Source organism: Phyllopteryx taeniolatus, chromosome 15 (genome assembly GCF_024500385.1).
Source record: "Phyllopteryx taeniolatus isolate TA_2022b chromosome 15, UOR_Ptae_1.2, whole genome shotgun sequence".
NCBI lineage: Eukaryota > Metazoa > Chordata > Actinopteri > Syngnathiformes > Syngnathidae > Phyllopteryx > Phyllopteryx taeniolatus.
The window spans coordinates 21,647,312-22,131,149 of record NC_084516.1 but is presented as its reverse complement, the minus strand read 5'-3'; the positions used below and the strand labels follow the sequence as shown (position 1 = coordinate 22,131,149).

At 43.9% G+C, this 483,838-nt stretch overlaps 28 protein-coding genes and 3 long non-coding RNA genes across 74 annotated transcripts; 19 read left to right on the top strand and 12 right to left on the bottom strand.

Annotated features, from left to right (window-relative positions):
* The first annotated feature begins 565 nt into the window (after positions 1-565).
* tpm2 (tropomyosin 2 (beta)) lies at positions 566-9,540 on the top strand. Of its 2 annotated transcripts, none has more exons than XM_061747531.1 (9): positions 566-815; positions 2,693-2,818; positions 4,276-4,409; positions 4,534-4,651; positions 4,719-4,789; positions 4,970-5,045; positions 5,217-5,279; positions 5,407-5,476; positions 9,013-9,540. In XM_061747531.1, the coding sequence occupies exons 1-9, from the start codon at positions 702-704 to the stop codon at positions 9,093-9,095; spliced, it is 855 nt and encodes a 284-aa protein (XP_061603515.1). In that variant the 5' UTR covers positions 566-701; the 3' UTR covers positions 9,096-9,540. The 2 variants fall into 2 exon arrangements, with proteins under 2 accessions (XP_061603515.1, XP_061603512.1); XM_061747528.1 differs by lacking the exon at positions 9,013-9,540 and adding an exon at positions 6,097-6,411 and having other exon boundaries at positions 568-815.
* Positions 9,541-11,863: 2,323 nt separating this feature from the next.
* il6st (interleukin 6 cytokine family signal transduce) lies at positions 11,864-35,332 on the top strand. Of its 2 annotated transcripts, XM_061747862.1 has the most exons (16): positions 11,864-12,056; positions 12,378-12,459; positions 15,542-15,844; positions 16,416-16,563; positions 19,521-19,678; positions 21,261-21,415; positions 21,530-21,692; positions 23,678-23,760; positions 26,545-26,806; positions 26,994-27,164; positions 27,270-27,371; positions 30,810-30,953; positions 31,472-31,612; positions 32,134-32,230; positions 33,093-33,174; positions 33,653-35,332. In XM_061747862.1, exons 2-16 carry the CDS (start codon positions 12,384-12,386, stop codon positions 34,259-34,261), a joined length of 2,694 nt encoding a protein of 897 aa, XP_061603846.1. In that variant the 5' UTR covers positions 11,864-12,056; positions 12,378-12,383; the 3' UTR covers positions 34,262-35,332. The 2 variants fall into 2 exon arrangements, with proteins under 2 accessions (XP_061603846.1, XP_061603847.1); XM_061747863.1 differs by lacking the exon at positions 15,542-15,844.
* Positions 35,333-35,474: 142 nt separating this feature from the next.
* purg (purine-rich element binding protein G) lies at positions 35,475-42,270 on the top strand. Its single transcript, XM_061747882.1, has one exon. The coding sequence runs from the start codon at positions 37,632-37,634 to the stop codon at positions 38,655-38,657; it is 1,026 nt and encodes a 341-aa protein (XP_061603866.1). The 5' UTR covers positions 35,475-37,631; the 3' UTR covers positions 38,658-42,270.
* Positions 42,271-43,631: 1,361 nt separating this feature from the next.
* slc38a9 (solute carrier family 38 member 9) lies at positions 43,632-69,732 on the top strand. Its single transcript, XM_061747871.1, has 15 exons — positions 43,632-43,876; positions 44,710-44,849; positions 49,446-49,575; positions 50,999-51,117; positions 51,202-51,265; positions 51,383-51,476; positions 55,997-56,167; positions 56,386-56,445; positions 57,958-58,167; positions 58,512-58,619; positions 60,123-60,229; positions 60,476-60,589; positions 60,769-60,917; positions 68,736-68,825; positions 68,944-69,732. The coding sequence occupies exons 2-15, from the start codon at positions 44,752-44,754 to the stop codon at positions 69,107-69,109; spliced, it is 1,680 nt and encodes a 559-aa protein (XP_061603855.1). The 5' UTR covers positions 43,632-43,876; positions 44,710-44,751; the 3' UTR covers positions 69,110-69,732.
* Positions 69,733-70,979: 1,247 nt separating this feature from the next.
* Positions 70,980-120,547, top strand: nrg1 (neuregulin 1). Of its 6 annotated transcripts, XM_061747870.1 has the most exons (9): positions 70,980-72,156; positions 72,228-73,268; positions 85,192-85,330; positions 100,554-100,612; positions 110,797-110,899; positions 111,364-111,490; positions 111,570-111,691; positions 114,136-114,318; positions 118,945-119,083. In XM_061747870.1, the coding sequence occupies exons 2-8, from the start codon at positions 72,524-72,526 to the stop codon at positions 114,308-114,310; spliced, it is 1,470 nt and encodes a 489-aa protein (XP_061603854.1). In that variant the 5' UTR covers positions 70,980-72,156; positions 72,228-72,523; the 3' UTR covers positions 114,311-114,318; positions 118,945-119,083. The 6 variants fall into 6 exon arrangements, with proteins under 6 accessions (XP_061603854.1, XP_061603850.1, XP_061603852.1 ...); XM_061747866.1 differs by lacking the exon at positions 114,136-114,318 and having other exon boundaries at positions 70,981-72,156; positions 111,573-111,691; positions 118,945-120,547; XM_061747865.1 differs by lacking the exon at positions 114,136-114,318 and having other exon boundaries at positions 70,984-72,156; positions 110,800-110,899; positions 118,945-120,547.
* Positions 120,548-122,354: 1,807 nt separating this feature from the next.
* Positions 122,355-128,999, top strand: macir (macrophage immunometabolism regulator). 2 transcript variants are annotated; one of them, XM_061747884.1, is made up of 3 exons: positions 122,355-124,230; positions 124,700-124,851; positions 126,633-128,999. In XM_061747884.1, exon 3 carries the CDS (start codon positions 126,646-126,648, stop codon positions 127,288-127,290), a length of 645 nt encoding a protein of 214 aa, XP_061603868.1. In that variant the 5' UTR covers positions 122,355-124,230; positions 124,700-124,851; positions 126,633-126,645; the 3' UTR covers positions 127,291-128,999. The 2 variants fall into 2 exon arrangements, with proteins under 2 accessions (XP_061603868.1, XP_061603867.1); XM_061747883.1 differs by lacking the exons at positions 122,355-124,230; positions 124,700-124,851 and adding an exon at positions 124,884-125,103.
* A 6,082-nt stretch (positions 129,000-135,081) lies between these two features.
* On the bottom strand, positions 135,082-174,587 carry pam (peptidylglycine alpha-amidating monooxygenase). Its single transcript, XM_061747861.1, has 27 exons — positions 174,466-174,587; positions 170,236-170,330; positions 170,029-170,168; positions 167,406-167,529; positions 166,898-166,955; positions 165,782-165,869; positions 165,205-165,296; positions 163,529-163,612; positions 163,155-163,203; positions 158,065-158,132; positions 156,781-156,861; positions 155,453-155,529; positions 153,510-153,613; positions 153,003-153,208; positions 147,883-147,957; positions 147,396-147,668; positions 146,852-146,981; positions 146,466-146,582; positions 145,438-145,510; positions 144,931-145,141; positions 142,061-142,264; positions 140,504-140,628; positions 138,911-139,007; positions 138,753-138,803; positions 137,998-138,243; positions 137,728-137,787; positions 135,082-136,858 (listed from the first exon to the last, which is right to left on the bottom strand). Exons 3-27 carry the CDS (start codon positions 170,148-170,150, stop codon positions 136,668-136,670), a joined length of 3,006 nt encoding a protein of 1,001 aa, XP_061603845.1. The 5' UTR covers positions 170,151-170,168; positions 170,236-170,330; positions 174,466-174,587; the 3' UTR covers positions 135,082-136,667.
* Positions 167,682-183,363, top strand: pomk (protein O-mannose kinase). 9 transcript variants are annotated; one of them, XM_061747878.1, is made up of 5 exons: positions 176,654-177,588; positions 177,662-178,669; positions 179,952-180,089; positions 180,168-180,282; positions 182,075-183,363. In XM_061747878.1, the coding sequence occupies exons 3-5, from the start codon at positions 180,031-180,033 to the stop codon at positions 182,843-182,845; spliced, it is 945 nt and encodes a 314-aa protein (XP_061603862.1). In that variant the 5' UTR covers positions 176,654-177,588; positions 177,662-178,669; positions 179,952-180,030; the 3' UTR covers positions 182,846-183,363. The 9 variants fall into 9 exon arrangements, with proteins under 9 accessions (XP_061603858.1, XP_061603856.1, XP_061603857.1 ...); XM_061747877.1 differs by having other exon boundaries at positions 177,662-179,877; XM_061747880.1 differs by lacking the exons at positions 176,654-177,588; positions 177,662-178,669 and adding an exon at positions 176,506-176,646 and having other exon boundaries at positions 179,917-180,089.
* Positions 183,364-185,688: 2,325 nt separating this feature from the next.
* On the top strand, positions 185,689-190,173 carry naif1 (nuclear apoptosis inducing factor 1). 2 transcript variants are annotated; one of them, XM_061800377.1, is made up of 4 exons: positions 185,689-186,309; positions 187,514-187,564; positions 187,870-188,752; positions 189,890-190,173. In XM_061800377.1, exons 1-3 carry the CDS (start codon positions 185,853-185,855, stop codon positions 188,421-188,423), a joined length of 1,062 nt encoding a protein of 353 aa, XP_061656361.1. In that variant the 5' UTR covers positions 185,689-185,852; the 3' UTR covers positions 188,424-188,752; positions 189,890-190,173. The 2 variants fall into 2 exon arrangements, with proteins under 2 accessions (XP_061656361.1, XP_061656362.1); XM_061800378.1 differs by lacking the exons at positions 187,514-187,564; positions 189,890-190,173 and having other exon boundaries at positions 187,870-189,595.
* Positions 190,174-192,059: 1,886 nt separating this feature from the next.
* Positions 192,060-204,042, top strand: eeig1b (estrogen-induced osteoclastogenesis regulator 1b). 2 transcript variants are annotated; one of them, XM_061800374.1, is made up of 12 exons: positions 192,060-192,208; positions 192,500-192,798; positions 196,228-196,348; positions 196,979-197,008; positions 198,692-198,808; positions 198,879-198,925; positions 199,008-199,168; positions 199,480-199,581; positions 199,727-199,934; positions 200,451-200,572; positions 200,903-200,972; positions 201,064-204,042. In XM_061800374.1, exons 2-12 carry the CDS (start codon positions 192,653-192,655, stop codon positions 201,107-201,109), a joined length of 1,170 nt encoding a protein of 389 aa, XP_061656358.1. In that variant the 5' UTR covers positions 192,060-192,208; positions 192,500-192,652; the 3' UTR covers positions 201,110-204,042. The 2 variants fall into 2 exon arrangements, with proteins under 2 accessions (XP_061656358.1, XP_061656359.1); XM_061800375.1 differs by lacking the exon at positions 192,060-192,208 and adding an exon at positions 192,225-192,412.
* Positions 204,043-205,742: 1,700 nt separating this feature from the next.
* dpm2 (dolichyl-phosphate mannosyltransferase subunit 2, regulatory) lies at positions 205,743-207,354 on the top strand. The gene is made up of 4 exons (XM_061800379.1): positions 205,743-205,885; positions 206,667-206,756; positions 206,951-207,053; positions 207,177-207,354. The coding sequence occupies exons 1-4, from the start codon at positions 205,883-205,885 to the stop codon at positions 207,230-207,232; spliced, it is 252 nt and encodes an 83-aa protein (XP_061656363.1). The 5' UTR covers positions 205,743-205,882; the 3' UTR covers positions 207,233-207,354.
* A 495-nt stretch (positions 207,355-207,849) lies between these two features.
* pip5kl1 (phosphatidylinositol-4-phosphate 5-kinase-like 1) lies at positions 207,850-231,566 on the top strand. 6 transcript variants are annotated; one of them, XM_061800366.1, is made up of 10 exons: positions 207,850-208,012; positions 210,951-211,151; positions 223,833-223,883; positions 223,957-224,111; positions 227,607-227,731; positions 229,196-229,230; positions 229,323-229,378; positions 229,546-229,658; positions 229,757-229,919; positions 230,990-231,566. In XM_061800366.1, the coding sequence occupies exons 2-10, from the start codon at positions 210,951-210,953 to the stop codon at positions 231,399-231,401; spliced, it is 1,311 nt and encodes a 436-aa protein (XP_061656350.1). In that variant the 5' UTR covers positions 207,850-208,012; the 3' UTR covers positions 231,402-231,566. The 6 variants fall into 6 exon arrangements, with proteins under 6 accessions (XP_061656350.1, XP_061656354.1, XP_061656353.1 ...); XM_061800367.1 differs by lacking the exon at positions 207,850-208,012 and adding an exon at positions 208,944-209,277; XM_061800368.1 differs by lacking the exons at positions 207,850-208,012; positions 210,951-211,151 and adding an exon at positions 213,231-213,458 and having other exon boundaries at positions 231,089-231,566.
* Positions 231,567-232,345: 779 nt separating this feature from the next.
* Positions 232,346-239,760, bottom strand: sh3glb2b (SH3-domain GRB2-like endophilin B2b). 3 transcript variants are annotated; one of them, XM_061800371.1, is made up of 11 exons: positions 239,522-239,760; positions 238,336-238,477; positions 237,279-237,407; positions 236,564-236,697; positions 236,352-236,444; positions 235,566-235,628; positions 234,761-234,784; positions 234,553-234,642; positions 234,257-234,357; positions 233,959-234,196; positions 232,346-233,430 (listed from the first exon to the last, which is right to left on the bottom strand). In XM_061800371.1, the coding sequence occupies exons 1-11, from the start codon at positions 239,582-239,584 to the stop codon at positions 233,323-233,325; spliced, it is 1,185 nt and encodes a 394-aa protein (XP_061656355.1). In that variant the 5' UTR covers positions 239,585-239,760; the 3' UTR covers positions 232,346-233,322. The 3 variants fall into 3 exon arrangements, with proteins under 3 accessions (XP_061656355.1, XP_061656356.1, XP_061656357.1); XM_061800372.1 differs by lacking the exon at positions 234,761-234,784; XM_061800373.1 differs by lacking the exon at positions 235,566-235,628 and having other exon boundaries at positions 239,522-239,759.
* Positions 239,761-242,205: 2,445 nt separating this feature from the next.
* Positions 242,206-273,962, bottom strand: zer1 (zyg-11 related, cell cycle regulator). Of its 2 annotated transcripts, XR_009792182.1 has the most exons (17): positions 273,811-273,962; positions 271,778-271,995; positions 271,503-271,653; positions 267,506-267,927; positions 266,005-266,178; positions 265,818-265,932; positions 262,142-262,288; positions 261,887-262,060; positions 259,797-260,012; positions 256,124-256,165; positions 255,817-255,936; positions 254,889-255,004; positions 254,387-254,575; positions 253,857-253,954; positions 253,466-253,568; positions 253,010-253,185; positions 242,206-248,754 (listed from the first exon to the last, which is right to left on the bottom strand). XR_009792182.1 is itself a non-coding variant. In XM_061800364.1 (16 exons), exons 2-16 carry the CDS (start codon positions 271,942-271,944, stop codon positions 248,667-248,669), a joined length of 2,322 nt encoding a protein of 773 aa, XP_061656348.1. In that variant the 5' UTR covers positions 271,945-271,995; positions 273,811-273,962; the 3' UTR covers positions 242,206-248,666. The 2 variants fall into 2 exon arrangements, 1 of the variants encoding a protein (XP_061656348.1); XM_061800364.1 differs by lacking the exon at positions 253,010-253,185.
* A 3,773-nt stretch (positions 273,963-277,735) lies between these two features.
* tbc1d13 (TBC1 domain family, member 13) lies at positions 277,736-303,603 on the top strand. 2 transcript variants are annotated; one of them, XM_061799372.1, is made up of 13 exons: positions 277,736-277,913; positions 279,056-279,129; positions 279,210-279,250; positions 289,204-289,265; positions 289,820-289,919; positions 295,169-295,251; positions 295,388-295,547; positions 299,563-299,773; positions 300,006-300,169; positions 300,544-300,704; positions 300,786-300,843; positions 301,905-302,013; positions 302,137-303,603. In XM_061799372.1, the coding sequence occupies exons 1-12, from the start codon at positions 277,891-277,893 to the stop codon at positions 301,968-301,970; spliced, it is 1,203 nt and encodes a 400-aa protein (XP_061655356.1). In that variant the 5' UTR covers positions 277,736-277,890; the 3' UTR covers positions 301,971-302,013; positions 302,137-303,603. The 2 variants fall into 2 exon arrangements, with proteins under 2 accessions (XP_061655356.1, XP_061655355.1); XM_061799371.1 differs by having other exon boundaries at positions 301,905-303,603.
* LOC133489972 (uncharacterized) lies at positions 279,512-287,709 on the bottom strand. Its single transcript, XM_061799364.1, has 2 exons — positions 285,433-287,709; positions 279,512-285,369 (listed from the first exon to the last, which is right to left on the bottom strand). Exon 2 carries the CDS (start codon positions 281,687-281,689, stop codon positions 280,076-280,078), a length of 1,614 nt encoding a protein of 537 aa, XP_061655348.1. The 5' UTR covers positions 281,690-285,369; positions 285,433-287,709; the 3' UTR covers positions 279,512-280,075.
* On the bottom strand, positions 288,116-304,353 carry LOC133489981 (uncharacterized). Its single transcript, XR_009792074.1, has 3 exons — positions 304,275-304,353; positions 289,465-289,521; positions 288,116-288,254 (listed from the first exon to the last, which is right to left on the bottom strand). It is a non-coding gene; the product is annotated as an uncharacterized LOC133489981 (long non-coding RNA).
* A 2,009-nt stretch (positions 304,354-306,362) lies between these two features.
* dqx1 (DEAQ box RNA-dependent ATPase 1) lies at positions 306,363-322,900 on the top strand. Of its 3 annotated transcripts, none has more exons than XR_009792066.1 (12): positions 306,363-306,685; positions 308,461-308,851; positions 310,807-311,000; positions 315,330-315,783; positions 316,274-316,558; positions 316,906-317,005; positions 317,129-317,287; positions 318,806-318,997; positions 319,116-319,241; positions 319,441-319,631; positions 319,738-320,076; positions 320,811-320,951. XR_009792066.1 is itself a non-coding variant. In XM_061799360.1 (12 exons), the coding sequence occupies exons 2-12, from the start codon at positions 308,522-308,524 to the stop codon at positions 321,967-321,969; spliced, it is 2,328 nt and encodes a 775-aa protein (XP_061655344.1). In that variant the 5' UTR covers positions 306,363-306,685; positions 308,461-308,521; the 3' UTR covers positions 321,970-322,900. The 3 variants fall into 3 exon arrangements, 2 of the variants coding, with proteins under 2 accessions (XP_061655344.1, XP_061655343.1); XM_061799360.1 differs by lacking the exon at positions 319,738-320,076 and adding an exon at positions 321,768-322,900 and having other exon boundaries at positions 320,907-321,001; XM_061799359.1 differs by lacking the exon at positions 319,738-320,076 and adding an exon at positions 321,768-322,900 and having other exon boundaries at positions 306,370-306,685; positions 320,811-321,001.
* A 2,569-nt stretch (positions 322,901-325,469) lies between these two features.
* Positions 325,470-335,305, bottom strand: LOC133489975 (histone-lysine N-methyltransferase Smyd1-like). The gene is made up of 10 exons (XM_061799368.1): positions 335,126-335,305; positions 334,424-334,600; positions 329,770-329,983; positions 329,549-329,679; positions 329,376-329,414; positions 328,525-328,711; positions 328,330-328,422; positions 328,098-328,261; positions 326,012-326,180; positions 325,470-325,656 (listed from the first exon to the last, which is right to left on the bottom strand). The coding sequence occupies exons 1-10, from the start codon at positions 335,260-335,262 to the stop codon at positions 325,600-325,602; spliced, it is 1,368 nt and encodes a 455-aa protein (XP_061655352.1). The 5' UTR covers positions 335,263-335,305; the 3' UTR covers positions 325,470-325,599.
* On the top strand, positions 325,584-348,117 carry LOC133489980 (uncharacterized). 6 transcript variants are annotated; one of them, XR_009792070.1, is made up of 6 exons: positions 325,584-325,710; positions 325,817-325,895; positions 336,346-336,446; positions 342,570-342,765; positions 343,211-347,020; positions 347,117-348,116. It is a non-coding gene; the product is annotated as an uncharacterized LOC133489980 (long non-coding RNA). The 6 variants fall into 6 exon arrangements; XR_009792068.1 differs by lacking the exons at positions 325,584-325,710; positions 325,817-325,895 and adding exons at positions 335,429-335,562; positions 335,646-336,215 and having other exon boundaries at positions 347,117-348,117; XR_009792069.1 differs by having other exon boundaries at positions 325,642-325,895.
* On the bottom strand, positions 336,572-338,761 carry spra (sepiapterin reductase a). Of its 2 annotated transcripts, none has more exons than XM_061799374.1 (3): positions 338,302-338,761; positions 337,455-337,629; positions 336,572-337,240 (listed from the first exon to the last, which is right to left on the bottom strand). In XM_061799374.1, exons 1-3 carry the CDS (start codon positions 338,695-338,697, stop codon positions 337,050-337,052), a joined length of 762 nt encoding a protein of 253 aa, XP_061655358.1. In that variant the 5' UTR covers positions 338,698-338,761; the 3' UTR covers positions 336,572-337,049. The 2 variants fall into 2 exon arrangements, with proteins under 2 accessions (XP_061655358.1, XP_061655357.1); XM_061799373.1 differs by having other exon boundaries at positions 337,455-337,745; positions 338,302-338,739.
* On the bottom strand, positions 342,264-349,729 carry LOC133489973 (excitatory amino acid transporter 1-like). Of its 2 annotated transcripts, none has more exons than XM_061799365.1 (10): positions 349,589-349,729; positions 347,956-348,098; positions 347,717-347,854; positions 347,044-347,248; positions 346,890-346,932; positions 346,038-346,318; positions 345,725-345,958; positions 345,440-345,634; positions 345,230-345,364; positions 342,264-342,684 (listed from the first exon to the last, which is right to left on the bottom strand). In XM_061799365.1, exons 2-10 carry the CDS (start codon positions 348,092-348,094, stop codon positions 342,474-342,476), a joined length of 1,581 nt encoding a protein of 526 aa, XP_061655349.1. In that variant the 5' UTR covers positions 348,095-348,098; positions 349,589-349,729; the 3' UTR covers positions 342,264-342,473. The 2 variants fall into 2 exon arrangements, with proteins under 2 accessions (XP_061655349.1, XP_061655350.1); XM_061799366.1 differs by having other exon boundaries at positions 347,956-348,103; positions 349,589-349,726.
* A 2,671-nt stretch (positions 349,730-352,400) lies between these two features.
* nadk2 (NAD kinase 2, mitochondrial) lies at positions 352,401-358,868 on the top strand. Of its 2 annotated transcripts, XM_061799369.1 has the most exons (12): positions 352,423-353,482; positions 354,318-354,406; positions 354,487-354,575; positions 354,790-354,871; positions 355,017-355,100; positions 355,183-355,322; positions 355,662-355,755; positions 355,832-355,927; positions 356,504-356,559; positions 357,558-357,611; positions 357,685-357,808; positions 357,888-358,868. In XM_061799369.1, the coding sequence occupies exons 1-12, from the start codon at positions 353,270-353,272 to the stop codon at positions 358,024-358,026; spliced, it is 1,260 nt and encodes a 419-aa protein (XP_061655353.1). In that variant the 5' UTR covers positions 352,423-353,269; the 3' UTR covers positions 358,027-358,868. The 2 variants fall into 2 exon arrangements, with proteins under 2 accessions (XP_061655354.1, XP_061655353.1); XM_061799370.1 differs by lacking the exon at positions 357,685-357,808 and having other exon boundaries at positions 352,401-353,482.
* A 167-nt stretch (positions 358,869-359,035) lies between these two features.
* On the bottom strand, positions 359,036-369,330 carry skp2 (S-phase kinase-associated protein 2, E3 ubiquitin protein ligase). Its single transcript, XM_061799367.1, has 10 exons — positions 369,147-369,330; positions 368,467-368,711; positions 367,710-367,821; positions 366,518-366,661; positions 363,283-363,417; positions 362,926-363,024; positions 362,703-362,830; positions 362,306-362,357; positions 359,642-359,749; positions 359,036-359,568 (listed from the first exon to the last, which is right to left on the bottom strand). Exons 1-10 carry the CDS (start codon positions 369,299-369,301, stop codon positions 359,352-359,354), a joined length of 1,395 nt encoding a protein of 464 aa, XP_061655351.1. The 5' UTR covers positions 369,302-369,330; the 3' UTR covers positions 359,036-359,351.
* Positions 369,331-369,631: 301 nt separating this feature from the next.
* On the bottom strand, positions 369,632-378,507 carry fpgs (folylpolyglutamate synthase). 2 transcript variants are annotated; one of them, XM_061799362.1, is made up of 15 exons: positions 378,332-378,507; positions 376,236-376,364; positions 376,033-376,086; positions 375,594-375,658; positions 374,943-375,057; positions 373,842-373,919; positions 373,636-373,697; positions 373,428-373,530; positions 372,592-372,669; positions 371,837-371,984; positions 371,670-371,753; positions 371,373-371,523; positions 371,198-371,273; positions 370,940-371,006; positions 369,632-370,294 (listed from the first exon to the last, which is right to left on the bottom strand). In XM_061799362.1, exons 1-15 carry the CDS (start codon positions 378,473-378,475, stop codon positions 369,933-369,935), a joined length of 1,716 nt encoding a protein of 571 aa, XP_061655346.1. In that variant the 5' UTR covers positions 378,476-378,507; the 3' UTR covers positions 369,632-369,932. The 2 variants fall into 2 exon arrangements, with proteins under 2 accessions (XP_061655346.1, XP_061655347.1); XM_061799363.1 differs by lacking the exon at positions 372,592-372,669.
* Positions 378,508-379,477: 970 nt separating this feature from the next.
* Positions 379,478-386,721, top strand: cdk9 (cyclin-dependent kinase 9 (CDC2-related kinase)). The gene is made up of 8 exons (XM_061747357.1): positions 379,478-379,635; positions 379,745-379,858; positions 380,289-380,370; positions 381,033-381,123; positions 381,282-381,448; positions 382,534-382,705; positions 383,944-384,092; positions 385,842-386,721. Exons 1-8 carry the CDS (start codon positions 379,595-379,597, stop codon positions 386,205-386,207), a joined length of 1,182 nt encoding a protein of 393 aa, XP_061603341.1. The 5' UTR covers positions 379,478-379,594; the 3' UTR covers positions 386,208-386,721.
* Positions 386,722-403,257: 16,536 nt separating this feature from the next.
* lmo4a (LIM domain only 4a) lies at positions 403,258-413,245 on the bottom strand. Its single transcript, XM_061799685.1, has 5 exons — positions 413,046-413,245; positions 407,596-407,833; positions 406,080-406,176; positions 405,824-405,982; positions 403,258-404,269 (listed from the first exon to the last, which is right to left on the bottom strand). The coding sequence occupies exons 2-5, from the start codon at positions 407,826-407,828 to the stop codon at positions 404,261-404,263; spliced, it is 498 nt and encodes a 165-aa protein (XP_061655669.1). The 5' UTR covers positions 407,829-407,833; positions 413,046-413,245; the 3' UTR covers positions 403,258-404,260.
* Positions 413,246-414,002: 757 nt separating this feature from the next.
* lrsam1 (leucine rich repeat and sterile alpha motif containing 1) lies at positions 414,003-443,234 on the top strand. 3 transcript variants are annotated; one of them, XM_061799684.1, is made up of 25 exons: positions 414,010-414,309; positions 414,992-415,188; positions 416,887-416,943; positions 417,921-417,965; positions 418,093-418,170; positions 419,513-419,581; positions 419,667-419,751; positions 419,855-419,976; positions 420,079-420,169; positions 420,836-420,945; positions 421,031-421,060; positions 421,464-421,586; positions 421,805-421,944; positions 422,040-422,084; positions 422,361-422,431; positions 422,935-423,034; positions 423,142-423,229; positions 423,338-423,412; positions 425,985-426,065; positions 426,666-426,761; positions 429,913-430,011; positions 431,271-431,402; positions 433,515-433,581; positions 437,849-438,060; positions 438,156-443,234. In XM_061799684.1, exons 2-25 carry the CDS (start codon positions 415,117-415,119, stop codon positions 438,276-438,278), a joined length of 2,211 nt encoding a protein of 736 aa, XP_061655668.1. In that variant the 5' UTR covers positions 414,010-414,309; positions 414,992-415,116; the 3' UTR covers positions 438,279-443,234. The 3 variants fall into 3 exon arrangements, with proteins under 3 accessions (XP_061655667.1, XP_061655665.1, XP_061655668.1); XM_061799681.1 differs by lacking the exons at positions 437,849-438,060; positions 438,156-443,234 and adding an exon at positions 435,574-437,838 and having other exon boundaries at positions 414,004-414,309; XM_061799683.1 differs by lacking the exons at positions 416,887-416,943; positions 437,849-438,060; positions 438,156-443,234 and adding an exon at positions 435,574-437,838 and having other exon boundaries at positions 414,003-414,309.
* Positions 443,235-443,647: 413 nt separating this feature from the next.
* ndor1 (NADPH dependent diflavin oxidoreductase 1) lies at positions 443,648-452,488 on the top strand. Of its 3 annotated transcripts, none has more exons than XM_061799985.1 (15): positions 443,648-443,782; positions 444,091-444,230; positions 444,586-444,663; positions 446,139-446,236; positions 446,324-446,422; positions 446,572-446,673; positions 446,789-446,992; positions 447,196-447,323; positions 449,959-450,170; positions 450,358-450,465; positions 450,567-450,681; positions 451,031-451,177; positions 451,272-451,390; positions 452,023-452,117; positions 452,192-452,488. In XM_061799985.1, the coding sequence occupies exons 2-15, from the start codon at positions 444,096-444,098 to the stop codon at positions 452,331-452,333; spliced, it is 1,782 nt and encodes a 593-aa protein (XP_061655969.1). In that variant the 5' UTR covers positions 443,648-443,782; positions 444,091-444,095; the 3' UTR covers positions 452,334-452,488. The 3 variants fall into 3 exon arrangements, with proteins under 3 accessions (XP_061655969.1, XP_061655968.1, XP_061655970.1); XM_061799984.1 differs by having other exon boundaries at positions 443,734-443,848; XM_061799986.1 differs by lacking the exon at positions 443,648-443,782 and adding an exon at positions 443,870-443,981.
* A 1,278-nt stretch (positions 452,489-453,766) lies between these two features.
* Positions 453,767-461,892, bottom strand: ntmt1 (N-terminal Xaa-Pro-Lys N-methyltransferase 1). Of its 2 annotated transcripts, none has more exons than XM_061799989.1 (4): positions 461,827-461,892; positions 457,036-457,192; positions 455,084-455,336; positions 453,767-454,534 (listed from the first exon to the last, which is right to left on the bottom strand). In XM_061799989.1, exons 2-4 carry the CDS (start codon positions 457,189-457,191, stop codon positions 454,278-454,280), a joined length of 666 nt encoding a protein of 221 aa, XP_061655973.1. In that variant the 5' UTR covers position 457,192; positions 461,827-461,892; the 3' UTR covers positions 453,767-454,277. The 2 variants fall into 2 exon arrangements, with proteins under 2 accessions (XP_061655973.1, XP_061655971.1); XM_061799987.1 differs by lacking the exon at positions 461,827-461,892 and adding an exon at positions 459,096-459,254.
* Positions 461,893-477,737: 15,845 nt separating this feature from the next.
* On the top strand, positions 477,738-478,984 carry LOC133490033 (uncharacterized). Its single transcript, XR_009792094.1, has 3 exons — positions 477,738-477,948; positions 478,016-478,162; positions 478,699-478,984. It is a non-coding gene; the product is annotated as an uncharacterized LOC133490033 (long non-coding RNA).
* The last annotated feature ends 4,854 nt before the right edge of the window (positions 478,985-483,838 follow it).

The window sequence follows — 483,838 nt, the reverse complement described above, 5'->3', positions numbered from 1 at the left end:
CGCGCCGGATTCACGCCGATCACGAAAGTCCCACAGTGTCAATATTTTTATCTGCAGCTGTCCTACAGCCCGCCGGCCGAGTCCTTTCACACTGAGCTATGCCGCCATTTTAAGGTTCAGTTCCACCCGTGTACTATTTCATTCATCCCAAAGCTATTACTACGACCCAAACTACATGTGTTAAAGATGCAATACATTGCTAAGAACATACAATAAAGGATTTGTTGCACAAAAGAGTAGCAATATGCCACAAGCTTTTTACGTCAATGGCAGTTAAGTATACTCCAATATAGGAATCAAATGTCCAAACTTAAACTCGCCTTGATATTTGCTAGCTCGCTAACTAAATGTGCGTTTATAGCGTGTAGAAATATATATGTTTTTACATATGTCACATTTGGTTGTTTGAAAAAACGTCCGCTATTACACACACGTGACTGATAACAATACCGTTCCCAAAAAAGTAATCATCTATAACCCGAGGCAGAACAGACAGGATCCGGCGTCACACGCATAGGATGGACATCTGTCAGTGCCTAAATATGGGCAAGGTCCACAGGCGGGCCTCCAGTGGAAAAAGTGCGGGGGGCTCAGTCAGTTGCGTTTCCATCTTCCAGATTTCCACCTCGTGGGCTCTCCCGTCCTCTCCCAGCGCTGACCTCTTTCTGCTCGGCTAGCCGTACGACACCACCGGAGGAAACATGGAGGCTATCAAGAAGAAAATGCAGATGCTGAAGCTGGACAAGGAGAACGCCATAGACCGGGCGGAGCAGGCCGAGGGGGACAAGAAAGGGGCAGAGGACAAGTGCAAACAGGTGAGGATGCCGCCATCCTGCAGCTGTCTGAAAGCGCTCTCATAAAAGGAACAAACGTTTGACTTTTTTGGTTTGTGGTGTTTTTTTTTTTTGCCTCTCTAGCTGATTGCAGGTGTCATTTCAGTTTTGAAAGGGCAGCCGTAGAAACAATACATTTGGTGCTTCAATCAAAATGTGTCGTATGACCTCAAGAGAGAATATGTCGTTTTATCGCTGTTTACAGGAAGTATCAATGGGCTCGCCAATTCCAATTTTGTTTCAATTCCAAATGAAAAGTTCTTCCAGAACACAACACAGAAATATGCTGACCAATTCTAGTGATGAATTGTCATTTTTTAGATGCATTTGAATGGGAGGGGATGAGTGAAAAACGATGTTCGGGCAGACTTGTATGATTCAATGTGGCATCCATATTGCCATCGCATTTGAAGACTTGACACGGGAGGAGATATGAAACAAACAAACAAACAAACAAAAATGCTAACGCCGCACGTGGACCACAATGTCTCATAAACTACACTTAAATTATATATATATATATAATATACTGTAGCCTACATTGCTGCTTCCCCATAAACTTTTTTTTTTTTTTTTTTTTTTAATAAACCTTCAAAAGCGCATTTACTCTACAAATCGCGAACATCTGTGAGAAAAAAAAAACGGGGTTAAATGCAATTGGGGTCACTCCTTTTTCACTTTTAGCAACAAAAGATCCACCTTATTGGTGACCCACGCGTGAGAATACAAAAATATATCCAGAAAATATTCCCCCTCGCCTGCCGAGCTACAAATAGATAGCAGCAATGCGTCCGTGCGGCTTTTCGCATAACATTGGTCCTCAGGGGGATCTCGGCTCTGAGCGGTCCCAATAGCCATACAATCCTTTCTTGATGACGCCATGTCTATTTAGGTCCTTGCGTCCATTTCCAGGCTTATCCCGCTTGGGGTCACGACTTGGCCGGAGCCTATCCCATTTTACTCTGTTGCAGGACGCCGGGGCGGGTACAACCTGGATCGGTCGCAGAGCACGTTTAGGCCAGCGACAATTGGCAGTCATTCGCACCTATTGGCAATTTAGTGTCTTCAAATAACTAGCTAACATGCTAACGTGTATGTTTTTGGAGAACAACCAAATTTCACATACTGTACAAAGGCCTGAGTTGTGATTTTGACTATTGCACCATTTCAGTCATGCATCCTTTGTAAATATATACATGCCAGTGTAAGTTGTGGCAGTGCATGGGGAAAAAAACAACAAAGCAACCTCTCTTTTGAAGCGAAGCTTTTGACTGAAATTTTGAAATGTATTTTCACAGTGTGACCATGGCACAGCGTTTTATGTTAGCGTGCTCCCGAAACTCCGCGAGCGCATCAATGTCATTTAAGTGTTGTCGGTGCGCCCTCCGGTGGACAAAATTGGCAACCAAAGTGACTTTTGCGCATCACTCCGCATTTGCGGCAGATTGTGATTTCTGCACGTTTGCCAATCGTTCTGGCGCAGCAGAGGGTGTGTCCTGGCAACGTGGCAAAACGTTGATCTAAATGTACACCTGCTCGTAGCACGTCTAAATGCCGGCGCAGGCTAGACCGCCGGTCTAACGGCAATTTCGTGAATTTCACCAAGACGCAAGCCAAGCTACCGAGGTCGCCCGCGGGGCAGATTTCCTTCATCGTGTGTCGGCACACAGCCCGAAGCGGTGACAACGCTCCACCTCCGTCAACACTGCGATCGCGGCACATTTGAAAGGAACGGGAGGAGCCGCTTCGATCGGACATGATGGAAATTGGCCGCGGCGCCGCCTCCCGCTCTCGCATCCGCCGGGCGCCGCCGGTCTACGAGGTGGTTTTGTTTTAAGCTATGCTGTTGTGTCCTGTAGCTGGAGGAGGAGCTGCTGGGCCTGCAGAAGAAGCTGAAAGGAGTGGAAGATGAACTGGACAAATACTCAGAGTCGCTGAAGGACGCCCAGGAGAAGCTCGAACAGGCTGAGAAAAAGGCAGCGGATGTAAGTTCAAGGATGCCATCGAAGTTCGTATAACAGGCGTGCGACTCGAATTGAACACCGCCGTGACCTTTTTGACTTTCGACTCGATTAAAAAGCTCGTGCCAAACCACCGTCGTCAGTTCCAGCGGAAAGTTGCGAACGGTCCCTCGGCTAACAGCTGCGGCTTAACTGTTCATAAAAGCGCCAGGGTCAGGTTCTGCTGACGTCGCAAAAAATTGACAGCAACGGCGTCCATTTGTCAACTTGGTGGCGCGAGTCCTCGCTGAATGCTTCCGACAGCCACGCGATGTGGACGGCATATCGTATGTGCGCGTACAGAAAAGGTCGCACCGCAGTACAAAAGCAACATGTTTTCACCTTTGTGTCAGGATTTCAACCCGGCTCCTCAGAACTGTGAGCCGGATGCGCTAACCAGTCGCAAAAAAAGGGTTTAAAAAATAAATCATTAAAACACATATTACAAGGAATAGTGTACAGTACTCCTGTGTATATATTGTTAGTTGTAAAACTTCATGAAAATATGAGAAAAATAAATGTTTGGGGTGACGTGCTAACCTCATCCGAAACATCCATCCATCCATCATGTCCGCTGACGGGCACATTTGCCACATCAAATATGGCGCACGTGACGTTGCCACGGTAACAAACACCTTGACAACGCTCGGAGAAAGCGGCGCTCACTGCTGAGCGGTGTCCGAGCGCTATGGCGACTTCCACGTCGATAGACGCGGTGCGCAGGAAAATTCAAACGCTGCAGCAAGTCGCCTTTGACGCGGAGGACCGAGCCGAGCTGCTGCTCCGAGAGGCGGACTTTGAGAGACAGGCGAGAGAGGCGGTAATCACCGAAAACTCTCGAACGGTTACGTGTGGTATTTTGTGAATTGCTCTCACCTCTTAGTGAAGGTGAACTAAAAAGCACGTCACACTAAGTCGAAATATAAGACTCGTTACGCTAAAACCGCGCTTATAGTGGCACTAAGTACGCTGCCAAATGACACCGGAAGTGACGAGCGGGGTTGATACGTGAACGCGTCCGCCATCTTCGATGTGGCGTATGTGCCCTGTGAACAGGGGCGCCGTCAGGTGGTCGAATTTGTTGGCCACACATACATCCCGGCGTCAGTTCGATTAAACTATCACTAAAACTATATATATATATATATATGTAGTCAATAAGCAGGTGTAAACACTCATGCAAGCGATAGCAAAAAAACAAAAAAATCGTTTTGTCTCATCTGTCCAAAAGACATTTTTCCCCAATTTTTCTGGCCTGTCAATCAACATTTTGGCGTCTTCTGATATTGATATCTGATATCGGGCCGTGATCTCAAATCTGAGGTGCATTTGCGGAAGGAGCTAAAACCATGAGAGAGGCACCTATCGAAAATGAATGAATCTTTTTTTTTTTATTATTTTTTTTTATTATTATTATTATTCACGTGACGTGTCCCCGGCAGGCCGAAGCCGAGGTGGCATCTCTGAACAGACGTATCCAGCTGGTGGAAGAGGAGTTGGACCGCGCCCAGGAGAGACTGGCGACCGCTCTGCAGAAGTTGGAGGAAGCTGAGAAAGCAGCGGACGAGAGCGAAAGGTGAAACGCTTACCCGCCGACGTTTGTTCCCCTCGAACTTCATTTTTCAATGCGGTAATTCACGCGACGGTAAATGGAGGAATTGAAAGATAATGTATTGGAAATGAATAACCTTAACCTCTAGAGGAATGAAGGTCATAGAGAACAGGGCGAGCAAGGACGAGGAGAAAATGGAGATCCAGGAGATGCAGCTAAAGGAGGCCAAGCATATCGCTGAAGAAGCCGACCGCAAATACGAAGAGGTGAGACATTCGCTCTTTCCGCGACCTGCCAAGCCACAATGACGTGAGTGCCGCGCACGCCTTGCAGGTCGCGCGCAAACTGGTGATTCTCGAAGGCGATCTGGAGCGTTCAGAGGAGCGTGCCGAGGTGGCCGAGGCGTGAGTCAACGCTCGACGCCGCCGTGTCGCGCACGTCCTACTATTGAAAGCTAGCGACCATTTTCCCCCGATACTCATATCATTCAAATGAATCGATTGTTTGTTTTTTTCTCTCCTACTTTTCCAATTGCTCTTCTTCTCGCCCTCCTCTTGTCGTTCCTCCCGTTTGACATCGCTCAGTAAATCAGGCGACCTCGAGGAAGAATTGAAAAACGTCGCCAACAACTTGAAGTCACTGGAGGCTCAGGCCGAAAAGGTTCGTTTAGTTCTATGCGTACCGTGTGTTCAATAGTCTTCCTAAAATCCAAAGGCCAAGGAGCAACAATAAAGGAATCGGCCCAATTCTCATGTTGATGTTTCTTTTGATTGCAATCTTTGGCAATTATTAACAATTCTTTATTTTTTGGGGGGCGGTGGGATTTTTCAGTACTCACAGAAGGAGGACAAATATGAAGAAGAAATTAAACTTCTTACTGACAAACTTAAAGAGGTAAGATCTTTTTTGTTTCACGTTTGTTTGAGTGTGTGCGATTCTGTTACTGCTAACTAGCGAGTATCCGTTGGGATCAATGAAGAATATGAACCATATGTTTGTGTCGGTGTTATGCTGAATTCAGGCCGAGACCCGAGCGGAATTTGCCGAGCGATCTGTGGCCAAGCTGGAGAAGACCATTGACGATCTGGAAGGTATTTTTGTTTTGATTGATTGTCGCTACACTATATCGATTTTGAGGGATTCCGCCAGTCGTTTTCGCCAGTGGCCGACTGTCGGAATACTTAACTGTAATATATCATTTCATGTGTACCAGAGGCGAGAAAGCAAAAGCGCGAAGCGTCTCTAAAGTCAGTGATTGGGGCGATTGATCGTTGCTAACAGCCTCTCCAATTTTGCATTTCCTCGTCTTGGCGGCCATCCGCTTTTTCCTTGACAATCGCCCCATGTTCTTGTGGTTCAATCAACTCGTTTTGGGGGGATTAAAATATACCGTGGACGCGGAGTTAATGTCTTTTGCGGTCATTGATCGGATCGGCGCAAAATGCCAAATATCGGCCCGATAAAATCGGTGTCAAGTCTCACGATGATGCGTTCAATGCATTGATTTCCACAATGATCCGGAGGGTTTGAATCTTTTAAATGAATCTTTCATCAATAACGTTGCATGATGCGCTCAGTGTGTCTGAATACATCCCATCAAGATTATGTATGATATCTCGTGCGAGCAGTGGCTCGTTTGGTTACAAATGGGTTTTCGCTCAATTTCTCTGTCTTCTGTTTGGATTGTGTGTGTGTGTGTGTCCTCCTGCAGATGAAGTGTATGCTCAGAAGCTGAAGGGCAAGGCTCTCAGCGAGGAGCTGGACCTAGCCCTCAATGATATGACCACACTGTAGAAGCTCTCAATTCGTCTCCTCCCTCTTTCGACTCCTCTCTGTAATGTTCCCTCTTCGTTTTGCGCCGCTGGGTCAGGCCCGACAGAGCACCGGTCTCTCTCGGAAGTAGGTTACAGCTCACCCAGTCAGCGCAAAGTGTTGGGCTGCGGTCACGCCACTCCCGCTCATTTCCTCTGTTGAAGTTGCAAAGCACTTGCAAAGCCTGCATTGTAATAAATGTGTTTCGACTCTCTCCGTTCTCTGTGTGCCTCCAGTCTTCTTTCTACTCCTTCTACTTTCTTCGCTAGCTTTGTCACCTGATCCTTCGCTGGGGCCACGCATGAGAAGCCTCCTCTCATCCTTCCGCACAACCCAAAACCTGGTTTTAGGATGGCGCATCATGGGTTGCCTTGCTTGAGAAACCTCAATTGCAGTGCCTTTTCATCGATGTTCGCGACTTTTCCCCGACCCTCTCGCGACTATTTTTCCCCAAAAAGCGGTGAGCGACAAATCTAGCATCTTTTGACAACCCTTCCTCTCTAGCCATCAGAAAATACGCAGATCACCATAAAACCTGACTGATTTACCGATAACACTGGTCAACAACAAGACAATTTTGACGGGAGAAATCCAAATATCACTTTGGATTTGCTCATTCAAGTCAACTTTTCGGGTACATTTTTGTTTACATCCACAGGTATTTTCGCCGAAAAGGAGGTTCATGCCGTGAATTTTACGGGTACTCACTTTCACCAATGTCCACTATTCAATTTACAGCAAGCAAAGTTTGTAACATTCGATTAATAAACTGTTCAGAACAGCATAAAAAGCTGACCTGACCAAGAGAGACGGAGGTCATTCCGATTCCGATTCTGATTCTGATTCTGATTGCATGGAGTTTTAGTTCAAATTGGTTACGGGCGCCAGCATTCGCCATCAGTTTCATTAGCATTAGCGGATTTCACAAGGAACTCTTGTGGGATGGAAGCCATAACTTCTCGTATTCGCCCCTCAAGTTCTTCCAAAGTCGTTGGTTTGGTCCAATAGACTTGCTCCCTTAATCATGGAACATACACACAAAAAATTGAGAAAAATATGACAACGTATGAGTAAATTAGAAGTATTTTAAAATAGGGTGTTACTTTTCAATCACCCTGTAGTGACCTCAATAACATTGAAAACAGTACAAATGTGTGTAAAATGTTCGATGTTTCTAATATTCAGCTAAAACAGCTTGGGGCAGGGGTCAGCAACCTTAAATACCCAAAGAGCTATTTGGACTGTCTCCCACAGAACAAAACCTCCGAGACCCTTTTGAAATCTACAGTAAGGATTACACAGCATGGGGGGGGGGGCTGCTATCAATTCAAAGCTGCCGAGAGGCTAAAGTGTGTTCGTAAGTCTTAACGCGTTCAAACGGAGTCATTTCCAAGTCCAGACGAAGTTTACGGCTTTTATTTCACATCAGGGCGATCAGAACAGAACGTAACAAAATGTGATTCAACGACACGATACAGCTAAATGTTATGGAACGGTCGACAGAAAATATTAGAGCCTCACTAACCTTTTTTGCAAGTGACCTCCTGCGCCGGTGAACAGGTGTGTAAAATGATCAATCAGGTGAAAACTACAACCGCCCTGTGCCAATCACGGAAGCGACCGTCACCGCAACATAGAACCTATAGTGTGTGGCGTTGATTAAATCAATTGACTGCTACGGAGAACGCAAAATTTGGTTCCTGCATGAAACAAAACATTTTGAACGCTTAGTTGAAGCTTAATTTTAAATATAATACAATTAAGAAATGAAGAATCAAATCTGTTTGAATTATCCACCTGCAGTGAACCAAAAAAGCCATCTGCCTATGTTTTGTTATCATTTTATCACGTGTGGAGCATGCAGTCAGCTGTCAACTTAAATTAAAAAGGACTATTCTACTTAATGTAAAATATATAGATTTGTCAATAATTACAATATTAATTTTGCCTGGGTAATGGGATTTTTGCTCCTGAGCCTCAGGCCACGGGGTCTGCACATTAAGACGTCACCTTTTCACTGATGGTAAGCTGTTATTGTAATAAATATATCTGGAAAAAAAAAAAAGCTTGAAAATGTTGGAAAGTGCGGCACGGTGGCCGACCGGTTAGCACATTTGCCTCACAGTGTGACCGTTTTGTTAAAAGCCCTAACAGTGAAAGAAATACTTTAATTAGGGCCTACAGCAGGGGTGTCAAACTAAATGACTGCGAACCCATATAAATATATTATCGTCTCATATTATGACATATACACTACAAATTGCTGGGTAACTAGCTTTGAAATCAGAAGCCAGTAAAAAAAAAAAAAGGGGGCTTGGTAACAACAACAAAAAATGCTTGCAATGTTATTGAAAGAGGAGACAATTTGAGATTTTGGTATTTTAGCCCAAAAAATCGTGGGCCACATAAAATGATGTGGTGGGCCACACCTGGCCCCCGGGCCACCAGTTTGACACCTGTATATCTACCAGTTGTGGTGTAAAGTCCAATAAATATTCATTCATTTTCAATAAACGGAGTCACTGCATTCGTCCAAGATATCAAAGTGGTAGTAAGAAGCATGATCATCGAAAGATTTGATCATGAACTGCTTTGAGTGGATAAACTTCATTTTCCTTTTCACAAAATCATCCGAATGCATTTATACCATTAAAGAGCCCTTCACCTAAAACATGCCATTTATGACAAAGGTCATTTGTCATAGGTGATTGCACATCATTGATCTATTATGTTACAGTAAGCACTGCGGTTATATTATCTGATTTAGTTGTAGAATTTGTGTTTGGAAGCTCATGTTGGTCTTTTTAACTTGCAGAAAAACTGGGCCAGGCCAAAGAGGCGAACATGGACATGCATCAAGTGTTGGACCAAACCATTCTGGAGCTCAACAATTTATAAAAGATATTTTCCCAGCCGCAATTCCCAGTATACACTTTGTACAACGGGATTTCGCTTTACCATCTATGTGCACTCGAGGATTGTCAAGATGCAGATGGAGTTAGTAAGCGGAGGGATCATGAAAATGTTGATGGTGTACTCCAAAAAATGTAGCATTCCCTCACTATGATAACTTTATTTTGAGAATCTTGGCCCGATTAGCTATCGCGCTCCATTTCCCGGATCGGGTCTGACATTTTGTCGGCAACGACAAAACGTCTTGGGAGTGTGACATAATCCACGGCCGACGATTTGGCAAAATGAAAAGTCTCACATGTTTGATATTTTAGATATCTTCCACGTAGCGTGACATAGCGACGACAACAGCGCACCTTGACGTCGTCGACCAATAGGATTGCGTAATTGCGATACAAACATTGATTTCAATAAATATATCGTAACTCTCTGTGTTTATAGTGTGTTACGTCAAACAAAATGCCATGATGGTGTGGGAACTATATTTCAAGTATCATCACTTTACAGCCATCTGTTCCTGCCCCGGACTTATACAACGTTTCAAAGAGGAAGTATGGAATTGTCGTCTGATTGGCCCATGGTCCACTCGCGTCATCGTTGCTATGCAGAATGATGGCCATTTGCCGCTGTCTCCAGACTCTTGCTTCTCATAAAGTCTACAGCAACCCCCCACCCACCCCCGCTGCCATTGACGTCTCCAACAGATGTTCCTGGTGGGGTCCGCATGCACCCTTCTGGGAGCTTTCCTGCATCACACTCCCCCACACCCTTATCTGATTTACATTTGATCCTTTCTGCGATAAAACACCCATGTTCACACCCAGACCAGTGACACAATAAAACCATATAACACATTAGGTTCCATTGGAAGAGGTCAAGAGATGAGCCAATTGCTGCTTTTGCAGTGTCACCTGATTCAGGTAAGCTAATCAACGAGTATCGAGCCAATAATGATTCACACCTTGTGTCAGGTGGCGCATGCCTCCGGAATCGAATTCAGACGACTCACCTCCCACTTTTTGATCAGTTTTCGTTTTCTTACGTTCACATTTTCATACAGTACATTCAAGTTTGCAGTAAGTTTCACTTACAATTACTGTAAAAACCCAATGAAATGTCTAACAGTGTCGGAAGAGACCTTGTCGCACGCTCCAGTGGAAGGTCAGCCTATGGCAAGAGATCTTCAGTTGGAGAAAAACTGCTTTTGTGGACACGTCTTCTGCAACAGCACAAAACACTCCAGAACCGCAAGCCCAGTGCAAAAATGACAATGGACACAAAAATGCCGTTGTTTGTTTATGTTCTTAATGTTCTAGTGTTATTTCGATTCCATATGCATGATTGATACATTTCCTATTTGTTCTACGTATTTTACATTTTCAAATAAAAAATATGCAATGCCTGAATGTAAATAATCACACTACCATGTCATAATATGAAAATTTTAACATGAAAACAAATGTCAATAACTATGTTTCCTAAATGTCTTTTTTTTTTTTTTTTTAAATCGTCTTCTTATCTTTTACCTCAATGCTACAAATTGTGAGGGCAATTTTGAGTTTCCAATCAATCTACCGTGCGTGCTTCTGGGGATGTGGGAGGAGAACACATGCAAACTCCATAGAGGCGGGGCCAGGATTTGAACCCCCGTCCTCACAACTGTGAGGCAGATGTGCTAACCAGCCTTTGGAATTTCTTAGCCTTCTGCAGAAATTGGTCATAAAATGTGGTCTGATCGTCATCTCAATCACAAGAATAGACAAACTTCAACAAAGACCAACTGAAGACTTGCAGAAATCACTGTTGACACGTTTACCATTGGTAAAGGTTCATGGGAGAACACCGAGGGCGAAGCCATTGCTGTCTAAAACAACATTGCCGCATGTTTGAAGTTTGCTAAAGGGCACGCACTACTGGCAAAATATTGCTTATTTTATTGATTGCCAAGTGTGGAGGAAAAATGGCACAGCACGCCAACATCCAAACCTTGTCCCAACTGTGAAGCGAGGTGGAGGCCGCATCGCGGTTATGGCCGCCGTGCTAAGCTCCCTCAGGGCCTGCGCAGCCTGCGATCGTCAATGGGAAAAAAAAATATTCAAAATGTTGAGCAAGAGATTTTACAGAAGAACAAAAGTTGAAGCTCTAAAGAGGCTAGGTGTTGCGACAGGACAACGATCCAAAACACACAAGCTAATCAACAACGGAATGGCTTCAGAAGACCAGAAGAAGAAGAAAATAACAAGTCTGAAGGAGTGGGCCATTTAAAGATTTCAAGAGAACCTTTATGAAGAAATTCAAATTCGCCGTATCGTCTAATTCATTATAATAAAAGAAGTATAAATAATACAATAAAACAACCATGAATCATGATTAAAGTATTTTTCACACTTACATTTACAATTCGGTCTGTTTTTAAAAAAATCTAAAGTTTTCCCATCCCTGTCTATGGTGTTTCATTGCAAACCTGACTGGAAAGTCACTAAACCAGCAGGAGGGAAATTCATTGTGAGGGAAATGTCTTGGCTGACAAATCACACTCTTGTTTGTTTTACTGCTGTTTCCTTTGCTGTGGAAACACCAGGCGGAGACTTACTGGAAAACACTTCCATGGAGTGAAATCTGAAACATGCGATTGGGCAAATATTGTTGACAGACAGCGTTAGTGACGAATCATAAAGCGCAGCTGCCGGGGCTCGTGCAGATCCACACACCATTCGGACGCGGCCATCGAGTGGAGTTAGTCCATCCGTGTGTTGTGAGATCTGTTGGCTATTACGACACAAGCTAGCTTCCTTGACGGGAACTGGATGGTCCTAACACAGGCACTCGTCCAGATTTGAACCAAACGATGGCACGGACACAACTCGTTTTAACAGTCATTCCACTCAAATGACGTTAACGATATAGCAAGATTTTACTATATGAACCAATACTGACACTATTTAGGTAAGTAATATCATTTTCCTGTCAGATTGCGAAAACAATATGGCGTTAAAGGGACGGTAGGGTGAAGCGATCCCACCAAATGAACGCTATGTAACTCTCGATGTCTTTATATTCACATTAATAATACGTTTGTACTAATGTACTAACTAATTAGTTCGTAACTAGGATCCGATAACCTTACGCGTTTCTGAAATATTGCCAGGACAGAAGCGTTACGACTCGACGCATTTCGTAGTTTTAGTAATAGTTGCACTCGTGCAGGTTCGAAGACCCGAAACATTTTGCCCCTCGAACGTCTGACATTTCTTTTTCTCTTGACAGCCCGTCATGGCCGCCATGTCGATGGGAAGGCTCCAACTGTTGGCGCTGCTGGCATATTTGTTTTCTGCTTCGTCCTCAGCAGGTTTGCACGGCTTCCATTTTTTTATTCGTCTGCTGTCTTTATGTCGCCAAGAAGTGACAACCCGTAAAACATTTCTCATGTTCAATGTAACATCGATAATGTCACAACAAATATTTCATTGGAATTAATATGGAAACTGTCAAAACGTATAGAAATTCACTTCCAGAACATCAACTTATTTCTACTCGCGCTGACGTCACTGTGGCGATGCCGCACGCAGTTTGCCTTTATACTCGAGTGCAACCCACGCGCGCTGTTTTGAAAATGTCCTGCAGTTCTCCTCCAAGTCAGGAGTGGCGCTACGGCTGGTATTAGCTAGGACGCCACAGGGTGGCGTTTCCGCTGCATTTTCTGGCCATTTCCGGTAGCCGTTTTTTTTTTAAACTTTCCTTTCTGGAACAAGGAACAAAGCAACAACAATGGAGACCGTGGAACAATGTCTGCTAGAACAAATGGACTGAGATGACCAGATGATGCGTTTAATTATACTGCAAAATCAAAAAAAATTCCAATATCGGGCTGATAATTATCGATCCAAAAGTTGTTGTGCATCCCTAGTTTACTCATTTAAAAACAAGTTGAATAATTAGCTATAATTCTACTGCTGTTTTGTGTTTCTCCTGGCTTGAGTTACTTTTATTCCCATTTAAATTCTACCAAAGGTACACCAGTGTAACCACATTTGGAATTACAGTAAGAATAAAATTCAATGGAGTTGTAAGAAATTTGTGTTCATTTGTCATTGTGGAGCACAGCAGTTACTCGTTACGACCGTAACACCGATCGTTCCGGATATTGGGAGGGGGGGAAAAAAATCCACCGTTCAATATAACCGGCCAGTACGGCGCTGTGTCCGGAACAGTGTTGCCACAGTTGCCTTGAAAAAAAAGTAACTTAGTTTCTTTACTGATGACTTGATTTCAAAAGTCAATAAGTTAGAAAAAAAGTAACTAAAAAGTTACTTTCAGCAGCTGCCGAGTGGCAGGAATAGCACTGATCCGCAGTACAAAAAAAAAAAAGATTAACTGTACCTAGCTGTGCAGCGTGTTCAACCAGCTCAGTCTGGACTTCAGACGAAGTTATGAGCTCTCTCTTTTGATTGTAAATATTATTTAAGATAAGTATTGTAAGTCCTTCACCGAGTCAATCCTTACCCTCCATGACCGATTTATGACCGCGCACTTCAGTATGAATAACTAACCCTCAATGCATTGCGTGTTTAACACACCAGTGAAACTGTATTCGAAATGTGTTAAAAAAAATGTAAATAATATTGTTATATTATATATAAGAGAACCTTTATTAGTCCCACAATGGGAACATTTCCATCATTTCAGTAGTAGTAGTGGATATAGGAAATATAAATAAGACAAGTACATTGCACAAAATAGAAATCTAAACTATTGTCCATGCATAAACTCTCCAATTCAATTTATCATCAATGTTATTTGTTTCTATGCAAAATAGAGTGCTGAGTTTTAATTGAATTTTGGAATCTGATTAATCTGATTTAATAGACTACTTTTTTTTTTAAACCAAGGTTGAAAACAGAATTGGTAAAGGCGAATGAATCCATAGACACTTTTTTTTGACGATTCCACGTAGGCGTGGGGCAATATATCGCCTTCGATGTAATGGATGTGGAATTCTACATTTGAGTATTCCTACTGTCTCTAAAACGAAAACAACCAAACGGGTGCATGGACAGCATCACGTCCTCATTCGATGAGTCAGCGGACATGATTCAGTCATGTCAAAGTCATCCAGACTGCTGGTGAGGCTAATGGAGGAGCTAGCTAGTAGCTATTGCCTCAGCTGTTTGTAAATAAATACTGCATTTCACTATCCCATGCTTTACTTATTTGAACCCTGTACAATATTACCAATATCAGCTTTGTATGCCAGTGTGTGCCTGAGCGACAAACATGTCTATTTGGTCCATGGCTCCCACGCCGCTCGTTTCACTTTGAACGCCCTGTTTATTAGTCGCCCAGGCGCGGGGGAGTGGCTTTAGCGTCCTCCTTCAAGCGACGCAACAACATTTATAGGCGTTAGAACTCGGTGCACACATAAGGCGCGCCGCATTATAAGGCGCCCCTTCCATTTTGGAGAAAATGTAAGACTTTTAAGTACGCCTTATGGTCGTGAAAATACGGTGCAGGCAGTCCTCGATTTACGAACGAGTTCCGTTCCTACGCTGGCGACGTAACACGAAATTTCCGCGTAAGTCGGATTTCACCGTTTAAGTCGAAATTTAGGCCGAAATACTTCTGTTACGGGATTGTGACAGCAAGCTCAGTGTGCGTGGGCGTCGATGCGCGAGTGAGACGGGACTGCGAAGAACGAAGGCGTGTGCGCCGGTGCGAGTGTGTGCAAAGGCAAAGATACTCCCGGCGCACAAACACAGACAAGCGCTATGCACTAGCTAAGCAGAAACACTCTGGTGCTCGGGACAAAATGGCGGACGAGGCACGGGCGTCGTAAAGTCGAAACGTCGTAGGTCGAGTGCGTCGTAACTCGAGGACTTCCTGCACTTTGATTCAGACAGCAACTGCTTCCACCATGACAAGATAATAAATCCTGAAGCCAGAAGTTATGAATGATTATGATTGTAGAGTAATTAATATGTTGTGCTATTGCCCAGTTTCCTTTTTCCTTCCCATGAATTCATGAATTCATTTCAATAGACTGAGGTCGACTAGTCAACAGAGAGACGGCTACGCGTCGAGGTCCACCCGTCGTAATCGTACCGCTGCGACCGTATTGTCACTGGATGGTTCAGGTCACGTATTTTGGGACAATGGAAATGAGATTAAATTGCATACTGTTATCAATTGAACAAAGCGATACTGCTCGGTGGCTATGAGACTTAAGTCCGGACAGACTTGGGCCCAATCCCATCATTTTGTGTTGCTTTGCAGAGGCTTCTGTAATGTGTCGCTCTAAAAAAAAAGATTCCCATTAATAATAGCCATACTTTATTGATAGGAATTATTGTTTGATAACAAAATCTCACTTTGCTGTAATGTGTTGAATGCCAAAACTAAGGGCTCAAAATCACAGTACTAATTTGTCAATTCAGAAAGTGGCAGCCATCTGGTGATAACGCCGCAGTCGCCAGTGCTCCAGATGGGAACGAACTTCACAGCTACGTGTGTGATCATCGGCACAACTGAAGCCACGGCAGATGACCTGTACTGGAATCTTTCCCAGACCGTTATCCCGAACAATCAGTACACTAAGATCAACGAATCAGCACTTAGTGTCACTATCCCTGTGAACAATGAAAAGCTGGAATGGTTATTTTGCCACTGCAACAAACAGTCGACCTATGTTTTCTTGAACAAGGGCAAATTTATTCATGGGATCCACCTCAGAAAAGCCTGTAAGTTACCCATTAACACATTTGCACACATATTACATTCATATTTAGTATATCCCTTAGCTGTGCTGCGCAGAATTCTTTCATGATAAATGATCTCTCTATCTCGCCTATCCCTACTACTCAACCACATGTAGTTCAGTACACTTCAAGGTAACTTCCCATGTGTATTGGGACCCCACGCTCGCGTATTACTGGGCGGGGACTGAGAAGCGGGTCCAGATTTCAATGATGAATGCACTCCAAAAGAAGCAAAGCAAAGCCAAATGTATTGATATTGGTTCGAGACCGTTCGATTTGAAAAGATCTCAGCCAGCTAAATTCACATCAGCACATACTGTATTTCTTATATCAATACCGCGCATACATTTCAACCACTCTTGAGAGTTTCACAGATTTAAACAAATGTCCTATGCTCTCTCTACTCATATTGTATATCAGAATCATATTGGTCCGTTTTGTTGGTTTCATAGTTACAGAATGTCTGAATTGCTTCAACTGAAACATGGAATTAAGATTAGAATCTTGAGACTCCTTTACCTTTGACTTGTTTTGTTTTCTGTTCCAATTTTAGATGTGCCAGAGAAACCTAAGAATCTGACCTGTATAGCGGTTCAGGAGCAACGTTATATTTCCAAAGACTTCAAGTGCTCGTGGGAACCAGCAGAACACCACACCAAGGAAATGCCAACAACATACACATTGCATGTTGAAGTCATCAAGTGAGTACGCTCCACTTCAGATCCTTCAAATCCCCGTAAAGTGAAAAGAAATGTCTTCTCAATTTGACCGACCGCTGAGAAGAGTGTTGATAACAACCCTACCAAATTTGAATGATTGAGGAAAAAAAAAAAAGAGGTTTCAAAAGATGTTGGGAATAACACAAGTAATCCATACATACAAAGGAAGTAGAACGAATAAGATCAGAAATTAAGTTGTGTGTAATAATGTGAAATGACCGGTGTTGCCACAGCTGCCTTGAGAAGGTAACTTAGTTACTTTACTGATTACAAAGTTAGAAAAAAAAAAAGTCACTTTTTGAGTTACTTTCAGCAGCCTCCAAGTGGCCAAAATATCATTTATCCACAGTAGGAAAAAAAAGGATTAACTTACTCTTCTTGACCTCCCTCACCAAGGCTCTTCTTCCCCGATTGCTCAGTTTGGCGGGACGGCCAGCTCTGGGAACGGTTCTGGTCGTCCCAAACCTCTTCCATTTAAGGATTATGGACGCCACTGTGCTCTTAAGAACCTTAAGTGCAGCAGAATTCTTTTTTGTAACCTTGGCCAGATCATTGGCTTTCCACACTTCTGTCTCTGAGCTCTTCAGGCAGTTCCTTTGACCTCATGATTCTCCTTTGCTCTGACATCAACTGTGAGCTGTAAGCTCTTATATAGACAGGGGTGTGGCTTTCCGAATCAAGGCCATTCAGTATAATCAAACACAGCTGGACTCCAATGAAGGTGTAGAACCATCGCAAGGACGATCAGAAGAAATGGACCGCACCCGCAATACAAAGAAATATGTGTCACAGCAAAGGGTCTGAATACTTATGGCTGTGTGATATTTCAGTGTTTCTTTTTGAATCTGAACAATTTCAACAATTCATTTTTTTTCCTGTCAATATGAGGTGCTGTGCGTACATTGAGGGGGAAAAAAAATGAAAAATGATTTTAGCAAATGGCTGCAATATAACAAAGAGTAAAAAAATTGAAGGGGGTCTGAATACTTTCCGGCGGCACGGTGGACGACTGGTTAGCACATCTGCATGCGTGGCTTTTCTCCGGGCACTCTGGTTTCCCAAAAACATGCCCGCATTGGAGACTCTAAATTGCCCGTAGGTGTGAATTTGAGTGCGAATGGTTGTTTGTTTGTATGTGCCCTGCGATTGCCTGGCGACCAGTTCGGGGTGTACCCCGCCTCTTGCCCGAAGATAAGCGTGAGTGAGGATAAGCGGTACGGAAGATGAATGAATGAATACTTTGCATAGCCACTGTACATCTAAATGTGTTAAAACGACAGAGCACCTTTTGTTTGAAGTCACCCGCTTTTCAAGTAAGCAAAAGTATTGGAACAAACATGATTAATTTAACAAAGTGAATAACATTTAATGTTTGGTGGCATAAACCGTACTTGCAATAACTTGCAATCACTTTTTTTTTTATAAAGTTACACAAATGTCTGAAAATATGTTTTTACTTTGTCATTATGGGATATTTTATGTAGATTTTTTTTTAAAAATATATATTTTTAAAGAAAACTACTCAAAACAGCTTTAGAATAAGTCCGTAACATAACAAAATGTGGAAAACATGTAGGGGTGTGAATAAGTTCTGGTGGCACTGTATATTGAGAGAGAGAGAGAGAGAGCAAGAGCAATGGATAACAAAAATATTGTACAACCCCAATTCCAATAAAGTTGGGATGTTGTGTTAAACATAAATAAAAACAGAATACAATGATTTGCAAATCATGTTCAACCTGTATTTAATTGAATACTCTACAAAGACAATATATTTAATGTTTAAACTGATAAATGTTATTGTTTTTAGCAAATAATCGTTAACTTGGAATTTTATGCCTGCAACACGTTCCAAAAAAGCTGGGACAGGTGGCAAAAAAGACTGCGAAAGTTGAGGAATGCTCATCAAACACGTGTTTGGAACATCCCACAGGTGAACAGGCTCATTGGGAACAGGTGGGTTCCATGATTGGGTGGAAAAGGAGCTTCCCTCAATTGCTCAGTCGTTCACAAGCAAAGATGGGTCGAGGTTCACCTCTTTGTGAACAAGTACGTGGGAAAATAGTCGAACAGTTTAATTGTTCCTCAACGTACAATTGTAAGGGATTTAGGGATTTCATCATCTACGGTCCATAATATCATCAAAAGGTTCAGAGAATCTGGAGAAATCACTCCATGGAAGCGGCAAGGCTGAAAACCAATATTGAATGCTCATCTAAGATGGACTAATGCAAAGTGGAAACGTGTTCTGTGGTCCGACAAGTCCACATTTCAAATTGTTTTTGGAAATTGTGGACGTCGTGTCGAAAAGACGTCGAGAGGAAAAGAACCATCCGGACTGTTATGGACGCAAAGTTCAAAAGCCAGCATCTGTGATGGTACGGGGCTGTGTTAGTGCCAGTGGCATGGGTAACTTACACATATGTGAAGCCACAATTAATGCTGAAAGGTACTTACGGGTTTTGGAGAAACATATGCTGCCATCCAAGCAAGGTCTTTTTCATGGACGCCCCTGCTTATTTCAGAAAGACAATGCAAACCACATTCTGCACGTGTTACAACAGCGTGGCTTCGTAGTAAAAGAGTGCGGGTACTAGACTGGCCTGCCCGGACTGTAAAATACGACAAGGGAGACCCCGGACTGTTGAACGGCTGAAGCTGTACATCAAGCAAGAATGGGAAAGAATTCCACCTCCAAAGCTTCAACAATTAGTGTCCTCAGTTGCCAAACGTTTCTTGAATGTTGTTAAAAGAAAAGGTGATGCAACACAGTGGTAAACATGACCCTGTCCCAGCTTTTTGTTCAAATTTGTTGAATTCAAAGTTCATTGGAATTGGGGTTGTAAAACAGTGACGGCTCAGTTAATACATTTTAAGTTTTCTGGTTGTGAATTCTGGAACGACTTGAAGTCAACGTGTGTGTGCATGTGTATTTTCAGCGACAATCAGGCTTACATTGTGTCAACAGAAGAAAATAGCGCTACGGTGACAATAGATTCTTTCCCTCATCATATGGAGCTGGAGATCTGGGTAGTGGCCCACAATCAACTGGGAACTCTGGAGTCTGAACATCTGAAACAAGATGGTTCCTGGTTTGGTAAGATCTGAAATAATTATGTTTAGCACAGCTCTGCTTTTGGATTACAGGTGACTAATGTCTTGGAAAAACCATTTTTGTGGGAAAATAATTTGAATTTGATCCTCAATGGTCAGTGACCAGTCGATCGGTTTCATGTCACACATTGAAATATTTAAATATCACATGTGAGTTATGTCAGAATGGTTCAAGGACTGGTTTTACAAAAGATATATTTCAGACCCAAACTATGAGTTTTCCCCTTAAATGTGGGCTAGACGATCAATCAGCACGTCCGCAAAGAAACCCTGCGGGGTTTGCTTCGTTCAGTGTGCGAGATGTGAGCGTTGTGGCAGGGGAACTTGTGGCTGCTTAATCACGATAATGCGCCTGCACACGGTTCCCCCGAGCATCTGACAGTTACTGGCCAAGAAGAACATCACCATGCAGGAGCAACCTGGGAGAATCGTTCCAGGAGTGCATGAAGGCATGGCAGAGAACGCTGGGAAAGTGCGTGAGACTCCGGAGGGATTAGTTCCGAGGGGAAAACTTGTAGTTTGGATTTGAAATGTACCTTTTGTGACTATAGTGCTGGCACTTTCCGGACGCACCTCACCCATCTTATGTTTACCGCCTATGCATAAATTGATTAGATTTGTTTTTAAATCCAGCAACCCATGATAACAATGTGAATTTTATTATGTGAATACTTTATGTAGATGTTATTAGAAATAACATCTACATAAAGTATTCACAGCCTTTGACAGGAAGCTCAAAAAGCGGGTGCATCCTGTTTCCACTGGCCATCGTTGACATTTTCTACAGGTTAATTGAAGATGCTAAATTCAGTTGATTGGACATGATCTGAAAAGGCACACACCTGTTTATATAAGGTCCTACGGTTGACCAAACCAAGCATGAGGTCAAAAGGAATTGTCTTTAGACCTCCAAGAAAGGATGGCCTCCAGGCACAGATCTGGGGCAGGGTACAGAAACATTTCTGCTGCTTTGGATGTCCCAATTGGTACAGTGGCCTCCATTACGCTGGCATCGGGCAGAATCCTCACATCTGCGAAACCATCACTTTTCAGGAAACAAACAAACAAAAAAAAACTGCATGTTTCCTGAGCCATTAACATTGAATTGTCAAAGAGAGCTAGCCATTTTGACGTTAGATTGGTCAATAATTTGTAAAAGTAACAGACCCACGTTGGGACTCACCAATCGTATGGATTTATGAAAATGGGAAATTGACAAAATTTGGACGTAGGAGGTTTCCACCCACCACTGACGAAATGGAAATGGTAGAAGATTGGAGCCACCAAGAACTCTTGCTAGATCTGGTGATCTCTGAAATGAGTGAATAATTTCAAAACCTTTTCCACCATGAATGTAACGAATAACCTCTACTCAGTTTTTATTTTGACAACCTTTTTCACCTTTCGTATGGAAATGTCTGTGCCTATTTTCGTGATACAATTACCCCTTGACTTGACTTAGTTGAAATGTAAATATATATAACTCAGCAGTCCAATAAAATCAGATTTAGACGACAACGTTGTTAAGGATGACTCCGTGATTACTGTTGTTGTTGTTGTTGCAGTTAAAACAAACCCTCCATCGCGTGTCGAAATCTTGTCAGAGGAGAAATTTCCCACGTCTCTTCTCATGAACTGGAGTCAACCGATTCCTAAAGAATACCTTGTATTAAAATACCAAATCAGGTATTGCCTATATGGATCTCACAGTTGGAGTAGCGTAAGTGTGTTTTTATTTATAGAACCAAAAATCGTTGTAAGGTATAAATGAAAGGTGTAGACATTCAAGTACATTTTTAAATGTATGTATGTATTTCTTTATTTTGTCATTTAGGTGCCTGTTGTTGATATAGCCGAAGACATACAGTCCTTCAGACTCCAAAACCTACAACCAGACAATGTTTACACCGCTCAAGTGCGCTGTAAAAATGCTAAAAAGGGCCATGGGTATTGGAGCAGCTGGAGTGCCAATGTTACCAATAAAACACCTGAAGACAGTGAGTATTTAGTTTGGTTTAGTTCTGTATATTATTTGACTACCAAGTAAATAATGGGTTTGCCCATTGCTGGCAGCATGATTCTCACACATTGGACCTCGTTCATGAATAAATCCGAAGGAGATGTTCTCACTCTGCGCAGACGTTGAGCATATATGCTAAATCACTCACTTAAATTCATGACGTGTGTGTACACCGGCCAATTTTCTTTGCAGGTCTATATTAGGTCTGTATTAAATGTCATTTTTGAGGATTAGTTTTATTAATCACCAACCACAGTGCTTTAGGTTAATCCAAAATGTTAATAAACCTCAAGCAAGAACGTTTAAGAATGTAAACTTGAGGTTTAGGCTTCCTTCGGAGAATATCAATATGTGGACAATTATTGGTGTGGAGAATTATTATGCCACACAATGTTTCCATTTCGTCGCATACACACATTTTCCCATCTCGCTTTTATTTTCAATTGTTTCAGTGAGATTTATAAACAAACAACTCAAAATTTTCCAATAGAACTTGATATAAATTGGGAACTAAAAAAGTGAGTCCTGACTAGTTGTTGAGAAGTTGAAACTTCTCACTTTTCATTGTAAATATTATTTAAGTATTGTCAGTCCTTAACCTCCATGACCGATTTATGACCGCACACTTCGGTATGAATAATTCACCTACAGTGGGTATGGAAAGTATTCAGACCCCTTTAAATTTTTCACTCTGTTATATTGCCGCCATTTGCTAAAATAGTTTCATTTTTCCCCTCATAAATGTACACAGAGCACCCCATATTGACAGAAAAAAACTGAATTGTTGAAATTGTTACAGATTTATTAAAAAAGAAAAACTGAAAACTCTCACACAGTATTTGCTCAGTATTTAGTAGAAGGACCCTTTTGAGCTAATACAGCCATGAGTCTTTTTGGGAATGAAGTTTTTGACACCTGGATTTGGGGATCATCTGCCATTCCTCCTCGCAGATCCTCTCCAGTTCTGTCAGGTTGGATGGTGAACGTTGGTGGACAGCGATTTTCAGGTCTCCCCAGAGATGCTCAATTGGGTTGAAGTCAGTTCTCTGGCTGGGCCATTCAAGAACAGTCACATAGTTGTTCTGAAGCCAGTCCTTTATTTTAGCTGTGTGCTTAGGATCATTGTCTTGTTGGAAGGTGAACCTTGGTGGAGGGCTGCAGTGATGGTTGACTTTCTAGAACTTTCTCCCATCTCTCGACTGCATCTTTGGAGTTTTTTTTGTAACCTCGGCCAGATCTGTGCCTTGCCACAATTCTGTCTCTGAGCTCTTCAGGCAGTTCCTTTGACCTCCTGATTCTCATTTGCTCTGACGTGCACTGTGAGCTGTAAGGTCTTATCTAGACAGGTCTTTGGCTTTCCTGATCAAGTCCAGTCAGTATAATCAAACACAGCTGGACTCCAATGAAGGTGTAGAACCATTCCCAAGATTGATCGGAAGAAACCAGAGTTAAATATGAGCGTCACAACAATGGGTCTGAATATTTATGGCTGTGTGATGTTACTTTTTCTTTTTAATAAATCTGAAAACATTTCAACAATTCCGTTTTTTTTTCTGTCAATATGGGATACTGTGTTTACATTAATGAGGGAAAAAATGAACTTAAATGATTTCCGCAAATGTTTGCAATATAACAAAGAGGTAAAAATTTAAGGAGGTCTGAATACTTTCCGTACCCACTGTAAATTTGCATCCAGTCTATTTTCTATGAAACATTACTTTTAGTACTGCAAGATACAGTGTTTGTGAGTGTTCCCTCTAGATTTACTATGTTTTTTTTTTTTTTTTTTAAATAAAGGTTTGCACAGCACAAGGCCGATATGAAGTCTTGAATGCATGAAGAACTACTTTTTCACTTTTTTTCCCCACACTTTTTTATTTGATAGCAAACAAACCTTTCTGTTAATTAATTTCAACAGATCCCGCTGCAACCCTTTGTTTTGTTATTTCTCCTTTGGTGTAGGACCAACAAGTAAACCGGATTTATGGAATATAATTACAGAAGGTGAACGCGGTAAAGAGCGTCAAGTGACGTTATTTTGTAAGGTAAGTTCCATAATCGCATTTGGTGTGTTGCAGTTTTTATAGGCCACAGTGGTTTCTGTGTTGCTTTTCTGCAACAACTAAAATCTAAGTAAACAGCTCTATTCTATTATTGGCTAGATTTTGCACTACCTATTGAAATAAATGAATAAAAAAATGCTTAGTTTTAAGAAATTGGTGCTAAACCATGTAGCATATATTGGTTTTGGATACAAGTGTAATTAGTTTTGGAAAAGAATACGCCGGAAAATGAACACCTGCGTTTACTTCCGGTGTCGTTTGATGTACGTTTAACATTACACTCCAACTGTCTTTGTCTCGTAAAGGGGCGACACGTCTCTTTTTATACATGTCAATTTTAGTAAAAGCGACAAAAAACCTATAGAAATCTTTATCTTGTAGGCTGCTACATGAATGAAATAAGAGTTCTCGATTACAGCGGTATTACTGTAATAAACAAACACACACAAAACACAACAGGAAGTGGAATTTTATAGGGAATTGGTACTGAACTGGTACAGCTGATCGCGTGATCGCCTATAATGTCATAATTCGGTGATCTTGATCCGCTCTGCAAAAGACATTTACACCGCGTCGCCATTGTGTACAGTATATTTGAATCCAAAAGCTACTGTAATTTCTCGTGTATAACGCGCATTCCCCCCCCCCAAAAAAAAAATTGTCAAAAGTAAATAGTGCGCATTATATATAGATATTGGGGCAAATGGGACAAGCGTTCACATTTTATAAATGTATGCCGCTATCTAGTGGTTATGAAAAAGCTGTACACTTTCATTCTAAAATGCCACCGCCACCTAGTTGTTATCAAAAAAGTGTAGCCTCCACTTTCATTCCAATATAACAGCGGTACGTATTACTGCATATATGTACAGTTGTGCTCAAAATTTACATGCCCTGGCAGAATTTGTGAAATGTTTTTTTTTTTTTTTTTTTTTTTTTAAATATGACTGAACAACAACAATCATTAATTTCTTTGGTGATGATAATGGTTTTCTGAAATGCTTGACTGTTTAATTTGAATCCCATTAAAATAAAATGTTTTTCGCCTAGTCCTTCATGTTTTCTTTAAAGAATTGTACCCATCTTACAAATTCTGCCTTGGTAATCAAGCATGAGAACAACTGTGTGTTTTCTCATTTACTCAATAAAAGTAGGGCTGTGAATTTCAAAATAAAAGCAAGCAAATTAAAAAAAGGATTACGTGTTCAAATAAAGTGCTTAACTTCAGAATAATTCCTTGAAAAAAACTAACAAAATACAGATACTTTGTTTTGATCATATGGGTAGAAGCAAAATCATGCATTGTAAAAATGCATTATACATAGGTAGAAGCGTTTTCCAGAATTTTGAGGTCAACTTTGGGGGTGTGTATTACACGCAATTGTACGTTGAGGAACTTTAAACTCTTCAAACCGTTGGACTATTTTCTCACTCACTTGTTCACAAAGAGGTGAACCTCGCCCCATCTTTGCTTGTGAATGACTGAGCAATTCATGGAAGCTCATTTTCTACCCAATCATGGCACCCACCTGTTCCCAATTAGCCTGTTCACCTGTCCGATGTTACAAACAGGTGTTTGATGAGCATTCCTCAACTTTCTCAGTCTTTTTGGCCACATGTGCCAGCTTTTATGGAACATGTTGCAGCCTTAAAATTCCAAGTTAATGATTATTTGCTAAAAACAATCAAGTTTACCAGTTTGAGCATTAAATATCTTGTCTTTGTAGTGTATTCAATTAAATATAGGTGGAACATGATTTGAAAATCATTGTATTCTTTTTTTATTTGTTTAACACAATGTCCCAACTTCATTGGAATTGGGGTTGTATAATGTGCACTATTGACTTTTGACAATTTAAAAAAAATATATATATTTGCATTATACACAGAAATTACGGTGTCTTGACAGCCAATAAAGTTATTTAAAAAAAATATGTCCGCGGTGTGGGACAGACAAACACGTCTGAGACAGACAACACGTAATGCCTGGATCAGACTCCCAAGACAAATTTGGTCTTTCACGATTGCACTATGTCAGACTACTGCAATAAAATCTTCGCATCCCGTCTTTTATGGTCACGGGACCTTTATCAACCTTTATCTTGTCAACTGAAACGCAACCGGACACACTCATTACCATGGTGACGACATCGCCACGCGTGTATCATAAGAACAAAATGGGGGAAAACGTTTGGTGGCGGTCACCAGCGCTTGGGAGATTACGTTCATTTAAGGATTGCTTGAGGTATGTTCACGTACTTGAATACAGTACGGCTCGCAAGCAGGCAACAAAACTTGATGTAGCCTAGCAAGCTAGTGCTAGCACTAACGGTTGTACGTAAACATGCCTGCGTGAAGTAATTTAATTACAATAAAGCAATTCAATAACAGTAAGTGAGCACCCATTATTTCTGTCATGTTGTAATGTTGGTTTGACCTGACAAGAGCAGTGATTGCCAACCTTTAGAATACTTTTGAAGATGCTCAGTATACAGTACACAAGTATATAGCGCGGCGATTCCCAACCTTTATTGAGCCAGAACACATATTTTACATTTGAAAAAGCTCACGGCACACCGACAAACCAATACGTCACAAAAAGTGGATGCACAAATCTGTGAATACTCCCCCTCCAGGATCTTTTTAAGATGATTGTACTTAACTGTCAAATCCGTGGCTTCTCTGTGCAGCAGTTATTTTGGATTCTCCCCGAATTATTATTATTATTATTCTGTTTTTACTTACTTTGTCACTTTGCCATGACAGAATCCTGTGTTTTCAAATGGAAGGATAACGAGCTTCAAGGTAAAGATTCAAGCCCGAAAGGAAAACATTAGGAATGGAAGCATGTCATGGGAAAGTATCCCCGTCAACCGGTCAGAGGCAGACAGCGTCCCGAGCCGGATGTTCACCGTTTTAAAACGGATTACCCTGTCGGACAACAACTCTGCGAGAGTGTACGTCACAGCCATCAATTCTGTGGGGGAGTCTCCTCAGGCATCGCTCGGCATCCCAGAGAAAGCGCTTGGTAGGTGGATAGATTTCAACAAACATGAACAATCTGAACAATCAACTCATTGTGGTTGTTTGCACTGCTACGTGTTCTGGAAATGTGACTTCATTTCAAATCCATCTGAATTCATGCTGCGTCTATTGTGATACCTAAAATCTCTTAACTGCCAATATAAGGACTTATTTTACGATATACATTTCAGAGCTCAACCCAGTGGAGGAGCTTAACGTGCGTACACAAGGGGACCAACTTTTACTCAAATGGAATCCCCCCAACAATACAGCTGTTACGGAATATGTGGTGGAGTGGGTTGGTTCTAATGGGATAGACTGGCAGAGGGAAACCAAAAACACCCAACAAACGACTATAAAAGGTAACTTCCTTTTCTTTTCCATCAGTCAAATTGGAGGATTTAAACACTTGTCTCAAATTGTTAGCTCATTTTTGTTCCAACATGCTTTATCTTTCCTACACATAGGCAACATAGATAAGTTTGTTTGCTACAACATATCTGTGTATCCAATATACTCTGGATGGACTGGAAAACCTGCAAGACTAGAAGCTTTTCTTGAGGAAGGAGGTAAGGCTCCACGCTCATCATGTCTGAAATCTTTTGGACGATTCCACCAGGTGCTTCATTTCATTTCACCACGGCGCAGTTCAGATCAGGCTTGCGTTTTAACTCGGTACAGTGTTCTATGCTGACCGAAAAAGAAATGCTTTCAAGTTGAACGGATAACGTTGTCCACAAGGGTACAAAACATAGCGACTGCGACCAGCACCTAAATGAGGGGTACTGAAAAGTGGGATACTTCAGGTTGGATGTTTTGGGCCCGTCACAATGAAAACGCAAGAAAAAGTTCTGAAATAAAAATGAACCGACACACTTGATGGAAATCATGCTTTATAGTTTTCAAGTACAGTGGTGCCTTAAGATACCATTGACCTGATTCACGGGTTTTTCAAGATACCAGCCGTGTTCTGCCGATTGGTTTTGTTTTGTTTTGTTTTTTGCTTTGACTTGCGGGTCACAATTTGAGATACCAAGGCTCTATGGTTGCAGTGAACTCAACTGATTTCACAGAAGCAGTTCTTAGGCAGATAGTGAACAGTTAAAAAAGTTAAATTGCCACTCCTAGTTTACTGTCAAACTATGCATATAACAAAGAGAAATACACATCATTAAAACAACCACATTTGCCTTCGGAAAGTCTGTTTAGATGAATGTTAACAAACAATGCAAAATGCTAAATGCTATTGATGGGCTAACAGCATTGGTGGAACGGTGTTGAAATCCTTTACCATTTAAGCAATGGATATTTAACCACAAACGGTGGAGCAACACATATAGGCAGATATTATAATACAGGAATATAGTCTTTATCCTCTGCTTAAAAAAAACAATTACTGTGGCTCATACTTAAGAGTTGTGACTGCTTCCAGGTACAAGCCCAATTCCAATGAAGTTGGAACGTTGTTAAACATAAATAAAAAAACGAATACAATGATTAGCAAATCATGTTCAACCTATATTGAATTGAATACACTACAAAGACAAGCTATTTAATATTCCAACTGATAAACTTGATTGTTTTTAGCAAATAATCATTAACTTTAGAATTTTATGGCTGCAACGCGTTCCAAAAAAGCTGGGACAGGGTCGTGTTGACCGCTGTGTTACGTCACCTTTTCTTTGAACAACATTCAATGAACGTTTGGGAACTGAGGACGCTCATTGTTGAAGCTTTGTAGGTGGAATTCTTTCCCATTCTTGCTTGATGTACAGCTTCAGCTGTGCAACAGTCCAGTTGTCATATTTTACGCTGCATAATGCGCCACGCATTTTCAATGGGAGACAGGTCTGGACTGCAGGCAGGCCAGTCGAGTACCCGCACTCTTTTACTACGAAGCCACGCCACGTGCAGAATGTGGTTTGGCATTGTCTTGCTGAAATAAGCAGGCGCATCGGCGAAAAAGACATTGCTTGGATGGGAGCATATGTTTCTCCAAAACCTGGATCTACCTTTCAGCATGAATGGTGCCTTCACAGATGTGTAAGTTACCCATGCCATTGGCACTAACACAGCCCCATACCATCACAGATGCTGGCTTTTGAACTTTGCGTCCATAACAGTCCAGATGGTTCATTTCCTCTTTAACACGTCGTCCACAATTTCCAAAAACAATTTGAAATGTGGACTCGTCAGACCACAGAACACTTTTCCACTTTGCATCAGTCCATCTGAGATGAGCTCGGGCCCAGAGAAGCCGGCGGCGTTTCTGGGTGTTGTTGATAAATGGCTTTTGCTTTGCATAGTAGAGTTTCAAGTTGCACTTCCGGAAGTAGCGCCGAACTGTATTTGCTGACATTGGTATTCTGAAGTGTTCCTGAGCCCATGTGGTGATATCCTTTACACATTGATGTCGATTTTTGATGCAGTGCCGCCTGAGGGATCGAGGGTCACGGGCATTCAATGTTGGTTTGCGGCCTTGCCCCTTACATGCAGTGATTTTCTGAATCAATTCCTTGCAATTGTACGTTGAGGAACATTGTCCTTAAACTGTTCGACTATTTTCTTATGCACTTGTACACAAAGAGGTGAACCTCACCCCATCTTTGCTTGTGCATGACTGAGCAATTGAGGGAAGCTCCTTTTCTAGCCAATCATGGCACCCACCTGTTCCCAATGAGCCTGTTCACCTGTGGGATGTTCCAAACAGGTGTTTGATGAGCATTCCTCAACTTTTTGCCACCTGTCCCAGCTTTTTTGGGAATGTGTTGCAGCCATAAATTAGTTAATGATTATTTGCTAAAAAACAATAAAGTTTATCAGTTTGAACGTTAAATATCTTGTCTTTGTAGTGTGACATGCTTATTAATAAATTCAACAGACGTCTGACATTATTTCCACCTTTAATGAAGCCTGTCTGGTCATAGTGGATTATCGACGGAAGTACCTTTTCAAGTCTCGCTGCCAGGGCTTTCGAGATAATCTTGATATCTACATTAATCAGTGATAAGGGCCGATAATTTTTCGGGAGAGTGGGGTCTTTACCTGGCTTTATTAATAACTTAATTGAAGCTGTGTTCATCTGGCTACTAATTCTACCTTTATCGTTTATCTCCTTGACTGTTCTGAAAAATAGATGCGCTAGTATTGGCCAAAAATGTTTAATGAATTCAACAGGGATTCCGTCCGGGCCAGGCGCCCGTCCCGATTGCATATTTTTTCTTATGCGTTATGTAATTCTGTGATGGTTAAAGGAACATCAAGGCTGTCTTTCCTTTGTGTATTTAATTGAGGGATGTTTAGATCCTTAATAAAAGCTTAAATGTTTTTTTTTTTTTTTTTTATCTGGGTTGTTCGAAGATGCGTATAAGCGGCTCAAAAAATAATTTATTTCTAGCAGTGACTGTACAGTTGCCGTTTGAATCTTGAATGGCTGTAATTAATGACTTTACTTTATTGCGTTGAAGTTGGCTCGCAAGGAATTTTCCCGATTTATTAATGTACTCAAAGTACGAAGTTCCTCGATTCCATTTTCCAATTTTTGTTCTTGTTTTTTCTTATATGGAGAATATGATATTCTTGAGAAAGATCGGTGAACATTGTATAAAGCCGCCATGTTTTTCGTCTTCGGAAATCACGCAATAAATCGCGTCGTCACAGCATGAGACATGCCTGTTGCCGCGGAGACCCTGTATGTATTATTTTGTTCATCCTAATTGACCTAAAACAGGAATGCCAGTCGTCCATGTTAACATGAATATTTGAATTCCACAGCCACCAATGGCAGTGAATGATGTCAGTGAGGAAAAAAAAAAAGGATGTAAATATCTGGTTACAACTGCATGTATCTAAAAACAATGTTGACATACTTTATATACAGTAAAGGATTTTTTTTTCCCCAACTTAATGGAATAAGTCTAATAATAATAATAATGTTTTACTCAAACATATGGCATGGAAATAAATTTGGTTGATTATTCTTGATGCTCTATCCTTTTTTATTACAGTTCCTTTGGAAGGCCCCTCTGTTCGACTGAGTGGGAATACAGGACGGAACGAAGCAAAGATTGTGTGGAATGAAATTCCTCAAGACAGACGACAAGGCTTCATCACGAATTACACCATTTTTTATTCGAGCGGGACTGAAGGCAGTATGTATCGATGATTGCGTCCTGAATTAGATGTCCGTTTTGCAAATGTCTTCATAATATTCCCCTCCAAAAGTATTGGAGCAGTACTTTATAGTATAGTAAACACATTTGCGGAATGGCGCTTTACACTCATTTTTGTAAGTTATCACACTCACTTTGGCATTTACACAAAAATAAAGCTAGGGAATAAAGGCAAATCGTAACGGCAAAGTTTACTGCACTGGCTTCTAAATGCAGATGGGGAAAAAAAAACCACCATCAATAAATTCAACCTCATAGCGGGACCGATACTCTTCCAGGTGGCGCCAAAGTCATTATTTTATTGCTTTGGCCCTGAGCGCCGAAATAGCGAGGTCGAGATTTTTCAGCAAATATTGGCGGGTAGGTTCCCAAAATAATCTGCAAATGCCAAACTGCAAATATGCAGGGTTGCGCAGTATATATAGATTGCATTCAGTTGAAAATACTTGATCTTCTTGTGATGTCAACCCTGCGAATGTGTTTTCCCTCATTTGCAGAAATCACAGTACCAGCTTCCGTCACCTCATATGTGCTGACTTCCCTGTCAGCCAACACCAAGTATGACATTTGGATCAGAGCCTCCACCGTCAGAGGCTCAACCGATGGCGCAAACCACTCGTTTACCACCCAGAAATATGGTGAGTGGGATCACCTGTTGCACAAACAACAGGGCGGGGGACGGTGAGGACATGCAACAACGAACCACTAGGACAAGATGAGAGAGGGTAGAAAAAGGGTAGGGCTGGACAGGGGGAACAAAACCGAAAGGATGTGTGGTCCAATAAAAATCAGCCCACAGTTTGACACTACAGCGGCAGGGCACAAGACTAGAAAGAGCCAATCACAAGCGTCAGCAATTGACATGAAAATACAAATCTTTCAAATGGAACAAAAATTGAATGGATTACAATTCTATATATATTTTTTTTACCATTAAATAACGTCATCTTGTTCCATGCAATGAGTTATTCCCCAAGACTGGGTAGTGCCCCCTATCCTATGTGATAGCGTGACACAACTTTACCTGAAGTGGTATTTCTGCCTTTTAAATGTACATATGTACTTTTCGAAATGGATCGTAGCTGACCCCGGCAGCGGCTCATTGAGGTTGTTGATTGTGCGTCCGAATTTTTCCTGACGTCTCGCACGTTTCCCACAGCGCCGGGGGAGATCGAGATGATTGTCATCGGCGTGAGTCTCGGCTTTATCTTTGTGGTTCTCATCACCATGTTGCTGTGCATCTACAAAAAAGACTTGTAAGTAGAGGATTGCTTGCATGTCTTGAAGGAGATGAGGAAGAATGAACCTAAAATGAACATTTGTCTCGGGGTTCTTTATAACCAGTATCAATTAGAAACCACCAACCCAATTGCCTTCATATTCATTAATTAACGTTTCAGCTACATGTGCAAGTTTGAACTTGACTTCCTCTTCTAAGCTTGGAGCCTTTTATTTTGAAGGCTCAGGGGTTCAAATCTGGCCCCGCCTGTGTGGAGTTTGCATGTTCTCCCCGTGCCTGCGTGGGTTTTTTTCTCCGGGTACTCCGGTTTCCTCCCACATCCCCAAAACATGCGTGCTAGGTTGATTGAAGACTCTAAATTGCCCGTAGATGTGAATCCAACCATCTGCCGGTTAAAAAAAGACCTCTGGCCAATCACCTGGCGGCAATCACGTTAATGCAGCCAATCGGCGGGTCCCACCTATTCACAGTCAGGCCACACACACACACACACACACATCCCTGCAGCCACTTCCACGCCAAAGCCAAAGGGGAACAACACAACACCAAACGACCAAACATGGTCGCAAAAGTCTCCTCTCAGCTTCATAATAATAATCCTAAATAAATTAAACATTCCAATAAGAGGTGTTTTATGCCAAGTTGTGTATCAGATCCAGATGTAAAAAGCAAAAAATGTCGACCTCTTCTTCCGACGTCAAACCCAAATGTTTTCAGCCTACGGCAAAATGAAAGGACTGCATGTGCGCCGTGAGTCGGTGGGTCTAGAGGGGTGGGCTGTCAATGGAAACTGTGGACTGTGACTCGCTACTACGTGAAGCTTTGTGTCTCTTTTAGGAATGCAGCTAATTTCTCGTCATCTGTTTCCGCTCACACAGAATCAAGAAGAACTTTTGGCCTTGGATCCCAAACCCCAGGAAGAGCACCATTGGAAACTGGTCCCCTGATTATCCCTTAAAAGTATGGACTGTAACGAAGATAACCGCTATAATCCAGTGTCTGTTGCCATTATTAAAAACATTTAACTGTGCAGGGCCTCGTTTTAAGTAACATTGTTGTAAATCACATTTGGTCGTGCACGCGTACAGATGTGTATAAAAGGTGAACAACGCTGTGATTCTCAATGAACCGCGCTAAACATTCGAACGCGAATGACAGACAAGAAGGGTGTTATGTCATACCGCAGATGTGCTGCACCCATTGAAACATTTTAGATGACCTGTTATGTGCGAATATGAAAGCGAATGTGCAAAAGTTAACATTCGATGTGCTGAGGCATCAACAAAAGGGTGTTAAAAAGTTGGGCAAGAACCACACCGTTCAACTTGGTGGCAAGAGGGCAATTGGCATAATACAGCTTTTGTCGATATTTGTATCTTATATAGGCGAATCTTGCTCGACTGCAGCATTAAGATTGCCTCTTCGTGTTCCTTCACAGCCAGAAACACCGAAGGAGAGCCGTCTGTCTGGCATCAGTGTGCTCGATGCGGACGTCGGCGATGGAAAGTCGGTGTCTGAGGAAGACAAAGCCAGCCTGGCTCTCAAGAAGGACAAGTATCTGTCTGAAGAGCACAGCAGTGGCATCGGAGGCTCCTCTTGCATGTCCTCTCCTCGCCAGAGTGTGTCCGACAGCGATGAGGGCGCTGACATCGCTGACACCACGGCCAGCACCGTTCAGTACTCCTCAGTGGTGGCGTCCAATGGTTACAAAGGCCAGACCCCGAGCGTCCAACCTCAGCAGCTCATGTTCTCACGCTCCGAGTCCACGCAGCCCCTTCTGGACTCTGAGGAGAACGCAGAGCTTTTAGTGCCGGAAGGCAGCAGAGCTTCGCAAGCGTTCTCACGACTGCCTTGCTTCACACACTCGGCGTGGAACCAAGACAGTGCCAGCCTTCCTGAGTTGAGTCAGCTGGAGATGGAGCCACAGGAGGTGATGTTGCCACTGGACTTGTGTCAATCAGGAGAAGACAATGAGCAGAAAACACTTCGAGACGGCCAATCTCTCTCCAGTTACATGCCACAGCTTGGCGGTTATAGGCCACAGTAAGAACTCTGACAGGACCAGCTCGTAGTCTCTAGATTCTGTGACAAATAATGTGCCCGTCCGTGTTAATGTTGCATGTTCATTTCAAGTCCTGGATTTCAAAGGTTACTGACGACAAGGACTGTGCTGTGTTGGCGTTTAACCAAGCAGAACAATACTTTTCCAAAAAAATAATGGGAACCTATGCGCTATATTCCAGTTGAAAATCCTTTCTGGAGTTTACTTCATTGACAACAACTTCACGGAAGAATCGTCAGTGGAATCCAAATCCGACGCCGGGGACTGGATTCAGAATCATACGCAAATGAGTCCAAATCCAAGTCTGCATCTGTGGCGTCCGGAGTGGGTGGGCATCCAACCCAAACCCCCAACCCTTCAGTTTACTCGTTAGCGTCACTTCTCAAAAAGTTCGATGTTGACAGTTGGTTTTCAAGGGGGACAAAGGTTTGATTTCCGAACCCCCACACACAGACGATTGGTTGCGAGGGGCAGAACGCAATTTGTACGCCACTGGTCTGTATGGTAGTAAAGTACTATGTATGGCTGCCATGTCCAGTGGATAGGCGAAGACCATGTCAAAGCTAGGATGAATGTATGTTCCCTTTATTTTTTGAGGAGTGTATAGAGTATAATAATCTTGCTTTCTAATGATTACTAAGACTAAGACAAATTACATTTCCATGACTTTGGAGAAGTCGCCGAATGCTTCACTCGCTCGACTGCCGTGCTGGCAACTTGCGTTCAGCTGTGATAGATCGATGGACTTGATATTACGAGTATACCGGAAATACACTTACTCACATTGCATTTCAAAGTGTCTCTTGAGCATGGCAGCGGTGTATACCAGTTTGGAAAGTAACAGGCATTTACACTAAGCGTCTCTGCAATTGGATTTGTCTTGTTTGATTTGTGTTCTGATGTTTTTGTGACATTGGTCACGGTCTTTATCTGAATCGTAAAACTGTTTGCATATCAAGTCACTAGCTCACACTAACACATATTACTAGTCAATGTCCATTAAAATGTGTTTTTTTTAAGTGCCTTTCACAATGAAAATAAAGCTATGTTACACTATTTTCACCAGAGGTGGCAGAAATACTCACACTTAAGGTGAAGTGCAACGCCAATTCCGATGAAGTGGGGACGTTGTGTTAAACATAAAGAAAAACAGAATACAATGATTTGCAAATCATGTTCGACCTATATTTCATTGAATACAATACAAAGACAAGATATTTCATGTTCAAACTAATAAACTATTATTTTTGGCAAATAATCATGAACTTAGAATTTGATGGCTGCAACACGTTCCAAAAAAGCTGGGACAGGGTCATGTTTGCCGCTGTGTTGCATCACCTTTTCTTTTAACAACGTTCAATAAACGTTTGGGAACGGAGGACGCTAATTCTTGAAGCTTTGGAGGTGGAATTCTTTGCCATTCTTGCTTGATGTACAGCTTCAGTTGTTCAACAGTCTGGGGTCTCCGTTGTCGTATTTTACGCTTCATAATGCGCCACATGTTTTCAATGGGAGACCGGTCTGGACTGCAGGCAGGCCAGTCTAGTACCCGCACTCTTTTACTACGAAGCCATGCTGTTGTAACACGTGCAGAATGCGGTTTGGCATTGTCTTGCTGAAATAAGCAGGGGCGTCCATGAAAAAGACGTTGCTTGGATGGCAGCATATGTTTCTCCAAAACCTGTATGTACCTTTCAGCATTAATGGTGCCTTCACAGATGTGTAAGTTAACCATGCCATTGGCACTAACTCACCCCACCCATACCATCACAGATGCTGAACTTTGCGTCCATAACAGTCTGGATGGTTCTTTTCCTCTTTGGCCCGGAGGACACGACGTTCACAATTTCCAAAAATAATTTAAAATGTGGACTCTTCGGACCACAGAACACTTTTCCACTTTGCATCAGTCCATCTTAGATGAGCTCGGGCCCAGAAAAGCCGGCGGAGTTTCTGGCTGTTGTTGATAAATGGCTTTTGCTTTGCATAGTAGAGTTTCAAGTTGCACTTACGGATGTAGCGCCGAACTGTATTTACTGACATTGGTTTTCTGAAGTGTTCCAGAGCCCTTTTGGTGATATCCTTTATACATTGATGTCAGTTTTTGATGCAGAGCCGCCTGAGGGATCGAAGGTCACGGGCATTCAATGTTGGTTTTCGGCCTTGCCGCTTCCATGCAGTGATTTCTCCAGATTCTCTGAACCTTATGATGACATTATGGACCGTAGATGATGAAATCCCTCAATTCCTTGCAATTGTACATTGAGGAACATTGTCCTTAAACTGTTGGACTATTTTCTCACTCACTTGTTCACAAAGAGGTGAACCTCGCCCCATCTTTGCTTGTGAATGACTTAGCAATTCAGGGAAGCAATCATGGCCCCCACCTGTTCCCAATGAGCCTGTTCACCTGTGAACAGGTGTTTGATGAGCATTCCTCAACTTTCTCACTCTTTTTTGCCACCTGTCCCAGCTTTTTTGGAACGTGTTGCAGTCATAAAATTCCAAGTTAATTATTTTCCTAATTAGTTTGAACATGAAATATCTTGTCTGTGTAGTGTATTCAATTAAATATAGGTTGGACATGATTTGCAATGAATGATTTATTTATGTTTAACACAACGTCCCAACTTCATTGGAATTGGGGTTGTACATGTAAAGACTGCTAAAATTAGAAGTATCCTACTGAGAAAATTCCTTTACCTTCTTTTATATTTTTGTTCAGTATACTGTGAAAAAAGCATTTCCCCACTTCACAAATTGTATTTATAATTGCACAGTTTCCACACTTTCATGTTTAAGATCATCAACCAAATGTAAATATAACCCAAGTGAACTTGGAATGCTTTTTTTAAATGGTGATTTATTTTATTAAGGAAAAAAAAAAAAAAAAAAAAAAAAACCTGCTCAAAGTGACCTGGCCCTGTGTGAAAAAAGTAACCTAAGAACTGGTTGGGCCTGCAATTAAGTGATACAATACAGAAAAGCAGTACGAAGTGTGAAACACATAGCCCCCCCCCCCCCAAGGAAAATGCTGCTACCACCGCCCCTGCCTGCGCGGGCTTCCCGTGCGATCGTGTCTGTTTTGTCCGTGTTTCTCCTCGCCAGGGACGGGAGGGGGGCCGGACGGGTTGATCGGGTTCACGGAGCAGACCCGCACGCCTCCTCCTCCCATTTCAGGTCGGCTGCTTTGGGCGATGCGAAAAAGGTACGGCGGGCTGCGGTCGCCGAGGAATAGTCGCGTTTGTCCTTCACTCGGCACCGCGATCAGCTGCCGTCGTCGGGGCGTTCGAGGCAGATGTCGGGATAAAGGCGCGCGGGGATGGGGGGATCGCGCCGGGCCTGAACGCGAATCATGCTGGCCGATGGGTGTCGCGGAGCAATGGAGAGAGACCGGGCCCGGGCCGGGGCCGGGGCCGATTGTTCGCCGAGGGCCGCCTTTGCGCAGCAATACGCGCAGCAGGGCGGCGACATCCAGGAGCTCGCCTCCAAACGCGTGGACATCCAGAAGAAGCGCTTCTACCTGGACGTCAAGCAGAGCGCGCGCGGACGCTTCCTGAAGATCGCCGAGGTGTGGATCGGCAGAGGCCGCCACGACAACGTCCGCAAAAGCAAGCTGACGCTGTCCATGGCCACGGCGCCCGCGCTGCGCTACTGCCTGGGGGACTTCATCGACTACTACGCCCGGATCGGACTGCGGGGGGGCCCGGCGCCACCGCAGCTCGACGGCGGCGGCGGCGGCGGCGGCGACGACGAGCGGGGCCGCGCGGCGACCTCGCCCGCGGGCTCCGCGACGTCGGATGAGCGCGCGCACCGCGTCCTCAAGAGCCAGCTCATCGAGAGGGACAACCGAAAGTACTTTCTGGACCTGAAGGAGAACCAGAGAGGGAGGTTCCTGCGCATACGGCAGACCGTGTCCAAGGGCCGCGGCACCATGGGCTACTACGGCCAGGGCATCGAGCAGACCGTCGTGCTGCCCGCGCAGGGGCTCATCGAGTTCAGGGACGCGCTCTCGCAGCTCATCGACGACTACGGCGACGGCGACGGCGACGACGGCGACGAGCGCGGCCGAGCCCGAGCCCGGGCCCGGGCCCGAGCCCGCTCCGCCGAGCGCCGCGACGACAGCCCGGAGCTCCCGGAGGCCGCGTCCTTCCGCGTGGACAACAAGCGGTTCTACTTCGACGTGGGCTCCAACCGCTACGGCGTCTTCCTGAAGATCAGCGAGGTGCGCCAGCCCTACAGGAACACCATCACCGTCCCCCTCAAAGCCTGGGCCAGGTTCGGGGAGAACTTCGCCAGGTACGACGAGGAGATGCGGCGCATCGCGAGCCGCCGCAAAGACGCGGACGAGGACGCGGACGGCGGCGAGCGGGACGATTGAGGCGGGCGGAATATTTTATATTGGACAAAAATTGGACCGTCGACAAAACAAAACATTATTTTATTTTTTTGGGGGGGGGGGGGGGGGGAAGTGAGAGAGACGATATATGACGTGCAATGTGCGGGAGGGAGCGCAAATACGCTCGATAGTTTCGTGCATATGAAGACGCGCAGTTTTTGGCAAGGAGCATTGCGTCTCGCGTCGGGCCGGGGAACGGAAACGAGGGGGCACAGTGGCGAGCCGCCTTCCGGCGACGAATCAATTTGCTCGGGGAAGACGTCATCAGACCGCCATTGCCCCCCCCCCCCCCCCTCCAATAGCATCGCATACCTGGCCCCTTTGGCCAGCATCAAGCATCTTGCCATCGCCTTGTTTTGCAAATGCCGAAGCGAAGCAAAGCAAGCAGCAGTCGCGGGAGGTTAGAGTTCATGGCGTGGATGATGACTGCAGCCTGCACAAACAGAGATTGATTTCGATATCTCGGTGGCGCGTGGCAATTTCCACACTAACCGCTTACCTCGCCACCTCGGGGCTGCCAATCGTTCACGCTCAAGCTGTTATCGATGCTTTGCAACGGCAGCGGCGCACCGACCGAGGCCCCGCGCCTGCCGTGTTGCCTCGTGGCCATATATTTTCCGTTTATCCTTCAATCCAACGCCATCCTTCGTTCTACAAAATCCTCGCTCGAACTCGTATTCCCCAGAGCAACATGTAATACTTCATTTATATAACTTGAAAAAGTTTTACCACTAAGAAATTCAACCCGCATAGAGCAGGTGATTTTTAGATTGATTCAAATTGTATATGGAATTTGGGAATCCATCTTTTGCGGACGAAGCCAGGCGAATGACTCAGGCAGTAGAACAAGGTCGGCAAAATGTGTATGGGGTTAGGGTGATGTCATCCATGATGACACGATGGTGGCGATGTCATCCATGATGACACGATGGTGATGTCATCCATGATGGCAGGATGGTGGTGATCTCATCAATGATGACACAATGGTGGTGATGTCATCAATGATGGCAGAATGGTGGTGATGTCATCAATGATGACTCTCCGATCTTCTCCACCCTCGCACTATTCCCAAGATGAGCTGCTCGAGACGGTCTGATGCGCCTTCGCTTGTCACAAAGGTCCCTCCGAGCAGGCTCTCCGTCTTCACCTTTGACCCCGGACCGCCCCTTTTTGACTGCGCCGCGGCCCATCGCAGCTTCCCCGTACACGTTTTGCAACCTTAAGCCTGAAACTGCCTCGTTGCGGTTCCCCTTCCGACAACGACCTCACTTCCAAAATGGCTGACGGGAAGAGGACAGGCTTCAACTCAACTTAATTTCTTTGATTTCGTTTTGAATTAACTCTCAAGCAAGTATTTCAACTACAAACTGTGAACATTTCAGAATCCTTTTTTTTTTTTCTTCTTTTTTTTGAATTCTTAGTAGGTTCCACTAAATTGGGCCGGTAACTTTTTGGACTGCCTCTCGTTCGGTTCGGTTCGGAGTTGAATGCTGCAGCTAATTAATAAGTTACAGCCCATTTTGTATCATACAAATAATTCGACAAATCGACAGGCTGCTGCTAGAAAGGCTGAAATGTGTCTGTAAACACATGACACTTAAATCATTTCTAGAAACTACTTGTTGGTATGAGTACTTTATGTTTCGACTCCTCATACCGATGTTTTACCGTGCAGGCAGGTTGACCAAAGATCTCTTTTATTTTTGTATTTTTTTATTATTATTTTTTTTTTTTTTTGCCACAAGACATACAGTTGTCATTGGAAGACCAAAATGAACAAAAACAAGATGTTTTATTTCCTGCATCCCCTCCCCCCCCTCCCCAAAAGACATGAACAATTCACACCATTTACAGGAAGGAAATCAGAACAGTAAGAAGGTTATTTTCCTTATTTCATATTTTCAACCAGCTGAATGTTTAGAATTCAATTGAAAAATACTTGAACTATATATATATATAAAAATACACGGTGCTATAGATTTTTCACACGGTTCTGGTTTCCATATTAAGTTGCCCCATGGAGGATAGCGCAGGTCAATTGTTTCTGTAGGTATATATATATATATATATATGTATGTATTAGAATCTATAACTCTCAGCACAATTTATTTAAAAAAATAAAAATAATAATAATAATAATACATATTCAAATTGACCTATTCCATTTATGAATATTCGTGTCACTGAATGAATTTGGCTCAGGAGGCAAACGTTTTCAATCTTGCCTTAGCCAACGGTGAACGCGAACGATTCGGTGTTCATTCTCAAGAGATTGGAAAATGCAACTTTTTTTTTTTCTAAATATGTCTTGAAATAATGATCTTGTCAGACACGATTGACGCCCGGCTTTGGTCTTCTGACTCGTGTGCTTGTGCTCGTACCTTTGGGATGTTCGGTTTGGTGTGTTTACGCGAAAAGAGCGTCGCAAATAACGACGATCACTCGTTTATTGAGGTGGGAAACTTTCACGAGCGACCACAAAATGTCAGTGCGGTGGTTAGTGCGTTTTGCCGAAGAACCTCCCCAATCGGGAAATCTGGACTACTAACAACGATGTTTCCAAACCCAACGCCTTAACGTACCTTTACAACGCGACTGTATATCTTTTGTGTCTATCTCGGAACGTGTGTTGTTTTCAGTCGGGAACAATAGTAGTTCTGGTTGTGAATTTGGACACGCGACTCATATTCGGGGCGAAAATGGTCATGTAGCAAAAGTACGAACGACGTACAGAGGCGGGGCTACTGGTGACAAAAGCGTAAATGTATTCGTGGTTGTCATGTGAACGTTTGCACACTGGAGACGTGATGGCTTGCTGTTTGGTTTTGCCCTCGCCGCGGTTCTGGAGAAAGGACCTTAGAAATAGTACATCAAACATGCTAAGATGTGTACATTTTTAGCTAACTGTTCCATGCGTATATCGGTGTGTCCTGTAGTCTTTTAGCGTACGACTTTAAAAAGTTTTGTACTGTACTAGTTCATCCTCTCTATGTAAACTACTTTGATCAGTAATCATTACTTGCCTTTGTAATGTTTGAAATGAAGCGACGTTAAGGAACGGTCACCAAGACGGCAAAGTTTTAGAGTGGATGCATGCCATTGGTTGGGTATCAAAGAAAAACTATATGCTGGGGGGAGGGGAGGGGGGAAATGGTGCTATGTTACATTACGTAAAGGTGCTTCTTTGGACCCAAGCTAAATGCATGCCAAGAGGTTCTATCCGACTAGGGTCAAAAGTCATTTGATGTCTTACTGCTGTGTTCAAATCGATTTATATCCCAAACATTTCTAATATGTGAAAAAGTTACGTTGGAAGTCTGTCAGTCAGTCGTAGGGTTTAACTGACAAAAAGCAATTAGGGCAATTTAGATTTTTTTTAAAAAAAATACTCATTATGAGATGTTTTCTGTGTTGGAATATGGTTTAATGTAGCAAAAATATATGGAACAGGAAGCATCTTTTTTATGATTATTATGATTATGATCATCATTGTTGTTTGAGTTGGAAAAACAATGTGCTAAAGGATGCATATTTTATTGGTTAAATTATTTTCCCTTTTTTTAAAAAGTTGTTTATTAAATGTTTTACAAAACGATCCTGTGTTTGAATCTTTTCCATATCATATTTTGCAGTATGCACGCACAGCAACCCATTTCTGATTATTTGAATGAACATGCGAGATTTTCTTGGATCTCTGGAATTTTCAGCTGTCCATTTTCAATACCGCTTAGCGTTTCAAGACAACTATTTTTCTCGTCCACAAGCAGGTTGGAACGGGTGGAGGAAGGTGTCAGGTGTGTTATGTGACAGAAGAGTCTCTGCCAGGATGAAGGGCAAAGTTTATAAGACAGTGGCGAGGCCGGCCATGATGGACGGATTCGAGACAGTGGCACTGAAGAGACGACAGCAAGCAGAGCTGGAGGTGGCGGAAATGAAGATGTTGAGGTTGGCTCTCGGAGTGACCAGGTTGGATCAAATTAGAAATGAGCTCATCAGAGGGACAGCCGAGGTTCGATGTTTTGGAGACAAAGTTAGAGAGAGCAGACTTCGATGGTTCGGACTCGTCCAGAGGGGAGAGAGTGAGTATATTGGTAGAAGGATGATGAGGATGGAGCTGCCAGGCAAGAGAGCGAGAGGAAGACCAAAGAGAAGGTTGATGGATGTCGTGAGGGAAGACATGAGGGCAGTTGGTGTTCCGGAGGAGGATGCAGGAGATAGGCTCTCATGGAAAAAAAAAAGGTGACGAGCTGTGGCGACCCCTAAAGGGACAAGCCGAAGGGAAAATAAGTTGTTCTGTTTTTTTTCTCTCTCCACGATTTCAGCAACTACTTTCAAACATGTCGAATGTATTGAGGGGGAAAAATCCCCGTCTGAAATCACTTTACCGGGTAACAAGAACATAGCAACATTACTGCCACAAGACGACACTAATCATAGTTATGAACACTCGATACGCCAGCACGCTTGTGCTGCTCAGCTATAGGACGTGCCTATGTGCCAGCCATGTTGGGGAGGTCGACGTTCCCTTATAAGGCAATATATGGACTCTGAAATTAAGTCGTAAATTGCCTATTTCTCAAATAATTTCCATGGGGGTTACGGTTTTGTCAATGTCAAAGCGTATGCTATCAATTCACAACATTGTAAAAGAGAAAAGAAATACGTGAAAGGGACTCCAGTTCCCTTTTCGTACTTGTACAGCGTTTTACACAGCTGTATGTAACACATTGTACCGGCATCCTGGTCTTTTGGTTTTCGAGCCGTCCACACACATGGAATGCCCTGGCGACTTTGACCTTAGCATGGCGTCGCAGTCGGCACGGACTGGAGCTCAAAATGGCCGTATCGAATCTTCCAATACCATAATGTTATTATGCGAAGAAGAAGAAGAATGAATGGAAGAAGAAGAAGAAGGAATGGAAGAAGAAGAAGTAATGGCAGAAGAAGAAGAAGGAATGGAAGAAGAAGAAGAAGAAGAAGGAGAAGGGGTGGGGGGAACAGGAATGAAAAGTGGTCGGCAGACGGAAGTTAAGGCGGACACAATCACAACACACGTTTGTTTACGGTCAGGAAGGAAACTTCTAATTTCCAAGACCGTATATACTATACCGCACGTCGTCACGGTTACCACGTTCTGACACAACTAAATTCAGACGAACTGAAGATACCGGCCGGGAAGGATTTTATCACTGTAAACATTGGTACGTTTATTTGTATTTAAAATGTATATATATATATATTATTATTATTATTTTAATAGTATGATTGACAAGGATGAAACTTAAATGATACGTTGTGCGAGTGTGTTTTTATTTTATTTTATCTGATGCTTTACCTTTTTATAAATGCAAAAGCAGTTTCTTGATTTTCTCACTCAAACCTCCCATATAATTGAATGACAGCGGTTAGTTGGAGCTTTAGTTTAAGTGCAAGTAAGCAATTCGACAATATATATATATGTATCAATACATGTACATTGTTGCCTCGCTATATCGGTTCACCTTTTGTGGATTCAGTGCATTGTGGATTTTATTTTATTTTTTCATATTAATAACATGCATAATTTGCCATAAACACGGTGATTTTGAGTATATGCTATATATTTTTGTGTGTGTTAAAAGTAACTATAAAAGAAAAAAAAATCTTTCAAACATAAGTAATGCAATGTACATAGTGTACATTACTGTATGTTTAAGAGTTAAAATGTTTTTAAGAGTATTAAAGAGGTTAGTAGGAGTATGTGGAAGATTAATACAAATCTGGGGAGGCTCATACAGCTTTAAAGTATGTTTAAATAATGAAGAAAAATATGTGGTCACTACTTCAGATTTCACCTGTTGTGGTTACGTTATACAAATAGATAGAGTAGTATATGTACATAATTTACGTAAATATAGTATAAGTATACATGTATACATGCACGGCTTTTTCACGACTGTAGAGCGCGCATATTGTTTTATTGTTCCTCTGCGATAATATTTGATGAGCAAATTCCTCGGAGCCAGTCGTTAACTTTATGAGACCTTCATCGCAGTCAGGTGATGGGAGTCGTCAGGACCTAGCTGGAGCGTCTGTCATGGAGAACGACTGCAGGCCTCTGCTCAGCTCAGAGCAGGCCGGGGAGAGCTTCTCGCACAGAGGCTCCACCGACTCGCTGGACTCCAGAGCTAAAAGGTTTGTGTCGCAGAACCGCAACCCGTCGAAGTTGCGTAACGTAGCCACGGCGACGGTGTTTTTGGAAAACAAAACCCGATCAGATTTTGTCATATGACTCAAGGCTGACTTTTTTTTTTTTAAGGTGCCACTTGCCAAGACTTGAGGTTGACACGCTCCGCTAATCGGAGTCGGCATGAATGTACATTTCTAATTGCACATGCACAATGAAAATAATGGTTCAAATGCCATTTTTGTGTGTGATAGTGATTATGATTTCAAAACATTTTCCACTTTTAAAGTGACCTTTAACCTGTGCAACTCAATTGGAAAACCCTAAAGAATGCGCTCAGTGTATTGGTTTACCCAACCACCTCTGACGAGGTGTTACAAATCTTTGTCCAATAGTTTTGTAGGGTTGAAATCAGGCTATCCGGTTTATGTCAAAAGGACTGAGGAAGACGGACTGGTAAACATTGGAACAAATAGGAAATGTCTTGGGAATATAAACGAATTGACCCGTGATCTAAGCAGTCTTTCTTGATTTGGGTCAGCAAAGGGGAAGGGTTAGCTTTGGACAGGTCTGAAAAATGTGTGTTTTAACATGGACTCCAACGTAAACAAAAGTATGTTTATAAGAGCAGCAAGAATAAAAATAGGCAGGTTAGGAAGCGTATGCAAGGAGATCGTCCGCATAAAGGGAAAGTTTCAATGGCCCTGCGACAAGTGGCCGCCATCTTTGTGGAATTTTATGAAAAAGATGGCATGAGCTCTAACATCCTCCATAATAAATACATTCAGGAAAAAACGATTGATGACTAAAGTACATGACCTATCCTCGTGCTCTTCCCGCCAATTTGTTCCATTTGTGTGATTTAAGTCAAGTTTTTCGGGCAAGTGATGCTGTTTGAAACCTGACGGCGCATTACATGAATTGTTGCAAGAATGTTATAAGAGCCGACTGTCTGTGAGACCCTAAAGGGGTCTGTGATTTATGATTGGATGAGTGAGTCAGCCCCTCCTGGAAGCCGTCACCTTATCGTGGTGGAGGGGTTTGTGTGTCCCAATGATCCTAGGAGCTAAGTTGTCTGGGTCTTTATGCCCCTGGCAGGGTCACCCATGACAAACAGTTCCGAGGTGAGGGACCAGACAAAGCACGGCTCAAAGACCCCTTATGATGACGACAAACGATGGACTCAGTTTTCCCTTGCCCGGACGCGGGTCACCGGGGCCCCCCTCTGGAGCCAGGCCTGGAGGCGGGGCTCGAAGGCGAGCGCCTGGTGGCCAGGCCTGCACCCATGGGGCTCGGCCGGGCACAGCCCGAAAGGGTAACGTGGGTCCCCCTTCCTGTGGGCTCACTGCTTGTGGGAGGGGCCATAGGGGTCGGGCGCAGTGCGAGCCGGGCGGTAGCAGAAGGCCGGGGACCTTGGCGATCCGATCCCTGGCTACAGAAACTGGCTCTTGGGACGTGGAACGTCACCTCTCTGGCAGGGAAGGATCGCGAGCTGGTGTGTGAGGTCGAGAAGTTCCGACTAGATATAGTCGGACTCACCTCCACGCACAGCTTGGGCTCTGGTACCAGTCTTCTCGAGAGGGATTGGACTCTCTTCCACTCTGGAGTTGCCCACGGTGAGAGGCGCCGAGCAGGTGTGGGTATACTTATTGCTCCCCGGCGCGGCGCCTGTACGTTGGGGTTCACCCCGGTGGACGAGAGGGTAGCCTCCCTCCGCCTTCGGGTGGGGGGACGGGTCCTGACTGTTTGTGCCTACGCACTAAACAGCAGTTCAGAGTACCCACCCTTTTTGGAGTCCTTGGAGGGGGTGCTGGAGAGTGCTCCCGCTGGGGACTCCATCGTTCTGCTGGGGGACTTCAATGCTCACGTGGACAATGACAGTGAGACCTGGAATGGCGTGATTGGGAGGAACGCCCCCCCCCCCCCCCCCCCCCCCCCCCGATCAGAACCCGAGCGGTGTTCTGTTATTGGACTTCTGTGCTCATCACGGATTGTCCATAACGGACACCATGTTCAAGCATGAGGGTGTCCACACGTGCACTTGGCACCAGGACACCCTAGGTCGCAGTTCGATGATCGACTTCGTGGTCGTGTCATCGGACTTGCGGCCGCATGTCTTGGACACTCGGGTGAAGAGAGGGGCGGAGCTGTCAACTGATCACCACCTGGTGGTGAGTTGGCTCCGATGGTGTGGGGTAAGAGGCCGGTCCGACGTGGCAGGCCCAAACGTATTGTGAGGGTCTGCTGGGAACGTCTGGCAGAATCCCCTGTCAGAAGGAGTTTCAACTCCCACCTATGGTGGCATGGGAGGAGTTCGGTGAGGCCATGGAGAAAGACCTCCGGATGGCTTCGAGGAAATTCTTAGGAGGGGGAAGCAGCGCACCATCAACACTGTGTATAGTGGGGATGGGGCGCTGCCGACCTCGACTCGGGACGTCGTGAGCCGGTGGGGAGAATACTTGAAAGACCTCCTCAATTCCACCGACACGCCTTCCCATGAGGAAGCAGAGTCTGGGTTCTCTGAGGCGGGCTCTCCTATCGCTGGGGTTGAGGTCACCGAGGTGGTCAAAAAGCTCCTCGGCGTGGATGAGATTCGCCCGGAGTTCCTCAGGGCGAATGAGTGAGTCAGGGGGTGGGGTCAGTGGAAAAAGGAAGAGGATTGCCAGCGTGCGTCTACTGTCGGCAAGACTCCATGGGACACGCAGGGAACTCTAAATCTTAAAACATATATCCATAGAAATAGGGGCACGGTCCGAAACAACAATTGCATCATACGTACACATAGATAACAATGAGCGTAATCTTTTATCAACCAAAGAATAATTAACACTTCTCTCCACAAAACGTAACTCATTCACTGCCAGTCCTCCATGCTGACATGGATTTTTCAATTCAACAGCCGTCAATGGCAGTGCTAACAACAAAGTTGACTCGATTTAGTTTTAGCGCAGGAAACGCACGATCAGCAGCTCAGGCGAGAAAAGGGCAAAGGTCAAGGAGCACTGCAGGCATGGTCCTCCTATACAGTGGCCCTTGATGATTGGCCTGCTGCGCTCCATAGGCGCAGGTCGACTTGGCTGATAATACCGACGAAAAGAGGGAGGAGCAAAGGAGACCAAATGAATCAATAGAATATTCTTTTGCACAAATACTTCAATAAGCAGTAGATTCATTTCAAAACGAGAATTGAAGTGGGTGTGAGCAGCTTCAATTGAAGGTGGAAATGTGCTCCTCTGACTAGCTATGGATTGTTCCTTATTGTATTTCAGCAGGAGACTGCGATGTCAGCTCACACCAAAGTATTTCCTCATCATCCGCGAGCCTCAGCAAGTAGATGTCCCGTCAGTCATTTGAGCGAGCTCAGCAGTTTTTCAAAATCAGTGTTCTACTTGAAGTTATTGCGTAACTTTGAGGACGCAGTGCTTTTTTGTGCAAAAACAATAGCAGCCAGACAATCTCTGCTGCCATCAGCAGGACGCCGCATTTGGCACTGAGCCATTAAACAGTATCGCGGAACTCGGTTGAGATGAGCAAAACGGTTGAGATGAAAAAACGTCAAGTGGATAAAGGCGCAGAGGCCAACAATGGACCCCGGACAACTCAAGTGGCTGCTCACGACTGTGCATGTCTGACATTTCTTAGAGTGTTTGCTAAATAATAAATTAGGTATTTTCTTCAAGTTGGCCTTCCAGGAATTTACATGACATGCTGTCACTAATGTGCTTTGTGCCACCTCATCAATCACAAGTGCATTAGCAGTCTCTCCGGAATTTTAATCCAGTTAGCTATTTCACAATGGCTGACTAACTTTCGCAACATCCCCCCCCCCCCCCCCCCCCCCCCACACACACTAAATCACATAAACGTGTCGATGCAATGGATGTTGGCCACTTGAAACAAAAAGATCATTTGTTGTTGTGGAGCGTATTTTTGAATTGAAGTTGAAAATGTCAATCCAGCTCCTTTTTTTTCATGGCAACGATCACCCAAAACCACCCATATTTAAGATTTCATGGAGCGGATTCTTTATGTATATTAATAATACTATTCAATTAATTGCTTGAATTTATTAAGAAAATGCAACGACTCTCAGCTAGGCATAGGACTTGATCACAGTCTGACGGTACGATAACCGAGCCAGCAAAAATCCCGCCTTTATCACGGTATCACGGTATTTAAATTCCAGCTCTAAAATCTATTATTTTGACAAAAAATGGGTAAATAAAATCAACTCTTTTTTTTTTTTTTTTTTTTTTTTTTTCCTCCATTGAACACAGTCTATTTTATTTTTAAATAAATATATATTATTACAAAAAAAAATATTAATTCTAGAATATTTGGTACATGAATAAACATGTTCCGTTCAAGTAAAATTTTAACGCTTAGTAAATCACAATGTTCCATCAGTGGTGAGCTATTTTTAGAACAGACCTGCTGGCTACTCTTGTTCCTTGTGGGCGACCTGGTGCCTGCGGGGCACCGTTTTGATGGTCCCCGCTCTTACGTAGTGCTCCCAAAAAATTGTAGCACGACAGTCTCATCTTTGCAAGCAGCCAATCATATTACAATTATAATTCATGTCAGTGTTTGTCCACTCCTTCCAGACCTTTCTACGTGGAGCCGAGGAACATCGTAGACGACGAACCGCAGGAGCGCGTCTCAGCCGAGGCTGCCATCCTCAACAGCAGAGTGCATTACTATAGCAGACTAACTGGCTCTTCTGACAGGCTGCTGGTAGGTCTTATCACCGTGCAGTCATGTAGTTGATTCATCGTGGCGTTGCCAACCCGACGCAAGGAACAGGCGAATCTCTGAAGTCTTCTTCAAACAGGAGACCACCGTTCATTATGAGAAGAGAGAGTCTCCTAGGAATCAATTGCTGTACTTAATATTGCTAGTCAGAGCGATTGCCTTGTTCGGAGCGGGATGTGGAAATGATCACAGCAGCACAACACCCAGCTCCGTGTCTGCTGTCCTCGAGGCGCTTCCGCACTGCACTTGGTGGAGCCTTCACGTGGGCTCGAATATGGTGTGTTCGGCATCTTCATTTATCAGGAACGCCATTTTTGGCAACCCATTCATGTTTGCATTGCAGCAAATATGCTATTAAACAAAAGAATAGCATATTTAGTCAGTTAGTCCTTGGTCCATAATACATTTTTTGGAGAAATGTATCAATTATTCTAAAATGATCATCTATTTGTTCTAAAGTTTGATGTTGCACTGAAAACTGTTGACACATTGCTTGTTGAAAAGTCGTGCACCTCCTGGAGCCGTCACCATATCGTGGTGTTTGTGTGTCCCACTGATCCTGGGAGCTAAGTTGTTGTCTGGGGCTTCATGCCCCTGGTAGGGTCACCCATGGCAAACAGGTCCCAGGTGAGGGGCCAGACAAAGCATGGCTAAAAGACCCCGATGATGAGCAATATATATGGATTTAGGTTTCCCTTGCCCGGACGCGGGTCAATACGTTCCTACCCTCACCTATGGTCACGAGCTCTGGGTCGTGACCCAAAGAACAAGATCCCGGGTACAAGCGGCCTAAATGAGTTTCCTCCGTAGGGTGTCCGGGCTCTCCCTTAGAGATGGGTAGAGTCGCTGCTCCTCCGCATTAAGAGGAGCCAGATGAGGTGGCTGGGGCATCTGATTTGGATGCCTCCTGGACACCTCCCTTGTGAGGTCTTCCGGGCACGACCCAGGACACGCCGGAGAGACTACGTCTTCCGGCTGGCCTCGGAACGCCTCAGGATCCCCCCCCCCCCCGGAAGAGCTGGATGAAGTGGCTGGGGAGAGGGAAGTCTGGGCGTCTCTGCCAAAGCTACTGCCCCCGCGACCCGACCTCGGATAAGCGGAACAAACTGGATGAATGGTTGGATGGAAAAGTAGTGCAATACCAATAAAAATAAATAATCACTTAATTGATATTGAATAATAATGGTGTTTACAATATAGATCAAAATAATTGTGCAGCCCTAAAATGGGGTATGAGTAATATTGTAATCGTGGCCTGTTTTCAAATTGCACTCGTAAAAATGCAATGTTGTAATTATCCAGCTTTCTTTCATAAAAGTATAAGAAGTATTATGAAGGTCAGTTCATTTACAGTATATTGATGAATAAAAAATAAATAAAACAAATAAATTCCCCCTTCCTCTAGAGTCCACCAAACCATGTGATCCCCCGGACAGAGGAGATCTACATCTACAGCCCACTGGGGACAGCTTTCAAGGTGTCAGGAAAAGACCACTTGACTAAAAACCCCAGCATCATTACCATGTAAGCCCCGTCTGTCATTGTCTTTTACGAAATCACTCAAAGTTACTTTCCAAGCTGATGTTTTTATTTTGGGTCAACTTGCAGATTTGCAATATGGAACACGATGATGGGCACATCCATACTCAGTATACCTTGGGGTATAAAGCAGGTGACAAGTTTATTTTCCATATTTTAACCACCATACATCATACTGTACCTCTGACATGTTAAAAACGTCCCATCAATAAAAAGAAGTATTTTATTTTTTATTTTTTCCCCCCTTTAGGCCGGTTTCACTCTTGGGATCCTCATCCTTATCTTCACAGGCTTACTTATGCTGTACTGTTGTTACATTGTCCTCAAATCACCAAAGGCAATATGTAAGTCACACAACTTTTTCTGTTTCACAATTTGAAGCACGACTTCAACTATGCAGCTCAACGTTGTAATACGCAGATGCAAACTCTCCGTCATCTAACCTTTGATTTTGGAAATGCTAGAATGAGTTTTTTTTATTTGTCATTCTCAAAATCAGGCAAAAGCTTCTCCTTTCCTGTATTTCATTTCAGACTTGGTCGTCCTTGGCAGTAATCTATACTGTAAACTATATTATGAAATGGCCCTGTGGAAGTGATCATTTTCAAAACGGAGTATGCGCACATCTGTGCATGAAGGTGCGCAGTATATACGGGTGCGCATTGTGGTCGGTGTGGTATTGTCAAGATCTCAAGAAGCAGTCTTGTAGTTCTTTTTATTTATTGATTTTTTAAAAATTTATTTTAATTTTAATTTGTATTTTATTCACAGCTCAGCACACAGGGCTACCGCGCCATCCATATGTATATCCACACTTTTTCCCCGCCCATTTACTAATGTGGCGAAGGAGTGAGCAGTAAGCCTTTGAGTGGGGAGGTTGCTCCGGCTTTTTCTTCTTGACCACGATCCGGCGGATGTTCAGGGCATTGTGTGCAGGCGCACCGTCATGGCGATGCAGCCACGAGTTGTCCCGCCACAACTCTCGTCTCTTCTCGCGCACTGAACGAAGCAAACGATCGTCTGACCCTGTGGCAAGAACTCCCAGCGGACGATGCCCGTGAGGGAGAATGTGATCAACGTGACTTTGCGCTTTCTTGTGACTCTGTGAAGTTGGACTCTTCCACTAAAGCCTCTGGGCGTTTGGTCTCCGGGTCGTACTTGAAGATCAGTGACTCATCAGCAGTGTTCTTTTACTAAAATCCCAAATTCCTCCCCGCCGGGTCTCATTTTGCTTGCGCTACGCTGGCAACTCCTTAGCGACTGGTTTGCACCTGCCTTTCAGACGCACTACTTAAAGATGCAAAATGTGACAGCAGCTTTTCAAATAACACAGTCACGAAGCCACAACAACGAGTTTAGGTAAAGAAAGGGTAAGCCGAGGACAACAATCCAGTTAAAAAAATACAAATACAAATAAAAATACAGTCCCCTCCAAAAGTATTGGAAAGGCAAGGTCAATTCCTTTGTTTTTGTTGTATACTGAAGACATTTGGGTTTTAGATCAAAAGATGAATATGAGACAGAAGTTCATATTTCCAGCTTTTATTTCATGGTTTTTACAGTGGGTATGGAAAGTATTCAGACCCCCTTAAATTTGTCAGTCTTTGTTATATTGCAGCCATTTGCTAAAATCACTTGAGTTAATTTATTTCCCTGTCGTTTATGTACACACAGTACCCCATATTGACGGAAAAAAATTCAATTGGGGAAATTTTTGCAGGTTGATTTTAAAAAAGAAAAACTGAAATATCACACAGCCAGAAGTATTCAGACCCTTTGCTCAGTCTTTAGTCGAAGCACCATTTTGAGCTAATACAGCCAAGAAAGAGTCTTTTTGGGAATGATGGAACAAGTTGTTCACACCTGGATTTGGGGATCCTTTGTCATTCCTCCTTGCAGATCCTCTCCAGTTCTGTCAGGCTGGTTGGTGAATGTTGGTGGAGAGCCATTTTCAGGTTTCTCTAGAGCTGCTCAACGATGCAGGGTTCTGGTCATCCCAAACGTCTTCCATTTAAGGTTTATGGAGGCCACTGTGCTCTTAGGAACCCGAAGTGCAGCAGAATTGTTTGTGTCACCTTGGGCAGATCTGTTCCTTGCCACAATTCTGTCTCTGAGCTCTTCAGGCAGTTCCTTTGACCTCATGATTCTCATTTACTTTGCCATGCACTGTGAACTGTAAGGTCTTATGTAGACAGCTGTGTGGCTTTCCTAATCAAGTCCTATCGGGCTTTTTTGGCCGGTGGGACTCCTGAGGCAGCTGATGGGTACCGGCTGGCCAAGCGGAATGCAGCTCTGGTGGACGCTGAAGCAAAAACTTCAACTTCATGGGAGGAGTTCGGCGAGGCCACGGAGAAAGACTTACGGACGACTTCGAGGAAATTCTGGTCCACCATCCGGCGTCTCAAGAGGGGGAAGCAGTGCATCACGAACACTGTGTATAGTGGGGATGGGGCGCTGCTGACCTCGATTCGGGACGTTGTGAGTCGGCGGGGAGAATACTTCGAAGACCTGTTCAATTCCATCGACACGCCTTCCCATGAGGAAGCAGAGTCTGGGTTCTCTGAGGCAGGCTGTCCTATCTCTGGGTTTGAGGTCACCGAGGTGGTTAAAAAGCTCCTCGGTGGCAAGGCCCTGGGGGTGGATGAGATTTGACCGGAGTTCCTAAAGGCTCTGGATGTTGTGGGGCTGTCCTGGTTGACACGCCTCTGCAACGTCGCATGGACATCGGGGACAGTGCCTCTGGATTGGCAAACTGGGGTGGTGGTCCCCCTTTTTAAGAAGGGGGACCAGAGGGTGTGTTCCGACTACAGGTTGATCACACTCCTCAGCCTCCCTGGTAAGGTCTATTAAGGGGTGCTGGAGAGGTGGGTCCGTCGGGAAGTCGAATCTCAGATGCAGGGGGAGCAGTGTGGTTTTGGTTCTGGCCGTGGAACAGTGGACCAGCTCTATAGCTCGAGGGTGCATGGGAGTTCGCCCAACCAGTCTACATGTGTTTTGTGGACTTGGAGAAGGCGTTCGACCGTGGGGGGTGCTTCGGGACTATGGGGTACCGAATTCCCTGACACTGGCTGTTCGGTCCCTGTACGACCGGAGTCAGAGTTTGGTCCGCATTGCCGGCAGTAAGTCGGACTCGTTCCCAGTGAGGGTTAGACTCCGCCAAGGCTGCCCTTTGTCACCGATTCTGTTCATAACTTTTATGGACAGAATTTCAAGACGCAGCATAGAGGGGGTCCGGTTTGGTGGCCTCAGTATTGCATCTCTGCTTTTTCCAGATGATGTGGTTCTGTTGTCTTCATCAAGGTGTGATCTCCAACTCTAACTGGAGCAGTTCGCAGCTGAGTGTGAAGCGGCTGGGATGAGAATCAGCACCTCCAAATCTTAGACCATGATGCTCAGTCGGAAAAGGGTGGCGTGCCGGGATGATATCCTGCCCCAAGTGGAGAAGTTAAAGTATCTCGGGGTCTTGTTCACGAGTGAGGGAAGAATGGAACGGGAGATTGGCAGGTGGATCGGTGCAGCGTCTGCAGTGATGAGGACTTTGTATCGGTTCGTTGTGGTAAAGAAGGAGCTAAGCCAAAAGGCGAAGCTCTGAATTTACAGGTTGATCTACGTTCCTACCCTCACCTATGGTCACGAGCTCTGGGTTGTGACCGAAAGAACAAGATCCCTGATACAAGCGGCCGCAGGGTGTCCGGGCTCTCCCTTCGAGATAGTGTGAGAACCTCGGTCATCCGGGAGGATCTCAGCGTAGAGCTGCTGCTCCTCCGCATCGAGAGGAGCCAGATGAGGTGGCTGGGGCATCTGATTTGGATGCAACCCGGATGCCTCACCGGGAGGAGACCCCGGGGACGACCAAGGACACGCCGCAGAGACAGCGTCTTTCGGCTGGCCTGGAAACGCCTCGGGATCCCCCCGGAAGAGCTGGATGAAGTGGCCGGGGAGAGGGAAGTCTGGGTGTCCCTGCTAAAGCTACTGCCCCTGCGACCCGACCTCGGATAAGCGGTAGAGAATGGATGGATGGATGGACTTCGCTTATTTCTGAGTATGGAATGTTTGTAAAGGCTTGATCAAGTGATATTACTCAGAGTAATACAATAATCAGCAACAGTAGCTATGAGGAAAAACTGACCCATTTATTATTAACCAATGGGTCACATAAAGTAACTGCTATGCCACTCCTGCCCTCTGAGGGGCACTGTGGTGCACGCAGTAACAAAGAAAGTTGGAAGTCGCAATCAACTATTGTTAATAAAACTGTTTTTTTTCCACAGAGTTGTAAAAAATATATTGCAGAGAGCATTGTTATATTGTCACTTTTTAATGCGTTTATACAGCATTTGTATACCAATATTAAGGTTGAGGGTTTGAATCTGGGGTCCGGCCTTCCTGTGTGGTGTTTGCATGTGCTCCCTGTTCTTCTGTGGGTTTTCTCTGAACACTTTGGCCTCCTCCCACATTCCAAAAAGCACGTGTCGTCGGTTAATTGAAGACGGAATTGTCCTTCGGTGCGAATGTGAGTTTGAAGGGTTGTTTGTCTATTTGTGCCCTGCAATCGACGTGCGACCAGTTCAGGATTGTACCCTGCTTATTGCCCAAAGTCACCTGGGATGGGTTCCAGCTCACCCGCGACCTTAGTGAGGATAAGCGGTACAGAAAGTGGACGCATGCACTTACAAAGCACCACGAGCAGACAAAAAAAAAAACGCTTCCGGAAATATGAATTCACCTGTGCAAGTTCATTTGAATTTCTCAACGCGTAACAATTGACGGTGTCTTTTGTATGTCAAATCAAAGCTGTAGCACCTTAACCACTGAGTGTTCACATGAAATATTTGCCATCTCGCTGTGCTCGTGTTTTGTGCAGCCTGTGCGGACACGTCCGACTGGGAATTTCCTGATGTCTGCCGGTACTACTTTGGCAAGTTTGGCCAGTGGTCCAGCTTAGTCTTCTCAATGGTGTCTCTTGTTGGAGCCATGGTGGTTTATTGGGTCCTCATGTCCAACTTCCTCTACAACACTGGGCAGTTTATCTACAGTAAGAAAACAATACTCTTTTTAAGGCCTGTGTCATTATGGAAGTTTCCTTACTTTCTCCTCACTATATAATCTTCATAATAACTAGTGGATTGGACAGGAGGATAAACCAATGTGAGAACGTGGAGGCAGATGTATTGCTTCTTAGTACTTGTAGATTTGACCTTAATTGTATTTATGATTTTGCTTGAACCCGAGTATTCTCTCTACTGTTTACAGACTATGCTCACAATGTTAACATATCCGATTCAGAGTTTGGGACCAATGACACGGATAGAGGTAAGTCATCAATTTTGTTCCGTGTAATTTCGAAATCAGATTCACGACAAAATGTAGACGCCTAGCTTTCACATTCGCAAGCGTTTCTGCAACCAATGCAGGAATATATTACGTAGGTGATCATTTATTGATTTAGTCAAAGATATTGTTTAATACTAGATTTCAAGCCCCCCACGAAGCACACCTGAGCTCCCGTAAAGACATTATATTCATTGATGCCCATGTTTATGGAAAAAATTATTTCATTGAAAATACTTTTCCGTACCCGCTGTATATGATCACTTACATGTGTAAAATGGAGATACGATATGTATTTAAACACATATACGGTACATGAATACATATTTTATAGCCGATGCGTTGCGAGAGTGCTGATTTTGACTTTTGAAATCTGCGCAATAAATGTTCTCAAAATTACATTATTACATCTTATTTTACTTATCATCGTTAAAAAAAATTTTTTTTTTAGCTTTGTTAAAGGACCATACAACCAGACATTGAAGGAATTACAAGCAGTTTAGAATACCAGTCGGGGTTAAGGTTCTGCCAGAAAGCAAAAAAAAAAAAAAAAGCTGGTTCAGTCCTGATTGATGGCCTACAGAAAGGTCTCATTTCCGAGGTGGGGGTCAAGATGGATATCACAAAAACCTGGCTGTGTGTCGACTTTATTTTATTTCTTTTTTAAATTGAATGTGTATAATTTTCTTTCCACTTCTCAATTATGACCCATTTTGTGTCGGTCTAGCCCATAAAATCCCAATAAAACGTTTTGTGGTTGTAACGTGACAAAATGTGGAAAAGTTCAAGAAGTGGAAATGATTTATCTTGGTCTCATTTTTTTATATCCATTTGAAAACTCAAAAAGTAGAAGTGTTTTTAGTCGTTACCATGAGCATTAAAAAAAACAAACAAACAAACGAACAAAAAAACTTGCAAGGTATACAAACGTGACTTTGTGTCCAAAAAGAAACATCTGAATATAACGACTGAAGCCTGATGTAACTGGTTTTCTCTGTCTACAGTAAGATAAACGTTTTTGTTTCGTGCGCGGTCATGTGACTGCATTGTGCTGTCTGATTGGCGAATTGGAGTCAAATGACACTCGTGATCAACGTTGGATTGGCCGCAACGGCGCCCAATGCGGAAGTCGAAGATAAAGTGTAAAAAAAAAATAATAGATTGCGCAGGCAATAACGAGCGCCATGTCCATCATCGTAACGGAGTCAAAGTATCAATTCTTCAGATAAATACTCAACTAAAAGTAAAACGGAAGCTTCATTCAAACTACAAATTATCCACAATGTTACTTAAGTAAATGTAATGGAGTAGATGCAGCACGTTACTACCCACCTCTGCCCTGTGATAAAAAGTTAAGTAACATTTTTGCTTCTTGATATGTGTCGGATTCGCCGGAAAAATACCAATTACGTTGCTGTAAATGTTGCACTTAAGAAAGACAGCCCATCAACCCACAGTCAGGATTGTAATACTGATTGCTAATTTCTCCACCAGTAATTTGTCCACACCCAAACACTGACACCGAAGAGAACCGCACCATCGGAACGCATTACATCCGTGCCAGTGGAAATGACACATCTGATGGCAACTCCTTTGAACACTGGTGGAGCAAAACCAACACGGTGCCACTCTTCCTCGTCGTTCTACTGCTTCCACTGCTTTGCTTCCGCTCAGCCTCCTTCTTTGCAAGGTTCACCTTCTTGGGTAAGTCTGAACAGGAATATTTTTTTTTTTTTTTCCCCCAGCTGACTGTTTGTGTTTGAAAACTCCTTTAGAACTGTTCCTTGGAGATATCCCATTTTTTTCAATTATTCGTCACAAAGATCAAAATATTTAGTACTTAAGTACAGAAGGTGTCTGTCTGACTGAGGCCTCAGAGTAATTATAACAAATATATTAGTATGAATCATAACAAAGAGTTTCTGATTTAATGTTAATTATTATTTCGTAAATAGTACCAAGTGTAAGAATGGTTAATTTGTGACTATTATATTGTTCTGCATCATATATAAAGTACATTCATTAATGAATTATCATTCCTTGTCCAGGCACCATATCAGTGATCTACCTGATAGTTCTGGTCACAATTAAAGCTTTCCGTCTTGGCTTACACCTTGAGTTCCACTGGTTTGACAGTACCAACTTTTACGTTCCAGGTAATCCATCATGCACCATTGCCCCTTTTTATGACTCTTTCATCGATGATATTGAGAGAAAGTCAAAAACGTACTGTTCTTCCGTGTGATTCTTCATGTTTTTCATAGAAATATTACTTTCATTATGACGACTACAGCGTTGGATTAGGTTAGTGATAGACGACGGCAGACCCTCTGTTCACATGAATGCTGGTATATACAGCGGGTATGGAAAGTATTCAGACCCGCTTAAATCATTGAAATATTTGTTTTCCCTCATGAATGTACACACACCACCCCATCTTGACAGGAAAAAAAGCTGAATTGTTGAAACGTTTGCAGATTTATTAAAAACTGCCTGAAGAGTTCAAAAGCCAGCATCTGTGATGGTATGGGGCTGTGTTAGTGCCAGTGGCATAGGTAACTTACACATCTGTGAAGCCACCATTAATGCTGAAAGGTACATACAGGTTTTGGAGAAACATATGCTGCCATCCAAGCGACGTCTTTTTCGTGGATTCCCATGCTTATTTCAGCAAGACAATGCCAAACCACATTCTGCACATGTTACAACAGCGTGGCTTTGTAGTAAAAGAGTGCGGGTACTAGACTGGGCTGCCTGCAGTCCAGACCGGTCTCCCATTGAAAACAGAGACTCCGGACTGTTGAACAGCTGAAGCTGTACATCAAGCAAGAATGGGAAAGAATTCCACCGACAAAGCTTCAACAATGAGTGTCCTCGGTTCCCAAACGTTTCTTGAATGTTGTTCAAAGAAAAGGTGATGTAACACAGCGGTAAACACGACCCTGTCCCAGCTTTTTTGGAACGTGTTGCAGCCATCAAATTCAAAGTTAACGATTATTTGCTAAAAACAATCAAGTCTATCAGTTTGAACATGAAATATCTTGTCTTGTAGTGTATTCAATTTAATATAGGTCGAACATGATTTGCAAATCATTGTATTCTGTTTTTATTTATGTTTAACACAACATCCCAACTTCATTGGAATTGGGGTTATATGAGTGTCACAGCAAAGAGTCTGAATACTAGGCTGTGTGATGTTTCTTGTTTCATGTTTCTTTTTTAATAAATCTGCAAAAATGTCAACAATTCTGTATTTTTTTTCTGTCAATATGGGGTGCTTTGTGTACATTTAATGAGGGGAAAAAATTAACTTAAAAGATTTTAGCAAATGGCTGCAATATAAGAAAGAGTGAAGAATATACTGTATTGTTCCGAGTTACAGACAAGCTGGATCCTGTCTCAGCTGACTTTGGGCAGGAGGCGGGCTGCACCCTGAACTGGTCACCTGTTAGTCGCAGGCTATTTAAAAACAAACAAACAAACGACGTAATTCTGAGGAAATAGTTTAGAATTGTATAAAAGAACTGTCCTGCTTTGTGTCTATGACACTTTCATACTCCCTCCTGTCCATGATGAACTATTTCTACTTTGGGCCGGAATAAAGAATCTGGCGGTAAGTAAGGGAGCTGTATCTGATCTGTGCGATTGTGTTCCTCCAGAATTGCGGCTGCTCTTCCCTCAGCTGACGGGTGTCCTCACGCTGGCTTTCTTCATTCACAACTGTATTATCACACTGATGAAGAACAACAAGCATCAAGAGAACAATGTGGGCCTCTGTCACTCGTTTATACTCCGCTTCGCAGGATGTAAACATACTTTGAACTGCACAAGCTAGTTCTTGATCTGAGTGAATCATCGCCAGTGATGATTGTCAGGGTTCTAAATTGCACCCTGACAGGAAACAATCCGCCTCCAAGTCACAGTAGCGCCATTCATGATTATAGCCTTTCTTTTCCTCTCATGCGCGACTTACTTCAGGAGACACAATGTGACTGAGTTTTGGTCCTTTCAGGTACGGGACCTGTCTGTGGCTTATCTCCTTGTTGGTCTGACCTACCTCTATGTGGGAGTGTTGATCTTTGCAACTTTTCCATCACCTCCTCTCAGCAAAGATTGCATTGAACCAGTAAGACTGGAAAACCTTCCATCAATACTTGCTTTCGTGAAACTAATCCGCATGAATTCATGCCCTAAATATTTGTTACTTGTTTCTTATTTTTCCAAGCGCTATTTTAGGATCAACTGTATATCCTTCGCAGAAAATGTTTTGAGTGAAACATGCTGTTGTTGTCCTCTGCCCATCAGAACTTCTTAGATAATTTCTCCAGCGGCGATGTGATGGTTTTTGTGGCTCGGACCTTCCTGTTGTTCCAAATGATCACGGTCTATCCATTGCTGGGATACTTGGTGCGAGTCCAGATGATGGGACAGATTTTTGGCCAACATTACCCCAGGTAACGCATCGGATCATTATGCTTCCAAATCGAAACTTCATACTTTATGCATCACCACGGTCTTGTTTGTTGAGGCTGTGCTCACACTAGCAATGAAAAGTGATACACCGTGCATTTTGTATAGTACATCTTTGGTCCTGGTTCTTGTAGCCTTCATACTGGCATGTTAACTCGAGACTAAAGTTTACCCAGTCAAAGAATAAGGGTAAGCTCACTATCGTATGACACAATGTTTGTGTGGTGAGACTCCTAGGTGGTGTTGTGGTATACTTACCAGGTGCAATGTCACATAGAGCAGTGGTCCCCAACCACCGGTCCGCAGACCGGTACCGGGCCGTGTGGCATTTGTTACCAGGCCGCAGATAAAGAATGACAAATTTACATAATTTCTGTGGTATTGCAATTCGTGAGTCAGTGTGTTTTATTTTGAAACGTGACCGGATCTTCTCCGCCGCAACAGCTGCACGTCTCATTTGACATGTCGAGACTGCACAGAACGCTTCCGTTTCCGGTCCCAGCCGGCACCAACGCTTCTGTTTCCGGTCTTAGTGGGCTGGTTAATGGCGGCAGAACTCGAAGAACCAAATCATTTCACAAACTAATTCAGTTTATTACGTTTACTGAAAATATTTGGTCTTTTGAAGGAAACATTCGCGAACGAAACAACACTATATCGGGAGTCCTCTTAAAATACAGGTTCATCGCAACAATTAACTCTCACGCACCAAGTCTGCTCTGATACAGGCACAGTCGTAGGTTGCTGCTCGACACAGGCAGAACTACTTTTACGGCGTTAAAAGTCTGCTCTCATTGAGGAGCTACGTAACTGCAGGCTGGTCTGGCTGCCTACAACAACTCCGACGCTCACAGTGGACGCGCCACGAACGGCGAAGGAGGAAGCAGAAGCGAGGCAAGCGTGTGTATGCCTTCAATTCCAATGAAGTTGTGATGTTGTGTTAAACATAAACAAGAACAGAATACAATGATTTGCAAATCATGTTCAACCTATATTTAATTGAATACACTACAAAGACAAGATATTTCATGTTCAAACTGATAAACTTGATTGTTTTTAGCAAATAATCATTAACTTTTACGGCTGCAACACGTTCCCAAAAAGCTGGGACAGGGTCATGTTTACTGCTGTGTTACATCACCTTTTCTTTTAACAACATTCAAGAAATGATGGGGAACCGAGGACACTAATTGTTGAAGCTTTGGAGGTGGAATTCTTTGCCATTCTGGCTTGATGTACAGCTTCAGCCGTTCAACGGTCCGGGGTCTCCGTTGTCGTATTTTACGCTTCATAATGCGCCACGCATTTTCAATGGGAGACAGGTCTGTACTGCAGGCAGGCCAGTCTAATACCTGCACTCTTTTACTACGAAGCCACGCTGTTGTAACACGTGCAGAATGTGGTTTGACATTGTCTTGCTGAAATAAGCAGGGGCGTCCATGAAAAAAACACGTTGCTTGGATGGCAGCATATGTTTCTCCAAAACCTGTATGTACCTTTCAGCATGAATGGTGCCTTCACAGATGTGTAAGTTACTCATGCCACTGGCACAAACACAGCCCCATACCATCACAGATGCTGGCTTTTGAACTTTGCGTCCATAACAGTCCGGATGGTTCTTTTCCTCTTTGGCCCGGAGGACACGACGTCTACAATTTCCAAAAATAAATTGAAATGTGGACTCGTCGGGCCACAGAACACTTTTCCACTTTTCATCAGTCCATCTTAGATGAGCTCAGGCCCAGAGTAGCCAGCGGCGTTTCTGGGTGTTGTTGATAAATGGCTTTTGCTTTGCATAGGAGAGCTTTAAGTTGCACTTACGGATGTAGCGCCGAACTGTATTTACTGACATTGGTTTTCTGAAGTGTTCCTGAGTTTTTGATGCAGTGCCGCCCGAGGGATTGATGGTCACGGGCATTCAATGTTGGTTTTCGGCCTTGCCGCTTCCATGCAGTGATTTCTCCAGATTCTCTGAACCTTTTGATGATGATATGGACCGTAGATGATGAATTCCCTAATTTCCTTGCAATTGTACGTTGAGGAACATTGTCCTTAAACTGTTTGACTATTTTCTCCCGCACTTGTTCACAAAGAGGTGAACCTCGCCCCATCTTTGCTTGTGACTGACTGAGCAATTGAGGGAAGCTCCTTTTCCACCCAATCATGGCGCCCACCTGTTCACCTGCGGGATGTTCCAAACACGTGTTCGATGAGCATTCCTCAACTTTCTCACTCTTTTTTGCCACCTGTCCCAGTTTCTTTGGAACATGTTGCACCCATAAAATTCTAAGTTAATGAATATATGCTAAAAAAACAATAAAGCTTATCAGTTTGAACATTAAATATCTTCAATTAAATATAGGTTGAACGTGATTTGCAAATCATTGTATTCTGATTTTATTTATGTTTAACACAACGTCCTAACTTCATTGGAATTGGGGTTGTATGTGTTTGTATATATATATATATATATATATATATATATATATATATATATATATATATATATATATACACACGGCACGGCTGGTCCGTGAGAAAAATGCCTACTCTAAACCTATCCGCATTGACATAGAGTATAAATAAATATTTGTCACTGGGATATTAGATGACTACCAGAATATCGCTATATTTGTGATTTACCTATGCTTTTTCATGTTCTTTTTGTCGTTATTTTAATTGATTTTTAAATGTATACAAACACACGTCACATGACCCGAAAAGCTCCCAAGTTTTTTGGCAAGCAGACAGACACCAGCCTCATCAAGCGGTGTCGATTTTTTCCACGTGTGACAAGGCCTGATATTTGACGTTCTCTTCCTGCTCTGGTACAGTGCAGACACTTTTCTGCTCGCTCTCCTTGCTTTGCCTCGGTTTGCATTTTTCTTGCTGACAAGCTTGTTTTCTTTCGAGGAAATTGGAAGAAGCGACTCCTGGATATTTTTAAACACGTAGGAATGTACTTTTTTTTTTTTTTTTTTTTGTAGATGCACTCAGTTGTTGCCATAATCCGATTTTGTATTTATTTATTTTTTTACCCCCTTACGCATGAGTATGGCCTGCTAATTACCACAGGCCGCCTATTGGCAACGAGACCAGCAACAAGATGCCTAACTACCCTGCTGAGGACTATCATGGACTGCTACAGAGGGTGTCGGTCCTCGAAACGTAAATCCAGCAGTTCTCCCTGGGATCTACTGGGAGCAAAGCCCAAAGATATGGGACAACATCTAAAAGAGGGAGGACACAACACCAGCAGATTACCGAGGAATCTGGCCGGCCTGCGTTGCGTGCTGCTTCAACCCTGTGTGAGCGACCGTGGACGGCCGTTACAGCAAATGACAACAAAGAGGACGCGAGTCAATGCAAAACATTGACATCAGACTTATAAATAGATTTTATCCACTTTTACAAGACCCTGGCCAAAAACACTCCTCCTTCACCACCACTGAACGCTGTGAAACTAAATCATACAAGACAAAAATGGCACCCGAAACATTAATAGTTGGTGATGGAGCTGTCAAGGATGTGAAATGTTTTTGCAGTGAGAAGAACACCAAAGTACTGTGTTTTACCAACGACACGGTGTCTGATATTTCTTTGAAAGAAATCCTCGATATCACTAATGGGCACCCAACTGTGAAATCTGTCATAAAACACACAGGAGGCCTGGATGTTGTCAAGCAGCAATCAAAGGTACTGAAGTGAGAGTTCATTGAAATCCTAACAAAAGTGCAATGTTTGGGTGCTGAGGTTTTCATCAGTGGACCTCTCCCAGCAGTGCGATTTTTAAGAGGAAGGTTTCAGTAGTAAGTGGCTCAAAGAAGTGTGTACGACATTATCCGTGAATTTCATTGACAATTTCCAAGTTTTTTTGGGAGCGCAGACATCTGAGTGGTCTTTTCCAGAATAAGTCGGACCCCTGTGGAGATGAGGCATTTTTTTTTTATCCCTGTAATTACAAGGGACAGAAAGTTGGTCAAAGAAATATGGCACAAAAAAGTAGAACCACAAACTTAGTGAGGATAAGTTATCTCTGCGAGACTAGCTTTCTTCAATATCAGGTCACTGGGTCATAAATCAATGTTGATTCATGACATCATTACAACCTATGATGTGGACTTTTTGCTACTAAATGAAACATAAACAGAAAGAAGCTTTAATACCATTATTGAAATTTTAGTATAGTAGTATTCTGGTGCATTTAAGGTTCCTAAGAGCGCAGTGGCCTCCATAATCCTTAAATGGAAGACGTTTGGGACGACCAGAACCCTTCCTAGAAGCAGGCCATCTGGCCAAACTGAGCAATCAGGGGAGAAGAGCCTTGGTGAGAGAGGTCAAGAAGAACCCAAAGATCACTGTGGCTAAGCTCCAGAGATGCAGTCGGGAGATGGGAGAAAGTTCTAGAAAGTCAACCATCACTGCGGCCCTCCACCAGTCGGGGCTCTATGGCAGAGTGGCCCGACGGAAGCCACCTCAGTGAAAGACACATGAAAGCCCGCATGGAGTTTGCTTAAAGAAAACCAAAAAAAAAAAAAAAACCTGAAGGACTCCAAGATGGTGAGAAATAAGATTCTCTGGTCTGATGAGACCAAGGTAGCAATTGTTGGCCTTAATTCTAAGCGGTATGTGTGGAAAAAACCAGACAAATCAAGCATCTGCTTTGAACACGCTGTCGGCGCGATGGATGACAACGCTGCCGTCGTCACGTGTTCTCCCACCGTCCCTGACGCTCGCTGCCATGTAACCAGACGTGGCAAGAGTACTCGGACTTAGTACTTAAGTAGAAGTACACATACTGATAAGATGCAGACTATTCCATTCCAAAAATGAACGAGTTCAATTTTTTTTTTTTTTTTTTTTTTTTTTTTAATATAAATAAGTCGAAAGAGTAAATATCATGCCAAGCCTATGTACGAGTTCGGGTACAACACTCTCTATTAATGTACGAATGGGAGGGAGTTGAAAGTCTGTGTTGCCCAGCAACAGCCCCAAAACAACACTGGTCTTGAGCAGATCTGCATGGAGGAACGGGCCCAAATACCAGCAACGGTGTGTGAAAAACTTGTGAAGACGTTTGACCTCTGTCATTGCCAACAAAGCATTGAGATTCACTTTTGTTATTGACCAAATACTTATTTTACATTATTTAAAAAAATCAGGCAATGTGATTTTCCGGAATTTGCGTGGCTGCCATTCTGCAGCTACGGCCCCTCTGACAACCAGCAAACATCCAACCACATTCATTCGTGATTGATTGCACCACAACAGAGGTGCCAAACTATAAAAGTTCACTTCCAGAACTATTTGTCCGAATTTTTCGGACTTTCCATATTTTCCATCTTGTCAAGAAGATTTCCGTGCGGCAGTCATAATCATAATCGTTAATAAATTATGTCTCCGGTATTTGTCATTTTAATGTTTTAATTGTGCACACAGTTGCAGCCTGAATCAAAAGTACCGGTATGTGACATTTTGACGTTCCATTATCAAAAATATGTGTGTCTATTGATTAAATCACCTAGCATAGCAATTAGCATCATGCTTCTCCTACCCACTCCTCACCCTCCTTTGTGATAACATAAACGATGCGTGTAAGAAGCATGTTAAGTGTAGCTTATTCGCTGCCATGGAGGTGATGATCAGTGATTTACAATGCATTGACACTGGACGCAAAGAGAACTTTTACCTCCGCGGCTTGGCGACTTTTGAGAAAAAGGAACATGCGTAACGTCCATAAAAGACAAAATAGTGGGCTGATTGTTGTAATATTTTCAGAGGTTGAAGCTGCCATGAGTAGAGATGTCCACATCCATTTTCGTGATGATTGGTGACAGTTTTCGGACATTAAGCCACGTATATGATTGCTTGCAAGGATGTGGCATTCGCCTGCCGTGTTTGTATCATTTTCATAGATGACACCCTAATAAATGTACTGATTTTTCAGCAGGTTCATTTGGCGACTGAACATAATGTTGGGGTGCTAGTTGTTGTTCATGTGAGATGCTGTAGCTCTTGTTCATATGAGAGTGCAACAATATACTGTATGTCTGCAATATAAGGTATAATTCCAACTTGAAAAAAAACGGTGTATGGAAACTCAAGCAAGCTGTCCGACAGCTCTGATAAATAGAATATGAGTTAATAATGTCTCTGTTAAGTATAGTACATTTCACCTATGCAGTGAATTTGGGCTCCGTTTTCCGACATGGGCATATCGATTTTGGAAATGCAAAGCGGACGTTCCAAAGGCAATTACCGTAATTTCTCGTGTATAATACGCACCCTTCTACCTATGTATAATGCATTTTTACACTGCATGATTTTGCTTCTACCCATATGATCAAAACGAAGTATTATCTGTATTTTGTTAGTTTTTTTCAAATAATTATTCTTAAGTGAAGCACTTTATTTGAACATGTGAAACTTTATTTACTTGCTCTTATTTTGAAAGTTCAAAGCCCTACTTTTATTTTACTTTCATTTTTATTTTAATGGCATTCAAATTAAATGGTCAAGCATTTCAGAAACGCATTATCATTAAACAAAACATAACTAATAATGTAGTAATAATGCTTGTTGTTCAGTCAACAGTCATACTAAAAAATATATATATATATATATATATATATATATATATATTTCACAAATTCTGCTAGGGTATGTAAACTTATGAGCACAACTGTACATATATGCAGTCATGTGTAGCCCTGTCATATTGGAATGAAAGTTGAGGCTACACCTTCTTTATAACCACTAGGTGGCGGTGGCATAAGAGAATGAAAGTGTACACCTTTCTCATAACCTCTAGGGGGCGGTGGCATTTTGAAATGAAAGTGTACAGCTTTTTCATAACCTCGAGATGGCGGCATACATTTATAAAATTGAAAGTTTTTTTTTTTTTCCATTTTCACCTATACCTATATATAATGCGCACCATTGACTTTTGACAATTTTTTGGTGGGGAAAAATTGATATTGGAAATTGTTACTTGCAAATAAAAAAAATCAAAAAAAAAATCAAGTGAAATATGGACCATTAAAGTTCCCGTATTTTGGCTATTTAAACCCCCACAGAGGGACTCTCTAACACAGACTCGCTTTCACTTCAAAAAAAACCACCTTGGTTTTGTCCTACGAGTGTCCAGAAAAGGCGCCTCTGACAGCTACTTCCGTTTCACCCAGTTTTCTATCTGCATTGTCATATTTGACGAAGATATTTGACTCCATGTAGAGGCCTTACTTGTGAGAGCACACGTTTGTTATGTTGACAGCACTGGCTCAGGAGCGGAGCGCTTAGGCGGAGACCCTCGCTGGTGATGTAGATAAGCTCGAGAAATTCAAATGGCCTCTCGGCAGAGAAATGTCTGGAACTCAGGAATGCGTGGAAGATTTTAATTCATATTTCACATGTTTACTGAGGCGACGCAGAGACAAAATTATATCGCAAATACTAGAGAAAGTTGGTTTGGCAAAGTATATTATCCCCTTTAAGACCCATACTCCCTTTAATCTAATCCAATGTATTGATTTGGGATTCCCCCCCCCCCCCCAGGGGACGGATATTATGAGTTTGACGGTTGGTGCTCAAAATGTCAGCTACATTTAAAAAATGTAGAGAAAAAAAAATCATACATACGTAGACATGATTTTTGGGAATGCTGATTTAATAGCGATATAATGTTGTGTAATTGTAATGAGTGCTCACACTTTGTTTAAAATGAGTATTTCCGAATTATCACACTATACCATATATATATATATATGATTTGTATATTCATATATTTCTTTCTATCACTGTAGTTTCTTCCATGTCCTCACTCTGAACATCTTGATTGTTGGAGCTGGCGTCCTGATGGCAAAGTTTTATCCCAACATTGGATCCATTATTCGGTAGGGTTTTTTATTGTTGTTGTTGTTGTTTATCCCATCGTTAAAATGGTGCTCTAAAACTCTTCACAGCACAATTGTTCGTGACTTGTGTGCTTCTGGCACGCGTCTCTCCTTGCAGGTTTTCCGGAGCAACGTGCGGCTTGGCTTTGGTGTTCGTTTTCCCCTCCTTGATCCACATGATCTCCCTGAGACGACAGGGCGCCCTCGGCTGGCCGTCAGCGGTCTTCCACAGTTTTCTCATCTTGTTGGGTATGACCAACCTGGTGGCTCAGTTCTTCATGTAGACTCCACCCACCCTGATTCAAACAGGTAAAAGATATTTCAAATCTCTAAATGGAATAGAGGAGAATAAAAGTGCGTTAATGTTCATGGCCACAGTGTGTCGTCATCAAACTTTTTGTCATTTGTGGTCATCAAAAAAAGGACATTTGCGTCATCCCCCCCCCCCCCCCGGAATCCACTGACATAATTATCGTTTGCCTTGTTCTGTCTCCCAACGAGTGAGATTTGTGTGATAAAGGGAGGTAACTTTCGACGTTTGATTATTCCTGCTCAGAAGAGTCATACGAGTTGAATTTATCCTGTATTGTGTTTCAAATGCGTATCCGAGAATATGAATAGTCAGCGTGGGTCACAGGGACTATGTATAGGTCCAAAAGGGATGCATATTTACATATTTAATATGTCCCATTACCTTTAGAATGAATGTATTACCTCTTTATTCTCCAAACTTTGTCGATGGCATGCTAGCATTTCTGAACAAACTGACACTTTATTTCATCACCCATCTTCAAATGATTCTGATATTCTACATTCTGTGCTCATTCTGTACTATACTGTACCATTTGTTTCAATGCATAAAGTGGCAAAGGGAACATGTTTGAAAATAAATCTCAGATTCAAAGTGTAGTGTTGTCTTTCATCAAAAATCGATTCAAATTAAATGAATATTTATATATTTCTGAAATCCAGTTGAAACCACATCTTTACATACAGTATATAAAAAGACCCTTTTTTTAATTATTATTATTTTTTTAAATCTCACTGTCATGAAATTAACTAAAAAAAATCAAGTCCATTAGGATTACCCAAATGATTTCTATTTGCTCGATGCCAGAATGAGTGATTATTTTTAGGCATTTATTTATTACTTCAAAGTCAAAAATGTGCATATAGGAAGATTACTATGCCTTAAAAAAATTTTTTGGGGGGGGGGGGGGGCGGCAACCCACATGATGATGTCATTTCTTTGGAAGCAACTGACACACCCGAACCCCACCGCTTTTTTTTGTGTACCGTCATGGGAAGCTCAAAAGAAATCAGCCGAGATGTCGGGAAGACAATTGTGGACTTGCACAAGTCGGGTTCATCCTTGGGTGCAATTTCTAGAAATGTACCACGTTCATCTGTTCAAGCAATTATAATCTCACCACGGGAATATAGTAGTCATATACTGTTGTTACGCTGCTATTACTCTTTGTTTTTTTCTAATTTTTTTGCTCTGTTCTCGCTTCTCTCTCGTCGGTCGCCTCTCACGCCGCGAATCAGTGGTGGCGGCTTCGGGCTTGTTTTTTTTTTTTTTTTTTTTTTTTTTTGCTAATAGGGCTTCAATCAAAGTGGAGGGACTTGGGGCGTGTTCACTTTATACATCCACTGTCATCATTTTTGACTCTATTGCATTGACAAATCATACGCAATTTAAAAAGCTGTTGAATTAATTGTGATCAAAATAGAAAGACCTTTGTGACAAGTGGCATCTTCCGGAAAAACAAAAGCATCGCTCGGGGGGTTGAAAATGCTGAGAGCATAATCAATATGTGGGTCCCTAATTCAAGGGCCTGACAGGAAGTCCTCTCTCACAGATACCATTACTGGTATTAATTCTGCCTGAGGATTGGAAAGGGTCACATCAAGGTTAGAGTTCCGTGCGGAGGTGACCTGACCTTTCTTCATCTTCTTTAAGCCCTCGATTCCCCGTAAGTCCTTGTATTGTTCTACTAGCCTATTACCTGCTGTGGTTGGTTTTATTGAAGGTCTGGTGGACCTGGGTAACGTCTGAAGAGGTTCTTTGAGTTTTACACCCATTTGGTTTTTTGTTTTTTTTGTTGTTGTCCTTGTAGGACAAATATGTATATGGGTCATTTTTGGCGAGAGGTGGGGTACACCAAATAAGTCAATCAACTAAACTAAACATCTGAGAAGTAATGCAATTGATTTGCTGTGTGCTATTGCGCCAAGGCAAAATGGCCGCCTCGTTCTGGCACGTCAGCTCACAGATCCCTCCACCGCATTTGTGTTGGTTTTCAGTGACAAAGCCCATGTATCCCAAAATGTAATTCGCATCTTCAGAAAACTTCATTCCGGACACCTAACGCTAAAGACATTTTGGCAATCAAAGTTTGAAAAATATTCATATTGAATATTTCGTCGTCTTGGAAACATTTATGAGCTGCCGATGGCTACCGACAGCCAACATTTGGAATAGTCGTGTCAGTCGAATGAAGTGATTTTCAAGAGGCAATTCCGTATTTATCGCTATCGATCAAATCATATGAAAATGCAGCCATTTTCAAATGGCATTTATGATACGATGGAATTGCAGCGCCCTCCTCGATCGAAGCGCATCCGTCTCGTTCATTATCGTTATTGTCGGTGTTATTACTCCGTTACTTGAGAGGACTGGAACACACTGGCTCTAGTCTCCTGGGATGGATCATATATCTGCTCGCTGGGCTCCTTCCCCGAGACAAAAAAAAAACACACCCTCTCGTTTCAGCATAATCAATGGGGAGTGGTGCCGGAGGAGGTGGCTTTACCCGTTGGCCTGCCTATGATTCGCTGACATTGGCTCTAATTGGATTAAGGAACTTGCTTAGCTTGATGCTTTGTGCCGGGATTGGGAGCAGGATGCAGTGGCAGGACAGGAAGAGAAGGAAAGAGGGAGGAGGCCTGCCCCGCTCGCCACTTAGAGACGAAGAACAGTGAGAGAGGAGGGGTGGAAGAAGAAAAAAGGGGAGGAACCCATCTTCTCTGCCCTTGTGTGCTGCTGCTGCTGCTGCAGCCAACCTCCCTCCTGCCCTCTCTCTCTCTCTCTCTCTCTCTATCATTCTGGTTCTCTCTTCTTTCCCTTACTCATCTGTTTCTGCGGTTGCCCTGGAGAGGAAGGACACCTGCCGCTCCTTCGTGATTCAGCCGTTCTGCTGCCAGGAGCTTCCCACACAGACCAGGCAGCATGTCCCGCCTGCCGCTGCAGTGCCCGGCCGTCCCGTCCTCTGCGCTTCGACTGCCGCAGCTGCAGACGTCCCATCACGACGCCGCCATCTCCTCTCAGGTGAGTGAACCTTCGCGGACTGTGCGGAACGTCCGAGGACTTGATGAAATCTCGTCTCTTTTTATCTGCAGCGTACCCGAATATTCCACTTGTAGACGCATGAGCGCATTTCTTTAAGAGTATGGAACTGCACGGAAGGCCGACCGCATGCATCCCAGACTGTTGACAAGGTCAGAATCGAGAACCTTTCCCTACTTTCCTCTGCAATCCAGCCTCTCCTCATGATGGACAACATGCTTCAAGTGACTGGTGGCTGGTGCTGTCTGAGTTAATAGTGTTCAGAGATCCTGCATCCAGCAGTTGAGACCCCCCCCCAAAAAAAAAAAAAAAAAAAAAAAAAAAAAAAAACAACCAAAAAAAAAAAAAGATGACTGAGGGAATGGAGGATTTCTCTGCAGGGCCAGTTCCCCCTCCTGGACTAGCCTCCCCCTCTGGCTCCACTGTTGATACTGGACAAGTCCCAGAGGAGAAACCAGAGGAGACGGCGGCAGCTGGAGAGAACGGGCAGAAGGTTGCAGAGGTAACCGCAGAGGGAGGAGATGATGATGATGGCGACGACGATGACGACGGCGATGACGCCGGTGCCGGCGGCGTCGGCGGCGACGGGGACCGTCCGGGAGCTTTAGGACTTATGGCGTTGCCGGGCACCTGCTGTGTGTGCATAGAGATGGAACAGATGAACAATTGCCTGCACTCGGAGAAAATTTGCATTCTGCCCATCCTGGCCTGCCTGCTTAGTTTAGCTCTCTGCACAGCTGGACTCAAATGGGTCTTTGCAGATAAGATCTTCGAGTACGAACCCCCCACTCATTTAGACCCTAAACCCATAGGGCAGGACCCTATTATCATATCAGCGGACCCCGCACTAGGACTAACCGTAACGATTCCTCATTCGTCTCCGTCGACCGCCGCCGCCGCCGCCGTGACCTCGGCGCATCCTGAGGTTTTAATGGCGGACAAGTCTACACGGGGTTCGTACGTGCCTCCGCGGGGGGCCCCGTCCGAACTGTCCGTCACAGTTCAAAGCGCTGCTGAACTTCCAAGCGTCCCGAAGCAGACCCCGCTGCCTTTGACGACGCAGGAAGTCAACGATATCTTCATCCCAACTATCTGTAAGTAGTCATTAACAAAAAGCGCCGGGACTGGGTTTCTTTGTTCCAGACCTGCCCCCCCCCCCCCACCCCCCCTCGCATCATGACACAGGAATTTCCGAGGGGCCAAACGTGTAATAGGCTCCTTTTTCCATTTCATTAGATCAATAACATAAAAGCCACGGGCCCACTTAATTTCCTCTTGAAAATCTGTTCGTTGAATTACTGGCGGTTGTTATCCATCAAAAGGTCACCATTGTTTCCGAAGACAAACAAATATTCCAAAGTCATATTTGGAACTTTTAATGCATCAAATGTTTTCTGGCGACGCCGATTTACATATTTGGATGTACCGGATTTAATTTGCCTTTACAATGAAAAAGTTTTGCGGGAAGAGCCTCGTTATGTCGTTGCGATGCACCGGAGGGATCTGGGAGCTGGAGTGCCCGGATGAGGCAGCCATTTTGCATTCACACAACACCAGACGGCAAATCGAATGGCGTTATTGCCGCAATTATGAATGAATATGTAAGAATTTGTGAACGTGTCGGAGTGTTTACATGTGCGCGTTTAATCCGCAGCGTTTGAAGGGCAACACGATTTCTACGAAGCTGTTTATGTCTTTATTAAAAATAAAAAAAAAAGTCTATTTCAATCGGGCCACCACCGCGAGTCGACTTACTACGGATGCCTAAAATTGGAACTTTTTGACAATAGGACTTGAAGCGCGCCTGCTTCAGCACGGGAGACTTTGACCCATATGAAACCAAGACGGCATCTTTACCGTTACTCCCAAAAAATGATATGCAAATGATCCGGTAGCTGTTCGCCTACATCTGAAACTGGCTTTTGAAGGCGCTTTTGTCATCTGTGCTACGGACCACTGCAGGAAGCACAGGCTTGCCAGGCGTTTGCCTCAGAGCAGACAGGTCGCGACTTGCAGAGCGCATCGTGGAGGCGCATGACTAAGCCTCTGAAATATTGCTCCTCTCTGGGTGTGTGCGAGTCCAACTGACTGCAACGCACAAATGTATTGCAATTATGATCATCGTTCATCAAGTTTGACATTTTGGCACACGAGAACGGATGGAGCGGGTGTCCCCTTTTTTTTTTTTGCTCTTCTGCATACGATATTACACTCTTCACTGGAAAAAAGTGAAAATCAATAATGCATGAGCCCAGCTGAAACACCAGGCTGCGGCACAGGGAGACTTCCTGTTCACCGCCGGCGCTTCTTTTCAAGGTCAGAGCTGGCCGGAGGCTAATTGATGTCCTCGGCATCCCTTTTGCCGCAGGGGAAATAAACGCACCTCGCTAATGCTGTCTGCGACGTCATCATTCGGCGGGAGTCGCGTTCATGTCGATTTATTACGTGGCTGACGTAAAGACGGCAGCTCGGGTGGCCGCTATCGGACGCAAAATTGCATCCCGGCAAAATGGACTTTCTTTAAACGCTAATAGGGAATTTTGATTTTTACCTTTTTAACGCACAACCTCTCTTAGCTTCTTTTAGCTTTGTCATAAGCATCCGTCGAGCTTTATAAAGCAATAAACTGGATTACCCGTTACAAGAGTAGTTGTTCAAAATGGACCACCGTGCCACACGAAGAGGAATCATCATCATCATCATCATCATCAGTGTTGGGAAAGTTCGTTTTCTAGGCAAACTAGTTCAAAGTTCAGTTCACCGTTCCAAAAAAGAACTGATTTAGTTCATCGTTCATAATTCAAAATGTTGAAGTAGGTTCACCGTTCCAAAAATGAACTGATTTAGTTCATCACTCATAATTCAAAATGTTGAAGTAAGTTCACCGTTCCAAAAATGAACTGATTTAGTTCATCGTTCATAATTCAAAATGTTTGAAGTAAGTTCACCGTTCCAAAAATGAACTGATTTAGTTCATCGTTCATAATTCAAAATGTTTGAAGTTCACCGTTCCAAAAATGAACTAATTTAGTTCATCGTTCATAATTCAAAATGTTGAAGTAAGTTCACCGTTCCAAAAATGAACTGATTTAGTTCATCGTTCATAATTCAAAATGTTTGAAGTTCACCGTTCCAAAAATGAACTAATTTAGTTCATCGCTCATAATTCAAAATGTTGAAGTAAGTTCACCGTTCCAAAAATGAACTGATTTAGTTCATCGTTCATAATTCAAAATGTTTGAAGTTCACCGTTCCAAAAATGAACTAATTTAGTTCATCGTTCATAATTCAAAATGTTGAAGTAAGTTCACCATTCCAAAAATAAACGTTTTTTTTTTTTTTTTCTTTTTTTTTTTTCCCCCAATTCCTTGCAGCTTTCGCTGCAAAATATTGAATGCTTGTATTTAATTTTACGCTGGAGAATGACTGCAATGGTGCAATGTATGAATGAATGGGAGGCCTCCAGGTATGACTGAATTCATGTCAAATAAATGAAATAACCGTTTTTTTGGGGGGGGGATGCCGCTGTAACCGATTTGTGAACGCAGCAACGACTGGTGAACAATTAACAATGAAAATCAATAGATGGATGAAAATAATATATACAGTAGATGATTATCGGGGTTCGACATTTACAACCCGCTAAATATGGGTCAATTTCAGCAATAGCCACTTAGGCGGGTTGTATTACGATTGGGGGGTCTTGAAATGCTCCAAATTTACAGGCCTAAAATATCTCAAAATTGAAATGCCCGCTTGGTCATCAGTCAAGGAGCTGCCGGCGTTTTACTCTGCTCATCACTGACTCGTCAAAAACCGACGCAGGTTGGAAAAGGCTGCTTTAGGCACAAGAAGTGTTTCGAAAGGCAGAGCGAGCTCTTACAATTGAGCCTCTCTCCACCACAACAGTGAATGCGCATTCAAACCATCAATACATATTGACGGTATTGTTTCAGTGTCTAGTGTAGACTCACAACTTTGCTCAGTTTGACAAAAATATGCCGCAATTACAACAAGTTTTATGTAGAACACATCCATTTTCAGGGGCTCAAAAGTATTTGAATAATTGACATCATTCTAAATAGACCATTTCCATGCTGAATTTTTCATGTGTTTTCATACACGAGTCTCCCCGGAGACGCTTTGCCAGGCCTTCGCTGCGGTCACCTAAATGAACACATGTTCGAGCGCCGCTGGCTTGAGATCAGGTGACCGAAGGTGGCAAAAGCGCTGTACCGAAGTAAAAGTACAGATTACTTGTGTAAACAAACAAAAAAATCAATTCATTCACTTCAGTCCAAGTGGAAAAGTACAGTCGCCAGACGAATGGCATTTAAAAAAAAAACAAATCAAACAAATCTCTGGGGAAAAAATGGACATTGACATCGCTCAATTATTGACATCTTGTGACGTTGACGTTGTGTCGTCGCCAAGTAGCAAACCTGTTTTGACAACGTAAAGTAGAATGTAAATGTCAAAAGAAATGCTCTCGTCGTACCGATACTTCAGTCGAGTAACTAAGTAGTTGTACTTGATTACTCCAATTATACTGTTACGCACCATCCTATCAGTTGTGTAACATTCAAGGGAATGTAAACACAGAGCCCAGCATGCCTCAGAATGAATCTTGTTACTTCTGTCAGCGGGCACAGCGCCGATAAACACCAGTGAGACTGTTGAGTTGCTGCAGCAGTTCGATTGTACGTGCCCACGCCGTACTGCCAACACTGCCATCATCGTGTTGGGAACATGATGTTGCATGAGAGATTGCTTTCCTTCCTCGTACATCCTTCATCTGCTGTTGTCCGACTTCCCATCTTATCGCAAAATAAATGAAATGTTCTTGAACAGCGAGCATCGCTGCATCCGTTTTTCCATACCGCTTATCTTCGCCAGGGTCGCTCGGCATGCTGGCGCCTATCCCAGCTATCTTTGGGCGTGAGGCGGGGTACGCCCTGAACCGGTCGCCAGCCCATCGCAGGGCGCATACAAACAAACAACCATTCGCACGCACGTTCACACCTACGGGCAATTTAGAGCTGTCAATCAACCTAGCATGCATGTTTTCGGGATGTTGATGATCGGATTCTGTATTCTGTTTTTTCGTCAACGGAATTGGGGTTGTCCATGAAAAAGGCTGGAAATGCCTTTATTTTTGCGCGGGCCGAAAGAGCGTCACGATCGGAAACGAGTCGACCACGGGGTATCTCGATCAGAAAATATTCATCGGCAGGTGGGGTGGGGGTGCCGTCACCATCTCCGTTCACACTACGATTCAGTGTCCACCGCGAATCTCTATGCCCTCGGCCACTGTCATGCACTTCTGTTCATTGATATTTTTGGGGGGCGGGCTTCAAAATTCCCCCGTCCAAGTAGGGTAAGAAGTCACATTTCTTCACTGGGGTTTTCCAACAAATTTGTCATCTCAGTCGCTGTCAGGTACGCCAGGGTTTCACAACGGTCCCATTTGTCACCTCTTTGGAATCTGTTGCCTCCCCCTCTCATTGTTTACCACAACCACCTTGGCAAGAATGAACTTGTCTTGGACATTTCTGAGGGAACGAGCGCTGTGAACGTTATTATCTGTAAAACGAAGATAAATAGCGCCTTTGATTCACTTGTCTGACTTCAATACCCACATGGCGAAACCAAGAGTCATGCAGGTGAAAGATTACCCCTTGTACTGTTACTATGATGACTAAACATGACAGTTAAAAAGGTTTCCTGCCAATGTTCTTGCTTTGTCTTCCAAATGTAATGTCAAGATACAGCATATGGTGAGTATGTGAGAATAATGAGATTATCTTGAATATGTCAAGGTCATGATATGACATTGCTCATCGTACGATTCTATTGTCTGTATGGAAATATTGTTTTGGGCGACAAAGTTTACTCACAGCACACTCGGGATGTAATTATGCTGAGGAGTCATAATGACACTTGGTTTGGAAAGTATCCATCCATCCATCTTCTACCGCTTATCCGAGGTCGGGTCGCGGGGGCAGTAGCTTGAGCAGGGACGCCCAGACTTCCCTTTCCCCAGCCACTTCATCCATCTCTTCCGGGGGGATCCCGAGGCGTTCCCAGGCCAGCCGAAGGATGTAGCCTCTCCAGCGTGTCCTGGGTCGTCCCCGGGGTCTCCTCCCGGTGGGACGTGGCCGGAACACCTCACCGGGGAGGCAATCTGAATCAGATGCCCCAGCCACCTCATCTGGCTCCTCTCGGTGTGAAGGAGCAACGGCTCTACTCTGAGATCCTCCCGGATGACCGAGCTTCTCACCCTATCGCCAAGGGAGAGCCCGGACACCCTGCGGAGGAAACTCATTTCGGCCGCTCGTATCCGAGATCTTGTTCTTTCGGTCACGAGCTGTGGGTCGTAGATGAGGGTAGGAACGTAGATCGACCGGTAAATCGAGAGCTTCGCCTTTCGGCTTAGCTCCTTCTTTACCACAACGGATCGATACAAAGTCCGCATCACTGCAGACGCTGAACCGATCCGCCTGTCGATCTCCTGTTCCATTCTTCCCTCACTCGTGAACAAGACCCCAAGATACTTGAACTCCTCCACTTGGGGCAAGATCTCATCCCTGACCTGGAGAGGGCACGCCACCCTTTTCCGACTGAGGACCACCGTCTCAGATTTGGAGGTGCTGATTCTCATCCCAGCCGCTTCACACTCTGCTGCGAACTGCTCCAATGAGAGTTGGAGGTCACGGCTTGATGAAGCCAACAGAACCACATCATCTGCAAAAAGCAGAGATGCAATACTGAGGCCACCAAACCGGACCCCCTCGACGCCTCGGCTGCGCCAAGAAATTCTGTCCATAAAAGTTATGAACAGAATCGGTGACAAAGGGCAGCCTTGGCGGAGTCCAACCCTCACCGGAAACGTGTCCGACTTACTGCCGGATATGCGAACCAAACTCTGACTCCGGTCTTCAGGGACCGAACAGCCCGTATCAGGGGGTTCGGTACCCCATAGGACCTTCCACAGGACCACCCGAGGGGCACGGTCGAATGCCTTCTCCAAGTCCACAAAACACTTGTACACTGGTTGGGCGAACTCCCACGCACCCTCGAGGACCCTGCCAAGGGTGTAGAGCTGGTCCACTGTTCCACGGCCAGGACGAAAACCACACTGCTCCTCCTGAATCTGGGATTCAACTTCCCGACGGACCCTCCTCTACAGCACCCCTGAATAGACCACACCAGGGAGGCTGAGGACTGTGATCCACCTGTAGTTGGAACACACCCTCTGGTGTTAAAAAGAGGGACCACCACCCCAGTCTGCCAATCCAGAGGCACTGTCCCCGATGTCCACGCGATGTTGCAGAGGCGTGTCAACCAGGACAGCCCGGCAACATCCAGAGCCTTGAGGAACTCCAGGCGAATCTCATCCACCCCCGGGGCCTTGCCACCGAGGAGCTTTTTAACCACCTCGGTGACCTCAACCCCAGAGATAGGAGAGCCCGCCTCAGAGAACCCCGACTCTGCTCCCTCATGGGAAGGCGTGTCGGTGGAATTGAGGAGGTCTTCGTAGTATTCTCCCCACCGGCTCACAACGTCCCGAGTCGAGGTCAGCAGCGCCCCACCCCCACTATACACAGTGTTGATGGTGCACTGCTTTCCCCTCCTGAGACGTCGGATGGTGGACCAGAATTTCCTCGAAGCCGTCCAGAAGTCTTTCTCCATGGCCTCACCGAACTCCACCCATGCCCGAGTTTTTGCTTCAGCTACAACCAAAGCTGCATTCCGCTTGGGCAGCCGGTACCCAACAGCTGCCTCAGGAGTCCCACAGGCCAAAAAGGCCCGATAGGACTCATTCTTCAGCTTGACGGCATTCCTCACCATTGGTGTCCACCAACGTGTTCGAGGATTGCCGCCACGACAGGCACCGACCACCTTACGGCCACAGGTCCGGTCGGCCGCCTCAGCAATGGAGGCGCGGAACATGGTCCACTCGGACTCGATGTCCCCCGCCTCCCCCGGAACATGAGCAAAGTTCTGTCGGAGGTGGGAGTTGAAACTCCTTCTGACAGGGGATTCCGCCAGACGTTCCCAGCAAACCCTCACAATACGTTTGGGCCTGCCACGTCGGACCGGCCTCTTACCCCACCATCGGTGCCAACTCACTAACAGGTGGTGATCAGTTGACAGCTCCGCCCCTCTCTTTACCCGAGTGTCCAAGACATGCGGGTGAAAGTCCGATGACACGACCACAAAGTCGATCATCGAACTGCGACCTAGGGTTTCCTGGTGCCAAGTGCACGTGTGGACACCCTCATGCTTGAACATGGTGTTCGTTATGGACAATCCGTGACGAGCACAGAAGTCCAATAACAGAACACCGCTCGGGTTCTGATCGGGGGGGCCGTTCAATCACGCCGTTTCAGGTCTCACTGTCATTGCCCACGTGAGCATTGAAGTCCCCCAGCAGAATGATGGAGTCCCCAGCGGGAGCACTCTCCAGCACCCCCTCTAAGGACTCCAAAAAGGGTGGGTACTCTGAACTGGTGTTTGGTGCAGAGGCACAAACAACAGTCAGGACCCGTCCCCCCACCAGAAGGCGGAGGGAGGCTACCCTCTCGTCCACCGGGGTGAACCCCAACGTACAGGCGCCGCGCCGGGGAGCAATAAGTATACCCACACCTGCTCGGCGCCTCTCACCGTGGGCAACTCCAGAGTGGAAGAGAGTCCAACCCCTCTCGAGAGGACTGGTTCCAGAGCCCAAGCTGTGCGTGGAAGCGATTCCGACTATATCTAGTCGGAAACTCTCGACCTCACACACCAGCTCGGACTCCTTCCCTGCCAGAGAGGTGACATTCCACGTCCCTAGAGCCAGCTTCTGTAGCCGGGAGTCGGATCGCCAAGGTCCCCGACTTCGGCCACCGCCCGGCTCGCACTGCACCCGACCCCTATGGCCCCTCCCACGTGTGGTGAGCCCACGGGAAGGGGGACCCACGTTACCCTTTCGGGCTGTGCCCGGCTGGGCCCCATGGGTGCAGGCCCGGCCACTGGGCGCTCTCCTCCGAGCCCCAACTCCAGGCCTGGCTCCAGAGGGGGGCCCCGGTGACCCGCGTCCGGGCAAGGGAAACCTGAGTGCATAATTTGTCTTCTTCATAAGGTGTCTTCTTGGTTGAGGACTCAACCATAATTTGTCTTCTTGCTTGAGGACTCGGTTTTGAATGAGTCCTCAACCAAAAAAAATATTTTTTCTCAACCGACAACAAATGAAATGCAAATCTGGATTCTGATTTCTGTGTATGTTTTGAGGTGCTCTATCCTACTATACCAATTGTAACTGACTGACATAGCGAGCCCGATATTGTATTCCAGCAAAATTTTGGTTCTTTCGAATCATTTATCACAATAGTCTATTAGACTTCTTTGTATTTTAAGAGCCAGTGGACGCGGTCTCTCCAAATGTGGCTGAGACTGAGCCACACCCCAATATTGCAACAGTAGACGTTGCTCATGCGTTACCTCTGTCTGCCACACTCGCTTTCACATTCTCAACAGAGCTGCACTCGAATGACTCTACATAATCTACTCTGATGCTCAAATTCCCCTTTGGGATGAATAAAGTTGACCCTTCAAATTGATGAACACATTACCATATACGTACTTAGCTAATGAAAGGTCAGGTTTTTGTTTTTTTTTTGGCCTCAAAGACACTTTTACAAGGCCTCATATAACAGATGTGAGTGATTGATGAAGTCGGCCAGTCAGACAGACCACAATTGGCTCGGAATTACAGAAAGGGAAACCCATTTATGTAAGGAAACAGCCAGAGACATCAAGAAACTTCTTTTTAAGAAACAAAATGCTCTTTGGTATAGAGAGAGACCAGAGAGTAAAAGGGAGTAGGATGGTCCTGCCGAGAAAAAAAAAAAAATGGCACCTCCTCAAAAGCTACTTGCTGATTGTGCAGCGTGCATGAACACGTGGTTCCTCACAGCCCCCAGAGCGAAAACATTTGCATCGAGGCTCAGAGAAGAAATGTAGTTGAGTGAAGGCTGAGGGTCACACAGGTCAGAGAGAGAGAGAGAAGGAGGAAGAGACGGGAGATGAAAAGCATCTCAGGCCAGGGAGAAGACTACATCGAGTGAGAAGGAGTGACAACGATGTGGAGAAGGTATGACAAGCAATCGAATGGGATCCTTGGAGGAGGAGAAATGATCCTTTGGGAAATGGTGGTTTGTTTGCCAGCCCGTCTGGTGGGTAACTGGTTAGCACATCTGCCTCACAGTTCTGAGGACTCGGGTTCAAATCTGGCCTCGCCTGTGTGGGTTTTGCATGTTGTCCTCATGCCCGTGTGGCTTTTCTCCGGGTGCTCCGGTTTCCTCCTACATCTCAAAAACATTTATGGTCGGTTAATTGAATACGCTAAATTGTCCGTAGGTGTGAATGTGAGTGCGAATGCTTGTTTGTTTCTATGTGCCAAGCGATTGGCTGGCGACCGGTTCAGGGTGTGCCCCGCCTCTTTGCCAGAGGCATTTGCTCTCTTCTCAGTTTCCCCACTTTAATGTTGGCGGTGCTCAAACAAATGTATATATCAGACAAAGATAACCCAAGTAAACTTTCTAAGTGGTGAGTTTATTTACTAAGGGAAATAAAAATACTATTCAAAGCTACCTGGTCCTCTAGGAAAAAAGTAACGGTAATTTGAGTGATTCCCAAGACTTTTGGGAGAATATTATATGGATTGATGAGATAAAAGTTGAGCTTTTTGGAAGGTGTGTGTCTCGTTACAGCTGGCGTGAATGAAGAACAGCTGGCATTTCAGAAGAACATCATACCGACAGTCCGACATGGTGGTGGCAGTGTGATAGTCTTGGGCTGCTTAGCTCCTTCAGGACCTGGACAACTTACTGTGATTGATGGAACCATGAATTTTGCTCTTTAACAGAAAACCCTGAAGAAAAATGTTCGACCATCAGTTTGTGACCTCAAGCCCCAGCGCACTTGGGTTCTACAGCAGCACAACAATCCGAAACATACCAGCGAGTAAGCCGTTCAGAGTACTTCTGAATGGCTTAAAAAAAATAAAATGAAGGTTTTGGAGTGGCCTAGTCAAAGTCTGGACTGCGCGGGCACCAGGGCCACATGAGTAGCCCGCGGAACCATTCTGAAAATAGCTCATAGATCAGTGTTGTACCTGAACAAGTTCAATGAACGAAAGTTCATAAACTAGTTCATATTTTGGGCAAACGTGAACTGAACTTAGTTCATTTCTGCTTGATGAACATTACTGAGAACACGCTCATTCTGGCGTCAAAGAACGGTTTTCGAACTAAAGTTCGTTTTTATTTCCAGGACTTCCAGGACAAATAAAATATTTTGCTAATATAATTAGCCAGAGCTTCAAGGAATACAAAATTATCAATGTCCTTTCTCCAGACATGTGGACTCAAGTCACTCAAGACTTAACTGGAGTCATGAACTTGATGACTTTAGACTCGACTTGACAATATGTGACGAGACTTGGAACTCGACTTGGACTTGAACGGCAATGACTCATGACTCCACTTGTTCTCGAACCCACTGCGTTGAAAAGTCTTGTTACTTTGACCAAAGCACGGAGAAACCATAATTTGTAGGTTGTCTTTCTACAGCTATATGGGTCAAATCTGAACTGTGACAACTTAATGCTGCAGATCTTACTGATTATTAATTAGGTCAAAGTGTACCACGCTATTATTGCTATAGTCAGGTCTTGTTATCCCTTGTAAAGGAATTGACTAAGACGTCATTCTTTCACACATTACTACACTACTAGTAATGGTTTCATGGGAAAAATAATAAACCGCACCACATAAATCAGCAGTAAATGTGACAGTTAAATCAAGTACGCACTCCAAGGACCACTGTTAACGTGCACAGAAACGACAACGACAAAGTAACAATAAGGACATTAATTGTTGCAAAAAATCCACATTGCATTGTGGGGATTGCGCGGCTCGACGTATGCTTGTTTTCGTTAGCATTAGCAGCTAGCTTTGTCAGCGATCACGCAACTCGTTACGCGGCGGACCGGCCGTGTGCTGTCCAGGCTTCCTGATCGTTATGGTTTGGTTTCGCCAGTGTAGTGTTCTCAACAATCAGTCTTGTATTTCTTTTTTTACCGATCGAATAAATACTGTCGATTATCTAAAAGAGGAAAAACAATTGGCCTTTCATTAGTAAGGGAAAAGTCTCATTTTTTTTTTCTCGCGTATTCATAGTTGCTCTTTAACCAAGCAATACTACATTAGATCCTTATACTTGATTATTCCAATCGACTTTTAAGACTCGATTACTAATTGCAGCACGACTGGATGCAAATTCTTATTTGGGATCGGTCTGTTTAATGTCACTTCAGAAATAAAGTGAGAAAAAGGAAGTCATAGCATAGCATTTTCATAGAACAACGGAAAATGTCCTATCGATCCGTTTTAAAAGGGCAAATAAACTGTGCCCCCCTCTTGACATGTATTGAGGACTTAATAATAATAATAATAGAGAGACAGCGAGATAAGTCAGACAACATAAGGGATTTGCTGTCCTTTGCTTCCTGCCAAGTCATACCTCGCTTCTCTGTTGGGTTGCCATAATTGTCATCTTGAACTTGAAACTGAAAACCATCCATCTAATGAGAAAAGCAGAGTGGCTTGAGTGAGTCGTCTTTTTTTTTGGTTTTTAAATTTGGAGGTTAGGTGAGAAAGTCACCTTCATGGCTCCGCCAACAGAGAAATGGAGAGACAGTAGATTAGAGACGCCCTCTTCTGACAATTTTTTTTTTTACATCGCTTTGGAAGCACTGTACTGTGCATACATACCTAAACAAGTCATTAGTAGTATTTCATTGCACAGTATGTTGATATTTTAATCCGTACGAATAAATTCAGGAAGAAATTCATTTTGAAAGTCCGCTCGTGTCTATCATCGAAGGTCCAGTGTCAGCTGACGCTGGACGTCGAATGAACTGCATACAGTACGCGTCCTGCTTCATTCTATTTTTCTGGCTGTCTTCTGCAGCTTCCACCAGCACCACCACGACAGCAAAGACTTCCAGTCATGTGACGCGCTGTAGTGACAGCCAGAAGAACTACTGTGTTAATGGAGGGGAGTGCTTTACCCTGGAAATCATGCCTGGCAGTACCAAATTTTTGTGCAGGTAAGGACACGGAACGTACGACACCGGCTTTGATTCAAGCTTTTCCGCGTGTGTGATGGCTCGGCTATTTTTGTTTTTTGTTTGTTGCGCCGTACTCTCGCTGTCAAGCTACAATTCATTTCACACTCTTGCCAATGACCTCGAGCGGTTCCACTCGCAATTGTCACTGATCCAAAGAGACGAGGAAGAAAACTACAGAGTTGCGGGGAGCTTCTGCCTTTGCTGCTTCACCGTGTTTGCTTTGGACTCTGTGCTCCACTATCTGTCGATTTTACAGCCCTACTGGATTTATATTCAATTTGGATTCCTTGCATGTATTCAGGACCTAAACCTGATTGTGATTTATAGACCAGAATCAGAACTTTCAAATCTATTCTAAAGCTGACTGGGAGCCAGTGTAAAGACTGAATCCGAACCCGAGCTGCAGCATTCTGAATGAGCTGCAGCTGTTTAATGCTCTTTTGGGGGACTCCAATCAGAAGACCATTACACTAGTCAAGTCTACTTGAGATAAAAGCATGGATGAGTTTCTTCTGGTCTGCTTGGCTCCGGGTATGTTCTTCAGCTGGTAGAAGGCTGTTTTAGTAATTGATTTGATATGACTGTTGAAAGTCATGTCGGAATCTATCAGTACACCAAGGTTTCGGACTTGGCCTCTGGTTTTTAAAGAGAGTGACTCCAGGTGTTAACTAACAGTCATCCTCTTTTCTTTACTTCCAAAAACAATTATCCCAGTTTTGTTGTGGTTTAATTGAAGAACGTTTTGGCTCATCCAGGTATTTATCTGATTTAGACAGTGACACAACACTGAAATTGAACTGTCGTCATCTGGAGACACTGCTAGATATAACCGTGTGTCATCTACAGTACATAGCTATGATCGTGAACATTAAGGTTCTGAAGAATTTGACGCAAGGGTAGCATATAAAGGCTGAACAGTAGGGGTCCAAGAACTGACCCTTGAGTCAGTTCATTTGTTTAATTTTGGAATTTAACGTGGCCTTAGTATTTATTTTAAGAAGTCTAAGTCCTCTTTTCTCCCGACTCCTGAGTCCTGGGGCCTCATTTACAAAAGGTGCGTACCCACAAAAATGTGGCGTACATTCTTTTTCAGGGCAAAGTTCAGCTGGATCAAGAGTGAAATGACTGTGGAAATGTAAAAACTTAGAGGTGATGCTGGGAAACTGTTCGAATAAATCGGCACATCAGAGACACATGAACACTTAGCACTGATGAACAATTCATGGCCGGCAACAACAACAACGATTTCAACAATGTCAAAGAAGCACGGACTTTGAACTCACTTGTTAACCAGTTTATGAAATGAATGAAAAAATTAAGAATTTCCCACGGCACACTAATGTTGAGAATCACTGCACTAGAGACACCGGGGACGGTGGACGAATCCCCCGAACATGTAGCACGTGGCTGCGACTGCGTGTCCTCTCCTGTGTATCCAAATAATCAATTGAGTAATCAAACAGGAGTCGACATTTTTGATATCCTCTTTGGTATGCCGATGTGCTTCTATTTGAATTCAAAAGATTTATGACAAATACCATAAATACAACATTTGCGCAGGAACCTTTCTCTCACAGGGCTGAGTGTAGGTTACTGTACGAACACATTAGTTGTGAGTTATAAAAAATGAATGGTATTTACCTTGTGGGGTGATCAGAGTCAGCCACATGTGCTCCCAGCACCGAATATCATTTGCATATTTAAATGTGGGCGTGGACAGGGAGGGGGCGGCTACTCCAACATGCGCGCTCAATTCTACGTTGATTGGGATGTACGACGGAAATGTGCTTGGATTCATGCATCTGGGGTCTCATGTACAAAGACTTGCGTGGATTTCCTACTGAAACATGGCGTACGCTCAAATCCAGAAAACGATACATCTGACCTCTGCCGTGAAAAAGAACGTACGCACCTTTTCTACGTGATGCCCCTGGATATTTTTGTGTGTCGGAGGTTTTGTGGATTTGAGCGTACGCCATATGCTAGCCAGCTAGCACAGACTTCGCAATAATTTTGAAAAAGTCAGACGGTCTTGTGTCAAGGCAGCTCATTGATGGTTTCAGCTGCTGAACCCTTTTCGCTGCAGTTTTTTTGGTCAACTGTATCAGACATGGTAACATAGTTTTTCCTTGGTGGCTTCAAATGTAGCATCATTTTATCAATTTGATGATTTGTGCTGATACTGTATTTAACCTGATGGATTGTAGTTTTTCGCTAAAATAAGCAAATTCATTGCATTTATTTGCTGTGAGGAGTTCTGGCGCTATCTGATTCAGGGCTGGGGGGGGGCTTGTCAATCACAGCAAATAGAGTGCAAGTATTCTTGATGTTCTTACTGATGATTTCAGAAATTGTTGTCACGCACATGCGCAAACAACGGCGCTAAGTGTGTCAAAACTAATAAGCTAGTCAGTGAGTTACCTCCAATTTTTATCTCGGTGTTTTCTCTTAAACTTAAGAAAGGGTATAAAAATGAGTGGGGGAGCTGGACCAAGTAAGAAGACAAAAACTTACCACTTTCATATGGAATGGGAGGAGGAGTATTTTTTCACGATGACATTTTCGAAATGCGTATGCCACATCTGCCAGTCTGCCATCGCATTCCCAAAGAAGGGAAATGTGGAGTGGCATTTTAGGACTGTGCATGGAAAATAGGACACTGACTTCCCGCCAAAAAAGCGAGCTGAGAAAGAGAAAGGTGAAGGAACTAAAATTCCAGTTGTCCGGACAGCAGTTATTTTTCACACGACATACTTCAAAAGCGAAAGCCGCCACCGAAGCTTCGGGAAGATCCTGAGGTTGATTCACTCGCATCAAAAATGGCAACACTGTTTCACCTGAACTCTTCTGGAGTGATGAGATTTTGACAGTCCAGAGCTCATGGACAATTTTGGAACTTACTCACAGAGCTAATGTACCGCAACATGAGGAAATGTGCTACCTTTTTGACTGCATTATTCGGCTCCACTCATTTATGTGAGTCAGCCTTTTCCCACATGAAGATCATTAAGTCCAAGTACCGTGCCACCCTAACTGATGAACATTTGGAAGTGCGCTTTAGGGTGGCTGTCAACAGCTACTGTCCGGACTATGCATCCCTGGCTGATTCACTTCAGTGCAAATCATTGGATTAAACTCAGGTAATGACAAAACAATTACATTGTTAATGATGTTGTGTTGTGCAAGATTGGCTCATGCTGTGTCGGCGGCCCAGAATTTAACGCTCTGCGTTCTCAAACCGGAAACATTGTCGCGGCCCCGCGACAATTACGGGGCTGATTATCATCGATTACTTTTTTCTAATTCCTGCTGAAGCCAAGATACCATCGTGGAACCATTTGAAGATTTCATCGACGGATCTTTCGATCGCTTCTTCATGCAAGCTAGCGGAGCCCACCATGACGACCGTACTAATCCAAAAAGAAAATGTCTGAAAAGACTAAAGGCTAACGCTTCTACTAGCGCTGAAGATTTACAAATTTGTTCTCCCGGGGCCTATATTCAAGTCCTCTCCTCCATTGACAGGAAGCTATCACTTCTCGATCTATTACACCAGGAGATTATCCATCCATTCATTCATTTTCAGCACCGCTTAAAGCAGTAAATCTTTGTAAATTCAAAAGGACGGGAACTGAAGGGCACACAGTTTGGGATGAATGACCTGTTTCCACGCAAAATCAACAAACGACGCAAACTCTTGTACCCTCTAGGCAACTAGGAAAACACGCCTCACTGGTTCTGGACAAACTATACACAGACGGTCAACTGTTCTGTAATTCCAAAGTCACCCCTTGGCTCTTCTAATAGATGATTATTCATTTCAAGTATGCGCGAATATTTGGTATATAGTGTAGAAAATACGTGTAGTAATTTGCGCACGTCCTATTGCACCATCCATTCACTGACATGGGTCATTTCCCTTGTTTTCTCTTTACTTATCTTTCTCTTTGGTACTTCTTTTGTCCTTCTTTATGCCCCTCCCTTTTTTTCAAGAACCTAAACACCCCTCAATTAACGTAAGAAGGTAAAGAGTTTTTAAATGCCCCATTGACCCTCGCAGAGTCACATAAGGCCTTAAATGATATGCCAACAGGTAGAGCTTCAGGCAATGATGGGTTTTCCACTGAGTTCTATAAAAATTTCTGGTGTATACTCGAACCACTATTTTTCAGAATGGTGCTTGAGATCAAAGATAAATTCCTATCAAGAAGCCATATGAATACAGCCGCAATAAAACTACTCCTGAAACAGGGAAAGACCCCACTCATCCAGCTAATTACTGACCGCTGTCACTAATTAATGCGGTCATCAAAATCATATCTAAGGATTTAGCCAAAGAATTCTCTCATCGTTAAAACATTCTGACCAAACAGGTTTCATTAAAGGGCGGAGCTCCACCAATGTCATCCATCCATCCATTTTCTGAGCCGCTTCTCCTCACTAGGGTCGCAGGCGTGCTGGAGCCTATCCCAGCTATCATCGGGCAGGTGGCTGGGTACACCCTGAACTGGTTGCCAGCCAATCGCAGGGCACATATAAACAAACAACCATTTGCACTCACATTCACACCTACGGGCAATTTAGAGTCTCCAATTCATGCATGTTTTTGGGATGTGGGAGGAAACCGGAGTGCGCGGAGAAAACCCACGCAGAACATGCAAACTCCACACAGGCGGGGTCGGGGATTGAACCCCGGTCCTCAGAACTGTGAGACAGACGCTCTATCCAGTCGTTCACCGTGCCGCCTCATTCAGTATTATGAAAATTATATTCACACATAGCTAGTCACAATTTTTACTGTACTTACTAGTAGTGGAATGCACTTTTGTTAACATTTTCGATCGTAATGGAAAGTGATCCCATTATTAAACCTAATAAGTATGTCTCAGCGCAATGATCTAAAAAGTATTGTCTTCTCACTAGATGCAGAAAATGCTTTTGACAAAGTTAACTGGTCTTTTGTTTTGAATGTACTTCACAAATTTGCCTTGTGTGACTCATATATTCACTGGATCGCAACCTTATACAACTCACCCTAAGCAACTGTCACCACAAATGGGGTCACATCACAAAGTTCTCGCGTTTAGGACGTATAGCTACAGTAAAAATCACCCAGTATAATTTTATTACCCTGAAATAATGATTTAAAAATAGAAGCAATACCATCGCCTTTTTTCCTATTCGATACTTGTTCATACAATTTTTATTTGCTGGTGATGTCTCATTTACAATGGTTTTACAGTTACTTTCTATTAACCACATGTGGAAAAGTGGACTATAGTAAAAAGAGGACAACGCCACCTGGGGACTTGGAAGAAAATCTGTATGGAGCCGAGGTGCTCTACCAAACATCCGCTAGATGGGTGACTCTCCTGGTCTCTGGTCAGGTGTGTTCTTGTAGGCAAACAATACCTTCGGCAGGCAAGAGACCCAGTCCCGTTTCCTAGAAACTGGAAGACCGCGTAGGAGGTTGTGAAGGGTTCTGTTTAACCACTCGCCCATTGCCCGCGGGATGGTATGGGGTAGTGCGAAACTTGCCAACCTCATACAAGCAACAAAGGTGCTGGAGCAAAGCACTCTTGAAGTTCCTACCCTGGTTGTATAGAGGCGGCTTGGAGCACCCAACTTATAAGGTGAGGAGAACCTGGACCACAGTCGCAGCTCATTGATCCAAAGGGACTGCAACTGTGTATTTGCTAAAAACGTCAGTCATGAAGAAATTTTCAACACCATTGCAGGAGGGTTCCAGTAAGGTGAAATCAATGGCCAAGATCTCATTTAGCTGTTAGGCAAGCAAGTGACCCATGAAGCTATGTGGCACTGTCTTTAGCGACCTGGCAGCGTTCACACTTCTGGACCCACCGTTTGATGTCTGATGACCTTCCCAGGCAGTAACAACGCACCAGTTCAGTGGTCCGATCAATGCCCTGGTGAACATGCTCCTGATGTAAATGAACCATGTTCTCTTGCTTAAGGAATGTATGTAGAACCAGCTGGAGGAGTTCGCGCCCACTACCAGGCTGGAAAATTCACTGATAAAACACACCCTCTCTTTCAACCAAATGGCCCCACTTGCGCAAAACCCTGTACAAAACCAGATGGTAGCGGGCAAAACCCAAAAAATTAGTGTAACATGACAGGGCTGTTTCCATTTGGAAACAGCCTCAATTTTCTTGGAGTCTGTGGAGACTCCCTCACTTGTATGGTCCAGGTACTTCACTTCTTTCTGAAACAAGGTGCGTTTCTTCAGTTTGACCTTCAGGCCTTCTTTTTGGAGCCGGCCAAGTACCACTTCCAGCCGCTGCCGATGTGCAACTGAGGAAGAGAAGATGATAATATCATAAAGGTACAGGAGGAGGGACTGTCCTTTCTGATCTCCAAACATCCTTTGCATGAGCCGCGGGATGTCATGGGAGATAAGGTTGGAACAGCCCAGGTCTCCATCATGCATTGCAAAGACAGAACTGTACTCCTGCAACACAGACCTCACCTCACCCTGCTCCTCTTCTGTCAATATGGAAAAATCCACTTGTGGAGCCACCCCCGAGGTCAAACTGGTGGCTGCTTGAGAGGCGATCGTAGCAATGGTAGGCCTCACCTCAGTTACCCCTATGGGCAAGCCTACAACTTGGACGCCACTAAGAGTACCAAGACAATTCGGTGGGTACAGAAGAATGTCAGTGGCTCCCACATTAACCACCGGAATGTAAACTGTACCCCGGACAACTTGAACTAGGAATGGAGATGCTAGCAATTCAGCTGGCAAACCAGACTCAGGGGGTTCAAACAGCACAGCCTGATCCGCAAAATGCAATCTTCATTACCCTAGCAGGGATACGAAGGGCTCATTTTCCTTCCACCTTAACTGAACCAGTAAGATATTTTTCTTCTGGGCAACAGCCTGATGGCACTTCTGGAGGGCTTCAATGACTGGGTCAGGGGCCTACAACACATAAGGTGATTTGTCCCAAAAAGATCTCGATAACAACGAGTTATGGTCATCCCCAAGACTCCAGGTGGTGAAGTCACAGCTACAGGAAGGTCCTTGACAACCAATATCCCACAGTGGCACATTACCTTCTCACAGAGGGTCACATCAAGCTCCAAATAGCCAACATATGGAATGGCTAGGCCATTAGGTGCTCAGAGCTGTAGCCAATGACAGGACCACAGGACCATGATCCCAAGATGCAAAATGTTCCCGAAAAGAAACTTTCTGTTATGATGGGCACGATGGACGCGGTATCCACCAGGCATGACAAAGAGACGTCGCCCATCAGAATAGTAATACTTGGGCAAGATGATATAAGACAAGCCAATTTACCATCTATGGAGCCTGGAGATTTCCCTACTGAGCTGTGGCTGAACAACTCAGCGGGCTTCAGTTTTCCGACCACTGAGTGGACACGGAAGGATGGGGAAGATTAGTAACTACCCCAGTAACAGAGTGGGCACGAGCATGCGAGGGGACTCCTTCGCTGTCGCACTGACGGGCATAATGTCCAGGCTGCTGACATCTACAGAAGATCACAGAATTATTGACCAGCCGCCTACCTGGAGATCGAGGGGCCCGCAAGGAAGCCACTGCGCGGGTGAGATCGTTAAGTTGCTCTTGTTGGCGCTTCGAAAGGAAGACCAGGCCCCTGGGGAGCAACCACCGGGGCTGGAATGGCACTGCTCTGAACATTAAACTGAAGAACATGAGCAGAAGAGAGTAGCTACGTCCCTGAGAACTTCCCTGAAGACCCTCCCTCTCCCATTTTTTTAGCCTCGCTACGCACCTCCAACAACGAAGAGCTGTCCTGACGCCAGTCTCACAGTTCTACAACATTGCAAAATAGTGGATATTTATTGTTTGATATTGTTATCTGAAGTGATGATGTGACAATTTTGCTGAGATGATTTAATGGTTTAGTTTAGGTACCGTTGATGTTTGTAAGAGTACAAGCAGGTAATTATGGATAATTTGGTCTGATGAAAAAAATTAAAATAAATGTGATATGAGCTACGATAGATTCTAGATTTTGCCTGAACATGTTATGGCATTGTGTTTTGTGGTGAAGTATGTTTAACCTTTTATTAGAAGATTACTAAGCAGTCTTAGTAGACTTAAGTCGACTGAAGTTGGAAAACTAATTTGTAATTGTACAGCATTGTGCAAAAGTCAACTGACTTTGTTGTAATCATTATACAATCCCCTAAACTTTTGTGACTCGTCTCTGTACAAAATCCAATCTGGCCTTCCGATTCTTTTTGCTGATGAGAGGTTTGCATCTTGTGGTATGGTCTGTATATATATATCTTCTCTTGAAGTCTTCTTCGAACAATGGATTGTGATACCTTCACTCCTGCCCTGTGGAGGTTGGCAGTGACGTCACTGACTGTTGTCTTTGGGGTGTTTCTTTACCGCTCTCACAATGTTTCTGTCATCAACTACTGTTGATACCCCTGGCCGACCTGTTCGATGTCTGTTGCTCAGTACACCAGTAGTTTCTTCCTTTCAGGACATTCCAATTTGTTGTATTGGCTTTGCCCAATGTTTGTGCAATAGCGCTGATCGATTTTCCCTCTTCTCTCAGCTTCACAATAGTTTGCTTTTCTCCCATAGACAGCTCTCTGGTCTTCATGTTTGCTTAATAGCAAATGCAGTTTTCACAGGTGAAACCCAAAGCCAAAAACAAGCACGATCTAATGTTTAAGCAATCAACACCTGAGCAACTAGAAACACCCATCAGTCACATGTTCCAATAGTTTTGCTCACTTGAAAAGTAAGATTAACTAGAGTCTGGGCGGTTCTTGCAGCTTTAAATATGTATAAATATTCCCCCAAAAATATGTGGGCTCTACTTTGTGTATTTCGCCTATTGCGGGGGTGGTGCGGAACCTAACCCCTGCAATAAACGAGAGATTACTGTATTCAGTTTTGGTGATGATCCGTATCAAGTTGGATCAGAATCAGAATCAGAATCATCTTTATTTGCCAAGTATGTCCAAAACACACAAGGAATTTGTCTCCGGTAGTTGGAGCCGCTCTAGTACAACAGAACACTTTGGAGACATAAAGACATTGACAAAAAACAACAACAAACAACAATTGTGCAAAAAGATGCAGAGTCCTCAGTTCGAATGGCTAATATCGCAATAGTCCGGTGCAATGACCATTGTGCAAAGGGCACTGAGACTTCAAGGAGTGTATGCGGTTTAAAGTGACGAGTACTGCGATAATCTGGGACAATGGTCGTGCAAATGTTACAGATACTCCTCAATCAGTGTGCAAATGGAGCAGATGCTACTCTGGCATGAGTGGCCACTATATGCAAATAGTGCAGCACGGCGAGACAACTACAGCGAGTGCACGAGTAATACATAATTGGCCCCACAGAAATGTGACAACGAACTCAAGTCAAAAAATTGCCAGCTTGTTGTAATGGAATTATAGGTTAGCTGTTTAAGAAGTTGATTGCAAGAGGGAAGAAGCTGTTGGAATGTCTACTAGTTCTAGTTTGCATTGATCGGTAGCGCCTACCTGAGGGAAGGAGCTGGAAGAGCTGGTGACCGGGGTGGGGAGGGTCCGAGAGGATTTTGCACGCCCTTGTCTTAGTTCTGGCAGCGTGCAAGTCCTCAAGGGTGGGTAGGGGGGTACCGACAATCCTTTCAGCAGTTTTGATTGTCCGTTGCAGTCGGAGTTTGTCCTTTTTTGTAGCAGCACCAAACCAGACTGTGATGGAAGAACACAGGACTGATTCGATGACCGCTGTGTAGAACTGTCTCAGCAGCTCCGGTGGCAGCCCATGCTTGCTAAAGCATGGCTAAAGTTGGAGCTAAAGCAATGTATTTTCACTGTCGTTTCACTGTAGCATCAATGACTTGTGTATGCCGTAAAATCACAATGGCTTTGCCCATCTGTTCATCATTCTCAATCATCCAGGAAAGTAGCCTGCTAACTAATAGACATGCGGACAAGAAAACATAAAAAGTGCACAGTCCAATTTATTTCACTGTTTTTAGCAATTCAGTCTGAATTCAGGTGGTTTGATCTTGAGTGATATTCGAGCTATAGTGTATATGCAGCGATGCTCCAACAGTGCAGGCAACCTGGCAATTGCATAGGCTCCTGAGGTGAAGGGATAAGAGATCAATGACAAAACAATGGCACTGCTTTACACACTGCAATGACAACGTGTAGGGAATCCCCCAGATAGGGCCCTCACTTGCTGTTGCTGGCTGGTGGCTAGTAGAGGGCTCCAAGAAACACCTGCAACTAACCATAACCCCTGTAGAAACTGCAATGGTAGTTGTAAATTAATTGAATTTAAATGAATCCTCGAAGAAACAGGCTGTGCATTTTGAGCAGGAATTATTATCGACATTTACGATAGCAGTGACCTCTGCCATGAAGGAGATCAAGTTCTTGAGTTAGTTTCTAGTCGTCTGATCAGAAGAATCTTTGTTGTGCCATTGTTTCTGGAACTTAACACAATTTGGAAGTGGGGGAAGTTCACTAGTTTTGTGGGATCTTAACTGACCTTACGGCGCTGTCAGATATTCCTGCCATCTTCTCCAGTCTTTAGATTTGTCATCTGGAATACATGTATTCTGAGACAAACATTTCATGATTTCACAAGCCCAAAAAACCCAACTGCATTCATTACTTCTGAGCGACTTGAAGAGATCGTTTCCTGGTTAATGCTTGACACAGGTAACATTTTCTGTGTCTGATGCAGAACATGAACGCCTCTCTTAAGTGGCAAATGAGCAAAGGCCGTCATCATCATAGAAATTTCTTTCTACAATCAGAATCAGAATCATCTTTATGTGCCAAGTATGTCCAAAACACACAAGGAATTTGTCTCCGGTAGTTGGAGCCGCTCGAGTACAACAGACAGTCAATTTACAGAACACTTTGGAGACATAAAGACATTGACAAAAAACAATTGTGCAAAAAGATGCAGAGTCCTCAGTTCGAATGGCTAATATCGCAATAGTCCGGTGCAATGACCATTGTGCAAAGGGCACTGAGACTTCAAGGAGTGTATGCGGTTTAAAGTGACGAGTAGTGCGATAATCTGGGACAATGGTTGTGCAAATGTTACAGATACTCCTCAATCAGTGTGCAAATGGAGCAGATGCTACTCTGGCATGAGTGGCCACTATATGCAAATAGTCCAGCACGGCGAGACAACTACAGTGAGTGCACGAGTAATACATAATACAGAAATGTGACAACGAACTCAAGTCAAAAAATTGCCAGCTTGTTGTAATGGAATTATAGGTTAGCTGTTTAAGAAGTTGATTGCAAGAGGGAAGAAGCTGTTGGAATGTCTACTAGTTCTAGTTTGCATTGATCGGTAGCGCCTACCTGAGGGAAGGAGCTGGAAGAGCTGGTGACCGGGGTGGGGAGGGTCCGAGAGGATTTTGCACGCCCTTGTCTTAGTTCTGGCAGCGTGCAAGTCCTCAAGGGTGGGTAGGGGGGTACCGACAATCCTTTCAGCAGTTTTGATTGTCCGTTGCAGTCGGAGTTTGTCCTTTTTTGTAGCAGCACCAAACCAGACTGTGATGGAAGAACACAGGACTGATTCGATGACTGCTGTGTAGAACTGTCTCAGCAGCTCCGGTGGCAGGCCGTGCTTTCTCAGAAGCCGCAGGAAGTACATCCTCTGCTGGGCCTTTTTGAGGATGGAGTTGATGTTGGTCGCCCACTTCAGGTCCTGGGAGATTGTAATTCCCAGGAACTTGAAGGTCTCGACGGTTGACACAAGGCAGCTGGACAACGTGAGGGGCAGCTGTGGCGAAGGATGCCTCCTGAAGTCCACGATCATCTCTACAGTCTCGAGCGTGTTCAGCTCCAGGTTGTGTCGGCCGCACCGCAGCTCCAGCCGCTCCGCTTCCTGTCGATATGCAGACTCGTCACCGTCCTTGATGAGGCCGATGAAAGTGGTGTCATCTGTAAACTTCAGGAGTTTGACAGTCGGGTTCGCTGAGGTGGAGTCGTTCGTGTAGAGAGAGAGAAGAGCAGCGGAGAGAGGACACAACCTTGGGGCGCCCCAGTGCTGATGCTGCGTGTGGATGAGGTGGCCTCCCCCAGCCTGACCTGCTGTGTCTTGCCCGTCAGAAAGCTGTAAATCCACTGGCAGATGGCAGGTGAGACGCTGAGCTGGAGAAGCTTGGATGAAAGGAGTTCAGGGATGATGGTGTTGAACGCTGAGCTGAAGTCCACGAACAGGATCCTCGCGTAGGTCCCTGCACTGTCGAGGTGTTCTAGGATGAAGTGCAGTCCCATGTTGACTGCATGATCTGTTCGCTTGGTAGGCAAACTGCAGGGGGTCCAGCAGGGGACCTGTGACACTCTTGAGGTGGTCCAGCACAAGACGTTCAAAGGACTTCATGACCACAGATGTCAAAGCGACAGGCCTGTAGTCATTCAGACCCGAGATTGCAGGTTTCTTGGGGACTGGGATGATGGTGGAGCATTTGAAACAGGATGGAACTTCGCACAGTTCCAGAGATCTGTTGAAGATCTGAGTGAAGACTGGAGCGAGCTGGTCCGCGCAGACTTTGAGGCAGGATGGGGACACGTGGTCCGGGCTTGCCGCTTTGTTAATCTTTTGTTGTTTGAAGATGCGTCTCACATCCTGTTCATGGATGGTTAATACATCATATGTCACTACTATGCTCTTGGTGTTTTGCTCCCTAGGCCAAAGAACGGAACGACAGGTGATGGGTTATTGCCAAAAACCTGAAATTGCTTGTGGTAGTACACCATTTCTTTGCTGAGATTACTGGGCCGATACCACAAAAACTTCCAAGCTGTGGATCAGTTGGCATTCAGCCAGATTCCCTCATACCATGGGCTAGTATTGAATTTTATCCTGGTTTTGGCTTATTCTTCAAGTAGAGGTGACATTTTAGAATGCTTATTCTAAAGCATTCTTCTCCAAAATCCGTCCTTGTGACATCTTTGAGCAAAGTCTCTGTTGTTAGGGAGACATCGGTTTAGTTGACCAAAAGGAAGAAGGGATGTTTTTAGGAAAGAACTCATGTTCGGTAATCAGAAGGGAAGGCTTGACCTTCATTGGAGAGGTCAAATTGGTTGTCTTTCGTTTGGCACCAGAGTTGAAAAAGCAAAGGAAGGTGCCTCAGACGGATTGTGTTATAGCATTGTTTCTCTGTAAGTCTTCATAGAGCTCACTAGGTTTGCCTTGTGAGCTTCATGTCACGATCGGATAGAGACTCGACCCAAGAGCAGGCAGAGGCTGAGAGGTTGTTTCCATGATCTCCTGTAGTGCTTTGTCCTGTCGTCCGATATGGACGCCTTGGAGGGTGAGTGCATGTTTTATCACCTCCGGGGTTGCTGGGTCCATGGTGGCCAGAGTATTCTGTCACGATTGGATGCAGACTGGACCTAAGAGCAGGCAGAGGCTGAGAAGTTGTGACGAACAGTTTATTGAAAAGGGAAAGGTAGATGGTCCTTGGGATGCGCTGGCGGGTTGTTGAGGCAGAAAATGCGTGGCAGGGAGTGACGAGGACGGGTGACTGGCTTGACGGCGAGGGACACGGAGGATACACTGAGGACAAGGAAGGACACGAAGGTCAAAACGACGACAAGGAATTGAGTAAACTTACCTAGAGACTGAGGAGCCGTGGTACCGCTGTAGAAGCTGCAATACTCTGGCAAGAGCTTCTGCTTGAATAGCTGCCTCAGGCTATGCCAGTAACACTTACAGTATATTACGTTGTCCTCCTAAAATATTGTTGTGTGACTGTCTTCATGTAATCAGCATTCAAAATGTATCTTCCAAGGAGCTGGCACCTTATGGACCCTTATAATATTTATTTCTAAAAAGCAGCAGGATGTAAGTGGTTGGCTCAAGAGGTGGGATTTTTTTTGTTATTGGACTCGAGTGATGGTGATGATCCGCAGTTTACAGGAGAAGCAAAAAACAACAAACTCACTCACCATCATATGTCCTAACAATTGCAAAAATATACAGTTGCGCCTTTTAATTATTGCAGAAATTGTCATATATTAGCATGTTATCATTCCTGTGGCGTATGAGTAATCTCATGCATTCATTGTCCAGTGCGGATTTCTTGGTAAAGTCGAAAGTGTGACGGGGGTTTGAAAGCCAGCTTGTGAGGCATTGTGTAACAGAGCAGACTTCTGGTTGGTGTTGTCAGACCAACCGTGCTTGAGTTGTCTAGTTTGCACTTCAACATAGTAATTTGTCTGATCTTACTTCAATCATTTGATTATACGTCCACTGCCGCGTGTGGCTCACGAAGTGAGAAATTGACATTTGACTCCCATTATCAGTGTTTTTGTTTGGTCTTGTGTCTTTTTCAATTTTTTTTTGTCCATCTTGTTTGTCCTGTGTGTAACATGTCAGTACTGTTATTCTCTTGTCCTTTCTACCCATCGACCAGGTGCTCGACCGGATTCACTGGGCACCGATGTGAACAAGCTGTGCTTAAGAAAGTCTCAAACCCAAAACGTATGTGACCACTGTATTCAGTCCCACATGTCATTACTGGTGTTCCACCCTCATGTTTTTAAAAGTTGAGAAATTCATCTTTCTTTTATAAACAATGATGGCTAAATTTCCAAGTTCTGTGATCTGGTTTTAGGACGTATGCAGTCTCTAAAAGCAACAATGCACTGAAACTTGCATGTACCTTCCACTTCATCACATCCCATGATTGTGTCCGCCACTGCAAAACATTCAAGCCACTACTAATTTTTCATTCAGCACACCCCTCTGACACCAACTTGTAGGGTAACACTTGCACGTACAACGCTAGATTGTGATTTGTATCTCCGTTTTTGATCAAATGTCTCACAACGCTGGGACTCAAGTGACCGCAGGGGGCTGAGGCTCCTCCTGTGGTCTCTGGGAGTCCTATGTATCTGGGCCTATGTATTTCTTGGGTTGGGTTTCACAGCACCCCTCATTTGAAAACAACAGTATATTGCCAGAAAGACTCAGCCTAAGCGGCTGCCTATTTACATGCACATTTCAGTCATCTGCTTGAAATAAACCCCCGAAAATCCAAGTTAATTGAACTCCAATTTCCAAATTCTCACAAGATGTTTGTCTAGCTGGCCCTTCCTGCCAACACCAGTGATGACTATTGTGGGTTCTTCTTCACTTTTATAAACTAACTCCCTGTCTTTTCTTGTCTGTTTCTCTTTTCTCCTAATCAGGTGTCCAAATGAGTTTACTGGTGATCGCTGCCAAAACTATGTAATGGCCAGCTTTTACAGTACGTCTATTTCTACTTGTCTCTGGTTTTTCTTTTTTTTTTAAATTGGTGCATGTTTCATTAGCTATACTTGTGCTGTGACCCCTTCCAAATTATGTTTCACGATAAACCTGTGATTTAGGCAGATATCATTTTTTTGCATGTTAGTTTGCTTCAGTTAATTTAGTATGTTAAAGCTGCATGTGATCATTAAGTTGCATGCAAGCGCACACACACAACTGGTCGAACGTTTTAGAACAACACACTTTTTCCAGTTATTTATTGCAATTCAAGTCCAATGAGGTATTCATGTGACATAAACACTATTTTCATTTTTTTTTTTGGCTCTAAACACCACCACAATGGATTCAAATTGAAATGAACATGATGTGCTTCAATATGAGGGTATTTACTGTACATCCAAATCAGGCAAATAGCGTAAGAAGTATAACAATTCATGCATACATCTACCACTTACAATGTATGCCTACTATGTTTTAAGGGGGCTGGCTGGCTGCATGCTAGTGTGGTCTCCAGGAGGAGAGTAATAAAACTGCCCGACTACCCCACCTGGGGAATTGTACCCCAGGAATTGTTCACTGACCCGTACTAGTAGTCATTGGTTACACAGGTTTGTTGAACTGAAACGACAAGAGACTGACTAAGACTAAGGGTGCTCGTGGAGACGGGCTTGAGCAGAGACACGTGGTGGATCTGGAGAGATTGAGGGAGCGTCAACTGAACCGCTGTGGGATTGATAATCTTACTGATCGGAAAGGGACCAATAAAGCGCGGGTGATCTTGCGTGATTCGGTCTGGAGAGCCAAACTGACTGACCCACCTTTTATTCAGGCGTAAGGGAGCGATGCAGAGCCGCCAACCGCTTGTTTCTTTCGGCTGTACAACCCAAGGCAGCCCTGACCTCCTTCCAAATGAATTATACACGTCGTAGGTGCTCCCTCACCGAAGGAACCGCCAGAGTGTTTTCTTGTTCCTTAAACAGGGGTGGTCGGAAGCCATAACAAGCCATAAAGGGAGACATACCTGTGGCGGAGCTGGTGAGGGAGTTGTGGGCATATTTTACCCGCGGGAGAAAGGTGGTCCAGGAGGAGGGGGTTGCGTGCAGCCACGCAGCATAGGGCAGACTCCAGATTTTAATTTGCCCGGTCCGTCTGGCCGTTAGATTGCAGATGGTAACCAGAGGACAGATTGGCTGCTGCGTCCACCGCCTTACAGAACTCCTTCCAAACCTGGGAAGAGAACTGAGGACCTTGGTCCGAGACGATGTCAACGGGGATGCCTTGGAGCTTAAATACATGCAGAAATAGGAGGATAGCGGTCTCCGAAGCAGAGGGCAACTTGGGAAGGGGTATGTAATGGACACGCTTGGAAAAACGGTCAATGATGGTAAGAATGATGGTGTTACCTTCAGAGGGGGTAGGCCGGTAACGAAGTCCAAGGCGATGTGTGACCAAGGGCGGCACGGGATAGGTAAGGGGCGCAGCAGACCAGCTGGGGCCAGATGTCAAGTTTTACCTCGGGCACAGAAGGAGGAGGCAAGGACGAACTCCCGGGTGTCTTTAACCAGCCTGGGCTGTTGGATGAACTGGATGGTGCGGGTGATTCCAGGATGGCAGGTGAGCTTGGAATTGTGGGCCCACTGAAGAATGACAGAGCGTGCGGAATTGGGCACAAACTCCTCTGAGCCTCTTTAACCACTTGTTCGATCTCCCAAGTGGCTGCCCCAACAAATCAAGAGGAAGGAAGGATGGGTTCAGGTTCTACTGGGCTGGAGGGGGGTGAATAAATGTGAGAGAGGGCGTCAGGCTTGCCGTTGTGGGAACCAGGGCGGAAGGAGAGACTGAGGTTGAAATGGCTGAGAAATAAGTCCCAACGAGCTTGTCGGGGGTTCAAACGTTTGGCGGAATGGAGATAGGTGAAATTTTTGTGATCGGTCCATATAACAAAAGGTGAAATGGTCCCTCCAACCAATGCCTCCATTCTTCCAAGGCCCAAGCGATGACCAGCAGCTCACGATTCCCCACGTCGTAATTCCGTTCAGATGGGGACAGGCGACGGGAAAAGAAGGCGCACAAGGATCCAACTTCTGGGATTCGGGGTCCCGCTGGGAGAGGACGGCCCCCGCCCTAGTGTCGGAGGCGTCAACCTCCATAATAAACTGGCGGGAAGGGTAGGGTTGTCTTCGGATGGGGGCTCTGGTGAATAGCTCCTTAAGGCGTTCGAATGCTTGTGTTGTGGCAGGGGTCCAATGAAATGAGGAGCTGGTGGAGGTGAGGCTGGTGAGAGGAACGGCCACTTTGCTGTAGTCACGGACGAATCAGCAGTAGAAATTGGCAAAGCCTAAGAAATGTTGCAGCTCTTTGCGGGTGGAGGGAATGGGCCAGTTGACTGCTTGGATCTTTGCCGGGTCTGGTTGTAACTGTCCTTTGGCAAAGATGTATGCCAAGAAGTGAACGGAGGAGAGATGGAATTCGCACTTTTGTGGTTTCACAAAAAGGCGGTTCTCAAGAAGGCGTTGGAGGACTTGGCGGACATGTTGGTGTCATCTTTACTGAACACTGGAGAGAGATCGACAGGTGTGGCAGGTGGCTGAGGTTTACTGGAGGGTGGAACGGTCCGAGAGAAGACAATGGGAGTGGCAGAAAGGACTCCACCCTGTGATTGACAGTTGGGTCCAATCGATGGGGGGGCTTATGCTTCTTGAGCCAGGGGATTCCGAGGACGAATGGGGTCTCAGGGGAGGGAATGACAAAAAGCTGGATAGTTTCACGGTGATTACCTGAGATGAGTAGAGTAAATTGGGCCGTTTGGTGGGCAACAGGTGAGATGAGTCGCCCATCCAGTGCTGTAACCTTTTTTGGAGATGGGAGGGATTCTAGGGAAAGCTGGAGCTGATAGGCCAAGCCCTCGTGAATAAAGTTGTCATCAGCGCCGGAATCAAGAAGGGCTGTGACAGGGGTATTGCGATTGGGGCCAAGGATACACGGGGGAACGGTCATACGGGAGGGAGAGCTAGGAGAGGTGTTGGTTTGGCTCACCACGGCGCTCTCGGATTGTGGTGAGCCCGGTCTTTTGGTTTTACAGAACAGGTGGCAATGAAATGACCTGGCCGTCCACGATAAATAAATAAACGGTTGAAATGGCGCTGACGTTCCAGGGCGTCTAGTTTGGTCTTGCCGAGTTGCATGGGTTCCTCTAATGCAGTGGGGGATGCTGCGGAAGCAGCCGGGAATTCAGGTTGCGGCTAGCAGCTCTGTGCCCGCAAAGGGCGCTAACCCTCTCTCTCTTATTCTTTCCCGTAGGTGATTGTCTAGTCTAATAGATAACGTAATTAATTCTTCAAGTGAAGTGGGCTCATCCCTGGCTGCAAGCTCGTCTTTGAGCTGTTCTGACAGTCCCTAAATAAAAATACCCCTTAATGCAGCGTCATCCCACCCGCACTCACCCGCTAGAATTATAAATTCAATGGAATATGAAGCCACGGAACTAAAGCCCCGAATAAGAGCAGAGAGACGACAAGTGGCTTCCCTACGCTTGACGAGGTGGTCGAAGACTTTTTTTAAGTTCAGCCGTAAAGGATTTGAAAGAAGCAAGTACAGGGGAGGAATTATGCCAGAGCGTGGTCGGCCATTTTGGAGCTCTTCCACGTAGGAGGTTAGTAATGAATGCCACTTTGGATTTATACGAAGGATAAATCAACGGTTGTAGATAAAAAAAACAAGGCCGCAATTTAAAAGAAATTGGCCACATGAACCTCGGTCCCCTGAGTAGGGTGCGGGAGGAGGGATGTGAGGCTCCTTGTACGGGAGGAGGGGTTGGTTGGAGGCTGCGGGCTTGGAAGGAATACGCACAGGAGTGCTGTCTGAGTGCATCTGGGAGGACATGAGAGATACTTTCTGGGAGATGGTGTGTAAGGAGTTCGTAATTCCACAGAGAGATTCGTCTTGTCTGTCAATGTGGAAGCCTTGGAGGTCCCAATGTTGCTCCAGGGTTGCTGGGTCCATGTTGGCCAGAGTATTCTGTCACGACTGGTAATCGTATGATGTATGACTGGACCCAAAAGCAGGCAGAGGCGGAGAAGGTGGATGAGAATGATTTATTCAGTAATTGCTCAGTGGGTAGGTGCACCAATGCATACAGCAAGGTTCATAAAGACATGGATGAGAGTTTGATGTGGAAGAACTTGATTGGCTTGCACAGAGTCTTGACACCAACCTGATAGAACACCTTTGGGATGAGTTAAAGTGCAGACTGAGAGCCAGCCTTTCTCGCCCAACAATATAGGGGGACTATACTGTACCAATTTCTATCTGAAGAGGTGATATTAAGTAGCAAAAGTTACTTCGACTTATTGGATATGGTTCAGAAGTCTTGTGGTAGCAGGTTTTCTAAATGTAGCTGACTCAGAGTAGCAATGGTGGAAGACAGCAGAACAGTGGCGAAAAATTGGGCTTTAAAAACAAACTACCGTATTTGCACGACCATAAGGCGCACTGTATTAAAAGGTGCAGTCTCAGTTAGGGGATCTATTTCTGTATTTAACACATACATAATGTCATGGGTGTGTGTTCTGGTTGTTTTTTCCCCCCGGTCTCATACACACCTGCTCCTGAGAGCATCTTCCCCACCTGTGCCTCGTTTACCCTAATTGCCCCATGCATTTAACCTCGTGTCGCATTCTTTCTAGTCGCCAGTTCGTTGTACCTTGTCGTCGCGTTCCAGCATTCCTTGTTTCCACGTCAAAGACTCACAGTAAGACTAGACCCTGTTCCGATTATCGACCTCGCCTTTTCACCTCATGTTTTTGGATACTGTTGCCTTTTTTGGATTGTTGCCTGCCTGTGTACCGAACTCTGCCCGTATATTTAACCTCTCTTTTTGAAACTGTCCATTGGTTTTGGAGTCGTGCATTTTTGGGTCCTATCCTCTATTCTGTTCATGAAAGAACGAACTGGCTATAACATGGACCCAGCAGACTCAGACCCGGTGCGCAAAGCCCTTGAAGCGCCGGGTCAACGCCTCTCGAAGCAGGATGAGCAGCTTGCTGCCCTCCACCTTCATCTAGAGGGACTGTCAGAGCATCAGGACAATATGATGAGACAGGTGGCCTCACAGTTTGAAGTGCTAATGAATATGCTTCAGAAGAAGGAACCAGCTGGCACAGCACCCAATGCCGCTACTGTACCACCATTTCCAGGTGAAGCAGTCACCATGCAGCCACCTGCCACCTCCGCTGCTATCTGCCCACAGCTCTCTCGACCGGAGAGGTTCTCTGGAGATTCTGGGAACATTAAGCCGTTCATCACGCAGTGCAAACTCCACTTTGAGCTGCAGGCAGCTGCCTTCCCCACCGAGCGGGCAAAAATCGCTTTCGTCATTTCCCACCTGACTGGTCGTGCGGAGGCGGAGGCTACAGCTGAATGGAGCCGCAATTTCGCCGCGTGTCATTCGTGGGCTTTTTTCGTAAAAGACTATGGAGCATTTCAGTTTTCCACACCAGATTGTGAGGCAGCTCGCTCCCTTGTCACCTTACAACAAGGCAAGCACAGGGTGTCAGATTACGCGATTGAGTTTCGCATTCTAGTAGCTGAGAGTCAGTGGAATAATAGGGCACTGCTCGATGCATTTTTTTCACGGACTATCCCCCGCGGTCAAGGATCATTTGGTCCCTGCCGACCGACTTGGAGACTCTCATCGCTCTCGCCGTAAATATCGACAAGAGGCTTTTGGATCGCGAGCTGAACGGAGTTCGGCGGAGGGCTGCGCCACCGCGCACTTGGAGGACGAGCATCGGTGACCAGCCAAACCAAGACAGATCCCCTGTTGCCAGTCTCAATCCACTGGCTAGCGTCACCACGGATGAATCCATGCAACTGGGCAGGTTCCGTCTCTCCCCTGAGGAACGTCAACGCCGGCTGAGGGTGCTTCTACTGCGGGCAGTTGGGTCATTCTGTGAGCAACTGTCACGTCAAGGTTGCCGGTGCCTTTAGCAAGGGCACGGGAGAGGTGAGTCTGAATTTCATTCAGGAAGACCCTTCCCGGGTTCTTCCTAAAGTGACACTATGCTCCCCTGATCAAGAAATTCATACACCTATATTAATTGACTCTCTGATGCAAACTTACTCAACTCCCTCCTCGTTAGACGGATGCACCTTAGAACCCCCCCCCCCTTAACGGCCGACCCCGGAGCCCCTGGATGCGCAACGTGGAGTGGAGGCACTGGCGAGAGGGGGCACATACTCCGTTTTTAGTATGGACAGATCACAAGAACCTGGAATATCTTAAGTCTGCTAAGAGATTAAATGCGAGGCAGGCTAGATGTGCTCTGTTTTTCACTGGATTCAATTTCACGTTATCCTACCGACCTGGTTCTAAAAATGGTAAACCAGATGCTTTATCGCGCATTTTCTGCCCAGAGAATTCTTTGTCCGACCCTAAAACCATTTTGCCCAAGTCATGTTTCGTTTCTGCTTTTGTTTGGGACATTGAGACTGCGGTAAAGGAGGCTCTGAAGAACACTCTTAGCCCTGAAAATTGCCCTGAAAACAGGCTTTATGTGGTTCCGACCTTAAGGGGAAGAGTCATCCACTGGGCTCAGACTAACCGGACTGTATGTCACCCAGTCATGGCCAAGACTCAATCTGTGGTCGAACAGCGCTTTTGGTGGCCCAATGTTAGAAGGGATGTTACCAATGATGTCAATGCTTGCCAGGTATGTGCTGCTAACAAGTCCTCTCGTAAACGTCCTTCTGGGGAGTTGCGACCCCTTGCCAATACCCCAACGTCCTTGGTCAGACATCTCCGTGGACTTTGTGACGGGATTACCGGCCTCGAAAGGAAATACCACAATTCTCACAGTCGTGGACAGGTTCTCTAAAAATGCACACTTCATTGCACACCCAAAACTCCCCTCAGCTAAAGACACTGCCGAGTTAATGATACACCAGGTATTCAAGTTCCACGGTTTCCCCAGGAATGTGGTATCCGATAGGGGTCCTCAATTCATTTCGCAATTTTGGAAGGAGTTTTGCAATCTCAGGTGCTACCGTCAGTCTGTCATCTGGGTTTCACCCTGAAACCAACGGACAAACCGAGAGGCTGAACCAGGACCTGGAGACTGGGCTCGATGTCTCGCTTCACAGGAGCCGCGATCCTGGTCTCAGAAACTGGTCATCCACTGGTCTATCGCCTTTTCACGGTGGTTACCAACCATCTCGATTCCTGCCATAGCCCCAGAGTCCACAGTTCCAGTGGCATTGACCTTGGTGAGACGCTGCAGGAGGACCTGGGAGCGAGCCCGCCAGATGCTGCTGCGCAAAACCGATGCTGACCGTCGGAGGACAGCTGTTTTCGTCTCGTCGGATGGGGAGGGGGTTTCAATATCTGGCTACGGCCCTGAGGAACGTTCATGGTTTCCGTCTGCGTTTATCGTGGATGACTCGCTCATTCAGGACTTCCACGTTGCGCATCCAGAGGCTCCGGGGTCATCTGGGGCCGGAAATTAAGGGGGGGGAGGGGGTTCTGTCATGGATGTGTGTTCCGGTTTTTGTTTTTCCCCCTGTCTCATACACACCTGCTCCTGAGAGCATCTTCCCCACCTGTGCCTCGTTTACCCTAATTACCCCTTGCATTTAACCTCGTGTCTCATTCTTTCTCGTCGCCAGTTCGTTGTACCTTGTCGTCGCGTTCCAGCATTCCTTATTTCCACGTCAAAGACTCACAGTAAGACTAGACCCTGTTCCGATTCTCGACCTCACCTTTTTCGCCTCACATTTTTGGATACTGTTGCCTTTTTTGGATTGGCTGCCTGTGTACTGACCTCTGCCCGTTTATTAAAACTCTCTTTTTGAAACTGTCCATTTGTTTTGGAGTCGTGCATTTTTGGGTCATATCCTCTGTTCCGTTCATGACACATAAGGCGCACCGTATTATTGGGCGCAGGCATGGTAAAACATACGCTAGCTTCAAACATACGGTAGCATGCATGAACGAGTTCGGTTGTACTTTATTGAAGTATTTAACAATGTACTCACGTTATTTTATGATCAATCCTCATCCACAAGTCCATCAAAGTCCTCATGTTCTGTATCTGAAATCCATCAAACACGCCAGGTTCCCTCTCGTCATTGTCGGAGTCCGTCTTGTTGCCGTGGAGCTCCTCAGAAAGCCCAAGTTAGCCCAAGCATCCACAATCCATTCACAAATTGTGGCGCAACTCATAAGGCGCCCCGTCCATTTTGGAGAAAATTGAAGACTTTTAAGTGCGCCTTATGGTCGTGAAAATACGGTATACACCGACCAGCGATGTGCAATATAATGATATCCAGCACAAGAACTGTATCAAATATTCTGCCCTACAAAGGTAATAATATTTCTTTCTGACTGATACTGTCATAAAGATATTGATTCAACAAAATGGTCAGTATTTTGGTTGTAGTTTGCACTGATGTAGAGCTGTATACAGTATTTGATTTGAATGATTTGTTTGACTGTAAACCCTGCATGGAAAATACAGATACAGCCAAAAGGGTATTGGCGACTGACACTTGTTTTGTTTTTTACCATCCACAAGAGAATATCAACAATTTTTAAGTATACGGTAGGTTTTCTCTCACATTTATAGCCGTAGATTGAAACGAGTGCGATTTTATCCACACGCAAACCAGCTAACAGGTTGGTATGCAGTGTATAATACGGCAGTCGGTTCTGCTACCTTGCTTCAAACTTCAGTCATGTCATCCATGCAACAAAATGATTGTTCACGAACCGTTAACTTTTTTTGTATTGAATGGCTAACCCTTATTATTACACGAACAAGACAACTTTATTTGTACTTTTGTCGAGATTTGCAACCAGCAAAGCAATTTAATCTGAAAAATTCCGTATTCTTTCTGTCACTTGACTGCTATGTCAGAGCATCTTGGAATTGAATTTATGGGTATGGACCATTCCTTCTTACTACAGTAGTTTGAAAATGTCAGCCCTTAGCTAGTTTTCGCTTGTCAACTGAAGGGATCGTACATCCAGGACCAGTAGCGCACATGTGATTCTTGAGGCATTTAAGCAATGAAAACAAAATGACTATTACTCATTTTCTAGAATTGCCCTAACAAAGCACACAGACACAAAGAAGCAATTGTTTGAACACCAAATGCATCCATTTTGCAAATGTACGTCGAGCAAAAATTGTCTCTGGAAGGGCAATAGGGCATTTAAATATCTGATACTGTATGTTCACGTCCCTTCAACTTTTACTTCATTCTGTACATATTCTCTTGTAGTTTTTATTCAGCACGAGTCAATCACGATACACCACTTTCTCCTTTCTTCTGCTTTTCAACCTAATTATCATGACCACGTCCCTTTTGTATTTCCTGCTTCTCTTTTACAAAGTGTGTTTGCTGGCATGGAGCTCTAGAAAATAACAACTTTCACTCCCAGTGATGTTTTGCTTACCAGTCGGGCTGCACGATATTTGTTTGCTTTCGTTAAAACACCGTGATAATATGGACTTTATTATTTTCCGCAACATATTGAAACTGAACCAGTTCGTTTTTGGACCAGTGAACTTAGTTCCAAAATTTTCAATTATGAACTATGAACGGATCTAGTTCATTTTTGAAACGATAAACTTGAACTTGGAACTAGTTGACGTAGAAAATAAACATACCCAACACTGATCCTGTATTGTTTCACATGGCAATATTTAATCGCAGGTTTTAAGAAATGTTTTTTTTTCCCCCAATATCGTGCAGCCCTACTGACTAGAACATTTCAAGGCCCCAATAATGAATAGAAATACATGGGAATGACAGTCCTTTAGAAAGTTGTTAGTTGTTACAATTTGTTGAAACTGTAATAGTTGTGTAATTACTTTCACAAAGTTATATAATAACTCATTACATTCAATTACATTTTGATTGCTTTTCTTAGTTTTGAATGAATGCATCAGCAGGACCCTTGGATGTTCCCTCTTAAAAAGTGTATGAAATCCATAGCGCATTATTTTGGAATTTAACCACATGCAAATATTTGGTGAAGATGCAAATGAAATGAAATGTAAATGCATCATGAAAAAATGTCTTTGTGACATTTCACGTGTACAGTATGTGGAAAACCCACCATACCATGTTGACCTAATGACAAATGTGCAAGTTTAAAGAATGGACTGTCCTCTTTTTCAGAAGCTGAGGAGCTGTATCAGAAACGTATCTTAACAATAACAGGAATCTGCATTGCGCTCCTTGTCGTTGGAATCATGTGTGTGGTCGCCTACTGCAAAACAAAGTACAGTATGCCGCATTCTATTGTATGATTTTGTAGAAATACAAAGTACATTCATTGGGTTGTTTGAGGCGAAATAAAAACAAACAACCGACCAAGTTATCGCAACGTGGTTGCGCAAGTGCACACACCCTCTTAGAAACGGAGATGTGGGTGTGTACAAAAATAAGCAATCCCATTAAAACTCATGTTAAATGGGGGTCAGCACACACCTGCCACCATTTCAAGTGCCTCTGATAAAGGTGGGAGCATAAGTACAAGTGTCCCAAAGACTCAAATACATGCCTCTCAAATATCAAAACACAGTGGTTGGGTCATTTTACATTTTTTTAATATTGATGAATGAAGGGGAAAAGGGGCTGCAGTGAAAAGGGCAGAAGCTTGTGACCGTTGCTCCAGTCAAAGCACGATATATCAGTCGATTGAATTGAAGGGGAACGGTTCTCTGAACGGTTCTTTTCAAACAGGAAGCAGAGGAAGAAGCTCCATGACCGTCTCAGGCAGAACCTGAGGACAAAGAGGACCAAGCTGGCAAAATCAGCCAGCCGACGTCAGGTTTCCAATTTGCCCCTACGGGATTTGCAGCAGACCGATGTATGGCCGCATTCGCTTCAAACGGAATGGATACACTATTATCGATACTAACCACTTAACTCTCCATCCTTTCAAATAGCAGTGTAATGGGACAACAATCCAACATGCAGCTGAGAAAGAGACAGAAACAACATTCTCCACAAGCCAATATGTCTTAGCAACACAACAACCTACCACACTCACCAACATCTCCAGTCAAAGGTAAAGACAGACTTCAAATCGAATGTTTCTCCAGGTCTATGTTGAAATAGCCACTTTTTCCGGAGGTTGCCATGGTTGCTTCAGGTATTGTATACAGTAACGTTCAGTCTTTAAGTCACGGTCCCGGAACCGTAACCATTGCCCCTACGACCATTGTTTCGGTTCGTAGCGGACTTCACAGCTACTTTTACTGCCTCATACTCATCCGTAGTCGTCTTAAAAGGGAAAGAACACCTTACTGCTGCAGAGTGTTCGCTTCTTTTCAAATCTGACACAAAAAATCTGTCGGTCTTGACTCTTGGCCACGGACCCCTGTCATCATGGGCCTTTGGAATGATCACCACACCACGATGCAGGTCTTTCTCCATGAATTGTTTTGGGAGCGTTAAGATTTTCTGGCAAACGGTGCATAGGTACCACCCCCACATGTGAACACGGGGTGGCATGTTATAGGACTGGTGGAAGAGGAACTGACGAGCTGACAGGTACTTTTTCAGCGAAGCACAAAGGAGCAAAAGGTTTTGCGGCCACTTCCTATTCATGGAGATTTTGGTCTGTTTTGATGATAGAATCCAATTCCAGCTAAGCTTTAATTCAGACTTTCAGCATGCCAAGAAGATTATCTTTCTTTGAAATAGGTCTGTCGACGTGAGATGCTCAAAGACTGAACAACAACAAAATTCTGTTTGAGTGTGCCTGTGAAGATGAATTCACAGATTATAAATGTTGTAGTCATGACCCTGAACAGCATATGTGGTACAAATGAAAAACTCACAATGGACACTGAAGTCATGAATGGTGGTCCAATATGATATATAAATATATATACAGTGGCCTGGACGCAAATGATGATATCCTGAGTACTTTGTTGCAAACCTTTTATGACGAACACTGCAATCGTACAGGGATTTCAGTAAGACTTAATGAGACTGGTGCACCTGGAGATAGGTATTTTGGTCCAAACTGCTCCAGTTGTCTCAGGTTTGAAGGGTGTCTTCTCCAGACGGCATGTTCCCCAGCTCCTTCCACAGATCTTCAATAGGATTTAGAGGACCTCTGAGCTACAGCTGAGACCAAGGTTTCGGACACCTGCCAACACGTTTTGCTCCACAATCCATTGATAGTCCTGGGATTTCATTGTAACTTGCACAGATTCAAGACACCCAGTGCCGCATGTAGCAAAGCAGCCGCAGAAGATAACCAAGCTTCCTCCATGTTCCGCAGTCACTACGGTATTCTTTTCTTTGTACAAAGGCCACAGCCAATTCGATTCAATCCCGTTTTATTTATATTGTCTGCCTCGAACCGGCTGGATTAGAGCGTAGAACAGAAGACGAGAGAGAGAGAGAGAGAGAGCAAGAATGCCTTTTGAACAGATGGGACAAAAGAGCATCTTTCTGGCAAATCACATCATCTCCGTGATGTTCAAATGAATCCTACAATGAAAAGAACACTGGATCTACTTTGCAATCTGGGGGAACTTCGGTTATTGTCTGGGACTGGCTTGCTGTGTCTTGAATCTGTGCCAGGTTCAATGAAGTCTCAAGATCATCAAGGAATTCCGCAGTCAAATGTGCTGACTGGTGTCAGGGGGAAAAAATGGGCTCAGCCTCACTTCATGTTTCCTCTAACACACAGCTCGAAGAAAATGTGGAAACGTGCAGTCTTAAGAGGGCACCCTTCAAACCTGGAACAGCTGGAGCACAAAGTGTGGGCAAGAAATACCTCGTGATAGGTGGAGAAGTTCGTTGAGAGTTACAGAAAACGTCCGATTGCAGTGATTGCTTCTAAAGGTTGTGTAAAAACAATATTGAGTCAAGGGTCATTTTTGTTTCATTCTATTGGACCTCAACTCAAAAGCAATGACTGGTTTTCATGAGTTAATTTTTTTGGTACATTTATATTTATGACTTTAGTTCAGTTTCAAGTTATATCAATAACCCTTTGGGTTTAACTTTTTTCGAACGTACAATTTGGTCAAATGCAGCCGTACGTGGATGGTCCAGAGGGATAGGACGGACGGTAGCGTGTTGGATCAACGTCTGCCATATCGGCAATATCATCACTGGAAATGTCCTGAAAGAATGAAAACAGAACACCGAGCCCGTATGCCGTTGTTCCGTGTTACGTGTCCTCCCCAAAAAGAAGGACCATTCGTTTACCATCAATGGAACTAAAACCCAACCAGATTCACTGTGCTCATCTTATTGCATTTGATGTCGATTGGAATGAAAAATGAATAACTGCAAAGTTCCAATGGTTAACTGGCGCATTGCAAAATTTGACTCAATGCAGACACTGGCGCAAAAAAAAAAAAAAACAACCAAAAAAAAGACAAAAACGTCATGCAAAGTACAATTTGACCTCCAAAACTTTCATGTGATTTTAAAGAGGCCTGTCTGAGAAATGTCTCCATATAAACGTCCCCCTCCCTGTCTCCACAGCTGGAGTAATGACTGGAGCAACAGTGTTGTGTCTGACACTGACTCTGTCTCCATGATGTCATTGACGGAGAATAGCCAGCATGCCACACAAGGCCGTAGGGGTCGCCTGAATGCCACGGGTGGCATCAAAGACCTAAGTGCTCATTCAAGGAAGTCCAACAGGGATGTGCCTTAAAATACGAGGTAACCGATTAATTTCAACATTGCGTCACAGAGAACCAGTCAGACCGACAATAAGTTGCAAGTATCTTCATATCAAAAAACTAAAACATACAATATTTATTTTTGCTCAGACATTAAAACCCTCTATGAAAAGAGCAATAATCATCAGATTTGAGCTTTCTAGAGGTATAAGACAGGGTTTGTCCTGCATCGCCATATCGTTTTTTGGTAGTAGCACAGCCAATGGCATATCATATTAAAACTAGTGGTGTTGAAGGTATCGCTCTCCTTGGTAAAGAATTCATCAAAGATTAAAAAACATTTAAAATCAAAGGGGGGGGAAAACGGCTTATAAACAGTTAAAACAAAGAAAAAAATAGTACAATTAAAACTATCATTTAAAAGCAGTGATGCCAGTAACTCCTTACTCAAAAAATGTTGACATCATAAGTAATCTAACGCGTTACTTTTTATATTAGTCAGATTACAGTTACTTTTGATTTGTCTGCCAATCGTTACTTTTTTCTTCACGAAAACCAGAGCTTAATATGCTTTTGATATTAAAATATGCTATTTATGGGTCAGGGTGCAGGTGGAGACAGGGTTAAGCAATGACACCTGGAAGGTCGGATGAATTTTTAGAGACTGCGGGAGTTGAAGTTGAACGGACGTGGGATTGATTATTTTAGTGATGGGAAACGGACCGACAAAGCGCAGAGTGAGTTTGCCAGATTCTGTTTGGAGCGGGAAACGGACTGACCCACCTTGTACTCAGGTGCAGGGGAATGACGAAGGTCCGCGAGCCGTTTATTCCTCTCCGCAGATCGGACCAAGGTCGTCCTGACGTCCTTCCACACGGACTGGACCCTTTTCAGATGATCCCTCACCGCGGGAACAGCCACCGCATGCTCCTGTCCCTTAAATAATGGAGGTGGGAAACCGTAGCAGGCCATGAACGGAGACATACCGGTGGCGGAGCTGGTGAGGGAGTTTTGCGTGCGGCAACGCAGCGAAGGGCTGATTCTAGAGATTGAGTTGCCCGCTCCGTCTGACCGTTAGTCTGTGGATGGTACCCTGAGGACAAGCTGGCTGCTGTGCCCACCGCTTTGCAGGATTCTTTCCAAACCAGGGAGGAGAGCTGGGGTTCTCGGTCCGAGACAATGTTGATGGGGATACCGTGGAGTTTGAAGACATGATGAACAAGGAGGTTTTTTTTTTTTTCTAAAGCAGAGGGTAGTTTGGAAAGGGGTATGTAATGGACATATTTAGAACATCGATCAACAACAGTAAGAATTATAGTGTTACCTTCAGGAGGAGGCAGGCCGGTGATAAAATCTAAAGCGATGTGGGACCACGGGCGGCTCGGGATGGGTAAGGCGCGCAGCAGACCAACTGGAGGCAGAAGTCTTTCTTCTGGCACAGACGGAGCAGGCTTGGACGAATTCCAGGGTGTCTTTGACCAGGCTGACCAGAAATGTTGCTGAACGAATTGCACAGTGCGGGTGATGCCGGGATGACACGTGAGCTTGGAATTATGGGCCCACTGAAGGACGTCAAAGTGTGCGGAATCGGGTACGAAAAGACGTTTCAGAGGTCCGGTCTTGGGGTCAGGGTGAGTCCTTTGAGCGCGTTTAACTGTGTGTTCAATTTTCCAAGAAGCAGCACCGACGAAGCAGGAGGAAAGGAGAATAGTCTCGGGTTCTGCAGGGCTGGAGGGGGGTGAGTATATGCGGGAGAGGGCGTCAGGTTTGCTATTGCGGGATCTATATCGGAAGGAGAGGCTGAAATTGAATCTGCTTAGGAAGAGGGCCCAGCGAGCTTGTCGGTGGTTAAGGTGTTTGGCGGAACGGAGGTAGGAAAGGTTCTTGTGATCAGTCCAGATGATAAACAATACTTCAGTCCGCTCCAGCCTGTGCCTCCACTCTTCCAATGCCCATACGATGGCGAATAGCTCTCGGTTGCCCACGTCATAATTCCTCTCGGCAGGGGACAGGCGATGGGGAAAAAAAGGCACAGGGATGAAGTTTCTTGGACGTGGGGTCCCGCTGCGAGAGGACGGCCCCTGCCCCAGTGTCTGAGGCGTCAACCTCCACCACGAATTGGAGGGAGGGGTCGGGGTGACGTAGGATGGGAGCACTGGTGAACAGGGTTTTGAGTTGGCTGAACGCTTGGGATACTGCCCGGGTCCACTGAAAGGGGGAATTGGTGGATGTGAGGCTGGTGAAGGCAATTGCGACCTTGCTGTAATTGCGGATGAAGCGGCGGTACAAGTTGACGAATCCGAGTAAACGTTGCCTAAAAAATGTACACAGGAGAGGTGGAATTCGCATTTTTCGGGATCAACATACAGGCGGTTTTCAAGGAGGTGCTGGAGGACTTGGCGTACATGACTGCGCTGTTCTTCGGGGGAGCGAGAGACAATGAGGATGTCGTCCAAGTACACAAAAACAAACCGGTTTAACATGTCACAGAGAACGTCATTGATGAAGGATTGGAACATTGTGGGGGGGTTGGTTTATCCGAACGACATGACCAAGTATTTAAAGTGTCCGAAAGGGGGATTGAAAGCAGTTTTTCATCCCCCTCTCGTATACGGATGAGGTGGTAGGCATTTCGCAGGTCCAATTTGGTGACTATCTGAGCGTCACAGAGGGGTTCAAAAGAGGGGTCGATGAGGGGTAGTGGTGATTTATTTTTAACGGTGATGTCATTGAATTCACAGTAGTCTCTGCAGGGGCGGAGAGTGGAATCTTTTTTCTCAACAAAGAAAAAGCCAGCCCCTACTGGAGATGAGGAAGGTCGAATGAGTCCGGAAGCCAGAGAGTCACGGATATAGGGCTCCATTGCTTTTTTTCTCAGGGCGGGAAAGGTTGAGAGGCGGTTGGAGGGAAGAGGGGCCCCAGGTAAAAGGTTAATTGTGCAGTCGTAAGGGCGGTGGGGGGGGGGTAGAGAAATGGCCAGGTCTTGATTGAACACCTGAGAGGGATCATGATATTCTTTGGGGACAAGGGAGAGGTCAACCGGCGTGGCAGATCGTAGTGTTTTACAAGAGGGCGGTATAGCAGAGAGCAGGCAGTGTGAGTGGCAGTGAGGGCTCCATCCGGTGATAGCTAAGTGCATCCAGTCTATGGCGGGGTTATGTTTTTTGAGCCAGGGAATTCCGAGGACTAATGGTGTCTCAAGGGGAAGGGATAACAAAAAGAGAAATGTTCTCGCGGTGAGTTCCAGAAATCAGCAAGGTGAATGGCACTGTTTGATGGGTGGCAGGGGCGATGACTCGGCCATCCAGGGATGTGACCTTCTTGGAAGACGTGAGTGGTTGGAGAGGGAGTTGGAGCTGTTGTGCTAATCCTCCATGAATAAAGGTAAGGTTAGTGACAAATGCGACTTTGAATTGTTCGGTTGGATAACTGTACAGTTCCATCCATCCATTTTCTGAGCCGCTTCTCCTCACGAGGGTCGCGGGCGTGCTGGAGCCTATCCCAGCTGTCATCGGGCAGGAGGCGGGGTACACCCTGGACTGGTTGCCAGCCAATCGCAGTAACTGTACGGTTGAAGATTGAAAACTAGGGAGCAATTGATAAGAAATTGGCTACATGCACCTAGGAGTAGAGCTCGGGCAGAGGGACATCAGGTTCTTCGTATGGGAGGCGGGGTGGCTGCGGGCTCGGAAGGAGTCCTTACGGGAAGAAGAGCGAAGAAATGCGGGAGACTTGTTGAGTGACGGAGTGCATGGAGCCAACCCTAGCCATCTTCTGGCGAGAGGTGGGGTACACCCTGAACTGCTTGCCAGCCAATCGCAGGGCACAACATTTGCACTCACATTCACACCTACGGGCAATTTAGAGTTTTCAATTAACCTACCATGCATGTTTTGGGGATGCAGGAAGAAACCGGAGTACTCGGAGAAAACCCACGCAGGCACGGGGAGAACATGCAAACTCCACACAGGCGAGGCTGGGTTTGAACCCGGGTCCTCAGAACTGTGAGGCAGATGTGCTAGCCATCCGTACGCCGTGCCGCTTTTTCTGGAATGTATGCATGCAAATTAAAACTGTTCAAAATCCAAGCAACACTGGGTATCAATCATTATATGGGCTACACATTGAAGCCATTGACACTTGTGTATAAACGGGATCAGTGAGATCCATCTCGTTGCCTCTCAAGTGTAGGACTTTTTTTAAATTTACTAGTTAACAGTAATTTACATGACTATTCAATTTTCTTTTTTGTTGCCTGACCTCTATTGTTTGCTGTTGCTATATTCTATTATTTTCTATAATTCAATATATTTTAATATAAGTATAAGGTCCACTCCAGTACTTGTCATTGGTGCATTTCAGGCAGTTTTATCTTTTTGGAATGTGTGTGTTTGTTTTGCTGGGACTGGGGGCACCAAAGGGGTGTCTCACACAGGGCACCATTCAAGCCCGCTTTGAAGTAATATCGGTAATTATAATCACTTTTAGGGGGGGGTCAAATATTTGTGGAAATTCACTATCCGTGGTAGGGCTTGGGCCCTTGGACCTCTAATCAACCTCTCCCATGTAATATGAACATCGATCCAAGTACTTCTCATCTTCGTGTGTTGAGTACAGTATGTTTTACATGTGCATCTGTTCTTGTATTTGTGTGTGTGTGTTATAGGCGTCTTTCAGCTGAGAAACCCCTGCCTCATCTGTATACGGTTTCCTGCAGCCCTCCTGCAACTCCAAGCTCTCCTCCTTCGGAGACGTCAGCCACTCTTTCCAGCCAGGCCATCTCTGTCCCCTCTGTGGCTCTAAGTCCCTCAGCTGAGGAGAAGCGCCCCCTGCTGTTGTCGAAAGCAAATCGCCCACCCAAGTCCTTAAACCAAGATGAACTTAAGAGGACCTCTGCGCATTACAACCATGGCCAAGAAGCACATAGCTTACCACCTAGCCCGCTCTGTGCCATGGAGAATGATAACTACCAAGACACAGTCACTACTGCAGCTAGCCATATGATCTCAGCATCCACAGAGAAACTAGTGAATGCAAACAACATTATCAATAACTACAGCATCAAAGAAGCAACAGCTATTAATGGTCATGTGCTGCATAATAAAGAGTTCAGTACTGACAGCATGCGGGCCAGTGAACCACAGAATCCAAAAGGGGATCACACGCCATTTATTTCTATAGAGAACGCTAAAGCCCTGCTGTTAAGGGCTAAGGATAGCAGTAGGACGACTGCGGCATCAATACATGGTGACCTGCAACTCATGTCATCCGGTGCCACCACCAAACAAGGCCCAAGAACTGTGTAAAGAAGGGGGGGGGGGGGGGGGAGTTGCTTGTTTAGATTTGAAAAAATAAACAAAAGAACAACAAAAAAAATCAGTCACTATTTAACGTTTATTTTCTAATAAATTATTTGCGGCAAAAAGACTTTTAACGATAAATGAAAAGCAAGACTTTTATTTTAATGATTTAGTGAATATAGAGTTTTATAAATTAAAAAAATGTACAAAATTGTTGATGTAGATGAAGTGCCATACACAAGTATGTAGCAGTGTGTAAAAATATCAATGTCTATAGTAGCGTGTAAAAATATCAATGGTGCCTTTCTGTTGGGGACGCTTAAGGGAACTGCAATTGCAAACAGGGCCATATATTCACCCTCTTAATTTTCGAATCAAGAATAACGTGCTAGCTGCCTTCGATGTCTCATAGTTTGACGTGAAGAAGCTCAAATATGTCAGTTTGGTAACAATGTTCAAAATGCATGCTATATCCTGTCCTGGAACTGTAAGGAGGTTTCATGTCATAAAGCCATTGGGTCAGCCCGGTCAATTGTCAGTGTCCATTGTTGTCCATTGGACTGATTTGGATGATTTCATGTTTCTCATAACGTGACAGTTGATGAAAGAATGCGTAAGAGAGAGAGAGAGAGTTTATACCTGTCCATGAAAACATGCAACCAAAATACAGATGTAATCAATGAATTCTGGCTGTTAGGAAACACCGTTAGCTCATCTTTGACAAGTTTGAAAGTCACTGCATCAATCAATTAATACGGGAGTATCATATTCTAAAGGATGACGTCAGCGTTCTGATTTGAATTATCCAATACGATTGTTCAGTTTTACTGATTACATCTTTTAAAAGAAAAATATCTACAGTTGATTTTAAAACGGAAATAAACACAAGGCTCTTGGTTTCTTTTGTAAAGACATCAATGTGTCTTGAGCAATGCTTTTGGAGAATAAAAAAAAAAAAATTGCGCCATATGTAAACGTTTGGACTCATTTATTTGTTACATAGCTTACATTTCTTCGAATTTTCATGACCTAGCTTTTCATCATGTGCAGGTTCTACGATTTTAAAGGACCAGTTTTGAAATGGAGCTCCGATGGAGAAAGATTATGACCCTTCACAAAGCAGAATGGCCTAAGAAGCAGGGGAAAGAGGGGCGGGTCTAATTCCTCTTAATTGGAACGTTCGATGCTTCGACAGTGACATACTTACCCCTTAAATAAGTAGCATCTTAGTTGTCTTAAATAAGCATTGAGGACCAAGAATCTAGCACCGGGGGTTCCACAGAGGAACTATAATCAAGGAACCATTTATTTTCCATTGCAGTAGTCTTTTAGCTCCTCAACAGTGACATTTCAAAATGGGTGCATACCAGCTGGATTGTAAACCAAGCAGGACTCAAAATGAAATAATGTAGTTAAGATCTTGCTTTTGTCATGCCTCATTATTTTAGTTTAAATAAACAGTTTCCTGAGTGAGTGCAAATGGTTTTGCGTGTCTATATGTGCCCTGCGACTGACTAGCAACAAGTTCAGGGTGCAGTCCGCCTTTTGGTTGAAGTCAGCTAGGACAGGCTCCAGCGCCCCAAGACCCTGAACAGGATAAGCGTTTTTTTTAATTTTCTTTCTTTTTTTGTTTTCCTGTTCGGCTATGAGGTCAAGCAGAATGGAAGATCTGTATCGTTTGATGCCGGAACAGTTTTACTGTGTCACAGTGGATTTTTTTAAGCTTCCGCTGTGGTTTCTTAGTATTATAATTGAAGTTTATTGAGAATCAGAGTCGAACAGAACAAAGTTTCTAGCGGGGAGAGAGAAACGAAGACAAAAGACAAAGCACTAATTGTAAACAGGATGAGAAAAGTAAGTCATTATCTACAACAATGAAGCACTAAATATGAGTGTTGCATGGGGCTGTAGTCCTACACCCTGTGAGTGAAGGACAGGACAAAATGGAACAGGACAAGGACACGTGAACCCGGCTGTACAACTGAAGTGTGGTGTATTGACACTGTTTTACATGCACAAAGACTGACAAAAGTGTCCTGTAATTGCTGTGCCTGCACCTTTCCAGAGGGGTGTCAGCGGAGACAGGGCTCCCAAGCCGGGAGTCTCGGTAGCCCTGAACTCCTCCAGTCCCAACATGCAGCAATCTGCCCCGTCTCCCACATTGCCTCAAAATGTATCAGTCGAATAACTCCCACCACGGCGAAAACAAAGACTCATCAAGTTGATTGCCAAGAGAGACAGTGTCCATTGTACGCTGGGTCCAGTCCCAGTTGTGGCATTATGGGACTCAGGAGCTCAGGTGACCATCATCTATGAGGAATGTAGAAAGGTGCACTTGCTGCACAGCACAGTGAGATCTCATAGTTAACGATTGGGCCCAGACAGTCTGGTGGGAGTGGCAGCCAATCAGATGGCAATCCCCTACATAGGCTGGGTGAAGGTTGAATTCAGACTAGGGAAGGACTCCGCCATGACGAAGCCACTCCTCGTACCTGTGTTAGTATCCAGTGACACAGAGCAGAAGAGCCGATAATTGGCTATAAAGTGATAGAAGAAATAACAGGAAAGACTGTAAAGCCTTCCAGGTAACAATCAAGACATCACAAACATTGCTTCAGCTAATCTACGCCCCTGTTAATGATGAAGATGTATGAATTGTACACGCAGGGAAAAGAAGACTCACTCTCGCTGCTGGACAGGTCACCACAGTGGATGTTCACGCTAAGACTGGGACCCAGTATCATGGGCAGAACCTGCTTCTAGTCCCTAGTGCAAGACCAACATTGCCAGAGGGTGTAGTGATAAAGAGGATCTCATAACTGCCCCAGTAGAAGGTCAGGTTATGTTCCCATCGCCAACATCAACAAACACAGTGTCACCCTCAATCAACGCTCCATTCTCGGTCACCTACAGACAATAAAAACTGCTCACGCGGCTAGTGCAGAACAAATCAATGGAGAAGGGAGCAGGGCCAGGGTCAGGGGTTCCTGCATGAGGAAAGTCAGCCGCTGAATAATGTCCCGTTCGGGTTGAGTATAGCTCCGGCAGAGTTCTAGAGGAACATGGAAGACTGTTTGCGTGGTTTGAGAGATGTCATGTGTTAGTCGTATTTGGACGATAATAACGTCCATAGCTCAAGCTTTGAGGATCACAGTGAGCACCTGAGAACCGTGTTAAAGAGATACCCGGTAGCACAGGATGAAACTCAGCCCCAACAAATGTGAGGAGTTGAACAGGAAGGTGACTTTCCTGGGACGGTTAGTGACTGGAGAAGGCTACACCAAGCCTTAAAGGAGAAAGCAACTGTTGGAGAGCCGAGAAGAGTGATGGGATTCCTGTCATATTGCCGAACCTACATCCCAAACCTCTCTATCAGCTAATGCTACCTGAAAAAAACTACCACATGCAATCAGGCAAATTCGAGTTTTTGGCACTAGAATGGGCAATAGGTGAACGATTTTGCAACTATCTGTATCATGCACCATACTTTGTCATCTATGCAGATAATAATCCCTTGATTTACGTCCTCTCAAAAGCAAAGCTAAATGCTACAAGTAATAACTGGGTGGGTGAACTATCAGAGTTTGACTTTTCCATTCAGTAAAGACCTGGGAAGAGTAATGCAGATGCAGACGGCCTGTGCCCTATACCCTAAGACATCAATGAGTTTATGAGACGGTGTACAGAGGAGGTGGGTCACTAAGTGCTGGGTGTGAGTTGGCAGAGACGCTCCACCAGACTGTCTAGCAGCTGTTCCCATAGAAACATTAGCTTTAGTGAGAGATGCGAGTGCACCATCAGTCAGGAAAGAGACTCTGTCTTAGGCCGAGTTCTACACTTCAAGGAGGAAAACCAGTACGCGTCCAGGAGAACTCTCAAGGCGGAGAAATTGGACATCTTGGCAATGAGAGGACGTAACCTGAAGCCGAATGAGACTAAAGAGACTGTACACTGAATATTTACAGAACTGGAAAAACATGCAACAAGCCTATGAGATCACATCCAAAACAGCAGCTCGAGAAGCTCTTCGAGTCAAGAGAGGGTGTGACAAAAGAGTACATGGAGCTCATTTGAAACCTGGTGGACGAGTGCTTGTGCGTAACCTGTCAGAGAGAGGCAGACCAGGTAAACTCTAGTCCTCCTGGGAGAGAAAAGTGCATGTGGGAGTGAAAAGAAGGATCAGTGACAGTCCAGTGTATGAAGTAGCACCTGAGAGAGGAGGTAAAAGTCATGTGTTGCACAGAAACCGCTTACTCCCATGTCACAGCCTGGCCTTGGAGAAAGCAGATTCAACCCCTGTGAAAGAAAAGGAGGACAACATAGACGAGGGCAACGACAAAACAACACCAAAAGAGACAACTGGAAGATTCAGACAGCGAAGGTAGTGATGAAGTTAGGCTAACGTGTCGAAGAAGAAAGTCAAGGAACTGTAGATTTGAACCCAGAGGCCGAGCCACTTGTGCCAGCTCTGGTGTTGCAAGACGGAAAAGACCTGATCTGGAGGACGCAAGCATGGTCCAAGAGGGTAAAGAGACAGACGGCGGAGACGTCACAGTCAAGGAGGGTGGTGAAGGTGACAAGGCAGAGTCTGCAGGAGTCATCAGGGAAAGATAATCCTGACCCTGTGCCAGAGACGCCCGACCAATATTAATGTAAGGAGTTGAAGAATTACAGTGACATTAAATGCACTAAGACAAATATGGACTGTGAGAAGTAGGTTGATGTAATTGTATGGACTAAGGAGAAGAGACAATTGGTACTGGAATTAGCAAGAGAAAAGCGAGGCCGAACTGAGCCCCGTTACATGTAGGAATGGCTCGGTTTGGGATCTACAATTACAGTAACTCGTGTTTTACGGTATAAAGTTATGAACCAGATACTTTTGAGTATTACCAGGTTATGTAATTCAGGAACTAGCAAACTGTCACGTGTTTTTGATGGGTGTGTGGGAGAGCAAGAAGTGTTCTGTTCTGCTTCGCGCTGTTAATTCTGAGGGGCTTTGAATACATCGCTCTGCACATTGTGGGGAACACGTTTTCGCGGTTCACCTTGCTCCTCCTCTTTCATTCGATCGTTCGACTGAATTTTAACATCATTCTATATATTTTTTTTGCGGCACAGCGACCGACTGGTGAGCACGTCTGCCTCACGATCTGCGCCGAAGTCTTCCGACTCTGGGCGAGAGGTGGGGTACACCCTCAACAGCCAATCGCAGGGCACATATCAACAAACGACGAATCACACTCACGTTCACACTTACCGACAATTGAGAGGTATGTGTGTGAGTGTATATATGAATTATTATTATTATTATTTGTGGTATTAAGACGTTGATAGATAATACGACTACTACCTGCCAAACTCGACGCCCAGCACGAGCGGCGTCGCTTTTGTTGCGCCGCCTCGCAAACAGGAAGTGCTCGCCGCTCCTCCTGCTGCGGCGCCTGCGGGAGCGAGCGAAGGCCACGGAGGGCGAGGCTGCGTCCTGCTTGCTGCTTGCTGCCGCCGCCGCCGCCGACGAACAGGTCGGTGCTCCCGTTTCAGTCGGCTCCGCGTCACTTTCGCACGATTCCTGTACCCGCGTAAGCGACGGTGGTTAACAGGAACGGAGCGTATTACTAGCAAACGTTCCGCTAGCGCTATAATACCGTTTAGAAAAGCATCAGTGCGTAGCAATTATCGGTGATTCGCCGCATTCTGTTGTATTTTTTGATATCACACGGTTACTGATTTCTCGTTCACCCGTAATCGGGCCTGTTATTTGTCGACAGTTACAACGCGACGTAGCCTTGCATTTCGGATTTCTCGGTACTGTGTTGCTTTACGAATCAACCTTACGCCGCTTTTTAGCAACGTAACCGTGCTAACGCAACGATGCTAATAGCGCGACGGCTCCCTGCCGCCTCTCCGTTTACCCCTTGACCGCATCAGAACATAATTTCAGTTTATTGTGACGGAGAGAGATTGCACCTGCCTCGGATTAGCATGACGTTGTGACAAAACTGTGCCAGGGGGAAAAAAAAAAAAAAAGAACCGGCTGGTTAATACATCACAACCAGACGTGGGTACAGTAAGCAAATACTGTCCTGAAGAATAATATTACTCAAGGACAAAAGTAGTCCTCCAAATATTTACTCAAGTAACAGTGAGAAAACTACTCAGTGGAAAAAAAACTGCTCAAGTAAAGAGTAACTCGTGAGTAAAAAAACAAAAAACCAGAGCACAAATGTCAAATATCCTAAAATACAAAGAATATATGCGAGTCCACACACGGCTGCCGCCATTTCAGTTGTTACCTGCGCAAAAACCGACAGCGCATGCATATAGGGCCTCACAGAAATAGGATTTTCGTTTATTCACTTCAATGACTGAATGAAGAAGCTGTTTGCCGAGCAGGTTTAAAGGGATGACGGAAGCATTACGCAGGGCTACATTTTGCCATAACAACAGCAAAAACGTACCACAAGGTGTTTTCTTAAGTTAGAGGTGGGCTGAAATAACCACATTTGGGCAGAGACTAAATTACGCTGCATGTTAAAATGTTACTTGAGTAAATGTCGCACGTTCCTACTACCCACCTCTGATCACAACATATCATAGCAATCACATTATTCGACGCAAACAACCACCATAGGCTAGCGACGACGAGGAGTTTGGGGACGACATTGGTAGAGATTAATGCAGTGTTTTCCGACATTTATTGAGCCAAGGAACATATTGTTATATTTAAAAAAAATAAATAAATAAATACACACCAACGAGAGTGTAAGGGTCTATTGTGGAAATTGAATTCAGATATTTTTTGTTCGTGGACCACCAGTGGTACACATGCCAAACTTAATCACTGCTTTAGACTACAAGTTTGAACATCAAATCCAAATATGTAATGGCTAATTTCAATTGGCACAATAGACATTGGATTGTATTTACTAAGAACTGGGAACTGTTAAATAAAGTCACAAATACAGGGCGCCTTTTTGGTTTTATAAAGCAGGACTGACCTTGGAAAATCAGGGCAGAGGTTATATATATTTGTCTCTATTCCACCCACTAGCACGTCTCTAAAGATGGAGGTGGATCTCAGTGGAGTGTCGAGGGCCCATGTTTCCATTCTACCTGCGGCTGAGATGAAAGCTACGTTGAAAGCGGAGCCAGAAAGGCCTCGTTGCGCCAGCACGCCGTGCTCCCCCATCAGAGGTACTGTAGCAGGATACCAGATTCTCCACATGGACTCAAACTATCTGGTGGGCTTCACAACTGGTGAAGAGCTGCTCAAGTTGGCCCACAAATGGTCTGAAAACTCCCCAGAGAAGAGTTTGCTATCAGAGGTCGTGCCTAGCCCCATCCAGACCGGAGTCTCGAAATCTTTAGACGTGGCCATCCACCGCTCTTCAAGAATCTATAAAACCAAAAATCGCTACTATCAGCCTTACGACATTCCCGCTGCTAATGGTCGGAGAAGGCGGCGCATGCCCAGCTCGAGCGACACCTTTCTCAGGTCCGTGATTACAGGGGAACATGGGAGGGGTGTGCATGCACCACTACTACCTCTGTGTCGGCTTAAAGGGAAGAGGACCCAGTCCAAATCTTTGGACTACCTTAATCTTGACAAAATCACGATCAAAGAATCACCAGACACTGAGGTGTTACAGTACCAACTACAGCACCTCACCCTGCGGGGAGAGCGCATGTTCACTCGAAACAAAACTTAAAAGCACAGAAGACGACGACGACGACATTAAGTCGTCCTTCACACTGGTGGGGTGGGGGTGGGGATATGGGTGCTATTTCCATCTTGGTTTCTGCGCACCCAGATTAGACGCAGTTCTTGAACAAGACGGCCTCTGATAATCGCGCTGTTGTTAACTGGGATGAAACCCCGCACTGAACACATAACGTTGACGACAACCCTGTTAGTACTCCCACTGTGTTGAGATTGTGGAGGTCAAAATGTGAACGATTTCTTAGCAATAACCGCTTTATTTATTATACATGCACCTATCACATTGTATCATCTTTAAATTACAATCATGCCAGTTTTACTGCCACATGTAATCTCTAAAAGATGTTGCTTCTTTTAATGTCAAAATGAACATGATCATTCACGTGTATTGGATTTGTGTTTATTTCATCATTTAATATTTGTTATTAAATCACTTCCCGGAAGATATACATTTAAAGGCACCGAATCTGTTTGCGATGAGGCAAATTTAAAGCTCTTAATTAATTCCACTAATCAGAATGAATGAACAATTAGTAAGAATAGCTAATCATTCCGTTGATTGACATTTCACAGTTTTCAAGGGTGTGGCGCCACCGTCAATAGGTGGTTGAGAGCAAACTCCAATATGAATGTTCACTGTTTCATATTCACGGGCAACTGCAAATCAATTCAACGTTCGTACATTGAGCAGCCTCGACATTTACAAGAGGTGTGGCAACAATTTGCCTTGACAAAGATAATGCAAATTAAACTCCGCATGAGTTCATTTGCATGGGGATGTCATTCGATGACGCGTCGGTCACAATGTTGTTGAGGATGTTCTCGCTTCTGCTGACCAGTGGTCAAAAATACGAGAATGCAGGTATTTTTCTTTTTTTTTTTTTTTTTTTTAATGTTCTATCTAACGCGGTTCCTTGCGGTTTAGAGATTCAATTTGTCAACTGAACTCACACTGCGGAATCTTTGCTCGAGCCTCTGAATCAATCTTTTTGCACTGAGCAAATATTGTGATACCACACCTTCATCCCAGACAGACATGACAGTGAAAGGACATAGAACTAATGGAAGCGGACTAGACTAGACCAATTTACATGCGGGAGAATATCAAAAACACACATTTAGGTGGAAAATCACTTCAAACTGTGTATCTGTTTAGTACTTGGTGCTTTGCTTGCAAATATGGTTGGGAAACATTGTTTTTATGTGCATTATTTGTCACTGGCCCAGAGCAGTAAATGATGGATGTTTTTAGGAGTGTTTGTTTGTTTTAAAACTTTCAGAACCATGATAACACACTTTGCTGCTTCGTTTAAAATTAGCAAGTCATGGGGGACACCTCCAGTTCTGGAGAAATATTTGTACACCTTTTGAGTTTTTTTTTTTTTTTCTTTTTTTTTTTTTTGGGGGGGTGGCTTTCAAATGAAACCGTCAATGATTTTGTCATTTAACAGATCCTCTCCAGTGTAGGGGGATGTGATATGCAATAGAAGTCATCAAATATGACTTCACGGACGTTACGTTGATTACTATTAAGAAATGAAAACGCATTCAAAAGGTGTACAAACCAAAGTGTGCTGCGACTGTATATAAACTCACCTCCCTCTGTTCCCACTCTCCAATCACACATGTACTGCCCACTTGATGTTAACCAATGACTGTTACACTACTGATTAAAGCTTATTGCAATCGAAATGACAAGGAAGCTTGTGGTCGTGTGTTTCTACCTGGCATTAGTTTGAGATAAAAAAAAATCTATATTATATTTGCAATTGTATTCTGATCAAAGCAGAAGTGCAAAAAATGACAAGCTTACGAGAAAGATCTGTTATTCAGTGAGATAAGTAGCCGATTTCATGTATAATAAAACACAGTGTGGTATTTTGTTGTTTAAAATAACTGACACGAGGATCTAGCGAGGGGGGTGGGCATAAAATGCATAGGGTTGGCGCCCCTGCCATACACAAAATACAATGGGTGTATATGCGTGTTATTCCATAATGAACAATACATTTGGATCATAATTTAGAAGTGAAATCTAGTCGTATCTCGGTCGGACAGTGGCAACGCTCCAAGACGTATCGCCATAATTGCGTGTTTTACGATCACTGGACTTTTATCTTGTCAAATCAAACACTGTCAGGAAGGTGTGACCAGAAAATGTGTCACCTTTCACCGCAACCGGATACAACTGTTACCATGGCGAAACAAGTTGTTGTCAAACAATGGATCGCTGGGGCAATGTTAGCAAAAACAAACAAAATGAGGGAAAACGTGCGCTCTCACCGAGTGCTCGGGAGATGTCGTTTTGGGCTATCCATTCAAGGATTGCTTGAGGTATGTTCACCTACTTTAAATACAATACGGCTTGCTAGCTAGCACTAACGTTTGTACATAAGTATGCCTACGGTCTGTTGAATCATGCTCTGACGCATCGGTTTGTGAGAGTGTCATTGTTGACAACAGCGACCAAGTACAGCATGTTGAAAAGCGCTGGTCCCAATACGCAATCCCATTGGTCGACGTCGAGGTGTGCTGTCGGAGAGTTGTCGTTGATATGTCGCACTACACGGAAGCTATCAAAAAAAATAAAACATGCTAGACTTTTATTTTTGGTGTTGTAGGGCTATCGTAGGTATGATCTGGGCATAGCATGTTTGATTTTTGGGATATCGTCCGTGTAGTGTGATTATATCAACAACTCTCTGACAGCGCACCTTGACGTCAACCAATAGGACTGCGGATTGGGACCGGCGCTGTCATCAACATACAACCCCAATTCCAATGAAGTTGGGACGTTGCGTTCAACATAAATAAAAACAGAATACGATTTGCAAATCATGTTCCAATTATATTTATTTGCATACACTACAAAGACAAGATATTTAATGTTCAAACTGATAAACTTGATTGTTTTTAGCAAATAATCAACTTGGAATTTTATGGCTGCAACACGTTCCAAAGAAACTGGGACAGGTGGCAAAAAAGAGTGAGAAAGTTGAGTAATGCTCATCAAACACGTGTTTGGAACATCCCACAGGTGAACAGGTGGGCGCCATGATTGGCTAGAAAAGGAGCTTCCCTCCATTGCTCAGTCATGCACAAGCAAAGATGGGGTGAGGTTCACCTCTTTGTCAACAAGTGCGTGAGAAAATAGTCGAAGAGTTAAAGGACAATGTTCCTCAAGGTACAATTGCAAGGAATTTAGGGATTTCATCATCTACGGTCCATAATATCATCAAAAGGTTCAGAGAATCTGGAGAAATCACTGCATGGAAGCGGCAAGGCCGAAAACCAACATTGACTGTCCGTGACCTGTGATCCGTCAGGCGGCACTGCGTCAAAAACCGACATCAATGTGTAAAGGATATCACCACATGGGCTCAGGAACACTTCAGAAAACTAATGTCAGTAAATACAGTACGGCGCTACAGCCGGAAGTGCAACTTGAAACTCTACTAGGAAAAGCAAAAGCCATTTATCAACAACACCCAGAAACTGCCGCCGGCTTCTCTGGGCCCGAGCTCATCTAAGATGGACTGATGAAAAGTGGAAAAGTGTTCTGTGGTCCGACGAGTCCACATTTCAAATTGTTTTTGGAAATTGTCGGCGTCGTTTCCTCCGGGCCAAAGAGGAAAAGAACCATCCGGACTGTTATGGACGCAAAGTTCAAAAGCCAGCATCTGAGATGGTATGGGGCTGTGTTAGTGCCAATGGCATGGGTAATTTACACATCTGTGACGGCACCATTAATGCTGAAAGGTATATACGGGTTTTGGAGAAATTTGTCTTGTAGTCTGATCAACCATTTCTTGGTCAGATCCACGGTCTGTCAGCTCACTTTGATCTGCTTTATCAACAAAATCATCAGGATTACCATATTTGCTTTGTTCTTGAAGTTTTTCACTGACTGTAAATACATTCTCAAGATTATCTTCAGTGCAGTTAATCCAGAAAGGCATGAAGAGGGATTGCTTTCCATGTACGTTTGGGATTCCCAAACTCTTCATTTGGCCCATAGGGTAGATGGTTCCTGAGGAAAGAGACTCTGTGTAGGACACAAGAGGATCTTGCGTGAAACTTGGACCCATTGACATGCTAGGAAATGTCCGGCGTCAATGCTGTTGTGTCTGCCACATGATTTTCTTTCCTGGCATTTGGTTAAATCTTTGGTAAGAGACCTGTCGGTAGCGAATGAAGGGCTCATGGCGGCTCTCTCTCAACATATTTAGAGTCCAACACACAGAGTCACATCTGAGACCTGTTCATCTCTAAGGATGTTGAAATTCGACCAGAGTCACAGTTTGGTCTCTCGGCGCCCTTTGCACAGTGGTCATTGCACCGGACTATTGCAATTTTAGTCATTCGAACTGCTCTAAGTGCTAGAGGACTCTGCATCTTTTTGCACAATTGTCAAAAAAATACAAAATAAATAATGTACTGGCATTACCAGACAACTATTAACCCTGTATTGCTCAGTGACTGTTTTTTGTCAATGTCTTTATGTCTCCAAAGTGTTCTGTCAATTGACAGTGTTGTCGTACTAGAGCGTCTCCAACTACCGGAGACAAATTCCTTGTGTGTTTTTAGGACGTACTTGGCAAATAAAGATGATTCTGATATCCGGCAGTAAGTCGGACTCGTTTCCGGTGAGGGTTGGACACCGCCAAGGCTGCCCTTTGTCACCGATTCTGTTCAGAACGTTTATGGACAGAATTTCAAGGCGCAGCGTAGAGGGTTCCGGTTTGGTGGCCTCAGTATTGCATCTCTGCTTTTTGCAGATGATGTGGTTCTGTTGTCTTCATTGAGGTGTGATCTCCAACTCTAACTGGAGCAGTTCACAGCAGCTGGGATGAGAATCAGCACCTCCAGATCTGAGACCGTGGTCCTCATTTGGAAAAGGGTGGCGCGCCCGCTCCCGGTCGGGGATGAGATCCTGCCCCAAGTGGAGGTGTTCAAGTATCTTAGGGTCTTGTTCACGAGTGAGGGAAGAATGGAACGGGAGCTCGACAGGCGGATCGGTGCAGCGTCTGCAGTGATGCGGACTTTGTATCGATCCGTTGTGGTAAAGAAGGAGCTAAGCCGAAAGGAGACGCTCTCGATTTACCGGTCGATCTACGTTCCTCCCCTCACCTACGGTCACGAGCTGTGGGTCGTGACCGAAAGAACAAGATCCCGGATACAAGCGGCCAAAATGAGTTTCCTCCGCAGGGTGTCCGGGCTCTCCCTTAGCGATAGGGTGAGAAGCTCGGTCATCCGGGAGGAGCCAGATGAGGTGGTTGGGGCATCTGATTTGGATGCCTCCCGGACGGCTCCCTGGTGAGGTGTTACGGGCACGTCCCACCGGGAGGAGACCCCGGACACGATGAAGAGACTACGTCTTTCGGCTGGCCTGTGAAAGCCTTGGGATCCCCCCGGAAGAGCTGGATGAAGTGGCTGAACAGGCTCATTGGGAATACATTTGCTTTGCTTTGCTTTGCATCATACATAACAGTTGGAGTTAAAAAAAAAAAAAATGAAATAACAAATATAAACAATGGAAGGCAATCGTGATAAGGCTTCTTGTTCACTTATCGCCGCTGTTGGAGAGTTTGCCCCACTCGCCTGTTACCCAGGGCCCAAGGCCCGAATTAATGCATTTTGGCAAACTCACTGTTCGTTTTCTCACCAATAAAGAAACTCACACAAGCTTGCGATTTCTTTCGTCTTTATCTCAGGAGTTCAATAAGAGTACAAAGTCACAGAATTCTGGACTGTTTCTCTCTTCCTGAAAGCGACCTCACGCCCACGCCGCAGACGGAGACGAAACAGCACCTTTCCCTCACAACTTAACAGTTAGCAGTAAAGGTGCGGGAGGGGTCAGTCATCCGGCAGCTGTTGGACCTCGCGTGGCTCCATCTCGTCCTGTGATAAACAAGGTACACAAGCACACAGCTGCCACTGGCCAAGGTTACTTTCAGGCCACATCTAGTTTGAAGCAAACACTACTAAAAAAAAAAAAAAATAAAATATATGGACAATACGACATCGCGTAGTCAATTTTTTTTTGGGGGGGGGATCTATCTTATTTAAAAAACGTTACACGGCTTTGCCACATATTGACTTGACTTTCCCTGAACATTTACATCAAGGATTAAATGTGTACTCACGCATTCAGTCAAATTAAACTTGGGGTAAACAAAAGCTTTTTGCAACTATTGGTTGGTTTAGTACAGCAAACAGGTTGCCACAAATAATCTGATGCATTTTAGTTCCAAGATGGCGCCTACCAGTGTGGTCGCCTCGGTAACGCGCTGTCTAGTATTGTTTTTGTGTTTTTCGTCCGTCTTTGGAGACCTTACGCGACTCACTCACACAAGGCGAGACTTGCTAACCATCAAGGAGGCTACTCCGGACTTTCACCAACTTTCGCAAATCCGCTCAGTCCCCCCCCCCCCCCCGAGTTACTTACCTGGGCGGCGTCCGCGGTTTTCGGCGCATGGAGACGGAAACGGCGCCACAGAGGGAAGCGTGCCGGCATCTTGGTGAAACTCCGCAAGAGAGGACACACATTGGCGTTCCCGTCGATCCACCTCGCGAATGTACGCTCCCTACCCAACAAAATGGACGAGCTTCATCTTCTGTTAAAGACCAGTAAAGACTTCGGCCGTACCGCCGCCATGTGCTTCACGGAGACCTGGCTTTGCGACGCTGTACCCGATGGCGCCGTCATGCTTCCTGGCTTCCATATTCAGCGAGCGGACCGCAACGTGGAATCATCTTGACTGTCAAACTCCTGAAGTTTGCAGATGACACCACTGTCATCGGCCTCATCAAGGACGGTGACCAGTCTGCATATCGACAGGAAGCGGAGCGGCTGGAGCTCCGGTGCGGCCGACACAACCTGGAACTGAACACGCTCGAGACTGTAGAGATGGTCGTGGACTTCAGGAGGCATCTTTCACCACTGCTGCCTTGTGTCAACCGTCGAGACCTTCAAGTTCCTGGGAATCACAGTCTCTCAGGACCTGAAGTGGGCGACCAACATCAACTCCGTCCTCAAAAAGGCCCAGCAGATGATGTACTTCCTGCGGCTTCTGAGAAAGAACGGCCTGCCACCGGAGCTGCTGAGACAGTTCTACACAGCGGTCATCGAATTAGTCCTGTGTTCTTCCATCAGTCTGGTTTGGTGCTGCTACAAAAAAGGACAAACTCCGACTGCAACGGACAATCAAAACTGCTGAAAGGATTGTCGGTACCCCCCTACCCACCCTTGAGGACTTGCACGCTGCCAGAACTAAGACAAGAGCGTGCAAAATCCTCTCGGACCCGCCGCATCCCGGTCACCGGCTCTTCCGGCTCCTTCCCTCAGGTAGGCGCTACCGATCAATGCAAACTCGAACTAGCAGACATTCCAACAGCTTCTTCCCTCTTGCCATCACCTTCTTAAACAACTAATTTACAATTCCATTACAACATGTCTTGACGTGGCGAGCTGAGGATGTGCAGAGTGAACCAGGTGCTTCCTACCAGTGTTGGAGACCAGACTGCTGTTACAACTGTGCCAGGTCTCCACAGGTACTTTAAAGCAACAGTGAGTAATAATTACAATAATTGGGTTCTTTTATTTGTTTTTTTGCTCGGGGCCGCTCCCTTATGGACTGTTGGATTTATTAAATGTTAACAAAAAACACTGACCGCATTTAAGGCGCAACACCCACGTGAAGAGCTGAAACGCACCGTGTTCGGTGACCCACAGACAGATGAAAGAAAAGAAACTTTATGACATCCAAAAACACCATGATGCTTTGCAAACACTTTATTACACAAATACCATTGTTACTAAAATAGTACCTTTGCAGCAAAACCAGTGTCACAATAAATATCAGTTCACGTGTGACTGCAACATCCTATTTCTATGGCATGCTCTAAATACATTTTTGTTTTTCATTCAAATGACAAATGAAGCAGAGAGCGAGGTATTCTGCGAAAGGAAGTGAAAGATCAAGAGGAGCTCTTCGTCGGATGTCTCACCTTGAAGATCGTGCCAATGTATTGAACTCAATTATTTTGCGACTTTCATATGCAAAGCTTTTAGTTTCCACTCAACAATTACCTGATTCATTTGGCAAGAAATTCCAAACGCACACAAATGAACAAGATTAGAAGTACATACTGCAAGGTCGATCCAGGCCTAAAATGTTAAGTTTGGCTCTCCATCCAAAATCAAATCAATTGTATTATTGCCGACTTGAGTAAATATGCCCTGCGATACCGCCCAAAGACAGCCGGGGATTGGCTCCAGCTCACCGACCGGCAAGCTGAGTAAATCACGGAGATGAACGTGACGTAGTCCTGGACGCGGCGCCTTAAGACTAAGCTCTTCTCAAGCTATGTGAGGATAAGCGCAACAGGAAATGGATGGATGGCAGACGACGGCGAAAAGGCAAAATATTAGAAGGCACAAAATTGCAATACAAATGTAACTTGAGTTGAAACATGGGCCGAAGATGAAGACAAATAGAATATACGGAAGATATATGCGTGGAAAAGTGGCCTTTTCCTCTTAAACTTAATGTTACATTCAATTAAAATATTACATTTTCAGTATCCCCACGTTTCTGATGAAAAGCTAAGGTCCAGTATTCCAAATTGTAGAAAGTTAAATAGAATGAGCAATGAACCACAAAAAAAAAACAAATAATAATACAATTTAAAAAAACAAACAAACATACACGTAACTATTAAATAGGCCGAGTTGGGAGTTTTCTGTAATGTGGAGCATCATTTTCATGGAACAAGCAGAACAAAGTAGTTCAGTTCACAGTGTGTCACAGTCGCATGGCAGCTCAATGCGCCTCTGCAAAATCTTATCATATCATATCCAAATAATTGTGATGATTTGGCAGCATCGGCGCTATTTTGAGGATGTCATTGTTTACATGCTGGCAATTTCGCCGCCGTGACATCGAAACGCTCACGCCTCGATTTCTCAAACAGACGCTAAATAGTCCATTAACAAAAAACAAACAAACAACAATTTGGTTGCAAATACACTTAATGGCAAACTAATACTATTCAAGAGCTATGATATCAATTAAGCAATATGCCAGAGGCACTATATGACATTTTATTTGAACCAAATTGTGATTATGCTACCATAAAATGTCCAACGATTTCAAATTCAAAGCAATTCTCGGAAGTAATTTGACTGAATTTTGCTTAAGTTGAGAGTCCATTAAGAACATCTTAAACAAAGATTAAATAAATGGATTTAACGATAGCAAACTCGTCCATCCTTAAATATATAAACAATGAGGCATCTCACGACGCTTACATGATGATGAATGGCATACGCGCTGGCAAGGTAAGCAGAAGCTTCGCGCTCCCCTAAGAGGAGGATGGCGGCGGCGGCGGCGGCGGGGGATGAGCGGAGTACTCCTCGTTCTCAGACTCGCTGCTCTCGCCGTTGTCCCTTTCCTGGTCGCTGGCTTCGGTACTCAGCTGGTCGAAGCCCTGACGGCTGTAACCCTTACGGGAGGCGAAGAAGTTCCCCAGGTTCAGGCTGCCGACCGTTTTACCTGAGACGTCACAAATGAGCTCGTTCGATTCAAATGAAATGAAAGTAACATTTGTACTTGTGTACTGTGTCTAATCGTGCTTCAAGGGGTAATCAAACAAGAAGCGCACTAATAAGATTGTCATATCGTGCTCAATCGCTACGAGTCACCGACTTTCATTTTCTCACGACGGTCCACGTTAGTCGTGTTTAGCCACGTTGCGCCGTGTGACGGGCCTCAGGCCTCGGCGGAGGTCTGCGCTTCATTGAGTACTATTATGGTTCTCTTAAAAACCCGGTGAAGTCATGTTCATGTTTTTTCTCAATATGTTAAAAACCTGCCAAGACTGAGAACAATTTGGCGTTAGGGTTGTCAAGCGTCACAGTGCTCGGCTCCGATGGGCCTCTTAATTTCAACGGAGGGTGGAATTGTCCCGGCGTGGCCGCCTGGCCCCCAAGGCGCATATTTGATTGACAGCTGTGATGCGGGGCGGCTTTTTCAGAACGCCCGGAGAGTCTGAAAGCTCAAAGAACATCTCAATTCACACCATTTTGAAGCCTGATTTCATATACTTGGCATTTCTTTAAATTCACTCCAAATTTGGCAGGCTTGTAAACAACACTCTTCCCTGTGGTGTGTTAAATTTTTTTTTTTTTTTTGGGGTCACTTTACTGTGTCTTTAACAGAAAGTGCTACTCGAGTGAACAAAATGTTGCCTAGCCAACAAGTGACCTCATGTCCAAAACCGACATTTATAGGACGAGGGCTAAATTTGAGCCCCACGGGGTATGGCATGTTTTTGTCATTCCATGTTTAGATTTTGAACCCCTACTCTCAAGAATTCCCTGATCAGGTGAAGGGCCGATGAGAATCAAAAAAGATTGACTTACCTCTGATTTTTCCCAAAATCCCTCCAACAGCACCGGACTCAGTTTTCACCTCATACCGGTCTGCCGACAGACACAAGTTCGAGTGAGTCAAAGCAACAACATACACGCAGGTTCATGACTCCCACACTAACAATTATCGTGAAAATCGAATGTATGCTTTTACTGTCCTCATGGGCACCAGCTTCACTTTGGTTCAAAGGTCAGATCAAACCTATTACGAAACCGCCCTTTAACTGAGAAGCGGCTCGATAGTCTTCCTGTCATACGTACGGTTTTTTCTCCAGCAGATGAAGACTCCTATGGACATGACGAGCAGAAGAGGGATGAGCAAGAGCACGGTGATAAGCGCCGGTAGGAGACCTTGCTCTCTTTCTGGCTTGGCAATAATCTTTTTCTTCTCATCTTCTTGGGGCTTCAGGTGTTGAGACAAATATGGCGTCTGTTGGACGTGAGCGGTCTGCAGTCTTGACAGGTTCTGCTCTGGCACCACTTTGGTTTGGATAAAGGACTCCATTTCTACGGAGAGAGAAATGAAAAGTAAGACCGGCGGTTTGTTTTTCAAATGATGCGTGCAAAAAAATGCATAAAACAAGGAGAAATTCTAAGAAACTACAAAGTGCAGTTTCTAAACGAAAAAGTAAGTGACCTTGTTGGATGATGAGTTAACTCGCCAACCACAGTTTTTGAACCTTTCACTGGCCACACCCATACGCGATCGCTGCCATATTTGTTGAATCAAGAAATCAATTAAATAGTGCCTGCCAGACAAAATGAAGTAGTCTCCAAGAGCTAAAAAAAAAAAAAGTATCATTATGTCACTATCCAATGAAATTCAAGAACAAATGAGAAATAGCCATTTCCAAGGTTTAGGGACACAGGCGAACCACGGTCAGAGCCATTATCCACAAATGTAGAAAACTAGAAGAGTAGTACTGATAAACCTCCCCAAAGGTCATCGGCCAACCAAAATCCCGCCGACAACGTTTAAGTTTGCTACGGAAAACTTTGTGCAAGTCGAAACTTACCTTCGAGTTCTTCAACTTCAATTCCAGCCTTCTTGACTGAACGATGAGTCTCTGGAATAGGAAACAAATTGAACAGATAACAAAAATGGCGACTCTGGTAGAGAATTTACAATCTAAAGAAAAAGCAAAACAAACAAAAAAGCAGTGGTAGAGCTTACTCTCGGCTGTAAACTTGAAGACAGTCTTGCTGGTTGCGTCCCCCACAAAGATGCTACCATTTTGGGTGACAGCAATGTCATGGGGCATTTTGAACTCCTGAAAAAGGAATTTCAATAGAATGTCAAACAAAATGCATGTACACTTCATGAACTCCAAGTTGGTATGAGCAGTGATCCAAAGTAAATCTTTTAGTTGCTCCCCCCCCCCCCCCCCCCTAGTCTCAGGGGCATTGCAGGTTTCCATTCAGTGGTATGGCTGAACTGGTCGCCAGGCGATCGCAGAAAAATATCGTATCGCACTTTAAAACCAAATCAACTGATGAAGAACTAGTAATTATTTTGAAGACAATTTTCTACGTTTGCATCGTTTCCCCAAAAACTAAATTGACTGATGAAGTGAGAACCATTTTGTATGTACAAGAAATAGTCACCTGCTCTGTAAGTGTTAGCTTTATCTATTAAAAAATAAAAATAACAGATACATACTGCATTAACAATAAGATTCAGCCAAACGAAATATTTTTGTAGTGAAGTTGTTGATTAACACTAAATTGCACATTTAACTATTACCACAGTAAGAATGTCTTTTCACAAAAGGGCGAGTGAATGACCTGCAGAGAGCTGGGACCAAAGTAACAAAGGCTACCATCAGTAACACACTACAGTGCCAGGGACTCAAATCCTGCAGTGCCGAGACGTGTCCCCCTGCTTAAGCCAGTACATGTCCAGGCCCGTCTGAAGTTTGCTAGAGCGCATTTGGAAGATCCAGAAGAGGATTGGGAGAATGCCATATAGTCAGATGAAACCAAAATAGAACTTTTTGATCCAAACTCAACTTATCGTGTTTGGAGGAGAGATAATGCTGAGTTGCAGCCAAAGAACACCATACCTACTGTGAAGTATGGGGGTGGAAACATGCTTTGGGGCTGTTTGTCCTCCAAAGGGACCAGGACGACTGAACCGTGGAAAGGAAAGAATGAATGGGGTTATGTATAGTGAGATTATGAGTGAAAACCTCCTTCCATCAGCAAGGGCATTGAAGATGAAACGTGGCTGGGTCTTTCAGCACGACAATGATCCCAAACACACCGCCCGGGCAACGAAAGGGGTGGCTTCGTAAGAAGCATTTCAAGGTCCTGGAGTGGCCTAGCCAGTCTCCAGATCTCAACCCCATCGACAATCTTTGGAGGGAGTTGAAAGTCTGTGTTGCCCAGCGACAGCCCCAAAACATCACTCACTGCTCTAGAGAAGATCTGCACGGAGGAATGGGCCAACATACCAGCAACAGTGTGTGAAATCCTTGTGAAGACTTACAGAAAACGTAAGTATTGAGATGAACTTTTATTATTGACCAAATACTTATTTTCCACCATTATTTGCTATTCAAAAAAATCAAGACAATATGATTTTCTGGATTATTATTATTATTTTTTATTTTTTTTAAACTAATTTTCTCTCTCATAGGTGAGTTATACCTATGATGAAAATTACAGGCCTCTCATCTTTTTAAGTGGGAGAACTTGCCCAATTGGTGGCTGACTAAATACTTCTTTGCTCCTCTGTACATTAGCGTGAGTGTAAAGGTTTGTTTACCTTTTTCTTTGGGCTGAAGGTATCCAGAATGTCCTTGGTTGCATAATTTATTGCAAAGCCAGTTGGAGGAGGGGAGTGTCCAATCATAGATTGTCCATTTACCGCAAAGATTAGGCCAGCTTCACCTGCACGCAAGCACATTCAAAACAAAGCTAACATTTCATACAGTGGTAGCTCTCTCCGAACAACGTACTAAGAAAGACAAGTTATATTAGAAAAACGTCAAATATGTATGCCGTATGCCCTCTAAACATAGACTTTGGGCAAGAGGTGGGGTACACCCTAGACTGGTTACCAGCCAATCGCAGTGGGTTTGATCAAAATGATGAATGAGACAAGAGACGAACATTTCCAGGAACAGTACTTACCGTATTTTCACGACCATAAGGCGGTGCGTATTTAAAAGGCGCAGTCTATTTCTGTATTTAACACGTACACAAGGCGCACCGCATTACTGGGCGGAGGCATGGTAAAACATACGCTAGCATTAAAAGGCAGCGGGAGCAAAACTGAGTTTGGTTGTACTTTATTGACGTATTTAACAAAGTACTCACGTTATTTTTGGATCAATCCTCATCCACAAATCCATCAAAGTCCTCATCTTCTGTATCCGAAATGAACAGCTGGGCAAATTCTCCATCAAACATGCCAATTTCCCTCTCGTCATTGTCGAGATGGGCGCGCATGGAGTCGCAGATCAACAGGGACGGTGATGCGTGGGGAAAAAAACCACCATTTGGTCTATTTACGTGCACCTCACTCAGCCACGCTCTCATTTTCTCCTCGTCCATCCAGGCCTTTTGATTGGCCTTAACGATGACTTCGGCTGGAAACCTTTCTTTAGGCAGCGTCGTCTTCTTAAAAATCACCATAGGTGGCAGTTTCTGTCCATTGCCATGGCAACCAAGCACAACAGTAAAAGCCGACTTCTCGTGACCCGTTGTGCGTATCGTTTCCGTGCTGGTCCCCTTCTTCTCGACAGTGTGGTATTGGTGTGGATGTCGAAAGTGAGCGGCACCTCGTCCATGTTGGTGATGTGGTTGGGCTGGATGTATTTGCCGGCAATCTTTTTACTGCAGTAGGAGCGGAAGATGGCCAGCTTTTCCTTGTAATCCGCCGGAAGTTGCTGCCCCACGGTAGTCCTTGCCCGGATGGAAAAGATGGCGCCGTTTCATAAAACGAAAGACGGACCGCCTTGAAAATGTTCGATTTTCATTTCTTCTGCAAGCAGATTTTGGAACTCCATTTGGGAGAAAATGTAAGACTTTTAAGTGTGCCTTATGGTCGTGAAAATACGGTAAATCTGAATCTGATACACAACTTAGAAGATAGCATTATTTGTGAGAATAGGCCCACTTTTTTATATCAGCAAAAGTATTGGAATGCGACTTTCGTGCTCGGGTGCATCCTAATACACGGACTATGCAAACAAATATTTGTTGATTGTCTGCTCACTTTAGTATTTGGATTTTTAGATTTTTTTTTTTTTTTTTGAATGTCCTGGACAGTCTCGGCAGAAAACACAGCTAAGTTCTCTTGCTAGCCCTGTGAACTCACCTCCAACAGGACTGAAGGCGATGGCATAGACGCTTTTGCCAAACTCCTCTTTTTTGATTTCCTTAACAAACTCTCCGGTTTGCGCTATGAAGCACTGGATGCGTCCATTCTCCCGGTCGGCCACACACACTTCATTTCTCTGCGGGAGAAATGCAAGGCTGTGCGGGATCCGGAACGGTACACGCCTTCTCCTGTCTGATGAGCCTAGATGAAAGGATTTTCAATAATTGTCATCACTTCAATTTCTTTTTTTCTAGCTCCAATTCACAACAGAAGTTAAAACAAGGCACTTTACAAAAGGAGCAGGTCTAGAACCACTGCTTTTTCTACATTAAAGATAACCAAGTTAAACCCAGCAAGCAATATGGCGCCGAGGCAAGGAAAAGCTCCCTCTAAGTACCAGACCTCAAACAGAACCGTGACTTGGTGTGAAGACGCCCTCAGCGTAAACCGGGTGGATTGAGATGGAGACGCGGAATGGCAGGGATGAGAAAGCAATTTGTACAACTATTTATTGTATTACCGTGCTATTCTGATTAGGAGTTATGATGGAGGTACTATTAATGTTGTTAGTAGTTCTAAAATCTTCTTTTCCTTTCGGCTTGTTCCTTTAGGGGTCGCCACAGCGCGTCATCCTTTTCCATGTGAGCCTATCTCCTGCATCCTCCTCTCCAACACCAACTGCCCTCACGACATCCATGAACCTTCTCTTTGGTCTTCCTCTCGCTCTCTTGCCTGGCAGCTCCATCCTCATCATCCTTCTACCAATATACTCACTATTTCTCCTCGGGATGTGTCCAAACCATCAAAGTCTGCTCTCTCGAACTTTGTCTCCAAAAAAAAATCGAACCTTGGCTGTCCCTGTGTAATTTTCCATCAACACCCTCAAGTCAAATAATGCATCTGCGGTACTCTTTCTAGGCATGAAACCATACTGTTGCTCCCAAATACTCACTTGTGTCCTGAATCTAGCCTCCACTACTCTTTCCCATAACTTCATTGTGTCTTGATTCCTCTTTAGTTCCCACAGCTCTGCACATCACCCTTGTTCTTAAAAATGGGCACCAGCACACTTTTCCTCCGTTGCTCAGGCGTTCTTCTCACGCACTCGAATTCTATTGAACAAGCTGGTCAAAAACTCCACAGCCACCTCTCCTAGATGCTTCCATACCTCCACAGGAATGTCATCAGGACCAACTGCCTTTCCATTTTTCATCCTCTTTAATGCTTTTCTAACTTCCCCCTTACTAATCATTGCCACTTACTGGTCCACCACACTCTCCCTTCTCTATCATTTTCCTCATTCATCAACTCCTCGAAGTATTCTTTCCATCTAGCTAGCACACTGCTGGCACCAGTCTACATATTTCCATCTCTATCCTTAACCACCCTAACCTGCTGCACATCCTTCCCATCTCTATCCCTCTGTCTGCCCAGCCTGTATAGATCCTTTTCTCCTTCTTTAGTGTCCAACCTGCCATACATGTCATCATATGCCTCTTGTTTGGCCTTTGCCCTGTGTCACATCTCAATGTATTCCTTTCGCCTCTCCTCGGTCCTCTCAGTTTCCCACTTCTTCTTAGCTAACCTTTTTCCTTGTATGATTTCCTGTACTCTGAGGTTCCACCACCAAGTCTCCTTCTCTCCTTTCCTGCCAGAAGATACACCAAGTACTCTCCTGCCTGCCTCTCTGATCACCTTGGCTGCAGTGGTCCAGTCTTCTGGAAGCTCCTCCCGTCCACCGAGAGCCTGTCTCACCTCTTCCCGAAAAGCTGCACAACACTCGTCCCGTCTCAGCTTCCACCACATGGTTCTCTTCTCTGCCTTTGTCTTCCTAATCTTCCTCCCCACCACCAGAGTCATCTTACACACCACCATCCTATGCTGTCTAGCCACACTCTCCCCTACCACTACCTTACAGTCGGTGACCTCCTTCAGGTTACATCATCTGCACAAGATGTAATCCACCTGCGTGCTTCTACCTCCGCTCTTGTAGGTCACCCTATGTTCCTGCCTCTTCTGGAAAAAAGTGTTCCCTACAGCCATTTGCATCCTTGTTGCAAAGTCTACCACCATCTGTCCCTCCAAGTTCCTTTCCTGGATGCCGTACTTACCCATCACTTCTTCATCACCCCTATTACCTTCACCAACATGTCCATTACCATCTGCACCAATTACGACTCTCTCTCTGTCTGGGATGCTCAGAACTACTTTGTCTAGCTCCTTCCAGAATTTCTCTTTCACCTCTCGGCCGCTAATCACATTACACATGACACCCTCAATTTCAAGTTTCAGCCTCATCACTCCATCTGATACGCTTTTCACCTCCAAGACATTCTTAGCCAACTATTCTTCTAAAATAACCCCGACTCCATTTCTCTTTTCTCAACACCATCAGATTTGCAATAATTATTTTTAGCACTAGTCATGTTAAATGTACCTTCATCATTACTGCTAATCAGAATAACATCTTGTACAAGCAGTTTTCACATCCCTTGACTGTCCCTCCATTCCGACCCAACTCTTCGACGGCCACCTCACACCGAGTCACGGTTCTGTTTGAGGTTTCAACCATCGAGGGAGATTTTCCTTGCCTCTGTCACCATTGCGCTTGCTCATTTGGGGTTAAATTGCTTTGCTTTAATGTATAAAGGGGCGTGGTCTGTATGTGAAGTGCCTTTGTATGTTGCGAGCTGGAGCTTGATAAATTAAATTGATATATATAATCAGATCAGGTTCCTATTGGTTGAGCTTATCATTCCTTTCTTCCACTTTGAATCCAGAATGATCTGGATGGAAAATCATTTTAGTTTTTAAGATCCTTGAATTAGCCATATGCCGTTTGGTTCTGTTGACGTTCATGTTCTTACCAGCTCCCCACTCAGAAAGGTAACGGCCATCAGCAGAGAATTTCAGTATCCTGGCATTACAATAGCCGTCAGAGACGAAAATGTTCCCGGTTTCATGGTCTACTGCCACATCGGTTGGCTGACAAAAGTGCTTGTGGTCACTTCCTGGTGTGAAAGCCTCTCCCAGAGACAACATGGTTCTGTCGCCACCATCACTACTCACTTTTAAAACCTGTGCATAGCGTAAGAGATAACATCTTATTGATTTGTAAAATGATTATTTGGAGGAAACCGTACCTGCCCGAATACATTATACTGACATTTTTTTGGCAAACTAAATTTGAGGATTAAATGGTGGTTTACAAGGTACTTTATTTAAAAACCCACTTTAGATCAGCTATAGTAACCACGTCAAATCTCTTCTAGAAAACAAACTCAAAAGCAGAAATGCAATAAAGAACATTATTTCATAAAAGTAGCACTCGCTAGTTCATAAAAAGTTGAGGTAAAAGGTTAAATTGATCATACCTGATGAAGAGCCACATCAGTGACCCAGTAGTTATTGTCTTTGTCCATTGTTATACCATGGGGTAGGTAAAACCTGCAAGAATGGAAAAACACATTTGACCTTTCAAAAGTGATGACACAATCCAAATAAGGAAAAAAAAAAATCATGCATTGGTTTTTTCCCCAGCAGCCAGATCAGCCAAGATGCAAAATACATGCGTGTATAGTGTGTACTACATACTATTACTCTCTCTATAGTGTCGTCCATGATTTCAATTGTTCAGTCTACACTGACAATGTAATGACACTGCGCACTTCCACTTACAGGATATCCTTGAATTAGGACCGTACCATTCCCACAGCGGCAATGGAACAGTTTGTACGACAGGCGCAATGGTAAATTCATAACCACAGTAAATATTTGTATGAAAAACACCTCCAGGCCATAAATAGGATCAAACGAAAAAGAGTAAGTACGGTGGTAATGGAGCGTGCGGTCTTGTGGAGTGTGACAATGTTGTACTCTTGCAGCGCTGTGCAAAACTAGTTTATTCAGAGCCAGTTGGGACGTGCGTAAAGCGAGCACTTCCTGTATATCGAGGACAACGTGATGCTGTCGCACACTTTTTCTACTTTTCATATTGACCACGTGGCGGCACGGCGGGCGAACGGTTAGCGGGTCTGCCTCACAGTTCTGAGGACCCGGGTGCAAATCCCGTGCTGCGTGGGTTTCCTCCCGCATCCCGAAAAAAACCCGTAGGTGTGAATGTGAGTGCGTATGGTTGTTTGTTTCTATGTGCCCTGCGATTGGCTGGCGAACAGTTCAGGGTGTTCATTTTACGCTTGAGACGATGTGAGTCCCTGGATGTTTTGTGTTGTCTGTTGCTCTTGCATATTTTCCCAAAAACCTTCACAGTATGAGCTAGCTCCTGAGCTAGTTAGCTCACAGGCGAGCAAACGCAATCAATAGTTGACTTTCCCCAAAGTGTCCCAGTTGTGTGCAGCTACGGCGCCAACGCCCTCCCGCCGGCCACTTGCATATGACTTACATATTTCTTCCAAACGCCTTGAGGACGTTGCCGTTGTCCGCATTAACAACCAAAATAGTGGACTGTTGAATGGGGCCAAGGAACCTCTCCTGATACATAGCCTGGCTGTCAAAAGAACTACAAAATGGGGGAGGGGGGGGAAAGTATCAATTTCATATATTCCTTCACAAAGACCATTTGCATACAATATATTAAAATGCCTTGACATCATTTGCACAATCAAATTCTATTCAATCGTATGTCAAGAGAACTGGCAAGGACCAAATAAATAGCTCAACGCTGAATGACATTGATCATCGGGACTAAAATGAGCCACTTTGATCGAAGAATAATTGCCAAAAAATGTTGTTGTTTTTTTTTTTTTAAATTTCTTTGTAATAACTTACTGTGGTCCCCAGTTGTGGTCACCTCTGTGGAAAATGACCACATTGGAATCTGAGTCAATGGCAAGTCCTGACACCTGACCCAGCTGGAGGGAATTCGGTGGCCATATTGGGTCTTGCTCCAGATGGATATCTAAACAAATAAACAAACCTCATAATAATAATAATAATAAATGTTGTCCCATACTGGGTTTTCTCCGGGTACCCCCAAATAATAATAAGGCCGTGATTAAAAAAAAAAAAAAAACATCAATGAATGAATGAATAATACAAAAGCAACCATCAGAGATAATAGAAAATAATCGATGATGGCACATTAAGATACAATATCATTCCATTCTCTTTATGATCCAGGGAGAGGAGAGCACATTAGAAGGAAAAAGCAGCGGAAATGAGGAAGAGAGAAGAATTTTGAGGTATAGCACAATAAAAAGGTTATTATAAGCCATTTGTTTCAGTAAAAGGGCAAGGGTTTTTTTTTTTGTTTTTTTTAAATCTCACAGAATTCACGAGTGACAGCAGGGGCTTCCTTCGCCCACACACCCACCTGGTCGTTCAGACAGCAGCTTACTTTTAGGCTCGGGCACGGCCTCAACTTGGTGGAATTTGTGGACTCTGTCCCTCATCAAAACGGGGTGCCTGCCGGTTTGGAAGGCTAGCGAAGCACCAGCGGCGCCCAAGTTTTTCTTTTGTATTAAGCTATGAATCTGAGCCACCAGCTCAGGCTGGACCCTCTGTATCTTACTGGGGTTGTACTTATGAACGCGTACTACGTCCTTGTTTTGGCCTAGCAGCTTGGACATGAGAGAATAGAGGTCACCTGCGCAAACAAGAGAGGAAAGGAAAAGAAGGAAACATAAAAGGAGAAGAAAAGTGGAAGCTTTTTAAGAAAAGTTTTTAAAAACTGAGCATCAAGAGCAAACTTGGCAAAAACGCCAGCATTATTGTTCCTGTGTAAACACTGAAGGACACAACTTTTCTAAAATGGAGGCGCATGTCGATAATGTTTCAACCGCGTTGAGCGACTTGCTTACCCCGATCGAAAGGCTGCTCTTCGGTAAGTGTGGCCAGCGTTGACGTGACACCTTGGCGACCTTTGAGGAGAGTTGCTGAAAAGGACAAAATTTGCTCGATACAGTGCATCGCTGTTGTTACAGCCTTCTTCCGAAGTGGAATGCAGTTTCCCCCCCCTCAAAATTCTACACAAACCAGCGCATGAGAACGTTAAAACATTTTTTTTTGCAAATTGATTACAATTAAAACAAGAAACCAAAAACAGTGTATATGTATTCACAGCCTTTGCTCACTAGTGTGTTGATGCACATTTGGAAACTATTAGTCTTTTTTTTTTTTTTTAATATATTGCCACAGGTTTGGCACACCTATCTTCCTATATGCAGTGGGTACAGAAAGTATTAGGACCCCCTTCAATTTTTTTTCCACTCTTTTTTATATTGCAGCCATTTGCTAAAATAATTTACGTTCATTTTTTACCTCATTAATGTAGTACACACAGCACCCCATATTGACAGGAAAAAAAACGGAATGGCTCAAAGATTTGCAGATTTATTAAAAAAGAAAAACGAAATATCACACAGCCAGAAGTATTCAGACTCTTTGCTCAGTATTTAGTAGAAGCACCAAGTTTTTCACACCTGGATCTGCCATTCCTCCTTGCAGATCCTCTGCAGTTCTGTCAGGTTGGATGGTGGACGTTGGTGGATAGCCATTTTCAGGTCTTTCCAGAGATGCTCAATTGGGTTGAAGTCAGGGCTCTGCCTGGGACATTCAAGAACAGTCATGAAGTTGTTCTGAAGCCACTCCGTTATTTCAGCTGTGTGCTTAGGGTCATTGTCTTGTTGGAAGGTGAACCTTCAGCCCATTCTGAGGTCCTGAGCACCCTGGAGAAGGTTTTCGTCCAGGATATCCCTGTACTTGGCCGCATTCACCTTTCCTTCGATTGCGACCGGTCGTCCTGTCGCTGTAGCTGAAAAACACCCCCCACAGCATGATGCTGCCACCACCATGCTTCACTGTTGGGACTGTCTTGGACAGGTGATGAGCAGTGCCTGGTTTTCGCCACACATACCGCTTAGAATTAAGGCCAAAAGTTCTATCTTGGTCTCATCAGAGCAGAGAATCTTATGTCTCACCATCTTGGAGTCATTCAGGCAATTTTTTTTTTTTTTTTTTTTTTTTTTTAGCAAACTTTCATGTGTCTTGCACTGAGGAGAGGCTTTCCGTCGGGCCACTCTGCCATAAAGCCCCGACTGGTGGAGGGCAGCAGTGATGGTTAACTTTCTAGAACTTTCTCCCATCTCCCGACTGCATCTCTGGAGCTCAGCCAGAGTGATCTCTGGGTTCTTCTTGACCTCTCCCACCAAGGCTCTTCTCCCCCGATTGCTCACTTTGGCCGGACGGCCAGCTCTAGGAACGGTTCTGGTCGTCCCAAACCTCTTCCATTTAAGGATTATGGAGGCCACTGTGCTCCTATGACCGTAAAGTGCAGCAGACATGTTTTTGTAACCTTGGCCAGATCTGTGCCTTGCCGCAATTCTGTCTCTCAGCTCTTCTGGCAGTTCCTTTGACCTCATGATTCTCCTTTGCTCTGACATGCACCGCGAGCTGTAAGGTCTTATATATACAGGGGTGTGGCTTTCCGAATCAAGCCCAATCAGTATAATCAAACGCAGCTGGACTCCAACGAAGGTGTAGAACCATCTCAAGGATGAGCAGAAGAAATGGACACCACCCGAGTTAAATATAGGAGTGTCACAGCCAAGGGTCTGAATACTTATGGCTGTTATATTTCAGTTCTTCTTTTTAATATATCAGCAAAAATTTCAACAATTAAGTTTTTTTTCCCCCTGTCAATATGGTGATCTGTGTGTCCATTAATGAGGAAAAAAAAAATAACTTCAATGATATTAACAAATGGCTGCAATATCACAAAGAGTGAAAACGTTCCCTAGCCACTGTACATAGAAAATTGAATTTACCACAGTTGGACTCAGGATGCACCTAAACGCAATTGTTTTTTTTCATTTAAAAAAAAAAAAAAAAAAAGTCATTATGCGGCATCGTGTGTAGAATTCAGATGGGGGGAAAAAATGATTTTCATGAATTTCGCAATACGGCTGCAACTTAATAAAATACTGAAAAAGTGAAGCGCTGAATACTTGGATACACTGTAATCACATTTGACATATATTGTTATTAGGGATGTCCCGAACCAACTTTTTCCACTTCCAATCCGATACCGATATTGCAGTCTTGATATCGGTCCGATCCGGTCTCAGTAGTAATCAGATATACTTGACTTAGTTCGCTGTTCCTGCTGGGCACGGCTTGGCCTCTGTGCGATACACTCAATGAGATGCACACTTGCAGTAACAAAAGAAAGTGGAAGTCACTATCGAATACTAATATAACTCGTTTTTCATATGAGTATGAATCAGAATCATCTTTATTTGCCAAGTATGTCCCAAAAACACACAAGGAATTTGTCTCCGGTAGTAAAGGGGTTGCTAGTTATATGGTAATTCCAGTACTTTTTTTTTTTTTTTTTTTAACAATTGTGCAAAAAGATGCAGAGTCCTCTAGCAGTTCGAAAGACGAATATTGCAATAGTCCGGTGCAATGAGCATTCTGCAAAGGGCGCCGAGACTTCAAGGAGTGTATGCGGTTTAAAGTGACGAGTAGTGCGATCATCTGGGACAATGTTGATTGTGCAAATGTTGCAGATGCTACTCTGGCATGAGCGGCCAGTATTGGTCAACAACAGATATGCAAATAGTGCGAGACAACTACAGTGAGTGCACGAGTAATACATAATTGGCCCCACAGAAATGTGACAACGAACTCAAGAAAAAAAATTGCCAGCATGTTGCAATGGAATTGTAAGTTAGCTGTTTAAGAAGGTGATTGCAAGAGGGAAGAAGCTGTTGGAATGTCTGCTAGTTCGAGTTTGCATTGATCGGTAGCGCCTACCTGAGGGAAGGAGCCGGAAGAGCCGGTGACCGGGATGCGGAGGGTCCGAGAGGAATTTGCACGCTCTTGTCTTAGTTCTGGCAGCGTGCAAGTCCTCAAGGGTGGGTAGGGGGGTGCCGACAATCCTTTCAGCAGTTTTGATTGTCCGTTGCAGTCTGAGTTTGTCCTTTTTTGTAGCAGCAACAAACCAGACTGTGATGGAAGAACACAGGACCGATTCGATGACCGCTGTGTAGAACTGCCGCAGCAGCTCCCGTGGCAGGCCGTGCTTTTTCAGAAGCCGCAAGAAGTACATCCTCTGCTGGGCCTTTTTGAGGACGGAGTAGATGTTGATCGCCCACTTCAGGTCCTGAGAGACTGTGATTCCCAGGAACTTGAAGGTCTCGACGGTTGACACAAAGCAGCTGTGGCGAAAGATGCCTCCTGAAGTACACGATGATCTCTACAGTCTCGAGCGTGTTCAGCTCCAGGTTGCGTCGGCCGCACCGCAGCTCCGGCCGCTCCGCTTCCTGTCGATATGCAGACTCGTCACCGTCCTTGATGAGGCCGACGACAGTGGTGTCATCTGCAAACTTCAGGAGTTTGACAGTCGGGTGCGCTGAGGTGCAGTCGTTCGTGTAGAGAGAGAGAAGCAGCGGAGAGAGGACACAACCTTGGGGCGCCCCAGTGCTGATGCTGCGTGTGGATGAGGTGGCCTCCCCCAGCCTCACCTGTTGTGTCCTGCCCGTCAGGAAGCTGTAAATCCACTGGCAGATGGCAGGTGAGACGCTGAACTGGAGAAGCTTGGAGGAAAGGAGTTCAGGGATGATGGTGTTGAACGCTGAGCTGAAGTCCACGAACAGGATCCTCGCGTAGGTCCCTGCACTGTCGAGGTGTTCTAGGATGAAGTGCATTCCCATGTTGACTGCATCATCCGCAGACCTGTTCGCTCGGTAGGTAAACTGCAGGGGGTCCAGCAGGGTACCTGTGACGCTCTTGAGGTGGTCCAGCACGAGACGTTCAAAGGACTTCATGACCACAGATGTCAAGGCGACAGGCCTGTAGTCATTCAGACCCGAGATTGCAGGTTTCTTGGGGACTGGGATGATGGTGGAGCATTTGAAACAGGATGGTACGTCGCACAGTTCCAGAGATTTATTGAAGATCTGAGTGAAGACTGGCGTGAGCTGGTCCGTGCAAACTCTTTGAGGCAGGATGGGGACACATGGTCTGGGCCTGCCGGATCGTCGCTTGTAATTGGTCAGCGATTGGAATGCATGCCAGACTGATTTAGAGTCGTTAGCGCTAAACTGTTTTTCCAACTTTGCTGGATATGTCCTCTTTGCAATGTTAATTTCTTTAGTCAGCTGGTTTCTAGCTCAATGATACAGGGCCCTGTCCCCGCTCTGATATGCGTCCTCCTTAGCTTGGCGAAGTGAACCACGGCTTGTTGTTGTTGAATGTGCGAAATGATTTTGTTGGTACACAGACCTCTTCACAGAAACTGATATGGGATGTGACAGTGTCCGTATATTCATCCAGGCTGCCAGCTGAATTTTCAAAGACACTCCAGGTCTGTGCAGTCTAAGCAGCTTTGAAGTTTCATCTTTGCTTCTTCATTGGTCCACTTTTTCACTGTAGGCTTCGTGCATTTAAGTTCTTGCCTGTACGTCGGTATTACGCGAATTAAGCAGTGATCAGACGAGCCCAGTGGTTGTATAGTGTTTGTGTACCAATATTCATTATTTTGAGAGCTATTAGTTCAGTGCTAATTTTCGTTAGCTTGTCAATAGTGTTTTTCAGTCATTGCGTGTTGGCTTTGAGCTCGCGATTTTTGCGAACAAAACGAAGAAAGAAACGAAGGCTGTGGCGTATTTAAACATTCCATGCGTTATTCTTTTCTTATGTGAGCTTAGTTTTCCAGTGAACTTCAACTGGAGTGTCAATTAACGACTTTAAGCAAGCAGTATTCACTTTTACTCCTTGCTACCATGTTAGCCTCTGGCTAAAAGTGCAGGGAATTGACTGCTTGTATAAGACTGGTAAAGTCTGAGATTTTAGATTCAGTCCAATCTGATCCGATCCTCATTTATTGTATTTTTCTTTTTTTGATAAGATCGGACCGATTTCCGATCTCAAAAGGTCAGATCGGGACACCCCTACTTATATTAAGTGTAAAATGTACCTGTTGAATGTCCCATAGAATGTCCCATATGCATCATGGAGTTCATGTTTTCGGGACTGATGGCAATGGGAATATTGGCTTCAGGCGGAATGTGCTGAAACAATTTGGCAGAGCCGTGCTTCATGCAGTACATATAAGGGATAGCATGTTTGCTGTCCATGTAGTACATAATATAGAAGTTGCACATTTCATCATCCGAGTCAGCCCTGCAGTGGAAAATAGAACAAAAGCATGTTCTGGAAAAATGTTTATGCATGTATACAAATGAAGTCAATCACGTGATGGCAATAACTACAACATGCCAGGATTTCTTTTTCAAAAAAGTGTTTATAATGGGCATTATGTGCAGTTTATTATCATCGGTACAATGATCCGTTATATGGGTGTAGATACTGCTCTCCACCCCCAAGCTGTTCGTGAAATCATTAACCGCGGAATCATTGTTTTATTTCTCGTCTCCCCGTTGCAGATGGTAGTAAGTGGAATGGGATTTCGAGGACAACTTACCCAATGTATGTTTCTTGGCTTCTGCCTTCACCAGTGAACATGCATCTGGCTGCGAGCGTATCACCATACTGTACATCCACGTCAGGGTTTGTAGGATAGAAAGCCTGGAAATGGAAGAAGAACAAGCACCTTTTATTGTCATGAACATGCATGCGTGCACACGAAATTCTTTCTCTGCATTTAACCCATCGCAGTGAACACATACACGTTAGTGGAACACACTGGCGCAGGGGGCCGCATTTCGGGGTGTCAGTGTCTTGCTCAAGGACATCAGCAGGAAGTCTTAGTCGTCGCTCATGTGAGGGGCAGTCTATATTCTCATTGGCCCAGCTGGTGTCAAACTGTAAATATTTGTTTGATAATCTTAAACATTAAAGTGGGGAAACTATGCAAAAATATTAAGAATTTGAGAAGGGCCCAATACTTTTTCCACATATATATATATATATATATATATATAGTATTCAGACCCCCTTATATTTTTCACTCTTTGTTATATTGCAGCCATTTGGTGAAATCATTTAAGTTCATTTTTTCCCCTCATTAACACACAAGTGGTTTTCTCCACACACAGCGCTTAGAATTAAGGCCAAAAAGTTCTATCTTGGTCTCATCAGGCCAGAGAATTGTATTTTTTAGCATGTGTCTTGCTTGCACTGAGGAGAGGCTTCCGTCGAGCCACTCTGCCATAAAGCTTCGACTGGCGGAGAGCTGCAGTGATGGTTGACTTTCTAGAACTTTTTCTCATCTCCCGACTGCATCTCTGGGGCTCAGCCACATTAATCTTTGGGTTCTTCTTGACCTCTCTCACCAAGGCTCTTCTCCCCCGATTGCTCAATTTGGCCGGACGGCCAGCTCCAGGAAGGGTTCCGGTCGTCCCAAACGTTGTCCATTTAAGGATTATGGAGGCCACTGTGTTCTTAGGAACCTTAAGTGAATCAGAATTCTTTTTGTAACCTTGGCCAGAGCTCTGCCTTGCCACAATTCTGTCTCTGAGCTCCTCAGGCAGTTCCTCTGACCTCACGATTCTCATTTGCTCTGACATGCACTGTAAGGTGTAAGGTCTTCCATAGGCAGGTGTGTGGCTTTCCTAATCAAGTCCAATCAGTATGATCAAACACAGGTTGACTCCAATAAAGGTGAAGAACCATCTCAAGGATGATCAGAAGAAATGGACAGCACCCGAGTTACATGAGTGTCACAGCAAAGGGTCGGAATACTTATGGCTGTGTGATATTTCACTTTTTCTTTTTTAATATCTACAATTCAGTTTTTTTCTGTCAATATGAGGTGCCGTGTGGACATTAATGAGGAAACATTTTTTACTTAAATAATTTTAGCAAATGGATGCAATATAACAACGAGAACAATCTGAATATTTTCCGTACCCATTGTATGTTTGTGGAAAGCCAATCATACGACCTTGAATTTGCCTTGATCAGGTGCTCCTCGTTTAAAGTTTGCTGAACAACATTTGGACAAACCAGGAAAATACCGGGAGAAATAATGATCCAAAACATATTGCCAAGGAAACTCTCAACTGGTTTCAAAGACCAAAAAAATAATAAAGCTGCTAGAATGGCGCAGCCAATCACCAGACTTTAATCCAATCGGAAAATCTATGGAAATAACTCAAAACTCAAGGTCCGTGAAAGGAGCCCACGGAACCTTCAAGATTTGAAGACTGCTTGTGTGGAGGAATGGGCCAAAATCACACCAGAGCAATGCATGAGACTAGTTTCTCCATACAGGAGGCGCCTTGAAGCTGTCATTGCAAACAAAGGCTTTTGTACAAAGTATGAAATAAATACCAGTTGGTGTGTTCAATACTTTTTCCCTGTGTCATTTCACATTAGTACACACACAAAAAAATGGTGACATGTTAAATACCTATTTTGGCCGCTGTATATAAAAAAAAACAAAAAAAAACGTATTTAGCATACCTGTGGTAGTTGAGGAGACTGTCTCCCAATCAGACTCCACTTTCCATTTCGGATCCGGTAGCCGCTGACCACTTTTCCTATTGGAGAAATTGTAACTAGTCAGGTAAGAGCTGGTGATTCGAGGTAAAAGGGTCAAAATAATTTGGGCACAGTGGTTAGTAATGAGATTTATTAACACTATTAGGACACAACAAAAGTTTGCAGAGAAGCTTCAAAGACAAACACGTCACACACAAAAATGGAACAATTGTTGAGAAAAAAGCTCTGGAGAAGACGCTGTCCCTGAGTCTGTTTGATCTTGCTTCCCTGAGGGAAGCGGTACAAACAGTGCATTGCCCAGGTGTGTGGGGTCTGGCCCTCCAGATCTGGCAGATGGCAGCCCACAATCCCCTATGCTGTTCTCACCACCAGGGCTAAGTCCTTCCTGTCCTGTGCACCTGCCATACCACACTGTCGCACTGAGGCAGGATCCTCTCACTGGTGACTCTGTAGAAGTTTGCAAGCAGCTGAGAAGAGAGTCAGAAAAAAGACCCGTTGTTGGGCCTTCTTCACAGACCAGGAGAGGTTAGAGGAAATGTGGATGCCCAGGAACTATATTACTACCCCGCCATGTATACTGGTGGAGCGTGTTCAGACTTCCTGGTCCTCCTGTAGTCCACCATTACCTAAGTCGCTGATGGTGTAAAGGTTCATTTCCCTGTCTTCTGTGCAAGCAGCATGGGTTCAATTCACACTCAGTAGTGAAAAGGATATGAATGCAAGTGGGAGAGGTTGTCTGTCTCTATATGCCCAGTGATTGACTGGCAACGAGTACAGGGTGTAGTCTGCCTTTCGCCCCAAGTCAGCTGAGGTAGACTCCAGCTTCCCATGACACCGAACAGCATGATTGGAAGGGAAAATGGGTGGATGTTTGGTGAGAAGGAGAATCCGCATTTGCGAGGTGGACACAGATCACCTAAAGCGATGTTGATTCTCGGACATACGTTAATAATACAGATATTTTGTAAATGTTCAGCATATTCAGTACTTGGCTTCTTTAGTTTTGACCATTTGCTTCCGCTTCCTATTGTTAGATACTGTAAGTTTGCAATAAAGTCATTTATGAATGAATGAAATCTGAAAACTGACTTTATGCATACCACAAAATGATTTGGACCACTGGGTCACAAGGCATCTTTTAATACTCAGTTCATCGGTCTAATAGCCAACAAATATGTCTACATCTGGATCAAAAGAAAATTGTTACAGTTGGAACTCGGGAGCAAAGGAACTACCCCTCCTGTTGCTTCAAAGATAAAATGTTTGTGAAATATGTTGGCATTACTCACCCAGACGATGTGTGTGGGTCCTAAAGGCAAACGGGTAGATTGGATATGAGGTGTAGTCACAGGCGATGTCCGCATTTGTAACTAACAAGATAAAAAGAACGTGAGAACAGGCCCAACTTTCCAAACAAAGACTAAAATATCAGAAGGGAAAGTGTGTGAACCCCCTGAAATGTCAGTATAAATTGCTCATAATATGTTGTCTGATCTTTATCTAAACCACAAGAACAGAGTGCTTAAACTACTACCACACCCATAAAAAAAATAAAATAAGTGAACATCTAGGCTACGGGTTCTCCAAGAACTATTCAGAGTCAGGTGTGAGCCAACCTGGAGTCCAAACCAATCAATCAGTGTGCTTTGCGACCTCAGGGCCTGGACACCTTACGATCATCAATGGCAAAAGGATTTCACAAGTTTATGAAGATATTTTGCAGAAGAACTTGATGCCATCTGTTTAACAGTTGAAGCGCAAAAGAGGATGGGTGTTCCACCCGGACAACGATCCAAAACATAAAAGCAAACCAACAACACAATGGCCTCAGAAGAAGTTAATGTCTTCTGAAGTGGCCCAGTCAAAGTCCTGACCTCAACCCAATTGAGATGCTGTGGCGTGACCTCCAGAGAGCTATTCACACCAGACATCTCTGGAATTTTGAAAATTCCTCCTGATCCCTGTGCATGTATCAATCACAGCCACAGGAAACGTTTGGTTGAGGTTATTGCTGCCAAAGGAGGGTCAACCAGTTACATTCACTGCCATTGACAGCTTTAGAAGTCAAATACCCATTCCCTGTCCTGGGAATGTCTACATGTAATGCTCTATAAAAATATGAAAACATATAATTGTCTGTATGGTATTAGTTTAAGCAGACTCTTGTTTATTCTTGTGATTGAGCTGTCTGTGTTTCCGTTTTACACCTTTTATGTAATATATCCGACCAAACACATCCGCCTGCTCCTTGGAGGAAGCATTTCAAAGAGGACTTTAGCTGCCTGTGAATCTCAATACAACAGGAGTTACATTGGGTGCAACAGAACAGTAGGGAGACTCCAGACCTCATCTTTCATCTATAACCGCTTCATAAAAGAAAGATCATGTAAGAATGAAGATTTTTGTTTTGACGTTCTTTTTTTTAATTGTTTTGTGACAGTGGCCTCTTGGGAAAGTGATTTTGGGCCTTTGTACGTTCCACATACAGTATATTGAGGAATGGAAATACAATGCTAACATACCATATGCTTTTAATGTTTGATATTTAATCAGTGTACAGAAAAATAAACTACCTCTTTTTCCTGGGTGGATAACAGTGTCCATAGACACGAGCAGGTATATACCAGCAATAAACGGCTGTCTGCAAAATAAAATAAAAATGGAATCAGTTAGAGGTTACAAGATGTGATCTGATAAAATATCTCAGTTCAAAAAATCTCGCAGCTACGTCAACAGCAACTCGTCTGTCGTGGAGGATCCCAGCCCCCGCATTGAGCTGCGGCTGAAGGGGATTTGTTTTTACTTCGACTGAGGATGTAGTTGATTCGACAGAGACAAAGACTAGTGTCGTCCTCTCAATCGACAAGAAATTGTTAAGTACACTTGATTTGCTTCGCCAAGAGATCACCGAACTCGGACACAGCAAGAGGTCAAGGAGCTAAGATTAGGTAATGCTGTCAACGTCAGCGGAACTACAAACTCTTCCACTGGAATATCAAATTACGAAAGGAACGACGGTGCACATTCAATCACGAAGCATGCGCGACAATCTCATTTTCTTGGGTATATACGTTGTGTTAAACATGAATAAAATCAGAATACAATGATCTGCAAATCATGTTCAACCTATATTTAGTTTAATACACTACAAAGACAAGATATTTCATGTTCAAACTGATAGACTTTATTGTTTTTAGCAAATAATCGTTAACTTTGAATTTTATGGCTGCAACACGTTCCCAAAAAGCTGGGACAGGGTCATGTTTGCCACTGTGTTACATCACCTTTTCTTTGAACAACATTCAATAAACCTTTGGGAACTGAGGACACTCATTGTTGAAGCTTTGTAGGTGGAATTCTTTGCCATTCTTGCTTGATGTACAGTTCAGCTGTTCAACGGTCCGGGGTCTCCGTTGTCGTAATTTACGCTTCATAATTCGTCACACATTTTCAATGGGAGACAGGTCTGGACTGCAGGCAGGCCAGTCTAATACCCGCACTCTTTTACTACGAAGCCACGCTGTTGTAACACGTGCAGAATGTGGTTTGCCATAGTCTTGCTGAAATAAGCAGGGGCTTCCATGAAAAAGACGTTGCTTGGATGGCAGCATATGTTTCTCCAAAATCTGGATGTACCTTTCAGCATTAATGGTGGCTTCACAGATGTGCAAGTTACCCATGCCATTGGCACTAACTCCAGGTTTCTCCGTCCCCTCTTGAACACGTTTTTCCTACCCGCGGCCTTATCGCTGCCATTCCCCCCTCCCCTTCCTTTTGTTCGGACACGCGGTCCGGCCAACGCGAAGGCCCGGATGAGAACGGACTCGGCTTCCCAGCTTCTACGTGGGCCACCGCTAGGTGGAAAATTGAGTCAAATCTGGGACCCCCACCAACATGGCGCTTTAACACATCCTTATGGAAGGACCTGGACTTTGATGATTTCATGAGGAAGGAATGGGATGAGTTTTTGAAATTCAACGACTCCCAAACCATATCCCGATCTCTGCTGTGGGAAACCGGGAAAGCTGTATTGAGATGTCGAATCATATTATACTCTTCGTACAAGAAAAAACGAAAACAAAAATAAGACAATGAGAGAAGAATATGCAATTAACCCAACAGGTACACTTAGAAACCAACTTTAAAGGGCAAAACATAAATTAGACGTCATGAAAAAGAACAGATTTTACAGTTAAGATACAATAACTTTGAGTAAACCAACTTCAGCGCAATAATCCACTATGACCAGACAGGTTTCATTAAAGGTAGAAGTTCTATTGTCTATTAAATTTAATAAGGATGTCACAGCGTAAAAATCTAAATGCAATCATCATGTCACTTGACGCAGAGAACGCTGTCAATAAAGTTAACTGGGCTTTCCCGTTTGCCGTACTTCGCAAATTTGTCTTTGGAGACTCATTGCTACATTGGCTAGCAACATTATACAACTCGCCGAACACGACAGTCACCACAAATAGGATCACATCCCAAAGTTTTACTATACGAAGAGGAACCAGACAAGTATATCCCCTCTCACCGATGCTATTTGCAAAATTCATCGGACCTCTTGCTACTGCTATACGTCAAAATGCTAATATCAAAGTTATGTGCTCGCCAGGGACAGAACACAAAATCAATCTGTATGCTGATGATATTCTTCTTTACTTGCAGGAACCCAAGCATTCTCATCAGGCAGTCTTCAATCTCATTAAAAACATTTTCACAAATATCAGATGACTATCAACTGGACAAAATCAACAATACTTCCAATAACAGCAAAATCACGGAATCCTGCAGATCAAATCCCAGATTACCGCATTCCTATACTATAGGAAACAGTAAGTATTTAGGTCTTAATATTTCACCGAACCTCACAGAGCTAACCAATCTAAATGACACACCACTTCTGGGAAAAATCTCAGCGGACAAGATGCTGGAATAACTTGCCGAGTTCACTACTGGGAAGAATAGCTACAATCAAAATGGAAACCTTACCTCAAATAAATTAGTTATTCTCAATGATTCCATTTAAGACCACATTTAAATGGTTTCAAACCTTAGATTCTGCTGTAATAAATTGTTATTCAAAAAAATAGAATCAGTTTATCCACTCTTCAGAAAAGTAAACAGGAGGGAGACCTCAATGCTCCCAAATTTAAACACTATTATTTAGCTAACCAATTACAATACATCATCAAATGGTTGCACCACAACGAGGAGCATCATTTTTGGTCCCTCGCTCTGGCTACTGGTGGGGGGGGCGTGTGCCCCCCGTCACCCCTCGGCCTGCTTCCTCCTCTTCGCTCCGTTCCTTGCGTCCCGCTGCGGTCGCCTTCTCCTCTTGTCATGAGGGGGGCCGGGTGGTCCCCTGCGGGCTGTGGGGTTTTCCTGCGGGGACTGGTCTGCATCGTGGGCCCAGCGGTCATCGAATCAGTCCTGTGTTCTTCCATCAAAGTCTGGTTTGGTCCTGCTACAAAAAAGGACAAACGACTGCAACGGCCAATCAAAACTGCTGAAAAGATTGTCGGTACCCCCCTACCCACCCTTGAGGACTTGCACGCTGCCAGAACTAAGACAAGAGCGTGCAAAATCCTCTCGGACCCTCCGCATCCCGGTCACCGGCTCTTCCGGCTCCTTCCCTCAGGTAGGCGCAACCGATCAATGCAAACTAGAACTAGCAGGCATTCCAACAGCTTCTTCCCTCTTGCAGGGGAGGAGTCTTGTTCTTCGGGGGCCGATTGTCATGGTGCCTCGGTGGGGCCAGCAGACCGCCCCGGGTCCCTCGGTGTGTGACGTGTCCCGTCCGACGGGCTGCTCTCTGGTGGACTCCTGGGCCCGATCCCACCTCTCAATTGATTGGGTGAGGTCCTCAGCCTCCGCGGTGCAGGCACAGCAATTACAGGACACTTCTGTAAGTCATTGTACATGCAAAACGGTGTCAATTCAGTTGCATGTGTCTGCATGCACACACCCCTGGGACTTTTTTGCTGGGTGTGGGGCCACTCACTTATTGCGACAAACATACGTGAATTGTTTGGGTATCCCCTTACTCACACTCTGGTCCTATAGACGTTTATCCTTTACATAGCCATCCCACCACACTTCAGTTGTACAGCCAGGTTCACGACCCTTGTCCTGCATGCTTCCTCTGCTGTCCTTGTCATGTCCTTCCTGCACAGGGTGTAGCACTACTGCCCCATACATCACTCATATGTAATGTGTCATTGTTCTAGATATATAAGGATTTTCTTTTCTCATCTTGTTTGTCTCACAGGGGGGCACAGTTCGTCTCTCGGGTCTGGAGGTTGTACTGCAAGGCGCTGGGGGCTTCCTCAAGTAATTTCGTCCGGTTTCCACCCGCAGACCAACAGCCAGACTGAGAGGATGAGTCAAGATGTGGAGGCCGCTCTTCGCTGTGTTTTCCATCAGCACCCTTCCTCGTGGTCTTCTTGGGTGGAATATGCACATAACACCGTTGTTTGCTCTGCCACTGGACGGTCGCCATTCATGACGGCGTACGGTTATCAACCGCCGTTGTTCCCTTCCCAGGAGAGGGAGGTGGTCATCCCGTCCGTCTATTCAGGTCCATCTCCGAAAGGCTCATCAGGTGTGGCGGGATGCAAAGGTGGCCTTATCCCATACTGCGGCTTCCAACCGGCAGTTGGCCGACCGTCGTCGGATCTCAGCTGCTCCCTACCGTCCTGGTCAGAAGGTCTGGTTGTCCGCACGAGATTTGTACCTGGCTGGCACTTCTAAGAAACTGGGTCCTCGGTATGTTGGTCTTTTCCAAATTGACTCTGTTGTTAACCCAGTGGCAGTTAAACTCGGGCTGCCTCCCTCCATCAAAGTTCACGCTGTATTCCTTGCTCAAGCCAGTTTCCTCCAGCCCTCTGTGTCCTTCGGCGGTGCCTCCTCCGCCTCCTCCTCCGCGGGTTGTCAATGGCGAGCCAGTGGACACAATGGGTGAAATCTTGGATTCCTGGAGAAGGGGCAGGGGTGTGCAGTATTTGGTCGACTGGGAGGGTTACGGCCCGCTCTTGGATCTGTCCCTGCTCCGGGCCTTCCACTCTCCCCGCCCGCAGAAACCAGGTGGTGCACCATGACAGTATGGCTCCGTTTTCAATTGTGTTCCAGTGTCTGGGTGAGCGATGACGAGCGTTGACATCAGTGACGCACCTGTCGTGAATTGTAATCCTCAGCCTTTGTAGGTGCCACCGTGACAATGTGCGGGCGTCGGAATATTCACCCGTTTTTGCCCCGAGTTCGCCGCCGAGGTTCGTGTTGTCTCTTCTTATTTACTCTACGAGTAGATTTGTTTACCACACGGACCTTTTGTTGTCTCCCCCTGTGTTATCCGTTTTTGATTCTCTCTGGTTGTGGCTAACGCTAACGTACAGTGTACCGGTACAGTGCTAATTTTTATTTTATTTTTATTTTTATTTTTTAAACATCAAAAGACCTCTGTACGGTACTGGTTTCGGTAGTTGGTGCGACAGTAGTATTCAGTACGTTGAGATTCAAAAGAAACACATACAGCAGTCTTGGTACAACACACCAACACAATACTGTAATTTAGCAAACCATTATTACTGAGCGTAGCATAGTTTACAATATAGTTTGCTTGGAAATTAAAAAATAATGTGAAAATACATGAAATACGCACGGGTTGGATGTCATTCTTAGAGTGAGACCTGAGCAATCTTTGTGATGATCTGTTGAAGGAAAACAAAAACAACAACTGATTAAAACCCTAACTGGAACAACAATTCCACCCAAACCACAAATCAATCACCCACAAAAGATTAGGTAATTTAATTATCATTTTCAATTTGGATGAGCGATAGAAGATGGATGGATGGATTTTCCCCATTTTCAATCTTATTCTCTGAGCCCAATCCCACAGATGTCTGTATTAAAAATGTCAATCAATGTGGTGAATATGATCTATTTCACAGAGACGGAAAGTCCACATCAAAGTGTAAGACGTACCACCCATCCATGGGTTTTTGACATCATGCTAAAATTTGAGTTACTTACCTTGGAAAGCACTGATATCTCCATAATGGATCTGGAGCACAAAGTAAGATGCTCCTGAATTCTGTCCAACTTCAAAACCGACATCTATTGTGAAAGAGAGGAAACCATGAAGACAACTCCAGGTACAGTACTATCGAGTTCAGTATCAAAACAAAAAGATGACCACGTTTAATTAGCTTTTAGTAACCTGGAAATATTTTTGTCATTTCCAAATAGCGGGCACTGAATTGCATGTTCGCAGATTTCGTGTGCTGTTGATGGGCGTGTTGCACGATGTACTAAGCTTGCAATCTTTTACTAAGATCCTAAAGTAACACTTGTTTCCGTCCACTGCGGTCTTCACCAAGAATGCGGTTGCCAGGACCTCACTCGGGATTTGGGTTCGGTTTAAGCACGACTTTGGGCTACAGACACTCTCGATCAATGCACCATTAGCGGGTAACCAGGATGTATTATTTTCGTCTTATATTGTCATATACCTATTAGTTGATGCATGAAGGCTCACATGTATGCATTTCACATATGTAATAGGGTCATGACATGGTTATAAATTCACAGAGCGGGCACGGCAGATGTAACTCCTGGTTAGGGGTCCACTGGGAGGGCATGGGCTCGTTGCTTAGATACCGCTACAACTGAATTATGAGCTGCCACGGCAAAGCCTCCGAGTCCCGAGGGATTAGGTAATCCCAATTCTGACCAATCAGGAGTCAGGGGCTGGCTCAGAAAAGGGAGGAGACCACACCTTTCTTTTCCCAAAAATAAAATGTGACCTTTTCACAATTTGTAAACTGTTTTGATACAAATTGTATTCACTTGTAAAATCCAATAAACAAAGTTCGGGGGGTTGTTTCTGGTGGTTGTGTTGCTTCAGGCCTAAATGGGGCAAGGTGGTCTCACCACAGACTAGGGCTGGGCGATTATTCGAAATGTAATCGTGATTTAGATTTTGGCTTCTCACGATCATTAAAATGTTAGAATCGTAGAAAACCGATGAATGTACCGCGGCGCGTATTGTGTACGCAAGTTCCTACGTTGTAAAGGCACCTTGAAAGCACCCTATGTTGCGTGTAGCAAGCGTGTGACATGTTGTTCTGCTCTTCCTGTGGTGCTTTAAGCGGTTTAATGACACTCCAGTTTAGTGTAAAACTAAAGGCACAACAAAAAGAACACACGTTGTAAAGATCGCCATCTTAATGGCAAGCTAACACTCAATGGAAACACCTATTGACGGGCTAGCTAAAATTAGCATCTGATCACAGCAGGGATTTACCTTCAAATAACGGATATTCACAGACGGGTAATATAACAATACTCAGTCACATATATTTGAATCTTTAAAAAGTTATATTAAACTTATAGCGTGATTTTCTTGTATTCTTTTTTGCTTCATGTAAGAATGTCGCTCCATGTATGCATCGCACCACACTGCCCCTAAGAGGCCAAGGTGCGCACAGCATCACAGCAGGTTCATCATCCTGCAAAAAAAGTGTTTTTTTAAAGCAACATTTGTGTTCCCTTATACCACTAATGGCAATAAATGGCTTTAAAGTACAAAACAAATTCAAGCACGTATGATTCAAACGTTAGACAATGTAGAAAGCTGTAAGGAATCTGTTGAGTGTGGTGGTTATTAAAAGGTATGTAACGTTTTCATCACGAGAGAGAGAACATACCTTTTGGTAGGTTCTTAGGCGGTGCATTTCGGGCCCAAGCATACAAAATGGAGGTTTCATCCTTACAAGTACCCCTTGCACTGCCACAGTCCCTGGAGTGAAAAATGTCACAATCAGTCAAGTCATTTAAGGATTTGTACAAAGACAAACTGCAGCAGTTTTAGTCGCAGAAATATTGGTAACCTTATGTGAAAGATAGAAAAACCCATAATGGTACCTGAAATAGTTTGAAAATGCTCAAAGCAAAACTTGATTTTGCAATGACTCGTTGTTTGTACATTCAAGTACACAAAAAGCAATTCAAGTGTCAAAAATGAGCCAATTAACTTGGATTTGCTGCCTTAGCCGTAACAGTTGGTCAATACCGAATAACACTGACCAGAGTTTTGTAGAGAGCTGGTGCAATTCCTATTGTTTAATAATGGGCTTCCTTTTTGGTTGTTTTTCTCTTTCCCCAATGCAGCCGAGGCAGTCTTATGTCAATTGTTAAATAAAAGTCATCCACATACACAATAATACTTCAGCCATGGTAATACATATCAAATGAAAACAGGAAAAGGAAACACTTAGTTATTACCAGTAGTTGGTGGTCGAGACTGGGTTCATGCATCCAAACAGCAGCATGTGATGGACGGTATTCATATTCGCCCGGGGTATGAAGTCCACTGAGAAGGAAAAGCATTCAGTTAGAAAATATAGATTACATGCATTGCATACAACTTAAATATCATAAAGCTGGAACGTGATTTTCTATGAGAGCATTTTTCTTTAACCTTGAGCTAAAAAAGTTACTGGATCGTAACTTCTAAATGAACCAATATCGTCCTTGAATGGAATTGGCACCCCTAATAAATAGAAAATAATCATATTTCTCTAGTATACTGGTATATAAAGTTGTGCTCGCCATTATTGGCACACTTTCATTTCTTGTATCCATCTATAAGCTCTTTGCACTTCTCAGGTGGTATTTTCTCCCATTCTTCCTTTGCCATTTGTTCAAGCTCTTGAACATTTGCAGGGTGATTTTCCCCAGTGGTAGATTTCAAATTGCTTGAGCTCAGGACTCATTGCTGGCCATTTTAAAACAGTCCATGTTTTCCTTTTCAACCAGTCTGGTCAGCGATGCGGCCCCACATCATTATGGATCCCCCACCCTGCTTGACTGTTGGTAGGGTCTTCTTTTCCTTAAAGAAAAGCTATAACCTGTACAACTCCATTTTTTTTTTTTTAAATCTCGTCGAGAGGGGACAAAATAAACAACTGAAATAATGTGGTTGCACAAGCGTGCACACCATCTTGGCTCTCTTACGATAGGCCGGTCATTTTTCTGACACTGCAATCACTCACAGTCACTGATGTAACTTGTGGCTGTGAAAAGATGGAATAGATAGATTCAATCGATTCTATTTGAGATAGAATCCGTCCTGTGATGTGACATAAATCGCTTGCCATGCTGGACTAAACTATTACCACAAACCTGAACTTGGCCTGGCAGAAAAAAATTGTTCTTAACATGATGAGATAATCATTTTCACATCAATGATGTCACATGTTAGATAACTTGGTGCACTGTTTTATGTTTGTTTGTTTTTTTGCAATCCTGAGAAAGCAATAACAAGGATTATAAAAACGCATTTTGCAAAAAAAACAACCTTTTTGGGGGAGTTAGCTGCTTGATAAAAATGATACTCACCTACATATGCGGCATGACTCGTTGGCACAGGAAACGCCATGCACAGGTAAGTGTCCGACTAAAGCAACAAATAAAATACAACTATTTTAGAAATACATATTGCAGCAATTGCCTACAGTAAAATGTAATTACCTACTATTTCAAGTGGGCTTTACTATTAAAATGCCATGATTGACAGTTTCACACTTACTTACCACCATCATAATGTAACATTAACACATCATCTCTTTAAATTAAGCCAGGATTCTATGCTGCTATTTTTTGACAATTGGTGGAATACTATGATAATATCCTGTTTTTATACTTGGAATGGTCTTACATTCATATTTTCTGTAATGTATGTCATGTCATTTTCCACATTACTGTACGTGCCCTTCAGATAGCTTTGCGTCACAGATCACAAGGTTGCAATTTTTTTGCGGATGTAAAATGACAAGTCCTTGTCCATGAACCAAATTACTGCGAAAATGTTCATGAGCAATGTTCTACAACTGAGGTTTTTTCCCACCTCAGCCGGGGTGACACCAGGCATCCGAAGATCCACAGAGAAGTTGGGAGCGTTTGTTGAGATCTGTGGCCCATTTGCCCTTGGCAAACAATCACTGGAATCTGATCCAACATGTTCCTCAATCCTTAGGGACATACAAATATACGGGATTTATTTACAGCTCCAGCAGTTAGGTCCGTGTATATTTGGACACCGACACGAGTTGTTGTTTTGGTTTTTTTTAACCTGTGAAATGAAACAGTTACAGTTACTGTTGTTCGAGCTTTCGTAAAAGCCGGCATCAGTTCTGAGGAGCCGCACCGCAACGAGACTGACTCGAACCTGCCGTGTTTGATGGAGAACTTGCCCAGCTGTTCATTTCGGATACAGAACATGAGGACTTTGATGGATTTGTGGATGAGGATTGATCCAAAAATAACGTGAGTACATTGTTAAATAATTCAAGAAAGTACAACAGAACTCAGTTTTGCTCCTGCTGCCTTTTTAAAAATATTGTTTTAGCGTGCGTGCATGCTACCGTATGTTTTACCGTGCCTGCGCCCAATAATACGGTGTGCCTAAATGATGTGTTAAATCCAGAAATGGACCCCGTAACTGAGAGTGCGCCTTTTAATACGGTGTGCCCTATGGTTGTGAAAGTACGGTAACTCAAAAGCCATTCCATGGGCAGGTGTGGGCATTTAAGCACATAAAAGGCCTGAAGTTGATTTGAGGTGTGGCACTTGCATTTGAATGGGTTTGCGGTGAAGACAATATGTGGCAAAACCAAAACATTGCTACATTGGGAGTGGAAAAGGCTACAGTTGGGTACATCCTGAGAAACAAAGAACGCATTGGTGAACTTAGCAACGCAAAAAGACCTAGACATCCACGGAAGACATTTTGAGGTGTTCAGAGACATACTGGTGGCTCAAATCCAGCCAAATGCAGCCACATTGATTTGGCAGTGTTTGATAATATAGATCAACAATGACCCAAAACATACGGCCAAAGCCACCCATGACTTTATTTAAGCAAAGCAGTTGAATATTCTTGAATGGCCAAGTCCGTCACCTGATCTCAACCCAATTGAGCATGTATTTTGCCAGAAAGGCCCACAAACAAACAACCACCTGCAGTAAAGGCCTGGCAGCACATTAAAGAGGAGGAAACGAAACATATATCTAAGGCCATAGAAATATTATATATGTGTGTGTGTAGCGCTTTATCTACACCATCACAGTGCCCAAAGCGCTTGACAATGCCTCACATTCACCCAATCACACACCAATGGGCGACTGCTGCCATGCAAGGCGCGACCAGGCCCACTGGGGGCAAATTAGGGTTCGGTGTCTTTCCCAAGGACATTTCGACATGCGGACAGTCGAAGCCGGGATTCGAACCAGCTACCCTTCGGTCACTGGACAACCCGCTCAACCTACTGAGCTACAGCTGCTTCACAGTAGGGATGGTGTTAGCCAGGTGATGAGCAGTGTCTTCTCCAGAAATGACACTTGCAATTCAGGCCGAAAAAAATATCTATTTCGGTTTCATCAGAACTGAGACATTTATTTTTGGAGGTCTGAGAATCCTTAAGGTGCCTTTTGGCAAACTCCAAGTGGGCTGCCATGTACCTTTCTGTCTGGCCACTCTACCAATGGTTGACCTTCTGGACATTGCTATCTCTGCAAGAGAACGCTGGACCTCCGTCTTAGTGACCATTGGGTTCTTGCTTGCCTCTCTGACCGAGGCCCTTCTTCCCAGGTTACTCAGCTTGGTCAGACAGCCAGATCTAGGAAGGGTCCTGGTGGTTCAAAACTTCTTCCATTTCCAAACAATCGAGACCACAGTGCTTTTCGGGACCTTCAATGCTGCTGAAATTCTTTTGTATCATTCCCCAAATTTGTTCCCTGACACAATCCGGTCTCAGACGTCTGCAGACAATCCCTTAGACTTTATAGCTTGGTTTCTGCTCTGATATGGACTGCTAATTATTGTGCCATGTTCAGTCAACTGAATTTACCACAGGTGGACGGACTCCATTCAAGTTGCAGAAGCATCTCAAGGATGATCTTAAGTTTGAGTGTCATAACAAACGGTGTTAATACTTATGTACCTATAATGTTTGAATATTTACATTTTTTATACATTTACACAAATGTCAGAAAATACGTTTTTATTTTGTCATTATGGGATATTTTATGGAGATGTTTTTAAAATAAAACTACACTCAAATCAGCTTTAGAATAAGTCTGCAACAACAAAATGTGAAGTGGTGTGAATACTTTCAGACAAACACACGCAAAGTGGGGCAAACAAGTATTTAGTCAGCCACCAATTGTGCAAGTTCTCCCACTTAAAGAGATGACTGTAACTGTCATCATATGTATACCTCACCTATGAGGCTCTGGATGGTTGACCCCATAAATCAAATTTAAAAAAAATAATTTCAAAAAGAAAACATTCAAAGGCTCTTTAAAATCTAATGGACCTTGTCCCAAAGTTTGCTTGGCAAAAATATTGTTTATACCTGATAGCTGTTCAGGCTTTTTTTTTTTTTGGCACTATAAGAGACAAAAACAACAAACCATACACTCCAAAGATGATTGAAAAAAAAGAAAAATAGATGAAACTTTCGTCCTACCTTTTGGACCTGTGAAGTGGGTTTAATGCTTCTTGGCCATAACTGTTGTAAATGAATGCGAGCAGCATAAAACATAAACCAGGACGGCCCATCGTGGCTGCGGTCCTAACACCTGTAAACATGCAGCCGTCAGCCACCACCTGTGGAAAAGGTGAAATTGCACAAAAGACTCCGCCACAACTCACAACTACTTACTTAGTTACTCACGTTGCTTGAACAGCCAGGAGATGAGGGAGGTTTATCTTGAAAAGGAGGCACTCACTCTGTTGGCATGTTTAGCTGTTTCGCTGGGGCACCGCCCACTAGGCAAAAAGATGCACTTAGTCCATGTCACAAAATTTGTTTTTTGAAAGTTGAGGAATGCTCATCAAAACACGTGTTTGGAACATCCCACAGGTGAACAGTTGGGTGCCATGATTGGGTAGAAAAGGAGCTTCCCTGAATTGCTCAGTCTTGCACAAGCAAAGATGGGGCGAGGTTCACCTCTTTGTGAACAAGTGCGGGAGAAAATAGTCCAACAGTTTAAGGACAATGTTCCTCAACGTACAATTAAATGGAATTTAGGGATTTCATCATCTACAGTCCATAATATCATCAAAGGGTTCAGAGAATCTGGAGAAATCACTGCATGGAAGCGGCAAGACCGAAAACCAACATTGAATGCCCGTGACCTTCGATCCCTCAGTCGGCACTGCATCAAAAACCGACATCAATGTGTAAAGGATATCACCACATGGGCTCAGGAACACTTCAGAAAACCAATGTCAGTAAATACAGTCCGGCGCTACGTCCGTAAGTGCAACTTAAAACTCTACTATGCAACGCAAAAGCCATTTATCAACAACACGCAGAAACGCCGCCGGCTTCTCTGGGCCCGAGCTCATCTAAGATGGACTGACGCAAAGTGGAAAAGTGTTCTGTGGTCCGACGAGTCCACATCTCAAATTGTTTTTTGGTCATTGTGGACGTCGTGTCCTCCGGGCCAAAGAGAAAAAGAACCATCCGGACTGTTATGGACGCAAATTTCACAAGCCAGCATCTGTGATGCTATGGGGCTGTGTTACGTACACATCTGTGAAGGCACCATTCATGCTGAAAGGAAGCAAGGTCTTTTTCTTTTTATTTCACCAAGACAATGCCAAACCAAATTCTGCATGTTACAACAGCGTGGCTTTGTAGTAAAAGAGTGTGGGTACTGGACTGGCCTGCCTGCAGTCCAGACCTGTCTCCCATTGAAAATGTGTGGCGCATTATGAAGCGTAAAATACGACAACGGAGACCCCAGACTGTTGAACAGCTGAAGCTGTACATCAAGCAAGAATGGGAAAGAATTCCACCTACGAAGCTTCAACAATAAGTGTCCTCAGTTCCCAAATGTTTATTGAATGTTGTTCAAAGAAAAGGTGATGTAACACAGCGGTAAACATGACCCTGTCCCAGCTTTTTGGGAACGTGTTGCAGCCGTAAAATTCGAAGTTCATGATTATTTGCTAAAAAAAACAACAAGTTTATCAGTTTGAACATTAAACATCTTGTCTTTGTAGTCTATTCAATTAAATATAGGTTGAACATGATTTGCCAATCATTGTATTCTGTTTTTATTTATGTTTAACACAACAGCCCAACTTCATTGGAATTGAGGTTGTACAATGATGTTTGTTTGGACACGCTATTAACATTAACACCCATGTTACAGTAAATTATAACGCTTCAACAGGGTCTGACGCTAAGCATTTGAGTGGTGGCCCTGTCAGAACTTGTACTGGTCCGGTATAGTCATGATATAATATGTTAAGTTATAGTGATTATTTGGTATTTAGCGTCTTTATACTGTATTACTTAAGCCCCTTTAAGAAATAATTAACTCTGTACTAACCTCACTAATATCAACCCATTGCAATAGCACAAATTAATAATAAAGTTTGGCGCGGCACAGCGCACGACTCGTTAGTACAGGTGCCTCACAGTTCTGAGAACCGGAGGGGCAGCAGTTCGGTACTAACTAGAGTTGGGCATCGAGAATCGATTGGAACCGGCACTGACGTTCCGGTTCTCCCGGAATCGTTCCCATTTAGAAAATTTGGTTCCCAGTTTCGATGCCTCCAGTCCGGCCACCCCGAAGAAGTGGCGAAAACCAACGAAGAAGAACACATTTTGTTGATATAGTCAGTCAGAGCTGCGCGGAATGCAAAGTTCTCAATGTCCCTTCACCATTGTTCCTGTCATACTGTGTTGCATGTTTTTGTTCGCACATTTAAAGACAAAAGTCCTATTTTTGTTTTAATTCCTCGTTTTATAAAACACCTTCCTAGCAACAGGTTGTTCCCTCATGTTTGCGAGATTGTAGCGTGAAAGCTGTCAGCTGACTACTAGTGTGGACTGAATGGGCGGCAACAACGGGGAAATGGAAAGATTTTGTGGGGAATAGCCCGTCAGCAACGTAGTGAAGAAGAAAATTAACTATGAACTAGTTCATTTTGGAATTTTGAATTATGAACTATGAACTGAACAAAGTTCATTTGTGGAACGATGAACTGAAATTTGAAATAGTTCACGTTGAAAATAAAGTTTTCCCCAACACTGATACTGGATTACATTGTAATACTGTATATATTGCAGGTTTAAATTTTTTTTAAAAAATACAAAAATTGCCACTTCAACCTGTGAAAATATTACAACGATCAACCCAATATTTGTGGATGTTTTCCACGGGCGCTGTAAAAAAAAGCCTGTGCAGTAAGTACATTGCTTAATGAGCTAGCCAAACTGTCCGGTTTAAAAGCGCACCGTTACACTATTGCTTAATGTCTACAAACCAATCGTACGGCCACGTAGGACATGTCACACTATGCGAGAAAAAGGGAAAAAAAATTCAGACACACCAGATTTTTCGCGTCGTGGTCGTGAGGTGTCTCAGACGCCAGATCAGCAATCGCGGATTATGTCACAATACACGAGACATTGTCTCCTAACTCAAACGATAGGCCACGACAGCTCACGTTTGATCTGCGACTTGTCTGTAGGGCCCAAATCGAGCTACAATCGTGTCGTCTGAGCGTCCCACTGCCTGGCTGGTAGATTTGTAGAAATTGAACAATAGTTGGTTATGATGGCTCGTTTGTTAAATATTAGCACACTTCTGTTTGTTTATCAAAATGAGAGTTTAGTAGCAGGTTTAACCAGTGCTCATTTACATAACCTGAGGAGATGTCGGTTGTACTTTATTTTTTTTTACAACCCCAATTCCAGTGAAGTTGGGACGTTGTGTTAAACATAAATAAATAAAAAAACTGAATAAAATGATTTGCAAATCATGTTCGACCTATATTTAATTGAATACACTACAAAGACAAGATATTTCATGTTCAAACTGATCAACTGGATTTGTTTTTAGCAAATAATCATCAACTTTGAATTTTATTATGTATTATCGTTGTTATATTTTGCCGTGATTTGGAACTGCACTGCACTAGAACTGATAAAATAATAATAATAACAATAATAATTGAGAGTACCAATAAGAAAGTACTACTGTATTGAGTTTAAAGGCAGATATTTTGGTTCAGAATGTACAGTTGTACTTAATATGATTTGGTATTGGAGTGGATCTTTGTTGACTGTGTGAAAAATATATCCATGTATTGTGCGTTTTGTTCTTTGGAGCTGCGTATCCTCACTAGGTTTAATAATTCCAGGACTTGGAACAAAAAGTGATCCACAGATCATACGCGACATTTTGAAACAAACCCAGATCGTGACAACGTATCGATCGGCGTGACTCACCGCGTGACTCATCCCCAACAACAGTCGCGTGGAAGTAAAAGGGGGAGGGGGGGGGGGGGGGGGGAGGCCACTTGAACCGCACAGTGTGGTTCTGACATCACACCCGACCGGAGAAGACGGGAGGAAACTATGGCAACGGGGGGCTGTGTCCTGTCGTGGAACACAGCACGTCGTCCGCGAGTAAACACGACCACATCCCCAAAACCTGCCGAGAACGCAATTTCCCGGGGCAAATGATCGCCCCTGCATTTTGGATAGAGGAGGAAAAGTGGCCTCATGTCCTGCCGAAGGCAAATAAGCACGAGATGGAATCATCATTTCTCGAAGCCCCGATGCGTGTCACGCCTCAAACAAACAGGAAGCACATTTGTATGCTCCCCCCCCGCCCCCAAAAATAGCCACCTTCAACTCTTGCGACGACGTCGCTGCCAAAGCCGATACGAGCCGTCCAATCGCGAATGCCATTAGGAATCCTGTCAGAAGCCGCGCAGGTGTGCCAAGTTCAGGCATTTGACACAAATACATTTGGACAGGTTCAAAATGCCACTGCGGCCAATTAACTTGATACAAGATGCATCGATTTGAGGTTACGTAAGACTGCTCCTCTGCTTGAATGCTGTACTGAGGTTTCGTAAATAGGAACCGCTGAATTACCTGCGCGCCGCGGATATCCTCTTACCGACTGTATTTGAACGGCAACTTCAGCGATAGCTTGTCAGTGACATACACACATCCGTCCCGATTCCTGTATTTTCAAAATAAAAGCATTCCACGACTCGGGACTGCATATGATGCCGCTGAAGCCCGTAAAGGCTTCCTTGTTTCGTGCTCAACTGGTTTCTCCCACATTTTCTTGTTCAATTATCATCGATACCCACACTCACCTGACTTTGAACCCGACGTCTTGAATTAAAAAAATAAAATAAATATATATATATATATATATATATATATATAAAACCAAATGTAGATTACTTGTGACAGACAATCATGAAAAATATAATCCCTCACGAACGCCGTAGCTAAGTGCTGATATTGTGAAGATTTCACCGGAAGTGATGGTTTGTTTCCGGTTTAAAGTGTCACTGTCCGTGCAAGATGTCTCACAAACGCTGCAAAGTACTGGCAAATAAGACGAACGAAAGGGTCTTTAAACGTTATTATGAGCTGTGATTACTATGTGAATTGTAGGTAAGACCGACGTCCGTTAATCTATGTCCAATTCTGTTGTCAAGAAAGTAATCTCAATTCAGATCATTTTGTTCGTGAGTTTACAGCACTTTCGGTTTGTTGCTGATAGCTGAAGATCTACACATATATAAATATCATACAGACCCCATGCTGGATTTGGTTGTCAATAAATGGGAGGATAATCAAACTTAGAAGTGTCCGATATAGCTAATTGTCCGTTACATCGAAATACTTTTTTTTTTTTTTTTAAATAGACCACATGCACACATATTACCGTACAGTACAATATTATTGTTTTATAGTTTTTGTCATAAGCGAAAACGCCCAGTACAGTAGTTATTGTAAATAAATATTTTTGTAAAAATCTTGAACATTTTGGCGGCCAACTGGTTAGCATCAGCCTCACAGTTCTGAGGACGTGGGTTCAAATCCGGCCTCGCCTGTGTGGAGTTTGCATTTTCTCCCCGTGCCTGCGTGGGTTTTCTCCGGGTACTCCGGTTTCCTCCCACATCCCCAAAAACATGCATGGTAGGTTCATTGACAACTCTAAATTGACCATAGGTGCTACCGCCTCTCACCCGCAGTTAGTCGTGATAGGCTCCAGCATGCCCGCTACCCTAATGAGGATAAGCGGTGTAGAAAATGGACGGATGTTTGAGAGTTTCACATTTTATCCAAACTTATCACGCCGGTGTACTTGGGTCATGGTGACATTGTTGATGTACAGTACTCATCGTAGGCGAGTCGCTTTCATGAGCCGCAGGGAATTCGTGTGCTCCCTAGGTCCAAATCTGTTGCCAAAGGCGAACAGCTTGACCAAAAAAAAGTCTAAAGTCAGCTTTAGAATAGATTTTATAGTTCTGCTACCGGTCTATAAATCCCGAAACGGTTTAGGTCCTGAATACATGAATGAAATGCCTTATGGAATATAAACCCAGTAGGGCTCTGAGATGGACAGACTCAGGTCAAATAGTGGCGCACAGAGTCCAAAGCAAACACGGTCAAGCAGCATTTAGCTATTATGCAAATGAATGCCAACAGAAGTCACGTCAGCCCCAAGTGTGCATGTTTTGAAGTCCAGGTTAAAAACTCTTCTTTTTTTGAAATGTTTATAAGCAGTTTTTTTTCCTTTGTTTTTAAATGCTTTCTAATCATGCAAAGCACATTGAGTTACCTTGTGTATGAAATGCGCTATATAAATAAATTTGCTTTGCTTAGCTTCATTTATAAAGATTCTTTGGCATAATAATGGAAGCATACCCCTCAGCTGAAGACGCAACGGTTCTGGTCCTGGTTCTTTAGGATGCTGCAGGTTTACTTCAATTCCTGCATAATATCGTATTGCTTTGTTTTCTTGTTTAGTTGCAGCGCAACATGGGCCGTCGAAGCAGCACTTCAATCTACCAGAGTACTCCAGTGGTGGCAATCTTCCTTGCAGCTTTATTCCTCAGCAACATCTTGATCTACCTGTATTTGGACTCTGTGTATCAGTCAGATGGACAACCAGTCAGCACTCATAATGGATGTGTGGCTCAATACTTTAAAATGCCAACCATGAAGAACTGCACAGCGTGGCTTCAATGTCCCCTGATAGAAGCGGACGTTCGCAAGCTGAAGCTCATCGGCCAGGGGGCAGTGAAGAAGGTACAGTAGTTGAAACTAAATGTTGTCATTTTTATCGTGTGAGCCAACTTGCACTTTAACTACAGAACGTAAATCCATTCATTGTACACCCTCTTCCAATGTAATCCAATTTTAATCACAATGAACCCCGTTCTTTCGCGTCCAACAACAGTGTGTGACCACACAAAAGTGCTTCTGTAAGAATGGTCAAAAGTGATCATGAACACACTCTTAAACCTTTTGGAAAGAAAACGTTCCCAAAACAGTTGACGCTGTTATGTCTGCACAACGTCATACTAAACCCGATGGATTAAGAATGGGATTTCACTGAGCTAAAGCGTCTGGGGCTTTATGCCCCTGGCAGGGTCACCCATGGCAAACAGGTCGCAGGTGAGGGATCAGACAAAGCACGGCTCCAAAAACCCTCATGATTTTTAAAAAATGAGTAAGATGTTTTCCCTTGCCCGGATGCCCCCCTCTGGAGCCAGACCTGGGGACGGAGTTTGAAGGCGAGCAGACACCCAAACGTATTGTGAGGGTCTGCTGGGAACGTCTGGCAGAATCCCCTGTCATAAGGAGCTTCAATTCCCACCTCCGGCAGAACTTCACCCACGTCCCGGGTGAGGCGGGGGAGATTGAGTCTGAGTGGACCATGTTCCGGGCTTCCATTGCTGAGGCAGCCGACCGGAGCTGTGGCCATGAGGTGGCTGTCGTGGCAGGAATCCCCGAACCCGACACCAGCGGTGAGGGATGTCGTCAAGCTGCAGAAGGAGTCCTATCGGGCCTTTTTGGCATTGGGTCCCTGCAGGCCCCACCGGGTGGGCAGTTGCCAGGGCACCTCGGTGGAGACGGCGGACCGCCCTGGGTCCCTCGGTGTGGGACGTGTCCCGTCCGCCGGGCTGCTCTCAGGTGGACACCTGGGCCCGATCCCACCCCTCGATTGATTGGGTGGGGACCTCAGCGGTGCGGTGACAGGACACTTCTGTCAGTCTTTGTGCATGTAAAACTGTGTCAATTCACTTGCATGTGTCCGCAGGCACACACCGCTGGGACTCTTTCACTGGGTGGATGAGATTCGCCCGGAGTTCCTCAAGACTCTGGATGTTGTGGCGCTGTCCTAGTAAACACTCTTCTGCAACATCGCATGGACATCGGGGACAGTGCCTCTGGATTGGCAGACTGGGGTGGTGGAAGGGGGACCCAAGGGTGTGTTCCAACTACAAGAGGATCACACTCCTCAGCCTCCCTAGTAAGGTCTATTCAGGGGTGCTGGAGAGGAGGGTCTGTCGGAAAGTCGAATCTCAGATTCAGGAGGAGCAGTGTGGTTTTCATCCTGGGCGTGGAACAGTGGACCAGCTCTACACTCTTGGCAGGGTCCTCGAGGGTGCATCGGAGTTTGCCCAACCAGTCTACATGTGTTTTGTGGACTTGGAGAAGGCGTTCGATCGTGTCCCTCGGGGGGTCCTGTGGGGGATGCTTCGGGAGTATGTGGTACAGAACCCCCTGATACGGGCCTATTGGTCCCTGTAAGACCAGTGTCAAAGAGTTTGGTCCCCATTGCTGGCAGTAAGGAGTTCAAATATCTTGGGGTCTTGTTCACAAGTGCGGGAAGAATGGAACGGGAGATCGACAGGCGGATTGGTGCAGCGTATGCAGTGATGCGGAGTTTAAATACCCTCACCTATGGTCACGAGCTATGGGTTGTGACCGAAAGAACAAGATCCCGGATGCAAGCAGCCCAAATGAGTTTCCTCCGCAGTGTGTCCGGGCTGTCCCTTAGAGATAGGGTGCGAAGCTCGGTCATCCGGGAGGGGCTCAGAGTAGAGCCGCTGCTCCTCCACAGTGAGAGGAGCCAAATGAGGTGGCTCGGGCATCTGATTAGGATGCCTCCTGCATGGCTCCCTGGTGAGGTGTTCCGGGCACGTCCCACCGGGAGGAGACCCCGGGGATGACCAAGGAAACGCTGGAGAGACTACATCACTCAGGTGGCCTGGGTACGCCTCGGGATCCCCCTGGAAGAGCTGGAGGAAGTGGCTGGGGAGAGGTAAGTGTGGGCTTCCCTGCGAAAGATACTGCCCCCGCGACTGACCTTGGATAAGTGGAAGATGGATGGATGGATGGATTTCACTTGGCACCTATAGTGTCCAGATGGCCTATAGTTGACAAACACATTCTCTTGATGTATTTTTTTTATAATTTTGTAGTGTCATTATTTTAAATGGTAGAATTGGGGGCTGGGCACCAGCCGTCCTTGTGACAAGCTTTGCTCACGCCAAGTTATCATATACAAGGCTCGAAAGAATTTTTCGTTGAGGAGCAGTTTTGCTAATCATTTCTTCATTTGAGGAGCAACTTTCTATTTTTTTTTGCAGGTTAATGGCACAGGGACCCGAAGCAAGGGTTTTATTAAACAATAAAATACAACAATATAATGGGGGAGTTAAATGTTGGGCTGCAGCTAACAAATATTTTAGTCCTCGAGTTATATTTTGGTTATAGAGTAATTATGAATACAAAAGAGAAAAATCTTGAGCATTTTGATCCGTTTTGTGTCATAAAGACAAATGGAAAAAGTCCCAACCCGAGGTTGATGTTATTATCTAGCCTACATACCTGAGTTGCACAAGCCAGTGCAAACTGTAGGCCGGTCCCAAGCCCAGATAAATGCAGAGGGTTGCGCCAGGAAGGGCATCGGCTTATAACTATGCCAAACAAATATGAGCGTTCAGTTAGCTAATCATATATTGGAGGTGAAAAGAGTATCAGATCGAGTGACGAGGCTGAAACTTGAAATTGAGGGTGTTGTGTATAATGTGATTAGTGGCTACGCCCCACAGGTAGATGTAAGAAATTCTGGACGGAGCGAGACGAAGTAGTTCTGAGCATCCCAGACAGAGAGAGAGTCGTGATTGCTGCAGATTGTAATGGACATGTTGGTGAAGGTAATAGGGGTGATGAAGAAGTGATGGGTAAGTACGGCATCCAGGAAAGGAACTTGGAGGGACAGATGGTGATAGACTTTGCAAATAGGATGGAAATGGCTGGAGTGAACACTTTTTTCCAGAAGAGGCAGGTACATATGGTGACCTACAAGAGCGGCGGTAGAAGCACGCAGGATTACGTGGATTACGCAGGTGCCCATTTTTTAGAACAAGGGTGATGTGCAGACCTGTGGGAACTATAGAGGAATAAAGTTGATGAGCCACACTGACGTTATGGGAAAGAGTAGTGGAGGCTAGACTCAGGACAGAAGTGAGTAATTTGTTAGTAACAATATGGTTTCATACCTAGAAAGAGTACCACAGATGCAATTTGTTTGCCTTGAGGATGTTGATGGAAGAGTACAGAGAAGGTCAGAAGGAGCTACATTGGTGTTCGAGAGGAGGATGCAGGAGATAGGCTTACATGGAAAAGGATGACGCGCTGTGGCGACCCCTAACGGGACAAGCCCGAAGGAAAAGAAGGTACCTGAGTTGCTATAGCTACTGTACGTTAAATAGGGGTGGAACGTTTGATGACTGATTAGCACATCTGCGTCACAGTTCTGAGGACCCGGGTTCAAATCCGTTCTCGCCTGTGTGGAGTTGGCATGTCCTCCCCGTGCCTGCGTTGGTTTTCTCCAGGTACTCCAGTTTCCTCCCACATCCCAAAAGCATGGTAAGTTGATTGAAGACTCTAAATTGCCTGTTAGTGTGAATGTGAGTGCAAATGTTTGTTTGTTTATATGTGCCCTGCGATTGGCTGGAGACCAGTTCAGTGTCCTTGGTGGCAAGAGTCATTTAGAGGCAAGAGTCATTTATCCTCATTTTGTCCATAGCCTGCAATGCAAGGTTTTTCAGAATGTCTTTGTAGTTTATTCCCAGCCTCAAAGAAAAGTCAATCTTACTACTCTTTATCCCTGTCCATTTTCTTTCGCCGGCCTCTACCTTAACATTTCCAAAGAAGGATCTCTCAATTTGCTTAACCAACTGTCCAGTAAGGAGCTACAAATATGCATTGCGTGCCCACAAATATTATATTATACGTATATTATACGTTATATTTACATAGTTTCCACAATTAAAAGTTCCAAGTGCCCCCTTTTTACTTTGAGCACCTGCCCCTCCATAACTCACTGCACTCACCTGTTCAATGGAACTCATAATTAACAGAGACACTGCAGCCGCAGGGCTAACCTTATTGTATGTTAGTAATTGACTTGTTTATGAGAGCGTTTGAGTAGTTTGAGAGCAAGACTTTGTCTCGCGCGTATGAGCCTGACTCGTGTTTATAAGAGCATTTGGCGAGTGTTTATGAGCATGTTTGAGTAGTGTTTATGAGAGCAAGACTTTCACCTGTGTGTATGAGTGTTTGACTAGTGTTTATAAAAGCATTTGACTAGTGTTTTTATGAGCGCATTTGACTAGTGCTTAAGAGAGCCTTTCAGTAGTTTGTGTGTGTGAAAGCATTTGAATAAGCTAATCCTGAATAATGTCCCTAATGGCATAGTATTGACAGCCGTCACATCACAGTCCACCATTTTCACACAACGCCACAGACCGTGCAAAAAACACGAGTTCGATCATCTTCCTAAACTTTTTTTCACAGGTGAGCCATATCAATATGAGCTTACTAAACCTATGTATATCGGCAGAAATGAAGCTTCATGCAGATTCCTTCCTTCTGCAGCAAAGCATTGGAGCGATAGATAGGAACAAGACAAGTCTACTCAAATGTATCTAACTTTACTATTTTCACTCATTATTGTCTAAAATACATCCAGACTATCAGTATATGTGACAATTACACCGCAGGCTTCTGCAGAACGAGGAAGTCAAGACATTTGGAGTGTTCAAGAACGTTTATCGATTTGTTAAATTTGTGAATATTGTGCAAAAATAACAGACAAAGTGGGGGCAGACCAATAGTATCGATTTGTGAAGCAACCAAGAAAGAGCACGTACTGAAGTAAGGAAATGTCCTCGTCTTCTGTCGCTGACGTAAGCAGATTCATGCAGTTTTAAATGTGGACGGGCCAAAATCTGGCTGAAAATCAAAGATGTTATCAGAAAACAAGCCGAAAATCACTATTTTGGGGGAGATTGTTTTTAAGTCCAGAACTATGAAATAAGTGCCAATGTCCACAGCATTAGAGAGGTCTTTTAAATGTACATGCGAATCAAGGTAGGCAAGGGAATAGTTTTGGCTATATATTGCACATTAAAATTCTAGATCCCTTGCTTGCTTTAGTAGCTTGTATCAGACAGGCAAATATTCATATGTTGGCAACCGTCACGTAATTGCAGACCAAAAGTTGGCATTTACCAACTCTTAGTAAATCTCATTCACTGCCAGCCTTCCCAGTTAATATGGATATTTGACTTCTAAAGACGTCAATGATGTCTGTGGATGTGTTACCTCTTCTGCCAAGTCATGTACATGTTCATCTTGAACTTTTTTCCCCCCTCAGGTCTACTTGGCTGAATGGAAGGGTCAAAAGGTGGCTGTGTCCAAACTGTCCTCTCTGGATTACTCTCAGGATTTTCTCCACGGATTGTCCATGTTAAAGGCACTGCAGGGTCCCCTGGTGGTACAGTTGGTGGGGTTTTGCCTTGAAGACCACACCATGGTCACTGAGTACCATCCACTGGGCTCACTTCTCAATTTGAACGCAGTTCTGGCACAGGAGCAGCAAAAGCATCGCGACACTTGGCAGACGCGGCTGATGTTGGCGATAGACTACGTCTCTATCGTCCATTACCTCCACAACAGCCCAGCTGGGCGGAGGGTGATGTGTGATTCTAACACCTTGGAGAAAACCCTCTCCCAGTTTCTGCTCACCAATGACTTTCACCTTGTGGTGAATGACCTGGATGCACTGCCTGAGGTCGACAAGTCCAGGGGCTTGTTGGTGAAATGTGGACACCGGGAGCTCAGCGGTGACTTTGTTGCACCAGAGCAGCTGTGGCCATTCACTAACATAGGGAAGCCTTTTTCAGATGAGCTCATGCATGAGTATGATGAAAGGACAGACATCTGGAAGATCCCGGATGTGGCGCAATTCTTGATAGGAAGAGTGAGTGGAGGAGATTTAATCCACTTCCATCTTTTTCAGATTCATAAGGGATGTAAGGCAGAAGACCCTAAACTCCGCCCATCAGCCCTGGATGTGTTAGTGGCTTACAAGGCAGTTTACAGCAATATGGCCCGAAACAATGCCGGCTTCGGAGAAAGGCTTTAATATTCTAAGGATTCCAAGGAAAGCGCAGAAAATCCTTTTTCTATTGGTGGAAGAAAATCAGCCAATCAAAACTAGTTGCTGTAGCAGGGAAGTGAAGGAAACCGTTATGAGAATGTGGGAGTGAGCGTTTGAGGAACAGCGATAGCGACAGCGGGAGAGTCTGAATCAGAGAGTGACGATTTTTACGATGAAGCGGCCTAAAAGGCAGACTGCAATTCAAATGCTGCCTCTCGGTGCACAATCGGAGAAGGGACACACTATGGAAGTGTCAATCCTGTGATGTGACCCTCTGATGGACAGGAACTGAGTTTTTGGAGTGGCTGTGTAAAAGCACGTGAGGAATTGCCTGCATTTTACTGTAAATAGTTGTGTATAATTTTGTTGTTTACTCAATGTTACCTAAGAGTTTGAAATTTCCTAATTATATTTGAATTGTATGTTATAAAAAAAAAAATAATGGTTCGTTCAACATGTGTGTGGTTTTCACAATTATTAAAAATGTCACTTTTTCCTATTCAGACTTTGTTTTCTGTGTGATTTTTGGTTCCAAGTGTGACTGTTGTATGTCAAGAAATAAATAATCACACCAAACATGGCAAGGTACACATTTTTTTTTTAGGTGAACTATAATGGTAAATTTAGATTAAGATTAGAAAAAAAAACAGCCAATTTGACCTTTGTCGTAGGGTTCATCTGGCCCACCAAGCATTTACATCATCAAGACTACTGTAATATTTGTTGCAGTATGATTTTTTTCAAACATTTGTGAATTAAAATCTATTCAATTTTATTTAATCATTCATCTCATTCAATAATTGGATTGATTGGTTAAATATTGGTAAAATAAAATAAAAAATCACATTTTATTTAATATTGGTTAATTGTAATTTAAATATTTAAAACTTAGATAATTATTTTATTAAAACTTTTAGTTTATTCACTTTTTAATTTGGTTTTTCATTCATCTGAGCTATTGCAAATAAAATCAAAATGTAAAAATAAAAACTTGTTCCTTAACTGATTTATCTATAATAAATGTTTCTTGGTTTATCTAGCTATGCCAGTGACATATTGTGAGGGGCAGAACCAATAAATGCTCTTCCACTGGATGGCAGAAGTACAATTAACCTGTTGCCATTCATACAACAGAATAAGTCATGGCTTCTTGGGGGGGAAAAAAAAAATAAAAAATCATTTCAATTCCCATTTATTAGAGGAATATACTGTAACATAAGCCATCACTTTTCTACCAAGCATGGTGATTATGCTAACAGCTAATCCACGCAGGAACTGATGGCTACGGCTCAGCGGGTAAAATCAAGCTTGCAGGCTCAGCAAAACACCTTTATCGGACAAACTGACATCCAAGATTCAGTCACACAAGACCCTGAAACAGCGCCACGGGAGCTGCAGATGGAACTGATTCATCTCCATTGTGATACTATCTTAAAAGAGAAGTTCAACTCTCAAACCCCCGGAATCAGAACTGGATGAGTTTTATGCTTCATTAAGTGCAGACAAATTTGTGAAAAAATTGTGAAGTCAAAAGTGCGCATTATACATAGGTATAGGGGCAAACGGGGGGGAAAAAACACCTCCCCACTGCGCGACAACCGAGGGGAGCGGGGCACGCAGGACCCAGGAGTTCAACCCAAGAGAAATGTGAAGACCCACCACCCACTATTACTATGGTTACAAGGTCCCCAACTGTCAACCATTGCCCCTGTACAATTGTGTGTGGTGGGGTGTCATGCATTAAAATTGGGGATACTGGCAGGAGTGGGGCGAGATGGTCACTGGGTAATGATGACCTGCAACCGTTACCCAGAGAGCAGGTCGGAGTGCCGGATTACCTGGCCGAGTGTCCTCCCCAACCCAACACGGCCCTCCCCCCACTGACGGGTGTATGCTGCATGAAAAACTGGAAGACTGGCAGGGCAGAGAAGGGGAGGCGACCAGACCGGAGACCAGTACAGATGTGCCACCCCATCATGCCTCGTGCCAGCCCCTCAGGGGGACCCTGAATGAGATGTGAATGTGCCCAATGTGCGAAATATGTACAGTGTGGGTAATAAAAATGTGCTGAGTCTGTGAAGTAAGAGGCTAGACTCCTGCGGGCCCGGCCTGGCCCATCCAGCTGGCAGCCCCCCCCCACCCCACCCCACCCCACCGACCAGTACAAGGCACAGAAGGTCACTAGCCAATGCAAACAAATAGTCTTTCAAAGTCTATAGCACTGAAACCTCCTTTAGTTTCTAATCATTATATTCCTTTTAACATAGTCTACTGTGTTTTGTTCTTGAAAGTATATTAGCTTTTCTTTTTCAATTAGAATGGCCCAGATTCCTACTAAGAAAGTACGTTTGGTAGTACTTTGAGACAAGAGCATCATTATTTAAGTTTATATACTTTTTGTGACATTTTTGTTTGGTGTTGTGCTGTGAGCTTCTTCTAACGTAAAAATTGTGAAAATGTGGCCACTTGGCTCAATCAAGGTTGATTTAATGTGAGCAGTGTATATTGTAAACATACCTTATTCAATGCTATCCTAAAAAAAAGATGTACTTATATTTGGGGGTGGAAATGCATATTTTTGATTGTATTGTAAAGGTATTTTCTCATTTGTTTTCTATTTCGTTATGTGCAACGGATTTAGTTTTGTACATGCAGTTTTTTTGTCACCGAATTTATTGTAAAAGCCCAAACAAAAACGAACCACTGGTTCATGTTATTTTTTTCCCCTTTGACTTTGAATTACATAGTTTGTTTGCCTCGTTAAATAACTGGCATTTGACCGAGCCAATAATAAGGCGCCATATCGAACGAAGCCAAGCCCAACGAACCAATGAAATGACGGGAGGGCGGGATTTGTTGGTTAGCTAGCGTACGCTGGTTAGTAGGAAGAAGAAGCCGATTCTGGAAGCCATTACGTTGCGCATATCAATTCGGCAGTCTTTTTGCGTACAGTACGCACAAGTACTTCTCCAAAATAGGACTTTATGCAATCATGGTGTCGGTCGCGAAAAAGAGAAAAATGAATTTCTCGGAGAGAGAGGTTGAAATTATTGTGGAAGAAATAGAGAAACAAAAGCACACACTGGTTAACCACTTCAATGCTGGAGTCACCCACATGGCAAAGAACAACGCGTGGTCGGAGATCCTGAAAAAGGTGAACGCTGTCACGACCTGTCCCAGAGAGTTGCCCGAGGTCAAGAAGAAGTGGTCCGACATGAAGACGGAGGTCCGCAGGAAGGTGGCCCAGGCGCGGGCGGCGATAGAGGGGACGTCCGGCGACTGCGCTCCCGTCCCCGTCCTCCTCACCGCCATGCAGCAGAGGATCTGCAACCTCCTGGGAGAAGCCACCATCATCAGTTTACCTGCGGGGGACTCGGATGCTGAGATCGCTTTGCCGGTCGCAGCGAACGCCGCCCCCGCCGCCGTCGCCACCGTCACGCTCGCGGAGAGTAAGTGGGAGCCGAATAATAATCGCGATACATCCTTATATCTATATCTTTATGCACGCCTCAGCTCAGCTGATTTGTCTTTATATTGTTGGGCACCTTCCCCCCCAAAAAGGAAAATGCGCTGCGCCAGAGGATTTCATACATTGGTCGTCGGTACGTTTCTCTATTTGCAATTCCTCACCGTAAATCGTGCCCGAAGTTTTCATTCATGCATTTCAAACCCGAGTTGCTGACTTTCGCACCTTCTCGTCATTTGTCTCATTTGTTGGGGAAAAAAAAGTTCACAAGTTGTGGCTCAGCCAATGTCACTTGGAACATTTTGCGGACGTTCATAAAAAAAATAAAAAAACATTTCTAATGCCCCCTGGCCAAAGTTCGGCCGTTTGACTAATAACCGATGGGAACTTCATGATGACATGAAATGCAATAAATATCAGATGAAGAATGGAATTGAGTTGATCAGTTGCATCCAATTCATCAACGGCTCATTCTGACATGAGACTCGCTTGCCACTATCGTCCACTAGAGGGCAGGCCACATGCATGTTTCTCCCATGAAGGAAGATGCATTACATATGTTGCCATTCAAAATCCATCACCCATCCATTTTCTGGGCCGCTTCTCCTCACAAAGGTCGCGAATATAAAAAAAAAAAAAAGGGATGATAACACCTTTCTCAAACCAATCTTTACCCATTGCGCCGCTTCACGTTCAGATTTTTGCTTCGGAAATGTCCTTTCCTTTCCCATCCCAGGGCGATGACCCACAAGCGCTTGGTGAAAAAAAAGTCGTTTGAATTCTAGAAATGCTTCGGAAAGACACTTCAATGCGCCCTTTAACCCGCCTCTGGCATGGGTTGCTTCTGAGCAACCTGTACAAAAGGATGCTTGTTACCCAGCAATATTTAAAGCAACAGGCCGCAAATGAAGTTTACAGACTCTATTCTCAATCCACGCAAGGCGCGCCTATTTCGGATATTCGCCTATTCACTTTAGCAATTCCCACATCATTTGCCATTTTAATTGATCTTTTATCTTCTGTTATTTCTATTGTGTGCGTGGGTGTGTGTGTGTTACTTTTATACATGCAATAAATAAATGATTGCAATTCATTGCTTTACATTTGCATCTTGTTTTTCAACGAGTCATTGGTCTCGTGTGGTTGTTGTGTTCATTTTGTTTACTCTCTGTCTCTCTTTATTTTAGCTCTTCCAGCAGGTTCGACAACAGTTTGTGATGAAGCAAAGACACTGAATGGTAAATTATTGGTTGTTTTTTTTTTTCGACTTCCGTAATCTGTAATCTTCGTCAGCACTGTGTCACCTCGAATTACTTTTTTTCAAACGGAAGAAAATAGTTATATAGTCCAGGTTGCATTCGAATTGTTTAGTGCGCCTTGCTTCCTTTGGGAAATGCGGCATTGTGCTCATATTTTGCTGCCGTGCTACTTTGGATCGCAAAAACGACGACCTCTCACCTCACGACCTCGTGAGTCGAGCCGAGGAGAACGTGACTATGATTTTCTTTGCTCCAAAGCGGCTTTTCTGTTCTTTTTTTCCCAGCTGAAACAGCGTACCACGCTTTGGAGGACGGAGGCGTGGTGGAGTACTGCACCACAACCGTAACCGATTCAGCCCCTGCTGCGGTGGCAACCGTTGAGGCTCCGGCGGAAGTGTTGGCGTCGTCTTCAGCTTCATCGCCGCCTCCGCCTCAGGGTCATGCCAAACCCCAGGAGTTGAAGAGTCGCATTGCCCTCAACTCAGCCCGACTCCTCCAGGAGCAGAGAGTCACCAATGTCCACATCCGACAGATTGCCCAGCACCTGGAGGGTCAGAACCAGTTGCTGCAGATGATGCGTCACTCCCAGGAGGCGCAGGCGTTTGCGCAGGAGCGACAAGCCCAGGCCTTGGAAGGCACTCAGGCTGCACTGCTCGCGTTGGTGCAGATGCTCAGGCCGGCCCTGAAAGACTTGCGCAAATTCCTGCAGAGCGGGATCGAGGTCACAAACTCGAACGGCGCGGCAGCGGGAGTGACAACTGATGGGGCGTTAATAGAGGAACGGAGTCGGCCGACGTCACCCCCGCCTGCTCCCCAGCACAGAGAGGCCACACAATAGGCTCTTTCATTTGCCGGCCACGACCGCTTGCCTCCACTGCACATTTTCCTGAGGAATCCCTGCAGACTTCGACAACGCCTTGAAAAACATTTCATCAGTTGCCTTAGCAAGCTACATGTACAGGACAGGATTTTTAGCTTTGCATTAACATTTGCTGGCCACGACTTTGGATGATATTGAATTGACATTTTTTTTGAAGAATACCGCCGGTCTTGTTTTTACATGTTCGCTGGTCACAAATAAAGAATTAGGGAAAACAGGTTTGACACAAGCTAGTGTTTTGAAGAAAAGAAGACCGTCCGTTGTTGCCGATCAGGAATGTATCACGAGTAAGCCGTTCTTGCACGGTTGTTGTTTTATCAATTTGGAAGTAAATGAGAAGGAAATGGTGTCAGGAAATGTGATGTGAAGTTGTGACATAAGTGAAAACTCGTCCAAAACTGCCTTTCAAAACAGAATCACGATTGAATCAATGACTGGAATTGTTGCTCGAGTGTCCTCTTATGTACCTCACTCGGGTCACGGCTGTGCTGGAGCCTGTCCCAGCTTGGGAGGGCTGATTGCTGACAGGTGCGCGGCCAAGGAAGGTGCTGGAAAATGGCAAATGGGGTCAACTTAATGTGCTGCTATAGTCCAAACTTATACAGCTCCAGTCCCCTCCAAAAGTATTGGAACGGCAAGGTCAATTCCTTTGTTTTTGGGTTGCGGCTCCAAAGCTGAACGTGAGACAAAAACTCAGAACTCCTGCTTTTATTGAATTTTATATTTCATGGCATTTACATCGAGATGTGTTCAACAACTCAGGGGAAGCGCACCTTTTGTTTCAACCCACCCACTTTTCAAGTGAGCAAAAAGTATTGGCACATGTGAGTGATGGGTGGAAAAGCATTTCAAAAGAAGAATGCAACAGTCTGGTGAAGTCAATGTTGATGCAGTTGTTGCAAGTGAGGGTTGATGCCACCCAATGTGAAATGTTATTCACTTTGTTAATTTAAGAATATCTGTTCCAATACTTTTGCTCACTTGAAAAGTGGGTGGCTTCAAACAAAAGATGCTCTGACCTGCGTTGTTTAACACATCTAGATGTAAATACCATGAAATAAAAGCTGGAATTCTGAACTTTTTTCTTATATACATCTTTTGATCTGAAAACCAAATGTCTTCAGTATACAACTAAAACAAAGGATTTGACCTTTCCGTTCCAATACTTTTGGAGGGGACTGGAGCTGTATAAGTTTGGACTATAGCAGCACATTAAGTTGACCCCATTTGCCATTTTCCAGCACCTTCCTTGGCCGCGCACCTTTCAGCAATCAGCCCTCGTTAACAGCCCTCCATTTAAGCCGGCCAGATCCCGGAAACCCTCGCCCGAGTATTGCAGCTTCGACAGCAGTGTCACGGCTCCGCAGTCTCAAAGTAAGCCTACTCGTGTCCTTTCTGACCTCCGTGTCTCGACTTGTCCTCAGTGTTCCCGCCATGTTCCTTCCTCCCACGTCACCGCCTGCCACGCATTCCCTGCCTCAACTACCCGCCAGTTCACCTCGAGGACCATCTACATTTTCCTTTTGTCAAGAAACTGTTCATCACAACCTCTCAGCCTCCGCCTGCGCTTGGGTCCTGCCTCCCTCCGTTCGTGACGAAGAGCGCACTTCACTGCAGAGATAATGGGAATTTTAGTTGTAATTGTTGTATTCTTCAATCGACTACAATTTATTAGTCATTGCAAAAGTATTTTTTTTCTATTTTTAAATATATACTGTATATATACACATGTATAAATAACATTACTTTTTATGCATATATATGTGTATGTATATATATATATATATATGTGTATGTGTATATATATATGTATATATGTATGTATATATATATATGTGTATGTATATGTGTATGTATGTATATATATGTGTGTGTATGTATATATATATATGTGTATATATGTAGGCGGCACGGTGGCCGACTGGTTAGAGCGTCAGCCTCACAGTTCTGAGGTGCGGGGTTCAATCCCCGTCCCCGCCTGTGTGGAGTTTGCATGTTCTCCCCGTGCCTGCGTGGGTTTTCTCCGGGCACTCCGGTTTCCTCCCACATCCCAAAAACATGCATTAATTGGAGACTCTAAATTGCCCGTAGGCATGACTGTGAGTGCGAATGGTTGTTTGTTTCTATGTGCCCTGCGATTGGCTGGCAACCAGTTCAGGGTGTACCCCGCCTCCTGCCCGATGACAGCTGGGATAGGCTCCAGCACGCCCGCGACCCTAGTGAGGAGAAGCGGCTCAGAAAATGGATGGATGGATGGATGTATATATGTATGTATATATATATGTGTGTATGTATGTATATATATGTGTATGTATGTATATATATATGTATATATATGTATGTATATATGTAAATATGTATATATATGTATGTATATATGTAAATATATATATATATATGTATATATGTAAATATATATATATATATGTATATATATGTAAATATATATATGTAAATATATATATATGTATATGTGTGTATATGTAAATATATATATATGTATATATATATAAATATATATATATATGTATGTATATATGTATATATATATATGTATATATATGTATGTATATATATATATGTATGTATATATATATATATGTATATATATGTAAATATATATGTGTGTATATGTATATATATATATGTATATATATATGTATATATATATATGTATATATATATATGTATATGTATGTATATATATGTATATGTATGTATATATATGTATGTATATATGTATGTATATATATGTGTATGTATGTGTATATATATGTGTATGTATGTATATATGTGTATATATGTATATGTATGTGTATATATATATGTAAATATATATATATGTATATATATATAAATATATATATATATGTATATATATGTATGTATATATGTATGTATATATATGTATATATATGTATGTATATGTATATATATATATGTATGTATATATATATATGTATATATATGTAAATATATATGTGTATATGTATATATATATATGTATATATATATGTATATATATATGTATATGTATGTATATATATGTATATGTATGTATATATATGTATATATGTATGTATATATATATGTGTATGTATGTATATATATGTGTATGTATGTATATATATGTGTATGTATGTATATGTGTGTATATGTATATGTATGTATATATGTATATATGTATATGTATGTGTATAGCGGCACGGTGGCCAACTGGTTAGAGCGTCAGCCTCACGGTTCTGAGGACCCGGGTTCAATCCCCGGCCCCGCCTGTGTGGAGTTTGCATGTTCTCCCCGTGCTTGCGTGGGTTTTCTCCGGGCACTCCGGTTTCCTCCCACATCCCAAAAACATGCATGAATTGGAGACTATATGTATATATATGAATATGTATATATATGTGTATATATATATACATACACGTATACATATATATGTGTGTGTGCGTATATATACATATGTTGTTGTTGTTTTTTTTTCATTTATTTTAAATCAATCTGCTGCGGCGATTCTCACCTTTTTATCGCGCTCCTTTCGTTCGCGTAGCTGTACTTGGACTTTATGGACAGTCCCTAAACTCCCTGTGGTACATTCAAGAGCCTCCCTGGCCGGTAAAAGTTGAACTCTGCAACGGAGGGAAAAGGTCGTTCCGACGCATTGGGGCCGAGAGAGTCCCGCGGCCGCAGCCCGCAGTTCTCCTCAGCGGTGCCCACCTGGACAGTATCACCGACTGAGGTCGAAGGTAGGGTTTAGTCGCGCTCTTTACGAACTTGAGCCGAGTGGGGGTGTGTTTGCGCGGGGCAGCTGTTTTCGAGAATGTCAGAAACAACCGTGCCATTTATATTTTACGCCTCTTCCACAAAAGCAAACCTGCAAAACAGCCGACCGCTGGGAATTCACCCGTACCGTCCCAAATAGACGACTTGCTTCGTTTTTTTGCGGGCTCGTGAGTCAGTGCGTTGTTGGTGCCCTTCAAATCCGTACGCGAATCCTTTTCCTATGTTGCATCACAAGTGTGTTTTTTATATTCCAGGTCAGACTACCGAGATGAACACCCCAAACGCGAAGAAGGGCTTCCAACCTCCGCTGTGAAGCCAAACACAATTCTCTCTCCTCTTTTTTTGTTTTTTATTTCCTTTTTTTTTTTTTTTGTAATGCCGGCAGCGCACCCCTTTACCTGAGAACAATGTCCTTTCTGATGAAAAAGAAGAAGTTCAAGTTTCAAGTGCATTTTACATTAGAGGAGCTTACGGCGGTGCCTTTTGTCAACGGAGTTCTTTTCTGTAAGATCCGGCTGATCGATGGCGGCGACTTTGTCATTCATTCATCCAGGTAGTCCACACAACTTTACACACACTTCGCTGCGACCCGTAAACGCACCCGTCGTGACTTTGCCCTCAATTCGTGCGTCATCTACGTACGCAGCACTGCCGCTGTTATTTTTTTTGAACAAATACAAACAAACAAAAAAGCAGCTTATGATTTTTCTGCATGTGCTGCAGTTAACCTTCAGTACACTGGGGGGCGTATTTGACTCTTGCCCCCTGGGGCAGTTGGCAAAAGTTCAGATTTATCCAATTCGTTTTTTCATTGAAATAGTTACACCACTTTGACATTTGTAACAGGCTAACTTGTAATTGTGACCAACTATATTTCCACAGTAATCTTGCGTACAGTACAGTGGCTTCCACTAATATCTGCGATCGGCTCCGACTTCCATGGGATCTACTCGTGCGCCATTTACGATACGTGCACACCCAATTACGGACTTAAAACAGAATGCGGCAGATATTTGTATGCTCTGTAAATACTCAATATGTCCGACTGGTTAGCACATCTGCCTCAAGACAAAAATGAAATAAAATTGGCAGCATGTTGCATCGGAGGTGTACGCAAATGGTTGGAGCTGGCGACCAGTTCGGGGTGTACCCCACCTCTCGCCCGAAGATATCTGGGATAGGCTCCAGCCACATCACTGCTAAAACAGCTCAATCTTTTTTTTTTTTTTTCAAAATAGGGTCTTTGTTTATTTTTCTAATGGCTAGCTCATGGGTATGTTTTTTTTTTTGTGTGGCTTGCTTTTTGTTTGGCCAAATTCACTACCGATTGTCTGGTGTTTCGTAATTATACTGGCATCAAATGTCCCGGAGGTTGTATTACACCGGTTACGCAACGTGTACGCGGAGAGTGGCTTGTCGCTACCTGCCGCACAATGATGCGATTGTGAAACGATGTTGGGCAAAATGTTCCAGAACCTGTCCGACCATTCTTGTCCCTTCTATCTTTGAGCCACCACTGAGCATAAAAAACAAAAAAATAATAATAATAGACAAAGTTCCTCTGATTATGTTCAGGATGCAAAGATTGAAGGCATTGGCTCTCTCTCTCGCTTACCAGGATTAAGATACCGTGCATAACGGTAGAAGACAGAAACAGCTTCATAAAAATCACCAGTTGCGTAATTTCCATGCGTTGCTATTCAAACTCTGCAGATACAAGTGCATCAATTATCCCAACTACTCACTACAGCCATGACACTCTTAATACACTCGTAATAATGGTAAAGACATGCAAGACTCTTGACACTTTCGCAAATTCGTGCACATTCATTCATATCTCAGAAATAACAGTCACCTAATTTCGCGTGTATAATGCGCACCCATGTATGACACGCACCCCCAAAGTTGACCTCAAAAATTCTGGAAAACCCTTCTACCCATGTATAATGCATTTTTACAATTTGAACATATAATACCTTCTTTTTATTTACTTGCTCTTACAGAACTGTGAGGCAGATGTGCTAACCAGTCGCGCGCCGTGCCGCCAAATTATTCTGATTATTTTTTATTCTTTGATAGCAAATGTTTAAATGTCCAGTATCTTGCTGGTGGGCTGATTGTCCTGTTCTTTGCATTCAACATACGCACCTCGACGCTCAACATTTCGACATCCCTCTCCAAAGAACCGATACCGGCGTAGTGAGCGATCTGTCAAGCGAGCGCCAGGGTGACTCGGCACTTCATGTGTTATGTAACTAAAGTGCAGCTCGCGTGGAGATCTGGAAGTTTCTCATATATCCTCCAGCATGAGCTAGACGCGGAAAGATAACATCGGAGTTCGCCGCCGAGCTGGGACAAGCCAGCATGGGCGTGTGTGTTGTGACAAGCCTACTGGCCTTCTCAGCATTAGTTTCCTGGTAACCTCGCTGCAGTTTTGAGCATTGGGTGGGTTTGGAAAGTCTGTTTGCAGGCTGGGGAGGGAGGGAGGGACCCATTCCCTCAAGGCCTCCTTTTGCACTGGTAACTCCCAAATCGCATCAATGATGAGACTGAGTTCTCTTTGTTATTGTGCCGTTCATTTCCAGATGCACTGCTATCTTGTGACTGTGTGGGTAATAATCATCGGTGAAATTCAACCCGAACAGGTCTTTCAATAAGCTAACCCTAACTTCTGTAGTGTCCGTGGTCTTTTATTATATATCAGAGGTGTAGACTACGAGTCACATGACTTGAACTCGAGTCAGACTTGAGTCACGGGTCGCGACTCGATGACTTTGGACTCGATACGTTAAAAGACTTACAACTCGACCTGGACTTGAAGAGCAATGACTGGTGACTTCACAAGTGACAACATAATGCTAATGCTACTGCGTAATGCTCGAGGATTATTGATTTATGATTTCTTCAAAGTGTAGCAGGCCATAAACGGCCATGGGCATCTGGGCTTGCTGTCTGGTTTCGTCAGTGTACTGTTCTCAAGAATCAGTCTTGTACTGTATTACTTTTTTTATTCACTTTATTGACACACAGCACGTAGCACACAGCTAGCATGGATTCGACATGGAACTACGATCTTCTTCATGTCCTTTCTTTGCCTCTTTTCCACAAAATATTTTGACATAGAACCCCCTAGTGTTCCGACTGAGATACCACAGTTGGATCAAATTGTACCTTTATAACAAGATGACAAACTTGTGTTCCTCTTTTTACTTTTTAATTAACGCCTTATGTTTTCGATACAAAAAAATCCCAAGTTGAAATTGAAATCTATTTATATTGCGTTTGAAATTGCCTCACTAGAAATGTTTACAGACAAGAAAATGCTGTTCCCTCCGAAACTATTGGAATGGCGACGTGACTTCCTTTTTTTTGTTGTTGTTGTTGTATCCTGAAGACATTTGGGTTTCGCATCAAGCCTGTGACCCATTGACTTCAGCAGACTTTTGGAATCTTCCTTTGAAATGCTTTTCCAGGCCTTTAGTGCAGCCTCTTTCAGTTCTTGTTTGTTTCTGGGGGGTTTTCCCTTCAGTCTCCTCTTCAGGAGGTAAAATGCATGCTCTATTGGTTTAAGGTCCGGTGATTGACTTGGCCAGTCTAAGACATTTTTCTGCCTGATGAAGTCTTTGTTGTGTTGGCAGTTTTTTGAGGGTCATTGTCTTGTCGCATGATTAGTTTGGATGCATTTTTCGACAAAGGGATTGACCTTGCCGTTCCAGTACTTTTGGAGGGGACTCTATATGCACAATGTGAATTTTAATTCAAATATAAAATTCATGAATTGTATAAAAGAGGAAACGAATTGGTCGTTCATTATTAAGGGCTATGTCTCATTTTCTATAATAATATATTTTATCCTTACACTTGATTATTTCGATAGAATTGTCAATAGAATGCTCGAGTTTGAGATGTGTATCATTTCGTTGATTTTGTTCACATTGTGCTTTGTCAAGCTTTTGATCTATCTGTGTGTGTGCGTCTACAGGGAGGAGGTGCAACAGAACTGTGTTCGATGGGGGAAGAAGTTCTGCTTTGTGTGCAAAATGAGCGCTAATCCAGTCACGGGCATGTTGGAACCCCGCATCTGTAGGGTCTCCGTACGCAAGGTGAACTAGAGTTTGCAGCACACGTCTCCTCAATAGGGAGTCACTGATGGTGTAGCGGTGCACTCGCCTGGCTTTGGTGCAGGCAGCGTGGGTTCAGTTCCCAATCTCAAGTCCCTTAAATGCAACGTTCCGAGCTCCGAGCCCCCCCCTCGAAACGTTGACGTTGTTGTGACGCCGCCACGTTAAGGAGCTTCTCAAGTGTCTTCAACACGAATTTAGGATCGAGCAACATCTGCTTATATTTGACTTTCCCAACAGTGTCTTATTTCTCCCAAACGTTTCCCACATCCTCCTGCATCGCTCCTCGATGTCATCCGTGGTGGGAGGCGCTAGCTTTCTTCTGTACAACTTCAATATCATGGTCCATACAATCAAAATCAAGCTTTGTTTTCATTTGGTTTCAACAAAATTATGCACCCATAAGGTAAAACTTCTCCAAATAACTGTGCCATTGTGCATCTTTAATCACCCTTAGTATGATTTTTTTTTTTTAAATCATTACTCTCGCTCAGTTGTAATAATAATAATAATGAAAAAAAGTGCCTAACTGCTTAATGTTTACCGTACTTTCTAGCAGTTTGATTGCTAGTCCATTCATTTATTAATTGGTCTTTCATTTTATCTTTGCAGGAGCTTAAAGGAGGAAAGGCCTTTTCAAAGGTAAGAAATATAGTTACCTCGTTTGCAATAGTAACGTATAGTCGTGTGTCTTAGCCAAAGTGCCCTTTGGTGCTTCCTTTGTAAAAACATGTTTTTACAAGGTCGCCGGTGGTAAAAGTGCAGGGTTAGACGCCAACCATGTGACGCCCTTTGGGAGAGGCGTTGCAACGCAGCCAAGAAGTAATTAGTGTGATTGACAACAAATAAATAAAATAAAACATTTGCTGACAACGAGAAAAGTTCACAACTATAGCTAAGAAATAGTTGTAAAAACAGAATACAATGATTTGCTAATCATGTTCAACCTATATTTTAATTGAATACACTACAAAGGCAAGATATTGAATGTTCAAACTGATCAACTTGATTGTTTTTAGCAAATAATCATGAACTTTGAATTTTAGGGCTGCAACACGTTCCACAAAAAATGGGACAGGGTCATGTTTACCGCTGTGTTACATCACTTTTTCTTTGAACAACATTCAATAAACGTTTGGGAACTGCGGACGCTAATTGTTGAAGCTTTGGAGGTGGAATTCTTTCCCATTCTTGCTTCATGTACAGCTTCAGCCGTTCAACAGTCCGGGGTCTCCGTTGTCGCATTTTACACTTCATAATGCGCCACACATTTTCAATGGGAGACCGGTCTGGACTGCAGGCAGGCCAGTCTAGTACCCGCACTCTTTTACTACGAAGCCACGCTGTTGTAACACGTGCAGAATGCGGTTTGGCATTGTCTTGCTGAAATAAGCAGGGGCGTCCATGAAATAGACGTTGCTTGGATGGCAGCATATGTTTCTCCAAAACCAGATGTATAAGTTACCCATGCCATTGGCACTAACACAGCCCCATAGCATCACAGATGCTGGCTTTTGAACTTTGCGTCCATAACAGTCCGGATGGTTCTTTTCCTCTTTGGCCCGGAGGACACGACGTCCACAATTCCCAAAAAAATTTTAAATGTGGACTCGTCAGACCACAGAACACTTTTCCACTTTTCATCAGTCCATCTTAGATGAGCTCGGGCCCAGAGAAGCCGGCGGCGTTTCTGGGTGTTGTTGATAAATGGCTTTTGCTTTGCCTAGTAGAGTTTCAAGTTGCACTTCCGGCTGTAGCGCCGTACTGTATTTACTGACATTGGTTTTCGGAAGTGTTCCTGAGCCCATGTGGTGAAATCCTTTCCACATCGATGTCGGTTTTTGATGCAGTGCCGCCTGAGGGATCGAAGGCCACGGGCATTCCATGTCGGTTTTCAGCCTTGCCGCTTACATGCAGTGATTCCTCCAGATTCTCTGAACCTTTTGATGCCATTATGGACCGTAGATGATGAAATCCCGGAATTCCTTGCAATTGTACGTTGAGGAACATTGTCCTTAAACCGTTGGACTATTTTCTCCCGCACTTGTTCACAAAGAGGTGAACCTCGCCCCATCTTTGCTTGTGAATGACTGACTGAGCAATTGAGGGAAGCTCCTTTTCTAGCCAATCATGGCGCCCACCTGTTCCCAATGAGCCTGCTCACCTGTGGGATGCTCCAAACACGTGTTTGATGAGCATTCCTGATGATTTTTATCAGTTTGAACATGAAATATCTTGTCTTTGTAGTGTATTCAATGAAATATAGGTTGAACATGATTAAATGTTCGGTCGTTTCCTCTTATCCGCTTGTGTTCCAATGTCCAGCTGGGTTTTGCGGACCTGAACATTGCTGAATTCGCGGGCTCCGGTTCCACAGTTCGCTGCTGCATCCTGGAGGGCTATGACACAAAAAATAGCCGTCAGGACAACTCAATTCTCAAGGTAAGGCAGATTTTGGACAGCTCAGCACATTCACTGACTCTTGCATGTCTTTTTCCATCTTTTTTGACAGGTGACAATCGGGATGGCCCTTCTGTCTGGCGATCCATGCTTTAAAATGTAAGGTTGTTCCCCCCCCCCCCCCGTCCTAAATAAATCCCCTCTTGGTGACTTTCAAATTTGTGTTTGGTTTCATCAACAGGCCTCCCAGCACAGTGAAATCGGTCTGTGTCGGAGATGAGGATCCCACCCTGCAGCTGGACTGTAAGGGGGATAGCACTGATGCCAAAATACAAGCGCTCAGCACAATCGTGGAGGGGCCTCGCGCCTTTCAACCCAGACAGACATCGGCGCGTAGCTCAGGTAAAATTGAGTCGATACATGCCCCTGGCCACTCGTTTAGGAAGTCATAAGGCCTCAATATTCTTCCTTCGCTTCTGTTATCTGCTCTCATAAAGTCGCCACTCAATATGAATCCTTTTAGTAATTTCCTTTTAAATTGCGACGGCTCGTCACAGTCCAACGTACCGTAGCTTGGCGCGTCGACTTTTTTTTTTTTGTATACTTACTGAAAAAACCTGAACTATAGGACTAATATGAGTGACTGTATGGGGGTGTTGAGCTTCACATATTTTTGACTTAGTGTGATGTTCCCCCGCCTCTCAATGTATCAGGGCTGCCTGATGAGGGGGGTGATGTCTTCAACCAAGACGAGGTCTTCCACACTGGTCATTTTCGCAATTCCAGCTTTGCCAGCCAGCATAGCAAGATATCAGGTCAGATGTCTTCGCATCCTCCGCACTGGATGCTCGTACGTTTCCAAGCGCTTTTGAGCACGTGGAGTTGCAAAGTGTGGACCACCGGGGTTCCCGCCCACGTGGAGTTTAGTTGTTCAAATTCCAAGCTGGTCTCCCTCTCTAGGTTACAGCACAGGCCACTCTCGCTCTTCCAGCCTGACCGACCTCAGTCCCCATCGAAGCGTCTCGCGCAGCAGCAGCAGCCCGTCGTGCGGCCTCGCGCACCCGCGTCCCTCCACCCCGACACAGCCGCCTCGGCAAGGAACTCCCACCAAACCCGAGAGACCTCCACTACCCTCCGTCGCCGCCGTCATGTCCAATAGATCGTCCAGGTGATCACGCATGTGTAAAACTTACATGTTCGGTCACTGAATCTTCCTCCATTTCAGGAAACTATCAAAAAAAAATCACTTTATTCTGCGATGGAACAAATCGTCATTGGCAATCGAGTTGAACCTGAGCCGGCCTCAGAAGCGCAAATCAAACTCGTAGCGCTTCGGATCGATCGCTACTCGAGGAGTAGCGCTCGATTTGAAAATGCTGGCGAATACAAAATCACTCCCCCGTCTCGTGATATTGATTAGTTGCCGTTCATTTGGTTACAATATGAAATAAACGAAAGCGAAACAATCGGTTAATTCATAAACGGTGACTGGAAAACAATTCTTTAGTATGAAACATCCTGTACGATGATGGATCGAGCTCTAAACATTGTTTTGTATTTTTCACCCGGAAAATAACTGAAGTCCAAAGTTTCACAACGTTGGAACTTACCACCGTAAAGTCGTGTCAAATCGGGTGTTTCATGTTCATCGGAAATGTTTGGGATCTTTGTTTGTGTCGTGCAGAAGGAAGAACGACACGATGGAGACGCAGCATCGCTGCGTGGACGACACCCGCATTGATGCCGACGACATTGTGGAAAAGATTGTTCAGAGTCAGAATTTTTCAGACGGCAGCAACAACGAAGGTTGGGGCAACTGCTCTTTTGGCAATTCAAGGTTGCTGCAATTGGGCCTTGGGATAATTGATGGTTTTTTTTTTTTTTTGGGTGTTACGTCCCGAGATGATGTGTACTTTTGACTATTTTTGTAGCATGTTTCCCTCCCGCATCCCCAAAAAAAACACGCACGGTAGCTTGATTGAAGACTCGAAATTGCCCGTAGGTGCGAACGTGAGCGCGATTGCTCGTTTTGTTTGTTTCGATAACGCCACTGCGGTCAGATGGCCGGGAAAGATAGACTGTGGATGAATGCATCTCAGCTTTGTCTTAACTTGTCCTTACAACCCTTTTCTCCAGACAGCAACTTGCAGTTGTTTGTCAGCAAAGATGGGACCACCGCCCTCGGTGGGGCGCAGCTCGGCAACAGGTAAACCGTCGCGTGTTTCTTCTCCCCCGTTTTTGTCTCACCAGAATGTCCCACATTCTGATGCCCGTGTGCTCTTGATTCTTCTTCGCAGAGTAACACCTGGCGTTTTTGAAGCCGTGGTCATTGGGACGCATTGACCCACGTGCCACCCTCTCTCTGCCTCGGGATTCTTGGGCATGCGATTGTATGTGAACGCGTGTACAAGCGCAGTGTGTCCAAAATCTGCTCGCAGTGCACGCCACTTTTAGATAAGACTACTGTGATACATATAGGCGCCGGCGGTGTAGCGGTGCCGTCTGGCAGATGGCACGGGTTCAATTCAACGTCATGTTTTTTTACATTCATATGATTTCTATGTGCAGAAATGTCTTTCTGACAAACAAAAATGAACAAATCGGTAAAAGGAACCGATCGATCAATGGAATCCCATGGAAGGAAACGAAAAGGAGGTGTTGAATCAGGCAAGCAAGATGAAGTCGTTTTAGTACGATGGCACAAACGAGTCTTAATGAGCATACAACTGGTCCCCCGAAATGTTTAATTCTGTTCTATATTGTGGTATGAAATGTGAGCCGAGTGTTTACCTGCTGCTGAGAGGATTGCCAGAAACCTCTTAAAAGATATTACACGTAAATGTTTGTTTGTTTGTTTGCTTGCTTGTTTTTTGGATTTCATTCAAATGTCTTTTTTTATGGCAGGCCATATGTAACACTGTACTGTATGCGAACGTTCTTTCAACTTTTGTTTGATTTCTTTTAGTCCACTCGATCATCCCGTTCGATTTGCTCAAATTATAATTCTGAATTTCATTGTGACTGTCAAATGTTTTTTGTTTTTTTTCTTTCTTTTGAAACAAAAAACGGAAAGTCACCAAATGGTTAGCAATGATACTACTGTTTGGGTTCATGAGGACATTTCGCGTGAAGTATAAGGACGTTTTTTTCGGCTCCAGGGCTTCCCTTATAATTTAATAGTGTCATTTAATTTGGAACCTCTGAAATAATTACACATAAATGTCGGTGACTGTTTTCATTTCTCCATATTCCTTTTTAGACAGCAGTGTAAACGGTGTCGGTATGAGATAACATGATGTACATTTTTGCACTGAATGTTCGAAATAAACGTTCAATCAATTATGGAACATCAGAGCCAAACTGATGACAAAAACATTCACGAATACATTTATGAGACGAGACTTGTACATTTTTGTTGTATACATTTTAGGGAGAAAAGAATTAAGAAAACAAGTTGCAAAGACAAGTGAAAGTAGCAAATGCAGCAACAGAATCTCTTCTTGTGTGCATAGAACTAAGGTCACAGTTTTGTTTTACAACCCCAATGAAGTTGGGACGTTGTGTTAAACGTAAATAAAAAAAGAATACAATGATTTTCAAATCATGTTCAACCTAGATGTAATTGAATACACTACAAGACAAGATAATTCATGTTCAAACTGATCAACTTGATTGTTTGTAGCAAATAATCATGAACTTTGAATTTTACGGCTGCAACACGTTCCAAAAAAGCTGGGACAGGGTCGTGTGTTACATCACCTTTTCTTTGAACAACATTCAAAAACCGTTTGGGGAACGGAGGACGCTAATTGTTGAAGCTTTGTAGGTGGAATTCTTTCCCATTCTTGCTTGATGTGCAGCTTCAGCTGTTCAACAGTCTGGGGTCTCCGTTGTCGTATTTTACGCTTCATAATGTGCCACATGTTTTCAATGGGAGTCAGGTCTGGACTGCAGGCAGGCCAGTCTAGTACCCGCACTCTTTTACCAGGAAGCCACGCTGTTGTAACACGTGCAGAATGTGGTTTGGCATTCTCTTGCTGAAATAGGCAGGGGCGTCCATGAAATAGACGTTGCTTGGATGGCAGCATATGTTTCTCCAAAACCAGTCTGTACCTTTCAGCGTTAATGGTGGCTTCACAGATGTGTAAGTTACCCATGCCATTGGCACTAACACAGTCCCATACCATCACAGATGCTGGCTTTTGAACTTTGCGTCCATAACAGTCTGGATGGTTCTTTTCCGCTTTGTCCCGGAGGACACGACGTCCACAATTTCCAAAAACAATTTGAAATGTGGACTCGTCGGACCACAGAACACTTTTCCACTTTGCATCAGTCCATCTTAGAAGAGCTCTGGCCCAGAGAAGCCGGCGGCATTTCTGGGTGTTGTTGATAAATAGCTACTATGCAAAGCATTGCATAGTAGAGTTTCAAGTTGCACTTCCGGATGTAGCGCCGAACTGTATTTACTGACATTGCTTTTCTGAAGTGTGGCGATATCCTTTACGCGTTGATGTCGGTTTTTGATGCGGTGCCGCCTGAGGGATCGAAGGTCACGGGCATTCAATATTGGTTTCTCAGTTTGAACATGAAATATCTTGTCTTTGTAGTGTATTCAATGAAATATAGGTCGAACATGATTTGCAAATCATTGTATTCTGTTTTTCTTTATGTTTAACACAACGTCCCAACTTCATTGGAATTGGGCTTGTATTTTATTATCATTTCTCGTCTGTTTTTTTTTTCCCTCAAGAGCAGCCTGTATAGTGTAAAGTTTAACTTGACAAGACTATCTTCATTGCTCACCCAACTTGCGGACGTTCCAAGATAAGGACGCATTTTTCATCACTACGATCCTTTCAGAACTGACTAACTTGAATTTTCATTGCACTTTTCGTCTCACGACAGTTTGCTCCGAGTGATTGTGGTTGAAGTTGCGCGCATGGTACGCCAAAATCCACGTGCCAATAACTTCACTCTGTGGTGTTGTTTTTGACCAGCAGGCTGGTGTACTGTTTATGTTTGTACGCAAACTGAAAGATACTGTAAGCTGAAATGAAAAGTCAAATAATAGTACCAATATTTACGCTATTTCGTTTTTGGGTTGGATTGCCTTCTTCAACCTGTTCTGATGTTTATGTTTCTATCCTGTCATATAATTTGCTTTTTTCACAACGTAATGATTTTCTGCACCTTGTGATTTAAAATGTTGGGAGGTCAAATAAAAAATGGGAGTTAAATGAAAATATTTGTGCCTAAATAAAAATTCAATGGAACGCTTCTGTCTTTTAACATATATGCCTTTCACGGCACGACTGGTTACAGCGTCTGCCTCGCAGTTCTGAGGACCGGGGTTCAATCCCCGGGCCCCGCCTGTGTGGAGTTTGCATGTTCTCCCCGTGCCTGCGTGGGTTTCCCCCGGGTACTCCGGTTTCCTCCCACATCCCAAAAAGACGCATGGTAGGTTGATTGGAAACTCTAAATTGCCCGTAGGTGTGAATGTGAGCGCGAATGATAGTTTGTTTCTATGTGCCCTGTGATTGGCTGGTGACCGGTTCAGGGTGTACCCCGCCTCTCGCCCGAAGATAGCTGGGATAGGCACCAGCCGCCCGCGACCCTAGTGAGGATAAGCGATACGGAATATGGATGGATGGATCGATATATGCCTTTCAGTAACTCTTCCAGTCCGTTCCAACCTGCTTGGACCCGTTTCTTCACTTCCCGACCAGCCTCACCAATGCTCTGGACGGTTGACCCCAAGTATTTAAAGTCCTCCACCCTTGCTATCGCTTCTCCCTGCTTTCATTACAGATCCCAATGTCATCTGCAAACATCATGGTCCACGGGGATACCAGTCTAACCTCATCTGTCAGCCTATCCATCACCACTGCAAACAGGAAGGGGCTCAGGGCTGATCCCTGATGCAGTCCCACGTCCACCTTAAATTCGTCTGTCACACCTACAGCACACCTCGCCGCTGTTCTGCTGCTCTCGTACATGTCCTGTATTATTCTAACATACTTCTAACGGCCACTCCAGACTTCCGCACGCAGTAACACAGTCCCACAGCTCTGCACATCACTTTTGTTCTTAAAAATGGACACCAGCACACTTTTCCTCCGTTGCTCAGGCGTTCTTCTCTCCCGCTAGAATTCTGTTGAGCAAGCTTGTCAAAAACTCCACAGCCACCTCTCCTAGATGCTTCCATACCTCCACAGGAATGTCATCAGGACCAACCGCCTTTCCATTTTTCATCCTCTTTAATGCCTTTCTAACTTCCCCCTTACTAATCATTGCCACTTCCTGGTCCACCACACTTGCCTCTTCTACTCTCCCTTCTCTCTCATTTTCCTCATTCATCAACTCCTCAAAGTATTCTTTCCATCTAGTGAGCACACTGCTGGCACCAGTCAACATATTCCCATCTCTATCCTTAATCACCCTAACCTGCTGCACAGCCTTCCCATCTCGATCCCTCTGTCTGGCCAGCCTGTACAGATCCTTTTCTCCTTCTTTAGTGTCCTCTATCTGGCCAGCCTGTATAGATCCTTTTCTCCTTCTTTTTTGTCCAACCTGCCATACATGCCATCATATGCCTCTTGTTTGGCCTTTGCCACCTCTACCGTTGCCCTATACCAATTCTAACTGAACCAGGAAATATATTCTGCAATTTATGGATCAAACACCTGTTGTGAATTTTGCCATTCAGCTCCTTAAAGAACAGCAAGTGGTGCAAAAAGTACTGAAACACTGAAAAGTTGGATATGCCCATCAAAAGTTTAGAGAAGGTCAAATTAAGTTGATCTGTAAAGGTTATCGAGCATTTTAGGTTTATCCTGAAATTTCACCCCAAAGCCCAATATCCTTTTTTTTTTTTTTTTTAATGTAACTGGCATTTAACATTTCCAATGGGAGACAAACAGTGAAAAGATACAGCTTCCATCCTGTTTTTTAGTCCTATCTCGTTCTATTATTACTGTATGCTTTCAATTATTGCACGCGTTTCGCACACTGACCAGCAGGGGGCAGAAGATGTTAGGAAATGCGTCTAAGCAGCCGGATTCGCGAGGAAGATGAAGAAGACAACCAGGAAACGAAGCGTCAGCAACCGGGAAAATGGTAAGAGAATTAAGACGACTGGATGAAACGTTGCGTTGTAAAGCCGGTTTATGCTACATTTTTTTTGGGGGGTGGCGAACTGACTCCCACGGGGGTCATACGTTGGTGAGTGGGACGTGCTCTTCGGGTCGTGTGAAACACTCCAGGCGGATCCCCTTCGACTTGTTGCCTCTTTGTTTTCAGAGCGGTATTAGCGGCTGTCTTCAATTCGAGGCCGAATCGGGGGAATGCTTTTGTCGATTATTCGGAGTGAAATCGGACAATCCTGCAGATAGGAGCGTCGGACTTTCAGACGTCATTGTGTGCATTATTAACACGAATGGATGATAATGCCATTAAGATTCATGCTTTAGTTACTAAAATGATGTAGCTGCTGACAGTTATTAACCCGCTCAGTGTTAGAAATATATTTTGTCTTTTTTTTTTTTAGTCTTCAGAAGCATGCAATACATTTTAATTTAGCTTTTTATTTTCCCATATTTAAGTGCCGTGTCGGTGTTGAAAGTGTGCATCATGTTATGGTGACTTTTTAGGAATACAAATATTTATGCGCACTTAGAACTACTACCTTACTCTAGTTTAATATTGGCGATGAAGGTGGTAAGTATATAAATAAGTCAATAAATAAACGTTTGGACGACATTAAAATGGGACGACATTAAAATGGGAATCGGAGCCACGCCGCCGTCGCCAAAGTCACCGCCGGTGACCCCGCCCCGCCCATTCCGATTCTGTTTCTTATTTGGGAAAACTCAACCTTCTCATTGTGCTACGTTTGCAGGCTACCGGAGTGGATCAAGTAGCAGGCACGAGTCTTATTCTCTTCAGCCTCATGCTGTTTACGTACTATTCTATCTGGGTCGTCGCTCTGGTATGTTTGGATGGTTAAGACGTGGACGTGGATGTGGTTTGCTTGAATACAGCCTAACAACCATTCTTTTAAAATTATCCTTACACTGCATTTACTCTCCAAATCAATTCAAACTGTTGTCTACTTTTTGTTGTTGTGGTGTTACTGGTCTCCGCTTTTTGAACTGAAGTGTTTGATATCTTGCCAATTCCCAGCCTTTCATGGACAGCGATCACGTATTACACAAGTATTTTCTTCCACGGGAATACACAGTCATTCTGCCCGGTATCGCGGCAGTACTGCTGCTCCTTTGCGTAGGTAAGACTCCCCGCGCCAAATGTCCGCAATAATGCGCGCGCCCGATTCACTTTCCCACGTGATGAAATCAATTCAGTGCATGTTGAAGTGGGAAAATGAATAGCGTATCTTTCCTCTCCACAGGGGCCTTCACCGCCGTCGTCCTTTGGAAGAATCAGAGACCCAAAAAAGTGAACTAAATCTCAAGACGGAACTGCTGTTGGTTAAATATAGTGTTTTCCTCCTCCTCTGCCGATAGTTCCTTAATAGATGACTCACCAATAGATATTTTGGTAAATAAATAAATAAACTAGAAACTTGAGTTTCAAGGTGTTTTTATTTTTCACTCTATTTTAGTGTTGGCTGTTAGGTTGGTACTTGGGGGGGGCCTAAATCATTTTTTAAGGAGGTACTGATCTAAATCACAAGAGTAAACAAACAGCCTTATTCAACTATTACCACACAATTACGTTTTACATTTTTATGGAGAATAACATTCACAGGAGAGGAAGGAAAAATTAAGTGAACCCGTGGCAGCAATAAAAAAAATAAAAAAAAATCCACTACAATTTTTCAGGGCATCTAAGCCACCCCAAACGCCCAAACCAATTCAGATATTGTCTTTCTAAATACATTACATCTGTTTGAAGATGATTAAGATGAAAACGTGAATCATTGAGAACAATGGAAGCACCGAGTGTCTTCTTTCCATCAGTGACTATTGCCACGTGTGTGCGCGCCATTGAGTCCACTCCAGTACACACGATGAGTAATTTTTTTCCCCCTCTCCTCAACGAAGCGTGGACTCCGCCACCAATATAAATCCCACCCCTAACCACAGTTTGTGTCGCCTCTGGAACAGGCTCCGCTTCACACCATAAGGCCGCTGACATGTGACAGTGACACACACACACACACACACACACACACGCGCGCGACAGTCGCGCGAATTCTATTTTTCGTCCAACCACAGCAACCAGGTAAGACTTGTTCATGCAAAGATATTCGCCTCGCCTTAATACAATGTCGTATGTCGTTCACTATTAAGAGAAAATGACTGGTATTTGTCTCGCTGTCAACATTGTAACATGATGTACTGCGTTGTAACATCAGGAATCACATTGTCCTTATAACTAAAACCGTTTTCCTTTGTTCAGTATTCTAAACGTCAACTGCGAACAGATTGTGGCACATAGTTTGTGTCGGGGTGACCTGAGGGCTTATTTTTTTAAGAAGTGTCACATGAAATGTAATTGCACTCCCGAGACTCGGGCGGCGACGTTCCAAAAACAAGGTCCGTGTGAGGGTGTCGGTGCAGATGCGCCCGCCTGGCACGCTAAGAAGGCTTGGGATGTTGTCTCATAGACTAAAAGTAGCATTAAATAAAAAAGGGGAAATTGTGCGTGTTCAGGTAAGTGCTTTAAAAAAAGATATATATTTCATCTTGATACAAACAATTAACGGAGTGTATTTGAGCAATTGGAACAGTTTTTGAGGTTTGTTGGTTTGAAAGCTTTGTTTTGTCTCAGAATGGCCTTTCTCCTATGCACTTGCTTCCGATGGCAATTTCCCACTGAAAACTAAGCAAAAATGATTGGCTGTTCCATTTTCAAATTTAAAAAAAAATAAAGAAATAAACGTACGGCGCCATTTGTTTCCTTTGTTTGTGTGTGTGTGTGTGTCATTTTCTCCCTTTCTTGTTTTTAGTGTGCACGCTTCCCTCCATTTTCATCCGCATATCCGAGGTTGGGTCGCAAGGGCAGTAGCTTTAGCAGGGAAGCCCAGGCTTCCCTCTCCCCAGCCACTTCATCCAGCTCTTCCGAGGGGGTTCACGGGGCGTTCCCAGGCCAGCCGGGAGACTCGGTCTCTCCGGCGTGTCCTGGGTCGACCCCAGGGTCTCCTCCCAGAGACCCCAGACTCTGCTTCCTCGTGGGAAGGCGTGTCGGTGGAATGGAGGAGGTCTTCGAAGTATTCTCCCCACCGACTCACAACGTCCTGATCATCGAACTGCAGCCTAAGGGTGTCCTGGTGCCAAGTGCACATGTGGACACACTTATGCTTGAACATGGTGTTCGTTATGGACAATCCGTGGATGAGCACAGAGGTCCGATAACAGAACACCGCTCGAGCCCGAGTGGGTGGGCCGTTCCTCCCGATCGGGTCTCACTGTCATTGCACACACGTGACCTTTGAAGTCACCCAGCAGGAGCGGTCTCCAGCACCCCCTCCAAGAACTCCAAAAAGGGTGGGTACTCTGAACTGCTGTTGGGTGCATAGGCACAAACAACAGTCAGGACCCGAAGACGGAGGGAGTTGCCTCTCATTGTGGCCAACTCCAGAGTGAAAGAGAGTCCAACCCCTCTCAAGAGGACTGGTACCGGAGCCCGGTGACCCGCGTCCGGGCAAGGGAAAATGTCTTCCAGTATTTTTAAACATCATAAGGGTCTTCGGTCTGCACGCAGTCTTAAGTGCAGACTTGATTGACTGAGTAGGTCACTTGGGATGCCTTAACTCGCATGTGAAGCAAAGCAAATGTATTTAGATACACGAGGTAACTCAATCGGTTTTAAATGCTGAAACAAAGAGGGGGAAACAACTTGTAAACATTGAAAACAAAGAGGGAGAAAGTACAATTAAAAAGAAATATTGAAAAGTGGAAATGCTCTAAAAAAGAGAAGACTTAAAGTCATCGGTCTGCACTTTTCAGCGCTACCGTAAAGCCTGTAATGCTGCGCCAGTTGGAGTCGAAGGAAATATGGCACCCGAAAGAACCGAAAACCGTTCGCAGACGCCACATTGAGCGTTCTCGAGTCAGAAATAGATTACGTTCAGTTCACGTTTGTCCAAAATACGAATGAGTTGGTTAACTTCAGTTCTCTGTAAGACATGCCCCATTATCTTTACGAAACATGGACTATGCTCTATCTGACCTGAATTGTTGTTTTGTTGGGGTTTTTTTTGTCCAAGGAAGATGGACATGCACCCAAACGTCAACATAATCTAATCAGTTAGTCAGTAGTGGCCACCATGATTCCCTGCCCTCGTCCATATTGAGAACCCGGGGACTTTCCTGAAGAGGAAGGTCCGTGACATTTCGGAGCGGATATCGGAAGTCACGATTCAATTGTATTTCGATTGATTCAATCCGTTATCGATTGAAATGCTCCGACATCGATTCGGTCAGAAGTAGAAATAATTCATAGTTACATTTTCACAATTTTGAAATATTTTTTGATGCAATGTAAACGTGTCGTATGTCGCGTTTACGCAGTAAAGCATCGGAAAATAAACAAATTGCATAATGGTTGTTTGTTTGTATGTGCGCTGCGATTGGCTGGCAACCAGCTCAGGGTGTACCCCCGCCTCTTTGCCCAGAGTCAGCTGGGATAGGCCCAGCACGCGTGAGGAGAAGCTGAAAGTACTTTTTCAGTCATTTGAATACAAATGTGATATTATTAACAGCGCGTCTGTGGTCAGTCCAGTGACCCAATAGTTCTATAATCAATAATATTGTGATTGTACAACTCTTGTTGATTGTTAATGAATATTTGTTTTGGCCCATTTATGCCGAGGCTTATTTGAAGTAATTCAAGTTGTTACAGTACACCATGATTGAATGTTTTTTTTTTTTTTCTGCCTTTTTCAAGGTATAGTGGAAAATATGGAACCAGCTAAATGTGTTTTAAAGACACATTTAGTTTATTATTCCATTAACCTCAGCCCATGAAGGATCCCTCTGTTGTGGTCGCCATAGTTACTTTATGAAAGACTCAACGAACAGTCAGCTGTCTTTTGTGTTTGTCACTAGCCTTGATGTCTAATTTCCTTTTCTCCAATTGCATTCCCCCAAGCTGCAGCAAATCTGTTCTATCACTGTGCTGCGTTTCCACGGTAATTTGTTGATTGTTTTTATGTCAGATGCAGAGGTCGGCGGCTTCGCGGGGCTTCGGAAAGCACTCCGGCACACTGAAGAGAAAAAGATGGGGAGGTTTGAGACGGCGGTGGGAGCTTTTGGGCTTATTTGAAATTGATCAGCACCACCAATTCTACAGCCTGACTTGCATGATGAAGGAGGGATTGTCTGCGTCAATCCAAACTACCGTTGACCATGCATCTACAGTGAGTATGTGTTAGCTGATTATGCACATCAGGAAGTAAAGACGTGAAATCGGCCGAGAGATTAGACGGCATTTATTGGCTTCATAAAAAGTGACGACGACAGTGTGACTGAGTGCCAATGGTCTAGATGCCTTATGATTAACTGCCGACCTATCCAGAGTGTAGTCCTCCTTGCGCACGACTTGTACAGAAATTGGTCGGATAGATGGTTTTCTCTCCTCCCTGAGTTTGTGTGTCTCAGTGATCTTAGGAGCTAAGTTGTCTGGGGCTTTACACCCCTGGTAGGATCACCCATGGCAATCGGGTCCGAGGTGAAGGACCAGACGATAGCACGGCTATTGTCGGGCTCACCTCAACACACAGTTTGGGCTGTACTACTACTCCTCTTGAGGGGGGTTTGACCTAGGTGCCTGTCCTGGCAGCAATCCCCGAACCTATTGGTGGACACCAGTGATAAGGGACGCCGTCAAGCAGAAGAAGGCGTTTTATCGGGTCTTTTTGGCCTGTGGGACTCCGGTGGGACTCTGGAGGTACCGGCTGACCAAGCGGAACGCAGCTTTGGTGGTCGCTGAGGCAAAAACTAAAAAAGGAGTGGAGGCATGGAAAATGACTTCCGGATGGCTTAGACGAAATTCTGGTCCACCTTCCGGTGTCTGAGGAAGGGAAAGCAGTGCACCGTTAACACTGTGTATAGTGGGGACAGTGCGCTGCTGACCTCAAGTCGGGACGTTGTGAGTCGGTGGGCCGTATACATCGAAGACCTCCTTAATTCCACCCACTCGCCTTCCCATGAGGAAGCAGAGTCTGGAGACTCTGTGGTGGGTTCTTCTATCTCTGGGGTTGAGGTCACGAGGTAGTTAAAAAGCTCCTCGGTGGCAGGGCTCCAGGGGTGGATGAGATCCACCCTGAGTTCCTAAAGTCTCTGGATGTTGTGGGGCTGTCCTGGTTGCCACGCAGCTGCAACATCGCATGGACATCGGGCACGGTGACCGAATTGGTGGTCCCCCTTTTTAACAAGGGAGACCGGAGGTTTTTTTTCTAGCTATAGAGGGATCAAACTCCTCAGCCTCCTTAGTAAGGTCTACTCAGGGGTGCTGGAGAGGAGGGTTCGTCAGGAAGTTGAATCTCAGATTCAGGAGGATCAGTGTGGTTTTTGTCCTGGCTGTGGAACGGTGGACCAGCTCTACATCCTCAACAGACCACCGGTGTCAGAGTTTGGTCCGCATTGCCGGCAGTAAATCGGATTAGTTTCCAGTGAGAGTTGGACTCCGCCAAGGCTGCCCTTTGTCACCAATTCTGTTCTTTACCTTTATGGACATAATCTCTAGGCGTAGCCAAGGTGTTGAGGTCGTTCGGTTTGGTGACGGTGTGGTTCACGCCTTGATGAAGCCATCGGAACCACACCAACCAATCCGCTTTGCGGATGATGTGGTTCTGATGGCTTCATCAAGGCGTGATCTCCAACTCTTGCTGGAATGGTTCGCAGCCGAGTGTGCAGCGGCTGGGATGAAAATCAGCACCTCCAAAACTGAGGCCATTGTCCTCAGTCAGAAAATGGTGGAGTGCCGTCTCCGGGTCAGGGCGGACATCCTGCCCCAAGCGGAGGAGTTCAAGTATCTTGGGGTCTTGTTCACGAGTGATGGAAGAATGGAGCAGGAGACCGACAGGCAACATCTGCAGTGATGTGGACTCTGTATTAGTCTGTCGTGGTGAAGAGGGAGCTGAACCAAAAGGCGAAGCTCTCGATTTACCGGTCGATCTACGTTCCTACCCTCACCTATAGACACGAGGTGTGGGTCGTGACCGAAAGAACAAGATCAAGCGGCCGAAATGAGTTTCCACCGCAGGGTGTCCGGGCTCTCCCTTAGAGGTAGGGTGAGAAGCTCGATCATCCAGGAGGGGCTCAGTCGAGCTGCTGCTTCTCCGCATCGAGAGGAGCCAGATGAGGTGGCTTGGGCTTCTAGTTAGGGTGAGGTGTTCCGGGCATGTCCCACCATAAGGAGGCCCTGAGGAGGACCCAGGACACACTGGAGAGACTGCGTCTCTCGGCTGGCCTGGGGACGCCTCGGGATCCCCCCAGAAGAGCTTGACGAAATGGCTGGGGAGAGTGAAGTCTGGGCTTCCCTGCTGAAGATGCTGCCCCCACGACCCGATTGCAGACGACGGGAACCGCAAAGTAGCAAGCATGCTAGCTGGAAATGTGGCAGTTTGGTCCGGTGCACGAGGATTTGTGAGACCGGGGAGCGCAGAACATACCTGGCCAGGATTCTTCCTTTGGCCAAGGTACGGCGAGGGATCCTGGTTCAAGTAAGTCATTTTAAGCTAAAAAGAAAAACGTTTCTGTACTGAAATGCGGCGGCTACAAGACGTCACTCAAAATGTGCCAGCGTACTCTATTACCAGTTCAGTGGATAGTTTTGAAATGGTCCAATTGGATTTTTTTGTAGTTGTTGGACTATTATTTTGGAATAGGACAAGGTGTAATGATTCCATTGTGATTCGCTAATCATTCGTTACTGTTTGTACGAATAGCACTAATGAACTATATACAGTGGGGCAAAAATGGATTTAGTCAGCCACCGATTGTGCAAGTTCTCCCACTTAAAAAGATGAGAGAGGCCTGTCATTTTCATCATAAGAGAGACAAAATGAGAAGAAGAAACAAAATCCAGAAAATTACAGTCTGATTTTTAAATAATTTATTAGCAAATGATGGTGTAAAATAAGTATTTGGTCAATAACAAAAGTTCATCGCAATACTTTGTTAGCAATGACAGAGCTCAAACGTTTTCTATAAGTCTTTCGAAGGTTTTCACACACTGTTGCTGGTATTTTGGCCCATTCCTCCGTGCAGATCTCAAGAGCAGTGATGTTTTGGGGCTGTCGCTGTGCAACACAGACTGTTAACTCCCTCCAAAGATTTTCTACAGGGTTGAGATCTGGAGACTGGCTAGGCCACTCCAGGACCTTGAAATGCTTCTTACGAAGCCACCCCTTTCGTTGCCCGGGCGGTGTGTTTGGGATCATTGTCGTGCTGAAAGACCCAGCCACGTTTCATCTTCAATGCCCTTGCTGATGGAAGGAGGTTTTCACTCAAAATCTCACTATACATAACCCCATTCATTCTTTCCTTTCCACGGTTCAGTCGTCCTGGTCCCTTTGGAGGACAAACAGCCCCAAAGCATGTTTCCACCCCCATACTTCACAGTAGGTATGGTGTTCTTTGGATGCAACTCAGCATTGTTTCTCCTCCGAACACGACAAGTTGAGTTTTTACCAAAAAGTTCTAATTTGGTTTCATCTGACCATACGACATTCTCCCAATCCTCTTGTGGATCATCCAAATGCTCTCTCAGACACGCCTGGACATATTGCAGATTCAGTCTTCCCAGCCTAGTGCAGGTCTACAATTTTGTTTCTGGTGTCCTCTTTGGTCTTGCCCATAGTTGTGTTTGGAGTGAGACTGTTTGAGGTGGACAGGTGTCTTTTATACTGCTAACGACTTCAAACAGGTGCCATTAATACAGGTAACGAGTGGAGGACAGAGGAGCCTCTTAAAGAAGAAGTTACAGGCCTGTGAGAGCCAGCAATCTTGCTTGTTTGTCGGTGACCAAATAGTTATTTTCCATAATTCTATAAAAATTTGGTTTTCTGGATTTAAAAAAAAAAAAATATTTTCCTCATTTTGTCTCTCATAGGTGAGGTATAACGAGGATAACAATTACAGACCTCTCATCTTTTTAAGTGGGAGAACTTGCAACAATTGGTGGCTGACAAAATACTTTTCCCCCCCTTTTATATATATATATATATATATGTATATGTATGTATATATCACACCAACGCAGCAGGGAGGAGACGCCTTTGTTGGTGAGGGTCTGTGGGCCGGCTGGGGGCGGAAGCTAATTAATTTAGCGTTTTGGTGCAAACTAGGTATCTTTTGTCTCTGCTTTGATCCTACGGGTGCTTGTAATTCACTTGGCGTCGGCGTGCAAAAGCAAATGTCTGTGTCTGGCTTTTGATGATCCGGGCTTGTGATCCACTTAGCATATGTATGCAAAGTTGAATCTCGCCACTCTGTGGTCGTCTATCTCGATGGGGAGAGCACCGCTCGCCGGAGACTGGGGTGCTGGGTGTCATCTTTTCATGGTGTGTCCGCTACGTGTGTGTGTGTGTCTGTCTGTCTGTCTGTACACACATATGTATATATATAAACATATATATATATATTCACAGCACCCCATATTGACAGGAAAAAATGGAATTGTTGAAATTTTTGCAAATTTATTAAAAAAGAAAAACTAAAATATCACACAGCCATAAGTATTCAGACCGTTTGCTCAGCATTTAGTAGAAGCCCCCTTTTGAGCTAATACAGCCTCGAGTCTTTTTAGGAATGATGCAACAAGTTTTTCACACCTGGATTTGGGGATCCTGTGCCGTTCCTCCTTGCAGATCCTCTCCAGGTTGTACGGTGAACTTTGGTGGCCAGCCATTTTCAAGAGATGCTCAATTGGGTTTAAGTCAGGGCTCTGGCCGGGACATTCAAAAACAGTCAGAGTTGTTCTGAAGCCACTCCTTCGGTATTTTAGCTGTGTGCTTAGGGTCATTGTCTTGTTGGAAGGTGAACCTTCGGCCCAGTCTGAGGTCCTGAGAACTCTAGAGAAGGTTTTGGTCCAGGATATCCCTGTACTTGGCCGCATTCATCTTTCCTTCGATTGCAACCGGTCGTCCTGTCCCTGCAGCTGAAAAACACCCCCACAGCAAGATGCCCCCACCACCATGCTTCACTGTTGGGACTGTATTGGACAGGTGAGGAGCAGTGCCTGCTTTTCGCCACACATACTACTTAGAATTAAGGCCAAAATGTTTTATCTTGGTCTCATCAGACCAGATAATCTTATTTCTCACCATCTTGGAGACCTTCCGGTGTTTTTTTTTTTTTTAGCAAACTCCATGCGGACTTTCATGTGCCTTGCACTGAGGGGAGGCTTTCCGTCGGGCCACTCTGCCATAAAGCCCCGACTGGTGGAGGGCTGCAGCGATGGTTGACTTTGTAGAACTTTCTCCCATCTCCCGACTGCATCTCTGGAGCTCAGCCAGAGTGATCTTTGGGTTCTTCTTGACCTCTCTCACCAAGGCTCTTCTCCCCCGATTGCTCAGTTTGGCCGGAGGGCCAGCTCTTGGAAGGGTTCTGATCGTCCCAAACGTCTTCCATTTCAGGATTATGGAGGCCACTGTGCTCCTATGACCGTAAAGTGCAGCAGACATTTTTTTGTAACCTTGGCCAGATCTGTGCCTTGCCCCAATTCTGTCTCTGAGCTCTTCAGGCAGTTCCTTTGACCTCATGATTGTCATTTGCTCTGACATGCACTGTGAGCTGTAAGGTCTTCTATAGACAGGGGTGTGGCTTTCCTAATCAAGTCCAATCAGTATAATCAAACACAGCTGGCCTCCAATGAAGGTGTAGAACCATCTCAAGGATGCTCAGAAGAAATGGACAGCACCAGAGTTCAATATAGGAGTGTCACAGCCAAGGGTCTGAATACTTATGGCTCTGTGATATTTCAGTTTTTCTTTTTTTAATAAATCTGCAAAAATTTCAACAATTGCGTTTTTTTTCTGTCAATATTTCTGTCAATGTGCTGTGTGTACTTTAATGAGGGGGCAAATGAACTTAAATGATTTTAGCAAATGGCTGAACTATAACAAAGAGTGGAAAATTGAACATTATATATATTTTTATAATATTTTTGTTGTCATAAAAAGGGTAAGAGAGAATGATACGCGAGTGAGAATATGAACAACATGAAAGGCATTGTCAGAAAACACTAGAACGGGACAGATGTAAGAATAGCTCTGCCACAAAAGAAACAAAATTGCATGAGGTTAGACTTTCAGTTGCCAAAGTTGCTTGGCCGGACTTTTGTTATCCAGAAAGAGTAGCTTGGTTTAGCCTTAGCCTTGTTCCACACACACACACAGAGAGAGAGAGATAGAGAGAGAGAGAGAGAGGGGGTGGGGCATCCACACAAAGAGAGAGATAGAGAGCGAGAGAGCGAGGGGGTGGATGGGCGGTTGAGAGAGAGAGAGAGAGAGAGAGCGTATTATTGACAGGTTTGTTTGAGCCTTAAACGGAGTATATTTTATAAGCTTTCGAGAGAAAAACCTGCAATAGGCTTGATTTGGAAACTAAAGCATAGAGAACATCAGCCAGGGAGAAAGCAGCAAGCACTGATTAGCCAGAGCTGTTATTTGTATTGTAGTCGTTCACAACCAAATACGCAGTACTGTACAATTGCCCTGTGATTGACTGGTGATCCGTCCAGGATGCACCGAATAAGCAGTCTAGAAATTGATGGGAAGAAGATTCGCTTGAAAGACCCAGTAAGAACTTACTGGGTAAGGTAAGGAGGGTATTTTAAGAACAAGAGTTGATTACATTTAGCTAAGGCTCAGAACCTAAATTGCTCAATGTTTCAATGAGTCCAACATCTGAGACAGCAGACATGGGTGGTAAATGACAGCGATTAGATAGCCATAACCACATCATGGATTTTCGGATCTTCTGTGATGTTATGAAGGGGTACATATCAGAGTTAATGCTCGGCCTTGTATTTTTAAGGCCAAAGTGGCACTTGCTGTAATTATGTACTATTCAAGTCAAGAATTGTCATGTGCTACTAGTTGGTGGAAAAAAAACAAGTCCATAAAAAATTAGACAGCAACGCAGCAACAGAGCTGAGTCACAAAGCACAAAGTGCTCGGCTACACAATACATTTCGCTCCAGCCATCTATCATCGAAACATGACTGACGAGTTTAAAATGGCCATTAAGGCAACAACTGTGGCCTTGGTCCACCCCCTCCTGGTGACCAAGTGCTGACACTGACCCGGGACAGCGTGAAAAGATCTCTCGACAGGATCAACACACGGAAAGCCCCGGGCCCGGATAACATACCTGGTCGTGTTCTGAGGGACTGTCCAGCTGAACTCCCAGAAAATCTTCACAGAAATCTTTAACACCTCGTTGAGTCAGGGTGTTGTCCCCACGTACTTCAGAGCCACCACCATCATCCCGGTCCCGAAGAAGTTGTCTCCCTCCTGCCTCAATGACTACCGTCCGGTAGTGCTCGCTCCCAACCTGATGAAGTGCTTTGAGCGGCTAGTCGTGCACCACATCAAGTCCTCCCTCCCCACCTCCTTGGACCCCTTCCAGTTTCCAGTTTGCATATGGCGGTGGTCCAACCGGTCCACCGCCCTCCACCCTGCCCTCACACACCTGGACTCATATATCAGACTGCTGTTCATAGACTTCAGCTCAGCATTCAATCCCATCATCCCTCATCTACTGATCTACAAATTGGATCAGCTGGGTCTCAACACTTCGATGTGCAACTGGCTGCTTGACTTTCTGACGGGGAGACCACAGGCAGTACAGGTCGGCAGCAACACATCCAGCTCCATTACTCTGAACACAGGGGCCCCTCAAGTTTGTGTGTTGAGTGCCCTCCTCTTCACGCTGACCTCTGACTGCACACCGACATACAGCTCCAACTTCTTCATCAAGTTTGCAGACGACACAACTGTGGTGGGTCTGTCTCATCAGCAACGGGGTTGAGACAGACTACAGGAGTGAGGTGAGCCGCCTGGCCGGGTGGTGCACGGACAACAATCTCTCCCTAAATGTGGAAAAAAACAAGGAGATTGTTGTGGACTTCAGGAAAGCGCACTCCCAGCATGCTCCCTGAACATCAACGGTGCTATGGTGGAGAGAGTGCACAGCACCAAGTTCTTGCGAGTGCATATCACCGAGAACCTCTCCTGGACCAGTAACACCTCATCACTGACCGACCCGACTGGAAACCAGCAAAGATGTGCCAGCACCCAGCCTGGCGCCCGCCCCACCATACCTGGTGCTAGTCCCCCAGGGGACCCTGCATGAGATATGAGGTGTGCCCAATGTGCAGAGCAGTTAGTCTTCTTCTTCTTCTTCTTTTCCTTTCGGCTTGTCCCGTTAGGGGTCGCCACAGCGCGTCATCCTTTTCCATGTAAGCCTATCTCTTGCATCCTCCTCTCCAACACCAACTGCCGGGACCCCACACAGCCCGAGGGGAGAAGGGCGACGACCACGGCGTCCCACCCCGGGGAGAGGCATCCCCCAGGAGGACAGCACGGACACGACCGTACCCAAGAGGAGGAGAGGGGATCAGGCCCAGCATCCCCAGAGGCCAACCTCGCAGATCCAGAAGGATAGGGTTAAAGTGCATGCAAGTGACCCTATGGCGTGCACATGGGTCAAAAACGACAAGAAATTCTTCTTCTTTTTAATTCAATGGAAACTTATGTTTTCCTACTGCCATGGTGGCACACTCTTTGTAGAGCTAATGCTACTTACTGCCTATGGTGATTTGCAGTCAGCTACCATATCAGGTTGTAGCATGCCCAAATGAATTGTAGACTATCGCTTTGTGATATTTGAGGGGAAAAAATGAGGCATCTATTTGGGAAGGAGGTTTATTGCTCAGCGACTGTTTTTGTGTTCTCTGTTGTCGTACCAGAGCGGCTCCAACTACCGGAGACAAATTCCTTGTGTGTGGTTTTTTGGGACATACTTGGCAAAATAAAGATGATTCTGATTCGGATTGTTTGTTGAAGTGGATAACAAATTGTGACACGACCTCAATAGCGTGCAGGCCACTAGTTGAAGAAATACTGTTTTGAAGACTAATTGCCATTTCAATTCCTGCAAAGCTCGAGCACGATATATCATATTTTGATGCGCTCATACCACTTTATCACACTATGCTCATTCACTTCCCAGAAGCAGACAATGAGACATGCAAAGCCTTTTTTTTTTTTCTTCTTTTGGTGGTGGTAACAATGTTGTGAATTATCCCTTAGTTATGCTCCTATATGTCTTGATTGCTTGGGAATGTTAGCAGTTCCATCCATTTTCCATACCGCTTATCCTCATTAGGGTGACAGGGGTGCTGGAACCTATCCCAGCTGACATTGGGCGAGAGACGGGCTACACCCTGAACTGGTCGCCGGCCAATCGCAGAATGTTAGCAGCTGTACCTATTTAATCGTGTTATGATTCACACCACACACCCACCCGGCCGCACCCGCGACCACAATCGCACCTCTGACTTCTGCGTTAACCATTCACGAACAGGATGTGAGACGCATCTTCAAACAACAAAAGATTACCAAAGCGGCAGGCCCGGACCATGTGTCCCCATCCTGCCTCAAAGTCTGCGCGGACCAGCTCGCGCCAATCTTCACTCAGATCTTCAATAGATCTCTGGAACTGTGCGAAGTTCCATCCTGTTTCAAACGCTCCACCATCATTCCAGTCCCCAAGAAACCTGCAATCTCGGGTCTGAATGACTACAGGCCTGTCGCTTTGACATCTGTGGTCATGAAGTCCTTTGAACGTCTCGTGCTGGACCACCTCAAGAGTGTCACAGGTCCCCTGCTGGACCCCCTGCAGTTTGCCTACCGAGCGAACAGGTCTGCGGATGATGCAGTCAACATGGGACTGCACTTCATCCTAGAACACCTCGACATTGCAGGGACCTACGTGAGGATCCTGTTCGTGGACCTCAGCTCAGCGTTCAACACCATCATCCCTGAACTCCTTTCATCCAAGCTTCTCCAGCTCAGCGTCTCACCTGCCATCTGCCAGTGGATTTACAGCTTCCTGACGGGCAGGACACAACAGGTGAGGCTGGGGGAGGCCACCTCATCCACACGCAGCATCAGCACTGGGGCGCCCCAAGGTTGTGTCCTCTCTCCGCTGCTCTTCTCTCTCTACACGAACGACTGCACCTCAGCGAACCCGACTGTCAAACTCCTGAAGTTTGCAGATGACACCACTGTCATCGGCCTCATCAAGGACGGTGACGAGTCTGCATATCGACAGGAAGCGGAGCGGCCGGAGCTGCGGTGCGGCCGACGCAACCTGGAGCTGAACACGCTCGAGACTGTAGAGATGATCGTGGACTTCAGGAGGCATCCTTCGCCACAGCTGCCCCTCACGTTGTCCAGCCGCCTTGTGTCAACCGTCGAGACCTTCAAGTTCCTGGGAATTACAATCTCTCAGGACCTGAAGTGGGCGACTAACCTCAACTCCGTCCTCAAAAAGGCCCAGCAAAGGATGTACTTCCTGCGGCTTCTGAGAAAGCACGGCCTGCCACCGGAGCTGCTGAGACAGTTCTACACAGCGGTAGTCGAATCAGTCTTGTGTTCTTCCATCACAGTCTGGTTTTGGTGCTGCTACAAAAAAGGACAAACTCCGACTGCAACGGACAATCAAAACTGCTGATTACCCACCATTGAGGACTTGCACGCTGCCAAAACTAAGACAAGGGCGTGCAAAATCCTCTCGGACCCTCCGCACCCCGTTCACCAGCTCTTCCAGCTCCTTCCCTCAGGTAGGCGCTACCGATCAATGCAAACTAGAACTAGTAGACACTCCAACAGCTTCTTCCCTCTTGCGATCAACTTCTTAAACACCTAAGCTATAATTCCATTCAACAAGCTGGCAATTTTTTTTTTTGACTTGGGTTCGTTGTCACATTTCTGTGGGGCCAATGATGTATTACTCGTGCACTCGCTGTAGTTGTCTCGGCATGCTGCACTATTTGCATATACTGGGCACTCATGCCAGAGTAGCATCTGCTCCATTGCACACTGTTTGAGGGGTATCTGCAACATTTGCACAATCGACATTGTCCCAGATGATCGCACTACTCGTCACTTTAAACCGCATCCACTCCTTGAAGTCTCAGCGCCCTTTGCACAATGCTCATTGCACCGGTCTATTGCGATATTAGCCATTCGAACTGCTCGAAGTGCTAGAGGACTCTGCATCTTTTTGCACAATAGTTTTTTGTTTTTTGTCAATGTCTTTCTGTCTCCAAAGTGGTCTCTGTCAATTGAGTGTCTGTTGTCGTACTCGAGCGGCTCCAACTACCGGAGACAAATTCCTTGTGTGTTTTGGACATACTTGGCAAATAAAGATGATTCTGATTCTGAATTGGTGTAGCATTATCGTAATACCTTTTGAATGTTTTTTTAATTATTTTAATCAGTTTATTTGAAAGGGGGACAATGCAATTTCATACAACACATGAAAAACACATGGTTAGGACTGTCTAATGGCAATCTTTCTCCCCTCTCACTGCACGTCTTTTTCACCTCTTTATCAAAAGTTCACAGATATTTTTTAGCTAGAACAGCAATGAATGAAATTGACTCAAATTGATGGGCTAAAAATAGTGCTAGTAACGGATCTCGACATGAGTTCAGGCCCTTGAGTTTAATGCAGCGCTGAACCAACAGTCATAAGGTCTGGTCAACACACTGATGTGCTCTGCTACGTCACAGCTAATCCCAGTGGTGCACAGCGTGCTGACTCTGCAGATTGTTTCATGACTGTCCTGTTTGTTGTGTCGAACAGAGTCCCAAAAATACAATGCACGCTCCGGGGCCGTGCTGTGGACGATAGCGAGATCTCTGTGAGAAAGGCACAAGAAAAGCATTGTTAAGCCAAGACAACAATGTCTGTACTTCGACTGGAAACAAAAGAGCAGCACATTACAAATAATGTCCCTCGCATTAACAGCATTTTGTCAAGGTTTAAAACTCTTCGATGTGCCCTAAAAACAATTGTTGTTGTTGTTTTGTTTTGTTTTTTTGAATTAAAAAAAAAAAATGGTGGTACATCAAGCACAATGAACAGTAAAACGAAACAAAGTACACAGTACTTGTTGTCTGACCCCTTGAGGTGAAACGGTATGAAAATATCATACCATAATTATCGTGACCAAAATGATCAAGGTTATCTGTAGTTTTACATCACTCAAAGGTATGTTAACAAAAGTGAAAAAAAAAAAATTTTTTTTAAAAAAAATACTAAAAGCATTGCAACATGTTTAATTTTGAATACAAAAAAAATCTAAACTCAGCCACTTTTAGAAATTGTAATCCAAGTGAATTTTCATGCATGCATACAAACTACTGTAGTGCCAATTTTGACGCAGTTTAATGCTTTATGGGAATATTATTTCAACATGCACTTTGACAACATTCATGCTGTTACTTAAAGATCCAAGTTGGCTGCTGTATATCGAAGCTATTTTAGGACTTTGCATTGACGGGAACGTATAACTGAACCGAAAGAAATGAATTTGTTCAGGTATGACCATATGGATTCACAAGATTTACACATCTCTGCCGCCGCCTCCAGCTGAACGCTTTCAATGCCATGCCACCGCATTAGCAAAGAATCTGTTATACACTGTCTAGGGCGGACAGGCACATGACATCAAACGACTGATTTCATTTCAATTTTCGAAGAACTGCTTGGGAAAATGCAGCTTCTGTCATTTCACCACAAGTTGCTTCACGACTGAAGAGCAATTTGATGTTGACAACAGCAACTTTACAACTGGGCCACCGAAAAGTGGCGTAACGCTGCCATTTGCGATGCAGCTAATGCCCAAAAGTGCCTAGCCATTGCCAGGTCCCCAAGACCCATGCACATTCCAAAGGCCTGATAAGAGAACATGCAAAATAAATGAAGACCAGTTGTTAACAGTAGAAATAAAATGAATGGCTAGCATTAGCTTTAATGAAAGCAAATGTTCTCAAAACAACTTTCTTTGACTTTAGAATCAACTGTTGGAAGCTGATTTCAGAGCAGAGGACACTCGCGTCCATGAGGTAGGCGGATGTGCTCGTCTCATTCCCATTCCTGAGCGCGTTGTGCTTTGCTGACTCACATGCATGTCTGCAGGGCTTTACGTTGGAGACCTTTGCTGGCCCGGTCTTTTCCAATCTACGGGGATCTTTAGGGGTGACAGAACTGGAGTATCAGCAATCTCTCTGCTCTGACAAGTGCTACCTTCAGTTCATCAGCAACTCCAAAAGCAAGGCTGACTTCTTTCTCACGTGAGTCACCAAGAGTCAACTGTAGGCTCTTTTCTTCGCCGACCAACTAAATCGTCAAATCATCTTAAAACAATTACTGACAACTCACGTGAGTTGTGGAAAATGTTATCTGTGGGTACTCTGGCTTCCTCTCGTTTTGGAGAAGCATGCATGCTAATTAAGATTCTACTGTGGATTGTATCCTGGAGACATTTGGGTTTCAGATCAGAAGATGAATATTAGACGATAATGACCATTTTAGCCGATAATTAGCATTTGAATGTCATCATTTGCCATTGATCGGCCCCGCAAAAGACATTTACTCCGCGTCGCCATTCGTGCACAGTAAATTTGAATCCATATGCTAGTTTATTTTTGGCCTTGTCGCACATCTTTTGACGTAGTATTGGAAATATCTGATGGCCGATAAAGTTATTTTAAAATGTTGGCGGTTTGGGACCGACGACGCGTATTGCCCGGATCAGACAACACGACAAATTACTACTACTGCAATAAAATTACCATACCACCGCATCCCGTTTTTTACCATCATTGGGCTTTATCCTGTCAACTCAAACGCGACGGGATACACCCGTTACCGTGGCGACGACAAGGACAAAATGGGGGAAAACGTGTTGGTGGTTAAGGCTTGCTCGAGGTATGTTCACGTACTTTGAATACGATACGGCGCGCAAGCAGCCAACAATACGTTATGTAGCATAACTAGCTAGTGCTAGCACTAACGGTTGTAGGTAAACATGCTCCCGTTCTGTCGAATCACGCTCTAAAGCTTCGGTGTGTGTGAAGCAATTTAATTACAGTAAGTTAACATCCATTATTTCTGTCAGGTTTTAATGTTGGTTTGACCTGACTGATTGGAATACACGATGTGACTGGAGCAGTGATTTCCAACCTTTATGGAGCCAAGGAACATATTTTACAATTGAAAAATCTCACGGCACACCAACAAACAAAAATGTCTCCAAAAGTGGGCGGCCCCAAAAATCCTGAACGTGTAAAGCCTAATGAATATGAGACAAAAGTTCCGAATTCCAGCTTTTATTTCATGGTATTTACATTTAGATGTCACTGACTGTTGTCTTTCGGTGTTTGTTCACTGCTCTCACACTGTTTCTGTCATCAACTGCTGTTGATACCCTTGGCCGACCTGTTCGATGTTGCTCAGTACACCAGTAGTTTCTTTCTTTTTCAAGACATTCCAAATTGTTATATTGGCTTTGGCCAATGTTTGCGCAATAGCTCTGATCGGTTTTCCCTCTTTTCTCAGCTTGAAAAGGGTTTGCTTTGTTTGCATAGACAGCTCTCTAGTCTTCATGTTTGCTTAACAGCTAATGCAGTTTTCACTGGTCAAACCCAAAGCCAAAAACAAGCACTATCTAATGTTTCAGCAATCAGTCCAAAAGGCAACACCTGAGCAACTAGAAACACCATCAGTCACATGGACCAATATTTTTGCTCACATGAAAAGTGGGTGATGGGTTAAAACAAAAGGTGCTCCGTCCTGAGTTGTTTAACACGTCTAGCTGTAAATGCAATGAAATAAAAGTTGGAATTCTGAAGTTTTGTCTCATATTCATCTTTTGATCTGAAAGCCAAATGTCTTAAGTACACAACAAAAACAAAGGAATTTACCTTGCCCTTCCAGTACTTTTGACTGGTGCCAGTAGTGTGCTGGACAGATGGAAAGAATACTTCGAGGAGTTGATGAATGAGGAAAATGAGACAGAAGGGAGAGTAGAAGAGGCAAGTGTGGTGGACCAGGAAGTGGCAATGATTAGTAACAGATAAGTTAGAAAAGGGATTAAAGAGGATAAAAAATGGAATGGCAGTTGGTCCTGATGACATTCCTGTGGAGGTATGGAAGCATCTAGGAGAGGTGGCTGTGGAGTTTTTGACCAGCTTGAAAAGTGTGCTGGTGCCCACTTTTAAGAACAAGGGTGATGTGCCGAGCTGTGGGAACTATAGAGGAATATAGTTGATGAGCCACGCAATGAAGTTATGGGAAAGAGTAGTGGAGGCTAGACTCAGGACAGAAGTGAGTATTTGCGAGCAACAGTATGGTTTCATGCCTAGAAAGAGTACCACAGATGCATTATTTGTTTTGAGGATGTTGATGGAAAAAGTACAGAGAAGGTCAGAAGGAGCTACGTTGTGTCTTTGTAGCTCTCGAGAAAGCCTATGACAGAGTACCCAGAGAGGAACTGTGATACTGCATGCGGAAGTCCGGAGTGGCAGAGAAGTATGTTAGAATAATACAGGACACGTACGAAGGGCAGCAGAACAGCGGTGAGGTGTGCTGTCGGTGTGACAGAAGAATTGAAGGTGGAGGTGGGACTGACTGCATCAGGGATCCGCCCTGAGCCCCTTCCTTTTTGCAGTGGTGATGGATAGACTGACAGATGAGGTTAGACTGGAATCTGCGTGGACCATGATGTTTTGCAGATGACATTGTGATCTGCAGTGAAAGCAGGGAGCAGCTGGAGGAACAGTTAGAAAGATGGAGCCATGCACTGGGAAGGAATCCAAGCATTGGGGTGTGAAAGACAAAAATGTGTTTGGAGTGTATTTTCAATCCTGAAACCACAAAATGAAACCAGAGGCCAAACCATTTTTTTCTTTGCACATCCAAGCTGCTTATCTCCTGTTTCTAATAAATTAGAAATGGCGCCATGGTGCCATATCTTATTCAAAACCGTGTGGCCAAATTGTAGCCCTCTAACCACTGATTTGAACTGATTCTACTTTGATGGAAAACATCAAAGTCCAATAGATGTCTCAAAAATGGAATTCATGTAAAATTGATTTGAAACTGTGTCGTCTGTATCGATATGTCCTGTGTGTTGTTTCTACCCCGAGATGTCAGAAAAGCCTCGTCCATGAAGTTCAATGCCTGGATGATATTATGATATTATGTTGGGGCAAAGATGAAGTAGCCCTTTTCTTACGTTCAAAAGGAAGCACCTTTTTATCTCCTTCTTCCCGTATGATGCAATCCGGAAAGGTGGTAGTAAAGCTTTGAAATACTGTAGCTGGTTAGAAGATTTGACTTTCCGGAGAGTCCCCGTGTCACGTGCTCCAAATCGAAGGTGCTGAAGGTGCTGGCCAAAGAGGAGATCTGCGTATCGCCGATCGATTGCTATTCCTTCGGTTTGAATTGAAATGATCGAACCGTGAACGTGAAAATATGGCATTGACAACACGAATGAAAGAACATGTCATTTCTCGGAAATCCTCTTGGAGTGATCACGCCGACTCCTCGATGGAGTCGCTAATATGTAAACAGAGGAGCTTGCTACTCAATGAAATTGACTGGTGACTATTCTTGTAATACAAGAGTACAAATACTTCATACTTGGTTCTAGGATTGGTACAATCCTACCGTTTGCACTGCACTGCCCCCATCGGGCTGCATTTGACCAATAAACATAGGAAATACATATAAGGTTGAATTGGATCCCTTGACGTGTACGTTTCTTTGGTGTCTTTACATTTTAGGAATGATAAACGCTTCTTTTTGAAGACCCAGAATGAAAGGGAAATCCGATTCCTTCTGGACAACCTCAAGAACTACATGGCCCATTTGCGGAAATACCCCCATTCTCTTCTGGTGAAGCTGCTAGGTACACACACACACCCTCATATAAGCACAAACATTTGGAATATCACTTTTATTTGTACAAGTTTGCAATCAAAAATGACATTTTGTTGGTCTTTCCTATTTGAACCGGAGTGCTACCGTCATAAGACAACATGAAAAAAGTCGCAGCCTCGCACACACACACACTCCGCCATCTCCATCATGGACTCTTTCCGCTTCCTGGGCACCAGCATCACACGGGACCTCAAGTTGGAGCCGACTATTAACTCCTTCTTTTTTTTGGTTTTTTTTGTTAGTTTTTGGGATTTCTTATGGTTTTCGTGTGTCTTAGAGGTGAGATGGAATCTCTATCTACCAGACTCCCTAATGTGGGCTGTTCAGTCCGTGCACAACCGGTACCGGTCAGAGTTTGGTCCGCACTGATGGCAGTCGGTCTGATTTGTTTCCGTTCAGGGTTGGACTCCACTGAGTTTGCCCGTGTCACTGATTCTGTTCACAACCTTCATGGACAGAATTTCTAGATGCAGCCAAGGCGTTGAAGGGGTCTGGTTAGGTGGCTTCAGTATGCTTTTTGCAGATGATGTGCTTGTGTTGGTTCCATCAAATCCCAATCCCCAATTCTCGGTTCGCAGCCGAGTGTAAAGCGGTTTGGAACGACCTCAAACTCTGAGGCTATGGTACTCAGCCGGAAAAGGATGGAGTGCTCTCTCCGAGTCAGGGATGAGAGAGATCAGGCCCAAGTGGAGCATTTCAAGTATCTTGGGGTCTTGGTCATGAGTGAGTGAAGAATGGAGCGGGAGATCGACAGGCAGATTGGTGTAGTATCTGCAGTGATGAGGACTCCGTATCAGTCTGTCGTGGTGAAGAAGGAGCTGAGCCGAAAGGCGAACCTCTCGATTTTCTAGTCGATCTACTTTCCCACCCTCGCCTATGGTCAGGAGCTGTGGGTCGTGATCGAAAGACCAAGATCGCGGATCCAAGTGCTGGAAAACGGTTTCCTCCGCAGGGTGTCCGGGCTCTCCCTTAGGGTGAGAAGCCCTGCCGTCTGGGAGGATCTCAGAGCTGAGCCGCTGCTCCTCTGCATCCAGAGGAGCCAGATGAGGTGGCTGGGGCATCATGTTAGGATGCCTCCCGGAAGCCTCTCTGGTGAGGTGTTCTGGACACGTCCCACTGAGAGGGGGACCCGGGGACGATCCAGGACACGCCGGAGAGGCTACGTCTCCTGGTTGGCCAGGGAACGCCTCGGGAGAGCTGAACGAAGTGGCCGGGGAGAGGGAAGTGCTTAAGTTGCTGCCCCCGCGACCCGACCCCATAAGCAGAAGAAAATGGATGGAACGTGGCTGAGCCATAAACGTTGACGTAAAGTTGATCAATTCTAATTGCACAGAAAGATTTTGCCTGCACTGGACGGATTGTAACGAGAAGCTCCTTTTCCTGCTGTCAGAGACTAAATGATCTGTTATTGTTCCTTTTTTTTTTTTGCAAGGTGTTCACAGGATCAAAATTTCACGCAGGCAAAAGGTATGTTGTCGTAATTATACTATGCGACCACTTGTTAGTGCACAAAAGCATCGGTGTCAAGCACTTTCAATTGTTTTTATTTGCATTTGCAGAAATACTTCATCGTGATGCAAAGTGTGTTTTATCCAGATGATCGAATAAGTGCCAGGTAAGGAAGAATTGCTTTCCTCGAGAGTCCGCACATTAGCAAATGACCCTTCCACCCAAAACACAGCACACACGCAAGATAATAACACGCCAACCCTCCCTTCACCCAGCCCCCAACTGTTAATAGGTGAGTTTCCTCGGATGAGGTTTTGTGTCGCTCTTTGCTAGGTACGACATTAAAGGCTGCGAAGTGAGTCGCTGGACAGATCCTTCCCCAGATGGATGCCAGATTATTGTGGTCCTCAAAGACCTCAACTTCGAAGGGCAGTACGTCACCCTCGGTAGGCCCGACTGCTGCGTCTCATGTTGGACTGTCTTAACTGTACGTGTCAGCACCGTAATGTATATGGGATACAGTATCGTGAACGTTTGCGCACAGACCGGCAGCGACCCTGGCTCCTGCGGCAAATGGAGATCGACACGGACTTTCTCAGGAGCCTCAACGTGTTGGATTACAGTCTTCTCCTCGCCCATCAGCCTCTGCAACAAGACGAACGTCACCACGCTCTCTCCTTCGCGTCGCTAATCGCGAGAACTAAGCGGTTAGTAGCCGTTTTCGCGCTCGTCGCGTTTGGTCCAGTCGAAACAAAACCGTCGTGCTTTATTCTGGATGGGAAGACTATAGGGTAAAGGAGACCACTATAGAGCAAAACCACCATAGGGTAAAGGAGACCACGTATTCCCAAAATACCAAGTTTAGGGCTAATGCACACACGCATAATATCAACAGGAACAAATGCAAGTAAAGAGCAACATTTAGCTTGACTTTCTACAACCACAGTACTGTAGTTAACATCATCATCACAATGAATTGTGGGTTCCCATAATGCTTTGCGTTGACTCCATCGCCGTCAGTGTGAGGAACGATGCCAATGTTTAAGGCTCCTAATTGGCTGTGAGTCACGTAATTTCAGTGGCTTATGCTTGTATCGAGTATGTGGCCGGTGACCTCAAATGGACAAATGACAGACCTGCACATCTCTAAAGTATCGCGTATTGGCATTGAATTGCACATTTCAAACTTAGCAATGTATATAATAATATAATGAATAATCGTGGATTTCATGAATCGCATGCGTTTTATGCAGCGTAACCCGTGCGATAAAAGAGAGTTTACTGTACGTCGTCGGCTGCTTGCCACTAAAAGAGGTTGAAATAGCCACCGAAAGTTTCTTTCAAGCTTGTTTATCATCTCTGTGAGCTTTAGACATCAGTGGACCTTAGCGCATGCGAACTAGCATTAGCATTAGCAGGTCGACGTACAGTATGTACAGTACAGCAGCAACACAATAAGGAACTTATGACATTCCTTTTCTGTCACGCTCAATTAACACACAAGCTTTGTTGGCATCAAATGATTTCTTCATTTACAATATGAAAACTATGAGCCAAGTCAACGAATAGAATGATGCGTCGTTAACTTAAGATGCTGTGCGCAGCAACACTTCCGCTGACGTGTGACCTCGCTCTTCCACACAGCATGCGCATGTAGAATAGACTATGCATCCATTTTGGCCAAGCCAATGGCCGCTCTCTCCGAACGGTAGCCAATCAGCGTGTAGTTGTACTTGCTCACGAATGCTGAACCCAATTGTTTTGTCAATTGTTGTAGATCTGTGAATCCAAGCACCAGCCCCGCCTGTAATATCCCTGCTGTACCGGGGGCAGTCCCAGAGGATAACTCTGTTTTCATCTCATCTGACACCGATAGTGACAGTTTGAAGCGAGGGCAAACGGGAGACGGCCGAAGCGGTGACGCGCATCACCGGACCGAAGAGCTCCCAGACTTCGAGGTCCAAAACAGACGTTTACTGCTCAACTTCAAGAATGCTCTGCATGTCATTGATGGACCGGATCAACGCTACTTCATTGGCATCATTGACATTTTTACAGTTTACAGTTTAAAGAAAAGACTGGAATATTGGTGGAAGAGACTGAGGCACCCGGGCCGGACGTTCTCCACAGTCAGTCCGCAGACTTACTGCGCCAGGCTGTGTCAGTGGGTGCTGGAGCATACCAAGTAGTCGCCGCCGGTCACCCAGCGCTGGGATCGGCTTCGGCCCAGGCGAGGAGAAGCCGTACCGAAGATGAATGAATGAAGAAAACAACTCGGCTTCAACCGGTTCAAATAAAGTCCAGAAGGCGTCATGAGGAAACGCGAGCGCCAAATAAAAAGACAAAACTCTTAATATTTTGGTGTACCGCCTTTGATTATGCCATGCTTTCATGCTGGCATCAATTTCAAAGCCTTGCAAAAGCACCTTGAATTTACTTTCCGAGTTGCTTTTTCCACCGGAATCTTTTCATCTGCTCAATGGAGATCAAGGTTCAAATGTTCGTCACGTTCTCCGTCAGCCACTCTTACGTTTTGATGATATGAAATCCTGCCATTCTCCTCTCAGATTGGGGCCCTACAGCCAAGGAAGAAATACAAAATCCATCTCCTCCTAACAGACGATCAACGCTGTTATTTCTTCGGTAATATGGGAAGGGAAGGCTCGCTGGAAATTCGTATTTAAGTGGCCAATGTTGGGCGTTATATTACTGATAAATATGATCTAATAACTTATTTGCGCCATTTGAAGGCCAGTAGTTGGTGCTTCCACAATAAGAGCAAAACCACCATAGTTGGGTTGCCCGCGCTTCACCTCAGATTGCGCAATCCCACCCTAACTCAGGGTTGCCCGCGCTTCACCTCAGATTGCGCAATCCCACCCTAACTGGCTAGGACGGCGGCTGTTCCGCAGGTCGCCATTGTTGCTCGTTAACGCAAAGCATTTCAGACACAAGGGAACGTGATTGAGCGTTCCATCGACGTAGCAAAAATGGTTCCTGAAAATCTGTTGAATGTAAACATTAGTGGTCATCAACCACATTTTATGAGGAATTTATTCAGAAATTTCAAAGGGTTCCCATTTTCCCTCCCACTGTGCCCAAAATTGTCAAATTCAAGAGGGCACGCAAGTCGTGACTGTTCCACACATGCAAGTTTATTGCGCTCCAAGCCAGGCAAAAATGGGTCAACAGGAAATGCGATAACTAGTTTGGGTGTTTTGACAGAACGCATTCAATGGAAAACAACGAACGATCGTGGTGAGAATTCCTGAATTGTGACATGCATGCATGCACACAGCAACATCTTCTGCCGGTAATGTCATCTATGTCCACGCGTACTGAAATCATCACATGCAATTCAGGAACATTTCCAAACACTTAACATCATATATTCCCATGACACCAATTTTGCACATAAACCCATCGCATATGTTTCAACATTTGTGAGCATCGGTGCAATTCGACTTGCCTCTGTGACCGCGATTTGAGAATTTCTAATCATTTCAATTTAACAGCACATCAATCTCCCAATGAACGGTGACAGAAATCGACTCGGAAGTGAAAATGTCAACAAATGCCAAGATCACATCCAAGGTTATGACAACCAACATGTTTCCAAAAACTATATATATAATACACATTTACAGGTGAAAAAGTACTACAGCACGCATCGTAGCATCTCTGTGCTGCTTCTAAGATTTTTGTTCCATTTTCTTCTGTTGGATAACTATTAGAATCATTAAATCTCCTTCTGTCTCGCTATTGATTTATACTTTTTTTTTTTTAAACTTGTGGCTATGGAGGACACGTCAGTCATAAAACATCCAAAATGATATTTAAAAGGATCCAAAAAAAAAAAAAAATCATTGTAAAGCCAACGCTTCCTGTTTAGCTGTAGATGTCAGATGCGGTAACCCTCGTTTAAAATAAAATATTACTGTTAAATAATGTTCCGGCTTGTTCCTGAAATGAAAATTGAAAAAGGGGAAAGATTAAATGGCCTCGTTTGAATGTACGTTTCAAGTTAGTAATGAAGTAAGTGCACTACACGAATATACAGAGTGACAGTAGAAAGAGCATTTTTGCATGTTTGTAATGTTATCGGGTCCATTAGCTCAGGAGTTCAAGGTAGGTGACGGGGACCTTGCCCTTTTCGTTGCCTCGCTCGCCAACCAACCAATCGGGGTCCATGCCAGGTACGGTGTAGACGGTAATCAGCTGAAACATCACCAGAAGCAACAAATGATCTTCTCATTTCGTCAAGTAACAATGCCACACGGGAATGATATGTGCTTTCTCAAAACGTTTTACATCAAGCGCCACTGGAATGACCGACACCAGAATAGCCGTGTCGTAGCCCCAATTCATCCAAAATAAGATTGGAATTTACTATTAAGCCACAAAAATCCACGTAAACTAAGAATTGCATGACTGAATATTGGAGAGGCGAGGATGAACCGCCAACGGTTGTCATCAGGATTTGTTCCCCACAAAAACAGAAAAAGAAAAATGAAACTCTAATTGGAAAAATTTAATGAAATGGCAAAAGCAGCGAATAGATGAATCCGCAGGTGCCGAACCACGAGTATGTGGGGGTCTGCCGTATGTGGGTGCGGGGGCGGAAGTCCTGACGACAACGTGGCCCGTGCCGCTTTGGGTCATAAAGACGTAGATTGTGAGAGTTTGGACTTTTAACTTTAAAAATGGAGTTGACGGTATTGCGAGATGCCACGCTCGCAAGTGTACCTCATCAGCCAACAGGGACAGCTCGCTTGAATCGTGGGCGTCGTAGTCATACAGGACTTTGGCCTTTCTGGTGCCTGTAATAGGGACTTGCGTTTGCTCCATCGCCAACGTTCGGGGCTTATCGCCGGAGGCGGCGGGGACGGCGGTGCCAGGTGAATGCGGACCGGACGCAAACGTAGCCGACACGGGGTCGGGACAGGCGGCAGACTGGTGCTGGGCGCTGACTGCGTTAGCGGATCTGTGTGAAAATTGCGGTCATTTATTAGCAAATGGATTTCCCATATGAAGCGACACCAACCTGCCGAGTTCCCTCTGGAGTTCATGCATGTAGTGATGACACTGAGCATAGAAGGTGGCCTGCGCTTCCGCAAAATCCTGCAAGCAACGCTGGTGGTTCAGCTGTGAAGACAAAGAGAACGATGTCAAGGATCCAGCGGAAGCATTTACCAGCACGCCGATCCGCGAATTGCGACACTCGCTCTTCACGGTGAAAGTGACATTATGACTTGAGGACGCATCCCTCCCTCCATTTTCTTGACCGCTTGTAACGGCGATGCAGCGGTGGGAGAGTCACGGTTAACTCCGCACACTCACGTGTGTGCTGCTGATGCCCTCGAGCAGCAGCCTGGTCACTTCAGCTTGACGGTCAAACTCCGTCTGTGCCACGCGGAGCTCGTGCTCTGCCTGCCCGGGAAGGAAGGAGGCGTCAACGCATCGTGCTTTTCAGAAATCATACAGAACACGCTCGCTCGCGCAACTCGGATTTGGCGGTGCGTTGATGAGCTGCGAAAGTCTCACTTACTTTGTCCACTTCCTCACTCAGCAGCTGAGAGAGCAGAAAACAAAAGAGCCGTTCTCAACACCACGTTATCTTGACAACGTTAACGCGAGCGGACCGCTATCGGGCGGACAATAAAAAGGTGGACTACCATCTGATCAATCTAAACGTAGACATTCAATTGACCTGACTTTAACTCAGTCAGTGTGCGAAAACCTTTCATGACAAAGTCACAACAGGTGACCTACGGTGGCTAGGACAAGGGGATGTAACCGAACAACAACTGGTTGACCAAACCCACATTTCTACAAACACGTTCCACAAAAAGACTAAAGTTGACATGTGCACTAAGGCCGAAGGCCCGCGTTTCCAACCTCTCTCCGCTCCGATATGCTAGTCTCTGCCTCCATATCCCAACACTCCCGGTCGTTCTGCAACTGGCTCAGTTGTCAAACAAACGAAAAAAAGGAAACAGAAGCTAAAACAAACATCATTTAAACATATCACAAATACAAAAATAGCCTGTCCATTTCCCTTTTAAATATGCCCCATTTGTATTTGCGGGATGAGAAGCACAAATAAGTACGTCTGTAGCGTGACCGTGCATGTCAAACCTTCCCTACATTTCATTTTATCGGCTCCTTTCGTGACTTTGAAGGTCACCCGAGAGTAAAAAAAGAAACACTGGATGCACTATAAAGTAGCATGTCTGGAATATATACTAAAAGGCACATACAAAAAAAAACAATTTAGTAAGCATATTATTACTTCCCGTTATCGAAACTGTGTGTCCTGCGTCTATGCCGCCGGTTTTGCCTGCGAGTCTTACCGCTGATGCACTGGCAGAAAGAACATAATTTCGAGGCCTCGTCTCCTGAAAATCAGGTGCGGCCTACAAACGACAACAGCAGGGAAGGAGGGGACAAACATTTGCAAAGTCATGCTTTTCCACTCATTAGTGAAACAAAACAAGTGCACCAAAAGCATCATTTCGTGAAGAAAAGCACGAAAAAGTTACCGACAATGCCTGCCAGTCTTGCAAGGCAAGTCAAAAGCAGCAATAGCTCACATTCAGGGATTCAAACTCAATCACTTGATGGAACTTCAAAATAGGCTTTGCTAAGTGCAACACGTGCAGTCGCTTGTGACGAGACGCGACGAACCGTGCTGGGAAGCCGCCCATGCCAAAGCAGCACGTGCAACGCCAGCGCAGCCTCATCCGCCATTCTTAGTTTAGTACAGGTCGCAAATTCTATGCCGAAACACACGAGATTGTCCCGAGGGGGGAAAAAAATCAAACGAAGTCTCAGGATTCGGATTGCCAATAACCCGGACGAGTGCTGTTCCCCAATAAGCATCCTTGCAGCCAATAGGGTTTTTAAATCTCAGATTATAATTTTAACAGTATCGATGATGCTTAATTAAAGTGCCACGAACTACATAATCATTACTAGTTAGAGGCTGGCGACCAGTTCAGGGTGTAGCCCGCCTCTCGCCCGAAGATAGCTGGGATGGGCTCCGGCACGCCCGCGACCCCGCGTGAGAAGCGGTAAGACTAAGATACTTTCACAGATTCAAATATAATAATAATAATAATAATAATAATAATACTCACTGCTGCCTTTGCCTCAGACTGCTTCGCTTTTTTCAAGCGTGCTTTGCAAATGTCAAGATCCAGCCGGCGATTCTCGAGAAGTCGCCTCTCTTTCTGTGACAGGCGGGTGAAATTCACTCAGAAAACGGATTTGGCTTACAAACACAAAGCAACGAGTGCAAATGAGGGCTCATGACAGGGGTCGGGGGGGTCGGGGGCTGCTTCACACTCACTGATATAGTCCTCCAGTCTCCTTCCAGGAAGTTGCGTAAGGGAGTGAGGAACATCGTGGCGGAGGTTTGAAGGAACTCCCGCTCAGCTGTTCCCAGTCTTTTCTGGTACTCTCCGACTGTAATCAGGGTACTGCCTACACACACGCACGCGCACACACACGCTATAATAACAGAAATCATCATGTGTCCGTATGAGCTTCAATCAGTATGTTCCAATTGGTTGAGGTCGAGATATGACGTCGCACATGTAACAGGCAATCAAAAATGCCATGTCATGTCACATGAGCGCTCACAATACAAACTACCTTTTCCAGGTGTGAAGCAAAATCCCGCCAGTTCATATACTGCATATTTGACTATAATACTTCAGTAGATTTATAATTTCATATGTACCTGTGGGCCAAAAAAAGCGAAGCGTGGAGAGTATCTGTGACCGAAATGCCTCTCCTATATCCACCCCCTCTCCTTTATTTCTCAACCGCTTCCTCTTTGGATCAACGTAATATCGCTAAAACGACTAGAGCGAAAGTCTTGCTTGACAATCGAGCCGTGTTGTTTGCGGGATGAATACGAAAACAACACGGTACAGTCGATCGTGTGCACTGTATGACGTATCGGTTCGGTTCAGTCGCTCGATGCGCGGCAGGCCACGGTGAAGGTTTATTGAGGAAAGAACCTCATCGCTCATCATCATTTCAGGAGCAACTCCACTGACCATACGGAGTCTCGGCGCCAAAATCACTGGCAGCTTCCAGCATGTATTGGCCAAGCAATTCCCCATTGGTTGTCCTGGAAGGAAGCTTTTTCTCCAGTTTGTCATAGATGAACTCCTCGATCCGAGCGCCTGCACAAAGCACGGAAGAAAGTCATTGTGTCAAGGGGACAGACTTCTCGCTGCGTCGCTCATCCATTTGCTCGTCAGCATATACTCATTGAGATGTCGTTGCGCAATCTGATTGATCGATTGCTTGGGGAACATTTATTAGTAGCAACCCAGTTATACTGTACATTTTTGAAGCCAAAGTCCGTGTATGTCACAATATGGACTCATTTCCTCTCCAGTTTCAAAATATATCTTTCCTTTAATTAACTATATATTCAGTGTTTCACCTTGGAAAATAAAGTCATTACTCACCAGTGTGGTCAACTGAAGCATGGAGGGTGGAACAAAATGCATGCTTATCAGAAAAGACATTTCGACCACTACATTATGACAATTAATTTCCGTCGTCTTGAAAAATGAAAACGGGAATGAAAAGTGGGAACATTTCAAGAAAATCATCGTACTATTGACTTGATTTTGTCGGGACGTATTCTTTTTAAGTGATTTTTTTGATTGAAGACGCCCGGAGGTCATCAGGCTTTAGTGTGATCAATGAAAACGAACCAAAAAATGTGATTAGCCAACACGGGGGCGGGGGTAATTGCTTTTTCACATCGGGCCAGGTAACGGAATATTTTCCTATTTCTGCAGTTGGTTGATTCAGATTTAATTTCACCAAATGTTGAAGTCCATAATCTGCGTTCGTGTTGGCTGAAATGCTAGCTCAAACTAACACAACAAGAATACTCGTCATAGAAGATTTCTACTTTCGATTGCTGGGACATTTTGGTCAGGCAGTGTTTATATACTATATGATTTGATTTGGTTATGTTAAGTAATTTAACATCCACTAGTTTAAGGACTGCTCAGTGATAACTGTAGTTCAAGACAACTTCGAGTAGTGGTCGATTTCGGGTTTTTTTCCTCAGAAAACTGCGAAAGGGCTTACTTGGGTTTGGCTGCAGGAGCACCTCCGTTTGTCTCAAGATCTTTTCAGTCCAGTTCTTGGTGCAGTCCGCCCGAGCGATCAGGTTCTCTAGATGAGGATCAAGCTCAGTCTTCTCAGCCTGGCCCAACTTCTCCTCTGTGAACTAGAAACAGAACCAAGGGTCCTCAATGTAAATATCACAAGGTCCAATGAAAAGACGTTTCAAAGACAATCAGTTATTTATCAATTGCTTCAAAATGTATTGCTATTATTGGAAATGTCTGCCAGTTTAATTTTCTTGAGCAAAAAATACATAAAATCAACTTGTTAGTGAAATAGTGACCATCAAGACCCATACTTCCTTTAAATTAACAGTTGTTTGAAGGTTTATGATTACCGTAACATTGATGCCGATTTTGTTAGCCTGTCTATGGCGTTTCTCATTGCGAAATTTCATAGTTTTTTTTTTAATCATATGGTTTTGGTTAGACATTTTGATGTTCAAATATATAATGTTTTATTCTCCGTTGTATGTGTCAGTTTTACAGTAAACAATCTGAGAGTGACTAATGACACAGCTTGAAACAAGCACACTTTGCATCTTATTTGGAGAATTGCATGTGCAAACAAGAGTGCGGGCGCTAGGGAATATTTAAAAAGTTCACATGGAAATGTGTTTTGAATAAGTTTACATGTGTTTGAAGAGTGTGGGAGGGGTAAAACTAGAGCACATGTTCTTTATATGGTCTCTCTATATCGCGGATTTTCGAGGGTGGGTCCGGATCGCATCCCAGGCGATAACTCAGATTTCATGGACTGTACACGCTTCTTGAGTTTTTGTCTGGAAGTGTGCACTTTCGATTAACGTCCAGTTGGTCGTTTTAAAAATGTCTCGCATATTCGAGCTGACGAAGGAGCTGTGAGGCTTCACGTTGGCGGTGCCCAGCAGAACGTGCAATCACGTGACTCATAAGCCTCACATTCTAAATAATAGATCGGAGACTTGGCGGACCTTTATCGGCTTACAGTGCTAACCGGTGAGGCAAAACACACGCCAGGTTTTGCTTTTCCACAAAGATGCATTCATTGCAACGGCGCAGCTGCTTGGGTCGATTTGAGCACAGAGGCCTGCAGTATTCGTCTATGCTAGATAGACGCTAATTCAATGAGGGGGATCTTGCAGGGGTGAGCAGATGACTTGGCTTACCTGCACAGCCCTGGTGAAGAAGACCCCCGCATCAGAAGCCAGTTTTTTGACGTTAAAATCCATCGTGCTGGACTGTCCTGAGCTTGCACAGGACGGGACTGGCTTACTTGCTGTTTCCCCGCAGAGGGAATCCTCTCAATCAGCTGAGGCGATGCAGCAGCAGCAGCAGCAGCAGACTGAAGCAGTAATCCATCCCCTTCGCGATCGGAAATCGACTCTCCGGCCTGCGCTTAAAGAGACAGCGCGCCTCCCCTGACATGATGCAGCATGGGCTCCGAACAGCCGCACGACTTCAAAAACACATACAATAATGCGTCGTATACACGAATAATCTGGACGAATGAGTAATCATCTCAGAGCATCATTACAAACTAAGTATTATTCGGCTCGCGTTACCACATTTCCCACTATGTGTACAAATACATGCACTAAACTTGTGTACATTGGCATCAGCGTCTGCTAATTGGTCTGTATAAAATGTAAGAGATACTTGACTTAATAACAGACAGTGGGATTATTATGAAACAACACAAAACGAGGAAAATATAGATATCTTTACCCTCTCCGGCTCTACAGATGATTATTATTATACTCTTACCAGATTTCTATACAAACCCCCAATAAAGTTGGGACGTTGTATAAAAGGAAAAGAAAAAAACAGAATACAATGATTTGCTAATCCTTTTTAACCCATATTCAATTGAATACACTACAAATGCACAATATTGAATGTTCAAACTGATTCACCTTTTTAAACTGATTAACCTTTTTTTTCTGCAAATATTTACTAATTTTGAATTAGATGCCTGCAACACATTCCCAAAAAGTTGGGACAGGGTCATGTTTACCACTGTTACACCCTTCGACCTTTCCTTTTAGCAACACTCAATTAGCATTTGGGAATTGAGGAGACTAATTGTTGACGTTTTATGAGTGGAATTCTTTCCCCTTCTTGCTCGTTGGACAACTTCAGTTGCTCAACAGTCAGGGGTCTCCATTGTCATATTTTGGGGTTGAAAATGCGCCGCACATTGTCAATGGGAGACAAGTCTGGACTGCTGGCAGGCCAGTCTAGTACTCGCACTCTTTTACTACGAAGCCACGCTGTTGTAACACGTGCAGAATGTGGTTTGGCATTGTCTTGCTGAAATAAGCAGGGGCGTCCGTGAAAAAGACGTTGCTTGGATGGCAGCGTATGTTTCTCCAAAACCTGTATGTACATTAATGGTGCCTTCACAGATGTGTAGGTTACCCATGTCATTGGCAGTAACACACCCCCACACCATCACAGATGTACTGTGTACTGATAACAATCCGGATGGTCCTTATCAATCCGGATGGTCCTTATCCTCTTTGGCCCGCCGGAGGAGTCAGGACATGACATCCATAATTTCCAAAAACAACTTGAAATGTGGACTCGTCAGACCGCAGCACACCTCTCCACTTTGCGTCAGTCCACACCGATTAGCTTGGGCGCAGAGAAGCCGGCGACGTTACTTGGTGTTGTTGATATATGGTTTTCACTTTGCATGGTAGTGTTTTATTTGTATATTTAGCAACGAACTGCGTTAAACTGACATCGGTTTTCTTAAGTATTCCTGAGCCCACATGGCAATATCCTTGCCACAATGATGCTGGGTTTTAATGCAAGTGCCGCCTAAGAGATAGAAGGCCATGGGCATTCGATGTTGTTTTTTGGCATGGCCGCAAACAAAGAGCAAAGATTTCTACAATTTCCAATTAACCTGTGGAATGTTCAAAACAGGTGTTTGTTTTTTAGCATTCCTCAACTGTGCCAGTCTTTTGTTGCCTCTGTCCCAGCTTTTTTGGAAAGTGTTGCATTCATCAAATTCAAAATTTTAATATTTGCAAAAAAATAAGAAATTAAAATAAAAAAAAAAAAAAAAACATTCACATCAATTTGGACATTAAATAGCTTGTCTTTATATTTCATCCAATTGAATATAGGTAGAAAAGGCTTCACAAATCTTTGGATTGTGTTTTTATATACATTTTACACAGTGGCCTCAACTTCCTTGGAATTGGGGTTTGTACGTCCAGGTGTCTAGGTGTCGATATTGGGGCGATACCGGTCTTATTTCAAGGTATCGGGTAGCTACTCGTGAAGGCTGTTGATAACGACCACCGATACTTGAGGCAAAACATTTTTTTTTTTTTTTTTTTTTTTTAAATCCAACAAGTACTCCTCACCATTAGTTGGCGCTACACTGTAGCAGTTTCACACATCTGTGAGAATCATCATGTGCATCAGAAAGAAAGGTCTTTGTTCACAGTTATATGTCATCGTGTTAATTGAAGTTTTACTCACTGCACTGCGGAAACAACATTGTTGAGTTTGCTTCTCTGGATTTCGTCCTTGCGATGAACCATCCTTTGTCTGTGGTTGCAAGTGGGTTTAAAATGCAACGGGATATTATATTTGAAGAAAATCGTTCCACCTCTTGTTTCTGTCTTCAGGCTCAGGTGTCGTGACTCTTTGACAAAAGGGACCAGTTTGGATTCCCCCAGTTACTAAGGGCCGTCCTGATGTACGTTAGGTCCGCTCGTTGTGTATTCAAAAACAACATGGGTTTCCACCCAACAGTTATGATATGTAAAACACGTGAATGAATGCATGCATTGTCTTGAGGATGACCTCCAAAAATGTACAAAACATACTTCACTTGTTTACCACTCAATCTTTATTGCTTATTCACCTTTTCACTAATGACCAGGTACTATTTAGGTCAGGGAAAAAAGTCCACAGTGCGTGGCTCAAATTCACTCAAATTTGGATCACACTTGCAGAAAGCAGTTGCAGGCTTTGTATGACTTGGTGAAACTGACAAAATAGTTTTGAGGCTCCCAAATGATTTTTCCCTCCTTTCAGTACAAATAACTTAATTAATTGGTCATCAGGAAAGACAGACTCGACTCTATTAAAACTCAGCATTTGTGATTTTTAAGATTTGTAAACGGTGATAAAATCTTTCACACAGAAATATGAATCATTTCGTCATTACCCGTTTGTTTTTTTCCTCATATCAATGCCAACTAGAGCATCGCTTCTATGAATGTGATTCAGTAAAAACTATATTGTCCCAATGCCAGTACCAATGATAGACAGACATGAATTATTAAAAAAAAATAAAACTGTACATGACTAAAGTAGTTAGTAAACCCAACAAGGATCATTAACTGATATGACATGGCTTTCAGAAAAGGCATCACTCATACAACCCCGCCGGGCAAAAAAGTATGGAATCACCGCTCCAGGAGGATGATCATTTAAATGCTTACTAGAAAGAAGAAAAAAGAAAAAAAGGCAAATCGTGAATGTTCCACATAATATTTATTCAAAATTCCATCCTTCTGGCTTTAAGAAACGCACACACACAAACTAAAGAAAATATGGAATCGCTCAATTCTGAAGAAAAAAATTATGGAATATTCCTGTAATCTTACATCAGAATAAATGTGCTAATTGGTCAGCAGTTAAACAAGAGTGCTCAGACGTTGGAGAGCTGTTGCACCAAGTGGATTGACATGAATCATGGCTCTGAAAGAGATGAGATGTCAGTTGAAAGAAAGGGCAAAATGATAAAACTTCTTCAAGAAGGTAACATCACAGAATGGTGAAAAAGATGTTGCTTGTTCGCAGTCAGCAGTGTCTAGATTACAAACAAAATGGGAAGCTTGTAAAAGGGAAGTGCCCTGCTCGACCAAGGAAGACCTCAAAGCGTTAAGAGAGAAAACGTAAGGCAATATTGGCTGAAGAATAGAAAAGGCACAACAAAAGAAGTACAAAAGTGGAGTCGACGACTGAGACCGAACTGTAAGAAACCGTCAAAGAGAAATGCGGTTTACATACAGAAAAGCCAAACGAAAGGAATCGTGCTAAAGGAAAGAAATCATGGGCCTGGATGAAAGTGATCTTCAGTGATAAATCGTGAATTTGCACCGGGGCAAGGTGATGCTGCTGCAACTTTTGTTCGGTGCCGTTCCAATGAGATTTATGAAGAAAACATGCCGATTTCGACAGTCTTGGTGATACGGGGCCGCGTGCGCAGGGAAGATGGAACTCATTACATCTTCAATAAATGCACACGTTTACATAGAGATTTTGAACACTTTTCTCATTCCATCACTTGAAAGGATGTTTGGCGATGACATCATTTTTCAAGGCGAGAATGCATCTCGCCATAGAGCTATAACCGTAAAAACCTCCCTTCAAGAAAGATGAATAACGACGTCGTCATGGCCCGCAAATGCAATCGAAAATCTGTGCTGGAAATGAAAGAAAATGGTTCCAGCCTGCAAAGCTGAGCTGGTAATAGCATTCAGAGGAGGAATACTATTTGTCACTTGTTAAGTCCATGGCTCAGAGACTCCAAGCTGTTCTAAAAATACATTGACTTCACGACAACAATTTTCTTTTGTGTTTCTTAAAGCCAGGAGGATGATATTTTAAATAAAAATGAGCCTTATTTTCTCCAAAATTAAGCATTTAAATGATACGATACGATACGATATGATACTCATACTCCAGGAGCGGTGATTCCATCATTTTTGCAAAGGGGTTGTATGGTTAAAGTCGAAGAGAACTCGGTGACGCAATACAGGTTAGTTAATACTTGGAAGCAGTTCCTGCTACACAAACTGTGGTGCATTTCTATTAGATCATTAGCTCAAATACTATAAATCAGGTGCCAGTGGCAATAATGCAAATATTGACTGATTGCTGTGGAATCTGAGGAGAGAGCATTGCGTCATTGCTGCACATAAAGAGTAACTCCCATTTGTGCCTGCCAGTGAGCTGTATGTATAGATTTTCCAAATTGTGAAAATTGGATGGACTTTTGATCATTAGTTGAAAGTCATTTGTCTTTTTTCCTTTTACATCTGCATGTACGGTATATGGGGGCTGCGACTTGACTAGCAACCAGCTCAGGGTGAACGCTTCCTTTTGCCCAAAGTCCACCGGGATAGGCTCCAGCTCACCAACAGCCCAATGAGGAGGAGCGCTTTAGAAAATTGATGGATTTGAGGGAGTATTCCATTGACAAAAACATTTTTTATCAGGATCATAGATTTTATAATCTTTTCCACAAGAGAATAACTAAAAAAATAATAAAGAAATCAATTACAACCCCAATTTCAATGAAGTTGGGACGTTGTGTTAAACATCAATAAAAACATAATACAATGATTCGCAAATCATGTTCAACCTATATTTCATTGAATACACCACAAAGACAAGATATTTCATGTTCAAACTGATCAACTTTATTGTTTTTAGCAAATAATCAAGAACTTGGAATTTTACGGCTGCAACACGTTTCAAAAAAACTGGGACAGGCTCATGTTTACCACTGTGTTACGTCACCTTTTCTTTAAACAACATTCAATAAACGTTTGGGAACTGAGGACGCTAATTGTTGAATCTCTGTAGGTGGAAATATTTCCCATTCTTGCTTGATGTACAGTTCAGCCGTTCAACAGTCCGGGGTCTCCGTTGTCGTATTTTACGCTTCATAATGCGCCACACATTTTCAATGGCAGGCCAGTACCCGCCCTCTTTTACTACGAAGCCACGCTGTTCAAACGCGTGCATAATGTGGTTTGGCATTGTCTTGCTGAAATAAGCAGGGGCGTCCATGAAGATGTTGCTTGGATGGCAGCATATGTTTCTCCAAAACCTGTATGTACCTTTAAGCATTAATGATGCCTTCACAGATGTGTAAGTTACCCATGCCATTGGCACTAACACAGCCCCGTACCATCACAGATGCTGGCTTTTGAACTTTGTGTCCATAACAGTCCGGTTGTTTCTTTTCCTCTTTGGTCCAGAGGACACGACGTCCACAATTTCCAAAAAACTATTTGAAATGTGGACTCGTCGGACCACAGAACACTTTTCCACTTTGCATCAATCCATCTTAGATGAGCTCGGGCCCAGAGAAGCCGGCGGCGTTTCTGGGTGTTGTTGATAAATGGCTTTTGCTTTGCATAGTAGAGTTTCAAGTTGCACTTACGGGTGTAGCGGCGAACTGCATTTACTGACATTGGTTTTCTGAAGTGTTCCTGAGCCCATGTAGCGAAATCCTTTTGATGTCGGTTTTTGACGCAGTGCCGCCTGAGGGATCGAAGGTCACGGGCATTCAATGTTGTTTTCGGCCTTGCCACTTACATGCAGTCATTTCTCCAGATTCTCTGAACCTTTTAATGATATTATGGACCGTAGATGATGAAATCGCTAAATTCCTTGCAATTGTACCTTGAGGAACATTGTCCTTAAACTGTTGGACTATTTTCTCACGCACTTGTAACACTTTTCTACCCAATCATGGCACCCGCCTGTTCCCGATGAGCCTGTTCACCTGTGGGATGTTCCAAACAGGTGTTTGATGAGCATTCCTCAAGTTTCTCCGTCTTTTTCGCCACCTGTCCCCACTTTTTGGGAACGTGTTGCAGCCATCAAATTCTAAGTTCATGATTATTTGCTAAAAACAAAAAAGTTGATCAGTTTGAACATTAAATAGCTTGTGTTTGTAGTGCATTCAATTAAATATCGGTTGAACGTGATTTGCAAATCATTGTATTCTGTTTTTATTTATGTCCCAACTTCATTGGAATTGGGGTTGTATAATACATTTCGCGTTTCACTGAAATGATGAACAGAGAATTGAATGGAATAATTGCAAAGCTTTGTAAAATTAAAATGTACAATGGGTGGTGTCAGTTTTCCAACAATATAATAATCCTATGAATTGATTAAATGTTACTGTGAATGTATTCACCTAGGATTCAAGTTATTTTCCTTGATCTGTTGTGACTACATACACAGTATTTCACAAACTTGATATGGTACAGAAGGCAAGAGTCACACTAGTCTGTTTCTTCCAAATGTATTTTCAAAGTTTAGAGGTGGTCATTAAAATTTGTAGAATTTGGTAGATCCGTGCCCCGTATATAGTAATAAGATTTTGCTGACTCATTTTCAGAAAGCTTCTCGGAGGTTTGCATTTCTTAAGCTTTTAATGGAAGACATCACTTTTGACTCCGGGCAATTTGAAGTGAATGCAGCGGAATGTCCTGACTAAACAATGGACGTATGTCATGGAAATACTGTTCGACAGAGTTTTTACGTTATGGTCATATTTGTGGGGTTTTGTGGAAGCAGCATTATGAAGTGTCAGAACGGATTAAAAATAAAAAGCCTAACAGTCTATGGCAAAACAATGTGGTGATAAGGCCAAAAGAAAAACGTGTGACAACTTATGAACAACAAAACATCTATTTTCTATCGGGCTTATCCTCTTTAGGGTCACAGGAGAGCGGAAGCCTATCCCAGCTTACTTTGGGTAAAAGGTCGGCTGCACCCTGGACTGGTTGCCAGTCAGTCACAGGGCACATATAGTGACAAGCATTTACTCTCACACTGTCACTTAATGCCCGCACTGAAGTCGGGGGGTATGTACCACTGTACCCATCAGTGACAGAACAAAATGTAAAACTTTACTATTTGAAAGCTATCCGCACAGGAAATCTTTACATTGACAACAGCAAAACGATTGGGGAAAGCTTGCTAACAAATTATTACCATTCGAGTGGATTGAGTTGAAAACACCGATATTGTAAAGAACCAGAGCCATGTAGGGCGCCGCCCGAACCTGTGATAGCAGACATAGGAGTAAATTATCATACATACATTACTAACAGAAAACGCAAATTCAAAATGATTTTCCTTGTGATACTTTGTTTTTTATGAAAATGGTTTGACTGAAGTGACAGCAGCAATTTGACAAAACAGTAAAACTAAATAATTTCTTTCAACATAAACATGTTCCATCCATTCAACATAATTGTCATTAGTTGCCAGTTGTTTTAAGAGAAAAATCTGAAATCTAACAACCTTGTGTGATTTGTGAATGCCGACACAAAAGGCAACAGATGTGTTACGTGACAATGAAGGTCATCAACGCTACGGTGCCGACGGTATAAACGAGGAACCTGTACATTCTACTCACATAGGTTAGATTGAACATATAAATTATATAATATAACGCAATCATAGCCTCCTTGATTGTGGTTCCTCCAACCTCTTTGCTGTCGTTTCGCCAAATTCATGCTATCCATTGATACTGGGGTACAGTAACGGCGGGTTACTTTGCAAAGCGCCGTGTAGCCGTTCCCTAAATCCCACAAGACTTCACATCAACAACTACTTGGCAGCATGACTTGCCAGTTGTGCGGGTGTGAAACTGCGAAAGAGAATGTAGTAATTGTGAATGATTTCTGTCACATTTCATGTCTAAAGGGGAGCTTGCTCACTTTTGACCTCCAACCCTCAAGTGAATGAAAACGTACACAGGTAACGTAAGCGTCTCTAAAATCCAGACGCTCAGGGAGGTTGTGCTAAAGCTACAGGATCCTTTATAGACCACAGATTGTTAACCTACAGTTGAGTGATTGATTATGCACTTAACATTTGCCAGCCCAACCGAAATCAATTTAAATAGAGGGTACAACCTTAGGTGTTTACAGTTATATTTATAAAACACACACAGTAAAAGGAAGGGACAAACAATATTTACATATATAACAAACAGTCTATCTGCAGAGTCTTCCCCTCCAGCCAACGTCAGCCTACTTGCGTATTGGCTCATCTTCACTGTGCTCAGTGAGCTACCGGGAGAGGGTGGCCACCTTATGCAGGTGTCGGACAACACCACATCACCGAGTTTAACCCCCGCCACGGTCAATGCCACACGGTTATGGTTGTGTGCTGCTGAGTGTGTCTGTTTCCTTCCACTGAGAATCAAGCATCAATCCAGCTGCTATCTTCTATCAAGAAATATTTCACAAAACACATACTGAGCGATAAGAGTCACTCGCCCCAACAAACCCCATCCCAACAGAGGAGATGCTTATGAGCAGCAAAGGTAAAAACACCATGCCCCACGTCTTAACCCCTAAACGTCACATATGTTAAGTTTGTGCCCAAACTGCTGTGAAAAGGGTCAGAGAGACAGTTCTGCCGACACAATAAAACTAATCACGATAAAAAGAAAAATGCACACATTGACCCCTGTGGGGATGACGAGCTTTCGGTTGGTTTGCCAGATATTGAGGCTGAGCCGTGTCAACCTCTTTGTCCATAGTTTACCTCCTGTGCATGATTTGTTTCCATGGGGTCTTCTTTGAAGTTCTCACACTGCTCCATTACTTTCCTGAAACAAAGGTCAACATATTTACAGGCCTGCAAAGATCTGTGCTATCATGCAATCTAACACACACACACAAGAACTCCCAATTGTATTTAGTAAGGTTTGCAATAATTAGGAAACAAACACATAACGTTGTGGTTGGGGCAGAACCCTCATATGTCCAAATATGGTCAATTTTAGATGTTCTGTTTACAAATGGATATAATTGGTGTGTCCCCACGTCTTCTGTTATTTCTACGCATTATTAACCAACTTCAAATGTTGAAAAGAGCTTGTGAACAAATCTAGCAGCTGTCTTTAACACTCAACTGTCTGTGTAATGTGAGGCATTACATAACAAATGGAAGCTAAAGTATATTATTATCTGATACAGAGCGGGGGAAATCATTATTTGGCACGGTCTCCAATTTTACGGTTGTTAATTTATTATGCCAATAGACTGCTAAATGTTAAAAATGCATAAAATAAAAGGTCTGCCGTTAATGGAATCTCAATGGCAATTATTCGTTCGCCGACAACTCTGACAGAATTGCCCATGTGGCACTTAAATGTGGCACCAATTGCCAATATGTTCTCATGTTCTCAACTCATCATGTCTATTAAGGATACCTGTTCTAGGAATTCATTTCTTACCTTCCAACTTCTATAACCACCATAGGAAAGCCTAAAGATCTGTCAGAAGATATCAGACTCAATTGTAGACCTCCACAAGGCTGGAATTGGTTACGAAACCCCCGCCAAGTGGAATCATTATGTTATCGATATGTTTTTATGGAAAGGGTAGACGGTAACTTCACCGCATTGAGGGATCAAGGAACTTGTACTGTAAAACTGTTGATGAAACTCGGCAAGAACAGTGACGATGGATCAAGGGTATGTCTTCCAGCATGACAATGACAAAAAGTAATGTGTTGCCCTCGTGGCTCAAGAAGACTCATATTAAGGTCATGGAGTGGCCTACTTAGTCTCTGGACTTCAACACAATAGAAAACCTGTGGAGGGACTTGAATGTTCCAGTTTCCAAGTGACACCAAGAAACTTGAAGGAAATAGGCAGCTTTTCTAAAGAAGAGTGGGCCAACCCTGCAAACCCCGCAGTAAAAGAACTTTTTATTGTTGTGATTGACAACAAGGGTTTATCGACCAAGCACTAACTTACTGTAAGTTTTCCTTGGGAATCAAATATTTATTTCCCTGACTAAAATCCACAGTATTTTACAACTTTAATATTGTGTTTCTGATTGATATACTCTTTACTGCTATAAGCAATAACCATAACAATATAAATAATGTCTTTGTAAGTGAGAGAACTTACAAATTCAGCAGGGGATCAAATACTTTTTACCCACATTGACTGCCACCAAAACAGTAGCAGAAAGTCGGTACACTTAATAGGCCATATTCTCCCGTTCGTGCGCAAGTCTTATTTTACTCGTCTGGCTTGCACACACCTTCAAGGTGCGCGCATTCTCCCGTAATGACTTCTGGCCCACCCACCGTGCGTAAGCGGCTCGTGTGCGCAACCGTCAGTGAGGCGTCACTCACTGAAGTCTGCGGCTGGCTGTAATCCCTGGAGCGTGTAGGGTTTCCTTAGACGTGAATGCCGTAGAAATCCATTTGGAAAATATACCGTAACTTCTCGTGTATAATACGCTCTCGAGTATAATGCGACAACCCACAATTGACTCCAAAAATCAGGAAAAACCTTCTTCCCATGTATAATGTGCACCCATGACGTATATATGCCATTGATATATTTATATGCAATAAATATTAGTGGTGATCCCCTCCTAATTTGTTTTCTAATTAAGTTTGATCAGTATTATTGTTAATACTAAGGTTTACTTGTTCTTTAGTAATGTATATATTACTGTGGCAGATCCTACTGTTTAGTTTTAACACTGCAGCTATAATAATGTGACTGTTAATTGACCTTATGCGTGTTTATCTGCCCTCTGCAGCTTTTGTTGTGTCTTAACTATTTTTTGATTATCTTGCACCGGGAGTGAACGTGTTATCCGGGCACATGACTTCTCTGGCTTTCAGTAAGTTGTGCAAGCGCCGGCTCACGTGCCAATGGCCACGTGGGAGGTGGAAAATACCTCCGTAAAGCTGCAGCCTCAATACGTGCACACAAAATAGGAGCAGATGAATTCTAACATTTTAAATGTGAACCTAAATATGATATAACCTTATAAATCACAAGATTTAAAACTGATAGCTTTTCTCAAACACGTATACACCACATTTTACTGTGAAGGAATTTTCCAACTTTTACTATGCTTATGTATAATACGCACTATTGACTCTTTAAAAGATTATTTTTGTCAAAAAAAATGGGTATTATACACAAGAAATGACGATATATCTCACTTTAAATGTGAAATGAACTACCATAGCGGAAAGATAAGCTCATAATCACGAGTGAGAGGTGTTCACTGCTGACGTGCTCACCGCTCCAACAGGTAGGAAGGCATGTGTTTTTTTATTCCGTATGAAATAAACCCAATAAAATCCATTGTTTATCAATGGTGCCCTTCAACCAGCTTGCCCCAGAGATCGCAGGCGAATCACTTAGGTGTAGTAACGATCAAATACTGTATTTTCACGACCATAAGGCGCACTTAAAAGTCTTAAATTTTCTCCAAAATGGACGGGGCGCCTTATAATGTGGCGTGCCTTATGTGTTCACCGAGTTCCAAAATCTATAAATGTTGTTGTGTGATGAGCGCTCCGCTTGACTGACTGGGAGCATTTCCTGCCGACACGCTGCTTATATAGAGGAAGGCGGGCGAGACTGAGGACACCATGCGGACGTAAAGGGGGAAGGGTGCGGGTGACAGAGGACGCTAAAGACACGCCCCCAGTAGGTATATAGTTCCAGTTTTGCTAAGGACCCCCGTAAACGACTGCGGTCAAGCCAGCCTCCACTCATAAAGTAGCAGTCAAATCAGCCGCCCCTAATTTTGTTCATACTAGGCATTAACGGTAATAAGTAGCCAACTCGTGGCGAAAGCCATCTTCAAAGTAAAAGCCTCCCAATCATATGGATGTATCGCATAGATTTTTTTAACAGATTTTTTCATTCAGGGGTAACGACAGCAAAATATGCAGTTTTCAGAGACTTTTGAAATACAGTATCAGACCTTCATCAAACCTCTTTTAGTGGAGTCCTTGGTGGTCTGTCACACAGATCTGGACTTGTCTTGCGATACCAATGGGATTGATTATGTTGGCGTGGCTTTGGTTCAGTAGGTAGAACAGGTTCGAATCCCTGCTACAACTGTCCGTGTCGAAATGTCCTTGGGCAAGACGCTGAACCCCAATTTGCTCCCAGTGGGCCTGGCAGCGCCTCGCATGGCAGCAGTCGCCCATTGGTTTATGAATGTGTGTGTGATTGTGAGGCTTTGGAAAGCGCTTTGGGCACTGTGATGATGTAGATCAAGCGCTATATCAGTGCAGTCCATTTACTATTTATTTTTCCTAAGATATCACATCAACTACATTTTTTTATGTATCTCAAGATTCAAATTAACTTTGCTCGTCGCATTCCTTAACCGAAGAGCACTGACGTCCGTATTATTGGGAAGCTTACCAACTCGAGCAATGGATTAATGAGCAAAGAACAGCCGGGAGAGGAGTCTCTACAGTCACCATTCGACTGAGTGCAATAACTCGGGCGTTCAAAGTGAAGTTGCGAGCGGCGTGGGAGCGATGGATGACAGATGGCGAACACAGCTTTACTAAGACTAGGAGGCAGCGCCGGGCGAGTTACGCCACAATTTGTGAATGGATTGCGGATGCTCGGGCTAACGTGCCTGCTTGCACTGTTGTTCGAGCTTTCGTAAAAGCCGGCGTCATTTCTGAGGAGCCGCACGGCAACGAGACGACTCCGACAATGACGAGAGGGAATCTGGCGTGTCTGAAGGAGAACTTCCCGGCAGTTCATTTCGGATACAGAAGATGAGGACTTTGATGGATTTGCGGATGAGGATTGATCATAAAATAACGTGAGTACATTGTTAAATACTTCAATAAAGTACAACCGAACTCGGTTTTGCTCCCGCTGCTTTTTTAAAAACATTGTTTTAGCGTGCACGCATGCTACCGTATAATAATAATACGGTGCACCTTATGTATGTGTTAAATACAGAAATAGACCCCGTAACTGAGATTGCGCCTTTTAATGCGGTGGTGCGCCTTATGGTCGTGAAAATACGGTAGGTTAAATAAAGCAAATAACTCAAAATCTAACTCACCATTGTGACATTATGATGACTGCAGTTGTTGTGAGCTGCACTTTCAGAAAAACTCAAAGCCCCAGCAGCATGTTTGAAGCTGAAAAGTTCCTCACAGGTAAAAGAGTTCCCTGCATGGTGCCGATATTTGCAATATGATGTTTCACATTCACGTGGCGCTGGATTTACAACAGTCCCTGGATTGCGGAAAAGGAAAACTTCTTAAATCCGTGGGAGAATGCGCGCCAGATTTGACAGAGAACACACACATTTCAGGGTCGCTCCACCCAGGGTGCATAGCTGGAACGAGGGTGCGTAAAAGACAGCGTTGAGTTGACGGGAGAGTGCATGCAGCCAGAAAAGCAGGCAGCTTCGTGGCTTTTCTGATGTACGCACATGGGAGAATATGGCCCAACGTGGTGGCACATAAAATGTAATGCGTTGTGAACACGAGTGTGTGGAAGAAGCCTGTCTTACTGGGCCATGTCCTTCGTCTCAGGCTGCGAACTTTCCAACTCCAAAACTCTCTCCAGAAGGCTAATTCCTCCTTCCTTTATGAGCAGGGGGCAGTACTTGCTTGCTGCACATGAAACATGAGCAAAGATGGGAAGAATGTGGGGATTATACCTGAAACCACAGAATTTATGTAGAAAACCACTATATGTGCATAGGTGAGGACAAAAACAAGCACAGTAAAGTGAAACATTAGAACAGAACAAGAAATTGTATTTGAGAGCCAATAATAGCATCATGTATGCTGCACAACAAAAAGGAGATGAAAAAATAGGTCAAACATTTTGGGTGTGACTGATGACTGTGACTATCATATCGTTATTTGGACATCATGGCTAAACCTTAAGATACTCACGGTAAACTGACACCAGGTTGTACAGAGCCCATGTAGCCCAGTGTTGACTAACAGGAGCGATACTTTGAGGCAGAAGTCGCAAGATGGGTTCGAATGACCTAAGAGAATATAACGTTTTAAACAGAGGAAAGCCCACGACAGCCGTGCGGGCACAAAACAGCGAGCACACTTTAAAGTCGTTGCATAAAATGAGGGTGGATGTTACTTGTGGCCTGTGAGCGCACAAGCACCAGAGCCAACGTTGGTGCTCAGAGTTCAGAGAAAATGGTTCTTTTTTTGCCAACCCGCCTCTACATTTGAGACCGCCATCTTAACCTCCGACACTTAGCAGTGTACAATATTACAGACCACTTAAGGTCATCGGGGTGTCTTCTCACAAACTTTTCAAATTTACAATCCAGTGCACAATGAAGTCAATATAATTTGAAAAAACTTCCATTTATAATGGTCCTTCCATCATCCATCCGTTTTCAACTATATAATACAGCTATAAAAATAAGTAATTCTATTGATGGTGAGGAACAAGTCACCTATAGTTGATGTTGCGACGTGAGCTGACGTCCCAGCTCTGGATCGCATCCCACATCTTGTCCATCACCGTGTCTCTTAACGGCTCTTCCATCGACCAAAGCTCTGGTCCGTCAAACATGATGTGGGAAAGCACGCCACATGCATTGTATGACACCTCAATCCCATCGGCCTTACTGTCTAGTAGATTACTGCCAAGTAAGTGAGAGGAAAACAGACAAGAATATTACGTTTTGCTATTGGTTAGAAATGTTCAAATTTGCAAGGTGGAATTACAGCATTGGGTACTATTCCTGACAACAAAACAACAAAGTCCAGGTATCTTTTGCCTTCCAATTGTCAAAAGTAATGAAAGTTACCAAAGCAATTATTGGCACATCTTTGTGGCCACCAAATGGTGGCTTTAGACAGTCTTTTGTTTCAATTTGAGTGAATTTGTACTTTCATGTGTAAAAATGGGAATTGACTGCTCTTCATGCCTCACCGGCTTCAATAATGTGTTACCTGAAAACAGAGATGAACTGCGGTGTGACCAGCTTTGGTCGTAGTGCTTTGACTTCGGCCACATTACCCAGTAGCCCCAGCATGTTGCGATGCAGCTCCTGTTTGTCAGGAAACTCCTGGAATAAAAGATTAAGAAAGACAGAAGAAGCTTTAGCCACACAAAGGAAAATTAAGAACTCAAAAGATACAGGTGGGGGGGGGCACGGTGACAACTAGTTAGCACATCTGCCTCACAGTTCTAAGGACCCGGGTTCGAATCCGGCCTCCCCTGTGTGGCGTTTGCATGTTCTCTCCATGCCTGGTACTCCGGTTTCCTCCCACATCCCAAAAACATGCATGGTATGTTAATTGAAGACTCCAAATTGGCTGTAGCTGCGAATGGTTATTTGTCTATATGTGGCCTGCGATTGGCTGGCGACCAGTTCAGAGGAAACCCCTCAGATAGGAACCAGCACACCCGCGACCCAAGTGAGGATATGCGGTATGGAAAATGGATGGATAGATGGATGGGGGGGGGGGAAAAAGTATTTGGGCAGCCACCAATTGTGCAAGTTGTCTGTAATTTTTCATCATGGGTACACTTCAACTCTGAGAGACAGAATGTATATTACAAAAATAAATAAACAAACAAATACAAATTTGAATTCAGGAAGACACATTGTATGATATTTAAACTATTTGTATATTCTTGCGGAAAATAAATATTTGGACAATCAAAACGTTTAAAGCTATAATACGCAATTTCTGGCGCCTCCTAATGCTGGAATTCAACATTACAACAAGTATACCTATGATGAAAATGACAGACCTCTCATCTTTTTAAGTGGGACAACTTGCACAATTGGTGGCTGTCCAAATACTTTTTTTTTTATTTTTTTTTTAACTTTCTTTCTTATTAACTTTGAAATACGTGGGACAACAAACTCACTTTCAGACAGTCCAAAAAGAGACTCATTCCATCACAATTAAGGAACATCTGACAGTTGTCTGGTGTCTCATCAGTAATATTCCACAGTGCACTCCAAGAAAACTCCATCACCTGGTCACACTGATTACAAACACACACAGAATTCCAGTAAGGATACAATATTATTCATGAAACCTATAGCCACAGCATATTGATTTTACATTAAAACAATTAACATGGAATTCTAAACCTTTGAATGATACTTAGGTATCCAAAGAAGTAATACCTCAAGTTCTAAAGATCCAAAATCAGTTACAAGGTAACTCACCATTCGATCTTGCAGTTTCTTCCTTATTAAGTTCAACATTGTCTGAAAACAAAGGATAAGAATTAATTGAAAATGTTTTCGAAAATAAAAAATGTAGCACCATCTAGGCATGACCAACATTAGTTGTATTTTCCTAAACAACTAATGGTTATTGTCAAGAGAAGCAGGGCCTCAGGCTAGCAAAACCTTCAAAAATTTCTGATTGCCCGCTTCCACATCTGCATTGTCTCGTCGTGTGGGATAAGGAACAAGGTACAAACCCTAATTCCAATGAAGTCATGGGCATTCCACTTTCGGCCTCGCCGCTTCGGTGCAGAGATTTCGCCATGTTCTCAGACTCTTTTGATGATATGATGGACTGTCGAAAATGAAATCCCGAAATTCCTTGGTATTGTACGTTGAGAAATGTTCTTAAACTGTTGGTTATTTGCTCACGCAGTTGTTCACAAAGTGGCGATCTTAAGTAAGGCGTTTAGTGATAAGAAAAAAAATACATAGACAGTCCCCTACAAAAGTATTGGAACGGCAAGGTCAATTCCTTTGTTTTTGTTGTATACTGAAGACATTTGGGTTTCAAATCAAAAGATGAATATGTGACAAAAGTTCAGGATACAGCTTTTATTTGTGGTATTTACATCTAGATGTGTTAAACAACTCAGGACAGCGGACCTTATGTTTGAAGCCACCCACTTTCAATTGCGCAAACGTATTGGAACAGACATGATTAAATGAACTTAAAGTGAATAACATTTAATATTTGGTGGCATAACCCTTACTTGCAATCACTGCATCAAGTCTGCAACACATTGACTTCACCAGACTGTTGATTCTTCATTTGAAATGCTTTTCCAGGCCTTTACTGCAGCCTCTTCAGTTCTTATTTCTGGGGGTTTCTCCCTTCAGTCTCCTCTTCAGGAGGTAAAATACATGCTTTATTGGGTTAAGGTCCGGTGATTGACTTGGCCAGTCTATGACCTTCCACTTTTCCCCCCGATGAAATCCTTTGTTGTGTTGGCAGTGTGTTTTGGGACATTGCCTTGTTGCATGATGAAGCTTCTCCGTATCAGTTCGGATGCATTTTTCTGTAAATTGCCAGACAAAATGGTTTTGTTGACTTCAAAATTCATTGTGCTGCTACCACCGTGAGTTACATCATCAATAAAGACTAGAGAGCCTGTTCCAGAAGCAGCCATGCAAGTCCAAGCCATGGCATTACCTCCACCATGCTTCACAGATGAGCTTGTGTGTTTTGGATCATAAACAGATACTTTCTTTCTCCATACTTTGGCCTTTCCATCACTTTGGTAGAGGTTCATCTTGGTCTCATCAGTCCATAAAACTTTGTTCCAAAACATTTGGGGCTCATCGCTGTACTTCTTTGCAAAATCCAATCTGGCCTTCCGATTCCTTTTGCTGATAAGTGGTTTGCATCTTGTGGTATGGTCTGTATATATATCTTCTCTTGAAGTCTTCTTCGAACAGTGGATTGTGATACCTTCACCACTGCCCTGTGGAGGTTGGCAGTGATGTCATTGACTGTTGTGTTTGGGTGTTTCTTCACAGCTCTCACAATGTTTGAACTGCTGTTGATACCTGTGGCCGAACTGTTCGATCCCTGTTGCTCAGTACACCAGAAGTTTCTTTATTTTTCAGGACATTCCAAATTGTTGTATTGGCTTTGCCTAATGTTTGCGCAATAGTTCTGATCGATTTGACCTCTTCTCTCAGCTTCAAAATGGCTCGCTTTTCTCTCATAGACAGCGCTCTGGTCTTCATGTTTGCTCAACAGCAAATGCTGTTTTCACAGGTGAAACCCAAAGCCAAAACCAAGCACTATCTAATGTTTAAGCAATACATCTATAAGGCAACACCCAGCAACTAGAAGCACCCATGAGTCATGTGCCAATACTTTTGCTCACTTAAGCGGTGGGTGGGTTCAAACAAAAGGTGCTCTGTCCTAAGTTTTTTTTTTCCCAACACATCGACATATAAATACCATGAAATAAAAACGGTGACCGACTGGTTAGAGCGTCTGCCTCACATTTCTGGGGACCCGGGTTCAATCCCCGGCCTCGCCTGTGTGGAGTTTGCATGTTCTCCCCGTGCCTGCGTGGGTTTTCTCCGGGCACTCCGGTTTCCTCCCACAGACCAAAAACATGCACGGTAGGTTGATTGAAGACTCTAAATTGCCCGTAGGTGTGAATGTGAGTGCGAATGGTTGTTTGTTGTTTGAGATAGGCTACAGCACGCCCGTGACCCTAGTGAGGAGAAGCGGCTCAGAAAATGGATGGGATGGATGAAATAAAAACAGGAATTCTGAACTTTTGTCTCATATTTATCTTTGGATCTGAACCCTAAATGTCTTCCAGTATACAACAATTTTTAAGAGTATGTAAACCTCAGTATTAATAATAAAACTGTTCAGAGTTTATTAGGACAACTACCTAAAACAAGATGCCCATTAGATTTATTGTATGTAAATATATCAATGGATAGAAAGTAGGGTTGGGCATCGTTTGAATTGGAGCGATTCCGTTCCCGATTCCGGTGCCTTATTTCCATTCCAATGATTCTTGATTCAGATTCTTTTAGTGGGCTGGGTCAAAAACGTTTGCATGGTTTAAATAAAGGGTTATGAGCATCCATTTTCTTAGCAGTCAACGGCATAGACTAAAATGAACATTCGACTCAGTGTTCTTTAAAACCAGTATCAATATCAAACCTATGAACTAAAAGGAACTAAAAACGATGTGTGTGAAACTAACCCAATTAACTTCATTTATTAATTCATGTTTCAGCTAAAAGTTACATATAGCATTGTTAAAATCGTTATTTGGGACTGTTTTATCACGCCAAATGGTTTATGTGTGTAAGTTTTAACTTGACTTCCTGTTTTAAGCATATGGCCTTTTATTTTGAAGGGTACGAACCGGAACTCAGGATTTTGGGACGAAAAGTGACGTTACACGGCACGGTGATTATTATTTTTTTTCCCTTTTAAATGGATGGAACCAAATGCGATCCCTTTCCTTACCCACCGATGAGGCACAAGGTTAGTGTTTGTGATACATTTCTGTGAATTTCTTCCCAATTCATTGTGATGTAAAGCTGCGACGTTGAAGTTTAAGCTCAATGTTAAGCTTTTATTTTTCTGTCATTGGCTCTTACGTTGGCTTGAAAACAAATAAACACTAAAAACCATCAGTGCAAAAGTGCATAGCTGTCTCACTGTTGGCGTAGACGTATTTTATTGTTGCACTAACCCAACTGACTGAGTTGAATTCACTGAAGCACCGCACGGTATAAGGCTGAGGATCGGAGCACGTCAGACGCTACACATCGTGAAAGCCTCCTTTGCACAATATAATCTTATTGCAATTGTTGCACTGAGGCGCCTTGTCATTAATTTGAGCAAAGTTAAGACACACTTTGGAGGAATTCGTTGGATGAAGGCTCATATTTGTTAGGCAAAGTTTGAAGCCGGACGCCCTTCCTGACGCATCTCTCTGCATTTATCCGGGCTCGGGACCGGCCTACAGTTTGCACTGGCTTGTGCCCCCCGTAGGGCTGCATTGACCTATTATCCTGACTAAAAAGGTAAAATCTCACAGGAAGAAATCTTGGGGAAAAAAATTACTCAATCTCCAAATTAAACACTTTATCTTGATGTTACCTTAACAAATCCCATCTTTCCCACAGCTTCCTTATGGTGGTTGTCAACCTGGCAGACTAAAGCATTGCAGAGGTGCACAGCGATTCTCTGGATGGATTCATCCTGCCTTGCCGGCTTCAGGATATTCAGCAGCAGCTGGTTGACCCGCCTATACTGAAACTCCAGCTCCTCAGGAATACTGAAGTTGCACAGAGTCAAGCAGCAGTTCCTTTGCACCTTGGGAGAATATGTGGATGGGAGAGAAGGGAGTATTAAACTTAACATTGTGCAACGTAATAATGCACGCTTATTCTCAGCTTTGACTTGCTCATTTAAGATTAATCCATTACGGCCAATCAGATCACGTAAACAAATGACACAGACAGCATCGCAAAAGAGAATATTGAGTTCACATCAATACCTTTTTTTGTAATTTGTAAAGAACAGTTGCACACAAAAAAAGATTTCAGTGCAGTTCTTGTTTCTGTGATTATACAAATGAAAACAACGTCAAAGTAATTCCTCTCTGGGCTTCTACTGGGCTAAACCGGGACTTTGGGTATAAAATTTCATGGCATATCATGTCTAAATGTGTGTTGGCATGACAACTAAACTCCTTACTCTAGCTGGTGATTTTCAACGTGTTCAATTACTTTGCCAATATAGAGGAGTGACAGCATTGTCTTCGGGAATGAACTACCCCAACATTCCAACTGTCGTTTTGAAAAAAACATTAACTCAGTACCTAATTACCTATATGGACACCCAAGTGATTCCAAACAAGGGTGCCGTGGGAAATTATTATCCAATTTCACTTAATTTGTCAGAAAACTATTGTTCATTAATTACAAATATATATTTGTTCATCTATCGATGCCACCAACATATAATAAGAGGCAGAACAATTGCACACTCTTCCATTAGATGGTGGATGGTGCAATAAACTAGGGGTGGGCGAGTATCAGTATCAGTATCAATCTGTATCACAATAGACACATGATCGATAAATAGAAAATATGTTCAACAAAATGTTCAATAGAAGCAAATCTGAAACAAACTGACAGAGGCTTTCGGGCTCACCTCATTTCTCTTACTTGCCGGGAAGCTCTCGTTGTATCTGATATTATTGGGGAGAAAGCGAGAAGCTCGAAAGAGAATCGAGAGCCACCCTTAGTCTCTACTCTCTCGACCTATCCAGCCCAGTTAAGTGCATTAAAGGTTACGTCATCGAAACTCTTGCTCTTTTGAATTACAACCGAGAACCTTTAGAATAAATAACAGTAACATGCACTGTATGCGATTTGTTACGCCATTGACTCTCAGAACTTTTTTTTTTTTTTTTTAAAGAACGCCATGCACTGAAGTGAAACAAAATCGAATGCGACTGCGCGAGAAGATATTGTTGACGAGACAGGGAAGGTACGTCACGTCACTAGTTTGGCAGTGTTTTGGATAGTTTGACAGACGACCGATTCTGTCAGTAAACTGGATGTAAAAAAAGTGTATTTTATATCTGCATACTGTATATGACAACAATTATACCCTTTTTTTTTTAAACCAGTTAAGGCAATTGATAGTACAGGTAGTCTCTCTGGGATGCAAACACATTTTTTGTACTGTTATATTATTTTGATATTTTCACCAATCTGTTTTCCATTTATTTATTGAAAAAAAAAAATCATTTTTTCTTCAGGTCCTAAATTTGAATAAGTAAAAAAAATAAAATTAAATGTTTAATTAAATCATTATTGATATCGAAAGACATGAAATATTTATATTGTGATACACCTTTCAGCCACATCGCCCTGTAGCCATTCATACAACAGAAAGAGTCACGGCCTCCTCCAAATATATCAACTTTGTGTTCAATTAAACAGGCACACATTTCACATACAGTAAGTAAAATTGTGAGACGAGGTAATTATACTTTCATATTGATACTGTTTATGACATTTTTGTCTGGTGGTGTGCCTTGGCTCAATAAAAGTTGGAAAACTCTGGGTTGCACACACTACTGAAAAAAATACAGCACAGCGGATGCAGCATGGAACACTTTACAAACATCAGAACTTCCAAAGGACGATGCCTCTTGAATTAAAGAGCACACTTACAGTGACCTCCTGGTATTGCTCCATTCCGTTTAAAACCACTTGAATGACCTCTTGGCGAAGCCGCACACTTTGGTCGCTGCGGTATTCTGTGTTTGTCAGGTAAAAGAGCGCAGCGCTACCTGTCACCTGGATGCTCTTATCGTATTTATGGCACTTCAATGCCGCTATAACAAGCTGAAACAAGACATTTTTAGCAGTCATATGAAAACTATTTTATGTCGATTGGTCGATGGCGTCTTTTTTCAAATCTCATACCTGCAATGCTCGGAGTAGCTGGATGCAGTGTTGTATCCTGGCGATGTCAAACAGTTGATTGATGGCTCTGTGGGCTAATTCAGGGCGGAACTCAGTGTAGGCTTCAATAGCATTCAGGACCTGGTCTTCATTCTTTGATCCAGTCACCTGAAAAAGCACCAAAACACCAACAAGCACCAACCAAAACCTGTTAATACACATCGTTATACATAACCATACGTTCTTAGTTTATCATTTTGTTATGCTAAGTATCTTGCACATACTGTGTGCATTTCTAAAATAACTCTACCAACATCAATCCGGTCAACTTTTAACCTTTTACAATGGTTTCCAATGTCTGGCCACTGCCCAGTATGCCCACATGCACCATGAATGATATGAAAATAATTGATCCATCCATTATCTATACCCCTTATGCTCATTAGCATGGTCGATAATAAATAATAAATATATAACCTTCTCTTACTCTTCTTATTAGTCCCTTCATTCGACTATGGGGTAAAAAGTAGCGGTATATACGACGTTCGTCCACTCATCACAAACTTGGACATGCAATTGTATTGCATTCATTTTTAGATCAGCCAGCCACAGTTCTTTGTCAGTCGACCTTCTCTCTTCTTTTCCCTTGAGGGATCCAGAAAGGGGCCTGTCTGGTGACACTGTCCCATTGCTTTCTTAGCGTGGTTGATCCATTTCTGCCAAGGATGTAACGTAGGCACTGTTTAACAAATGCTTTAGCTTTGTTTGTGATGTTCTTTGTCCCTCTGCAAATTTTAGCTCCTTAAATAAAGACTGTCTTAATGTTGGCTTTACAAATATTCTACGTCTGGTCTCGGGGGATATCTCCTTACATCTCTAGACAGGTCTAAGAAGATAGGAAAGCTAGATAGGAGAGCTTGGCCTGTACTCACCATCACATCCTGTTCAGCAACTTGATCAACAGCTATCACACAACCCAGACAGGTAAGAGAGGTGCCATCTTGTATGGCTTTATTCCCTAGTGTGATTGGTCCTTCCTCTATACCAATTATTCACATTGTCTTGGTCTTGCTTGTTTTGATGGTGAGACCTCCCATCTTCAGGGTCTTACGCAGTGTCTAGACTTTACCCCGTGCACATTTGTGGCAATAGAAAAGTAAGCAATACCGCCAACAAAATCCAGATCATGTAATTGAGAGCAGAGAATCTACTGGATTCCTGTCCAGGACCCTTCAGTTGTGGTCCTCATTATACATGTAAATGGTGTCATTTATCCAGGTCCTTTGACTCTGAAGGCACTGAATCAAGCATAACTGAACAGTTGTGGTTTTCTTAGAAGAAGTGACCGAATTGAATCCCTGTCTGCTTTCGTAAGTGTCCTTGAGCAAGACACTGAACGCTAAAGAGACTCCGGGTCGGCATTGTAAATGAGAAACTGTTCTCATTTCTCTTATCCAGTTAATTAAGTTTTGCTTCTCATTTGAGCAGGCTTCATCAGTTCATGCATATAGGCTATATACAGTCCCCTCCAAAGTTATTGGAACGGCAAGGTCAATTCCTTTGTTTTTGTTGTATACTGAAGACATTTGGGTTTCAGATCAAAAGATGAATATGAGAAAAACTCTGAATTCCAGTTTTATTGAATTTTATATTTCATGGCATTTACATCGAGATGCGTTAAACAACTCATGAGAGCGCACCTTTTGTTTCAACCCACCCACTTTTTAAGTGAGCAAAAGTATTGGAAAATGTGAGCGATGGGTGTTTCTAGTTGCTTAGGTGTTGCCTTTTAGATTGATTGCTTAAACATGAGATAGTGCTTGTTTTTGGCTTTCACCTGTGAAAACTGCATTTGTTCTTACGCAAACATGAAGACCAGAGAGCTGTCTATGGGAGAAGAGCAAACCATTTTGAAGCTGAGCGAAGAGGGAAAATCGATCAGAGCTATTGCACAAACATTGGGCATAGCCAATACAACAACTTGGAATGTCCTGAAAAATAAAGAAACTACTGGTTTAATGAGCAACAGATATCGAACAGGTCAGCCAAGGGTATCAACAGCAGTTGATGACAGAAACATTGTGACAGCTGTGAAGGAACACCCAAAGACAACAGTCAGTGACATCACTGCCAACCTCCACAGGGCAGGGGTGAAGGTATCACAATCCATTGTTCGAAGAAGACTTCAAGAGAAGCTATATATACAGACCATACCACAAGATGCAAACCACTCATCAGCAAAAAGAATCGGGAGGCCAGATTGGATTTTGCAAAGAAGTACAGAGATGAGCCACAAATGTTTTGGAACAAAGTTTTATGGACTGATGAGACCAAGATGAACCTCTACCAAAGTGATGGAAAGGCCAAAGTATGGAGAAAGAAAGTATCTGTTTATGATCCAAAACACACAAGCTCATCTGTGAAGCATGGTGGAGGTAATGTCATGGCTTGGACTTGCATGGCTGCTTCTGGAACAGGCTCTCTAGTCTTTATTGATGATGTAACTCACGATGGTAGCAGCACAATGAATTCTGAAGTCTACAAAACCATTTTGTCTGGCAATTTACAGAAAAATGCATCCGAACTGATACGGAGAAGCTTCATCATGCAACAAGGCAATGTCCCAAAACACACTGCCAACACAACAAAGGCTTTCATCGGGGGGAAAAGTGGAAGGTCATAGACTGGCCAACTCAATCACCGGACCTTAACCCAAAAGAGCATGTATTTTACCTCCTGAAGAGGAGACTGAAGGGATGAACAAACAACCAAACAAACAAACTAGTACTAAAAGAGGCTGCAGTAAAGGCCTGGAAAAGCATTTCAAATGAAGAATGCAACAGTCTGTTGAAGTCAATGGGTTGCAGGCTTGATGCAGTGATTGCAAGTAAGGGTTATGCTACCAAATATTAAATGTTACTCACTTTAATTTAATTTAATCGTGTCTGTTCCAATACTTTTGCTCACTTGAAAAGTGGGTGGCTTCAAACAAAAGGTGCTCTGTCCTGAGCTATTTCACACATCTAGATGTAAATACCATGAAACAAACTGGAATTGTGAACGTTTGTCTCTTTTTGTCATCTTTTGATCGGAAACCCAAATGTCTCCATTATACAACAAAAACAAAGGAATTGACCTTGCCATTCCAGAACTTATGGAGGGGACTGAAGAACAGGTCTATCTACCCTGAGCGTTAGTGTGCAAACCCAACAATTTCCCCCCTAAGTTAGAGGCACCTTACATTCCATGTCCAAAGCTTGGTGATAGTCGTGGGTGTGAGTAGTAGTTTTGGCCTTGCAGCTTCGACACTGTTGGTTTGGAGAGTCCCATGTCAAGCTTGTAAAAGCAGCATTCGTTTTATAGATGTTTCGGTACCCAATTTTATGTTATGTTAGTCTACTGCTCAACCCCAAAATGGAGGGCCAGCATTATGCTGACATCGTGTTCTTCCACTAGCCACCGTGATTACGGCATTTAAAGCCATTTCAGAGGGGTTGTAATATTGAATTCCTTGTTGACTCTAATTAAGTGAGCTGTTTTTCAGCTTAGACTGTAAAACTGTGACACAGTGAAACAGTAGTGAAGTAAACTTACACTAACATTAGAGCCTCCTCTACATTCACTATTAGACTAGAGGATAATGCATTAGGAACACTTCAATTTCAACAGATTTAAAAGGCTTTCCTGTCAATAGTACCTTATGAGCAGGGATGTGTGTCACATGGCAAAGGGTAGTGTCGTATAAACCCAAAAACTGCAAGGGCCTCTTGAGCTCTTGGAATGGGTAGATGCTGCTCTTGCATGGCTCGTTACTAGAGAACAGAAAATATTCTTAAAAGATCATGAAAGAGGTTTTAGAGCCATTGTCCCCTAAGTTTACCTACCTTGGCCGACCCATAGCTTCTTCTAAGTGTGGAACTGTGCAGTTGTCCAGCATGATGTGACCTGAGATGTCCAGTGAAACCAGATTGACCAGTCGCTGAACGATAGCAGTCAGGATTTTCCTGGTCATCTTAAACTTGGAGGTCCTCCTACTCTCACGTGAGATGTCAAGATGCCTGAGGAATGCAACTTCATTACTTATTGGTGGTCTTGTACAGTGACTTACAACAACATTTTGTTGTTGAATCAGGTATTAAAATAAGATTCTGACCTTGTACTGTGCAAGTCCATAATTTGTTATTGTAACAATCCTATATTGACCATATAACTAAAACATCACTGAGGAGAGCGCAGACAAGGCCCATGTTAACAAAAGTGTAGAAAGAATTTGTGGAGAATCACATTTGGGAATTTTATCCTGGGTTGTGGTGGAACAGACCAAGTAAACACAAACAAGTTAATTTTAAAGGTCATGGTATAACCTAAAAACTATAAGGCCAGTCAGAGTGGAAAAAGCAACTGAATCCAAAAATGGGGAACCACGAAGTTGGCCTCTGAGGACTTGGCTCAAGGAGAGGCAGTTCGCAAGTTGAACATCCACTGCAGCATTGGGGGCAACGCCTTCCTCTCCCGTCTCTTGGCGCCCTCGCCCGTCCTTGCTCACGACAGCCATCTAACATGGGCTCGCTTTGACGGGCTATGACCTTTTTTTTTTTTTTTTGAGTGGCGGCTGCCCTGCGTAGGGCCCTGTTCTTCTGGGGTGGTTGGGGCGATGGCCGCTGTGGGGCTCTCTGGGTGGGTGGGGGTTGGGCATGTGGGACGGTGCTCCGGTGCCTGTGCCGCTCCCTTTGGGACTGGCCCTTCGGTTGGGCTCGGGACCTCCCTGGCTCGGTGGCATCCCCCTGGTTGGGACCGCTGCTGGACGGGCTCGCTGATTTGACTCTTGTAATGTTACGAGTGTTCAAATATCTAGACAGTATCACTATTGTTGTGCTGTGGTTCTCACCCCTAGTCCTCTTGTCCACTCTCCCTTAGTCTGTCCCCTAAAACCCTTTTCTGTCAGGCTGTATTTTCAATAAACATCAGAATAATAAAAACATTTAAAAATAAGCAGAGAGAGTATTTCAAACTCCCCTGTTGCACAGCAAAACTGTTCCACCACAAAGGCATAGAGGTCCACAATTCGGAAAGGCCAGGCAGCTCAACAGGACAGGTTAAAAAAAATAATAATAATAATACAAAAATGTAAAAAAGATCCGTTGCGGTCACAGTTGTTGTTAGTTGTTTGAGAGATGCCTTTCACACTTGAGCAACCCCCAAACCTCTCAAGGAAGTGGTTTCTGTTTGCAAATACAGCTGTTAAAAGTGAAATTCTCTCCTGGTGATTAAGTGAATGAAAGAATACAATAAATAAAGAATTTTTAAAAAAAATCGAGTGCCTCATTTTAGGCAACTCACAGAAGTTGAAAAATGAAGAAAAAATATAAACACCTCGGGACATACCTGAGATTGACAAGTTCCACCACAGTATTGACCAACTCCTCTGAAAGGTCCACATTGTAGAGAACAAGAGATGCCAGTCTCTCGTTCCACTGAGTTAGAAAAGCTGTTCGTCGTAACTGTACATGAGACAGATCTAGTGAGGTGAGCGACTTCAAGGGTTTGAGCAGGGTCTCGGCATGCATCTCATCTGGTAGGCCACCCAGGTTGAGCAACCGCAGGCGGTTGAACCCCTGAAAGTTAAAGTCTGTCTCTAATGCCTCCCCAGAAATAGGATCCATAGCTTCATCGGCACCATCCCTATAGAATATGTTGCTGCAGCCAAAGACACAAAGCGAGACCAATGTCTCACGGAAGCAGGTCAGGGTTTTCAAGCTGCGGGATGACAGACTGTGGCAGTTGGTGAGGTGAAGCTCAATCAGGTCCTGGAAAAACAAAATGTATTACATTAAGGACTTCAAATTCATTACAAATTTAGGAACAATCGAAAAAAAAATTTGACGGGTTATGACAAGCATTATGAAGCGCAAAATACGACAACGGAACCAGCCAGCATCCGTGATGGTATGGGTGTGTGTTAGTGCCCATGGCATGGGTAACTTGCACATCTGTGAAGGCACCGTTAATGCTGGAAGGTACATACAGGTTTCAGAGGAACATATGCTGCCATCCAAGCAATGTCTTTCAGAGACATCCCTGCTTATTTCAGCAAGAGAATGCCAAGCTACATTCTGCAGGTGTTACAACAGCATGGCTTTGTAGTAAAAGAGTGGGCGTACTAGCCTGCCAGCAGTCCAGACCTGTCTCCCACTGAAAATGTGTGGTTCATTTAGAAAGCGCAAAATACAACAATGAAGACACCCTGACTGTTAAGCAACTGTAGTTGGACACCAACCAAAAATGGGAAAGAATTACACCTACAAAACATCAACAATTAGTGTCCTCAGTTCCCAAAAGCCTATTGTGTTAAAGGAAAGGTGAACATGCCTCAGTCCCCAGCTTTTTAGGAACGTGTTGCAGGCATCAAATTCAAAATGTAAGAATATTTGCAAAAAAAAAAAAAAAAAAACATTCATCAGTCCGAACTTTAAATATCTTTGCAGCGTATTCAGTTTGACAGAGGTTGAAAAGGATTTGCAAATTATTGTCCCGTATTTTCACGACCATAAGATGCACTTAAAAGTCTTAAATTTTCTCCAAAATGGGCGGGGCCCCTTATGTGTGCATCGAGTTCCAAAATCTGTAAATGTTGTTGCGTGACTTTGATGAGCGCTCCGCTTGACTGACTGACAGCATTTCCTGCCGACATGCTGCTTATATAGAGGAAAGGCGGACGTGACTGAGGACAGCATGCGAACGTTAAAGGGGGAAGGGAGCGCGTGACAGAGGACGCTAAAGGCACGCCCCCAGTAGGTATATAGCGCCGGTATGCGCATTGTGCAAAACAACATCGGTTTGGCTAAGGACCCCCGAAAACGGCACCTACGAAGAGACACGCTTACGAAACACAGTTTAAACCGCAAGCTATCAGTTACGCGGAGGAACGTGGGAATCGAGCAGCCGCGAGAGAATTCAAGATCAGCGAATCCACGGGTCGCAAGTGGAGGAAGCAGGAAAACGAGCTTCGCCAAGTAAAGAAGACGAAGCTGAGTTTCCGTGGAAACAGTGCGAGGTGGCCCGAGGTGGAAGACCAACTCGAGCAATGGATTCATGAGCAAAGAACAGCCGGGAGAAGCGGCTCTACAGTCACCATTCGACTGAGGGCAATAACTCGGAGCTTGCCAGCATTCCGGGAGTGAATGGATTAGCTCGGGCTAACGTGCCTGCTTGCACTGTTGTTCGCGCTTTCGTAAAAGCCGGCGTCATTTCTGAGGAGCCGCACGGCAACGAGACTGACTCGAACCTGCCGTGTTTGATGGAGAACTTGCCCAGCTGTTCATTTCGGATACAGAACATGAGGACTTTGATGGATTTGTGGATGAGGACTGATCATAAAATAACGTGAGTAGGTTGTTAAATACTTCAATAAAGTACAACCAAACTCAGTTTTGCTCCCGCTGCCTTTTTAAAAACATTGTTTTAGCGTGCATGCATGCTAGCGTATGTTTTAAGCTAGCGTATGTTTTACCATGCCTGCGCCCAATAATACCTTATGGTCGTGAAAATACGGTATTGTGTTTTACTTACATTTTCATTTAAATTTTGAAAACAATTGCAGATCGGGGCCAATGGAGTAATACAGAGGTTACCTTAATTCCAATGAGGGGAAGAGTTACTCCAGAACAATATGTGACATTTATTGTATTATAATTTGTATTATTATTGTTTAGTTCAGTTTTGTCGCTGCCCACTGTTGACACACTGTTCATTAAACATGAACACGGTGATATCGGATAGGAGTCACTCCTTAATTCTACCTACATTTTAAAATGGGAATAAATTATTTTACTTGTAAAATAAATAATTTGATATTATTCTTCATCGTTTTATTCATTGATCCAATGAAATCCTTATTCATAGATTTATTGTCAATAAAATAAATTAACACTACTAAAATAATTTTATATATACATTTGAAATTTTAACATTTCAATAATTGCTTCAATAATAATCGTTAAAATAATTAGGTGTACTCAAATTTAAAATAGAATGAATGATTTTAATGGTTAAATACTGTTTCTTTTTATTCATGTAATAAATTATTGATTTATTGTAAATAAAATACATATTTTTTAAAAGAATACAATACTATTTTATTATGAGAGTTAGTGATTTCAGATGATTTCCTTTGGCCGGGTCATCAAAAAATGACCCGGCCCATCTGTCCATTTTCAAACTCCAATGTAGCAATTGAGCACAAAAGGATTTGCTCCCTGATGCAGTCTTTTTGGTTTCCAAATATGACGTGGATGGGACAGGTCATGCCTATCGATTTAATTTACTGTATATTCATATAGACTGTTTCATTTGGGTCTACAGATCAATGACACAGATATGTAAATAAAATTGTCATCAATAAAAACTTGTTGAATATTAAATATTTACTTTATTAATAACTGTCACTTAGTATGAATATAATTAATACATTGAAAGTCCGCATTCACTGGGGCATCAATTGCTTCTTTTTCCTACACTGCCGCAGCAGTTACTCGTTTTTTGTTTAGTTTTTTTTTTTTTACGGAATATATTTTCATATGGGCGGCAACAGTGAACAACTGGTGAGCACATCTGCCTCAGGGCCGGGGTTCAACTCCAGCCTCCCCTGTGTGGAGATTGCACGTTCTCCCTGTGTCTGCGTGGGTTTTCTCCGGGTACCCCGGTTGCCTCCCACATTCCAAAAACATGCATGGTAGGATAATTTAAGACTCTAAATTGCCCATAGGTGTGAATGTGAGTGCAACTGGTTGTTTGTTTATATGTGCAATTGGCTGGCGACCAGTTCAGGGTGTACCCCACCTCTCTGCCAGAGTCAGCTGGGATGGGCTCCAGCACACCCACGACCCTACTGAGGATAAGAGGTGCAGAAAATGGACGGATGGATATTTTCAAATCACTAACGGCCCGCAATAGCACCTCAATTTCCAAGGGGGACGTAAGTAACTTGACATGTTTCTATCAGTTTCCATGGTGAATCGCCACATCCCGATATGTAGACATAGATGATGTCTTTTGGTCGTGGTCGTGAACGAGCTTAGCACAAGATGAGCGTACTTGGACTTCATTGAACTCATTCAGATCAGCTGTTCAGCTGTTCTGGACCTAAATTATCCCAGTTTTTGAGTTTAGGGGAAGTCAAGTCAGAACTCCGGTTTAGATTAAGAGCATTTTGAGCCTGCTTGCTGGAATATCCCCCAGGTGAGTATGAAAACCGGTGTAAACGTACTGTACTTATAAACAATGAACACTGTTCCCCACAGGTGGTCTGTTCTACTGTATTACACACAGTAAACCTGCATTATGAAAACTGATCTTCATTTAATAATACAGTGCAGCCTTTTACCTGTTTTTTTATAGCTTCTAGGTCTCTGTCGTGGACAAAGTCTTCTTTCAGCTGCACCCTGGTAAGTCTGGTGCTCCAGGGTTCTGAGAATAATTGGAAAAAGCTCTCCTCTCGTTCAAAGTTACTGTCTGTATGAACTAACTCCATGTACCTGTTGAAAGAAACAAAACATACAATTTAAGATATACGAGATCTGCAATACAATAAGAGCACAAAAACTGACGAGACAAAACAGAAATTAGGTAAGTGTCAAATTCATATTTCCAATTACATACACATTGACCAATTTGTCACATATTTCACTGGGAAGAAAGATGTCAGAGCGCAAGCAGAGCTGTTCCCCCAAACCCTGACAGCACATCGTCTTTCTGAGGTTCCTCAGGCAGAATATTGTTGCCAGAGTCATGAGGCTGTCTGGGTTGTCTCCTGCTTTGGCTGCCATATTAGCCTCTTCTTCTGTGGCTCGGATCCGAGACTAGGCAGTGCAGGGGACCTGAAGAGAAACGTGTCGACAAATGAAATGTGTGAGGATGAGCAGTGCCACATTTTTTTTTTTACAAACCTTTTGTAACTTTTTTTTTCTCCTTAACTCACATCTTTAGAAACACAAAGTCATAGAGAGGAGGGATTCACTTCCATCTATCCTTTTTCTACATCGTTTATCCTCCCTCGGGTCGCGGGTATGCTGGACCCTATCCCAGGTAACAGAGGGCAAGAGGCCGGGTACACCCTGAACTGGTTGCCAGCCAATCGCAGGGCACACAAAAACAAACAACCATTCGCACTCACATTCACACCTACGGGCAATTTAGAGTCCCTCCACATTCTGGTCACCACCACTTCCGGCTCCTTCCCTCAGGTAGGCCCTAGCAAACAATGCAAACTAAAACAAGCAGACATTCCAACAGCTTCTTCCCCCTTGCCATTAACTTCTTAAATAGTTAACTTACAATTCCATTGCAACATGCTGCCAAAAGTGCATACATTTCTTGAAGTCCGTTGCACAATGGTCATTGCAGCAGACTATTGTTCTATTTGTCATTTCAAACTGCTCTAATTGCTAGAGGACTTTGCATCTTTTTGCACAACTTTCCAAAAAATAAAAATAAATAAATAAAACATACAAAATTGTACTGGCATTACCACATCACTGGTAACCTTTTATTGCTCAGTGACTGTTTTTTTGTTTTGTTTTATTTTTTTTATCTCTATGTCTCAAAGGTATTCTCTGTCAATTGACTGCCTGTTGTCATACTAGAGCGGCTCCAACTACCGGAGACAAATTCCTTGTGTGTTTTTGGACATTCTTGGCAAATAAAGATGATTCTGATTCAATTAACCTACCCTGCATGTTTTTGGGATACCCGGAGTACCCGGAGAAAACCCACACAGGCACCTTGAGAACATTTAAACTCCACGCAGGCGAGGCCAGATTTGAACCCGGGTCCTCAGAACTGTGAGGCAGATGTGCTAACCAGTCATTCACCGGTATTAACTTGGCAATGGAAAATAATTGTACAGATAAATATTGCAGAAAATCAGTTATAACAGCCCTGAAAATAAATGCTGGTGCAAGTGGGACACCTTACCAAAAAAATACAACTTTTCATTAAATCCTGTCTTTTAGATTAATGTTAGATAAAGCATAAAAAGTACTGTGTGTGTGTGTGGGGGGGGGGGGGGGTAAACGTCACACTGTGAAAGACAACCCAATCCACAGAATGTATACTTACAATTTGACATGCTTAACAAAACAATATATTGGCTATCTTGTAGGTTGGCGACTGATGTTTGCTACTTTAGAACTTTTTCAAACATTTCAAACAATATGACTGACTTATTGACGTTTTCTTCAGCATAAAGACTCTTACTGGTTCGCTTAAGTTAAATGCAAAGCTTCCCCGTCCTCTGAAGGAAATTACTGGGTTATTAACAATAAAGTAATAAATCCTGAGCGAGTAACTTAGCAAGCAAGCTAGTTAGCGATGAAGTGGAACCATTTACTTAAATAACACCAACGCTAAATAGTCATATATGACCGGGAAGCAAATGTTTACATACTCGTTCATAATTACCCACACTACTTGCGAGTAGAAGTTGTTTTTGTAAGTTGGGCTTCCAAGAGCCGTTAGTGTACATCACTAGTGTGTCTCAGGTTGCGTTAGCTTTCGGCTAACGATGACTTTCCCTGCACTGTTAGCGAACTCAGCTGGTACCGCTAGCGCTAGCTACAACTGTATGTGAAGCTACAACAAACAGTGAATGGTCAGCGATGTCTGAGTAGGCGAGTCATCGTCTAATCCTCTACCTTAGCTTTCGCCAAGGCTTCGGGTCTTGATAGAGGCGAGAAACGGAGTTATTACCACCAGTCTTCGCTCATCTGATTTTCGTTTTCGTCTGATGTCAACAAACAGACTCCTCCTACTTCTACTACAAGTCCTCCCTTCCTCCTGTTCCGCTTCCTCCTTCCCTCGTTTGCGATGCACAGCAAACATTAATATTGTCAAGGCAATGAGATTTGTCTGTCATGCGATGAAAGAAAATGCCATATTACATACATGTAGTATGGCATTTTTGTTAATATAATAAACAATTATTATTATTATTTTTATAATAAACAGTTTAAATAAAAATGCAGCCCTATGGGGGGGGCACGAGGCAGGGCAAACTGTAGGCCGGTCCCAAGCCCGGATAAATGCAGAGGGTTGCGTCAGGAAGGGCATCAAGGGCTTCAAACTTTGCCAAACAAATATGAGCGTTCATACAAAGAATTCCATACCGGATCGTTCGTGGCCTGGGTTAACGACGTCCGCCACCGGCCCCGGTGGAAATTCAGCTACTGTGGGTCGAAGTGGAAGAAGAGGTGGAACGCGGGTTCTTCGGCAGAAAGAGAAGAGGAAAGCACAGAGCCTAGAACTGAATGTGGGGACTTTGAAAGTTGGGACTATGACAGGAAAATCTCGGGAGTTGGTTGACATGATGATTAGGATGAAAGGTTGATATAGTGTGTGTCCAGGAGAGCAGGTGGAAAGGCAGTCAGGCTAGAAGTTTAGGGGCAGGGTTGAAATTATTGGACCACGGTGTAGATGGGAAGAGAAATGGAGTCGGGGTTATTTTAAAAGAAGCGTTGGCTAAGAATGTCTTGAAGGTGACAGGGATTTGTTACGTCCACTGGAGACCCAGTGGCCCACGCAGAGCTGATTCAACGACTGAGCGAGGCTGTTGATAGGCCAGTGGAGGTGGCTGTGGTCAAGTGTCCAGGACATGTGAACACGATGGTAGCCCGGGGGAGTGATGCGGCTGAGAAAGCAGCAGGCTATCAAACGGATGCTGAAGCTAACTATGTTGTCAAACAGGATCAGTTGATCCACTTTCTCCCTGCAGTAACGGTTGATGTAGTGCGCGACCCCCAAGAGGCGGCGCCAGAGGAGGACAAACGTAAGTGGCAAAAGAAAGGTGCTGAGTATGACGACAAGGAGAAGCTGCGGTTTGGCCCGGCGAGAGGCCCTAGGAGATTGGTGTTACCTACAGGAAAGTTCATGCGATCAGTGGTTGAGGAAGTACACGCCTCGACACATGAGAGTTATGTGTCGATGCTGAACAAGCTGCGCCATGATCTCCTGCGTAAGGTAAACGAGTTTTGTGTTTCTTGTGATATAGGTCAGAATTTCAGTGTTGGCCCTACAACGAAGAGGGAACTGCAACACACTGAGATGGGCCGATGCCCGAATGATGTGGTGGTAATGGACTACGCCGACATGGTAGTCCCAGTCCAAGGAAAAAGGTACCTATTAATGATTGTCGACACTTTTTCTGGATGGCCCGAAGCCTACCCTTGTGCAAAGGAGGACACGCCGGCCGTCATCAAAGCGCTGGTTAACCATTATATCCCGACACATGGGTTTCCACGAGTAATCAGATCGGACAATGGTAGGCCTTTTACGGCTAATTCGAATCCATGCTGGGGCTCAAGCACAAATTTGTCTCAGTCTACCATCCTCAGTCCCAGGCCCATTTGAAAAGGAGGAACCGCACGGTCAAACAACGGCTGGCGAAAACGTGTTCTCCATCAGGCAAGCGATTAACCGCCGGACAGGGTTCACCCCTTTTGAACTCCTGACCGGCCGCCTGATGCCCGGTCCAGCCTCGGCGTCGCTCCGGCCGGACATGGAACCGCCGAAGGGCTATAAGCCCTACTGGGAGCAACTGTCATCTCTTGTGTCCTCGCTTTGTGTTTCAGATCCCTCTGTTGCAGACGTCCACGTCAGTGACCCTTCCCTTCCCGACTCACGTGTAATTGAAAGTACTCCAAAGGAAGTGGTCTGAACCACGGACATGGAGCAGCTAACTGGTACCCGGTGAACCATAAGTTCAGCGCGGACCACCAGGTGGATTTGTGTTTCAGTTGGGAGCAGGTGATTATCCACTGCAAAGCGGGATACTGGGAACCGATGAAGGGTAGGAATCTGCAGTGGAAGGACAGGATCAAACTGGGAAAAGGTAGTATGCACCCGGTAACCCCTGGGGAGCGACACCCCGTACTGCTGCCCTTGTATGATATAAATAGCCCCCCGTTGAAAGAGTGGGGCGAACCAGTGCCAACCTTTACGGTCTTAACCTTGGGAATAGATGTGTGCATGTATTTGTGTGTGTGTGTGTGTGTATGTGTATGTGCATGCATGTGGGGTGTCGGAGTTCAGGTGGGCAGAGGACAGAAGAGGTAGAGGGGGCAGAGCGGGCAGAGAGTTCAGATTCCTGAGAGCATGATGAATAAAATTGTCTTTGAGTCGGCTAGTCCTGGCCCGCAGACTCCGCAGTCTCCTCCCTGATGGCAGCAGACTGAAGAGGCTGTGTGATGGATGGGGGCCTTTGCGGGTGAGGCGGGTGCTGTAAATGTCCTGCAGGGAGGGAAGAGAGGTTCCGATGGTCTTCTCAGCTGCCCTCACTATGCGGTGAGAGAGGATGCGGTGCAGGCTCCGTACCACACGGTGATCCAGTTGGTCAGGATGCTCTCTATGCTCCCTCTGTAGAATGAGCACATGATGGGGGTCGGGGCTCTGGCTCTTCTCAGCTTGCGCAGGAAGTAGAGATGCTGGTGAGCTTTCTTGGCCAGCGATGAGGTGTTGCTGGTCCAGGAGAGGTTCTCGGTGATGTGCACTCCCAGGAAGTTGCTGCTGCACACTCTCTCCACCGCAGCATCATTGATGTTCAGGGGAGCATGCTGGGAGTGCCCACAACAATTTCCTTGTTTTTTTTCCACATTTAAGGAGAGACTGATGTACGTGCACCACCCGGCCAGGCGGATCACCTCACACCTGTAGTCTGTCTCGTCCCCGTTGCTGATGAGACCCACCACAGTTGTGTCGTCTGCAAACTTGATGGAGAGGTTGGAGCTGTATGTCGGTGTGCAGTCATAGGTCAGCAGGGTGAAGAGGAGGGGACTCAACACACAACCTTGAGGGGTCCCCATGTTCAGAGTGATGGTGCTGGATGTGTTGCTGCCGACCCGTACTTCCTGCGGTCTCCCTGTCAGAAAGTCCAAAAACCAGTTGCACGTCGAAGTGTTGAGCCCCAGCTGCTCCAATATGTAGATCAGTAGTTGAGGAATGGTGGTATTGAATGCTGAGCTGAAGTCTGTGATCAGCAGTCTGACATATGAGTCGTTAAAAGTCCAGGTGTGTGAGGGCAGATGGAGGGCGGTGGAGACGGCGTCATCGGCTGACCGGTTGGACCGTTATGCAAACCGGAAGGGGTCCAAGGAGGGGGAGTGGGATGTCTTGATGTGGTGCATGACTAGCCGCTCGAAAGACTTCATCAGGATGGGAGTGAGCGTTGCCAGACGGTAGTCATTGACTTGCAACTTGCTTCTTCCTTAACTATTAATTTATCTTTTAATGGTTTAAAGCACAGGTGTCAAACAGAGTAAGGACTAAGTACAGTCCTGTTTTATTTTTCATATTTAATCATCTGTTTTGGGTTGTATTTTCCTCCATTTAAATGTGGCGTTAATGTTCAAGAAATGCATATGTTACGGTGGCTTACAATGACATGCAACGTACTCTTTAGGAATCAAACCTTTTATTCGTTTCAATTTCGATGAACACTTAGTCCTACTACGCTACTGTCGGCTAATGTCGGTCGCGATGGCGAAGAAAGTGCTTTCGGTGGGACTCGGTGTCAAAACAAATGAAACTCGTAAGTCACCGTAGCACTCCAGATGTCGCCTCGCCTCCTGTGTAACCACAGTCACGTGCAAGCCCGGAAGGCAGTGGCGTCTTGCCCTCCCTCTTTGTTGTGAAGCCGGAAGTGACGGACAGGACGGCACGCTCGCTCCAGGCAAACACCTTTTTGGAAATAGTTGGATGACAATATTCCCGCTTGCCCAGATATGTCCGTTGCATACAAAAACAGGTACGTGCGGCTGAGTGCGATGACGGACGTGAGAATTGCTTCGAAGATGCAAATACAGTCGAACGCAGTCCGACCACGTCATTTCATTTGGGGCTAGCAGAACCCTCGAGCTTTATCTAAGGGCTAGCTTAAATCGCCCCACTCGCATGTCACTGTTGTACTGTTTGGAATGATGACGGATGTCGTCAGACAGGACAGAAATACTATTAGCTACCCCTTACGACAGCTAGCCACACTAGCTTTCCGTTAGCATATCAGCTGATAACAACGATTCTCAGAACAGCTTGGCTATCTTCTTGACTGTGTGGCTTTTGAACATTTAGTCGAAGCTAAAACATAACAGACTAGGGTTTTATTGGATGAATGGGCTGGGCCCCGTTAGTGTTCCGACCCCCCCCCCCCCCCCCGCCCGCCATACTGTCATCACCGGAGTGTTTGTGGTCTGCGCTCATTCATTTTCAAAAGTATTACTTGAATTAGGGATGTAACGGGACATAAGCACGTGTTAAATTCTGGAACAGATCCAGATCTCGTTTATTTTCATGTATGTAATCATTTTTTAATAGTAATAGTAAATAGTAGAGCCGAAAACGGGTCAAATCCTCGTCCAAAATGAAACGTGTACTGTTCACCTTTTAACAGTTTCTATTCGTAAATCCCGTTTCAACCTTTACCTTTTTAAAAAAATATAATTTCACCAAATGTTGGGAACAACCCAAGTAATCCATACAGACAAAGAAAAGGGGACAAATGAGCTCAGAAATTAAGTTGTGTGTCTGTGAAATGACACAAGGAAAACGTATTGAACACACCAACTGCTATTTATTTCATACTTTCTACAATAGAATAGATTGAATCACACGGATATTGGATATGAATCTTCAAAAACCTGATCTCCAAACCATCAGAACCAGCACTTACGACTTCCTATGTTCTGTTTGTTGGTGTTTTAGAAATAGTAGTGTATTACAATATAGAATCTTGTAGTTAAAGCGGGAAAATGCAACCAATTATTTTTATCGATTACATCGGCATGGTTCTCAAGCAGAGGGTTTTCTGTGAATTATGTCCAAGTTCACTTGAACTGAAGCTTTAATTGGATGGTGGGTCTGATTAAAAAATGTCCTTATTCTTTTTCACAGAATACAGGACTTCAAGGTAGCTTTGACAGAAGAAAATATCAACTTGAAAACACTACGAGAGCTGTGCTTCAATGGTAATTTTCCATCGTGTTTATGTATCGCTTTGATAAGTCGGTGAATAGTGGTTGACCGTCCATTTCTCTCTTCATCTTAGGAATTCCATTTGAAGGAGGCATACGGGCACTTTGCTGGAAGGTAAACGTGTAAACAAAGTGTGATAGAGATGGGAAAAAAATTCAGATCCTGTGTCTGATGTGTTTACTTTTTGATTAGTGATGCACGAAAAAGAAAAAATTGGGGCAAAACCGTAAATGAGGAAACCAAGGCCGAAAACAGAAAACACAAACTAAATTATGATGCCAATTATTAGTAAAGGAACCTGTGTTTTAAAATCACCTTAACTTCCGTGGTTCCAAGCGTGTTCGTTTTCGTGAAAGAACTTCGTTCACAACAATGTATCAAAACCAACCAATTTATTCCTGACAGAGGAGTCTATACATTTGCAGAGCTCTGGGTTCGTAACTATCCTTATCTTATCCTGAGCAGATAAAGTAGTCGAACAAAAACTATCTGACTCTACCCCAGATTTTATACAATGTTTCAAACAGGCCAGTATGGAATCGCTGTCTTCTGATTGGTCCGTAATCCGACGTCATCGTTGTTCTGCGGATCATCTGATCTGGCTCCAGACCTCTGTTCCAGGTGTCGCCTGTAGGTGTCGGCTCACATTCCTGCATTCAATGTTTATAGTGGCTCCCCGCAGTTCCTTTCTTCCTTGAGAGGTGTCTCCAAATACCCCCCGGTGGGGCCAATACCTCTATACTCCAATACACATTCTCTTCCAGACTAGTTAGAATTACACATTAGAATATAAAGTATTCTATATTCCCTTCAATCCCCCAAGTTGATCTTCTGATAATCAGAAGATCAACAACCCGTATACCTACTACCGTTTTCACTACAATACTCAATAAACCTAATCTAAGCACAGCAAAACAAAACTTTTAAAATTTTAAAACTTTAAAGAGAGGATACACCGGTATCGTTCAATGGAGCGAGCGATTCCATGGCCACCCTGTCCTCGTCCAGGGACAGCAGCTGATATTGGCCGTAGGGGTCCTTACCCACAAAGGCCTTGAGGACAATTCTGAGAACCAGGTTCCTGAGACAAGGGATAATACAACATCCACAAATAGCAAGCACGGCCATGACAATTATGCTGGTAGTCGCCAAAGTCAGTATGAAACCCCTCCATTTACCAAACATCCTATTAAGCAGGCTATAGAATGGGTTGTCCTCCACTCCAGACATTGATTTAAGTTTAACAGACATGGCTCGCAAACCTTTCATGGCTCTGGTGATCTTTCCGTTTGGCGCCGTATTATTGGGGATAATTGTACAACAATGTCCTTTAATTCGAGAGCAGGCACCCCCTTCTTCCGCTAGCATACTATCCAGGACCAACCTATTTTGGAATGCCATGAGAGATGTAGCTGATAGTTGCTCATGGATGTCCTCCGCTAGTTGGGAGGTGAAATTCACCAATCTTTGAATTTGGTAATGATGGTAATTTATGAAATCAACATTTTTATTCGGAGTTACCCATATAAAAATACTCTCAAGACCTGCGGAAATTTGACAGCGAGCTTTATACTCATCCGGGACACCTCTGGGGATCCCAATGGCATCCAGGTAGGTGGGGTCTTCACCTTCTTCCCAAGCATTTCCGCCCACGTTGAAGCCACTGACCATACGGCGGAAACGGTTCAAGCTACCCCACCAGTCTCGCTCCCATGTGAAATCCGCCATTTGAGTGATTTCCTGCTCAGAGAGGGGCTTAATCACTGTGGGAGCTATCATAGAGACCAATGCACAAGTGCCTGTCCATTCCCCGGGCAGGAAGTCCCACAAAAGACCATCCCCACACATCCACCACAAATCAGACCTCATCTTACTTAATCGGGCCGCATCATAATAATCAATAAACAGCGTGAAATTACAAAACTGTGGATCTAGGTGGCCCATTGATCGGGAACGTTTGTTATTTGGGCCCAAAGTTACCTTACTCTTATTTTGTGTGATACAGGGAAGGGATGGAACCATATCGACATCGTACAGGGGAGCGCCTTTCACCTTAGTCAGAGGATAAACTTGATCCCAGTGCTGGCACTCACCCTCCAGGTTGTCATTAGTCATCAGTCTTTCCAATTTGATCTTGTCCTTCCACCGCCAATTTCTAATCCTCGTCGGCTCCCAGTATCCCGGTTTCGAGTGGATAATCACTTGCTTCCAACTGTAACACAAATTCACCTGCTCGTTCGCTTTGACCCTATGGTTCACCGGATACCGGCCAGCTCCCCTATATTCTGTACTCAAAGCGCACAAGTAAATATTATATCCCGTCGGGTCGCCCCAGCGTGCACAATTTATCACCTTACACAATTCAAATTGGTATACCGTCTTTTCCCCCAATGTGTAGTTCAATTCTAGGGCCCCTGCTGGCTTCATGGCCCTCTTTGTTACTCTTTCTCCTTGTATTGAAGGCATTCCAACATAGATTCCTGTAACTGTAATCAGGGAGATCACCAGAGTCATGATTATAACCTTCTTTGACCAGACATACAGGATGTACATATTTCCCCCTTTGTTAAATGACTAATTTAACACCAAAACACAGTACCCACACACAACACCATACACAAACAAGCAGGTCGTCTCCTTCGTCGGAGAGGCCCCTGACCAGACCTGCAAACAAACCCTTATATAAATTAATCACAACTCTGCAAAAGATACCCGTGCCAAAGCGATGGACTACATAATTCCTGTATACATACTCCAGAGAAGGGACAAGTTGGCAATTGTCACCCAACATTGATATTATTCCCCAACCAATTGTTAATTTGTCTCACAAAAGTGTTAATGTCAATAAACCAAGAATCACATAAAATCAGCGTTAAGTCAGCACACCAACATCCTGCAATACAACAATAAAACTATCAAGCTCCATCCTCCTGGGCGTCCTGTAAAATAATGTTATTTCAACAAATCAGTCTTTCAACAGTCTGTAGACCGTTATTCATTGGTAACTAAAGGTCTATAGTCTCTTTCACGTGATCACATCGTTCACTACTCCTGTCAGCCAGCTCAGTAGTGCTCCATTTCTGCTTTTAATTAAGACGACACAAACATTAAACACAAAACATAAACAATTAACATGACATGACAATCGAGACTTCACAGACAATAACATTAACCTGGACCCAGGAGTGAATGTCCTCTCACATACACCACACAGACAAAACTGAACACAGCACACTTATTGGTTGAACCATAACACCTAAACCTCTACAGACCAGGCTTCTATACAATGCATTAATTAAACGATCCTATTGTAAATCTCCCTGGCCCTTGCAATACCATAAACTCAGAAAACTCACACACGCCCGTCGTAAAGCTGCCCCCCCCCCAGCTGAGGACCCCTGTGACCTTTCATAAACCATTTGGTGCACCTTCACTTCAAGTGCTCTTTTAAGCACTCATCCATTTTCTGAGCCGCTTCTCCTCACTAGGGTCGCGGGCGTGCTGGGGCCTATCCCAGCTATCATCGGGCAGGAGGCGGGGTACACCCTGGACTGGTTGCCAGCCAATCGCAGGGCACATCCAAACAAACAACCCTTCGCACTCACATTCACACTTACGGGTAATTTAGAGTCTCCAATTAACCTACCATGCATGTTATTGGGATGTGGGAGGAAACCGGAGTGCCTGGAGAAAACCCACGCAGGCACGGGGAGAACACGCAAACTTCACACAGGCGGGGCCGGGGACCGAACCCGGGTCCTCAGAACTGTGAGGCCGACGCTCCAACCAGTCGTCCACCGTGCCGCCCCCTCTCTAAGCAATATATATCAAATCCCATTCACCAGCTCAGATAGCAACTTGCACGTCATTTATTCAAACTCCGAAGCGTTTTCTTAGACCACAAACCTCCCGTACTGTTGTCAGGCTTTTATCCCAGGCACGCAGAGCCGCTCTGGTCCGCTCTGCTGACCCGGAAATAGAAAGTCACGATACCACTCTTGCTTGATCACATCCGTCCGGCACACGTCTTAATTTATCTATTATTTAATTTATCTTCCAGAATATCATATGCATACCTATTTATACATACAATATGTATGCCTTATTTATTTAGTTAATAAATATAATGGGTACCCTTTGAAGCGCTTTATACCTTTTTACATATATAGTCATATAATTTTATTCATCAAAGTTCTAAGGTTTGCTTTATATTGTGTACACAATTTATAAAACGTATCGCACCGAATATTTATACCATTCACACTTAGTCCACGTTTTTTTTTCACAATAGAGGCCTGCGCAGGACATGTTTGGGACAAGTAGAATCACTTGTCCGATCTGATTACTCGTGGAAGCTCATACGTCGGAATATAATGGTTAACCAGCGCTTTGTCGACAGACGGCACGTTTTCTTTTGCACAAGGATAGCCTTTGGGCCATCCAGAAAAAGTGCCGACAATTATTAATAAGTACCTTACGCTTTGGACTGGGACTACCATTGCCGGTTCAGTCCATTACCACCACATAAATTCAGGCCTCGGCCCATCTCAGTGTGTTGCAATTCCCTCTTCGTTGTAGGGCAAACACTGATATCTTGACATATATCACAAAAAACACAAAAATCTTTTACCTTACACAGAAGATAAGGGTGCCACCAAAAGCGCAGCTTCTTCAGCATTGACACATAACTTTCCTGTAGGTAACATCAGTCTCCTAGGTTCTCCTTGTCATCATACTCAGCACCTGTCTCTTGCCACTTACACTTGTCTTCCTTCGGCGCCGCCTCCTGGAGGTTGCGCACCACATCAACTGTTACTGCAGGGAGAAAGTCAATTAACTGATCTCGTTTAACAACATATTTTCCTTCAGCATCCATTTATTAGCCTGCTACTTTTTTCAGCACCATTAATAAATAGTAACACTCTGACCTTCAGATAACTCTAGTGCCCCGCACCTGGCCAGCAGTTCTGCAGCTTGAGCGGAGGGTTTCATAACATCATTTATGGACCAAAGCATTGGGATTTCAGAATTTGGGTTTCCGCGATATCTTCTATGGCCTCTTGTTTACAAGTATACTACGGCACGTTAACAAAAGCAGTCGGGTTTACCTCGAATGTTACCGGAGTCACGGATGTACATAGACCCCCGTCTGCAGGACCCTCGGACCACAATGAGTCCGGCAGCGAGCTCAACAGCTGTGCGGCGTCCTCATGGCCCGAGAGTTCTCTGCCATGGAATCGCGCTAAAGTCACATGCTCCAACACCCCTCCGTCCACCATGGTACCTTAAATACAAAAACATTCAGTACTGGGAGAGTACAACACATTGGGTATTTGATCTTGTTGCCAATCATTTGCCAATTGGCATTTTCTCACCATGGGTCCCAGTTCTCAAGCTTTATGACCTAGTGAAAGTGAAAAAGTGTGGAAAAGATGTCAAACTCATCATAAACCACTCACTCTGCTCTGGCGTCAAGGTGGAGGCCGCTGCCACACCTTGCTTCCTTATGTAAATACTTTTACTTATTGAGCATCCCATTTTCCCCCTGTATTGGCTCAAACGCTTCTCTGTAAACCAAATCATCATTTTTATCATACAACAGTGTGAGATGGAGAGGATCAATTGGAGGACGATATGGGGCAAGAGAGTCGATCCAGGCCTTCCACCGCAGGAAGGCCGAGTAAACGCCGCCTCCCTCCTTTGTTTCAGGTTTTAGTCGGGCCCAATATATGTCAGCATTTGCTTCCGGAAGTTCATGTTGTATCATGTTCCATCCGGAGGATAACTTCTTCCACAGTTCATCATGGTCCCATCGGGGACCCGTATCGTCAGTCCATCTGGGCTACAAAGGATGGTAGCCTTGGTCTTGATAAGCAGATCTCTGCCCATCAGGTTCACTGGAGCCCCTCTTTTCATGAAGACAAACTGATGTTCATGTGTCTGTCCAGCAATTTCAGTCTTTAATGGTGTTGTAATCGGCAGACTCATGGGCACCCCTGCACAGCTCATTCAGGTGGTTGTCTTCCCTTAGCGGGGTTCAGAGGCTCTGTCTTTCCTCCGTCCCCTGGCTCCGGGCTCATTGGGCATTCGGACCAGTCCTCATTGCAGTAGTACTGGCGAGATGGCTCTTGTTGCTGTGGAGCCTGCTGCGGATGCTGTTGCCGGGACGCGCCCACCTCTCCCTCATGAAGCTTTGTAGCCTCCTCTTTGAGGTGTGGCCTCTCCGGGTTCCACTGGAGGTCATTGTTGAATCATTGGGTAAACAGTACATTGGCAATCCCAGTGTCCATACTGACCACAATTGAAGCACGCTTGGTCCGTTGGAGGTCGGCAAGGGCTTCCTCTGCCTCCGTTGGTGTCCTCTGTCACGACTCCCGCCTCGTCTCCTCGTTGACCCCTGCGCCATCCACATCTGTTTTTCTGCTTCCATTTTTATTTATTTATTTATTTATTTTTAATGGCCACTTTACGGGCCTGGGCCAATTGTAGCTTCAAAAGTTGTTCCTGCATGTCCTTTACCTCATCTGATGATTTGTGTTTTCTGTCGACAAAAAGTTTCAAATGGTGTGACACATGACAATTAAAAAAGCTATCTCCCCCTTTCATGAGGTCAGGGTCTTAAATAAGTTCAGTCCTAACTTCAACCGGCAAGGTCTCAAGTAAAGCTATTCTATAAATAACATTTGCCTCTCTTAAACGGGAGGGATGTGATCCTCTCGTATCTGTCCAAATACTTATGCAATGTTCGAAGTGAGAACTGGGATCCATGAGAGGTTTGAAGTCCGGAAGCTTCGGCACCGTTGGGGAAGAGGACGGGAACATGTCACACAGCAAATACTATAGGAGCAAAAGGGGCAAATAAAATTTCAGGTTCGACATTATTCAGACCCGACCGTGTCAAAATATCATCCGATTAGTGAACCGAAATGCAACAGGCGCGTATCAATCTCACTATGTCACCACACGCCAGGCTCATGTTGTCCGTCAACTTTTTCAGCCCCTGGATCCAAATTACACCAACAGCAGCCAGTCCGGGCAGCCGTTTCTGTAAAAACTCAAAAATCTTTAAAGACAATTTTTGTACATTTACCCACCTTTTTGAATGCGGGCTCGTGCGGAATTGATAGGAGTTTTATTTCCCCTCTACAAATGGTCTGCCATTTGAGCCGCCCCTTGACCGGCGATGCCGGTTATAGTGACGTCACTGGGGCCGTTTTCGGAAAGGTCCGTAAATTGTATTTAGCGGGGGAATTTGTCGCTCTTTTTTTTTTTTTTTTTTCGCTGAACAGCTGCCATGGCAGGGCACACCAGACAAATCTCATACATTTTTCTACTCAATTTTTCATTCTCTTCTATTTTCTTATTCAAGTCTCTTTTCTCTCTCCACCCTGCAGCATCCAACTTTTCCTTCCTCTTTGTTTCCCTTTCAGAATAACCTCTCTGTTACGTGAAACAATTTACATTCCTTTTTTTCCACTTTGCCCACACACTTCTTAATCCTGTTTGTTTCTTTTTCTGCCTTTCTCTTTCAATCCACAAATCCAACACATATAACATTCATTACCTCGACACTCGACTGTCCAATTCACAACCCCGAGTTTTGGTGGCACACTCATCTTGTTCTAAATCGGTTTTTGGGGGTCCCAAAATCCCCAACGTCTACCGAAACGTTACAATTTGAAACCGCGTCCGATTTCAAGTCAGTCTACGACGGGACAAGTAGGTACCTTGTTACCCTACTTCCAGGATTTTCTCTGATCCTGGTCTGTCAGGTACCTTGTTACCCTGACGTCAGGTCCTCCGTTACCCTGACTTTTAATTATGCAATTTTAACAACACGTCTTATTAACTATTGACAACAAAACAACTGTACCACAAGTCTCCCAAATTTCGCCATTTCCAATGTGCAGAATTCGTGATATAATCAAACAGGCTTCCGCTCACCTTTTTTATTTCGGTGCACCGGGGAGATTCGCAGTCCAACTGAATTCCTGCCCGCTCCTCTGTCTTTTTAACTAATGTCCTTTCAGGATCACGTCGGGCTCACCATTTAAAGGAACCTGTGTTTTAAAATCACCTTAACTTCCGTGGTTCCAAGCGTGTTCGTTTTCGTGAAAGAACTTCGTTCACAACAATGTATCAAAACCAACCAATTTATTCCTGACAGAGGAGTCTATACATTTGCAGAGCTCTGGGTTCGTAACTATCCTTATCTTATCCTGAGCAGATAAAGTAGTCGAACAAAAACTATCTGACTCTACCCCAGATTTTATACAATGTTTCAAACAGGCCAGTATGGAATCGCTGTCTTCTGATTGGTCCGTAATCCGACGTCATCGTTGTTCTGCGGATCATCTGATCTGGCTCCAGACCTCTGTTCCAGGTGTCGCCTGTAGGTGTCGGCTCACATTCCTGCATTCAATGTTTATAGTGGCTCCCCGCAGTTCCTTTCTTCCTTGAGAGGTGTCTCCAAATACCCCCCGGTGGGGCCAATACCTCTATACTCCAATACACATTCTCTTCCAGACTAGTTAGAATTACACATTAGAATATAAAGTATTCTATATTCCCTTCATTAGTAAAATGACATACAGCGGGTCTGTAAAGTATTCAGACCCCCTTACATTTTTCACTGTTTGTTATATTGCAGCCATTTACTAAAATCATTTTAAGTTCATGATTTTTTTCCTCATCAACGTACACACGGCACCCCATAGTGAGTCTTTTTGTGAATGATACAAGTTTTTCACACCTGGATTTGGGGATTCTCTGCCATTCCTTCTTGAAGATCCTCTCCAGTTCTGTCAGGTTTTTCAATTAACCTACCGTGCATGTTTTTGGAAAGTCTGAGAAAAGCGGAGTACCCGGAGAAAACCTACGCACCTATGGGGAGAACATGCAAGCTCCACACAGGGGAGGCTGGATTTGAACCCGGGTCCTCGGTACTGTAAGGCAGGGACTAACCAGTCGGCCGCATCTGATTTAAAAACAGTGACAAAGCCCAAATGCTTTTGAGTACGGTGGGGCAAAAAAGTATTTAGTCAGCCACCAATTGTGCAAGTTCGCCCACTTAAAAAGATGAGAGAGGCCTCTAATTTTCATCGTAGGTGTACCTCCCCTATGAGAGACAAAAGGAGAAAAAAAATCCAGAAAATCACAGTCTGATTTTTCAATCATTTATGAGCAAATTATGCTGGAAAATAAGTATTTGGTCAATAACCAAAGTTCATACGAATACTTGGTTATATACCCTTTGTTGGCAATGACAGAGGTCAAACGTTTTCTTCACTAGGTTTTCACACACTGTTGCTGCCTCCATGCAAATCTCCTCGAGAGCAGTGATGTTTTGGGGCTGTCGCTAGGCAACACAGACTTTCAACTACCTCCAAAGATTTTCTATGAGGTTGAGATCTGGAGACTGGCTAGGCCACTCCAGCACCTTGAAATTACTGTTTGAGGTTGTGTACAGGTGTCTTTTATACTGATAACGAGTTCAAACAGGTGCCATTAACTCATTCACTGCCAGCCTTCCCAGTTAACATGGATATTTGACTTCGAAAGCCGTCAATGGCAGTGAATGTGTTTATACAGGTAACGAGTGGAGGACAGAGGAGCCTCTTAAAGAAGAAGTTACAGGTCTGTGAGAGCCAGAAATATTGCTTGTTTGTCGGTGACCAAATACTTATTTTCCACCATAATTTGCTAATAAATTCTTTAAAAATCAGCCAATGTGATTTTCTGGATATTTGATTATTACACTCAGTCGAAAACATTTATAGCCTACAACATTTGGCCTGATTTCTTCACCGTATTTACATTTCTTTGAATTCCTGATTTCGTGGGTTTTATGAGGTGGAAGCCCAAATGATGTAAAAATAAACAAATACTTGAAATTGTTTAAATTGTGGCCCTTGAAACTATAATCTATGAAAGTTCAACGTTTTGAATGGAATTATGGAAATAAACTTTTTCATGATATTACATTTTTTTTGGAAAGGGTCTCTATCCCGTGCAGCGTCTAACGTGACGTCTGTTTCTAAATCCTAATTATGTCCCAATCTCTTTAGATTCTTCTGAATTACCTTCCTCTTGATCAGACACGATGGGACTCATTCCTCACAAAGGAAAGGTAAGATCAAAAATTCGCCGTATCGGTTACTATTAATGATCAATCATCCCAGGGCTCAGCATTAATATTCAATTGTCATATGACGAAGAGATGAAGAAAAAAAACCAAATACAATAGCATTCAATAGCTGGTGATTTATTTTGTGATTCTAAATAATTTCCTGAGATTATCTACATCACTAGCGAAGATCTCTGCCTACCTCTCCGCTCCCGATCCAGCGCTGCCAACATAACGTGTGCTCTCACAAGTGGGTCATCTAAATGGGGGCAACCAAATAGAGGAAAGGGCGCCTTCTTAGCCACATATGGACAAAGCGGATACTGGGTATCAATCAGAAGTAGCTGCCAGAGGGGCCTTTTCTGGACACCCGTATGACAAAACCAAGTTTTATTTTATTTTATTTTTTTTAAATAATTTGTTTCTAAGTCAATGTTAGAGAGGCACTATTGAGGTCTAAATAGCCAACATATTGGACCTGTAAATAGAGTACAACTGAATAACAGGAGACTTGTAAGAAAGGTGGAATTGTGTCATAAACATTTCTTTTGTCATAGGGAGGTGTATTCCCACTTTCTGAAAGAAATGATCATCCAACCTGGCATTGCCAAAGCCAACCTGGGCCTATCCAGAGAAGACGTTACTATGGAAGACCACGTGAGTCTACAGTGTTGCTTGACCCAAATAACACCAACAGACCCTTTACATACAGGGGCTGAAATAATTATTGAACACGTTACCGTTTTTCTCACTAAATATAATTCCAAAACTCTTTGGATGCCATGATGCACACCACGTTTGGAGGAGAAGTGGCAGTGCACCTCACCCTAAAAACACCATACCAACAGTGAAGTTCGGAGGTGGGGACATGATGGTGTGGGGCTGCTTTTCAGCATATGGTACCGGTAAAATTAACATTATTGAAGGAAGGATGAATGGGCAAAAGTACTGAGACATTCTTGACAATAATCTGCTGCCATCTACAAGGATGATGAAAACGAAACGAGGGTGGGCATTTCAGTAGGACAATAATCCAAAACAAACTGCCAAGTAAACTCTCAATTGGTTTCAAAGAAAAAAAATAAAGCTGCTAGAATGCCGATTGAATCCAATCGAAAATGTATGGAAAGAACTGAAACTCAAGCTCTATAAAAGAAGCCCATGGAACCATCAAGATTTGAAGACTGCTTGTGTGGAGGAATGGGCCAAAATCACACCAGAGCAATGCATGCGACTAGTTTCTCCATACAGGAGGCGTCTTGAGCCTGTCATTGCAAACAAAGGCTTTTGTACAGAGGATTACATGGAAAGAAATTAACATTGCAAAGAGGAACTATGCAGCAACGTTGGAAAAACAGTTTAGCGCTAACGACTCTAAAATCAGTCTGGCATGCATTCCAATCGCTGACCAATTACAAGCGACGATCCCCCCAAGCTGAGAACAATAGCACACTAGCCAACAACTTGAATATCTTCTACTGCAGATTTGAAAGGGACACTTTCACACCCCACACCCACCCAGCCGCACCACCGACCACTATCACACCACCGACTTCTGCGTTAACCATCCGCGAACAGGATGTGAGACGCATCTTCAAACAACAAAAGATTAACAACGCGGCAGTCCCAGTCCTGCCTCAAAGTCTGCACGGACCAGCTCGCTCCAGTCTTCACTCAGATCTTCAATAGATCTATGGAACTGTGCGAAGTACCATCCTGTTTCAAACGCTCCACCATCATTCCAGTCCCCAAGAAACCTGCAATCTCGGGTCTAAATGACTACAGGCCTGTCGTCTTGACATCTGTGGTCATGAAGTCCTTTGAACTCAGCTCAGCGTCTCACCTGCCATCTGCCAGTGGATTTACAGCTTCCTGACGGGCAGGACACAACAGGTGAGGCTGGGGGAGGCCACCTCATCCACACGCAGCATCAGCACTGGGGCGCCCCAAGGTTGTGTCCTCTCTCCGCTGCTTCTCTCTCTCTACACGAACGACTGCACCTCAGCGCACCCGACTGTCAAACTCCTGAAGTTTGCAGATGACACCACTGTCATCGGCCTCATCAAGGACGGTGACGAGTCTGCATATCGACAGGAAGCGGAGCGGCCGGAGCTGCGGTGCGGCCGACGCAACCTGGAGCTGAACACGCTCGAGACTGTAGAGATGATCGTGGACTTCAGGAGGCATCCTTCGCCACAGCTGCCCCTCGCGTTGTCCAGCTGCCTTGTGTCAACCGTCGAGACCTTCAAGTTCCTGGGAATTACAGTCTCTCAGGACCTGAAGCAGGCGACCAACATCAACTCCGTCCTCAAAAAGGCCCAGCAGAGGATGTACTTCCTGCGGCTTCTGAGGACGCACGGCCTGCCACGGGAGCTGCTGAGACAGTTCTACACAGCGGTCATCGAATCGGTCCTGTGTTCTTCCATCACAGTCTGGTTTGGTGCTGCTACAAAAAAGGACAAACTCCGACTGCAACGGACAATCAAAACCGCTGAAAGGATTGTCGGCACCCCCCTACCCACCCTTGAGGACTTGCACGCTGCCAGAACTAAGAAATTCCTCTCGGACCCGCCGCATCCCGGTCACCGGCTCTTCCGGCTCCTTCCCTCAGGTAGGCGCTACCGATCAATGCAAACTAGAACTAGCAGGCATTCCAACAGCTTCTTCCCTCCTGTAATCAACTTTTTAAACACTTAACCTACAATTCCATTGCAACATGCTGGCAATTTTTTTTCTTGAGTTCATTGTCACATTTCTGTGGGGCCAATTATACATTACTCGTGACCTCACTGTAGTAGTCTCGCCACGCTGCACTATTTGCATATCTGTTGTTGACCAACACTGGCCACTCATGCCAGAGTCGCATCTGCTCCACTTGCACACTGACTGAGGAGTAACATTTGCACAGTCGACATTGTCCCAGATTATCGTACTACTCTCGGCGCCCTTTGCTCAATGCTCATTGCACCGGACTATTGCAATATTAGTCATTCAAACTGCTCGAAGTGCTCGAGGACTCTGCATCTTTTTGCACAATTGTCAAAAAAAAATAAAATAATAATGTACCGGCATTACCAGATAACTATTAACCCTTTATTGCTCAGTGACTGTTTTTTTTGTCAATGTCTTTATGTCTCCAAAGTGGTCTCTGTCAATTGAGTGTCTGTTGTCGTACTCGAGCGGCTCCAACTACCGGAGACAAATTCCTTGTGTGTTTTTTGGACATACTTGGCAAATAAAGATGATTCTGATTCTGATAAATACCGGTTGCCGTGTTCAATACTTTCCCCCTGTGTCATTTCACATTATTACACAGAACTTAATTTCTGAGTTTATTTGTATGAATGGATTACTTGGGTTGTTCCCAATATCTGGTGAAATGTTCATGTCAATAGCAATATAAATAAATACAATATAATATGATTAGGCATATAGTGGCACGGTGGACGACTGATTAGCACATGCGAATGGTTGTTTGTATATATGTGCCCTGCGATTGGCTGGCGACCAGTTCCGGGTGTACCCTGCCTCTCACCCGAAGTTAGCTGGGATAAGCTCCAGCACGCCCACAACCCGAGTTTTTCTCTTACTGCACTACATTTACTAGTCTGTAACTTTTTGGGGGCAAAATTCTACTTGTCAGAGTCGTTTGTTCCCTCTTCTACTTGTTATTGTCAAGTGGAACAACTACTTTCACTCCGTTACACTGAGCTACATTCCTTTTTGCTACTTTTATGTAACTCGTACTGCTTGCACAATCTATTTGTTTTGGTTCGTCTGAGAGACTTGTCCCTTGGTCGCTGTCCCGACTGTTTCACAAATCCAACATAACCACGAGCGACGTTTCACCAATCAAACTGCGGCAGGTTGTCATACGACTACACACAATATATCTGTGGCTGCACACCGAAGTCAAGTTTTCAGAGTGACTCATTTATGTGCAACATGGCAGAAACGACAGCGGAAACAATGGCATGCGACTCGCAGTCAGAAGAAGCACAACGCTCCTGGCCTCACATTCTCACTTATGGCATGCGCTGTCATCTGGTCTGCCTAAAAATGAAAAAAGAACTCCACCTTGAACTTGAAAAAATATGTTGCAGTTTTCTATATAAGCTCTCTTTCATTTTATTTCTTTATCCTTTACTTATTCTTGAATTGCCAAGATGGCAAACAAAGTTTCCAACATCAGAATCATCTTTATTTGCCAAATATATCAAAAACGCACAAGGAATTTGCCTCCGGTAGTTGGAGTCGCTCCAGTATGACAACAGACAGTGAATACTTTTGAGACATAAAAACATCATTCATTGAGCAATAAAAGGTTACCGGTAATGTGGTAATGCCGATACATTTAATTTTTGACAATTGTGCAAATGATGCCAAGTCCTTTAGCAATTTAGAGCAGTTTGAAATGACTAAAACAACAATAGTCTGTTAAAGAGTTAAAGAAATGTATGCAGTTACGAGTGACTCGTAGTGTGATAATGTAGAACAATGTCAATTGCACGAGTGTCCAGTATCGGTCAACAACAGATATGCAAGTAGTGCGGAGTGGCGAGACTACTACAGTGTGTGCACGAATAATGTAGAATTGGCCCGACGGTGATGTGACTCCAATCTCAAGACCAAATTGACAGAATGTTAAGAAGTTAATGGCAAGAGGGAAGAAGCTAGTTCTAGTTTGCATTGTTCGATAGCGCCTACCTGAGGGAAGGAGCTGAAAGAGGTGATGATCAGGATGTGGAGGGTCCAAGAGGATTTTGCATGCTCTTGCCTTAGTTCTGGCAGCATGCAAGTCCTCAAGGGTAGATGGGGTGTAGAAGCTTGGAAGAGAGGAGATTGGGAGTGATGGTGTTGAACGCATAGCTGAAGTTCACGAAAAAGATCCTCGCGTATGTCCCCGTGCCGTCGAGGTCTTCTAGGATGAAGTGCAGTCCCATGTTAACTGTGTCATCCACAGACCTGTTTGCTCATTAGACAAACTGCAGGAGGTCCAGCAGGGGACCTGTGACCCTCTTGAGATGGTCCAGCACGAAGCGTTCAAAGGACTTTATGACCATAGATGTCAGGGCGAGACGCCTGTAGTTATTCAGACCCGAGGTTTCTTGGGGACGGGGATGATGGTGGAGCGTTTGAAACAGGATGATACCTCGCACAGTTCCAGAGATCTGTTGAAGATCTGTGTGAAGACTGGAGCGAGCCGGTCCGCGCAGACTTTGAGGCAGGATGCATATTACCTTAATACACTTTTCAGAATGCCTTTTTTGTTGGTCACATTAAATATTCTGATTTTGTGAAATACTGGATTTGTTTTATTTGTTTTTGTTTTTCTGCCAGAATCATACAAATTGAAACAAGGCTTAAAACATTTCGCTTTGTGTGTGGTGAACTAATATAAATTCAAATTAATTCATTTATTGAAATAAATGGACTTTCCCTCGATATTCAATTTTTTTTGGCACATATCTGCAGCATCATTGTTCTCCTGTTTAAAATGTACTGGTAGTTGTTAAAACATTACTGTACAAATCCTCATGTTTAATGCATGTTTGGCGTTTGGAAGTTGCCATTACTTATGTTTACTGTGCACATAGTTTGGCCTGCTGAAAGTTGAGCTATGAGTTGCCCGTGTCAGAAAGTATCACTATAATGCCACATTGTGCCGGGTTTGGTCAGTCTGAAGGCAACAAGGGGAGCAATGTTGTTCTCCACAGCTTTCTCACTGATAAGAACATGAGAAAGCAGTGGCAAAACGTTTGCAGATGATACAAACGTACTGTTCCCACAATTTTCTCTCACAGTTCCCCCCCCCCCCCCCCCCCTGCAGAATCCCTAGAGAAACTGTTTTTATCAGGGGGTCATGTTTAAGTCACAAGTGGCAAGCGCTTTGTTTTCTTTTTCAGCCTCTGAATCCAAATCCAGAGAGCAGGTGGAACACATACTTCAAAGATAATGAAATTCTACTTCAGATTGATAAGGATGTAAGGTATGGACTTAACCTAATACTTGATCTGTTTCTGCCTTCTCTTATGTTCTCTTTTTTTTTTTTTTTTTTTTAAAGTCTTCTGATTTACTGAATATTAGGCCTTTTGCGGTGAAATATGGATGTTCACATTTTACAGGAGGCTGTATCCAGACATGGCCTTTTTTCAGCGTCCTACGGATTACCCTTGCCAACTTATCTTGGACCCTCAGAATGATTATGAGACACTGCGTCGGAGAGTGGAGCAAACCACCTTGAAAGCACAAACTGTGAATCGTAACCGCAGCGGAGTAACCAACGTATGTATAAATGTCTTTCATCTATTTGGGGAAAAGACTTGTTCAGTTATGTTCAATATATAACAGTGTGAAGACAAAGCTTGTTCGGTGTTCTTTCCTCTAAAATAAAATTAGCTTAAAACCTTTTTTATTGATATGTCATTTTTGTGGCATTATCAAATAAAGTGATGTGTGTGCTTAAACTAAAACTTTACTGAAAGAGTGCAGCAATCCTTGTGCCCCTAAGATTGCATTGCCTTGAGCTTAATGACAAAACAATGGTTATATTTTTGCTAGGCTTTTGCTAGACACCGGGGAGTTAATCTATATTTTGCAGCTTTTTCCCATGTCTGCCGCTGTTCTGTGTAGAAGGTACCAACACGACTGAGAAGTTGACAGGCAAATGTTTTGCCTTTTGAGGTTGTAGCACAGGCGTGAGGTGGGACAGGGTCTCTGTGAAAGGGGATAGCTGGAAGCGTGTGAAGACTCAGTTCTCCCTCCCGTTTGTGTTGAAAGCAATCGTCACCGTCCATATTAGTATTGTACAGTAGGGCGTGAACGGATTAGTCGACACGTAGACTTTAGCACTCCAAAATGACATGAGAGCTTGAAGTTGATTCATCGCCAATCATTCGTTTTGGCATTAACAACACTAAGACCTGCCTGAAATCAACAGGTGGGCAGCGCGGTAATCTAGGACCGGTACCTCAAGAGGGTGGAAATATTTTAGTCAACATGAGACTAGGAGCACGGTCACTTGTAAAATAAATATGCAAGTCTATCCTCAAATACAATATAACAAAAGTGCTTTGAGCACAAAATGAGAAGGCATGCGCTAACGCTAGCTGACGAACAGCCTAAATCCTAATGTCAGCCATCAGCGAATTCACCAAATGCCCCCCTGGAACAGAGAAGAGGCAGATGACATATTGTTGCGTTCGCCTCCTTAGACAATGACTTGAGGACAATCTTTTTAACTTGAAAATAAAGGGTGAATGTCGGCCGTAACTATGCCCAAAAAACCAAAACCCGATGTCTCACTCAAGCCTTCATTCATGCTAGCACACTCCTCCTCGTTCTGTCGCCCCACGCCCCGTCACACTCCGACACCTTCACTGCCTCTTAGACGGTCTGAATTTACTGTATATAACTAGCAAGAATAGACGTAGCAGTAGCAGGGTCAGGACAATCAAGTATTGCAAAGCGTTCCCTCCTCCTGTGATTTTTATTTTTTGAAAATGCAGTGCCGTGAAAAAATATTGGCTGCCTTGTCAAATGCTTGAATTTTTGCAGTTTCCCCACTTAAAGATCATCAAACAAATGTAAAGATCACACAAATATAACAATAACCCAAGTAAACTTAAAATGCTGTTTTTAAATTATTTAATTTATAAAGGAAAAAATGAACTATTCACAGTTACCTGGCCCAGCGTGAAAAAGTAATGGCCTCCTAAAAGTAATAAATGATTGGGCAGCAGCAACAACTGAAATCAAGCGTTTTCTAGAACTGGCAATGAGTCTTTCACATCTCTGCGGAAATACTCTTCCTTGCAGAATTGTTTGAATTCAGCAAAAATGTCATGTCATGTCACTGCATTTCAATCTGATTCAAGTCTGGACTTTGACGAGGCCACTCCAAAACCTTCATTTTGTTGTTTTAAGCCATTCAGAAGTTGACTTGTTGACGTATTTTGGATTGTTATCCTGCTGCAGAACCCAAGTGCGCTTTAGCTTAAGGGCACAAACTGATGGCAGAACATTCTTCCTCAGGATTTTCTGTTAAAGAGCAGAATTCATGGTTCCAACAATCATTGCAAGTTGTCCAGGTCCTAAAGGAGTAAGCAGCCCAAGACCATCACACGACCACCACCATGTTTGACTGTTGGTATGATGTTCTTTTTCTGAAATGCTGTGCTAACGTCGACGTAACGAGACATACACCTTCCAAAAAGCTCAACTTTCGTCTCATCAGTCCATATAATATTCTTCCAAAGTATGGAAGAATGGAAGTAAGTAAGACGAGCCTTTGGGTTCTGTTTGGTCAGCATTGGTTTTCGCCTTGGAACTTCCAGTCTGACGTTAACTGAGGCAAGGGAGGCCTGCAGTTCTTTAGAAGTTATCCTGAATTCCCTTGTAGCCTCCTGGATGAGTCATTGATGTTCTCTTGGGGTTATCTATGTAGGCTGGCCACTTCTGGGAAGGTTCACCACTGTTCCATGTTCCATGTCCCTATGGTTCACTGGACTCCTAAAGCTTTTGTAACCCTTCCGGACTGATAGATTTCCATTACTTTATTTCTCAACTGTTCTGGGATTTTTTTGGATCGTGTCATTGTTGCAGCTTTTTTATATCTTTTGTCCGACTTGATTTTGTCGAGACGGATTCTGTTTGAGTGATATCTTGATTGAACTGGTCTGGAGGTAATCGGACTTGGGTATGATCAGTGAAAATTAAGCAAAAGTTGTGATTAGCCACAATTACTTTTTCAAACACAGCCAGGTAACTAAACCATTTAGTTTTAGCATTTTACATTTACTTGAGTTATATAGTCCCTTCCAAAAGTATTGAAACGGTAATGTCAATTCCTTTGTTTTTGTTGGATACCCGAAGACATTTGGGTTTCAGATCAAAAGATGAATATGAGACAAAAGTTCAGAATTCCAGCTTTTATTTTACTGCAATTTAGCATGTTCTGAAAAAGAGAGAAACTACTGGTGTACTGAGCAACAGACCTCGAACAGGTCGGCCAAGTGTATCAACAGCAGTTGATGACAGAAACATTGTGAGAGTTGTGAAAACAACAGTCAGTGACATCACTGCCAACCTCCACAGGGCAGGGGTGAAGGTATCACAATCCACTGTTCGAAGAAGACTTCAAGAGAAGATATATATATATATATACAGACCATACCACAAGATGCAAGCCAATCATCAGCAAAAAGAATCAGAAGGCCAGATTGGATTTTGCAAAAAAGTACAGCGATGAGCCACAAAAGTTTTGAAAGAAAGTTTTATGGACTGATGAGACCAAGATTAACTTCTGCCAAAGTATGGAGAAAGAAAGGATCTGCCTATGATCCAAAACACACACTCATCCGTGAAGCATGGTGGAGATAATGTCATGGCTTGGGCTTGCATGTCTTTATTTTATGATAACTCATGATGGTAGCAGTCTACAAAACCATTTTGTCCGTCAATTTACAGAAAAATGCATCTGAACTAAACGGGAGAAGCTTCATCATGCAACAAGACAATCACCCAAAACACACTGCCAACACAACAAAGGACTTCATCAGGGGGGGAAAGTGGCCCAATAGAGCATGCATTTTAGCATCCCCGCCCTCCTCCCCGCTTCAGCCCGGCAACAGAGGTGGCAACTCCACAAGCCGACGGCAGGGTGTCTCGCAAGCACCCAGTTTCTCCAACCTGCTCCCGCTCTGTTGTGCTTGGCTTGACTTAGCCACGCCCTGCTCCCGCTTAACGGAAAAACCTAAAAATCTGTGGTTCGTAGCTGTGCTTTTCAATGTGTTTTATGCGGCGAAAAATGCTAATTTTGACATGCAAATTGCTATGTGAATCCGCTTACTTGGAGCCTTGGCGCAAAAGGGTGTTCCAAATGGACAATAACCCGAAGCGGACTGCCAAACTGGTAACAAAGTAGCTTAAGGATTTTTTGGTGTGCTCGTCTCCTCCTCTTAATTATTGTAGGCTCGGGCTTTCCGTTGAAACGGTGACACATACGCTACATCTTGATTAGCTGCGGCCTACTTAAATGTCGAATCCAGCGGGACGAAGCACCAGGCTACTTCCTGCTCAGTCACTTCGCAACCAGCACCAAATGGGTGCAGTCCTGCGCCATGCTGTTGTTGGCGCGCCGTGCAAACAAAATGCAGTGTGAAAGTGCCTTTAGACTGCTTTATATTTTTTATGGGTAAAATGACATCACACGCCGCAAACACGTGCTGAATAAACCCTTGAATTCAATAATTGCACAGTTACTAACGTAATGTTGAGTTAATTGGATCTGTTCTCCCAGGTCAGCTCCCCTGGAAAGTCTTTGAACCTGTATCCATCTAATGAATACGAGGTGTTGCCCAATGGTAGTGAAGCACATTGGGAAGTGGTGGAGCGCATCCTCTTCATCTATGCCAAACTCAATCCTGGGATTGCTTATGTTCAGGGCATGAATGAAATTGTTGGTCCAATTTACTATACCTTTGCCATAGACCCCAACAGCCAATGGAAAGGTGAGGTCCCCTTGTTGTTACTCTTGAACATTTCATTCAAATGAAACCCTGTGTAATCCCCGCGTGTCATTTATTCAACCATAGACACGTTTAGTTTTGGTAAAAAGTCAAATTCCTAGTGTGTTCGATTGTTAATTGGAGCAACTGAAAGGCCAATATAAACACTTGTACTAACATTTCATTATATTAGAATACCTAAATCGTATATCCTGTTTTTTTCTTTTCTTTTCAGAGCATGCGGAAGCAGATACATTCTTCTGTTTTACCAACCTAATGTCAGAAAACAGAGATAATTTCATCAAGAGCCTGGATGATTCCCAGTGTGGCATTACATACAAGATGGAGAGTGTGTACTCTATGCTCAAAGAAAAAGACCTGGAGCTCTATCTCAAGCTGGTAAGGACATGAGCCACTTTTCTGTCATGTCTTCCAAATTGGTCATTTTGGTCGCATATCTTGAACCCTATTATTCAGGCCATTCTTTGGATACATGTACTGTGGATGTTAAGTCTACACACCCCTGTTCGAATGCCAGGTTTTTGTTACGTGACCAAGAAAACTCATTGAACTCTTTTTTTTTTTTTTTTTTTTTGTTTAACCGTCGTGATTGATACGAGTGCACACCCTCATAAATTGGGATTTGGCTGTGGTCAGAATCTACCATACACATTCAAACTCATGTTAAATGGGTGTCAGCATACCCCTGCCGCCATTTAAGCCCAAAAAGTCCTTTTGGCATTAATGGGGTCTTCTCCTTTTTCTTTGCACAGCTCGAGCAGAATATCAAGCCTCAGTACTTCACCTTCCGCTGGCTGACCCTGTTGTTATCACAGGAGTTCCTCCTGCCAGACGTCATCCGCATTTGGGATAGTCTGTTTTCTGACCAGGACCGCTTCCACTTCCTCGTCCTGGTCTGCTGTGCCATGCTCATGTGAGACGCTCAGCCCCGCAGTTCGAAGATAAATGCTTCTGCTTTGTCATGGTTTGTCTTGACTTTTTTTTTTTTAAACAGACTGATCCGGGCTAACCTCCTGGCAGGAGACTTCACAGCGAATATGAGATTACTACAGGTAGGTGACTTTTGGAAAATGCAACAAAGGGGTTTGTTCAGTTCCTTGGTGTGTAAACTCCCACGATGCATCCTCAAAAGTCCAAGCCAACTAAAATGCATCACAACCATATGAGAAAGCTCTCTTTTCTTATGGAATGAAAGAACAAACACAAAGAAGGTTTAGTGTGTAAACACAACATGAAGCAAAATTGGAATTTGTTGATCCCTTCGATAACTGTCTGGACAATAGAGCAGGTACTGTGCGACTACTTCTTCTAAAACTGTGTTTGTATTGACCCATATTTCCATGATAAGGAAATACATTTATGTTACGTAAACAAAAAGGACGAGGTGTGAGCTTTAGAGTGTCAACTATTTGGAATTAAGCCTTTAAGGATGAATATTTGCTCAATTGCAGTCTTCACACAAATAAAAAGACACTTTTCTTTCCCCACTGTCTGACATGCCTTAGCTGTCACTTGTTTTTACATCATGATTTTGGTTCACCACGATAGAACTGTAAAACTATAAACTGTTAGTCCTGCTTTTTATATAATACCTACTGTATAGTTGAAACCAGAAGTTTACCCTTTTTCTCTCAGCCTGATATGAAATCAGACTAAAGGTAGAACCACTTTCCTGAAGACACTTCATCTCTTTCAATGGTCTTTTATGACATCTCAATTAACATTATACAGCAACCAGACGACGAATGTTGATAAATGTTGCCCACTCTCCATCTATTGCCGCCTGCTCTATCCTCCAATGGGGATCCCCCATCAGGGTTTTGAGTTTATCCTTGCCGGATTGGGGTTTAGACGAGAGCATGTCGTCAGTCATTGCCAACTGTGGGCCTATGAAGTCCTTTGAGACTGTTTGGTTTTTTTTGATTAATGGCAATACAAATAAACTTGACTAAACTTTTCCTGTTTTAGACCAGTTAGGTCTAGGTTAGTGGGGGATATTTCCAACAAACTTTTATTGCCATTCCAAATCGCCACCCATTCATGCATATCACTACTCTATGCTTATTTTGTTCCTGCCTTGTTTGTTTGTTTGTTTGTTTGTTTTTTTACTCAGGATTACCCCATCTCAGATGTCCACACCATTCTGACGAAGGCCAAAGAGCTGCAAGACAACTCCTAACCCTATTCTCTCTTCTTCCATTTGCTGCCTCCTCTCAGATGCGGTGAGTGGAAGCCGAAACAACAACAAAAGCATTATCAATTATGTTTAAGGACCTGAACACGTGTTGTGTGTGTGGGGGGGGCTTCATATTGCCTTTTAACTGGATGACTGATATTGTGATCAGAGTGGACTGCTAAGAGAACTTGTGGTGAGGAGGAAATGGATCTCAGTGCATTGTGGGGAACAAGGTCCCTGTGGTCATCGTCCATTCTCAGCCATCTCTCCTATGGAGACTCGTTGTTGTGACTGAGTTTGCATCTGCAGGACGCATGTTACGTGAATGAAAACATTCCAGAGATGTTCAACAATGGCGACCAAGATTTGAATGAAACCCTGCAATACCATTTGGAAGCATATTCAATTAGTTTGAGCAGTAGTGCATGTTTTTGGTCTTTGTGCTATTTTAAAAACCTGATGAAAATCCTGTATCGAATTTGACAGTGTCAGTATTTGAAGGGTAATTACGAAGTGATGGGACTCGCATCGTGTTTTGGAAAAATCACGATGACTTAAGCATTGTGCCTTTAGCCTTGTGATGAATTTAAACATTTTGTACTGTATCACCCTGACAGAATTCAATATTACTGAATTGCAAAAAGAAAAAAAAAACATCCAAGGATCATTTGCACTACCGAATGTTATGCTATAAATGAAGTAACTAGTATTTGCCAACATTTGTATGTCTCAAAGTTTTGAAAGCATATTAATTGATGATCCCAGGTTCATTTTACAAGTGAAACATTGATGTGACGCGTCCACTGTTTTCCGCATTTGATATGATTTGCTGTACATTATGGACAGTATGTGACGACGGGCTTGTACATGTGTTTTTTTTCCTCTGCGTGGGGAGAGCTCATAGGAGCTACCTGTCCTCATCCATCTTATTTCCCTTTGCAGATTCTGTGCCTTTTGTGCGATCACTCAGTCCCCACAATTGGGCACATTTGTTTGTGTTGTGAGGTTTTTATTTCACAAATGCTTCCTCCCAGTTCCTTGACAGAGGGAAACACGGCAATGCGAGCCCTTAGTCAGTTTGGAATGTGAATATACAGAATGTATCTCGAAAACCTTAGCCCACCACATATCAGCCACTCAAAAACACGTGAACAAGGTTCATCTGTAAGTAAACTGAAGTGACAATCTGTGCCGCCAGTGACATCATCTCGATGCTGTTTATTGGAATGTAACGTGCACGTGCACAGTAAACGGGATTCTTTGTCGATGAATGACTTGCGAGATTGGCTAAATGTACAAGTGTTTTGGTCAGTCTCTATCATGTCTATAGCGCAAACTCAATTTTCTGTGTGTGTTATACGTATGTAGAGTATGTTATTGCGGCTTTCGGCTCGTCCCGTCAGCGCTCACCACAGCACAGCACGATTTGTTTGGACATCGGGGGACCTTCCCGACGCGACCCACCCATTTTTTTTATTCCGGGTTTTGGACCAGTAGTGGCTGGCCATCGAGGCACTCGCCAAGATTTGAACCTTCACCATCTGCACAAAATGCAGTAGCATGTACCACCACCATACTTACAGTGCTGTATATAGAATATACAATTTAAAAAATAAATAAACAAATTTCAATGTGGTGTATCTCGTGATTCGTCCGTATTTGGTACACTGGTATCGTTCAACTGTCTTTGGCATGAGCACTTTTTTCTTATCAAGAAGCTACTTAAGGAATGTATAGTCACTGGGGAAAGGGTGGAAAAGAGAAGGTAAACTGGGCTATTGATTGTCAATGTAAAACCAAAACAAATTATACAACGATTCAAAAATTCCACTCAAACTTAGAAGAGCCCTACTTTCATTCTTCAGTGCTACAATGAACTTTTTTTGTTTTGTTTTTTTGGACAATGGTGTCTGATCAGTACTTGCTGTTTTTTTCTTTTAAAGTCATACAAATCATACAAGGAAGTAACATTTTACTTACAGTAATTGTAAAAGCCTCCAGCTTTGACAAAACCTTTAATTGCAACGAGACACGCACGTCTTGACTCATGTTAAAATATTACAAAGGCACCTTTTATATCACCAAAAGAACCCGATATTCCAGATCTGCGCGACGTAAACCATTGCGAAGCATCTTAAAATTAAAATTGAAGTTGGTGTTGGGTGAGTTGTGGCGGAAGGGATACAATGTAAAGGTTGCATCTTCCAAACTTTAGAATCATGATTTTGTAACGACTCCAGTGTTAATAATTATGCATATGGTTTTTTTTTGCTTTCAAATGTGCATTAAAAAGATGGTATAACCTACCTTTCAAGGGTTTGATTTCTGTTTCCCAGAAACCATACGCAGTGCTGTACTTGATGTCCAAGCAAACTAGGAGGGCGATGGTGAGAGTTCTTCACATTGCTCACCATTACATTCAAATGTGTAATCCAAATATTCAAACAAACGTTCACGCACTAACATCCACACCTGCGGCCAATTCACCAACCATTGAGGTTTTGAGGATGTGGGAGGAATCTTTGTGCATCTTTTTTCTTCTGCAACCAACCCTGTCTCCGTGCTTCTGGGACATGCCCAGAGAGAGACCACGCCCAGGGGGGGGGGCAGTTCATTTACGTTCATGAGTAGACACGGCAAGCGATTGCCAGATTGTACAATATTAGTGCCTAATAATTTTGGGGAAATTACTAGCTTCAGACAAAATCTCAACTTTGTCCTCTCTCTCTCTCTCTTCCGGAATCCGGAATGAACGTGTTAAACGTTTGCGTTTTCCACTTTAGTCCAACACACGATGTTCTATTTCCCTTTTTGTGTGCCTATTTTCCTTCTTTTTACCATTATTAGTGTTATTTCCTTTCTTTAGTTCGACCCCTTTGTGTGTTTCCCTTCGGATCCCTTGTAGATGTCATTAAATATACAACCCCCAATTCCAATGAAGTTGGGACGTTGTGTTGAACATAACAACAGAATACAATGATTTGCAAATCATGTTCAACCTATATTTCATTGAATACACTACAAAGATATTTAATGTTCAAACTGATAAACTTGATTGTTTTTAGGAAATCATCATTAACTCTAAGTTGATGATTTTATGGGTGCAACACGTTTCAAAAAAGAGACTGCGAAAGTTGAGGAATGCTCATCAAACACGTGTTTGGAACATCCCACAGGTGAACAGGCTCATTGGGAACAGGTGGGCGCCATGATTGGCTAGAAAAGGAGCTCGCCTGACTTGCTCAGTCATTCACAAGCAAAGATGGGGCGAGGTTCACCTCTTTGTGAACAAGTGCGGGAGAAAATAGTCCAACAGTTTAAGGACAATGTTCCTCAACGTACAATTGCAAGGAATTGAGGGATTTCATCATCTACGGTCCATAATATCATCAAAAGGTTCAGAGAATCTGGAGAAATCACTGCATGGAAACGGCAAGACCGAAAACCAACATTGAATGCCCGTGACCTTCGATGTCTCTGATGGCGCTGCGTCAAAAACCGACAATGTGTAAAGGATATCACCGCTTGGGCTCAGGAACCCCGGGGCGACCCAGTACACAGTCTTCCGGCTCGCCTGGAAACGCCTCGGGATCCCCCCGGAAGAGCTGGATGAGGTGGCTGCGGAGAGGGAAGTCTGGGCGTCCATGCTAAAGCTACTGCCCCCGCGACCTGACCTAGCGGTAGAAAATGGATGGATGGATGGATAGTTTGTTGTCTCTAGCAATGAGGTACTTTAGGTGCATTGGCTCTGCATTTTAATTGTATCTAGGATTTTGAGAATTATCTACAAAAATAAAATTGTGTTATTGTGTAGATGTCTGTAAGCGGAAAAACATAATACACAAATTTGTAATTTCTATAACATCAAGCTCCGGCCTTAGATGGATTCAAATTTCTCCACAACAAATAAGGCTGTCACTGTTTTAACGTTTTAGTTGAACATGAAATCATTAATGGAGTTTAATTTTCTTATGACCCTTTAATATGGGAACGAACTGTTATATGTGTTTATTGCGTGTTGCTGTTGGGGGGGTTGTGAGAAGTGTTCTGTTGCTCTTAGCGCTCTTAATTCTGAGGGGCTTTGAATGCATCGCTCTGCACATTGCAGAGTAAGGAAACAGTGGCAGACAAATTCAACGTGGAAGAAACCCACTTGCCATTAAACTTTGACGAATGTAATTGGATGCAAGCGCGCGCCAGTATAAATGCGCGCTCCCGGTCGTGTGATCATACTTACACCGAGTTACCGAATATTTCCATGTTGGTCTTCTATCCAAATACATTCCGAGTTTCATCATTTGAGTGGGAACAACATCCAAGAGCACAGTTGACACGCAATGAATGGGATGTTTTTGAATTCAAAATGTCAACCACAACCAGAGCAAGGTCTCGAACCAATCGTGGTGTTGAGACGGGGTGGAAGATGATGCGTTTTCTGAGGGCCAGTGAACGCAACGCCCGATTTGACAGCCCGACAGCAAACATGGCGCCCGCTCGAGCGGCCCGTCACCACGTCCTCTCCTCTCGGGCTGGCAGGTTGACGATTAATCGGAAGTGACTGTGAGCAGAAGTGTTGGCCTTTGTCCACCTTCCGCAGTTTTGATCTCCCTGCTTCTCGCCGGTGACGAGGCGCTTCGCCGGAGAGGAGTGAACGGCATCGGGCCGCGCACGAACACTTTCGGCTCGGTTTCGTCACTTCATGCGAAATGTTGGAACAGGTCAGACATGATTTGACTTAAACCGGCTCATTGTGGCGTTCCTGTGAAAGGCTCTTCTCTGTGACACTCGTTGTTTTGGTCGGCCATTAGTTTTTAGGACAAGGGGTTAGAGGTGGACTATTTAAATGGTTCTCCAACGACCGGTGGTGCGTGTCTGCTGTTTCGAATGGAAATAAACTGCGTCGACATGCGGTGTACATTTGAAACCAGCTGGAAAAGTGTAGAACCACGTCGTACTTGGTTGAAACGTCATCTCAGCCCACCTAATCCCTCCTCCCGCGTTCCTTCCAGGGCAATACGATGCCTTCCTGAAACTGCTAGCAACATTTGAATGTAGCCTCGCCAGTTATTCAAGTAACGCAGAGTGACGAAGCCGCAAACGAGTTTAGGTAAAGAAGTAGTGAAAAAAAAAATCTTTTTCAAAAATATTTCTGCTCAGTTAACGAGTTTGCTGGTTTGTTTTTATGACACGCCTAACCACAGCAAACGTTGGTATATATATTTTTTAAATAAAAAAAATAAAACAAAAGTAATTCATTGTGTAATTGTTGTTGCTGTTGTCAATGCCCTGAAATCCACCATCTGAGAAATCCTCATTTCATCATAAAAGAGCCGTTTAGAATATATATATATATATATAAAATAAAATCCAACACAATCCAGTCTCCTTTTTTTTTTTTTTCAGTGATTATTTGAAGGGAAAAAAATAAATTTCTGCTCCCTTGCTTGAGAGCAAAAATGTGTGTACACATGATATTCATCAGATTTTTTTGATTGATTTTTTTCTTCCTTTTAACTCATCGTAAGCATGCATTTTAGAGCAAAGGGTAATTGTTTGCATAGCTAGACAAATGTATTCTTTTTATCTCAGTCCGATGGTGAATGCAGGACAAATCAATATCAATACTCCCAATTGACGGATCAGAGAGACTCGCTCCTGTAACAGTTGTTGAAAACAGCAGGAGGTGGCGGTCTCAGGTAACTTATTTTTTTTTCAAAGGCAAGCTCGATGGATCCTTGCAGAACTACAAAACAAACACAAAAACAAAAATTCATCGCCAAAGGGAAAAAAAAAAAAAAATCTCTATATGTCATGCAATATAAATGAATATGTAACAGGAAAAAAAAATGATCTGGTGTAATATTCTGTTTGTCGTGCAAGTGGTTTTACATTTTATCTGTGAGTTGCACTTTGGAGTCCTAAGAACAACAATGTGTTACATTTTCCAGAGACTGGACTACTGTGCCGCCAAAACTAAAAAACAAAAAAAAGTCCAAGGTCCATTTTTTTTAAGATGTTGTAGTCCTCAGTATAGGGGCCGGTTTACCCCGGAAAGAAAATGCAGACTGTTAATGTATTTGTTTGTAGAGGTGCATGTTGTATCAAAATTAGTTTTCAGAGGGTTACAATATGCTTGTTTTTATAAATTCAAATCATATCCTCTTTTGCTGCGGCTCAGCATTTAAATAACCTTTATCAGATTTGACAGTTTAGTCACAGACTTTCCCAAAAAGTGTGATGCTTCTCTTTCATAAACAGTGGGAATGAACTTGCGTTAAAAGGTACAAAAACAGTCAAAATTGATCTTGCCTGGCCGAGCGCTCAGTACCTAAACGAAACTAATCGAGGAATACTGTTCAAATGTCCATCCATTTTCCATACTGCTTATCGTCACTAGGGTTGCGGGCGGGCGGGCTCACTGTGCCGCTGTTAGTTGCAACTCTATTCCTGTGCATTTGTCATTGATTGTTTCTTTTCCTTAACCTCTCTGCAGGTAAACTCCCTCTATCAACCAGCCTCTCCCTCTCAATAGTCCTCATTCCCACGTGCTGCTGATGTCATCACCACCAGTGAAGCCATGTCCCGAGTCTGGACTCTCAAAGACACTGGATTCTCTGTCCATGTCTTCACTTTTATCTGGGGAGTTAGACGAGGACGGAGTCGAAGGAGGAGGAGGAGGAGGAGGAGGCCAGGACGAGGATGGTTTTCGAGACCTGGAAGTGAACCCATACGATAGTCTGCCGTTTTCTTCTCGCTACTACACGCTACTGGAAGAGAGGCAACAGCTTCCCATATGGAGACACAGGCAGAATCTACTAGAGCACCTGGAGAGTCACAGTATGGTGCTGCTCAGTGCACCCAGTGGAGTAGGGAAAAGCACCCAGGTAAATGAATAAAAAAATTGGGGGGGGGGGGAGGCATTCAGTACCTTGTTCATGAAGTTTGCTGGCCTCTCTCCAGAACCTCTATTTTCATCTTCCACTGGACTTGAAACAACCTTCTAATCTGCAGCCCAAGTTCTTGCAGACGGAAACATTGCCTCTCCTACGCTTAATAACAACTGTGGAGAGTAGGCTGATTGGGCGACCATTAGGTTTGTCGTTTTAAGCCTGGATCAGACTACAAGACAAATTTGGTCTTTCACGATTGCACTATGTCAGACTATTGCCATCCAATCTTGCCGTATCTCGGGCAGACAGTGGCAACGCTACACGGCATCTATTCCGATACCACCGCATCCCGTCTTTTACGATCACTGGGCTTTATCTTGTCAAATCAAACGCTGTCAGAGAGGTGCAACCAGAAAACGTGTCACGAGTCAACATGACCGGATGTACTCGTTACCATGGCGATGACAACAACTATGCGCCACGCCAATGTATTTCATCTGGAAGTGGGGGGGGGGGGCACAAAATGAGGTCAAATCTGTGGTGGTCATAACCGGTGCTTGGGAGAGGACGTTCATTTAAGGATTGCTTGATGTATGTTTGCGTACTTTTAATACGATACGGCTCACAAGCAAACAATTTTTTTTTATGTTGACTAGCAAGCAACTCCTAGCACTAATGGTTGTACGTAAACATGCCGGCGTTCTCATGCTCTCAAGCTTCGGTAAACACTGGGTTTGTGCGTGTGAATAAATGTTGACAACGGCAAGCACGGGAGGCGATGCGCTGGTCACAATACGCAATCCTATTGGTCGACGTCAAGGTATGCTGTCAGAGAGTTGTTGTTGCTAGGTCACACTACATGGAAGATATGTAGTTTAGTTTAGTTTGGATGCATTTTTCTGTAAATTGCCAGACAAAATAGTTTTGTAGACGTCAGAATTAATACTGCTGCTACCATTATGAGTTCCATCATCCATAAAGACGAGTGAGCCCGTTCCAGGAGCAGCCATTACTTCCACCATGCTTCACAGATGAGCTTGTGTGTTTTGCATCATAAGCAGATCCTTTCTTACGCCATACTTTGGCCTTTCCATCACTTTGGTAGAGGTTCATATTGCTCTCATCAGTCCATAAAACTTTGTTCCAAAAACGTTGTTTGCAAAATCCAATCTGGCCTTCCGATTCTTTTTGCTGATGAGTGGTTTGCATCTTGTGGTATGGCCTGGATATTTCTTCTCTCGAAGTATCCCTCGAACAGTTGGATTGTGATACCTTCACCCCTGCCCTGTGGAGGTTGGCAGTGATGTCACTGACTGTTGTTTGTGTCATTATAAGACGCATTAGATTCGAGAGTGCTACACCATGTGTAGGGAGGATAGGACAGGGCGAAAGCATGGACAGAGGTAGTGTAGTGGACCCAGCTGTACAACTGAAGTTTGGTGGGAGTGGCTATAAATATATTTCTAAACATTTTTAGAAATAGAGTGCAAGTGAGGGGATACCCAGGAAGGTTCACACAGTTATGAGTTATTTATCGCAGTGAATGAGTGGCCCCATACCAAACAAATAAGTCCCGGAGGTGAGTATCTGCGGACACACGCAAGTGAATTGACACGGTCTGGCATGCACAATAACCTTCAGAAGTGACCTGTAATTGCTACGCCTGCCCTGCGGGGGCTGAGTGCCCCCACCGAGGCGCCCCCAAAAGTGTGTGCGAATGATTGTTTGTCTATATGTGCCCTGCGATTGGCTGGCGACCAGTTGAGTGTGTATCCTGCATCTCTCCCAGAGATAGCTGGGATAGGCTCCAGTTTGCCCGCGACCCTTGTGAGGCTAAGCGGTACGGAAAATGGACGCATGGATGTGTTTTCTCCTGTCGAGTATATCAAATCTTGTATTACTACTTCCTCTTCTTGACGACCTTTCTCTGTCTTCTTCTTCTCCTCTAGGTGCCACAGTGGTGTGTGGCGTATGCTTTGTCCTATGAATTTTCTCAGGGCCTGGTGTGTTGTTCCCAGCCTTATTCAGCGGCAGCCGTCAGTCTGGCCCTTCGTGTGGCCGATGAGATGGACCTCAGCTTGGGTCTGGAGGTGGGCTACGGGGTGGCTCATGACGACAGCTGTACACCCGAGACTTTGCTCAGGTCAGGACACGTGACAAAGGCTAATAACATACTGTACATATGTATTATTGTGTCACTATATCAGAATCCTCTTTAATTTGCCAAGTATGTCCAAGAAACACACCAGGGATTTGGATTCACCAGGATGCTGATTCTGATATGACTTGCTTAAGTGCTTTTCCAGCTACAGTGAGAGCATATATAGAAAATATAGTCTCATCTTCATCTGAATCACAACAATACACATAGTCTGCTTAAACTAATACGACACCAACAATTGTGTTTTCATATTTTTAGAAAGCATCGTGTAAAAATTCACAGGACAGGGAGGAGAAAGTGAACCCTTCATTTCATAACCTAATCATCCTTATTTGGCAGCAATAACCTGAACGAAACCTTTCCGATAAACGTCTTCTTTCGTGCATTTGTGCCCCACGTTGTGATCAAGTGATGTACACCTGCAACCGAGCATACTATATCTTGATAAAGGGTTAAACAATTTTCCATTGATGATACCAAGCTGTCCAGGCCCTGAGGAAGAAAAAACGCCCATACCTTTGATTCCAGTATGATGGGGTACGTATGACTGCATAATATGTACAGTTGTGCTCATAAGTTTACATACCCTGGCAGAATTAAAGAAGAAGAAGAATCCCCTTTTATTGTCACGAACATGCATGCATGCATGCATGCGAAACTTGTTCTCTGCATTGAACCCATCACAGTGAACACATACACATGTTAGTGGTGCACACTGGAGCAGGGGGCAGCTGAACTCGAGTGAGTCCGTTCCAAACTTTGAAACCGTCTCACGCAGAGGTCAAGCATCCAAAAGGATTGTTCCAACTTTAGTTCCGGCAAAACAACTACTTATTAATCAATACATCATCATTTCGTACTGGTTTGGCTTCAAACCGAGTGGTACATTTCTTCTCGAGTAGTCACATAGTCAGACCTGTAGAATCAACACATTGATGACACACAAATCAAGATATACATTTAGAATATTCATGCAGGTTTGTTTTGTTTTGTGCAAATGTGGGATTTCTTCAATGTTATGGTACACAATCGCGAGGAGTCCAACTGGCCCCCTCTTTGATCACCACGAGCGGGGGTGAGCATGTTCCATTGTTTAACAGTCATCAATCAATTCCTTCCCCCCAGTCACATTGTGGGGGTCATGAGGAGACCTTTGCAGACCTTCTGGATCATCTTGCATGTCTCCACAGTGAAGTCCTTGTCCTTCTTAGGTTTTACGACGGGGAAAGACCGAGCCTTATCTGGTTAAGTGTCAATATAACTTGACACAGACATCCAGTAACATGGGGGGTCTTGTCCAAAGAACTAGATCGGTCTTTGTGTTCATGTGGAGGTCGGATATTCGTTAAAATGAAATCGAGACTATTCTACTAGGTCCATGTGAGAGAGTCACTCTATGGAGTTCTAAATAGCCAAAATATTGGCCCTATAAGCCACACCTCCAATCTTGCATCATTGATTGGTCTCTAGGTTGGCTCACACCTGACTCTGATTAGCTTTTCGAGAATCTGTAGTTTAGAGGTTCACTTACTTTTTCCTCCCTGTCCTGTGACTGTTTACGTTATTTTCAATAGAAATATGAAACAAATATTTGTTTGTGTGGTATTAGTTTAAGCAGACTGTTTCTTCTTGTGATTAGGATGAAGATCAGACCATGTTTTATGACCAATTCATGTAGACGTTTCCAAAGGGTTGACCTACTATTTCCTCCTACTGTTACTTGCCATTAAAGGGTATCATCATTGATGTTGTGAGCTTTTATACAAAACATCGTCATTGTTGTAATATGGAGATGTTTTTTCATTCTGCAGCAGTGGTATGTTTTTTTTTTTTTTTTAAATCATTACATATTACGCAGGAGAACGGTAATTCCCTTGCTCACCTGTCAGGTCCTGGGCAGAAGACCATTGCTCTTTTCTGTGCAAATCAATAGATTACTGACTCTTTCATTGATAATGTTTGAATATTTTATTCCTATGTAAAAATGTATTCTTATTAGATTGTTAACATTAGCATTTGCACACTGCAAGCTTCTAGTAGACATGGCATGTCCGTTAACAGTCGCACATGAAGCATGAAAACCGATTGTAGCTTCACGACTACCTGCTAGTAGACCTCATGTCTCCTTATTTGCCTTGATTGGCACATTCCTTTTCATTTTTTTCCCCACATCTACTCTATGTCCTGTGTAATGGTTATCCCGGTGTCAAACGAGGTCACATTATTGGATTTCAGCAGTTTTGCATTATGTCACATGATCCATGTTTTACTTCCTGCCACACCTTGAGCGTTCTTTGTTCCCTGCACTTTGCAGCCTAAGGTGGCTGTAAATATGTTACAGCAATGTAATTTGTTACCTATGTTGCCTTCACTGCACTCTCAACCTACTGTATGTCAAAAATGAAATGTTCATTTTGGGTTGTTAGCCTCTGCTGTATCACTTCATCGCCTAAGTGTGTAAACAGAATACAATGGTTTGCAAATCCTTCTCAAATTAACGTCAACTGAATAAACGACTAAAAGACAAGATCATGTTCAAACTGATGAACGTTAATTGTTTTTTTGTTTTCCTTTCAAATCTCATTTTTAAAATTTGATCCCTGCAACAAAAGACTGGGAAGGTTGAGGAATGCGCAATGAACACCTGTTTGGAACAATCCACAAGTGAACAGTTTAGTTGGAATCAGGAGTGTCATACGTTTCTCAACGTGGAGCCGAAAGAAATTTAGGGATTTCATCATCTACGGTCTATAGTATCATCAAAAGATTGAGACAATCTGGAGAAATCTCTGGATGTAAGCAGCAAGGCCGAAAACCAACATGAATTGCCTGTGACCTTCGATCCTGTCAGGCGGCACTGCATAAAGAAAACATTGTGTCAAGGACATTGCCTTGGGCTCAGGAAAACTTCAGAAAACCATTCTCCGTTAACTCGGTGCATTGCGACATCTACAAATGCAAGTTACAACTCTACCATGGCAAGCAAAAGCCATATGTCAACAGCACCCACAGACGCCGCCTTGCGCATCTGGGCCGAGCTCTTCTGAAGTGGACCGACGTAAAGTGGAAAGTTGTGCTGTGGTCTGACGAGTACATATTTCAAATTGTTTTGGGAAAATTGTGACCTCTGGGCCAAAGAGGAACATGACCATCTGGATTGTTATCAGTGCAAAGTTCAAAAGCCAGCATCTGTGATAACATGAGGGTGTGTTAGCGCCCATCACATGGGTGATTTGCACATCTGTGAAGGCACCATTAATGCATGCTGAAAGGTACATAGAGTGGAACCTCGATAAAAACGGACCCTGATATAACTGATGTCGGATAGACCGGACCATCAGGACTGAGCAATGTGTCCAAAAATAGTTTCCATTTGTTGCCTAAACTGCTGTTGACAAAGTCTGTTAGAATCAGAATCATCTTAATTTGCCAAGTATGTCAAAAACACAAGAAATGTGTCCCCGGTAATTGGAGCTGCTCCAGTACGACAACAAACAGTCAATTGACAGAGAATACTTTTGAGACATAAAAACATACAAACACAGTTACTGAGCAATAAAAGGTTACCAGTAATGTGGTAATGCCGGTACAATTTATTTGTTTTATTTTTTTGACAATTGTGCAAATTAGAGCAGTTTGAAATGACTACTAGAACAATAGTCTGGTGCAGTGACCATTGTGCAAATTGTGCAGATTCTTCAAGAAATGTTTGCAGTTTAAAGTGACTAGTAGTGGGATAATCTGGAACAATGTAAATTGTGCAAATGGTGCAGATACTTCTCAAGCACCAATGACGAATGACGAATATTGTTCAACAACAGATATGCAAGTAGTGCAGGGTGGCGAGACTACAACAGAACAGTGAGTGCACGATTAGTGTATAAATAGTTAAATAAGTAATAATATTTCCAAGCTTTTTAAACTATTTATTTACAATAACGTGGTACTGTACTCTGTGTTTTAGGCCCCCCCCCCCCCCCCAAAAAAAAAACCTACAAAACAATGTTGCACTGTACAGTAATATGGGTGCATATGGCCTAAAAAAAATGCACTTCAATGTAATGAACAATCGGCTATATCGGACGACCCCCCCCCCCCGCCTCCATTAGTCCATTCTATCCAGGTTCCACTGTACAGGTTTTAGAACAACATATGCTGCCATCCAAGCAACATCTTTTTCAGGGACGTCCCTGTTTGTTTCAGCATGAGAAAGCCAAGAATTTGTATTGTAATTAGTAAGATTTATTATGTTATTCTAAGAGACACGACAAAAGTCTTTGTGTCGAAGTTGACCTTTGTTTCTCTCCTAAGGTTTGTCAGTGACACTCTCCTGCTTGAGGAAATGATGTCAGACCCCTTGCTGCATAAATATGGAATCGTGGTTGTGGACGAGCTCCAGGAGCGCACTGTAGCAACGGATGTGCTGCTCGGCCTGCTGTGTGACGTCTGCCGCCAGAGGCCAGATAACTTCCGTGTGGTTCTTCTGACTCACGCAAGTCTCGCTCCTCGGCTCGCCTCCTTCTTGGGCCCCTCTGTCCCTCACCTCTACATGGACGGCCTCTTCTCTGAGGCGCCTACAGATGGACAAGAAAAGGAAAGCGCGGTAGAAGAGGAGAGGAACTCTAAAAACCTGAAAAGAATGGAGACTCTGTACCAGGAGCTTTTACCTGGGAAGGAGCCTGTGGTTACTGCCTGTCACATGGTTCTCGATCTTCACCGAAGAGGAGAAGAGGGAGATATCATGGTGTTTCTTGCTAGTGCACAGGTGCGAGCTTTACTTTTTATGCTTGACACTTTGAGAATCATGAAGTCAAAGCATGCACATTTGTATTGCGGCAACAGTACTTCAATAGAAAAAAATATTCATTCTTATACAAAATCTATTGTGTGATTTCTTCTTTTCGCTAAGCAAGGGAAGAATATGTTATACACAGACTTTGAAAATCCTTTGAGACCAGGATCAGAACAACAGTGTGTCATATGCTGGTTTCTCTTCACAGTGCAGCTTTGTAAATCGATGTATTCCCTCACAAGCATTGGGGATGCTAATGAGTGTGTTGCACCATATTTAATGCATTGTTGCACACAATATTGTCATTTTTAAAGACAACCAAACTTCCATGCATCATAACTTCCCATTCCTGTACGTCACCGTTACACTCTCACCTTAGTGGTTTTGCTTCCCAGTTAGTCTGGAATGGATGTTGAAGAGAACAGACTAATATTCTTTTTGTTCCATGTTTTCTTGTGTGTAGGAAATCGAGGAGTGTGCTACACGGCTCGAGGTAGAGCGTGTAGCCCTCAGTGCTCAACTTGGCTCACTCAAGATCCTGCCCCTCCACACTGGACTGGGTGGGCTGACTCAACGAGTGTACAACACTGAGGTGTCTCCTCACAGGGAGAACGATGGGTCAGAGGGAAAGGACGCCGGAGATCCAGGGATCCAGAGGAAAGTGATCCTCACTCACTGCCTGGCAGAGGCTTCTTTCTCCCTACCGGCCATTCGCTATGTCATAGACACAGGCCTACAACTTAAAACTGTAAGTTTGGGGTCATTGCAGACTGATAACAATACATCACTAAGGCACTGCCCACTTGAGCACACGTACTTTTGTTACTTTCAAGTCCACCTCCACCAATCGCAAGACGCAGGGGCTATTTGTGTACGTTTCTGACATAAAGATGCCATAACAGATGTGTACTGAACTTCCTGCCAGTTGCAATATTGATTTAAGCAATTGAGACCCAAGTCAACAAGTGCAGTCTGGAGAACTCATTTTCAGTAATCACTGTAAAACAAATAAGTCTGATGGCAAGATTTTGTTGCAAATAACTAACTAGCACAAATCCCTGCTTAGTCCATTTTTGTCTTAATTTTACTCCTTAGGTTTACAATCCTCAGATAAGAGCAAACTCACAGATCCTGAAGACAATCAGCAAAACACAGGCGGACATGCGAGCTCAAAGAGTGAATAGCAAACTTCCTGGTAGGTCAAAGGTTACAGCTGCACAATACATTTCCATTGATTAACTGTCTTTGCAAAAAAAATCGGATTTGACTAATTACGCTACCGCGTTAACGTTGGAAGACATGTTTTGTCTCCCTGTAGGGCTGTGCTTCCGTCTGTATCCGCAGTCCCTGTATGATGATGGTATGGGGGAAGCTCATTGTCCTGGGGTGTTGGAGGAAAACCTCAGCCACTTAGTCTTGTTACTCAAGAGACTGGACATTGCCGACATGGGTCGATGCAAATTCCTCGACAGACCAGGTACAAAAACACTTGGTTCATTTTCAAATCATATTTATGAATGCGAGCGAGTTAAGGAGCTCAACAGCTCGCTCCACCGCGGCAAAGTCATTTGAAACATCGTTGCCTCTCCGAGTTCTCGTGTGTGTTCGTCTCCAGTTAACACAAACACGGGAACGTTAACCGTTTATGAAGCAAAACGTCAGTGGCACACGTTATTCAGCTAGCAAGAAATCAAATATAATAATAAAATAATAAGGGCGGGCCTTATTTTTCATGATTTCAAAGACATTAAAAAACAACATGATCGTTTGTCGTGATAGTTTTGGGGAAAACATATCATCTTAGAAAAATTGTTATCGTTACAATACATATGTTATTTCACATTTATGGTTGATTTCTAATTCATCCATCCATCCATTTTCTACCGCTTATCTGGGGTCAGGTCGCGGGGGCAATAGCTTTAGCAGGCACGCCCAGACTTTCCTCTTCCCAGGGGATCCCGCCCGAGGCGTTCCCGGGCCAGCCAAGAGATGTAGCCTCTCCGGCGTGTCCTGGGTCGTCCCCTGGGTCTCCTCCCGGTGGGACGTGGCCGGAACACCTCACCGGGGAGGCGTCCGAATCAGATGCCTCAGCCACCTCATCTGGCTCCACTGTGACACAGTAAAACTGTTCCGCCATATAAGGGATACAAATCCCCCATTCTGCTTGACCTGACAGCCGAACAGGATAAAAAAAACATTAAAAAAAGCAATGCTCTTCAGGGCGTTGCTTGTTAAAAGTAAATGATCCTTTCCTCTAGGGTGTACACACTCGCGTATGCCGACCCTCAGAGTTCAACATGTGACATTTTTATTTCAGTAGTTTTATTTGGGTGAAAAAAAACTATTTTGGTCTGAAACCAAAAATGCACTTTCGGGCTATTTTTTTGGCTGAAATATTTAGGCGGCCGAAATTTCGGTCCATCACTAATTAATACTTTACATTTTAAAAAGATCTTTGCTTCATAATTTGATATATCTCCAATTATTATGGGTTTAGCGGCACGCTGGACGACTGCACAGTTCTGAGGACCGGGGTTCAAATCCCGGCCCCGCCCGTGTGGAGTTTGCATGTTCTCCCCGTGCCTGCGTGGCTTTTCTCCGGGCACTCCGGTTTCCGCCCACATCCCGAAAACATGCACGGTAGATTGATTGAGGACTCTAAATTGCCCGTAGGTGTGAATGGTTGTTTGTTTCTATGTGGCCTGCGATTGGCTGGCGACCAGTTCAAGGTGTACCCCGCCTCTCGCCCGAAGATTGCTGGGATAGGCTCCAGCACGCCCGTGACCCGCGTGAGGATAAGCGGAACGGAAGATGAATGAATGAATATTATGGGTGTGCATGGAACATTAGCAGTATGTACTGTGCTAAGTGCTAACGACGTGACTCTACTATTTCACACCACAACAAAGCAGTTACTTTATTTTTGTTTTCATTCATTAAAATCTTTTGTCGTCCCATATCTTGCTCTGTCTATATTTCTCTCACTCTCTCCCAGCCCCAGAGGCTTTAATGCAAGCCTTGGAGGATTTGGACTACCTTGCAGCGCTGGATGATGACGGTAACCTGTCAGAAGTGGGCATCATCATGTCAGAACTGCCGCTGGAGCCACATTTGGCGAAAGCCCTGATCGCAGCCTGCGAGTATGACTGTGTTGATGAACTGCTCACAGTAGCTGCCATGTTGACGGGTATAGAGCAAAAGTTCAAGTTAACAAATGAAAAAAAAAAAACATACTTTAAAGGTTAAAAACAATACAAATGAGCTACTTTTGCAAGTTAATGGTCTGATCTTTTGTCTTCTGTCAGCTCCTTCCTGCTTCCTGAGGCCAGAACCTATCAGAGAGGAGACTGCTGTTGCTCACTGGCGCCCTCTAATGCACAATGAAGGCGATCACATGTCTCTCATTAACATTTACAATGCCTACATGGAACGTAAGTTCTCACTAAGTCTGTCAGAGTAAATAGTGAATAGAGTTTGTTGCAGAGGGATTGTGGAATGTAATTTAATCTTATCAAGATGTGGAGACAGAAGTCTGAAGTAATATACTTAGCGGCGAGGCCCTTAAGCTTAGCCATCAAATGAATGCATTACTTGTATTTGGTGTGTGTTTGACCTATGTGCTAATTGCAGATAATCAGGATGAGGCATGGTGCATGACACACTTTCTGAACCACGCGGCCTTGCGTCTGGCTGTGGTGATCCGGGCCGAGCTGCTGGACGTCATGCGGCGAATTGAACTTCCAGTGTCACACCCTGCTTTTGGATGCCAAGACAATTGCACGGATATCAAGAGGGCTCTCATCTCGGGCCTCTTCCTTAAAGTAAGCTCACAGTTGATTGATTCGTTGTGACATTTGAACCTAAACCTTCAGTTCTGTCAAGAATAAATAGTACTCTTCATAATCCATCCACTCTATCGTAAAATAGTGGGATGGGGGTTTGCATGCCCCCAAATGACATTGCAGCGTTGCATCTCGGCGATGAGAGGAAGTTACAGTGAATCCTCGGGAATGGGCCAAAGTTCCTGCCAACTAGTGTGAGAACCTTGTGAAAACGTGTGACCCGAGTCATACAGTATAAAGGCAATACCACTAAATGCTCATGACGATGATGAAGATTATGGTCCACGGGGATTCCAGTCTAACCTCATCTGTCAGCCTATCCATCACCACTGCAAACAAGAAGGGGCTCAGGGCTGATCCCTGATGCAGTCCCAGCTCCACCTTCAATTCGTCTGTCACACCTCACCGCTGCTCTGCTGCCCTCGTACGTGTCCTGTACTATTCTAAACATACTTCTCTGCCACTCCAGACTTCCGCATGCGGTACCACAGTTCCTCTCTGGGTACTCTGTCATACGCTTTCTCTCGATCTACAAAGACACAACGTCGCTCCTTCTGACCTTCTCTGTACTTGTCCATCAACACCCTCAAGGCAAATAATGCATCTGTGGTACTCTTTCTAGGCATACTGTTGCTCGCAAATACTCCCTTCTGTCCTGAGTCTGGCCTCCACTATTCTTTCCCATAACTTCATTGTGTGGCTCATCAACTTTATTCCTCCATAGTTGCCACAGCTCTGCACATCACCCTTGTTCTTAAAAGTGGGCACCAGCACACTTTTCCTCCATTCCTCAGGCATCTTCTCACCCGCTAGAATTCTGTTGAGCAAGCTGGTCAAAAACTCCACAGCCACCTCTCTTTCTAACTTCCTCCTTATTAGTCATTGCGACTTCCTGGTCCACTACACACTTGCCTCTTCTACTCTCCCTTCTCTCTCATTTTCCTCCTTCATCAACTCCTCAAAGTATTCTTTCCATCTATCCAGCACACTACTGGCACCAGTCAACATATTTCCATCTCTATCCTTAATCACCCTGACCTGCTGCACTGCCTTCCCTGTCTCTATCGCACTGTCTGGCCAACCTGTATAGCTGCACACACACACACACACAGCGCATTTATTTTCTGTAAATGAAACAGGATTGTGGTTCTTCCTCAGGTGGCTCATGATGTGGATGGTTCTGGTAACTACCTCCTGCTAACTCACCGCCACGTGGCTCACCTCCACCCCTTCTCTTCCTACCTGTGTCGTCAGCCCTGCCCCGCACCCCCTACCTGGGTTCTCTACCACGACTTCACCATCTCCAGTGACAACTGCATACGCATCATATCCGAGGTTCACCCCCAGATGTAAGTCAAATACGTAATTTGCTACTTTGTAACTAACTTTTTTTTGGGTGAGCATACTTGCTGCTATGTACAGTCTACAATTGACAGTTTTTTGTTATGTATTGCTTTTTTTTTTTTTCCTTATCAACTAATAAAACAATGATTGCAATAAATAAAGCTCATCATCTGAGCTCAATACAGTATAGTAATGCTGGTACTAGGTCAAGAAAGATTCACCTGCAGATTATGAATGATAATGATTCATATGTTGAAATATGAATGTTTGTTCTTGTCATCCTTCTATTTACTGCCACCTATACTTCCGCATAATGGATAGAGTTGTTTATATATGTTCTTGTATAGATTACATTCTTCACACTCAATGAATGAATACATGTTTATGGTTCGATTATTATTTTTTAAATTATTATTTTTTATTTATTTATTTTTTTGGGGTGGGGGGGAGATTCAATTTATTTGTCAGGACTTTTTTTTTTTTTTTTTTTTTTCAAAACAATTTTGAAACAGAATCGTGTTTTGTGGACCAGCTGAACCATGCAGTTTGATGGCTCATTTAATGACGTTAAATGGAACATTGAAAACCTTCAAAGCTCATTTAGTATCAGAAGAAATAAAGGAAATCCAAGAAGGCGAAAAATCCCGAAAGCAAAGTTTGTTTCGAATAATTGAGTTGTCATTTCATTTTTCTCGAAGCAAAGGAGTCAAACTAAAAGCTACAAAATAACAAGAACAGGAAGTGCTGTTGTGGCTATCGTGTGTGTTGCAGGCTCGTGGAGCTGACGCCGCAATACTTCCTGGGAAACCTGCCCTCCAGTGATGGCAAGGAGCTGCTGATCAAGCTGAGGCAGAATACGGAGCTTTACGCTTCCGAACAAGACCGAGTAACAGACGCCCGCGGAGACGCAGACACTGTTGGAACGGAAGAGACTCACAATCGGTCTGGCACGGAGCTCTGTGTTGTCCAATGAACATACTGTCGTGATTTGTCTTACTTTGTATCATTCGCCGGGACTGGAAAACACTAATATATTTGAATTATGGGTAAGTTCGGTAACTTTCTGGAAGTTCTGTGTCGTTCTCCTTATTGCGGTGTACTGTACTGTTCGCTTCTAGAATTCTGTCAATTTAAGAATAATTTCACTGGTATTTCCATGATGGGAGCTTTTGGGCACGTTGAAAGATATTTTAGAGGGCAGGTGCTCGAGCCCAAAGAAAGAGCACCCACGGTATTGGTTGTCGTCGGGGGAGCGCCAGTGACAGATTTTTCCCTCAGCTTGGGGGTGGGGCTGGTAGTGACAGAGTTTCCTGTCGGATCGGGGAAAATCGTTTTTTGTCCCGATGATGCACCTTTGCAAAATTCTCTTGACAAACTATCAACTTTTTGGATACTTTTCTACAGTCTTGGGGATCCTACTTGGTCCTTATGCCTGCCACTTTCTGGAACAAATGAAAACCCTCTGTTTAAAGTGGACTCCTCTCTAATTTGATGAATTTGTACGTACCGTTTCGCCAAATACGAATTTGTTTGAAACATTTCAACTGTGTAATTTTCTGCAGAACATAAATGGGCTATTTTATCACATTTCAAAAAAGAATACACATTGACACGAATTTTTTTCAACTGTAGTTTTGAGCAGCTGTTTGGAAAGGCGAGGCATGTCTCCCCTTGAGAGGCGTAAGCCCTTGGGGAAGCGCAACATCATTTTAGCTGTGTTAACCTCCTTTTACTTTCAGCTTACAATGGGAGCTGTTGTGGTTTTCCTGATGTACGTAAACATTCGAATTTACATGGACATGAATGTGGCTGTATGATCACTGAGAAGAATGTGTATATTTGATCGCTCACTGAGACGTGGCGACGGGTAATCGATTTTTCTCGATTAAATGAAGCTTCTCGGCTGGGTTTTTCCTTTTTTTCCAGTCGACCCCATGCTACTGGGGTGGGGGGGGGCAGTTGACTTTACATCAATCCTGGACTGCCTCGGTAGCGTACAAGTCAACCTCCCGGCATATAACAAAGGTCACATGCTGGACTTAATCCGCTGCGCTGACATCACTCCCGCTGACCTCGCCGTCATCGATTTCCCAATCTCACACCGCAAAGCAGCACTTTTTCGACTTTCATACCCAACTCCGCAAAGTCAAAGAACAACGACCATCTCCTTCAGAAACATCAACCCCACAGATCTCTCCAACCTGATCAGCTCCTACCCCAGCCCTCTAACCCTTCTCCCCTGCTGACCTGGTGAGCCAACTGTCTCTCCTCCATCCCCCTCACTGCCCTGGCCCCCCCTGAAAACCCATTCATGTCAGTTTGATCTCCTCCCCTTGTTAAAGCGTCTTTACCATCCATTTACCCCGTGGTCACAGTTGTTTTTGGAAATTGTGGACGTCGTGTCCTCCGGGCCAAAGAGGAAAAGAACCATCCGACTGTTATGGACACAAAGTTCAAAAGCCAGCATCTGTGATGGTATGGGTGGGGTGAGTTAGTGCCAATGGCATGGGTAACTTACACATCTGTGATGACACCATTAATGCTGAAAGGTACAGACTGGTTTTGGAGAAACATATGCTGCCATCCAAGCCACGTCTTTTTCATGGACGCCCCTGCTTATTTCAGCAAGACAATGCCAAACCACATTCTGCACGTGTTACAACAGCGTGGCTTCGTAGTAAAAGAGTGCGGGTACTAGACTGGCCTGCCTGCAGTCCAGACCGGTCTCCCATTGAAAATGTGTGGCGCATTATGAAGCGTAAAATATGACAACTGGACTGTTGAACAGCTGAAGCTGTACATCAAGCAAGAATGGAAAGAATTCCACTTACAAAGCTTCAACAATGAGTGTCCTCAGTTCCCAAACGTTTATTGAATGTTGTTCAACGAAAAGGTGATGTAACACAGCGGTAAACGTGACCCTGTCCCAGCTTTTTGGGAACGTTTTGCAGCCATAAAATTCAAAGTTCATGATTATTTGCTACAAACAATAAAGTTTAACAGTTTGAACATGAAATATCTTGTCTTTGTAGTGTATTCAATGAAATGTAGGTCGAACATGAGTTGCAAATCATTGTATTCTGTTTTTAACACAACGTCCCAACTTCATTGGAACTGGGGTTGTACATAACACCCTCAATTTCAAGTTTCAGCTTCATCACTCGATCTGATACTATTTTCACCTCCAAGACAGTCTTAGCTAACTCTTCCTTTAAAATAACCCCGACTCCATTTCTCTTCCCATCTACACCGTGGTCCAATAATTTCAACCCTGCCTCTGAACTTCTAGCCTTACCGCCTTTCCACCTGCTCTCCTGGACACACAATATTTCAACCTTTGTCCGATTGATCATCGTCTTCGACCCACAGTAGCTGAATTTCCACCGGCGCCCTGCAGGTTAACGGTGCCTGGGCTCTTCTGATTATTCTTTGCACTCCTGTGTCAGAAATCTTGCGAGGAGCACCCGATCGAGGCAAATTCACGGTGGTATGATTGACTTTCCACTCGCGCATTATGGCCCCAAACGTGCTCACTGGAACATTCAGAAGCTTCGATATGCGCCTGTCAGCAGTGCCATCGTTATGTTTTGCAACAATTACTTTGCTCCGGTCTTGAGACAGCTCTCGGCTCTCATCCATCATGTGATGTGTCTTGACTCACACCTTGGCAATGACACCTTTTTGTATGCCAACAATAAGGACTGAACCAGCTGATATTTTTGATTATTGATCGATTTTCGGTGGTGGTGCCTTTTTGCACCTCCCTTTCTTCATGTGTTCAATACTTTTGCCCTGCGTCATTTCACATTATGACACACAACTTAATTTCTGATCTCATTTGTTGGACTTTCTTTGTATGTGTGGATTATTTGGGTTGTTCCCAACATCTAGTGAAAATTTCATATCGATAGCACCTTTGGAAATATATTTAGTGAGAAAAATGGTGACGTGTTAAATACTTATTTCAGCCCTGTGTGTGTGTGTGTGTGTGTATAGAAACATTGCTAAATGTAAATACAGAAAAAGTGGTCGAGACACATTACAAAATTTTGGGTGGAACAAAAGGACAAAAACTGCCTCAGCGTTTTTTTTTTTTATATGTCTAAGGGATGCTAATAACGGTCAGTTATGCATAATTACTGATCCAGGATCTGCAATAATTGGTCATGCCCAAAAGTAACGTGTACCATCATTAGATTTTGGGGGGTTTGAAGTTGAATTTCAGTCAGAGCCCTGTGTGCCTTTTCGTCCCCTTTTTAAGCATAAACATTCTGTTGTCTACAGGTCTTGTACTTTGTACACCGCATGTAGGAAACCACCACATGATACCACGTTGACCGAATTGACAAACCCGACCCAAGTGTCCGAATGAAGTCGAAAGAACTTCATTCAGGCACTTGGGTCGGGTGGTCGTAGAACGCAAAGCTCCATTTCCCAGAATGACTTGTCGATAGCGAGGAAGTGATCACGACACACGGCGAAACGTCCGTTTTATTGTCGTTACGTGTTCAAGTCGGTTATGTCCTCTTTTTACATGAGGTGATTCGCCAACCTACGGCTACCGGGAGCGACGGACAAGCCGCTCCTCGAAATCAACGCAGCTTCAGGCTGACGTCGCCTTCTTCCTCTTCAACTCCAACTCCGTCTGCATGCGCGTGGACTAAAGGAAGGCAGACAATGTCAAACAATCACGAGCAAGGAGCAAGATGAACAGGTTTGCTTCATAGAACAAAATGAGACTGCAGATTGATTACATAAATAAGCACACCCTAAAACAAAGACTTTTTTTGATGCAACAATTAACAATTTGAATTTTGTAGAATTATGGCCCTGGGATGGCGCGAGAGGAGATGCGATCACGATTCTAAGGGCCCGTGGCTGACACGAGTGCTGCAAATTGTGAGTTGAACCTTAAACTGGATGATTTGGCATTTGCGGTTGCGCAGCAGACCCAACAAAAGAGGCGATGACAGGCTGGATCATTTCTCCACACAATCGCCAACATATCCATGTACCTCCAAGTCTTTGGTGACGGCGTGGTTGGGCCCGTGAGTGACCATGAGAATGCTGTAAGCTTTGCAGATCATGCCGTGGCCCAGCTCGGTCTTCCCCGACTGCCAATGTACGATGCCGGCACGCATGAACGCCAAGCCCAGCTGGGCGTTGTTGCGGGGATATAACTTCCTGTAGATGGGGAACTTACAGTTATTGGCAATGTAGCTGATAAAACATGACACACAAAAGTGTCATTTTATTGGAGTGTCCATCGGGGACCCCTGGACACCCCCCTGGCTCCACCCGTGCTGCTTGATTGTTCCATGTTTATTTTTTAGATTTGACAAAATATACTATTGATATATACTGTGAATCATAACATTCTGGTGTGCACAAATCCCAATTCCAATGACGTTGGGGATGCTAAATTAAAAACACCATACAATGATTTGCAAAACCTTTTCAACCTATAGTCAATTGAATGCACTCCAAAGACACGATATTTAATGTTCAAATTGATGAACATGATGTGCATATATCATCTGAATTTGCGCTGAAAAAGACCTGTTTGGAACATTCCGCAGGTGAATTGGAAACCGGCGAGTGTTACGATTGGTTAGAAAAGGAGCATCCCCGGGAGGCTCAGTTGTTGGGGCGAAGTCCACCGCTTTGTCAACAACTCCATGAGCAAATAGTGCGACTGTTTAAGAACAGCATTTCTCGACGTATAATGGCAAGAATTTGAGACGCTGCATTAAATACGAGCGCCATTGTGTAATTTGCTATGTGGACTCGGGAACATTTAAGAAAACCACAGTTTGTCACTACATCTACCAATGCAAGTGAAAACTGTACCGTGCGAAACCAAAGCCAAATATCAACAACCTCCGGAAACGCCATTTAAACTCTATTGACGATATGAAGGGAGTGTAAAATCTGCAGCGGAAAAAAAATCTCGACTTGTGCTGGCTGCACAACATGCACCGGCACCCATCCGTGCAACGAGAAGAATAAGGACAAGCCTTTCAACCTGATATTAATGAAAGTTCCAGTGTGTTTTTTGCAACTGTTGCACATTGTAGCAACTTCAGTGGCTTCTGAGAGAACTTTCTCCAAAACAGGAGACACCAAATCATTTCCGACAGAAGCAGCTGGATCAGTTCCTCAAAGCTGAGACACTTGCCTTCGCAATGCCAATCTGAAATCAGATTTGTTTTTTCTTGTTCTTTTACATATTTTTATTTGTACTGATTCAGTGTTGTTTCACTTTAAATTAGTTTGATAGAAAAAAGTTAAAAGCTTAAAATATTCATTAGTTCAATTGTAAATAATTGTTTGTTTTTGTAGCATCAAGTAGAGTGAATAAATAAAGGCATATTTTGAAAATAGAATTGAAAAATATTGCATGTGTATGCATCATTTTACATTATTTTTGCGTAAAAATTTAAGTAACAAAATATCTGAAGAGCCGTTCGGGAGCCAAAAGAGCCGGATCTTTTTAGTGAACCGATCCAAAAGAGTCGGTTCCGATCACTAGAACATATGCTGCCATCCAAGCAACGCCTTTTTCATGCTTATTTCAGCAAGACAATGCCAAACCGCATTCTGCACGTGTTACAACAGCGTGGCTTCGTAGTAAAAGAGTGCGGGTACTAGACTGGCCTGCCTGCAGTCCAGACCTGTCTCCCGTTGAAAATGTGTGGCGCATTATGAATCACAAAATACGACAACGGAGACCCCGGACCGTTGAACAGCTGAAGCTGTGCATCGAGCAAGAATGGGAAAGAATTCCACCTGCAAAGCGTCAACAATTAGTGTCCTCGGTTCCCAAACGTTTCTTGAATGTTGTTCAAAGAAAAGGTGATGTAACACAGTGGTAAACATGACCCTGTCCCAGCTTTTGGAACCTGTTCTAGCTATAAAATTCAAAGTGAATGATTATTTGCCAAAAACAATCAAGTTGATCAGTTTGAAGATGAAATATCTTGTCTTTGTAGTTATTCAATTGAATAACGGTTGAAAAGATTCTGTTTTGATTTAACTTTCATACAACGTCCGAGCTTCATTGGAATTGGGGTTTGTAGTAGATCGTGAGGCAGGCCTTACGTGTATCCATCCACCATCCTCTGAGCGTACGCTGCAGCCTCAGGGAACAACCGCTGGAATAAAAGTACCTCGCTGGCTACACTGAGCACACGCAGTTTGTACAGGTGAGTGTCAGCCAGGACGTTCTCCTGCTTCTCCAAACACTCACCGCACAGCTTCACCACCTAGGAGCAGAGACCTGTTAGAACAAAGACCTGTGGGCGTGGCCATATATGGGTGCTCAGAAATGTACCTCGTGGAAATCTTTCTCAAGATGGCACTTCTCGATCTTCTCCAGACAGTCTTCACTAAAGGCAGTCACCTCCTTCAGCTTCTCAGCAGACGGCTATGAGGGACACACGAGACAAGCATGAAGTACCCGTGTTTCAAATGACCCTTCCTGTGCGTTCAATTAAACCTATAGAATCAAATCCCCCCCCCATCTCACTTTGGCCTCTGCGGCAGCCGTCATCAGATCATCCTTGAGGTGCTGGCTGCAGCGCTGGCACGTGCACTCAAAATGGTAACGTTCCATCAGCTTCTTCTTGCGGACACCTGACAGGTTGAGGAAGTCAACGTAGCTGACGGTCAACTCCTGACCCTCAGGGATTTTCCCTAAAGCTCGCAGCTCGATCCTGACAGACGAGACTGGACTTAAGTATTACTCGGTTTCAAAGAGGCAAAATGACAAAAGCAAAGCTGTTTAAGCCCACCGCTTTGTTTGTTACCACTGCCAAGAGTGAGAGGCGTCGCTTTTACGTTTTGTTCGTTACTTAGGGGAACGTCTCAACAAAGGTGCGGATATGGTGCTTTATTTCACTTGTCCCATTTTTATAGTCATTATGACAATTCCTCCCTGTCCGAGAATGTATAAGCGAGATTCTAGCCAAGAATGAGCAACTGGCCCGCAAACTCTCTGTTTTCACTTTTGTTCAAGGAATGTATTTTTTCTCTTTTGCTGTTCACGTCATCACATCGATCGTATGCTAATATACAGCTGGATGAACACAAATCCTTCTCGATAGTTCAATCTGGAACTTGTTGTCGCGGTTTGTTTCAATGCAAGATCCCGAAACTCCCATCAGTCGCTGATGACGCGACACCAGGAGCAACTGGGGATTCGATATCATAGTCAAAGATACTTGGACGTGGTCACGGGGGAGCCGGGGATGGAACTATTCTGCTCTTCCACCCCAGCCACACAAATCCAATTTGGATCCCAACACAGCTTTTCTTTATCCGTTCCTAGACTTGTAATTACAGATACTCACTCACTTCAGTCAATTAGCATACACATACCTCCTCTGAGAATGGAGAGCGGAGCTCACGGCAGTTTGACTGCAAAAGAGAGTCAAATGTTTACACGGGATGCATCGAGCAGCCTTTATTGATATGGTGGAGCCGCCAATCGAAACCAGTTCCGTCATTCTCTGTGCTCCAATGTGAAGCGAGCGCTTGTATGTGACACATACTCGCCATGGTTGAGGACAACAGAGCAGTTGGGCGAGCAGTCGTGGTTGACCAAAGACAGGTTCGGGAAAAGCCCCACACCGACGGCTCGCGGCCCCTTCTGGTCACTCATCGTGAATCCATTGCACGTAATCTGCAGAGACGCACACAAAGGAGGAGGCGTGTCAAGATGAATGTGCCGATGTCAGGGGTAAAAGCAACAGATGTGATTGTTCAACGTTACAATGCCAAAGATGTGTGAGATGTAGTCAACCGAGTGCCGTTTCTTTCCGTAAGACCAATATCCCAGGAAGCTCTGGACGTCGGTCTCGAGCCGTCGAAGGTTCTTCTGCGGCAGGTCAGACACGTGGTCCTCCAGCTGTTCCACCGAGATCAACTGACTGTCTGAGACAATCCCCGAGTCTTTGTGAAGGCGCCAGAGGACACGAGCAGCAAGACTGCAAGCGAAATAAAAAGCACGAGAAGAGTTGAATTGTAAATCCATCACAAGTGCTTCTTTCATTCCGCGACTTGGTCCATTTTTAGACAATCAAAGACCCCTGTGTCATCTTGAAGGGGGAACACAATCATGTTGCAGCACATGATGCACTAGACTGCTCCACTCGGCATCACGAAAAGCCGAACGAACAATGAACAAATAAGAACATTTGACTTCTCGTACATCCTCATTCCACTGCATCTGGAGAGATCCTGGCAAATTCATCTTTGAATCCTCTTCAATCTTTCGGAAAACCCGACTCATTTTGATTGACATTCGAAACAGGATGACAGAGATTGGGAGCTGGGGTCAAAGAACGCGAATAACATTAACAACCCATCTTCAAATGTCAACAATTATTCCCTTTTAAGAAACAGTTTTGGAATGATTTCTGATCGAAGATTTGGTCACTGTACCTCAGTCGTGAGAACTTGGATTTATTGACACATTTCGAAACAACAGCACCTTTACATACACATTAACAGTCTGCATTTTTTTTGCTGGAGTAAAGCAGCCCTCGCCTTGCAAACCCATGGCTCAACCCACGGTTGTCCGCAGTACTCGGCATTGGCCCAGCAGTGCTGTAGTCCTCTCTTTTGTCAATTCTGTGAGCCTAGACACAAAAGAAATGTTAAAAAAAAAAAAAAAGCCAAGGGTGAGGCAAGAGAGTTGACTTGGTGGTGGAGTACACCCTGATCTTGGTTGCCAGCCAATCGCAGGGCACATACAAACAAACAACATTCGCACTCACAGTCACACTTACGGGCAATTTAGAGTCCCCAATTCATGCATGTTTTTGGGATGTGGGAGGAAACCGGAGTGCCCGGAGAAAACCCGCGCAGGCACGGGGAGAACATGCAAACTCCACACAGGCGAGGCCAGATTTGAACCTGGATCCTCAGAACCGTGAGAAGAACGAGGAGAAGAATCATCTTGTCATGAACATGCATGCATGGACACAAAATGTGTTCTCTGCATTTAACCCATCACAGTGAACACATACACATGTTAGTTGAACACACTGGAGCAGGGGGCAGCTGAAGCGCCTGGGGATGAAGACGGATGTGCGAACCGGTCTCCCACCGTGTCGCTGCTGTACAGGGAATGATACAAGGAAAGAGGTTCGCTCAGAAGTGGGACACTGAGAGGAGAAAGAAATAGATGGAGAGGCAACGTATGGCAAAGGTAGAGGTGGCAAAGGCCAAACAAGACGCATATGATGACATGTATGGCAGGTTGGACACTAAAGAAGGAGAAAAGGATCCATACAGGCTGGCCAGACAGAGGGATCGAGATGGGAAGGATGTGCAGCAGGTTAGGGTGATTAAGGATAGAGATGGAAATATGTTGACTGGTGCCAGCAGTGTGCTAGCTCGATGGAAAGAATACTTCGAGGAGTTGATGAATGAGGAAAATGAGAGAGAAGGGAGAGTGTGGTGGACCAGGAAGTGGCAATGATTAGTGAGGGGGAAGTTAGAAAGGCACTAAAGAGGATGAAAAATGGAAAGGCAGTTGGTCCTGATGACATTCCTGTGGAGGTATGGAAGCATCTAGGAGAGGTGGCTGTGGAGGTTTTGACCAGCTTGTTCAACAGAATTCTAGCGGGTGAGAAGATGCCTGAGGAATGGAGGAAAAGTCTACTGGTGCCCATTTTTCAGAACAAGGGTGATGTGCAGAGCTGTGGGAACCCACACAATGAAGTTATGGGAAAGAGTAGTGCAGGCTAGACTCAGGACAGAAGTGAGTATTTGCGAGCAACAGTATGGTTTCATGCCTAGAAAGAGTACCACAGATGCATTATTTGCCTTGAGGGTGTTGATGGAAAAGGACAGAGAAGGTCAGAAGGAGCTACGTTGTGTCTTTGTAGATCTAGAGAAAGCCTATGACAGAGTACCCAGAGAGGAACTGTGGTACTGCATGCGGAAGTCTGGAGTGGCCGTTAGAAGTATGTTAGAATAATACAGGACACGTATGAGGGCAGCAGAACAGCGGTGAGGTGTGCTGTAGGTGTGACAGACGAATTGAAGGTGGAGGTGGGACTGACTGCATCAGGGATCCGCCCTGAGCCCCTTCCTCCTTGCGGTGATGGATAGGCTGACAAGTTAGACTGGCAGATGACATTGTGATCTGCAGTGAAAGCAGGGAGCAAGTGGAGGAACAGTTATAAAGGTAGAGGCATGCACTGGAGAAGAGAAGAATGAAGATTAGCTCAAGTGAGACAGAAAATATGTGCATAAATGAGAGGGGTGGTGGGGGGAGAATGAGGCTACAGGGAGAAGAGATAGCAAGGGTGGAGGGACTTTAAATACTTGGGGTCTACAGTCCAGAGCAATGGTGAGCGAGAGGAAGACCAAAGAGAAGGTTGATGGATGTCGTGAGGGAAGACATGAGGGCAGTTGGTGTTCCAGAGGACGATGCAGGAGAAAAAGGGACAAGTCGAAAGGAAATTAATCAAAACGTTTTAAAGAATATTTTTAGACACTGGTAACTTCAATAAAAAAAAAGTGAATAAAGGCAAGAACATTTATCTTCCTTGTATCGAAAAAATATCGAACCGTGACACTTGAGTATCGAACCGAACCAAACCGAGAATTTTGTGTATTGTTGCACCCCTAGTATGTATACATGTACGTGTATACATACATATATACATATATACACATTCATATATATACACACATATATGGCGGTCGAAATAAGTACTTAACACGTCACCATTTTTCTCACGAATATACTTCCAATGGTGCTCTGTTGACCTGAAAATTTCACCAGATGTTGGAAGCAACCCAAGTAATCCATACATACAAATAAAGTAGACCAAATAAGCTCAGAAATTGAAGTTGTGTGGAATGATGTGAAATGACACATGAGGAAAGGGAGGTGCAAAAAGTAACGGAAAGCCAAGACAACACCTAAAATCGATCAATAATCAAACAGCAATCCAGCCCCTTGTCAGTGCAAATGAATATCAGCTGGTTCGGTCCTAATTGATGGCCTACAAAAAAGGTCTCATTGCCACGGTGTGAGTCATGACACATCACATGATGGATGAGAGCCGAGAGCTGTCTCAAGACCATCGCAAAGTAATTGTTGCAAAACATAACGGTGGCACTTGTTACAGGCGCATATCGAAGCTTCTGAATGTTCCAGTGAGGACGTTTGGGGCCATAAGCCAATCCTACCACCATCAGTTTGCCTCGATCAGGTGCTCCTCGCAAGATTTCGGAATAGCGGCGTAAAATAAGTGTTGAAGTGAATAATCAGAAGAGTTGTCCTAGAGCCAACGACCACCTGTGGAGAGCTTCAAAAAGACCTGGAATTAGCACGTACTGTCCTCGCAAAGAAAACAGTGAGTAAGGCACTCCGCCGCTATGGCCTGTATGCACACTCACCACGCAAGACCCCATTGCTGGGAAAAAAAAAAAAAAAAAAAGCATGTCAAAGCTCGTTAAAAGCTTGCTGAACAACATTTGGAGAAGCCAGTAAAATACTGGGAGAATATAGTCTGGTCGGACGAGAGCAAAATTGAACTGTTTGGATGCCATAATGCACACCACGTTTGGAGGAGAAACAGCATTACACTAAAAACACCAGACCCAACAGTGAAGTTCGGAGGTGGGAACATGATGGTGTGGGGCTGCTTTTCAGCAGATGGTACTGGTAAACTTCACATTATTGAAGGAAGGATGAATGGGCGAATGTACTGAGACATTCTTGGCAAACGTCCGTTGCCATCTACGAGGATGATGAAAACGAAACGAGGGTGGACATTTCAGTAGGATAATAATCCAAAACAAACTGCCAAGTAAACTCTCAATTGGTTTCAAAGGAAAAAAATAAAGCTGCTAGAATGGCCCAGCCAATCACCTGACTTGAATCCAATGGAAAATCTATGGAAAGAACTGAAACTCAAGGTCCGTGAAAGGAGCCCACGGAACCTTCAAGATTTGAAGACTGCTTGTGTGGAGGAATGGGCCAAAATCACACCAGAGCAATGCATGCGACTAGTTTCTCCATACAGGAGGCACCTTGAACCCGTCATTGCCAACAAAGGCTTTTGTACAAAGTATTAAATACTTGTAAACACCAGTTGGTGCGTTCGATACTTTTTCCCTTTGTCATTTCACATTATGACACACAACTTAATTTCTGAGTTTATTTGTTCTACTTTCTTTGTTTCAGCCGCTGTGTATGGATGGATGAATATGGTTCTGGTTTCTTTTGTCCTGTGCCAGTTTTTATTGTCCAGTGAGTCCAGTAGCCGTCTTTTAAAGATTTTTGGTTGGTAAAACAATTGATCATTTCAATTTTCTGGCATTTGTGTTTGGAGTTGTGCATTGGGGTTTAGACCTGGTTTCGGTGTGCCGGAGTGAAAAGGAAAAATGAGGCCGAGTCTTACCGAACATTTTCATCGGGCGCCTTGCCAGCCTTCCTAATGGCCGCACACTCGTTCTTGTGTTCATCCCAGCATGCAGTCTGGCAGGTGCGGTTGCAGTAGAAGGCAAACTGGCACTGGGCGCAACGATGTAGCGTGGCCTGCTGGCGGAAGCAGTTGTGGCATACCTGCATGAACGCGCTGACAGAGTAGAACAACAAATTAGATTTAAAAAAAAAATAATGATGATACATTTCACCCAAATGCGGCGGCACGCTGAAGTTTGCCTGCGTGGGTTTTCTCCGGGTACTCCGGTTTCCTCCCACATCCCAAAAATATGCATGCTAGGTTAATTGACAACTCTAAATTGCCCGTAGGTGCGACTGTGGGTGCGAATGGTTCACACAATAAATGAATGGCTAAATTATAAATGACAGCAGAGTCTTCGAGGACCATTCGACAAATAATTTGCGGAGAGCAAATTAGGATCCGAAGGTCACGCAACCGACACAAGCACGTCAAGCAAGTGAAGTCACGCGCAGGCTCAAATGACGGCTTGTCAGCCACTGTATCTCATTTTGCTGATGTCATGACAGTTGGCGATTTTAGAAATGAGCTCCCGTCCCAGACACGGCTGGCGGAGGCACCTGCAGTCCAAAAACATGCTCACCAAAAGACCTTGGATGCTTTATTCTGTCTAATAAGAGAATAACAGGATCCTCCTACCTGTCAAAGACCACAGCAGCAAAGCTGGCCTCTGCAAAGACCACCTCCCCGGTGCTGAGGTCTCTGCCGGCTCTTAGGCCGCGACCTTTTTGCCCGGCATCAAACAGCTCAACGGTCTCCGTGTTCCCCACCGTCATTGTGTGGGCTGAACAAAACACAAGAGGAGGAAGGTAGGAAGAAAAGAGTAGCAGACAGCGGGCGGGACGGGCCGTGGGTTAGGAAAGCGACAGGGAAGTGCTCGGTTCTCAGGGAATTCTCAGACACGTTTGGGGACGCTGGCTCCTTGGCCCGACCCCTGCCGTAGCCCAAAATACATTCTCCTCCTCTAAGGGGTGCACCGTGTCCCAAGTGTGAGAAGGAAGACCATCAGGGGGAGGCGAGACGGTCTGCGGTGCCAGGGCGGGAGTCTTTCCCTTGTTGGGTTGCCTCCCCTTATGGTATTTTTGTCGGCGGCAGCTGTTGCCTTCCATCGGAGGCACATGACAGATGAAAGAGACGCTCACGCTTGTTTTGATTTCAGGTGGGGGAAACAGCCAATCGGGAAGGAAGCAGCGCGTGGACAACAGCTTTACTTTTATGCCATTTGCACACGATAGGTCTACAGGATTACAGATGGTGTCATAGTGCAGCCTTACACAAAGTATACCGATCTGGATGAGGGAGCACTGCACTGTGGCAGAATTGTCATTCTCCATGAACCAGGAAGTAGCCTGCTCGCACTGACTCATGCCGCCATCGCTGTGGACCAGTAGTATCGGACTTTCTCAGGGCCAAGATCTCCGCCGCTGTCACCCAGAACACTGAAACAATCAGGAGTGTGTCCGCAGCCCATCAAATTTGATCAAGGGCAGCGAAGGTGATGATAATGAACCTCAAGAAAGCATTTCACCCTCTACAATGATGGAGAGGAGATACAGGAGGGAGAGCTTCAGGTTTCTTGCGGTCCTAGCTCGCCTGCTCCACAAACCTCTCTTACCACGTGGGGAAGGAAAAACCAAGATCTCTTCCTCAGGAACCTCGAGATCTTCCTTACAAGTGCCTGCTGCTGTATGGTGAACGAATGTCACGACCACGCGCCACATTTACTCAAGTAACATTTTGGATGCATTGTACTTGTCAGAGTCGTTTGAATGCATCATACATTTTGCTTTGACTTGAGTATTGATGTCAAGAAGAAGCTGTACTTTTACTCAGCCGCATGACGTGTGTTTACATTATAGACTCTGCAAGAAACAACAGCGGCTTTGTCACGCGGCGCAGTCACGAGTTGGACCCGACGTGAACATTTCAGCCCGCTTCTAACTTGACAAAACAGCATGCGGTGAGTTTACGGATGTTTTGGCTGAATCGTGCATCTTTGGGGGGGTACATTCTGCAAAACCATTCCTTCCTTACACAGCGCGATGACGTCGTGTGGCGAACAAGCGATCGCAACAGAAACAAAAATGGAATCCATCGTTTAATAGAATTAGTAGTGTAATACACAGTTAGTACAGTGCTGGGATTTCTTCCTAAAAAATGCACAGAGGTGAAGATACAGGCGAGGTCCGCATGATATTGCGGGCAAATATTTTGGAGTCACAGCAAACTACGTAGACATTTTTGACATGTTCATCAGAATGTAACTTCAAGCACATGCCGCGTACAAGTCAAATTACCGTGACAGATTTAAAAAAACAAAAAACAATCAATCAAGAGTTCCAATAAAAGGCCATAGAATATATTCAGTATGCTGACAGATGGTTGCTTTTCAGAATCATTGATTCAAAAGCTTGATCAACCGTGTAAAAAGAGACGACGAGTTACTGTACCATTGATTTAAAGCAAAACAAATGCAGCTTCCACGACAGATGCAAGCGGACCAAAGGAAGCATCTGAACGCTCGGCGACGGGAAGCGCGCTGTGCGAAAATGCGCCGTACGCTCTACACGTCGTAGAAGTCCACGTGATCTCCCGAAGCGTATTTGTCTTCGAGCAGGATCTTCATCAGCTTAGCGCAGGAGGCCTCGCACGTCAGCAGCTGGCCTTCATCGAACATGTCTGAATACGTCTTCCTTAAGCTCAACTCCCCGGTTTTGGTCCTGGCTACTAACTGCATGTCCGTGTCCAAGGGACCTGGTTAAACGCGCAACACGAGAGAAAACATCTTTAAACACCCAGGAAAATCAGTTCAGAGGTTTGTTTCCAAATACGTTTCAAGATAGGTGCTGAAAACGTGCCAAGAGTGACAAGTGTGTACTGCTCAACAGCTTGACCCGGAAACAGAAAAAGTAAATACATTGAAGAAATGAAAACGAAGCAAAATTCTAAATGTAAACAAGCCCCCCACCTGGAGCGTAGTTGAGCACGCGCAGGTCTGGCTCCTCTTCCGCCAGAACCTTGAACATCATTTCTCTGGCCGCCTTGCCAGTACAGTACAGCACCCAAGAGGGGAACGGCTTCACGGCGCACAGCGACGAGATGTTGACCACGCAGCGGCGCAGACCCGACCGCTTCGGAAAGGCCTGCAGCACACCGGCGGTAAGGCACAAAGCGGAGCTTACGTTGAAAGACAGGTACGAGTCCACCTCGGCCATGCTGGTGAAGCCTTTGGCGAAGCGGGACACGTCGCCAAGTGCGGCTGAGAAGACACAACGGCTTACAATGAAGATCTCACTCGGTAACGGGAAGATTCAAAGACGGCAAGCAGCCGTGAAAACTCCGACTTGAGGCAGGCCCGTGCCCACCTGCACCCGGTGCCCGCTTCGAGCCGTGCCGCATGAATAGCATCCTCCTCTTCAGGCACTCGTTCTGGAAAACGACTGAGGAAAATCGCTGGCGGTTTCACTTCACTTCAAATAATGACTCAAGTACTGAGTAAACGGTGATTAACTTCAAGTGCTTTTCCTAACATATCAAATCAACGACATTGTTTAAGGCGTCTCGAGATTCAAATGAACTCTGCTGGTTATTGGCAAGCTTTTATTTTGAAGGCGGCTTCATTACCGTAATGCCGAGTGTGAACTAAATTGGGCGAATGATTGCAATAATAGAAAGCTTGTTCAAATGGATGCAAGCGCTACGTTGCGCTAACGAGGCTTCGTCATGTGCACAGTTTTCATGTGGCGATATTGGGGACGTGACGTCACCTCGCAAATGGCCAACATGCGACGCCTGCGGACGGGGAAGGCGCTTACCGGCGTTATTGACGAGAATGACGTGTCGTGTGTCGGCCGAGAAAGCTTCTTTGGCCGCCCGGACGACGTTCTCCAGCGCTCCCTCCAGGGACAGATCCGCCACCGCGCAGCGAACGTCCAGGTCCGACGCGGCCAGCTCCGTCTGGAGAGCCCGCAGCTCGTCTCCGGAGCGGGCGACCAGGACGAACACCGACTTGGGCTCCACCAGGCGGGCCATGTCCTTCGCGACGGCCCGGCCGAAGCCTCTGGACGCCCCGGTGATGATGCACAAAGCTCGGCCGAGCTGCTGCTCCATTCTCGCGGCGGCGCGAAGTGGGGAGCGCGAGGCGAGCGCGCCTCTTGCTTCTTCTCGTAACGGGGGGCGTGGCCCGCGCACACTTGTCGCGCGGCCGCCATCTTTCGGTGTCACGCTGCTTGACGGCATCGCGTGAAGGGGGAGGGGGGGCCAAAAACCCAAAGGGAGAACCGATCACGTACATTTGCTCGACAGCAAGGCGAGCGGAACACGAATAGACGTTTATTGTACTTGATTTGACTTTGGCGACTGCCTGTGTCGCGCACAGCGTCGCTACTGTGCAAAATGGCCACCATTACATTGGATTGGAAGTTTGCTGCAGCCGCGTGAAGCTGGCAGAGGGGGGCCAAAAGTGCAATACAAGTATTGAGTCAGCTCCTTAATGCCTACATCAGATTTTAGCTCCGATATGTATTATATTTCATATTTATTAGCTATCACAGGTGATTTCCCAGATCGGGAACGACAAAACGTCTTGTAGTGTGACATATCAACGACAACATGTCCGCCGACAGCGCACTTTGACGTCGACCAATAGGATTGCGCATCGCCTCCCTTCTTTGCCGTTGTCAACATTTATTCAGTCGCTATGGAATCAGATTTGTGACAAAAAGATTCATACAAAACCGGATACAAGCGGCCGAAATGGGTCCGGGCTCTCCCTTAGCTATAGGGCGAGAAGCTCGGTCATCTCAGAGTAGAGTCGCTGCTCCTCCACATCGAGAGGAGCCAGATGAGGCGGCCGGGGCATCTGATTCGGATGCCTCCCGGACGTGTTCCGGGCACGTTCATTTTGTCCAATACATCAACTCTCTGCCTTGAAAGAGACGACTCCTACACTGTGAGGTGTTAATTCCAAAACGGAAATCTCATCTGCAGTTAGTTTAACAGCATTCATCGCCACAGCGACGACAAACTTTTCGCAGTGTCGACAGATATTTAACAAATGCTTTTTTTGGTTTGTTTTTTGCAACTTTGTCTATCCATCCACCATGAACCGTAGCCCTTATCTTGTGCCAAAGGGAAACTGGATCCTATCCCAGCTGTATCACAGCGAGCGGCACTGTACACCGTGCGCTGATGATCAGTCAATAACAGATAATGAATACAATGAAAACTTTATTTTGCAGACACATTTCAGTCGTTGCAATCCACCGGCCTTTAAAGTTTCCGCTTTCCTATATCAAACTCAAGTACCACCTAAAAAAATACAGTGCTTAACTCCAAGTGCCATTATAATGACCAACATTAAAATACAATAGCATAGTAGGCCTAAGTGTTAATCAAAAAATGAGACCATTTTTTTAATGATTATTATTCCTAAAAGGCATAGTTTATATTATTATAAGCCACTGTAACATGCACAGTTTGAACATTAACGCTGCGCTTAAATCCATCCGTCCATCCATTTCCTTTAGCGCTTGATCCTCACACGGGTCACGGGCATGGAGCCTATCCCAGCTACCTTCGGGCGGGAGGCGGGGTACACCCTGAACTGGTCGCCGGCCAATCGCAGGGCACATACAAAACAAACAACCATTGGCACTCACATTCACACCTACGGGCAATTTAGAGTCGTCAATGAACCTAGCACGCATGTTTTGGGGATGTGGGAGGGGGCCGGGGATTGAACACCGGACCTCAGAACAGTGAGGCAAACGCTCTAACCAGTCGTCCGCCGGCAAATAAATAAATACATGAATTAATGAATGAATTAATTACAAAAAGTGAAGTACAACCTAACTGTGGAGGCAACAGGTTTCAAACTCAAGGTCTGGGTGCCAGATCTGGCCGGCCACCTTATTTTGTGCGGCCCGTGAAAGCTAATCATGTGTGTCAACCGCCATCTCTCTTGCTAAAATCTGTACCAAATTAAATGTAATAAATGGTAAGGTTGGGATATTGCAAGCATTTTTTTGTTAGCAAAAGGAGCTTAAACATGGTTGAACAAATACTACATTTATAGTTATGCATCATTTTGTTGTGCATGCAGGTAATATGATGAGGCGATTAAACATTTATATGGCTTCATAGTCATAACGGCTAACGACTGAGGGAAGCCGCAACTACGATGTAGCCCGTGACAAAACATGAGTTTGCTACCTCTGGTGTAGGCAGTGATTCTTTTGCGACCCACGAGAGTGAACCCACGTACCAACAGTGGTACTAGTGCCACACTTTGAGAATCGCTGCATACATCGTATTTATTTATTTCATAAGGAGTCATGTTGATGAAAACTTGTCAATGTCCACACATGCATTTTTAAAGTGTGAAATGGTCATATACCGTGCAGCCTTTCATGAGGTTACATTCAACAATGTTATAAAACAATAATAACAATTATTTGAAAAAAGATCATTATAATGCTCATTATGGTCTGACACTTGTAGCCTCCAACCTGCTTTTGTTTGGGTCTTTTTGGCTTTATTTTAAAAATACTTCATTTCCACTTCAGTGATCTAGCTGCACACAAAGCTACACAAAGATAATGTGATATTACATTAATTTGTATAATAAATGTAGAAAACCACCTGTCCTAGATTGCATAAATAGTCTTTGTTCTTTTGGATGGAAGAGGAATGTACAAACCCCAATTCCAATGAAGTCGGCAAAAACAGAATACAATGACTTGCAAAACTTTTCAACGTATATTCAATTGAATACCCGGGAAAGACGATATATTTCATGTGCAAACCGATGAACGTTAGTGGTTTTTGTTTGTTTTGTTGCAAATATTCTCTCATTTTCATCATCAAAACATTCAGAGAATCTAAACTATTGTCTGCACGTTAAGTGGCAAGGCCGAAAACCAACATTGAATGATCGTGACTGCATAAAGAATATTGCCTGCATGTGGGCTTAGGAACACTTCAGAAAACCATCTTCAGTTAAAGTTCATGAAAGGTGAAAGCCATATATCAACAAAACCCGTAAACGCATTAGATGGGCCCGAGCTCGTGTGGAAAAGTGTGCAGTGGTCCGACGAGTCCACATTTCAAATTGTTTTTGGAAATCACGGATGTCGTTTCCTCCGGGCCAAAGAGAAAAACGACCATCCGGATTGTCATCAGTGCAAAGTTCAAAATCTAGTTATCTGTGACGGTATTGGGGTGTGCGTTAGTGCCGATGGCATGCGTGCTGCACATCTGTGAAGGCACAGTTAATGCTGAAATGTAGATTCAGGTTCTGGAGCAACATATGCTGCCATCCAAGCAACGTCTTTTTCACGGACGCCCCTGCTTATTTCAGCAAGACAACGCCAAACCAAATTACAACAGCGTGGCTTCGTAGTAAAAGAGTGCGGGTACTAGACTGGCCTGCCTGCAGTCCAGACCTGTCTCCCATAGAAAATGTGTGGCGCATTATGAAGCGGAGACAACGGAGACCCCGGACTGTTGAACTGCTGAAGCTGTCCGTCAAGCAAGAATGGGAAAGAATTCCACCTAGAACGCTTCAACAATGAGCGTCCGCAGTTACCAAACGTTTATTGAATGTTGTTCAAAGGAAAGGTGATGTAACGCAGTGATAAGCTTGACCCTGTCCCAGCTTTTTGGAAAAGTGTTGCAAGCATCAAAATCAAAATGATTGATTTTGTACTGACGATATCAGTTTGAACATACAATATCTTGTCTTTGTATGGTAAGTAATTTCATATAGTTTGAAAAGGATTTTCAAATCATCGCATTCTGTTTTTTCTTCACATTTTACACAATGTCCCAACTTCAATGGAATTGGGGCTTGTAGGAAATTCATCACTTAAACAAGATAAAAAAAAAACAATGGTAGTGGGAAACCAAAAGGAAGCACAAGAACTCTAAAAACAAAAAAACTGCATCAGTTGCACGTCTAAAAGCTGAAGCAGATGTTGAGGAAAAACTACATGCTTGATTCATTGTGACCGCGTTTGTCATTTTCCAAATCACTATCTTGTGAGATGAGCTTGTAAGGTTTCTTCCTCTCTTTCTCCTCCAGCACCGAGTTTCCCATCTCCACATCCTTGCTGCGAAGCTCGTGTCGAGAGAGGAACTCTATGATGCCGGCTCCGATTGAATCGCCCAAAACGTTGGTGGTGGTACGCAGACGGTCCCTATCACACGAGAGAAAGAGGATGTTAAAGATCAGCGTTTACAACATTGATTCATCTCCATTTAACGTTTACAGAAGCATCGTAAGGCACCTTCGGGATCTACGTTACCTTGGTGGTGTTTGGCAAAATCTCCTCCTGCTTTGAAAGAAATAAGACCTATCTACCGTGTCTGTGATGGTTGTTGTTACAAGTGTGGAACGTGTGTGATAACCTGCTTTGTCTGCTTCATCTTAACAGTTAGCGCATGAAAAGGTAGACTTATCAGCCATGATCGGAAGTAGACTGAGGGAGTAGAAGGCAATTGAAGGGCTTGTAACTCACAGTTGTCAAAGACTGGGATTTCTGTCTATTTTTTATCCAGGCCTGACACCGGCGGTGGCTAAGTATTGGGGCACTGGCTGGAAATTGAACCCGCGCTGTCTGCATGCAAGGCAGCGACATGTGCAACTACACTGGGTCACGAAGAATACAGAGCTAAAAAAAAGAATGCCCATCCACTTATCATTTTTTCTTCTTCTGGTCGCAGGGGCAGCAGCTTGAGCAGCGAAGCCCAGACTTCCCTCTCCCCGGCGGCCATTTCGTCCAGCTCTTCCAGGGGGATTCCAAGTATTTCCTAGGCCAGCTGGGGGAGACATAGTCTCTCCAGCGGGTCCTGGATGGTCACTGTGACTTCCTCCCAGTGGGAGTGCTCTGAAAACCTCACCAGGGAGGCATCCGCGGGGCATCCTAACCAGATGCCCCACCGACCTCATCCGGCTCCTCTTGACGCAGCTCCCCTCTGAGCCCCTCTCGGATGACCGAGCTTCTCACCCGGTCGGTCCTAAGTGAGCTCGCCCTGAAGAGTGAACTCCTTTCTGTGATCTTATTCTTTCGGTCACAACCCGCAGATCGTGTCCATAGGTGAGGGTGGGAACGTAGCTTTACCGGTAAATTGCCGGCTTCACCTTTCGGCTCAGCTCCTTCTCCACCACAACAGACCGATGCAGACTAGTCTGCATAACTGCAGATCAACTAGCGCCAATCCGCTAGTTGATCTCCCGCTCAATTCTTCCCTCACTCATGACCAAGACCCCACATTACTTAAACTCCTCTACTTGGGACATGATCTCTTCCTGAACCCGGAGAGGGCACTCAACCCTTTTCTAACTGAGGACTATAGCCTCAGATTTGAAGGTGCTGAGTTTTATCCCAACCACTTTACACTCACAGTAGCCGCGAACCGCTCCAGCGAGAGGTCAAGAGCGGATCTTGATGAAGCCAACAGAACCACATCATCTGCAATAAGCAGAGACGTAATACCAAGGTCACCAAACCGGACCCCTGCGACGCCTTGGCTGTGCCGAGAAACTCTGTCCATAAAAGCTATGAAAAAAATCTGTAACAAGATTCTGTCCATTTACGTTCTGAACACAATTGGTAACAAAGTGGAGCCTTGGCGGAGTCCAACACTCACTGAAAAGGCGCCAATGCGGCCCAAACACCGACACAAGTCATAAAAGGACCAAACGGCCCACATGAGGGAGTGCAGTACCGCATACTCTCGTAGCACTCTCCACGAGACTCCCCGAGGGACACAGTCGAATGCCTTCTCCAAGTCCACAAAGCAGACTGGTTGGATGAACTCCTACGCACCCTTCCAGCACCATGCTGAAGGTGTAGAGCTGGTCGACTGTTCCTTGGCCAGGACGAAAACCACACTGATTTGACTTCCTGACAGACCCTCCTCTCCAGCACCCCCAATAGACTTTACCAGATTGGGAGGGTGAGGTCTGTAATCCCCCTGTACTTGAACCTCAAAAAAGGTGGACCACCACCCCAGTCTGCAATCCAGAGGCCCGGGCGCCTGCCACAGAGGAGTTTTTTTTTTTAACTAGCTCTGCAACTTCAACTCCAGAGACAGGTGAGCCCGCTGCAGAACCCCCAGACTCTGCTTCCTCATAGGAAGGCATGTCAGTGGAATTGAGGAGGTCATTCCAAGTGCATTCTAATATACAGTAAGTATTCTCCCCACCGATGACACTAATTTAAAGTGGCGGTGTTCCATACATCAAGTCAACAATGCAAATCTTTATGTGGTGCTAACATGGTTCGGTCAATGTTAGCTGATTTACAAACATCAACTACCCTCTGTTGTTTTAGAACAATGTGAATGATGGTTTTCTACTCATTTTTCCGATGACTGTATGCTCCAGAAAAAGGACAGATGTTCATATTTGGACCATCCTAGTTGAGGAGACAGGGATTTTTCCACATTGCCCCAGTTAGCTGAGCAATTTCTGAAAAGGGTCTTCTAATTGGAATGATTAATTTGGGCAACCTAATTACGTTTCTATGTTAAAACTCAGTCCAGAAAATATTCAATACAAAGGGAAAGATGTAGAGCAGGACTTCAGGGAGAACGGAAAAGTGTGTCACTAGGTGGTAGTAGAGATGAGGATACGTTTGACCTTTAAAATGACAACTGTGATTCATGTCGGCGCGTGAAGGCAGGTTCCGCTCTTCGCCGCGTCACGCGATTACATTTCCGACGGCACAGGGTACTCACAGGAACCAATCGACTGCAATGATCAGAGTAATGTCGTCGGTAGGAAGTCCAACAGACGTCAGTACAATCACCATCGTGACCAGGCCTGCTTGGGGGATCCCAGCAGCTCCGATACTCGCTGCGGTTGCTGTAATACTTCATTAAAGGGCAGAAGGTTCATTCCTATATATTTGCTATTCGTTATTATAGTCGTCCTTTGTTCACTCTTACCTGATGGTGATGATCTGACCAAAGTTCATCTCCATGTTGTTGACTTGGGCAATAAAAATGGCTGCCAGCGCTTCATAGAGAGCGGTGCCATCCATGTTGATGGTGGCACCCACGGGCAACACAAAGCGAGTAATTCGCTTGTCTATCTTGTTGTTCTCCTCCAGACATTTAAATGTGACAGGGAGGGTGGCCGAGCTGCGAGACGACACAACGGAAACGAGAAATGTTTGCACCAAAGCAGACCTTACCGTGAATTGGATGCCGACGGTTCGATTCGGGCCTCACCTTGAGGAGGTGCCCAACGCCGTGACCAGAGCTTGCACAAGGCCAGCGATGAAAATGAAAGGGTTCTGCCGAGTGATGACAAAATACAGCGTGGGAAGAATAAGAACGCCATGGATCATTAGGCCAATTATAACTGTGATAGTATACATGCCCAACTGGCCACCCATCTGTGTAAGATCATCCATCTCCACTATTTTCCCTGCAATGAGGAACAGGATGCCAATAGGAGCGTACCTGAAAGGAGGAAGAGGTCATGTTAAGAGCGCTGTACCGGAAAGACAAATGGAACAGGAGGTGAAAAGTCAAGTCCTACCACATGATGATGGCAACCAGCTGCATGATTGCTTCATTGAGGCCGTCAAAGAAATCCCTTAGGAGCTGGCCTTGCTCCTTCATGTTGCCAATTATCAGCCCAAAACACATCGAGAAGACCACCAAGCCCAGCGCGTTGACTCCATTCACCTGACCGGGCACCGGTATCACTTCCTCTCGGGTGATCTCCATGACCTCCTGGGTGTCGTTGGTTGTATTAAAGAGGGTGTCGTTCACTGTCACCGTCACGTGAATGACTCGTTTTCCGTATTTTGTTTTGAACTGGACAAAGAAATGATGACGCTCGGTTAGATAGGCCAGCCGACCGTAGATACTCCACATTCGCATACGTTACATCGTCATCGTCCATCCATACTCAGCTGCCATCAAAAAGTATTTGGGGACTGCACCCAAGCGAGTATACCTCGGCACCATCCCAATGAGCTGGAGCCAAGCCCAGCAGACTTCGGGCTCGAGGCGGGGTACACTCTGAACTGGTCACCAGCCAACCGCGGGGCACGTATGGACAAAGAACCATTCACACTCACGTTCAACCCTTCAGACAATTTCGAGCCTTCAACTCACTTAAAAACAACAACAACAACAACAACAACAACAACATCTTTTTGGACAAGGAGAACTCCAAACAGGAAGGCTAGAGCCCGGATTCGAACCCCCCAACCTCGGAAACGTGAGGCAGATGTGCTCACTCGAAAGCCGCCGAATTCCTTGTGTGTTTTGGACATACTTGGCAAATAAAGATGATTCTGATTCTGATTCTGATTCTGATTCTGAGAATCAGCATGTCGGGACACAAGCACTTAGCAAATGAGACGCGAATGTGGGGGCTCACCTGTTGTGTGCAGGCTTGGACCAAGTTTGGAGGAAACATATTTCTGAAATGAGAATCCACTCACTTAGAGATGATTGAACGCAAAGAAGTAAGAATGTTTCATGCACCCGCGAGTAGTCTACTTTCTTACAGTAAGTACATCATTGCACGCTACCTAATCAGATCCAAAAAGGCATCTGCAGGACTGACTTGCTCTATCATTTGTTGTTTCCCAAACTCATCTTTAGAACCTTTTCCTGGGTGGATGATAAGGACAATGAGGATACCAATGAAGACTGCAATAAAGGTAGTGGTCATGTAGTAAATCACAGCTCTCATGCCCATTTTCCCGGAGGCTTTGCTGTCCAAAGCTGCCATTCCTAATGCACACAAGGGTGGGGGGGGAAAAAAACATTACAGTATTTAAGCATCTGGACATGAACGTTCTCAGAACCCCAGCGAATACGGACGGGGAGAATATATTAATAGCACATAGAAAGGCCCGAGGTGTCACACATTTCAACTCTCTTAATCATCAAAGGTCATGACTTTGACGCAGGCAAAAGCAAATAAGAAAGCACGACTTTTCAATCTGCCGTTAGCGGTAGCGTATGCTCGCTACGATCTAACTTCAGCCCCCACTTTAGACCAAAGCTGCGAGAGCAGAACCGGAGACGAGTATGATTGCAAGGAGTCTGGAACCTCGCTCACCGCACAGCACCCGACCGGCCGGGATTCGTTCAAGCAAAATGACGACGACTTCACGCCGTAGCTTATTGGAAACCGCCGCCAATAAATACAGCTCAGATCAGACGCTGAAATGATCTTAGGTTCAGCAACCTTTGTACCTGTTATTAGACTGGAGACCAATAAGGGTAGAACAAGCATCTGCAGCATTCTCATCAGTAGCTCTCCAGGGAAAGAGAAGTACTTCACCTCTCGATACGACATCTTATAGGGACGCAATGCAAATCCAAGAACGATTCCTACGAAGACAACGAAGGTGTGGGTCAGGGCGTCTGTCATCTCGTGTCCGAGGAAATGCATCGCCTTTACTTTTCGATTTAGTTTGAAAAGGCATACGTACCCACAACAACTGCGCCGACTGTGAAGAGCACAAAGGCATTCTTTTTGAGGAAGGTCCGGATGTCCTCTTTGGAGATCTCCTCCACTTTCCTCTTGGCCTTCATGGTGCGTATGTGGATGCCTTCTCTGAAACGCTGCATCCTGCTGCGCTGGACCGAACATTTACGGTCAGTGAGGTTGACGGGGTGGGGGGGGGGTGGGGGGGGTGGGGGGGGGGGGAGATCTGTTCGTCCGGATAGTGCATTTATTCGACATGATGGAGGCCGACATGTAAGGGTGATGTGACGACGGTTCTTAGGGCGGCCCTAGAGAATAATATTTTCAATTTGCGGCGGGCGGCGCACGCTCTTGACCTCCTGAGCGCTGACACATAATGATTGATAAAAAGACATTCAAAGGTTCACTTGGAGCAATTGGGAACATGAATACTTGAAATCATTTTCATTGGATGAAGCCGTGAGCTCTTTATGTTTATTTGAGGGAAATCTCCGATGCCCTAACTCTACTCGGAGCACGTTTCCGAACGCGCCATCGTTCCGTAGAGCGTCCTGATATCGTAAACCCTCCAGCGTCCTTCGACTCTGGCCTTTGGAACGACTTTGCTTTCGCGTTGTTCCAGGTGGCGAGCGCGTCATAGACAAAAGTGCAACGACATCGGCGGAAATACCACAAACACGACATCCCGTTGACGCCGACATCGCCACAATGTGAAAACAAGTGGCAGACAAAAACAAAAGGAGCACGCGTCCTACAAACACTTTACGCGACGTATTTGGACAGCACGATTCCAACGGGGCAAAATCAATGAACCGGGCTATTACTACTTTTATTGCTGTCGACATGCGACCCTTTCCCAACGTTTGTTTGTCGTCTAACTTGGTTTCACGACATGCTGCGGAGCGGACACTTGAGCCCCGTTCCTAAGATTCCTCGGCGAACCCCGCCGTGGCTTTGACCTCGGACGGCCTGATGTCGAGAGCTACGCACGACGACCTGACTTCTGGGCGCTGCGCGACTGCGCAATGCTCCATGAGAAGCAACCTTCTTCAGACACGCCTCCTCGACACGCACTACTGATGACTTCGCAAATGACCAGGTCATTTTATGTTACATAATATTTTAGTTTCTGGACACGGTGAATTTTGGGTTTTGGTTTTCCGAAAGTCCAAATTGATACATATATATGAAAAATATATATGTCACTGTGTGTGCGTGTAGTGCATCTCAATAATATGAGTTCCGCTTTTTGAATTGAACTGCCGAACTAAATGGAGCTTTTGACCCGATTCTAATTTATCGAGATAAACCTGCGACGGGAATGTAGATCATGCGGTCGCAGCTGCGTGGCTAGTTACGGTATAACTTTCATTTCCCGCGGAGCAATTTATTTTTAAAATATACTCTGTTGCGCAGAATGCCGCACAGTCGATGGGGGATTTCGTCAGATACATTAGTTTTGAATTCATATTCTTTCTACACGCTGGTAATTCCAATAAAATTCATTGAAAAAGGCAAGAAAAATGTTTTGTCTTGAAAAATATCGAACGCTTAATTATCGAACCGAACCGTACATTTTATATCTATCTATATATCTATATCTATCGATATAGATATATATATAGGTTGCCACACACCTCTGAAATGCTGCTGCTTGGTTCTTCTCAGCTGAGGATTATCTTGCAGGTGTAACGAGGGAAGCCGTTTGAGATCTTTCTGGATTCAGGAGAACAGAGTAACTAAGTGCACGACATAGAATATGAGGAGAGGCGAGATGGTGCTCCCCTACTCAGAACTGGAATCGGGAGGGGAGGGAGCAGAAGAGACAGGGCGGGAGACCAAAGAAGACCAATTAGAAAGTGATCCTCCCATTGGTCGGTTTTCCCGGTGACACATTTTCAGGCAAAACTTACAGTGGTGTCCTCTCATCCTTCGCTCCGGTCTTTTCCTCCGTTTCTCTGCGTCTTCCTTAGCTGGGCCAGAGGAGACGAGGATGGCTGGCAGGGACGTTCTGATGGTCCAATCCAGTCGGTATTGGGGGGGGGGGGGGGGGGGGGGGTTAATAACCTTCCGTTCACAAATAAATGACTAAGAGCTCACCATGAAGTCATGTATGTTTTTTCTTTTTTTATTGAACCTTATCCAGGTGAGATATTTGCAATGACAACCTGGCTGCAGACAGCAGAGTAAAACAAAGCAAAAATAGAAGCCAATATATATATATACAAACTGTACAATGTGATACAGTAACCAGTGAAATATTACATTACATCATAGCACATGGTGAATAAAAGGTCCATGAAAGGCATGTGAGAGGATGTTCTCTAAAGCTGGAGGACTTGCATGAAGAAAAATGGAATCTCCTGAATCCTCTGCCATTCCTCCTCGCAGATCCTCTCCAGTTCTGTCAGGTTGGATGGTGAACGTTGGTGGGCCGCCATTTTCAGGTCTCTCCAGAGATGCTCAATTGGGTTGAAGTCAGGGCTCTGGCTGGGCCATTCAAAAACAGTCACGGCGTTGTTCTGAAGCCACTCCTTCGTTGTTTTAGCTGTGTGCTTAGACTCATTGTCTTGTTTGAAGGTGAACCTTCAGCCCAGTCTGAGGTCCTGAGCACTCTGGAGAAGGTTTTGGTCCAGGATATCCCTGTACTTGGCCGCATTCATCTTCCCTTCCATTGCAACCGGTCTCCCTGTCCCTGCAACTGAAAAACACCCCCCCAGCATGATGCTGCCACCACCGTGCTTCACTGTTGGGACTGCATTGGACGGGTGACGAGGAGTGCCTGCTTTTCTCCACACATGCCACTTAGAATTAAGGCCGACAAGTTCTATCTTGGTCTCATCAGACCACAGAATCTTATTTGTCACCATCTTGGAGTCCTTCAAGTGTTTTTTTATTTATTGAAACGTACCAGTATATATAAAAAAACTCCGGACCTCAAAGACTGTATGCAGCCAGGTTGGCATTGCCAATGAGAATCAGTTCTCAGTTGCCTCATCTGGATGAAGGGTTCGGTTTGAAAGGTATCAAAAATATTTGACATTTAGATTAACATATAAAATAAGACATTAACGTGAAAGCTTGAAATACCGGGATTTTTTTAGATCCCCGTAGGCATCAATATTGAGCAACATTAGCCTAATTTGTCTAAGCCACAGATGTCAAACTCAAGGCCCGGGGCCAGATCTGGCCCACCACATCATTTCATGTGGCCCATGAAAACAAATCATGTGCGTTGACTTCTTGTTTCTTGATCGCATACGAAAGCTGCAAATGTATTAATGTTGAGCTTTTGTACCTTTTTTTTTTTTATTTTTAAAAACCAATCCCCCTTTTAAAATGAATTAAATAATAGTTGAACAAGCAATATTTTACTGGCCTCTGATTTCACAGGCAGTCATTTATTCATTTGATGTGTATATGGTATGTAATAATATGAGACGATCATACATCGATATTGGTACACAATCATAATGCCCCCCTCCGCCCCCCCCCCCCAAAAAAAACATAAATACGATGTGGCCCGCGACAAAAATGAGTTTGACACCCCGCGGGCGTGCTGGAGCCTATCCCAGCTAACTCTGGGCGAGAGGCGGGGTAAGCCCTGAACTGGTCGCCAGCCAATCGCAGGGCACATATAGACAAACAACCATTCACACCTATTAAATTAAAAGTCTTCAATTAACCTAGCATGCATGTTTTTGGGATGTGGGTGGAAACCGGAGTGCCCGGAGAAAACCCACGCAGGCAGGGCGAGAACATGCAAACTCCACACAGATGGGGCCTGGATTTGAGCCCCGGTCCTCAGAACTCAAATTTCAGATTGCTCATATGATTTGCAACAACATTTGTGTGATAAATTTGAATATTTTCCTCATGTACTTGTAATTATTTGCACCAAAGCAATGGGGGGAAAATGGAATTGTTGTTACTTATAGTTCATAAACCACAAATATACCGGTACGGCCCACTTGAGATCAAATTGGGGTGAATGTGGGTGGCCCCTGAGCTAAAAAGATTTTGACACCCTTGATTTATGGCATGAGTGACATACAGGTTCATGAGAATTTATTGCACCCAGTATTTTAGAAAGTCTTTATTTTAATGGAATTTCTGAGCTGTAAAAACATAAATGACCCGTTGAACAAATTTGTTTGTCACCAAATTGATTCAATACTAAATTACAGAGGTTTCCGTGATATATTGATATTGATATATAACATAAAATGAAAAGTATTGTTCGACGGCAATTTCGGACTGCCAATTATCCTATTTTTCATAAACACACCACAAGGTCAGCCGCTTCAATAGGACCACGCACACCAATCCGAATTCATGCCTTACGTAGCCAATACCAATATACGGCTGATCATAGATATCAACGCGGTAAATACGACGTGCCCCTTTGGAGCTGCGTGCCTACGGTGAGCTCGGTAAGCTAGTACGGGCAAAGTCGCCAGCGCATTCCGCGTGAAAGTACAAGGATGCTGGCACATTGTGCTACATATTCTGATAAAACATTCAAGAAGGGAACAGTTATTACCTGTCACAGGTCAACGTATAGAGGGGGATTTTTTCCAAAGTTTGTGTGATAGCACAAAAAATGACTAAAACGTAAACACGCAAATCGGCTGAGAAATGAGCCAGTTACGACTTAATTTCAATGTCCACGCATCGCCTTCGATGGGGACGTCGCCCCCGCCAACATGGCCGCCACGTCGGCACGTCGGTTAGCCGGGCTGCTAAATGGCGTGCTCGCATCTAGTATTGCTGTAATACCTGTGGCTGACGCCATTACGTTCTGGGTTGTCTCACGCTGTTTTGAGTGCCACAGTTGTTTAGGATTTAGACTTAAGGCTCCGTTGAGAGTGTGGGGGAGGACGCAGGTTTACCGCAATTTGCGATGAGATTGAAGCCAGTCGTTCCATCAATCACGGGCCTTCTAATTTGAAGCAACGTGCTAGCCGTCGATAGCTTCGTGCTGCTCGTAACGGGCTAGCTTGCTCTCTGGGACCAAGGGCACGAGAACTACTCGGCTAGCGAAATGGGGCTGTCGTCCACTGTTGTCGAATGTTAGCGAACTATTACAAGTCGGTTCTCAGCAATTACTCTTCGCCCGCGAACTCTGTTGACCTTCCAGACTCAGGCGTGTGCACTCCCAACTTCTTGACTGGACAGTCGCAACTCCCGGTGATCGATTGACATGCCGCGGCCTGTTCGAAAGCGACTCGTAGCACCGATCGTGAGCGTCACGCGGGCGCATCTTGCGGGACTTTTAATTTAGCGTCGTTGTTGTTTTGTTGTGCATTTCCAAAGTGATGCCTCGCCGTTCTGCGGTGAAGTTGATGCGTCGCGTGGCGAGTGCACGCGTTTGCCCGCTCCACACGTCACCGTGCGGCAACTCTTCAACGAAACCGACGGATGGATTTCAACCGGGAAAAGTAGCAGTCGTTACCAAAACGACCCGCTATGAGTTTGAACAGCAGCGTTATCGCTACGCGGGACTCTGTGAGGAGGATCTAAAGCACCTGGTGAGACTATGTTCCTTGGTCTTTTTCAGATTATGTGATCCGTAACGGTAAAGACGTGGCCCGCTGAATTAACCTTTTTTGAAAGTCACTTCATTTTGACTCCTATGATGATTTGATCGTTGTTGGGCATCCCGGGCATAGGTATTAACACTACATATAAGCGGCCCGGCTGATTGTCCTGCCTGCGTGTGGCGGCCATGTTGGGAAGGTCGTCGTTACCACGAAGGCAACGGCGCGCGACTCTTGTTTCCACTTCGACGAACAAAAACAATCGCTTTCATGTATTGCAGTATTTGTCTGGCACTTTGTCTTATTTCAGCTCACTGATACATTTAGAAAACACCGTGCAGTAAATTGCAGATGTTTTCACACACACATCGACAGACACACCCACCCACACACTACAACGTTCATATTTTATTTTGGATGTTTGTTTATGTTCATGCTGTAGTTAAAAAAAAAAAAAAAGTTACTCACGATTTCCTCAGTACTTGAGTAATTATTTCACTGTGTACTGCAATATTTGCCTACTCTACCCACCTCTGGAGCGGACATCCTTTTTATGAAGCCGTTTACAATAGAAGTATTGGCTTTACTATGGATGCCTAAAATTTTAAATCATCAGCAACTTTTTTGAAAATAGGACCTGAAGCCTTTGCAGCATGGGAGACATTTACCCATATAAAAGTCAAGCGGCATTAAAAAAAAAAAACCCCCATTGTAAAATAGATTTTGTCTTCGCCGTTATCGATCCAATTATATGAACGCGGCCCTCTCACTTGATGCGAGATGCTATTTAAAAGTGCCTCTTCTGTGACTTCAAAATGTTTCGCAGCTCGCTATGAAGGGTTCCAGCTACAGTGGCCTGCTGGAAAGACACAACATCCACACAAACAACGTGGAGCATATTGTGAAAAGCCTGCAGTAAGATGTCACCTAAAGACACAATCCCAGCTCCGTTTGTGTGTGTGTGTGTGAAAGGCAATTTTAAAACGTGTCTCTAGGAAAGAAGGAATTGACGTTCAAGTGGTGAAAAGGGGTGAATATGATACAGAAGTAGTGCAATGGGCAGATGCCATCATTTCTGCTGGAGGTAAGAATGCTTTGGTTCTACGTTTACATACCGGGAATTCATGAATATATTTATATATATATATATGTATGTTTTCAATCCGATGGCTGATAAGAGATGGATGCCAACATTTTCCCTTTTACTGCAAATGCGCAGATAGTCAGACGCACGCGGGTTTCTGTTCACTTGTACAAATGCACAATACATGTTCTCCAACTGCGGTTTGTTTTGTCAGGCGATGGGACAATGCTGCTCGTTGCCAGTAAGGTTTTGAGCAAGGACAAACCAGTTGTTGGCGTAAACACAGACCCTGAGAGGTACGCCACAGCACAGTTGGTAGCAACTGCAAAAGGATGTTCAATAGAGTTTTTTGAATTTCTTTGATGACTCTGCTACAAGTTGTTGTAGCATCCCCTCCTGTCAAAAAGTCACAATTCTTTGCATTTCTCTCTCGCTCTAAAGGTCAGAAGGTCATCTGTGCTTGCCTGTCAAGTACACTCGCAAATTCCCAGAGGCACTGGGAAAACTCTGCCGTGGTGAGTTCAGGTGCGTATTTCCTCACAGATATTCTGAAATCCTCCGCTGGTGGTTTTACGATTGGCCGTGTCCGCGTGCGACTTACATTCAGGTGGCAGTGGCGTCAGAGGATTCGACTGCACCTCGAGGGCACCGGAATAAATCCCACTCCGCTCGACCTGCACGAACAGCAGCTGAGCCTGGAGCAGCACAGCCAGGCCCACCGCATCACCACCATGGACAACCAGCAGAGTAGGTATTTGTCTGCATTCTGCGACCCCCCCCCCCCCCCCCACCTCCCCAACTACACTTCCATTTTTCTTAAACATACGGTGCTGTGCAACGGTATTTGCCCCGTTCTCAATGCAGAATTGTTTTCACACAGGACCAGATAGCTCTGAAGCTTTTTTTTTTTTCTTAACATTTACAAAATTGCATTGAATTTTCACTCGAGTTGTCTATTTACATTTGTTTGATCTTAAAGTGGGGAAACTGCAAAAAAAAAAAAAAATACTAATAATTGAGAAGGGCGCAAATATCTTTTGTCATGGCACTGCACACGTTGTCTTGATAATTTGGATTGGTTCACAGAGACTGGAACACTGAATGAAAGTTTCCTCAAGCCCAGTCTTCTCCCCGTCAGGAGCCTGAATGAAATCTTCATCGGAGAATCTCTGTCCTCCAGGTTTGTCTGTCATTCAAATATGACCCATCAGCTCATCTGCTGCATTGGTCATCTCTGCGACTTGTTGTTCCTTCAGGGCGTCCTACTATGAGATTTCAGTCGATGACGGTCCGTGGGAAAAGCAGAAGAGTTCAGGGCTCAGCATTTGCACAGGAACCGGCTCCAAAGCCTGGTAATCCAACTTGTGTGCGTGAGTGTGGGCAAACCCCCTAATCGTCACAAGAAGATTGTTCCAGAAGCGTTGTGGCTTGTGAATATGCTTTTCAACAAATGCCAGACTCGAGTGATTTCAGTGACGATTGTGGGTTTTCCGTGTTGCCTGTGCTGTGTGTGCAAAGAAACGTTTGGACATTGTACCCACGGCGAGATTAACAGCATGCTCACTAAGGTTCTTGGGCTGGCTTGCTGAATCCGGCACAGGGTGTCCTGAATCTCCGCTGGGTACAATAGCTCACCAGGGAGGCGTCCAGGAGGCATCCTAAACAAATGCCCGAGCCACTTCGTCTGGCTCCTCTCGATGCAGAGGAGCAGCGGCTCCACTTTGAGCCCCCTCCCGGTTGACCGAGTAAACTCCTGTTCAATCCCCACGATACGCAGTGTTGACGGCGGACCAGAATTTCCTCAAAGCCGTCCGAAAGTCTTTCTCCATGGCCTCACCGAACTCCTCCCACGCCCCCGTGTTTTTGCTTCAGTTGCAGTTAAACATTGTTTTTATCCATTATTGAAGACTTTTTTTGTGTATCTACAGGTCTTACAACATCAACAAACTTGCTGAGCAAGCGGTGAATGAGATCCTAAAAATAGGTAGCTTGTCACTTTCGCATCTTTGAAACCAAAGGACACTATATTGCCAAAAGTATTCGCTCGCCTGCCTTGACTCGTATATGATTTGAAGTGATATCAAATTCTAAATCCATTGGTTTAATATGATCCTGGTTTAGCCTTTGCAGCTGGCACACCGTAAACTCTTTCTGGAAAGGCTTTCCACAAGGTTTAAGAGTGTATTTAAGGGAATTTATGACCATTTTTCCAGAAGCCCGTTTGTGAGGTTACACATTGATGTTGGATGAGAAGGCCTGGGCTCACTGTCCACTCGAAATCAAATCATATGTTCTACCGGTTTGAGGGCAGGACTCCGTGCAGCCCAGTCAAGTTCATCCACACCAAATTCTCTCATCTATGTCTTTATGGACCTTGCTTTGTGCACTGGTGCACAGACATGTTGGAACAGGAAGGGGTAATCCCTGAAATGTTTGACCATCCTAAGTCTCTTGGTATGCCGAAGCCTTCAGAGTTCCTTTCACTGGAGCTCGGGGTAATATTTTGGACATTTCCAACTTTGTGGGAACAGTTTGGAGAGGGCACCTTCCTATTCCAACATGACTGTGCATCAGTGCACAAATCAAGGTTCATAAACACACACAAAAGAGTTTGATGTGGATGAACTTGACTTTACTGGCCTACTACACAATTCTGACCTCAACCGTATAGAACACTTGGATGAATTGCAGCAGAGACAAGAGCCAGGCCTTCTCAGCCAATATCAGCGTGTAACCTCACAAACTCACTTCTGGAAAAATGGTCATCAATTCCCTTAAACACACTCTTAAACCTTGTGGAAAGCCTTTCCAGAAGGAGTTTAAGGTGTTATAATTTCAGAGGGTGGACCGATATGAAACCCTGTGGATTGAGAATGGGATGTCACTTCAATTCATATGAGTCCAAGCTTTTGTTAATATACTTTGTGTGTACAGTAAAGCACTAGCATGCGAGCTGACCAATAACATGTTTTTTTTCCCCAGGGAAGTGTCAAACGGGCCTTGCTATTCCACTAAACCTTGAATTTATTGAGAAGGGTGAGTTTAGAAACCCCAATTGTTCATTTCTTTCTTTCTTTTTTTTCCAACACCGTTCCATTTGTGTGCTTAGTTACTGACAAATACAACGAGTCGCTGGTGTTCAGTCCTGAAGACAGACGCTTGTTCTTCAGCATCCGAGAGCCAATCGTAAACCGAGTGTTCTCCAGCAGCCGGCAGAGAGGCTTTGCCAGCAAGTCAGTGGCTGACGCTCCTCTGCCTCCTGGCGGTGCGGAGTCCAAGCGTTCTCTTGCTCAACTCTGCTCTCTTTTTAAGGGTGTGCGTTCGCTCGCGATGCTGGGACGCCTGCATGGTGGTGGACGGCGGGAGCTCGTTCGAGTTCAACGACGGCGCCATCGCAACGATCGGCATGAGCGAGGACGATGAGCTCCGCACAGTCGTTCTGGATAACTGAGGGAAGCCCGGAGCACATTATTCGACTGGCTTCCCTTAAAACAAGGGTAAACCACTACAGTACCCTTTTGGTTGGAGTGTGGTTGAAGAAAAATACTGGATTTGAACCTCTGCAGGTGTTCCCCCCCCCCCCCCCGCCCCCCTTGGATTTTAGTCTTCATCCCACAATTTTATGCCGTGTCATGCCATGCAACGCTTGACTGAATGGACACCAGAAGAATTGTTTTCTACCGTGTCATCAGTATGTGTTGAGATTGGGAGGATTCTCCGTTCGGACCCTCAATGAGCACCAGACAAAACGAGGCGGCAACCGCCTCCATGGCAGTGCGTGACGTCTCGTGCAAAACTCGACCTTGAGCCGGGTGGGATTTGTGTTCAAAGTGCCCACTACTGTGTGTTGTGCAATTTGGATGTTATATTTATTCCCTCTATTCCCCCCCCCCCCCCCCCCCCATTCGTTTCTATTTGGAAGGGGAAAAGCACATAGGTGAATTGTTTGAAAAGGAATTTTTGGAACATATTTTTGTAATTGTGCGAGCATCAAAGAAGAGTGCACTAAAAAGAGAACTCCACACCAAGAGGAGCATTTTGCTCCTCGTCTTAGGTCAAATGTTTCGTAGCAAAAGCAATATACTGTTGTTAAAAGATATGTCTTTGGAACCAGTGCATCTGAAAAGGTTGACTGATTGTGGACTTTTAGTATCTAGTTTTGAGATCTGAAAGACTGTACGGTGGGTGTATATTAAATCTGGGAGGGCTTCTACGGAGATTTTCGGTCTTAGGTTTATACTGTGATGTGCAAAGTGCCATGGGGACGTTTCATAAATGGCTCTGAAACATTGACCGTGTTGCCTTCTTAAACCATTCGGACATCGACTTACACAAGGCACGATGGATTGGTGCTTTTTCCAAACCACCTTTTCACTTGGTGCACATAAAGCAAAAGAATTGTGTTACCGGTCGTAAAATGCAACTTCAAAGGATGTGGGAGAAAGGAAAACAAGTTCAAACAGGTTTTGGCACTCAGTGCTTTACTCTTGAACAGATGGAAGACAAGGTCACATGTACATTCAATTTGAATAGAAACTACAAACAGTGGCACAATATTGAAAGACATTATGCAAAGGTTTCATTTCGCACCTCCTTTTAGACATATATTAACGTCTGAACAGATTGAACGTGCCTTTTGAGGTTTTCTAACGCCACAAAAGCAGATTGGTTATTTTCCCGAACGACCTTCACACGTTTGTTTGGTGTGGAAAACATCCGATACCACCAAACTCTCTCCTCCACTTCACGGGTGTTTCGAGTCCAATTTAAAAACCCCTATAGCTTGAACCTCAGGCGATTTTTTTTGTTCCACATACTGTGGGCGCCAGCGGTGCCACTGACGCTGGCAGGCGTGGGTCGGGCGATGGCAGAGAAAGGCAAGGAGTTAATGCAAATGCCGAGGCTTTGCTTCCTCAACGAGGACAAGTGGCTGTCGTTTACGAGGCCGAACACATCTAGGTACTGCAGCGTGGGGAACGTCTTCCTGAGGTCACTGCAAACGGAACGCAAGTTAGTTGCAACGGCTGCTCAAAACGAGGGCCACGTGCGCGGCGGGTCGAACCTACGTGAGGGCGGCGATGTGAATGTGGTAGCAGCGGCTCAGGGACAGATGCAGCAGATGTTTGAGCGCAGAGAGCACGGGGAAGCAGTCAGCCATCAGCTGAGTGCTGTCACTGGAACGGAGGAACGAAGGAAGTGGCGTTGTAATACACACACAGGAAGAACGTGTGCAACATTTCCGGTAAGTGTACGGTACCACTGTAGCTTCAAGTCAACATGATGCTACACCAGTTCTACTTTTCCACAAGAAGTGTTGAACAGCTGAAGCAAGAATGGGAAATCATTCCAGCTACGAAGCTTCAACAATGAGTGTCCTCAGTTCCCAAACGTTTCTTGAATGTTGTTCAAAGAAAAGGTGATGGAACACAGCGGTAAACATGAGCCTGTCCCAGCTTTCTTTCAAAGTTAATGATTATTTGCTAAAAACAATCAAGTTTTATCAGTTTGAACATGAAATATCTTGTCTTTATCGTGCATTCAATTAAATATAGGTTGAACATGATTTGCAAATCATTGTATTCTGTTTTTATTTACGCTTAACACAACAGGCCAACTTCATTGGAATTGGGCTTGTATGAAGTGCTTAACTTCAGAATAATTCTTTGAAAAAAGCAACAAAATACAGATAATACTTCATGTTTTGATCATGTAGGTTGATGCAAAATCATGCATTGTGAAATGGCATTATACATAGGAAGAAGGGTTTCCCAGAGGTCAACTTTGGGGGTGCGTATTATACACGAGAAATTACAGTATTTCAAAATATAATATCAAAATTAGTGATGGACTGCTATGAAAATTCTTGATGGAAACAAACAAAACACAAAAAAAAGAAACAGATGAGAAACCCGATGCCAAAAACCGAAACATCAGAAAAAAATATGCCAATTATTAGTAAAATTGCATTTATGGCTATGAATGCAGAGCTGCCAAAAACACTTTTTGCAGTATATTCTGCGAGGCACGGAGCGGATAGTTCACTGAAATACAAACAAGCTCTCGTTTCAGCTCGAACTCATTTATTATCCCAAATAATTTCTCTTAATAAAAAATAAGCCTACTTACTTCATACAGTAGCATTGCTAAACCAAAAGCAGCCCACTTCGAACAGCTCCTCATTTTCAGCTAATGAGTTCAAACAATTTTTTTACCCCCCAAAATTTTTGCTCATTAGGAATGAGATGAAGGAGATCACGCCTCATGCCTGGTTGAGGTCTTCGATCACCGAGACTAATACGCATACGCATAATACCCGTCCGGCTATTCTCTCTCATTTTGAGGGACTCACAAAACTCTTTAGTGTGGCAAAACAGACAACATGCTTGCTTGACCCAGCACTTTCATGACATGTAATTCATTGGAATGTGACCTCTGAGTATTACAATGTCACGCATGTCTGCGGAGTCCCGCAGGGATCGATACTTGGCCCTCTTGTTTCGTATTCATGTGCTGCCGCTTGGCGATACCATACGCAAATATAAGATTAGCTCTCTCTTTTATGCCGCTGATACTCCGCTATGCATTCCATTAAAACAAACTAGGTTACGGGATTGCTCTAATTTGGAGTCGTGTCTTGCTGAGATTAAACTGTGCATGTCTAACTTTTCGCTCCTTAATGCGGAGAAAATTGGGCTGTTGATTATTGGCCCTGCCAAACAGAGCCACTTGTTTAAGGGCACCATTGAGTTTGGACAAAAGCACCATTAACCAAAGTGAGTCAGCAAAAAATCTCAATCTCGTATTATTTGACTCAACTCAAAAGCACATTAAGAATATGACCGAAACTGTGCTTTTTCCATCTTCGCAATATCGCTAAGGTGCGGCCCATCCTGTCCGCGAGTGACGCAGAGATCGTAGCGCACGCATTTGTTACGTCTCGCCTTGACGATTGTAACGTTCTGCTTTCCGGAGTTTCAGTTAGTGCAAAACGCTGTAGCAAGACTTTTGACGACGATGAGAAAGTTCGATCATATTAACCCCATTCTGGCCAACTCGCATTGGCTCCCGGTCTACTTGAGGTGCGATTTGAAGGTCCTCTTACTTAGTCATAAAATATTACGCGGGTTAGCACCTTCATAAAAAAAAGTTAAAAGTTAAAAGAAGGAATTGGAAAGCTCTCCAGACTAAACGAGGGTAAACGTTTGGAGGGGCGTGGCTTTGGTCAGAGACACAAGGTGGGGAAGGGGAGGAGTGAAGTAAGGCTACATTCAAATCTTGCTATTAGTTTGAAAACCGCTAACTCCACCTCTGTGTATCCAATGCACGCAATGTAAATACACGCACCAAAGTTGAAATACTGCACTGGGAGTGTAGCGCTGCGGCCCTTCGTGCAGACACCGGTGCAACATGTTGGGTTGCATCTGAAGCAAAACAACTGCCAAACAAATCAAGCGCGTGACCCTGATGGGACGAGCGAAAAGTCTCAGCAACAAGCTGAAATGTTGCCCTCATCTCATTCATCTTTTGACGTGAAAAACAAGTCTCAGGGGAGCGCATGTCAAGTCATCAATGAAAGACAGCGGCCACGGGAATCCGACAGTTGATAACCGTTTTCAGTGTTCGCGTCTCTGCATTAACAACAACCGCTTGTTTGAAGTGCGGCATAAGCGAATATAGCCGGAGGCTCCAAACACTTGGTGTGACGACTTTGTGATGAGCAACAAACGTACCTCAAATCTAACGTGCGAATGCCAGGACATCTCTTAACCAAGACCTTCACGTCTAGAAAGAGAAAAGAGTCATCTCAGAGAAAGCCAAGCATGTCTGCATTGACCAAGGAGAACACGACCAATGAATCGCCTTTAGCCTTTTCGGCTTTTTCAGCTCTCTTGGTGAAAGGGTACAGTGGGATGATTAAAAAAAAATAACAACAACAGTACATGACAGCAAAAATGGTACATAGGAGTTGGATTTTATTTATGTGGACTCGGATGGCAGTGCTACACACAGAGGAAAATCACAGACATGAATATATATATATATATACTGTCTTATAAAGTAATGAGACAAGAATAAAAAACCTGATAAAGTAGCGGTTTATAGTTTCAACAGATTTCCCCCACTCACCATCTAGTATGAGGCCGTCTCTGTATCCGCTGAGGTTGAGGTGCGTAACAGTGGCGCTCACGTGGCCGACTATGTTTCTCACATGGTGACTGTTGAAGTGGCACCACGATATGTTCAACTGTTCTATTCTGTGGGGGTGGAGACAACATAAGGAAATGAAGATGAAGATGAAGATGGCGTTGGGCTTGGGGTGGGGAGACACACACACACAAAAAAAATGGACCTGGAACAGGATTGTAGCATGTGAGCGAGAGAGTCAGCGGAGAAGTTGAAGCAACCACTCAGGTTGAGCTGGCGCAGGCGCAGATTCTGGGCCAGACCACTGCAGGAGAAATCAAAGCATCAACATCTCCCCATTCCAAGAACATCCACGCATCGTCGACAGTTCTATTTCATGACCTGCCTTCGAAATTGAATATTTAAACGTATTATCGACAATGACTAAGGCTGAATTTGCACTGCGGGTCATGTAATGCCTTAACAGTCATCCTCTTTTGTACCATCTATTTACATAGAAAGTAACATATCCATGATGGTCATCCAAAAGTAAACCGCATGTAGTGAAGTGGCGAGAACGAACTTGACAATGTTGTCAGAGAGCTGCAGGCCCTCCAGACTGGCACACTCGAGCAGATTGCATTGATCGATGATGCCCTCCAGGGTGGGTGCGGCGACGATGGAGCTGGACAGGTCGATTTCAGCGATCTTCAGGGTGCTGTAGAACAAAATGCAACAAGGTTATTACAAGCGCCGGCGACCAGTTCAGGGTGTACCCCGCCTCTCGCCCGGAGATAGCTGGGAGAGGCTCCAGCACGCCTGCGACCCGCGTGAGGAGAGGCGGAACGGAAGATGAATGAACGAATATTACAAGCACGCTCCCGGCATGCTCCTCTGAACATCAACGGTGCTGCGGTGGAGAGAGTGCGCAGCACCAAGTTCCTGGGAGCGCACGTCACCGAGAACCTCTCCAGGACCAGCAACACCTCATCGGCGTGCGGTACGGAGCCTGCACCGCATCCTGTCGCAAGACTCTCCACCGCATAGTGAGGGCAGCTGAGAAGATCACCGGAAACTCTCTTCCCTTTACAGCACCCGCCTCACCCGCCACAGCGCGTCATACTTTTCCATGTAAGCCTATCTCCTGCATCCTCCTCCCGAACACCAACTGCCATCATGTCTTCCCTCACGACATCCATCAACCTTCTCTTTGGTCTTCCTCTAGCTCTCTTGCCTGGCAGCTCCATCCTCATCCTCCTTCTACCAATATACTCACTCTCTCTCCACAGGATGTGTCCAAACCATCGAAGTCTGCTCTCTCTAACTTTGTCTCCAAAACATCGAACCTCGGCTGTCCCTCTGATGAGCTCATTTCTAATTTGATCCAACCTGGTCACTCCAAGAGCCAACCTCAACATCTTCATTTCCGCCACCTCCAGCTCTGCTTCCTGTCGTCTCTTCAGTGCCACTGTCTCTAATCCGTCCATCATGGCCGGCCTCGCCACTGTCTTATAAACTTTGCCCTTCATCCTAGCAGAGACTCTTCTGTCACATAACACACCTGACACCATCCTCCACCCGTTCCAACCTGCTTGGACCCGTTTCTTCACTTCCTGACCACACTCACCATTGCTCTGGACGGTAGACCCCAAGTATTTAAAGTCCTCCACCCTTGCTATCTCTTCTCCCTGTAGCCTCATTCTTCCCCCACCACCCCTCTCATTCATGCACATATATTCTTATTCTTACTTCAGCTAATTTCTCTGCTTTCCAGTGCATGCCTCCATCTTTCTAACTGTTCCTCCACCTGCTCCCTGCTTTCACTGCAGATCACAATGTCATCTGCAAACATCATGGTCCACGGGGATTCCAGTCTAACCTCATCTGTCAGCCTATCCATCACCACTGCAAAAAGGAAGGGGCGCAGGGCTGATCCCTGATGGAGTCCCACCTCCACCCTAAATTCGTCTGTCATACCGACAGCAAACCTCACCGCTGTTCTGCTGCCCTCATACGTGTCCTGTATTATTCTAACATACTTCTAATGGCCACTCCAGACTTCCGCATGCAGTACCACAGTTCCTCTCTGGGTACTCTGTCATAGGCTTTCTCTAGATCTACAAAGACACAATGTCGCTCCTTCTGACCTTCTCTGTACTTGTCCATCAACACCCTCAAGGCAAATAATGCATCTGTGGTACTCTTTCTAGGCATGAAACCATACTGTTGCTCGCAAATACTCACTTCTGTCCTGAGTCTGGCCTCCACTACTCTTTCCCATAACTTCATTGTGTGGCTCATCAACTTTATTCCTCTCTAGTTGCCACAGCTCTGCACATCACCTTTGTTCTTAAAAATGGGCACCAGTACACTTTTCCTCCATTCCTCAGGCATCTTCTCACCCGCTAGAATTCTGTTGAACAACCTGGTCAAAAACTCCACAGCCACCTCTCCTAGATGCTTCCATACCTCCACAGGTATGTCATCAGAACCAACTCCCTTTCCATTTTCCATCCTCTTTAGTGCCTTTCTAACTTCCCCCTTACTAATCATTGCCACTTCCTGGTCCACCACACTTTCCTCTACTACTCTCCCTTCTCTCTCATTTTGCTCAGTATTCTTTCCATCTAGCTAGCACACTGCTGGCACCAGTCAACATATTTCCATCTCTATCCTTAACCACCCTAACCTGCTGCACTGCCTTCCCATCTCTATCCCTCTGTCTGGCCAGCCTGTATAGATCCTTTTCTCCTTCTTTAGTGTCCAACCTGCCATACATGTCATCATATGCCTCTTGTTTGGCCTTTGCCACCTCTACCTTTGCCCTGTGTCGCATCTCAATGTATTCCTTTCGCCTCTCCTCGGTCCTCTCAGTGTCCCACTTCCTCTTAGCTAACCTTTTTCCTTGTATGATTTCCTGTACTGTGAGGTTCCACCACCAAGTCTCCTTCTCTCCTTTCCTGCCAGAAGATACACCAAGTACTCTCCTGCCCGCCTCTCTGATCACCTTGGCTGCAGTGGTCCAGTCTTCTGGAAGCTCCTCCTTTCCACCGAGAGCCTGTCTCACCTCTTTTCGAAAAGCTGCACAACACTCGTTCTGTCTCAGCTTCCACCACATGTCAGCTTCTCTGCTCCGCCTTTGTCTTCTTAATCTTCCTGCCCACCACCAGTCATTTTACACACCAACATGGTATGCTGTCTCGGCACACTCTCCCCAACCACGACCTTACAGTCGGTAACCTCCTGCATGTTATATCGTCGAAATTTTGGATGAACGCTCATTCAACCCCAATTCCAATGAAGTTGGGACGTTGTGTTAAAAACAGAATACAATGATTTGCAAATCATGTTCAACCTATATCTAATTGAATACACCACAAAGATATTTCATGTTCAAATTGATAAACTTGATTGTTTTTAGCAAATAATTATGAAGTTTGAATTTTATGGCTACAGTTCGTTCCAAAAAAGCTGGGACAGGTGGCACAAAAGCCCAAAAATGCGTATCAAACACGTGTTTGGAACATCCCACAGGTGAACAGGCTCATCGGGAACAGGCGGGCGCCGTGATTGGCTAGAAAAGGAGCTTCCCTGAATGGACCCACTGCATTTATCCGGGCTTGGGACTGCCCTACAGTGTCCGCTAGCTTGTAACCCCCATAGGGCTGCATTTTGTCATCACACCTCCAAGATAAAAAAAAATAATCATAATAATAAATAAATAACTAAAAAAAGAACATGATTGACACATTTTCCACCCAATCTGGTAACTAACTATACTCAGGCACTATACAAGGCACATCAATGCCCGAACTCACCACGTCCCCGTTAAGTGCAGGTTGTTAATGAAAGAGCGAGGACAGCGTAACCTGCGCACCCCCGTCTTCAGCACCTGCTGCAGCGCTGGACCCATATCGGTCACCCCCTCCAGGTCGACACTGTGCCACAGCGACTCATCGAACCTAAAAGACACATGCACGCACGGGAGAGTGAGATCATCCACCGTCGTGATTCTCAAAGTGCGGGCTCCCTTGAGTGATACGCGAGAGAAACGTTAAGTACAGTTCAGTTGCATTGAACTTTTAAATTCAATACCGTCGCACGTCATCTTAAAAGGAACTCGAAGCAGATATCCGTGTGTTGTTACTAAATACATGAAATATGTTTCAAGTGCTGAAAACATACGCAACATCGTGCTGAATTGTTGCGGTATAGCTTAAGCATCTTTTTCATCGTTGGAATGGTCCTGATTTTGTGGGCGGGACTAAAACACACCCCCGTGGCATCACGGGGCCGTGGCGTCGACTTTCTAGTGCGAGTTCATTTCATTTGGCTGCTCAGTTGTGAGTTGGCTGCGCTTGGCGTCCGCAAGGCCCATTTACCGCTCCAGCTTGCGGTTCCTAAGCGAACGATGGCGACGCCCCGAAAAATGCGTCTTTGCCGGGTGCCTCCATTTACACAACGGCTCGGTGACGTTTTTTTAAGCTTCCAAAAAAAGGAGGAAATTAAAAAAGCCATGGTGGATTGACTTTTAAAGACACACGCGGATGGCGAGCTGAACATCAACACCGTCTGCCGTCTCCGCCGTGCGTATTTTGTAGTTTTGTCAATGGTCACCAGAGACAACATGGCTTGGTGGGTAACTCGATACTAGTGAACGGGGCAGTGCCGACTGCCTAACTACCCGGGCTCCCTCCTCCCGTCTGTTCAAACTGCACATGACACAGTTGTTGATAATCAAATGAAATCGGCTTTGGAGGAATGAAAAACGTTTGCTTTCGGACATTTTGTATTTTCGTGTCGGTCACGATGGTGGCGAAGTATTTTCGGAGGTGTTTGAATTTGAGAAAACTGAACAGTTAAAATAATTAGTCATCATTTTCCGCTCGGACTTCAATGATCGGAAATATCGTTGTCCGTCACTACAGCGATCTTTTTACGCTGTTGCTGTCGCGTGCAATGTAAAATGACACGAGGAGAAGAAATCTTAAGAAACAACTGAAGACTCACGCCAAACGATGCCAGCGTCTGCAAATGACCGACGTCCTGAGGAGGTCCCGCAGGGGAAAGAAGACCAGGATCCTGAGGATCAACTCATCTGGAAGGTGGTCCCATGAAACGCCTGCAGAAGGACACGGTCAACACGCGACGGAAGCTTCAAACGAGTCGGCGGGAGATACGATTGCGACAGGGAAGGGGGGGGGGAATCCTAGCGGTGCCGATCTCTCGGCCAGGCCGGCGACAGAATCGAGCGCGTCGTTTTCTGGAGTAAACCGGCGCCGTGGAAAAATGGACCTCGGACTTATTTCGGGGGATTCGACTGCGTACGAAATGCAACGCACGCCGTGTAAAACAACAGCTGGCTTCTCTCGCTGCAATTCAGAGGACGCCTGAAACGTTTGCGAGAAATAAAGCTCCTTTGCACCCGAGAACAGGAGGTTAGCTATGATTCGCTGCACAATGGCAATGAGAATCGTGCTGGCGGTTGGATTGAACAAATGTGCTGCACCTCCACCATCGGACTTGAAGGCAGCACATTACGGCGTTCTCGAGGCGCGGTGCCTTTTGCCTTACAGTTGGGGAGGGGCTTAGGAGGTTAGGGGGTTAGGGGGTTAGGCTTCGTATCAGGGGATCTTGCGGATCTTCATCAACTGCGGGCCCGTGAAGCCCCAGGAGACTCTTTTGTGATTCAGGGCTAAACACGAAAACACTCAAATCCGACTCCATGTTTGCACTCCTGTCCCAAAAACGGCGCGTGCGCTCTTACCGGACACCGATCCCTTCCTCTTCCTCGATCGTCTGGAAATGACATAAGGGTTGCGGTCGTTCTCTTTGCCCTTCCAGGCGGAGCGTTGCGGTTTGTGTTCCGGCGCCCGCTGCTGAATGAGCTCCGTCGGGGTGCACTCGGCGTCCGGGGCCTCCGCCGGGTGACCCCGCCGCTTGCGCTTGCTGCTCCCCGTCGCCAGGGACAGCACGGAGGCCTCCGGGCTCGGCGAATCCCGCAGGGGCATGCTGGGTGGAGAAGGAAGGCACACATCTTTTCTTTCCTATTGTGCACGCGGATGGATATTTCGTTTGGCAAACCCGAGTTAGTTTGGAAGAGGGTCTCTTTCCCGACCCGCCATATTGACCCACGTTTGCGCGCGCAAATTCAGAACAAAAACTCCATTCTCAATGTTAAACACGAGTGCCTCGGACTTTCTGAAAAAGGGTTACGGTCATCACGAGGCTGCGGGCAACTTCTTCCTCGCTAGTTTCCCAAAGTACGCAGAAAGGGTTTGCGGCCTCACAGACAATAAGGCGCACGATCCGTTTTGTAATCTGGCAATTTTCCGGGGGCATCTCACTCCACAGAAACATGAACATTTACGTACGCGTCTTTGTATATGCGCAATGGCGCAGCGGCAACTTTCATTGCAAATCAAGCCCAAATAAACGCGATCGTACCAGTCTTCCGCTGCCAGCTGCATTCGAGACAAAAAGGACGACAAGGACGACGACGACGCCGACTCTGCGGTTTGGAGGAACACGCACGAGTTGAGCACTCGTTGAAACTCCCGCCCGCCGCGGGCCGCCTCGCGACGTGACGTCACATTGCACATCCGCTCGTCCCAAAATGGGAGGCGCAACGTCGCGCGGGCACGCGCAGATCACATTTCCAATGGACATCGCCATTGAGGGAGCCAAATCAAATTGACAAGGGCAAAAGGGTTTTGTTTTTCTTTTTCTCTTTTTGGCAATATGACAGTGAAAGTGACGGCCTCGGTTCATGGTCAGCAATAACTTCCGTGTTCCATCCCAATCGTGAAAATACAAAAGGATACATATTACAATCATCCAAAAACAACATTAGAATTATTATTATTATTTTTGAAAGTCACATGGACAAATAAAAGCAGAAACAAGCAACAACAAAAAAATTCTAAACAAAATTAAAAAGTATTCCAAAGTATTTTATTTGATTGAAAATATAAATAACTACAGTTGGGAACCTGTGAAGCGCAAACAGTGTCACAATTGCATTGCGCTGAATGGAGCCATTTTGTAAACACGTTTGACTTCAAGTGGAATTTAAGACATTCGCTTGGCACTGTTGCGCTTTAAGGTTTGGTGAGAGGAAACCGCCTTGCTTCAATTACCCGCACGCTCTCATTCATTTATTATTATTATTGTGGTCCCCTTAAATATACATGTATAAATATTCCCGTGTCACAATTCAAATTTCTGGCCCATTTATTTGGGGGGTTCAGGAGCAAGATGTTTGAGCGCCCCTCCCACCAGGTGGAGGCTGCCAGTGATAAGGACGTGGATCTCGGCCGCATCGCGGAGCGGCCCGGCTTTAGCGACCGCGCCGGGTTTCAACTGCATCGCTTTCTCGGAGGGGTCGGCTAGCGCCGGATCCCTGCCCTGCGCGATCCATTGGAGGGCGCCGAGGATGCAGGGAAACACCAGCGTGTCCGCTTTCTCCTCGGGGACCAAAGACGAGCCGGCCTCGATGAGGCGCGGGGCGCCGTCGCCGTGCAGACGCCAGCTTCTCTCGTTATCCAAGCAGCGCGTCAGCATGTGCTCCACTGACACGTTGAAGTTCTGTTGGTCTGACAAGCAAAAGAAAGGACAAACGCGTGATCCAACGACAGAACAGTATCGCTCATGTTGGAAAGTGTCCGACTGTCAACGTACAAACCGACGGACGGCGGGGAAGGTTGTTTAACAAGAACTAACAACCTGCGGCGATGCAGTCAAACAAAAGCAGTTGGAGCGAAACTAGTTTCTTGCGTATCTTACCGACGCCGGCCCGTTTCACTAATCAAGACAATGAAATCGACATTATTTTATTCGTAATCAGAAGCTTCTTGTTTGGGTTAGGGTTACAAAATGAGAATGCTTAATCTAAAAAGCAGGACCAGTTAGCGTATGCACACAAACATCTGTACATTGAGAAATACCGTTTACAGAAGCGCAAAAATTGTGGCTGCACAATACTGGGCAAAAAAAAAAAAAAGGACCGATTGTTTTGTAACCCTGTGATATATATTGCGATGTAAAAAAAATCTACAGGATAACATGTAACCAGTACACATTTTCTCTTTTTCCCCCTCCATGTATTTCTGCGTATAATAGCTCCAGTGGGAAAACTGTTTCAAGTAAAGAACACATACGGCTGTGCCTGCACCTTGTGCAGCCCTATTTTTTTTTTCCCAGTGAATGAAAATAGCATCGGACGCAACGATCTCTCTCACCTGCATTACAGGAAGCGATGGTCTCAGTGATGTTCGGGCAAAACACAGCAAAATCGAAATTGCAAGGCTGGAACAGAAAAGCAAAAAAAAGGTCAATTCATCAAAATCGGAATCTCCAGTCAGCCTTCCCAACCTTCCGGCAAATTGATTGCGTAACGGCTAACAAGCGAGCCAAAGGTTGCAAGGTTCATTGTATGCGTCAAAATCATGTCAAATTTATACCGGCTTATTATTAGTGAGGAGCTACAGACGACTCACCACGAGCTGTTTAAGCATGGCAGCGCAGTCTCGCTCTCCTGTAGCATTAAAGAGCAATATTCTCGCAACAGGCCCACTGCAATACAGATGTCAAGGTTTTGCTTTAGCCACTTGACTGTACTAATTATTGCGGCATTATCTTCTGTGAGTGTTATGTTCCGAGATGGACGGGCACCTTGCGTTCCTTTCGTGCTGGGCCGCAATCTCGCTGAACCAATTGACACAGGCCTGCATACTACGCACGGTGTGAGCGCCATCCAAGAAGTACGTAACTGCTCCGTGTTGAATCATTTGATTCCTTCCGGGCCACTTTGTGTCTGCCAGTCCTGACGTTACAAGGGGGAGGAGAGGAGGGACAATAAATCAATAAATGCATTTCCAAAAAGTGGACGCTGTAGTATATTTTGCGGTTCCAAAAACACAGCACTACCATGTTACTGGTCAGAAAAAGGAACACTTTCCAAAGCTTTACCTTTTTTCATGATGGGGGAGGGCGTGAAGGACATTGCTTCAGGTGAACTTGAGCTCTCAACAGTGGTAGACAAAAACTTTTCCTCTGTTGAAATCCAACAGTGGAATTCTTATTTGAAAACCAATCTTTCAAATTCTTTTCGAGGTCCCCCCCCCCACCTGCGTTACCTGGTAGACATCTCCTTTGCAACCATGTGCGACTCAGCTGCAGGGCCAGAGAGGCATTGGAGCGCTGGTGCTGCCCCGCCAAGCCCAGGTTTAAAGGGCCGCAGTTTGCCTGGTAGTCCTCAAAGTCCGGACACACCCACAGAGGACACTACAACCACGGGTCAGGTGGGGTCATTCGCCCAAAAATCTTTTCAAGGACACATTATGCATTCTTTACACAATTTAAAACAGTTCCCCCTTAATTAAAAGGTATTAAGACGTCCTTCAGTCAAAACACAACAGCTCAAAAATTACAGTACACTTAACATCCAACAACCTGTACAATTGCATTACCATGACAACCCCAGAGGGAGCACTGCGATTAGTTGGAGCCCCCATAAAGAGACATTTGCACTTCATCGCCAAGCCACCAAATTATACTCTGGGAACCCCTTTACCCCTTTTTTGACAAATTTCAGTGAAAAAGATCCACCAATAAGCTCATATGAGCTGAAATCCCGAGCGACGCGTCAAAATCACCGTGACGATCCCAACGGCGTCACTTAAAAGTCGGCTTCATGTAAATGGCACAAATGGAACATCCATCACAAACGCCATCTTGGCAATAGAATACATCTTGTACTTTAGTCATCAATTTTTTTTTCCTCCCTGAATTTGTTATGGAGGATTTTAGAGACATTAGAACTTTGAAGTGGCCATTCCGTATTTTGGATTTTCCACAATATGAAAGGTGCATTAAATGGACGGTTGCTTACGCTGATCTCCTTGGCCCTGTCCCTCAGCACGGCCATTGCTCCCTCTGGCTGTTTGACTGTGAAAGCGGGGACTCCTGGCTTAAAATAAATAAATAAATAAAATAAAATACAAATATTAAAAATTAAAAAATTACAAAAATAAAGAAACAGGCAAAAAGTGCAGGAGATAGCACATCCATTCGAAAGGACTTTGTAAAGCAATGTAGGGAAACATGCTCACCTGTTCTGACTAATGTTTAAGTGTGCCAGCCACGTGTGTGTGTGTATATATTATATATGTGTGTAAATGTATATAGATATACCAAATGCACCATTAATTCCGTGTAGAAAATAATGATTTACTAAATTTCACCACCACTTGCTGTCGTCATTTTTGTGCCTGTCAATCATGTCAAATAAAATCTGTCTATAAACGTTCGAGTTGAATGTGTAGACTGCATGCAAAACTAGTCCAATTTAAAGGGTTATTTCATCACAACAACCACCACGTCTATCACAATTTTTGTGCAAAGCTGGTGTGAAATCAGCCATTTTTAGACCGCAATATATATTCAAAAAAAAAACAAAGCGAAAACCTGGTGCGACAAAATAAGTGCCCCATAGGACGATGACAAAAACAAAATGGCATATGTCGAATAGGCTGTTTTTAATGGCAAGAACAGGAGGTTTAAATTCATATGTAACAGTTGTTGTCAGTCCACTTACTTAAATCTAAGCTACATCAAACTTCGACCGATGTGGCAAGCGAGCCCGAGCCCATGCCATCTCCTTGGATCTGGTGAAAAGCTGGCAAGCGGGCAGCGCACCGTAATCGCGTGTGTATTGCCAACACTGACCTTAAAGATGCCACCTTTTTGCCAGGCAATCTTCTCTATGGTGTCTCCGAGTATCTGCGTGTGGTCGATCCCCAGAGAAGAGATGCCACATACCCACGGTCTTCTGCAGAGGTGTACAGTCAAGAAAAGAAAAAAAAAAAAAAAAAAAAAAAAAAAGTTGTCACGTCACCAGAGAGCTTAATATTGCAGCGCAAAGAACAAACCTGACCTTATAATGTTGGTGCAGTCATATGCTCCACCAATCCCAACTTCAATCACAGCCAAATCCACCTGAACAAAAGGACCGAAATGAAAGATCAGATCGGCAAGATCCGTATATTTTGAACAATGGCGTTGAATAATTCACAACACGGATGGAGAGGTACGGTACGAACTCCACATTGCTGTGTGGCAATGTTGAACGGAAACGCTTACCTTTTCCTGAAGGAACACATGGAAGGCCAAGATGGTGAGGAAGCGGAAGTATGCGGGCATCGTCCCATTGTGGGCGTCCTAAGAGTCAAAACGAAATGAAACGAGATCGACTCAAATGATCAAACTCAAAGCGTGGGGCCAGACCTGGCCCGCCACAGTATTTTTATGTGGCCTGTGAAAGCAAAATCATGTGCATCACCTTCCTCCATTCTCTACTAACCTTTTAAATGGCCATTTCATAAATAACTGAGATATTGCAAGCATTTGTTTACAGTAACGTCAACAATATTTGAACTTATCCTTGACCTCTGATTTCAAAACCATGTATCCATTCATTCATTTGTTGCGTTTATGCAATATGATGATAAGGTGATTAATCATTTATGGTTTCACAGACATCAGGGCCCTCTGAGGCAAAACGCAACTACAATGTGGCCTGTAACAAAAATAGGTTTGACGCACCTGTTAGACGGCTCGGGCCTACGCCCGGAGGATTTGGCCTCGATGCAGACCGTGAAAGTCGAGCGATGCTGCGTAAAACACACTAGCTCCAATTTGTAAATGCTGCATACTATATTTTGGGAAAAGTCCCACATTTTAGTTCAAATGCACTATGATGGTGTACAAAGGCAAAATCATAAATAGGTTACTGTTGAAATACTTTTTGGCTTAACTGTACATCGAAAAATGGCCAATTTTAAGAAGTGTTATTTACGGAGACCAAAAGAAAAAAAAAAAAAAAATAAATGTCTACAGCGAAGGGAGATCAATTAGGAAAGAATTTGGAGACGCTGAGTGCAAAAGTAACGTGACCCAATTGCACGGTCACATGCCGGTCACGCTCGCCGCAAAGCGGAAAGCCTCATTTTGTCCTCGACACTCGTATCGCACGTCTGACAGGCGCCGTACTCGAGACACACCCGCACTTCGCATCCAACAAAATGCCATTTCAAAAGCCAACAAGTACATTTTTAAGTCATTTAGTGAAGTTAAGTAAGTGACGTAAATGTCTAGCCACGGTTGGTCGGCTTGCGAATACGTTTCGAGTAACATAAGTTTCATGTGACTTTAAACACTTTCATGACTTGTGGCAGTACCCACCTTTGTTTCATCGAGCAGTCCATAAACCTGCCAGAAGTATTTCGTAAAGGGGTCCTTTGCAATAGGCTGTCCGTTGATTCGAATCCTCTCCCTTACTTGGACCAAATGTGGCGAACTACAATCAGAATAAAAGCACCTTGAAAACAAATTTATACTAGGAAGGGTCTCGAAACGGAAACGTATGGGAACACAAAATTATCTATACAGTGGACCATCGCCATTTGCGGGGGATAGGGACCGGTCCGCGAATAGCAAAAAGCCGCAGATAATTGATGGCCATTATAACTGCACTGAGAAAAAAAATTCATGAAATGATTTTTATTTAATTGTTTTTAATTTGTGGAAAGAAAAAAACAAAAAAGCCACTGTGAGGGCAGCAACACTTCTAAAAGCGATTTAACTTAATCCGATTGCAATCACTGTCATTTTAGTCATCTTCAGTAAATTCCGTGGGGTGTTGTATGCGTGAAAATAAATTTTGGTTACTGGTGTTTACAATTTCCAATTTTCATAACATTTCATCTCCGATTATGACTTGCACACTATAAAGAGAGCCAACACAATATGTTCTGTTCGGTTTAAACAATAAAGCCCATGTATTAGCAGTAGTAACGCATATGGATGCATCATAGCCATACACTTAAATTTTACCTGTAGAATCCTGTCCGGAAGCCATAACCTCTCAAAATCTGCTCAGTGAAGGCACACGTTGACCCCTGAAAGAATAAAAACAAAAACATTTGTCATTCCCTTCTCAATAATCACACGCAGTACAATACTTGAAAGCATGTTTGCCAGACCTGTCAGGGCTTCCGTGATGATAAAAAAATAAAAAATTTAAAAAAACACATTCACACACAAGGACCTTTTAGACTTCAATTAATCTAACATGCAAGGAGGAAGCATGGGGTACCTGGAGAAAACCTTTGTACAGGGAAAACATGCAAACGCCACACAGGAAGGCCAAAGGTTCAATTCGAACCCCAAATTTTAGAACTATGAGGGAGACATGCTAAGCATTTGTCCACTGTGCGGCCAGCCGCCTTGCATACCACACACACACACACACACTTGCGCCAGGTCGACTCACTTTGCCCTTTGTTCCCGTCACGTGAATGATGTTTAGGTGATCTAGCTCTTTCACCTTTGAAAAAAAACATACACAACATAAGCAATGAAGGCATAAGTACTGAAATGATCACAGCAAATAACAATAGCTTCCTTTGCAATGATGACGACTGTGCAGTCAAAGAATGTGCCCTTTGTACTATTTGAGCTTAATAGTGTACTCACAGTGACACCGGCGCGTTCCAGGAAGCCTCTCATGGCCTGAAGTTGCAGTTCGGGTTTGCTCCGCTCTCGCCGTACTTGCTCCAGGGCATTGGCGTTTGTCTGTAACGTGTTGAGAGTGCAAATGGCATCCTGCAACAAACGCAGTACACCCTTTAGAACATTAAACTAAGGATGCAATTCAATTCGAAATGCAGTATTGATTTCAATAAAGCTCTTACCCCAACATTGTTGAGACACTGCCTTCATCATCAATTGGACAAAGGACAACTAACTGATTGAATAACTAACTGATTAAAGGTCAGAGGACAAAGATTTAAAGATTTTGGTGACAACTCTAGAACCCCTTTACAAACCACCACTGCCATTTCGAAGTGATTGTATAGCAGATATACAGCAGTTAAAGAACTGCATTATTTCAAGCCATGAGTGTATAAAAAGACATGCTTTTGACATGCAGTCACATGGAGCCGGCGGTCACTCCCTTTTTCTGTTGTACAGCTGCTACTTGGCCGATCGGCTCAAACGCGTACGCTTTGACGATGCCGAGTTCAGTCGTAGCGCGCGGCGTTTGGCAATTGCAACGTCACTTCTGGTCGCCCTTGCGGCGGATAGTGTGTCTTTAGCTTTGGGACTCAATATGCGTCACAAAAAAAACAAAAACTCATTTTTAGCTAAACTAGGATTGAAAAACTTAAATACATAAACAATGCAAATATGAATTTTAACTGACCCCATAACATTTTGGCCTCTGACCTTTAAACAATCCACAAATACATCAAGCAAACCAGATGATTTTTTTTGAGGGGAGGAGATTCAAACCCAGAACCTGAAATATTATTACGACTACTCCTATTATCAATATCACCATTCATATCCAATCCAGCATTTACAACTTTAGAGGGAAGAGACCCCACCTCAACTGCAACCCTGAACACAAAAAGCTGTTTAAAAAAAGCATTATTATTATTATTACTAGTACTACTTCTTAGGGATAGGCCAGGGTGATTATCAGTGCCAACATAAGGCATTTTGACCCATATCGGCATCAGCTGGTTTTTTTTTTATCCAGAAAGGGATTTTACCAACTTAAAACTGGGTAAACTTCAGGGAACTACTCGTTCATTTACATTTTCAGTTAACTTTCTAAGAGATGCTGCTGACCCTGGGAACACCCTGCACAAACAAATCAAAAATCAAAAAACTTTTAACTTAAATCAGTTATATTGAATTTTTGAAAAACTACAGTAGAAAACGTTAGGGAGCCATTTATTTGTTTAAGATTGAATATAACCCAAGACGTGCTGCTGAAGCTAGGAGATCTCTGCACTTTTTGTTACAAATTTTAAATTAAAGACGTCTATTGTCAAAGATTTATTTATTTATTTTTATTTTTTTAACTGTTACAAATCTAAGAAAGCTGTTTAATAAACGTATGCTTCAAGGAATTTCAAAGTTAAGCACTGGAGTTTGTATTATTCAAACTTGCTAACCATTTCGCCTTTTGCCGCTCATGAATATCGTCCCTCGGCCTCCTTGACTACTTACAGTACCGAAACTACTGAACCGTGACGGTCTTTTATCATGCGGGTAATTGAGACTCTCGGGTGGTGGTACAGCAGCAAATGACGCTTAATGAAAGTGAAAATACAAGCTGGGATGTTGTCCAAGGGTCAACCGTCACATCACGACGACTCAACAAACCACGAACTTTAAAAACAGTAGCGCTTACTAGTCAACTGAGCGGAAGGATCGCGCGTGTCCCGCGAGCTATCCGCTCGCACTTTGACGTCACAATCATTTCATGTGGCACCAGCTAGCGTTTCAATTGAGCCAAGCTGTCCACGTTTCGGATGGCGCAGCCGAAGTACATTTCTACACATTCGTAAATAAACGAAGAGACTGACAGCGTCAAAAATAATAATAATAATAATAATAATAAAATAAAAAGGCCTCTTCCGAGTGTACTTCTGTCAGCCATGTTAACGTGTGAAAACAGAAAACTTTCATACAAACCCAAAGAGTTTCGGTACAAAGTGGTCGACTGGCTAGCGAGCAGGCGAGCTAGCAAGGTTCGCGTGGATAAAAGCAGGACTCACCTGGTACTCCATCCCCGGAATATGAGGAGCAGTCTTCGCGCTGTAGTGTTGGACTGGAAAGCCCGGCAACCTGAACGACCAGACTCGCCTTCGGAGCGCCGCCGCTAACACGCGCAGCTGCCACACACCAGACATGCAAACCATTATTGGGCGCTGAGCTGCCACCGGGACCTCTCGGCCATATATGGTGTTGGGGCGTGGCTTGGTTGCTGAAGCTGCCCACCCAACAACTGTATTTATTTTATTTATTTGATTATTTATTACTGTACGGTATTTATCGAGTGTATTCAAATTAAAAATATCATTTAGAGTTAAATTACTGATGACAAACCCGTTTTGTTGAATGAACTTGCGATGTCACCTCGCGTTTTAACGACTGCTACCTTAAACCACACAATAGTTGTTTCTTCTTAATTAACAAAATATGTTCTGTCATAGTTTATGTAAAACAACAGGACATCGATAAATACATTTAGAATGTGACTTTTGGCGTCGTGGTGGTATTATACCTCCAGGTCGCCAGGTGTCGTCTTCAGATGAAATAGCTTTTTTGATGCGTTCACTTACATTTATAACTAGACATCATTAACTCGGTTCGGTTACGGGGTGGTGGTTGGTTAAAAAGGACCACACTAACTGTCCGTAACTGGCTAATAACACGCAAGAAATACTGATTGTGAATTTAGTTGGTGCAAGTTGACGTACAATGTTTCCTTTTTTTGGTTTAATTTGGATGATTAACATGTCTTTTCGAATTCCCAGTGATCCTGAACTAAGCTATTGTGAGTCAAGGGGCTCCTCATTCTGGTTACCAGGTTACGAGGAATGTTAAAAAACGAATGGTGCGGAATGGAGGGTTGTTGATTATCTGCAAGAAGGAGTACCAATAAAAGCTAAATGCAGTTGAAATCGAGTGCCATTAAAACTAAAATGTTCGTGGATTTACATCATTGACTATGGTAGTGGGGTAATAACGTGTACAATCAGTATGGGTTGTGTTTTTACTCCGGATAATGTAGGTAAATAATATGAATCATTATTGGTTAAAATCTAAACACACTAAAATCAGCACTAATAGATGCTTTTAATATCTGGAATCCTTGTGTGGCTTAGTTCCAGCATACTGCATCGATCGGCTGAGCCACACTCCAGCCCGATAGGTGGTGATAATGTGCCCGAACGCTGGTTGCCAATCACCACTCAAATCAAACAACAACAACAGGAAGGCGACACGAACGCAATCGTGACAGAAAGCAAGCGGAGATGCAGCGAGAAAAGACAAACAACTCAGGCGGGGCTGAAAAGTAAGCATGCATACACAAATCACACCTAATTAATTTGTCTTGCGTGTCAATTTAATGCGCCTTTAGATGTGTCCAAAGTGTGTAAGCAAATAAAATGTCTCCTACCCAGGCCTGACCGGGAGGCCGCCATTATGTCCAAATACTACGATGGAGTTGAATTCCCTTTCTGTGACGAGTTCTCCAAATATGAAAAACTAGCAAAAATAGGACAAGGGACATTTGGGTGAGTAATATATATATATATATATATATATATATATATATATAGAGAGAGAGATATAGATATTTCTCTGATAGAGAGTCGTGTTTCCGTTGCAACATACCTTACCAAGCTAATTGCTAGCAAACGCCAGTGACAAAACAAGCGTTTGCGACGTTTACGTCCACCGCCAACTTTCTCGATAGACTTTTAAGTCACGACTTCATTTAATAAACGTGTTGTGGCTGTACGTATGGTTATACGGGGTTCTGAAATAGTCTGCATTTCGCTATTATTAAAAACAAAACAACGAACAACCTAGTCCCAAAATGGTGGCCACAGCGAGTAGACTAGTCCGTATAAAAAGATCATTTGAAAGTTTCATACACTACACGTCACCTTTCTGTGAATCTGTCTGTGATTGCGCTCGTCTCTTTCTTGTTGTCTTTCGCAGGGAGGTGTTCAAAGCGAAACACAGGCAGACTGGAAAGAAGGTTGCACTGAAGAAAGTATTAATGGAAAATGAGAAGGAAGGGGTAAGACGTTCACACTGGTTTTGACACGACAGTTGACCCCGCTATTCGCAGAGGAAAGTGACCAAGCCTGCCTGTGAAAAATGGATTCTCACCTAAAAGTTACTGATATTAATAGCTTAAACAGCTTCAAACATAACTGTACCCTTTAAAATATTGTGCAGTAAACTGCTTACAGCGCTGCATAAGCACACTGAAACACAATGTACAGAACCTCTATGTACGTACATGTAACGATACATTTTTATAGCGGTGCGGTCTGGTGTAAAATAAGTAACATTTGACAGGGCAGGAGGGCAAAGTGCAGGAGTTACTTTGGTGCCGACGTTCCTGGGTCCAAACGCAAGACAAAGTGCACAAACCCGTCTTTTTGACACACTGAAACAAATGTACCACACATTGCGCATTGTATCACAGAAGTGGAGCTCTTCAATCACTCTCATCTGAAACAAAGGAGCATTACTGATTTCCATCAGTCCTTTTTGAGTGATTGTCCAGCAATATTTATTTACTTTCAAAAGTTTTGACCTATGCTGTTCTGAGCAATTGTGCACAAAATGTGCTGTGTATTAGTTGGTTTCAATTAGTCCGAGACAGTTTTGTATTAATGCGTCTAATTTTAAACCCTTGAATGTTTCAAAATTGCTATCTGGTTGCTGTTTCAGTTCCCAATCACTGCTCTGAGAGAGATAAAGATCCTGCAGCTGCTAAAACATGAGAATGTGGTGAATCTGATTGAGATCTGCAGAACCAAAGGTTGGTTTCAAAACAGTCAATTATTACTATCCATCCATTCGTTTTTTTAAATATTACCTTTATGGTGTTTCAACTTGCTTATTAAAATACAATTAAATTACGTTGTTGTTAAAAGTTTGTGTAGTTTTTGACTTGTTTCTTTCCAATCATTCTCCCAGCTACCCAGTTTAACCGCTACAAAGGCAGCATCTACCTGGTGTTTGACTTCTGTGAGCACGACCTGGCCGGGCTGCTTAGCAACACGAATGTAAAGTTCACCCTGTCAGAGATCAAGAAGGTCATGCAAATGTTGCTCAACGGATTGTACTACATCCACAGAAACAAGGTAAGACAAATATACGTGTCAAAGACAAACCAGATTTGCCGCGAGCGCAACAGAGCAGCGCTAGCTGGTGCACCTGCGATTCAATTTGAAAAGATCTTCCTTCCCATGTTGCTGTGTATGAATGAATGCATTGACTTTTCGGCGTGTGTGTTGTTATGTTTGCTATGACTAGCAATTGCAGATAACGTAAATGTGTCATTTTGTATGAGTATACATGGTTGTCAAATTTGAAGTTGAACTAAGCTCATTGACGTGGTGTTTCTAAATACATGAAATGTTTGAAGATAAGTTCGGAAAACCTCTAAAGGCAAAGAACAATATAGGGTAGTGCTGAATAGGATTAGTTTGGTAGTTGATTAGTCACTGATTATTTTTGCGATTTGCCAACTCATCGGATATAACATGATATAATGATATAATATGTTTATTTGTACATAATTTGGGGTTCCGGTTCATAAAATCAGGAATTCCCAAAATTTGAAATACCGTGAAGCAATTTGGGCAGGCCATAAATGTTCACACACTAATCATCTACTAAACTCAAAGCACCTGCGTAGGTTTCCCCAGACAGCATTAAATTGCTTCACTTTGGTTCAGTATGGGGAAGACTTCAGACTTGACAACTGGCCAGAAGACCATCATTGATACCTTCCCTAGGATGGCTAAACCACAAAAGTGCAGATCTAAAGGCTTCTTTACCCTCGCGCAGGCGGCGACCACGCTGACGTCACTGCTGCCTTTATACTCGAGCGGAACCCACGCGTGCAGTGCCATGTCCCCGCTCTGATATGCGTCCTCCTTAGCTTGGCGAAGCTGCGAAATTTGCGGATTTGCGAAAGTTGGTGAAAGAAAGTCCGTAGTAGCCTCCTTGATGGGTTAGCAAGTCTCCCCTTGTGTAAGTGAGTCGTGCAATGTCTCCTAAGACGAACGAAAAACAATACGAGAGAGCGCGTAACCCGAGGCGACCACACTGGTAGGCGCCATCTCTAAAGTTAAATGTTACAGCAACAGGAGTTGCAAAGTCATACAAATTGATCATTATGCTTATGAATACGGTTCCTAATCATGATGCTGTTTGATGTCAGATCCTTCACAGAGACATGAAGGCGGCCAATGTGCTCATCACCAGGGATGGCGTCCTGAAACTGGCTGACTTCGGTTTGGCTCGAGCGTTCAGCCTAGCAAAAAACAGCCAAGGGAACCGCTACACCAACCGTGTGGTAACACTGTGGTACAGACCTCCAGAGCTGCTGCTCGGTAAGACGTGAACACAGGGACCGCATAGGACATCTGGACTGCAGAAATGATTATCATGTTCATTTGCAAGTCCTGGCTCATATTAAGTCATTATTAGATTGAAACAAGTCCAAGATGAGTGAGAAGAGAGAGTGTTGGAACTGCAAAGTGAGTTAGTTAGCAGGATTACATGAAAACGACACAACCCATATACCCATGTGCAGAGTAAGAACCCATTTACATTTGATTGGAATTGGAATTCAATTACAATAGAACATGTTATTTTTCTTGTCCATTTAATCCGTTCGCCATTAACCGGAAGCTAGCCTACTTATTAAACGTTGGACAAGCTATAAAATACAGGGCTTCAACTTTTTTATTTATTTATTTGTACTTTTAATAGTTCAACCGGGGTTGGCACTGGGTCATGAAACCTCCTAGCCAATGTGGCTAAACAGTAGGCTTTACACGATCAGGATTTTTGGGGCCGAGGTGTAAATGTTATGATGAATTGATATGAATAACAAATCTTTATTTTACGATAGAATTGTAAAAAGAGAGTTAAGTGTTTGAGCTACTGTTAGCCAGCCACGTTAGCTGAATAATTATCAAGTCACACTCCAAACTGCACGCGCGCAACATTGAGCACCGACACTTGGCATGACAACCAAAGTGGGATTAGCAGCTTGTGCATCGATGTGCATCGACGCTTCAAACGTACGTCTTGGTAATAAATATGCATGCTTCAATTTGGCGGCAAGCGGCATCGGGTCTCGTCTTCCCCGATGCGCCGCTCCCCGCAGCTCGGAAAGCCCGTCAGGAGCAGCTGGACAGCGGATAGAAGCATTTTACGAAGCGGGGAGAAAACTAAACCACGTCACCGTTCACACACGGCAGAAATTAGTGCGCTTTAACTGTGCTTTTGATTTTTGACGCGGGCAATTTTGATTCGCCAGCGTGGTGAACGTGGGCAATCTTCGATTCGCCACATCCTGTTTCAGTTAGCCGTTGCCGAGGTGGAGAACGGCCAGTGCGAACCCTGTTCAACCTTGGTAGTGCTCTTCTAGTTTTAGGTTTTTATACAAGTTCCAAATAAAAGCGGAAAAGACTGAGTTAGGAGACATTAAGATAATCCTCCCTAGTTTTCTGAAAGCATGTTGTACAAAAGTGTCTCAATCAACCTCATCAAATGGATCAGATCAAGTCAAAGTTCAACGATCTCCAAGACTTGACAGTTGTTTTTGTTTTGTGGGGTCTAGGTGAGCGAGACTATGGCCCCCCAATTGACTTGTGGGGAGCAGGCTGCATCATGGCAGAGATGTGGACAAGAAGTCCCATCATGCAAGGGAACACCGAGCAGCACCAGCTCACTCTCATCAGCCAGCTGTGCGGCTCCATCACTGCAGAGGTACACCTTGTAGATTGACATCAATTGAAGCTATACTGTACAGTGCAGTGCTAACGTGACTTACAAGTTTCATTGGTTCTGTGACCAAGCTCCTAACTCAATTTTCTCAATCAAATCAATTTTACCCATTGAAGTTGATAAAAAATTCAATGTAGCCCTATGGGGGGGGCACAAGGCAGTGCAAGTTGTAGGCCGGTCCCAAGCCCGGATAAATGCAGAGGGTTGCGTCAGGAAGAGGCAGGAACATAGGGTGACCTACAAGAGCGGAGGTAGAAGCACGCAGGTGGATTACATCTTGTGCAGACGATGTCATCTGAAGGAGGTCACCGACTGTAAGGTCGTGGTTGGGGAGAATGTGGCTAGACACCATAGAATGGTGGTGTGGAAGATGACTCTGGTGGTGGGGAGGAAGATTAGGAAGACAAAGGCAGAGCAGAGAACCATGCGGTGGAAGCTGAGACGGGACGAGTGTTGTGCAGCTTTTCGGGAAGGGGTGAGACAGGCTCTCGGTGGAAAGGAGGAGCTTCCATAAGACTGGACCACTGCAGCCAAGGTGATCAGAGAGGCAGGCAGGAGAGTACTTGGTGTATCTTCTGGCAGGAAAGGAGAGAAGGAGACTTGGTGGTGGAACCTCACAGTACAGGAAATCATACAAGGAAAAAGGTTAGCTAAGAAGAGGTGGGACACTGAGAGGACCGAGGAGAGGCGAAAGGAATACATTGAGATGCGACACAGGGCAAAGGGCAAACAAGAGGCATATGATGGCATGTATGCCAGGTTGGACACTAAAGAAGGAGAAAAGGATCTATACAGGTTGGCCAGACAGAGGGATAGAGATGGGAAGGCAGTGCAGCAGGTTAGGGTGATTATGGATAGAGATGGAAATATGTTGACTGGTGCCAGCAGTGTGCTAGCTAGATGGAAAGAATACGTCGAGGAGTTGATGAATGAGGAAAATGAGAGAGAAGGGAGAGTAGAAGAGGCAAGTGTGGTGGACCAGGACGTGGCAATGATTAGTAAGATTGCTCGGAACGTCATTCCGTATTCCCTTGCATGATCTAAGGCGTCATACCTGTCCATCGCAGGAATATTTTTCTTGCCTTGGCGCAATAAATTTCTCATACCGAAAGTTTATTTATTTATTTTAGATTTTATTTGATTTTTGTCTTCTCTTCTCCGCCATTATGCTTGCCTCTTCTCATTGTCTCCCGCACCCCGCCCCCTTTAATCGGCATTGGCTTTACTCCAATTCGAAAGTCTCTACACTGGTTCCCAGTCAGCTTTAGAATAGATTTTAAAGTTCTGCTACTGGTCTATAAATCCCTAAATGGTTTAGGTCCTGAATACATGAAATAATTGTTAATGGAATATAAACCCAGTAGGGCTCTGAGATCTACAGACTCGGGTCAAATAGTGGACCACAAAGTCCAAAGCAAACACGGCGAAGCAGCATTGAGCTGAAAAGAAAGGTCTGTGTTCCAACAAACGGGTGCTCGCACTTTTGCCATTTTCTCCATTTGGCGTCAAGTCGCATCTTCACGCTCTGTTCGCACGCCTTCAACCGAAATTTGAACCCGGGCCCTCAGAACTGTGAGGCGGATGTGCAACCCAGTCGTCTACCGTGCCGCCACTACACTGATCGATTAAAAAAATAATAATAATAATCATGCGATGCACTCAATCTTGATAAGTGAACCATGATATAGCGAGGGATTACTGTATTTCATTAATTGTGTTTGCCTCCCGAAGGTGTGGCCAGGTGTTGACAAGAAGTACGAGCTGTACCAGAAAATGGAGCTGCCTAAAGGTCAAAAGAGGAAAGTGAAGGATCGTCTCAAGGCTTATGTCAAAGACCCCTATGCTCTGGACCTGATCGACAAGCTGCTTGTCCTGGACCCGGCCCAGCGTACAGACAGTGATGACGCACTCAACCATGACTTCTTTTGGTCTGACCCAATGCCGTCGGACCTGAAGAACATGCTGTCGACACACAACACCTCCATGTTTGAATATCTGGCTCCTCCCCGGAGGAGAGGCCACATGCCCCAACAACCGCCCAACCAGAACAGAAATCCTGCCACCACCAGTCAGACTGAGTTTGAGCGAGTGTTTTAGACAAGAAATACAGTTTTTACGAAGGCGCACAACTTGCTGAATGTTTGCTTTGGAAACACGGGACAAATGGCATCATTGTAAGGGAAACTTCGCAGTCGTTGATCGTGTCCAGGTTTGTCGCATGATCACTTCATGGGAAGGCTGCGCTCAGGTAATTGTGACTGGTGTTGAGAGTCCGCCCGTAAAGGTTTACAAGTGAAGACCGAAGACCGATACTTTTCCACTCATCGTTTGGAACACCTTCAATGGAACAATGGCCATGTTGGAGTTTTATTGTTAAAGCTGAATGTCTGGATTTATTATTATTATTATTATTATTTTTTTTTTTTTTTAATTAATACACTTTTGTCTCTTTTTAAACACGGGTAGTGTTTTGAGGGATTTAAAAAGTGGAGAATCACACTCCACTTTTGGGCAACTGCGGTGTACACCGAATGCAGATTTGGATCGTGAAGGGCTGAGCTCAATCACTGTACAGAAAAGTTCTATTTTGAATAAACGCAAAACCCTGCAATATGTTTGGACAATTGATCGTAAACGTCTGCATTTTGATGAGTCAAGAGCAGATTTCGATTTTTAATCGAGTTCAAACCGTTTTCAGTGGAAAAATAATTTTTGGGCCCCCCATGGAACATTAAGACTTCCAAGACATTTACACTGCAAACAAAGGTTTGCAAACAAGGCTACAAACAATTATTTTGCACATTTTTATCTGGACAAGGTTTGTGGTATTTAGTGACCTGTCTGAAAATGCTGGGTTTTGACCTTAGTCCAGATGATCTAATCATTAGATCACCAATTACAATAGAATATTACAGCAGTTTAACCAAGAAAACGAAATTGTTGCATTCCAATGTCCCATTTGGTTCGAGTACAACCTGCATTTCACCACAGACAATTTCCCATATTGTCTTTTTGCGTCCAGTAGCTGGCATTATCTTTTTTCTTTACTCACACTGAGGCTCGGAGAAAAATGTGCTCCAAAGTCCCAACAAAATTTGGATCATGCCTGGTGTTAGCTTGATGTCATCACCCAAACATAACATAATACCCTTTTAAACACACATTGAATTCACTGCGACATCGGAAAAGGCCTGGCTGATCATAACAATATGAGCACACTAGTTAGTTAAATATCAATGTTCTAGCCGAAAGCACAATAGCTAAGTGTTGACATGAAAAGGACTAGAGAAGCCTGCAAATAAGGTTTTTATTGTTTGTTTTACTGTGTTGCAAACATGCTATTTTAAAAGAGCGATGAAGGAAAAACTCTTGAAAGATACACGGCCCTGTGCGGAAAATATCCTGGTCACCTGGCTGATTTCTATAACTGGCAAGGAGTTGTTCACATTTCTGTGGAAATATTTTGGCCCCACACTGGAAGGGTTTCCGAGAATGAATGACCTTTTGTAAGGTCGTGCCGCAGCGTTTTCATCGGATTCGAGTCCAGACTTTTGACTCCGCTTCTAAACCGTCCGTCATTTTGTTTTTTTTCTTTCTTCCAAGCAATTCAGAAGTTGACTTGATGGTGTGTTTCGGATCATCCTGCTGTACTCCAGCTCGAGATCAGCAACCGACGGCCGAATATTCTCCTTCAGGATGTGGAAAAATTCATGGTCCCGTCCATCACAGCAGGTCATCCTGCAACGTCCCGAATCAGTCAATTAGCGAAAAATATGAATTTGCGAAGTGGGCAAATGGTGTACTTCTTCACAGCACCGTACATACTGAGCAAAACTACACTAGAGTTTAGTGCAGTGACTCTCAACCAGTGTGCCGTGGGAAATCCTAACATTTTACGTCATTGCTCAAAAAGCTTATTTATTTCCAGGAAATAATGTGTCTATTTTTATGCCAGTGAGGCATAGAGACAGACATGACATAAATAAAGGCTATTTTATTAGATGGCAGGTCGTACATAGCAATTAATGTACCCACTTTTTGTGACATTTGTGTTGGATTTTCCAATTGTAAAATATGTGCCTTGGCTCCATAAAGGTTGGAAATCACTCCGTAATATATCATTCCACTAGGTGGCAGTATTACATCATTAACTGCCTGTCAGCAATCTCCCAAGATTGAGTAGTCTCATTTATTTGAGTTGTTTTGCACACTGGTTCTTCTCATGATCCTTAAATAATTGAGATGTTACTGAAAACATTGCCTCGACAGTGCATTTCCCTTGTCGAAGGATGAAGTATCCATGTATCTAATTTGAGCTTGGAACAAATGATTTCCTCTGGCAAAAGATGTTTAGAGCAACTTGGAAGTCGACCGGCAGATTGCCTTTGTCTCAGCTGCACCTGTTTCGTCTTGGAATGCATAAACAATCCAGGAGAAGTCTTTAAACGCATGCATTTAGAACCTCCGAGGCCCCCAAATGAAAAGATACATTTATGGACATCAATATATTAGTGGCGCTCTCAGGTCCGTCTTTTAAAGGGCGTAAGGTAATAAATAATCCTCGTATGCGTCATCTAACTCCTCATTATTGTGACGCATAGAAAAAGTGTTGCAGTGCCATATGTCTTCGCTTGCCTGTTTCGCAATGGGCTACGAGTCAAGATTAGATTGACACGAGTGTTCCTATTGTAATTCCAAAAAGGGTTAGGTCCTATAAGAAATATTCCAACATTTCCTATTTTCCCACTTTTTGAGTTTGTGACTACTGCATGTTAGCGAGCCAACTGCGTTTGACGGATGAACCCGTTCTGACTGGAGATCATGTATTCAGTTCATGGCATTCGTATCCACGTTTAGCGGCTGCCCGCCAGGCACAATTGTCCCCTCTCAATAAAGTTTCTCTTTCAAGCAAATCGAGCTGTTACTCGTGACTTGACCGAGGCCTGTCTTTCCGCCGTCGTCAATTTTAGAGTCACTTGAATACAACTCGTGTCCACCACGAATCACCTCAGCTCTCCGCCTTCGCCGTGCGCGTTGTCAAACTCCGCCTCTACTCTGATGATGGATTGCTCTTTTAATTCAAGCGCTCCGCCGCTGTCACATCCATAGCGGAAAAGAAGCTGACATAAATGACGGAGCGCTCCGGTGGACAGATGGGCCTCCGACAGCATCTTGCATACAAAGGGATGGCGACTCCTCTACGTCATAGGTGCTGCGCTATTTATTTGCATAGATAAGAGCTTGGCGCAAGGTGAGCCCGTCAGCTGTGAGTTTCAACTCGGAAATGATTCCCGATGGCTCGAGTTGTCTTTTTGGTGTGATAAACATGGCTTCTTTTTGGGGATAAATCAGCATTTCAATTCAGTGATTAGTAGAAAGTACAAATTGGTGCCTAGCAATGCGGGATAGGGTTAGCGAACTCACACGAGTGCTAATGGGGAAACTGAAGCTCATATGTTTCCAGTTTGGGCCACAACTAGACTCCTGTTGCCGCTGACCATGTATGACATCTTGCGTAGCCATGCGAATCGACCAATACATTCTTACGCGAGGGAGTGGCTGGCGCTTGTGACAAATGCCACAGTAGCGCTGGACTCTCCAGCAATGGAAGCAATGGGAAGGCAGAGGAGGCCCTACGCCTCCCTGGCATATGGCATCCGGAACAGAACTTTCAACCACGGTTGTGTAGGTTGCGTTACTTCCGGTTTACCGTAATTGCAAGTTTCGTTGTTCAAATCTAACTAATATGTCTTGAAAAGGGGCACCACGTCACTTTTCATGTGGATGAAATCTAGGGAAAGTGACGACAAACCTTTTTATCAGTCTCGTAATCTGAAATTGGGAGTTCTAGATGACAGAGGGTTACTTAAACTCAGGACACACACGAAATACAACCAAGAGAAGAATTGTATCGTATTTTTAATGACATCTACAAGGGATCTAGAGGGAAACAAAGTTGAGATTTTGTCTGAAGCGATTCATTTCCCCGAAATTATTAGGCACTAATATTGTACTCTGGCAAAAGTTTTGCCGTGTCTACTCACGAGCGTAAATTCAAGCTGCTGGGTGGTAGTCCCTCGCTCTGGGAGTGGCTCAGGAAGCAAGGCGACAGATTTGCTCGCAGAAGAAAAAGAAGAAGTCGAAAAAGAAAGCAAAACAAAAGAGGCGGAAGAAGAAAAATTGTTGTTCGTCAGAGCAAAGATCTCTGTCTACCTCTTCGCTCCCGAGCCAGCGCTGTCGACATAAACACATGCTCTCACTAGTGAGTCTTCTACACGGAGGCAACTAATGAGAGAAAAGGAGGCGGTCTTAGCCAAATATGGACAAACCGGATACAGAACTGTGTCAAACAGAAGTAGCTGTCAGAGGGGCCTTTTCTGGACACTCGTACGACAAAATCAAGGTGTTCTCCATCCATCCATCCATCCATCTTCTACCGCTTATCCGAGGTCGGGTCGCGGGGGCAGTAGCTTTAGCAGGGACGCCCAGGGACTTCCCTTTCCCCAGCCACTTCATACATCTCTTCCGGGGGGATCTTTTGAACCAGCTTAGCAAATACAACCCCAGAGATAAGAGCCCACCTTCGAGACTCCAGACTCGGTGTGTATTCTTCACGCAAAACGTCCAGAGTCGAGGTCCACAAACCAGTATAAACCAGCTTATTTTAAACATTGCTTTCATAGCTTATAAGGGCGATTTGAAAGATATTCTCAATGTGTACTTTGGGAATAGCAAAAATAGTTTTGGCGCATTGGGAGGTTTCGTGTTTCGCTGTATTTCACTTTGCTCTTGACAAGTGACGTTTGGGAGCCAGAGGCTGAGCCAGTCAGGTGAGACATTTTGCGGCTTTGGCGCATCACTCCATCAGTCTTCCCTCCCTTTCTTTCCCGGTTCGCTCCTCCGCCAACCCTCTCCGTGTCAGCCGACGGCGTTTATATGTGGCTGATGGCATCCGCCGTGCGGGGCGGCGCACGTGAAAGGGGTCCTGTCAGTCAATCGGAGACAACCATATGCGTGCCCGCGTGAGCTCCGCGCCGGCAGCGGGCCGCCTCTGCCAGAAGACATTAGGAAAGCAGCAGGGTGTCATTAAGGCGGCGCGATGATTGATTAACCGCATCGCGGGCATGAGGCCTACCGGTCTCGGTTTCTGCCTCTTCTTTCGCAGCACGCACACACAAAAGTCATAGCGGTAGGCTGATGTGGAGACGCAGGGAGTCCCCTGCAGATACGAGGGTGTCATTGCATTAGGTGCCCAGTGGGGAGAAGATGAGCTTGGCTTGCTTCGAAATGAACACAGTCGGAGTGGGAGGCAAACGTGGGGGGCGGGGGGGGGCGGGGGGGGGGGGTCGCACATGAAGTCATTTGTAGAAATCGAGCCCTGTGCTTCGCTCCTGAGGCACTTTTCATATGCAGCGACGGTTTTATAATGGAAGCTCCCTCACAAATACACGAAAAGGTCTTTCCGCACAGGATCAAATCAAATTCGGACTTTGTTACGCTGTGAGGAGTTTCCACCTTAATGGCCGAACAGTGATTCCAATCCCAGAGAGGATGCAGACCCGTAAAATGCCCGTTCGGCATTTTACGTGGTGGCAGTTACAAAAACAGTCCCGACTTGAAATGGGGAAGGTAGACGGAAATTATTCCTAGCAGAAATTCAATTGCTCGCATTTTTTTAAAAATTGTTTTACAAATTAGAATATAAAAGAGTGATCGTTTTTGGGATGTGGGAGGAAAGCGGAGGAAAGCCACGCAGGCGCGGGGACAGAACATGCAAACTCCACACAGGCGGGGCCGGGGATCGAACCCCGGACCTCGGAACTGGGAGGCAGACGCTGTAACCAGTCGTCCACCGTGCCGCCTGTTACGCTTCACTTCAGTAAATGTAGAAATGACGTTACGCAAAAAATGCACTGCAGCATCCGCACATTACCGTTATCTTATGAAGAAAGAGATTGATGAATTCTTCTTCCCTTTTTTTTTCAAATCCAGATTCACTGACTATGATGACAGTTGCCATAAGAGTTCTAGAACTCCCATAGCAGCATGAGTCCAAAATTGCCAATTTCCCTTCCGTTGTGTCCCCCACCTTGTGCGTCTCCCGGAGTCATGCCGAGCGTCAGAGAGATGACTGATGAAATCATCCGGGAGGGAGTGAGCAGTGGGAAGGTTTCCTTTTGGTATTAACATGCACAAGGCGCTTTAACTCCCACTGACTTGGATTAAAAAAAAAAATAATAATAAATGTTGGCAATAGGGTTCATCAATCAAAGGGCATGCACACAGGGGCTGTCAAAATCCTGGGGTGCACAGATTTGACGTTTGTGCGCCCTCCTTTCGATCCCGGAGTATTGAACGTTTCTTTGCTTGTGATGTGACTGTCACATAAACAATGCGGAATCGTATTCATATTATTATTTTTTTTTTTGGGGGGGGTTGGAAAAGGACATTTGTCTCAGCACAACATATACAGTTGACAGGAAAAAACAGTCCAGTTTGTTTGTTCAGTCCAAATATTGTCATCATAATATTGTCATCATAATATTGTCATCATAATTGTTATTTTAGCTGTGTGCTTAGCGTCATTGTCTTGTTGGAAGGTGAACCTTCGGCCCAGTCTGAGGTCCTGAGCACTCTGGAGAAGGTTTTCGACCAGGATATCCCTGTACTTGGCCGCATTCATCTTTCCTTCGATTGCAACCGGTCGTCCTGTCCCTGCATCTGAAAAACACCCCCCCAGCATGATGCTGCCACCACCATGCTTCCCTGTTGGGACTGTATTGGACAGGTGAGGAGCAGTGCCTGCTTTTCTCCACACATGCCACTTACAATTAAGGCCAACAATTTCTATGTTGGTCTCATCAGACCACAGAATCTTATTTGTCACCATCTTGGTGTCCTTCAGGTGTTCTTTAGCAAACTCCATGCGGACTTTCATGTGTCTTGCACTGAGGAGAGGCTTCCGTCGGGCCACTCTGCCATAAAGCCCAGAGTGGTGAAGGGCTGCAGTGATGGTTGACTTTCTAGAACTTTCTCCCATCTCCCGACTGCATCTCTGGAGCTCAGCCACAGTGATCTTTGGGTTCTTCTTGACCTCTCTCACCAAGGCGCTTCTCCCCCGATTGCTCAGTTTGGCCGGAGGGCCAGCTCTAGGAAGGGTTCTGGTCATCCCAAACGTCTTCCATTTAAGGTTTATGGAGGCCACTGTGCTCCTATGACCGTAAAGTGCAGCAGACATTTCTTTGTAACCTTGGCCAGATCTGTGCCTTGCCACAGTTCTGTCTCTGAGCTCTTCAGGCAGTTCCTTTGACCTCATGATTCTCATTTGCTCTGACACGCCCAGTGAGCTTTAAGGTGTTACATAGACAGGGGTGTGGCTTTCCTAATCAAGTCCAATCAGTATAATCAAACACAGCTGGACTCCAATGAAGGTGTAGAACCATTTTAAGGATGATGAGAAGAAATGGACAGCACCAGAGTTCAATATAGGAGTGTCACAGCAAAGGCTCTGAATACTTATGGCTCTGTGATATTTCAGTTAGTCTTTTTTAATAAATCAGCAAAGATTTCAACAATTCTGTTTCTTTTCTGTGCTGCGTGTGAATTAATGAGAAAAAAAAGGAACCTAAATGATTTTAACAAATGTCTGTAATATAACAAAGAGTGACAAATTGAAGGGGGTCTGAAAACTTTCCGTACCCACTGTATATATATATATATATATATATAGTTAAAAAAATAGCCGTAGATCTTTTTATGGATGTTAATCTAATTCGATTCTGGCAGAGATGACTTTGCGAGTAAACCAAACGCTTTTGGTTGCTGGTTGTTTCTGATCATTTACCAGCAGAGTGCAGCATTTCAGCGATTGGGAAGACTTGGCAGAAAAGTGAGTCAGAAAATACATTGTGGTCTCATCATGACACAATGTGGAGTGAACACACACACATTTGCATTTTTTTTAAAAATATCGTATGTGGTTTGCAATTTCCAACATTTGTGAGCTTTCATCTCGGCGTGTGCTTTTTGCTCATTGTGCTCCCGTATGACTGCATTTTCCCGGCTTTGTTGGAAAATGTTGGTTCTTCGAAACAACTTGGCACGTCTTATTTGATTCGATTTTTCCCAAGAGAGGTGGCCACAGTTGATATAAAAAAAAAGAACAAAAAAAAAAGAGCAATTTCACTGGGCCTTTGAAATGCTTAACCGTAATGTCAGACCAGAGCTCTTTCAAATAAAAAGGAGAGGAAAATGTCAGTGCAGATCTCTATCAACCAAGCCAGTCAAGAGTGCTCTCTTGGTGGCCGGCTGCCTCTGCCAATGGGACAACTGCCCTTTTAGTTTCCGCATTTTTCGATTTGAGCCGGGATTTAGAGATCCGTTTGAACATTCCCCCCCCCCCCCCCCCCCCCAAAAAAAAAAAAAAAAGATCCTCAAGCAACAAGTCAAACAAATGTTCTGTTCTCATATTGGTCGGCTCGAGCAAGTTCATGTTTTTCTCATGTTATTTGCCAAATATTGATTGGGAACTGTACAGATGATGGACGCGGGCATATTTCCGTGCTGTTATATTGCATTTCGGTATCCCGTTAATGGTTTCTATAATTGCAGCTGCAGATGGCGGCGGTCGGTATTAAGAGATGCTTAAGTCCCCACTGAAGGCCCAGGTACCAAATGCACATCCCACTGGGAAACGAATCACAACAACAAATGTTTACCATTCACTGATAACAACTTTCGAGACTAGCGGCATCATCCTCTGATGACAACTCGGCAATTCAGCGTTTCAGTTGACATTTTGGTAGCACATTTTGTGTGAGCGTTCCAAGGCTGACCCAAAAGAACACGAAGGCGTGTCTTACTTTTGCAAAACAACAACAACAACAACAACCAGATCTGAATGATTCCCAAGACTATTGGGAGGATATTCTATGGACTGACGAGACAGAAGTTGAACTTTTTGGAAGGTGTGTGTCTTGTTACATTTGACATTTCAGAAAAGAAATGTCAAACATGGCGGTGGTACAGTAGTGTGATGTCTGGGGGTGCTTTGCTCCTTCAGGACCTGTACGACGTGCTGTGATGGACGGAACCGTGAATTCTGCTCATTGACAGAAAATCCTGAAGGAGAATGTTCAGCCATCAGTTCGTGACCTCAGGCTGACCCGCACCTGGGTTTTGCAGCAGGACAACGCTTCAAAATACATTCGCGAGTCAACTTCTGAATGGCTTTCAAAATAACAAAATGAAGGTTTTGGGGCGAAAAGTTCATGCTCAGAGACAATCAATTCTGCAAGGAAAAGTGGGCATAAATTCCTCCACAGAGATGTGAAAGACTCATTGGCAATTACAGAAAATGCTTTCTTTCAGTTTTTGCTGAAGGTAGCCCCAGAAAATGACAAGCGGAATAGGGAGACATAAACAGAATATGATTCATATTTCACACCCTGATGATCAGCAAAGACACGAGAAACATGATCAAATTTGAATGCTCTTCCGATGATGGAAAAACTCATCTGGTCAACCTTCTGTTTCCTCTTAAAATGCTTCAATAGCTTTTAATGCTCCCAAGCGATTTCCCGCAGATGACAATCATATTAACTTCAATTAAAGTGCATTATCCCACATCCAACGAAGAGGCTTAATTGCGCAACAGATGCTCGCTTTATCCTTTGCAAATGTGAATCGTGTCTCTCTGGATCGTCCGCGTTGGATCATTTTATTCGTAAATGGATACTACGTCCTTGGATCTGGTTAAAACAGGAAGGTGAAACAACAGCAATTCTATTTGCGGTGTAACTACGCTCATAAGCAAACCGAATGAAGATAAACATTTGCCTCAGCACGAACAAATGCTGCCTAAAGATGATGTTTTGCGTACACGTGACGTGAGCGTGTGGTGCCCTTCGCTTTTTGCCTTGCTGAAATTCGCCCGTGTTGAAGCGGTAGTCCTGCCTTGTGCAAATGAACCACTGCTCATCTACTGCTTTTGCTGCAATAATAACTCGGGGCAGAAGCCAGGAGAGTGGCAACTTGTTGAGCCCGGAGACTAAAAAAACAAAAAAGCGAGAGAACACGAGCTCCCATAAAGACAGCACTCGTAGAATCAGTGCATCGGGCCTCTATTACCTCAAAGTGTAGCAACATTCGAAATGGCTTCCTCAGGGACACGTTTTCAGAAGAAGGCAGCTCACAAAAGACTTACTTTGTTGCGAAGTAGTGTAATGGTGGGAGAAAATGACAGATGGAACAAGGAGGGAGCAAAGTCCGTTCAAAAAAAAAGAATGAAAAATAATTGGGAATTTACTACATGGTCACGCTGCAGTACCTTCCATTAGCGGTTCTGTGGTCATCATCATTCTGGTAGGCTACTCTGTGATGGAGTAACAAAAAAGGATGTAGAATAGGATCGAGATGGAAATGTGTTGACCGATGCCAGTAGTGCGCTGGATGGAGGGAAAGAACACTCTGAGGGATGGATGAATGAGGAACGTGAGAGAAGGGAGAGGAGAAGAGGAAAGTGTGGCGGACCAGGAAGTAGCAATGATTAGTAAGGGGGAAGTTAGAAAGGCACCTTGTGTCTTCGTGGATCTAGAGAAAGCGTGTGACAGAGTACCCAGAGAGGAACTGTGGTACTCTGGGCGGAAGTCTGAAGTAGGTATGAGGGCAGCAGAACAGCGGTGAGCTGTGCTGTAGGTGTGACAGAGGAATTGAAGGTGGACGTGGGACTGCATCAGGGATCAGCCCTGAGCCCCTTCCCGTTTGCAGTGGTGATGGACAGGCTGACAGATGAGGTTAGACTGGAATCCCCGTGGACCATGATGTTCGCAGATGACATTGGGATCTGCAGTGAAAGCAGGGAGCAGGTGGAAAGGAGAAGAATGAAGATTAGCCGAAGTAAGACGGGATAGATGTGCACGAATGAGAGGGGTGCTGGGGGAAGAGTGAGGCTACAGGGAGAAGAGACCACGAGGGTGGGGGAAGGTGTCAGGTGTGTCAGGTGTGTTATGTGACAGAAGAGTCTCTGCTAGGATGAAGGGCAAAGTTTACGAAACAGTGGTGAGGCCGGCCATGATGCACGGATGAGAGACAGTGGCACTGAAGAGACGACAGGAAGCAGAGCACATGAAGATGTTGAGGTTGGCTCTCGGAGTGACCAGCTTGGATCAAATTAGAAATGAGCTCATCAGAGGGACAGCCGAGGTTGGATGTTGTGGAGACAAAGTTCGAGAGAGCAGACTTCGATGGTTCGGACACGTCCAGAAGAGAAATTATGAGTATATTGGTAGGAGGATGATGAGGATGGAGCTGCCAGGCAAGAGAGCTTAGACGAAGACCAAAGAGAAGGTTGATGGATGTCGTGAGGGCAGTCGGTGTTGGAGAGGAGGATGCAGGAGATAGGCTCACATGGAAAAGGATGACGCGCTGTGGCGACCCCTAAAGGGACAAGCCGAAGGGAAAAGAAGGTGAATGTACCACTACACTATACTATACTATAATAGTCCAAATTTAATACGTGAGTTTGGTTATTTTGAATTTGAGAGGATCAACCTAATGTCAGCATTTGAACCTAATTTGTCCCGATTTACATGAATGCACTGCAGACCTTATTCCTTGTTTTTTTTTTTTTTTTTAGCTTCAAATACAATTATTTGTATTTCATTCCTGGGCGCCAAATAATCCAGACAGGGACTGCATCCCAATAAGTCTGTTAGTGAGTTTGCGCGAGGTGAAACAGGGCCTGAGTGTGTATCTGTGACTGAGTGGCTGCTGTGCTGCAAATTGCATCTGTTCCTAATTAGAGAGTGCTAATGAAAGCCCGTACTCCTAGTGGGTCCTGGGGACACCTCCCCTCTGCCTCATGTCGGACATGATGTCACACTCAAGTCCCAAAGAGAATGAAATACGGGACATCGTGATTTTCTAGAAATGTTGCGGAAATAATCATGAGAAAATGGAAACTGTTGTTGATGCGGCTGTATTTGTGCCCATTGTTCTCTTCTTCCTCTCGACTCGAGTTAGTGTTGCATGCTGATATTTATTTGTTTCCTACCAGGTTAAATCACCGTTAATAAATACCGCGAGAGAACATTAACGTGATCGGTATCTTCACGTCGATTAATATCCTCATGAATTAAGTAATTCACCATAATTTGGTATTCAGCATTTCAGTCATTTCCGAGCTGTGTATCAAACTAGCAACCCTCGCATTAATCAGTACGTAACTACACGAACGTTTTGGGTTGTAAATTTACAGTAAGTTTCCGGCTACTTGTCGCATTACTCTCACAGTAATTCTACTGTAAATATTTCACAGTAAATTACGACGACTACATTAAAATATAATTTCACATCTGCCACACCATGAAATGGTGAAATAGCACTATGTAGCTGTGAATTTGGTATTTTAATATAAATTGACAGTACAGCACAATGCTCACGGAGCGCAATGCATGCTGGGAACCACGCGGCTTCACAATTCACTGTCACTATGAGAGAATTTAAAGTGTACATTTAATTTTTTTTCCAGACACTAACAGTGAGATAATGATAAAAACACAATTTAAAAAATGAGAAAAATGGTGTGGATCAGTTGCATATACAGTGGGTACGGAAAGTATTCAGACCCCCTTAAATCTTTCACTCTTTTTTTATATTGCAGCCATTTGCTAAAATCATTGAAGTTCATTTTTGTTCACATGAATGTACACACAGCACTCCATATTGACAGAAAAAAACGGAATTGTTGACATTTTTGCAGATTATTAAAAAAGAAAAACTGAACTATCACACAGCCGTAATTATTCAGACCCTTTGCTCAGTATTTAGTCGAAGCCCCCTTTGGAGCTAATACAGCCAGGAGTCTTTTTGGGAATGATGCGTTTGTCACACCTGGATTTGGGGATCCTCTGCCATTCCTCCTCGCAGATCCTCTCCAGTTCTGTCAGGTTAAATGGTGAATGTTGGTGGGCAGCCATTTTCAGGTCTCTCCAGAGATGCTCAATTGGGTTGAAGTCAGGGCTCTGGCCGGGACATTCAAGAACAGTCACGGCGTTGTTCTGAAGCGACTCCTTCGTTATTTTAGCTGTGTGCTTCGGGTCATTGTCTTGTTTGAAGGTGAACCTTCGGCCCAGTCTGAGGTCCTGAGCACTCTGGAGAAGATTTTGGTCCAGGATATCCCTGTGCTTGGCCGCATTCATCTTTCCTTCCATTGCAACCGGTCGTCCTGTCCCTGTAGCTGAAAAACACCCCCACAGCATGATGCTGCCACCACCATGCTTCCCTGTTGGGACTGTATTGGACAGGTGATGAGCAGTGCCTGCTTTTCTCCACACATGCCACTTACAATTAAGGCCAACAATTTCTATCTTGGTCTCATCAGACCACAGAATCTCATTTCTCACCATCATGGAGTCCTTCAGGTGTTTTTTTAGCAAACTCCTTGCGGGCTTTCGTGTATCTTGCACTGAGGAGCGGCTTCTGTCGAGCTACTCTGCCATAAAGCCCCGACTGGTGGAGGGCTGCAGTGATGGTTGACTTTCTAGAACTTTCTCCCATCTCCCGACTTCATCTCTGGAGCTCAGCCAGAGTGATCTTTGGGTTCTTCTTGACCTCTCTCACCAAGGCGCTTCTCCCCCGATTGCTCAGTTTGGCCGGAGGGCCAGCTCTAGGAAGGGTTCTGGTCGTCCCAAACGTCTTCCATTTCAGGATTGTGGAGGCCACTGTGCTCTTAGGAACCTAAAGTGCAGCAGAATTATTTTTGTAACCTTGGTCAGATCTGTGCCTTGCCACAATACTGTCTCTGAGCTCTTCAGGCAGTTCCTTTGACCTCATGATTCTCCTTTGCTCTGACATGCACTGTGAGCTGTAAGGTCTCCTATAGACAGGTGTGTGGCTTTCCTAATCAACTCCAATCAGTATAATCAAACACAGCTGGACTCCAATGAAGGTATAGAACCATCTCAAGGACGATCAGAAGAAACGGACAGCACCTGAGCTAAATATAGGAGTGTCACAGCCAAGGGTCTGAATACTTATGGCTGTGTGATATTTCAGTTTTTCTTTTGTAATAAATCAGCAAGAATTTCAACAATTCCGTTTTTTTTCTGTCAATATGGAGTGTTGTGTGTACAAGCCCAATTCCAATGAAGTTGGGACGTTGTGTTAAACATCAATAAAAACAGAATACAATGATTTGCAAATCATGTTCAACCTATATTTAATTGAAAACACTACAAAGACAAGATATTTCATGTTCAAACTGATAAACTGGATTGTTTTTAGCAAATAATCATGAACTTGGAATTTTACGGCTGCAACACGTTTCAAAAAAACTGGGACAGGGTCGTGTTGACCGCTGTGTTACATCACCTTTTCTTTGAACAACATTCAATAAACGTTTGGGAACTGAGGACGCTAATTGCTAAAGCTTCGTAGGTGGAATTCTCTCCCATTCTTGCTTGATGTACAGCTTCAGCCGTTCAACAGTCCGGGGTCTGCGTTGTCGTATTTTACGCTGCATAATGCGCCACGCATTTTCAATGGGAGACAGGTCTGGACTGCAGGCAGGCCAGTCTAGTACCCGCACTCTTTGCAGAAGGTGGTTTGGCATCGTCTTGCTGAAATAAGCAGGGTCGTCTGTGAAAAAGACGTTGCTTGGATGGCAGCATCTGTTTATCCAAAACCTGTATGTACCTTTCAGCATGAATGGTGCCTTCACAGATGTGTAAGTTACCCATGCCATTGGCACTAACACAGCCCCGTACCATCACACTTTTGAACTTTGCGTCCATAACAGTCCGGATGTTTCTTTTCCTCTTTGCTCCCGAGGACACGACGTCCACAATTTCCCAAAACAATTTGAAATGTGGACTCGTCGGACCACAGAACACTTTTCCACTTTGCGTCAGTCCATCTTAGATGAGCTCGGGCCCATCTAAGCCGGCGGCTTTTCTGGGTGTTGTTGATAAATGGCTTTTGCTTTGCATAGTAGAGTTTCAAGTTGCACTTCCGGATGTAGCGCCGAACTGTATTCACTGACATTGGTTTTCTGAAGTGTTCCTGAGCCCATTCGGTGATATCCTTTACACATTGATGTCGGTTTTTGATGCAGTGCCACCTGTGGGATCGAAGGTCACGGGCATTCAAAGTTGGTTTTCGGCCATGTCGCTTGCATGCAGTCATTTCTCCATTTTACGTTGAGGAACATAGTCCTTAAACTGTTTGACTATTTTCTCACGCACTTTCTCACAAAGCTGAGCAATTGAGGGAAGCTCCTTTTCTAGCCAATCACGGCGCCCGCCTGTTCCCGATGAGCCTGTTCACCTGTGGGATGTGGTGAACAAACACGTGTCTGATGAGCATTCCTCAACTTTCGCACTCTTTTTTTTTTTCCACCTGTCCCACATGTGCTCTGCAATTGTTTGATGACCAGTCTAGCGTTGACCCCGCTTCTACTCTGACAAAGGCTCCTGCACGCCCTGTAGGATGAATGGTTTAGAAAATTGATGGCTAAAGGACATCCCACGCAATAGGATCATCTTTAAAGACAGACACCCTTTGCTGACTTTGGTCAGGAGGGGGGAAATCGGGCTCAAAATCTAAAATGGCTTTCTTTATGTGTGTTTCCGGGCTTAAGCATGCTCGGCGAGACACACATTCGTACCGGATGCCGAGCCATCCGTTGGCCTTCTTTCCATGGCAAGTACAGTGTAAGAGTGAATGAAGCAGCAATGTTAAACGAGTGAACGAGTGTCTGCCGTCTCGTCGTAAAAAAGGCACCGCATTAATGCAGATCCTTAACCCATTACATTAGACGTGTTCTACTAAGTGGATGAGACAAAGTCTCAAATGATTCCTACCTTGGCCACATTTGCAGTTAGTGACATTTGCATATTGATCAGATATGTATTTTCTGGATGGAAATGATAAGAGCAACCTTCAATGTTACAAATTCATTTTCAGATTGAATGAGATGGACGGAGCCCGTGCTGATATGAAAACAGAGAGGGGTAGAATGTTGCCAGCACAACAGGACTTTCTAATTACCACTCTGCATCTCTGGTGAACCGCTTAATTAAAATCCTCATTATTTGACTTTTAATTAGTTCCCCTCTCTTTTTTTGTTTCCCTGCACCATATGGCAGTGATCCGTAGTCAAATCAACTTAATTAAGCGAATTAAGTTGATCAGTTTAATTATTCAAAGTACTCTGATTGGATAATATATCGACCAAACCTCCTTCATCGCTTCAAATGCCTTTCGGAATGACTCATCATAACGGATCCATTCCACAAAGTTACTGATTGTTGTTGTCTTACGCTGCACAAATACTGTACACACGGGTTAGAACATCTCTTCAAAGTCAATCATGATTAGATTTACACAAATGTTCCGCTCACTTAACCGCCACTGTTTCTGTAAGAAAGTGATGCTTGGCAATATTCAAACGGACGCTTTTGCGTTTAGAATTGGGGATAGTGAAAATGTTGCCACCATGCAGAGACATTTGGAGGGGCAGATGCTCAAAGTTAAAAGGGGGGGGGGGGGCACATGGGGCAACAGTTTGCGACACCTGAGCATAGCATTGCAGGAAACCAGAATAAGAAAAGACACTTGCCTTAAGGACACCAGGAGTTGCAGTTTCTAGCAAAGGTGCGCGCCATTTGCTTCGTTGTTCATCGGAAAGTTAACAAACCCGCCAATAAGTATTTTGTGCACAAATTAGAACTATTTTGTGGTCCCAGGGTGCACCCCAACTCCTGCCCGATGACTGCTGGGACAGGCTCCAGCACGCCCGCGACCTTATTGAGGAGAAGCGGCTCAGAAAATGGTATAATGCAGTGTGTTTTAGAAAACCGCAAACTAGTCTCACAAACATACTGAACGCCTCTGATGATTCGATTAGCGATTCAACTTGAATCCCCGCATTTCTTTTTTTCATGAGACATGATCCGACAGGTGTCTCATCCAGCTTTGTATTGGTTGTTGCTCTGTTGACAGAACAAGCCCAGCGCTTTCAGACAAAAAAAAAAAAAAAAAATCGAAACAAAAGTGCTGCACTCCGATGAGCTGATCCATTCCTGCACGTGGAACATCTACAAAATGGGGTTTTTATTGAGTAAAATAAACTCCAATCAGATGTGAATGAAAGTGAACAAAAGTCATTTTATTACAAGCAAACCAGCTTTAACATACAGTTCTTGGACTGCGAGGATGCCAAGAAGGCTATCCGCTTTCCAATTGGCCGAATTCATATTCAAATTCTATGGCAATTCATTCGAAAGTATCGTACCATCCATTTTAGCTGGAGCCTATCCCACCTGACCTTGGGCCAGGGGTGGGCTACATACTCAACCGCCCACCGCACCGGTGAATACCAATAAAGTACAACATCGGATCACTGGAACAAAATGGAACGTCCGTGGCCCGATGAGCAATTTCACTGCGGAAGCCAATTCTTTAAAAGCCTAAATTCTGTTTCACACACACAATATTTTACTTCAACATATTCCGCTGATGACTTGTACTATCCAAGTCATCATTCCCACATGGGCGATAAAGTATGGTTGCAAAAACTCTTTGCTTGGAAAATGTACCGGATGTAAAGGATGTGTTGTTGTGCGTCCAAAAGAAATGAAATACAGACAAAAAAAGCCAACTTGAATATACATAGATACGTACAATATACAAAAAAAAGATATAAAATGCTTTGAAGCTCGTTCTATGAATACCAAGATGAAAAACAGAACCACCACTTTCCCTTCTGTAGTTAAGATGAATACTTGACCAACGCAGAAAACAGAATTGTTTTTTTTTTTTTATTGCTCGTGTTGCCACCTGTGTTGGAAAACAGTGTCGTGCATTTTGTAGGAGTTGATTTCACTTTCAGCAACGTCCTCAGCGTTACCTGTAAAATGTCAATGTCTGATTCCTTCCCTTCAGCCATGCCTGATCTTCAGCGCACTGTTGCCACAGTTCATTCCAAGACGGCGGTCCGGTGGTCCGACCTTCCTCGGCGTCCTCCTCCGTCAAGTAAAGCAAGTCACTCTCAACTCAGCCTTCTTTCATCACGGAAAGCGAGACGAGCTGGTTTACGAGGCGAGGGAGGTGAAGAAGGGCCGAGGGAGAAGACGCTCATCCCGTTTTTCTCAGCAGACCTGGAAATAATGGAAATAGAAGGTTACTACATACTCGTCAGGAAGAAATATACAAAGAGTGCCAGAAAAAAAAAAACATTTGGATCATTAAGCCAATTTGAAGATCTCAACCAGAGTAAACGTGACTGATCTAAATTATTATTATTATTGTTTGTATTATTGCCAATAATAAAACTGTTGTTGTCGTCGTTATTATTTCTACAACTATTACGATTCGCATTTCCCCCACCACAGCAAAATGTTCTTCAATTAAACCACAACAAAACTGAGATAATTGGTTTTGGTTTTGGCATGTGCCAAGCAGACCAGGAGAAGCTCATCCGTGCTTTTAACTCAACTAGGCTTGACTATTGTAATGGTCTTCTGACTGGACTCCCCCCAAAAAAAGAGCATTAAACAGCTGCAGCTCATTCAGAATGCTGCAGCTCGGGTTCTGCCCAGAACAAAAAGAGGTCAGAGCTTATTACTCCAATTCTAAAGTCTTGACGCTGGCTTCCAGTCAGCTTTACAATAGATTTTAAAGTTCTGCTACTGGTCTATAAATCACTAAGCGGTTTAGGTCCTGAAACCGGTGAATTTTGAAAACGAAAGCAAACCTAGACGGCAACAAAAAGAGTAACGAATGGAACGAAAAATGTTAACATGTAGGACAACGATTGAATGGACAAAAAAATCAAAAAAAAAAAAAAAAAATGGCAAGGTATGTCAAATCAGGCTGCAAAATGGTCAATAATTGAGACATTGAGCTTCCAGACGCTGTGGGCGTGTCAATGAGTGCTCTCCAAACACCGCCTCCAGCTGTCAGTCAATTACTTCTACTGCGGATTCGCTGCTCCTCTGCCCGCAAGCAGCGCAAGGAGAGGAACGACACGCAGCTCGCTTTCACGGGCCGTAGAAAAGAATTCTGTCTCTCGGTTTCCGCGGGCCGTTCGTCGACGGCGGGGCGGACGGACTTGTCGGCCACGATGCATCACAAGCAGAGTTTTTAGCCACATCTCAACGATTCAGTATTATATTGTTCTCTTTATATACAGTATTTGTCTCTCTCTACTTTGCACATGTTTCATGCACTTATCTTCAAACATATTTAACGGATTTACATTTTGGGCCATTTGAACAAATGCATGTTCGTTAGTTTATTTGCTTCTCACTCGGTGGCTTGCAAAAACAAATGTCTCGTACAAGTGACGATAGTAAGACCGCGGGACAACTTCCGATGACCTGACTTCCTAAGTGAAAATGTGTTTCCAATGTATAACCGATCAGAGGTCGACCAGTGTCCTGGAATGGATTTTGATTTGACCTTAGATGTCATCGCTGTTGAATTCAAAAGCATTTATTTCGACATTTTGTGACTTTTTACATTGAAATTCCCTTATAGAATTCGTATATATATTTTTTTCTGGATGAAAAGGAGAAAAAAAAAAAACTCAATGAGAATGGTAAATGTTTCTCATCGACAACTAGATTCAATAGCAGCCCTCAGTTTAACGGAGGCTGTTGTTGTGCAAGGCAGACGGCTGAGGGAGGTGAATGATGATTTCTGCTTCTCACCTTTTGGTCGGACATCATACTGTTGGCTTGCATTTGAGCTGGGTGTCCGCCGAGCAGTCCGCCTCCTGGCCGATCACGTTCGCAGAAGATCGTTCCGTTGACGTAATGAAAGCGATCGCCCGGGACCAGGCGGTTCCGACAGGTTGCGCAGATGAAACACTGACACATGAAAGACTCATTATGATTTGCAACGATCGCAGCCGGATGACGCAGCGTTATAAACGTCGACGAGACGGGTTGCGTAAATCACGCCCACCTTCAGGTGGTAAACATTTCCTTGTGCCCGCATCACCATCTCACTAGCAGGGATAGAATGCCCACAAGCACTGCAAGCGCCGCTGTGTCCAAACAGCCTGCGGGGAAAGCACAAAGACAACAACCATCAAAAGCTACAGCAGGTTGCATGGCTAAGAAGATGGAGAATAATAATGCTTAATTGACCCGCTCGGGCACCTCTCACTTAGCATTAACACCAATGTTACTGCTCAGAGTTGTTTGCAGTACAAAACGGTTACTTGTTTTTATATTCGTATGATAGTTAAAAGGGTCCCATTCTGTCAACAATCTTTTTTTTCGACTGTTTTATGCACAAGTCAAAAGGTTGACGTCTATGCAGTTTGCCGATTGACTGGAACGGGCTTGGAACACCAAACTCAACGGTGCCCCCTTGTTTTGATTCCTGAACTTCTTGTCTGTTGATATAAACTGCATTCCTTCCTAGCGGTGTTTATCTATTGCACCCAAATGAAATTAGTTCCTACGTCCCAAAAATACGTGAGCTACTCTTTTAGTATTTTAGTATCAAAGTCCTCATGTTCTGCATCCAAAATGAACAGCTGGGGCAAGTTCTCCATCAAACACGCCAGGTTGGAGTCAGTCTCGTTGCCGTGCGGCTCCTCACAAATGAGGAGCATCATAAGGCGCCCCGCCCATTTGGGAGAAAATTTAAAGACTTTTAAGTGCGCCTTATGGTCGGGAAAATACGATTTGAACTGTTGAAAGATAATAAGAATGAACTACACATTAGCAATAAGGGCATGGGACACCTCAACATAATGTATCATCTTGCAGAAGCTAACATTATGTTGACAAGGATCATGTATTCCTACAGTAAACCAATGAGTTGAACTGACACTTGTAATTAAGAGAAACCTAGCAAGTATTGGTTGAAGTAGCAAATCTTTTCAAGTCAATGGGTTCAAGTCCAAGTTAAGTTACGAGTCACTGCGGTTCAAGTCCAATTCGAGTTGCAAATCTTTTAACAAGGTCAAATCAAACTTTCCATGACAAGTTGGTATTGCGCATAATGGGGGATCAGCGAATTTCAAGGTCCCCTTCCATCCAAATCCAAATCCAAATCCAAATGTTTCCATTGTTTTATCCAAAATATGTAGATGAGTCTTTGACATGCTTTAAGGTTTGTCGGTTTAATGCAAAAGACGATAACGGCACAAGTCTTGCAAAACTACCGGATCGGATTTCCATGCATTTGTGACGTACAAAGGGTGGCAATTGAAAACGCATCCATCCATCGTTTTCTGTAAAGCTTCTCCTCACTCGGGTCGCAGGCGTGCTGGAGCCGATCCCACCTGACTCTGGGCGAGAGGCGGGGCACGCCCTTGACCGATTGCCAGCCAGTTCCAGACCACATACAGGATAAACAACCATTGTTCAAATGCATCAATGTCGTCACAGTCGGTCAGTCAAGTAAGAATGCAACATGCACGGATGCCGACGCAAATCACGTTCCGCGGAGCGCGAGCCGCGCAGACCTGATGTAGTCGTTCTTGCAGAGGATCATGCCTCCTTTGGTGTAGCAGGTGCTGCTGTACTCGCCCAGCTGAGCATGGCAGCAGGAGCACTTGAGGCAGCGCGTGTGCCAGTACCGCTCCATCGAGAAGAGGAGGAAGCGGTCTGCGATTCGACCTCCGCATCCCGCGCACGACCGACCTGCCGCCCCCCCCGCCGAGGCCGCTGTGGGCACCTCCATCCTGCTGTTCACCATCACAACTAAAGACGGACAGGAGAAAGTCACGGCGCTGAATGAGAAATCTTCAAGTTAACCCTCGAATGTTTAAGATCATCAAACTAATGCAAATATCAGACCGATATAACCCAAGTGAACTTAAAATGCTCTTTTGAAAGGGGTGATTTCATTTATTAAGAGGAATAAACAACAACTATTCAAATTGACATGGCCCTGTGTGAAAAGGTCATTCAATCGTGAATTCATTGTGGCTAATCACCACTTTTGGTTCATTTTCACTGTTCAATCACGAAATCGCTTAAAACAGAACCCGTCTGGCAAAACCAAGGTGGACAAAAGATCTAAAAAGGCCGCAACAAAATGAGACTATCCAAACAGTCAAGTAGTAATAATAATAATAATAGGACACGCACACAGGCCCCTCCAAAAGTATTGGAACGGCAAGGTCGATTCCTTTGTTTTTCTGTTGTATACTGGAGACATTTGCGTTCCGGATCAAAAGATGAATATGAGCCAAAGGTTCGGCATTGCAGCTTTCATTTCATGGTATTTGCATCTAGATGTGTTCAACAGCTCAGGACAGGGGACCTTTTGTTTGAAGTGAGCAAAGCTATTGGAACAGCCATGATTAAATGAACTTAACATATGAAATGGACATTTCATATTTGGTAGCATCACCCTTACTTGCAATCACTGCATCAAGCCTGCAACCCATTGACATTCTTCATTTGAAATGCTTTTCCAGGCCTTTAGTTCAGTTCCTGGTTGTTTCTCCCTTTAGTCTCCTCTTCGGGACGTAAACTGCATGCTCTATTGGGTTAAGATCCGGTGATTGACTCGGCCAGTCGAAGACCTTCCACTTTCTTTCCCCCTTTGTTGTGTTGGCAGTGTGTTTTGGGTCAATGTCAATTGCGTGATGCACCTTCTCTCGATTAGTCTGGACGCATTTTTCTTTAAATTGTCATTGCTGAAAATAGTTGTCGAACAAAATTGAAAACGGCGTGGAGTAACACATTTTTGTTTTGTTTTCTGCCCAAATGTTGGTTAGCTAGCTACTTTCTGCTTTCTTGGTAAGTGACGCAAGCGGTTAAGATTAAATGATGTGGACCATTTATTTGCATTCTGGGTTTGGGAATGGTTCCGTTTGACCTCCAGTAAAAATAGAAAAATACATCCTGTATGCCAGATATTTTTATCTGGACATGCACCAAAATTTTAGGCAGTTTATTACAGTGGTTACGGAAAGTATTCAGACCCCCTTACACTTTTCATTCTTTTTTTATATTGCTGCCATTTGCTAAAATCATTTAAGTTCATTTTTTTGCCTCATTAATGTTCACACAGCACTCCATATTGACAGGAAAAAAATGAATAGTTGAAATGTTTGCAGATTTATTCAAAAAAGAAAAACTGAAATATCACACCGCCATAAGTAGTCAGACCCTTTGCTCAGTATTTAGTCGAAGCCCCCTTTTGAGCTAATACAGCCATGACTCTTTTGGGGCTTTTGACACCTGGATTTGGGGATCCTCTGCCATTCCTCCTTGCAGATCCTCTCCAGGTTGTATGGTGAACGTTGGTGGCCAGCCATTTTCAGGTCTTTCAAGAGATGCTCAATTGGGTTTAAGTCAGGGCTCGGGCTGGGCCATTCAAGAACAGTCACGGAGTTGTTCTGAAACCACTCCTTCGGTATTTTAGCTGTGTGCTTAGGTGAACCTTTGGCCCAGTCTTAGGTCCTGAGCACTCTGGAGAAGATTTTGGTCCGGGATATCCCTGTGCTTGGCCGCATTCATCTTTCCTTCGATTGCAACCGGTCGTCCTGTCCCTCCAGCTGACAAACACCCCCACACCATGCTTCACTGTTGGGACTGCATTGGACAGGGGATGAGCAGTGCCTGCTTTTCTGCACACATTCCGCTTAGAATTAAGGCCAACAATTTCCATCTTGGTCTCATCAGACCAGAGAATCTTATTTCTCACGATCTTGGAGTCCTTCCAGTGTTTTTTTTTTTAGCAAACTCCATGTAGGCTTTCATGTGTCAAGCACTGGCTTCTGTTGAGCTACTCTGCCATAAAGCCCCGACTGGTGGAGGGCTGCAGTGATGGTTGACTTTCTAGAACTTTTGCCTATCTCCCAACTGCCTCTCTAGAGCTCAGCCACAGCCGATTTGGGTTCTTCTTGACTTCTCTCACCAATGCTCTTCTTCCCCAAATGCTCAGTTTGGCCGGACGGCCTGCTCTACGAAGGGTGAGAGCTGTAAGGTCTTACATAGGCAGGGGTGTGGCTTTCCTAATCAAGTCCAATCAGTGTAATCAAACACAGCTGGACTCCAACGAAGGCGTAGAACCATCTCAAGGATGCGCAGAAGAAATGAGAATGAGTGGTATAGAAAACGGATGAATGGATTTTGTAATACAGTAATCCCTTGCTATATCGCAGTTCATTACTGCAGATTCAGTACGTTGCAGATTTGGTTTTAGAGGTCATTTTCTATATGACTTTAATGTGGCAGCAATGACACATCGGCTCAATCGGGCTCTTTTTTTCTATGACGACAATTAAAAACAATGGGCGTAATTAATTCTGGGTTCCCGTCATGCTATTAGCTGGCTCCGTTGGACCAGGACCTTCAGTGTGAGCAATGTCCACCTGGCCTGTTGTTCAAGCCACTGAAGCAGAACACGAAGGCATGTCACGTGCTCGTGTCGCGTGTGTCTAGACGGTGACCTCGAGTGGACAAATCAAATATACATACAATGCGGACAGTAGTCACTGCCTGCTCAGGACCTCTGCACGCTCTCCGTTTCTAAAGCTCCGACAGAAATCGGGACAAAGGGCTTTTGGGTACTCTGCACCCTCAGCCTGGAAAGATCAAGGAAGTGGTATCCTTCAATGTTTTTTTTTTGTTTTTTTTGTTTTTTATCTCTAATGAAAGAAATGCAAGCAGTTTCGATAGAATGTCAATGTTTTAGCTGAGCTGCTTGAACAATTGATTCGTATGTATGACTCCCAGATGGTTAAATCCAAAATGTTGACGTAAATTGTACTTTTTCTTCCCTTGTATGTGTCTAACTGCATTGTGTTTTGGCCAGGTCTTTCTTGAAAAAGAGGTTTTTAATCTCAATGAGAAAAAAAAATAACCAAAAAAAACCCCGCACTTCAATACAGTATCGCATATTGCCATTGGCTATAGAAATGTATAAATGTAGTATATAATAATGCAATAACTAATTGTTCTACACTTCACACATTTGATTGATTGCGGGGGTTTTCTGGAACGTAGAAGCCGTAACAGAATCAAATTATAATTACAAAAACATCACAGTTAATCGTGACTCCTGACACAGAAGGAGCTCGGACCGGCAAATTATCGGCAGCTTCGACTTTACCATTCGGCTTGTGAAAATATTTTCTAAAAGGAGAACAAAACATAACAATTAGCACCATCAGCAAATACTGGCGGAAAAAAAATACACTCAATATTTTCAAGCAAAGTCAAGAAAAAGTAGAAATGACATCTCTCTCTTCTTCGTGTGACTCTTGGCACAAGGTCTACTGAATTAGCTCAGTGACATCAATGGAACCGCATTCGCGTATCGCATACTTGCAATTACATCCTGGAAGTTCCATGTTCCTTCCGAATGTTTTTGTGTGTACAGTTTGTGTTAACTGTATATTAGCAGCGACACTGCAGCATTCCCTCGAGAGCTGCTTGCGTCCTTAATAATGAGCCCCAACAACAACAACAACAACAACAACAAAATAACTGCAATTCATTTTCCAAATGAATTGGGTGGCAATTGAAAACGCATCCATCCATCGTTTTCTGTAAAGCTTCTCCTCACTCGGGTCGCAGGCGTGCTGGAGCCGAACCCAAATGATTGGGTTCAATGCATTTAACTTACTAGTAAAATACATTTGCATTTCATCTTTCAAAACTCCCCCCCCCCCCCCCCCCCCCCCCAAACATTTCTTATTCAACTTTTATGTGGAATACATTTGAATTAGATCATCATTTAAGTACTGTTTTTAATTTTCTTATATATATATATATATAAGCACAGTGGTAATGTTCAAATTGCATGTTTACATTATCAGTAATTGTGCCTTTACAAACACAATAACGATCACTCTTGGCCGATATTGTTATCATTAATAGCGGTAGTAGTTTAGTATCAATTAGTAGTAGCTGTACACATCTCACATAATACGAACATTTTGACTTACTTTTCGTTATCACCAAGACTGATTTCCTCAGACTATTTCTATTAAAGCAAGATTTTAAAAGTCCTGCTCAAATAATTTGCCTAATGGTCCTTCAACTTAAACTCAAATTGATGTTAAACACGTGGTCTTCCCTGCACCCCTCCCTCACCTGCCATAGAACCACATTTGAACACTTTGCTTGCAATATATATATATATTTTTTTGCATTTTTACCGAACATAAGTTAAAACACTCACTAAGTCAACTCAGGTATAAACAAAATAAACCTTTGCTAGGTTAGTTTGACTGTTGTGATTCTCTGACATGGACGCGTTATTTTTAAACACCGAGAGTATATTGTGTATGAATGGCTTTCTCTTTCATTATTACACTATTATTAAAGTCAAATCTGTAATCAGGTTTAAGGTAGGATGCAATACATATATATATATTTATTTGTTTATTTTTTTTACTTCCTACTCCTATTGAACATGTACACTGGTATCGAAGGACAAACTCTACTGCTGCCTTCTATTTGTATATAAAGAAAAACAGATAAAGAAATAAATCGACATAATGCCATGTGTTGCAATCTTTATTTATTTATAGTTTGTATGAAGTTGAAAATTGAGTACAAAAAAATCTTACCAGTTTGTCTTGGACTGGAACTGTATTTATTTATTTTTTTGAGTGTTGTTGTTGTTTTTTTTTGGGGGGGGGGGGGGGGGGGGTGGCCATTACGACGGAGTCTAGGCGTTAACTTACAGTAGTAAGGTACATAAAGAAATATCAATAATAATACAAATAATTGTGAATTATTAAACACGTCACTTGTCAAAAGTTCTGGCGTTGAGCTTTCCACGGAAAATAAAATTACGTCAATTGATCATTTTGGTTCAGATGGGGATTATATGAGGAAAAACGTGGAAAACAAAGTCGAGGCAATAGTTGCAGTCCGACTTTTGGCGTTTACACAAAGTAGTGGAAAAAGAAGAAAACACGGAAGACATGTCGGCTGTTGAACTTACACCGGTGGCCGAAAGAGACGCTGGATAAAAAGGATCAAATGGTCGCCGCTCCGTCGCTCGAAGTCGAAGCTTTCCGGTCCACCGAAAGCGTCCGGCAGCTCCCCATGTGACAGTCGGCCGCTCACTTTCCTCCTTGTCTATTTACGAGCAGTTCGGCAGCGAAGCAAGTCTGCGGCTCGGCGCGTGCACGCCACGCTAAATACGTCATCGCCACTGGCCCGCCCACCGACGCGGAAGGGGCGTGGCTTGGCCTTTGGACAAGGCGAGCTGAATAACTCCAATGTGTGAAATCAAACTCAGACTTACTGCGGTTGATTAGCCTTTTCCAGTTCAGACAGGTTCAAATCACAAAAGAACTTGAAAATCAGTGACAGAATTTCGGAGTGGAAAGATGGAGTTGTCTGCCAACAGTCTTGAGGGTCACGGTTTGAGTCCTGCAGTAAATGATGAATAAATAAGTACAAACATACGTTAAAAAAATGACTTAAGTGTGAATGTACGAAGTTCTACCAAGGATTTGATTTGTGTCACAATACATTTTAGATACATTGTTGGGTATAATATTCTTATGTCTACCTTGTATTCGTTAAAATGTTTTTTTTTTTTTTTTTTTTTTTTGCTTGTGTTTAAAGTACAAGTAGAGGGGGACCTCTAGTGGACAAAGTACGCAGCGTGCTCCAGAAAAAAAAACACATTCACTGGTTTTTATTTCGTTTTTTTTTTGTCTCAATAACAGTAACTGCTGTTAATATTCCCCCCCCCTGTAGAAATATTTCAAGAAACTGAATATATATATATATATATATAAAGCCCCTGTTTATCTGTAAGTTGCACATGGAATGGAAACAAACAAACAAAGTGGACGGGGACCGAATAGTGACGAATGGACCCGACGTGTTGTCGGCTAACCTTCGGCAGCGAGCACCTGGCCGGCAGTGGGCAGCCACGTGCCATTCCACGATGCGGTCTACCCAAACCTAAGAACGAAATAGAAGCTGCGTGTGTTTTGACAGCAACATCCTTCGCACGGACGGGACTGGGAGGTCTTCACGAAGGGATTCTCGTGAAAATGGTGTCCATTTGTAGAATTCTATTCCATTTGGGGAAGTAGGCGAGTAATGTTGAAGGAATTGTCAAGTGGTCAATCACCTTTTGTGCTTTGCGTCACGTGTTCAACTGATCGTTGACGTGTGGTGATAACACAGAAAACGGTCTGTTTGAATGCAAGGAACATCTACCCATCACGAGTGGGAACTTACTCATTGTGAGTATGAAACAGAACGTTCGCAACGTTCATTCCGGGCTCGGTGTTCGTAATAGTACAAGGCTAGCCGGGTTCATGCTAGCGGGTGACATGACTAACAAGACTCCTATGTTCCCGTTATCACCCTAAAGGTTACTAAGTAACCACGTGTAAGGAGACAAAACATACTCACGTTCCCTCAAATGCTTTCAAGGTTAGCTAAGTTAGCTGTAGTTTATGTGCGAATTATTTATGTCTTTGAAAAATGAGCCGTCCACATTGCGGATGGAATAGGTCTGACCTTAGAAGACGTTTACACGCAGTCTGGAGGTCGGATAAGCTTTGACGGGTTTTTTGTTTTGTTTTCCCCCCTCCAGAAATACCTCGAAAATGATTTATATATATATATCTATTTCACTTCATTTACTTTATCCACAAGGAGGACTCCTTATGCAGCTAGCACACGAATGATGCTGTTTGTCAACGCGACAACTGCGTGAATGAGTAGACACTTAAGACACACCCTTCCATTATCAAGTTAGTGCTATAGGAACAAATGTAAAAAATAAAAATAAAAAACAACATATCTTATATTACAGCAAATAGAAACACTATTCAAGGAAGAGAATCAATGTACGCTGTGCCATGACAACTGAGGTCAGTCATGTTTTAACTGTAAAGTACCTATATATTGTCTCTACAGGGAGTTGTCTCGAGTGCTTTCCACATTGGTCCACCAGCCTCGCAAGTGGCTCTTGTTGAAGCGGACCGACTGACTGAAGTGAAACCCAGTAGGCCCGGCCGACGACAGTACGGGCAGGATACGAGATGCCTCTGTTTTTCAGAAAGAAGAAACCCAGCGATGACTGCCAGAAGAGACTTGAGTATCAGCTGTGTCGGGTAAAATAAAGTGTCAATGAGTGGATGGTAGCGTATGTGTCGGCTATTTTACAATCAAAATCATTTGTAATTCAGAATATGTCATTTTGGATTTCACCTTTTATATACAAAAAAAAGGCAGCCATTTGGTTTGAAATAAAACAATCACGTTGTGATTGAAGCGTAAACGTCAAAACTTTAAAAAAAAAAAAAAAAAGATATGACCTTAACGTTTTACAGCCGCTTTATGTACCTACAGTGCCACCAGAAAGTAGTCACACCCTGTCATGCGTTCCACATTTTGCTGCTACAGACTTATTCTAAAGATCATTTGAGTATAGTTTTCTTGAAAAAAAAAATCGACATAATGGCAAAGTAAAAACTGATTTTCTGACATTTGTGTACATTTTAAAAAAAAGGTAAACATTCAAACATAATAGGTACGTAAGTATTCACACCCTTTGCTATGACACTCAACCCTAAGCTCAGGTGCATCTGATTTCCGCTGATCTTCCTTGAGATGCTTCTACAACTTGGAGTCCACCTGCGGTAAATTCAGTTGATTGAACATCATTTGGAATGGCACACACCTGGCTATATAAGGTCTCATAGTTGGCAGTGAATAACAGAGCAGAAACCAAGCAATGAAGTCTAAGGAATTGTCTGCAGACCTCCGAGACCGGATTGTGTCAAGGCACAAATCTGGGGAAGGATACAAAAGAATTTCAGCATCATTGAAGGTTCCCGAAAAGCACTGTGGTATCGATTATTCCGAAATGGAAGAAGTTTAGAAACACCAGGACCCTTCCGAGATCCCTGTACTTAATCTTTCCTTCGATTGCAACCAGTCGTCCTGTCCCTGCAGCTGAAAAGCACCCCCACAGCATGATGCTGCCACCACCATGCTTCACTGTTGAGACTGTATTGGACAGGTGATGAGCAGTGCCTGCTTTTCGCCACACATGCCGCCAAAAAGTTCTCTCTTGGTCTCATCAGACCAGAGAATCTTATTTCTCACCGTCTTGGAGTCCTTCAGGTGTTTTTTTTAGCAAACTCCTTCATGTGTCTTGCACTGAGGAGCGGCTTCTGTCGAGCCACTCTGCCATAAAGCCCCGACTGGTGGAGGGCTGCAGTGATGGTTGACTTTCTAGAACTTTCTCCCATCTCCTGACTGCATCACTGGACCTCAGCCACAGTGATGTTAGGGTTGTTCTTTACCTCTCTCACCACGGCGCTTCTCTCCCTATTGCTCAGTTTGGCCAGACGGCCAGCTCTAGGAAGGGTTCTGATCGTCCCAAAGGTCTTCCTTTTAAGGATTATGGAGGCCACTGTGCTCTTAGGAACCTGTATACTCAAATCAGCTTTGGAATACGTCTGTAACAGCAAAATGTGGAAAAAGTGAAGGGGTGTGAATACTTTCTGGTGGCACTGTATATTTCCAGCGACTCAGACATATTTGGATTCCGATTAAATTAAATAAATGTTTGAATTCTTGCAGTCAATGAGTTTTGTCCCTGGAGATGTTTTTAACTTCAGTTGCGGTAGCATGTAAATCATTGTCATTGTCAAAATAGTTCTGAACCTCACTGTACATGACAATTTCCTTGTTAGTGTCTCCGACTGTTAAAGTGTCTGACTGGTCTATGTTTATGTAATGTGTTGTTGCATTAAAAACAAATCCTGAAATTCATGCAAAACATACTAACTGCTATTCCTCAGTCAAAGGAAGCAGGCGCCGATGACGTCCTGGACATCTCGTCTTGCGAGCTTTCAGAGGTGCGAATGTTTAGTATTTCACTGTGCGTTCAATTGGATTCTCTCATTTCCTTGTGCACCCTTGACTTCATGTTACTGGGCACAGTATTTAGCTAGAAGTCAGTACAGCGATCAGATACCACAATCACAAATGAGGCAGGCTCTTAAGCATTTCATTGAGAATGGTGAAATATCAATTGCACTGAACCTTGCCAATGCAAGCCTCCCTGGATACATCATGTATGCAGATCACAACATCAACTTAAATGAGGAGACCCTTGAGGGGACCATTGTTCCGAATGTAGCTACTACATCACTGTTACTACTGACTACTCGTAGCTATAAACCAAAGTCGAAAGATGTGGGACAGTCAAATAGCACCAGAAGCCTCCATCTAAAATTCTAGATTTTCACATGGATTTAAAGTACAATAACTGTGTTGCACTGCTCTATACTTTAAGCTTTAAACTTGGCATGACTAGCGCTCATGATTGCTATACTGATTGATAGAACATTTGGGCCACTATCTTATAGTTCCGAGCGGACGGTGACTTTAAAAATTGGTTTTCTTAGATGGCGTTTCATGTTTACATGTTCTAGCTCAACTTTTGCATTCTCACATTGCAGACAGCGCCCATGTATTAGCTTTCATTTGAAACCATTATACTGTATCTGTGGTCCATGTGGTTGTGGTTGTGCATATTCAGCATTTATTGTGTGTCGAAAAATCACCAAACCAATTTTCAACTTGACAGCCACCCCAAAGGTTTGCCCCATGGGCTCCTTCTAACAAACGAAATAGGTTTGCAGCTTGTAGCCAAAATCTAAAAGCTGAAGCAATTGATCAAAACTGGCCCGTATGTCGTATGTATGAATGAGCTGTGATTTGTTTGGCTAGCTGGCGAGCGTTCCACCAAAAGTCAATTGGAAACCCCTATTATTTGTTTGTAATAATAGACAAGCGGTTACATTGAGTGATCCTTTCTGCTGTTACACAGGCTCCTTCAAGTGCCTTTTCGATTTGCAAAGTTCTCCAGAAGAAGGTAAGAACATAACATAACAAAGAGCGGAAAAGAAGAGAGAATACATACAATGTATTTTCTGTATGCCTAGCCAACGCTTAACTAGTTCCAATAAGCTGAGCAGACATTTCTTGTTGTTCCTCCACAGGTACTGATCCTACACAACAATAAGCTGAAGTCACTGCTTCCCAAAGGAAGTGACATCATCTCTCTTGGCACGCTCAAGGTAAAGTCACCCGGCCACACAAATATTACGGTGCTTGGGTAAATCTTATTCCTTTTATTATAGCATTAAACTAAAACATTCACACACTTTTGTGCGTTTGCTCGTAAGTTTCCTCGAGAATGGGATATAATGAAACACGATGGTAACTGAAATCATTTGAAACTCATACAACTACGAATAAATAGATTTGACTGAAAATTAATCAATGAAAATCACAACGTTGGTGTCGATTTGTGGAACAACAAAAAACATAAAAAACACAATCTAATTAACTAGGCCATGACAAAAACTGTGATTCTGATTCTTCTTTTTCTGATTCTGGTACTCCTAGAAAAGATTGTCAATCATTTTCACCATAGTGATAAGTTAAACTAAGATGTGTCCTGTAATTAGCATCACAGGTATTTTCAAACTTGTAATGAGTCAGTCTGCCTATTTAAGGAGGGTTACTGTGCTGTTAGGTGAATGGTGTGTACCACTATGAGCATTGATCACTGAAAACGAAGGAGGGAGTTGCCTCAGGAGATTAGAAAGAAAATGATGGACAAGAATGTAAAAGGTAAAGACTATAAGACCATCTTCGAGTTTCTTTGACTAGACTTTTACATATTATATCCGTGTCAGGTCGCGCTCTATAAGATGCGTCAGTGTCAGCTCCACTTCCAGGGAGGACAACCAAGGAGGACTCCTCTGTCGAAAGCAAATCATAAAAAAGTCAGACTGGAATTTGCCACAATCCATATTTGAGAGGCCACAAAGTTTGTGGGAGAGGGTTCTTTGGACAATGGAGGCAAGATTGGAGCGACTGCCACCTTTTTTCCAGCTTGTGTGGTTAAAAATGTCATCTCGTCGCATTTGTGCGAGTACGTTTTAATGGTTGAAATTTGCCTTTTTTATCTACAATTTAAAACGCATTACATTTGTTATCCAAATTACAATTCATTGAGGAGTGGCTCTTGTGCAGGTGACATTATGAGTGTTATGCTCAAATTAAATAAATTGCTGTTATAGTGTGAATAAGAAGTGTGCGATTTAAACAGATGATGAATGAAAAAGATGATCAAAAACAGTGCAATAAAGCATATTTTCAGTTATCATTTTGACCTTACATGAAGGCAAATGCAGACATTTGCATCATGTTACAAAGTGATCATTCTCATAACGTACAAATATGCTTTTCATGAAACAGCAGCAATATTATTTATTTTGATGCTGGCGTCTCTCACAAAACACGCCATCTGATACCAATACTGAGTCTCGCCCTTAAAATACAAAGTTAAAGTGAATTAAAAATGTTTTCCCTGACCAAGCAAAATATTTCTCCCTCTCTCTTTCACTCAAGGTTTTGGATTTGCATGATAATAAGCTCCATTCACTCCCAGAAGATATCGGGAAGCTGACATCTCTGCAGGTGGAGCTACTTTGAACTCTTGAAAATAAACATTATTTACTTTGAATATTGTTACGCTCTTATTTTGTGTATTTTTTTTGTTTAGATTTTGAATGTGGAGAAGAATTGTTTGAAGGTCCTTCCAGAATCCATTGGGGATCTCAGGCTACTGCAGACACTCAATTTGAAAGGTCAAATTTCCTCCTTATTATATTTGATATGTCAATGTCAGTTTGAATTTACTGTGGGTATTCCCCCCCCCCCCCCCCCCCCCCCCCCCCCCCATCGTTTTAGGCAACTGTCTCAGTGAACTACCGTCGACTATTAGCTCTCTGTGCAGTTTACGTACCCTGGATGTGAGTGACAACCTCATCATCCAGATTCCCAAAACCCTTGCTTATATCCGCACACTGGAGGTAAGTGTTTGCCTTGGAAATTCACTTCACACTGAAGATAAATAAATAAAACTCACCAAACATGATCTCACAGCAAGTGTGTGCGTACATGTACTGTGACAGAACTTCATACTAGATGCAGCTACAATGACCTATCCTCCCGCATCTGTGTGCGTGGAAGGTACAGCGACCATTCAGCACTTCCTGTGCGCTGGTGAGGATTTACTTTATCACCACAAAATGGAGCATCATCTACACATCCTTTTTTTCCTCTTTGTAATCTTTTTTTTACTTCACAAGCTAGTAACAGGATGACCCATGATGCCCAATATTTACAATCATATTCAATTTGTATGACGTTTGTGTTTCATCCCTGCTCCTATTGGGGTTTCTCATAAAAGTCAAAAGTCAAGTTTTGCTAATTTTTTTAGTAGCGTAAATGTAACTGTAACTTCTGTGCGCATAAACATTGCACTGCCCCAAAGTCAATTGTAGGGTAGAGGAATACAAAATATGAACATTGAGTTTACTTACTTTGTAGGCATAAAATATTAAAATCTCTAAACTCAAACACTTTCTAGTCCATGACCATCAACAGCTGAGTTGTTTGGATTGCGTAACAGTCCCCCCCCCCGTAGACAATAGTGGAAATTGCAATAATCTGTCCATGGGTGAAATTGTTTGCCATTTCCAACCATTTATTACAGGCAAGTAATATTTTAATATCCAAAAAGGTTATTGAAGTACAGTCTAAAAGTTGATTAACCACTCATTGCTTGACTTAATGCTAATTCAGCTTAAGAGGTTTCATCATAGTTTTGAATATAAATATATATATATATATATATATTTTTTTTATTCTTTCCCCCCCCTCCCCCAGAGCTGGGAGAAGAGTACTGCCCTCCATCCCAGTATCTCCTGCCAGTTCTGGAAAGTGACAGTGGCAAACAAAACTCTGACTGTGTGGATGGTGCGGATGAGGCCTGGCAGGTAGTTGACACCCTGTACTGGATTATAATGGATTATAAATTCATCTTGTTCACTTGGTATATTAAATGTTTCCTTTTTGTTGCAGAATAAATTCAGTGACTACGAGAGGAGAAAGGTATGCGGCTTAACCTTCAAAATTGAGGTTTCACTTAAGGTTTCATGCTCACTGGAATCAAGCTAAGTAGTATGATACACCGTTCGTCTTGTACTACCGCTTACGCTGTAATTAGTTCCGCTTTAGTTTAATATTATTCCTGTTCCTATCCCTGTTTCTGTACCTTACCAGCCCATATTTATACTTTTCTGCAATCATGGAGATGGCTTTATTGTCCTGACTGATTGCAAAGCTTTTGGTCTTCCCGCATATTCACATCACTGTAAACGCTCCACCTTTTCAGCACGGCAGCGGTTTGAAATTTCCAAACAAAAGAAAACGAAGAAACGAAACTGAGGAAAAATGTTGAAAAAGATGTAGGAGAAATGATAGCGTAACTGTCATGCCTCTTCTTCTTTGCCAGCTTCACAAGCAGCAGGAAAAGCTGGCATTCGAGCGACACCGAGAGGAGAAACAAAATGAGCACACCCAGCTTCTACTCATGAACACCTCCCGTAAAGTCAACATCCTCAACTCCGTTCGTCAGGTAGACTGTTCTCAAATTATATTGTATTAAGTGTAGTCGTTCCCCATTTTTGGTTCCCCCCCCCCCCCCACCTCTTAGGAACATTTTATAAGTGGTCAATGTTTGCCTCGGACTTTGGCTCACCTTTGGAATATAAGAGTAGCCACATCGTAAATGACTATCCGAAATGAAACCGAGAAGTGAAACTATAAACCGCTTACCTTTGCACTGGTGTTTAGGAGCGGGAGCGTCTGGAACAGGGGGTCACCCAGCAGCAGCGGGCCCAGGAGTCGGAGAGGTTGCTGTTGTTGGACAAAGTGAGACACGCTGAATACAACATCAGCAGTCGCATCAGCAACATGCTGTCGGATAACAACAGGTAGTCCATGAAGGCAGCATGTGGATGCGTGTCACGGGGGAGCGGCTGCTTGTTCCCTTGCATGAATGAACGACTTTATGTTTTGACCTCCGCAGGCAAAAAAAGAGTGCTGAGTTTCTCCAGGCCATGGAGGAAGATCGGTGAGTGAAAGATAATCACTTAGTTCCAACGCTGCAAAGTTTGTAATCCACTTGGATATCAAGAATTTACTAAGGAATTTCTTAGTAAAATTCAAGCATCGTAATGTGTTCGTTTTCCTCATAGGACGAATCATGTATAGTGTCTCTCTCTCTCTCTCTCTCTCGCTCTCTCTCTCTCTCTATCTATGTATCTTACCACATTTTGTTTGGCTGTTTGAATCAAATCATGCGATACATTTCACTGAACCTTTGTGATTCATTTTTTTTTCCTGGCAGGATCCGTATGGAGCATCTGACTGCCATCACACAGGAAGAAGCGAACTCTCTGAGGAAGAGAGAGGTTGCTGGTATTTAAGCCTTTTACATTCCACGTACCTGTCGTTTGCTGAAACATGTCAGGGAACTTCATTCCTGGTGTTAGTATTTTCTTTTCTGTTGTACACAAAGACCCAAGAAGACTGTATTCACTGAGATTTGTGTGGCACGGTTTTGACATCGAATGCCCTTTTTAACGCAACCTTCCAATTTTTTTTTAATTTGGGCTTTGGATCGTCAGTTGCTGGGTATTCGGGCCCTTGAAGGGAATTAAAACCACACTGTCTTAAACAAAAGTATTATATCAAAGCTTTTTCCAACACTAAGGCAAATAATTGGGACTACAGGGCTAGGGGGAAATTTCAATTACATGATTAATGGATGATGGCCATTGTTCCCGGATGTTCACACGATGAAATGTGAATGTCAGTCGGCGCTTGAAAAATCCACCGCGAACCAATACATTTTTCTGTTGAGCTCTTCCAATTTATTGCTGTTGTTGTATTTCTTCTTTTCTTTTTTCGATCATTTGCAGCGGCCATGCAGAAGATGCTGTCAGACAGCTGCACGGTGAGCCTCCTCCAAGAAGCCAGCGACTGTCGTAGAAAGAGCTTGGTGTCCGAGGCGTACAGAAGGTTTCAAATGCACACGCACGCACCGATAATATTGCAGTGTGTTCTAATTAACCAGTCAAAGTGTTATGGTTGATGGTTGATGGTCTTTCCTGCTTGTTGTGTAACAGTATGGAGAATCTGGAGAAGAAGTTTGATAAAATGCTATCCATCCAAGTTTTGGACAAATCTAAAGCCATCGCCCACATTTTACAGGAGGTATGTCTTCAGTGATCAAATAAGAGTTGTTTATTTATGATAATTGAGACAGAAAATAACATTTGAAGCTCCGTGAACACTCATGTCTTCGGTTTGAACTCTCTGCAGGAGGAGATGCAGAAAGCAGCGTTCCAAGCACTGCAGTTGCAGAAAGATTCTGTCCATGGTTACATACGCAACCAGGTTCGTATGGAGGGATGCAGATGAGTGCAGTGAGGGTCAACCCTGTCCTTGGTTTTGAATCTGTTTCGATGCCTGTAGAGTTCATGGGCAGATTGATTTAAATATACATTCGGCTCTTCTCGCATTCAAAGACGTCATTATTCTTTTTCGAGCTTGGATGTGCGTGAAGCCTTTTGATGATTGGCCATGTAACATGACATTCCCAAAGCTGGAGTCAGTCGTTGGTCTGGCTGTTGTGCTCCTCGGTCACAGATACTTTGCCAATTGCATACCTCCTGATGTGTGTTGGTAGCAATGGCCCGTTCAAAGCTGCTTGACGGCTTTAATTAGAATAATTGCTGATCATTATTCTTCTCAGAAATGCATCAACTATTAGGGGGGGCTCCACATGTTGGAAAACTCGGCAATTATTGCAAGCATGCGCGTCCTGGTGAAACTGTAATACATGGGCCCTGAACACGACCCCCCAAAACTCAGTAGTGGCTCCTAGAAGGCTTGAAAAAAATTCCCCCTCACTTCCAATTATCAGATGTAACACAGAAGCATCTCTCGACTGAAAAAGCACCACGGTGGGTGAAGTTGCAGGGCTCAACAGAGAGACATCCATTTCCAAATCGCATGCGCACACACACGCACAGTTCTAACATACACTGTATTGCCAAAACTATTCACTCACCTGCCTTCACTCACATTCATATGAACTTAAGTGACATCCCATTCATTTCTTTTTTTCCTTTTTCTTTTTTTCTTTTTTTTGTCCTGTTCGGCTGGTAGGTCAAGCAGAAAGGAAGACCTGTATCCCTTTTATGCCGGAACAGTTTTACTGTGTCACAGTGGACTTTTTAAGTTGTCACTGAGGTCTCTCTGTATTCTGATGGATATTTATAGAGGATTACAGTCGTTCAGTCGAGCAGAACAAACCTTTTTTAAAGGGGAGTGACAGAAAAAACAAAGGAGACAGTGAAAAGGTAACTAAATAAATGACAGTGGGTACAGAAAGTATTCAGACCCCCTTAAATTTTTCAGTCTGTTATATTGCAGCCATTTGTTAAAATCATTTAAGTTCATTTTTTTCCTCATTAATGTACACACGGTGGCACGGTGGACGACTGGTTAGAGCGTCTACCTCACAGTTCTGGGGACCGGCGTTCAATCCCCGGCCCCGCCTGTGGGGAGTTTCCATGTTCTCCCCGTGCCTGCGTAGCTTTTCTCCGGGCACTCCGCTTTCCTCCCACATCCCAAAAACGGAATTGTTGAAATTTTTGCAGATTTATTAAAAATATCACAGCCATAAGTATTCAGACCCTTTGCTGTGACACTCCTATATTGAACTCAGGTGGTGTCCATTTCTTCTGATCGTCCTTGAGATGGTTCTACACCTTCATTGGGGTCCAGCTGTGTTTGGTTATACTGATTGGACTTGATTAGGAAAGCCACACCCCTGCCTGTATAAGACCTTACAGGTCACAGTGCATGTCAGAGCAAATGAGAATCATGAGGTCAAAGGAACTGCCTGAAGAGTTCAGAGACAGAATTGCGGCAAGGGACAAATGTGGCCAAGGTTACAAAAAACGTCTGCGGCACACAGTGGCCTCCATAATCCTGAAATGGAAGACGTTTGGGACGACCAGAATCCTTCCTAGAACTGGCCGTCCTGCCAAACTGAGCAATCGGGGGAGAAGAGCCTTGGTGAGAGAGGTCAAGAAGAACCCAAAGAATGGCAGAGGATCCCCAAATCCAGGTGTGACAAACTCTTCATTCCCAAAAAGACTCATGGCTGTATTAGCTCAAAAGGGTGCTTCGACTAAATACTGAGCAAAAGGTCTGAATACTTACGGCTGTGTGATATTTCAGTTTTTCTTTTTTAATCAATCTGCAAAAATTTCAACAATTCCGTTTTTCTTTCTGTCAATGTGGGGTTCCCGTGTGTACATGAATGAGGAAAAAATGAACTTAAATGATTTTAGCAAATGGCTGCAATATAACAAAGAGTGGAAAATGTAAGGGGGTCTGAATACTTTCCGTGCCCACTGTAAGAAAAGAAGACAACAAAAGACAAAGCACTAGCTGTAAACAATATGAGGAATGGAAAGCATTATATAACTAGGAGAATGACACATTGGATTTGAGTGTTGTATGGGTCAGTAGTGCTGCAGCCTGTGAGGGAAGGACAGAACAATATCGGACAGCACTGGACAGGACAGGGACAGGAGGGGAAGCAGGGGTTGTGGACCTGGCGCTGGCTCTGTAAATTATGAACATCTGTAGGGCCAGAGTGTAAGTGAGGGGATACCCAAGAAATGTGCGTAGTTATAAACGGTCGCAATGAGTGAATAAGTCCCAGGAGGGTGTCTGCAGACATCAGGCACTGCTACCTGAGCCTACTGGCGAGGGTAAAGAGGAGAAAGTAGTTTTACTCATAGAATTGTGTCCTCACTTTGCCTGTACTTTTCATGACAGTACCTCCGGTGGTCCATATTTAATATATCAACCCCTGTAGCTAGAAAATCATTCATTAAGTAGTCATCATCGTTGTTCATCCTCCCTTCATGTTGCTTTTCCACTGTTCCAGATCAAGCTTATAGAGGGTGAATTAATGCAGCTGACAAAACTGGAAGTTAAAAGACGCAATCTGGATGCTGAGAACCTGCAGGTAGGTGCCCCCCCCCCCCCCCCCCCCCCCCCCCACCCCCACCTTTTAATTTGCCCACAGTCATTTTTTTGTTTTCTCTTTTGACTATAATTTTTTTTGTTCCATGTTTTCTACCTTTGGTTACAATATAACATTCATGAAGTAATCATAATCGTACTAACATCCACATGATATTGTCAATGACGTGATTCAAAATGGCAGCACAATGCACAACTGGTTAGCAGAGCCGCCTTACAGTTCACAGGTCGTGGTTTCCTGTTTTATGCACAATGTGAATTGAGGAAAAAAACTGGATGGAAGGATTATTATCATAGTGATCCTAACCAATGCAATGGTTTTAAGGGATTTGACCCGAAAACTCTTAAAATTAAAGTGAACATAATACCTAGGATTTGGGAATATGATTGTTTTGTTGCATTTTCTTCAGCATTTAAGTAGTAGTAGCTCACTCTTTAGTTCAGACATTAAAAGAATTATGGAAGACATGCTTTCTTTTGATTTCGTAGGCCTTCGTTAAGTTTTTGATTAAATTAGGAACGGCTGAATTACATTATTGTATCTCATCAATCTTCTTGCGTGTGTGTTTGTCTGTGGATGCAGGAAGTGCTAGTGGACCAGCGCACAGCTCTAGGTGATTTGTTGCAGCAACTGCTGAAACAGAAGCACCAGAGAGAGCAAGAACTGCTGCAAGTTCTGGTGAGCACACTGAACTGCTAGGCGATTTGTTTTCATGACAAGTGTCCAATGGGTTGCTTTCTTACCAACTGCAGTAAGTACAAACTCAGTACAGTGAGATGACACTATACGTGTCAGAGGTGTCGACTCGAGTCACATGATATGGACTCAAGTCATGAATCATGAATTTGCCTTTAGACTTGATCACGCATCACCATTGCTAATGTGAAGGTAGTCCTTGTCTTTTAACAGTTAACACCCTGTTGGGCACGCTCTGGTAGAGGAATTGACCAAGAGGCTATTCTTTCACACACTACCTAAAGTAATGGTCTCATCAAAAAACAAAACAAAACAAAACAAACACAGTACAACATAAATCAACAGTAAATGTGACAGCTAAATACGGTAAACTACTGGTAACATATACATAAAAAGACGACATTTACCATAACAATAAGGATGTTAATTATTGCAACAAAAAAAACCCCAAAACATTACATCGTGGGAATGGCGCGGCTGCCATCATGTATGCTTGTTTTCGTTAGCATTAGCAGCTAGCTTTGGGCGCGATCACCCAAATAGTTAGACGGTGGGCCGGCTATACGCTGTATGGGCTTCCTGTACATTATAGTCTAGTATAGTATATTTAGTCTTTTTATTTAGTTATTTAAAAAATATATATTTTTACATAGCGCCCCCGAGTGTTCCGACTGAGATACCACAGTTGGATACAATTGTACTGTTACAATAAGTTGACTAACTTGTGTTCCTCTTTTTTAACTTAATATCTTGTGTTTTTGATACTCACAAGAAATGGCAAGTTTAAACTGAAATCTATTTTTTATTTGTGTTTGAAATTGCCTCACGAGAAATGTTTGTAGACAAGATGCAGCTTCCCGTTTCATGCGCAATGTGAATTCAAGAAAAATACTGAAGATCTAAAAGAGGAAACCAATTGGTTGTTCATGATCAAGTACAATGTCTCATTTTCACTTGTGTATTCATAATTGCCCTTTAACCAAGCAAAAATATATTAAACCTTATACTTGATTATTCCAATGGAATTGTCAATAGAATACTTGATTACATACTTGACTAATTACAGCATTACTGGATTCAACTTGACTTGGGATTTGAGGGCAAAGACTTGAGGCTTACTTGTGACTTGCAAAGACTTGGACTTGGTTCCACCTCTGCTGTATGTATATATGCTGTATAAATCTTAGTGTATTTGAGCAGCTCAAAAATCTGTTTGAAGACCCGGTAGAACCTCCAAAGTCGAACGACACTAAGTCTGCAATTTGACCACAATTAAGGGAAACTGTAATCTTCTTAAATTGCGCAAAACTATTCATCTACGTGAAGACACCGATCATGTTAATGATTTCTCACAATAATTATGAACAATTATTTAACAAGGTAGGAAACAATTATCAAGATGTAACACACTATTTCTATATCCTTGCAAGCATTTACATTTTCAAATGATCACTTCTGCAACATTCCTAGGAAATCACAATGTCCCGTCATTGGTGAGCTGTTTTTAGAATAGGTGTGCAGGCTGCTCCCGTGAGCACCATGTTGGTGACCCTTTGCGTGCACCATTACTACTACTACTTCTAACATCTAAAATAAATCATTTTGATCATTGATCAATTTATGTATTATTCTTGTTTTTTGAGATGGTGAATTAAGTTTTTGTTAACTGTAGGTTATAATAATCACAATCATGAAATATTATAGTCTTTGTGTAAATTTACCACAATATTCTTATTTATTTAAATAATTTTTACACTTGTATAACAGCATTTAAAAAAAAAAAAAAAATTAAAACATTGTACACTGTACAGTTAATAAGGCTTTTATGATGAAGCCAGTTTAGCTCTTCAACAGGTTATTTTTATTTCCGTTATTTGGTTTGAGGGGAAAAAAACTGAGGTTAACCAGCCACTGCATCAGATTGTGTGACTTTGGAGGTTGAATTGCAGAAGAATTGTCATATTTCAGTTGGAGTATTATGGGAATTGTATGTCTTTGCAGGTGAGTTTGAGTTCAACATGTAAAGAGAGCAAATAAATCTCAGAACCAGCTTTATTGGCCAAGTGTGTTTCAAGAAGCCAATAAAAAAAAATGTTCAAAAAGGCGATTGGTAACATAAAATGCTTGCAATATCTCAACATTATACAAGTAAAGACACCGATTTTGGTATTTTTACAAGAAACATGAAGTCGACACACATGATTTGCCTTAGGTCTGAGGTGTGTTGAGAGTGGATTTGTCCTGACAATAGGGTCAGAAAGGGGTCAGTGCCGACAATCTTTAATGTTAAACGTGTTCAATATTTTCAACAAAAAAATATATATATATCCTACCCGATATCGTATTTGGTATAACAGTGGGTTGCCCAAAGCAAGTCTTTTTTGATGACATTGCCATTTTACGATGACCCTCCCTCCGCGTTATTGGCAAGCCCACTTGTGATCTAGGAGGGACACGCCCCGCTGCAATATGATTTACTCGTGCATTGGGCAAGGGCGGGCTACACAGATGCAGTATGTATCACATTTTTCCAAAATAAAAACGGTCAAGTTTGTTGTGGTTAGTGAGTGTTGTGTTACGGTTGGGCTTTAGGTGGATCAGGATGGGTTAAGGTAGGTTTGGGTTTGTGGGATTCATCATAACGCTGTCACACTGAAGGCACATACTTCTTTTCCCGTCTGGATGCAGTAGGGCGTGTTACCGGGATACAGCAGCCAATCATAGTGCAGCGGCGTGTGTATTGCAGCAGGGCGTGTCCTGTCGAGAACATAAGTGGGATTTCTAGTAACACCCCACCTCCGGTCCGCTCGGAAACACTCGGGTAAACTCAGCGGATCGCCGGCAATGTCTACTACTCTTTGTTTTTGTAATTTTGAGATCAGTGGTGGAACAGAATCTTAGTGTGTGGTGTTCTGTGTTAAGATTATCAGAGCACACCACACACAGTATAACCAAAACTGTTAAAATGTCCGATTTTTTTTGTCTTCATGTGCGGGGTCTGTAACAAATAAAAAATCTTTTAAAATTTGAAAAATCTTTGTGTGTACCGCGCCTGTGTAGCACTAGTCCTTCCTCCATTGTTCTTCTGAGGTCAAGTGGTTTAATGACAGCTGCAATCACTTTGGATTTCTAGGCGGAGATGGAGTTGAAGTCGGAGTCAACCCAGCAGAACTACTGGATGATTCAGTACCAGAGACTGCTGGATGCCAAGCCCTTGTCACTGCGCATGCAGGTACAGTGCCGCATAGAATGCATCCCACTTGCTGAAGCACCTGAAAACTACCGTATTTTCACGACCACAAGGCGCACTACCGCATTAAAAGGCGCAGTCTCAGTTACGGGGTCTATTTCTGTATTTAACACATACATAAGGCGCACCGTGTTATTGGGCGCAGGCATGATAAGACATACGCTAGCTTAAAACATACGGAAGCATGCATGCACGTAAAACAATGTTTTTAAAAAGGCTCATGTTCTGTATCCGAAATGAATAGCTGGGCAAGTTCTCCATCAAACACGCCAGGTTCCCTCTCGTCATTGTCGGAGCCAGTCTGGTTGCCGTGCGGCTCCTCCGAAATGATGCCGGCTTTTACAAAAGCTCGAACAACAGTGCAAGCAGACACGTTAGCCCGAGCATCCACAATCCATTCACAAATTGTGGCGTAACTCGCCCGGCGCTGCCTCCTAGTCTTACTAAAGCTGTGTTCGCCATTTGTCATCCATGGCTCCCACGCCGCTCGCAACTTCACTTTGACCACCCTGTTTACATAGATGTCCAGCGGTTCGTCAAGCCTCCCGGAATGATGGCAATATCCCGAGTTATTGCACTCAGTCGAATGGTGACTATAGAGACGCTTCTCCTGGTGGTGCTTTGCTCATTAATCCATTGCTCGAGTTGGTCTTCCAACTCAGGCCACCTCGCCTCGTTTCCGCGTTTTGTTTTTCTTTTTTTCCGCGGAAACTCAGCTTCGTCTTCTTGACTTGACGAAGCTCGTTTTCCTGCTTCGTCCACTTGCGACCCGTGGATTCGTTGATCTTGAATTCTCTCGCGGCTGCTCGATTCCCACGTTCCTCCGCGTAACTAATAGCTTGCAGTTTAAACTGTGCTTCGTAAGCGTGTCTCTTCGTAGGTGCCGTTTTCGGGGGCCCTTAGCCAAGCCGATGCACATACTGGAACTATATACCTACTGGGGGCGTGTCTTTAGCCTCCTCTGTCACGTTCACCCTCCCCCCTTTACGTCCGCATGCTGTCTTCAGTCACGTCCGCCTTTCCTCTATCTAAGCAGCGTGTCGGCAGGAAATGCTCCCAGGCAGTCAAGCGGAGCGCTCATTAAAGTCACACAAGATTTACAGATTTTGGCACTCGGTGCACACAAGGCGGGCCCGCCGCATTATAAGCCGCCCCGTCCATTTTGGAGAAAATGTAAGACTTTTAAGTGCACCTTATGGTCGTGAAAATACGGTAACTTAACTGATGTGTGTTCATCACAGGAAGCTGGTGTGGAAAAAGACTTGGTAAATATACTGTGCAAACTGTCAGCTCAGCATTACTTGCCCATCGTGGCTCACCATCGTGTGACAACTGAGGCCCTTCGCCACATGAACTCATCTGACCTAAAGAAGGTCTGTATACTATGCTATTGAAAAATGTTTTTGCTTTCTCCTTGATATCTGAGGTATTTTACTCCACATGAAGTTTCAACATCTGTTTTTGATGCAAGAAGTTCCAATAATCTATGTAGTCTTGTCAAAATTCTGAATATATGTGTTCATGCAAATACAGTCCCCTCCAAATGTATTGGAACGGAAAGGTCAATTCCTTTGTTTTGTTTTTGTATACTGAAGACATTTGGGTTTCAGATCAAAAGATGAATATGAGACAAAACCTCAGAATTATTGGAACATGTGACTGATGGGGGTTTCTAGTTGTTCAGGTGTTGCCTTTTAGATTGATTGCTTAAACATTAGATAATGCTTGTTTTTGGCTTTGGGTTTCACCTGTGAAAACTGCATTTGCTGTTAAGCAAACATGAACACCAAAGCACTGTCTATGGGAGAAAAGCAAACCATTTTGAAGCTGAAAGAAGAGGGACAATTGATCAGAGCTATTGCACAAACATTGCACATAGCCAATACAACAATTTGTAATGTCCTGAAAAAGAAAGAAACTACCGGTGAACTGAGCAACAGACATTGAACAGGTGAGCCAAGGGTATCAACAGCAGTTGACGACCGAAACATTGTGAGAGATGTGAAGAAACATCCAAAGACAACAGTCAGTGAAATCAATGCCAACCTTTACAGGGCAGGGCTGAAGGTATCACAATCCACTGTTGGAAGAAGACTTTGCGAGAAGAAATATACAGGCCATATCACAAGATACAAACCACTCATCAGAAAAAAGAAACGGAAGGCCAGATTGGATTTTGCAAAGAAGTGCAGAGATGAGCCACAAAGGTTTTGGAATAAAGTTTTATGGACTGAGCAGACCAAGATTAACTTCTACCAAAGTGATGGAAAGGTCAAACTATGGAGAAAGAAAGCATCTGCTTATGATCCAAAACACACTAGCTCATCTGTGAAGCATGGTGGCGGTAATGTCATGGCTTGGGCTTGCATGGCTGCTTCTGGAACGGAATTGTTGAAATTTTTGCAGATTTATTAAAAAAGAAAAACTGAAATATCGCACTTTCATAAGTATTGAGTTAACTCGGGTGCTGTCCATTTCTTCTGATCATAATTGAGATGGTTCTACACCTTCATTGGAGTCCAGCTGTGTTTGATTATACTGATTGGACTTGATTAGGAAACCCACACACCTGTCTATATAAGATGGAAGCCTCTCCTCAGTGCAAGACACATGGAGTTTGCTAAAAACACATGAACGACTCGCCAAGATGATGAGAAATAAGATTCTGTGGTCTGATGAGACCAAGATAGAACTTTTTGGCCTTACTCAGCGGTGTGTGGAGAAAACCAGGCACTGCTCATCACCTGTCCAATACATTCCCAACAGTGAAGCATGGTGGTGGGGGCATCTTGCTGTGGGGGTGTTTTTCAGCTGCAGGTACAGGACGACTTGTTGCAATGGAAGATAATATGAATGCGGCCAAGTACAGGGATATCCTGGACGAAAACCTTCTCCAGAGTGCTCAGGACCTCGGACTGGGCCGAAGATTCACCTTCCAACAAAGACAATGACCCCAACCACACAGCTGAAATAACGAAGGAGTGGCTTCAGAACAACTCCGTGACTGTTCTTGAATGGCCCAGCCAGAGCCCAGACTTAAACCCAATTGAGCATCTCTGGAGAGACCTGCTTGCTGGCTACTCTTGAGGGGCCCTTGAGCAAGGCATTGTCCGCAGCACTCTTCGCGCACCTCTTTCACTCTGAATCTGTCCTTGCATGCCTGCATGTGTGTGATCTGGTTCTGTGTGCTGTGTAAAACAAAGTACACATAAGAGTGTGAGTAGTTTTCCCTTGAGGGACACCAATGAATATAAGAAATTAAACATTCAAAAATATACAGTCTACGATTGCGTTTATACACTGAAAGGGTGCAATAAACTGCTCCCTTCTTAAGTCATTTGTTCTGTTAGTTTATTTTTTGAAAAAAGAAAATATATTGAAACCCTTTATGTGGAACATTGTGGGAACTAATATATATTTTAATTGTGGAAAATTGGAAGATGTTATGGTGTCTTGACTCACAATTTCCCCCCTTGTGTTTGTAGCTCGGCATTATTGAAGTTGGCGTCCAGAAAGCTCTCTTGAACTGGGCTCGAGAATGCAAGCCTGAAGGTATAACACGCACACCTTTCATGACACTGTTATCCATTCAGTATGATTGATGATAGTGATAGTAAAGGAATACCATGAGAATGTGATGTCTTTTTATGCAATGTCATGAAAATTTATATTTACTACTGATTTTAAACATTGTTTAGAATTCCACGACTGTAATTTCTCATGTATAATGCACACCCATGTATAATAGACACCCCCAAAGTTGACCTCAAAATTCTGGAAAACCTTTCTACCTGTGTATAATGCATTTTTACAGTGCATGATTTTGCTTCTACCCATATGATCAAAACATTTTTATTACTATGCATTTGAATACTAACTTTACAGCATTATCTGTATTTTGTTAGTTTTTTTTCAAAGAATTATTCTGAAGTTAAGCACTTTATTTGAACACGTAATACTTTTTTTTAATTAACTTGCTCTTATTTTGAAATTCACAGCCCTACTTTTATTTAGTAAATTAGAAAACACACAGTTGTGCTCATATGTTTGATTACCCAGGCAGAATTTGTAAGATGGGTACAATTCTTGAAAGAAAACAGGAAGGACCAGGCGAAACACATTTAATTTTATTTTAATGGGGTTCAAATTAAATGGGCAAGCATTTCAGAATATCATTATCATTAATCAAAACATAACCATGAAAAAATTAATGATGGTTGTTGTTCAGTTATCAGTCATATTAACAACAATATTTCACAAATTCTGCCAGGGTATCTAAACTTATAGGCACAACTGTACATATATGCAGTCATACGTACGGTCTCCTGTCATATTTGAATGAAAGTTTAGGCTACACCTTCTTTATAACCACAAAGTGGCGGTGGCATATTAGAATGAAAGTGTACACCTTTCTCATAACCTGTAGGTGGCGGTGGCATTTTTGAAAGAGAGTGCACAGCGTTGTCATAACCACTAGATGGCCGCATACATTTAAAAAATGTGAAACTTTTTTCCATTTGCCCCTATACCTATGTATAAGCCGCACTATTGACTTTTGACAATTTGTTTCTGAAAAATGTGCATTATACATGAGAGATTACGGTATGTAAAATTAAACTGTGTCACTCATGGTGTAGTAGTACAGTACATTCGCCTGACTTCGGATGGGACAACGCGTTTTCAGTTCCCACTAAGTGACAGTGTGAATGTGAGAGATAAACAGGTTTATCGGTGTAGAAAATGGAAGGAGGGATGGAAAATGAAACTGTCAGAAGCAGTTATCTGATTGGCTGATTGTTTCAGCACCAAGGACAGTACATAGTGGATATTTCTTTGGCACATAATTTCCAAGTACAGTATCTCAAACCTAGGAAATAGGACAAGGGAGTCTCAATGACAAGACACTAAAATAAGTTGTCTTCTGTCCCTGTAGTTTTCTGGGTCCAGCAGATCCACTGGATTCATAGTCTGCTGCAGAGATGTTTTTGTGCATCGAAAAATGCAGTTTTATTTGGACCATCTTTGTGTGGTAGTAACAGTACTAGCAATGTGTTTCTTCAATTTTGCTGACCTAGGGGTTGTTCCTTTTATTGTTTATCTTTTATTTTCTGGAGTTTTAATGATTTAGGTGTTCTTCGGTTGTGTTCCAATGAAATAGTGGTAAGAATCCACATTGACATCCTAAAAATCAACCACAATTTCAAGCAATCGTATTTGAACAATGTTTTAGGTGTTGGTAGGATCAAAGGTGTCACGTCAAACTAAGTGTAATCTGGATCTTATGTAGGTTGCGCGTTTGATAGCAATTTAAGTCCCACTTGTTTGGGAGGACCACCCATCCCTATGTGCTGCCCGCCTCGCCCTGTTGGAGGAGCCTGGGACGGATTAGTAGTTGGCCAAGCTGCTGGCAGGACAGAATGGGCTGCCAAAACACTTACCAGTTGGAGGCACTTCCTCTGTTCTATGTAAATGTAGCAAGGGGAGCACGGTCCCAGAAGTGAGAACCTTAATGCTAAACTTGTTCAAATGATATCTTTCCTTGAGTCTGTGAAGGTTCAGAGGTCGCAACCAAGACAAGGTTCAGCGGGAGGTGGCTTCCTTTTGTGAGGAGGACCCCCTTTCCATTGCAGTGTCAGGCTCGCACTTTAAGGACACTGACCTGCACTATGAAGACATTTTGGATGGGCGTTCAGTGGCTTCAGAATTTGCCTCCCGTGCCCACATGCTCTCAGACGGGTGAGGATGTACATGTGGCTCTTCCATGTTTGCAGTTAAATGGCACACGCTGCGTATTCCACGAGTTCTACTGCAACGCATTTTTTAGGAGATTTTTGTTTCTGCTTCCTTTTTGGTCCGTCCCTCCAAGGAGTGTATTAGGGACCGTAGGCCTGCTGGTCGGGTGCAAAGACCACAGTGGGGTGCCACGGATAAGATGCTGTGCCAGACACAGGATGCTGATGCACGTTTGGGCCGTTCTAGCAATTCCTTGTCACACTTGTTAGTGAGACGGGCCTTTTCGCTGCAGACTTCTAATATTGACACCTCCTGCTCAGGGTCAGGTTGACACCGCTCTGAAGCAAAGCAAAGCAAATGTATTTATGTGGCGCATTTCATACACGAGGTAACTCAATGTGCTTTACATGATTAAAAGCATTTAAAAACTAAGAAAAAAACCAGCTCATAAACATTTAAAACAAAGAGGAAAAAAATGAAATGTCATTGCTCATGGGAAAAAAGAAGACTTTTTAACCTGGACTTCAAAACATGCACACTTGGGGCTGACGCGACTTCTTCCATTTGTGTGCAGCATAATAGCTAAATGCTGCTTGACCATGTTTGCTTTGGACTCTGTGCTCCACTATTTGGCCTATGTCTGTGGATCTCTGAGCCTGACTGGGTTTACATTCCATTCATGTATTAAGGCGTTCCGTCTCATGTCAAAGGAACTTGGCCATCTGCTTTCCTTATTGCGACAGGTGAGGCAGGTTTGATTGGCTCAATCGGCTTTGACTGAGACTTGTAGGAGGACGTTGAGGGGATTACCTGTTGTTCCAGGGGAACCTTTTGGGTGCTGCAACACTTGAGGCTCTGCAGCGCACAGCACAGGCCGTTAGCAGGCCTTCACCGGCGTGCCCGTCCACAAGCTATACCTGGTTCCTCTGCTGCAAGTCATCAGACCCACTCGGTTTCACCGTTACGAGGTCTAGCCGCTTCCGGAGGGATCGACCCAAGACTGGGGTCTCACGCGGACCTCGGTCGTCGCAGTCAGGTCAACAAGGTCATAAGTGACATTACAAGTTTATGTAATGGAACCATAGTTCCATTTCCATTCCCAACTGTTTATCTGACTAGCTAAATATATGTCTTCTGGATCTGGAGTTTGGAAGAATATGCATTTGAATACTAACTTTACAGCATTTAATGCACACATTTCCCCCCCCAATTATTATACAAGCTTTGGATATACTACGGCTGCGATTAACGCTTATTTTAGGAATTCAATAATCTGTCAATTTTTTTTTTGATTCATCCATGAATCTGAAAATAAAAACACATTTTTAAATCTCCATCCCTTTATTAAAAAAAACAGGAAATTATTTCAAATTGACAGTGCAGAACATTTACAAACATAAATTATGATTCAGTTCTTAGTTTGGTCATTTATGTGTCAGGAAATAGGCAAAAATGATGATCATTGTTTTCCAAAGTAAAAGCAGATGTTTGCAAAGGTTTTATTTTGATAAAGATAAGATAATCGGCCTGCTTTCAGGGAGGACGACATAAATCTGAGAATATTTACTCTTTGAGACTAAAATTCTGAGGATTTTGACAAGTCTAAGAAAATGTCTCTAAACGATTAATCGATTATCAAATTGTTGTCAATGAATTTGATGATCATGTCAAAGTAGTTGTCAATTAATAGAAAAATTGATGCATCGCTAATATATACATACCGTATTAAAAGGCGCAGTCTCAGTTACGGGGTCTATTTCTGTATTTAACACATACATAAGGCGCACCGTATTATTGGGCGCAGCCATGATAAAACATATGCTAGCTTCAAACATACGGTAGCATGCATGCATGCATGCTAAAACAATGTTTTTAATTAGGCGGCGGGAACGAAACTGAGTTCGATTGTACTTTATTGAAGTATTTAACAATGTACTCACGTTATTTTATGATCAATCCTCATCCACAAATCCATCAAAGTCCTCATGTTCTGTATCCGAAATGTCCATTTTGGAGAAAATTTAAGACTTTTAAGTGCGCCTTATGGTGGCGAAAATACGGTATGTAACACTCCTTTCTTTCTTAGGTGCCTCTAACGTGGTATACCAGAGCGAAGAAGAAGTCCCCCCTCCAGATCCGTCGTCTTCCTTCTTTCCCTCAATTCCGAACACCTCGAGCATCTTGACCCCAAGCCCGCCACTCACTCCCGGTACCCCCGGTACTCCTGTTACGCCATCAGCCCCAAGCCCAGTGGAGGGACCAGGGAGCTCCGAGTGTGTGGTCTGCATGGAGACGGGGGTAAAAACAAAATTAGCTTGTTGTATTGTTATAAAAAACTGGATGAGCTTTTGCACACGTCTAATGAATGGTTGTTTTACTGAACTTCTCTCCAGGCTCAAGTCATCTTTCTGCCGTGCGGCCATGTTTGCTGTTGTCAGGTCTGCAGTGATGCCCTGCAGAACTGCCCTCTGTGTCGAGGTGCCATATCACAGCGCATTCGACTTTACCACACCTAGAAGCAACCGTGGCTTTGCGACTTTTTAATGAAATGTGCATGATGACAATGCTGCTGTAGTTCATATATAGACACGCGTTGAGATTTTCAAAATGCCGAGCCACTTTACTGTATTAACCAAAATTTTAGATACATTGTGCAAAAGGTTTGTGGTATTTTTATTTTTTGGTTTGTCAAATTCATTTAATATTTGTTTTAAATTTACCTTATTATATTTTTTTTTTTACAGTTTTACATATTAATGGATATGTGCCTTTTTCTGAAAAGATATTTGCTGTGTCTGTAAAACATAACAACAACATACCAAGCTTATGTAGGCGCACTTAACACTGACCAGCCACAACATTGACCACTTGCACTGTACAAAGATAGTTTCATAGTAGAAGATACAGTGCCGTGAAAAATTATTGGCCCCCTTCTTAAATTCCTATCCTTTTGCATAATTTTCCCAGTTTAATGTTTAAAATCATCAAACAAATATCAGACAAATATAACCCAAGTGAACTTAAAAGGCTGTTTTTAAATGGCGATTTCATTTATGAAGGAAAAAAACCTGTTAAAAGTTATCTGGCCCTGTGTGAAAAGGTCATTACACCCCTTGTTAAATCATGAATTAATTCTGGTTCATCACAATTTATGGTTAACTTTCACTGATCAGACTGATTGCCTCCAGACCTGGTCAGTCAAGAAATCACCTAAACAGAACCTGTCTGACAAAATCAAGTCGGACAAAAGATCTTAAAAAAATAAATAAATAAATAAATTTTAAAAAAAAATGACAAGACCCAAACAAATTCAAGAACGGTCAAGAAATGAAGTAATTTACATCTATCAGTCTAGAAAAGGGTACAAAGCCATTTCTAAAGCTTTAGGATTCAAGCGAACCATAGGGAGAGCCATTAACCTCAAGTGGAGAAATGAATTATGATTAACAGTGGTGAACCTTCCAAGGAGCGGCCAGCCTACAAAGATTACCCCGAGAGAACAGCAATGACTCATCCAGGAGGCCACAAAGGAACTCAGGACAACTTCTAAAGAACTGCATGCCTCCCTTGCCTCAGTTAAGGTCACTGTTCATGACACAACAATAAGGAAGAGACTGGAAAAAAATGGCATCCATTGCAGAGTTCCGAGGTGAATACCATTGCAAAAAAAAAAACCATTGAATCATTCCCAAGACTTATAGGAGAATATTATATGGACTTGATGAGATGAAAGTTGGTCTTTTTTGAAGGTGTGTCTCGTTACATCTGGTGTAAATGTAGTACAGGATTTAAGAAAGAGCATCCCACCAGCAGTCAAACATGGTGGTGGTAGTATGATGGTCTTAGGTTTCTTCGCTCTTTCAGGACCTGGACAACTTGCTGTGATTGATGGACCCATGAATTCTGCTCTGTAACAGAAAATCCTAAAGGAGAATGTTTAGCCATCAGTTTGTGTACTTTGGTTCTGCAGCAGGATAATGATCCAAAACACACCAAGGAAGTCAACTTCTGAAGGGCTTAAAAAAACAAAAGGAAGGTTTTGGAGTTGCCTCGTCAAAGTCTGGACTTGAATCCAATTGAAATACAGTGGCGGGCATCACCTTTTAAAGGCCGTTCATTCCCGAAAAGCCTCAATTTTTGCTGAATTCAAACAATTCTGCAAGGACGAACGAGTGTGCCAAAATATCTCCACAGAGATGTGAAAGACTCATTGCCAGTTTTAGAAAATGCTTGATTTCAGTTGTTACTGCTGAGGATGGCCCAAACCAGTTATTAGCTTTAAGGGGCTATTACTTTTTCACACAGGGCCAGGTGACTTTGAATAGTTATTTTTTTTTCCTTAACTAATTCAATCACCACTTAAATTCAGCATTTTAAGTTCATTTAGGTTCTATTTGTATGAGCTTTACATTTCTTTGATGATCTCAAACATTATAGTGGCGAAACTATGCAAAAATCTAATAATTTGGGAAGGACGCCAATACTTTTTCACGGCACTGTAGGTAGATGCGTAAAAAACATCGTAACCCTATGATGTGTTATCGAAACACTAAGTAACCACAACGTCATGACCACTTGCACAATATCTAATGAAAGAGCTGTATCAAATATTATTCAGCTTGAATAGATGGTACATTATATATAATACAGTATATACAATATATGTACAATATGGCATTATTGTGGTTGTAGTTTACAGTGGTATAGTCTGTACTGCATCAGACTGAGAACTGTGTATACAATTTTGGACTCTCGGGTCACTAATTAACCAAAATATTCGACACGGCTCTCATTTTGATACAGTACAATTATACCCGACTGCAAACTACAACGAGAATAATGAACAACTTTCTTTTGTTTGAAGAAAAAAACAAAAAACAAAAAAAAACATTTTCACCCAAGCCAATACTAGAGGAGTTGACAAAAGGCTGATTAAGCCTGTCAGCTCCTCTAACATCTTGCTATATTCTTCAACAGTTTATTTTAAATTTTTAGTGAATGCCCGATTCATTTCCGGCGCCGGCCCAGTTAGTGGCGCACCGAAAATGACGTAGAAGGAAATGACGGCACAGAAATGAGGCATTTTGCCAAGCAATGGGTGGAGGGCAGTTATAAAATGCTCACTACAAATATTATTTTGCATTTCTGTAGCATAATATAGTGATACAATAATTACTGTGTTAACAAAAACAATCATAAAAATGGCCGCCAATGAACAACCTCTACCTTTTTTCGAGGAGCCATTGGCTGCCAGCAGCGTTGTGGCACTCCTCGTCCTTACTGATCTGTTTTTATCGCTTTTGTTGATCTCATTTCTTTGAACGTGTGTGTGTGTGTGTGTGTTTGCTAGTGAACCCGCGATGTGGTTTGCGAGAACTTGTTTGTAACTTTGAGCGTCGTCACGCTGCTGCTGCTGCTGCTGCTTCACTGCTGTGCCCATCAAAACTGCGCATTACAATTTGTCAAATTGTGCAAGTGGTCATCATTTTGTCGGTGGTGTTTTGATAAGCTGTCATGGGTGATTTACTGTATGTTGCTTATATCAATGTACATGAAGACATCCCCTGTTGACCAAACCACCTCATTGGCCCAGTTTTACTGTAGATGTGTATGCAGTAGCAGCAATGCATTGAAGATACACGAGCTCGGCTAAAAGAATTGCTTAATATAAGACGGTTCGATTTGAACCTTCTCCAGAGTGCCTCAGGACCTTCTCCTTTCTTTTGGGGGTTAATGTGGTCACTTAGCAATTTTTGACCTTGCCGGTTTGACTGTTTTTTTTCTTTCACGATTGTTACAGTGTGTAAAAGAGAAGGTAATCAATGAATTCATAGATGAATGAATTTATGACTTATCATTTGTTCATTCGTTTTCATCACCATTTAGACTACTACGACTTGTCAATCAGTGCTGACAGTGAATCTCAGAGAAGACAACTTTTGTCCTTCCTTGCATTTCATCAATTTTGAATGTTGTTCAGATGAGGGAAAATGCTGAACCCACTTTCAAGAGAGCAGTTTTGTTACGCTTGCCGGTGTTTAGTGCTTTAGTTGTGTGTATGCATTCTGCCAGCATGGCTCTCCAGCCTTGTACATTTGTTTTAGATAATTGCCACTTTTATTCTCTCTCTCTCTATATATATACACACACACACACACACACACACACACGCAGTGGGTACGGAAAATATTCAGACCCCTTTAAATCTTTCACTCTGTTATAAGGAAATTAGGTCAACGGAATTGTTGAATTTATTTTGCATTTTTATTAAATAAAAAGTGAAATATCACACAGCCATAAGTATTGAGACCCTTTGCTGTGACACTCGTATATTGAACTCTGGTGCTGTCCATTTCTTCTGATCGTCCTTCAAATGCTTCTATAACTTCATTGGAGTCCAGCTGTGTTTGATTATACTGATATGACTTGGACTACACACTTGTCTATATAAAACCTTATAGGTCACAGTGCATGTCAGAGCAAATGGGAATCATGAGGTCAAAGGAACTGCCTGAAGAGCTCAGAGACAGAATTGTGGCAAGGCACAGATCTGGCCAAGGTTACAAAAATGTGTCTGCTGCACTTAAGGCAATTCAATGTTGGTTTTGATGATGAAATCCCTAAATTCCTTGCAATTGTACGTTGAGGAACATTGACCTTAAACTGTTGGACTATTTTCTCACGCAGTTGTTCACAAAGAGGTGAACCTCGCCCCATCTGTGCTTGTGCATGACCGAGCAATTCGGGGAAGCTCCTTTTCTAGCCAATCATGGCGCCCACCTGTTCACCTGTGGGATGTTCCAAACAGGTGTTTGATGAGCATTCCTCAACTTTCGCAGTCTTGTTTGCCACCTGTGCCAGCTTTTTTGGAACGTGATGCAGCCATCAAATTCTCAGTTAATGATGATTTTGCTAAAAACAATCAAGTTGATCAGTTTGAACATTCAATATCTTGTCTTTGTCGTGTACTCAATGAAATATAGGTTGAACATGGTTTGCAAATCATTGTATTCTGTTTTTATTTGTTAAGCACAACGTCCCAACTTCATTGGAATTGGGGTTGTAAATAAGGGTCTCAATACTTACGGCTGTGTCATAATTCACTTTTTCTTTTTTAATAAATTCAACAATTCTGTTTTTTTTCCCCTGTCAATAAGGGGTACTGTTTGTACATTGAGGGAAAAAAATGATCTTAAATTCTTTTAGCAAATGGCTGCAATAGAATGGAGTGAAACATTTTAAGGGGGTCTGAATATTTTGCTTTCCCACTCTATGTATATATGCGTGTGTGTGTGTGTGTGTGTATTTATTATATATACTGTTTGCAGCCTACACTAGGTGTTATATTCTCTTAAGTGCTCTTACACCTAATAATTCATGTCAAAATATAATGTAATATATGCCAGTGTCTTGTACTCCATGTGTAAGCAATGTAAATATTGAGTATTACCACAAATAAATATCAAAGATGGCTTCTTGTGTTTTCTTATAAACTACATAGGTGGGTGTGGCCGGAGTTAAAACCTGCAAAAATGAAATTGATCTAAGTGTAGAAAAATAATCGTCTGGTGAAATGAACACTCTTAAACCTCTTAGCATTCTTCCATCTCTCTCTCTCTCTCTCCCCCAATATATTTTTTAAATTCTTAATATAAAAATTGCATTGGATGTTGGGAATGGATTTTTTTATTTTTAAAAACAAGATGATTGATGTGATTTATGTTTCAATATTTAAATAATACTGCAGCTCACAATACACATTAAGCCAATATGTAGGTCTGTAGCACTGTTTTGTAGTATGGGTATTGAAATAAAAAGTAAGAAACAAAAACGGTTTCTTCAAAACCTCTAAATTCCGATTCCCTTTTCTGACCATTGAACGTAGCGCCAGTTCACTGGCCAACTACAGCGCGACTTTTATGCCGTAAAGCGTGACGGTCATCAGCTCTTCGGTTCACAGGCGTACAAAACATTATTTCATTGGAAGGGATTGTCGCCATTGTCGATGGTGCCGCGAAATGTAAGTGTCTGTCCTCATAGAGTCTTCGACATACTTGTTACCTGAGACCAAAAGTGGATATGCAAGGTAGAATTGATAATATCTTGTTAGCATGCTAGTCGCTAGCAAAACCGATGTTCTGTGGTACGCACAGTCGGGCACGTAAAGGTTGTTCCATTACTGTACATGATGTAATAGAATGGTGCACTGTTCATTTCTGGTAAGAATCAAGAGTTCAGAAATAAATGACAAGTACTTAAAAATAGGGAGTTGCATTTCTGCTGTGCTTTAGCGAAATGAACACTTTCCCCGTATTTCTGCTCTTTCAGTCACAATGTCAGTCCCTGCTTTGCTCATCCTCTATGGGAGCCAGACCGGGACGGCCCAGGACACGGCTCAGAGGATTGCGAGGCAGGCGCTGAGAAGGCGTCTCAAAATGCATTTCTCAGCTCTTGATGACTACAATGTTGTAAGTTGTTTTATTTTTATTTTTTTTAATTTCATTTTATATTCTCCCCCACACGCACACTGTCGTTAAATGGTGACAGTGGTATAATTTACTCGGTTTGGGCCTTCTGGCTAATTCTGTCTTTTTGAACCATGTGTACTTCATGTGTTCTATGAAATTGCACTGTCCCCTTTCAAATAAACTGCTTCACGTAACATAACAAATGTGTGTGGAACTTCCCCTTGTGATTTTGAAGGCACACTTGCAGATTTCTAATCTCAAAATAATATACCAAATAATCGGACTGCTATTCGCAATTCTGTGGTAACCAAACTGTAATTGGCTGCCCCCCGTCTTGTTTTTCCTCTCATAACAGGCTAACTTGATCTCTGAGTCACTGGTTGTTTTTGTCTGCTCAACCACTGGCCAAGGAGACCCTCCCGACAACATGAAGGTAATGCATCGGTACGATCAGTTAGCAAATCACTATTAAAGGAAGTACGGTCCTTATTTCACTGACAATTTGATTTTATGTATTTTATGCTCGAGAAAATGATTTTCCAATCATTTCCAATAATATATTTTGGAGGAATTGGTACATAACTAATTGCCTTTGGAACAGCCCCTTTTCATTGCCAAAATCGTGTTTTGGTGTGACGTCAGTAGCAGAAGTGGAAACCAAATTTACTGCATAGCCGGTGTGCAAAAAGGGGAGGGGCGAATAGCTGTAGACATATGGTGTCTTTCCTATTCTCAGCAAAATATATTTGACACAAATATGCATGTGATTCCCTAATGCCGCAAGAGACCAGTGTCATTAATTGCACTAACATTGTTAGTTACTAATTCTTTAAACTTTTACTGAAAAGCACCATTTTTCTTTTCTATTTTCAGTTTTTTTTTTTTTTTTTTTTTTTACAGCATGTTCACATTTTGAAGTTGTATAATTTTGACAGCTGTTTTTATGCAGAGCAACGTATTTTAAGTTGAAGTTGATTGATTTGGGAATAATATCCTGTCTATTTTGATTTACATTTATATAAAAAGTTTTCAAAGTGGACTGGCAAGTCCAAATTTAAAGTTGCGCGCCTTTAGTGTATTACCACATGCCTGGCAGCGTAATAAAGAGGAAGAAGAGACAGAGAAGATCCCCTATTAATATTGGTTGTTCTCACATAATAGAGAGAATATATATGCCAGTGAATAATGTTGCATGTGCAGTAGTAGCTGTTCAAAGGTTTATATTTACCGTAACATCCATGCTAATTTATGTTAGCCCATCTATGGCGTTTATATGTAGGAGGAAGCCCGGGTAGTTAGACAGTCGGCACTGCCCCATGCACTAGTATCGAGTTCCCCGCGAAGCCATGTTGTCTCTGAAAGTTTACAAAACTATCCGTATATATATATATATATATATGTGTGTGTGGTCTTTGCATATGTTGTCAGCACTTCAAACATCTTTTAACGCATTTAGAAACAAAACACGGATATCTGCTTAAAGTCCCTTTTAAATGCCGGGAGAACAGTAAAACACAGCGAAGACAAGACACACACTGATGTCACCCGATTATTATTATGAGTTTTTTTTTTGAGAGTGTCAAATCATTTTTCCAAAATATCTCTATAGCAGATTTTCGCAGGTGGGTCTGCTAATTAGCACTTAACGTCTTCTTGGAGGAAAGCAAGTTGTGCGAAAAGTACCGAAGCACAGAATATTTGGTCATGTACGTTGAAAGTTTGGAGAAGCTCCAATGAAGTTGAGCTGTAAAGGCAATAGTGCATTTCCGGTTTGTCCTGGAATTTCACTCGCACACCAGATACCTCTTTTTGTGAGGAGTGTATTTGACAGAAAGGAAATCAATGGACAAAAGCCGGTATAAAGTCAAAAGTACAATTAACTATGCTCATGTATGTTTCTCTCCAAAGAACTTCTGGAGGTTTCTCTTCAGGAAATCTTTACCGGTCGGATCTCTGTGCCAGCTGGACTGTGCCGTCCTGGGCCTCGGGGACTCCTCTTACCCAAAGTAAGTCTGATTCGCGATTATCATTATAGTGCGCATTCAGATTGACTCGTTATCTTTAGTAGGTCTACACACTGCATTTGTTCGCAGGTTCAATTTTGTGGCCAAGAAGCTTCACAAGCGCCTTGCACAGTTGGGTGCCACTCTGCTGCTGCCTGTCGGACTAGCGGATGACCAGCATGACCTGGGGTAAGGGGCGCGGGCCGAAAGAAAATGTGCTTAATTAACTCGGAATGGAAAAATGAGGTGTATTCATGAGACGCAAATCATTTCTGTGACTGGGTTTATTCGTGTAGCCTATGTCTTCACGTCACTTCAAAATGTGTTTATCAAAACAGGCCCGATGTGGTGATCGATGTATGGCTAACATCATTTTGGGAAAAAGTGTTTGCTCTGTACCCACGTTTTGCAGATAGGATCCCACTGAGGGACGATGAGCCGTGAGTACTTGTACTCAGAAACGAATTGAGTTTATTGCAATGTGTTTTTCCAACCTCAAAAGACCTCGAAGTCCTGTTTTGTGAACTATATGAATTCGACCTCATTTCTCATCAGGCTTCCACCAACTTACACTTTTAACTTCCTGGATGATATAAATGAGAAGACGGATGACTGTCAAACAATTCCTCCACAACCAAGTGGCCTCTCTCAGTCGCATCCCTTTGATGCCAAACTTCTGTCCAATGAGAGAGTATCTCACCCGGAACATTTTCAAGATGTGAGGCACATGGAGTTTGACATCACGGGATCCAACATAGAGTAAGTCTGACCTTTTTGCGATGCGTTTGAGTTGGTTCGTCACACAGGCAATGAAATCGTTTTTACAGGAATAAGAAACCGTTTGTAAAGTGTCTGCAGACTCAAATCTCTGCTCAGGCCTTCTTGTGTGGGCTTTGCATCGTGGGGTTTCCTCCGGATGTAATTCACTTCACTCATCCTTTGCTGACGGATCCTCTGTGTAGCTTTACCGCAGGTGACATTGTCATGATGCGTCCTCGCAACGCAGCCGAAGACGTTCGGGAATTATGCCAACTCGTGAGATTAGATCCAGAGGCCAGATTCTCTCTTACAGCGACCGATGGCTCTGCAGGTGGGCATGTTTGTCGTCAATGTATTCATGAATGAATCGCCAACCCAAGTAACAGTATCTTGGAATGTAATATGCACAAAGGAAAGTTGAAGGCAATTATTAGTTTCATCTAAATTGCCATTGATTCATCATGTCGTGCTTTTTAAGATAAGACCCAGATCTGAAAAGTAGTTCCCTACAGCGGGAGGAAGAATTACGCGAACCCTTTGGACTTTCTTCAATTTCTACACAAATTGGTCAGAAAATGAAGTCTAATCTTCATGGAAATAACAAAAATAAACAAAAGGTCTGCTTCAACAAATGCCACACAAACAATTGCAGTGGGCACGGAAAGTTTTCAGACCCCCTTCAATTTTTCCCTCTCTTTCTCTCCATTTGTTCAAATCATTTAAGTCATTAATGTACACACAGTACTCCATATTGACAGGAACAAAAACTTAATTGTTGAAATTTTTGCAGATTTATTAAAAATATCACACAGCCATAAGTATTCAGAGCCTTTGCTGTGACACTCGGGTGCCGTCCGTTTCTTCTGATCGTCCTTGAGATGGTTCTACACCTTCATTGGAGTCCAGCTGTGTTTGATGATACTGATTGGACTTGATTAGGAAAGCCACACCCCTGCCTGTAGAAGACCTTGCAGCTCACAGTGCATGTCAGAGCAAAGGAGAATCATGAGGTCAAAGGAACTGCCTGAAGAGCTCAGAGACAGAATTGTGGCAAGGCACAGATCTGGCCGAGGTGACAAAAATGTGTCTGCTGCACTTTAGGCTCCTAAGATACATGATGAAGGGGCAAACAATCAATGGCAATTCAGATGAAACTAATAATTGCCTTTTCATATTATTATTATTATTATTATTATTGAAAAGAGCATGCAAACATTCACAGGACTGGGAGGAAACTGTAAATGAACCTCTAGGCTACGGATTCTCCGAGAGCTGATCAGAGTCGAGAGCGAGCCAAGCTTGAGTCAAGTCAATAAGATTGCAAAAGTATCTCGAAAAGTCTTGATGTTCATGAGTCCACGGTCAGACAAATTGTCTTTCAATGAAAGTTCAGCACTGTTGCTTGGCTTCCAAGGAGTAGCCGTCCTGTAAACATTGCTGCAAGAGCTCAGTGCAGAATGCTCATCCATCCATCCGTCCATTTTCTGAGCCGCTTCTCCTCACGAGGGTCGCCTATCCCAGCTGTCATCGGGCAAGAGGCGCGGTACGCCCTGACCTGGTTGCCAACCAATCGCAGGGCACATACAAACAAACAAACAACCTATTCGCACTCACAGTCACACCTACGGGCAATTCATGCATGTTTTGGGGATGTGGGAGGAAAGCGGAGTGCCTGGAGAAAAGCCACGCAGACACGGGGAGAACATGCAAACTCCACACAGGCGGGGCCGGGGATTGACTTGTATTTACAACGCTCTTTTGGGGGAGGAGTCTGTCAGTGTGGCACATCTTGATAAGACAATATTTGCCGACTTTGTAAAAACACTTCAAAACTGTCAGATTGTGAAGGTTTATCCTCTTCAGGTCACCCTACAGATGTTCGTTTGGATTCAGGTCTGGACTCTGGCTGGGCCATTCCAAAACGTTAATCCTCTTGTGGTGAAGCCATTCTTTTGGCGTGCTGTGGTTTATTTTCCATATTGAAGGATCAAGTACTTTTGTATCTTCAGCTTTTTTTGTTTTTGTTTTTGGCTAACACTGACAAGTATTTGGAACGGCTCACTCATGATTTCCTCCACCTTGGCTAAGGCCTGGGTTATAAAGAAGATGGGAGATTGTTGTCACTTTCCAGAATTTCCTGGAGCTCTTTCAGTGTTTCTGTCGGCCTCCCTTTTCATCCATTTTGGAGGGCTGTCCGGTTCTCGGTCATGTCACTTTTGTGCCATGTCCTCTCCATTTAACTACGACTGTCTTCACTGGTTTTCTACCCTTCCCCTTAGTCCTGACCAATACCTTTTTTGAATAATGAGATCCCTCATCTGCTTTCTGTAGACCATCGATCGGTTGTGCCGTTCGATGTGACTACAAAAATGTCAGGAAAAGCCGACTTGAAGAGCTAAACTTTATTTGCCGTTTAAAATGCTGGCAGGCGTGTCCTGCCCCAAAATGAGTTTGAACGTGAACACAGCCACATGCCCAGTGATGAGGGTGTGCACACTTGTGCAACGTCATTATGCAAGTTATTTTATACTTCTTCTCTCCAAAGGATTTCATTTATTTTTCCACATTCACATTCAGAATGATTTGATTTGTGAAGAGATGCTTTTGGCGCTATCAAATCCTAGGTTATCATGATGCACTGTGATTTTATTCCATTTTTCTTCTTTTTATATATATTTAACTTGATGGCATGAACCTTGCCAGTCGTCCACCGTGCCGGAGTTCGCATGTCCTCCGGGCACTCCGCTTTCCTCCCGCATCCCAAAAACGTGCGTGCGAGCTTCATTGAAGACTCTAAATTGTCCGTAGGTGCAAATTGGCTGTCTAGGATAGGCTCCAGCACGCTCGCGACCCCAGTGAGGAGAAAGCGGTACGGAAAATGGACGGATGGAACGGCGTGAACCTTCTTGTTACACAATTGTCTGACCGATGTGAAGAACACGCGACTAAAACCGTTGTATGCTCAGTTCCTGCGAGGCTTGGTCAACACCGGACGTTGCGTTACCTGGCGGAGCGCTACCTGGACATCGGAGCCGTGCCTCGCCGCTCCTTTTTTGAACTGCTCGCCGCCTTCTCAAATGATGAGTTGGAGCGTGAAAAGCTGGCTGAGTTCAGCTCAGCGGAAGGTCAGGAGGAGCTGCACATTTACTGCAACCGACCGCGGCGCACTGCGCTGGAGGTAATGGCTCAGTCGACGCTATTGAGATGTTTGGTTACTGCGCCGCAATTTGAATTTGTAGGGTATTCTACCAACTGTAATTGGAAAAAGGGGAAATTCCACTTACGCTGCACCCCCACACAGGGAACCAGGTTACGCCTTCAAATTGAATGCACCGGATTTTTGTCGATGTGCTCTTGCGCCGCAGGTCTTGGCAGACTTCCCCCACACAACAGCGCAACTTCAAGTCGACCATCTGCCGGATCTTTTTCCTGAGATCCAGCCCCGCTCGTTTTCCATCGCCTCCTCTCGCCGGGTACACACAACCGCAGCATTTTCACTCCTACTCAAACATCACCCGTCCAAGTGTCGACATTGTCGAATTCCATGAAGCGGCAAACTCCTTCCCACACGCAGGTTCACTCAAACAGGCTCCAGATCCTGGTAGCTGTGGTCAAGTACAAAACCAAGATATTTAAACCACGAAGAGGACTCTGCTCCACCTGGTTGGCCTCCCTTGACCCCACAAAAGGTATTTTTGGTTTTGAAACCTAATTGCGCTCGCACCTCAGGAAGAGCGTGTTGTATTGCGTTGCGCGTCTCTATATTATACTTTGTTTTAGTTTAAACTCACTCTCGCAAATAGGATCATGTAGATGTCATGATTTATGGAGTTACTGTATATAGTATATTACCACGTGCACAATGTAATGGAATTGAATGCCAAAAAATTAGAAAATCAGGAAGCGGGCTCTATCTACCCATTTCTATGAGGGTGTTCATTAGAATACCATCAACAAAATAGGTGTTAATATACAAGCCCACCTGAACCTTCAAATATCCAATAGTGTTGCCTTGCGTGCGTCTCCATCGCCTTCCAGGAGACGTTTGCGTGCCCCTCTGGGTCAAGAAGGGAACGCTGAGGTTTCCCACAGACACAAACACCCCTTTCATCATGGTCGGACCAGGAACGGGAGTGGCGCCTTTCAGGTCAGCTTTACAAGAGAGGACTGCTGAGGGTAAAAATGGTGAGTACTTCACTTCTGAGCACTGAGGACCATCAACATGGACAGCTGACTTCATAACCATGTCCCCTCTACTATTGTCTTCCCACCGCAACAGCCAATGTCCTTTTTTTCGGTTGTCGATCCGAGTCCAAAGACTTCTACTTCACGTGCGAGTGGAAGGAGATGATGAAAGCTGGACAGTTGACCCTCTTCACCGCCTTCTCTCGCGACCAGGTCACTCCACTACTCAATGTTAAGCTTTTACTTTACTTAACTTACTACCTTTATCCTACCCCAGTCTTACTGTGCCTACCGCTACAATTGTAGAGTGTCCTCATTTTTTATGAAAGGCACATAACAGTAAATGCCTGTTTATCAGGGGATACCTTCCAGACCCATGGGATGATCCTTAACGCCAGTGTATAGTGTAGAAATAATAAACTACTCTCATTTGTTACTGAAATAGATTGTGACAAAACATTGTTGTTTATCTATACAGCCGTAACCCCGAATGGGTCATTTAAAACCGTACTCATGAGGGCAAGACTGCACATATTGTAGTGTCTGTGTACATGCAAGTAAGTGCCTTAAAGAGGTCGGACCTGGTGGGGTGGCAAGTCTGCGTGCGAGTGTCTGGGCATTAGCTGTGGCCGACAGCAGCTCGTGTCTGTGTGTGCTCGTCTTTATGTTTTACTGCTCTCCTAGCCTACAATAAAATGCTGAAAAGTCAAGTGTTGCTTTTACATGACCAATGCGCGAAAATATGAATAGTTATGTAAAGTTAAGCAGCACAGTGGCGGATGAGGCTGTATTAGCTGCAATTCAAAGCTATGCGCTAACATGTAAAACCGTGTTTGTCATTCCAGGAGGAAAAAGTCTATGTGCAGCACCGTGTGCGAGAGAACGCGACGCTCATTTGGGACATGATTGCAAATAAAGGTGCCTACTTCTACATCGCTGGGTAAGGTCTTAAAACTTGTCAGACTTGTACTGCACATGAATGGTCCTTAAGAGTAATGTACTTTCTCTCTACAGAAATGCTAAAGACATGCCAAAAGGCGTGTGCGACGCGCTGAAGTCGGTGTTCCAACAGGAGGGAGGCCTTTCCCCTGAGGATGCAGAGAAGATGCTGGCGGCCATGGAGAGTTCTGGAAAATCCCAGAGAGAGACCTGGTAATGATTGGCATTCACATTTCACAGCAGCATGTGCTGTACTGTGCACTTACACGCCATCCTTTCTATAGAGAATAGACCATGCGTATGTATTGTTCCAAAAGGATGAAAGAACTTTTCAATCCTGACACTGCGACAATAAAATAAGTACCAAAACAAGTTCAAGTGTCATTTATGCAACGACGGTACTTGTTTCTATTTACATTCCATGTGACATCCGCTATAAGTGTTGACTTCACCGAACACATGAATAAATGCCTGAATTGCACATAAACCGAGTACTGCGAGCAGCGAGAATAATAATAATAATAATAATAAACATTTTAAACATGACTTACCTGCTCTCCCTGCACATTGATTTAAAAAGTAGGCTTTACAACGATCAGGATTTTTGGAGCCGATCAGCGAGTTTAAAAAAACGATAACCGATCACAAGATGGAGGAGTGTGTCTATTTATATGATTTACTGGATATACCCGTGTACTTAATTGCTCAAAAATTATATTTACAATAAATATCTTACAGACAGAACAAATGAATGGTCTTCTATTAGATGGCAGTAATGAATGTGTCCACTTTTGTTTGTTGCTGTACCGTGAGATTTTTCAATTGTAAAATGCTGTTGTCGTCGCCACGGTAACGAGTATATCCGGTCACGTTTGAGTTGACGAGATAAAGCCCAGTGATCATAAAAAAATGGGATGCGGTGGTATCGGAAGATTTTATTGCAGTAGTCTGACATAGTGAAAGAGCAAATTTGTCTTGTAGTCTGATCCGGGTATTACGTGTTGCCTGTCCCGAACGCCGATGTTTTTTTTTTTTTTTAATAACTTTATTGGCCGTCAAACACAACTAACTTTTGGATTCAAATATACTGTGCACGATGGCGACGCGGAGTAAATGTCTTTTGCGGATCGTCGAATTATGACAATGCCGATTGGCACAAAATGCTAATTATCGGCCGATACCAATCAGGCCGATAAAATCGGTGTAAAGTCTATTAAAAAGAGGCTAACTTCCACATCTGAAATTACTTTTGGGGGGGGGGAATAGGCCTCATTCTTTTCTGAAAGATAAATGATTCCATATGTTGTTGTTGTTTTTTTTTTTACCTCAACATTGTCATGATACAAGTCTGTATTGTGCCACTCGGGAGCGGAATTGTCACTTCAACGGTGCATTGTAATTTCACCCTAAACGCCCTTGATCGACTACGGGGCAAGTTAACAATCAATTGCTTTTTTTCTTGTTAATAATGGTACAAGATCTTGATTATTGTTCGGAACTCCTGTTTCAATGGCGGTGTTGGTAATTTCCTATCGGCTCCTTCCAAAAAGCCACTGTAGCATGTTACAGTGTCAATTCAGTGAGATCATTTTGACTTTGTTTACAATATTTAGCACAAAGTCAGCTGCAATATAGACGAGTAGAAAAGTGTACTGAGAAACATACTGCTTTTTAATTTAGCTGATACCTTGTGAAAAACATTTACTGTTCTAAAATGCACAATTCAAGCATTGATTACAAAGGCCTGCACTTACAGTGAATTATAAAAGTCTTCACATCTTTCAGATGTAAGAAGCAGCCGTTATTGGTCAGTGACAAAGTTTCTGCTTCGAAGTCGTCGTGACGACCGAGGCAGTCCAATTTGTAACGGAAAGTCAACAGCCACCGACCTGAGGCGGTTAACGTACAACTGTGACGAACTAAGTTGGAACAGTGTGGAAGAAAAGGTTCTTCATGTACCTCCATTAGCTTCACGTTCAAATGATCTGACTGATAAATAAGTCCTGCAGCAAAGATACAGTTGAAGATGATGATGACGCAGACCTCTATGGGCAAAACATACTAAAGAACGCATCAACAAGTGCCCGTCACGTCAGGACTGTTGACTAGAAACATCATATTAAATATCTGAAATGGCACTCTGCCAAAGTAGGCGCACTTCTTATCGGAGCGCCAGACTGTGGACTTGGTAGATCTCCTTTGGGAAGTTACGTTGTTGCTCCTCGTAGATGATTCTCAAACCCGCTCTGCTCACCAGGCTATGGACTATTTCCAGGTCTCGACATACACTGCTGTCGACCTCATCCGGGACTACCCCTTCGTATGAAACATTGTCCTTGATGACGATGAGGCCATTGGGTCGCAAGGCTTTTTGGCAGCGCCGTAAGAACTCCACCAAGTGGTTGTCGGTCAGGTGGCCTGAAGTGGAGATTTGGATGCTTCAATTGTGACTCTTAAATCCGCATTTCTATCCTGATTACCACTGTGCCCTCGGAGGGGCCGTCAAAAAGTAATGAGCCACCACGAAGGGTGACTTAAGGATCTTCTCTGATCAGTGCCTCCAGCCTAGCACTATTCCCAGGACTAACTGCCGAAGATGCAAAAAATTCAATCACTGCTCTCCGCTTCTGACGGACATCCAATAATGACGTCATTTGCGAAATGGCTGACAAGGTGAGGACAGCCTTCAACAAAACTTTCTTTGAATAAACCTTCAAACAAGTATTTGAACTAAAAGCCGAAAATTTCAGGAATACAAAAAGACTAAAAATCAATGTAGGTTATAAAAAATTGGGCTCATTACTTTTGACTGCCCCTCGTCCAGCGGTAATCAGGATAGAAATGCAGATTTGTCTTGTTGCTTTTTGAGTCACAATTTAATTGAAAACTGAGCTTTACTAGCTTTGATACGACTACTGGATTACGAAGTGTCTGCTGAGCACATGATGCCGAACCAGCCAGACTCACCAATGACCCACTGGATCCAGATGACATCATAGCGTCCGCCCTCTGGTACAAAGTCCTGCAGGCCGCTACAGAAGTAGTTGCCCACTCGCTTTCCGTCCTCTCCCAGGTACGTCTTAGCTTTGTCCAGGAATTCCTGCGTCACGTCCACCAGGTCCGCGGTTTTGAAGAGAGGCAGCAGCAGACGCTTGGAGATCCTCCCGATACCCGCGCCGCAGTCCAGAGCGCAGCCTGCACTTGTCTTGCCCTCCCCTTCCTGCAGCAGCGGCAAGCACACGCGGGTGTCAATAATGCAGTTTGAGGGTGGGATGCAAGATTCAGGATCGAGCCAGTGTCGAGGGAATTATTATAGAAGACACAAGTGTCTATTATTAGACACAGTATTGTGCAAAAGGTTTTTTAGGACATTTGTTTGAGCAATTCTAAATAAAGATACAGTATAATTATTTAGTCGTCTTTATTAGAATAGAATCAGGGAGAAAAATTCTAAATATCAACAGCATCTCTAAGTACTGCTATTTACTGTTCCATCAATGGCGCTGGTGGAATTTTTGGGTCTTTCTCTCTCAAAAAAGTGTTGGCCCCCTTTCTCAACGTCAATATTTTTGGCATAGTTTCCTGACCTTACGATTGTCAAACAAAGGTCAATCACACAACGATAACCCAATTGAACTTAAAATGGTGACTTTATTTATTAAGGGAAAAAAAAAACTGTGTGAAAAACCAATGGTCCCCTAACCCTAACAACTGGTTGGGCCATCCTCAGCAGCAACGACTGAAATCAAGCATTATCTCTAACTGGCAATGAGTCTTTCACATCTCTGTGGAGATACTTTGGCCCACTCGTCCTTGCAGAATTGTTTGCATTCAGCAAAAAACGGCCTTTTTAAGGTCATGCCACTGTATTTCGATCAGTCCAGGCTTTGACAAGGCCACTCCACAAACTTCATTTTTTTTTTTTTTTTTTAAACACACACAATTCAGATGTTGACTTGCTGGTTGGTGTGTTTTGGATCGTTGTCCTGCTGCAGAAGCCAAGCGCGCTTCAGCTTGAGGTCACAAACTGATGGCCGAACACCGTCCTTCAGGATGTCCTGTGAAAGAGCACAATTCATGGTTCCATCGATCACGGCAAGTCGTCCGGGTCCCGAAGGGAAGCGCAGCCCAAGACCATCACACTACCAACAGCACGTTTGACTGTAGGGAATCATTCAGATGTTTTTGTTTTTTTTGTGGTCAGCAGTGGTTTCCACCTTGGAACTCCGCCATTTTTGCCTCGTCTCTTCCTATTGTTGTGTCACGAACGCTGACCTGAAGTGAGGCAAGTTCTTTTGAAGTTCCTTTGCGGCCTCCCGGATGCGTCATTGCTGTTCTCGGCCAGCCACTCCCGGGAAGGTTCACCACTCTTCCATACGACGATAATGGCTGTCCCTATGGTCCGCTGGCATCCTAAAGCTTGAGAAATGGCTTTTGGAAGCCCTTCCAGACTGATTATTGGGTCAATTATTTTATTTCTCTGGATCGTGTCATTTTGTTGCAGCTTTTTTCGATCTTTTATCGGGACAGATTCTGCTTTAGTGATTTCTTAACTGGGCAGGCCTGGAGGTCATCATTGAAAATGAACCCAAAATTTCGATTAGCCACAATTAATTCATGATTTAACAAGGGGGTAGTTACCTTTTCACACAGGGCAAGATAACTTTGTATATTTGTGTTTTTCCTAAATGAAATCACCATTTAAAAACAGCATTTAAACTTCACTTGGGTTATATTTGTCTGATAGTTACATTTATGTGATGATCTTAAAAAGTGGGGAAACTATGCAAAAATATACGAATTTGAGAAGAGGGCCAATGCTTTTTCAAGGGACTGCACGAGGAACTATTGTGCATCACTGGACCGGAGCTGTTAGCGTGTGTTCCGTGCAACAAGAATAGTTTCAAAAGACATTTTACTCCGAGGAATTTGCGAAGGAAAGCCCTGGATCCGTTTATATCGATACTGGAGATGCTCCCGTAGCCCCCCAGCATGCCGTCCACGGTCGGCGGAACTTCCTTCCAGTAGCCCTCTGCGTTGGAGTAGAAGTTTGTCTCTCCCGGCGTGTCACCCATCCTGCAGGGAGCCCAACAAACGCATAGTTTAGCCGCAGGTCTTACACAAGGTACAATTCGTCACAAATGACAATAGCTCAACCTAACATCGAGTAGTTAACACGGCTCCACGATCTAAAAAGAACTTTTTACCAGTAGTTAACAGGGAAACAGAAAAGAAGTCCTCATCGATACCCTGTCCAAATCAATGACAAACTAGGATTTCATGTCAGATAGACGCGCATGGACGTTAAGTGCACAGAAGGAATGTGATACACCTTTGTATGTACGGTGGAACCTCGATATAACAGATATCTGATCAAACGGAAGGCGGCGGTTTGTATGTCCCCCCCGTGCCTGCGTGGGTTTCCCCCGGGCACTCCGGTTTCCTCCCACATCCCAAAAACATGCAGGAATGGGAGACTCTAAATTGCCCGTAGGTGTGAATGTGACTGCGAGTGGTTGTTTGTTTCTATGTGCCCTACGATTGGCTGGCGACCAGTTCAGGGTGGACCCCGCCTCTCACCCGAAGCCAGCTGAGATAGGCGCCAGCATACCCAAGTGAGGATAAGTGCTTCAGCAAATGGATGGATGTTTGAGATCACTATTCACTCTTTAGTACTCACCGATACCACTAGGACTGTCGACAGTTTATTGTCAACATGTGGACAATTTCTCTCTGACGCACATGATGATTGGCCGATGTGTCAAACTGCTGCAGTGTAACGCCAACTATTGGCAAGGAGGATTTCTTGATGTCAGGTTATTTTGACTTACGTATCAGTGGCTGGTATCAGGTGCTTGTGAAGGCTCCCGATACATAAGGCAAAAAATGTAATTAAATAAATATCGGTACTTGTCCATCCCTAATTTTTGGGGTAAAAAAAAAAAGTTGTATTGCAAGAATTTGTTTTTTCTCTCTTTAGTTGTATGCTCTATAGTATTTGAGTTTAAAGTTGTAATATTATGAAAAGAAAATCATTTTAGATAAAAAGTTGTATATTTTTTAAATGAAAGTTGTAATATTTAGAGAATAAAGGCGCCGAATGCACCTCATCTTAACTAATGCACTCAAATATAGAAATAGGAATGTATATTATGGCAAAACTTGTATAAAAACAGATTGGTCCAATTAAAAAAATAAAAAATAAAAGAATTGTGTTAGGAATTTGCCAGTAATAGTATTACAGTATAGCTACGCATGAAAAGAAATGATTTTAATGTGAAGTCTGACAGGACTATTAACGTGCTCAGCAGGAGATTGGCTCTCATGGAAAAGGATGACGCGCTGTGGCGACCCCTAACGGGACAAGCCGAAAGGAAAAGAAGAAGAAGAAGAAGTGCTAACAAAACAGTGGACGCCTGCTATTTGCAAAGGTTAGGGACCGGAACTTGCGGGCAATAATTGAAAACAAAACAAACAAACCTAAAGATAAACAATCTTGAACGAGGGGGGGCATAAACCGCCAATAAGCCAAAGAAAAACATTTACAAGTAATTCGGAAAAAGTGGGGGGGGGGGGGGATCCCAAAATAGTTAACAACCGCGAGTATGCGGGGGTCCACTGTACATTTAAATCCCGATAGACTTCACGCAAATGACCATTTTCCAGATAATATCTGAATATATCGCAAGGTTGAAAAGCAGCATCGCACACACACACACACGGAGTAGTGGGGCTGTCAGTTTCAATGAATTTTGTCACCAAGAACCAAGAAAAGTTGCGAGCGATCACCACGGACAGCCCATCCACACAAAAGCCAAATGGAAGGACGGACCGCCACAACACTTGGCCGCACGTGCATTTTCAACAAGCACCCGTTTAGCCTAATAGAAATAGGAATATGATCGAGTCGTTTTGGGGACCATTGGTTGTAGCATCTAGCGTGTTAGCCGGTAGCAAACTGCAACAAAACATGAACCACCTTCGAGACGACAAGCTGCACCCGGTCCTCTGTCAGCTGCGGGCTCCAAATGAAACCTCCTCGAACCCACGTCGCCCCACCACCGTAGCGGTGTCACCACTTGGGTTTTCTATTTGCAACCATTGCCGTGTAAGCGCCACGTCATTTCCTTATTTGGGCCCACCACAAAAAGCAACGACAACGGCGCCCCCTGCTGGCTGTATTTAGCCACGGCTCCAATTTCCTTCAACAAAATGCCTTTTGCGTCCGTGTGTCAAATTGCTCTTTTGTTTTTTGCATTAGCCTATCCGCAGACGCCGAAGCAAAATGTATTTTTGGGGGCCATGTAGTTGTTCTAAAATATGATCATATTGATCATTCACACACTTACTATAAATTAATTGCAGTGTAACACTGCTGCAATGAGTTTATGGTACGCTCACGCGTGTGGCTCTGTCGGTGCTGTGTACTTATCTTCTGTCAGCCCTCCATTTTTCTTGACCCATGTAAATTCCAAGGATTTGGTCAAATTATTAAACGATGTCTCCAAATAGTTGTGAATCATTTTATAATCCATTAATTGTTGCACCTCTAATAATCACCTCAGTTAGGTTAGGTAATACGGTGAGGTGACCTCACCATATGCAACCCCAATTCCAATGAACTTGGGACATAAACATTAAATATAAATAAAAACAGAATACAATGATTTGCAAATCATGTTCAACCTATATTTCACTGAATACACTACAAAGACAAGATATTTCATTTTCAAACTGTTAAACTTGATACTTTTTAGCAAATAATCATGAACTTAGAATTTGATGGCTGCAACACGTTCCCAAAAAGCTGGGACAGGTGGCAAAAAAGACGGAGAAAGTTGAAGAATGCTCATCAAACACGTGTTTGGAACATCCCACAGGTGAACAGGCTCATTGGGAACAGGTGGCTGCCGTGATTGGGTAGAAAAGGAGCTTCCCTGAATTGCTCAGTCATGCACAAGCAAAGATGGCGCGAGGTTCACCTCTTTGTCAACAAGTGCGGGAGAAAATCGTCGAACAGTTTAAGGACAATGTTCCTTAACGTACACTTGTCCATAAAATCATCAAAAGGTTCAGAGAATCTGGAGAAATCACTGCATGTAAGCGGCAAGGCCAAAAATCAACATTGAATGCCCGTGACCTTCGATCCCTCAGGTGGCACTGCATCAAAAACCGTCATCAATGTGTAAAGGATTTCACCACATAGGCTCAGGAACACTTCAGAAAACCAATGTCAGTAAATACAGTTCAGTGCTACATCTGGAAGTGCAATTTAAAACTCTACCATGCAAAGCAAAAGCCATTTATCAACAATACCCAGAAACGCCGCCGGCTTCTCTGGGCCCGAGCTCATCTAAGATGGCCTGATGCAAAGTGGAAAAGTGTTCTGTGGTCCAACGAGTCCACATTTCAAATTGTTTTTGGAAATTGTGGACGTCGTGTCCTCCGGGCCAAAGAGGAAAAGAACCATCCGGACTGTTATGGACGCAAAGTTCAAAAGCCAGCATCTGTGATGGTATGGGGCTGTGTTAGTGCCAATGGCATGGGTAACTTACACATCTGTGAAGGCACCATTAATGCTGAAAGGTACGTACAGGTTTTGGAGAAACATATGCTGCCATCCAAATCATTGTATTCTGTTTTTATTTATGTTTAACTTCGTTGGAATTGGGATTGTAATGACATACACAGAATTGCCAGAGCATTCCATTATTTTTAACACAAAAAATGATTTCAAATCAGAAGTCATGGTAAATGGTGGCAACCAAATATCTACAGTAATTCTAAGTACCGTATAAAAGCCTTGACTTGGACACCAGTGCCCTAAAGCAGTGGTTCTCAAAGTGTGTTACGAGTACCACTAGTGGTACGTGGGCTCCCTCTAGCGGTATGTGAAAGACAAATCCAGCACAGTACATTTGTTCAGGACAGTTCAGTTGTATTTAACTTTTCATTTCAATACATTTGCATTTGCTCTTTTAGAAATGTTTGTTTTCCAGCATTTACTTATATATAGTTTTTATTACATTTTTTTATCTGCAATATATTTTGTCGAATCCTTATTTAAGTACACTTTTATTTTCCTACATTTAAGCACGCCAGTAATGTTTAAACTGAACTGTGAGTCATGTTACAATGGCTTGAACTATTATTAAATATACTTTTTTGGAACGAAACCTCTCCCTCCTTTTTGATCAACACTTGTGCCTACTATGCTAATGTATTTTAATGTTCATATTTATATATATATATATATATATATATATATATATATATTTCGGGCACTTTTGATTTTCGTTTTTCTCAAAAATAAAATGTCCCAAAAACTATATACACGTACCTTACCTTAATTGTCATTGTTCTGTGACTCAGAATCTGTTCATGCCCATATATAGAGATTTAAGATTATTATTTTTTATTTGGTCTTTTTGTCAGATACCCTCAAAAAATGTCATTACCGCCACAATGGCATATTGATTAAAAATTGATTCATCTTGTGATGGTCATGACATTTCAATGTTTTTAGCTAACTGTGCTATGCTGGTAGAGTTAGCTTATTTTTTCTTTTAGCTCGCTAGTCCTGTACAACATTTTTATATGATTATCAAGTTTTTACAGGAAAATCTTTACACATATTAACAGTCGTTTTGGTAATGACATGCAATAAAAATATGATGTGACTTAAGGGTACAAATGAGGAAAAAACTTACTCTTGCAGTTGTCAAAATGTCTGACTTGTCTCTACCTTAGCATGTGCTTGAGTGACGAGACAAAATGACACAGGGAAATAAAGAATTAGATTTTGAATCAACTTTATTGATCTGAAATTGGTCAATAACAGCAACTTTAAGGGACAGACATATTTTAGTAAAAATAAAAGACAGAATTTGAAATGTGTTGTATATATCATGAGGAATCATTAATTCTATTATATTTTGAGAAATTTATGGTAAAAGTGGCACCATTTTAGCCTTTTTTAGTAGAAAGATAGAGCTTCATATAGCCAAAACCTGTGCTAGGGGACAGGGTGAAAACTGTAAAATACCCCCATAAAACCGCTCAAAAAATGTCAAAATATAATATATATATATATATATATATATATATATATATATATATATATATATATATATATATATAGATATAGATAGATATAATATAATATATATAAATATTTACATGAAATTTTAGACACCACTTATAATTAGGCACGCCCACTGCTGGTTATTGAAAAAATCGATTTAAATATATGTTTTCTTTAAATGTTACATCAAGGACACAAAAAGCCCGTAATCAAATAAACACCATATATATGTGTGTCGACTCATGATGCAAAATAGGGGGCCGTGTCAAGCGTGTCGATCGCTCTGCAAACCACTGGAGGGCAGTAAAGAGCTAGCTAAAACGGTGAACCAGACTCATTTCTCCATTTAACCTGCACGGACGCTGACGTAAGCCTTATAAGGTAAGCTTGCAAAGTTTAAACCATTAAAAAAAAAAAGTTGCAACGATTTACCGTTTCTGTCCATGAGTCACATCAATCCAATAATACTACGGCGTGACCGAGAGTTTGATGTCGGGTATTTATGTAACAGACAAGTCTGTCGTTCAGGCCGACAAAATCAGGAGCAGCACCTTCCGGCTTAACAAAGCAGATCACCACAAATTATAGCCAACATGATCTCCAAATATGGTTAACAAACCATGAAGACATACAGTAAAAAAATGAATAAAACCTTCAAACCTCATTATGGGAGAGCTGCTGTGATGATTTGGATCACAGGGTCTTTTATCACTTGCTATATTAATGTTGAATAATTGTCAAGCAAACAGTGTTTACATTTAGTCCACAATATGGGGTAAAATATTACAAATGAGTCACCCTCATCACTGGTTTGAGTTAAAATAGTTTACTGCGTTTCCATGACAACCAACACCTTTCTATTGACTTATTTACACTAGGAGCTCCCAAAAATGGTCCACAGACCTTCAGCTAACATTTATTTACTATGTATTGAATTTTAAATGCCTCAACATGTTCAGTATCACTGTTACCGTAATATTTGCTTATTGTTTGAATCTAGCAGAAATGACAGAACAAAATCCATTTCGAAACGATGCAGATTGTATGAGATGCTTTGAGGAAGTCCCACGAGCAAAGCGATGGGACAGATTATCACAGGCCTTTCTCTACAGGAGGCCCGTCCTGGACAGGCTGCCCCTTCCCCTCAATCGGTTTGGCCATGTCTGGAGTACCTTTTACACAAAAAACAAAACAAAAAAGGCCTCCCGATTCGTCACCACCACATTTCGAGTATTTGGTGCGTTGCAAAATCTATACATTGACTTTGATGCCAAGGAGCCCGGCAAGTTGGCATGGTAACTGGACAGCACACACACAACAGTTGAAGCCAATGATCAGGCATGGAGGCACGATGCTCATTGCAATGTAGTTGATTATTATTATTATTATTTTTGGTAACTACTCTGAGGTCTTGTGAGGGGGGGGGGAGATATAGTTATATTGCAGTTCATGTGTTCTTCAGTAAACCACATAGAGCTTAATTCATATATTATTAGTTACCTCAAAGGCTCACTGTTCAATTGTTTCGTCAGTTTCGCAAAAAGAAATTGATAAAAATCTTGAATGAGTTTGGCTTAGTCATAACAAGCGTGCTGTGGGAGGATACGCGGTAAAAAAAAAAAAAAAGAAAGAAAAATCTACCAAATAAATCATTGAAATGGTTGTTTACACGCAAAGGCGCACATCCAGCCACACCTGGACCACCTGCAGTTACGAGCCATCATACTGCTTTAGCGGAGCAGCCTTAGCTTGCTCTCAATGCTTTGCTTGCATTAGTGACGGGACTGTTAGTTGTGCGGCGGAAGCCGATTAACGCAATCAAACACTCGGTTCCGTCATGCCGGTTGACCTCTGATTTGTTTGGATTTTGAAACTACTTTTCCCGTAGGAAATAAAGGCATAATATGGTCTTACAAGTGTAAAAATAAGTTAAACACCATTCAAAGTAAACCAGAGCGGGGACAGGGCCCTGTATAATCGCGCTAGAAACCAGCTGACGAAAGAAATTAACATTGTAAAGAGGAGCTATGCGGCAAAGTTGGAAAAACAGTTTAGCGCTAGCGACTCCAAATCAGTCTGGCATGCATTCCAATCGCTGACCAATTACAAGCGACGATCCCCCCAAGCTGAGAACAATAGCACACTAGCCAACAACTTGAATATCTTCTACTCCAGATTTGAAAGGGACACTTTCACAAGGTTGTGTCCTCTCTGCGCTGCTCTTCTCTCTCTCTCTACACGAACGACTGCACCTCAGCGCACCCGACTGTCAAACTCCTGAAGTTTGCAGATGACAACACTGTCATCGGCCTCATCAAGGACGGTGACGAGTCTGCATATCGACAGGAAGCGGAGCGGCCGGAGCTGCGGTGCGGCCGACGCAACCTGGAGCTGAACACGCTCAAGACTGTGGAGATGATCGTGGACTTCAGGAGGCATCCTTCGCCACAGCTGCCACTCGCGTTGTCCAGCTGCCTTGTGTCAACCGTCGAGACCTTCAAGTTCCTGGGAATTACAGTCTCTCAGGACCTGAAGCGGGCGACCAACATCAACTCCGTCCTCAAAAAGGCCCAGCAGAGGATGTACTTCCTGCGGCTTCTGAGGACGCACGGCCTGCCACGGGAGCTGCTGAGGCAGTTCTACACAGCGGTCGTCGAATCGGTCCTGTGTTCTTCCATCACAGTCTGGTTTTGGTGCTGCTACAAAAAAGGACAAACTCCGACTGCAACGGACAATCAAAACTGCTGAAAGGATTGTCGGCACCCCCCTACCCACCCTTGAGGACTTGCACGCTGCAAGAACTAAGACAAGAGCGTGCAAATTCCTCTCGGACCCGCCGCATCCCGGTCACCGGCTCTTCCGGCTCCTTCCCTCAGGTAGGCGCTACCGATCAATGCAAACTAGAACTAGCAGACATTCCAACAGCTTCTTCCCTCTTGCAATCAACTTCTTAAACAGCTAACCTACAACTCCATTACAACATGCTGGCAATTTTTTGTCTTTTTGTCTTTGGTTTGTTGTCACATTTATGTCGGGGCAATTATATATTACTCGTGCACTCACTGTAGTAGTCTCGCCACGCTGCACTATTTGCATATCTGTTGTTGACCAATGCTGGCCACTCATGCCAGAGTAGCATCTGCAACATTTGCACAATCGACATTGTCCCAGATTATCGCACGACTCGCTTGACGTCTCGGCGCCCTTTGCACAATGCTCATTGCACCGGACTATTGCGAGATTAGTCTTTCGAACTGCTCTAAGTGCTCGAGGACTCTGCATCTTTTGTACCGGCATTACCAGATAACTAGCAACCCTTTATTGCTCAGTGACTGTTTTTTTTCGTCAATGTCTTTATGTCTCCAAAGTGCTCTCTGTCAATTGAACTGTCTGTTGCCGTACTAAAGCGGCTCCAACTACCGGAGACAAATTCCTTATGTGTTTTTGGGACATAATTGGCAAATAAAGATGATTCTGATTCTGATTCTGATTTAAAGGGAATGAGAGGAGCCACTTTGATTGATAGCAAATGAAGTAGGCTGCAAACACACTAACAGTGGCGTCGTCCGCCCGCTTTCAGATCCACCAGGCTGCACTGGTCTACAAAATTACACACACCGGTCTAACATGCCTTTGACGTGTGCCAGTTGTGCCATTTCGGACGGTCACAAAAAAAGATTAACAAGTGCAGGTAGAACATGTAAACTCCATGCAGAAATCCCCAAGCGATAGTCAAACTGTTGACCTCCTTGCTTTGGCGTAACATCGTTAATCATAAAATGCACTGATGTGCTGCCTGGCACCTTTTCCAGTTTACCGAACCTGTCATTAGAATACCAATAGATGACGTACAAGCACATCGTTCCGTGAAAACATCACCAAAAAATGATAATGGAAAACACTGATGTGTCTTGTGCAACACTTTGTACTTAGTTTCGGCATTTACTCATTGACTGGAATCAAAAAGGAGGCCTACAATCAGTGTTGCAGTTTGCTGGAGAGCGCAATGGCTTACAGCTGAGCCACATGTCAGCTGATCTGTTGCAAGTGAGCAGTATGATGATCGCGGTATACTCCGCTCAGAACGCTCTGATGTTCCTGACCTGCTAATTCCTGATCTAAATATAGCCTTTCAAATGAAAAGGATGTGCCATATGAGCTTCATCAACGTCGACACCCGCTCCCTCCCACTCCCGCAGGGATTGCTCCCAGTCCCCGCCAATCCCGAGTGTTCCAAAAAAAAAAAAGCCCAACAAATCCTTAGTGTTCAAAAAATATCCCACCCAATTCCGAGCTTTTGAAAAAAAATCCCACTCCCACAGAGATTGATCCTGATTCTGAGACAAAATTTGACAGAATCCCCCTCCCCCTTTTTTTTATACTCCCGGTCAATCCTATGCAGTACATATCCGCCTTCGTCACTCTAATGACGACATTGAATTACGGGAATGTGGAAGAATAGTAGTCCGATAGTTTAAGACGGTTTCTCAAAGTGCAATTGCAAGACATTCAGGGATTTCATCATCTGCGCTCCGTAATATCGCCAAAAGATTCAGAGGATCTGGAGAAATCTCTGCACGTAAGTGGCGAGGCCGAAAACCATCATTGAATGCCCGTGACCTTCGACCCCTCAGGCGTCACCGCATTAAAAACCAGCATCTCCGTGTAAAGCAGGGTTGTCAAACTCATCTTTGGAGTTATGGCTTCCCTCGGAGCGCCGTTACGACTGCGAACCCATAGAAATGATCGCCTCATATAATGACATATACACAACAAATTGATGGATACCTAGTTTTGAAAGCAGAAGCCAATAAAAAAATGTTTGTTCAACTATTATTAAATCTATTTGAAAATGGGGATTGGTAACATAAAATGCTTTCATTTCCCCTGAAATGTTTCACTCTTTGTTATATTGCAACCATTTGCTAAAATCATTTAAGTTCATTGTTTCCCTCATGAATGTACACACAGGACCCCATACTGACAGGGGGGAAAAAAACTGAATTGTTGAAATTTTTGCAGATGTATTGAAAAAAAAAAAACTGAAATATCACACCGCCATAGGTATTCAGACCCTTTGCTCGGTATTTAGTCGAAGCCCCCTTTTGAGCTAATACAGCCTCGAGTCTTTTTGGGAATGATGCAACAAGTTTTTCACACCTGGATTTGGGGATCCTCTGCCATTTCTCCTTGCAGATCCTCTCCAGTTCTGTCAAGTTGGATGGTGAATGTTGGTGGGCAGCCATTTTCAGGTCTCTCCAGAGATGCTCAATTGGGTTGAAGTCAGGGCTCTGGCTGGGCCATTCAAGAACAGTCACGGAGTTGTTCTGAAGCCACTCCTTTGTTATTTTAGCTGTGTGCTTAGGGTCATTGTCTTGTTTGAAGGTGAACCTTCAGCCCAGTCTGAAGTCCTGAGCACTCTGGAGAAGGTTTTCGTCCAGGATATCCCTGTACTTGGCCGCATTCATCTTCCCTTCCATTGCAACCGGCCATCCTGTCCCTGCAGCTGAAAAGCACCCCCACAGCATGATGCTGCCACCACCATGCTTCCCTGTTGGGACTGTATTGGACAGGGGATGAGCAGTGCCTGCTTTTCTGCACACATGCCGCTTAGAATTAAGGCCATCAATTTCTGTCTTGGTCTCATCTCATCACCCCCTTAAATTTTTCACTCTTTGTTATATTGCAGCCATTTGTTAAATCATTTAAGTTAATTTTTGTCCTCATTAATGTACACACATATTGACAGAAAAAAAAAGTAATTGTTGAAATTTCTTCTGATTTATTAAAAAAGACAAACTGAAATATCACAGAGCCATAAGTATTCAGACCCTTTGCTGTGACACTCGTCCATTTCTTCTCATCATCCTTAAAATGGTTCTACACCTTCATTGGAGTCCAGCTGTGTTTGATTATACTGATTGGACTTGATTAGGAAAGCCACACCCCTGTCTATGTAACACCTTAAAGCTCACCGGGCGGGTCAGAGCAAATGAGAATCATGAGGTCAAAGGAACTGCCTGAAGAGCTCAGAGACAGAATTGTGGCAAGGCACAGATCTGGCCAAAGGTTACAAAAAAATTCTGCTGCACTTGACGTTGCACTAAGAGCACAGTGGCCTCCACAATCCTGAAATGGAAGACGTTTGGGACGACCAGAACCCTTCCTAGAGCTGGCCGTCCTGCCAAACTGAGCAATCGGGGGAGAAGCGCCTTGGTGAGAGAGGTCAAGAAGAACCCAAAGATCACTGTGGCTGAGCTCCAGAGATGCAGTCGGGAGATGGGAGAAAGTTCTAGAAAGTCAACCATCACTGCAGCCCTTCACCACTCTGGGCTTTATGGCAGAGTGGCGCGACGGAAAGCCTCTCCTCAGTGCAAGACACATGAAAGTCCGCATGGAGTTTGCTAAAAAAACACCTGAAGGACTCCAAGATGGTGAGAAATAAGATTCTCTGGTCTGATGAGACCAAGATAGAAATTGTTGGCCTTAATTCTAAGTGGCATGTGTGGAGAAAAGCAGGCACTGCTCCTCACCTGTCCAATACAGTCCCAACAGTGAAGCATGGTGGTGGGGGCATCTTGCTGTGGGGGTGTTTTTCAGATGCAGGGACAGGACGACCGGTTGCAATCGAAGGAAAGATGAATGCGGCCAAGTACAGGAGGGATATCCTGGACCAAAACCTTCTCCAAAGTGCTCAGAACCTTAGACTGGGCCGAAGGTTCACCTTCAAACAAAACAATGACCCTAAGCATACAGCTAAAATACTGAAGGAGTGGCTTCAGAACAACTCTGTGACTGTTCATGAATGGCCCAGCCAGAGCCCTGACCTAAACCCAATTGAGCATCTCTGGAAAGACCTCATCATTCCCAGATAGACTCGTGGCCGTATGAGCTCAAAAGGGTGCTTCTACTAAATACTGAGCAAAGGGTCTGAATACTTATGGCTGTGTGATATTGCAGTTTTTCTTTTTTAATAGATCTGCAAAAATGTCAACAATTATGTTTTTTTTCTCCCTGTCAGTATGGGGTCCTGTGTGTACATTAATGAGGGGGGAGGAAATGAACTTAAATGATTTTAGCAAATGGCTGCAATATAAAAAAAGAGGGGAAAATTTAAGGGGGTCTGAATACTTTCCTTACCCACTGTGCATTGCTTTGTCCACACTGGCAATGCATTCAATGTCTCCAGTTTTATCGCTGACATCACACCAAGACATGGCGGCATATGGATTTTGGCAGTGTAAAAGGGGTATTCCCAGGGCAATTAGGTATTTACTTCAAAATCCAATCCAAAACGGATTGATATTATTGGAAATGATAGCCAGTTTCATATTTTGAGCAATAAATGGTGAGTGGAATATTGGCCATCTGGACAGTCCTTTAAGAAAAGGATGAGGACCAAACAGAAACACAAGACCAAAAGAAGTTATGTGTACCCCAGACCATGTCTCTAATGTAGTCATTTCTTGTGTCCCGATAGCCCAGGAGACAGATGTGTCGCTAGGTATGAACGCAGATGGCTGCAGAAAGGAAGATGGAAAAGGAGAAGACAGTGAGACAGACAGATACACCGCTATTCAAACTTTTCTGCTCTGTCTGAGTCTTATTGGAAAAACGTCCACAGTGAGTTCAGCACTGAAATTAGATATTGATCCTTCTATCTCGTTCTCCACCCACACTCACTAGTTTTGAGACCCCCCCCCCGCCCCCATCCTCACCCCCTTAAGGAGATTCTCTCTATTTCATTTAGACCTTCCTTTTCACTCGAGGGACATCTTCTGTATTGGGACTCTTTTCCTTAATGCGCCCTTGTTTCCATCGCCTATTTGCTATAGTGCAAGGGAAGAGTTTTTTGTGTATTATTCTTATTTTAAAGCTGTATGTACCTCCCCGGTGTCGTTGTCTGTGTTTTGGTTCAGGTTGGGTTTAGTTTTGTTTCATGTTTTCCTGTGTTCCATGTTATTCATGTCTTGTGTGGTCATTTAGTTATTGTGTCCACCTATTCTCGTCAACCTTCTACCTTGTCTCGACCAATCAGCTCCCTCCAGCCACTCATGTCTTGTCCAGGTGTTCCTCGTTGTCTCGTCAATCTGTTTGTATTTAGTTCTCTGGTTTCTTTCAGTTCTTGTTGGTTCATTGTCATTGTAGTACAGTCGGTCATTGTCGTATGTCATACAGTGGGTACGGAAAGTTTTCAGACCCCCTTAATAGCACATCAGACCCCCCACCCCCTTAAATTTTTCACTCTTTGTTATATTGCAGCCATTTGTTCAAATCATTTAAGTAATTTTTTTCCTCATTAACGGACACATAGCCCCCCATATTGACAGAAAAAAACCCCGTAATTGTTGAAATTTCTGCCGATTTATTAAAAAAGACAAACTGAAATATCACACCGCCATAAGGATTCAGACCCTTTGCTGTGACACTCATATATTTAACTCGGGTGCTGTACATTTCTTCTGATCATTCTTGAGATGGTTCTACAGCTTCAGTGGAGTCCAGCTCTGTTTGATTATACTGATTGGACTTGATTAGGAAAGCCACACACTGAGCAATCGGTGGGAGAAGAGCCTTGGTGGGAGAGGTAAAGAAGAACCCAAAGATCCATGTGGCTGAGCGCCAGAGTGTCATGGTCTGTGTTTTGGTTTGGGTTGTTTAGTTTTGTTCCATGTTTTCCTGTGTTCCATGTTTGTCGTGTGCTCATTAGGTTGTTGTGTCCACCTGTTCTCGTCTACTTTGTGTTGACCAATCAGCTCTCTCTAGCCACTCGTCTTGTCCAGGTGTTCCTCGTTGTCTCGTCAATTTGTTTGTATTTAGTTCCCTGGTTTCTTTCAGTTCTCGTCGGTTCATTGTCGTTGTCACATGTCTTGCCATGTCATAGTCGCCAGTTGTTTTTGTCATAGTCGCCAGTTGTTTTTGTCATAGTCGCCAGTTGTTTTTGTCATAGTCGCCTGTTGTTTTATCATTGTGATTAAATATTATTATTTTGAGATTCCCGCACTCCTGCCTTGCCTCCCTGCTTCCCTGCAATTGGGTCCACCATGTTCTTGCCTTCTGTTCCTCGCCGTCGCCCTAACCATGTTCATGACAGAATGAACCGACCAGAACAGGACCCAGCGGGAAGAACATGGCGTCACCCTGGACGCCACCAAACTGGCTCCCACCGTCCTCAGCCTGCCATCCATACCTACCCTCCTCCAGTAAGCCCTATCATTCAGTCTTTTCTGTCCTTTTCCTCGGGTCCCCCCACTTGTCCTAGCTATTCACCATGCCCTACTATTGTACATCCACATGTTTCTTTAGATTCCGATTTTTCTGATTGTGAAGATGGCCCTGATTTAGTTAACCTCCTGTCGGATTCTGACTCTGACACAGATTTAGATTTTTCTGGTTCCTTCCCTAGTTTATCCCGTCCTCGTCAGTTTTTGTCACGTTTCCACGTTTCCAACCCCAGTGAGTCCAAATCCTTTCCCTCTGACCTTTTCTTGGGCACCCGTTTGGCCATCTACCCGGGACCGCCGCGTGGTGGCCAACGGAGGCGCCCAAGTAAAGGTCAAATTTTGCCCCCTCGTTTTTCCCCGCCTGTTCACAAATCACTTGATTTTTCACCTGTTCCCACACGTTGTTCCACGGCCCCAATTAAGTCACGTCTAGTCAAACCTGCCCCCAAGCCATGTTCAGTACCAGCCATTTTTCCTAGTTCACCTTCCCGAGACCTTGTGCACTCTTCCACTCCCGTACCCTCTACTCCCATACCTCAATGGCGGCAGGCTGAGGAAGCGACTGCAGCTACCGTTCCGGCTAATCGGCAGCTGCGCCAGGCTCCCGTTCCGGCTCCTCGGCAGCTGCGCCAGGCTCCCGCACCGGCGGCGCTCCTCCAGCGGCCGCCACCTGACCCTACTCCGGCGGCGCTCGTCCAGCGGCCACCACCCGTCCTTGCTCCGGTGGCGCTCGTCCAGCGGCCGCCACCTGACCCTACTCCGGCGGCGCTCGTCCAGCGGCCGCCACCTGACCCTGCTCCAACGGCGCCCGTCCAGCGGCCGCCACCTGACCCTGCTCCAACGGCGCTCGTCCAGCGGCCGCCACCCGACCCTGCTCCGGCGGCGCTCGTCCAGCGGCCGCCACCCGTCCTTGCTTCGGCGGCGCTCGTCCAGCGGCCGCCACCCGTCCTTGCTCCGGCGGCGCTCGTCCAGCGGCCGCCACCCGTCCTTGCTCCGGCGGCGCTCGTCCAGCGGCCGCCACCCGTCCTTGCTCCGGCGGCGCTCGTCCAGCGGCCGCCACCCGTCCTTGCTCCGGCGGCGTTCGTCCAGCGGCCGCCGTCCGACCATGTTCCGGCGCCGCTCGTCCAGCGGCCGCCACCTGACCCTGCTATGGCGGCGCTCGTCCAGCGGCCGCCACCCGTCCTTGCTCCGGCGGCGCTCGTCCAGCGGCCGCCACCTGACCCTGCTCCGACGGCGCTCGTCCAGCGGCCGCCACCTGACCCTACTCCGGCGGCGCTCGTCCAGCGGCCACCACCCGTCCTTGCTCCGGCGGCGCTCGTCCAGCGGCCGCCACCTGACCCTACTCCGGCGGCGCTCGTCCAGCGGCCGCCACCTGACCCTGCTCCAACGGCGCTCGTCCAGCGGCCGCCACCCGACCACGCTCTGGCGGCGCTCGTCCAGCGGCCGCCACCCGAACACGCTCCGGCGGCACTCGTCCAGCGGCCGCCACCCAACCCTATTGCCTGGCCCCTGCATTACCATTGGGTTCGGCACCGTGGCCGTCCGCCTGAATGGCCCTGTAAAGACCCTGGTGCTTGGCGTCCTGGACGACCTCCTGACCCGCTCAGCCAAGCACCTCACCTCGGGTGGCCTGGATAGCCACCAGACTGACCTGAGGGGTGGACTCTGTACCCTCCTCCAGGCCCCCTTCCGCCCACCCTGGGTTGGTGACTTTTTGGTTGTTGTTTGGGGAACGTCTGGGATCCGTTCCTTTAGAGGGGGGGTACTGTCATGGTCTGTGTTTTGGTTTGGGTTGTTTAGTTTTGTTCCATGTTTTCCTGTGTTCCATGTTTGTCGTGTGCTCATTAGGTTGTTGTGTCCACCTGTTCTCGTCTACTTTGTGTTGACCAATCAGCTCTCTCTAGCCACTCGTCTTGTCCAGGTGTTCCTCGTTGTCTCGTCAATTTGTTTGTATTTAGTTCCCTGGTTTCTTTCAGTTCTCGTCGGTTCATTGTCGTTGTCACATGTCTTGCCATGTCATAGTCGCCAGTTGTTTTTGTCATAGTCGCCAGTTGTTTTTGTCATAGTCGCCTGTTGTTTTATCATTGTGATTAAATATTATTATTTTGAGATTCCCGCACTCCTGCCTTGCCTCCCTGCTTCCCTGCAATTGGGTCCACCATGTTCTTGCCTTCTGTTCCTCGCCGTCGCCCTAACCATGTTCATGACACAGAGATGCAGTCGGGAGATGGGAGAAAGTTCTAGAAAGTCAACCATCTCTGCAGCCCTCCTCCAGTCGGGGCTTTATGGCAGTGTGGCCCGACGGAAGCCTCTCCTCAGTGCAAGACACATGAAAGCCCGTATGGAGTTTGCTAAAAAACACCTGAAGGACTCCAAGGTGATGAGAAATAAGGTTCTCTGGTCTGATGGGACCAAGATAGAACTTTTTGGCCTTAATTCTAAGCGGTATGTGTGGAGAAAACCGGGCACTGCTCATCACCTGTCCAGTACAATCCCAACAGTGAAGCATGGTGGTGGGGGCATCTTGCTGTGGGGGTGTTTTTCAGATGCAGGTACAGGACGACCGGTTGCAATCGAAGGAAGGATGAATGCGGCAAAGTACAAGGATATCCTGGACGAAAACCTTCTCCAGAGTGCTCAGGACCTCAGACTGGGCTGAAGGTTCACCTTCCAACAAGACAATGAGCCTAAGCACACAGCTAAAATACCGAAGGAGTGGCTTCAGAACAACTCTGTGACTGTTCTTGAATGGCCCAGCAAGAGCCCTGACTTAAACCCAGTTGAGCATCTCTGGAAAGACCTGAAAATGGAGTAGTGGTACACTCGCCTGACTTTGGTGCGGGCAGCGTGGGTTCAGTTCCCACTCACTGACGGTATGAATGTGAGTGTGAATGTGCCCTGTGATTGACTGGCGACAAGTTCAGGGTGTAGTCCACCTTTTGCCCAAAGTCAGCTGGGATAGGCTCCACCGTCCCACGACCCTAACCAGGATAAGCGGTGTTGAAAATGGATGGATGGATGGATGGTTCTGAATACTTACGGCTGTGTGATATTTCAGCTTTTCTTTTTTAATAAATCTGCAAAAAATTCCACAATTCTGTTTTCTTTTCTCCCAATATGGGGTGCTCTGTCTACAATCATGAGGGGAAAAAATGAACTGAAATGATTTTAGCAAATGGCTGCAATATAACAAAGAGTGAAAAATTTAAGGGGGTCTGAATACTTTCCGTACCCACTGCATCTCTTATTGACCTGTTGACTGATTATACAAAGAACAAAGATGAACTGGAGATTGGTGAAATGCTTGAAGATGGTAATCAGTGAGAAAAAAAAACTTTTCTAAATGATTATTTTGTGCTTCATTGCCCTATAAATGTCTTTTGCAGCGGTGGTCCTTTAAGACTAACGTTTTGCAGTATAGTATGTGCACATGATAGACGTTAACATCATCTGTGTTTGTGAATGGATAGATCGATGTTTGCATTATTTGTTTACTGTATGTGAACTGAAAGACATTCCGTCATTATGTACCACTTATTCTCTTCAGGTAGGTGAGTTGGAGCCTATCCCGGCAGACTTTGGGCAAGAAGCGTGTTACACCCGAGGTCACCAGTCTCTCACATGGCACGTGTAGACAAACAGCAATTCTCACTCACATTCACACTTATGGGCAATTAAGCATTTTGGGGGGGGGGGGAGACATAAGTATTCCGGTTTCCTCCCACATTCCAAAAACAGAGGAAACCCATGGAAAGGATGGGGAGAATCTATGTACGCACATACTAAACACAGGAAAGCCTGAGCCAAGATTCAAACGCAGAACCTCTCAACTGTGAGGCAGATGCGTTAACCAAATGCATCATCATGCCACCAAATCGACAAGACATGTTTAAATTGCTGTATTTGTTGGTGACAGAATGCAGTCACACTGTCCCATAGATACAAGTTATTTTATAATGTAGGCCGTACAGCTGTAATTACACAATGGTTTACAACGGCTTAGGTGGTGATTACTGAATTTTTAATGGAGTCTACCCTGTAGAGGAAGATGAAATTGGCAACCCCACCGTGACCCGTTTGTATCTAAGGATGGCTCAAAGAACATTTTGAAAATGCAGTTTTGGTCTCTAGCTACAATGGAATGTCAAACTGGCACCTAATTCTGGAATCCAGTGAACCCCAATGTGGTGTAACCTGACCTGGTACAGTTATGGTAAAGCAGAGACTCCACCCAAGAACTTATTATTCTGGTTTGCGTCAGGCCAATTATAAAGGAGTAATTGTTAAGACACTAACTATCATTGCAAATTGTGAAGACACTGATTGAATTGTCTTCATTCATTCATTCATTCTTTTTGCGTACCGCTTATCCTCACAAGGGTCGCAGGCGTGCTGGAGCCTATCCCAGCTATCTTCGGGCGAGGGGTGGGGTACACCCTGAACTGGTCGCCAGCCAATTGCAGGGCACATAGAAACCATCAACTATTCACACTCACATTCACACATTTAGAGTTTTCAATGAACCTACTATGCATGTTTTTGGGATGTGGGAGGAAACCGGAGAACGCGGAGAAAACCCATGCAGGCACGGGGAGACATGCAAACTCCACACAGGCGAGGCCGGATGTGAATCCGGGTCCTCAGAACTGTGAGGCAGACGTGCTAACCAGTCGCACACCGTGCCGACCAATGAATATTAAATATTGTTAAAGACTACTGAACAATCCAAGAAAAAATAAGTATAAGAATACATAATCATGCTCCCCTGCCCTTCATAGAACTGCTGCAAACATACCTGAGCCTGATAAACAACATTGGGCTAAATGCAAGCAAATCATATTAGCCTTCATCAACTTCAGAAAAAAAAAGGATTTCCTTGTCTTATTTTTTTACTGAAACTCAGTTGAGAAAAAAGACACCACTCTCCGCTCTGCATCGACTACCGAGTACTCAATTAAAAATAAGTCACCGCTATCCCTGATCGACCCATCCTTTGAACCCCTCTGCGAAGCCCAAATCTTTACCAGATTGGACCTCCGTAAGGCCTACCACCTCATCCATATCCGAGGGGGGACGAGTGGAAGACCGCCTTCAATACCCCTTTCGGACACTTCGAGTATCTGGTCATGCCATTTGGTTTAACCAACGCCCCTGCAGTTTTCCAAACATTAATTACTGACGTCCTCCGTGACATGCTCAATCGGTTCATGTTTGTGTACCCCGATGACATCCTCATCTTCTCCCGCTCCCCTGAAGAACACCGCATCCATGTACGCCAAGTCCTCCAGCGCCTCCTCGAAAACTGTCTATACGTCAAACCGTAAAAATGTGAATTCCACCGATCCTCGGTACATTCCCTCACCTACATCATTGCAAAAGGACAGCTACATCTGGACCCCACCAAAATCCAAGCCATCATCGACTGGCCCATCCCCGCGACCCGCAAAGGACTGCAACGTTTCCTTGGATTCTCCAATTTCTGCCGCCGATTCATCCGCAACGTCACTATTCCCCTCACGAGTCTCACATCCACCAGCTCCCCCTTTCAGTGGACCCCAGCAGCCTCACAAGCATTCAATACACTCAAATTCATGTTCAGCACTGCTCCCATTCTGCGCCACCCTGACCCTTCTTCCAGTTCGCGGTGGAGGTTGACTCCTCGGATACCGGAGCTGAAGCAGTCCTCTCTCAGCGAGATCCCATGACCCATAAACTTGACCCCTGTGCTTTTTTTTCCCCGTCGCCCATCTTCAGCAGAAAGAAATTATGACGCCGGAAACTGCGAGCTGCTGGCCATTATATGGGCCCTGGAAGAATGGAGGCACTGGCTGGAGGGATCTGAACAACCATTTCTCATTTTGACTGACCACCTGTTCGTCCCGGATTCAGCACGTTCGGAAGTCTTGCAGTGGGCCCACAACTCTAAATGAACTTGTCACCCTGGCGTCACCCGTACTACCCAGTTCATTCAACAGCATTTCTGGTGGCCCAGCCTCATCAAAGACACCCGAGAGTTCGTTCAAGCCTGCTCCGTCTGCGCCCGAGGGAAGTCTTCTCACCGACTTCCATCTGCTTGCTGCGCCCCCTGCCAATTCCCAGCCGCCCTTGGTCTCACATCGCTGTGGACTTCGTTACCGGCCTGCCGCCCTCTGAAGGTAAAACTGTTATTCTCAAAATCGTCGATCGTTTTTCTAAGTGTTTCCATTATGTGCCCCTCCCCAAAGTCCCGTCCGCCCTGGAAACTGCTAAGCTCCTTGTCTTACATGTCTTCAAATTCCATGGTATCCCCATCGACACAGTCTCCGATCGAGGTCCCCAGTTTTCCTCTCGGGTCTGGAAGGAATTCTGCAAGGCGGTGGGCGCAGCAGCCAGCTTATCCTCGGGGTATCACCGCAGACCAACGGCCAGACGGAGCGGGCCAACCAAACCCTGGAATCGGCACTCCGCTGTGTGGCCGCCCGCAACCCCTCCTCATGGAGATCCTTCCTCCCATGGATTGAATACGCTCATAATTCCCTCACCAGGTCCGTTACTGGAATGTCCCCATTCGTGGCTTGCTACGGTTTCCAACCTCCACTGTTCAACCTACAGGAGCAGGCGGTGGGAGTCCCCTCCATACAAGATCACTTCCAGAGAGCCCAGGCGGTTTGGAAGGACGTCCAGTCAGCGCCGAACCAGTCCACTGCACGCAACAAGCAGCTCGCGGACCATCATCGCTCCCCGACGCCCGAATACAAGGTGGGTCAATCCGTCTGGCTCTCTTCCCACGACGTCTACGTATGTCCAAAATATTATGTATAAGTTTAATACCTGTTTGTTAAGTTTTAAAAACAACACTTTGTCATATTTTGATTTGATTATTATAAATAGCATTTGAAAAATAAGATCTGAGTTTTGTCAGGTTTTACATTTGTAAAACTGTGACAATCTAGTTTCTTTTATACTACGAATATTCAGCTTGAATACATTGACAGTATTTCATGTGATGGAAATGTTGAAAAATGTGGGGGAAAAAAAAAGAAAAAGTATTACTTCAAAATTCACCTTCTGTTGTGTTAACCGTTGCTACGTGAAGCTCACATCAGCTGCCACAAACACGAAGTTGGAATTGTCTGATTAACCACATTTTTGCATAGATATTCAACAACCTGCTCAAGCTTACCAAGAAGAAAACAACTAAGCGTATCACCCCCTCATTTCTTTTTTCTCTCCTCCGATCTCCCCCTGCTCACCTTCACTCATCACCTCATCTATTTCTCCCTCTCTGTTGCTAGGCAACAGAAAGGAAGGGCATCTCTTGCAGACAAGAAAACCACAGGAAAGGCTTGCTAAAAGACTCATCTCCCAGATGTTCCATGAAAGATCTGTGGTCCTTCTGAAGCTGCAAAGAACATTTTATTTTTTCCCCATCCTCACCACAGCTTCATTAACTTTAAGCTGCATTAAATGTAGAATTCCTCAAGAAACTGTTCAGTTGCTTCCGCAAATATGTTCTCTGAATATTGTGGTCAATCCTCAAATGATTGTAGCTTTCCTATTGTGGTTGCGCTTTGCATTTTTCTGAAGTGATTTATTATTGCCATGATGGTTTCTATATTTGTTATGGTTTGTAATTTTGGTGCTGTGAACATTATAATGACAATGTGCTTTTCTGTCATTAGGATTTACAAAGATGGGCTAGTATACAAAAACAACATTTTCTCAGCCCTTGGGAATTGCAATCAATGTTACGTTCTCGTGACAAATCCAGAGTGACGTGGACAAAAGTATTGGGGCAACTGCTGATTATTACTGTATTTTAATCATATTATATTATTAGAGAAACTCAAAATGAAATGAATGGAGTTGCCCTAGTCAAACGTATAGCAGCTTCCTCTTTTCTAGGAAGACTTGCTACAGGATTTTTTGGTTTGACTGTCATTCCCCATCAAAAAAAGAAGAAAAACCAAGGTCCAATTAGATCGGAATAATGAGAAAACAAAAGGATGGCGAGGGAAAGGCACATTTTATAATCCATAGTAGTAGTTAGCAACCTATTAGGACCTGAGACCTACTTCTCGGGTAATTGGTTAATGTGAAGGGGCTACCGGGCTCACTTGTAGAATAACACATTTTCTCAAATTACCTTTAGTTATATGTGGTTATGAATAATGAATGATATCCATCTGTGTGAAGACACTGATCATGTAAATGATTCTTCACAATGAATATTTAACCAGATAATTATCAAAATGCAACATTTTATTTCTTTAAATCTCTGCCAGCGTATACATTTTGTCAGTCTAATAGCACAATTGCCAAAGTTATTTGAAACTTTCAATGTGCTTTCTGAAAAAAAAAAGTGTCTTTTTCATTCATGTTTGTGTCGATTCTCAGTCATCAAGGTGATGGTTAGCCGCAAAGCTTGAACTGAGGTAAATGGCCTCTTCTTTTTTCTTTCCATTGTTTTCCCCGAAAAACGTTCACAAATGACAGGCAATTATGCTATTAGGCTAATGATTTCGAAATGATCACTTTTACACTAATCCTTGGAAAATCACAATGTCCCATCACTGGCTATTTGAAAGGTGCCGTATTTTGGCTATTCAGACCTCCATAGTGTGGCTCTCTAACGTGGACTTAGTATAATAGTGTCAATTTCATTTTTGTCTGTGTTGTATCTGCTTTGTCCATATTTGGCTAAGACCGCCCCCTTTTCTCTCATTGATTGCCTCCGTGTAGAAGACCCAGTTGTGAGAGCGCACAAGTTTTTTTGATGTTGACAGCACTGGTTCCTGAGCGGGAAGGGAAGGCAGAGATCTGAGAAATCCGGATGACCTGATTTCAGGCCTCTCGGCAGAAAAACGTCTCGAACTCAGGAATGTGTAAACAATTTTAATTCATATTTCACATTTACTGAGGCACCATAGAAACAATATTACATCCCAAATACGGCAGTGTTACGGCTGCTATGGAATGAACTCACCCAGCGAAATTCAATGATACTGATAGGACAGCGTTTCACAATGGACAATGACTTGAACTATACTTCAAAAGCAGGAGCTTCTGTCGCCGTGGTAAGTGGCTTTTCCCCTGTACCTTATTTTCTTGCGAGCCTTCGGTATCAGATTCGGTTCTTGGTTCTCTCCTGCAGCCCAGAATAGATAAAAACACATCCTGGTTACTTTCCACTTATTCTTCTGCTTGCTGGAGTCGGTGAGGATCAAGGTCAGGGGCAAACTACACTTGATCCCTAGCCGGTTCGGAGAGCTCTCTTGGAGGAAGACAAGTGAACAATTCCTCTCTCTAATTCCATTTGTTAAAGAGGTTATGTTATACAATATTTGCTCACCTTCCTGGGTTTTCTGACTTTGTTATTGACTTCTTTAACCTTTTTGATTATTTCAAATGGACCCAGCAAAGTAGCCAAGAACTTACATTCTGGTTTAGGGACCAGCACTACATCTTTGTCCCCTGGTTTGAATTCCCCAGGTTATGCTCTGCTCCCTCTGGGCCTTCTCCATGTGTTCTTTCGTTCTAGGCATCACTGCAGCCATTCTGTCTTTCATTTCTCCCACATGTTCAATCATGGTACAGTAGGAACAGGGTTGCTCCTCCCAGGTCTCTTTGGCAACGCCCCTAGGTTTGTGGGAACAAAGCAGATCACAGGGTGAAAAGCCAGTGGAACAATGATGAAAGGAGATAGGCGAGAAGCTGGTCCTAATTTCTTCCATCTTTGTCGAGGGCCATCCTCACCATCGCTTTGAGTCTTATCAAACCTCTCCACTAAACGCTCCGTTTGAGGGTGATAGTCAAGAGTTTCTGAGCTGTTTCACTTGCAAGAGAGTTGTGAGTAAATTGCAAGACAGCTCTCTAGTGATTTGTGACACAAACGTAAGAATTCCTTTTGGAATCGCCACCCTGCTACTGAAGAGATGAAGTTACTTGGCTATTTGTTTAGCATTTGCTTTTCTTATGGGGATGGCCTCTGGATACCGACTGGCATATTCTACAATCACGAGTATACAGTATATTGGTATCCCCAAGCGCTCTTAGGGCGTTGACCCGCAATATTCATCACGACCCTCTCAAAGGGGGTTTCTATGATAGGCGGTGGGATACGAAGGTTCCTGAATGAATTTTGGGAGCAGTTTTCTGGGAAAATGAGAAACTGCAGCCGTAGTACTGTAGTTCCTACTTCTGGCCAAAAGAACCTCTGTAATACTCTACTACTACTACTATTACTACTGTAATATTTCCCTTGTTTTTCTCAACCCCCAACAGGGCCCCAAATAAGTGTGCGTGGGTTAATTACAGTGAGCAGTGCAGTTGAGGAACAAGTACTTGCTCAAGGATGTATTTATTACTTTTTACTAACTGATACAGAGCCCTACTGCAAAGTGGGAATAGGCTAGAGTTATACTGGGTTTCCACTAATGTTCCTTCTATCCCCTGAAGATTCTTTAACACATTACTAAGGGTGGGGTCCTGTAATTGGACAGTTCCATACTGACCTTTAATGGGTGATACCGCCTTCGGGTATACTGCGTGCCATCTTCACTGGACCCTAATTGTGGTTCTGACCGGTTATAACCGCTCTCTAGTCATTCTAATTAGGTCATTCATCTGGGAGCAGGGAGTGAACCCGTATATAGGACCGGCTATGAAAACGCTGCACCATTCTAAATTTAGTAAAGCCATGGTGGTTCAATATCGCCGCCTTTCGCTGGTCATAAACTTGGGCATCAGGCTCTAAATCCTGATATGTTTTAAATCCTTCACCTGAGAGATAAGGAGCCAAGAGACCAACCCACTGGTCCTTTGGGCCACCCTTCCTGGGGTGCTGCAGAGGTACATATGTCCACATCATCGGTCATCCCCATGTTCGGGATGAAATCCTTAGCCTTTAGGTTGGTCCTTGCTAAATGGAGAAGCACCTACTCTTTGAGTTGGTTGGCCTTCATTGCTGTATTGGTTTCTTGCTGTGAATTCTGTGTCTCCAACAGCACCTGCATTAATTGCTCTATTTGGTGGTAGGGGTCGCTTGCGTAAAGTTCAGAACAACGTTGTGTTGTTACACCTACACCCCAGTCCTTGCGTTCTCCACTATCTGTCACGTCACGAGAGGTAAACCAGGGCAGATGAATCCCGTAACATAGTGTTGCACAAAAAGTAAAACGACTTTTTAACTGGAATGGATTATCATAAAAAAAAAAAATTTCATGTTAGTGAAAGTTATGGAGTGAAGGTGTGGATTTTCACAAATGGCGGCGCTAACTAAAATCAAACATTGGTGGTCTTTGTGGGTCAAACCAGAGTATGTCAGACATATACTGTATACGTAGACGACTAATTGAGCAGGTTGACCACGGATGTATGGGTTTGGCCCATTCCTGTAATACCATATTGGATCTGTGCAGATTTGTCTGTGAACTAATACAAATAAATGGACTGAAATTCACAACCTAGTACAATACGTTGAGTAGCATGCATACTTATTTTATTAATTTGGCTAGGGTCTGTTACAGTACTAACACATTTGTGAATTGTACCACGATGTCAGGGAAACAGAATGAAGAGAAAGACACCAGCTATAGCATCGTTCTTCTTATTAGCGGTAGCAAGAAGAAGCCAGCTGAGGTACAGAAGAGTGGCAGAAAAGGAGAAATGTCAGTTTCCCTCGGGGAAAGAGAGCAAGCTCCCTGTTCACCCTGGTTGAAGTGGACCTTCAGGTAGGATTTGATCTTCGAGATCGCAAATCGGTCCGCTGTCAGCAAAATAACGAGTATTGGATCGGACTGGATCTAAAATCTCAGGAATGACCACTCCTCTACAGGCAGCCCACGCCATGCTCGGCTCCAGCCCTTCTATCCAGCAGCGCCAGGATTCCATGGAGAACCCATGTGATCACAACAACAGGTTGCTAAGGTGCTAGCATAGTAGCAAGGAGTAAGACTGAATGTTGCTTGCTTTTCAAGTCGTTTATTGACACTCCAATTGAGGTACACGGTAAAACTAAACTCGCATAACAAAATCATTACACCCATTCAATGCGCAAATACTTTGTTTCTTCTTTCGTTTTTGTTCGCAGAAATCGCTATCTCAAAGCTAACACACAATGAATGAAAAACACCATTTACGAGCTAACGGAAATTAGCAAACTCGCGGCACTTATAGCTCTCAAAATAATGAATATTGGTACACAAATGCTGTATAAATATATACAAACAGGCAAAATAACAATACTCTCTGGCATATATTCTTCAAACTCTGTTAAAACAGAGTTAAATGAACAATATTCGATCGTGACTTCTTCTCCTTTCTTTGTTACTGCACGTGTGTATCTCATTGAGTGGACCGCACTGCCCCTCAGAAATCAAGAGGTGCACAGCAGGAACAGCGAGCCCACAAAGGCACACAGAGACCGCTAAGCAC

Excerpts from the sequence above, each read along its gene's own strand:
- tpm2 (XM_061747531.1), top strand. The coding sequence starts at position 702 with ATGGAGGCTATCAAGAAGAAAATGCAGATGCTGAAGCTGGACAAGGAG. Across the intron at positions 2,819-4,275 it reads CTGAGAAAAAGGCAGCGGAT|GCCGAAGCCGAGGTGGCATC; the intron begins GTAAGTTCAAGG and ends TGTCCCCGGCAG. Across the intron at positions 4,410-4,533 it reads GCAGCGGACGAGAGCGAAAG|AGGAATGAAGGTCATAGAGA; the intron begins GTGAAACGCTTA and ends CTTAACCTCTAG.
- il6st (XM_061747862.1), top strand. The coding sequence starts at position 12,384 with ATGGCCGCCATGTCGATGGGAAGGCTCCAACTGTTGGCGCTGCTGGCA. Across the intron at positions 19,679-21,260 it reads ACAAGATGGTTCCTGGTTTG|TTAAAACAAACCCTCCATCG; the intron begins GTAAGATCTGAA and ends TTGTTGTTGCAG. Across the intron at positions 21,416-21,529 it reads GATCTCACAGTTGGAGTAGC|GTGCCTGTTGTTGATATAGC; the intron begins GTAAGTGTGTTT and ends TTTGTCATTTAG.
- purg (XM_061747882.1), top strand. The coding sequence starts at position 37,632 with ATGCTGGCCGATGGGTGTCGCGGAGCAATGGAGAGAGACCGGGCCCGG.
- slc38a9 (XM_061747871.1), top strand. The coding sequence starts at position 44,752 with ATGGAGAACGACTGCAGGCCTCTGCTCAGCTCAGAGCAGGCCGGGGAG. Across the intron at positions 56,168-56,385 it reads CACTGGGCAGTTTATCTACA|ACTATGCTCACAATGTTAAC; the intron begins GTAAGAAAACAA and ends TACTGTTTACAG. Across the intron at positions 58,168-58,511 it reads TGCAAGGTTCACCTTCTTGG|GCACCATATCAGTGATCTAC; the intron begins GTAAGTCTGAAC and ends TTCCTTGTCCAG.
- nrg1 (XM_061747864.1), top strand. The coding sequence starts at position 72,524 with ATGACTGAGGGAATGGAGGATTTCTCTGCAGGGCCAGTTCCCCCTCCT. Across the intron at positions 73,269-85,191 it reads TATCTTCATCCCAACTATCT|CTTCCACCAGCACCACCACG; the intron begins GTAAGTAGTCAT and ends TGTCTTCTGCAG. Across the intron at positions 111,491-111,569 it reads GGGATTTGCAGCAGACCGAT|CAGTGTAATGGGACAACAAT; the intron begins GTATGGCCGCAT and ends CCTTTCAAATAG.
- macir (XM_061747884.1), top strand. The coding sequence starts at position 126,646 with ATGGAGGTGGATCTCAGTGGAGTGTCGAGGGCCCATGTTTCCATTCTA.
- pam (XM_061747861.1), bottom strand. The coding sequence starts at position 170,150 with ATGTTTACAGGTGTTAGGACCGCAGCCACGATGGGCCGTCCTGGTTTA. Across the intron at positions 153,614-155,452 it reads AGTCTCCTCAACTACCACAG|GCTTTCTATCCTACAAACCC; the intron begins GTATGCTAAATA and ends TTCCATTTCCAG. Across the intron at positions 153,209-153,509 it reads AGCCAAGAAACATACATTGG|GGCTGACTCGGATGATGAAA; the intron begins GTAAGTTGTCCT and ends TTTCCACTGCAG.
- pomk (XM_061747874.1), top strand. The coding sequence starts at position 176,377 with ATGGGCCGTCGAAGCAGCACTTCAATCTACCAGAGTACTCCAGTGGTG. Across the intron at positions 176,647-182,074 it reads GCCAGGGGGCAGTGAAGAAG|GTCTACTTGGCTGAATGGAA; the intron begins GTACAGTAGTTG and ends TTCCCCCCTCAG.
- naif1 (XM_061800377.1), top strand. The coding sequence starts at position 185,853 with ATGGTGTCGGTCGCGAAAAAGAGAAAAATGAATTTCTCGGAGAGAGAG. Across the intron at positions 186,310-187,513 it reads CACCGTCACGCTCGCGGAGA|CTCTTCCAGCAGGTTCGACA; the intron begins GTAAGTGGGAGC and ends TCTTTATTTTAG. Across the intron at positions 187,565-187,869 it reads TGAAGCAAAGACACTGAATG|CTGAAACAGCGTACCACGCT; the intron begins GTAAATTATTGG and ends TTTTTTTCCCAG.
- eeig1b (XM_061800374.1), top strand. The coding sequence starts at position 192,653 with ATGTCCTTTCTGATGAAAAAGAAGAAGTTCAAGTTTCAAGTGCATTTT. Across the intron at positions 192,799-196,227 it reads TTTGTCATTCATTCATCCAG|GGAGGAGGTGCAACAGAACT; the intron begins GTAGTCCACACA and ends GTGCGTCTACAG. Across the intron at positions 200,973-201,063 it reads GGGGCGCAGCTCGGCAACAG|AGTAACACCTGGCGTTTTTG; the intron begins GTAAACCGTCGC and ends TCTTCTTCGCAG.
- dpm2 (XM_061800379.1), top strand. Across the intron at positions 206,757-206,950 it reads CTATCTGGGTCGTCGCTCTG|CCTTTCATGGACAGCGATCA; the intron begins GTATGTTTGGAT and ends GCCAATTCCCAG. Across the intron at positions 207,054-207,176 it reads ACTGCTGCTCCTTTGCGTAG|GGGCCTTCACCGCCGTCGTC; the intron begins GTAAGACTCCCC and ends TCCTCTCCACAG.
- pip5kl1 (XM_061800365.1), top strand. The coding sequence starts at position 213,246 with ATGGCTGGGGAGAGTGAAGTCTGGGCTTCCCTGCTGAAGATGCTGCCC. Across the intron at positions 223,884-223,956 it reads AGGACACTCGCGTCCATGAG|GGCTTTACGTTGGAGACCTT; the intron begins GTAGGCGGATGT and ends GCATGTCTGCAG. Across the intron at positions 229,920-230,989 it reads CTAATCGCGAGAACTAAGCG|ATCTGTGAATCCAAGCACCA; the intron begins GTTAGTAGCCGT and ends CAATTGTTGTAG.
- sh3glb2b (XM_061800371.1), bottom strand. The coding sequence starts at position 239,584 with ATGGATTTTAACGTCAAAAAACTGGCTTCTGATGCGGGGGTCTTCTTC. Across the intron at positions 238,478-239,521 it reads TCTTCACCAGGGCTGTGCAG|TTCACAGAGGAGAAGTTGGG; the intron begins GTAAGCCAAGTC and ends TTCTGTTTCTAG. Across the intron at positions 234,785-235,565 it reads TTTCTGCCAGTGCATCAGCG|CTGCTGAGTGAGGAAGTGGA; the intron begins GTAAGACTCGCA and ends CTGCTCTCTCAG.
- zer1 (XM_061800364.1), bottom strand. The coding sequence starts at position 271,944 with ATGGCAGCCAAAGCAGGAGACAACCCAGACAGCCTCATGACTCTGGCA. Across the intron at positions 262,061-262,141 it reads AGCTACTCCGAGCATTGCAG|CTTGTTATAGCGGCATTGAA; the intron begins GTATGAGATTTG and ends GTCTTGTTTCAG. Across the intron at positions 260,013-261,886 it reads AGCAATACCAGGAGGTCACT|GTGCAAAGGAACTGCTGCTT; the intron begins GTAAGTGTGCTC and ends TATTCTCCCAAG.
- tbc1d13 (XM_061799372.1), top strand. The coding sequence starts at position 277,891 with ATGTCCGTTGCATACAAAAACAG. Across the intron at positions 295,548-299,562 it reads ACCGCAGCGGAGTAACCAAC|GTCAGCTCCCCTGGAAAGTC; the intron begins GTATGTATAAAT and ends CTGTTCTCCCAG. Across the intron at positions 300,705-300,785 it reads GTCTGCTGTGCCATGCTCAT|ACTGATCCGGGCTAACCTCC; the intron begins GTGAGACGCTCA and ends TTTTTTAAACAG.
- LOC133489972 (XM_061799364.1), bottom strand. The coding sequence starts at position 281,689 with ATGTACATCCTGTATGTCTGGTCAAAGAAGGTTATAATCATGACTCTG.
- dqx1 (XM_061799359.1), top strand. The coding sequence starts at position 308,522 with ATGTCATCACCACCAGTGAAGCCATGTCCCGAGTCTGGACTCTCAAAG. Across the intron at positions 315,784-316,273 it reads TGTTTCTTGCTAGTGCACAG|GAAATCGAGGAGTGTGCTAC; the intron begins GTGCGAGCTTTA and ends TCTTGTGTGTAG. Across the intron at positions 316,559-316,905 it reads CAGGCCTACAACTTAAAACT|GTTTACAATCCTCAGATAAG; the intron begins GTAAGTTTGGGG and ends TTTACTCCTTAG.
- LOC133489975 (XM_061799368.1), bottom strand. The coding sequence starts at position 335,262 with ATGACGGTGGGGAACACGGAGACCGTTGAGCTGTTTGATGCCGGGCAA. Across the intron at positions 334,601-335,125 it reads GCTGCTGTGGTCTTTGACAG|CGCGTTCATGCAGGTATGCC; the intron begins GTAGGAGGATCC and ends CTACTCTGTCAG. Across the intron at positions 325,657-326,011 it reads CCGTCACCAAAGACTTGGAG|TCCACGCGCATGCAGACGGA; the intron begins GTACATGGATAT and ends GCCTTCCTTTAG.
- spra (XM_061799373.1), bottom strand. The coding sequence starts at position 338,725 with ATGCCGTCAAGCAGCGTGACACCGAAAGATGGCGGCCGCGCGACAAGT. Across the intron at positions 337,746-338,301 it reads CATTCTCGTCAATAACGCCG|CCGCACTTGGCGACGTGTCC; the intron begins GTAAGCGCCTTC and ends GTGTCTTCTCAG. Across the intron at positions 337,241-337,454 it reads CGTGCTCAACTACGCTCCAG|GTCCCTTGGACACGGACATG; the intron begins GTGGGGGGCTTG and ends GCGTTTAACCAG.
- LOC133489973 (XM_061799365.1), bottom strand. The coding sequence starts at position 348,094 with ATGCAGCGTTTCAGAGAAGGCATCCACATACGCACCATGAAGGCCAAG. Across the intron at positions 345,959-346,037 it reads CTGGTTGCCATCATCATGTG|GTACGCTCCTATTGGCATCC; the intron begins GTAGGACTTGAC and ends TCCTCCTTTCAG. Across the intron at positions 345,635-345,724 it reads GCGTTGGGCACCTCCTCAAG|CTCGGCCACCCTCCCTGTCA; the intron begins GTGAGGCCCGAA and ends GTCGTCTCGCAG.
- nadk2 (XM_061799369.1), top strand. The coding sequence starts at position 353,270 with ATGCCTCGCCGTTCTGCGGTGAAGTTGATGCGTCGCGTGGCGAGTGCA. Across the intron at positions 354,872-355,016 it reads GTAAACACAGACCCTGAGAG|GTCAGAAGGTCATCTGTGCT; the intron begins GTACGCCACAGC and ends CTCGCTCTAAAG. Across the intron at positions 355,928-356,503 it reads GGAACCGGCTCCAAAGCCTG|GTCTTACAACATCAACAAAC; the intron begins GTAATCCAACTT and ends GTGTATCTACAG.
- skp2 (XM_061799367.1), bottom strand. The coding sequence starts at position 369,301 with ATGTGCAATGTGACGTCACGTCGCGAGGCGGCCCGCGGCGGGCGGGAG. Across the intron at positions 363,418-366,517 it reads CTGCACTTAACGGGGACGTG|CACCCTGAAGATCGCTGAAA; the intron begins GTGAGTTCGGGC and ends TTTGTTCTACAG. Across the intron at positions 362,358-362,702 it reads AGACGGCCTCATACTAGATG|ACGTGAAGGTCTTGGTTAAG; the intron begins GTGAGTGGGGGA and ends TTCTCTTTCTAG.
- fpgs (XM_061799362.1), bottom strand. The coding sequence starts at position 378,475 with ATGGTTTGCATGTCTGGTGTGTGGCAGCTGCGCGTGTTAGCGGCGGCG. Across the intron at positions 376,365-378,331 it reads TTCCGGGGATGGAGTACCAG|GATGCCATTTGCACTCTCAA; the intron begins GTGAGTCCTGCT and ends CGTTTGTTGCAG. Across the intron at positions 371,754-371,836 it reads GCAAAGGAGATGTCTACCAG|AGGAAAAGTTTTTGTCTACC; the intron begins GTAACGCAGGTG and ends GGATTTCAACAG.
- cdk9 (XM_061747357.1), top strand. The coding sequence starts at position 379,595 with ATGCAGCGAGAAAAGACAAACAACTCAGGCGGGGCTGAAAA. Across the intron at positions 379,859-380,288 it reads ATAGGACAAGGGACATTTGG|GGAGGTGTTCAAAGCGAAAC; the intron begins GTGAGTAATATA and ends TGTCTTTCGCAG. Across the intron at positions 382,706-383,943 it reads ACCTCCAGAGCTGCTGCTCG|GTGAGCGAGACTATGGCCCC; the intron begins GTAAGACGTGAA and ends TGTGGGGTCTAG.
- lmo4a (XM_061799685.1), bottom strand. The coding sequence starts at position 407,828 with ATGGTGAACAGCAGGATGGAGGTGCCCACAGCGGCCTCGGCGGGGGGG. Across the intron at positions 406,177-407,595 it reads TGCAAGAACGACTACATCAG|GCTGTTTGGACACAGCGGCG; the intron begins GTCTGCGCGGCT and ends CTTTCCCCGCAG. Across the intron at positions 405,983-406,079 it reads GAAATGTTTACCACCTGAAG|TGTTTCATCTGCGCAACCTG; the intron begins GTGGGCGTGATT and ends TTCATGTGTCAG.
- lrsam1 (XM_061799681.1), top strand. The coding sequence starts at position 415,117 with ATGCCTCTGTTTTTCAGAAAGAAGAAACCCAGCGATGACTGCCAGAAG. Across the intron at positions 420,946-421,030 it reads GTGCGGATGAGGCCTGGCAG|AATAAATTCAGTGACTACGA; the intron begins GTAGTTGACACC and ends TTTTTGTTGCAG. Across the intron at positions 426,762-429,912 it reads AAGAACTGCTGCAAGTTCTG|GCGGAGATGGAGTTGAAGTC; the intron begins GTGAGCACACTG and ends TTGGATTTCTAG.
- ndor1 (XM_061799984.1), top strand. Across the intron at positions 446,237-446,323 it reads GGGGACTCCTCTTACCCAAA|GTTCAATTTTGTGGCCAAGA; the intron begins GTAAGTCTGATT and ends ATTTGTTCGCAG. Across the intron at positions 451,178-451,271 it reads GACTGCTGAGGGTAAAAATG|CCAATGTCCTTTTTTTCGGT; the intron begins GTGAGTACTTCA and ends CCACCGCAACAG.
- ntmt1 (XM_061799989.1), bottom strand. The coding sequence starts at position 457,191 with ATGGGTGACACGCCGGGAGAGACAAACTTCTACTCCAACGCAGAGGGC. Across the intron at positions 455,337-457,035 it reads TCCTTCGCAAATTCCTCGGA|GAAGGGGAGGGCAAGACAAG; the intron begins GTAAAATGTCTT and ends CCGCTGCTGCAG. Across the intron at positions 454,535-455,083 it reads CTGGATCCAGTGGGTCATTG|GCCACCTGACCGACAACCAC; the intron begins GTGAGTCTGGCT and ends TCTCCACTTCAG.